General features: G+C 40.2%; 8 protein-coding genes and 61 non-coding genes across 81 annotated transcripts; 5 read left to right on the forward strand and 64 right to left on the reverse strand.

The window, feature by feature from the left end:
* Positions 1-7,904: 7,904 nt before the first annotated feature.
* LOC130907746 (transcription factor 7-like 1-A) lies at positions 7,905-16,145 on the reverse strand. The gene is made up of 6 exons (XM_057823160.1): positions 15,917-16,145; positions 10,919-10,977; positions 9,745-9,895; positions 9,545-9,652; positions 9,268-9,304; positions 7,905-8,297 (listed from the first exon to the last, which is right to left on the reverse strand). The coding sequence occupies exons 1-6, from the start codon at positions 16,037-16,039 to the stop codon at positions 7,915-7,917; spliced, it is 861 nt and encodes a 286-aa protein (XP_057679143.1). The 5' UTR covers positions 16,040-16,145; the 3' UTR covers positions 7,905-7,914.
* Positions 16,146-21,444: 5,299 nt separating this feature from the next.
* Positions 21,445-37,242, reverse strand: gja10b (gap junction protein alpha 10 b). Of its 3 annotated transcripts, XM_057823641.1 has the most exons (4): positions 37,126-37,242; positions 35,094-35,145; positions 33,692-34,996; positions 21,445-23,777 (listed from the first exon to the last, which is right to left on the reverse strand). In XM_057823641.1, the coding sequence occupies exons 3-4, from the start codon at positions 34,973-34,975 to the stop codon at positions 23,739-23,741; spliced, it is 1,323 nt and encodes a 440-aa protein (XP_057679624.1). In that variant the 5' UTR covers positions 34,976-34,996; positions 35,094-35,145; positions 37,126-37,242; the 3' UTR covers positions 21,445-23,738. The 3 variants fall into 3 exon arrangements, with proteins under 3 accessions (XP_057679624.1, XP_057679623.1, XP_057679622.1); XM_057823640.1 differs by lacking the exon at positions 37,126-37,242 and having other exon boundaries at positions 33,692-34,993; positions 35,094-35,286; XM_057823639.1 differs by lacking the exon at positions 37,126-37,242 and having other exon boundaries at positions 35,094-35,286.
* An 11,551-nt stretch (positions 37,243-48,793) lies between these two features.
* On the reverse strand, positions 48,794-92,342 carry casp8ap2 (caspase 8 associated protein 2). Of its 3 annotated transcripts, none has more exons than XM_057823404.1 (11): positions 91,980-92,342; positions 89,411-89,482; positions 85,081-85,146; positions 83,911-83,999; positions 80,300-80,374; positions 79,933-80,048; positions 71,821-74,123; positions 66,958-67,275; positions 61,483-64,165; positions 55,742-55,841; positions 48,795-49,490 (listed from the first exon to the last, which is right to left on the reverse strand). In XM_057823404.1, the coding sequence occupies exons 2-11, from the start codon at positions 89,442-89,444 to the stop codon at positions 49,428-49,430; spliced, it is 5,847 nt and encodes a 1,948-aa protein (XP_057679387.1). In that variant the 5' UTR covers positions 89,445-89,482; positions 91,980-92,342; the 3' UTR covers positions 48,795-49,427. The 3 variants fall into 3 exon arrangements, with proteins under 3 accessions (XP_057679389.1, XP_057679387.1, XP_057679388.1); XM_057823405.1 differs by lacking the exon at positions 91,980-92,342 and adding an exon at positions 91,694-91,857; XM_057823406.1 differs by lacking the exon at positions 85,081-85,146 and having other exon boundaries at positions 48,794-49,490.
* Positions 92,343-94,265: 1,923 nt separating this feature from the next.
* Positions 94,266-312,686, forward strand: mdn1 (midasin AAA ATPase 1). 2 transcript variants are annotated; one of them, XM_057822299.1, is made up of 102 exons: positions 94,266-94,509; positions 98,543-98,769; positions 98,891-99,115; positions 110,983-111,090; positions 111,257-111,443; positions 115,194-115,403; positions 116,197-116,328; positions 116,866-116,969; positions 118,224-118,338; positions 130,097-130,275; positions 133,748-133,823; positions 134,540-134,635; positions 137,909-138,021; positions 143,953-144,104; positions 150,166-150,226; positions 153,797-154,008; positions 154,093-154,196; positions 167,487-167,631; positions 170,916-171,012; positions 171,093-171,206; positions 173,228-173,375; positions 175,718-175,825; positions 175,894-176,045; positions 180,949-181,127; positions 182,289-182,497; positions 183,436-183,582; positions 186,577-186,718; positions 188,339-188,473; positions 188,600-188,738; positions 190,890-191,022; positions 193,014-193,144; positions 194,491-194,629; positions 196,157-196,271; positions 198,520-198,747; positions 199,710-199,904; positions 203,286-203,494; positions 203,566-203,688; positions 203,769-203,966; positions 204,378-204,485; positions 209,866-210,054; positions 210,124-210,213; positions 210,295-210,558; positions 210,628-210,892; positions 211,028-211,187; positions 211,767-211,883; positions 211,974-212,182; positions 212,273-212,421; positions 213,678-213,877; positions 215,946-216,166; positions 216,386-216,499; positions 217,659-217,788; positions 219,243-219,349; positions 219,452-219,585; positions 220,487-220,653; positions 220,724-220,844; positions 220,984-221,197; positions 221,969-222,209; positions 222,284-222,407; positions 222,660-222,824; positions 226,995-227,203; positions 227,278-227,665; positions 227,775-227,887; positions 230,052-230,724; positions 230,833-230,994; positions 234,510-234,786; positions 235,557-235,795; positions 238,669-238,764; positions 242,873-242,967; positions 245,029-245,147; positions 245,314-245,466; positions 247,024-247,133; positions 247,204-247,277; positions 247,355-247,538; positions 247,610-247,751; positions 253,415-253,561; positions 253,666-253,792; positions 256,735-256,840; positions 258,731-258,846; positions 263,742-264,146; positions 264,220-264,446; positions 266,198-266,332; positions 267,103-267,302; positions 267,451-267,612; positions 275,102-275,236; positions 275,329-275,461; positions 275,543-275,715; positions 279,826-279,954; positions 283,235-283,382; positions 285,433-285,701; positions 287,266-287,424; positions 291,713-291,814; positions 291,909-292,107; positions 295,616-295,789; positions 296,217-296,362; positions 298,048-298,137; positions 299,707-299,822; positions 301,655-301,829; positions 303,698-303,771; positions 303,925-304,039; positions 308,026-308,092; positions 308,248-308,390; positions 311,828-312,686. In XM_057822299.1, exons 1-102 carry the CDS (start codon positions 94,414-94,416, stop codon positions 312,011-312,013), a joined length of 16,464 nt encoding a protein of 5,487 aa, XP_057678282.1. In that variant the 5' UTR covers positions 94,266-94,413; the 3' UTR covers positions 312,014-312,686. The 2 variants fall into 2 exon arrangements, with proteins under 2 accessions (XP_057678282.1, XP_057678283.1); XM_057822300.1 differs by having other exon boundaries at positions 143,956-144,104.
* A 6,211-nt stretch (positions 312,687-318,897) lies between these two features.
* lyrm2 (LYR motif containing 2) lies at positions 318,898-327,930 on the forward strand. Its single transcript, XM_057823615.1, has 3 exons — positions 318,898-319,035; positions 324,105-324,245; positions 325,344-327,930. Exons 1-3 carry the CDS (start codon positions 318,994-318,996, stop codon positions 325,422-325,424), a joined length of 264 nt encoding a protein of 87 aa, XP_057679598.1. The 5' UTR covers positions 318,898-318,993; the 3' UTR covers positions 325,425-327,930.
* Positions 326,765-326,835, reverse strand: trnag-ucc (transfer RNA glycine (anticodon UCC)). Its single transcript has one exon. It is a non-coding gene; the product is annotated as a tRNA-Gly (tRNA).
* Positions 327,614-327,684, reverse strand: trnag-gcc (transfer RNA glycine (anticodon GCC)). The gene has a single exon. It is a non-coding gene; the product is annotated as a tRNA-Gly (tRNA).
* trnag-gcc (transfer RNA glycine (anticodon GCC)) lies at positions 327,824-327,894 on the reverse strand. Its single transcript has one exon. It is a non-coding gene; the product is annotated as a tRNA-Gly (tRNA).
* Positions 327,931-328,705: 775 nt separating the features above from the next.
* trnag-gcc (transfer RNA glycine (anticodon GCC)) lies at positions 328,706-328,776 on the reverse strand. Its single transcript has one exon. It is a non-coding gene; the product is annotated as a tRNA-Gly (tRNA).
* A 137-nt stretch (positions 328,777-328,913) lies between these two features.
* trnag-gcc (transfer RNA glycine (anticodon GCC)) lies at positions 328,914-328,984 on the reverse strand. The gene has a single exon. It is a non-coding gene; the product is annotated as a tRNA-Gly (tRNA).
* A 354-nt stretch (positions 328,985-329,338) lies between these two features.
* On the reverse strand, positions 329,339-329,409 carry trnag-gcc (transfer RNA glycine (anticodon GCC)). The gene has a single exon. It is a non-coding gene; the product is annotated as a tRNA-Gly (tRNA).
* Positions 329,410-329,761: 352 nt separating this feature from the next.
* Positions 329,762-329,832, reverse strand: trnag-gcc (transfer RNA glycine (anticodon GCC)). The gene has a single exon. It is a non-coding gene; the product is annotated as a tRNA-Gly (tRNA).
* A 352-nt stretch (positions 329,833-330,184) lies between these two features.
* Positions 330,185-330,255, reverse strand: trnag-gcc (transfer RNA glycine (anticodon GCC)). The gene has a single exon. It is a non-coding gene; the product is annotated as a tRNA-Gly (tRNA).
* A 352-nt stretch (positions 330,256-330,607) lies between these two features.
* Positions 330,608-330,678, reverse strand: trnag-gcc (transfer RNA glycine (anticodon GCC)). The gene has a single exon. It is a non-coding gene; the product is annotated as a tRNA-Gly (tRNA).
* A 353-nt stretch (positions 330,679-331,031) lies between these two features.
* trnag-gcc (transfer RNA glycine (anticodon GCC)) lies at positions 331,032-331,102 on the reverse strand. The gene has a single exon. It is a non-coding gene; the product is annotated as a tRNA-Gly (tRNA).
* Positions 331,103-331,241: 139 nt separating this feature from the next.
* Positions 331,242-331,312, reverse strand: trnag-ccc (transfer RNA glycine (anticodon CCC)). The gene has a single exon. It is a non-coding gene; the product is annotated as a tRNA-Gly (tRNA).
* Positions 331,313-331,458: 146 nt separating this feature from the next.
* trnag-gcc (transfer RNA glycine (anticodon GCC)) lies at positions 331,459-331,529 on the reverse strand. The gene has a single exon. It is a non-coding gene; the product is annotated as a tRNA-Gly (tRNA).
* Positions 331,530-331,668: 139 nt separating this feature from the next.
* Positions 331,669-331,739, reverse strand: trnag-gcc (transfer RNA glycine (anticodon GCC)). The gene has a single exon. It is a non-coding gene; the product is annotated as a tRNA-Gly (tRNA).
* Positions 331,740-331,878: 139 nt separating this feature from the next.
* Positions 331,879-331,949, reverse strand: trnag-gcc (transfer RNA glycine (anticodon GCC)). The gene has a single exon. It is a non-coding gene; the product is annotated as a tRNA-Gly (tRNA).
* Positions 331,950-332,088: 139 nt separating this feature from the next.
* trnag-ccc (transfer RNA glycine (anticodon CCC)) lies at positions 332,089-332,159 on the reverse strand. The gene has a single exon. It is a non-coding gene; the product is annotated as a tRNA-Gly (tRNA).
* Positions 332,160-332,305: 146 nt separating this feature from the next.
* On the reverse strand, positions 332,306-332,376 carry trnag-gcc (transfer RNA glycine (anticodon GCC)). Its single transcript has one exon. It is a non-coding gene; the product is annotated as a tRNA-Gly (tRNA).
* A 139-nt stretch (positions 332,377-332,515) lies between these two features.
* trnag-gcc (transfer RNA glycine (anticodon GCC)) lies at positions 332,516-332,586 on the reverse strand. Its single transcript has one exon. It is a non-coding gene; the product is annotated as a tRNA-Gly (tRNA).
* A 139-nt stretch (positions 332,587-332,725) lies between these two features.
* On the reverse strand, positions 332,726-332,796 carry trnag-gcc (transfer RNA glycine (anticodon GCC)). Its single transcript has one exon. It is a non-coding gene; the product is annotated as a tRNA-Gly (tRNA).
* A 139-nt stretch (positions 332,797-332,935) lies between these two features.
* Positions 332,936-333,006, reverse strand: trnag-gcc (transfer RNA glycine (anticodon GCC)). Its single transcript has one exon. It is a non-coding gene; the product is annotated as a tRNA-Gly (tRNA).
* A 296-nt stretch (positions 333,007-333,302) lies between these two features.
* On the reverse strand, positions 333,303-333,373 carry trnag-gcc (transfer RNA glycine (anticodon GCC)). The gene has a single exon. It is a non-coding gene; the product is annotated as a tRNA-Gly (tRNA).
* A 146-nt stretch (positions 333,374-333,519) lies between these two features.
* trnag-ccc (transfer RNA glycine (anticodon CCC)) lies at positions 333,520-333,590 on the reverse strand. The gene has a single exon. It is a non-coding gene; the product is annotated as a tRNA-Gly (tRNA).
* Positions 333,591-333,736: 146 nt separating this feature from the next.
* On the reverse strand, positions 333,737-333,806 carry trnag-gcc (transfer RNA glycine (anticodon GCC)). The gene has a single exon. It is a non-coding gene; the product is annotated as a tRNA-Gly (tRNA).
* A 146-nt stretch (positions 333,807-333,952) lies between these two features.
* On the reverse strand, positions 333,953-334,023 carry trnag-gcc (transfer RNA glycine (anticodon GCC)). Its single transcript has one exon. It is a non-coding gene; the product is annotated as a tRNA-Gly (tRNA).
* A 355-nt stretch (positions 334,024-334,378) lies between these two features.
* trnag-gcc (transfer RNA glycine (anticodon GCC)) lies at positions 334,379-334,449 on the reverse strand. The gene has a single exon. It is a non-coding gene; the product is annotated as a tRNA-Gly (tRNA).
* Positions 334,450-334,588: 139 nt separating this feature from the next.
* Positions 334,589-334,659, reverse strand: trnag-ccc (transfer RNA glycine (anticodon CCC)). Its single transcript has one exon. It is a non-coding gene; the product is annotated as a tRNA-Gly (tRNA).
* A 138-nt stretch (positions 334,660-334,797) lies between these two features.
* On the reverse strand, positions 334,798-334,868 carry trnag-ccc (transfer RNA glycine (anticodon CCC)). The gene has a single exon. It is a non-coding gene; the product is annotated as a tRNA-Gly (tRNA).
* Positions 334,869-335,007: 139 nt separating this feature from the next.
* Positions 335,008-335,078, reverse strand: trnag-gcc (transfer RNA glycine (anticodon GCC)). Its single transcript has one exon. It is a non-coding gene; the product is annotated as a tRNA-Gly (tRNA).
* A 139-nt stretch (positions 335,079-335,217) lies between these two features.
* On the reverse strand, positions 335,218-335,288 carry trnad-guc (transfer RNA aspartic acid (anticodon GUC)). Its single transcript has one exon. It is a non-coding gene; the product is annotated as a tRNA-Asp (tRNA).
* Positions 335,289-336,161: 873 nt separating this feature from the next.
* trnag-gcc (transfer RNA glycine (anticodon GCC)) lies at positions 336,162-336,232 on the reverse strand. Its single transcript has one exon. It is a non-coding gene; the product is annotated as a tRNA-Gly (tRNA).
* Positions 336,233-337,740: 1,508 nt separating this feature from the next.
* trnag-gcc (transfer RNA glycine (anticodon GCC)) lies at positions 337,741-337,811 on the reverse strand. The gene has a single exon. It is a non-coding gene; the product is annotated as a tRNA-Gly (tRNA).
* A 559-nt stretch (positions 337,812-338,370) lies between these two features.
* Positions 338,371-338,441, reverse strand: trnag-ccc (transfer RNA glycine (anticodon CCC)). The gene has a single exon. It is a non-coding gene; the product is annotated as a tRNA-Gly (tRNA).
* Positions 338,442-338,580: 139 nt separating this feature from the next.
* trnag-gcc (transfer RNA glycine (anticodon GCC)) lies at positions 338,581-338,651 on the reverse strand. Its single transcript has one exon. It is a non-coding gene; the product is annotated as a tRNA-Gly (tRNA).
* Positions 338,652-338,789: 138 nt separating this feature from the next.
* Positions 338,790-338,860, reverse strand: trnag-gcc (transfer RNA glycine (anticodon GCC)). The gene has a single exon. It is a non-coding gene; the product is annotated as a tRNA-Gly (tRNA).
* A 139-nt stretch (positions 338,861-338,999) lies between these two features.
* Positions 339,000-339,070, reverse strand: trnag-ccc (transfer RNA glycine (anticodon CCC)). Its single transcript has one exon. It is a non-coding gene; the product is annotated as a tRNA-Gly (tRNA).
* Positions 339,071-339,209: 139 nt separating this feature from the next.
* Positions 339,210-339,280, reverse strand: trnag-gcc (transfer RNA glycine (anticodon GCC)). Its single transcript has one exon. It is a non-coding gene; the product is annotated as a tRNA-Gly (tRNA).
* Positions 339,281-339,419: 139 nt separating this feature from the next.
* trnag-gcc (transfer RNA glycine (anticodon GCC)) lies at positions 339,420-339,490 on the reverse strand. Its single transcript has one exon. It is a non-coding gene; the product is annotated as a tRNA-Gly (tRNA).
* Positions 339,491-339,996: 506 nt separating this feature from the next.
* trnag-gcc (transfer RNA glycine (anticodon GCC)) lies at positions 339,997-340,067 on the reverse strand. Its single transcript has one exon. It is a non-coding gene; the product is annotated as a tRNA-Gly (tRNA).
* Positions 340,068-340,213: 146 nt separating this feature from the next.
* On the reverse strand, positions 340,214-340,284 carry trnag-ccc (transfer RNA glycine (anticodon CCC)). The gene has a single exon. It is a non-coding gene; the product is annotated as a tRNA-Gly (tRNA).
* Positions 340,285-340,430: 146 nt separating this feature from the next.
* Positions 340,431-340,500, reverse strand: trnag-gcc (transfer RNA glycine (anticodon GCC)). Its single transcript has one exon. It is a non-coding gene; the product is annotated as a tRNA-Gly (tRNA).
* A 146-nt stretch (positions 340,501-340,646) lies between these two features.
* Positions 340,647-340,717, reverse strand: trnag-gcc (transfer RNA glycine (anticodon GCC)). The gene has a single exon. It is a non-coding gene; the product is annotated as a tRNA-Gly (tRNA).
* A 354-nt stretch (positions 340,718-341,071) lies between these two features.
* Positions 341,072-341,142, reverse strand: trnag-gcc (transfer RNA glycine (anticodon GCC)). The gene has a single exon. It is a non-coding gene; the product is annotated as a tRNA-Gly (tRNA).
* A 139-nt stretch (positions 341,143-341,281) lies between these two features.
* Positions 341,282-341,352, reverse strand: trnag-ccc (transfer RNA glycine (anticodon CCC)). Its single transcript has one exon. It is a non-coding gene; the product is annotated as a tRNA-Gly (tRNA).
* Positions 341,353-341,491: 139 nt separating this feature from the next.
* trnag-gcc (transfer RNA glycine (anticodon GCC)) lies at positions 341,492-341,562 on the reverse strand. The gene has a single exon. It is a non-coding gene; the product is annotated as a tRNA-Gly (tRNA).
* A 139-nt stretch (positions 341,563-341,701) lies between these two features.
* Positions 341,702-341,772, reverse strand: trnag-gcc (transfer RNA glycine (anticodon GCC)). Its single transcript has one exon. It is a non-coding gene; the product is annotated as a tRNA-Gly (tRNA).
* Positions 341,773-341,911: 139 nt separating this feature from the next.
* trnag-gcc (transfer RNA glycine (anticodon GCC)) lies at positions 341,912-341,982 on the reverse strand. Its single transcript has one exon. It is a non-coding gene; the product is annotated as a tRNA-Gly (tRNA).
* Positions 341,983-342,128: 146 nt separating this feature from the next.
* Positions 342,129-342,199, reverse strand: trnag-gcc (transfer RNA glycine (anticodon GCC)). Its single transcript has one exon. It is a non-coding gene; the product is annotated as a tRNA-Gly (tRNA).
* A 573-nt stretch (positions 342,200-342,772) lies between these two features.
* Positions 342,773-342,843, reverse strand: trnag-gcc (transfer RNA glycine (anticodon GCC)). Its single transcript has one exon. It is a non-coding gene; the product is annotated as a tRNA-Gly (tRNA).
* A 146-nt stretch (positions 342,844-342,989) lies between these two features.
* Positions 342,990-343,060, reverse strand: trnag-gcc (transfer RNA glycine (anticodon GCC)). Its single transcript has one exon. It is a non-coding gene; the product is annotated as a tRNA-Gly (tRNA).
* A 139-nt stretch (positions 343,061-343,199) lies between these two features.
* On the reverse strand, positions 343,200-343,270 carry trnag-gcc (transfer RNA glycine (anticodon GCC)). Its single transcript has one exon. It is a non-coding gene; the product is annotated as a tRNA-Gly (tRNA).
* A 670-nt stretch (positions 343,271-343,940) lies between these two features.
* trnag-gcc (transfer RNA glycine (anticodon GCC)) lies at positions 343,941-344,011 on the reverse strand. Its single transcript has one exon. It is a non-coding gene; the product is annotated as a tRNA-Gly (tRNA).
* Positions 344,012-344,157: 146 nt separating this feature from the next.
* trnag-gcc (transfer RNA glycine (anticodon GCC)) lies at positions 344,158-344,228 on the reverse strand. Its single transcript has one exon. It is a non-coding gene; the product is annotated as a tRNA-Gly (tRNA).
* Positions 344,229-344,374: 146 nt separating this feature from the next.
* Positions 344,375-344,445, reverse strand: trnag-gcc (transfer RNA glycine (anticodon GCC)). The gene has a single exon. It is a non-coding gene; the product is annotated as a tRNA-Gly (tRNA).
* A 354-nt stretch (positions 344,446-344,799) lies between these two features.
* trnag-gcc (transfer RNA glycine (anticodon GCC)) lies at positions 344,800-344,870 on the reverse strand. Its single transcript has one exon. It is a non-coding gene; the product is annotated as a tRNA-Gly (tRNA).
* A 139-nt stretch (positions 344,871-345,009) lies between these two features.
* trnag-ccc (transfer RNA glycine (anticodon CCC)) lies at positions 345,010-345,080 on the reverse strand. Its single transcript has one exon. It is a non-coding gene; the product is annotated as a tRNA-Gly (tRNA).
* Positions 345,081-345,593: 513 nt separating this feature from the next.
* Positions 345,594-345,664, reverse strand: trnag-gcc (transfer RNA glycine (anticodon GCC)). The gene has a single exon. It is a non-coding gene; the product is annotated as a tRNA-Gly (tRNA).
* Positions 345,665-345,810: 146 nt separating this feature from the next.
* Positions 345,811-345,881, reverse strand: trnag-gcc (transfer RNA glycine (anticodon GCC)). The gene has a single exon. It is a non-coding gene; the product is annotated as a tRNA-Gly (tRNA).
* Positions 345,882-346,027: 146 nt separating this feature from the next.
* On the reverse strand, positions 346,028-346,098 carry trnag-gcc (transfer RNA glycine (anticodon GCC)). The gene has a single exon. It is a non-coding gene; the product is annotated as a tRNA-Gly (tRNA).
* A 354-nt stretch (positions 346,099-346,452) lies between these two features.
* trnag-gcc (transfer RNA glycine (anticodon GCC)) lies at positions 346,453-346,523 on the reverse strand. The gene has a single exon. It is a non-coding gene; the product is annotated as a tRNA-Gly (tRNA).
* Positions 346,524-347,088: 565 nt separating this feature from the next.
* Positions 347,089-347,159, reverse strand: trnas-gcu (transfer RNA serine (anticodon GCU)). The gene has a single exon. It is a non-coding gene; the product is annotated as a tRNA-Ser (tRNA).
* A 140-nt stretch (positions 347,160-347,299) lies between these two features.
* On the reverse strand, positions 347,300-347,370 carry trnav-gac (transfer RNA valine (anticodon GAC)). The gene has a single exon. It is a non-coding gene; the product is annotated as a tRNA-Val (tRNA).
* Positions 347,371-348,301: 931 nt separating this feature from the next.
* Positions 348,302-348,372, reverse strand: trnag-gcc (transfer RNA glycine (anticodon GCC)). The gene has a single exon. It is a non-coding gene; the product is annotated as a tRNA-Gly (tRNA).
* A 4,221-nt stretch (positions 348,373-352,593) lies between these two features.
* On the forward strand, positions 352,594-387,694 carry ncaph2 (non-SMC condensin II complex, subunit H2). Of its 2 annotated transcripts, none has more exons than XM_057822931.1 (19): positions 352,594-352,676; positions 355,949-356,093; positions 356,158-356,259; positions 356,332-356,393; positions 359,405-359,489; positions 359,557-359,613; positions 359,675-359,754; positions 359,832-359,953; positions 377,129-377,247; positions 377,311-377,367; positions 377,445-377,508; positions 377,567-377,668; positions 377,740-377,784; positions 377,861-378,025; positions 378,098-378,151; positions 378,209-378,252; positions 378,323-378,424; positions 387,266-387,415; positions 387,481-387,694. In XM_057822931.1, exons 2-19 carry the CDS (start codon positions 355,986-355,988, stop codon positions 387,622-387,624), a joined length of 1,662 nt encoding a protein of 553 aa, XP_057678914.1. In that variant the 5' UTR covers positions 352,594-352,676; positions 355,949-355,985; the 3' UTR covers positions 387,625-387,694. The 2 variants fall into 2 exon arrangements, with proteins under 2 accessions (XP_057678914.1, XP_057678915.1); XM_057822932.1 differs by lacking the exon at positions 352,594-352,676 and adding an exon at positions 355,233-355,251.
* An 8,610-nt stretch (positions 387,695-396,304) lies between these two features.
* Positions 396,305-460,534, forward strand: cfap206 (cilia and flagella associated protein 206). 3 transcript variants are annotated; one of them, XM_057822928.1, is made up of 11 exons: positions 396,305-396,588; positions 402,997-403,081; positions 407,551-407,739; positions 421,086-421,250; positions 425,922-426,130; positions 429,191-429,310; positions 446,821-447,019; positions 447,102-447,242; positions 454,723-454,898; positions 455,004-455,138; positions 460,126-460,534. In XM_057822928.1, the coding sequence occupies exons 1-11, from the start codon at positions 396,487-396,489 to the stop codon at positions 460,345-460,347; spliced, it is 1,743 nt and encodes a 580-aa protein (XP_057678911.1). In that variant the 5' UTR covers positions 396,305-396,486; the 3' UTR covers positions 460,348-460,534. The 3 variants fall into 3 exon arrangements, with proteins under 3 accessions (XP_057678911.1, XP_057678913.1, XP_057678912.1); XM_057822929.1 differs by lacking the exon at positions 396,305-396,588 and adding an exon at positions 396,639-396,966; XM_057822930.1 differs by lacking the exon at positions 402,997-403,081 and having other exon boundaries at positions 396,470-396,588; positions 460,126-460,533.
* Positions 460,535-487,893: 27,359 nt separating this feature from the next.
* On the forward strand, positions 487,894-530,790 carry ube2j1 (ubiquitin-conjugating enzyme E2, J1). 5 transcript variants are annotated; one of them, XM_057823231.1, is made up of 9 exons: positions 487,902-488,508; positions 490,110-490,239; positions 491,359-491,432; positions 497,113-497,244; positions 501,721-501,805; positions 509,073-509,178; positions 510,491-510,620; positions 515,534-515,668; positions 524,615-530,789. In XM_057823231.1, exons 3-9 carry the CDS (start codon positions 491,373-491,375, stop codon positions 524,885-524,887), a joined length of 921 nt encoding a protein of 306 aa, XP_057679214.1. In that variant the 5' UTR covers positions 487,902-488,508; positions 490,110-490,239; positions 491,359-491,372; the 3' UTR covers positions 524,888-530,789. The 5 variants fall into 5 exon arrangements, with proteins under 5 accessions (XP_057679217.1, XP_057679216.1, XP_057679214.1 ...); XM_057823230.1 differs by lacking the exon at positions 490,110-490,239 and having other exon boundaries at positions 487,905-488,207; positions 488,304-488,508; positions 524,615-530,788; XM_057823233.1 differs by lacking the exon at positions 490,110-490,239 and having other exon boundaries at positions 487,901-488,207.
* Positions 530,791-548,086: the final 17,296 nt, after the last annotated feature.

Here is a 548,086-nt window from a genome sequence, read left to right on the forward strand (position 1 = left end):
AGTAGCAAAATGAGTGGTGTGGTACCTACCCCCACAACTTTGACGTATTTTTGCATTACTTGCAGTGGCTATTGCTGATGCTGCTGATGCCAATCAAATGCACGTTTGATGCGAAAAATCAACCGGCACATTCAACAAGTGAAAGGGGTAAATGTAAGTCAGCACATAATGAAAAATAATTCACTTGGTCAATTCTATCCTTACAACATAAGGGGAGACAATCTAAATGACCTATATAACTGAACTCATAATGCAAATAAGATTGCTTGAAAGTTGGCGGGGAAAATTTGAGCAGCCTGAAAAGTTGGTAGTGTTATGTCCCTACCGTCCCTATGCAAAAATACGCCCCTGCCTTTTTTTTTTTTTTCATAAAGCACTCTATGAGGAGTGTATTTCTTGCAAACTATGATTTAATTTTCAGCAGTTTTCAAACTGATAGATAAAAGCTTCACCCCACTGTGTTAGATGTGCAATTTCAGGATTATTAGTAGTAGTAGTAGGAGCAAGCGTATTTCCTCCTCTCCTTTGGTGTCAAAATAATTTATGGATTAATTCCTTTACTAGGTTGAACGCAAATCACACGGTGTGTAAGCACAAAAGTATATATGATTTTTACTGACAATTGTACAGTCAGGGTTTGTTTTTGTTTGTGACAAATTGAAAATTCTTTGTATGATAAAAGGAATGATTGCGGATGTTTTTCGCTTCGTGGCTGTGTTCTAATTTTTTTGCACCTTTCTGTATTGGTTTGTATTTGGGGGGGTGGGGGGGCTGAATGGGAAGGTTTGCGTTAAATGGCGGCTAAACGGCAGCCAAGAGTCGGGATACTCTGACATCTGCTGGTGACAAAACGAAATGACTCTTTTAAGTCCTTGTTGCATGCGTTCAACATGTTTGTGAAAATTTATAAAATAGGGAAACTTGCCGCTTGCAGTGATTTAGAGTAAATGAAGCTAACCTGGAGGAAAGCCAAACATATTACCAAATGGTTTAAAGGGTGGCCGCCGTTTTAACAATGGAGGGTAAACACAATCTTTTTTTCCACATCAAAATAAGTTTCCTCCGCAGGCTCTCCCTTCGAGATAGGGCAGGGGTCGGCGACCCAAAATGTTTAATTAAAGAGCCATATTGGACCAAAAAAAAAAAAAAGTCTGGAGCCGCAAAAAAATAAAAGCCTTACATAAGCCATATGGTGAAGGCAACATATGCTGTATGTATCTGTATTAGCTATATTAGCCTTCTATCAAAATGACTTAAGTTGGCTAAAAATACATAATGAGCCTTCATGATTTAATGTTTATTTTCCCTGCAGTGCATCCAAAGCACCACGTGACTACTCTGTTGTATGATGCCACAATTTTAACTTCATTACAGTGTTAATGAATTGTTTATTGACTTTTATGAAGTTAAAGAAATGCAATAAAGAAATCCAATTTTTGATGTCATTTGTATTTTGAGGTTTCAAAACACAAAATGGAAAGTGCATAACATGCCTCGGTTTTGTTTTTGAAGTCTTAAAATAGGTGTTCTGATATGATGATGAATGTCTCCATCATGTACTCACTATCTGTGAATGGTTTCCCACGCTTTCTTATCTCCCGGGTTGCAACAAAACAAACTACAGTAGTGAAGTTTGGCAATGCAGTCCACTTCTAAAATCTATTTTTGCACTCCTCTAAATTCATCAGAAGTAATGCAAACACACTTTTTCTCTCACTCCCAACTAGGTACTCAGCTTCAAATGTGGCATGCCTTCCCTGGAAATGTCTTTCCACATTACTGTTTTTGTTATTTGACAACTTCTCGCCACGGAGAATCGTTCCGCATTGGCAATGAATGCAAATGATTCGGTCCAAGAAACGTTGAATCCTCTGTTCTCCTCAGTTATTTTTCACTTTTTCCCTTTCGGATCCATGGCCCATCACACAGCCGCTGGTTTGTTTACAATAGCCACCTGCCTGGAATCTTGCCCTGCTTATAGAAACGTGTGTCGCAAATCTTCATTGACAGAAATGTTAACATTTAAAATTTATTCTACACATTTTTACAGCATTGGAAAACGTTAAGAATGTTTGTGTCATATTTGTCCTCCTCAAGAAACCATCTAAATATATATATATATATATATATATATATATATATTTCCCTTCCTATGTTTTTCCATTTTCAAACATTTTTGAAAATGCTCCAGGGAGGGATGGGAATTGATTTTTACGATTCCGATTCCATTATCGATATTGCTTAACGTTTCGATTCTTTATCGTTTCTCTTATCAATTCTCTTATCGATTATAATTTAGACTAATGGACTGTATGAGGTTCTGGGTTCAATATGTTTTATGGTTCATTCGCCTCGGGGTGTCGGTTAGAACACAAGGAGCGGAGAGTGGAGTTGGTCTTTGGCACTTCTAATCCAACTTGGCAATAGGCACAACTATATACAGGCAACGGCACTTGATATGACAATCACTCAATGAGCAGATGAGAGCAAACTATTAAAATTTTTAATCGAGTTAATTACAGCTTAAAAATTAATTAATCGTAATTAATCGCAATTCACACTATAAAATATGCCATATTTTTCTGTAAATTATTGTTGGAATGGAAAGATAAGACACAAGATGGATATATACATTCAACATACGTTACTTAAGTACTGTATTTGTTTATTATAACAATATATCAACAAGATAACATTAACATTCTGTTAAAGCGATCCATGGATAGAAAGACTCGTAGTTCTTAAAAGATAAATGTTAGTACAAGTTATAGAAATTTTATATTAAAACCCCTCTTAATGTTTTCTTTTTAATAAAATTTGTAAAATTTTCAATCAAAAAATAAACTAGTAGCCCGCCATTGTTGATGTCAATAATTACACAATACTCATGGGTGCTGAAGCCCATAAAACCAGTCACACCCAAGCGCCAGCAGAGGGCGAAAAAACTCCAAAAAACACAAGTAACAAGTGGACATTGCACTGTGCTGTCATTTTAATCTGTTTGAGCGGGGCATGTGCATTCATTGTGTCAAATATTTTAACGTGATTAATTAAAAAGATTAATTACCGCTCGTTAACGCGATCATTTTGACAGCCCTAGTAAAAACACGAAACGGTCGCGCTGATAACGGCTTAAACTTATCATAAAAACTTTATGACATGAAAGGGAAATACTTACATTTGTTCATGCACGCATACAGATTAACACTTCCTCGCACACATCTTAACAGGTGGCCGCACTCTGCTCGAATGCGCACCTTACGCCTATTCTCGGTCCCAGAATGGGACGTGTGACGCGCGTGTGACGTAGGACAATAACAGAAGGTAACTGACTGGTTGCCATGGGAACGAACACATAGACAGGAAGCTTTCTAACAGGAGTATTAAAATTGCTAATAAAATTGTTTAGGATTATTTTAGATGCATATATGTTATATATAGTATTCGGCTAGGAATAGAATAGATGCATTAATAGACTTTTTTGGAAAAATCAGCATTTGTTTTAGTAGTCTCATGAATCATGACTTGGCCTGTGAAAATCAATGCAAAATCACTCGGCGACGACTTTTCAGAGTATACTTGCTGAGTGGTCACTCTTTGTGTCATCATGTAGTCTTAATTACTGATTTTACTGTGTGTAACATGCGTAAATTACGTGACGTAGTTCTTGCTGGTTGGAATCGTTAACAGAATCGTTAGATAAACTGCCAACCGATTCCATGGAATTTGAATACACGGAACCGATTCTCTATTGGAACCGGTTCTCGATTCCCATCCCTAGCCGCAGGGATTCACTAGAGCAGTGCTAAAGAGCCGAATACGGCTCTCAAACCACGGGTTGCCGACCCCCGAGATAGGGTAAGAAGCTCGGAGGGGCTCAGGGTCGAGCCACTACTGCTGCGTGTTGAGAGGGGCCAATTGAGGTGGCTCGTGCAACTGGTTCGTATGCCTCTTCGACTCCTCCCTGGAGAGGTGTTCTGGGCATGTCTCATTGACGGGAGGCCCTGGGGACGACCCAGGACACACTTGGAGAGACTGTCTCCTGGCTGGCCTGGGGAAGCTTTGGGATCCCGCTGGGAGAGTTGGTTGAAGTAACTGGGAGGAAGGAAGTCTGGGTGTCCCTGCTAAAACTGCTGCCCTCGTGACCAGACCCCGGATTAAGCGGTAGATGATGTATACGGTCACAGTTGAAGCCTGGGACCATGTGCTTTGGTCAGATGAGACTAAGATTGAGTTTATTGGCAACAAACACTCTAAGTGGGTCTGGCGTGCCACGAAAGATGTGCATGCTCAAAAGCACCTCATACCCACTGTGAAGTATGGGCGTGGGTCAGTGATGCTGTGGGGCTGTTTCACTTCCAAAGGCCCTGGGAACCTTGTTAGGTTGCATGGCATCATGAATGCTTTCAAATACCAGGACATTTTAAATCAAAACCTGTTGCGTTCTGCCCGAAAGCTGAAGATGGGTCGTCACTGGGTCTTTCAGCAAGACAATGACCCTAAACATATGGCCAAATCTACACAGAAATAGTTCACCAGACACAAAATCAAGCTCCTCCCATGGCCATCTCAGTCCTCAGACCTTGTTTTGTTGGCAAAAGGGGGTTGTACAAAGTATTAACACCAGGGGTGCTAATAATTGTGACACACGTTATTTGATGTCAAACAATTATTTATTTATGTGGGATTTTTTCCCCCACTTTATAAATGCACTTGTATTGAAGGTTGGATTTTTCTCTTTTTTTCCATTAAGGTCCCCATATTATTTGAATGTTTAAAAAAATTATTAGAAGCTAAAAAACACAACTTAACCAGGGGTGCCAATAATTATGGAGGGCACTATATATAGTATATATAATATATAATATACCATTTTATATATATGTGTGTATATATATATATATATATATATATATATATATATATATATATATATATATATATATATATATATATATATATATATATATAATATTAACAATTTTAATCGTTTGACACCCCTAATATATGGATGGATGGATGGATGGATGGATGGATGGATGGATGGATGGATGGATGGATGGATGGAATGATAGATAGATAGATAGATAGATAGATAGATAGATAGATAGATAGATAGATAGATAGATAGATAGATAGATAGATAGATAGATAGATAGATAGATAGATAGATAGATAGATAGATAGATAGATAGATTTTATATATATATTAGGGCTGTCAAACGATTAAAATTTTTAATCGAGTTAATTACAGCTTAAAAATTAATTAATCGTAATTAATCGCAATTAATCGCAATTCAAACCATCTTTAAAATATGCCATATTTTTCTGTAAATTATTGTTGGAATGGAAAGATAAGACAAGATGGATATATACATTCAACATACGGTACATAAGGACTGTATTTGTTTATTATAACAATAAATCAACAAGATGGCATTAACATTATTAACATTCTGTTAAAGTGATCCATGGATAGAAAGACTTGCAGTTCTTAAAAGATGAATGTTATAGTTACAAGTTATAGTCATTTTATATTAAAACCCCTCTTCATGTTTTCGTTTTAATAAAATTTGTAAAATTTTCAATCAAAAGTAGAGTTAATATAATAATAAGAAGAATAAAAATAACAAAAATAAAAATAGAGTGAAAAGTTTTACGTATATTTTGCATAGCTATTTTGATATGGAATGCCATTTTATTTTGCATTGTTGTTTAACTGTGTGTCAGAATAGGGCCTCATTACTATAGACTGAAGTGCTTTTCTTTTTGTGAACTTTTTTTTTTTTTTTGAGAGATAGGAATATTATTTTTGTTGTGCTTTAACTAAACGATACTTATGTTTTTTGTAAAGGAAAAGCTTATGCCAATAAACGGCGCTGTCCAAAGAACGGCTGTGTCCACTCGCCTTTACTGTATAACATATACTGTATCTGTACAAATCTTACCCAAAATACAACAAGAGACACATAATTGCCACTAAAAGAAAGAAAACTTACCGAAATATGTGTGGAGCACAAATAGCAATTTGCATTGCATTGTGAATACAGCATAAACGTCTCACAACTACTAATTCTCCCACATTTAGAAGAAATAACATGAGTATGGAACGGCGCTGCCCCCAAGCGGCCGGTGGCACTCTTCACTCTTAATGTCCATAAACGGCCTCATTGTAATCTGTTTGAGGCAATATGCCAGCGGGTCATTCATTGCATGCGTTAATTACGTCAAATATTTTAACGTGATTAATTTTAAAAATTAATTAACGCCCGTTAACGCGATAATTTTGACAGCCCTAATATATATGTATATATACTATATATATGCACTCACCGGCCACTTTAATATATAACCGGTGGGTGTATATATATGTGAACCTAATAAAGTGGCCCGTGAGTGTATATATATGTATACAGCAAAACCCTAACTGGAGGAGAGAGCGCGTGACAGCATAATTAAAAATTAAAGACGCCATGATTTTAACAAGATATTATCGCTTACTTGCCTGTTTTCAATCCAAAAACTCCATGTAGCATGTATCACAGAGTTTCAAGATACAGCTGTGAATGGCCGCAGCCGGATTTTTGGGGGATTTTATGGGTGAAACATGGTAATACAACAAGGGTCGTGATGCAAAAATCGCAGACATCAAGGAGTGGCCGAGATTTTCATTTTCATATATTAAAAACAGTTCGGGGACTTAATGCGCCATGAATCTGCTATAGCGGCATATAGACATATAGTTCTAGCAAACGCAACAGTTCTTTCGGCTTAAAATACAGCAGTTTATTTTAAAAAGGGGTGCAAGAGCAGAAACTGCTTTTTCAGCTTTGTCTGTGTTTTCCGCCATATGTTCAATCGCCATACAGTATGCTTGTTCATTATTCCCTGACTATGAGAGAGAACAGTGTTGTTGTTGCGAGTCACTTGGCCAGACATTCAGTAAAGTTGTTAACCTATAAAGGTGTCATGTGGATCACTTGGTCACGAAATCCTCAGTAACAGTAACGGGATTGCAAAGATGGGAAAAGTAATGAATTACATTACTCACTACTGGAAAAGAAATAACGCTGTGAGTAACGCTGTTTTACTCTAACTGCGTTATTATCCACAATGCTAATAACTGATGTTTGTAATTTCTTTTTAACTGATATTTTTATTAGATTTGATCTTCTTAACTTGAATTCATGATAGTGAGTTGATGAAGTGATACTTTCAGTTGATTTGATGGAATGTTGGAATTTGTTTTTGTCATGCCTACTTTGGAACGAAGAACTGCACATTTTGCTTTTCATGTCGGGTATGCGAAAGGCAAAATGTTCACACAACAAAGACACTCTTCTCAGTAGCTCTGGTTTTTTCAAACTGGAGAAAGGCTTTGGATAGCTTCCGTGAGCATGAGAAACGTGCCCTCCACCTGTTGGTAGAGCACTCGGTCATGATATGAGACAGCATTCTTGGCTTTGAATCTGTGGTAAGTAACTACAAAATATTGTACTGTATTTTTGTGTGGGAAGCACCAAAAACAGAGGGGAAAGATTAATCGGCACCCTCAGGCCAGATCCATTGACTAAAAATATTGGTGTCTACATTAGATGCTAACCAACAAAGTTTATTTCACAAAAAGGCACCGTGGATGGTACCACAATTCCGAGTCATGGGGCCATTGGAATGACAGCATCCAATGACAATGTCCTATGGCAATCAATTTAAGTTCATCCAGTAACACTTTTGGCACATAAGATAAAACATAAGATTTAAAAAAAAAAAAAAAAAAAAAAACACTCTATGATTTCAGTACACACAGTAAAAATTTATTTTACAATTAAAAAAAAAAAAATTAAAAAAAAATAAAAAAAAAAGACCAAAACAACAGAAGAAAGGAAAAAGATAACATTTTAAAATATACACTATTTACAAATCAATGAAATGGTCTGGCCATTGATCAAAAGGCAGATTTGCCAGCTCATATAAAAATTCAGTGAACTCCTGCTCGAAGCTGAGCTCTGCTGTCTTGTCAGCAGAGGAGGGTGGCGGATGGGTGACAGTGGCGGCAACTGAAGCAGGGGCCACAGCGGCATTGACCATGTAAGTACCAAACGGGTAGGCAGCATCCAGATAGGCATCAACTGGATAGTTCGCGACCGGAGCAGCAGGGACTGGATAGGCAACAACCGGAGATGCAGCGACCTGATACCCAGCAACCGGATAGAGGGCAACCAGATAGGAAGCGTCTGGAGAGGCATCAACTGGCGATGCGGCGACCGGAGAGTCAGCGGGGAGTTGGCTTGTACATCCTGGGAAAAAAATTATTCACTGATTACCACCCACAACTTCAAATAGAATTACATATAAAATTGTATTAATTTCTAAAAAATACAATAATAATGAATAACAAGAGATCATTAAAAAATTGATCACTTATTCAGTAAGCCAAGACTTTGTTTCAAATGACCAAGAATATTCATTCTGCCCTATAAGGGTTCATCGGGTTTGTATCCAATACTTTTAAGCACCAATTGTTATCTCTAATCATGATTTTTCTTGGAAAGATTAGTTTTTCACGATTGTTAACCCACGAAACCTTAACTTCATATACTATTCGTTCAATCCGAATTGTCCCCGCTTCACACTCCCTTATCTCCCGTAGACTTTACTTCTTTCCACTCTGATGCCTATTGCCCATCACATTGTTGTCTAAACACAACACAAAATATTCAGTTGTTGCACACACACCTCTCATGTAAAAGCTCAAAGCTTCAACCTACAACACACTGCAGTCTATTGTAGAATAACTTGTTGTCAAAACATGACACACAATGTTCTGCTGATACACACTTCTCATGTAACATGTCAATGGTATCAACCTACAATACACAAGTGTTCAAAACTCAACACATTGTGTCTTGTGAGCAAATAGCAATCAGGACTGCAGCATATGAGTAAATCAAAAGGGGAAATATCTTATTTTTCCAGATTCATTTTCATTCATATGGTGTGTTCCATTTGAAATGCTTGGTCGTGTGCAGCAAAAGCTTAGCTGTGTGTACTCAGTGTGTGTCATTGAAAATACGACTGTGTACAATATGCAACACAAGTGAACACAATGTACAAATTTGATCGCAAGAGTCTTCTTGCAAAAAGAGTCAGGTTTAGCATTTGTGTGTGCAGTATTGAGAAATCCGTTATTGTATTGAAAAACATGTGTTAACAACCGTGAAAAACTGTAAACTCCAAAATGGATTTGAAGGAAAAAAAGAAACTTACGTGATGCCAGGGAACCCTTTCTTCTCTTTCTTTTGCCCTGGGGGAAAAAAAAAACACCTTTGTATTAATACAATGGCTCAAGAGAGAATACGCATCCTATTCATCAGCAGTTCCTTGAGATTTAAGGTTTGGAATGTCAATCTAAATTCTACTCCTTCACACATTATCGTAGCAAAGAGTGGCAAATTGGAAACATTTTTTTGGGCATATGCAAGTCATATTTATGACCATGCGTGTGCACGTGTGTATGTGTATGTGTGTACATAATAAGACTTACATAGTTGTCGCGGGCCGACCAGTTGGGATATTTTGCTGCGTGCTCCTGTTCCAAGCGCACCTGCTCCTCCAGATATTTTTCTTTGTCACTTAAGGGGAGTGTTTTCCACTGTGGACAAAATGACAAGAATGTCAACACACAAAAACGTGCAATTGCAGTAACAACAACAGTGCATCGGCCAGGCCAATGGACAACCTCACCATCTGTCCCAGAAGTTTATTTATGGTGGCACTGTCTTTGTTGGCATGCAATTCTTTCAACAAGGGACGCTGCTCCTTTGCGTAGATCATAAATGCGTTCAGGGGTTTTTTCACATAGTCATTTCTCTCCTGGACCAATTTCCTCTTTTTCCTATTTTAAAAAACAAACACAAAAGAAAGCAACCAAATCAGTTTAGTGTTGCCGGCCAGCTGATGCGCATCTGGATGTGTGAGGAACGATAGAGAAATCTTACAAAGGTTGGCATGGACTTCAGCAGCGCCAAAGTCCAACTGTAGAGGTAGCCAGTACACTGCAAAAACACACCTCTTTAAAACTAGTTCAATTCCCTTGTTTTCAGTGTAAATCTACTAGAAATAAATTAAATGATGTGCCAGTGCTTCAAGTAAATTTTACTCAGATTTCTTGAAATAAGAAAAATAACTAGCTGTAAATAACCTTTTCAGAATGTTGCTCAAAACATTATTTGAGAGGAAGTTTTTGAAAAATGACCAACTTTTAGATGTATGGGCTTAATAAGAACAAATAGTACTATTTACTTAAAGTAACTGGAATAATCTGACGCATTCATCTGCCAATTAGTCTTAAAGTAAAATGGAGAACATTATTGGACTATATTTGAGAAAGATAATCTCATTAAGATATTATAAATTTGCAGTGTACACCTACTCCTGGTTACACAAAAACAAATACACAAATATTACACTGCAAAAAGACAACTCCTTTAAACTAGTCGAAGTCCCTTGTCCTCAGTGTAAATCTACTAGAAATAACTGAAATGATCTGCCAGTGCTTCTGGTAAATTTGAGTCAGATTTCTTGAAATAAGAAAAATAGCTTGTTGAAAATAATCTTAACAGATTGATTTTGAGCAATAAATTAGTATATTTAATCTCAAAGAAAGTGTGTTTGTCCGAAATGTTCTTAATTCAAGAATAGATATTGATCAAAACAAATAGATGGATGGGCGTCATAAAAACACATAGTAATATTAACTTGAGGTAAGTGAAATACTCTTACCTAGTCTTTAAGACTCAAAACAAAAAAACAAAACAAACTTATTTGACTAGATTTAAGAAAACGAATCTTATTAAGTCGTCATGTGTCTATTGTGTGACGTGTGTGTGACATGAGTTAGTAATAATATGTTACTTACATGCTGACTTCAACAGGATTTGGGAGCCCTTTACAGAATCCGGCATCATTGCTGAAGTGCTGAAGAAAAAAACAAACAATAATTATCATCTATATTGCTGTTTCCTAACCATTTAGATGCACATAGAGTATTTGACGGTGAAAACGGCTTCAAAAATCCTTGTCAAATGTGAATGGTTTCATCTTGTGGATGGCACAGAAACACTATCAGTGTTGTTACTCTTACTTTAAAAAATTAATTAGTTCCAGTTAGAAATGACTTCTCCCCAAAAGTAACTGAGTTAAACCTCTTAAACTACTGACATGCAAAGAAAACTGTTTTAGCACAGTTATCACAGTTATATCTATAACACATATAAAAACTGATTTTCATTCAAAATTTAATGTTTTCAATGATTTGCAAAATAAAATTTAAAACAGCAATAACCCCAACTTTTATCTCCTAATTTTTATTTTCCCTCATTTCCTCACATATTAAATGCCAAATCTCAATTTTAACTACTTAAGAACATAGGATGTATATTAAAATTAAACATTTACTTTTTTTTTTTAACAATAAAGATATAAGTACCATACATTCAGAAAAATAAGTACAAATGACTTATATTATGCAGAAAGAAATGTAATATATTTTGAAGATCACGCAAACATAGACTTTTTTTTTTTTTTAATCATAAGGAAATGGATAAGTACAGTGCCTTGCAAAAGTATTCGGCCCCCTTGAACCTTGCGCCACATTTCAGGCTTCAAACATAAAGATATAAAATTTTAATTATTTGTCAAGAATCAACAACAAGTGGGACACAATCGTGAAGTGGAACAAAATTTATTAGATAATTTAAACTATTTTAACAAATAAAAAACTGAAAAGTGGGGCGTGCAATATTATTCGGCCCCCTTGCATTAATACTTTGTAGCGCCACCTTTTGCTCCAATTACAGCTGCAAGTCGCTTGGGGTATGTCTCTATCAGTTTTGCACATCGAGAGACTGACATTCTTGCCCTTTCTTCTTTGCAAAACAGCTCGAGCTCAGTGAGGTTGGATGGAGAGTGTTTGTGAACAGCAGTCTTCAGCTCTTTCCACAGATTCTCGATTCAGGTCTGGACTTTGACTTGGCCATTCTAACACCTGGATACGTTTATTTTTGAACCATTCCATTGTAGATTTGGCTTTATGTTTTGGATCATTGTCCTGTTGGAAGAGAAATCTCCGTCCCAGTCTCAGGTCTTGTGCAGATACCAACCAGCTTTTCTTCCAGAATGTTCCTGTATTTGGCTGCATCCATCTTCCCGTCAATTTTAACCATCTTCCCTGTCCCTGCTGAAGAAAAGCAGGCCCAAACCATGATGCTGCCACCACGTTTGACAGTGGGGATGGTGTGTTCAGGGTGATGAGCTGTGTTGCTGTGTTGGAAGGACGGCCGGGTCTTGGTAGATTTGCAGTGGTCTGATGCTCCTTCCATTTCAATATGATGGCTTGCACAGTGCTCCTTGAGATGTTTAAAGCTTGGGAAATCTTTTTGTATCCAAATCCGGCTTTAAACTTCTCCACAACAGTATCTCGGACCTGCCTGGTGTGTTCCTTGGTTTTCATAATGCTCTCTGCACTTTAAACAGAACCCTGAGACTATCACAGAGCAGGTGCATTTACACGGAGACTTGATCACACACAGGTGGGTTCTATTTATCATCATCGGTCATTTAGGACAGTGCTTCTCAATTATTTTCTGCTACGCCCCCCCCCCCCCCAAACAAGACGTAAATGTTTCGCGCCCCCCCAACTCTCTGCCGCCACTGTAAATAGTATTGTCTATTACTGTAGTATTGTATCATTACTATTATGAATACGCATCTGCCTAATATTGTGTCCTTTTTTTCTAATAAAGAAAAAAAGTAACATATATCAACTTATAATAAAGTATAACTTTATTAACATTGTTTTGTTTGTAACAGAGAAGACTTGACGTGCATCAATTTGCCTGAATTTTTAAAAAAAAAGTCACATTCAAACTGTAAAAATACACTCAAGGTACATTTTTGACCATTTGATACAGAAAAATAAAATGTAATAAAATCAGTCAATAATAACAAATTCAAATTGATTAGAAACATTCACTCATGAGGACAATATGCCAAAAAATTTGACCGAAAAAACAAAAATGAATAAAGGAAAAAAAGAGTGTCCTTGGACAGAAGGACAGTTTTTATTTTTGCTGCTCACACTCAGTATTACCTCCTTCAATGGTGTGGAGTCATTTTGCAATGAGCATGCTAACAGTGCTCACTGGTTTACTGATATAACACTGACAAAGTAGGACGATTGTTGGCAATATTCGGCACGTTTTCGCTGAAAAACAATCAAGCGGCTTAAACAGTCTTTCCTCATCACCCACAGTATTAAAAGTCAAAGCTAAAAGGCAAACGGCACGAACAAAGCGCATTCTCGGCGGCCGAGGTAGAACCGTAGGTGAGGGCGGTCGTCGTGACGATCCCAAGCCGAAAATGGCACTTATCGGGCGGCGGCGTGAGAACCGGACAAGACAGTGGGTCGCTGCGTGAGTGAGTCCGGTCGGAAAACGGCTTTCGAAAACGGCGGCGGCGCACTGCTCTTCATATTTGTTTTCTGTGTATTGAGTGCTCTTCCTTAGTTCAAAAATACTGCACGCACTCTGAAAATGAGAACGCCACTGCCACCCACTGAGTGGATGCACAAGTACACTTTATTCCAGTCCGGCAGAAAAAGAAAAAAAAAGCATGTTCCCCGAGGTCACATGCGCCCCCCCTGGCATCGCTCTGCGCCCCCCCCAGGGGGGCGCGCCCCACTATTTGAGAAGTACTGATTTAGGACAACATTGGATCATTCAGAGATCCTCACCGAACTTCTGGAGTGAGTTTGCTGCACTGAAAGTAAAGGGGCCGAATAATATTGCACGCCCCACTTTTCAGTTTTTTATTTGTTAAAAAAGTTTAAATTATCCAATAAATGTTGTTCCACTTCACGATTGTGTCCCACTTGTTGTTGATTCTTGACAAAAAAATTAAATTTCATATCTTTATGTTTGAAGCCTGAAATGTGGCGAAAGGTTGCAAGATTCAAGGGGGGGCGAATACTTTTGCAAGGCACTGTAGCCTAACATAAATGAACAAAAATAAGTCCAAAGTGCACATTGACAGCTAAGATGTTCTGAACTTCCCCATCACAGCAAATAAAACTGAATATGATAAATAAGCCTCCTCAATTCTTTCGTTGCTCTAAAAGATTTAATCCATTTATGTTGCATTGCCCCTTTTTTGTCGCATCAATTCAACAACCTTTTTTTTTTTTTTTTTTTTTTTTGCTGTTCCAGAAAACATGCACATTTGAACCAATCAGACCTAACCATCTCTGCTGATCACATGTCAGTATGTCAGCTAATTGAATGGATAAATGAGCTATGCTGCGGGCATTCGCACATTGACGTGACTCATCATTGTCAAACTCAGATAACTGCAGCAACTGGGGAAACGTCCATGCCGTCCGTGGGATAAAATAAGAAATAATGGTGGAAACGGATTACGCGACACAAGCACTTTATTATGCTTGTTATTAACACTTGTGTATGTAAATATGACGTCTGATGTTGGTAGATTGTTTTTCTTCTTGTAAATGAAATGCATGTGTGGCAGCTTAGCATTTTTTTTTTTTTTTTTTACATGGCGTTTTGACAGTTGCCGTCATATTTTCGGAATCAACGCACCGTGTACCGGAACAGCATTACGGCCCTGAATCTTATACCAGAAAAGCATTCTGGCCCTGAATCTTATACCGGAACTGCGTTCCTGACCATTCTGGCCCACTTTCACCCCTGGTTACTTGGCAAAGTAACTAGCGTTACTTTTCATGTTCTGCACGTTATTACATGATCCATTCTATAACATCTTTCACATCAAATCAGCTTAAAATAACTGATTAAATTGAACTGTTTTTTTTTTTTAGGTCACACTTTTTATTATAGTTTTTAATTTCACCTATATAACAGTGTAGTGGTGCACAAACATTCAAATGCCGTGAGCAATATATAATTATTATATTGTAGAATCAAAAAGGACAAGGCCCACTTGGTGACGATAATGCATACTCAACAGGAAAACAGTCCATCATTTTCAATTAATTATACCCACCTGAACGCCAAGAACTGTATGTTTTTTTAAAAAAAAAATGCCTGAGAGTTTAAGATGACGCTCGCCACGCTAAATGCTATTGCTAACGAGACCATGAATGCTATGCTAACGCTCCGCGCCACCAAGCATCGCATTTGCAACGTCGTCACAAGACACAACCCCCTTCCCTCCTTTCCACTCACGCTCTTCTCTCTGCCAACACGCGCGGCATTCAACTAAATTGCAATAATGTACTAACGTGCCACTCAGTAACGGTAACGGCGTTTCAAATAGATTAGATTACTCACTACTGAAGAAAACAACGCAGTTGTACTCTAACCGTTTTTAACAACACTGATTCATGACAAGTTTAAATGGCAGCCTACAGGTGCTTCAGGGGGAAGCAGCTGATGAATGCTTTCTTCCACTTTCTGGACTAGGCCTAGTTACGTGAACAAATATTTAAAAAAAGTATATATAACAGATATGCTAATATCCAAGCCTTATTTTTAGGTTTACACACGACTGATTAATGCAGTTTAACATTTGTGCTCGAACACTAACGTTTCTGGTCGTTATTTGAAAAACTGCCAGCGATGTAAATTTAACGGCACATGTGCAAGAACCATTTGCGCATTTTCACTCAAAACTACATTTGAGCATTTTCACTCAAAACTACACTTTAATGCAGAGCAGAGGGGAAAGAAATTTTGGGAGAAAAAACGACATTAGCGAGTAGATGAAACATCAACTTGCACTGCTTCTCGGGGCAGCTTGGTTTACTGGCACAAGTCAAAATCGAAGGACTTTCCGTTAACTGCGATATTCAATTCTTACAATTATTATTTTTGGTTCTTACCTGTTCCTGGGCAGGAGAACTTGAGGGTGCAAAGCAAGTAAAGTCATGATCAACTAGATCAAAGAGAGAGTGCCACTCAATTCCGTACAAAGTTTGGATGGACTCCATTGCATTTGTATACATCTTGATGTGTCAGAAGCGCAAGATGAAGTGATGGATGCATTGCACTTGACCGTTAAGTCACGTGCCACTCTGACGTCACTGTCTGTCCAGCAGAAAAGGGCGTTTACCTTTAATTAGCGAATCAACTCATTGGTCAAGTTCGCATGGTAACACTTTTTTTCCCTCTTTGATAAACGTCACGGACTGTACCGCCGCTCGACCAATTGGAAGCCGCGAAAAGTGCTAACCGTTAACTCGATTTCTAAAAACCTGTCACCAAAATGTATTTATTGTTATTATCAAACGAATACACACTTGCCGTTTACAAAAGATTGAATGAAAAGCAATGTGGAAACAGATTTAAATTGTGTATCCCTTACCCGAATAAAATGGCGGCCACCCTGTCAGCCATTTCTTAGCTTGTTTGGCTTTCCGCCAAGTTAGCTTCGTTTACCCTCACGAACCACTTCAAGCGGGCAAGTTTTAGGAGTTTCCGTTTTCACAAACATGCCAAACGCAAGCAATCAGACATAAAAAGTGTCGTTTCCTTTCATTACCAGCAGATGTCAGGGTAGAACGTTAAAGCCTGACTCTAGGATGCCGGTGTTCAGCTGTTATCAAATGCTGAACTATAGATCTGACTATAGAGGTAGATTTGTGTCTTTATTATTCAATTATTCAATCCAAAAAAAGTTGCTTCAATCAAAAAAAAGTTATTCAATCAAACTATATATTTTCAATTAAAATAAAGTCACTGCAATCCCAAAAAATGTGTTTGAATGCAAAAATAAATTTGAAACTCAAAAAAATGCATTTGAATACTAGAGGCCGGTGGGGGGGCCCTGCGCATGTGTGTTTTTCAAACTTCCAGGTAAATGAATTTTTAAAAAAAACAAAAACTTTTTCTTTTTTTATTCTTTTCTTTTATTATTATAATTTTTTTTTTTTTTTTTTTTTTTTTTTTTTTTACAATTTAAGTCGCCTCAGCAATAACAATTTCACAACTGATAACTCCAAATATAATGTAGAAATACAAATGAAATTGACAGAACACAAATACAATTTCAATCAGAAAATCACAATTACAATTTAAATTACAAATAAAATTACAATTACAATTTCAATGGCAAATACAAAAACAATTACATTTCAATCACAAATAATATAACAATCACAATTACTAATACAATTTCAAATGCAATTTCCAATTCAACTGCAAATACAATTTTGATTACAATTACAAAAATTAAACCAATTACAATTTCAATTACAAGTAAAAAAAACAATTACAATTTCAATTGCATTTGCAATTGAAATTTTAATTGTATTTGAAATTTTAATTAACACCCGAGCACCAAGTGTTGTGAGAGCCCTATAGTGCAAATATTATAATTATTATCATTATTATTATTAATATGGCCCGAGCACCAAGTGGTGAGAGCCCTATTGTAGTGCAAATGTGTATTTATTTATTTGTTTATTTATTTATTTATTTATTTTGTATTGCACATGAAAATGGACAATTTGGACATGCTTGTTAGCGACAGTACCTCGACCAATGAGATGAGAGATTTCGTAATGTCATTGTTCTGTTAACTCATTGGTCATAAAGCGGGATAGGCGGGGGAAATGCATTTCTCTGCATATTCCTGTAAAGCACCATTCCAATTGCAGCAAACACGCACCTTGAAGTCAGGCAAACAATGAGTCTTGACGCAGGTGACAACGACAGGACCACTTTGTCTTTAAACTTTGTAACGCAGCTGTTGCTGATGCTGGTCAAAAAAACTGTCTCGCTTCACCCTCAGCTGGCTTCATCTACCCAATGAACTTGGAAGCATGCTCCTTTGAACTGCTTACTAGATAGCTTGTTCCTTCCTTCCTACGACTAATCACGTGACATAGCTAAATTTGCTCCTACACCAGTATTCGTTCGTTATATAAACAAAACACTATTTTCGAGTTTGATGACAATACTGGACATTGAAAGCTCAATAAGGGATGCATACTTTTGTTTCTGAATACCGGACGATTCCGTTTTTCAAGGGACAATTGGCAACCCTACCAATCTGTGCTGCAAAAAAAGGCTGGGAACCCCCTTGGTCTAGGGCAATGATCCCCAACCTTTTTTGCACCAATGGACTGGTGTGATGTTGGACTTTTTTCATGGACCGGCAACGCGTAGCAGAAAATGACAGTAAATATAAAATAAAACGACAGGGCTAAAAAAGAACATGAAGTGCAGGAAAAATGCAACTCACCATATGCTGAATCAACCTTTTTTAACAGTGGCATCTCCTTAAACTTGACGGCAAATATCCTTGATCGCAGGCATAATGAATTCTTCTTCAATCGTGAAAGGTTTCTTGGCTTTAGCAACGAGGTATGATGCTCTCAGCGTATTCGCTTTTGTTGCCTCGTTTGCTAGCTTTTAGCTACTTATTATGCAGAATGGACTTGGTTGTACAAACCGGATTGGTTGAAGTTGGGAAATTGTGTAAAATGTAAATGCAAACAAAATACAACGATTTGAAAATCCTTCTCAACCCATATTCAATTGAATACGCTACAAAGACAACATAACTAATGTTGAAACTGATAAACTTAATTGTTTTTGCCAAATAATCATTAACTTAGAATTTCATGGCTGCAACACGTCCAGTAGAAGTTGGGAAAGGTGGCAAAAAATACTGAGAAAGCTGAGAAAAGCTCATCAAACACCTATTTGGAAAATCCCACATGTGATCAGGCTAATCGGGAACAGGTGGGTACCGTAAAAGGAGCCTCCTCAAACATGCTCAGTCATTCACAAGCAAGGATGGGGTGAGGTTCACTACTTTGTCCACAACTGCCTGAGAAAATAGTTGAACAGTTTAAGAACAACATTTCTCAAAGCAAAATTGCAAGGAATTTAGGGATTTCAACATCTATGGTCCATAATATCATGAAAAGGTTCAGAGAATCTGGTGAAATCAATGCACGTAAGCACCAAGGTCGGAAACTCTGACGGCACTGCCTTAAAAACCAACATGAGTGTGTAAAGGATATCACCAAATGGGCTCAGGAAAACTTCAGAAAACCACTGTCAGTAAATACAGTTCGTCACTACATCAGTAAGTGCGGGTTAAAACTCTACCATGCAAAGCAAAAGCCGTTTATGAACAACATCCAGAAACGCCACTGGGTTCTCTGGGCCCGAGCTCATGTAAAATGGACTGATGCACAAGGGAAAAGTGTTTTGTGGTCTGAGGAGTCCACTTTTCAAATTGTTTTTGGAAACAGTGGTACGTCGTGTCCTCCTGACCAAAGAGGAAGCGGACCATCCGGACTGTTATCAACACAAAGTTTAAAAGCCAGCATCTGTGATGGTATGGGGGTGCATTAGTTCCCATGGCATGGGGGACTTAAATTTCTGTGAAGGCAACATAAATGCTGAAAAGTACATACAGATTTTGGAGCAAAATATGCTGCCATCCAAGCGACGTCTTTTTCATGGACGCCGCTGCTTATTTCAGCAAGATAATGCCAAGCCACATTCTGCACGTGTTACAACAGCGTGGCTTCGAAGTAAAAGAGTCCAGGTTCTACCCTGGTCCGCTTGCAGGCCAAACCTGTCTCCCATTGAAAATGTGTGGCGCATTAGGAAGCGTAAAATACGACAGAGAACACCCCGGACTGTTGAACAGGTGAAGCGGTTCATCAAGCAAGAATGGGAAAGAATTCCACATGAGAAGCTAAGAGAATTAGTCTCATCTCTTTCAAAACGTTTATTGAGTGTTATTAAAAGGAAAGGTGATGTTACGAAGTGGTAAACATGCCCTTTCCCAACTTCTACTGCATGAGTTGCAGCCATGAAATTCTAAGTTAATTATTATTTGAAAAATAAAGTTTATGAGTTTGAGCATTAAAAATGTTGTCTTTGTAGTGTATTCAATTGAATATAGGTTGAAAAGGATTTTCAAATCATTGTATTTTGTTTTTATTTACATTTTACACAATTTCCCAACTTCAACCGAATCCGGTTTGTATACGCTCCTTTTCTGGCTCAGCAGGTGTTGCCTGGTACACCAGACTCACCGCTGTTCCAGCTATTGAGTCTGGCCACCATTCACGCGGATACAATTTCCAGGGCGGAGCAAGCCACAGTAAACAGACAGCGGAGTGGACCAATCAGCGACGGGCAGACGTGATGTTAGTAAAATGGCGAAGGCAGGACGACGGACTTGCGCGCGGAAGTAAACATACGAAGAGAGCGGAGTTTATTCGACAAGGCTAGCGCGAGACAGACTGTTGTCAATGACTTGTGTCGATGTGTTTTTGGTCATTTAAAACTGATTTTACCGTGGATTGGAACATATTCTCGGCTCTCCCGTTCACCATCTGTGTTGTTGTTGTTAATGGGATGGTTCCCAGACTATTTCTCTCAGTGTTTGAAAAATACAGGGAGAATAGTCTGGCAGAGCCAGGCAACAGCAGGTGGCCTTTTCCCCGTAAAAGAGCTGTCCAAAGATGTCTGTTTTTCAGTCATCTTTACTAACGTGTGGGCATATTATTTCCGGTGTTCTGTCGATTTGGCTCCCTCATTAACGTAAAGCAGCTTAACGTTGAGCAAATCTACCTTACGTTTTGACACGTCTATTTAGATATATATTTAGAAACCCCCACTGTCATGCCGCTATAATGTCAATATTCTATGTTGAACAATAATCAAAACACCATTAAAATGCATATGACACCAGAGAGCATGTTTATTTATATTACGCGCGGTATTTTATGCTCCTGAAAGAAATAGACCGCTTCAGCGTGTGTGTAAGCAATCAATATATTTATTCAAATTTTTGAATCCCGCACCATGAAAATGAGTGACTTCCGGCTAGAGTCTCGGGTTGAGGAACAAGGCAGATGTGACATCAGAGAATGAGATCATCTCCACTATACAGCCATACTATGCAGAAGGACTGCGGATTCAGCTAATTTTTCAGATTTCAGATTTAATTTTTCGTGTCCCGCTAGCCCAATGTGCTGCAGGCTTATGTTGCTACACCAGGGAGAGTGGTGTGAGCCTTTAGGGGTTTCTAAAAGATCCTGTTCACCGTGAAGAATGGGCAAAACAAGTATGACAATCGAGGGACCATTGGACAGAAGAGGAAGTGAGTGAGCTACGTGTTTTATATCATGTCAAATACTAGTTGGCTTGCATTTTGTGGGTGACAATGTTCCTTGCCGACCGGTGAAGGCGGGAGCCACACACTCTCGATTGTGTCGAGACTTCCACCACCCTCAGCCCTCTTTGCGTGCCCCCCCCCCCCCACCCCCCGGGACCCCCCCCCCCCCGTTTTCGTTTCTGGTTCTCGATTGGGCTGAGACTCCCCAACCCCCCCCCACCCTCCTCGGCCCTGTTCGCGTGCCCACCTAAAGAACGCTATATTTGGCTTGGACTCAGGCAGCCACGCATTCCGACCTCAGCCTGTTTGTTCACCGAGAATGTGGCATTTTCGGCGTTCATTCCCCTGCTGCGTCTCCGGCGATGAGCACTTCCTGCCTGCCAAGGCCGTAGCAGGGGAATGACGGGCCAAAACTTGCTCGCTGCGGGAGGCTGGCCGATCGGTGAAGGCAATCACCCGGTGTGTGACATGAGTCTGAGTAGTTTTGTGGGATTTTTTGCTTTTGAAATGCAAGGAAGAGACTTGGAATAGCCGCTCGGTTTGGGTTAGCATGTAGCCTAGCTCTAACCTTCCTCTTTGTTTTATGCTCTTTCGTCCATCTCAGAGTCCCTGGAAGGGACAATGACTAACTGCGGTGGCATAAAATACCGTTCGGGAGATTTAGGAAATCAGCACTTTTGACCATTATGCAGTAATTTAGCCCTGTCGTACTGAACAAATGCATTTTTAATATTTTATATTCCATTTAGCACAAGACTGTTATTTTTCATGACAATACAATTTATATAGCAATTGCGGAGAAAATACTTAGATACAAAGAATATCCTGTAAAAATATTGGAGTAAAGAGATAAAAACAATAATGACATTTTGTGTTGCTCATGCAGTCTGCTCTAGTCATCAGTGTCGTGTTTGTTGTCTCCGTTGCCTTTTTCTCGTTCTGAATCTTACGACTCCTCCAAATACGACTCAAACATATATGGCTGTATGTCACATAATTCCTCTGGATCGATAATATCGTTCGAAAAATCCGCACTTGAACCACAATCACTGAAAAAGGCTTCCTCCCCCATTGGGCTCAATGCTAAATCTGCCTAAATCTGTCATTCTCTGATGTCATTACCAATATGAACGCGCCAGAGCGCTATGATGACAGGGGGAGCTAAACGGCAGATTTAAAAACGCATTTTTTGTCATCTGCGCTTTGCCAAATTGTTGTATATAGTTGAATCGTCTGAAAATATTATTTTAATTCCAATAATAGTGCTATTTAAGATATTTTTTGTCATGTCATATGCACTTTAAAACCCAGGCGACCCACGTGTTTACTGCTTATCATACAACGTTAACTTTCACACTGGCAACATCATCAGTATTCTATTCTAGTCTTTCGTGCATATGTAATTGCTTACAGAGGTTAGTGGTCAAAAGGCACTATAAAAAGAATATACTTGAAAACTATTGCTCACTTGCAGCAACAATAACAGCAAAGACATTACAGTCAAAATGGTAGATCAACTTGACGGTATTTTGACCTGTGATAACCCTTGGAGGGTGTGGTGGCCATGCGCGTGCTCATTAGAGTTTTGGATATCAATTCAACGGGGAGCACAAATCGACAGAATACCTGGGACAAATCTGATGTGTCATTATCGAGGACAAGCGCACATAGATATAAAAAAATAGATTCTAGATGCAAGCTCCAATGGATTTCAATGACGACTTTCTATCCAGTTTTTTATTGTTATATCTATTGACTACTCCTACCAAAACAACCGAAGTACCCCGCCATTGCTGAGGTGTGCCACCCGCAGCAGACAGCCAGCAGCAGCTAACGTTACTGCTTACATTGACTGACGCTGGACTGCTACAGGTGTGCAAACACCCCAGTAATGGCAGCCAACCACTAGAGGGCGACGTACACAAATCTGTACTCGGATACTCCCAGGCCAGATTGCGATCGTTAACAAATTATTTATTATTTCTCTGCGGCAGGTAGCAAATACGCCACGGACGGGTACCGGTCCCCAGCTGTCACATGATTGGCATGTCACTGGGTCCCGCCCACTTATTAGCCCGAAGCATCGACGATCAAATCTCTAAGATTAGGTAAGAAGTTAATTCAACGGCAATAACATTCAAGGTTAGCGTCACATCCTTTTTTTAACCTTTTGTTTTCAGCACATCCCAAAAACATGCATGGTAGGCTGATTGATCACTCTAAATTGTCCCTAGGTACTGTATGAGTGTGTGTGTGAATGGTTGTTAGTCTCCTTAAGCCTTGCGATTGGCTGGCAACCGATTCAGTGTGTACCCCCGCCTACTGCCCATAGTTAGCTGGGATTGGCTTCAGCACCCCCATGACCCTCGTGAGGATAAGCGGCTCAGAATATGAATGAATGAATGCGTCCCCTTGTCTAGGGGAGCCATTTAACAACTGCAGAACTCTTGCTTCATTCAAATGTGCAAATAAGGTGCTTCTGTTGAATGTGTTCATAACCTTGGAAAAGTTCATCAAAAATTCATAGAAGACAGCTTGTAGTCCACTTCCACAACTTATTTTTTCATGATGGAGGAAAGCTCAAGAATCATGCTCTGAAACGAAAAATAAAGTAAGATTATTACAAAACCAGAGACAAAATTCAAACAATTTTATACTACTTTCTTCTAACAGGTAAAAAAAACATCCCTGTGTCCAGTGGTGGAATGTAATGAAGTAAAAGTATTCCGTTACTGTAGTTAAGTACATTTTTATTTACACTATTTGTACTTTACTTGAGTACAAATATGAAGCAGTACTGTTTACTTTTACTTCACTACATTTTACAGCACATATCTGTACTTTTACTCCACTACTTTTCAAATTGTCCCCCGCGTTACATGTTACTTTGGGGGGGTTTTTTCTCATTGTGAATTGATAGTTTTGTTTTTATGCCTCTGGCGTGATCTATAAGCCCCGTGCAACTACACCGTAACGGAGCTCTAGGGGCAGCAACTCGAGAAAAAGCAAGATTTGGCATGTGAACAAGATATTGACCAACAGTAAGCAGCAAGTCTTCAGACACTCTTGCACACTAGGTGTGTGTATGCTCTAGACTAGAGAATGAATTATTTCGGGAAATCCCTCGGGTCACAGGACGGGAATAATAATCAACGGGAGCGGGAACACCTAAATACCGTAATTTTCACACTATAAGGCGCACCTGACTATAAGCCACCACCCACCCAATTTGGCACAAAAACAGTATTTGTTCATAGATAGGGGCACTGGACTATAAGCCGTGGCTGTCCTCAATGTATTATGGGATATTAACACCAAAAGCTATTAACCGGCAGGGGCGGACTGGTAATCTGTGGGTTCTGGAGGATCACAGAACGGCCGGTGCCCTGGACGGCCGGCGGCCGCCATTCATTATACATCACTGTTTTTGTCCCCCCTAGCCTCTGATTATCTACAGTTTGCATCCAATCCGACAGGTGGCAGCAATGCGCCTGGCTGTTCATCGCCAGTCCGATAGAAGAACGAAAGAAGCACAAAGTTGCCTTCATTGGTTCCTTGTGGAAGCAAAATGGCGACGAGCGTTAATGCCCAATATGGATGGTGGTGGCAAAAAAAGAAAAGAGAAGGGTGGCGCGGAGAAGGTTAGGGAAGAAAAAAATTAAAGAAACTGGAGAGCGAAGCATTAAAATGTCATAAGTTGACAAATATTTTAGCAAGCAGCAGTCTGGCTGCAACGGCCACGTTGGGTAACAGCAGCACAGCCCCGGCGATGGTGAGAGGGGGCAGCCGCTCTGACGTGCAGCCGGTGCAGGGAGAGAGAAAAATAGAGGGAGGAGGTAATGATAAGCTGGTGGAAGTTGAGAGGGAAGTTCCCCAGACAAGCGCAGAGCAAGTAAAAAGGGATGAAGAGGGTCACTTGCTCGGTATACTGGCAATTAATATCCACAAGGTAGGTACATTTTAAATGAAATAAATGACAATTAAAGGGTTAGTGCCAGCGAGTCGATGTACCCATTTGCAATCGTGTCAAGTTATAATATGCTAGTCCTACTATCACTCTCCTAAGAAAAATATTATAGCTGTAAAACAATGTATGCACAAGCAGCAGCAATATTAATTCAGAAGAAATATAACAAAATATTAATAAAATGAATGGTTTTACTTTAAAGTTTAGGTAGTTAAATTGATATATATTTTTAATCATTTATATATCGTTTTGTTTTCTGGTTAATACTTTCCAATGAAGGTTATGTATACAGGATTTGTCTTGAAATGTTTATTGTATTTTCATTGAAATTTATTATTTGTATGGCAAGATTAATTATGGCAGGGGTCTCCAAACTGGTCCTCAAGGGCCACTGCGGGGCCTGGTTTTTCTTTCAACCGATCGAGTACCGACAGTTTAACCAATGAAGTTTCTGCTAAAACAAGCAGCACCTGACTGCAATCAACTGATTACACTTGTAAGACACCAGATTGGTGCATAGGTGTTGTCTTGTTTTGTTGGAATGAAATCCTCTGCCCGCTGCGGCTCTATGTGGAATAGTTTGGAGACCACTGAATTATGGCATAAACAATGAAATCGTTTTATAGACAGAGATATATAGAGATATATTATAATCAATTGGATACATGAATGAATGAATGAATGAATGAATTTATTGTCATCATCATCATAATCATTGACAGTTTCAGAATGTGGAATTTGCCCGAATACATAAAACTTGCTTTGAAAAATACATTTTCATTTGTTTATTCAGGTCTATCATAGAGCTAGTACCGAAAATGAACCCAACTCCAGTTCAGCCTTGCAGTACTTTGAGCGCCCCAAGTCAGACAGTGACAGTCTAGACATATTTTCTTCATTTTCTCTTAAAGTGCAAGAAATTGATGCATTTTACAATAAAATGTAAAAAAAATAAAAAAATCTCCCCGAGGGTTGGGCGGTATGCCCCCGGACACCCCTAGGGGGTCTGTTTCCCTTCGTATAGCGTTTCTTGTGGGCTGGGCTGAGTCAAAGTCCAGGGCTGCTTTTTAGTCCCAGTCCGCCCCTGTTAACCGGTAACATATTTATATGACAGCAGCATCATACAACTGTCATAAGACCAAATAAACCACCATGAAGCTTTGAACTCTTAAGCGAAAAGTACCTATTTCCTACAATTTGCTGCAAAGCGTCATTGCTTCAAGAACCTTCATTTGGCCATCACTGCTCCTTTGGGGAAGACAGTCAACCTCTGCTGCCACCTACTGTCAACACTGTTGTTGTCCATCATGCTTCCTAGCATGCATTGCATCATTACAGATGTAAATAACAATCAAAATTCATGTTCTGTGCAAATTATTTCTTCAGTTACTATTCCAGTTGTTTCTTTAATTGCTAATTATGGTATTTGGTAACACTTTTTAATAAGACTGTCATTAGACAATCATAATTATGACATGACACTGTCATGAGCGTTAATAAATGCTTATAACAGATATCATTTAGTGTTATCTGGCAAATGATCTCACTTTTGAATGGAAGTAAAAGATCCAAGCTGGACATAAATGGAGTTAGTGACATAATTTGCCAGATGAAACTCAATGACATAAGCATTCTTTAATGCCTATGATAGTGTCATGTCATAATAATGACACTCTTATGACAGTCTTATGATGCCGCCTTCAAATAAAGTGTTACCTATTAACCCAAATAAATCACCAAATAAGCCGCACTGGATTACAAGCCGCAGGATTCAAAATAAAGGAAAAAAAGTAGCGGTTTATAGTCTGAAAATTACAGTACATGACGATTTTCACCTGTTTTAAAAAACCTAAAGGAACAAAGTGTCTATTTTTGCGGTTTTATTTTCTTGGATCTACACTGTCTCGACTTGTTATGGCATATCAAAAGAACTAGACATATCCAATATCCCAAGTTTCCAACGCTTTGACTTCCTGCTACTATATTTGTGCGGTCTCAACATGGTGAACGGTGGAGGTGAAAACTTGAAGAGAGAACTGCACATGAAACTAAAAAATAATGACCCATTGGTGAAACTGTAGGAGGAAGGTCCAAATTATTAGAAAACTTCTTGAGAGTGAAATGCCACGGTGCCACTGTAAAATAAGTGACGTGTAAAAAATGCTTAAGTCTACAGTGTATCACAAAAGAGAGTACACCCCTCGCATTTCTGCAGATAATTAAGTATATCTTTTCATGGGACAACACTGACAAAATGACACAATGAAAAGTAGTCTGTGTGCAGCTTATATAATAGAGTTAATTCATTTTCCCCTCAAAATAATTCAAAATATAGCCATTATATTTCTAAACCCCTGGAAACAAAAGTGAGTACACCCCTTTGAAAAAACGTACATCCCTAAATGTCCAAATTGAGTACTGCTTGTCATTTTCCCTCCAAAATGTCATGTGACTCGTTACAGGAGTGCTGTCAGCATTGCTGCAGAGATGAAGATGTGGCAGGGGTCAGCCTGTTAGTGCTCAGACCATACGCCACACTCTACATCAAATTGGTGTGCATGGCTGTCACCCCAGGAGGAAGCCTCTTCAGAAGACGGCACACAAGAAAGCCCACAAACAATTTGCTGAAGAAAGAAAGCACATGGATTACTGGAACCATGTCCTATGGTCTGATGAGACGGGTGGGCTTTCTAGTGTACCGTCTTCAGAAGAGACTTCCTCCTGGGGTGACAGCCATGCACACCAATTTATGTAGCGTGTGGCGTATGGTCTGAGCACTAACAGGCTGACCCCCCGCCTCTTCAATCTCTTCAGCAATGCAATGTGCAAAAGTGCCAATCATACAGTCTATGGTGCAAAAGATCTTCCCACCTGCTTTACAGCTTAGTGCCAGATAAACTGCCCATCCTTGTTGTTTGGTTTTACCTCTGTGTTGATTTTTGTTTGGCCGCCTATTCCTTTGAATTGTGAATTTAAATGGTTCAATTTACTCTTTATGTATCAGGCAGTTAACTGCAATAAACTATTCAGTTGGCAAATTTAAGTAGCAGATTAGCTGCCGTCTTTGAGCTAACTGGCTATGACAGTTAAATTGACAGTTACATTGACAATTAAATGCGATTTGAGTGAGAGGCGCTCACTCAACAGCTTTGTCTAATATTGTGTTGATATGATATGTAGTATTTGAACTGTATCAATACTGATGCTATTTAGTGCTATTTGTTAATATGATCAAAATGAATAGAATTGCTTATCTTTGGGATATAACCTCCCTCTAACAATTTTGTATGTGCGCTCATCATAATTTCCAGCTGTTTGACAAGCATTTTATTTCTCACTGCAGTCCCAGTAATCTGTAACAAGATGTCTTTATTTTATTTTTTTCTATTTGACTCAAACAGTATTACCCTTGCAAATTGATAATAGAAAGAATGAGAGAGAAAGAAATCGGTAAGCTAGGTAACCCACCTAAGCAAAATAAACCACTATTAAGTCACAACCTACCAGTTGAGAAACACGGATTGATTGCATAACAGTTATAGTCATATATCCCCATTTCTGTCCAGACAAAGTGGAGCAGCATAGTGTAGGACAGGGGTAGCCAACTCTGGTCCTTGAGGGCCCCTGTCCAGCTTGTTTTCCATGTCTCCCTGCCTTAAAACAGCTGAATCAAATGATCAGCTCATCAGTAAGCACTGCAGGAGCCTGATAATGATCCTGATTATTTGAGTCAGGTGTGTTGGAGGAGGCAGACATGGAAAACAAGCTGGATAGGGGCCCTCGAGGACCGATGTTGGCTACCCCTGGTGTAGGAAGAGGTGAAGGACAAATGGAAGTGGATGAGCATGAGCAGAGGTGAATTGACTATCAACAAGGGATTTCCCAATTTTGATTTTGAATACTGATAGCTGAAGAACAAAAAAAAGGGGTCGGGAACCTATGGCTCGCGGGCCAAATCTGGCTCTTTTGACGGCTGCCTCTGTCTTGCAGACAAATCTTTAAATTTAAAAAGAAAAAAAAATCGTTATACTCCTTTGCGCATTGCACAAAATGGCAACTAGAAAGCCGGTTCGCAGTAATTTTTGTGGGAAAGTGGCAAGAATACACATACACATCGTTTTGTCTATTTATCTATCTATCAATCGCATTGGCAACGCAGATGAGGCAGAGACGCTGTTCAAGTGGGGTCGCCGTATTTTGCTTTCGAAAATAGCGGCCAATGTGCGCATGTGCGTGAAGTAAACTTCCCTCGTTTACAGTTTTGTTTTCCGCGTTTGTCAGCTAGTTTTAGAAACCCTTTTGGGAAGATGGCAAAAACAAAAAAAGACGAGGAGTATCATACTTTTCAGGAGGAATGGACACAAGAATTTGCCTTTGTGGAGAGAGCAGGTTCTACGGTGTGTCTGATATGCAATGACAAAATTGCATCTATGAAAAGATCAAATATAAAGAGGGACTTCGACACCCGCCGTACTCCATTTGCATTAAAATATCCTGCAGCGGACAACAAGAAGAAAGCATGTCAAGAGCAACTATAAAGAGTGCAAGCTAGTCAGCAGCAACTCCGTTTTTGGACCCAACAAGGTGACTGGAATTTTGCTGGCGCTTTAGCAATTGTGAGAAACGGAAAGCCATTCGCAGGTGAGGAGTATGCCAAAGCATTCATGCTTGATGTTGCCAATGAACTTTTTGATGACTTTTCGGATAAAGACAAGATAATTAAACGGATAAAAGGCATGCCTCTGAAGGCAAGAACTGTTCACAATCGTACCGTCATGATGTCAAATCAAATTGAGGCAACGCAAGCGAAGGACATAAATGCGGCACCCTTTTTTTCTCTTGCTTTGGACAAGTCAATAGATGTGAGCAATTTATCCCAGTTCAGCGTGATTGCAAGGATTTGACTATGAAAGGGACAGCAAGAGGGGAGGATTTATTCAAGTCCTTCACTGAGTTCGCTAAAGAAAAAAAATCTACTGATAGATAAACTTGTTTTGATGTGCACTGATGGTGCTCCATGCGTGGTGGGGAAAAACAGGATTCGCGGCGTTGCGTGAACATGAAAAGAGAGCCATCCTAAGTTTCTTCATGCTCAACTCTACTAGACTACAAAGCCATCAGCAAAACCATGCAGCACCAGAAGGCTTAAGAAATATTCATTATTGATTAGCAACAGCATAACAATGTTATTAAAAATAATTCAGGGACTTATTGTGCTTTAAAAGTGTTGAAATTACATAAAATGCACACATTACTTTTACAACCCCATGCAAAAAGTATGGAATCACCAGTCTCGGATGAGCACTCACTCAGATATCTCATCATATAGAACAAACTCAGATAAAAAGCTTAAAAAAAACAATGAATTAGTTCAAAAGTGCATTCAAATACTCTTTAGCATTCAACAACACTAAAAGAAATGAATAGAAAACATTGTGGTGGTCAGTAAATGTTACTTTTATAGAGCAAGTGCAGGGAAATATTCATGGAATCATTCAATTCTGAGGAAAAAAGATATGGAATCATGAGAAACAAACAAAGAAATAACAAAACACATCTTTAGTATTTAGTAGCACCACCTCTGGCTTTTATGACAGCTTGCAGTTTCTGAGGCATGGACTTGATGTGTATTCTTCATCAAATTGGTGCCAACTCTCTTTGATTGCAGTAGCCAGATCATCCTTGCTTCATCTAGACGATTTCTTTCAATTTCCACCACAGGTTTTAAATAGGGTTGAGATCTGGGCTATTTGCAGGCCATGATATTGACTGGATGAGTCTTTCTCCAAAGAAAGCTTTAGCAGTTTTAGCTCAGTGGCATGATGCATAGTCATCTTTGAAAATGATTTCATTATCCCCAAACATATTTTTACTTGAAGGGATAAGAAAGCTGTCTAAAATTTCAATGTAAACTTGTGCATTTATGAGGGTCAAGAGTCAGGAATCTGCATTGGACAAGGTGATGATGCTGGAACTTTGGTTTGGTGCTGTTCCAGTGAGATTTACAAAGATGACTGCCTGAAGAAAACATCAAAATTCCCTCAGTCCTTGATGATATGGGACTGCATGTCAGGCAAAGGCACTGGGGAGATGGCTGTGGTTAAATCTTCCATAAAAGTTTACAATGAAATTTTAGACAGCTTTCTTATCCCTTCAATTGAAAATATGTTTGTCGTTTTCCAATCAATCAATCAATCAATCAATCAATCAATCAATCAATCAATCAATCAATCAATCAATCAATCAATCAATCAATCAATCAATCAATCAAATTTATTTATATAGCCCTTTACAAAACCCGAAAGGCCCTCCAAGTGCTTTACAACAAAATATGGCTCAAAATAAATAAAAGACAGGAAAGTATTATACAATGAGATTAAGAAAAAAAAAACAAAAAAAAAACAGTGCATCGTGATAAAAGTCAAGCAAATAAAACAATAACACCGATAAAATCCAAAAACGTTAAAAACCCTTAAGTAAATAAAACCTGCTATCCTAATCTGTGTAAAAGGCGAGTCTAAAAAGGTGTGTTTTTAACCGAGACTTAAAAAGACCTCGATCCGTAGTGCAGCGGATTTCAGGGGGAACACTATTCCACAGCCTGGGAGCAGCAACCGCAAAAGATCGGTCTACCTACTGTTTAAGTTTCGACCTCAGAACATGTAAAAAAAAGCTGTCAAGAAGAAAGAAGAGTCCTGCCAGAGTTCCGGAAAGTTAAAATTTCCGATCATTAAGATGGAGCCTGGCCATTAATAGAATTAAAAACGAACAGTAAAAGTTATCAATTCTAAAAATGGACTGGAACCCAGTGGAGTGTTGATAGCACGGGAGTAATATGCTCACGTCTAGGTGTACCTGTTAAAAATCAAGCTGCAGCATTTTGAACAAGTTGCATAAGAGAAATTGAGGACTTGGGGAGGCCAACATAAAGTGCAATGCAGTAGTCCAGCCTTGAGCTTATAAAAGCGTGAATTGATCTGTTTTTCAAAGTTAAGCCTGCTATCGAATATCACTCCGAGATTTTTAACGTGTGTCTTAAAAATGTCAGCCAGAGCACCAGGGTTGGGCTCAAGGGCATTCATCATAGAAGGTGTGCCAAAAGTAGTAAATTCAGTTTTGCTCTCGTTAAGATGTAAGAAGTTTTGTGCAAGCCACTGCTTCACATCAGATATGCACTCCATCAATTTAGCGAGAGCAGTTTGTTCGTTGGGTCTCAAGGGCAGATAAAGCTGCAGGTCATCAGCATAAAAATGAAAAGCGATATTATGTTTTTTCATAATTGATCCTAACGGTAGGAGATAAAGCGCAAAAAGAACAGGCCCTAAAATAGAGCCTTGCAGTACCCTGCAAGACAGATAAGTTTGTGAGGAGGAAAATTCCCCAATCATTACAGAGAATGTTCTATGTTGCAGGTACGATTTAAACCATTTTAGAGCGTTACCACGGATACCTATGACATGATCTAAACGAGATACAAGGACTGTATGGTCGACTGTATCGAATGCTGCTGTGAGGTCTAGTAAAACAAGGATATTTCATTCCAAGATGACAATGAATCATTCCACTGAGCTGAAACTGTTAAAGCATTCCTTGGAGAAAGACTCATTCAGTCAATGTCATGGCATGCAAACAGGCCAGATCTCAACCCTATTGAAAACCTGTGGTGGAAATGGAAAAAAATGGTCCACAGCAAGGCTCCGACCTGCAAGGATGATCTGGCAACTGTAATCAAAGAGAGTTGGCACCAAATTGATGAAGAATACTCCAAGTCCAAGCCTCAGAGACTGCAAGCTGTCACAAAAGCCAGAGGTGGTGCTAAATACTAGAAATGTGTTTTGATTGTTATTTATTTGTTTGTTTCTCATGAGTCCGTATTTTTTTCCTCAGGATGGAGTGATTCCATATATATTTCCCTGCACTTGCTCTATAAAAATAACATTTACTTACCACCACAATGTTTTTTTATTCATTTCTTTTAGTGTTTCTGAACGCTAAAGAGTTGCACTTTTGAACTAATTCATTATTTTTCCAAGCTTTTTATCTGAATTTGTTCTACATGATAAAAGTGATTTCATACTTTTTGCTAGGGGTTGTATGATTAGTTTTAAATATATTGCATGGCTCTCACGGAATTACATTTAAAAAATTATGTGGTGTTCATGGCTCTTTCAGCCAAAAAGGTACCTGACTCCTGATGTATAGTTTTTTAAGGAGCTATTTCTGACTTTTTATGATAGATATGTGCTTTAAAAAAAAAAAACTTGCTCGCTCACCAGTGAATCAGTATGGTATTAGGTTGAGTGATGCCCCTGGTGTGACACCACAATACAATTAGCAATAATATGTTCCGTCCACGACCGCATATATCGGTATCTATTTTTGGGTTGGACAACATCGTGGTATCGTTTTACTACGTGTTTTACTACTACTACTACTAGTGAACTAGTTTTAGTACTTTGTTTTACTACTTTTCATGCTTTTTGATGTCCTGCAGAAAGTCTGGTCTTTGAACTTGACTTTTAATGTAAACTGTATTCTTACCATGGACATTCTCCTCCCACTAGCTGGAGGTGGTGGAGTCATTACAGGACTCTCTTCTTTGTTGAAGTTCTGGGGCTTATTACTCATTCCATTCGTAGAAAATAGACTGGCCGATGGACTTCCCTCAGACATTCTTCGGCCCATGGAACTATTTTTACGGACTGCAGAGAGACGGTCGCATCCGGGACAATCACTTATGCCACTCAGTTCTTTGAAGACACTTTGCTTTCTCTGTGAAGCGCTCTGGGCTCCACGGTTGTCCACATGGCCGACCATTGCGAGTTGTGATCCAGAGTGATGCGGTGCATTTAAATCGTCACTGGAGAGCGATTGCGGCCCAGTGTCCACAGCGTTTTGCCTCTCCATAGCTCTCAGATGCTGCAGACCGTCAATGTTGGCTTGCGGCCGCGTTTCTTCGCGAGTGCCCGAAATAACTGAGCAGGCCATCGGAGGAAGTTGCATCGGTCTGTGAGGGGAGGAATCTGGGAATAAGCAAACATGCTGCACCAAGTTTTTGTTTGACGTGCACACACTATCGCTGTCTCCGCATATGTAACCGTGCAAACTTTGTTTGATTTTCTTCAGCCCAAGATGGAAGATCTCAAGGAGGTTGAGGAATAAGGAAACTCCAGATATAACTAGCATGAAAACCATGAAGATGTTTTTCTCAGTTGGTCGTGACACGAAACAATCCACGCTGTTGGGGCAAGGCAATCTCTCACATTTGAAAAGAGGAGACAGCCCAATGCCATATAGCGCACACTGACCGATGATAAAACACACTTCCAATGCGGATCTCATCAAGATATGCAAGACATACGTTCGCAAAAGAGAACCTTGAAGCGGGGCTTTCCTCACTTTCTTCTGTTCGTCTAGTTTTCGGAGCTCCCGCTCGATTTGCTTTTGCTCGAGAACAGGGTCCGTCACCTCCAGTTCAGCTTTCAGAAAGGCTTTTTTCCTGTGCCTCTCCTTTTCAAGAGTTCTCAAATGGTACAATGCATGACCCATGTAGACTAAAGATGGGGAGGAAACAAATATGATCTGAAGTACCCAATAACGGATTAGAGAGATGGGGAAAGCCTGGTCGTAGCACACGTTCTTGCACCCCGGTTGCTCCGTGTTGCAAACAAACTCACTCTGTTCATCGTCCCAGACATCCTCTGCTGCGACACCAAGTACAAGCATACGGAAAACAAAGAGGATGGTGAGCCAGATCTTCCCCACGATGGTGGAGTGACTATGGACTTCCTCTAAAATGCTGCCCAACAAGTTCCAATCCCCCATCTTGGGTCATATTTTTGGCTGCTAGAGAAAAAAATGATAATACATTAAATTTGAATCCAATAGTTTAGACCGTTCGGTTAATCTACAGGATAAAAAAAAAATGAAGGATTTATTTTACCTCTATCTGTAGTCCTTGTCCTCATGAATAGGAGCTGATTCATCAATGTTTTCTTGAAGAGAGAAGAGAACATAATGTCCAGTGCTGTTGACTCTGTTGGGAACTAGGTCTCGAGGTTAGGGGCACAATTGATCCATCATAAGCCCTAAAACAGCCTGAGGTTAGTTTTACTCTGCTACTTTTAACAGGTCACTGGGACTGGAATTGTCAATATTTGGAATGATTAAAGCATACTAACATACATCACAAATGAACATATACAGTATGTGTACAACTGTTCATGTTGTTGTTTTTTTTCCTCTCCAATTTCAGCTTTCAGTAAGAGACTGTCCTGTTATTTTGATGATTTTCTTCTAAATACATGAAATCAAGGGCGTGGGTTTGCATAGGGACAGTAGGGACATAACACGAGCAACTTTTCAGGATGCTGAAATTGTCCCCACTAACTTTTAAGTACGGTAAACTTATTTGCATTATATAATGGCTAAATGTGACTAAATATTGCCATCCAGTCTATTCGTTAAGCTAAAGGAGTTGCTAAAATGTTTAAATATAGTTTGACCAAAGTCTGAGTAAGTTTTATATGTATTTTGCGCATCTATTTTAAATGGGAATGCGAGTTGTCTTTGCATTGTTGTGTTAACTGTGTGAGAATAGAGCCTCAGTAATACAGGTTGAAGCACTTTTCTTCTTGGAGACATTTTTTGCGGGATATGAGTATTAGTTTTGTAGTATTTTCACTATATGATACTTATGTGTGTTGTGAAAGAGTTGCCGAAACTTATGCCAATAAACGAATCTGAATGCCTGTGTCCGGGGCCGGATTATGGGGGGTCAGGGCCAGGAGTTTGCAAGCCCCCCACTAACAAGTCGTCCACTAACTCATCAAAGTTGAGCTTTCGAACAAACTCTGCTCCTATTGCAAGAAGGAAGAGTGAATTCAACCGATTTTGGCACATTTTCACCCTGAGCTCATTTTTAATTCGAGCCAGTCTGGAGAATCACCGTTCCCCTCCCCAATTTGTTATTGGCAGGGTCAAAAATAGTCTGCGTGCTATGTAAACATTTGGGAACGTGGATTGTAAATTCAAATTTACCATGGTCTTTAGCATTGTATTTGTACACTTTTGTTTCTCTGAAATGAATGATTTGTACTGAACAAGTTCATCTGCCAAGCTCATGGTCAGATCAGTGGGATATGCTGCAGCAAGAGATTTGGCCCTTAAAGTGAACTCACTGTTGTACATAATATTAGGCATGAAAAGAACATGAAAAAGATTGGTCAAGTGTGTGTATGCAGTTAAACGATTGTTAAGACAGGACACAAGTTTGTCAATTAGAACATTGAACGTTTCAATCCGAAACTTTTCTTTTCCACTAAATTCAACACCTGGCTCTGCACTTTCATCAGCCATACATTTGCACTTTTTTGTATGCTGGAGGTCTTGGAGGGCTCATTCAGTCCATTGCAAAATCGATATTGGAATTCTACTTAGACTTCCAAATTTGTTCACTGAAAATACAGTAGCCCTAACAATAGCTTTAAGTCTTAAGGTACACTATTATATATAATAGTATATAATAATACTACAATATAATATAATGTAAATGTCAATGAGCTTTTAATAGGGTGTTGGATGTTAAATCTGATAGTCTAGGAAAGGTTTTAAAATAAGAATGACTGCCCCCTACATGATACCGCCAGTATCCAGTGTTACCAATTTAGCGACTTTGTCACTTTAGCAACTTAGAGACTTTTAAAGTGAATCTGGCGACTTAAAAAAAAACTTCTTTCTCTCAAGTGTCAAAATCATTGTTTATCATGTAACTTCAGATCTGCACTGCCACCAGAAGCTTATTTCATGGTTAAGCAGCAACGCACATTAGCCCCGATCTTGAAACCGTACCCTTTGGGATTGTCAACACATTTTCTTGAGATCAGTGAGTCATGCAACACTACCAGTATCCTGGTACAGTGTACTGTAAAGCAGTGCACTTGAGTCGCACAGTACGCAATTTGACAGGTTAGTACCGTCCCAAATGACACACTGCCATTTCCCCCCCGGGCTACTGGACCCTTGGGCCCCTGGGCGCCGGCCCCACTGGCCCGGTCCGTAATACGGCCATGCCTGTGTCCACTCTCCTTTCTGTCTCCCACTGTGGATTAAAGAAATTACACTGTCAGTCAAGGACAAAAAAAAACGCTCTCATTGGCTTGATCCCTAATTAATGTAAAACTCACCCTTGACACCTTGTGGCGTATTTAAATCACTACCTTACATAATTAAAGAGTGACACGTTTTTTTTTTTTTTTTTTCCAAGAGTGACAGTAAGAAATTCTGGCAGCGTGGCCCTGTGACGTCACCGCCCTGCGACATCAACAACAATGGTGACCTACAAGTTAAAATAATTTTACAAATAAAAATGAAAACATCAAGCGGGGTTTCAATATCAAATTATAATAACTTGTACTAACATTTATCTTTTAAGAACTACAAGTCTTTCTATCCACGGATCCTTTTAATAGATCATGAGTAACCTGTTAATAAATGATTTATTGTTGATTTGTTAAGCGTTTGTTAACAGTTTGTTAAGCATTTATAAAGATGCTTAATGGTTATGGTTAATATATCATAAATAAACTGATAGTTAATGAGTAATAAATGACTTGTAAGCTCTATGTCAGTGATTTATACCTATACCCTAAAAATTAGTAATATACCATTAACAGGCTATTAGTAGCCTACTAACTAATGACTTATTAAGTATCAGTTAATAGTTTATATATGTTATTGGGACGTTATTCTAAAGTTGCAACAACTCCTCATTTCTTAATTGTTAGTAAATGAGGAATAAGGAATAAATAAGAACTTTAGAATAACATCTGAATAACATACATTAGCTTATAACTAATAATAATGTTGAACATTTTGGTCAATGCATAGAAACACACATACTATAGTATAGTATAGTACAAACCCACGAGTTTGGGAGACTTTTTGCGCTAAACACAGGATAAACTGAATTTACGACAGGATAAAAAAATATATATAACAGGATTATTATGTGAATTACAATCATATTTTGAGACGATTCGACCATATACCAGTACAACAATTTGGCAAAGCACAGATGACGAGAAATTAGTCTTTTAATCCGCCGTCTAGCCACGCCTACCATTATACGGCTCTAGCGTCCCCAACAGGTGGATGACGTCAGCGGGAGAATGGTTGCATCTGGTTTAGTATGCAGCCCATTGAGGGGGAATTATTCATAACGAGGAAAATTTGACGAAGAGAGCCGCAAAATGTAATTGTTTCAGTCGCTCTATTCCGATATTTTTAAAGGCTATTCTTTTTATCGAAGTATTTTTCCCAATTGCTAAATAAATGGTATGGTCATGAAAAATAACAGTCTTGTGCTAAATTGAATATGAAACAATAAAAATGCATGTATTCAGTACGACATGGCAAAATTACTCCATAATGGTCAAAACTGTCGACTTCACCTTTACTGTCGCACCTCCCCAACGATATTTTATGACACCTAAATCGGGCTTATGTCATTTCCCTTCCCCAGCTTCGAGAATGTAAACAAACCAAGAGGCGTGACAGCTAGCCGACATGCAAACCCGAACCAAGTTACGTCTCAAGGTCTTATTTTCACTTTTCGAAGCGAAAAGCCACACAAAAATAGCCCGGATAGTGTCACACGGCGGTGGGGTTATTGATTGTCTTTGCCGATCGGCAACCCTCCCGGAGTTACAGCTCCTTCCCCTGCTACTACGGACAGGAGAGCTCGCCGGGGAAGCAGCTAGAGAGTACCGCCGGACAAACCGGCCGACGTCGGAGGAACACATAGCTGCCACATGGTCAACACGAATATAATGAAAAATAATGCTTTGCTACACGGCTACAACTTAAACAAAGAGCGGCGTGCAGTTGTTGTGCAGCTAACATGACAGACAGAATGTGTCTTAGGAGATCTTTTCTACATACCCGTCCATTATGAAACGTAATTAAATAGTCCTTTATTTAAAGAAAGTTTGTAGTGTTTACTTTGTAATCGCTGTATTCGCGGCCATTTTTAACACAAAGTTGCAATTTCTGATTGTGTTGAAAATTTGACAGAACACCGGGCACATGAAGAGGGCAATAAACCGAGTATAGTGATCTCCCGGCGAGGGGATGTGCGACAAGCCGCCGGTCGTTTGTCGAGTGGACAAGTAGCATGACAGCCACAAAATGTAAGCCACCTACGTATTAAAATGATCCCAGTATTTGACATAATACAAAACAAGATGTTTACTCACTTCCTCGTTAAGTCCAATGGTCCCACAGTAGTAGGGCTTGTTTTGGCCATCATCCACCAGTGAATGGGAACCTTTAGAAACCCCAAAAAGGCTCACACGCCTCTCCCTGGTGCAGCAACATTTTTCTGCAGCCATTTGGCTGGCGTGATGCAAAAAATAAACGAATTATTCCGCAAAATCAGCTGAAACGACAGTCCTTCTCATTCAACAGTACAGCTGGATAGTACCCCACTAATTGAGAAGTACTGGTATAAGTCAATGCAAATTTATTTTGCATTGATGATTTAGCCAGCAATTAATTAGGTTCCTATTCGTGAGAAATGTAGCCCTGACCCCCGTTTACCCAGGCTGTTTGGTCTTCATGTCCTGTCTCCAGCAAAAAGTGTACATGCAGGTTATGCTGTTATACCTGCCCGTACCGATGTTGAGACCAAACCTACGCCTTTGCATGAAATGCTTGAAAACATGGGCACAAACCTAGAACTATTGAGTGCTGAATCTCTAGCTCCTTTCACATACACCTGAACAGTTTAACGGGCAGGCTTTGTATGTGAAAGCAATTTCCTGGGTCGACTGACACGGAGATTACACGGACATTTAACGGGTTGCATCAGTGTATAATGTCCGGGACTTTCCCGGGATGAGGCGTATGTGAAAGCAAGCGTTAAATTCCCGGGTCACAGCACGATGCCTGATGATGTAAATATCATGGCGGGCCGATCGTGACTTCCTCTTTCTTCGCAGTGAGACAAGAAGCGGTAAACAAACATCGCAATTATCAACATAGCAAGCTGGAAATACCTAAATTAAACTCACAACATAATGAAATTAAATTGCTACTGGATCGTAGAGCCGAGGAAGAGAGTCTATTGTCCACCTTTGGAAATGTGTGGTTTATTTTGTTGCCCATGTTATGGTCTGCAACTGCGGAAATAAGGTTGTACCTCGAAGCAGAAAACAACGGAGGGATGAGTTCAAAGGTTTATTAAATATAAACAGAATACACTTCATCCCGGAAACGGTGGAATAACACAATGGGTCATTGACAGTAGGTCGACGGGGATCAATAATACTAACCTAAGGGGTAGGCAGTGAGCTGATAAGACAACGAAACAAATACAATCAAATAACAGTGCAAGGTAGGGGATTTAAGAACAAGGGTGGCAGATGAACAAGCTGGCAAATGCACGAAATTTGAGAGTACAAGGTGTCGAATGGCGCCCAGCAAGTTAATATCTACAGTGCCTTGCAAAAGTATTCGGCCCCCTTGAATCTTGCAACCTTTCGCCACATTTCAGGCCTCAAACATAAAGATATGAAATTTAATTTTTTTTGTCAAGAATCAACAACAAGTGGGACACAATCGTGAAGTGGAACAACATTTATTGGATAATTTAAACTTTTTTAACAAATAAAAAACTGAAAAGTGGGGCGTGCAATATTATTCGGTCCCTTTACTTTCAGTGCAGCAAACTCACTCCAGAAGTTCAGTGAGGATCTCTGAATGATCCAATGTTGTCCTAAATGACCGATGATGATAAATAGAATCCACCTGTGTGTAATCAAGTCTCCGTATAAATGCACCTGCTCTGTGATAGTCTCAGGGTTCTGTTTAAAGTGCAGAGAGCATTATGAAAACCAAAGAACACACCAGGCAGGTCCGAGATACTGTTGTGGAAAAGTTTAAAGCCGGATTTGGATACAAAAAGATTTCCCAAGCTTTAAACATCTCAAGGAGCACTGTGCAAGCCATCATATTGAAATGGAAGGAGCATCAGACCACTGCAAATCTACCAAGACCCGGCCGTCCTTCCAAACTTTCTTCTCAAACAAGGAGAAAACTGATCAGAGATGCAGCCAAGAGGCCCATGATCACTCTGGATGAACTGCAGAGATCTACAGCTGAGGTGGGAGAGTCTGTCCATAGGACAACAATCAGTCGTACACTGCACAAATCTGGCCTTTATGGAAGAGTGGCAAGAAGAAAGCCATTTCTCAAAGATATCCATAAAAAGTCTCGTTTAAAGTTTGCCACAAGCCACCTGGGAGACACACCAAACATGTGGAAGAAGGTGCTCTGGTCAGATGAAACCAAAATTGAACTTTTTGGCCACAATGCAAAACGATATGTTTGGCGTAAAAGCAACACAGCTCATCACCCTGAACACACCATCCCCACTGTCAAACATGGTAGTGGCAGCATCATGGTTTGGGCCTGCTTTTCTTCAGCAGGGACAGGGAAGATGGTTAAAATTGACGGGAAGATGGATGCAGCCAAATACAGGAACATTCTGGAAGAAAACCTGTTGGTATCTGCACAAGACCTGAGACTGGGACGGAGATTTATCTTCCAACAGGACAATGATCCAAAACATAAAGCCAAATCTACAATGGAATGGTTCAAAAATAAACGTATCCAGGTGTTAGAATGGCCAAGTCAAAGTCCAGACCTGAATCCAATCGAGAATCTGTGGAAAGAGCTGAAGACTGCTGTTCACAAACACTCTCCATCCAACCTCACTGAGCTCGAGCTATTTTGCAAGGAAGAATGGGCAAGAATGTCAGTCTCTCGATGTGCAAAACTGATAGAAACATACCCCAAGCGACTTGCAGCTGTAATTGGAGCAAAAGGTGGCGCTACAAAGTATTAACGCAAGGGGGCTGAATAATATTGCACGCCCCACTTTTCAGTTTTTTATGTGTTAAAAAAGTTTAAATTATCCAATAAATTTTGTTCCACTTCACGATTGTGTCCCACTTGTTGTTGATTCTTGACAAGAAATTAAAATTTTATATCTTTATGTTTGAAGCCTGAAATGTGGCGAAAGGTTGGAAGGTTCAAGGGGGCCGAATACTTTTGCAAGGCACTGTAAGTTAATAATATAATAAGTTAATACCTTTCTCTTGGATTGCTTGGGATTAATACAGCCTTGATGAGTTTGAAATGGTTGCAGTTTCGACCTCGGGAACGCCCCCACAACAAAACACGATCCGACCAACAGAATGTGACAGCCGATGCTGACCAAAAATGACGTAATGTCAAGGGTATAAAATCGCCCCGGCAACCCTCCACGCACAGAGAGCGCTGGGTGGGCAACACAAGACAAGTCTGTGAAAGGGTCCAACCCGCGATATATCTCCATGCATGAAAGCAATGACATGAGTAAATCCTGCATCACCTGAACCAGGATATATTTGTAAAAGGGGCCTCTGAGTTCTAGCGAGAAACTATTTTTGCCAGGATTCTTTTGGTGGATCTAAATTTGAATCTGGTGTTATCACATCCTTTCTTGCCTGCTCCTACACCCTCTGCATAGGCAAGCTAGACATTTGTCTAGGGCTCCATCTAGGGGAGGGGACGCCAGATCGCTTTTGGAATACAGTGGTACATACTGTATGAATTTAATTCGTTCCAGGACCTGTTTTGTAAGTCGGAATGGGCATATGTCGAGAACGATTTTTCCATTAGAATACATTATAACTCCATTAATTCGTTCCTCAGCCCAAAAACCTTCACTAAATCCCCGATCATTACTGCCGGTACAACTACAAATAGCAATTACACATACCAAAACTAACTCTTAATACAAATCCGTTGTGTTTTGCATCCTGTTTCTGAACGCAACGTGTGACTGACGACAGAGTTTTTACTTTCTCCTTTCATGTTGTTGTTGGCGTCGGCTACAGCAGACAGTTTCCGTGTTGTGTTACACAAGTTCTGAAATAAATGATTAAAAACCTGACGAAGCTGGCGACTTCCTTGCCAAGTTTATCACAATAATAATTGTCCCCTTAACTTGTAAAGATTGGTGAACCGAGGTATATATATTTATATATTTATATTTATATATATATATTTATTTATAAAACTGAATTTTTCTATCCAGACAGAGGAGGCACACTTTAAATGTATTAAAGTGATATAGGCACCTTTGAGTGAACTTCGAGTAAAATTCAAGTATCCCGGTTCCCACTCTTTTTCCCTATGGCGTGGCTCCTGGGGCGTGGCCTCCACTCTGCCTGGGCTGCCGGCCGCAGGAGTGGTGGGGGGTAGGGGCTCCGATTTTGCGTCGCCCCGTGGCGGTTCCTCGGCGTTCTCCTGCCTCCACCTTCCCCTCTCTTCTCTGACTAGATATCCGCCCTGTGCTCCGTTGCGGGTCGCTGGGTGTATCAGCTGGGTGTTGCCTGCACCGGCGGGGGACCCTGGTCTTGGTGGGCCGCTGGGAGTCCCGTGGCGGTTGGGGGGCTGCGGCTGTGGCTCGTGGTCTGGATGAGCGGGCGAAGTTGGGGGTAGGTGTTTGGGAGTGGTGGCGCGTCCCCTTTTGCCATCCCTGAAGGCCGGTTGATGGGTGCGCGGGTGGCCCGGGGGACCACCCTGGATCCCGGGGGGGATGATGGCTCCTTTGCTGGGCTGCGGGAGAAGGGATGGGCTGCGCTGAAACCCTCCAACCGCCCTCCCTCCCCGGGCTGGCTGGGTGGGGGCCACGGCCCTGGGTTGGCGCCCGCGTGGCGTCTCCGCTCCACTCGTGTAATAGGGTGTGCTCGGGTGGGGGGTCCCGGTGCCGGGATTGGCGATGGGGCGGCGTAGGGTTGGTTGCCAACGGGCTTACACTCACAAGGGATTCACACGATTACTGGGTTCTAGATCACAGAGCTGATTTGTGTACACTCTACCCCTTTCAATCATTTAGCTTATAGACCCCAATCACGTGACGTCACAACTCCGCCCGCCTGACTGGTGCCGCCATATTGTCCGTCAGCTCATCGTGTTTACATATTACCACTACGTACATTCCTATTACTGCGTGTTTTGTTGCTTGTCTAAGGAATCACCGCCTAGTAAACGAACCCAAAAACCTTCTTGACAATCGTTAATATTAATCATTCAAAATGGTGAAGGCATGTGCTTGGCGTTTGGTTACAGTAACAGAGAAGATAAACGGTCATTTTAGTAGTTACTGTGTGCCCATTTTTCGGCACACACCGGCCCATTGTCGATCAAGTTTCAATTTACAATCGTGACAACGGTGACGCTCAGCTGACCAAATGTCGTTTATATTCGGGCCGGTGCCGATTTTGGGTACCTGACTCCTCATCGTGACATAAAATGGAGTATGATTGGAAATTTTGTGGTCTCAGGACGAACTCTGACGCACGGGACGGGACCAGACGGGAGGAAACATCGGTTTGGGCATCAAATATGGATCTGGCGACTGGATCGACCGAAGCTTTTCCAAATAACGGCTTTTATGCAACTCATCCAATGAGTTTACAGCATATGAAAGCACAGGGGCTTCCATAATTTGCAAGTGAATCCACCTTTAGAAACTACGATCAATGACAATACGGACACACAATGACGGACAATATGGCGGCACAATCCAACGATCACGTGATTGTGTGACGTTGGTGATTGGGGTCTATATACTCCCCCACCACCGTCCCCCTCTTTCCCTGGTCAAACCCCACATGGTGTCAACCGGAAATACTGTACATCTAGCTGACGATAGCACCAACATAGTAGTAGTTAGTCTAGATGTTCAATGTATTTCTTGTTTCAGTTTGTGTTTTTCTTTCTTCTCTTGTGTTTCTTTTCTTCTGTTCCCCCATAACACCTTCCTGTTCGCTGCTTTGTCATAATAAACGAGGTAAGTTGAATGATCACAATGGGAGTAGGTCAGACTCTCGATGTGAAACATTAAAACTGTTCAGACCATCCGGGCACTTAGACTAAACAGCTGAACAGGACAGGTTAAAAAAAAAAAAAAATTCAAGTATCCCGAGGCCGGGCCAAGCGTCCTCTTTTTTGAAAATCAAAATATGGTCACCTTAGTCGAAACACTGACTAAATTTACTATATTGCCCAATAAATTTGTGGTTTAACGAGAGTGCCATTTTATACTAGGCTAAAATGCATCGTAGATAGCATTCCGCGGCAGACAGAGAGGAATGATGTCGATTCTTAACGTGAGTCGTTGTCTACTTCAGAATTGTATTCTGGCTCGGATGGTTCAAACATTCTCGGTTGTGTTGGCATAGGAAAAATCCATGCTGTCGGTCGTTCATGTAGAGGCTAAGCCTTTTTCCCTTCCTTTTTTAAAGCCTCATAAAATGTACGCATTCGTTTTTTGTTTTTTTTTATTCATTCAAATTTGGTAGGCTTGTTAACAAGGGCTGCGTTTCAAAAACAGTTTGAATCATCCTCACTCACATGCCCTCAGCTGTTGTTATGACTTCAAACGGAGGCCACTTGGAGGGCAGAGGAGTGAAAGAGGTAAATGGAACCCAATTGCCCTCGTTCACTTACAGACCAGACAATCATGGATCAATCACATGTTGTTAGCGCTATACTGCCTATTCCAAAAAACAGAATATTCGGAGACGCATGTCATGAAGACGGACAATTCTGCGCTTGATTTCAATATGTTGTTACCTGGTAATTATCAATATTAATAGTTTTGTATCAAATTTGGGCAATTAATTATTAATTTGTCTTTACCTTTTAATTTGTAGACAGTTTTGTTGATTAAATGCATTTAACTTACCGTATTTTCTGCACTAAAAGGTGCACCTTCAATCATTTAAAACTTATTTCATATACAATGGGGAGAACAAGTATTTGATACACTGCCAATGGGTTTTCCCATAGACAGTGTATCAAATACTTGTTCTCCCCACTGTATAGGGCGCACCGCATTAAAAAGTGCAGTACCAGTAGTAGTAGTAGTTGGGGTTGCATTATGCATCCACTGGATGGAGCTTCGCTAAAAAGAAAGTAATGTCATGATTAACCAATATTAATCCATATATAAAGGGCTTCGGATTATAAAGCGCACTGTCAGCTTTTGAGAAAATTGGAGGCTTTTACTGTAGGTGCGCTTAATAGTGTGGAAAATACAGGATTTATAAGCTTAGTTGACAGTTTTAGTTTCAGTCCCTCCCAAAGGCATTTTATTGAAAGACTATTCCTTTTGCTAAAAGCAAAGGCAAAAGTCAATTGCAAAAGAGAAATGCAGACAATGACAAGCGAAATAAAAAAGGCAAAGAAAAAAAATTGCCATTGTTTTTTTCCGTTCATTTTTATTTATTCTCATCTCTATAGATATACAGTGTATATACACACTCTGAGACCCCCAATTTGGACAAATTTCAAAATTGTCCATAATGCATGTGTGATTTGAAAACTTAAAATCTCAATTTTCTGGGGGAAGAAAAATTTTGAGCAGGAGGGCGTTTAAAAAAAAAAATTAAACAGCAAAACCCTAAACGGAGGCGAGAGCACACGAGAACAGAATTAAAGACGTGACGATTTTAACGAGATATTATTGCTTACTTACCTTGATTTGATCCAAAAACTCTATGTAGCATGTATCACTGAGTGTCAAGACACAACTGTGAATGGCCGCAGCCGGATTTTTGGGGGATTTTATGGGTGAAACATGGTGATATAATAAGGTTCGCGATGCAGAAATCGCAAACAACAAGGAACTGTCGAGATTTTCTTTTTTATATATTTACCCTTTTAAATGTTATGTTTCCATTTTTCTTTGTTTGGATTGATTATTTATCGTCTAACATATCGGGGAAAATGTGACAGTAACAAAAAAAATACAAATAAGCGAAAGTCATGAGGTAGATATCCATGACTTATTTACAGACGCCAAATTTTTCATTGTGACAAATTTTGTTTAAAAGTTTAAAATATGCGAGTGAATAATTTTTCAAAGTCTTTTTTTTTTTTAAACTTAATATTAGACATCAATTAATGATTCAAAGTTAAAAATGACAAGACATTTTGAATAATATAATTACTTACCTTCTTTTAATGGCTAGGTTGAAACAAAAGCGGTTGCGTGATGTCTGTAAACGGGGGTTTCCAGGGTAAAACGGACAAATCAAAAATAGTTCGGAGGCTTAGTGCGCCATAAATCTGCTATGGCAGCATATAGACGTATTGTTCTATCAAACACTACAGTTCTTTTGGCTTAAAATACAGCAGTTTATTTTAAAGAGGGGTGCAAGCGCAGAAACTGCTTTTTCAGTCTTGTCTGTGTTTTCCGCCATATTTATATATATATATATATATATATATATATATATATATATATATATATATATATATATATATATGGCGGAAAACTAAAACAAGGCTTCAAAATAAACTGCTGTATTTTAAGCCAAAAGAACTTGTGTTTGATGGAGCAATATGTATCTATGCTGCCATAGCAGTTTCATGGCGCATGAAGCCCCCGAACTATTTTTAATTTGTCTGTTTTACCCTGGAGACCCCCGTTTACAGACATCGCACAACTGCTTGTTTCAACCCAGCTATAAAAATGTAATTTTTAGCTTAGAATCATTGTCTAATATTTTAGTTTAAAAAAAAAAAAAAAAATTATACTCGCATATTTTAAACTTTTAAACAAATTACGTCACAATGAAAAGAAAGTGTGTAAATAAGTCATGGATATCTACTTCATTAATATCGCTTAATTATATTTTTTTGCTACTGTTGCATTTTCCCAGATATTTTATATGATGATTGATCCTAACAAAGAACTGAAAAAAAAAAAGTTTAAAAGGGTAAATATTTGAAAAACCAGATCTTGACCACTCCTTGATGTCTGTGATTTCTGCATTGCGACCCTTGTTATATTACCATGTTTCCCCCTTAAAATCCCCAAAAGTCAGGCTGTGGGGCCATTCACACTCGGTGATATATGCTACACGGAGTTTTGGGATCGAAATAAAGTAGGTGAACAATAATATCTCCTGAAAATAATGGTTTCTTTAATTTTTTTTTTTTTAAATACCCGCCTCTTCAAATTTTTTCTTCCTCCAGAAAATTGAAATTTCAAGGTTAACAATGATGTATCACATGTGCATTTAGGACAATTTTGAAATTTGGCCAAATTGGGGGGTCTCAGAGCGGAACTTCAAGTTACCTGAGTGTTTTTTTTGGGTGGGTGGGGGCGCTTCTTTGCGGTTTGTCACTTAACACGGCGGGTTCTGGTCTCTATTAAACTGTGAAAAACAAGAGATCACTGTATACAGCTCTGGAGTGACCATCTTTGTTGACTCGACCACTAAGCTCTTAAGGCTCTATCTCACCAAGTTCGCTTCAGCTTTTTAGAGAAATGGAACAGCCCTCAAGATTGTGGCGGGTATTCCCCCGAGGGCAAGTGAGCGAGGGCAACTAAAACAGTTTTTAAAACGCCGCAAAGGTCTTTACTTTCACCCAATCAACCATTAATGGCAGCAAGATGTGCATAAATGTGGTACCATAAAAAAAAAAAAAACGGTAGACTAAACTTGACACTTTAGTGTGAGAAAAAAAACAACCTAAAGGCAGTGACTGGGATCTTAATGGTGTGATGTTCTTATGAAACAATTAAAACCCAGGCAACAAGAATGAACAAAACTTTTATTTCAACTTGAGAACTATATACATTATTTACAACAGTGATTTTTGTATTAAACAAGATGACTTAAAAATGCTCTCTGTACAGCCACTCAAGCAAAATAAACTTCGGTTTACAGACACATCATATAAAATGTATTGATGCATGGTTTTCTAATTTGCATAACTTACACCATCAAAATCAAACCGTTTTGTTTTTACAAAAATTTAAATACAAAATATTTGAACAGATCTACAATTGTTTGAGGTATTGCTAGTTAAACTTGTGACAAGATGAACAAGGTTTTTGCAAAACTAGTGATAAAGAAAATATATTTGTGCACATATACGGCAAAAACAGGTTATAAAGAAGATATTTCACATTAAACTGGAAGAGGTTGATCATTTTAAACACACTTGTAATTCTTAAATATTTACTATGCATTTCTTGTGCAGGAAAAAACTTTACATACACCAACACGTCAATATATCTAACATTTAAAATTGAAAGATAAGGCAGATTGTTGTCATATTTTAATCATTCGATCATGCAACTGGCATGACACACTCTAGTGGATTAAAAGTGAAAAAAATTCAAATCAACTACAACAACTTGTGGTGATCAGGTATTCATCCTGCCCTGCTTCTTGAGGAGATTCATGAGCTGGCAAAATCTCTGAGAAATCTGGAAGCAACAAAACAAACAAAATCAACATTTAGAACTTTTCATGACCGATTTACCCCATTCATCCTACAGTGGTTTAGAAAACGTTAGACATGAAGACATACCCAAGGTTTCCAAACCTTTGCATGCAACTATGATTTAACAGGAGCCCAGAAGGAATGAACGGCAAGCGCCTTGAAAGAGTTTGGGCACCGAGGATAAGCGCAAACCTTTTTATTTGACGGCAAATACTGTGATTCTCACACTCCATTCAACCTTGAGAGCCTGCTGACCTATGCTGTGCTGATGTGGCACTCAAATGCAGACAATTCAACTTTGCACTGAAATGGCACTGCCATGGCACCAGTAATGCCACATCATTGTAAGATGCATCTCACTAATTAATATGTTACACCTCCTGCTTAAAAATGTTTGTTTTCTATAGTGGGGCAAATAAGTATTTCTTAAACCACTAATTGTGCAAGTTCTCCCACTTGAAAATACAGGCATGAAAATGGGTCAGGGGTTAAAAAGGTGAGAAGGGTGTGGAGGAAATATGTTCCAGTACACTGTACACCCCAACAAAATATTGAGCTCTGTCGACCCACACTGTGTTTCAGCAGGGCCATGCAGAGACCGGTGGAGGGGCGGGTGCTCGTAGATCAAAAGGGGCACATGAACAAGTATTTAATACACCTTAAAACAACATAACTTCAATTTTAACCAGCTTTAGATAATAATTGGCTGCGACTGTGACATACTTTAATTGGGAGGGGGCAACAGTAAATAGAAATCAAAACTGTCATCAACACTTTCTGGCTGTGACTCAGTCAGTCTGCCTCTTTTCTTCCTTCAACCTCTGCATCAAAACTTCCTTCCTCAACTTGTTCATCTGAGAACAAACCACATCAAATGGTCACTGAGCCACCAACAGCACAGTTTTCTTAAAACTATTATTTCATTATTATCCATACTTAACAACTCTAGCACCTAATGATTAATAAAGCAATGACATAAAAATCTTATAGAAAAATAACATTGTAATTATGTTTATAATTGTATTTAATACCAGACTACCCTTGCAAACTTGTTCTTACCAGGTCTGCTATTCACCCAGCTGATGAGGTATCCACTGCCTTTAGCAGCCTCATCTAACTCCTTTTTTTATCCCTCAATCTCCCTTCCCTACGACACATGTCTATGTAATGAAATATAAATATTTAAAAAAACAAAAAAACAGACTCCCCGGTGGCTTTTAGTTTTAAAGCTTTCTTAATTTCTTTCTCTCTCAATAACGATGGAGGTAGATTTGTGTTTTTATTATTCAATCAAAAAACAAAGTTACTTCTATCAAAAACAAAGTTGCTTCAATCAAAATACAGTATATACTTTTAATCCCCAAAAAGTCACTTCAATAAAAAAAAATTGTTTTTGATTGCAAAAATAAATTTGAGACAAAAAAAGCATTTGAAAACTATTTTTCTTGATTGAAACAAATTTTTCCATTGAAGTAATGTTGTTTTGCGTTTGGGCCACATTTTGGCTAGGACATTTGTGTCTTTATTATTCAATCAAATAAGTTGCTTCAAACAAAAAAATATATATAAAAAGAAAAACTTTGCACATGTGTCAATCACCGTTTACCAAAGCCTGAGAGGGTTTGAGTAGACTCACTATGAAGCATTTAATAAAGCCAAGCATTTTCTTACTACTTTATTCTTGTTTAAAAATAATTCGGTGGGGCAGTAACATGTTTAAAACTTATCATAATTCTTACATTTTGAAGTGCTTGAAAACCATTTATAAATGATACTTTGGTGAAAAAAGTGAAAAAACATGTCATGTACAGTGCCTTGCAAAAGTATTCGGCCCCCTTGAATCTTGCAACCTTTCGCCACATTTCAGGCTTCAAACATAAAGATATGAAATTTAATTTTTTTGTCAAGAATCAACAACAAGTGGGACACAATCGTGAAGTGGAACAACATTTATTGGATAATTTAAACTTTTTTAACGAATAAAAAACTGAAAAGTGGGGCGTGCGATATTATTCAGCCCCTTTACTTTCAGTGCAGCAAACTCACTCCAGAAGTTCAGTGAGGATCTCTGAATGATCCAATGTTGTCCTAAATGACCGATGATGATAAATAGAATCCACTTGTGTGTAATCAAGTCTCCGTATAAATGCACCTGCTCTGTGATAGTCTCAGGGTTCTGTTTAAAGTGCCGAGACCATTATGAAAACCAAGGAACACACCAGGCAGGTCCGAGATACTGTTGTGGAGAAGTTTAAAGCCGGATTTGGATACAAAAAGATTTCCCAAGCTTTAAATATCTCAAGGAGCACTGTGCACGCCATCATGTTGAAATGGAAGGAGCATCAGTCCACTGCAAATCTACCAAGACCCGGCCGTCCTTCCAAACTTTCTTCTCAAACAAGGAGAAAACTGATCAGAGATGCAGCCAAGAGGCCCATGATCACTCTGGATGAACTGCAGAGATCTACAGCTGAAGTGGGAGAGTCTGTCCATAGGACAACAATCAGTCGTACACTGCACAAATCTGGCCTTTATGGAAGAGTGGCAAGAAGAAAGCCATTTCTCAAAGATATCCATAAAAAGTCTTGTTTAAAGTTTGCCACAAGCCACCTGGGAGACACACCAAACATGTGGAAGAAGGTGCTCTGGTCAGATGAAACCAAAATTGAACTTTTTGGCCACAATGCAAAACGATATGTTTGGCGTAAAAGCAACACAGCTCATCACCCTGAACACACCATCCCCACTGTCAAACATGGTGGTGGCAGCATCATGGTTTGGGCCTGCTTTTCTTCAGAAGGGACAGGGAAGATGGTTAAAATTGACGGGAAGATGGATGCAGCCAAATACAGGAACATTCTGGAAGAAAACCTGTTGGTATCTGCACAAGACCTGAGACTGGGACGGAGATTTATCTTCCAACAGGACAATGATCCAAAACATAAAGCCAAATCTACAATGGAATGGTTCAAAAATAAACGTATCCAGGTGTTAGAATGGCCAAGTCAAAGTCCAGACCTGAATCCAATCGAGAATCTGTGGAAAGAGCTGAAGACTGCTGTTCACAAACACTCTCCATCCAACTTCACTGAGCTCGAGCTGTTTTGCAAGGAAGAATGGGCAAGAATGTCAGTCTCTCGATGTGCAAAACTGGTAGAAACATACCCCAAGCGACTTGCAGCTGTAATTGGAGCAAAAGGTGGCGCTACAAAGTATTAACGCTATGGGGCCGAATAATATTGCACGCCCCACTTTTCAGTTTTTTATTTGTTAAAAAAGTTTAAATTATCCAATAAATGTTGTTCCACTTCACGATTGTGTCCCACTTGTTGTTGATTCTTGACAAAAAAATTAAATTTCATATCTTTATGTTTGAAGCCTGAAATGTGGAGAAAGGTTGCAAGATTCAAGGGGGCCGAATACTTTTGCAAGGCACTGTATATGTATCTTTTTTCCAATGTAAAATCTGAATAAATGCATTGAACACGCACAAAAATATGGGGGCGGGGGGGGTTGGGGCGCTACTTCGCGGTTTTCACTTATTGCGGCGGGTTCTGGTCCCCATTAAGCGCGAAAAACGAGGGATCCCTGTATTTCTGAAAAGCTTTAAGAAGCAGGACTTATTCCCACCACTCGTCGGGCCGGTGTTGTGCCGACACCGGCCGTCAGCTCAAATCCAAGCCGAAAATAACGCGTCTCCGGCGGACGACGGGAGCGATGAGAGGCGCCCCCTCCATCCGAGAGCATGCTGCTTAATTTGACTCAACAGTGTGTTTCTTCGTTTATATTACCGCTAAATACACAAGCTTGACGCCAATTTAACGGGAGCTATTTTTTTTCATGGGAGATTTGGCTAGCTCTGGCAGTGTTCAACGAAAGCTGCAACGAATGGCAGTAACTTTTTTTATATCGCAAAATGTGAAAACGATTGAAACCATTACTCACCAAGTTCAATCTGCTGGCAAATACAGGCAAGTGTGTATGCTGCGCTCTGGTCTGCCCCGGTGTGGAAAAGGCCTGCTTTTTGTTTTCGCAGCTTTGCAATGCAACCAAAGGCTCTCCGAGCACGCTATGTACAATAAGGAGTGCGCGCGTTTGGAATAATGGAACGCAGCTTGGGCCGATGATTGGTTCTAGTCAGCGAAGCATCTAGATGGATTTGCTGACTGTGTTCTTAAGTGCTCAGTTTACGTACTAAGTTAATCACATGATGATAATGATAATAATAATTAAATAAAACCTCCCGACCCCCCCCCCCCCCAAAAAGAATTTCTCCTCGGATCTACGCAATTCACGTAGGTCGACCTTTTTGACTTCAAAACGGCGAATTTCGCCGAAAGGTGAGAGATTTTCATGCCTGAAAATATTAGAGAGGCTTGTAATTGTCAACATGGGTAATCCTCAACCATGAGAGACAGAATGTGAAAAAAAAAAACAGAAAATCACATTGTTTGATTTTTAAATAATTTATTTGCAAATCATGGTTTATTATTTGGTCTATACTAAAAGTTCATCTCAATACTTTGTTATGTACCCTTTGTTGGCAATAACGGAGGCCAAACGTTTTCTGTAACTCTTCACAAGCTTTTCACACACTGTTGCTGGTATTTTGGCCCATTCCTCCATGCAGATCTCCTCTAGAGCAGTGATGTTTTGGGGCTGTCGTTGGGCAACACGGACTTTCAACTCCCTCCGCAGATTTTCTATGGAGTTGAGACCTGGAGACTGGCTAGGCAACTCCAGGACCTTGAAATGCTTCAAAGATCAACTGCACTTACATTGCTTGACCTTACTGAAGAAATATCTAACTGTATTGATAAAAGTAATCATGTAGTTGGTGTTTTTGTGGATCTAAAGAAGGCATTCGATACAATTAACCATGATATTTTATTTTATTTTACATGGGAAATCGCAAACTGTATGTACAGATTGGTGATTACCAATCATCATTATTGGACATTACAGTTGGAGTACCACAGGGTTCTGTATTGGGTCCAAAACTCTTTACACTATTTATCAATGACCTATTTATGACATTTAAAAAATTTAAATTTTTACTCTTTGCAGATGACACCAACATCCTATGCTCAGGAAAACATTTAAAGATTCTGATGCATGAGGTAATGCCTGAATTAACATATCTGAATCACTGGTTCAGGCAAAACAAATTATCAATAAATATGGGGAAAAAAAACGAAATATATTTTATCTGGAAATAAAAAGGGAAAAACTGAAGAAAACAATTATAGACGATAGCGAAATTGAGCGAGTAACAGACTAAATTTTTAGGTGTAATACTGGATGAACAGTTGAATTGGAAGCCACAAATAAAGAATATAAAAACAAAACTGGCAAAGAGTGTTGTACTGCTGAAAAAAACGAAACCCTTATTAAATTATAAAGCACGCCATATCTTGTTCTCTTCATTAGTAATGCCATACCTCAGCTACTGTGTGGAGGTTTGGGACAATACATATCCCAGCAATTTACAGTCACTTGAGGTACTCCAAAAAAGGCAATAAGAATAGTGCACAAGGCTAAATACCTTAAACATACAAATAGACTGTTTTTGGAATCCAAGCAGTTAAAATTCCTGGATCTAGTCAATTTCAAAACGGCCATAATCATGTTTAAGGCACATAAAAACGCATTACCTGGAAATATACAAGTTTTGTTTTCAAATAGACAAGGAGGGTATAATCTGAGAGGGGAGTTAAACTTCAAAAAGCAATATCACCGTACAACAAAAAAGAGCTTTTGTCCTTCAATTTGTTTTGTGGACTTGTGGAACAAACTTACTGATGACCTAAAGAAAAGCGCTAATTTGAGCGTGTTTAAGAGAAAATACAAAGATCTTTTTCTGTAATTATAGAAATAGTATTTATGTTGAGAAAATGTTGAGTGATGCCAACCATTGTTCTTTAGGCATTATTTAACTGTTGTGAATTGTATTTGTTTTGTCTGATTCATGCTGATGATTATGTAGCGGACAAAGGGGTAGGATTCATAGAAGTTTTTTTTTTACTTCTTCCTACTCCTTTTCGAGTCTTATGTTTTGTTTGTATTCTTGTATATCCATATTGTGATGCATGTTTTCAAAATAAATTCAATCAATCAATCAATCAATCAATCAATCAATCAATCAATCAATCAATCAATCAATCAATCAAACAAGGACCAAAACCGAACTGCTCATAGTTGCCAGCAAAAATCGATGATCAAATTCAAATTTACCTGTTCTGATGGTTTGTTCAGCATATCTGACAGCGCAGCAAACGTTTTGCGGGAAGCACCTTTTGTTTGTAGTTGAACCAGAATAGCTCGATCTTCATCTCTGAAACATAACACCAGACAAATGTTCAGGCATCCTTAGTACATTTACTCCTGGAAGCAAGATGCACGTATCTGAATTGGTTTTCTAAAAGGAGGTGATTTCCTAACATTGGCAAAAAGGCAGAGGTTAGTATATTTTAGAAAGGAGGGGAAAAGCCTCACTTTTACAATCAACCCCCATCCCTGTGGGGTCGTCACACTAGTTTTTGGTCTTAGTTGGGGATCTTGGTCGTTATTACCATGGCCAAGTTCTAGAAAATCCACCCAGATGTTTGGTGGGCACTGCTTCCTGCTTCCAGCTTGCACCAAATGGATTACTTATAAATTTGTTTAATAGCCTTAGTATCTTAGTTTAGAGGAGAAGACTGACCATGCAATTATATGGCTATAGACCCTACCCACGTGACGTCACAACTCCGTCTTCCTGACTGGTACCGCCCAATTGTCCGTCACATCGTGTTTACCTGTTACGGCTACGTACATTCCTCCTATTTACGGCGTGTTTTTCTGCTCGTTAACATTAATAATCAAAATGGTGAAGGCGAGTGTGGCGGTCGGTTGCAATAACAGAGAAGATAGACGGAGAGACTTGAAGTTCTACCGGATTCCGAGAGACCCGGAGAGGAGAGAGCGAGATGTGCTGCTGCAATTCGACGAGAAAACTGGGCTCCAAACGATTACCACAGATTATGTAGTAGTCATTTTATATCTGGTAAGATGCATTTAATATATATTTAGAGGGTTTTGGGCTGACAACCACAATTAAGATCATTGCTAGGCTAATCGCCGACAACATACACGTATGTATGTAGTGAGAGTGCTATCGCTAAACCATATAAACATTAAAAGCCCTAGCTCCATTGACAAATGACATGAAATACATTAGACTTGACAGTGGATGTTAGCAAGAACAAAAGATTTTGAATTGAAAATTTCGTAACTCATCTTTCCAAGCACATGATAGATTCCTGCCGAATTTTCGTGGACGAGGACCTGTTTCACCCAACCAGCAACGAAGTATTTATAAGCCTCCAAGCTCTTAAAGTTTTTCAAACTTTCGTGAGAATAGGCTGATTTTGTGTGGACAAGATAGTTGTACATATCAGGGTAGCTAGCAGATGTCAGGCAAATACGGCGGAGACAGCGGGTCGAAAAACATCGATTTAGGCATCATATATGGATCTGCGAATGGATAAACTGAAGCTTTTCCACATAACGCCTTTTGTGCAACACATCAAGTGAGTTTACGGCATCCGAAAGCACCGGGTCTTCCATGAAATGCATTATAAGTTGCTCGATCAATTGAGACCATTGATAATACAGACACAAAATGACGGACAAGGGGGCAGAACAATACAGCGATCACGTGATTTTGTGACGTCGGTGGGTAGGGTCTATTCTCTATTCGAAAGACGTCATTTCACAGTACCAAAAGGTAAAATCCATGGACCTTGAATTTTTCAGGGAAAAAAGGCTCCCAAAGTCATAGCATTTATGGTCATAGTATTTGAATCCTTTTAAAACAGGAGTTTTACTTCAAATTCATTAATCTTCTGTACCGCTTATCAGAGGTGGGTAGTAACGCGTTACATTTACTTGAATAACGTTTTAGGAAAAATTTACTTCTTTGATTAGCTTAACCACGCAATACTTTTGACTTTGACTTGAGTAGATTTGTGACGACTACTTTTACTCCCCTACTTTGGACTATAATAATGCCATTGCATTTTTCCCCTTTAGTCTACATATTAGCTTCATTTCTGCCAGACATGCCCACATTGGTTGAGACACTTTCATCAATGAGATGTCGCAACAATAACCACATGACTCCATGATAGCAATCCGAAGTGCCAATGTTTTTCTCCATCAGAGGGTGCTATTGGTCTTTGAACGGTTGATTTATCAAGTGTTGTTCTGGTCTGAATTCGATGATTTTTGTGTCCCCAGTTTGGTTTAATAATAGGTTAGAGTACAGTATAATATTAAAAGTTCGTATAGATGTAGTGCTGAGAAAAAAATACACCATTATTAAAAAAACAAACAAAAAAATCAGACATTTAAGCAATTAGCATTTTTTTTTCCAACGAATAACTTTTTACTTGTACCCGAGTAAAAATTTGGATGGTTACTTTTACTTTTGTACTATTATTTTATTTAGAAGTAACGGTACTCTTATTTGAGTAAGATTATTAGCTCCTCTACCTATGGAGAAACATTTGTGTCTTTATTATTCAGTCAAAAAAAAAAATTGCTTCAATCAAAATAAATATTTTCAATCAAAAAAAAAGTCATACCAATAAAAAAAGTGTGTTTGAATACAAAAATAAATGTGAAACTCTGAAAAATGCATTTCAAAACTATTTTTCTTTGATTGAATTTCTTTTTGATTGTTTTGCATTTGGGCTACATTTTGGCTAGGCCATTTGTGTATTATTCAAATCAAAAAATCAGTTGCCTCAAATAAACAGAAAAATTTCAATCACTTCAATCAAAAAAAAGAAAAAAATTCAACAATAGAAAAAAAGTTTTTGAATGCGAAAAAATATTTGAGACTCAAAAATTTGCATTTGAACACTTAATTTTTCATTGAAAATCTTTTCTTTGATTGAAGCAATCCTTTTTGTGTTTGGGCCATATAGTGGGTAGGACATTTGTGTCTAGATCATTCAATCCCCAAAAAAGCTGGTTCATTAAAAAAATATATATTTTCATTCAATGAAAAAAATCATTTGAAAAATAAAATTGCCCTCCCCCAATTTTTAAAAAAATAATATTTTTATTTGATTTATTTATTTTTTTTTATTGGAGTGTCACTTTTTTTTGGAAGTGCAAAAGTTTTGAACTACCTTTTTTTTTAAATTGATGACGAAAGTTTTGAACTACCTTTTTTTCTCGATGAAGAGGAAAAAGGTTTGAAGGCACTTATTGTTTATTGAAAAGAAAGAAAAGTGCTCTCTTAAAATATTGTGGCATTAACAAATTAAATAAATTTGGTAATCCTGACAGATCTGAAACAGGAGAGGTTTCTTCTGATTTGACTCAAGTAAGACAAGAAATGAAACGAGCGTTTTTGCAGTGTATGTAAACTTCTGGCTTAAACTGTATGTGTGAGTGTACTGTGTGTACAGTGGTACCTCCATTTACGAACGTCTCGAAAACATTATTTTCAGGTTACGACACGTTTAAACGGGAAAATATTGCCTCTAGTTAAGAAAGAAATTTCAAGTTACGAGTGGCAAAAATACTATACAATATTATAAAAGATATGTACTTCCTACTTTTAAATGTCGCGCCATAATGTCGCTGCCCTGTTGGTCATAATCTTTCCCATCCCATCCCCCTTCACTATACTGCTCTCCTATTGGCTTATTGTTAATGACATTTCAAATTTGGGTGTCGCAGCATGATGTCGTGCACAGGCGTGATGGTGTTATTGTTGCTACAACGGGTCTACTTCTGAGCCAAATGATGCAGGCTCCTCGCGTTTTTGTCTCACAAAGAGATTTTTTAGGCACCATCGAGCTCGTGAAAGAGGACAATGCCTCACTTGAAAGGGAAGCTACAGTACAGGGCAAAAGTTTGGACACACCTCCTTCAATGCAACACAAATGAAGGTCCTAACCCCATTGATAAAGCAATAAATTCCACTAATCAACCTTGAAAAGGCATACCTGTGAGGTCAAAAACCACTTTAGTTGACTCCCCCTTTAAGCTCATCAGAACGGCAAGAGTGTGCAAAAACGTAATCAGAGCGAAGGGTGGCTACTTTAACGATAATGAGAATATTATGCATATTTTTAGGTATTTCACCTTTTTGTTATGTACAAAATTCCACCTGTGTTCATTCATAGCTTTATTACCATCACTGAGAATCTCCTCCTCACATTCAAGGCCATCCATAACCTCTCCCCTCCATACCTGTCTGATCTCATTCATGTTACTACTCCCTCCTGTGCCCTTAGATCATCCTCCTCCATACAACTGTCTGTCCCCCCCACTCGCCTTAGCACCATGGGGAGCCGAGCGTTCAGCCGCTCGGCTCCCCGACTTTGGAATTCACTCCCACCTGATCTCAGGAACACAGATTCCCTCCCCCTTTTTCAAACAAAACTCAAAACTCACCTGTTTAGACTAGCCTATACACAATAATCACTTAGTTCTGGTCTTCTTAACTGCCCCTAAATCTCTTTTAGTATTTTAAATTTCCTTATACGTTATATACTTTCATTTTCTCACTTTTAATATTTTTAAATGTTTGTACGGCGACCTTGAGTGCCAGAAAGGCGCCTTTAAATACATTATTATTATTATTATTATTATTAATTAACAACGTAAATAGTCATAAAAATAAAGAAAAGGCATGAATGAGAACGTCTGTCCAAACTTTTGGCCTGTACTGTATATTTATTGTCTTTGCATTTTGTTCTATCAAAGACTTCATAATGATATTGACGGGTCAGATTACACCATCACTGCGCCACGCGTTCAAGTAAGGGGCCATTCCACAATCTGCTTCACTTATTCGCAGTCGGTCGCAATGACACATGCAGCGATCCTACGCCGGATTTAGGTTGAAAAAGTACAAAAGCTGAACCGCATATAAACAGGAAGGATTCTTTCAGGAGTGATTTGCTCGAGGATTCAAGGTAATTTTGTTTTTTCACAAGAATTTTCAACATAAAAAGCTATTTGTTGTAATGCTGCCGCCACATTGTCTAACAGACTAGCATCAGTCTTCGACATATTTACGTGAAATAAATGTTAACTGCCTGTTTTTTTTTCTCTTTTAACAAAGAATCAAGACTGTTTTACGTTCATATCTATAGGGTAGAATTCGGGGATTTAAGCATTTATTCACAAGAATTTTCAATGTAAAAAGCTGTTGACATAAGGTGGCCGCCAAACTGACTAACAGGCTAGCATTGTACTTCGACATGTTTATGTAAAATACATGCTAACTGCAGATTTTGTTTTTTTGTTTTTTTGCTTTTAACCAAGAGCCGAGACTGTCTTACATCCATATCTATAAATAATTCAGGGATTTAAGCATTTATTCACAATAACTTTCATAGGAAAAGCTCTGTTTACATAAGGCAGCAGCCATATTGACTAAACTGGCATCGTACTTCGACATATTTACGTAAAATGGAGGCTAACTGCATGTTTTTTTTTTTTTTTAAACCAAGAATCGGGACTGTTTCACGTTCATATCTATAAATCAGGGATTTAAGCATTTATTCACAAGAATTTACAACGAAAAAAGCTCTTTGTCTGTGATTCCGCTCTGTCAGCTTTGACGGCCACGCCAACAATGCATATTAATCGGCCCCGCGCCCCATCAATATCATTATGAAGTCTATGGTTCTAATATCAACTTCATTACAGATATTAACGATTAGGTTATGAATATGGAATCAAGCAAATGTGTTGGGCTGTTGTTTTATTCTGGTTCTACCCCAATGCTAAAATTTAATGTCGCCACATTAAATTTTGTCAGTAGTGCTTGGAACAGATTAGGGCACTTACATGTAATACGCATCTCTATTTATGACATTTTCAGGTTACGAGACTACTTCCAGAACCAATTATTGTATTAAGTAGAGGTACCGCTGTATATTTCTGTAGTGACATTAGATACTGACCTGGTCCATGCCATCACCAAAGCTCCTTTTTTCTTGATGACATTCTTGGCAGATAAACTATTTGAGGATATAGATAAGGATTCTGGTTCAACATCATTTTTGGAGTCTTGAATACAGTTCTCTTCGTTTCTTCTTGTTCGCTTTTCCTTTGATTGCTCATGGTGCCTTTTCCGTTTTTTACTTTTCTCACAGTCCTTAGCGTCTTTTTCTGTGTGTCTAGTAGTGTCCTTTACAGTTTGATGTGGCACTGAACTCTCCACCTCTCCCTGCAGGTCAGAAGGGTTGGCAACATCTTGGCTTATCCTTTTTCCTGAGCTTTCGCTTTTGCCTTGCGCAGAATCTTTGAAAGGACTTGAACTTGTTTGGGAATCAGAAGAAATCGTTTCGGAATCACACAGGGGACTTGGACAGTCTCTCTCTGTATTGACTGTTGGTTTGGGGTGCTCATCGTCCAAACTGGGCAGTGTGCTGTTCTGCCCAGATGAAAGATGACAGCTTGTCAAAGGGGTTTCCTTGGAACGGTTTTTTGAAGAATCCACAATATTGTGTAAGTCCTCTGTCTCCCAAGCCTTTGAAGTAATTGACAAATGGCCTGAGCGTGGAGGGCTTTTTGTTACTCCCAGATGATCTTCAGTTGAACTGATATCAGTAGAGGCATTTTGACATGTTACAGTATATTCCGAAAGGTCAGACACACTGTACTCTGAAGATATTGCTTTGGACGGGGAAGAATATTTATGCAACTTGTTCACCAAATTTTTTTCTTGGCTTTCCTGAACTGCCACATATTTTCCACGATCATTATCTTCTGTTGCTGTATGATTTGACCTTTCATCTGTGGAAAATGTCATTCCCTGACGGATCTTCAAAATGAAATGATCATTGGACTTCTCCATCACGAGTGCGTGCATAGGCAAATCTGGCTTCAACACAAAAGTATTGACAACTGTCTCTACGTGCCCACTGTTGCTCGACCCAAGGCTGGAGTTGTCTGTGTCAAGGGCCAGGTGAATTTCTTGTTCTGAAGCATCTTCACCATCTAGCAGAGCATCCTCACCAATGTGAGCACTGATGACACTGTCAGGAGTGGATATAAGATGGCTACCAGATGGTTGGAGAAAGCTCAGGTGGCTGTCAGACTTAAGAGGTGATGGAATAGTAAGGGAAACTGCAAGATCTTCAGCTAGAATACAAGGATTCCCCTGTGACAAAATGCCTGATTGTAGTGTTGCTTGATTCTCTGACGGTATCTCAAGCAGGCAGCTTTCATCAAATAAAGCTGGATTTGGTTTGGCCTGAACTTTCTCCTGAAGTGACATGCTGCACCATGTTCCAACAAGTTTGGAGGGAGTATCAAATTTGGTTGGGGAAAGAAATTTAGACGGAGAGTACAATTTACTTGGCGTTGTAATGCTGAGGAGTCGTTCCCCATTCTTTTTTGGAGTTCCAAGAGCCCATCCTGATGTCTCGCCTGTTTTTTCATTGGTTTCAAGTAAGTCAGTCCCATGCAGGAGACACTTAAATATTTCTCCCATTTGAGAATCTCTTACCAGGTTAAATGTTAAACTTTTAGTTTGCTGGTCCGTAAGAAGTTCAAAGTCACTTTTTTCAAACTGCACTGTGCTGTGAGAGGCTATGAGAGGATCCATTTTGTGTTTCCCTGAGATAGACGGCTTCTGAGGAGAAAAATGGTCAACTCCTGAATCATTGTCATCATCATTTTGTGTTTGGTGGTTTTTTTCTTCCTTTTCCGGATTGCTAATTCTGATGTTTTTGCCTTGACTACCAAGACCTGTTTTATACGGAGAGCGGAATGGTTTCAGTTGATCCAAGTTGTTTAGACTACCCTTTAAATCCTTTTGCGATTGTGTCCTCTCGTAAGGATACTTCAAAAGTCTTTCACTTTCGTGACCGCGAGGAATGTTTTCTTCAGATAAAGTTTTTGCTGATCTACGAAAGTGCTTCAAGGTCATGTGAACATCCTTGAGCAAAAAGTCCACTTGGTTATCCACAAAGACCCACAACTTTTGTTTCAGGTCAACAGCTTGTTGTTCAAAGATACGTTTCACAATACCATTGTCAGTTACTTTGTCAAACAACGAATCGATTAAGTCTTTCAGCTTTGATTTCAGATCCGTGGCTTGACAGCATATTTGACCAAAATGTGCTCCGTCCACAAATTCCAAAAGAGACTTTCTAAAGTTCTCCACTACACCAAAGAAACTCTTCCTTGGAAATGTTTTGTGAAGCTTCATATATTTCTTTCGGATTTCCAAGCGAACTGATGCGAACATTTCCATGACTTCTTCTATTGTTGAAAAAGAAGCCTTGGATGATGTTGGACAAACTGTTTTGAAACGTTTATTACCAGGACTTTGTGCTGAAATATTTCCTGATGTCTTCTGTTCCTCTGAAGCGGTATACGTTGAATCAGAGTTCTTCTTCCGAAGTATTCCTGCCACCTTCACACTCTTTGTTGCGTCAGGTGATTGTGCCTCCTCACTCTCAGTTAAGATCTCCCCTTCCTCTTGTTCAGTGTCCGAAATATTTAAAGGCACTCCAGATAGTATGTCCTCCAAATCCTGCTCTTCATATTTTCCAGGACAGCTTAGATGTTTATTTTCTTTGTTTAAATCCAATTTCTTTATAGGTCCATCAGCAGCAGCGGCAGCAAAGGAGAACTCTGTACATAAAAGAGAATACAAGAAGTGGTGAGAGGAGGTCTGTTGGTTACAGGACAAAACCCTCATCATAATATGCACAACTAGAGAGAAAATAGAGAGTAAAAGAATATTAGCTCTCTGACCATTAGGCCTGTCAGGCTGTCACCATAACAAAGTTTAGTAGGCAATATACTGCCTAATAAATTATATCCGAATGCTATTTTTAGATCGTGACGTCTCCATCGTAACGCAGAAGTAGGTCATTATAGACAAGCCCTCGCATACAATCCATGATATTTCTGCTTGTTTTCTCCGATAATCTTTCAAAAAAGAACATGCCGATCAAACATTGCTGCTATGGAACTTGTAGAAACAACTCTAGACATTATGAAATATGAAGGATGTTTTCTTCATACGTTTCCTGAAACCAAAATCTCGGGAGGAAAGAATGAAGAATGGATCAACTTGCGGGGATGTCCAAAAGACCAGTTAATCACCAGCAAGGTGAAGCCATTCACATTTCATATGCAGTAAACATTTTGTTGGGGGCCATGGTCCTACAGTGGACGAAGAGGTAAGCCATTTTGACATTTTTACTTATTTTTTTTAGCGTGGCGTTGTGCTGCTTCTGTCTGACAATGAATGACCTGGAAAAAAATGGTATCTGACTGCCACTGTTACTTTTTCTGTTGCTAAAAAAAAAAAAAATGGTAACGGGGAAGTGTAAATAAAGTGTAAATAAATTATACAACTAAGATTTGACTAAGAGTGGACTAAGAAGACTAAGGAGTGGCCGTCTACCAAAGATGACGCCAAGAGATCACTGCAGAATACTCAGAGAGGTAAAAAAAGAACCCTAGAGTGTCTGCTAAATACCTACAGAAATCACTGGCAGAGTCCAATATCTCTGTGCACACATCAACTATATGTAAAACTATGGCCAAGAATGGTGTTCATGGGAGGGCTACACAGAAGTCTGAAAAAAATATTGCTTGTTTAATGTTCGCAAAAAAGGCACTTGGACACTCCAAAGAAGTTTTGGCAAAATATTTTGTGGACTGATGGAACCAAAGTTGAATGTTTTGGGAGTAACACACAACGTCATGTGTAGAGGAAAAATGGAACAGCTCATCCCCACCGTGAAGCATGGTGGAAGGAGCATCATGATTTGGAGCTGTTTTATTGCCTGAGGGCATGGACAACTTGCAATTATTAATAAAAGAATGAATTCAAATGTTTATCAGGATGTTTTGCAGGAAAGCCTGAAGCTATCTGTCAGAGAGTCGAAGCTAAAATGAGGATGGATGCTGCAACAAGACAATGATCGAAAACACAGAAGTAAATCAACTTCAGAATGGTTTCAGAAGAACAAAATACACGTTCTGGAGTGGCCAAGTCAAAGTCCAGACTCCAAGTCCATTTGTGGGTACACATTCAGAGTGGCAACCTTGACTCTACATAGTTGATGAATTCATGACCTGCGTGAGTGCTCTGAACAAAATTCTGTTAAAAATGGGCAGTTATTCTGCTTCATAAAAGGCTGACGCAATAATTTCAAATGTCAACATGAGCGTGCGACTCCCAGTGTTGTCTTTTATGAGGAAACTGGGTCGGAATGGCTTTCAATGTTCAAGGTTCCTGACCCCTGTTCTTGAGACTCCAGCAGTTTGCAGAGTCAAGCTAAAAGGATAAAATAAAATAGCTAGGCCATTCCAGGGACTTTTAAAACAAATTATTTTGCAAACCTGACATCAAAGACATCAAATTAAAAAAAAAAAAAAAAAAAAAAAAAAAAAGACTTTCTAAGGTTTCCACTACACCAAAGAAACTCCTCCATGGAAATATGTTGTGAAGTTTCATGCAGTGTTGTTTTTCTTCAATGATGACTATAACAAAAATATTTCGTCAGCGAACACTTTTTTTATGATGATAACCAGCTAAAAACGTGTTTTGGGAGACGAAAACATAACGAGACTATTACAAGTTTTCATCTGACAAGACGACAACGAGACGAAAATGCACAGTAGTTTCCGTCACATGTTCACGATGTGTAAAATTTTATGGGTAATTAGCTTGCATCGTAGCAGTGTCTAGTTGTGTCACTTATGTGACGTGCTGCTGCTCGCGAGTCTCCAGGCTTGCACACACGATAAGATTTGTTTTCTTTATTTTGGCAGAGAGAAGATGCAACATCGTTTTTAAAGGTCTGTGCTGAGTGATCATCACACACTAAATGTAACTCGTAGCATTAGCATAGCATTTGCGTTAGCACTAGGTTAATGCTAATGGCAAACATCCTCTTAAACTCTCGGAAAACATTTTTTACATATAGTTCGTGGCGTTTAGGTGGGTATAATTAATTGAAAATAATGTACCGTTTTCCTGCCAAGTATGTATTATCACCAAATTGCTGTTGTCCTTGTAGACGCTACAATATATGCTCGTCTGTCATCTGAAATAGTTGGAAAAATTGTATTTATTTATTTATTGGAGTAAAATGTTTTAATTTTACAGACGAAAACATTTTTAGTAAACGTCGATTAAAACTAGACTAAATTAGTCTTGAGTTTTCATCAACAAAAATTAGACGAAGGCGAACACGTTTTGAGATGACTAAAATATGACTTGGACTATAAAGTATTATTGTCCAAAAGACTAAGACTAAAATGAAAAATAAAAGGGCTGCCAAAAACAACTCTGGTTTCATGTATTTCCAATCAAATTTATGTCAACATTTTCATGACTACTTATATTATTGAAAAAGAAGCTTTGAGTGATGTTGGACAAACTGTTTTGAAACTGCTCTTATTACCAGGACTTTGTGTTGAAACAATTCCAGATGTCGTCTTTTCTTCTGAAGCGAGACACGTTGATTCAGAGTTCTTCTTCCCAAGTATTCTTGCCACCTTCACATTCTTGGTTGCAACAGGTGATTGTATCTCCTCACATTCCGTTAAGATCTCCCCATCCTCTTGTTCAGTGTCCAAAATGTTTGAAGGAACTCCTGATAGTTTGTCCTTTAAGTCCCGCATTTCATATTTTCCAGGACAGCCTAGATATTTTTTTTTTTTGTTTAAATCCAATTTCTTTATATTTCCAGCAGCAGCAGCAGCAGCGGCAATTGAGAACTCTGGACACAAAAGAGAATACAAGAAGTGGTGAGAAGAGGTCCGTTGGTTACAAAACAAAACCCTCATCATAATACAAGTCCTAGGAAAAAGTATGGATTCACCAGCACTCACTCAGACATTTTATCATGTAGAACAAACTCGGATACAAAGCTTGAAAAAATAATGAATTAGTTCAAAAGTGCAATTCTTTAGCATTCAGAAACACTAAAAGAAATTAATACAAAACTTTATGGTGATCAGTAAATGTTACTTTTATCGAGCAAGTGCAGGGAAATATAAATGGAGTCACTCCATTCTGAGGAAAAAAATATGGAAACATGAGAAACAAACAAAGAAATAACAATCAAAACACATCTCTAGTATTTTTTAGCACCACATCTGGCTTTTATGACAGCTTGTAGTCTCTGAGGCATGGACTTTATGAGTATTCTTCATCAATTTGGTGCCAACTCTCTTTGATTGCAGTTGCCAGATCATCCCAGCAGGTCGGAGCCTTGCTGTGGACCATTTTTTTCAATTTCCACCACAGGTTTCCAATGACATTGACTGGGTGAGACTTTCTCCAAGGAATGCTTTAACAGTTTTAGCTCTGTGGGATGATGCATTGTCATGACAAATGACAAACATATTTTCAATTGAAGGGATAAGAAAGCTGTCTAAAATTTCAATGTAAACTTGTACATTTATTGAAGATTTAACCACGGCCATCTGCCCAGTTTTAAAGCTTTCTTAATTTCTTTCTCACTCAATAACGATGGAGTTAGATTTGTGTTTTTATTATTCAATCAAAAAACAAAGTTACTTCTATCAAAAACAAAGTTGCTTCAATCAAAATACAGTATATACTTTTAATCCCAAAAAGTAGCTTCAATAAAAAAAAAAAAAAATGTTTTTGATTGCAATAATAAATTTGAGACAAAAAAAGCATTTGAAAACTATTTTTCTTGATTGAAACAAATTTTTCCATTTAAGTAATGTTTTGCGTTTGGGCCACATTTTGGCTAGGACATTTGTGTCTTTATTATTCAATCAAATAAGTTGCTTCAAACAAAAAAATATATATAAAAAGAAAAACTTTGCACATGTGCCAATCACCGTTTATCAAAGCCTGAGAGGGTTTGAGTAGACTCACTATGAAGCTTTTAATAAAGCCAAGCATTTTCTAACTACTTTATTCTTGTTTTAAAATAATTCGGTGGGGCAGTAACATGTTTAAAACTTATCATAATTCTTACATTTTGAAGTGCTTGAAAACCATTTATAAATGATACTTTGGTGAAAAAAAGTGAAAAAAACATGTCTTATATATATGTATCTTTTTTCCAATGTAAAATCTGAATAAATGCATTGAACACGCACAAAAAAATGTGGGGGGTTGGGGCGCTACTTCGCGGTTTTCACTTATTGCGGCGGGTTCTGGTCCCCATTAACCGCGAAAAACGAGGGATCCCTGTATTTCTGAAAAGCTTTAAGAAGCAGGACTCATTCCCACCACTCGTCGGGCCGCTGTTGTGCCGACACCGGCCGTCAGCTCAAATCCAAGCCGAAAATAACGCGTCTCCGGCGGACGACGGGAGCGATGTGAGGCGCCCCCTCCATCCGAGAGAATGCCGCTAAATTTGACTCAACAGTGTGTTTCTTCGTTTATATTACCGCTAAATACACAAGCTTGACGCCAATTTAACGGGAGCTATTTTTTTTCATGGGAGATTTGGCTAGCTCTGGCAGTGTTCAACGCAAGCTGCAACGAATGGCAGTAACTTTTTTATATCGCAAAACGTGAAAACGATTGAAACCATTACTCACCAAATTCAATCTGCTGGCAAATACAGGCAAGTGTGTATGCTGCGCTCTGGTCTGCCCCGATGTGGATAAGGCCTGCTTTTTGTTTTCGCTGCTTTGCAACGCAACCGAAGGCTCTCCGAACACTCCATGTACACGAGTAAGGAGTGCGCGCGTTTGGAATAATGGAACGCAACTTGGGCCGATGATTGGTTCTCGTCAGCGAAGCATCTAGAAGGATTTGCTGACTGTGTTCTTAAATGCTCAGTTTACGTACTAAGTTAATCACATGATGATAATAATATTAATTAAATAAAACCTCCCGACCCCCCCCCCCCCTCCCAAAAAGAATTTCTCCTCGGATCTACGCAATTCACGTAGGTCGCTCTTTTTGACTTCAAAACGGCGAATTTCGCCGAAAGGTGAGAGATTTTCATGCCTGTTATAGGGAAGATACGCAGCGAAAAATTAAAGCAACTTGAAGCTAGTTTAATTTCACAGAAGCAATATCCCGAGAGTCGAACGCCACAAAGGCTAGATGTGAGATTCTTGAAATTATTAATTAAAAAATAAATAAATAAAGCAAATGTGACACACAGAATGGCTTGCTAAAAGTTGCTTAAATATATTGTTCTACGTAAAGGGCGTCAGCCTAGGTCGGCCCCCCGATATTTTTACCACACCAAATCTGGCCCCCTTTGCAAAAAGTTTGGACACCCCTGGTCTAAACTTTAAGTCCTGATAGAATTTTGAGTTTTTGCAGTGTTCAAAATAAATGTATGATACCTGCTGTATTGGAGCACATTAGGGACCAGTGCTGCTTGGTGTTTTATCCAGCAATGACTACCGAGCTAAAATTGACAGTTAGCTTTATCAAGTTGTTATTTTACACCCACATCACACTTCAGCACAGTTTTAACAGAATAAATAAAGCCTGCATTGTAAGACACTTTTAGCCACGCATCGACAGTAGTCATAATAGAAGCCTAGCCCTCCGCAGGACTAACATTACGTGAGTAAGGGACACTAACGTTAATCTTATTTATTAGTAGAGCTGGGAATCTTTGGGCACCTAACGATTCGATTACGATTACGATTCAGAGGCTCCGATTCGATTATAAAACGATTATTGATGCACCCCCCTCCTTTTTTTAATAAAGTTTTGTACATTAGTTCCAAAATTGTTCAAAAATACTCTCAGGCTAAACCAAACTACTATTTCAGTATCAAGTTAACATATAGCAGTAAACAAATATACAAAAATAACATTAAATAAAAAAAACTCCAGTCCCCATTCTGTATCAGCAGCTTTAAACTACATTCAATTAATTTAATGTTGTGAATCAACCGTTAAAGTTGTTAAAATTGCTCCCGTTATTCCATAATTTCCCTTTTGTCTACTTTTGACATATGAAAGTTTTAAAACTATTTTAAAGATAGATTCAAGTCAATATTTTACCGATTTAGGAGTATTTTAGATAAAAAGTTAATTAGGTTTGCTTGGAAGGTTCGCTAAAACAGCATTGCAGGGAAGTTTACTGCTTTAAGATGGCGGCCGTTTACTAACGCCCGCATCTAGCTTTTTGCAGATGTGCTGCTACCGCTACCGAGTCTATAATCCATCTAGTCCTATATAAATGATATCTACCGTAACATTATGTAGCTTAGCTGTACTTGTAGCAGCTTTTCGGCAGCAGTCAGGTATGTTGTTGTGTTTTTTTATCTCGTGGCATGAGTTGAGCTAGAGCCGTGAGTTGAGCGTTGGCATTACCCGAGGGGCCGGTTCATGAGAAGCATAATGTTTAGCTACTCCCGCTCCGTTCCGTCCCGAAGACCGCGCGGCGCGCTGAGTGTGTTGTACTTCTGCTTTACTTGGCATATTTCAATAATCGGAATTTGGATGTTTGTGAATCGTTCTCGAATCTTCCACGGCCGAATCGCGAATAATCTAAGAATCGGAAATTTTGCACACCTCTATTTATTAGTGCTGAAAAGTCAACTGCTTTAAGATGGCGGCTGTTTACTAACGCCGCCGAATCTGTCATTTCTAATCTAGTTCTATATACATGTGATATCTATGAGACACAACAGACGCTATCTGCTACCACCGTAGCATCATGCGGGCGTAGTTTTTAGCAATGTCTGCATAGTTTGTAAGCGGCTGCAGTCAGGTATTATTGCTTCTTCCTCTACGCACGCGTCAGTGCGTTGTCCCGCATTACAAGTAGTCCGGGCAAAATGTGATGTTTAGAGCTGGCAAAATTAAATGATTCCTCGAGGCGAATAAAATTACTCAAATCATTTTTTAAACTCGTGTTACTCGAGTATTCGTTTCAGCTCTAATCTGAAGGTGTATCCACTTCAGGGTAGACATTCTGAATGGCAACCGTGACTTTACATAGTTGGTGAATTCATGACCCGCTTGCGTGCTCTGCGAACTAAAGTGTCCTGAAAGTGAGCACTAATTAATCTGCTTAATAAAAGACTGACACAAACATTTCAAATGTCAACATGTGCGCACGACTCCCAGTTTGTCTTTTCTGTGGAAATTTGGGTCGAAATGGCTCTCTGAATGTTAGTTTCTCGAGCCCTGTTCCTGAGACTTCAGCAGTTTGTAGAGGCAAGCTAAAAGGCATTTTAACATAATTTTGCAAACCTGATAAAAGGACATCAGATGTCATTAAAAAATGATAAAAAAAAAAAAAAAGAATAATGAGGAAAAAGCAATGTATTCTTAAAGGTGATTAGAAGATCAACATTACCTTTTTGTAAGCTTTTGACATGCCCATGCTTCCCATCAACAACGAGGCGGCTTGTCTTCATTAGGTGGACTGGACTCCTCAAAGGGCTGATTGCAGCTGGGATTCTCTTTATATGGCAAAGAGTGCGCATCATGGAGTCCTCATCATGAAGTAATGGAATTGAACTGCAAGCCTCAAAATTTTTTGCAGGACTCTTTTCGCAAGGGCTTTCCTTCTGTGTGTCGGTGAGCGCGGAAACATCTTGGGGTGGAACAATATCTTCTGTTGTGCTGCTGACTTTTGACACAGCAATGCAGTCTGTGGATGAGCTTGGGCCATTTACAATGCATGAGCTCCCAATGTTATCCTTACTCGTTAAATCATGAATTTCCTCAGGCAACCTATGCTCCTGTTGTGGAACCACTTCCAGACTTATAGTACTAGATACAGTATTTGTATCTTTAAGATCATCTTGAGCACTGCATGCATCCTGCTCAGTAACAGAGCTTGAAAAAGAAGGCTTCAATCCTGGTTGAGAGTCATTAGCTAAGGTGATGAGATATGGTTGCTGGATTTGTGGACTGGTCTCTGTGTCTTGATTGAGAGATGTAGTTTTTCTTGCGTCTGCAGATTTCTTCAATTTATTTGGAGAACTGGTGCCCAGATTTTGCCTTTTGGAACCGTTTTCAACTGACTTTGCTTCAGCAATACGTTGAGATTTGCAACTTCCATTGTCTTCTTTTTGGGAAGGATTGCTTGGCTGTTTAGTGTCAACCTTGCTAAATCTGTTACCGCTGTAATTATTTACATCTGGTTGTTCATTTGAACCTAATTGGCTATCTGGACTGAATTTAGTTTTGGCCTCATCTTTCCTTTCTTTCGCCATTTGAGAAGAACTGCCTTGGGCTTTTAATGTATGCTCTACATCTATGCGATTGGCTGCTGAATCTATAGATTGGCTGGATGAAATAGTTTGCCCAGAAGCTTGCTGAGTAGCTAAATGGGCTTTACAGTGACTTGTGACTTCTTCCTGGAGAGCTACCCCTTGCAACTTTTTGAAAGTTGAGGGTTCAACAGAATCTGTAGGTGCCTCTTCTAGATCATTGCCGATACCATTAATAACATTAAAATCAGCTAGCAAAGTGTCATCTGGTACATTTTCAATCTGGCAATTCACTGCAGTGAGTCCATCCTGCCCGGTGTTGGATACCGGGCTTTTAACTGGTGAAAGGGTTAAATTTAGCGTTTCCATGAAGCACAGTTTCCTCTTTTGAGGACTTTTCTCGACTGGCTCTTTGACTGATGTTTTCAAACGTTTTCCTCGTCTTTCCTTGTGAACAGTATTGTGTTTAGGACTGGAGGGTTTTTCTGGGGATGGTTTTTCATCTACTCTCTCAGATTCTCTCCTATGCTTGCTAGCCTTCTTTTCTTCATGTGGCCTGTTTCCCTTCCACCGGTAACTTTCTGCAAGTCTATCCCGTTGCTTCTCCTTGGAGAAATCAGTGTAGCTTTCCGCTCGCTGATATGAAGAAGACCTCCTCTGGTCTTTTGAATCCAAATGTTCCGAGAATGACCTACTTTGTTCATCACTAATCTTGGGTTTTTTATGACGTCGGCTGTACTCCTCTGTAGAGCTACGATGAGTTGAATGTTGGGTTATTTTATGTCTTCTTTCTTCAGAACTCTCTTTACAGGGATCTAAGGAATATTGTGAATTATTCATTGGAGGACTTCTACTCCTCTCTGATCTAGGATAACTATTTACATTTTTGCTGTTCCTGATTTGACCTGTTCGGGAATGATGTCTTCTTTGGGTGTCAGTATCTGATTTGTGAGAGCTTTGTTTGTCAATTGTATGATTGTTCTTGCTGGGAGATGAAGTACTTCCGTGCTTCTTGTCTGTGGTAGCAAAATGTGTTTGATATTTGTCCTCTCTGGTTTTATGCTTATCTGACACATGGTGTCGGTTTAATGAAGTCATGGAAGGATTGCTGACAGAATGCTCATTCCACTTTTCAGTTGGTAGACCATGTCCACTTGAAGAAACTTTGGAATGACTGCAAGAAGAGACTCGAGGCTCAATGCAAGAGCCGCTGTCCTTGTTGTTAGGGCAATCAGTTACTCTTCTTTGGGGTTGAAAGTGAACCTTTGGAAGATGTCCATCTCTTGATGATAATGTTGGTTGAGAAGGAGAATTGTAACGGGAAGGGCTGGGTGGTGGAGATTTTGGAATTCTATTCATCGAGACAGTAACGGCTTGACTGGTGAAGTTTTGATCACGAAGATTATTGACTCTATATGGAGGATAGTAACCTTTCGCAGACCTGTGGAGAAACGCTTGAGTTATCTACTGTACATTTTTGACAGAAATAGCAAATGCCTATTATTTGTGTTCATTTTTTTTGTTTAAAGTTCCACTTTTGTATGAGATGGTCCCATGGACTTCATAATAATAGTGACGGGTCAGATTCGACCTTCAATGTGCCACGCCTTCACGGTTCAGTTATTCGCAGTCCGTCGCAGCGACACATGCAGCAATCAAACACCGGATTTAGGTTGAAAAAGCACGAAAGCTATACAACATACAAACAGGAAGAATTGTCTCAGGAGTGATTTGTTCAAGGATTCAAGGTAATTATTATATTTTTTGGGGGGGTTTTTTCAACGTAAAGAGCTCTTTGTTGTAAGGCTGCCGCCACATTGTCTAACAGACTAGCATCATTCTTCGAAATTCGACATATTAACGGAAAATAAATGCTAACTGCCCGGTTTTTTCCTCTTTTAACAAAGAATAGAGAGTGTTTTACGTTCATATCTATAAAGAATTCGGGGATTTGAGCATTTATTCACAAGAATTTTCAACGTAAAAAGCGCTGTTTACATATGGCCACAGCCACATTGACTAACAGACTATTATCGTACTTCGACATATTTACATAAAATAAATGGTAACTGCACTTTTTTTTTTGCTTTTAACCAAGAATCAAGACTGTTTTACGTCCATACCTATAAAGAATTTGGAGATTTAAGCATTTATTCACAAGAATTTCCATCACAAAAGCTGTTTACATATGGCAGCCGCTACATTGACTAACAGACTAGCATCGTACTTCGACATTTACGTAAAATAAACGCTAACTGCACGTTTTTTGCATCCATATCTATAAAGAATTCAGGGATTTACTTTTTAGAGCATTTATTCATAAGATTTTTGAACGAAAAAAGCTCTTTGTCTGTGATTCCACTCAGTCAGCTTTGACGGCTACGCCAACAATGCAGGCCCCCTATTAATCGGCCCGGCCAATATCAGTATGAAGTGTATAGATGGCCCATTACTGAATATCACATTGGAATTCACTGTGCCAAAATCGCAGTTCTTTACAAAATCCACAATCCTTTGGATTGTGAAATAACTAAAATGCAGCCGAAGTTTAAATCTCTCAAAAAAACATGCAATGTTACTGCTTGCGCATGTGCAAGTAAATGAAAAAATACTCGCACTTGCTATAATTTTAGTTGCAAAATGCAACCTTTTGGTTGTAGTCTGGAGCCCTGAATAGTATAGGAAAGAACAGGAAGCGGGCTGGCACATTATACATTTAAAGTCTCATTGCTATTTAATGTTCCCTATTTGAATAAACTGACTACCTGTAATACAGTGGTATGAAAAAGTATCTAAACCTTTTGGAATTTCTCACATTTTCACATAAAATTACCATCAAATGTGATCTGATCTTTGTCAAAATCACAAAGATGAAAAAATTGTGTCTGCAATAACTAAATCCACCCAAACATTTATAGGTTTTCATATTTTAATGAGGATAGTATGCAAACAATGACAGAAAGGGGAAAATAAAGTAAGTGAACCATCACATTTAATATTTTGTGGCCCCCATTTGGCAGCAATAACTTCAACCAGACGCTTCTTGTAGCTGCAGATCAGTCTGGCACATCGATCAGGACTAATCTTGGCCCATTCTTCTCTGCAAAACTGCTGTAGTTCAGTCAAATTCCTGGGATGTCTGGCATGAATCGCCGTATTTATGTCATGCCACAGCATCTCCATGGGGTTCAAGTCTAGACTTTGACTTGGCCACTCCAGAACATATATTTTGTTCTTCTGAAACCATTGTGAAGTTGATTTACTTCTGGGTTTTGGATCACTGTCTTGGTACTAGGCCTGAACGATATTGGAAAAAACTATTGTTGCGATTTTTTTGAGGTGTGCAATATATTGCGATATTATATTGCGATAGTAAAAAAAAAAAAAATATATATATATATATATATATATATATATATATTTTTTTTTTTTTAATTTTTTTTTTTTAAAGAAATTTTCACTAGATGACTTGAATAGCTGTTTGGAAATACTTTGCATGACACACCGTGACCACAGTGTATTCATATAATACCGTTTCATTTGTGAATGATTAAGATTGCTGTATTATTATGAAAGGATCCAGGAAGCAATGTCTGCACAAAATAGATAATTTATTGAACACAATATTTGACACTTCAACAGCAGCAAATACATTAAATGACAAATAAAAGAGCAGGTGCATTCGTCCCCTAAGTTTTTGACAAAATATAACAATAAATAAATACTTCTGTAAAATAACAACAAAGTTGTAAACATAGTTGAACAAAAATATTAAATATGACAAATAAGAGTTGTTCACAAACTATAACAATAAATAAAAACCTCAGTAAAACAATAAAGTTGTCAACATATTTGAACTTAAATATTAAATCTGTCAAATAAAAGTGCAAGTGCATTAGTCCCCTGAGTTGTTTACACAAAATATAACAATATAAAACTGCAAAACTGCAACAAAGTTGTAAAAATATTTAAAAAATATTAAGTATCAAAACTTTATGTGCAGCTGTACTATAGTTATTTGAAAAATACGATTTACAATTAATTTAAATATAAAAGAAACAGAAACTCAATTGAACTTGTAAATAATTGAACTGAATAACAGCAAATAACTGATGAATAACAGAACCATTTTAACTCCCAAATTTCCTGCCTTCCTGATAGCTGTCACATGAATAAAAAGAAGAAAAGACATTCCTGTTCCTGTTATGTATTTGTCTGCATATCGTCCACCTTCCTTGCTCAGCAATTCTCAACTGGGTCTCATAGGTTTTTGGCCAAGACTACTAGTTTATCCACCATTGCAGGCTTGAGACAAGAACGTTGGCACGTAACAATGTTCCCACCTGTACTAAAAAGCCTCTGATGGGAAGCTCGTAGCAGGATTGCATTGATACCTGCGTTTTAAATGGTCCCACATGTTCGACGGATTACTTTTTGTTGAGGCAACCATGGCGAGGCACTGTCAACAGGGCTGTTTTTTGTTCCTTATATTCTTGTCGATAGCCAAAATACTTCCAAAACTCCTTTTGGAGACAGTCTTCCCTATTCAACGTGTTGCTTGCTTTCACTTTGAAAACGGCCCCTCCTCCCTCCACTCCGCTGTAGCAGGGGAGGGGGAGGCGCCGATGACTGTGAGTTGGAGGGAATGAGAGGCTGTGCGCTCTCCTTCCCGCTCCTTCCTCAAAACAAACGTTTGTGGATTTGAAAAAATGAAATGAAAAAACTATCGCACGTCCTTGCGATGGGACTATTGCGCATGCGCACATCGCGATGGCGATGTTTAAACGATATATCGTTCAGGCCTACTTGGTACAGCATCCATCCTTTTCAACAAGCTACACCTGTCTGACAGACTGCCTCAGGTTTTCCTGCAAAACATCCTGATAAACTTTTGAATTCATTCTTTCATTAATGATTGCAAGTTGTCCAGGCCCTGAGGTAGCAAAACAGCCCCCAGTCATGATGCTCCCTCCACCATGCTTCACGGAGCTAATGATGTGTTGATGTTGTCCATAAAATATTTTGCCAAAACTTCTGTGGAGTGTCCAAGTCTGAACATTAAACGAGCTACAGCTTTTTTTTTTTTTTTTTAGACGGCAGTGCCTTCTTCCGTGGAGTCCACCCATGAACACCATTCTTGGCCATAGTTTTACATATAGTTGATGTGTGCACAGAGATATTGAACTGTGCCAGTGATTTCTGTAAGTCTGCAGCAGACACTCTAGGGTTCTTTTTTACCTCTCTGAGTATTCTGCTATGAACTCTTGGTGTCATCTTTGGTGGACGGCCACTCCTTGGGAGAGAAACAACAGTGCCAAATTCTCTCCATTTGTAGACAACTTCTCTGACTGTCGATTGATGAACATTGAGACTTTTAAAGATGGTGGTGTATCCTTTCCCAGCTTTATATAAATCAACAATCCTTGATCGCAGGTCTTCAGATAGCTCTTTTGACTGAGCCATGATGCACATCAGACAATGCTTTTCATCAAGACAATTCCTACAAGATGTGTATTTTATAGTGGGCAGAGCAGCTTTAAGCCACTCATCAGTGATTGGGCACACACCTGACTTGAAATGCTTGGTAAAAATTAGTTTCAATTTCTCTTTAAGTCTCCTTAGGCAGAGGGTTTACTTACTTATTTTTCCCCCTTCTGTCATTGTTTGCATGCTACCCTCACTAAAATATGAAAACCTATAAATGTTTGGATGGTTTTAGTTAAAGCAGCCAGTTTTCACATCTGTGTGATTTTGACAAAGATCAGATCGCATTTGATGGCGATTTTATGCAGAAATGTGAGGAATTCCAAAAGGTTCAGGTACTTTTTCATACTACTGTACTTTTAGTTGTAAACGTTTAAACTATTAGTAATGGCTATTTCATATCAGATCAGTGATATTTGTCATCACAAGAAATGCAACAAAATTTCATTCCATGTTCAGTCCGACCGAGACATGTTCTACTCTTTGTTGATATTGGACAAAGTAATCACAGGACTTTGCAAAGGCTTTCTGTTAGAAAAGGAACACACATTTGCTCTTTTTTTGCCGAGAAAATTTATTTGTTTTACATCACATTCCTCTTTAAATTTAGTATTAACTAGAGGAGTTTAAAAAAAAATCGATTATTACATGCATCGCGATTCGACACGTGACGATTCAATTATGATTCATAAAGGTTCAAAAACGATGATTTTCCCTCATAACTTTATGGCAGCCTCTCGTAGCAGAACGAAATTCAAGACATGTCTGCTGCTGGGCACCGTTAACAGGCGCGCGCTCGTTATGATGGATGCTGCTGGTTACTGAAAGATTGACTCCTTTTTAAAAGACTGGAAAATAAATTTGTGTATGAGAGAGGCAGGGACAGAAGTGCAACCCGGTGCTAGCGCTTTTGTGCGCAAGTTATTTTTTTAGAGCAAGGGGGGAAGAGAGATAGTTCGTTGCTCCTTGTCATTTACAGTGGGGATAACAAGTATTTGATAGTAAGTAATAGGATTTAAGTATTTGATACACTGCCAATGGGTTTTCCCATTGGCAGGGTATCAAATACTTGTTCTCCCCACTGTCGATGTCCAGCAGTAGTTTTAAGGCATTTCAATTGAAAAATGTTCTGAGTGTGTTGCTTAGACCCGTGTGCATCTGAAAGAGGTGTGTACAAGAAACCTCTTGTACTGTTTAGCCTTTATTGTTGTTGTTTTTGAGATGTTAATCGTTAGCGGCAAGCGCTAAGCTAATTAACTATTTCGCTAACATGTATTTCATATGCAGAATGTGTAAAACCTCGATTAAGTACAGCGGTAACACTACAAACATGCGAAATAGTACAGAATTCTGTGAAAACAAAGTATATTGGTTAAAAGAAGTCTTATTTCTAAAGACACTTTGTTTCCAGAAAATGTGGAATTCATTCCACCTGTGTAAATTTTATCGTATTGTTGAGAGAAATAAGTACTCCCTTTAAAATGGTTAATGTTTTTGCACTTTCTTGTAAAAAAATCAATAAAAAATCAACTTAAGGGCAGCTTTTTGTTGTATGGACATGTTTCCATCGTTCCTGTTAAATCATTAGGATATTTTAAATACTGTAAATAATGGACATAAATTTGTTTGGCTACTGTACTAAGTAGTAATATACAATGCATCGATCATAGTTTAATAATCGGATCGTAGCACCCTGAATCGTAATCTAATCGAATCGGGGGTTGCCTAAGATGGCACACCCCTAGTATTAACATGTTAATACTTACGACTGGTTGAGCCTCTGAATCTCAGTGTCCTTTCGCAAAACCTCTTGTTTTGCTGTCTGTAAAAGTGCAGAGATATTCTTTTTGAGATGAACGTTCTCAGCATTCAGTCTTTTGTTCTGATTCAAAAGGGAAAAAAAGAAAAATTATGAACTAGTTAGGTTAGGCTAGATTGAATGGCAATGTAGAAAAATATGACATTCCCACAAAGCACCACTCAAAACACTGAATTAAACTGGTCACTCCATAACTTATACAATTGTGAATGAGAGGTGAATTGTTTACAAAAAAAAGACACAGTGAAGATTTTAAAGCAAATGTAAGCAAAGCGATGAGTGAAAGCTACAACAAGAGGTCAAAGATGACAAACCTGTATCTCCATCTGCTGAAGTCTCCTGTGCAAATCTTTAATTTGGTTTTGTGCCGCTTGGAAACGGATTTTCAACTGCAAGCATTAAAAAAAAGAATGTGCAATGATTGGTCAGCTGACTGCAATTTCCTCCATTTTAAAAGTAAATTAAATTAAGGATAAAAATGAAGAGCTGGGTGATCTGGCCAATAACAAGTTCACCATTTTTGTTTTTATATCTCGATTCTTTTCACAATTATTTTTTTAAAAATTGTTTTTCTTATGTGGTAGTTTCAAAGTATAAGGATGTCTCCGATTCGATCACGAGATCAGATATTGGGCCTGATCAGGTCATTTTTAGAAGATCGGAATCAGGTGAAAACAATCGAGTTTTAAAAATGTATTTATTTGATCTATTTTTAAGTCTTAACTCATTGGCTGCGCTACACGTCCAATCCATTTTGAATGGGCGATAATATCTAACAAAAATGTATGTTTTTTAATAAATTATCAAATAAATGTATAAATTGCCGAGGTATGAAATCGATACTAGGTATCAGCAGATCCCCGAAATCAACTCTGGTGCAAATATATGTGATTGGTAGGCCTGTCGCGATAACAAATTTTGGTAGGCTCATAAATTATTAGGGATGGCTGCCATCCTCCCAGTTCAAATGGATTGAATGTCTACTAGTGATAATCTCATTCTAATTTACAGCAGAAGGATGAAAATAGGTTGCTATTCTGTTATTAGTTGTTTGAGAATGATTTCCCTAAAATTGTCGTATCGCCATATCGTGAGATCATCTTTATTGTGAGACTTGTATCGCAAATCGTATCGTATCGCTGGATACCCAGACGTTCCCACTCCTACTCACAATCACACCTTCGGAGAATTTGGAGTGTTGAGTCACCCTAGCGCGCATGTTTTGGGGATGTGGGAGGGAACTGGATTATCAGGAGAAAATCCACGCACGATTTAAATTAAAAAAAAAAAAAAATTCAAGTTCAGCCCGTTTTCACCACAAATTTCAATTTGTTGCTCTGTACTTGTGACGTGCAATAACAACGTCGTCTAACTACAATAGTCGTCTATCTATTTGTCTAACTGTGAAAAGTGATGCCGCGGGTGGGGCATGTGACCTTGGGGAACATACTCTTTTTGCTGTACTAGAAAAAAGTGTCATCGCACATCCACTCAGTGGGTGGCAGTGGCACTCTCAATTTCAGAGTGTGCCCAGTATTTTTAAACCAAACAAAAGCACAGAGCAAAGAGATCATAAGAGCTGTGCGCCGTTTTTGGGCCGTGCTCACGCAGCGATCCACTGTCTTCTTTGGTTCCCACACGTCCGCTCGAGAAGCGCCATGTTCAGCTTGGGAGCGTCACGACGACCGCCCTCACCTCCGGTTCTCCCCCGGCAGCCGAGAAAGCGCCGTTTTCGGGCCGTTTGGCTTTTACTTTTAAAACAGTGGGAGACGAGGAAAGACCACTCTCTTTACTTTGTCTAAAAATGTTGTGGAAGCCAAATCAATTAAGACATCACCTAAAGACATTAGACCCCAATCTAGTTAATAAGCTGCTTGATTGTTTTTTCATTGAAAACGTGCCGAATATTGCCAACAATCGTCCCGCTTTGTCAGTGTTACATCAGTAAACCAGCAAGCACTGTTTAGCATGGCCAGGGCAAAATAACCCCAGAATCAAAGGAGCTGATCCTGCCTGCAGCAAAAATAAAAAACTGTCCCTCTGTCTAATGACACTGTCATTTTTGTTGCATTCATTTTTTTTTTTTTTTTTGGCCAAATTGTTTGGCAAATTGTTCTCATGAGTTAATGTTGCTAATCCATTTGAATTTATTATTATTTATTGATTTTATTGAATTTTATTTTTCAGTATCAAGTGGTCAAAAAAGGTACCGTAATTTCTGGACTGTAAGGCACACCTTACTATAAGCCGCCACCCACCAAATTTGACTCAAAAACGACATTTGTTCATAGATAAGCTGCACTGGGCTACAAGCCACAGCTATCCTTACTGTGTTATGGGATATTTACACCAAAAGATATTAACCCATATCACTTTATTTGACAGCGGCATCATAAGACTGTCATAAGACCAAATGAACCACCATGAAGCTTTGAACCAATTGGGTGAAAAGCTATTGCTTCAAGAAGCTTCATTTGGCCATCACTGGTCCCTTGAGGGAGACTGTCTACCTCTGCTGCCACCAGCTGTAAACACTGTTGTTGTCCAACATGCCTCCTAGCATGCATTGCAGTGCTACAAATGTAAATAATCAAAATCTATGTTCTGCGCTAAATATTTATTCAGTTACTGCTCCAGTTGTTTCATTAATTGCTAGTTATGGTATTTGGTAACAAGTGGCACCATAATACTTTCATAAGACCATCATAATTATGACATGACACTGCCATGAAAATTAATAAATGCTTATGACATATCATGTTGTGTCATCCGGCAAATTAACTCACTTTTGAATGGATGTAAAAGATCCGAGCTGGACATAATTTGCCGGAGGACACTTAATGACATTTGTCACATGCATTCATTAATGCCCATGATAGTGTCATGTCATAATTATGACGATCTTACGGCAGTCTTATGATGCCGCTGTCAAATAAAGTGTTACCTATTAACCCCCCCAAAAAATCAACAAATAAGATGCACTGGACTATAAGCCGCAGGATTTAAAATGAGGGGGAAAAAGTAGTGGCTTATAGTACGAAAATTACGGTAATTAATTTTTACAGTTTGAATGTGATTTTTTTTTTCAATTCAGGCATATTGATGCTCTTTAAGTCTTTTAAGTTACAAACAAAACAATGTTAATAAAGTTATACTTTATTGTAATTTGGCCTATGTTACTTTTTTCTTTAATAGAAAAAAGGACAGTAGCCACGTTTACATGCTGACTTTTATTCATACCGATTCAAATCATTCCGAATGGAATATTTCACATCAGCTGTTTACATGTCACTTCATCTATTCTGATCCAGCGTTTACATGTGACTGCCTTTATTCCGAAAGGACGTTTGACAACTGCCGTCTGACATGCGCAGATTAATCAAAACAAAGCGTCACGTTGCAAAACATGGAGATCGATTGTCAGATCAGCTGCTGTTTTAACTTTTCGAGTGGAAACAAAACTTCAGAATGATACGCCGTTCATTTAAAAAGTTGTGTGGGTGCGCTGTGCGTGTGCTTGGAAGCCATGTTGCAAGTGACGTTACTTACGTCACCAAGTGACGTCACCACGTCAGTACGGCGCATGCGCAGAAAGAACGCAACCAGACACCATTCCACTTCCCTGTTTACATGATATAATTTTACTTCTAATCGGTTTGGGAAAAGGAATATTCCACCCCTGTGAATCGGAATGAAATTCCATTCGGTTTGGGCCTGTTCATTCCGAATGAGGTGTTTATATGGAACGCATTTATTCGGTTTGAACAAATATTCCGATTGTAATTGGAATATTTGGCTCCATGTAAACGTGGCAAATGTTAGGCAGAGGTGTACTTGTAGTAAAAATAAATTCATAGACAGAAAATAATTGAGAAGCACTGCTTTCAGCCATGTTTTTACTGAATATACGGCAAAAATAACCAACCTCGGTATAAGTTGACTCTCTTTCCTGTTGTTCCTCAGTTACAATCTCTTCATATAGATCCATTGATGCTTTCAGCTGCAAAGGACTACCTGTATAATAAGAATACCTAGTCAGTCACACCAAAAGATTTGTGGCATGTAAAAATGACGGCTAACATCAATACGAGAGGCCGATGGCAATTATTAAAAAAAAATAATAATAATAATTCAGCCGATTGTCAAAATCTGAAGCAGATCTTGTAAGGATATACCTTCATTAAAGCATGTTTATTGTGAAAGGCAAGTGAAACACTCTTTATTAGGGGTGTGACAAAATATCCAAATGGTGATATATCGTTATGCTTTGTATCCCAAAAGGTTATGGATATGCTCATGCTAAGAATCGAGTAATTGTTTTAAAAGGTGTCAATGTTTAAAAATAAAATAAAAAAATATGGCTGTCATGTGCTGGACGCCCAATCCATTATGACTGAAAAGGGCAAAAGAACGTTTGTTCATTCGAAACCATAGCATTCACAGTCACTCTTTCAGATTTTCAGGGCATTTAGAGGTTGAGTTTGAGTCCCGGCTTCTTCATGTTCCTTCACTTCTTGTTCTGTAAACCAAAATTAACAGGAAGTGACCCTGAAATGCCACAAAATAACCAGGAAGTGACTGAAAATCAACAACCAACCTGAAATTAGGCCTGTCGTGATAAAATTTTTTAGTAGACGATATATTGTCTCAAATTATTGCCGATGTGTGCCATTATTGTCAATTTTTTTAACCAATACAACGACTGATGTAGTAACAATACACCTTCATAAATCACCCATTCAAATGCAAAAAATTGTTATTCTGAAATAAAACATAAACTATATTAAAAACAATATTAAAAAAACATACCATAATGCATAGAGTCATTTAAAAGCTAGCTAAGCGCAGAATATGAATTAGGTGAGAAACTCGATGCCATTTTCGTTCTCTGCCAATTAAAGCCCATTAAAAGTGTTTATTTGATCCAAAACGACTGTCATCTTGTCCTGCAAAGTGCACGTTAGCAAATTTGAAGCCAAGTTATTCATTGCTAAACAGATTTTTCATAATGGGTGTCATTTAAAAGCCATTCTTAGTGCACAATCTGAAGTATGAGAGAATAACTCCAGAAATCTTTATTTATGATGGATTTTACCTGAACTGCTCAAATGGTTGAGATTAAGGCCATCGTAGATATCCACAGAATCTTCACTGGTGGCAACTGTAAATTAAAATTGTATGACAACGTTGTAGAATGTTTCAACGGGAAAAAAACATTTTCCTTTGTGTTAAAATATTGACCTGGAATAGAACTAGATTTTAAAATCCTTCTTCTATTGCGTAATTTTACGAAATGATAAGGAGGCATTAGTTTTGATTACATTTTCGCTAGGATTGAAGAAGTTGGGCTTGAACTATGAACTAGGAAAATCTAATGTTGGGCATTAAATATGCTCACAAACATTGTAATTTGTATAGTACAAGTATATACAGTTTCGTTGTGTAAAAGCATATGTAGACTATTTAAAAATTGAGAAAACCTGCGTTTTTTTTTTTTTGCCAACTCGAATAGATTAAAATACATGTCAAATCCATTATGCGCCTGTTATTATTATTACTGGTGCACGATAATTATTGGTCCGACAATTATCGGTCCGATAATAGGAATTATGACGTCATCCCGATAAATCCAATAACATTTATAATAGGACCGATAATATGTACTGTTCTGGCTTTGCAGTTTACACAAGAGTATGGGAAATCAGTTGACCATTTGCGGGGCATTGCTCCCACCTGCTGGTCAGAATAATTCAATGCACCTATTTTTTGTTACAGAAGTTTGGTTCAATCACTTACACATTGCGGTGTCTAGCGGTAGCATTGACAGTAGTGAATGCTTTCTGTTACGTTCCCGCCTCGGAAATACTGTATATGTAAGTATTTTATGTTTACTATTACATATGGATGTGCAAAATATGTTTACTTCTGTGGTGAAGGGTCATATGTACAGAACTTCATAAGTTGTTTTATAGAAGTCAGCCAATGCTTTAGTAGCTCAAGGTGGTGTGCGATGCTATACATATAATAGTTGTGTATATAAGTGTATTGTGCAGTTTGTTGTATATTGAGTATTGAATATGTGTATTTTTCTGTTGTACTTTCACAATATTAAGACGAGTGTTTTCCCATAAAAGCAAGAAAAGACCAAGCTTTGTGGTTTATGGAAGTGCATTCATTCTTAGCTGGCTGTCGGGCAGTGCAGAAGTGAAACGCACTGTTTTGTTCATGTCATTATGAAAAATCTGATGAGATCAAAGGCAAATCTATGTTGAATCCACCACTATATATATTTTTTTTAAACCTCCAGGTGTTCAAAAACTGAGTTTATACATTTAAAAATGTATTTATTTATTATCGGTTATCAATATCGGTATCAGGTTTAAGGAGCAGGAAGTTATCGATATCGGTTTCAAAAAATGGATATTGTGCACCCCTAATTATTATGCATAGGCTTCGTCACAAATGTGATCACACAAAATGCAACCACACATCACATCCCCGCATTTCCTCCTTCTCCTGAGTCCTCACAAATAAAACATAAAATTTTGGGGTTTTTTCGGGCTCAGGGTTGCAAATCAAGTTAATTGATCGGTGGGCCGGGTCGGTCTTTAATACCCGCGGGCCGGTCAGGTCGGGCTGGATTTTTTTAGGCCCGATCTTACTTCTAGCGTCATGTAATGTTAGCATACGGTACACTTATTCAGCATGTTGTTCTCTATTGTATTTTTATTTTAAATTGCCTTTCAAGATGACATGTCTGTTCTTGGTGCTGGATTCTATCAAATAAATTTCCCCCCAAAAATGCGACTAATACTCAGGTGCGACTCATATATGTTTTTTTTTTTCCTTTTCATTGTGCATTTTTTGGCCGGTGCGACTTATAGCCCAAAAAAATACGGTAATTGATATGGCCAACTTAAAATGAAAAAGACAAAAATGTTGTTGTTCATGAGATGTGTACTTATTACTCTTATATGTGAAAGTTCTGCTTTAACCATAGGAAGAGTCCTTCTTTGACCTGCTTAAGGTCCAGTTATAGTATGGTTGAGTTAACATGATGAACAACCACACTAAGAGTCTAGTATATCAAACTCCGACTCCGTTCAGACAACAAGGACACTCAAGATTCCTATTCTCCGTGTCTGAGCAGCTACACTGCAAAAACACATCTCCTTAAAATTAGCTAAATTCCCTTGTTTTCAGTGTTAATCTAAAAGAAATAAGTGAAATTATCTGCCAGTGCTTCAAGTAAATTTCAGATTCCTTGAAATAGGAAAAATACCTGGCTGAAAATAAGTTTAAGGACTTAAAAAAAGCTCTTGCTCTTCATAAATGTAAATCGAGAATAGATATTTTTCAAGACATTATTTAAAAGCAAATTGTTCTGAATTTAGGTGAAAAATGACCAACTTTTAGATGTATGGGCTTAATAAAAAAAGTCATATTTACTTTAAGTGGAATAATCTGACGCATTCATTGGTTATCTAGTCTTTAACACTCAAAATAAGATGGAGAAAAGTATTTGACTAGATTTAAGAAAAGTTAAGACGTTATAAATTTGCAGTAGACAGGTTAAAAAAGGGGTGGGGGGAGCAGGAAAAAAAAACTCACTCCGTTTCAACGCTGGTCCTTCTATTTGAACATACTTTGACAACCATTCCATCTTAAAAGAACCACATTTCTTTTTTACTTTATATATAAAATAATCGGGATTTTATAAGGGAACGACTTTGAATTTTTTTATGCCACTGCTCATGTTGACGTGTATATGCCTAAGGGAAATGCCTATTTTGGTTTTAGGTCACTAGCGGCTTTGGTTTTGAAAATATTTGAATTTGAAGTTTTTTAAAATAGGCCCCCTATGGATCAGCCACGAGCCCAGTGTCACAGTTAATAAATCCATTGCTGACTGGGTGTAGTGCCAGGCGACAGCGACAGAAACACAAGTAGAGCTGTCCCGACTAGTCGACATAGTCGACGTCATCGATGACGTAAATCCGTCTACGAGCACAACATCCCGTCGACGGTTAATGAAGGGTTAAAAAAATATATACGCGGAAAGTTCAGAATGTCGGACGCTCTGTATGCAAGCGGGGAAAGCGGTACAAAGCCAAAAAACCGCACCAGAGTGTCCAAAACATTGACTTATTTCAAAGAAACAAAGGAGCGTACACTCTTCCGTCCTGTCTCTTCAATGCCAAGCAAGCTTGGCTGCACGTCGGCAGTGAATAACCTCATGCGCCGTAACCCAGTTTGTAAATTTTTTTTGGTTTTTTCATTTTTTGTACACCAGAGGGTGCTGTCGCCTCACTAAATAATAATGTTTCATTGACAATGGGCCTATAAGTGCTATTAGTATTCTTCTTAATGCTAACTGAAAGGTTTATGTCATGTTATGGTTTATTTTATGGTATAGAAAATTATATAAGGTTAAAAGGTCATAAATATATACAGTATATACAGTGATTGCACTTAAGGGAGAAATTGTCAATGATAAGGTAATAAATTAAGGTAAAGGCAATTCATATAGGCAATTCATTGATATATAAATAAGGTTTAAAAGGAAAAAGGTGAAAAGTTTTCGTTAATTTCTAATTGTGTTGTTTTATTTGTGTGCACCGTAGCTTTTACAGTGTGATTACATCAAGGATGGAATAAAGTTGTAAACCATCAGTTTAAGAGACCATCTTTTCAATCGGGATGCTACACTAGTTAATTCTATCAGCATTTGAACTCATTGTTTATCTGTCATTTATTATTGTTATTTACGTTTTTATTTGTACTTTTATAAATAATTTAAGTGTTCCAATATGTTTTTTGTGAATTGATTAGCGTCAACAAAAATTTCATTGCTAAATTAGGAAAAAAAAAAAAAAATTTTTTTCAATTATTAGATTAGTCGACTAATCGTAAAAATAGTCGGCTGACTAATCGGGAGAAAATTAGTTGTTTGGGACAGCCCTAAACACAAGCATTTCTTATTTTCTTATATCGCGTCGCTTGGCAAACGTGTGTTTGTGTACGAGCGTGAAATTTCACGTGCAAAACCGTCGCGTGTCACTTGCTGTGTCACACTGCTGCAAGAGTGTTGGCGATTTTCGCCTCATGGCCCTCATGTTAATGTATTGAACGCATGTGACGTCCCCTCCCGTGTGTTTTGCCACTAATAAGTATTTTCGTCCAAAAGACTAAGACCAAAAATTAAAAGGGCTGCCAAAAACCACACTGCACTTAGTATATGTGCACCCCTGGTTATAATGAATTACTCATTGCATATTTAGACAACATTTTCTGACAGACAAGACGTTTACTGCGCCATCCTGCACTGCCCCGTCTACCAAAACAAGTACATTTTCAAACTCGGGGGGAAAAACTGCTACACAAGATCACAATCCTATAACTATTGCAGTTATTTTCATACTTACAGGCAGGAGCACTGAGGTTGCCGCTGCTCTCCATTCTTTCAAGTAGCACTGCCACTGTAGAACACTTTATACCTGAAAATCATATGATGATAATATTAGGGTTTTCACTTGCTTAAACTGTAAATTACGTTTTCAAACACATCAAACATATTGTACACTACGAACTGTGAAATGGATGGCAAAACCATAGACGACCAGGAAAGCTTTATGTTCACTCAAGACATTGTAGAGTTTGACCTCCGTGATGTTTGTCCCCCATCAGATCAAAAAAATTTTCGCTGCTATCGTTTTTGAGGTATTAACATTTTTATACAGTAAAAAACCCATTGGCAGTGTATCAAATATTTGTTCTCCCCACTGTAGCTCAATCTGAGGTCAAGCAGCCCACCACTTTGATTAAAAATGGCCCAAAAATTGGTGTCAATCGTTTGTGCTACATTTGTGCTGGTTTGTGGTGTAAAAATGTTTCGTTTGTGCTATCGTTTTTGAGATATTGAGATATTAATTTCGAGTGATGATGTCATAAGCCCCCGTTTATTGCAAAAGGAGCCAAAATGGTGCCATTTGCTTGCGCTACATTTGTGCTGTAAAATTTTTCGTTTGTGCTGTTACCGTTTTTGAGACATTGAGATTTTAATTTCAAGTGATTACGTCAATCGCAGCACCTTTGTCGCGGCTGACTTAGTGTACCAACTCTCTCAATAACAGAGGGGTGTTCCAAATAGAGCTGTCCCGACTACGGTAGTTGATGTTGTCGACGTAGTCGATGAAGTGAATGCATCCACGAGCACAACATCCTGTCGACGGTTACAGGAGAGTTAAAAAATATATATATTGCAACGTCGAAAAAGAGTCGCCCGCTTAGTCAAGTTTGCAATTCTTTATTTTTGGAACTTGTGGGAACAATATGGCTCCTGTCTGCCGCATACGACGCCAACACAACAACTACTAGCAACAACAGGAAAACGTCTCGCTCTGTCGCACCTCCCTCATTCACGTCAGCCACACGGTGCATTTAGTAACACATGCAAATACACCCGCTACATTATAACACGATTCGTTACATTATATAATGGAAAGTTGAGAATAGCGGACACTCAGGATGCAAGCGGGGAAAGCGGCACAAAGCCGAAAAAGCAAACCAGAGTGGCCAAAGCATGGATTTATTTTAACGAAACAAAGGAGGGTGTCACTGTCGTGTGGAGTCTCTGCAATGCCGAGATTGCATACCGTGGCAGCACGTCGGCCATGAATGGATACCTGAAGCGCTGTCATCCAGGTATAATTTTGGAATACGAAAGGAGATAACAAGCGGGCCGATCGTAAGTCCATAAAATGTCATTTTTTATTGAAGTTGCCTTTTTGTGCGTCATACGATGGAGTATTAGTGGCTAATGTGGCTGAATGAGCAATTACGTACTTTACGAAGCGGTTTGCCGCCTCCGTTAAAATCAACAATATTAAAAGCATCTTGTGTTTAAGAATCGGTTTTACAAATAAGGAAATCTTTTTATTTTTGCTTAAGCGACATCAAATTATAATCAATAGAAGAATTTATACTAATACTTCGTCATAACTCCCGGCTAAGGTATGTAAAGTGTGCAGCGGCTCACAGCTACATTACCCCTACGTAATAATGAGACTTTTTTTTCCTTGTTGCAATTGTACAAATTTAAATTCATAGTCATTTTTCTAAATTTATTTATTTGGCCCTAATACTCCGTCATAGGGTCGTATCAACGCGCATCATTAAATTTTTTTCACACGCTTCACTCCAGTGATACGTGACATTTATTGATCTACTCTGCTGGTGCTCACTCTTAGAACAATATAGACATACGACGAAAAGGTAAAGTATGAACTGTTTTGAATCCTGTTGGAAAAGTGAAGTCTGTCCTGAATCTGTTTACATTCCATTTTTTTTGCACAAGTTAATGCCATCAGCATGTGACCTCATTGTTTATTTCTCACTCGAAATTAATAACTCATAATCTCAACGATAGCAATGCAAACGAAAATTTTTACAGCACAAACTATTAATACCTAGTGAATTAGCCATTAACTCTGTTAAAGGCAACATATATCATCGTTTTGCATTGCATTGCAGCAGCTCCACGTAAAATGTCATTGATGAGCCGGTTATATATCACATTTAAAACTGGGTACTCATTCCTTTTGCTGATGATGAATCACTCCGGAATCAGAAACAATAACATCAACTCTACTCTCGGTTGTGCTGACGTGATTGTCACCCATCTGCTTTTCAAACCACCCAAAACTGACCTGGTTTTGTTGTGCTCTACTTTTAATCGGCCGATGCTGCAACAAACATTTCCACCATACTGTCATTCCCTATTAAATGATTAAACATTTCTGAGATAGAAGAAACGATCCTCACTATAAGAGGATCCTTGACATGGGCTAACTTGTCTGTTTTGAGATGCTAGTGTCTAAAATAGGACCTTCAGTAGAATGGCGCGCCAAAGCCCTTCGCACAGGAAGTCATGACGTATCTTCCCGCGGAACCATGCGCCTTACGGAAAACAATCATGAGAACTATCCTACTTACTGTTTTGGCTGTAGGACTCACACTTCCACCAATTCGGGAGATAATGGCCAAACCACAGGACTACTCCAGACTCATATTGAATAGTGCAGTTTGCTGGCTAGAGTAAAACTTCCCAAGTCGTTAGCTGAATTCGTCATTGCCGCAGACGCAGCCGGTGTAGGGATAAACTGTTCTTGACTTGTTTTGCACCATAGATATCCCATACATAAAACTAGATGCAATATGGGCGCTGTGAAGCAACGGGGATATTCGTCGTTACTTGTCGGCCATCTTGCATCCGTGGCATTTAATGAGCATAACATTACAGTCAATGCAGGGTGTATTTTGAAATATAACTTAAATGATTCTCAAATGACTGGGTTTTTAATAACCGTCAGTGATGCAGTAATGTAAATGCATACCTAGAAGTAAACATATATTTTTAAACATCTAGCCTGAATCGTAGCCGCAGCAATACAGTTTGTTATGAACCAAACAGTTTTTAAATCCCTTAAATATTGAGCGAGTTAGCGGAGTATTTTCATGGAGAAAATAGCACGCCTGACGTTTATCGCCTACCGACGCAAGATGGCCGTCAGCGCCAACACTGTCAACTCCGCCTTGACATCTAGCTAGCGTTTACCAATGAGCTACGACCCGGAACACATTCTTCTTCTGCTGCTTCCTTTTTTGCGGCTGCAGCGGTGGTTTGCTGCCCCCCAGTGCTAATGTTAGTTAGCGTAGATCCTCCACGACTTCGAAAAATGGCTTTGGGACTTTCACCCACCTGTTATGTTAGGGTCAGCTTGACCCGTTTTAAAGTTCGAAGATCTAAAAAATATAGTATAAATAATTTTAATTCCTTAAACGTCTTCTACTTGCCTTAATTAGTGCAATCAAAACATAAATAGTCCATGAGCTCACATATTTGCAACAACCCTCTGCGTGTTTATATCCAGAGGTGGGTAGTACCGCGTTAGATTTACTTCATTACATTTACTTGAGGAACTTTTTTAGGAAAAATGTACTTCTAAGAGTAGTTTACTCCATACTTTTTACCTTTACTAGAGTAGATTTGTGGGGAAAAAAACGCTACTCTTCGTCCGCTACTTTGGACTACACTCGTCGTTACATTTATCTTCTTTATTCTACATATTAGATGTTACTTTTTTTTTTCCCAGTGACGTCAAAAGTAGCTCTACCAGTTTCACCAATAAGACGTCACTACAATAATCACATCACTTCATTATACCAATCAGACTCAAGCTTGCCATTCAATGATCACGCCGGCCTGTTCAATCACGTGGTGTCTATAAAGCATCGTTAAAAATTAAAATATTGGACATAGAGTGCTGCCCTCAACATGAAAGCAAGCATATTAACTTCTCTCCTGGGTTTCATTTGGCACCGATTGACCATGAATAACCGGAGATATGATCCTTTTAATGTCATAGTAGGAACTCTGATGGAACTATTCACTATTCAAACTATGAACTATTTTCTACACCAGAGGGCACTCATGCTCTTTGGACGAATAATGCTTCCTTTCTGTAGATTTTTTTTTTAATCGCTGGAATTTGATGATTTTTTTTGTATTTCTTTGGCTTAATGTGGTTATGTAAGAGGTTATAGTACAGTATAATAATAAAAATACATATGTAAGCATTTACTCACAATGTTACTTATTACTTTATTCTTTCACTAAATACTTTTTTTTTTTTTTTTTTTACTTGTACTTGAGTACATTTTTTGGATGGCTACTTTCACATTTACTTGAGTAATATTATTTTGAAGTACTACTCTTACCTGAGTAAAATGTTTGGCTACTCTACCCACCTCTGTTTATATCTCATAGATTACTGTTCGTGTCAATTTGACCCAATAGTCATACTGGAGTAAAAGGGGAGAAGAAACGTGTGCTAATAGGTGTATTTAAAACTTTAACTATAGAATCATTTTTGCATTTGAAAAATGGGATTAATCGCAAGTTAACTATAGACTGCATGCGATTCATTGCGATTAAAAAAAAAATCGCTTAACAGCACTAATAGCCTATATATAACAAAATGAACTTTCAACATGGATGCAATCCTCTCCAGAAATCCAAATATTATTGGAATCCATTTTTCACGTTGAAAGTTCAGTTTGTTTGGACAGAAGTAAGCTCCGCATATCCCGTCAAAACACAAACAAACAAACAAACAAACAAAACTACGAGCTATTGTTTACTATAAACATCTTTAATCTGTCGATGGACGGGAAGTAGTTAATTTGACTCGGAAGTAGTTCTTTTTCCTTTCACATGTGGACGCTATGAGTACAACAACGTGCTCATGTGATGTAGAAAAACATAACGCGAACTTTTCATTATCAAGCTTGTTCAGGAATAATTAATATCATATATTTCCACCAAATAGGCATCTTAGTGTTATTTTTTTAGACGATCGATGACACCATGGAAAATTTAGAACTCAGCCTCTCAACACTAACAACGATATGCAAGCATGTCTATGAAAGTCACAGCGAACTAAGTCGATTTCTCTCCAAACAGGTATGGTTTGTTTGTTACTGATGTTACGCTCTGCCTTACCTGTTAATGGCATTGTAACCTTGCTGGCGTATATCGCATGTTTTATGTCTAGTTTGTGGTGTGTTATGGGATTTTTGCAAGAATACCGCTCTGTCTATGATAATGGTGTATTTTTTGGCCTAGTATGGTAATATTATCGTGTATAAACATAATAGTTGATATAGATGACGTTGTGCTGTTAGAAAGTATACATAGCAAGATACCCAGGACATGTTAAACATTTTTACGTGGTTTATAGAGACAAAATAAAAATATATATTTTTAAAAAATCCTTGATGCTTAGGTCCCACCCCTACACTTTGAAAATATAATGCATTTTATACATAAGACGCACCTCCATATACTTCAAAACTATACATGCATATCAATATCACAAAATAAATAAGTAAAGACAAAAAGATAAACCACTTCAACTTACACAGTTTCACACATGTAACACTGAAAAATTACTGTTATCTATATATATACTGTTTAAACATTCTCTTAAATTGATAATGCACTTCTAAATTAAAAAAATGTTAAATATTATCCGGGAAGTTTATTATTTTTTGCCCTGAACACAATTTGTTCTGTTTGGTAATGCACTAAAGCAGAAAATTAAATTTTAAAATCTTTGAATCCAAAAAAAAGGGAATGAGTATGATCCACATATCCTTTCTCATGAATAATACGTAGTACTCTTTTTTTGAAGTCTAGTTAAAGATAGCAATGAGAATTTGTAATTATTTCCCCAGACTTCCACACAGTAAGTTAAATAAAGAACTAAAGAACAGTACAGAATATAGAATCAAAATCTAAAAACAATTTTGCTTTATTTATTAGCGAAATACTTCTTGATATTTTATCCTGCAAATATTTGATATGTGATTTCCAATTTATTTTTTCATCAATAATGACTAAGAGAAATTTAATTTCCGAAACTCTCTCAATGTGCACTTTCAATAGAAATACATGCCTGTGACTTCCTTTTAACATAAATTTTGTTTTTACTAAGTGTAAAAATAAAAGTTTAAAGATAATTAATTATAATCAAACCAAATTATCAATTTACCCATTTCATTCATAACATCTTCCTGTAATGTCCTCTCAAGAACAAAACATATATGTGTCATCGGCAAAAAGGACCAATTTCAATAACTTAGACACATTGCAAATATCATTAATATACAAAATAAACAATTTGGGCCCCAATACCAACCCTTGTGAGACCCCACACACAATATCCATGGGAGAAGAACAAAAATCCCCTGGTTTGACAAATTGTCTCCTCTCAGATAAATAGCTCCTAACCCAATCTAATACTATTCCCTTATGCCATATTTATCTAATTTTCTGATTAATAATTGATGATTAATGGTATCAAATGCTTTTTTATTTGAAGTCAATAAATATTCCTATACCATGTTGTTTCTCATCTATGGATTTTGTGATTTCTATTGTTTCTATCAGTGCCATTGTTGTTGATCTATTTGAACGAAAACCATATTGCCTTCAGCAAGAATATGGAATTTAACAAGGAATGCATCCAACTTTTTATTAAAAACTGAGAATTGTGTCAATAAAGACTAGAGCTGAAACGAATACTTGAGCAACTCGAGTAACTCGAGTTTAAAAACTGATCTGAGTAATTTTATTCACCTCGAGGAATCGTTTAATTTTGCCAGCTCTAAGCATCATGTTTTGCCCGGACTACTTTTAATGCGGGACAACGCGCTGACATGTGCGTAGAGTAAGAAGCAATAAAAAAATACCTTACTGCAGCCGACAGCCGTTACAAACTGCGCCGACGTTGCTAAAATCTACGCCCACATGTTGCTACAGTGGTAGCAACATGGTAGCAGGTAGCGTCTGATGCGTGTCATAAATATCACATGTACGTAGAACTAGATGCGAAATGACCGACTCGGCGGCGTTAATAAAACAGCCGCCATCTTAAAGCAGTACACTTCTCAGCGCTCATAAATGAGATTAACGTTACTGTCACTCGCTCACGTAACGTTATCCCTGCGGAGGGCTAAGTTTCTACTCATTATGACTACTGTCGATGCGTGGCTAACTAGCTTTATTTAATCTGTGAAAAATGCGCTGTAGAGTGATTAGGGTGTAAAATAAAAACTTAATAATGCTAACTGTCAATTTTAGTTCAGTAGTCATTGCTGGATAAAACACCAAGTAGCACTGGGGCCTAATGTGCTCCAATACAGCACAGCATTTATTTTGAACACTGCAAAAACTCAAAATCCTATCAGGACTTACAGTTTAGACTAACTTAAAACTTAACGAACTTATAGCTTGACACAAGAAGAAATTCAATTGAAACACGTGGGAAAAACTCCTAACTTTTAAGTGATGTGTGTTATCAAGCGTAATGACATTTTTAGGTAAGAAATTTTTAAAAGATATAAAAGTTTTTTGAGTGAAAGCAGTGAATTAGTCTTTTTTTTTTTTAGTCACATTTGAGACGCAGTTGTTGGCTGTTTTCAACAATGTACATCGAAAATAAAACATTGATTGACTGAAAATGGTTCAATATTAGATGAAATGTCTGTCTTGTTTTCTCATCTATATAATTGCTCTTTACCTAAAAAAAAAAAGTTTTATCCGATTACTCGATTAATCGACAGAATTTTCAGTCGATTACTCGATTACTAAAATATTCGATAGCTGCAGCCCTAATAAAGACACAGGCCTGTAATTTGTGTAGTTATGTCTGGTCCCACTCTTGAACAAAGGTATTAATTTAGCCATTTTCATTTTATCAGGAAAAACACCTGTAAGTTCATTGTTTAGAGATAGACGAAATAACATTAAAAAGTATTAAGTTGTTCAGTTGATTTTGTCAAAATGCAGGCCTTAAAAAGCATTAAACTTAATATTCGAGGCATTAAAAATTGTGTAAACTTGTCAGTCAAACTTTTTTTCACACATTTATTAGAGTTGTCTCTTCCCCTTTCCCCCATTCATTATAAAGGCGTAAGTCGATGCGAACGCTGTCGTGCAAATTCTGCAAAAATGGCAGAGCAACCCAAAAAAAGAAAAAAAAAATAGGCTACCAGGATACTCGGCCTGGCTTTCACTCGCTGGTCTGATTCCCCACAACCGAACTTGTCAGCGCTGACGAGTTTGAGTGGGGGGGTTTAGCCACATTAATCCAGATTGTTGCAAACTGTCAAATGCTATTGTTTAGCCACAACTGGATTCATTACCTTATTACTATTCATCCTTCACACAGCCGCTGGTAACAGAAATGTCATTTAATCCATCTGCAGGTGACCAGGATATCATGATTTTACGACACTCTGCGAGTGTTTGCTGGTCCTCATGGGAAATGCAGTCTTCTTTAAGGCAAAACACTACCGCTTTTGTCCACCAGTGTCACTAAAATCGACCAAAACTGAAAAGTTGCCTGGTGTTCCTTTAACCGATAATTTTATAATGAATGCCTAAAACTTACAAACTTATGAATGTATATTTTATTCTCTATCAGTTTTGACATCAGCCAGTACACTGCATAGAACCGTGGTGCCCTAGTCCGGACTTCGAGAGCCCCTATCCCTGAATCAAATAATCAGGCTCCTGCAGCGCTTGCCAATGAGCTGATCATTTGGTTCAGGTGTGTTAAAGGAAGGAGACATGACAAATTAGCTGGATAGGGGCTCTCGAGGACAGGACTTGGGCACCCCTGCCCTAATCACACAGATGTGTTAAAAAATAAAACCATCGCACGTCCTGCGATGGGACTATTTCGCATGCACACATCGCATTAGCGATGTTCAAACAATATATTATGCAAGCCTAAAATTAGTCTGTGTGTACACAAAAATATCATTGTGTCAGAGAGATGATATAGTCAACCACCATTAAGTTTAATATCAGTGAACATCACAGTGTTCTATGCAACGAAAATACACATTAACCACATGTAGATAGGTATTCACTGGCGGAAATAATTATCCTTTCTGAATGATATTTTTGCTACTTGCTTTTCCTCCAGACATGGACTCAGCAGGACAGACAAAGTATTCTAGAGTGCCTTGCCCAGGTGTTGTTGGAGAAGGATTATACGTTACTAATTGCAAGACACTTGCGACCCCTTATTCTGGATTTACTGGAGAGGAATGCACAGCGTGTGAAAGCAAATGGGAGGATCAACCATGATCTCCACGAGCGCCTGTGTGTGGCCCTCAGCAAACTTCTTAGCATTAGTCCTGATGCGCAGGCGTAAGTGTGCATTTGTTTTACATTGCTTTTGTCTGACAGTCTCTTCTAAATGGCCTTATCTGGATAAATAAAGGTTGAATGAAGCGAGAATAACTCTTTACTGAATGATTGCCACCATCAGGTTTGCCGCAAGGTACTTCAGCGATGCTCCTCCAGTGTTTCAGAGACTGTTCTTTACCAGCGAAGAGGCATCTACTGTTCAGTATGGTCCTCGACGAATGAAACTGCGTGACCTCATGGCTGCAACTCTTCGTTTCCTCAAGAGCGATTGTGCCAAGTTTGAAAAGCTCTGGAACTGGAGTCCATGTGTTTCCTTGTTGCAAGTGAACGACGTCCTGGTACGGGGGTAAGTACTTTCGTCTTCAACCAATTGTATCTAAAAGCAAGGCTAGAGTGTTGTGTTTGCCACCTCTTTTCATTTTCATCTGATACTTATCAGTCTTAGTCAGAGTTTAGTCATTTAAGACCATGTTAAGGGTGATCCATGCCTCTGTGTAGTGGTGATGGCGGACCTACGCCGTTACCACAGACACGATTTACGACCCTATACCGTAGCCTGACGTGCACCTTGAAGGAATCTGACGTTTTAGCCAGATTGCCGGAATCACGCAGCTGAACCATCAGACCCGTGCTGGTGCAGCTCCAACGACAGGGGCCGGCGAGATCCGGGCCGGCGAGAACCGGTCCAGTGAGAGACCGGCCGGCTTTGTACTGACTCCATTTTGAAAGCTGGAACAAGGCTTCGAAGCACAAGTTGACTATTTATTCAGGTCGACAGCGATCAAACGGCAAGGGGAAATACAGACTCAGGCGAGGAGGCAGACTCGTTCCGAGCTCACCATATCACAACTCAACAAAAGGTTCCCGAGAAAAAAGGACAATGCTTAGTTAAACATTGTCTTTTGAAGGCTCTCGCGGGGCGGGCTGTGGGCAGGAAGAAGGGTGTGTTTAGGATAATGTTCTATCGCAGTTTGAGCTGTTTAGTTTGTGCGTCACAGTTGCTGAGTCACAGTTACTGGGGCAACGACAGTTGGAGATTTTGCCCGCCTCAGCGTCAAAGGGGCTGTTGGAGCCTTGTCAGTCGTGTTATCAGTTGCATATCGGGCATTCTCCGGTGTTCCTTGTGTTGGAACAGGGCGTCCCACCATTTGTTATGGACTTTTCGGGAGAATTGATTGCAAGAGTTGGTCGTGCAGATGTAGGCTTGTAGATGTCAGCCTCAATCTTGCTCCGTCAGTTGGATGACGCACATGTTGGGCTTCCGTGATAAGAAGGCGTCATGTATCTGTTATGCCCTATATTCTGCCTGTTTTCCTTAAACTATGGTATCAGTGCTATTTATTTTATATTGGGTGTGTTAGAGTAATATAAACAGTCAGACAGTAAACACAAGAAACAATTCTATTCCCTGATGGATTATATTAAGTGTGTTAAAATAATGCAAACAGTTAGACTGTGCCAATGAGAAAAGGTACTATCTCCTTCAACCTCCAAAAAATCCTGACTATGTGTCACGTCAACGCACGTGACGTAATTGTCAAAAGACTGTGATTGATCCGCTTGCAACGTTGTTTATGGTTTTATCAAAACAACACCGCCATTTTCAAACATACACCTACGCTTCAACATTTGGATTGACACGTTTGTTGTTCAATATTGATCAGCTGCAGCTGGAAATACACATGTTCAATCTCCGTTGCCACTGCTGTCAATGACCGCAGAAAAACTAAAGCTATTCGACAATTGTCCCCCAAAACGGTACAAAGACAAAGCCACACCTCTCTAATGGCATGGTGGTGAATTATAGAGCAAGGCGTTCCCTTGACGCAGTACTTCGAATGTGCAATGATGCCGTACGCCGTCGCTCCGCCATCACCGGAACGCAGAAGCATAAATCAGGCCTTAGTCTTTGTCTGGTTTTCGTCTAGTTTTTCTCAACAAATACTCAAAAGTTTTCGTCTGAAAAATTTCAAAGGATTTTTGTCTAAGATAAATAAATACATAAAGGGATCACATACAGTAATTTCTAATGAACATTGACAGAATAGTACATGTTTTAACCAAATACGGGTTAAAGCATGCGCTGGTAATAAAACCTGCCCAAACGTTCTTCGTGATATATTACATGCTAAAGTTAGTAGCGCAAACAAGCTAATACATTAGCCTAAAATCCGCTCTCCATTTACACCAGAAATGTGGAAAATACATTACAAAACTGTAACGAACTAATTGCTGAAAGAAATTGGATGTCAACAATATCTTAATATCACTTGTTACAACTTACCTTTGAATAAATAATCAGCCTGGTGAACTTTCAGGTGCCGGTTCAGATGAATAGCATTGTTGCTACACAGTTTGTTGTCTGGGACAGGCATTCCGTTCTTCTTTTGGTCAGAATATATTTAAAAATTTTCTATATATCCTCGGTCTTTTACTGACCGCTAAGCTCCGTTGCAGATATCGATTAGCAGATATCTGATATCGGTTACTAGTCGGTACTTTTTAAAACCTTTCTAGTGCTTCAACCCGGGGTGCCCAAGTCCAGTCCTCAAGAGCCCCTATCCAGCTTGTTTTCCATGTCTCCACCTTTAACACCAGTGTTGGGCACGTTACTTTAAAAAAGTAATTAGTTACATTACTCACTACTTCTTCCAAAAAGTAACTGAGTAACTGAATTACTCTATAGTAAAAGTAACTAGTTACCAGGGAAAGTAACTATTTCCGTTACTTTAAAAAGAACTTGTTGTATGTCGAAGAATTTGAAATTTTCTGAGCAGTATTCGAGTCAGTGGAATAGAGAAGAACAGACAGGTAGTTAACTTGTTAGGTGCTTCAGCAGATTTGAATTGCTTACCATAGATGTCGACAAAAGCTTTGCCCCGGAACATAAATTACACATTACATGCAGGTTCTTTCCTTTAATTTCGACAAATTTGAAATAGTGTCTATATCTCCACCTCTTAAAGAACAATTTTTCTTCTGAATGCTCTGCCATCCCGACCCTGTGCATCTGTTTTGCGTGTGTGTGTTTGCCGCACGCGCTATTCCGGTTTGCTTGTGAAATCACCGGCTCTGATTGGCTTACAACAACACATGACTCTAACCCTCAGCCAATCACAATCACTTCCATCGCATCTCTCGAGGGGCCGCATTTAGTTAGGCTCGTTTCCCGAAAATTCACGTCACCTTCAAAGCGTCTGCTGTCCTCAAGATGGAAGCAGAATTATTGCTGGCTGACAGTGGGAGATGGGAACCAGGCTAGCACCAGGTGTAGCAAACACAGAAACGTTACCAAACTTTGGAAAGCATTGTCTAATTGAATGAGCAGGGACAAACAGCTTGGAGTCAGAAGTACGTGCGCTATTCTCGAACCTTAACGCACCCCAAGTCTTGGATGACAAATCAACAGAGCAGAGAGTCGACTCGACACGGCTGGTAGTTTCTTCAATCTATTCAGAGTAAGTAATGCACCGCTTTTGACCGTCAGTAATGGTAACGGCGTTGTAACGGCGGAAAAAGTAATTAGTTAGATTACCCTGTTACTGAAAAAATAACGCCGTTACGTAACGGCGTTATTTATAACGGCGTTACTCCCAACACTGTTTAACACACATGAATAAAGTGATCAGCTCATCAACAAGCTCTGCAGGAGCCTGATAACGATCCTGATGATTTGATTCAAGTGTGTTGAAGCAGTGAGACATGGAAAACAAGCTGGATAGGGGCTCTCGAGGACCGGACTTGGGCACCCCTGGCTCAAAAAAATCTTGAACCGATACTTCCAAAAAGCAAATGCACACAAACTCACCCCTAAATTCCACTATCTCCATGTGCGCTGCACTGCGCTCCGGCCTGATTTCGACCGGCTGAGTGCAGGCCGCGATGCCCACTGCATAAGTCAGTCATGCAGTACATGATATGACTTTTTGCATGCACATACGCACAAAGGAGGAGACCATGTGATCAGATTGTACTGCCCAAAACAGTGCGTTTCCTTTGTGCACTGCCCGACAGCCAGCTAACATTGAATGCACCTCCATAAACCACAAGGCTTTGTCTTTTCTTGTTTTTATGTGAGGACACCCGTCTTAATATTGTGAAACTACAACACAAAAAACACACACAAATTCAACACTCAATACACAACCATATACTGTATACACAACTATTATACGGATAGCACAACTTGCTTGAGCTATTAGCCATTGGCTAGCCTCTACAACACAATACAACTTAATAAGTTTTGTACATGTGACCCTTCACCACCTAGGTATACATACACTGCCCATCCATATGTTATTATACACATAAAATACTTACAGACATATATTTCCGAGGCAGAAACGCAACTGAAAGCACTCACGAGTGTCAATGATACCGCTAGACACCACACTGTGAAAGTGAATGAGCTTATGATCAAAACTGTGACAAAAACCATGGGTGCAGCGAATTATCCTGCCCAACAGGTGGCAGCAACGTACCGCAAATGGTCAACTGATGGCCCATATTACTGCAGAAAGTCAGCACACTCCCCGCTTGATATAACAACGTTATATCACTACAAAATTCTACATATATAAACACGAAGGATAGCTTTTAACATGCTAAACAGATTTGGAAAGAAGTACCACAACTTCCGTAACGGGCCGCAGGAACCCCTACGCAGTCCCTTCCTTCACAATACGAACATCCACTTTGATCTTTGGTTTGTCCTTCTCCCACTTTCCGCGATTGCAGCTAGCTGTGGAGGGTGAGCGTGCTGCAGTGCAGATGTTGAATCTGCTGCATGCAGTCCCGCTGGCGCGCCAGGCGGCAGCATGGGCGGCAGCAGCATCAAGCGCCTGTGCTCTGCGTAGTAACGATAGACCTCCTTGTGGAAGTAGTCGTTGCTTTTCTTCGAGTTGCCAAAGATGAAAATGTTGTCGTCGAAATGGCAGACGATGGCGCCGTCGTTGCTGGTCACGTCCAGTGGCAGGCTTTCCGGGATTTCGTCGGGGACGTTGGCGCCGGTTTTCTGACGGGCCACTTTGTCCTGATCGGCGTAGCTTTTGGAGCAGTAGGAAGTCATGCGTTCCAAGTTGGTGGTGGCTACTGCCATCTGGAATTTGCCGTAGTGGTTGATCAGAGGCAGCGAGCCCACGTCCTGCCACTGGTGGTTGTCGGTGTCATAGCGGGTGTTGACAGTCTTTAGCCTGTCATCTTTGCCCATCTCCAGGGGCGTTCACACTGTCACGCCGACGTTCTGGTCCTCCAAGCTTACCGCGTAGACGTTGCAAAAGATCTTTGGCGCCGACTCCGGGTTGTGTCACTTGTCTATTTTCATTATTTTGGTAGACCTCTGACTCCATGAGAGTTAGAAACGCGTTGTCATCTATTGATGAAGCTGGTTTATCATCATCTGGAGTTCTATCAAACACTGAACATCCAAGAGTATCGGTGCACGGTAACGCATGCTTGTTCTCCTTGCTCGCTTGTGGTGTTAGACCACGATGTTTCTGCATGCTGCTGTAGTCTTCTTTGACGTTGATAGCATTTGGACACTGATGCAGAAGAGAGGTGCGTCCGTTTGACAATATATTTGCCTTGTATACATTTACATCTGAAGGCTTGTGGACTGTTCCTAGGCACACATCTCCGATGATGACCCACCCTAGGTCCAGCCGTTGTGCATAAGGAGCGTTATCTGGTCCGTTGATCTGTTCTCTTACTTTGTGCACTCTTAAGATGTCTCTTCCTAGAAGCAGAAGAATGGGAGCGTCGTGATCGACAGGATACAGTTTGTTGGCAATTGGCTGTAAGTGAGCGTGGTGGAGTGCAATATTTGGAGATGGAATTTCAGTCCTGTCGTCTGGTACCATGTCGCACTCTATTAAAGTAGGCAAAGGAAGTTGTAATTTCCCATCTATAGCCTCCAGTATGAAATTCGATGCTCGTCGACCTGCTGTCTCTTGTATACCTGAGCATGTTTTCAGTGTGTATGGCATCATCTGAGAGTTTACACCGAAAATTTCAAAGAATTCAGTCTTAGCAAGAGACTTGTTGCTCTGTTTGTCCAACACAGCATACTGTACACTTTAACAGCTTTCTCTCTTTGACCAGCAGGATATGCCTTCACTAAGCAGATCTTAGAACATGAACGTGAGCCATTTTCGCTTCCACAAATCTTTGTACACATGGAGTTGACTGAGCATGATGAGCTTTCACTTTGCTCCCCGCTGTCGTCTTTGTTGGTTGTAGTCTGCTGTGTAGCTTCAGCTGGTGGACCAGGGTGCAGAGCTGATATGTGTCTTTCACTATTACACTCAATACACTTTACAACCACCTTACAGTCTTTTGCCATATGTTGTGTAGACCCACAACATCTGTAGCATATGCGATTATCTCTCAGATAGGTTTTGCGCTCCTCTAGTGGTTTGTTTTGGAACAGCTTGCACTTTTTTAATGGGTGTGGTTTTTTGTGTATTGGACACTGACGGTCCGGCTCAACTAATTCTGTGGCAGGGGTGGTGCTCTGGCTGTTTGGTGGCTCATCCGGGATGTCTGTCTTGTGTACGTTGATGAAAGATTTGCCACTATGCTTGACAGGCCTTTCGAATTTGGGTGATGATTGACAGCTCACGTAGTGCATGGCGAAGCTCGGATCATTTTTTATTCTTGCTTGGCACTGCACAAAGTCACAAAATACGGAGAATGGAGGAAAAGGAACCGTGTAATCCTCCTTGTACTTACTTCCAAATGTGATCCACTTCTCTTGGATGTTATAAGGAAGCTTCTCTACTATAGGTCTTATGCCCCGTGCTGTGTCCAAATATGTGAGCCCTGGTAGTGCACCATCTTCTTTAGCACACTCCAGTTCGAGTAATATGTCACTCAATTCTCTCAACTTGGCATTGTCTTTATTGCTCAACCGAGGAAATTGTTCCACTTTTTTGAGGAGAGCATCTTCGATGACTTCAGGACTGCCATAACTTTCTTCAAGACGTTGCCATACCATGCGAGCTCCTGCTTCTGGGTTAAGAATATGTACAGCACGAATTCTTTTTGCTTGCTGTGATGATTCCACGCCCAGCCATTTTGACAGCAAATCCAGCTCTTCTCTTGCTGATAGATTAAGATCTTTGGTAGCGCTGAGAAATGACGCTTTCCAGGACCAATAATTTTCCGGCTTGTCATCAAAATGAATTAGTCCAGAACTTATAATTTTTCTACGAATCAGATATTTTGCAAAGTCTTGTCCGCTTTGTAATCCAGATGGATGCTGTCCAGATGAATTTGACTGGGGATTACTGGGAGAAAAAATGTCAGTTTTCTCTTTTTTAATTTGTCGGTCACCTGCATTTTGCATATTGGATGACGCAGCTGCTCTGGGTGCAGTTGCTCCATAGTCACTAACTTGCGTTTCTTGTCTTTCTGATGCCCACTTCGAAGTTTGTTCACAGAAGATCTCGGACTGCTGATGAACATATTCACTAGTGCGTCTGGTGACCTCCATTGGCTCCTCTTGAGTACGACGTACTGGCATGGACTCCCCGCTTTCAGCTTCCTCATACACAGCTGCTTCAGCTGAAGCGGCGGAAGCAGCATTTTGGCACTTTAATAAATGCAGTTTGGCTTCCAGGTTGGCCTTTTGTTGCATTATATCAGCCTCCTTTTCTGCGTAAGCTAATGCTGCTGTAGCTGCCTTTGCCTTGGCGTATGCTTTTGTAGCAGAAGAAGCTGTTGATACTGAACGCAGAGAAGGTCTGCTGGATGCTCGTGATGACAGCGATTTGACGTCGAATGTTTGCAGAGGTTGCCTTCCCTCCGGGTGTTGTTCGCCTCCTGCAGACTCATTTCGCACGTCGTCATGCTGATATGTTTTTCTTGACCATAGACTCATTTTACTTAGTGCTGTTTTCTGGTGTTCCAGCCCGATGTGTGAATGTCTTTTCACTGTACTGCCCAAAACAGTGCGTTTCCTTTGTGCACTGCCCGACAGCCAGCTAACATTGAATGCACCTCCATAAACCACAAGGCTTTGTCTTTTCTTGTTTTTATGTGAGGACACCCGTCTTAATATTGTGAAACTACAACACAAAAACCATACACAAATTCAACACTCAATACACAACCATATGTACACAACTATTATACAGATAGCACAACTTGCTTGAGCTATTAGCCATTGGCTAGCCTCTACAACACAATACAACTTAATAAGTCTTGTACATGTGACCCTTCACCACCTAGGTATACATACACTGCCCATCCATATGTTATTATACACATAAAATACTTACAGACATATATTTCCGAGGCAGAAACGCAACCGAAAGCACTCACGAGTGTCAATGATACCGCTAGACACCACACTGTGAAAGTGAATGACCTTATGATCAAAACTGTGACAAAAACCATGGGTGCAGCGAATTATCCTGCCCAACAGGTGGCAGCAACGTACCGCAAATGGTCAACTGATGGCCCATATTACTGCAGAAAGTCAGCACACAGATCAACACAAAGTTTATTATTGTGACTGTTTTTTATTTTTTGTTTGTTTTTCTAAATGCACATATATGGGTCAAAAAATGCACAAAGGGCAAAATTACAGTTTAGCCACAGTTTAATTCCGTTCAACACACACAAAAGCATACAACAATCCACGGACACAACCCCCACACCACACCCCTATATCCATGCGCGCCCGCGAACGCACACAAATAGAAATCGGCTTGAGTAAATCAGCACAGAAGTCTAGCTAATTTTTTTTTTACTGTTTTTCCTCTGCACTCACCCAGGTCCTGTACCTCAGCACTATATACAATCGTGGTGTCAGTAACCCACCAGTGGGAGCATCGCGTAGCTGCATAAAATAAATAGGAGAGTTGTCCTAACACATCATGGCGTAGCCAACAGTATTCCTAGCGACACTAAAATTGTTTTAGGAAGAATGTCATTTCCTTTAGTCATTTTAAAATATATTTTATTGTTTGGAGATAAACAAGCACTGTACATCCCTTGCAAATGATATATGTACATTTTGTTTTGTGTAAATTCCAAATAAACACAGTAAATGTTTGATGCATAATATTTTTAACAACATTATTTAATTTGAAAGACCAAATATTGCTGCCCTTATACTTCCCGTTTGGTGCATGCTAAACAGAAGGACTTGATCCGGCCACAGGTTGACGGACCAGAAAATAGACCTTGTACCAATATTCCCTCTAAATTTTTATGTGTCTGAGCAGACACACAAGCTCCCTGAGCAAAATGCGGACCACGGTGAACAACATCAGATGTGTACGATTGAGCCACACATCAGTATCACGCACACAGTATCACAGCAAGTTACATGGCTTATTAAAAGAATCAAACTACAGCAGCAATTTTCATTAGTTTACTTTTAATATAATTTTGCCCACATAAAAAGAAAAAGACAAAAAGTTCGTTGTTGATGAGATGTGTACTATGATATATGTGAAAGTCCTGTTTTAACCGTAGGAAGACTGGGTAAGGTCCAGTTGTGGCATGGATGAGTCAATAAATAAAACATAATGAACAACCACAATGGGAGTACAGTATACCAAACTCACACATTAAAACTGTTCAAACAATAAGGACAATCAAGATTCCTATTCTCAGTGTTTGAGCAGCTACACTGCAAAAACACACCTCCTTAAAACTAGTTAAATTCTCTTATTTTTAGTGTAAATCTACTAGAAATACATGAAATATCAGCCAAATTTTACTCACTTAGATATCCTGAAATAAATTTATTTTCAGCTAGCTATTTTTCTCAACACCTATTTTGAGCAAAAAACTTATTACTTCGTAGTAGTGCTGCAACGATTAATCGATTAACTCGAGTATTCGATTAGAAAAAAATATTCAAATTAAATTTTGTTGCTTCGAGTATTCGTTTAATTAAATTGGTGTGGATACACTGCCCTCTAGTCTGCCTCTTTTCACATGGCTGAATCCAACTGCTCCCTGTTAAGACCAACGTAAGCTAAGTTTTTGTTTGAGCTAATGTTTTTTAATGCATTCATTATTCAGTTTATAGGTATATTTAGCCGTTTTTGTGGGAATATGTGTCTGAACCATTTGTTAGGAGCACATCCTCATTTATAAAAAAATATATATACCATTTGAGGCTCAGGTATTTTAATTTTTCATGTTCCTTATCCGATTATTCGGACTAACTAGTCCATCGATTAATCGACTACTAAAATATTCGATAGCTGCAGCCCTACTTAGTAGTGTGTGTTTATATATATATGTATACACTCACCGGCCACTTTATTAGGTGCACCTGTCCAACTGCTCGTTAACACTTAATTTCTAATCAGCCAATCACATGGCGGCGACTCATTGCATTTAGGCATGTAGACATGGTTTAAGACAATCTCCTGCAGTTAAAACCGCGCATCAGTATGGGGAAGAAAGGTGATTTGAGTGACTTAGAACGTGGTATGGTTGTTGGTCCTAGAAAGACTGGTCTGAGTATTTCAGAAACTGCTGATCTACCGGGATTTTCACGCACAACCATCTCTAGGTTTTACAGCGAATGGTCCGAAATAGAAAAAGTATCCAGTGAGCGGCAGTTCTGTGGGCGAAAATGCCTTGTTGATGCTAGGGGTCAGAGGAGAATGGCCAGACTGGTTCGAGCTGATAGAAAGGCAACAGTGACTCAAATAACCACCCGTTACAACCAAGGTAGGCAGAAGAGCATCTCTGTACGCACAGTACGTCAAACTTTGAGGCAGATGGGGTACAGCAGCAGAATACCACGCCGGGTGCCACTCCTTTCAGCTAAGAACAGGAAACTGAGGCTACAATTTGCACAAGCTCATCGAAATTGGACAATAGAAGATTGGAAAAACGTCGCCTGGTCTGATGAGTCTCGACTTCTGCTGCGACATTCGGATGGTAGGGTCAGAATTTGGCGTCAACAACATGAAAGCATGGATCCATCCTGCCTTGTATCAATGGTTAAGGCTGGCAGTGGTGGTGTAATGGTGTGGGGAATTTTTTCTTGGCACTCTTTGGGCCCCTCGGTACCAATTGAGCATCGTTGGAACGCCACAGCCTACCTGAGTATTGTTGCTGACCATGTCCATCCCTTTATGACCACAATATACCCAACTTCTGATGGCTACTTTCAGCAGGATAATGCGCCATATCATAAAGCTGGAATCGTCTCAGACTGGTTTCTTGAACATGACAATGAGTTCACTGTACTCAAATGGCCTCCACAGTCACCAGAGCTCAATCCAATAGAGCATCTTTGGGATGTGGTGGAACGGGAGATTCGCATCATGGATGTGCAGCCAACAAATCTTCACCAACTGTGTGATGCCATCATGTCAGTATGGACCAAACTCTCTGAGGAATGCTTCCAGCACCTTGTTGAATCTATGCCACGAAGAATTGAGGCAGTTCTGAAGGCAAAAGGGGGTCCAACCCGTTACTAGCATGGTGTACCTAATAAAGTGGCCGGTGAGTGTGTATATAAGATAATCGTAAAATAAGCTTTCTAGTCAGAAATTTAACAATAGATATTGTTCAAAACATTATTTGAAAGCAAGTTTTTCTTGATTTATGTGAAAAATGACTAACTTTTAGATGTATGGGCTTAGTAAAAAAAAAAAATGTAATATTTATTTCAAGTAAGCGCAATACAGGACAGGGTAGCGATTAAAATACAAACGTATTTTTGGTGTCGTTCAGGACACAGCTGAGCGTAGCGCTCAGGGAGATAGGGGAATTTGGGGGTCAGTCTAAAAAAACAGCTTTAATTAGCAGTGCCAAATCGAATAAAACGTTAGAAACGTTAACAGTATAAATACAAGTAACATATTAATCGACAATTAAATGAAAAATAACATATATATAATAATAATTGTTTTGGACTCCCTGATTCTGGAATTCAGGATACTGTATTTGTATGTGTATATGTAATCCTCAAACATGTAGAAACTTCTGATTAGAGATGGTAATAGCCATTGGTAAAAAAAACAATCTTCGAAATGGCTGACGAGGTGAGGCTTCCATGGCAACAAGGATGCCTTCTCTGGAATTCAATTTTGACTGCAGCGAGAATCCAAACATTACCCCTACGGTATATTTCAAAGGTTTTAAAATCTATAGTGATGAGCTACTCTACTAAATCTTAATGTGTTTGTTTTTTTTTTTCCCCGAACAAATGACATTGTTATCCTCTTTTAACAGGTACACTGCTCATTGTTTAGCGGCGGTTTCTCATATGACTGATAATCAGAAAACCATCTTTTTGAGTAAGCTTCTGACCAGTGATGAGATTTTGCAAATGAAAATCAGGTACGTTTTGTCGTTTTCGTCAAGTTTTTTTTTTTTTCTTTGTCACATTGAATAATGGATATCAATGAAAAATACAGTCAGTAGCATTCAGCATCATTTTTTTTTGGTTTTACTACCAACCAAAATGGAATACATATATGACTTTTGGTATTTTTCTTTCGCTCAGAGCTTTTGAAGAAATGCAGCAGTTGGAGGTAGAAAAAGCCTTGGTGTTAGCCAATCGTGGATCAGTCTTGTGGCACAATGAAAACAAGCACACCCATGGCCAATTCGTATCAGAGGATTTATCGCACAATGTTTTGTCAATATGTGGTATTCTGTTGTCCCGAACAGCTCCAAAACAGATTGAAGAGGTAAGATTCGAGTTAATATGATTGTTTATGCAGTCAGATTTTAGTTTAGAGATATATTTAACTGTTTTTTGGTCGGAATGTGTGTTTGAATGATTTGTTATGAGCATTGTTAAAAAAAAAAAAAAAAAAAAACCAAAAAAAAAACATTTAGCATTTTATAGCATTTGAGCTAGCGGACTTCTGCATTGCAAGTTATCCAATTGTTTTAATGTTGTGCTTCGGTCCTCATTTATTAATTTTTTTTATACCATTTCAGGCTAAGGTTTTGATTAATTTTTGCATGTATTGCATGTATTGCTATTGTGAAATGAAAGTGCAATTCTGCATCGTTTGAAAAAAAAAACACTGATCTGATACTGGAAAAAAAAGGTCCTTCCCTCTCCCAAACAAATGTCACTTTCCCACCGAATTATTTTTAAACAAGAATAACGTAGAAAAATACTTGCTTTTATTACATGCTTTATTGAGTGAGCCCACTTAAATCCACTTAAGCTGCTGACAACCCTTACACACACACAACGAGTTGCCACAGCACACTACCGCTACTGTTTAACAAGCTCATCGATGATTGTCACATGCAGCATCTTTCAAAGTAGCGCTCCCAGGCTTCTCTGGCAACATGAAAGCTTCAATGACTGTCACTCATCGTTAACTTAAACAACACAAACTGATAAATATATTTAATTAAAATCCCAAACCTTTACAGCCGATTCCGATCCTCTGAAAAACGGCGCGATCGCCCCGATTTCCGATCAGGTGTTTGGATCGGGGCATCTCTATTGTCTACATGCATGCACTTGTTTTATCTGTGGCAAATAAGAATGAGAAAAGGGAAGGGGGGTGTCATAGTATGTTGCATGTTTTCATGAAATGAATAAATAATACATTGTATCATGGCATTTCGCTAGGTAGCTGATATCAGTTGTGTGGTGTATTGACAGATGTTGTAAGTTTCTTTAATTCTTTTTTTATTCACATAAAACTAGACACCCCTCATCCCAACACACACACCCACACAAAAACAGACTTTAAAGTAATAGTAATCTTAACCTCCGTTGAGTTGGACCGCCATCAGACACAAATTTATAGAAAAATTGTCATTCGTTTGTGCTGAAAAAAATTTCGTATGCGCTGCTTTCATTTTTAGCTATCAAGATAGTGATTTTTAGTGATGAGGTCAGTCGCGGCTGAGGAAGCGTACCAACTCTTTTTTATTTAATTTAATGCCATCCAATACCAATACGTACCAACTCAATAACAAAAGGGTGTCCCAACAACTAACGCAAACGTACAACATAACAATTCTTTTATAGGTCAATCTGAGGTCAATCAGCCCCCCATTTTGAATAAAATTGGCAAAAAATTGTGTCAATCGTTTGTGCTACGTTTGTGCTCGTTTGTGTTGTAAACATTTTCGTTTGTTCTGGTCAGTGTTGTTAATAACGGCGTTTGAATATAACGGCGTTACTAACGACTTTATTTTCTTCAGTAATGGGTAATCTAATTAATTACTTTCCTCATCTTGGCAACGCCGTTACCGTTACTGAGGTGGGAAAGGTGTGCATTAATGTGTGTTACGATCTTGGTTGACTAAAGCGAGAAAAGTCTGAAAAAGACGGACTCACGGAGACGAGAGAGAGCAGAGTTGGGGAGGAGGCAAGGGAGTGTGACGCCGTTGCAAAAGCGATGCTACTCTGCTAGATGGCTCCAATAATACTTGACTTTAGCCGATAGCCTACAAACGATGCCCACATGATGCTTCGGTAGATATCACATACAGTGCCTTGCAAAAGTATTCGGCCCCCTTGAATCTTGCAACCTTTCGCCACATTTCAGGCTTCAAACATAAAGATATGAAATTTAATTTTTTTGTCAAGAATCAACAACAAGTGGGACACAATCGTGAAGTGGAACAACATTTATTGGATAATTTAAACTTTTTTAACAAATAAAAAACTGAAAAGTGGGGCGTGCAATATTATTCGGCCCCTTTACTTTCAGTGCAGCAAACTCACTCCAGAAGTTCAGTGAGGATCTCTGAATGATCCAATGTTGTCCTAAATGATCGATGATGATAAATAGAATCCACCGTTGTGTAATCAAGTCTCCGTAGAAATGCACCTGCTCTGTGATAGTCTCAGGGTTCTGTTTAAAGTGCCGAGAGCATTATGAAAACCAAGGAACACACCAGGCAGGGCCGAGATACTGTTGTGGAGAAGTTTAAAGCCGGATTTGGATACAAAAAGATTTCCCAAGCTTTAAACATCTCAAGGAGCACTGTGCAAGCCATCATATTGAAATGGAAGGAGCATCAGACCACTGCAAATCTACCAAGACCCGGCCGTCCTTTCAAACTTTTTTCTCAGACAAGGAGAAAACTGATCAGAGATGCAGCCAAGAGGCCCATGATCACTCTGGATGAACTGCAGAGCTCTACAGCTGAGGTGGGAGAGTCTGTCCATAGGACAACAATCAGTCGTACACTGCACAAATCTGGCCTTTATGGAAGAGTGGCAAGAAGAAAGCCATTTCTCAAAGATATCCATAAAAAGTCTCGTTTAAAGTTTGCCACAAGCCACCTGGGAGACACACCAAACATGTGGAAGAAGGTGCTCTGGTCAGATGAAACCAAAATTGAACTTTTTGGCCACAATGCAAAACGATATGTTTGGCGTAAAACCAACACAGCTCATCACCCTGAACACACCATCCCCACTGTCAAACATGGTGGTGGCAGCATCATGGTTTGGGCCTGCTTTTCTTCAGCAGGGACAGGGAAGATGGTTAAACTTGACGGGAAGATGGATGCAGCCAAATACAGGAACATTCTGGAAGAAAACCTGTTGGTATCTGCACAAGACCCGAGACTGGGATGGAGATTTATCTTCCAACAGGACAATGATCCAAAACATAAAGCCAAATCTACAATGGAATGGTTCAAAAATAAACGTATCCAGGTGTTAGAATGGCCAAGTCAAAGTCCAGACCTGAATCCAATCGAGAATCTGTGAAAGAGCTGAAGACTGCTGTTCACAAACACTCTCCATCCAACCTCACTGAGCTCGTGCTGTTTTGCAAGGAAGAATGGGCAAGAATGTCAGTCTCTTGATGTGCAAAACTGATAGAAACATACCCCAAGCGACTTGCAGCTGTAATTGGAGCAAAAGGTGGCGCTACAAAGTATTAACGCAAGGGGGCCCGAATAATATTGCACACCCCACTTTTCAGTTTTTTATTTGTTAAAAAAGTTTAAATTATCCAATAAATGTTGTTCCACTTCACGATTGTGTCCCACTTGTTGTTGATTCTTGACAAAAAAATTAAATTTCATATCTTTATGTTTGAAGCCTGAAATGTGGCGAAAGGTTGCAAGATTCAAGGGGGCAGAATACTTTTGCAAGGCACTGTATATACAGAACTACCACCTACCACCCTATTACTATCGCTGCCAGGTTCCCGGCTGGCAGCCAGTACCCAGCACCGTGATGGGATTGTGAGGGGAGGGTAGTGCAATGTATGCATTAAAATAGGAGAGCTTGACATGGGGCAGTGGGACCGCAGAATGGAATTTCTACCCAGCCGCCTGTCCCACTGCCCTTTGCCAGAGCTCTCCTGTGGAGTATGATGTGTGTGGTGTGTTACAAAAGGGTCAATGAATCAATGAATGAGGCAATGAATTTTATAGTAGGTGAATGTTTAATTGTTGCGCCTATTGTTTTTTGATCCAGAAATTTTGAATGTTTTTTGCAGGTACCTGAAAGGGACATTGTTCTAGTCGACTCTACCTGCCTCAATCTGAAAAGATTGGCATTGGCTGTGGCTTCACAGAAACCAGTACTCCTTGAGGGACCTATTGGATGTGGCAAAACATCTCTGGTGGAGTTTATGGCCGGTGTTACTGGTCATACAAAGACTAGAAAAATTCTAAAGGTCCAGCTTGGGGATCAAACAGACAGTAAGGTAAGACTTTTTTAAAGTACCTTTAAGAATTACTAGAAAATTTCCTGTGCAATATTTTGAAAAGGTGAGTTCGGATACATCTGTGCCTTTGATTGTAGAGCGACCGAGGGTTCTTTGTATAGATCTAAGCTAGAAACCTTTCAATCATCGTTATCTTTAAGTACCAAATGCCAGCTGCACTGGTGACCAACAGAAACAGTGTGGTTGTACTGCTTAGCAGGAGGGTGGCTCTGGCGCTGTAAGAGCATAAAGCAGGAAAACATAAATATATTATTTTAAATTAAAAACCCTATCCTTTTCACCCGATTTTGATCCTCTGAAGAATGGTGCGATCGGCCCGATTTCCGATCACGTGATCGGATCGGGACATTGTAAGTTATGACAACAGATCTTGGTACAGTCAAACACAGATGAAATAAAAATATGTATATTGTACCGCTTAATTCAAAGCGCGCCATTCTTGCAATTGTTCTGTTTAACAGCAAGCCGATATATAGGGCTATCAAAAAATAAAAATCGACCTCTTGTTTGGAATAAGCAACCATCTTAGGAAGGAGAATCATCTCGAAATCCACACATTGCATCATATCGATGCATTAGTATTCCTGATGCCGATGCCTGCATTTCAGTGCCATATCGGGGCCCCTTCCGATTCTAGTGTCCTTACACTAGCAATCATATTATTTGATGCTTAACTTTATCAATGCAGTTGTTTTGCAAGAAGGCCCAATGATAAAATAATAATTAATGATGATGATAATAATTCAGTTTCTCAATGTTGTCCATTTTTCAGATGCTGCTTGGGATGTACCGTTGCACCGATATACCAGGAAAGTTCATTTGGCAACCAGGAACGCTGACACGGGCTGTCTCTAAAGGACTGTGGATTTTATTGGAAGACATTGATCATGCACCACTCGATGTGGTCAGTTAAATATCCTGAAATTTATATAATGAATAGCCTTTTTTAATAACAATTACCTCACAGGAATGACTAGATTTTCACCCTCAATCGTAAATTGTTTTAACATGATCTTTTCATAGCCCAACACTGTTTTTCATGATGTAGTCACTGTACATTGCACTGGCTGCAAAATTGAATTCACCAAAACTGCGATATAGCCGTGGACCTGACTCAATGATATTATTTATTTAAAATGTAACTGATACTGTGTTGTTTTCCTTTCATTCAACACATGGAATATACAGACTTAACATCTGAAAGCAGTTTTACAGTACGTTTTCAAAATATTTAGAACATGCAAACTTGAAAATTATAAATTTATAGGGAAACAGATTTGAAATAAAGTAGAAGTACCATATTTTCCAGACGATGAAGTCGCTCTTGACTATTCATCGCATTTTTATGGGAAACATTCATTTAATAATATCCAGGACGCCACGCTCTTTCCAGCTAGTCTTGATGTACGCTAACTATTGCTTTTTGTTTTGTTTTTTTAAGATATCTGTGCTCATTCCGTTAATGGAGAATAAAACATTAACGATTCCAGGACGGGGGGATTGCATTGACATTTCTCCTGGATTTCAGTTCTTCGCGACAAGAAGGTATTGATGACATTATTAATCCTACTGTGTTGACAATAGGAGCATGACAAAATATTGAAATGGTGATGTATCGTGATACTTTGCATCCTAAAAGGTTATCGATTCGCTCATGCCAAGAATCGAGATATTGTTTTAAAACGGTGCCGATGTTTAAAAAAAAAATAAAAGGAACCAACAAGTTGTTACCAAAATCTTCCACCATAATATTGTCTCGGTTAACTCTATAGCTGCCATTTATGACGCTCAACACCCAATCCATTAGGACTGGAAAGGGCGAAAGAAAATTCGTTCATTCGAAACCATAGCTTTCACAGTGTCTTTCACATTTTCAGGGCATTTACAGGTCACCTTCTCTTCATTCTAGGGCATTTACAGGTCACTTTCTGTTGAGTTTTCAGTCACTGCCTCTTCATTTCTGGGTCAGTAACCAAAAAAATGCCCCCAAATCAATTGGAAGTGACTGAAAATCAACAGTTACTGAACTGAAATGGCCCAAAATTACCTCCTTGCCTGGCTGTTCCTGACGGCCATAGAAGTGGGAGGGGCCCGTTTGAAGTGGGAGGGGTTTATTTGCTGCCACCCTTCCAATTCGAATGGATTTGATGTTTGCTAGAGATCAATTTACAGCACAAGGATGAAGACTTGAAGCTTATTTTTCTGTTCACTAGTTGTTTTGTAGAATAACCTACAATGATTTCCTGGTCAATATATCGATAATCATTGTGTCGCCATATCGTGAGATCGTTATTGTGAGTTTTGTATCGCAAATCATATTGTGAGGTACCAAGAGGTTCCCACCCCTAGTTGATAATGAATTTATATCTACGTGATTTACACCAATTGTATTAATAACTTTATTTTATAATAGTGTAGTAATTTGTGCGTCTCAAATCCTATATAAGCAGCAGTCCTAACTGAAAACACCAGCGCTTCAGTTTTCCAGGGAGAGCAGTGTTATTGATCTGCTTGGGGCCACTGATGGTATCCTACTTGAGTTGTTCCATTGTCCATTGCCGCTAACAATTAGGATTAAGTGTGTAGTAGGAGTTTGTCAGCCACAAAGACATTCAATAATGTTTTTTCTTCTTTAATTTGTAAAAGTCATACTTGCACAGGTGGAAGTAGATGAAAAATGTACTTGTGTCGTGTCAAATTTTAGGGGTGAAATGCCCCCATTTAGAATCAGTCCGGAGCACTGCTTTTTAAATTTGAAATAGTCAGTTATTTTTGTTTTATTTGTTTGTTTTTTTACAGGATCAATTACAGTGGTGGCTGTCGGTTTAAACCCCAAAACTCCAATGCAGCTTTGCTCGATAAGTACTGGACCAAGGTAGAGATTGGTTACATGACAAGGAAAGAATTGAAGACGGTAGGTGTTTTAGATGAAATATGGAGCGTTAAAAACTAAAAGCCTTCAATTTTCTCAAAAGCCAATAGTGCACCTTATAATCCAATGCGCCTTACAGTGCCGGCAAAAGTATTGGCAACCCTGCAATTCTGTCAGATAATGCTCAATTTGTTCCCAGAAAATGATTGCAATTACAAATGCTTTGGTCGTAAAATCTTCATTTATTTTGTTTGCAATGAAAAAACACAAAACAGAATGAATTTTTTTTAATCATTATCATTTTACACAAAACTCCAAAAATAGGCTGGACAGAAGTATTGGCACCCTTTGAAAAATCATGTGATGCTTTTCTAATTTGTTTAATTAACAGCACCTGTTACGAACAGCCAGCCTTTGTCCTGTGTCCTTGTGTGTACCTTATGGAGCATGGAGAAAAGAAAGAAGACCAAAGAACTGTATGAGGACTTGAGAAGCAAAATTGTGAGAAAGCATGGGCAATCTCAAGGGTACAAGTCCATCTCCAAAGACCTGAATGTTCCTGTGTCTACCGTGCGTAGTGTCATCAATAAGTGTAAAGCCCATGGCACTGTGGCTAACCCTCTCTAGATGTGGACGGAAAAGAAAAATTGACGGGGGATTTAAACGAAGATTGTGCGGATGGTGGATAAAGAACCTTGACTAACATTCAAACAAGTTCAAGTGTCCGAGGGTACAACGGTGTCAACCTGTACTATCCGTTGGCGTCTGATTGAAAAGGGACTCTATGGTATGAAGACCCCACTTCTGACCCAGAAACATAAAAAAGCCAGGCTGGAGTTTGACAAAACTTACCTGAGAAAGCCAAACACGTTTTGGAAGAATGTTCTCTGGCCAGATGAGACAAAAGTAGAGCTTTTTGGGAAAAGGCATCAACATAGAGTTTACAGGAAAAAAAACGAGACCTTCAAAGAGAAGAGCACGGTCCCCATAATCAAACATGGTGGAGGTTCCCTGATGTTTTGGGGTTGCTTTGCTGCCTCTGGCACTGGACTGCTTGACTGTGTGCATGGCATTATGAAGTCTGAAGACTACCAACAAATTTTGCACCATAATGTAGGGGCCCAGTCCGAGAAAGCTGGGTCTCCTTCAGAGGACATGGGTCTTCCAGCAGGACAATGACCCAAAACACACTTCAAAAAGCACTAGAAAATGGTTTGAGAGAAAGCACTGTAGACTTCTAAAGTGCCCAGCAATGAGTCCAGACCTGAATCACATAGAATGCCTGTGTAGGGATCTGAAAATGGCAGTTTGGAGAACACACCCTTCATATCTCAGACACCTGGAGCAGTTGGCCAGAAGAATGGCCTAAAATTCCAGCAGAGTTTTGTAAGAAACTCATTGATTGATACCGTAAGCGGTTGTTCGCAGTTATTTTGTCTAAAGGTTGTGCTACCAAGTATTATGCTAAGGGTGCCAATACTTTTATCAGGCCCATTTTTGGAATTTTGTGTAAAATGGTAATGAGTTTTTTTTTTTTCATTCTTTTTTGTGTTTTTTCATTGGCAGCCAAATAAATGAAGATATTACTACCAAAGCAATTGTAATTGCAATCATTTTCTGGGAGAAATTTAGCATTATTTGACAGAATTGCAGGGGTGCCAATACTTTTGGCCAGCACTGTATACAGTACATGGATAATACTAGTTAATCATTGCATTATATTCCGTTTAACTCAGCTTCATCTAGTAGATGCATAATGCAACCCCAACTACCATTACTGTGCATTAGAATGCAGTTCGCCATATATATGAAAAGTTTTCAAATGCGTCTTATAGTGCGGAAAAAAACAGTAATTGGATTGCAAAAAATATTTAAACATTTTTATATTCATTGGTTTTGCCTATGTGAGTCCGTTGCTTGATTTATTTTTGATGGAGTGTTACAATATTGAATATTTTGGGTAAGATTCTGAGCCCCTGTGACAATGTCCAAATGATCTTGAGTGATATTGATATTCAACCCCCAGTTGCTCCTGATAGTGCACCATCAGTAACTGAATCTGTAGATTTTGTCGAAACACTTTGTGTAGCTTTGAAGTTACACAGTATTGTAGGGCGTCAACTAACGATTATTTTTTGTAATAGTTTAATCGGATGATTAATTAAAGAAGACCTGTTCATTCAAATAAAAATTTAAAAAGTGCTTCTGATTGGCATCGTTTTTCTTGTGGGCAAAACACTGATACAAATGGTGAGAATGACTCATTTATTTTCTTTAAACAAACTAAACAACAAAATCAAACTAGCCCTGCAAGCAGTACTGAACGGGCCCTCGCAGTTTGGTGCAACTCGGACTTCACGCAAATTCTGAGGGCATGCAGGTCGGGGTGTTGGCAAGTCCCCCCGCTCTAATCATCTAATGAGAACCTAACATGCATGAAATTGGGCTCAATCCAGAATACCCGAATTCCTGTTGGGTTTGAAATATGGGTGTATGAGACTTTTTGGAGAAGTTTTGTATAAGGCACCGACTCCCCGAATGTCATGGTTCTACGTTGAAAAAACCTAATAGGAGAGACCTTTTTGAAAAATCCTTTCTGTGGCCACTAGTTGGCACTGTAGGTTTGATGCAAATGACCCCTACACGACCCTTCAGGTCATGAGTATTAACAAGCACGGGATGCTGTCGCAGATGTGTGCTATATCTGCCTAGTTATGACTTGGAAATTTGTGGTAAGACAAAATGACTACTGTTTTTTCACTTTCCTGTTTGGACCCCTCTACTCCAACGAAACCTCAATATTTTTCATGCGTTTCCTGTTCCCACTAGGGGGCGCCAGGCCTAATGTGTAATATTTCAATGCAGTCCTGTTCAAGTTTGGACACCTCACATGCATGCCAGATATAAAAAAAAAAGTGTACATTGTATCAGGAAGTTATTCGTCAATTACTGAATTGGCGCGTTGCCAAAGAACACTCGACTTTGGTACCCTGCCAAGGTCAGGCCCATGAATGAAAACTCATTGTTTTTATAACCTAACATCTCGTATGTCTCCTGAACAGTCTCGCCAATTTCGAGAGGATTCAACTTACTGCCTCGGCGCAAGGGTCTCAAATGTGCTCACTGGTTTTCGACTAAAATGGCATGTTTTTCAACATTCAATCCAAAATACTCGATTTCCTGTTGGGTTTGGAATATGGGTGCAATAGACTTTTTGAAGCAGTTATGCACAATGTATCGACTCCCCAAATTTCATCGCTCTACGTTGAAAAAAACATCAAAGAAGAGGCCTTTTCTTAAACATTCAAGGGGGCGCCACTGAGCCATTATATTGCTTTTTTTTTTTTTGAAACGTTGCTAAATTATCGAAATTTACGCAAAGCTGCATGTATGTGCAAATTTTGGTGAGTTTTCGAGCATGTTCAGACCTTCAAATTGGCCATTATTATTTGCCATGAAAAAAAAACAAAAACATTTGCATTACAATAGAGCCTTCGCACGCTTAGTCCTCAGGCCCTAATAAGGAGGAGGCAGACTGTAATGAATCAGTTTGGATTTGAATTGTTTGATAAAGAAATTGCAAAGCACACTCTCGTATGAAAATTTACAGTTTGAGTTTGTGTTGAAAGGAGACTCTAAGCCAGGGATGTGCAAACTATTCAACATAGGTCTGCAGTGGGTGCTGGATTTCCTTCCAACAAACAAGACGAAACGAGAGTTACTTCTGTAACTAAGGTTCTATGAATTCCGGATGACCGCCAGAGGGCGGTGCTTAGCACCTGGATATCTACGTGTGCGCAGCACAAAGGTCGAGAATAAAATACCAACAAAGTCACGCCATTGGACGTGACCTGGTTGACGTCAGAGGTCAATAAGAGCCCCGCTCACCCAGCACTAGTTCCTTTTCGGAATGTACTCGCAGGGAGTCTGAGTGACAGGCAGCTCTGGCGGTCATCCGGAATTCATAGAACCTTAGTCACAGATGTAACTCTCGTTCTATTTCATTCCTTCTGACCGCCAGAGGGTGGTGCATAGCACCTGGATGACTTTATACCAACATTGTCACGAAGACACCACACATACCGAGGATCAGTCTCGGTGAGAGGAAGCCGAAAGCACTACTGAAGCCACCGGGTGAGGAGCTGCCACATTCACTCTGTAGAAGCGGGCAAACGTACAAGACGATGCCCACGTTGCTGCGGAACAGATGTCATCCAGTGGAACACCTCTCAGTGCCGCCCAGGAAGTTGCCATCTTCCTTGTGGAATGGCACGTGACTTTAGGAGGCTGAAGACCTTTGGATTCATAGGCCTGTAGAATAGCTTCGACAACCCAATGTGACAGTCGTTGCTTCGAGACTGTGCAGCCTTTAGTTTTGTCACCAAAACATACAAAAAGAGCATCCGTTTTACGAGTGCATGCAGTCACGCTAATATAGTGCTTCAGCATACGAACAGGACATAGCAAACTTTGCAAATGTCCATCAGGTCCACTCACATCGTTAAACACAGCCAGGGTAACTGGCTGGTTATTGTGAAAGGCTGAAAGTCTCTTCGGTAAAAAACTCTGATTGGGCCATAATGTAACCCCAGAACCGTCAGGATTCCACCTTAAACAGTTCAGAGAAATTGATAAAGCATGCAATTCACTCACTTGCTTTGCTGAAGTAATTGCGAGGAGGAACGCAGTTTTCACTGTCACCCACTTAAGGTCAGCCCCATTCAAAGGCTCAAAAGGGGTTGAACACAAACCCTCCAGGACTAATGGGAGGTCCCACGTGGGGACGCGTGGTAATCTGGGAGGCTGTTGACGAAGGGCACCCTTCAAAAACCGACACACCAGGGAATGAGAGCCCACTGATCGGCCATCCACCAAAACATGGTGGGTGGATATCGCAGCCACGTACACTTTTAAGGTTGACACAGAAAGTCCCTTATCAAGAAGTCCTTGTAAATAGCTGAGTAATATTGGCACAGAGCAGCGCACAGGATCCACATTGTGATCCTTACACCATTTATTGAACAGTCTCCACCTGTTACTGTAAAGTGCCCTCGTGGATGTTGCACGTGCATCAAGTACAGTTTGTACAACCGCCTCTGTACAGGACTCTAATAGGAAATCCGGCCCTTAAGAGGCCACAGGTACAGGTGAAGACGCTCCGGGTGGGGGTGCCAGATGCTCCCCTCCAACTGGGACAACAGGTCCATTCTCTGGGGTAGAGGCCAAGGATCTTCATTGAGATGTTTGAGAATCAACGGAAACCACATTCTTCCTGGCCAGAACGGAGCGACCAACAACACCCTGTGATTGCTCTGGCTGATCCTGTGCAGAGTCACCATTAAGAGAGGAAGAGGCGGAAACGCATACAGGAGACAGTCTGGCTATGAGTGTGCTAGGGCATCCTGACCTAGTGGACTGTTCGGTTCCGCAAGGGAAAACCACAGTTGACAATGAGTGGTTGCTTCTGAAGCGAAGAGGTCCACCTCTGCAACACCGAACCTCCCCCATATCTCCTGAACCACAGCAGGGTTCAACCTCCACTCCCCAGGCCGTGGTTTCTGTCTGTAGAGTAAGTCTGCTGCACAGTTCTGCACCCCCGGAAGATGGACTACTCTGAGACTCAGAAGGTGTGGAAAAGCCCACAGGAGAAGCTTTTGAGCCTCCGCCAGTGAGAGAGGAGATCTGGTCCCCCCTTGGTGGTTTATATAGTAGACAGTGGACGTATTGTCCGACCGAACCAGAAAATGCTTTCCACTCAGCGCAGGGAGAAAATGCTTGAGACCGAGTCGAACAGCACGAAGCTCCAATACATTTATGTGACAAAGTCTCTCCAGTTGGGACCAAACACCCCTGATCGTCCTGTGGTTCCACACTGCACCCCAGCCTGAAAGTGACGCATCCGTTACAACCACTTCTCTGCGCAAGGAAGTGAACCTAACGTGACACCTTTGCCATATGAACTGCCTGTCCATCCAGGGCCTTAGAAGTCGATGACAACATCCTGAGAGATTCACAAGTCTGCGTTGATGTCGCTTGGGATCCAATCCCAAACTGTTCATCCAAATCTGTAACCAGCGCAAAAATAAAAGCCCCAATGGCACCACAATTGATAGTGCAGTCAGTTTCCCCAACAACTGGAGGACAGTCCCGTATGACAGTCTCGCACTGTGTCTGACACGCGTGACCGTTCGGAGAACGTCGTCCACCCTTTGTGGCGACGGAGAGGCGGTCATAGTGAAGGAGTTTAAGCTCATGCCAATGAAAATCACATGTTGGCTGGGAATCAAATTACTTTTTGAAAGGTTTACCTCGAGACCTAGTTGCTTTACATGGTCCAACAGCAGTGTGGTGTGGCTGAGAGCTTGTTCCCGAGTCTGTGAACACACAAGCCAATCGTCCAAGTAAGGAAGAATTCTGAGGCCGTGGCTCTGCAGGGGGGGCCAGCGCTGCAGCCAAGCATGTTGTAAATGTCCGGGGAGCAAGAGAGAGGCCAAATGGCAGCACTCTGTATTGGTATGCTTTTCCTTCGAAGGCAAAGCGAAGGAATGGCCTGTGGTGTGGTACCACTGGCACGTGAAAATAGGCGTCCTTTAAATCCACACTCGTAAACCAGTCTCCTTGAGTGATTGATTGTAGAACGTCCGTCGTGCGAAGCATGTGAAATTTTAGACACTTGAGGTAACAATTTAGTGATCTCAGGTCGAGGATAGGGCGAAATCCGCCGTCCTTCTTCTGAACAAGAAAATAAATTGAATAAAACCCTTTCAACAGGTTTGAACTGGGAACCAACTCTATAGCTTCCTTCTGTAAGAGTTCTACGATCTCTTTTCTGAGGGCCATACGTTTCCCTGGATCTGTCAAAACTGTTGTCTTCACCCCATTGAACTTTGGGGGACGACGCTTGAACTGAATAGTGTAACCTCTGAACAGAGTTGAAATGACCCATGGGTCTGGAACAAGGGCGACACAGTGTTTGAGATGGTGTTTGGTAAAACTGCTGAGGCCCTGGCAATGGTAGTCAAACTCTACCGTTCTTGCCCCTACTAGCGGTAGAGGGCTTGGAGGGGCGAGTGTGTTGAAAAACTGTGAAATCGGTCGGCTCTTGGGGATCTTCCTGCCGGCTCCCGAAAAACAGGCCGTTGAGAGGAATGTCCATCCGCAGAAAATGGACGTGCAGTTCTCGGCGCAGGTGGAGCCCTGGTTGCAGAGTGATAAGTAGGAGCACGTCTGTGGGGGGCCTGGAAGCTCGTTGCAGGTCAACAAACTGTTGCCGGGACTTGTTGGCTTCCACAGCTCCCTCAAGGGTTTGTTGGGCTGCTGGGCCAAACACTTGACCCGGAACAACAGGTAGAGTGCGAAGCGCACCCCTACACAACTCAGTCAGAGGAGACTGTGCCAACCATACTTGGCGTCTGGTCACAGTAAGTGTCGACATGAGTCTGCCAAGTTCTCTGGACATATATGCAAACGTCTGGAGGGAAGCATCGCTCAGGTTCTGTAAACTTTCATTGACACCTGCAACCCTCAATGACTGTGAAAGGGCCAGGGCAAGGTGGGAAAATGTATTACCCAAGCGGCCAATCCGAGCCGCAACATCATAGGCCTTGGTAAGGAGATCATCAGTCACCCGGCACTGTGGGCGCGGGCATCTTGCCTCTGCGCGGGCAGCATCTGCTGGGTCCACTATCAGGCTCGCGACAATGCTCTCCACCGACGGCATTTTGTTTAACCCATATTGAGCCGCATCATGCATAGAGCTGAGTGCCCTACAGTCTTGTGACAAGTGGGTGGACGACTTAGGATCTGTCCAGCAAAGCTGAAGCTGTTTGATAAAGGGTTGCGATGCAGGCACACAGAATTGTGGTTTTTGAGCGGTCTTAAAGAAAGCACTAGAAACCGAATTCTCAGCTGGTAGTGTCTCAATACCCAGTTGTGAAAGGACTAATTGGACAGTTTGCTTTATGAAAGACAAACCAGGACTAGATTCTAAAGGTAGGGACTCGGATGTGTCAGAGTCTGCTACCGAGGGGCATGGAGAAGCCCCGATGTCAAGGTCTCCACTATAGGTTATATTTCCGGTCCTAAAAAGCAAGTCACTTGCTGCTATGGCCACAACGTCCTCTTCCAGGTGGCCAACTACACTGCAGTGCTCCTGCTCAGGCACGCTTTCAATGACACCTGTGTTTGCACACACATCGCCCCCTGGCTGGAAATTCAGAAGTAATGATCTGAGCGAACTCAGAGGCCAAAGTGTCAACCTTAGCAGATAGCATGTGGTCGGTATCACAAGCCTTCTTTGATGAGGTGGCCTCAACATGCTGCTTCTTATGGCGCTCGGTCGTCTTTTTTGGGCTCGACGCCAACGCACCGTGAGAAATTTCATTTTCCACCATAGCCAGTCTAGCGGACCTTTCTTACAACGGGATGCAGACACAGTTAAGACACGCTTCCTCGGTGAGCGCCTTTCTTAAATGCCCAACGCCTATACATAACGGGCATAAAGTGTGTCCGTCTTCTGGGCTCAGGTGGGCTAAACAGCGAGCACACGCGTTCACGAGCGGTCCCGACATGCCTACACACAGTGCGAGCCCTACTCACGAACTCTGGAGCGAGTCAGCAAAGCACGAGGTTCCCAGAGCGAACAACACTTGAGGACCAGTCCACAGTAATGAGGCTCGAAGCAAACAAGCCACTCGGTTACAGCTGGAGGAGGAGCGGAGTGAAAATACACTCACACACTCCCATTGTATAAATGCAAAGAGCAAGTAAAACACTCACGGCACAACAAACAAAAATGGCGTGGAGCGGGAAACACTCACAGCCTACTCAATAACCCGGTTCGGAAGAAACAGCCGCGGCGACACATTAGCCAGTGCGGGCCCGCAGGATTGGTGGAAATAGCCGCGGTGCTACATTAGCGTATCAGAGTGAAATATACTCACAACAATACAATCAATAGTGTCCGGAGCGGAAAACACTCACAGAAAATATGTAACTGAAGATAATCCAGAGCGTGAAGAAATCGATAGTACAGCCGCAGCTCGCAGCCTCTGGAGGATGTAATCCACGTAGCTCCAACCAAGTTGGTTTCGAGGCTTCTGGTGAGCGCGGTATAAACACGGTAATACGACCTTCGCCGATGCGAGAATGTAGAAAAGGAACTAGTGCTAGGTGAGCGGGGCTCTTATCGACCTCTGACGTCACCCAGGTCACGTCCAATGGCGTGACTTTGTTAGTATTTTATTCTCGACCTTTGTGCTGCGCACACGTAGATATCAAGGTGCTAAGCACCGCCCTTTGGCAGTCAGAAGGAATGAAATAGACCCTACTCACCAACGTCACAGAATGACGTGTCGCTGTATCCGGCCGCCATATTGTCCGTCAGTGTTTATCCGTATTCTCAATGGTTTCAATTTGTCGTGCAATTTATAGTGCAATTCATGGAAGCCCCGGTGCTTTCAGACGCTGTAATCTCATGGGATGCGTTGCATAAAAGGCGTTATGTGGAAAAGCTTCAGTCTATCCATTCGCCAGATCCATATTTGATGCCTAAATCAATATTTTTCGACCCGCTGTCTTCGCCCTCTCGGCCTGACATCTGCTACCCTGATATCTACAACTATCTTGTCCACACAAAATCAGCCTATTCTCACGAAACTTTGAAAAACTTTAAGAGCAGCACTCTAAGCAACATTACCCTGTGTGACCCTTTACTTCCAATTTTCTAAAATGGCGACAATCAATAAAAAAAAAGTTGACTGCGATGGCCGACGCTTCAAGGATAGGTGGCTATTGGGCTATTTCTTCAATAAAACACGCAACAACTGTGTCTGCCTCATTTGCAAAGAGACAGTCGCTGTTTTCAAAGAGTTCGATGTGACGCAATATTACCAAACAAGACACGCTGACATGTACACAACACTACAGGGAAGATACGCAGCGAGAAATTATAGCAACTTGAAGCTAGTTTAATTTCACAGCAGCAGTATTTCGCAAGAGCCCGAGTGTCGAAAGAGAACGCCACAAAAACAAGATTGTTGAAATTATGAATTAAAAAAATTATAAAGCAAATGTGGCACACAGAAGGGGCTTGCTAAAATTTGTTTAAATATATTGTTCTATGTAAATCAGCCAAGGTAGCACCCCGCATTTTTACCACACCAAATCTGGCCCCCTTTGCAAAAGGTTTGGACACACCTGTATAACTTCTTTCACTTGGTACCAGCTAAATATTATTCAAAAAATAATGATGGTGGAAGAAATAAGCATCTTGAATTTGAAACCGTATGTTGTCGGCGATTAGCCTCGCAATGATTTTAATTGTGGTTGTCAGCCCAAAACCCTCTAAATACATATTAAATGCATCTTACCAGATATAAAATGACTACTACATAATCTGTAGTGATCGTTTGGTGCCCAGTTTTCTCGTCGAATTGCAGCAGTCCATCTCACTCTCCTCTCCGGGTCTCTCGGAATACGGTAAAACTTCAAGTCTCTCCGTCTGTCTTCTCTGTTATTGCAACCAACCGCCACACACGCCTTCACCATTTTGATTATTAATGTTAACGAGCAGAAAAACACGCCATAATAGGAGGAATTTACGTAGCGGTAATGCTTAAATCTGACGAGCTGACGGACAATATGGCGCGGAGGCGTGGTTGTGACGTCATGTGAGTAGGGTCTATAGAACCTTTTCACCAATCTGGTGTCTTCCAAGTGTAATCAGTTGATTGCAGTCAGGTGCTGCTTGTTTTAGCGAAAAATAATTGGTTAAACTGTCTGCTTGATTGGTAGGAACAAAAACCACAGTGACTCTTGAGGGCCGGTTTGGACACCCCTGCTATAACCTGTTATATGAATATAACTATATTATTATTATAATTATGTGTGTGGTTTCTTTATTAAAAAAAAAAAAAAAAAAAGTAATGAGACAACTTTACTATCCAACAATAACTCAAGTGCTATTGAGTTGTTTGCTATTGAGTTCGTTATTGTATTGTGTTTTGCTTCTCCAAAACACAATACAAACGGACACTTAAGGCAAATATTAGTATCATCGCTAACTGTCTCAAAGCTCTGTGCTACGTAGTAAAATCTCATCAACAAAGTATACAAACAATACAACTGGCTTCATTTACTCATCTCTCACAGAGATGCACTGGATCTAACAACAGAAAAGACAATGTAACTATCCACACTCCGTAATATTGATTCAGCAACCCAACAGCAGCAGCAACTGTTGCATCAGTTAACTCACTCTCTTTCAGTCTTATCACTGGCGCTTGCTAATCAGTATTTAGTTAGACAACACAAACAAGGACCCAGACAGGACTGCCCATAGCTGCCGGCAAAAATCGATTATTAGATTAGTTGCCAACTAATTTATTAATTTGAATTGATTAGTTGTTGCAGCCTTACAGTACTGGTAAGACTCTACATGATTTGGGATGGATAATCTTTCATACTTAAGTCCCGCTACTGGCTCTGAATTGATTGAACATTCCACAAATTGCTTGTATCTTCCTGAAACCTTCAATGGCTAAATCTGTTCACTTCTATATTTTTAAACAATTATTGGTCTGCTGTCTTTTACTATCCTATGTTAATGGCATTTGGGTTTCCAAAAAAATGTTTCGGAGAGGCAAGAACATTACCTGACACCAGCAGTATTTACTAAATGCCAAGAAAAGTTTTACAAATACATTGATGTTATAAAAATATTTCTGTTTAAAGTTCTGTCAAGGCAGGTGCAGCTCTGAATGACTGTTGTGATTTGATCTTGTCCATTCTCTGCATGTAGGTGGTTATTAGCAAGTATCCAGTACTGAAAATTGTGACAGATCGTCTATTGGATATATTCTGCCACCTTACTGGGGAGCGGCATTTGGACCCATCATGCCCCCAAAGCATCAACGAAAATCTGCACTACGTGTCTGAGGAGAGCCCCAATCCGCTGGAGGGGAGAGAACTGTCCTTAAGGTATGCCTCAAACCGCAATAAAAGATAAGTCCTCCTTTCTCAATGAGTTCAATCTAAATAAATACATTGAACACCCCCCAAAAAGAAAACATTCTATATTTTTTAATGTAAATAAGCTCCGCCTCTACTTTGTGGATTTTCGATGATCAATAACCATGGAAAACAAGGGATCACTGTAAAACAAAAAAAACAATTGACTAACTTGCATAGCAAGAGTCCGCTAGTTTCAAACACAAAAAGTATGCCTATTAAATTTACGAATGAATTTAAAAAACATTGCTCAAACAAAAACTTAACATATGTTGGTTTTAACAGGGAGCAGCTGGATTCAGCCATGTTAAATGAGTTATGTCCTGTTGAGTGTTGCCACTGGAGGGCAGTGTATCCAGCCAAATCAATAAAACTAAATGCTAACACTTTCAAAACCAACCATTACATCGCCACTGTAATTAAACAAGTCCTCGAATCAGCTAAATTTGATTCGAAGCTTTCTTCTAATCAAATTACTAGAGTTAATTGATTAATCATTGCAGCACTAATAAAAACAAACCGTCTCAGGCAGTACGAATGCTGTTCAAATCAATTGGAAAGGTATTGACCACATAGGCATCGCACGGTTTTATCCATTTTAAACTAGTCCGACACCCGCCAGTCCTTCAAAGCCCCGCCCAATGGAGCAAACCACTTCATTGATTCAGTCTGAATGAACCAGTGAAGTGGCTCTTAAGTCATTAGTCATGTGATTTGAAGCAAGCTCCGAGGCAGTGCTTCAGAAAAAAAAAAATTGGTTTTGGGCCTTGGTTCAAAGCCCCGCGTCAGAGGGAACTTTGCCAGGAATTGAACATTTTATATTTAGTCATTATTGGGGCTGTGTATTGCCTCATATCTGGCATTACGATTTGATCCCGATTAATCTCGATACTACACTTTAAGACGATTATTGCGATATTTGTATATCACTTTTGAAAAAATTCAAAATGGACATTGAAGTACATTTACATTTATTTTTGAAACCTCATCCAGCACGCAACATGTTTGTGTTTTATGTTTGAAAAACATATGGCTTTTTCGATACCATTTTCTCTTTTATAGTGCAAACCTGCTTTAGTCTAAACTAGGCCTGAACGATATTGGCCTGAAAACTATTGTTGCGATTTTTTGGGGGAGTTTGCGATATGTTGCGATATTATATTGCGTTATTAAAAAATATATATATATATATATTTTTTTTTTAAAGAAATTTTCGCTAGATGACTTGAATAGTTGTTTGGAAAGACTTTGGATGATTCACCGTGACCCTTGTTTTTCGTGGTTAGTGGGGACCAGAATCCGCCGCGATAAGTGAAAAACCGTTGTGTGTGTGTGTGTGTGTGTGTGTGTGTGTATGTGTTCAATGTATTTATTCAGATTTACCATAGGAAAGAGATACATATAAGACATGTTTTTACACTTTTTCCCCCCAGAGTGTGATTTAAAAAATGTATATATTATTTATATATTTTAATAAATGTTTTTTAAGCACTTCAAATGTAATAATTATGATCAGTCTTAAACATTACTGTCCCACCGAATCATTTTTAAAAAAGAATAAACTGCTGTAGTAGAAAAAAGCTTGGCTTTATTAAATGCTTCTGTTTACCTACCTTGGCTGCGAATCCTGGAGTGACATGTAGAAATTACGAATTCCTCAAGATCACTTCTAGTGTTTATTGCCACGACATTACATGTCCGGCTGCCTCGAACGTCTCGACACACACACATTCATTCCAGCGCGCGCTTCCTTGCGCAGCAACTATTTAACAAGTTAAACGATGATTGACGTATGAGGCGCATGTGAAGTCGGCTTCTCTGGCAAGATCAAAGACAACCATCTGTCAACATCTTTAACTTTAATAAGCCAGTGCCACAGTGACTAAGGCACAAAGAGTTGGGAGAGGAAGGGAGGGAGGCTGTGCGAATACTTGAAGTTTGTGGGATTAAAAAAAAAAAAAAACTTTCGCACGTCCTTGCGATGGGACTATTGCACATGCGCACATCGCTTAGGTGACGTTTAAACGGTATATCGTTCAGGCTTAGTCCAAACTAGAGATCGACCGTTATGGGCTTTTCCAGACCGATACCGATTATTAGTAGTTAGAGGTGCCGCTATTTGATTTTTGGAGCCGATATGAATTTGCAGTAAAAATGTAGAACTTGATGTAAAAAAAAAAATATATATATATATATATATATATATATATACTGAAAACGCTGAATTTCATTGGAATGACTAAACCATATTTATTAAATCACACAAATAGAAAATAATAGCTCCAGAGGTGCCATGACTTTCCTAGACTCAGAAACCTCTTATAAAGTTGAATAAAAGGTTAAATAAATAGCTCTCTGAAAATAATCCATAGAAAATATGTAACCACGAATATAAAAACCTGTCATGACTAATGGACAAACTAATCATAGAAATAACAAATATTTAACCCAGTTTTAAATTGATTATTTATTTATTTTTTATTTTTTTTATGTAGGCCGATACCGATATACCAATATATGTCAAATTTCCAAATATCGGCACCGATAATCGGACGAGCCGATAATCCAAACCTGTTTAAATGCAGGATTCTAAATATGGGGGGGGGCATCTTAAAGGATTTATAGCATGATAATAATGAACAGTTATTTAAAAAAATGGCTGGTGAAAAATTTACCTTGAGCATCCAGGTATTCCAACTACCACAGAGCTAGAAGACCAAAAACATGCTTGATGATCGATAGAGATTAGGAATGCCCCGATCCGATCACGTGATCAGAAATCGGGCCAATCCCGCCATTTTTCAGAAGGTCGGATTCGGGTGAAAGGATTGGGTTTTTAATTAAAAAAGTATGTTTTTCTGCTTCATGCTCAAACAACGCACACCCTCCCTTCTGCTAAGCAGTGCAGCCAAACGTACTTAAAGTTAACAAGTTTGTAGCATTGATCTTGCCCAGAAAGCTTGGTAGCTCGACGATCAAAGGCACAAATGTGTTAATCATCGTTAAACTTACATAAGTGCGCTGTGGCAAATCATTGTGTAAGAAAGAGGCTGTTCTCAGCATCGTGAGTGGATTTGAGTGGACTTTCAAATTAGCATTTAATAAAGACAAGCATTTATCTACATTATTCTTATTTTAAAATAATTCACATTATGAAGGCAGCACAGTGGGATAGTAACATGTTTAGATATTTTATTTCAAATTACAAAAAAGTAATCGGGATCCTGTATCGGCAGAATCAAACTGGTGCAAAAATATGCGATCATGACATCGGTAATACAGATGGATTATGAATTGACAGGAGAATTGCGTGATGTAATATCGCAATATATCTCAAATCGATTTTTTTCAACACCCTCTGTGATTATACAAATGTGACCAATCTATGTCATCATTTTACGGATTGCATAATGGAAATTTGTGTGTCTTCATCATTCTCTAGAGATTTGCTGAAATTGTGCGAGAGGATCAGCGTGAACTTCAACAGCACTTCTACGTCACATCATGTGTTTCAAGAGGCAAGGAGTTTTTGTTATCATAGGTTATACAGGTAGTTCCCGGGTTACGAATGTGTTCTGTTCTTACGCTGGCGACGTTCCTCGTGAATCAAATTTAACCCTTTAAGTTTCCCTAAATACCAACTGAATTGCAAAATAACAACCCAAAAACATATTATACATCATTGTACTGTCCTAGCTAGACAGCAAGCTAAGCTGTAATCTTTCCCCGCTCGCTCACTCGGCTGTGCGACATCTTCGTGGGAGCAAATGCACTCTTCTACGTTTGTGCAAATATTTTTCTCTTTGTGTGTACATGCGCTCTTCCTCGCGTGCTGGAGCACTAGCTCCTCTATGCTTTGTGCGCCAAAAATATAAAAAGCATGCGACACAAAACAAAAATAAGTATTATAATCAAATACACATTTCGCCAAAAGGCAGAACAATCTTTTGTTTTACTTTAATAAAATAAAGTAAAAAAATAAGATTCTGTGAAGTACAATAATGCACTGGAGCCAAAATGGCGGACGAGACTCCGGCGTCGAAATCACGAAAGTCGTAACCCAGGAACTACCTGTACTGTGTATCATACTAGCACAATTAACAAGAAGGGAAAATGTATTTTAAGACTTAACCTGTGGGGACAATCATGGAGTCTAGAAAAACAGATAAACAATCGAATGTCCTTGTAATCACCATAAATCTGAGCAGTGTTTTTTTCCCATCTTTTCTATAAGGCTCTTGATTGCTTTACAGCAATGATGTCTCACCCTGAAAGGCAACTGCAGATGGCTGAGAAAATCGGAAGCAAGCTCAATATCTCCAAAGAAAAGGTAATATAAACCACACCTCGGAGATCTCACCTTCAGAGTTGAGACCTTGCGGCAGCATCTGACTATGGGAAAACCAAGTGGATTTATATTGGTCATTGGAATTATTATCATTTTAACCATTGTTGTTTTCGTCAACGATGCTATAACGAAAATATTTGTATCTTACAATTCAACACAAGGCAATTCAAAGTGCTTAACGTAAAGGTTCACGAGATGAGATAAAATGATTTGTAAAAATCACATTCAATCAAAAGGAGAAAAAAAACAAGACAATTGAAACAAAATTAAATTATATATAAAAATCACATTAAATCATCAATGGAATAAAAAAAAATACTTGAAATCGTAAATATAAATAAAGCAGAAATTGAATAAAAGGTAAATAGCTTAAAATTTGAAATATATAGGTAGACAGTTATGAGTATGACTACTCGATAGCGAGCTAAAAATGTGTCTTTGGAGACACTATGAGGGATAATTTTTTTTTTTTTTTTGCCTTGTATTAGGACAATATTTTACACCTGTCCGCACTACGTTCAAGGTGTGTTTATAAACGGCATGCTCCTGCAAGGTGCATTTGCGCAGACTACCCCTGACACAATATGAACATTGCCTGACCGTTGAGGTTATATACTGTATGTTAAATTTTCAGAAATGGTAATAATGATAACGATAAGACATAGACTTCATAATGATATTTATGGGACACATTCCCCAGACACTGCGCCATGCCTTCAAGTAGGGGGCCGTTGTCTCACACTCCGCTTCAGTCGGTCGAAGCCGGTCGCAGTTATTCTCACATGTAGTGATCCAACGCCGGATTTAGGTTGAAATAGTATGAAAGCTGTACCACATAATAACAGAAAGGGAGTGATTTGTTCGAGGATTCAAGGTAATTATGATATTTTTCTTACCATGCATGCATTTTGAAACGCTGTGAAAAAAATCAATGGGAAAAATTCACCGCTACGGCATTGGCGTCATAATTCGCAATATTTACGTAAAATAAATGCTAACTGCCCGTTTTTTTGCTTTTAACCAAGAATCAAGACTGTTTTGCGTTCATGTGTATGGAGAATTCAGGGATTTAAGCATTCATTCAAAAGAATTTTCAACGTAAAAAGCTCTTTGTAGCGATAAGGCGGCGCTACAGTGGCTTAAAGATTAGCAGCACATTCGACATATTTATGTAAAATAAACGCTAACTGTCCGTTTTTTGGCTTTTAACAAAGAATCGAGACTGTTTTACGTCCATATCTATAAAGAATTCAGGGATTTAAGCATTTATTCACAAGAATTTTCAACGTAAAAAGCTCATAGTCTGTGTTTCCACTTGGTCAGCTTTGATGGAGATTGGCCCCATGACCTGTGAATATATTATGAAGTCTATGAAAGATCGTTGTGTCCTGGATATTGTTTAAAAAAATCCTATAAAAATGGAAACTATTAGTGTGGAAAATATGGTACTTCTAATTTATTTTAAATCTGTTTCCCTAGGCATTTATAATTTTCAGGCTTGCATGTTCTAGATTTTTGAAAACATATTGTAAAATTGTTTTCAGATGTTTAGTGTGTATATTCCATATGTTGAGTGAAAAGAAGTTCTGGTTACATTTTAAATAAATACTTTCATTGAGTAATGGACACGGCAGTATCGCAGTTTTTTTACCTCAGCCAATGGTGAATTCAATTTTGCAGCTGCTGCAGTGTACAGTGATTACTTTACATCATGAAAAAGTGTCATTTCTACAGTGTTGAGCTATGAAAAGATCATGTTAAAACAATTAACAATTGAGGGTTAAAATCTAGTCATTCCTGTGAGGTACCTGTTATTAAAAAAGGCTGTTCATTACATACATTTCAGGATTTTTAACTTACCACCTCGAGTGGTGCATGATCAATATCTTCCAATAAAATCCACAGTCCTTTAGAGACAGTCTGTGTCAGCGTTCCTCCACTCGTCAGCTTTGACAGAGATAGGCCCCCTATCAATCGGCCATGTTTCCCGTCAATATGTGGAGTCTATGGATAAGAGTAATTTTGAAGCTCTGTAAAAAAAATTTATTGTCACTTCAACGAGTGGAAAAATATGAAATGAAATGATTTTTTTTTTCACTGTAATATAATAATTCTGCCCGAAAATAGTTGCCTAATAATGTGTACGTACTGTAGATGTTTTCTTTTTAAAAAGCCAAAGCTTCACTTATATTTTGATGTTTGAGGGTTTAACATTTTGGATTGACCAATAGCAATGTGGTCAGACAGTAACAAAATTAATCTTCAGGAATGACACCTACCTAATAATTGTGCACACAGGGTATGTACCGTATTTTCTGCACTATAAGGCGCACCTAAAAGCCTTAAATTTTCTCAAAAGCCGACAGTGCGCCTTATGATTCGGGGTGCCTTATATATAAATCAATATTGAGCCGAAATGGGCTTACAAAATTGCACCATTATAATAAGAAAACCACAAATAACACTCTCCATCATAATATACAAAATCTTTCTTGCTTGCCATGTTTGTATTCATACATGCACACACACACATCCACCGACCCCACTTTCCCCCAAAGAAGTAGGGCGCGGTTCATGCTGGGATATGTAAAACGGCGTTTCATTTCCATTTGTGTTTTTGTGTAAAGACCCAGAAATGGCTCCTACATTTGTGTGTTTACAGTTGAACAAGGTTGGTCATATTGTGAATATGAACATTTAACTTCATGTCCAAACTGTTGTTTCCTTCAATGACCAATTATAAATCAACATTTTGGAACCAAAAAGACAAAAAATTCCCCCCCAAATTTGAATAAATAGTTTTATATTTGAAAATTCAACATAAGCAGCAGGTATAGTCATAGGCATTTTTGGCCTTTATACATGCTCTGGTCAAATACAGTGCATACATTGCAAAACAGCGGGAAAATTATAACCCATCTAACACAAAAAGGGTGACTGTGGAAATGAAAAAAGTTCCCCTCCACTATGTGATACAAATGTTGCACTACATGTTTTACCTTGCTGTTGTGTTGCTGTTTTGTTGACATTCCCTTTAGCACCATCTAATGGATGCATAAAATAAGCCCAGCCTCTACTGCAGCGTTTATTATATGCACCTTATAATGCGGTGCGCCTTATATATGGAAAAAGTTTTAAAATATGTAATTCATTGAAGGTGCGCCTTATAATCCGGTGCGCCTGATAGTGCTGAAAATACGGTACATATCATGATCTATCCATGAATAAAAACACATTTTTTTTCCTCACTTGTAGGTGCAGTACTTTTGCCAGATGTATCAGCCCACTATCTCGTTGAATGAGCAAGAGGCCTTGGTGGGTAGAACAACTTTAGTCCGAAAGGCCACTCAAACAGCACAGCTGAATATGTAAGTGGAACATGAAACACATCACCAAAAGTGCTTTCCAAACACACTATTATGAATCATTTTTAGAGCTGTCCCGACTAGTTGACGTTGTCGACGTCCTCGATAGGGATGGGAATCGAAATCCGATTCCAATTCGGAACCGGTTCCGAGTGTTTCGAGGCCTCGGCATCACAATGAAAAAGCCTTAACGATCCCTTTAACGATTCCTAAAGACGCGTATTGCGTCGTGACGTGTCTTGTTGTCCAGACGCATCAAACTAGCATGGCGCCAAGAACCACTCGCTCCAAAGTTTGACTACACTTCACCAGGAAAGAGTGTGAAAATGAAAGGTTACGACGGGTAAGCACGAGCATTGCAGCCATAAACATAACAATGACAGCACGTAGGTTGAAACGCTCGAAAGTGTGTCTTCACTTCACGAGGAAAAATTACAACAAAGCGACTTGCAGTCATTGCAAGGTGGAGATAACTGCATCGGGAGGGAATACGACTGCGCTGTCCTCACAGAGAGGCTAAGGCTCAGTTCTGGCTATACAGCGAGCTAAATTCCCAAATGACGATGTAGAAGACGTTGGTATAATTTGCTGACTTTATTCAACCATCACTTGAAGAGTGAAACTAAGAATAGAAATGAAACAAATCAATTTCGTCCCCAATAACAAACAGGTTTGCATCAACGTAAATCAGCGATGATTAGCTGCTAATAACAGTATGGTTAGCATTCGTTCGCTAGCATTAGCACATCGTTCAAACCACTACACAACTGGATTTAAGTGTCCGATCGCGAGTGGAAACACAACAACAACAACACAAAAGATGATACATACAGGCGTTGCCTCTGTAGATATTAACATGAACAAAGAACGTAGGCTTGTAGAAGTGTTTCCCTCTCTCACTTCGCTCGCTCACTCGCTTGGATGCGGCATTTCTTCGGGTGCCCAAACTGCGGCCCGCGGCCCAAATACGGCCCGCCTCCACATTTGGTCCGGCCATTTTGATTTTTTTTTTTTTTCTCAATCGTGTTATTTATTTCCTACCCTTTTTCCTTGAAGAATTCAGAGAGGGTTATTTGGTTATTATCTATTTAATTAATAGTGTTTTTATTATTAATTATTATTATTATATTATTATTTTTATTTTATTTACTTTCATTCCGTGAAGAATCCAGAAAGGGTTATTTGATTGTGGCTTTCTGAAAAACAAAAATTTTTTACATTTATGCACTTCTGCAATCGTCACACTTTTTCTGTTACAAACTGACCCCGGCCCCTTATCAGAGAAGGGAAAACTTATGTGGCCCTCACAGGAAAAAGTTTGGGGACCCCTGCTTTAACACATATTGCCAAAGGCAGAACAACAACCTATCTGCCAATATATACCAATATTTTTTATTTCTATTAGATAAATGTTTCAGTAAAATGTTACACATTCTTGTGTATTTGCCACTTATTGCCACAGTTAACATTGAGGCTTTGGGCCTCTTTTGATCTCGTTGTGAGTTTGTAAGGTTGTGAGTTCTGATTAAACAAACTCGATGCCAATCAAAACGTTTGTTCTTCTTTTTCCCCAAATTAGAATCTATAAGAGAATCGATAAAGAATCGAATCGTTAAGCAATATCGATAATGGAATCGGAATCGTAAAAATCCTATCAATTCCCATCCCTAGTCCTCGATGACGTAAATGCGTCGACGGGCAAAACATACCGTCGATGGGTAATGACGGGTTTAAAAAAAAAAAAAAAAAAAATCACATGCGGATAAAGTTTAGAATTGCGGGCGCTGGTGATGCAAGCAGTTGTTACTGGCACCCCCAAGGGGGCCGCTGTTATTTCAATGTGACCGGCATTGTCAGATTGAGCAAAGAGGAAGAAAGTGGGCGTTGGGGAAGTGGGAAGTTGGGAAAGTGCGCGGGTAGCGTGGAGTTGGCATCCCCCGTGTTTTTGTTTTGGTCAATCAAAGTATCCATAAAGAGCCATCTGACGCCTCTTGGTGTTTTTATGCACGCCGCCGCCTTCCTGAGGAGGAAATCGGACGAACCGATGGCAACGAGCCAATGAATCGCAGGTTCACTCCTCACTACGGCGAGGAGTTGAAAACACTGGCAATTACCAAAAAGGGCAGAATTGGTAACACGTGAAAGCGGGATAAAGCCAAAAAAGCGGACCAGAATAGCCAGAGCCTGGAATTATTTCAAAGAAAATATGGAGGGTGCCACTGTGTGTACTCTTTGCTAAGCTGAGCTCGCATACCACGGTGGCACGTCGGCTATGAACGAACACTTGAAACGCTGTCACCAAAGTGTAATTTCCGAAGACTAGAAACAACAAGCTAGCGGATTGTAAGTCCATACAACTTTCTCATGATTTTTTTTAAAAAAATGGAAGTTGCCTTTATTTGTGTCGTATCAACGTGCATTTTTATTTAGTAAAATAATTAATATATACTGTATATAATATAATTATATAATATTTTTTAAAATTATTATTCAATTTATTAGGATCATGGAAGCTCCTACTTGGGGAAAATATATGCATATATCCTGGACATACATAATGTAATTTAAAAAAAAAAAAAAATAATAATAATATATATATATATATATATATATATATGTCTATATATATATTGTGGTAACTCTTTGTTGGACATAATTCACCCACCCTAATTGTGTGTCTGGCCGAGCGCGTTACCGGCTGCGTCACAGTCACATGACTAGACACCATAAAGAGCCGCGCGCGTTCCGGTTCATAAGAGAGAATGCACGAGAGTTCACAGAGTGCAGGAGAGTTACAGAGCTGGACACAGCAATTGAGCAATAAAGACTCTTAACATTGCAAACCGCTTCACTGGTGACCCCGACGAGCCTCGCTGAAGTCTCAGAGGCATTTTCGAACACTTTTGAGCAATGGCGGATTCTAGCTTTCTCAAGCTAGCAATGTTTACCGAGTCTTCCGCGGCCGCGTGGTTCGCTAACGCGGAGGAGCAGTTCATCCTCCGTGGTGTTTCCGACGACACCATGCGCTTCTACCACGTGGTGGCCGCGCTCGGGTACTCAACGGCGGTTAGAGCACAGCGCTTCGTGGTTTATCCGCCGAAAGTGGGCAAGTACACGGGGCTCAAGGCGCACCTCCTCAGACTTTTTGAACCGTCGTACGAATCGACTTCAGAGGCGCCCAGGGTGCCCGCCTCGAGAGCCCTGCTGCCCGAGGTTCCCGCCAAAGATGGCGGCACTTCCGCCCCGGTTCCTCGCAGCCGTACTTCTGTCCCGGTACCCATGCCACCGCCGCGCGCCTCCGCTCTGGCACTTCCCGACGCCGACGTTGCTGTCTCTCCTCCGGCCCCGCTCTCGCTCGCCTCGGCTCCGTCGCCGCTCTCCGTCGACGCCGCTGCGCCCGTCCCTGGCTTTCCTGGCTGCGGCGCCATTGCGCCGGCCTGCGGCCTACTCGACGACAGTGCGCCAGCCTGCGGCCTACTCGACGACGCCCCGTCCGCCTGCGGCCTACTCGACCACGCCCCGTCCGCCTGCGGCCTACTCGACCACGCCCCGTCCGCCTGCGGCCTACTCGACCACGCCCCGTCCGCCTGCGGCCTACTCGACCACGCCCCGTCCGGCTGCGGCCTACTCGACGACGCCCCGTCCACCTGCGGCCTACTCGACGACGCCCCGTCCGCCTCGGGCCTACTCGACGACGCCCCGTCCGCCTCGGGCCTACTCGACGACGCCCCGTCCGCCTCGGGCCTACTCGACGACGCCCCGTCCTCCTCGGGCCTACTCGACAGCGCCCCGTCCGCCCCTGGTCTACTCGAGGGCATCCCGTCCGGCCCTGGTCTTGGCCTTCCTCACGACGTCATTCCTGTGCCTGCGTCTCTCCAGCACCTGCGCCTTTGGAAGTCTCCGAGGTCGCCCCTCTACTGGTGCCGCTGGACGCCGCCGCCACTGACCTCGCTCCAGCGCCTCCGGGAGTCTCCGAGGTCAGTCCTCAGCCTACGCCGCTGGCCATCGCCGCTAGCCTTACTGCTGTGCTGGCGCCTCCGGAAGTCTCCGAGGTTGCAGCGCCTGCGAACGCCGCCCCCGACATCTCTCCTCTTCCACCGCCTTTGGACAACGATGACGTCGCTCCGGTTTCGGCGTTTCCCCCGCTCCTGCTACGACCGGTCGACCTGGTTCGTCTCGCCTGTCGCCCTTGTCCACGACCGGGCGACTCCGACCGCCGCGCCGGTCGCCCTCGTCTCCAGCCTCGACCGGTCGATTCCGACCGCCGCACCCGTCGCCCTCCTCTGCAGCCTCGACCGGGTGGTGCTGCTTGTCCCAAGTCTCGACCGCTGCTGAGCAACGCGTGCCGCCTCTCTCAGCGTCTGCTTCTCCGGCCTCGCCTGCGCGGTGCTGCACGGCGCACTTCTCGTCATGGGCGTCCTCCAGACTGCTCTGCTTGGGCGTCCCGCATCTGGCATCCTGGACGGCCGCCTGACCTTCCGTTCGGTCGTTTTGACCTCATTGTTTGTGATTTATTATTGATATTTGTTATTTATTTATACGTTAATAAAGAATTTAGGTGTTCCAAAATGTTTTTTGTGGATTAATAAGCTTCAACAAAAATTTCATCATTAAAATAGTAAAAAAAAAAATTATTAGATTAGTCAAAAAAGTCGTAAAAATAGTCGGCTGACTAATCGGGAGGAAATTAGTCGTTTGGGACAGCCCTTATCATTTTACAATTCACTACTGATTTTAGTTGCTAATTTGATCTGTCCCAAAAGTAGTTGTTTTTTCCCAGGATTAAAGTATACTCATTCAAATACAAAGGTATCTCGAAATACGAAAGCTTCGGCACACTAAAAATTCATTTTACAGAAATGTTTTCATAGCTTTTTTTCCATGTCATATTACGAACAAATATTCTTCATACCAAAGGTAAAACATATTACAATAGATCATACCCGCCTGCAACAATGCAAAAATGTAACTGTTTGACGATAAATGTAAGCAAACAAAATACATACACCACACTGTGCTTCGCAATGCTCATGTAACTAAAACAATTTAAAAGGCACCAACCGCGAGAAGAAGTAGTAAGCAATGGGTGCCGAAGTTTGCTCATCTTTTAGCACTCCCTATTTGCGCTGAGCTCGAGTAGTCATGTGATAACGTCTGTAGAATGAGCTGTATCCTAGCAAACTAGTTAAACTTAGAAACGACAAAGCATTACGAATAAAGACAGGCAATCAGTGGACATAACAAATTTGATGTTGTGTTTTAGTATAGGGTTAGGTTAGCGATTCACTATTTGGGGAAAAAGTAATGACATGAAAGCCACTCTGAAACCAATTCTTTTCATATCCTGAGGTATTATCCTGAGGCATTGTTATGTAATTGTTATTTACTATGATTTTTGTTGACTGATCAGTGTGGATTCTATACCTCGGTCTAATCCCTCCTAGTTGAAATCGCTCAAAACCATGATAAAATACAAATGTTTTTTTAATGTAAAAATCCAGAAAACAAAGTTTGAGTTTGGAGATGAAATTGTCGCATGCAAACTAAAATGAATTTTACTGCCCTATCTTTTACATCTGGTCAAAAACAACAGAAAAGATCTTTACTCAGTCAGTACTCCTAATCCTCTCAGTTCCACCGTCTACCACTTTTAATGGCTGCCAATGATTTACCCTTGTCTACAGATGTGGAAAAATCATTTTTGAAATTGCTACACCCTTCCCATTGAAAAAACAACAAAAACATAAAAACACGTCGTTGAGTCTGAATGAGTTAAATATGGATCTTGGTTTTAAAAAATAAATAAATAAAAAAAATTGTTGTTGTTTTTTTTACTTTGCATTTTTAAATGCCAAAACAAATCACTGAACAATCCAGCTTTGGGATCATTTCTAATGTGACTACATTTGATTTGAGTTTTTTTTTCTTCATTAGCAGTGATGACCCGACATTTGCTGCTACTCGGCCAGCTGCTGTTCTTCTGGAGCGACTGGCTGTGTGCATTGGTAAACTGGAGCCAGTTCTGTTAGTGGGAGAGACCGGGACTGGAAAAACCACCACTGTACAACACCTGGCCAGAATCACAGGTGAAACCGTTACGCTCTATAAGAGTAGAATTGTTTTGAAAGAATAACATACGCTACCTCTCTGCATTCTTGCAGCTCTGTTGTCCACATTTGCTTTGCATGCATCTGTTTTGCGAAAACAATAGTGGTGTATGTCAAAGGTTTGTGACGTGTTGGTTGGATATTCGCATTTTGCGTATCCATCTTGCTGTTGCATCAGTTACATATGCAATTTTAACCCACATACGAACCACTAGATATAGGAAAATATTTTTATATATTTATATTTTACATACTTGGGATGTCTCGATCACACGTTTATGCACCTGAGTCTGAGCCACCTGATTTTGACAATCTGCTGATACAGAGTCCCGATCCCATACCGGAAAAAAAAGTTCCAAACGTGTTGTTACTGTCCCACCGTGCCACCTTCATAATGTTAATTTAAAACAAGAATAACATAAAAATGCTTGTCTTTGTTAAATGCTTCATTGAATGAGTCCACTCAAGTCTGCTCACGCTGCTAAGAACAGCCTTTCACTTCCACAATGAGTTGCTACAGCACACTTGAGCAAGTTTGATTGACATATGTGTGCCTTTGATCGTAGGGTTACCACCCTTCTCTGGCAAGATCAAAGCTACAAACCTGTTTATCATCGTTAACTTTAAGTATCAAACAAGAGGCTGCATTGCTTTTCAGCCGATTTGGATCCTCTGAAAAATAGCGTGATCAGCCTGATTTCCGATCACGTGATTGGATCGGGACATCTCTACTTTTCATCATAAATTAAGGCCATGTCTACACGCAGGGTATTTTTCAAAAAGAAGGGAGTTTTTCTACAGTCTGGCAAGCACACGCACATTTAAATGAATGTTCCTAAAAACTCCGTCCAATGTGAAGATGGGCGAATTCTGCTTTTGTAGCACCATCATGTGGACACTGATAACCAAAGATTGAACTGTGAAAACGTCACAGAATGTGACAAACTTTGTCCCTACCCATTTGCCCCATTGGTCCCATGAGACCAATGTTAACATTTGGAGTAAATTAGACAGGTGGTTTTTGCTTCCATTTACAGTGGGGCAAATAAAAATTTAGTCAACCACCAATTGTGCAAGTTCTCCTACTTGAAAAGATTATAGAGGTCTGTAATTGTCAACATGGGTAAACCTCAACCATGAGAGACAGAATGTGGGGGGGAAAAAACAAAACAGAAAATCACATTGTTTGATTTTTAAAGAATTCATTTTCAAATTAGAGTAAAAAATAAGTATTTGGTCACCTACAAACAAGCAAGATTTCTGGCTGTCAAAGAGGTCTAACTTCTTCTAACGAGGTCTAACAAGGCTCCACTTGTTACCTGTATTAATGGCACCTGTTTTAACTCATTATCGGTATAAAAGACACCTGTCCACAAACTCAGTCAGTCACACTCCAAACTCCACTATGGCCAAGACCAAAGAGCTGTCGAAGGACACCAGAGACAAATTTTTAGCCCTGCACCAGGCTGGGAAGACTGAATCTGCAATAAGCAAAACACTTGGTCTAAAGAAATCAACTGTGGGAGCAATTATTAGAAAATGGAAGACGTACCAGACCACTGATAATCTCCCTCGATCTGGGGCTCCATGCAAGATCTCACCCCGTGGCATCAAAATGATAACAAGAACGGTGAGCAAAAATCCCAGAACCACACGGGGGGACCTAGTGAATGACCTACAGAGAGCTGGGACCACAGCAACAAAGGCTACTATCAGTAACACAATGCGCCGCCAGGGGTTCAATTCCTGCATTGCCAGACGTGTCCCCCTGCTGAAGAAAGTACACGTCCTGGCCCCTCTGCGGTTCGCGAGAGAGCAATTGGATTATCCAGAAGAGGACTGGGAGAATGTGTTATGGTCAGATGAAACCAAAATAGAACTTTTTGTTAGAAACACAGGTTCTGGTGTTTGGAGGAGAAAGAATACTGAATTGTATCCGAAGAACACCATACCCACTGTGAAGCATGGGGGTGGAAACATAATGCTTTGGGGCTGTTTTTCTGCAAAGGGACCAGGACGACTGATCTTTGTAAAGGAAAGAATGAATGGGGCCATGTATCGAGAGATTTTGAGTGAAAATCTCCTTCCATCAGCAAGGGCATTGAAGATGAGACGTGGCCGGGTCTTTCAGCATGACAATGATCCTGAATACACAGCCAGGGCAACAAAGGAGTGGCATCGTAAGAAGCATTTCAAGCTCCTGTAGTGGCCTAGCCAGTCTCCAGATCTCAACCCCATCGAAAATCTGTGGAGGGAATTGAAAGTCCGTGTTGCCCAACGACAGCCCCAAAACATTACTGTTCTAGAGGAGATCTGCATGGAGGAATGGGCCAAATTACCAGCAACAGTGTGTGAAAAGCTTGTGAAGAGTTCCAGAAAACGTTTGGCCTCCGTTATTGCCAAGAAAGGGTAAATAACAAAGTATTGAAATTAACTTTTTGTATTGACCAAATACTTATTTTCTACCATGATTTGCAAATAAATTCTTTAAAAATCAGTGTGATTTTCTGTGGTTTTTTTCCACATTCTGTCTCTCAGGATTGAGGTTTACCCATGTTGACAATTACAGGCCTCTCTGATCTTTTCAAGTAGGAGAACTTGCACAGTTGGTTGACTAAGTACTTATTTGCCCCACTGTATATACAAACTCTTGCAGTGCTTCATCATAAGGAACACATGCGAAGGATCGAGGTATGATGGACCATTATTTTTCACGCATTGTTATGAATGTACTTAAGAATGAATTAATGCGCTTGGCTGTGGAAGCTTTTTTTTCTTTTACAAACGTGCTGGTGTGGACTAAATTATTTTTTTCCGGACATATTAGGGCAGGATCCTTGGTTTTAAATAAAGATACACGATAATATCGGTCACCGATAATTATCGGCCGATAATGGCAATTATGACGTCACACAGATAATCCAGATAATAAAAAAATTCAACCGATAATGCAATCCGATAATTATATACTTGATTTTGCCTCCAAATGTGCTCAACCGAAGAATTCAGCACGCCGCCTCCTCAACCCCTCCCCTCTCTGAAGCCCCTGAGGGAGGAGGGGTTGAGGAGGTGGAGTTACAAGACAAGAAATAGTAGAATATTATGGCGGCTGTTACTAAAAAAACGACGCTCTCGCCATCTGCGAAACATGTACCGTACAAGTTCCACGAGGCAGAAAGAACGCGTCCTCATTCAAAACCACTAACCCAGCAGCCATTTAAAACTGCATCACAAAGAATTTTGGAACATATACGAGGCTGCTGCTAGCAGGAATGCTAAAGCTATTGTAAACACTAAGCTAAACTACAGGGCTTGTGACAATACAGAGTCGGGCTGTTTGGGAATGCAGCCCAAGGCGGGTGGTAAATTCCGACGGAGCCCGCTGCTTTGGCCAGTCCGGCAGGCCGCCGCCGCCTCGTCATAGGCGGGGCGGGCCGAGCCCGGTTCCCCGGCCTCTGGACCTCCGGCGAACACCCCGGTTTCTCGAGCGTTCCTCCACGGCGTGCGAGCAGAGCCAGGACCCGAATACGCCGCGGCGAACCGGCCGGGCGGATTATCCGGTACGAATGTAGCTGCCGCCGAGACGAGACAGTTTTTTTTTACCTTAATGACACGAGAACCAAAGCCCTAGATAAAAGAAATAATGCAGTTTATACGACCACCATTCTTCCTGAAAAAGTGATGTCCGGTAAGCAAGCTTATCATGACGGCACAGTGGTTATAAGATAATTTAAACATGGAGAAAACGAAGTCAGCCAGTCAATAATGCATTCAGAATGTGAAATGACGAGCGGTCAGATGACTTTGTAACGCTGCCTTTATTTTCGGCTTAATAAAACTCAGGCACAAAACAACACGCACACGGATGCGAGCGCAAACTCCATCCAAATAGTACTGCCGTGTAGCAGTTTAGCTGCTGTAACGCAAATGTCGTGAAAGCGGCAAATGTAAACAAAGCGCTGCAGAATGGGTACATGACATCTCGCTCTTTTGAGGTAATCATTTTCACAGTGTGCAACAAAGCATATAACATTAGCAATCACTTTTCAAATTATTTAACTTATTTCTTTGCTCAATTACAGTCACAGTAGATAATCAAATTCTTAAATCAATATTCTGTAGCCACAAATATTATTCAAAATCTTTCCTTCGTTTTTTTTTTTTTTTTTTAGGATTAAGTATAATAATGTATTGCTTAAAACAAGGCTGTTAAGATTATTTTCAGCTAGCTATTTTTCTTCCAAGAAATCTGAGAGAAATACACTTGAAGCGATGGCAGATAATTTCACTTATTGCCAATAGATTTACACTTAAAACTGACTAGTTTTAAGGAGGTGTGTTTTGCAGCGGATTAATGTTATATATGTTAGGAATGGCTTACTTTTAAACGCATTTTTGTGCAACTTAGGTATTTACTCTGTAAGTAATTGTTGCCAAAGGTTTACCATTACACAATGTCAGACAATCTGTCATTATTTAGATGTTTGAATTGACGACTTGTTCATACATTGTGTTGAAAAAAAGAGCAATAAATTATATTTTTGCACAGTAATATTTTCTTTTGTGTATACTTTAAAATTTTACATAAATCTTTTAATAGAATTATCGGCTTGACATTATCGGTTATCGGTTGGAATGAGGAGGAAATTATCGGTTATCGGTATCGGTTGAAAAATGCATTATCGTGCATCACTAGTTTTAAATAGACCTGCTTGGTGTAGACATGGCCTTAACCAAAGCAGCCATTTTCTTCCAGTTTTATGCTTTTGGCCATCGATGGTTGCGCCATTAACTGGAAGTCAAGCAATCATCTTTTTAGCATTTTACTTATTTTGTACCAAAACGAAGGTTAACAAGTGCCATGTAAGAAACTGTTCCAACGCAAACTTTCTCGAATTGTTATATTAAAAATTATTCATCTGGTTTTAATATTTTCAGATGAGGAATTATATGTATTTCACTTGGAATGTTACAATGTTGAGTCGAGTGTCAAAAATACATATTTACTGTACTGTTATTTCGTATATCCGTTAGCAATAATGAAAGTTAATACATCCATATATAGGAAAAAAAAAAGCCAGGCCATGACCTACTTTTAACTTTGCAGTCTGATTCATCATGCTATGAAATCGAGTCTCGACTGTAATTTTGAACCAAAAGCGTGATGCTCGTCATATTGCTATTAATATGTCGATTAGTTCGAATAATCGAGTAATTGAATTACAAACATTTTATATTTCTTGCAGAATGAATTTTAGGAAATGTAAAACAAAGAAACCAGTTCCTTTGCTTGTAATAACATTTAAGTTGGCTTGCTAAGATTGCTCTTTTAAAAGACCAAAATGAGGATCTAAGTACAAGAAAAGAGCAATTGGCCAACTTGCATAGCAAAGGTCTGCTAGCTTAAATGCAATAAAATGCTAACATTTTTTGACAATGCTCTTAAATCTTTAAAACTCATATTACCACAAAAAAACTGCAATATGTACCTCTTAATTACCAATCCAGAAATAAACATATTCGCTCAAACAAAAACATACCTTATGTTGTTCTTAACAGAGGGCAGCTGGATTCAACCATGTTAGAGGAGATGTCGTATTCACTGTCAATAAACTAAATATAATCAAAACAAATCATGACAACGCCAATCTAATTCAACGAATCATCGAAGCAGCAAAATTTGAGTTGTTTTTTTTTTCTAATCGAATTACTCGATTTAATCGATTTTGTTGCAGCACTAATTCCAATATAGGTTGCATTAATCAAGCACATAAGCATCTTTTATTTGGAGGAGTTCTGAAGGCTTTTCTTTACTCTTGCAAACACCATCCTAGTAATTCAAAACAACGTGCTACATAATTGTGAGTCGATAGCTATTAATCGGTTCCGTATAAAACCACAATTTTTATGCCTACATTTTTCAATAATAATAGGCTGGCTATTCCTGTTAGTTTGCGGGCTAATTGGGGACCCTGGTATTATGTTTGCCATTAGTCATCAGACAATTTTTTACACAGGTTGTGTTGTGCATTTCTTCTAGGACATCGGTTGATGGTTGTTAACATGAACCAACAGAGTGACCCTGCTGACCTCCTTGGCGGGTAAGCTTACACGATTGCAGACGCAACCATTTCCCACCAAGGAATATGATTTCAAAATTACTTTACAATGTTGCTATTTTTTGTGATCTCCCTGTGTGATTCCAAAATCAGCAATCAGTAAGTTTAGCTTTTTTTGGCTTAATATGGTCATGTAATAAGTATTGCTCATATAGACACAGTTTAACCAATGAGGTTCTACTGAAACGAGCAGGATCTGACTGCAAACGACTGTTTACACTTTTAAAGGGATCCTCGAGCTTTAAGACAAGTATTTCTTAAAATATAAATGTTAGTATGAGTTATAATAATTTGATATTAAAACCCCTCTTAATGTTTTCATTTTAATAACATTTGTAAAATTATTTCAAGTGAAAGGTCGCCATTCTTGTTGACGTCGCAGTGCGGTGACGTCACCGGGCCCGTTGCCAAACTTCCAGCGTGTCACTCGTTAGCTACCCCAACATGTCGTCAGTTCTGCCCTACCAATTTTAACCAGATCGGAAAAGTGAAGAGCAGGACAGCACTGTCGGTCGTTCACAAGACGAGCAGCAAAGGCAAAATGCAGAGCAGGAAATACCTGATAAGACAAGAGTTGGGCAAAACTGGTGATGTACTCGCGGCAAGTGCGTCTCAATGACAATGGAGCGAGAGAGTGTATGCTGTTGAGAACTCCGGTTTTTGTTAGCAAATCTTCAAGTTGAGCTATTGCGTGATCAAACTTATTCCAGTATAATTATGTAGATTGTTAGCATCCAGAGCTGTCATGTGCTTTACATACAGTACAGTACAGTACAGTGAAGGTAATAAAACAATGAATGCACACGTGTGATAGTCAGGATCGGAGTCGTGTATGTCCTCATTAAAGAGCATATGACACAAGAAAAAAAGTCTTAAATGGCATTATTATGTGAATCATATTTTGAAACGATTCGACTGTATACAACAATTTAGCAAAGCACAGATGACGAGAAATTAGTCTTTTAATCTGCCGGTTAGCCATGCCTACCATTATAGGGCTTTAGCGTCCCCAACAGGTGGATGACGTCAGCGGTAGACTGGGCTCATTGGTTTTACTATTCAGCCCATTGAGGGGGAATTATTCAGAACGAGGAAAACGCGACGAAGAGAGCTGCAAAATGTCATTGTTTCAGTCTCTCTACTCCAATATTTTTACAGGATATTCTTTTTATCCAAGTATTTTCCCCAATAGCTATATAAATGGCTTGAGAAGGACCAGTCAGCCCGTCGAGGGGGAACTATTCACAATGAGGAAAACGCGACGAAGAGAGCGGCAAAATGTCATTGTTTCTGTCTCTTTACTTCAATATTTTTACAGGATATTCTTTTTATCCAAGTATTTTCCCCAACAGCCATATAAATGGCTTGAGAAGGACCAGTCAGCCCGTCGAGGGGGAACTATTCACAACGAGGAAAACGCGGCGAAGAGAGCAGCAAAATGTCATTGTTTCTGTCTCTTTACTTCAATATTTTTACAGGATATTCTTTTTATCCAAGTATTTTCCCCAATTGCTAAATAAATGGCATGGTCATGACAAATAACAGTCTGAATGGAATATGAAATAATAAAAATGCATTTATTCAGGACGACATGGCAAAATTACTCCATGATGGTCAAAACTGTCGACTTCACCTTTACTGTCGCACCTCCCGAACGATATTTTATGACACCTAAATCGGACATATGTCATTTCCCTTCCCCGGCTTCGGAGAATGTAAACAAACCAGAAGGCGTGACAGCTAGCCGACATGCTAACCCGAACCGAGTGATGTTTCAAAGTCTTCGAAGCGGAAAAATCACACATAACTATCCTGGATTATTTGACATGACGACCCGGTTGTTGATTGCGTTCGCGGATCGGCAAACCGCCCGGCGGAGAGCAATTTACAGTTCGTTCCCCGGAGGAGGGTGGCTGGAGTTGTTGTGCAGCTAACGTGCTGCTGCTAATGAGCATTAGGAGAGCTTTTTACATGCCTATCAATGATCAAACGTAAGTAGTCCTTCATTTAAAGGAAGTTTGTAGTGTTTACTTTGTAATCGCTGTATTCGTATTTGACATAATACAAAACAAGATGTTTACTCACTTCCTCGTAAGTCCAATGGTCCCACAGTAAATATCCGCGGTGAATGGGAACCTTTTGAAACTAAAAAGGCGCATACGCCTCTCCCTCATACAGAATGATTTTTCTGTAGCTGTTTGGCTGGCGTGATGCGAAAAATAAACGTATTAATCCGCAAAATCAGCTGATTCCTTCGTCCTCATACACAACAGTACACTGTAGCGTGAAGAGGACGTCTTCTACCGTACACGTCACAGCGCCCTCCTCCTCAATGCAAGACCGAAGCCGGAAGTCACCCATTTTCATGGCGTGGGATTCAAAAAACTAAATAAAAATAGCGATCGCTTCCACACACATCCAAGCGGCCCATATCATTCAGGGGCATAAAATACCACGTGTATTATGAAATAAACATGCTTTTTCGTGTCACAGGCACTTTTAATTCGTCATCTGGATCGAGTGTCCTCCATGTCTTGAACATTCAACGCACCACATTTAGCTACATAAGGGTGGTCCATATTAAGTGCTCGGTGCACATCAACTGGCCACTGTATCGCTGCATCGGACGTGTCTGGATCAGTTTGAGTGGCAGCATCACTCAAATTAGGTGAATACTGAACAGACACACTTACTGCCTGATGAACTGACAGTAGAGGTGAATTAGTAGCTTCCTCTGTGACTAGCGGTACGCCCGAAGGTTTGCATACCACTGTAGCGACAGGAGCGGCTTGCCTGCTAAAGAGAGCAGCCAGCAGTTTGTCTTTGGCGCTTTATTGCGCGCATTTCACTCGCTATCTGAGTGTGTTGAGGCTTCATGTGAGAGAAAATAGTTGGAACAGCATTTGATTTTAGTCTCCGCTTATATGCAACCGCTCCGGTGAGCTCTTTCATAAGTTGTCGGCAACTAAAAGCCTCCAACGCGGTAGGAGAAAAATGGCAAGAACAAAGCCTTGGGTCTTTGGGAAGTTTTGTCAGTCTACAGGCATTTTCCCAAACCTTTCACCTCTTCTTGTCATTAGGAAATCTGTGGAGACTCACATTACTCCCCTTATTTCCATTTGACTGGAATTGCATCCAAAAGCAGCACATTGTGGCATTTTACTTAGCAAGTTTAGGCAGCAATACACAATTGTTGTACACAATTTGAAACGTCCCAATTACGTCATCATTCCGAGCCCGCAAAACATGGCGCCAACTCTCGGTCAAAATATGTACTAAATATTATAAAATATTGCCATTGATTTCACATTTATGTGTTTCTCACAACGTATTTTAGCACAAGAGAACAATTATGGTTTATTAGAGCCTACATGTCTTTAAGATCAAGGATCTCTTTAAGACGCATGATTGTTCAAAAAGAGTGTTCTTGCTCAGTTAGAATGAAATCCTTCAACCCTGCAGCCCTTTGTAAAATAGTTTGGGGACGCCTGCTCTATTATCACTTTTCATGACTCACAGGAGGTAACATCATTTTATGTCTGCCTGAAACAGGTACAAGCCAGTAGATCACAGGCAGATCTTACTCCCCTTGTGGGAGACCTTTGAGGACCTTTTCTCCCAGACTTACTCCAGGGAGCAAAACCAAACGTTTCTAGGTCATCTGCAAACATGCTTCAGAGAGAAGCGTTGGCGTGACCTACTCAAACTCATGGACCACGTCTGCAAATCTGACCTCACTAAAGTGTTGCAAGGGAACTCAAACGGTAAGTCGTGGTCGAGTCATTAGTTGTCATTTTTGTTGTCCTGTCTATCTGACTTATTCTTTTTGCTGTCTTGTATATATGTAGCTACCTTGTTGCAGGAGAAGTGGGAGTTTTTGGCTAGAAAACTCAGTCAGACACAACAGCAGATTCAGACATGTGAGACGGCCATGATCTTTGCTTTTATCGAGGTAAAGAACTAATAATTAATGTGTCCATTTTATGTTTCACATATCCTGTTTAGTATCATGGCTACTGTTGGTGGGAGATTAGGGCAAACAGAATAGCATCATGCTTGGAGAACCCCATTTATTTATGTGCTTTCATGCCATTATATAAATGGCGGAAAACACTCAAGTGACTTGAAGTTCCGCTCTGAGACACCCAATTTGGCCAAATTTCAAAATTGTCTGATATGCACGTGTGATATATCATTGGAAAACTTAAAATCTCAATTTTCTGGGGAAGAAAAACTTTGAACAGGAGGGCATGTTTAAAACTTTTTTTTTTTAAACAGCAAAACCCCAACTGGAGGCGAAAGCACGCGAGAGCAGAATTAAAGACGCCACGATTGTAATGAGATATTATCGCGTACTTACTAGAGGTGTGCAAAATTTCCGATTCTTGGATTATTCGCGATTCGGCTGTGGAAGATTCGAGAACAATTCACAAACATCCAAATTCCGATTATTGAAATATGCGAAGTAAAGCAGAAGTACAACACACTCAGCGCGCCGCGCGGTCTTCGGGACGCAATGAGGAACGAAGCGAGAGTAGCTAAACATCATGCTTCTCATTACCCGGCCCCTCGGGTAATGCCAATGCTCAACTCACGGCTCTAGCTCAACTCATGCCACGAGATAAAAAAAACACAACAACATACTTGACTGCTGCCGAAAAGCTGCTACAAAGTACAGCCACATAATGTTATGGTAGATATCATTTATATAGGACTAGATGCACTATAGATTCGGTAGCGTTAGCAGCACATCTACAAAAAGCGAGACGCGGGCGTTAGTAAACGGCCGCCATCTTAAAGCAGTATACTTCCCTGCAAGGCTGTTGTAGCGAACCTTCTAAGCGAACCTAATGAACTTTTTATCTAAAATACTCCTAAATCGGTAAAATATTGACTTGAATCTATCTTTAAAATAGTTTTAAAACTTTCACGTCGAAAGTAGACAAAAGGGAAATTATGGAATAACGGGAGCAATTTTAACAACTTTAACGGTTGATTCACAACATTAAATTAATTGAATGTAGTTTAAAGCTGCTGATACAGAATGGGGACTGGAGTTTTTTTATTTACTGTTATTTTTGTACATTTGTTTACTGCTATATGTTAACTTGATACTGAAATAGTAGTTTGGTTTAGCCTGAGAGTATTTTTGAACAATTTTGGAACTAATGTAGAAAACATTTAAAAAAAAAAAAATAAAAATAAAAAAAAAAAAAGGAGGGGGGTGCATCAATAATCGTTTTATAGTCGAATCGGAGCTTCTGAATAGTAATCGTAATCGAATCGTTAGGTGCCCAAAGATTCCCAGCTCTAGTACTTACCTTGTTTTGATCCAAAAACTCCATGTAGCATGTATCACCGAGTGTCAAGACACAGCTTTGAATGGCCCAAAGCCAGATTTTATGGGTGAAACATGGTAACATAGAAAGGGTCGCGATGCAGAAATCGTAGACATCAAGGAGTGTTCGAGATTTTCATTTTCATTAAAGATGCACCGATACCGATACTAGTATCGGCAGGGGGCGCCGATCCGGCCCAAAATGGTGGTATCGGTATCGGCGAGTACCAACAAAGACGGCGCCGATACCATTTACCGGTCCATTATTATAACATTTGACCGCAGCCTTTTTTTATTCTCCTGGTGCTCACTACACTTTGTCTCTGTGTTGTGTGATGACACGTAAACACCAAACAGCTATCGCTATTGGCCTGCTCCAGACCAATGAGAACGGGCCAATAGCCACTTCTGACCAATGACATGGCCGACATGGCGACATGGCCGACATGGCGGCATGGCGGCGGTCGGGAAATATTTCAAAATAGAAATCCCGTCAATTAAAATCAGTGGCTGCGTGCAAGATTTGCAGCCTGAAAGTTTCGAGATGTGGAGTTAAATCGGCCAGTTTCAATACCTCAAACCTGATAAAACATATGAAGACGAAAGGTGAACGAACACAACGAGTTTGAGCCTGCAAGAGCAGGACTGCTATCCAGAGGAAGGGCGCTGGACAGGTGCAACAATCTCTGGTCAGTTCACTACGTCTACTTTACTTTTATTGTCTTCTACTGAAAGAAATGCTGCAGTAATTTGGGAACTGTTTCCAAAGTAGGGTTGCCACCCTTCAGAAATAGAAATAAGGGACCCACCCCCTCCCGAAAAAACGAGGCTAATAGAGAGACTGGATGCTGTGGTCAATTATTATTACTTATAATTGTGAGCGTCCGCAAATGCGGAAACAAGGTTGGACCTCGAAGCGGACAACAAGCGGGGGATAAGTACAAGGGTTTAATGATTGCAAACAAAAAATAACACGCGATCGCGGGATAGTAGAAATAACAAAAGGAGTCCGTAACAGCAGGTCGACGGAGCTCAATACTACAAACTCGAAGATTAACTAAGACGATAGGCAGCGAGCCAAAAAGCCCAAATAAAAACACTCAAATACCTGCACAGGGTAGAGGTTACAAACGAGTGCAGCACACTAACAGGAAAAACCCTATGCAGGGGCATAACAAGCAAATGTAGCGAGACTATAGTGCGAGATGTGAAATGGCGATCAGCAAAGCAAATATCTCGGCAGCCTTCTCTGAGCTCACCCGTGCTTAAATGCTGCGTTGATGAGGCCGCATTGGATTCAGGTGCGACGTCAGGAACGCCCCCACTAACAGCCCAGCAACAAAACACAATCTAACCAGCAGCAGAATGTGACAATAATTTCATGAAAGTTGCAGTTTGACCTTTGAGAGGTTTAAAAAAACTTTACTCAGTTCATTCAGAGTTTATTATTATGAACTTATTTTTACTTTCTTACTGTTGGACTAGTATTATACTTTGTACTAAGCTTTTTCCTATTTTGCAAAGGTAAGCAACAGCCTGACAAAGCCTTGATAGCAATGATTTCACACCCAATTATGTAGCTCTTTTGGGGGGGAATATATATATATATATATATATATATATATATATATATATATATATATATATATATATATATATATATATATATATATAATCGGGGTGGTATGGTATCGGTATCGGCCGATACTGCACAGCCAGGTATCGGTATCGGGGCCAAAAAATGGTATCGGTGCAACACTAATTTTCATATACAGTTGTGGTCAAAAGTTTACATACACTTGTGAAGAACATAATGTCATGGCTCTCTTGAGTTTCCAGTTATTTCTACAACTCTCATTTTTCTCCGATAGAGTGATTGGAACAGATGCTTCTTTGTCACAAAAAACATTCATGAAGTTTGGTTCTTTTATGACTTTATTATGGGTTAACAGAAAAAGTGATCAAATCTGCTGGGTCAAAAATATACATACATGGATCTGAAAAAGCGAATCATTGACTTGAACAAGTCAGGAAAGTCACTTGGAGCCATTTCAAAGCAGCTGCAGGTCCCAAGAGCAACAGTGCAAACAATTGTTTGTAAGTATAAAGTGCATGGCACTGTTTTGTCACTGCCACGATCAGGAAGAAAACGCAAGCTATCACCTGCTGCTGATTGAAAATTGGTCGGGAGTAGAGGTGTGCAAAATTTCCGATTCTTAGATTATTCGCGATTCGGCCGTGGAAGATTCGAGAACGATTCACAAACATCCAAATTCCGATTATTGAAATATGCCAAGTAAAGCGGAAGTACAACACACTCAGCGCGCCGCGCGGTCAATGAGCAACGGAGCGAGAGTAGCTAAACATCATGCTTCTCATTACCCGGCCCCTCGGGTAATGCCAATGCTCAACTCACGGCTCTAGCTCAACTCATGCCACGAGATAAAAAAACACAACAACATACGTGAAGCTGCTACAAAAGTACGTCATCCACATAATGTTACGGTAGATATCATTTATATAAGACTAGATGCACTACGGTAGCGGTAGCGTTTGCAGCACATCTACAAAAAGCTAGATGCAGACGTAGTAAACGGCCGCCATCTTAAAGCAGTACACTTCTCTGCAAGGCTGTTGTAGCGAACCTTCCAAGCAAACCTAATTAACTTTTTATCTAAAATACTCCTAAATCGGTAAAATATTGACTTGAATCTATCTTTAAAATAGTTTTAAAACTTTCACATGTCGAAAGTTGACAAAAGGGAAATTATGGATTAACGGGAGCAATTTTAACAACTTTAACGGTTGATTCACAACATTAAATTAATTGAATGTAGTTTAAAGCTGCTGATACAGAATGGGGACTGGAGTTTTTTATTTAATGTTATTTTTGTATATTTGTTTACTGCTATATTTTAACTTGATACTGAAATAGTAGTTTGGTTTAGCCTCAGAGTATTTTTGAACAATTTTGGAACAAATGTACAAAATATTTAAAAAAAAAAAAAAAAAACAAAGGGGGGGGGGTGCATCAATAATCGTTTTAGAATCGAATCGGACCATCTGAATCGTAATCGTAATTGAATCGTTTGGTGCCCAAAGATTCCCAGCTCTAGTCAGGAGGGTGAAGATTCAACCGAGAATCACCAAAAAGCAGATCTGCCAAGAATTAGAAGCTGCTGGAACACAGGTGTCAGTGTCAGTCAAGCGTGTTTTGCATCTCCATGGACTGAGAGGCTGCCCCGCAAGAAGGAAGCCCTTGCTCCAAAAGCGGCACCTTAAGGCTCGACTGAAGTTTGCTGCTGATCACATGGACAAAGATAAGGCCTTCTGGAGGAAAGTTCTGTGGTCAGACGAAACAAAAATCGAGCTGTTTGGCCACAATGCCCAGCAATATGTTTGGAGGAGAAAAGGTGAGGCCTTTAACCCCAAGTACACCATGCCTACCGTCAAGCACAAGAAACCAAAGCGGTTTCGGGATGTCTGTAAACAGTGGCTTTCAGGGTAAAACGGACAAATTAGAAATAGTTCGAGGGCTCAATGCGCCATGAATCTGCTATGGCAGCATATAGACATATTGTTCTATGAAACACAACAGTTCTTTTGGCTTAAAATACAGCAGTTTATTGCAAAGAGGGGTGCAAGAGCAGAAACAGCTTTTTCAGCCTTCTCATTGTTTTCCACCATATATATATTTTAAAATCTTTTTTCAGTTTTGCCTTATTGTCTACGATCTGCTTTTTTATACTATTAGTATTACTGGACTGCATGCTTTGTCTGGTTTCTTGGTAAAAGCAAAAAAAGGAAAAAAAAAACGGGTAGTATAATTTATTTTCACGTAATTATGTCGAATGTGTTGCTCATCTTTAAGTCACTGTGACGCCGCCTTACCACAACAAAGAGCTTTTTACGTTGAAATTCTTGTGAACAAATGCTTAAATCCCTGGATTCTCTATAGATATGGACGTAAAACAGTCTTCATTCTTTGCTAAAAGAGCAAAGAACCGAAAATATTGCAAACTATGATACCAATTCCGTAGCGGCTAATTTCTCCCATTGATTTTTTTCCCACAACGTTTCAAAATGCATGCATGGTACGAAAAATATAATAATTGCCTTGAATCCTTGAACAAATCACTCCTGCGACAATCCTTCTTGTTTATATGCGGTACAGCTTTTGTACTTTTATCCTAAATCCCACGTTGAATTGCTGCATGTGTCGCTGCGAACGACTGCAAATAACTGAAGCGGATTGTGGGATGGGCCCCCTGCTTGAAGGTGTTGCGCAGTGGCTGGCTGAATTGACCCATCAATACAGTTATGAAGTGTATGGTGTGTAGTGTACTATGCTGTGCTCACATGGACAGTGCTTGTTCTCACCGTCAAATAGCTACCTCAAGTATCATCAGAAATGCAACATACCATAACCCACTTGTTGCTCCTGGCTGAATTGATGCATTTTGCTTGCAGCTAGCTGTACACCTAGCACAGGGGTCGGGAACCTATGTCTCATGATCCACATCTGGCTATTTTGATGAGCGCGTCTGGGTCTCTGCCAACCTATAATCTTTAATGTGGAACCCGCTGGCTCACTTGGCATTAATGAGCTATGATGAGCTGATGGCACATTCGCAAATTGATCTTGGACACTTCAAAAATGCTTCACAATAATATACTTCACCTTGCCGGTCCTCCCGTCGTTGGTCATAGAGAGATGGGTGACATCGCCTTGCGCGTTAAGTCACCGCTCTGCCAGCAGCGGGGCGGCCCCTCCCTGCTCAAAAAATGCATATGGGAAAAATAAACCACGAAAGGGAAACGCGTGACCCCACAAGTCACACCAGGCGCAAAATCGCTTTCACTTTTGTGACTTTTTGGACTGTCATATTGTCGCCACTTTCAGGAGAGCCCCGAGAGGCTCTGCCTTCTCGGCCACTGTTACGCACACTGTTGTGGTTTCTGCTTCCAGAATATATACACGGCGCCGCACAATGTTTCTATTTGTTATTTTCCAAGTGGTGAGTACGCAACTGCGCAATGATTGTAACATCCAAAGTAACGATGTTAGACTTTCTTTGTCATTTTGCCAAGATTACAATCGCAACTTAGCAACTGCTCGTTAAAGCAGAGCGTGACCACGCGCTCCCTCCTGTGATGCATTCATTCGTTCACGAAAGAAATGGAAACAAGTCTGACAAAACACACGACATAACGTTACTAAGTAGCAAACGTTATAGCTAGATAGATATTCGCCCTGTGGGGTTTCTTGTTTTTAAGTTGCTTGAAGTGGTAGCATTTCGCATCGATTATAATAATGGTCTCAGTTTAATACCATTGACATACTACTCCACTGCATACTGCAAACCTCTGTCTGCTTCTAGAAGAAATTCAATTAAAAAAAAAAACAGGTCTATTGCTAGGTGGTAGTGCAAATTCAGAAATTTGAACTCCCGCCATCACCATCATCCATAAATCGTTCGTTCACTCGGCCACTGTCACTGAGAGAATTTGACAGAGCCGTGGGTTGAATGAGTTTTCCAAGGGGGCGGGGCTTTGCGATTGGTCCATTGGGGCTACGGGATGAATAGACCCTACTCACCAACGTCACAGAATGACGTGTCGCTGTATCCGGCCGCCATATTGTCCGTCTCTGTTTAGCCCTATTCTCAATGGTTTCAATTAGTCGTTCAGTTTATAGAGCAATTCATGGAAGCCCCGGTGCTTTCAGACGCTGTAAACTCATTGGATGCGTTGCATAAAAGGCGTTATGTGGAAAAGCTTCATTCTATCTGTCACGAGTACCCCTTGGTGGTCAGGGGCCGCGAGCGTAACATAAGACGGCAGGTGTGAAATGAGGAGGCAGTGACAGGTCAAAATTGCAAATAAAAAGTTTATTTAACAGAAAAGAAACAATGGACACAGAGCACACAAACATTTACCCAACCCCCTGCACTATGCAGCAAACACCAAATAAACAGTTCCAAAAACCCCAACTGAACCTAGAACCAAAAACAACCCCCAAACTAAAACACTACAGTGACAGGCACCTATTGTGCCCCAAAATACATGGGTGGTGTTGCCGCTCTATCTAATGGACTAATACAGAGAGTTGGTACCTACGTGAGGTGGGAGACACGATGCATACCTGCAGGTGTCTAACTAAAGTCCCTACCTCTGTGCTCTGCGCCAACCTAAAGAAAAAGACAAAAGAGATCATTAATAAACAAGTGGCAGAAAGCAAACTTCACAAACAGAATCAAAGTCAAAACATAATAGGCTTCAACAAACCAATACAACCAAAGTGAGAGCTGCCACCGCCTCTCCTGAACAGAGCAAACAATTCAACTTATATAGTGGCAGGACGAACAGATGATTGGATGATTGACTAATGAGGAAGTGGTTCCAGCTGTGGAGGCCTTCTGAGATCACACAGGTGGAAACTACTGCAAATGAAAGATACAGGTGAAAACCAACCTAAACCAGTATAAAGTGAAAGGAAAAACATACATACCTGAACAAAAGGAAAAATTACTCCCCATCCGTAACACTCCCCCCCTAAAATATCAACTTCCAGTTGATAAACAGGCCTATCCGGAATAGCCTATACATCCAATGCAAGCGAAATTTCAGAAGGGTAGCACAGCAACAGAGAAGTAACCTAAACCGGCACGTACCAAAAACAAAGATGCCATCATAAATAAAAACCCTGCTACTGACCACACCGAGACAGGGCATCCGTGAACACCTTGTCGACACCTCTCCCACGCAAAGTGCCGATCCACTGTATCAACACAGTCATCAGACAATGATGAACCTGGAACAGGTAACAAGACCAGTACCTGGTCACCCGGCCCAAACGAACGACAGACGGCGGTCTTATACCGTTTTTTCATGTCGCTCCGCACTCCCGACAAACACTCCTTGGCCAAACTACATGCTCTATGTAGCCGCTCACGAAACCGGCTCACATAACTGAGGGTGTTTCTCTTCGTTGACAGTCCCGCACCTAGGATTTCATCTTTTAAAACCTTTAAAGGCCCTCGTACAGTGTGGCCAAATACTAGCTCTGCTGGACTAAAACCTAGGGATTCTTGTACAGTCTCTCTGACTGCAAAGAGAGCCAAAGGGACAGCATCATCCCAATCCCTACTGTTATCAAAACAGTACTTGCGCAGTATTGATTTTAATGTGCCATGCCATCTCTCCAACGCTCCCTGTGACTCCGGGTGATATGCACTAGATGTTCGATGTGTGATAGACAATGTTGTTAAAACCTGCTCAAAAATACCAGAAAGGAAATTAGTACCCTCATCAGTTTGTACCAATTTCGGCAGCCCAAAAGTAGAAAAGAACTTCATCAGAGCCTTGACTACAGACTGTGATGTTATTTTTCTGAGAGGTATTGCTTCAGGATATCTTGTCGCGACACACATCATAGTGAGTAAATATTGATTACCACTCTTCGTCTTAGGTAGCGGGCCAACGCAATCAACAAGGACGTGTTCGAATGCTTCGCCCAGCGCAGGGATTGGATGTAGGGGTGCTGGTTTAAGCCTCTGGTTTGGCTTTCCCACCACTTGACATGTGTGGCATGTACGGCAATACTGCACAACATCCTTTTTCAAACCAGGCCAAAAAAAATGTCCCAATACACGATCATAAGTTTTTGTCACACCTAAATGACCTGCCCATGCATTTTCGTGAACCAACGATAAAACTGCATGGCGGTAACTTACCGGGACAATCACTTGAACAACGCTAAAATCTGTGTCCAAACGAGACTTCCATTTTCTTAAAAGCAACCCGTCCTCAATAAAATACTTTGCATCCTTATTCTTTAAGTCATTCGGGTGCTGAATAGCCTCAAAACATTTGTTTAGACTGGTGTCAGATTTTTGCGCAGCAATAAGGTCATCGCGAGTCATTTTTAAAGAAACTGCATCAAACGCTGATCCCTTTAACACAGACTCATTAGTCGTACTCCTCCCTGGGTTAACTAATCCGTCCGCCAAAAAGGTGTTCGATAAATCGACCTCATTACCCAGCTTTTTCAATTGCGCACGAGTGACGACACAGACCGGGAACACGTCAGGGTAAGCCTGCCCCAATTCGTCTGGTTGCGACTCATCAGGTTGCTGCACGACTTCCAACACCGGTGTGACCTTACCACCGGCGATGTCGTTCACTAACAGAAAAGTGACGCCTGGCATCGGCAATGATGGGCGAACCCCAACTAAAAATGTGCCTGCCAAGAGATCACATGACAAATTAACCCAGTGTAACGGTAGCGTGATGTACTCCATTCCAATTCCTTGGACCACCACACTCGAGCCACGAGAAGACTCATCATTAAAAGGCAATACATCACCCAAGATAAAAGATTGGGCAGCTCCGGTGTCCCGAAGGATGCGTACCGAGCACTTTTCACCTGAGCCTAGAGAAACATAACCGTCGAGCATAAAAGGTTCATAAGAGGAAACCTCACCTTTATTTGCTTGAACTGGTTGAGAAGGCACCATGCATAATCCAGTCGGAGAAGATTCAGCCTTTCGGTTATTTCTTCGCTCTGGACAGTTGGCTATTAAATGATCATTCTCATGACAAAGAAAACAACGTTCCGCCGAAGTAGGTGGCGACGCCCGTCCTGACTGAGACCGGCTTTTAAAACTCAATTTACTTTTGTCTTGTTTCTCAACGTCATCTTTTTTATCAACATGCTGCCTGTGAGTAATCACATACTCATCTACCAGCACAGCTGCCTCGGACACATTAGTGACCTTCTGTTCATTTAAATAAGTGGCCAACCGATCCGATAGGCTATTTTTAAAATCCTCCATCAAAATTAAATCACAGAGTGAATTAAAATCCGTGACTTCACTTGCCTTTAACCAACGATTGAAAAGAGTCTGCTTTTCACTAGCAAACGCTACAAAGGTTTTTTCGGGTGCTTTTCTGTGAACACGAAAACGCTGTCTGTATGCTTCGAGAACAAGGCTATACGAACGCAGGACAGTCTCTTTTAATGTAGCATAAACCATGCTCTCCCTCAGAGGCATTTTGTTCATCACATCGCGAGCTTTCCCAATCAACTTGCTCTGTAGCAAGGGCGCCCACGCCTCTGGTGGCCATTTAAAAGCCGTGGCTATTCTTTCGAAGGTCTCAAAATACTCGTCCACCTCCGACTCACGGAATTCGGGGACGAGACCAATCTGCCGACTAGCGTCAAATGGCTTATGTGATGAGTTATCACCCGGAGTTGCGACCAAATGAGTTCCGGACGTTACATCAAGCCTTTTCATTTCCAGTTCCAATTCCTTTAATCGGACAGCATTTCTAGCCTCAAGTTCTAATTTATACATGGCCTGCTGATGTTTATACTCGAGCTCACGGTCCCTCTCCTCTTTCTCAAGCTTCAAACGAGCTAAGCGAACCCTTAACCGAGGGGACGAACCGGCTCCATCTAAGGAGGACCTAGGGCTAGTGGGAGGAGTCTCACTCCTCACAGCCCGAAAAACGGGAGGAATTTCCTCCGGAGAATCCGAATGACCCTCTACTCCCTCAATAGACACGCCCTCTTTAACCAGCAAATCAATGACCGATGCCTTCAGCTGAGCCCAAGTTTTAGACATTAGGAGCTCAACTCCAAAATGCGCACCGATCGCACAAAAATCCGCTTTTCTTCAAAGGTCCAATTGTCCCACCGTGGGACCCGCCAAGAAATCCTCAACACTAAAGCCTGTGGCCATTATCTACCAGGGCGCGCAGGGAATTACCAAAAAAGTTAAATAAATAAAACTCGCAATCCGACCGCCACTGCACACCAACACACCTGGCGCCTCCGCGGAACCACACAGCTCCCGGACGAGCCCCCAAATGTCACGAGTACCCCTTGGTGGTCAGGGGCCACGAGCGTAACATAAGACGGCAGGTGTGCAATGAGGAGGCGGTGACCAGTCAAAATTGCAAATAAAAAGTTTATTTAACAGAAAAGAAACAATGGACACAGAGCACACAAACATTTACCCAACCCCCTGCACTATGCAGCAAACACCAAATAAACAGTTCCAAAAACCCCAACTGAACCTAGAACCAAAAACAACCCCCAAACTAAAACACTACAGTGACAGGCACCTATTGTGCCCCAAAATACATGGGTGGTGTTGCCGCTCTATCTAATGGACTAATACAGAGAGTTGGTACCTACGTGAGGTGGGAGACACGATGTATACCTGCAGGTGTCTAACTAAAGTCCCTACCTCTGTGCTCTGCGCCAACCTAAAGAAAAAGACAAAAGAGATCATTAATAAACAAGTGGCAGAAAGCAAACTTCACAAACAGAATCAAAGTCAAAACATAATAGGCTTCAACAAACCAATACAACCAAAGTGAGAGCTGCCACCGCCTCTCCTGAACAGAGCAAACAATTCAACTTATATAGTGGCAGGACGAACAGATGATTGGATGATAACTAACTAATGAGGAAGTGGTTCCAGCTGTGGAGGCCTTCTGAGATCACACAGGTGGAAACTACTGCAAATGAAAGATACAGGTGAAAACCAACCTAAACCAGTATAAAGTGAAAGGAAAAACATACATACCTGAACAAAAGGAAAAATTACTCCCCATCCGTAACACTATCCATTCGCCAGATCCATATTTGATGCCTAAATCGATATTTTTCGACCCGCTGTCTTCGCCCTCTCTGCCTGACATCTGCTACCCTAATATCTACAACTATCTTGTCCACACAAAATTAGCCTATTCTCACGAAAGTTTGAAAAACTTTAAGAGCAGCACTCTAAGCAACATTACCCTGTGTGATTTCTAAAATGGCGACAATCAAAAAAAAAAAAAAAAAGTTGACTGCGATGGCCGACGCTTCAAGGATAGGTGGATATTGGACTATTTCTTCAAGAAAACACGCAACAACTGTTTGCCTCATTTGCAAAGAGACAGTTGCCGTTTTCAAAGAGTTCGATGTGACTCAATATAACTAAACAAGACACGCTGACATGTACGACAACATTACAGGGAAGATACGCAGGGAAAAATTATAGCAACTTGAAGCTAGTTTATTTTTTCACAGCAGCAGTATTTCGCAAGAGTCCGAGTGTCGAAAGAGAAAGCCACAAAGACGAGACTGTTGAAATTATGAATTTAAAAAAATAATAAAGCAAATGTGACACTCAGATGGGCTTGCTAAAATTTGTTTAAATATATTGTTCTATGTAAATCAGCCAAGGTAGCCCCCCCGCATTTTTACCACACCAAATCTGGCCCCCTTTGCAAAAGGTTTGGACACACCTGTTTAACTGATGATCCGTAGACGAGGCCAGCTTCTTTCACTTGGTACCAGCTAAATATTATTCAAAATGTAATGATGGTGGAAGAAATAAGCATCTTGAATTTGAAACTGTATGTTGTCGGCGAATAGCCTCGCAATGATCTTAATTGTGGTTGTCAGCCCAAAACCCTCTAAATATATATTAAATGCATCTTACCAGATATAAAATGACTACTACATAATCCGTGGTAATCGTTTGGAGCCCAGTTTTCTCGTCGAATTGCAGCAGTCCATCTCGCTCTCCTCTCCGGGTCTCTCGGAATACGGTAGAACTTCAAGTCTCTCCGTCTATCTTCTCTGTTATTGCAACCAACCGCCACACACGCCTTCACCATTTTGATTATTAATGTTAACGAGCAGAAAAACACACCATAATAGGAGGAATTTACGTAGCGGTAATGCATCAACATGACGAGTAGACGGACAATATGGCGCGGAGGCGTGGTTGTGACGTCATGTGAGTAGGGTCTATAGAGGGATAAATGGTAGAATTTGTATTTGCAATGAAACATAAAACTATTTTTTGTGGGAGCTGTTTCATACTGTATTTTTTATCTTAGGGAACTTTAGCCAAGGCAGTAAAGAAGGGCTACTGGATCTTGCTCGATGAGATAAATCTAGCAGCGGCGGAGACCCTTGAGTGTTTGAGTGGACTGCTAGAGAGCTCTGCTGGATCCCTAGTGCTCTTGGACCGTGGAGATTTTGGTGAGGATGTTTTTTGTTTTGTTTTACTTGCTCTTCTCCTCCTCCTCCTCCTCCATCTGTCTCTTCTTGTTGGGTCTCAAACAGCGACCACTGTGAGGTACCCGTTGTATATGTAGATCTATCATTACTTTGATTTTTATTATTGTTTTTATTGCTATTATTCAGACAAATTGTTGAAAAATGATATATACAATGGTACCTTGACGTACACTTCTGTAGACAAAAGGACTTTCTTTGCTGCATATTACGAAAAATACAAAAAAAATCAAAACCGCGCGATTGGTATCACTTTGGCTTTTGGACATCGCCTCACGAGAAAGGTAAGGTTCCACATTTTCTCCCCCCCCCCCCCTTTTTTTGTTGTTGCATTCAGTCAGTAAAATGACATTTCTGTATCTGTATATGAGCTCTGTTTTCTTGTATTCTTCTATTTATTGGTGCTAAAATTAGGGTGCGCGAATAAACTGGTACAATAATTTCTCCTAGATTTTACAAGTAAATTTGGGGTGCGCATTATACACGGGTGCGCCTTATATTCGGGAAATTATGGTAGGCCATTTACATGTAAAATGCAGTTCAATATACAAAAAAAATGTTGGTACAAAAGCCACTCTGGTAAGTATTAATTTCATATCTTGAGCAGTGTTGTTTTTGGTTGGTTGACTTTTGGAAGAAATCACTTATTAGTAGGGATGGGAATTGATAGGATTTTTACGATTCCGATTCCATTATCGATGTTGCTTAACGATTCGATTCCCTTATCGATTCTAATTTGGGGAAAAAGAAGAACAAACGTTTTGATCGGCATCGAGTTTGTTTAATCAGAAGTCACAACCTTACAAACTCACAACGAGATCAAAAGAGGCCCAAAGCCTCAATGTTAACTGTGGCAATAAGTGGAAAAATACACAAGAATGTGTAACATTTTACTGAAATATTTATCTAATAGAAATAAAAAATATTGGTATATATTGGCAGATAGGTTGTTGTTCTGCCTTTGGCAATATGTGTTAAAGCAGGGGTCCCCAAACTTTTTCCTGTGAGGGCCACATAACTTTTCCCTTCTCTGATGAGGGGCCGGGGTCAGTTTGTAACAGAAAAAGTGTGACGATTGCAGAAGTGCATAAATGTAAAAAATTGTTTTTCAGAAAGCCACAATCAAATAACCCTTTCTGGATTCTTCACGGAATGAAAGTAAATAAAATAATAATAATAATATAATATAATAATAGTAATAATAATTAATAATAAAAACACTATTAATTAAATAGATAATAACCAAATAACCCTCTCTGAATTCTTCAAGGAAAAGGCCAGGAAATTATTAACACGATTGAGAAAAAAAAAATTTCAAAATGGCCGGACCTAATGTGGAAGCGGCCCGTATTTGGGCCGCGGGCCGCAGTTTGGGAACCGCTGGGTTAACGTGTATTATTTACCATTACATTGAAATGCATGCCTTTCAGTTTTTGTGGCGCTTACACGCTCAAGTGGGGGCGCCCTTGCGCATCCTGACGCGAAGAACAACGCGCTCACGTGAAGAAGAGCGCTTACACCCGAAGAAGAAATGCCGCATCCGAGCGAGTGAGCAAGTTAGTGAGAGAGGGAAACACTTCTACGAGCCTACGTTCTTTGTTAATATCTGTAATATCTACAGCGGCAACGCCTGTACGTATCATCTTTTGTGTTGTTGTTGTTGTTTCCACTCGCGATCGGACACTTAAATCCAGTTGTGTAGTGGTTTCAACGATGTGCTAATGCTAGCGAATGAATGCTAACCATTTGTTATTACTGTTATTAACAGCTGATCATCGCTGATTTACGTTGATGCAAACCTGTTTGTTATTGGGGACGAAATTGATTTGTTTCATTTCTATTCTTAGTTTCACTCTTCAAGTGATGGTTGAATAAAGTCAGCAAATTATACCAACGTCTTCTGCATCGTCATTTGGGAGTTTAGCTTGCTGTATAGCCAGGACTGAGCCTTAGCCTCTCTGTGAGGACAGCGCAGTCGTATTCCCTCCCGATGCAGTTATCTCCACCTTGCAATGACTGCAAGTCGCTTTGTTGTAACTTTTCCTCGTGAAGTGAAGACACACTTTCGAGCTTTTGAACTTACATGCTGTCATTGTTATGTATATGGCTGCAATGCTCGTGCTTACCTGTCGTAACCTTTCATTTTCACACTCTTTCCTGGTGAAGTGTAGTCAAACTTTGGAGCGAGTGGTTCTTGGCGCCATGCTAGTTTGATGCGTCTGGACAACAAGACACGTCACGACGCAATACGCGTCTTTAGGAATTGTTAAAGGGATCGTTAAGGCTTTTTCATTGTGATGTCGATGCCTCGAAACACTCGGAACCGGTTCGGAATTGGAATCGGATTTCGATTCCCATCCCTACTTATTTGTCTTAGTCTGATTTTAGTAATTTCAAATGGTTTCGTCTTGGTTTAGTTTTAGTCGACGAAACCTCATACAAATCTCGTCTAGTTTTAGTCAACAGTTACTCCAAAATATTTTCGTCAGTAACATTCAAATTTGAAATTTTAGTCCAAAAAAATTAAGGTTTCCAACAATTTCAAATGAACATAGGCGAGCACATATTGTAGCGTCTACAAGGACAACAGAATCTTTGTGATGATAATACACACTTAGCAGGAAAAGCAGAGCATTATTTTCAATTAAACATACCTAGAAGCCACATACAATATGTAAAAAAGAAAAAATAAGTTGTCTGATTGTTTAACATCCTCTAGACATACTACCAGAAAAAGCCAAATGGCTCTGCTTTAGACTGGCCAATGTTTTATTAGGACGCTCACCATTCTGAAGCTAATGCTTACATGGATGTGAATGCTATGCTAATTCTAGGATTTACATTTATTGCCTGATGATCTCTCACTTGAGACACATCCTAAACTAAGAGGCGGGAGAGGCGCAGCACATCTCACATGAGTGACACGACCCAAAACACTGCCGCGATGCAAGCTGACATACAATATTGAAATGCCACTCATTGTGAACATATAACAGAAACGGTGGTGCATTTTCGTCTAGTTGTCATCTTGTCAGACGAAAACTGACATTAGTCTCGTTATGTTTTAGTCTGCCGAGCCACGTTTTTAAGCACGCCATAGTCAAGAAAAAGATTTTTTGTCGACAAAATATATTCGTTCTCGTCATTGTTGACAAAAACCATACTGAGCTTAAGGGTACCACTGCCATACACATTTACAAAAAATGGCAAAATGAGGCTTATTTTTTGTTTTATATGTATTGCTCTAGATGCCCTTGTCCGACACCCAGATTTCAGATTATTTGCCTGCATGAACCCAGCTACCGATGTGGGTAAAAGAAACTTGCCCCTCGGCCTCAGAAACAGGTAACTGAATGCTGACCTATGTTAAATAATGAGCAAAAACAAAATCGACATCTTGCGCTTTATAATTTGATGAACTGCAGGTTTACAGAACTGTATGTGGAGGAGCTCAATGAAGAGGGAGACCTGCGGATCTTGGTTTCGGACTACCTGAAAAACCTGAATCCTCAAAGGAGTGTCATCGATGGAATCATAAGGTTAACACAACACTACAAGCAAAGTGTCGTATGCACACACTACAGTAAATGTGAGGAAAACGTGGTATGAATGATGACTATCGCAAAAATTAGTTTTAGCTCACGTTCAAATTACATCAATGTTGCCACGACCTCCATCACACATCTGGCTTACTTTTTGTTTTCGGAGGGTCCTTTTTTGAGCAAGCGTTTTACGTGAGTGTTTTTGTACAATGGCAACGGAAAATATAGTCCAGGCCTACGCTCACGTTACTGTACCAGACCCAGAGAGTGACTTTTCTGCCAAGCCAGGGCAGCTACAAAGACTGTTGCAGGACGCGTCTGATTGGTATGCTAAATTTGCACGTGTAGTGTATGGACAAGATGATCTGTCCGAAAATAATGTTCCTGGTACCAAAGTGACTGATGAAGATGTGGAAGAACATACAAATGTTCAGTTAAAGAGATGGCTTGAGTGTCGAGGGCTGAAAAAGATGGGGAAAAAGAGCTGACCTGATCCAGAGGTAGCTTTTTTATTGACACCTTTTTCTTGTGTGCATTGCCTTAAGCCAATGACAATGACATTCCCCTGTTTCAACAAGCTATCCTCCATATGCCCTGTCTTTCTTATATGTTATATCCTCTGGTTGTCTTACGTCTCTGACCGTTCTTGGGGGTCATTAATATTGCTATTTTTGTGTAGCGATCGCAGATGCAGCATTCTCATCTGTAGGAACATGGCTCCCAATAAAATGTTTACTGCATATGAAGGTGAATGACTTCGCCTTGCTGGTGTTAAACTGGTCTTTTGGACATCCACGCAAGTTGATCCATTGTTCACATTTTTTCCTCTTTTTTGGCTTCGGGAAATGTATAAAGAAAACATCCTTCATATGTCGTAATGTCTAGAGTCATTTCTACAAGTTCCAGAGCAGCAGTGTTTACTTGGCATGTTCTTTTTTGAAAGATTACCAGCACAAAACATAGACATAGACCTATGTTTGTATTCGAGGGCGTGTCTATGTTGACCCACTTCCTGGTTAAGATGGCGATGTACGGTCTAAAAATAGCATTCGTGCGGTACGCTACAGAGCAGCTCCTACTGTTGAATAGCACTTTCCACCATTTGTCAAACATACGTGAATGTTTGTAGAACATTTTGGAAGGCGTTTGCATACTTGTAAGGAGGCACCGTATTTTATTTCTGCCTCAATGGTAAAAAAAAACGAAAAAACATTGGGATAAAATTTAAAAGGTTTGGATGTTTTTTGTACTATAATAAGGCACCTAAAAGCCTTCAATTTTCTCAAAAACTGACAGCCTTATAATCAGGTGTGTCTTGTATATGGATCGATATTGGTTGCTCATTGTATGACATTCGCTTCACCGCAGCTCCATCTAGTGGATGCATAACGCAATGCCAATCTACTACTAATGCGCTTTATGTACAGTAATTCAGTGCGCACCATATATGAAAAGAGTTTTAAAATCGGCCATTCATTGAAGATGTGCCTTACACTCAGATGCTCCTTGTAGTGTTCAAAATATGGTAATTAAAATGTTCTTGAATTTGGCCTTAAAAAAGCTAATTTTTAAATCCAATTAATTCTCAAAATTGTCAAAACCTATTTGTGTTTGGTGTCAAATTAAGAATGTGTTTAGAATACACAAGTACAATTGACGGAATGATCCTGCAATCCATTGAGTATCACAAACAGATCCCAGTATCACCAAACAGGTCCTAGCCTTCAGCATGTAGTAGCACATTAGTGCTTGTTACCTAAAATGTCGATTTAAATCTACTTACTTTGCAAACAATGTGCCGTTTGAGCCCTGAATTGTTATCATGGTCAAGTTTTAATTCATAACATGATAAGTCAAACAGCTCTAGATTCTATAAATGATTTTTTGGGGGCCGGCATTACTAAAATATTACTAGGTTGGTGAATTATTCTAATTTATCTAGTTAAATTACGGCATTTTGTTTTACTGAATTTAACCATATTTTGGTGGTATTAATTCTGTTTGGAATGTATGTATAGTTTTTATCTGGCAGTAAGAAAGGAGGCTTCCTCACGCCTTGTGGATGGGACAGGCCACAAACCCCACTACAGCCTGCGCACACTATGTAGGGCGCTAAAGTACGTAGCTGCAAACCCTTGCAGAATTGTGCAGCGCTCTCTTTACGAGGTAAGATTACAATATTTCTGCAATGTCATTAAAACTACTACAATACTTAATTTCTTAGTTTGTGTTGTTGGAGACTTTACAGACTAGATAGCTCTGCATTTCCTAGTTTACTGTTAAAGTCCCACTGTCATCATTTTTTCCACGCTAAACAACCTAATCTTGTTAAAAGGTACCGGAAGGCCTCAGGTACCTACGACATTTCGACTCTGCAACGCTCGTGCCTCGTCTGCCATTTAGTCCCCAGCACCATAGTTTCTGCTTCAATAGTGAATAGTGTTTGTGCGCTGGGAGAATCTTTGCCTTTTTCGCCTTCCTGTTTTCTCATTATAGCCCCAAAGAAGAAAGCTGGGTGCAAAAGAAAAACAATTACCATGGAAACAGTTTAACATCATAACAACAGAGAAATGAGAAACAGGCGAACATCGTTAAAGACCTGTGCTGCGTTCAGACCAAAGTTAATCCGTCAATGGAAGCTGATTTACGCGGAAATTAGTGTTATGTCGCCTTCGTAGGAGCAGAATTTATTTGTAACGAGAGGACTCCCTTTTGAATAAACAATTTTAAAGACTCGGATTCATAGTATGAATTTCTTAGCTATTAGAATTCATTCATCTTCTGTTTGAGGGTCGTGGGGGTGTTGGAGTCCATCCCAGCTAACTACTGTCAGGAGGCAGGGTACACCCACAGGCGGATCTACTATTCAGGCGAAGTAGGCGATCGCCTTAGGCCACCAACCAGTAGGGGGCCCCCAACCAGCTGCCCTTGCCCCAACGAGCAAGGGCTTGGGCCACCGGAGCCAGCAGCACCCCCAACTATTCGTCATGTATGATTATGGCAGCATACCAAACAAACAAATAACAAAACAAAAAAGAAAGCCATTTGAATGGTGCATTTATATTATCTCTCCCCCACACACACACACACACTACAATGGACTGTTCCATGACGACGGACTGAGTATCAGTCGCTTAGCTTCATTTAGCATCATTTAGCTTAGCTTAGCTCAGTTTAGCATCGCTTAGCTACGCTTAGCTGTTCGATAGCTTCACATAGCTCTCCCGCGTTTTTCACGCCACTAAGCTCGCTATTTTTACGGCTCACTTGCTACTTTGTCCAATCTATTTGTTTCAGTAAAAGGCCATCTAACATGACAATGCTGTCCTCACTTCGAAGCATCTACTTTTTCCCAATATAGACAGCTAGAGAACGCTTTAATAATCAGCCTTTGTCCTTTTTGTTATTTATTGAGAGAATGGCCTAAAACCATCGTCCCCTTAAGACTGTCGTAAAACTATTTTTAAAAAAAAAAGTACACAACATAGCATTAGCAACAATGTTAGCGCTTCACACAAATTCGCTAAAAATAAACAAAATTGTATGATACAAAAAATAAAACATTTCTCATAGGCAGATTATGTACCGTAATTTTCGGACTATAAGCCGCTACTTTTTTCTCTCATTTTGAATCCTGCGGTGCATCATAAGACCCTCATAATTATGACATGACACTGTCATAGACATTACTGAACGCTTATGTCATTGAGTTTCATCCGGAAAATTATGTCATTAACTCCATTTATGTCCAACTTGGATCTTTTACATCCATTCAAAATAGATATAATTTGCCGGATGACACAAAATGACATATGCCATTGGCATTCATTAATGCTCATGGCAGTGTCATGTCACAATTATCATGGTCTTATGGCAGTCTTATGGCACCACTCTCAAATACAGTGTTACCAAATACCTTGACTAACAACTAACAAAACAACCGGAACAGTAACTGAAGAAATGATGAGCGCAGAACATGAATTTTGATTGTTATTCACATCTGTAGCGCTGTAATGCATGCGAGGAGGCATGTTGGACAGCAGTGTTGAAAGCAGGTGGCAGCAGAGGTTGACTGTCTCCTCCCCCAAGAGAACAGTGATGGCCAAATGAAGCTTCTTGAAGCAATGAAACTTTGCAGCAAATTGGTTCAGAGCTTCATGGTGGTTCATTTGATCTTATGACAGTCTTTTGATGCCAATGTCAAATAAAGTGTTACCGGTTGATATCTTTTGGTGTAAATATCCCATAATACAGTGAGGACAGCTTCGGCTTATAGTCCAGTACGACTTATCTATGAACAAATGACATTTTCGTGTCAAATTTGGTGGGTGGCGGCTATAGTCAGGTGCACCTTATAGTGTGAAAATTACAGTACATTCTTTTCAACACTATACTTACAGACAAATCTTGCCAAAAGGCAGAATAATGACAGTGGGACTTTCCGTCCCATTTAGGACAGGTGTCTATCTGTACGTGGCGATGACAGTCTACTTATTTTCTGTTTGCAGGGTTTCTGCCTTAGCTTTTTAACTCAGCTAGACAGGGTTTCTTATCCTGTGGTCCATACGCTAGTTTGTAAGCACATCTTGAAAGGAAACACCAAGTGTCTGAAACAGGTGAGTGCTCCTGCTCCACACTTTTACTGTAATGACATGCACTCACTAATGATCATTTTTTTTCCCAGCCCATTGTGGCTCCCTCAGGCAAACCGTGTGTGTCTGTAGAGGGCTACTGGGTTTCTCAGGGAGACTTGGAGCCCACAGTGAATCCGAATTACATTCTCACAACGTCTGTCAAACTCAATCTACGGGATCTTGCCAGAGTGGTATCTGCAGGGTAGGTGCAATGCATCAGGAAGAGCACTTCACTTTTTCCACATTTTGTTATGGTACACGTGTGTTAAAGACCTCCGTTGAAAGGACAGTAATCCATCAATAGGGGGTGCAGCGATTATAAATTTGACGCAGATCAGCAAGGGAAGTGGGAAATAGAGGGTTGGGGTACTTCTCCATAGACAGTAGTAAAGCCCAAGGGCGTAGGTTTGGTCTCAATATTGGTAGGGACAATATAACAGCATTGCCTGCATGTACACTTTTATGCTGGTGATGGAACATTAATAAAATCAAACAGATTGGGTGAATAGGGGTCAGGGTTACATTTGTCACCAATATGAACCTAATTGATAGGCTAAATGATTACCGTAACGCAAAATAAATCTGTATTGACCTATACTATAGACCCTACCCACGTGACGTCACAACTCCTTCCTCCTGACTGGTGCCGCCCACTTGACCGTCAACACATCATGTTTCCCTGTTACGGCTACGTACATTCCTCCTATTTACGACGTGTTTTTCTGCTCGTTAACATTAATAATCAAAATGGTGAAGGCGTGTGTGGCGGTCGGTTGCAATAACAGAGAAGATAGACGGAGAAGACAGAGAGACTTGAAGTTCTACCGGATTCCGAGAGACCCGGAGAGAAGAGAGCGAGATTGGCTGCTGCAATTCGACGATAAAACTGGGCTCCAAACGATTACCACAGATTATGTAGTAGTCATTTTATATCTGGTAAGATGCATTTAATATATATTTAGAGGGTTTTGGGCTGACAACCACAATTAAGATCATTGCTAGGCTAATCGCCGACAACATACACGTATGTATGTAGTGAGAGTGCTATCGCTAAACCAAATAAACATTAAAAGCCCTAACTCCATTGACAAACGACATGAAATACATTAGACTTGACAGTGGATGTTAGCAATAACAAAAGATTTTGAATTGAAAATTTCGTAACTCACCTTTCCAAGCACAAGATAGATTCCTGCCGAATTTTCGTGGACGAGGACCTGTTTCACCCAACCAGCAACGAAGTATTTATAAGCCTCCAAGCTCTTAAAGTTTTTCAAACTTTCGTGAGAATAGGCTGATTTTGTGTGGACAAGATAGTTGTACATATCAGGCTAGCTAGCAGATGTCAGGCAAATACGGCGGAGACAGCGGGTCGAAAAACATCAATATAGGCATCAAATATGGATCTGGCAAATGGATAAACTGAAGCTTTTCCACATAACGCCTTTTATGCAACGCATCAAGTGAGTTTACGGCATCCGAAAGCACCGGGTCTTCCATGAAATGCATTATAAATTGCTCGATCAATTGAGACCATTGATAATACAGACACAAAATGACGGACAAGGGGGCGGAACCATACAGCGAGCACGTGGTTTTATGACGTCGGTGGGTAGGGTCTATACTACTATACTATACTAACTTTCACACTGCAACTTTACAGTATAACGTCTTTATCTGATCATTTTTCTTAACTCTAGTCGAATAATTATCTCCATCTTGTTTTGAGTGTTAAAGGCTAGTTAATAGATTCATGCCTCAGATTCTTCCACTTTAGGTAAATAGGACTACAGTAAATTTGTTCTTATTAAGCCCATACATCGAAAAGTCCAAGACAAAAAAAAATTGTGCAACTTTATTTACACTGAAAACAACTGAAGTTTTTTTTTTTGGGTGAGGTTTTGCAGTGCATATGTATTGGTTTTGGGTGATGCACCGTTCTATTCAAACCGTTTTCAAAAACTACTAAAGAAACATTTTGAAAACTTCCAGAATAAGTGTCTGCATTTTATAAGCAAATTGAAATTGCAATATTCGAACACAAATTACACTAACAATCATACACAAGAAATACAAACTTGTTAATCATCTCTTAACTATCCAGGAATGCGGAAAAAAAAAAAAAAAAACGGTTCTGCGCATGCGCGTAATGTTAAAAATGTTAAAAAAACTTCTGATAAATGAATATTTACTTACGTTTGATCATGGACAGACATGTAGACAGCTTCTCCTCAGACACATCCTGCCATGTGGCTGCACACAACTCAACTGCACGCCCCTCTCTCACCGTTAACTTTAACGATTAACTTCGCCGTATCTTTAAGCATTTATTTATGCCATATTCATGGTGCACGTATGTAACTTGTTTATTTAACAGCTTTGCATAACATTCAGAGCCCAACTGAAAGTACAGTAAAAGAGTGCCTATTCACCACCACAAAAGCTTTGGGAGGAAAATATTATAATGGGTGAAAAATTTGACAGAACACTGGCTGTGAATGCGCGTGTGTGTGTATCGGGGGGTAAATCGTCATCCAATCAAACTTGCGTTTGAGGGGACAAATGGACTGGCCCATTTAGCAAGTGAAACGGGTCAATGTAAGTCCGAACATATTGAAAGTACTGTAATTCACTTAATAATGGTATGGTTAATTCTATCCTTAGAACATGGGAAGACATTCTAAATTACCTATATGATTGAAGTCATTATATAATGCAAATAAGGTTGCTTAAAAGTTGGTGTGGACAATTTGAGCATTCTGAAAAGTTGGTAGTTGTACTGTATGTGTCCATACCGTCCCAATGAAAACCTACACCCTTGATATAGCCCTATTAATAATTTCACAAGCATTAGTGATTGTTACAGTTGTTAAATCTGATCCTATCTTTTGTATATTAGAGGGCCCATCAAAATCAGGAAGAAATGGCAAAAAAACACATAAAACAACCCAAAAAAAACAAAAACAACTTATTTTTTAAAAAATGGTTAAAATACATGAAAAAAACTGCGCTAAAAGGCAAAAAAACTGTGAAAACAACTAAAACCCAGAAAAAATCTAACTGCGGAAAAAATTGGTATACCTGCAAAAAATATAAAAAATTTGCTAAACTCTGAAAAATTGCAAAGAACACAAAACAGCAACCCCAGACCCCAAAAAGACAAAATTGTGAAAAACTGCAAAAAAAAAACAAAACAAAACAAAGCCTAAAAACTCTACCAAAAGCATAAAAAAATAATTTTTTTTTTTTTTAGTTTTAGTCATTACTGGACACTGGCTGCCATTGACTCAATTTTTGTTCATTCGCCCCCTCCCAGTCGACATGGATTGTACGTCTAGCGACAACCAATAAGTTATAAGAAAGTGACCCAAAAATACCGCAATTTTGTAAAAACACCGTCTATCTCCATTGACAGGCCTCGTGTATTGCATCGAAGATAACGGGTGTCTTGCTTGTGGTTAGCCAAGGTTCTGTTCCAAAGGCAGCTGCATACCTGTCAACCCGAGGCCGTTGGCAATCTTACAAATAGGGACGTATGCCCTTACAAATTGATGACTAATCTTACGTTTTTTATAGCGTGCAATATGAAACAAAACAAAAAAAACCCTCAATTTTTTAAATAATATGAATTTATTGGTACATACGTACATCCGTGCAACGTACATCAAATTGGTGTGCATTGCTGTCACCCCAGGAGGAAGCCTCTTATGAAGACTGTACACAAGAAAGCCCGCAAACAGTTTGCGAAGACATGTCAACAAAGCACATGGATTACTGGAACCATGTCCTACGGTCTGATGAGACGGGTCAGCTTCCTTGTGTACCGTTTTCAGAAGAGGCTTCCTCCTGGGTTGACAGTCATGCACACCAATTTGATGTAGAGTGTGGCATATGGTCTGAGCACTAACAGGCTGACCCCCCACCTCTTCAATCTCTGCAGCAATGCTGACATCACTCCTGTAACAAGTCACATGACATTTTGGAGGAAAAATGACAAGCAGTACTCAATTTGGACATTTAGGGATGTACGTTTTTTTCAAAGGGGTGTACTCGCTTTTGTTGCCAGGGTTTTAGATATTAATAGCTATATTTGGATTTATTTTGAGGGGAAAATAAATGAACTCTATTATATAAGCTGCAGATATAAGCTACACTTTTGACAGTGTTGTCCCATGAAAAGATATACTTAAATATCTGCAGAAATGCAAGGGGTGTACTCACTTTTGTGATACACTGTATTTGCATATAATATCTAGTGTAGCATCAGGTGGGCGGAGGTTTTTGGTTGTCAGCTACAGTCAGGAAATATTGTAGCCACCTAGCCTAGCATCACGTTTGCAACAGTGTCACAACACTCTTCCCTCCTTCCCACTCCCGCTCTTCTTTCTCCGTGTCTGACTTTTCTCACGTCATTCAACCAACGTAGTAATGCATAGTAACGCACATTGTATCGTTGCCGAAATGGTGACAAAATGCGGAGGAAAAAAAAAACGTAATGCACGAAAAACGTACAGATTTTGAACGTACTGCGTACACATAAAAAAAAATCAGTGCTCACTTGTACTAATTACGCCGAAACCGTACAACTTGACAGGAATGCAGCTGATCTAAAGTAATGTCAAATATCTTTGAAAGTGATCAGTGCTCGCCATCGTTTTGTGAGCAAATAGGCAGGATGGTATCTTTTAATGCTCACACTAGAATAATATCCCTCCCGACTTTTGCCCCCGATCTAGGGCTGAAGAGCTCAAGCGTTTTTATATGGAACCCTGCCTCAAGAACAACCATTTCTGCAGTTGGGCTGCCACAAACTATTATTTTGATAGTCGACTAATCACTTTTTAAAAAGTGCAGAAGTAGCAGACAAGCATTCCATGATTAGGCTCACTTTTCATCCTTCTGCAAATACACTGCGTTCCAGATGATGATTTTTTTAATGATTTCTATTTATCTGAATTATGAATAGTCAAAGAAAATGACAGCCTCATTTTCAAGTCATTAACCAACCAAATTAAAATGTTGAAATGTAAGAGGATGACGTTCAGCTTTTCTGAGTTCACAGTATTTTAAACAAGATTCCTTCTCCTATGCTTCATCCATCACAGAACTCACCCAGTGCTGATCCAGGGGGAAACCTCCGTGGGAAAGACTAGTTTAATCCATTGGCTTGCTGCAACGACTGGGAACCATTGTGTAAGAATCAACAACCACGAGCACACGGATATCCAGGAATACATAGGATGCTACTCGTCAGACCACAAGGGCAAATTGGTGTTTAGAGAGGGTAAGAGTTTTATGCTGATGGAATATGTAAGCCCTTGAAATGTTACTGACAGATCAGTGGCACTGCTCATTTTCATTGATTAAAGAAGAAAAACAGCTTTGAATCAATTGTTATTTTCATCAACGATGACGATAATGAAAATATTTCTGCGACGAACAATATTTTATGACGATAACGAGACGATAATGAGCTAAAAACATGTCTTGGGAGATTAAGGCTACGTCTACACTAGGACGGATAATGGCCTTAAACGTTTAATTAGTTGGACTACACGGCATGTCGGCTACACTAGTATACCTATTATCCGGATTAGTTGTTAGACGAATAATATAGGCGGGTAATGTTACCCGCCGCCTACGCGCCGCCTAATATGGATTGCTGTCACCGTACAACATTCGGATACTAAGGAAGGGACGTCATGCCGTCGCTGTTTTTAGTGCGGCATATCAGCATCGTAAGCAATTGAGGCGGACGATCACGACGTGGCATTCCTGCTCCTTTTTTCTTTTCCACACATTTTTATTGAACCTTAAAACTATGTCTCAATAATATGCTTCAATTCAGTGCCCAGTTGAGGTCCTCTCATTGCGGATGAGGTGGAGATGAGTGTTTTTTTACAGAGCTCGTCTCTCGAGTTGTCTCCGATCAGCCAGTTGAGGGGCTGGCCCCTCCCAACTCAATACCAACCGAACATGAGTACTGTATATAAAAATGCGTAGAGGAAAATTAAACCCCGAAAAGTGACCTGCGTGGTACCCCAAGTCAAAGAGGCGCGCGATCACTTTTTTTTCCCAAGACATTTCTGCCTGTCAAAACTGTTGCCACTTCAAGGATCGCCACTTTTATTGAGTTCCCTTCTTACGCTGGCGATGTAACCCGAATTTCCACACAAGTCAGATTTCATCATTGATTGATGAAAGCCCTTGACAGCCCTTGATTGAATTGACATCAAATTACGTTGAAAAATAAACTAAAATACATACAAATAAAACAATAGGATGCTGTAAAAGTGCACATTGTCATAGCTCTCAATCATGTAACAATCACAAGATACTAAAACAATGTATGTTGCCCGCATTTTTCATCATTGATTTGTTGCTGCGCTCCTTATTTAATGCGTCACAGGAATGAAATTGTTGCTCGACTTTGGCTATCATGCAGGCATTCTCATTGACGCAATGAGGAAAGGTTACTGGATCATCCTTGACGAATTGAACCTGGCCCCCACCGATGTTCTGGAGGCCCTCAACAGGCTGCTAGATGACAACAGGGAGCTTTTTGTGGTGGAGACACAGGAAGTCATCAAGGCTCACCCACGATTCATGCTGTTCGCTACACAGAACCCCCCTGGTCTCTATGGGGGTAGAAAGGTAGTTATTCTAGCATCAGAATACTAACACAGTTCATGGAAATGGCATATTCCCTGTTTTATATCTATGTCATACAGTGTATGTATGTTTTATATACACATACTATATCGGCATTTCACTGCTCTGTACTTGTGATATGTGCAATAACGATAAAGTTGAATTCTACTCTACTCAAAACATTTTGAAAAGTCATTTTCTGTGTTGAGACGGATGGATGAGACGAAATGAGAGTAAGGGGGATAAAAAACGGTGTTCTGCCAAAATGTGGTACACCGGCGAAACGTCTACAAGAGGCGAATTTGACACCCAAAGTACTACCATGCGCTTTGAGCTTGTTTAGTTTAGATGCATACAGGCACCAAAAAAATGCCTTAAGAAAATACTTAAATGTAGTTATATCAAATAAGGGTGGTTTAAATACGCTACGTGACTAATGTGGTCAGCAGATCAACAATCTGCTTTAAAGCTGCCACAAGAAAACACAATGCTTAGAGGTATGAGAGGGAAACACATGCAAAAAGTATTTTTCAGGGTTTGAAAAGGTAATACAAGACTCGATAAAAACACAAATAGTAAGTATTCGCCACTTTTAACCGATGTGCGCATGTATTGGACATCTTGCCATGTAGAAAGAATTGCAATAACCCGGTACTGTTCGTCTAGTGACAGTGACAAACCACGTCATCCCCCCGAGCGTCCATTACGGGCATAAACATGGCGCCCTCCGTTGGTCAAAACATTTACTAAATATTTTATAGTTTTTTTTTTTTTTTTAAATCAATGGCAATATTTTATGTGTTTCTAATAACATATTTTAGTAAAGGAGAACAATTGTGGCTTATTAGAGCCTACAAATCTGTGTCAGGTTCCCTTAAAAACTTACCAACATTTGTCTCAGGTTTAAAACTTACTAACATTTGTCTCATCTTTACCTGCAGATTCTTTCCAGGGCATTCAGAAACCGCTTTGTGGAGCTGCACTTTGATGAGCTACCCAGTAAAGAGCTCGAGACCATCCTCCATCAGAGGTGCTGCATGCCTCTATCATACTGCACCAAACTGGTCAAAGTCATGACTGATCTACAGGTATGTCTTTTTTTCTCCAAATTGTTTTTTGGTTGATTCGACTTTGAGTCGTGATAGATAAAAGAGAAGAAAAACATGCTCTACTGAGAACGAGGTTAGAATTCAACATTATTTTATGATTCCCAAATTTATTGGTCTTATTCATGGAGTTTCTGTAGTTTTTTGGTTGGTCTTTAGCTCCTTTTTTCTTTTTATTCTCAAAGCATCGCTACAGTATTTGTCAGTCAATCTAGGGCAGGGCTAGCAAAATGCACGGTTCCAAGAAAAAAAAGCAAGCAAACAGGATTGATGTAAAAAGCTTTAAGAAAAAAAAAAAGTGTCAAATTTGTTTTTGGGTGAATGGTACTTTTTTTCTCAAAAGCATTATTTTTCTCGGAGAATTGACAATCGTTCTATATTTATTCATTTATTTTGGTACTTATTAGTGTTCAATGTAGGGATGTCCCTTATCTTATCACCTGATTAGAAATCGGGCCATTTTTCAGATGATCGGAAGCGGGTGAGAACAACAGGGTTTCAATTTTGAAAAAAATTTTAAGGACTAAAAAGTAACTTGATAATCCAGAAATACAACGGTATTGCCAAAAGAAACAAAAATGTGCAAGTTTCCTGGAAAAGGCGGAAGAGGAAGGACTGTAAACAGCAGAGCACAGAGAACGCTGTGGAAGTTAACGCGGGAACTTAATGGGTAGCTGTCGAGTGGTAATCTCCGCTGCGTAGAAATATTTTGCAATGTGTGCAAAGTGGGCATTTCATGTGGTGAAAAGGATAGAACTATCTGTAATTTTTAGCTTAGAATCATTAATTGATGTCTTAACATCAACTTTTAAACAAATTACATCACAATGAAAAAAAAATTGGTGTCTGTAAAAAAGTCACGGATATCTACCTCATAACTATGGCTTAATTTTTTTTTGTTACTGTCGCATTTTCCCTGATATTTTAGATGATAAAACCAGATCCAAACAAAGAGAAAATGAAAATCTTGATTACTCCTTGATGTCTCCGATTTCTGCATCTTGACCCTTGTTAAATTACCATGTTTCACCCATAAAATCCCCCAAAAATCCAGCTGTGGCCATCCACAGCTGTGTCTTGACACTCGGTGATATTTGCGACATGTAGTTTTTGGATCGAAAAGAGGTAAGTACGCGTTAATATCTCGTTAAAATCATGGCTTCTTTAATTATGCTGTCGCGTGCTCTCACCTCCACTTAGGGTTTTGCTGTTTAAATTTTTTTTTTTTCTCTAAGAATGCCCTCCTGCTCAAAATTTTTCTTCCCCCAGGAAATAGAGAGTTTAAGATCACATGCATTTCAGAAAATTTTGAAGTTGGCCAAATTGGGGGTCTCAGAGCGGAACTTCAAGTCACCTTAGTGTTTTCCGCCATATACTGTATATGTGGCCGAAATTTGGCCAACTTTCAAAATTGGCCGATATGCATGTGTGATACATCAGTGGAAAGCTTAAAATCTCAATTTTCTGGGGGAACAAAATTTTTGAACAGGAGGGCATTAAAAAAAAATTAGCAAAACCCTATCTGGAGATGAGAGCACGCGAGAGCAGAATTACAGATGGCATGACTTTAATTAAAGAAGATATTATCGCGTACTTACTTTTTTTCGATCCAAAACTCCATGTAGCATGTATCACCGAGTGTCAAGACACAGCTGTGAATGGCCACAGCTGTTTTTTGGCGGGAATTTATGGGTGAAACATGGTAATATAACAAGGGTCACGATGCAGAAATCGCAGACATCAAGGAGTGGTCGAGATTTGCTTTTTCATATATTTACCCTTTTAACATTTTTTTTTTTTTTTTTTCTTTGTTTGGGTCGATTATTTATCATCTAACATATCGGAGAAAATGCGACGGTAACAAAAATAATACAATTAAGCGATAGTTATGAGGTAGATATCCATGACTTTTTTTTACAGACACCAATTTTTTTCATTGTGATGTAATTTGGTTAAAAGTTGAAAATATGTGAGTGAATAATTTTTCAGTTTTTTTTTGTTAAACTAAATATTAGACATTGAAGGAAAAGAGTCGATTTTTCCTTGTTACAGGTTGTTTTATTCTTATAACGGACAGGAGATGATGACACAGAATTCAGAAATAAAAAAGAACAAAGAATTTACACTTAAAGACAGACAAACAGAAAAGACATGACATCCGGTACCGGGAAAAAGAAAGTGTTTCCAAGCCTCCCAGTGCATAGCCTTTTCCCTCACTTCTCACTTGGGAGGTTCTCTCCCTTCCTCCATCTTGCTAGCACCAGCAAATATTTTCCAGATGTACAACTATTCAATGGCATACACTGAACAAAGAACAAAGAGATTGTCTTATGAGCGAGAATGCAATATCCACATATGATTATGTAAATAAATGGAAATATAATCCAACAACGTCAATAGTTCATTTACGCGAAAATGACAGACATTTTGAATAATAAATATAATTAATTACCTTCGTTTTATGGCTGGGTTTAAACAAAAGCGGTTGCGCGACGTCTGTAAATGGGGGTTTCCAGGGTAAAACGGACAAATTAAAAATAGTTCGGGGGCTTAATGCGCCATGACTTTGCTATGGCAGCATCTAGACATATTGTTCTATCAAACACAACAGTTGTTTTGGCTTAAAATACAGCAGTTTCTTTTAAAGAGGAGTTCAAGAGCAGAAACTGCTTTTTCAGTCTTGTCTGTGTTTTCCGCTATATGAAGCTGATTCTCAATCAGGTGACTCTGATTCGGGTGCAAAAATATGCGATCGGGACTTCCTAATTTAATGTCCAGGTGTTTTATTATATTAGGTTAAATGTTAGTATACATATTACTGAAATAACATACTTTCGTTTTCATATTAAAAATTTGTTTCGTGAATCAAATTGCGGGTTAAAAATCGTGATATGAATCGCATTGTGAATTTTTGTATCATTACAGCCCTAGTTAATAGTATGTCTTTTCTCCCTGTCTCTGTCTTTCTCTCTCTAGTCATTCCGCAAAGGCTCCTCTGTGTTTGCAGGCAAACATGGCTTTATCACCCTCAGGGATCTTTTCCGATGGGCGGATCGCTACAGACTGGAAGAACAGACTGAAGCCTCTCAGGACTGGCTTCAGCATTTAGCTGATGATGGTAAATTTGGCAAAAGATGTGCATAGTGTTGATCAGTGTTGTTTTCATTAACGATATCATCAATATTTCGTTGCCCAACATTTTTCCCATGCCGTTGACGTATGGCGATGAGCTAAAAGCGTGTCATGAATGACTAACATCATGAGACGATTGCCAGTTTTCGTCTGACGAGACCAAAAGTCTATATAGTCTCCTGTCATATTTTCACAATACGTGACATTTGCTTATTGTATTAGTAGTTGGACAGCTTGCATCCTAGCCATGTTTAGTCGTATTACTACTTCAAATGGTGTTCGGAAACAGTGCAAGGATACAATGGTACCTCATGATACGAAAAGAATTTTTTCTGGAGTGGCTTTCGTATCATAATTTTTTCGTATTCGTTCCAAGCACGACTATAACACTGCATTGAATTTTATAATATTAGGGTGAAACCAGATTGACATAAGAGCGAAATACATTGAATCATTCAATATACGAAAGCTTACCATTAATACCTGTCGTAAAGTAGATAGTAGAACATAACGTTACGCCTAAAAAATGAAAGAAAATATAATAATGTTGAACCATACTTTGTGCATGCTAAGAACACATTTATGCATGCAAAGAAGTCACATAGACGAGAAAATGAAAAAAGGCTTAGGGTCTACGAGTGCCTCTTGATGCTTGTCAAAAACATATACTGTACCGTGTTAATGCCTGTTAATCCTTTGTATAAGTTACTGCTGTATTAACAGCCTTATTATTAATCGCAGATTTACGTTGCTGTGAATATGTCTGTCATTGAGGCGGCAAAACATAGACTTCTGGCATCATCCTTTCAGAGTTTAGCATGCTGTCTACTTTGGAGTGAGCACGGATATCTTACTGAGGACAGTACAGGCACGTTTATGGCATGCTTTTAAAATTTTCTGAGAGCGGGAATCACATACAATAAAGTTTTATATTTCGCAAGGTGAACAAATTTTTGTTATATGAAGCAAAAAATGCTTTGAAAAACTTTTGATAAAATACAATTTTCACAAACCGAAGCTTTCATATCTCCAAGTACCACTGTCTATGGTTATTTTGAAGTATAATCAGACCGAAAAAAAAAAAAAAAAAGAACAATGGATTCTCTCGGTGGGGGGACCACTGGTACCTGAAATTTTTTTTTTTGTATGTTTTTATTTTAAGTCATTTTAAGATACCATAGACATACAATTTGTTTCATCAAATAGTCTTTTATAAATTTTAATACAGTATGTAGGCTACTGTATTTTCCACATTTTTGGTTTTACCAGTTCAGGCTAATATTTTAGCTTGTTTGCACTGCTTGTTTGTACTCAACTGTCAGTGTTCATTCCAAATCGTTGAAAAGTTTGTTTTTTTTTTAAACTCAAAAAGTTTACAGATGAAAGCTTTTTGAGTGTTGGTCCATTAAAACTCGATGACAACTTTTTGAGGACATTATTAACACATTAAAAACACATTTATCAACACAGTAACACATTTTGAAATTACTATTAAGTATTTTCGTCCATAGGGCTAAGACGAAAATGGAAAAGGCTGCCAAAAAAACAATGATTTTGATCTGATGCCTATGTTTCCTCAAAAGTCCACTGCTCTTCTCGTTGTCAGGGTACATGTTGCTGGCAGGACGTGTTAGAAAGCCTGAGGAGGAGGTCACCATCCTGGCCATCCTGGAGAGAAACTTCAAGAGGAAAGTAAATCCAGAAAACCTGTTCTCTCATAAACAGGTCAACAACCAGTTCAGTGAGTAGTTCCAACAAATAGTAATATAAAATACTAAAACATCCTTACTGATACTGCTGGTGAAAGGCATCAATTGTTACAAGTACAAAAATATTCCTAAACACTTGCCCTAACTATTTTGGCTAGGTTCCTGTGTCGATAGCATTGCTGAAGTTTCAATGGATTTTCACCACGTGGTATGGACACACAGTATGAGGAGGCTCGCTGTGCTAGTTGGACGAGCACTTCGATTTGGCGAGTCTGTGCTGCTCATCGGAGACACTGGGTGAGGTGTCATTTGTTGTCCTGTATCTTTTGTATTTATTAGGGCTGTCAAACGATTAAAATTTTTAATCGAGTTAATTACAGCTTAAAAATTAATTAATCGTAATTAATCGCAATTAATCGCAATTCAAACCATCTATAAAATATGCCATATTTTTCTGTAAATTATATATATTCTGTAAAATAAATTGTTGGAACGGAAAGATAAGACACAAGATGGATATATACAGTGGGGAGAACAAGTATTTGATACACTGCCAATGGGAAAATCCATTGGCAGTGTATCAAATACTTGTTCTCCCCACTGTACATTCAACATACGGTACATAAGGACTGTAGTGGGCATTTCACTCTACTGTCATTTAAATCTGACTATGCTGTCCTCACTCCGAAGCGTCTACTTTTTCCAAAGCTAGACAGCTAGTGAACGACGCCTTAGTAATCAGACTTCTTCCTTTTTCATCTGATTTATTAATAAAATAGCCTCAAACCATTGTCCTCTTTAGACAGTCATAAAACTACCAAAAAAAAGTACACAAGCATTGCATTAGCAACAACGTTAGCTTAGCACGCTATACAGGTTCACTAAACATAAACAAAAAGCGTCTCATGCAAAAAATATAACATTTCGCTTACTAACATAATATGTACATTCTTTACAACAACCATACTTACAGACAAATGTTGTCCAAGGATCATATAAGCACAACATTACAACGTAGGCTTTAGCCCCAGACGTCGTGCAGCCATATTAACTGGCAAGATAAAAACAAACCATGTCGCAAAGCGACCACAAGAGTTCGCTGTTGTGCTGCAGCACAAAAAGCCTTGCTGTAAAACTTACCAAAAGGCAGAATACTGTCTGAGATGGACATTTGCGTTAATTGCGTCAAATATTTTAACGTGATTAATTTTAAAAATTAATTACCGTGCATTAACGCGATAATTTTGACAGCCCTAGTATTTATATAAACACAGGGTATCTGCTGGGTCTTAAAACGTCTTACATACAATCACTTAAATTTAAGGCCTTAATTAAAATCTCTAAAATTCCCCTAAAATCTCATAAAAGGTCTTAAATACAACCGTGAAAGGTCTTAAAAATCTTATGACTTTTTAAAAAAAAAATTATCTACAACATGTACAAACTCCAGTCTCGGTTTTAAATGTTTCGATTTTTGGAGACACTGTAACGTAACTACAATGCGGAACTAACTGTGCTACTCGGTAGAATTTATCAAACACCACCAGCTATTGCTGCACTGCAAAAACACACTTCCTTAAAACTAGTTAAATTCTCTTGTTTTCAGTGTAAATCTACTCGAAATAAGTGAAATAATCTGCCAATGATTCAAGTAGATTTTACTCAGATTTCTTGAATTGAGAAAAATAGGTAGTACATTTTCAGCTAGCTATTTTAAACAATAGATGACTATATTTAATCTTTAAAAAAAAGCTTTGAAATGTCAGGAATGTTCTTAACTTGTGTTCTTAAACTTGTAGTAATATTTGCTTCAAGTAAATGGAACAATTTGCCGCATTAACAGGTAACTACTCTTTAACACCTAAAACAGGATGGAGAAAAATGATTTGACTAGATTAAAAAAAAAAAATCTAAGAAGTTATAAATTTGCAGTGTGTGCGCGCGCAGTTGTGTGTTGACAGCTTAATTGGCATAGCAGCGGAAAAAACGAATGACAGTGCTTGCATCCATGGGTAAGTGGCCAATGGCCATTGCTTGTAGAGTCTTGATTCACAACAGAGAAATTAGGGTAATAAAGAATAATACATTCATATACTTTGCAAATAATTCTGGGCCTCCAATTTTTCTTTGTCTTTTTTACTTTTTCCCCTGTATTGATGTGAAATGTGTCTGAAATTGTATTTATTATAGTCTTAAAAAGTCCTAAATTTGGCCTGTTGAAAACTGCAAAGACCCGTCAAACAGAGCTCGCATTGGGCCATGAATAAAGCACCTCTACGAAGACATGAAATATCTTTTTTTTTTTTTTGTGTAATTGCAATGTTGGGTATTATATGGACCGTCTTCAGTTCAAATTTCATGCCAAAGTGATTTAGTTTCCACTGTATTCATACAAGCAGTGCTAATGTCTCATTTTCCCCACACCACACATAACAACCACTTTCTCAGGTGCGGAAAGACAACGGTCTGCCAGTTGTTTGCTGCTCTAACTGGAAAGAAGCTTTTCTATGTCAACTGCCACCTACACATGGAAACCTCTGACTTTCTGGGCGGCTTGCGGCCTGTCAGACATTCCACTCAGGTGCTGGTCTTGTATATGTCTCTATATCTATACATGTATGTTTAAGAAAATAGGTAATACCTCCAGTTTGTTTGCCTTGCTGTCTGAAGTCAAATCGGGCAAAACCTTTCCTGTTTCAGATTAGTCAGAAGTATAGAAATTCATTTTGTTCGATGCCACAATAATGAGAATTTCTTTGAGAATTTTAGATTACAGTATGTTTTTTTTACCCCAACTTTGACCTCCACAAAAAGTCTTTTAAGAAAATGGGGAAGTCCATATGATGAGGTCATGGCTTTGGAAGCTCTTAATAGGTTGACTGACAACATGTGAGTTAATTGACGGCGCACCTTGGAGCGTATTTAGGCCACACCTGAAACACTGTTCTTCCTAATTTGAAATCATGGGAAAATCAAAAGAAATCGGCGATGCGAGAGAATCGTAGGGCTGCACAAGTCTGGCTTATCCTCGAGTGCAATTTTTAGTTGCAGCCCTTTTAATTTTCGTCTCAGTCTTAGTCTTTTGGAGTAAAATACTTATTAGTCTTATATTTTTATTAGTCTCATATTTTGGTCATTTCAACATACTTTAGTCAACGAAAACTCAGACAAATTACTCAGAATGTTTTCGTCTGTAAACTGAAAGTTTTAGACAATGAATAAATGTATATAAAGTTTTCAACAATTTTGAATGAACATTGACAGACGAGCACATAATTAAAGAGTGTACTAGGACATCACCATCGTCGCGGTAATACACACTCAAGCAGGAAAACTGTACATTATTTTAAATTAATTAAACTCCCCTGGAAGCCGCAAAATGTTTGTAGTTTTCCAAGAGTTTGACACTCACCACACTAAATGGTAATGCAAACGCTATGCTAACACTATAAGTTAAATTTATAGTGTGTGATGATCACTTTAAAAGCAACATTGCGTATTCTTTCTTGCCAAGATAATAAAACAAATCTTACCAAGCAGTATCTGACACATGCCTGGAGTGGACACAAGCTTACTCAAAGGCCTGTGAGTAAGCATGTGTGTCGATGCGGGGGCGGCGGCGCAGCACGTCACATGAAAGCACGACCAAACACTGCTACGATGCATGCTAACTACTCATACAATGATAAAATCTCACACATTGTAAACTTATGACGGAAGCTATTTTCATTTCGTCTATTCAGACGAAAACTGGTATCCATCTTGCTATTTGTTCGTCTCCCAAAACACATTTTTAGCTCGTCATAGTCACACCAAAAAATTGCTCATCAAGGAAATATTTTTGTTATCGTCATCGTTGCCGAAAACAACGCTGCCTTGAAGGTACCGTGTTTATCCGTTCAAACAATTATACAAAGTGGGACACTTTCTTAATGGCCCGAGCGGGCCGAGTCGCACGGAAGCAAAACGTTTCAGATCCGATCCAACCCAAATCTGATTTGGGCCATATTTCTGAGAATGTGGCTGTGATCAAAACTCTCTAGTCTCCGAAATCAGAATTCATGCAGTTACGTCAGCAAAGAGTGATCAAATATGAGGACAACAGAGACTGAGGTCTGCATGGAGGTGCAGCCACACATGGCTACGTACTGTTAGCCCTTTGTTGAACTCGCCTTTCAGGCAGAAATAAAAAAAAGAGCCTTGGATGAGCCTTAGAATGCCCGTTTTCTTTCTGTGCCCCTATGTGTCCTTGTCCTATCTTCATAAAAGAGCCATGCATTTAAGTGGGTGCATTTGCCTGTGTGCACTTGAAGTAAATGGTAGCTTAGCTAACTCGTTAGCTGAAGTGGGCAGAGTAGCCCAACAAATTACTCAAGAGTCGCGTTACCTCAAAATATTACTCAAGTAAAAGTAGTCATCCCAAAAATGGACTCATATACAATTAAAGTATTCATTTAAAAAATACTAATTTCATAGGTAACTGCTTACAATGTTTATAACATATTTGGAGTTTGATGACTATATCAATTAAACTAAAACTAGCTTTTACTAACAACCTGTGTGTGGTTACAGGCTGAAGGTGATGATTGCAGACTCTTTGAGTGGCATGATGGGCCATTGGTTCTGGCAATGAAAAGGGGTGGAGTCTTTCTAATGGATGAGATCTCCTTGGCAGATGACTCTGTTCTTGAGAGACTTAACAGGTACACATAAACACACACATGCGTTCATTTTCATATATTGACTTTGCATAGACTCGGGACATTTGTTTCTGAAGCTGTTCAGAGGTTGCATGGCTGTCAATCGATCTGGGTTACCGGTGTCCCTCGACTTACGACATTTCTATGCCCATGCCTCGTCCTCCATTTAGTCCCCAGCACCAGAGTTTCTGGTTAGCTAAACATAGTGCTTGCCAGTTTGTGCATGTTGGGCTTTGCCTTTTTCGCCCTCATCTTATTACAACGTGACATCCAAGAAGAAAGCTGGGTCTTCTCCATACCACCAAAAGAAAAGAAATGACCATTGACACAAAGCTTAACATCATAAAAAGAACGGAGAAGGTAGAGACCGACAAACAACGGTACGGACCAAAGTAAGGCCTTGTTCAGACTGGCAGCCAAAATCCATTTTTTAGCCCATCCAGATTGAAACTGGATGGATCTTTTGTAGTCCGAACAGTCACAAAGCACAGAAATCCGATTTTTGCAAGACAGATTGAAACTACTGGTACATATTGGCGGTAGTTTCATATCCGATATGGACAACATGTTTGTCAATCTGAACAGCTGAAATGGAATTTGACTGTCCATGACATCAATCTACGCGACGGAAAACTATGCAGCAGAGAGCGCCAATCAAAGAGCAGAGCTTTTAAATAGAATGGAGCACAGTTAAATGGGCAGGGCGAAATAAGTGCCCTCTTTATCAATTATTACTCACACTCACTCAGTTATGGGTATCATCGTGACTATTTTTCTTTTATTTTAAGTAGAAACTAGGGCTGAACGATATTGGAAAAACATACTGCGACATTTTTGGGGTTCGTGAAATATTGCGATAATAAAACTGGAACAGATGAGTTGAGTAGCTCTGTTTGGGAAGACTTTAGTGAACTCATTATTATTATAAATTCATATAATATCGTTTTATCCAGGCTAAAGGGGTTTCATTTGTGAATAATGAAGACTGCTGTATATAAAAGGGATCCAGGAGGCAATGGAAAAGCATAGCATTAAAAAAATGACAAAAAGAAAAGTTTGTGTGTTCAAAAACAAAAAAAAAACATTTGTACATTCTGCAATGGGGCTAACCCGTACGCGCACACCACGATGGCCATGTTCAAACGATGTATCGTGCAGGCTTATTAGAAACCCATGGGACCTCTTCAATCTACTAAATGCTGGTCCCTTGGACTGTTTACATCTAAAACTTAACATCACTGTTTCTATATTTTAATGATCTACAAGTCATAAGCCTAGCCAAACTATAAAACAAACACAAAAAAGAGTTATTTATAGACTGAAAAATATGTGTTTATTTCTATTGTCAGTGTTTTAGAGATGGAGAAGTCACTGGTGCTGGCAGAGAAAGGCAGTGGTGACAACAGTGATGTGGAGCTGATCCATGCTGCTGAAGGTTTCCGTTTAGTTGCCACAATGAACCCTGGAGGAGACTTTGGAAAGAAGGAGGTATAAACTGCAATACAGTGTGTGCCCTTGTCTCTTAAACTGTATGTCATTTTTAAATTGACTGATGCTGTCATCTCCAAAGGTATTAAAACGGCAAGTCCAATTCCAAGTCCAATTTGGGTTTCAGATAAAAAGATGAATATTAGGGCTGTCCCAAATGATTATTTTTTTCCTGACTAATTGACCCGCTATCTTTACCATTAGTCTTAACAATTATTTTGGGGGGCCCTAATCATGTGATAATTTCTCTCTCTCTCTCTCTCTCTCTCTCTCTCTCTCTCTCTCTCTCTCTCTCTCTCTCTCTCTCTCTCTCTCTCTCTCTCTCTCTCTCTCTCTCTCTCTCTCTCTCTCTCTCTCTCTCTCTCTCTCTCTCTCTCTCTCTCTCTCTCTCTCTCTCTCTCTCTCTCTCTCTCTCTCTCTCTCTCTCTCTCTCTCTCTCATCAACCCATTGACAGTATATCAAATACTTGTTCTCCCCACTGTATATATATGAAAAACACTTTTACTAGAATAATGTGTAATTGCACATCCACTCAGTGGGTGGCAGTGGGGCTCTCATTTTAAGAGTGTGCAATATTTTTTAAACAAAACAAGAACGCAAAGCAAAGAGCACTGGAGACATGAAGAGGTAAGACAAGGAAATATAACGAAGCGTAAAGCCTTTGGCTTTGACTTTTCATACAGTGGGAGACAAGAAAAGACCAGTCTGTTTCCTCTGTCTAAAACTGTTTGCAGCGGACGCTAAGAAGCCAAATCAATTAAGACGTTCAATTACATTGATAAGCTGCTTGATTTTTTTTTTTTTTTTTTTTTCCCAGCGCAAACGTTGGAATATTGCCAACAATCGTCTCACTTTGTCTGTGTTACATCAGTAAACCAGCAAGCACTGTTAGCATTATATAAGGTGGCATACCAAGTTGCTCAGTACAAAATAACCCCACAACATTGCAAAGGAGGTACTACTGCCTGCAGCAAAAATAAAAACTGACCCTCTGTCCAATGACACTATCGTTTTTATTGTAATTATTGATTTTTTCTTTCCTTCAGTCATTGTTTGGCATATTATCCTCATGAGTTAGTGTTGGTATTCAATTTGAATTTATTATTAAGCACGGCTTTCGGGCAAGCACCATGAGGTGTGAACATGATTGAGGTATTTCTGGGAATAAAATATCCGGTCATGTTTCAAAATAAAATGAAGTCATTGCGTTGACTGTAATCTGGGCAAGGGTTCAAGTCAAAATTGCAAAGGTTCACAAGTTGGTCAATATGGATGGATGGAAAAAATGATTTTGAATGTCCAAAACCATACAATTAATTATGACTACACACATCTTATCTGAATTATCAGAATAAATTAAGAAAAAAGAGCTGAGAGTAGATAGTACATTATTTCATATACCGTATTTTTCGGACTATAAGTTGCACCAGCCATAAAATGCCAAATGAAGAGGAAAAAAACATATATTTTTTTTAAATGCCTTTATAATGCTAGAATCTAACTTGTGCCTTTCTATTTTTGGACAGCTTTCGCCTGCCCTCAGAAACCGCTTCACAGAGATCTGGTGTCCACAAAGCAATGAGCGTACTGACCTTCATCAAATTATCCAACACAATCTACGTCCTGGCTTATCACTAGATGGTAAGGCAGCTTGGAAACTTGACCCTCTTTCACAATTATCATTTTGACGGATCTCGTATCTTTCCCAGTGTGTCAGCAACAGGCAGAATACAATTATCTGTAGCCAGACTGCTAAATGATAAATTGGAAATAATCAAGACTCTTACTTAAGACCACACCCTACTGAATGAAAGTTCTCTTGCCATTATTCTAAATGCTAATTTCAAGAATTCCAGTGACATGCTTCACATAAAGAAAACGTGTTTAATGGTTCCACAGTTTGACAGGGTTTCATGGATCCTTGAAAAGTCTTTAAAAGTCAATATTTTAGAAATTAGGCCGCATTTGTCATACGTCACATCGACGCCCCCAAGAGGACCGTGCATTGGAGTCCGACAGTCCGTGCCTGAGTAGGTTGGCGCCCTAGGGAAGATATCCCGCCCAATATAGCGAGAAAAGTTCTTCCTCAACGCTCACTAATTTTTAAAGCGCTGTAAAAGCTAGCAAGTTTGTCGCCACTTCCTACTGTTTTTAAATTAAGCTGAATCAAGCACACAGTAAACAAATGAAGCAGTATTTAAAAGCATACACGTGCAGTTTCTGTGGCTTATGCTGCCTTCATGTGGTGTTGTAATTATGGTAAATTCCACTTGTCGAGTTGAAAATAGCACTTCAATGCCCCTTCAAGTGGTATTTTCTACTGGAGAACTGGGATTTTATTATGATACCCGAATTTCCGAGATGAGACGACGTATACTTTTCGAAATGGCTGAAAATAAATTGTGAATGGTAAGAAACTACGTTTTTTGAGTAGATTTATCATCAATTTGCACGGTTTTCTGATGACGGTATAATAACGTTGTCGACACATTAATAAAACTTTATTTTTTTCCCCCGAATCAAGCATTTGTTAAAATGTTCCATTACAAAGGGAAACTTTGTAAAAACAACTTTGTAGAAACTTTGGAAACATTTGCATTTTTATGTATTCTCTTCTTGTTGTAGTAGATTCATTATTAGGTCTAAAACAGTTTTGCCCAAGCAGGAGACCAAAGTTTTTTTTTCACTTGGACAGCAAAGGCACATGAACAGGATATACACTTAATTACCGATTGGCAAGTAGGGGTGTGACAAAATATCGAAATGGTGATATATCATTTTACTTTGTATCCCAAAAGGTTATGGATATGCTCCAGCCAAGAATCTGTATATCGTTTTTAAAAGGTGTCAATGTTTAAAAATAAAAAGGAACCATACAAATTGCTACCAAAATCCATAATAGTGTCTCTGTTAACTCTGTCTGCCATTGACGTCGATAAACGTCCAATCGGGACCAGGAGGGGCGAATGAATTCGAAAACCATTCATTCATTCAGTTTGTTCGAAACCAGAGCGACAGAAAATCAACAGCAAATGGCCTGAAAGCCCCCCCACAATTAAACTCATTGGTTGCCATTGGTTGCCATTGACGGCCATTCCGTTTAAAGTGGGAGGGATGGTACCGAATGAATGAACCCTCCCAACTCAATCGTGTTGGACGTCTATTAGTGATAAACTCACAATTCCAATTCACAGCAGAAGGATGAAAGTAGCCTGTTTTTCGGTATATTAGTTGTTTTATAGAATATCCTCGAATGATTTCCTGACCAATGTATCGATAATCGTTGTATCGCCATATCGTGAGATCATCGTTATCATTATATCGGATCGTGAGGTACCAAGAGGTTCCCACCCCTATTGGCAAGTGGTAAGGATAGTCTTTTTCAGAGAATATGAAGGCAGCATTTATACAATACTTTTATCGCACGACCAGTTCATGTTTTTGTCTTTATTTTAAAATTTTTTTTATTATTATTATTATTATTATTAGATCTCTCTGTTGCCACCCTCTATTTGGCTAGTGCTCCTAGCATTTTCCTAGTCTGCCTCGTGAGCTGCACAAGCTTACATCAGACGAACTTGCGAGGAGTTACAGCAAAAAGTTATCCATTTTGTCTTTGTTAAAATGCGTTAATACTCGGAGTGTAACGGTATTTGTATTCGTCCCGTACCGTCAGGGCATCACTGTTTGGTAAACGCAATCAGAAGACAAATAAATACATTGCAGTAAAAAAAAAAAGATAAAATCATGTCGGAGTTGGACCTCCTCCACGCCAGGGGGCAGTAGATGTTATGCACATAAATGGGTCTTGAAAGTCTCAAAAAGTTCTTGAATTTTGGCAAGAAAATAGTGTTTTGTTTTTTTTTGTTTGTTTGATTGTCTCACACAGATGGAGATATTGCAGACCTGATTCTGGATTTCATAGAGTGGCTCACCCATCAAGATTTTGGCCGACACTGTATCATCAGCGTCAGAGACATTCTTTCATGGGTTAACTACCTCAATGCTGTGTGCGAGGGAGAAGACGATGGTGGTGCAAAGTGGGACCTGAAGCAGGACACCGTTCAAGCTCTAATCCATGCTGCATGTCTGGTTTATATTGATGGCATTGGTTCAGGTGGGCACTCCTACTCTGGATGTACTTAATCGGAAGTGTTCAAAGGTGCTATTAAATGTGTTAAAATAATAGCAGATCATATTTTGGACACAAATCCATCCAAAAAAGTGATAGGAAAGACCCTTTAATGAAATGAGATCTTAATTACTCTTTCAGCTGCTTTGGCCCCGCCCACTAAAAAAGTCTCCACGCAGATGTCACACACAGAATGACAGGGTATCCGCGGGGTCTTAAAAAGGCTTAAAAAAATTTTTTTTTAATCAATCATTTGAATTCAAGGCCTCAAAATGTCTGAAATTCTCTTAAAATCTCATAAAAGGTCTTAAATACAATTTTGCAAGGTCTTAATCTATTGACTTTACTTACTACTACTACTACTAGTAGTACCACAGCGTGAATAATGCATCAACAAAAATTACTACTACTGCACCTTTTAATGCAGTGTGCCCTATATATAAAAACTGTTTTTAAATAGGCCATTCGTCGAAGGTGCACCTCATATTTTGCTGCGCCTTAGAGTGCGGAACATTCGGTACTTTGCAAGTAATTACGGGCCTCCAATTTTACTTAAAATCTTTTGTACATTTTTTGCCGATATCGATGGGTCTTAAATTTTATTCGTTATGGTCTTTAAAAACTCTTAAATTCGGCTTGTTGAACCTTGCAGGGACCCTGAATGAGCTGCAGATTATTGCAGTCTGCTAGCATGTCTTGTTGCAATGTGACCGTTCTGTCATCATGTACTAGGTAGCGCAGCTAGACATGATCATCAATTATTTGCTGGAAAAAAAGTGGGCATTTTTTGGGGTGAAATAAAAAAAAAAAGTGCCAGATTAGCATTTCAAATTTGTTTTCTTTGTGTAAAATGACATTAGTGCAGTCATTTTCATAATTTTGACATGGTTATCATTTCATAGCACCTTTAAGTACTGTAGTTTCATATTGTTTTTTTCTTATTGAAGGAACAACGGTGTCCAGTTCCAACAACACGACCATGGCGCGTAAGATGTGCTTGGGCTTCTTGCGTAAGCGACTGAACTTGAATCAACCAGATCTGGAGACACTTGACGCTCTTAGAATGTATGACACCAGCTTTATGAGAACACCTCAGTGGGGCAAAGACTTCTTTGGCTTCAAGCCCTTCTACATTCCATTAGGTATGATTTTACACCCGTCTCATCAAATTTAGTCCCTATGAATTAACAGTCCATGAAAAATAAAAATGATTGTTCACACAGTGATTTTGTAGTGTGATAGTGATTTTAATAGCGATGTCCCCGATCCGATCATGTGATCGAATTCGGGCCCGATCACGTTATTTTTAGAGGATCAGAATCGGGTGAAAAAGATCGGGTTTTTAAGATGTATTATTTTTAGTCTTAAATATTAACTCATTGGCTGCCAACGACAACGATAGCTGTGAAACATGATCCTGCGATACCAACCTTCTCAGTTCACATAAATTGAATGTCTGTCGCTGTCAATGGCAGTGAATGAGTTAATGATTAGGGGTGTCCCCAATCTGATCACGTGATTGAAAAACCAATTAAGATAAATGCATGTACACATGTACTCATCATTATGTTCTTTTACAGTGGTACCTCTACTTACGAAAATCTCTACATACAGAATTTTCAGGTTAAGGCACGTCTCAACAGGAAAATATTGTCTCTTCTTAAGAAAGAAATTTCAGTACACGAAAGGCAAAAATAAAGCATGGCTGGTAATCGCAGCTCCCAGAGTTTACGGAACGTAACATACTTGTAGCTGCTCTGCCATTGGCTATTGCCTAGCATTCCTGCCAGCCAATTGGCTAAAAGGGACCTCTACTGCCTGTGTACTGTATGTGTGTATTCTAGCGTCCTCTTCATTCATTCATTCTTGTTCCTACAGCTTTACGTGAGTGTTCTTTACTCTATTCTTGTTTTTTTACGTTCTACACAACTCAGATTTTTATGTTTATTGTGCAATAATCTAATTGTAACATTTATTTGTTACATGGTTTGATGCATTTTTATGCATTATAGAATATTTATGGCTGAATTTTGAGAGGCTTGGAACAGATTAGGGCTTTTACATGGAAAACACGTCTCTACATACAGAATTTTCAAGTTACGAAACTACTTCCGGAACCAATTATTTTTTGTAAATAGAAGCACGACTGTATATGTGTGGAATTTTTATAATAATCATCACATTTGCAGTGCTTAAGAACCATTTATAAAGATATCCATATACATATATATTTTTTTTAATTATACTTAAGGGAAAAAAGGGGAAAAATGCCATGTATTTCTTACCAATGCTGTTAAAACTGAATAAATACTTTGAAAAGACCCCCCCCCCCCCAAAAAAAAATGTGACTAAGCTCCGCTTCCTCTTTGCAGATTTTTGATTTTCAGTCCCCATTAAACGCGAAAAACGAGACCACTGTACCGTATTTTTCGCATTATAAGGCGCACATACAAGCCTTTAATTTTCACAAAAATGCTACTTTCAATCCGATGTGCCTTACGTATGGATCAATATTGGTTATTTAAGGCATGACATTCCCTTTAGCGCAGCTCCATCTAGTGGATGCATAACGCAACCCCAACAATGACGACGACTACGACTACAGCGACTTATATAATGTGGTGCGCTCTATATATGATAACAGTTTTAAAATAAGCCATTCATTGTAGGCGCGCCTTATACTCTCATGTACCTTATAGACCCCAATCACCAACATCACACAATCACGTGATCGCTGTATTGTGCCGCCATATTGTACGTCATTGTGTGTCCATATTGTCAGTGATCGTAGTTTCTAAAGGTGGATTCACTTGTAAATTATGGAAGCCCCGGTGCTTTCAGACGCTGTAAACTCATTGGATGAGTTGCATAAAAGCCGTTATTTGGAAAAGCTTCGGTTGATCCAGTCGCCAGATCCATATTTGATGCCCAAACCGATGTTTCCTCCCATCCGGTCCCGTCCCGTGCGTCAGAGCTCATCCTGAGACCACAAAATTTCCAATCATACTCCAGTTTATGTCACGATGAGGAGTCGGGTACCCAAAATCGGCACCGGCCCGAATATAAACCGACATTTGGTCAGCTGAGCGTCACCGTTGTCACGATTGTAAAAAGAAACTTGATCGACAACGGGCCGGTGTGTGCCGAAAAATAGCCCCGCGTGAAATGTCCCCCCCTGACGGGAGCGCTTATTTATAACATTTTATTGACGTGAAAACATCAAATGTTTTCATGGACGCATTACAGTAATGGATTTCGACTGTAAGAACAGTTTTAAATGATTAAATTACACAAAATATTAGTACTGTCTACAGGTTCTCACGACCATATCCCAATGACAATCACACAGGTAGGACATTTATTAGTTCAAGCAGAGTAAAATAATACATATTCAGGGTGCAAGAAAGTCAGGGGGGACATTTCACGCAGGGCGGCTAGTTTTCGGCACAACACCTGTTGTTGCGCTCACCTTCGTGCTGTGCGACTGTGGTGACGAGCTTCGTAGTCTCCGTCTGATGATGTCTGCGATTGTGTTAGCATCATATTGATGTTTTCGCCGCTGTCTAACGGCTGTCGACACAAACGCACCATGGACCGAGATAGACAAACCGTGCTGCTTTCGAGATTTGCCCTTTTAACAATGGGCACACAGCAACTACTAAAAATGACCGTTTATCTTCTCTGTTACTGCAACCAACCGCCACACATGCCTTCACCATTTTGATTAATCAATGTTAACGATTGTCAGGAAGGGTTTTGGGTTCGTTTACTAGGCGGTGATTCCTTAGACAAGCAACAAAACACGCAGAAATAGGAATGTACGTAGCGGTAATATGTAAACACGATGAGCTGACGGACAATATGGCGGCATCAGTCAGGGGGGCGGAGTTGTGACGTCACGTGATTGGGGTCTATAGTGTGGAAAATATTTGTTGCTGTGAGTTATTTTGTCATGTCACAACAGAGGCGTGAACGAGTTTTCCCCACCTCCATTTACTGTAGTGTAGATCAGGGGTTCCCAACCTATTCCACTAAGGCACACTGTGGGTGCAGGATTTCATTCTTACCAAACAAGATGACAACACTTTTTCCCCAATCTGGTGTTTTACAAGTGCAATCAGTTGATTGCAGTCAGGTGTGGCTTGTTTTAGCAGAAGCCTCATTGGTTCAACTGTCTCTGCTGGATCGGCTGGAACAAAAACCAGGACCTACAGTGTGCCTTGAGGACTGGGTTGAAAACCCCTGGTGTAGATGATAGAACAGATACAGATTGTGGTGTACTTGCTCATCCCTACTAGGGGGGTTCAATTGAGTATCCCTGGTCCACAGGCTTTTCACTTCTGTTGGGACAGCTAATTCGTTGGAAGAATTTTGTCAGAACTGATTCCAAGACTACAGTAACTGAAACAATAGAAAGACCTTTCAAGACTTCCGAAGCCAAATAGTATTGTGTAAATTGAGGTGCTCAAATAATATTATTTTAGGAATCCTACTTTTTCTAATACAAACAATGTCATACGCAGGTCCTTTGACTGAGAGCAGTCACCTGTCAGATTACACTATTGCATCTGGCACGACTGCAATGAATGCCCAGAGGCTTTTGCGGGCACTGAAACTTCAGAGACCTGTTCTTTTGGAAGGATCGCCTGGTGTGGGGAAGACGAGTCTTGTGTCTGCACTGGCAAAAGCTTCAGGGAACCACCTTGTCAGAATCAACTTGTCAGATCAAACGGTAAGTGCTGCCTAATTTAATGTCTATTTTATCTGCATCTCATATGTTGGGGATATACATTTCCCTTGCAGGATGTCACTGACTTGTTTGGGACAGATCTACCCGTAGAGGGTGGAAAGGGAGGAGAGTTTGCATGGCGTGACGGTCCACTTTTAGCCGCTCTGAAGGCAGGCCACTGGGTTCTCCTAGATGAGGTACAAACAACCAGACATGGTGCCTTCACTTTTGTCCGGAAAGGTGTTTTACAAGTAAAATTTTCGCTTTATGCCGCTAGCTGAATTTAGCATCACAGTCAGTTTTGGAAGGACTGAATGCCTGCTTTGACCATCGAGCAGAAATCTTCATTCCTGAGCTGGGAATGACCTTCCAAGTTCAGCAAGAAAAGACAAAAATATTTGGTTGCCAGAATCCATACACCCAAGGTGGCGGTCGTAAGGGGCTTCCCAAATCCTTCCTCAACAGATTCACACAGGTAGCAAACATTTCCAAAGTTACTGTGTATTTTACCTGTTTGCTTTGGAGTTGAACATCTCGTATAATATAAGATTGGCGATTGTAATGTGATCCTCCAGGACAAAACGGACCGAATTTTTCATATTCAAAAAAATAATTGTTAATTAAAAATGATTGGAAGGATTGTTCAGTGTCTCATTAAATGGGCTAGGAATTATTTAAAGATGGATGCAAGCAATGCCATATAACGTTCTCATGGTCTTGCTGAATATATATGACTAAAACAACAAAAGGATAACAGACAAGGCTCTAATAAAATTCCTGTTAGTAATCCAATTGCTTTAAGGGACAATGATGATTTGATTGTAAATGTATGAAATATGTTAATGGTAGTTGTTAAAATTACTGATAATTGTTTTTCTTTTCATAGGTGTTTGTGGACCAGCTAACCAGCCAAGACATGGAGTTCATTGGAGAGTCAATTTTTCCAGCCATAGACAAAGAAATCATTTCTAAAATGGTGGAGTTCAATGACACAGTAGGTTTTTGTTTGTTTTTTTAATCATGCCCTAAAAATATAACCATTTTTTTCTACCGAACACGTCTAAAGTCATTTCAACACATTAGCCCGATAGCATTACTCGCAGACATTTATGGTCATTTAGACCAGGGGTCCCCAATCTATTCCACAAAGGCCCACTGTGGGTGCAGGATTTCATTCCTACCAAACAAGATGACAACATTTTTTCCCCAATCTGGTGTTTTACAAGTGCAATCAGTTGATTGCAGTCAGGTGTGGCTTGTTTTAGCAGAAGCCTCATTGGTTCAACTGTCTCTACTGGATCGGCTGGAACAAAAACCAGGACCCACAGTGGGCCTTGAGGACTGGGTTGGAGACCCCTGATTTAGACGGTACCACAGATAGAAAGACATGTAATTATTAAAAGATAAATGTTAGTATGAGTTATAATAATTTGATATTAAACCCCCTCTCTTAATGTTTTCGTTTTAATAAAAATTGGAAAATTAGTTTTACTAGTAGGTCGCTATTGTTGTTAATGACGCAATGCAGTCTGGGCAGTGAAGTCACTGGGCGGCGCTGCTGGGCTACCACAGTGTCAAAAAAAATAAAAGTGTCACTCTTTAGCGACTGTAACGAACCACTTGGAATGATGCGACACGCAGAGGGTTTCGACATGTGTTCATCTTTATTTTCCATCAATCTTTTCATTTTAGTTGACACCGTGAAAACTAGAAAGTTCACAAAACGTAACACAATGTTGTCCTATTAAAATAGAATTCACCAAAGCAACAATAAAACCTTCAATTTCCTCCTACCGCCATCTGCCTTCCAAGGGTGCCATCTTCAATCGAACCAATTATACATCTCCACATTACAGTCTTTGTACAAACAAACAAGTACAATCAAAAATAAACGTAAATCCCCACGATGATAATAAACCTCACTATTTGTTTGTGAACTACCCTACGGTGTGACTGCCCTGCTTCTCAACAAATGCAGCATGCGGAAAAGTTTACGCATAGGTGTGGGAAGTTTCCTCATTAAGATAAAACCAGACGCATGGGATTGTGCGCGATGCGCCTTTCAAAATAAACGCAAAGACGGAAGTGCCTACAAATTCACACCAACCAACACGACCTTTACAGCGACATAAACACGTCGTCGATTCTGGCCATCCAATTTGAACCCAGGCGGAAAAGTGAAGAGGAGGACAGCACTGTCGATATTTCATTAAACAAGCAGCAAACGCAATTACATGTAGGTCCCCAGCGAGATTCGAACCCATCTTCCCGTGACAGTAGGTCTTGATCACTTTAAATAAAATAAAAAATAAAAAGGGAAAAACCATGGTGAGAGGCAGACAAACGGAAAAAAAACTAAGGCAATGATGCATGTAACAATGAAGGGATATACAAACTATCAAATGGCAACAAGTCAATTCTCGGCAAGCCGCCTAGGATCGGTTTAAAGACACCGCTGATGAGCTGGAATTGGATGCAGGTACAACGTTGGGAACCCATCCCTCTTTAACAAAACAATTTGACCAGCAACAGAATGTGACAAAATCATGCCAGTCATCATACTAGCGTCGCTTGCTGGCTAGAGCAGCTATTCTCCCAGTCCAGCCCAACCGCGTCATCACCGCCAGCATGCATTGCGCACATAAAACATGGTGCCCTCCGTAGGTCAGAACATGTAATAAATATTATACATTTTTAAGTCAATGTCAATGATAAATGTTAGCAATTACATATTTTATTAAAAGAGAACAACTGTGGCTTATTAGAGCCTACAAGTCTTCAGGATACAAGGTGGTATACAGGCCCCAAATTTTGATTGGTGTCATTCTTGTTTTTTTTTTCTCAAATTAAAAAAAGTGTGTTGCTAAAATTTATTTATTTTTAATATGATGTATGATGATCGATAAAATTGTAATGAACTCTGGATGGTCAGGAGGTGCTTCCAGATGACTGGACAACTACAGCAAATGTGATCAGGGACATAGGTAGGACAGTCCTTGATCTGTCATATGAAAGGAAAGGTGATAAGGAGAGGCTTGGTGGTGGAATGAGGAGGTGCAGAAGTGCTTAGGTTAGCTAAGAAGAAGTGGGACATTGAGGAGACTGAAGAAAGTAGACAGGAATGTAGGAAAATGCAGCTTAAGGTGAAAGTAGAAGTGGCAAAACAAGGGGGTTATGATAACTTGTATGCTAGGTTAGACGGTAAGGAGGGAGAGACTGATCTATACTTGCCTGGCACGGCCAGACTGTTCTCCCTGTATTTTTCAAACACTGTGAGAATAGTCTGGGACTCAGCCCATTAACGGCCTCTCGAGCAAGCACAAAATCAACCGTCCAATCAGATTTGTTTATTTGCGTGACGTGTTCTTAACGAGCAACGTCACTCTTCCGCGTCGGAAGTCGTCTCCACAACAACACAGATGGCGAACAGGAGAGCCAAGAGTATGTTCCAATCCACGGTAAAATCAGTTTTAAATGACCAAAAACCCATCGACACAAGTCATTGACAACAGTCTGTCTCGTGCTAGCCATGTTGAATAAACTCCGCTCTACTCGTATGTAGACATGTGCCGGTTACCGGTTTCACGGTTTACCGTGGTGTGAAAACGTCGCGGTTTCAAAACCACTAAAATTTTCCGTCATACCTTAGTACGGTATTCGCTATTTTTCATGTGCCAAAATGCAGCCGAAGTGGCTTGGTGCGGCACCATTCACCCCTTCCCATTTGTTGCCGTGAGTGTCACTAAACAGCCAGCAAACCCAAAAACAAATCCTCCAAACACAAGGCGTACTTTTCTTCAATTTATTGAGCTCTCAAATCGTGGTGAAATATACAAATAAATACATTTAAAACGCTGTACAATTGTATTTTTCCACGTGTGATTAGGTTCAACAGGATAGCAGTAGCTCCATTAAAAATTTCGCCAAAAACAAAACACACATTTTCCTTTCAAATTCAATATACAAACTAACTAAAACTTACAAAGACGAATGTTAGCCTAGGCTAAACTGGGAGAGCAGCTTCTTTTATGTCTCACAGCCGCTGAGTGAGAGAAAAGCTTGAATGCAGGGGGGAAAGAAAAAGAATCGCGTCAAAGATCGCTAATTGAGAGAGGAGGTCTCACTCCTCACTTTTTTTTTTTTTTTGATGAAACCTTTCCTCAACAATATTTACATTTTAACTAATTTATAAAACTAACTTATACATTTTTAACTAACTTATTAACTTATGAATTCTTTTTTCTTTTTAACACAAAGGCATGGCATCATGTAGACTAGAGTTGACACAGTGGCTGAAAATGGCGAAACTTCACTTGAGCTTCCCCCCTCAAAAAAAAGTCATACAGTATATATTTTTAATTTTATTTAGAAGTGTTTTTACTTTTTATAGCAATTATTTTGTTCTTACTCTAATATTGAGCAACTTGAGCTGTGGCTGTGGGTATAGTCTAGGTTGTATTTATTTTAATTTTATATAATATTTGTTATTTTTTGTTAATTTATCTATTTTCACATTATATTCATGTTCCAATTTGCAAATATGTTTTGAAAAAAATCCTGTTCAATGGATTTTTTTTTTTTTTTTAAACCCATACATCTCAAAATTTTGGAGCTATAATTGCAATACCGTGATACCGTGAAACCGCGGTATTTTTGCTCACGGTTATCTTACCGTGAAAATCTCATACCGGCACATGCCTACTCGTATGTTTACTTCCGCGCGCAAGTCCCTTGTCGCTTTAATAACATCACGTTCGCCCGTCGCTGATTGGTCTACTCCACTGTTTGTTTGCTGTGGCTTGCTCCGCCCTGGAAATTTTATCTGCTGAATGGTGGCCAGACTCAATAGCTGGAACAGCGGTGAGTCTGGTGTACCAGGCTAGATCTATACTGGTTGTCAAGGCAAAGAGACAGATCGGAAGGATGTGCCGCAGGTTAAGGTGGTAAAGGAGAGGGATGGAAGTGTGTTGACAGATGCAAGTAGTGTGTTTAGTGACTGGAAAGAGTACTTTAAAGAGGAAAATGAGAGAACTAAAAGCAGTAGAGGTGACTGTTGTGGATTAGGAAGTAGCAAAGATTAGTAAGGATGAAGTGAGAAGGGCATTGAAGAGGATGAAGAGTGGAAAGGCTTTAGGTCCAGATGATATACCTGCAGAGCTATTGAAGTGTCTAGGAGACGTAGTGGTAGAATTTCTGACTGAGTTGTTCAACAGGAGCTTAGAGGGTGAGAAGATGCCTGAGGAATGGAGAGGTGTGCTGGTGCACATTTTTAAGAACAAGGGAGACCTGCAGAGTTGTGGCAGCTACAGAGGAATAAAGCTGATGAGCCACACAATGAAGCTATGGGAAAGAGTAATTGAAGCTAGACTGAGGGCAGAGGTGAACATTTGTGGGCAGCAGTATGGTTTCATGCCCCAAAAAAAAAAAAAAAAAAAAAAAGAGTACAAGAGATGGGGTATTTGCTTTGAGGATGTTGATAGAGAAGTACAGAGAAGGTCAGACGGAGCTGCATTGTGTCTTTGTTGATCTGGAGAAGGCTTATGACCGGGTGCCCAGACAGGAACTGTGGTTTTGTATGAGGAAGTCTGGAATGGCAGTAAAGTATATTCAAGTGGTTCAGGGACATGTATTAGGACTGTAAGTGGTGTGGTGTGCTGTTGGTGTGACGGAAGAGTTCAAAGTAGAGGTGGGACTACATCAGGGATCAGGTCTGAGCCCCTTCTTGTTTGCTATGGTAATGGGCAGAATGACAGACGAGGTTAGACTCCATGGACCATGATGTTTGCAGATGACATTGTGATATCTGTAGTGAGAGCAGGGAACAGGTGGAGGAGAAACTAAGTTGTGGAGGTCTAGAGGACGACCAAAGAGGAGGTTTCTGGATGTAGTTAAAGAGGAAATGAAGATGGTTGGCCGAAAGAAAAAGAAAGTTATCGCTACAGTGTTTTTATTTTTATTATTATATTTTATTATATAATTTCATTAGTATCCCCTTTGTGTTACGCGCGTGGCCGCAAAAATATTAATCTTGACTTAAGTACGACCTGGGCAATTTACTGTCTAATATCTGCGTCCCTATTTAATTTGCAGCTTCCCTGGATATATTGAAACATCTGGAGAATTATGATGATGATGATGATTTTTTTTAATTTTTTTTAAATAATGGAATTTGAGTCAGGATGGATTGTTTCTGTTCTATTCCCTGCTAAACTACTAAAACTACCTGTAGTCCGATAGTGTTTTACTCGCTAATGAATGTTCCTATTCCCTCCTTTTTAGTGTTTCTTTCTGAATCCCTCTGTCTTTTCCTTATTTGGATTTACTGTTATCTATCATTAAATAGCAAACTACACACTTTACTTTTTCCTTAATAGCTGTTCCGGGAGGTGAGCGTTGAAAGGCGCTGGGGTCAAAAAGGTAGCCCCTGGGAATTCAACCTGCGTGACATATTTCGCTGGTGTCAGCTAATGCAGGCGGACCAGTCGCCGGGATTTTTCAATCCAGGTCAGCATGTGGCTTTAGTGTACGCGGACAAGATGAGAACAGAGGCGGATAAATCGCAGGTAAAATATTTTGTCTGCCTCACCTCCGCACATATGCTTGGATGGTAAAGCTTATCGTCCCATTCACAGGTACTGACTGTGTTCAGGAAGGTCTTTGGAGATGAGTTGGAACCGTATACCGGTTCTAGACAATTTCATATTACTCCACTCAGCTTGCAGGTACAATACATTTAAATAATAATAGAAGTTTTTCATGCAACTATGAAATAATTCGTTGATTTGTCCAATATCCCTATTTAGGTGGGGTTCTCTGTCCTACGGCGTAGCGGTGGAACCCCTGATGGCTGTGATCCTCCGCTTTCAATCACACACCAAGCCTTGAGGCCACTTGAGTCTCTTATGAAATGTGTTGAAATGAACTGGATGACCATACTGGTCGGGCCGACTGGCAGTGGAAAGACGAGCCTGGTGCGACTACTTGCTTTCTTGACAGGAAACCGCCTCAGGATCATGGCCATGAACAGTGCCATGGACACTACAGAGTTGCTGGGAGGGTTTGAACAGGTAAGTTTATTTTGTAGCTTTACCCCCATTGTCTCAAAATTAACATCAGTGGCTTTTCTCTTTTGTTAGGTGGATATCATGCGTCCATGGCAACATGTTCTTGAAAGCATTGACTACTTGGTTGCTGTGGTAACAAGGCGTGGCTTGATGTCGCTAGATGTAAGCATTCAAGACACAGAGTTACTTTTACAGACATGGGCCCTGTTTTGCCACTGGCTAAAGGAAGAGAAGCTGGAGAGCTCTGAAAGAGCAATTAACTCTGAGGCTCTAAACAAACTGGAAGTCATCATCCTTCTCTTGCAAAAACTAAACACCAAGCTCAGAGTGTTGACAGGTAATGGTCAAATGCTGTCAAGCATTCACCCAAATGTGGGTCAACTATGTTTTAAAAATATATAAAGTGCTGTGAAAAGAATATTTGCCCCCTTCTATTTTTTTTTTCTTTTTTAAACTTTTGCTTATCTCCTAGACATGTCAAAGCTTGAAATGGACTTTATGCAACTGAAGGAAATGATGTCCAAGCTGCAGGACTGCTGGACTAATGGAGGCTTTGAGTGGTTAGATGGAATGCTCATCCAAGCTCTGCAGGCAGGTGACTGGTTGCTCTTGGACAATGTGAACTTCTGCAGGTAATACACATAATTTCATATATTTATTAACCTTTCCTGTATCCTATCAAAGGTAGACGTGAACCACAAAGATGGAGAAAAAACCCTAAAGATAAACAGACTTCTTTCTAACATGCGAATCCAACACAAGTGGTTGGATATGAAATGCAAATGTGGATATCAGAAGATTGTAACCCTTACATATTATAGCACATTGCCATCCCTCCCTTGATGGACAAAAAATAGTAATCCAACAGTAATTGATAGAAGAAAAATATATGTAAAATTTAATGTACATAATGTATTACTTCTCAATTTTTTAACTGTAAGATTTTGTTAAAGGTTGACCAATACAACATACTGTGAGCCCTTGTTTTTCGTGGTTGTTGGGGACACAAAGTATTATTTAAAAAATATATTTTTAAAAACTTTGTGTTCCTACGATGGCGATGCAATCCAGCAGTTGGATTTCAAATTCAAAATTTATGTCAACATACTTAATGAATGAATACAAGAAAAACTAAAATAGGTTAAAGTAAAAAATAAGTCTGGAATATTGAGCAATTTGAATTTTGAACTGATTGTGTTTGATGTACTCAGTGCCTCTGTACTGGATCGCCTTAATGCCCTGCTGGAACCTGGTGGCTCACTCACCGTTAATGAACGTGGCGTCATAGATGGGAAGACCCCAACAATTACACCTCATCCCAACTTCAGGTAATATTCAAATATTGTTGAGTTGTTTTTTTGAATGATCTTTTTTAACGTTTCATCTTATTGAAAACACGATGGTTTTGCACTGTGTAGGTTGTTCCTGATCATGGACCCTGCGCATGGAGAGCTCTCCAGGGCCATGAGGAACAGAGGGGTTGAAGTTTACATCCCTGGAGAAAATGATGGAGTCTCCTGGGATACATTTGATTTGAAAACATTGCTTCACACTGCAGGACTTACAGGAGATTGTGTGTGGAATTTACTCATTGATATACACAAAAGCATCAAATCTACCATCTGGGGTGAGGGTCAGCAATAAGGTTGCATTATGCAAATATATATTCTGGGAAACTACATGAAATGAAAACGGATAAATTTACTCCTTTCTCTAGATTCCCCCGTATCATCGATGGCCTCCATGGTCAATGCTGCCATCTTGTTATGCTGCCAGCTACAGAGAGGTGTGGATTTACCCAGTGCACTCAAGCATGCGTGTCAGGAGGTGTACTCCCTCAGTCAGTCCAGCACTGCCAACCAAAAGGTACTACATATGAATGAGATGTACATATATATGTACAGCATATATGTTTATGAAATACATATTGGCTGGATAGCTCATCTGGTAAAGTATTCCCCTTCCACCTGGTGGAACAAACAAATTTCCATTCCAAAGCCGTAGCCTGACGTGCACCTCCCAAAAATCCTTATTATGCTTCACGTCAATGCGTGTGACGTGAATGTCGAAGGACTGTGATTGGTCCGCTCAGAACGTTGTTCCAGTTCAGCACATTCACACTGCCGTTTTCAAACATTTGCAAACGTCTTCAACATTTGTATTAACAACATTTGTTGTTCAATATTGATCAGGTGCCGCTGCAAATACACACATTCCATCTCCATTGGCATTGCTGTTAATGACCGGAGGAGAACTAAAGGAATTTGACAGAGTCCCCCAAAACCATACAAAGACAAAGCCACACCCCTCTAGTGGCATGGCAGTGAATTACAGAGTAACACATTCCCTTGACGCAGGACTTCGAATGCACAATGACGGCGTAGGGTCTACGCCGGGGGTGGGCAAACTATTCCACAAAGGGCCGCTGTGGGTGCGGGTTTTTGCTGCAACCCATCAAGAGGACACCTTTTCACCAATCTGGTGTGTTTTAAGTGATTTGATTGCAGTCAGGTGCTTCTTATTTCCATTGAAACCTCATTGGTTAAAAGCGCTGTACTGGATCAGTTGGAACAAAGACCAGGACCCACTGCGGCCCTCAAGGAGTTGTTTACCCACCCTTAATCTACGCCGTCGCTCTGCCATCACCGAAACGCAAAAGCATAAATCAGCCTTAAGGCAGGTCCTAAGAAAATCAGCTAAATGGCAAGAACAAGATCCGAGCAATTAACAGCTATACCCTACCAGGGATCAGATACCCTGCTGGGATAATAAGCCGGTCAAAGGAGGAACTTCAGACCACAGATGTGAAAACACAGAAGCTGCTCATCATGCACGGAGGGTTCAAATCGTGCAAAACACAAATACTCAGTATTTCAATGACTTCAGCCTAGGGCTAGAGCAAAATAAACATTTCCTGTTTGTCCAAAATATGCTGTGCTATCATTTGAAAGGTACTTGTTATAGTATTTCATAGCATCTTTAAGGACACTTCTGCCTACAGTAAATCAGAGCTGTCACCACCAGGAAGCGGTGACAGAGGTCTTTTAAAACCAGGTGTCTCATCTTCACAGAATGTACTCTATGGAACAATGTATTGTTTTTTTTTTTTTTTCCTTCCCCAGACCGCCCAGCAAGTAATTGATCAACACCTTTCTATTCTGAACACCCGAAACTGCGACACCGGTTTACTTTGCGCCGGCATTTGGCCTGACAGAATCCCTTCCGCGCCGTTTTGCTCAGAGGATTCCTGTTTGTCGACGGTCCTTCGAGATGGGCAGGTGTTATTATTTTGCTTAAACAGCCTCAGTTTTCAAGGCAAACGGTAAGAATCACTTCCCAGTAAATTGTAGTTATATTTTTTAGCATGTGATGACATTTGTGCTGCAACACAATAGAGTGTCAGACAGAGGTGGGTACAGTAACCAAAAAAAGCAACTCAATTTAGAGTCTCATCACTTCAAAATAATATTACTAAACTAAAAGTAGTCATTCAATATTGGACTCAAGTACCAGTAAAAAAGTATTCGGTGAAAATAATACCCAAGTAATGAATAAGTGCTTACATTCATTCATTCATTCATTTTCCATGCCGCTTATTCCTCAATGACAGAATTTTTTTTTTTTTTTATCTCGGCACAACGTCATTTGTACGAACGCTCTATGTTGAATAGTTTCTTTTTTACGGCGTTATAAAGGCGTCACGTGATTGCCCATGCTGGCATAAGCATAGGACTTCCGACTGGAAGCTTGTATGAGGTCATGTGACCGTAAAGTTACATCTGATTCCTATAACGGTGTCATGTGATTATTGGTGTGACGTCTCATTGGTTAAACTAGTAAGAAAAAAAATCAAGTCGGTAACCACGCTAGTGTACCTCAAAGTAGCGACTTAAGAGAAGCATTTTCTCTTCACAAATCTACTCATGTAAAAGTAATGTTTTTTTTGTGGTAAAACTACTCTTAGAAGTTCATTTTGCTCCAAAAGTTAATCAAGCAAATGTAATGGACTAAGTGTGAAGTGTTCCTACCCACCTCTGATGTCAGGAGAGTTTATCAAGGTTGCTGTATGAAATGATCATTTTAGAAAAAAATGAATCGAAAATGATTTTCATCAAATAAGTGTCACATATATAATAAGTGGCATCTACTGTATTTATGCCATGAACAAACTCTCATTATTGTGCATTTTTGTGACTTCAGTTTATCCGTTTTTCGTTATTCTCGAAAGTTAGTAGAAGCAGACAGACAAAAAAAAAAGGACATGTCGGGCACAAGACTGAAAAGTCTTGTGCCCGCCATGTCTTTGCTGGTCTGCTTTAGAAACGAACTCATAAAGCTGGAGATAATAAAAGATCTTCAAATTGTTGAAAGGGTTGATGGTAGAAAAAATGGGGAAAATACACAAAATAACACTAAGGTTACATGTAGAAGTGGACTCAGCGATGTTTTGTTGACATGGAAGTCAGTACGGGCTTCTAGTAGTATTACCTAGCCTTGCAAGCGAGTCTGTACTTCCTGATTCACTGATTTCATGCAAACCTCAACTGTCCAACCACTTCATTTGAGTGAGCCAATCAAGAGAAAGGCTTGGGCTGCAGAAGTGACCAGGAAGCAACTATCTGCTTGAATATGTCAGAGGGCAAAGACAGGTCCATTTCTGAAGATTGGTCGCAAATACACTTCATTTCCTCATTGAAAGAAGAGCAAAGAACCTCATGCAGTGGTGGATGAAGTACTCACTTTTTTTTTTGTTTTTTTTTAAATTAAAGTACAGATAAAGGTGCAGAAAAATAAAAGTAGAAGTATCAAAGAAAAAAAATACTCTAGTACTAGTAAAATGATGTTAAATACTAGTAAAAGTACAAAAGTAATTGCTTTGAAATTTACTTTATAAGTAACAAGAAAGTATTTTCTCCCGATGCAAAACTGTAATATACTGTATGTATTTATGTGTATACCATCCATCCATCCATCCAAAAATTCACTGACTGTTATTTAAAACTGTGCAGAATGAAAAAAACAAGCAATAAAATGGACTGGACTGTAAAGATTAACAAGCTCAAAAACTTCAAAACTTAGTTGCTTGCAGTCCGCTATTATACCGCCACCTACTGTACAAGAGTGTGGTGCTTTTTATTGGTCAGTATCTTGTTCACCCGCCTAATCTTGCTTGTACTCGTGCTTGGTTACGGTATAGTTGCATGGGGCTAATCGATTGCACCGGAGGCATGAAAACATCAAAATGTTTTGTTAAATTCACCTTTTAAGTTAAATTTCAGAAAAATCATCAACCTTTTCAGGTTGTACTGTGTGTCTATCTGTATAGATAAATGTAGTTTTTAATTGTCGTTCATCCTCAATGTATGAGTAATACAAGTTATCTTTTAAAGGAAGCGCCCACTGAGTCTAAGTGACCTGCATAGGGCACTTCAGAGCAGCGGCTTACATGACGGCCTGGTGTTTGAAGGAGAGGAAAATCTGGAGCAAGGAGACGTACTGCAGCTGATACCAACGGCAGTCAGACTTGTCACAGAAACTGCCTCTCACGGAGATTGGATCCTGCGCGGTCGCTGGCTTGCACATCTGGGAAAGAGCTACATATACGCCCCTGGTTTGTTCATATTTATGAGCCGCTAACACTAATATAAAGATCGCAAAATTAAAACTGCTGTTACATATACAGTGTTTGTGATAGTCAATAAATAAATCATTTCTATTTGTACTTTACTGCTGCTTTTCTTGCAGTTGTAACTTGTATTTGCATTCTAGTTTCTCCATTGCATTGTTACAAAATCAACCTGATCATCGACATGGTTTTCTGGTTTTACAGATCTGGCTTTGGTTCGGTTGGAAGCAGGAAACGGAGCGCTCAAGGCTGTTTTCAGTAGTCCTCTTGCTGCTCAGGGCAAATCACTTGCTGAGCTGCTGCAACCAGACAACTTCGGTAAACTTCGATGCAGTGTTGTTTTTGGCAGCCCTTTTCATTTTCGTCTTAGTCTTTTGGAAAATCTGATTTTAGTCATCTCAAAATGTGTTTGTCTTTGTCTCGTTTTTGATGACAAAAACAAAACCAATTTAGTCTAGTTTTAGTCGACGTTTACTCAAAACATTTTTGTCTGCAAAATAAAAAATTACTCCAAAAATAAATAAATAAATAAATGCGGGTTTCCAACTATTTCGGATTAACATTGACAGACGAGCACATAATTGTGGAGTGTACAAGGACATCATCTTTGTGATGATAATTCAAACTCAGCAGTAAAATAATACATTATTTTCAATTAAACTCACCTGGACGTAAAAAAAAAGTTGTCAGAGAGTTTAAGAGGACGCTTGCTGTTAGCACTAGCTAAATGCCGACACAAACGCTATGCTACACTACGAGTTACATTTAGTGTGTAATGATCACTCAGCACAAACCTTTAAAGGCTACAGCAACATTGCATATTTTCTCTGGCCAAGATAAGACTACAAATCTTACCTTGTGCATCTGTGCAAGCTTGGAGACTGGAGAGCAGCAGCACGTCACATGAATGACACAACCAGACACTGCTACGATGCAGACTAACTCCACATTAAGTGTCACACATTTTGAACATGTGACAGAAACTATTGCGCATTTTGGTCTTGTCTCATCAGACGAAAACTGGCATTAGTCATGTCATGTTTTCGTCTCCTAAAACACGTTCTATTTCATTCTTCCTGACCGCCAGAGGGCGATGCTTAGCACCTGGATATCTACGTGTGCGCAGCACAAAGGTCGAGAATAAAATGCCAACAAAGTCACGCTTGTTTTTTTAGCTTATCGTCTTGTCGTCATGAAAAAAATTGTTCATTGACATATTTTGGTTATAGTTATGGGTGACGAAAAGAACACTGCTACAAAGTAGTTAAAAATGATCTGCGCATTCTATAGCGTGCTCTCGCTTTCGTTTTTACCAAAATGAATGATTTATTCATTTTTTATGTGATTTGAGGCATTGATGGAACAGATTAGGGAGGCAGGGAACAAATCTTATGATTCAAATAATATTATAAAACAAATATGTATATGTTTTTTTTTTTTTTACTAACTTTCTCACCATTTTTGTGGATCTTTCCAGATGAGTACAGGACTCTTACGGACATGCGCTGGAATAAGCAGTACATGGACATTTTAGCCAACAAGTGTAACTTTGAAGATGAGAAAAGATATCATGAGTTTCTGGAGGCGCTGAATGCTGTTGCCAACAGGTAGATGTGCACTACCTCATTATATGCATGATTACACTTTACATCTTACAGTTTATTCCAATTGCAATGTGGTGGCCTGTCATGTTTAGAGCAACACTAGGTAACTTTTCAACCTTTATAAAATATTTTCGTAACATTTGTGGTGATATGTCGAATGACAGCTAGTTGAATGACACCTCTTTTATATCTTGAGCGGGTCTGTATCGCTTTCACTGGCACTATTTAACTTTGAAGAGGGTGGCAGGAACCCTGCATCACAAAAAACAAACTATATGCCATATGTCACTTCCCCTTTTCCCCATTCATTATAAAGACTGAAGTCGATGCGAACGCTTTCACTGGAATTATGCAAAGATGGCAGAGCACAAAAAAGAAAAAAAATTTGTCTGAGGAGGGGGAAAAAAAGGGAGGCTACCAGAATAAACACTGGCCGGGCTTTACCTCGCTGGCGTGACATTACTATTCACCCTTCACACAGCTGCTGGAAACAGAAATGTTGTTTAATCCATTTGCAGGAGACGAGGAGATTGATTTTTGATTAATTGATGATTTTCTTTGTACGGGTGTACGCTGGTTCTCATGGGAAACGCAGTCTTCTTTGAGGCAAAACACTACAACTTTTGTCCACCGGCGTCACTAAAATTGACCGAAACTAAAAAGTTACCAAGTGTTGCTTTAAATCTTGAATCAAAAATTTATAGATATAGAATATTTATAGAATAGAATTCAAAAAGTCAATTTCAGTCTATATTTGTGGTGGATATATTCTACATTTTTATATATATTACTGTATATTGTGGATATTGTATTGAATTAGTGGATTTGTATTCCTAGCCCTAGTAATGTGCGAAACCAGTACTTGTCAAATAGTGGGGTGCGCTGAACTGACGCGGGTGTGAAAGGGCCTTAACCTTTAATGCAGTACCTCTAAAAAAGCGGGGGGAGCAGAGCGATGCCGGGCGTGGCGTATGTGACCTCGGAGAACATACTATTTGCACATCTGTTCAGTGGCGCTCTCATTTTCAGAGTTTGCGCAGTATTTTTTTAACCAAATGAGCACACAGCAAAGCGCACCAAAGATATAAAGTGCTAAGACGAGGAAATATGACGAAGTGTATGTGGCATTTGGGTTTGACTTTTAATACGGTGGGAGATGATGAAAGACCAGTCTGTTTACTGTGTCTAATAATGTTTGCAGCGGAAAGCAGGAAGCCAAATCAATAAAGGCGTCACTAATTGCACAGTAGGTGCAATTGTTACTCAAAAATGTGTCATGTTTTTGAGGATGGAAACATTTCATGTTTAAATTAAATTCTTATTGTGGTTTTTTTTTTTTTTTTTTTTTTTTTTTTTTTTGGTCTTAACCGTTTTCAATCTTTACAGTTTCTTCTTGTCTTTCATCATGTCCATTTTTTTTTTTTTTTTTTTTTCTTTTTTTTTTTTTTGTTCCACAGGATTGCTCTCTTGATGGACAGAGAAGAGAGGGCAGTAATCTGTACCCGCGCTGTCAACATGTCTGTTCAGAATTGTGCTCTAAGAATAGCCAAAGACTTCTACAAAGGTCTGCACAGATTCTTTATCCCTTAAATCATCCCAATTTAGTTTGGTAGGAAAATAAACTGTGTCAAAATCAGAAAGTACATGTATTTTTCTGCCTACACAGGGAAAGTGGACATTGGTCACTTGGCTCATCCAGTACTGATACACCTCCAAACCTTCTTTGACCTGTGGGATTCCTTCATGCTACAGGCTGTGCTCACTGGGCAGGCTTATATCCCAGACCATGTTATGTTTGAGGTCAACTAGTGCTTTCTCATAATACATTTACAAATACAATCTATAGGGAGTCCTCAAATTGCAAACAAGTTTCATTCCTACGCTGGCGAAGTAATGCGAATTTCATCGCAAGTCGGATTTTGCCATGAAAGTCGACATTACGACGAAAAAAAAAGTATTAAAAAACTAAAATACAATAAAGGAGCAGTAGATGTTTCGCGGACTTCGATTGTTGGCAACGTAAGTTTTGTGTCACCACAAAAGTGACAAGTGGTAACCATCGTTCCATACACAACATGTATTAACCATTTTTCCGATAAAAATGATTGAATTTCTTAAACAGCTAAAATGTTGGCCGCCATAGCAATCAAACTAAATAGATTTAAAAAAAAAAAAAAAAAAAAAAAAAAAAGCTGCCTTTGATGACATCTCTTCCGGTTACTGACGCTGGCTTCCTGGCCAACAGCAAAATGGGATTATTAAAACTGTATTTTGGTTTATTTTACAGAAAGGACAACCGATTGTGACTCAGTGAAGTCCAACCTATCAAATTCAGTAAAGTACCCCCTGACGTGATAGGGAGTGTTTTAATCTTCACCTCCATGGTAATTGCTTTTCTTTTGCCTGAACATAGAAGAGCCAGCTTTTTTCTTTGGGGCCAAAATATAAAAAAGGAGGGCAGCAAAGGCAATGGTACGGAGTCCTGACCGTCAGAGACCAGCACTATGCACTAACTAAGCAATAACATTGGTTGACTAGGGACTAAAATATCGGACGAGGGTCATAAAGTTGAAACGTCGTAGGTCAACCACATCGTAACCTGAGCACTTCGGATACAAATTTAGCTGCACAGACTTACACAAGCTTTGCTTTTATTTTAGCTTCCTCCCCATACTCACTTTACAAGTACTTTTGTGTTTAGATCCGGGAGCTTCTGCAGTGGCTTGATCGTTTCTGGAACGTTTGCAACATGATGCCAGCAGATACGCATGGAATCTCAGTCATGTCACTTCACTGGCAGTGGGTACAGAAGCACCTCATTCTCCGTCTTCCCTTACTCCTTTTGGGAAACGCAGATGCCACATTAGAGTAAGTCTGATATAGTGGTAATTGTCCAATTTTCCTTATTTTTATTGCAACGACTGTATATTTTCTCTAGCTGCTACCAGGAGCTCAAAGCAGTTGCAGGAACCATTCAAACCATTCTGTCTACTCCAGTCTCTGTTGCTGCATCTCTAAAAAGCATCCAAAGAGTATTGGGAAAATCTCTGCCTTTCAAGGTTGGAAATGATTACGTTCCACCATTTTACTATCTTCATTCACTTTTTTTTTAATGACTTTTGGAGTAGATTGCAACTCATGTTTAGGTAAAACAGATGAAAATGTAACTTGAAAATGTACATCTGTTATCTTCTCCAGATGGAGACCGTTGCAAAGTGTGCGTCCCAGCTGGGGGTTTTGAGTAAAGCCCTGGATGTGAAAGAGCTTGCATTTGATCTCACATTCAGTTCTCAGAGGCAGGAGCTACTTTGTCTTCAGGTTGCTGGACTTCGTGTGGACATTAAAGAAAGTCTTCTTGAAGCTCTGGGACTTCTCCTGCTGGCAAACAACCAGCTGGATGCACGGGAATCTAGTAAGATTTTGTTTAAGTTACGGTATTGGGGACATGCCTGTTGAGAAAGAAAAATAACAATCTTCATTTAAAATTTAAAAAAAAAAAAAAAAAGTGGAACATCGCGATCTTGCTACTGGATAGTTTGGATAGTTATTTTGGGGAACTTAAGCAGAAATTTGGGTTACGTCGCCAGCGTAGGAACAGAACTCGTTCGTTACTCGGGGACTACCTGTTCGTACATATGTATGTATTCCTGCAAACACCAATGTATTTATAATCTAATAAGTTAACTACTGTGTTATTTACTTTATTATTCTAATAAGCAGACGAGACGTGAAAATTGATCTCAAACATTTAATAAACAGTTTCGTTTTCACTCTACCAGTCGCACAGCTTAGAGTACACTTACTTGTATATAACTTCCCTTGGCCCTATAGTTAATCCCATTGCACACTGGGTAAAGGAGTTCTAACTCCTAACACCACAACTCCCTTTGACTATAAATGTAAACAAACTAACTGTACACGCCACAATGTGAATACAGTCAAAATATCAAGCAACGACTGCCTAAGATGGCTCATCTTTTACCGCTTCTTGTTTGCCAGTTGCCCGAGTAGTCATGTGATAACGTCTGTGGATTGAGCTGGAACCTAACATACTAGTTATACTTAAGCGCCACTACTGGGCCCAAAACTTTTTCCAACAATATTTTTGTCTGACAACACAGAATGTATTGGACTGGAGTGAGGCTTGACCTGAACACTAACCACATTTCTATCCACCCACAAGCTATCCTGGACAGGTTGCTGTCACTTGTGAAGCAACAGCAACATCAAATGACTTCCATTGGTCTCTTGGAGACACACAGCATGTCTGAAGAGGATGAATCACCAGAAGGATTCCCTCTATCTCGACAAGAACTTCAGCACCTAAGACACAGGGCTCAATTGTGGCCCCTGATGGAGGAAGTGGCTGTGCTCAACCAGCTGAGACTCAGCACAGATTTATTGCAACTATCTTTTTCACATTGGTAAAACATCACTTAAAACTATATAAAACCAAAACTATTACTAAGGTTTTTTTTTCTCCCCATTTTATTGACAGTGACCAAGAAGCACTGGACAGCTTGCGTCTGGAACTTACCCAACATATTCGCTATTGCCTTGAGTGCACAACAATGAATGCCAGTCAACTTCGGCCACTCTGGTTCCTGTTAAATAGTAAAAGGGTAAGTAAGGCTTGCTGCATCAAAAATGGTAAAAGAAAAAGGGGACAATGAAATGTAGTATTCTAATTTAATACTGCAAGAAAAAAGAAGTGTGAAATAGATCGTCATCAGTCAGTTGCATGAAAAATGCTTTCGGCATACAATTGGACTTAAATTGAGATGAAAGGACACATTTAATACGCTCAAATTTAGTAAGTGTAAAGAGTAAATAAATGTAAACGATCTTTGAGTATAAAATGTTTACACCCACAGCTGGCGGAGGACCTACAGTTTGTGTGGTGTGAGCTTCTGTCTGAGGCTTTGGCCGCTCTGTGGAAAAACGGCGCAACATCCGACCCGGATCGTTGGCTGAAATGGAATCCACTCGACCCCGAGAAACATCCTGATTCCGGCCCACACGATCAACCCAAAAATATGGTATTGGATATGAATATGTTTTGTAGATATAACTCATATTAAAGAAAAGGTGACCATGTCAAAAAATGACTGCACTAATTTAACTTTACAGGTAGAAAACAAAAATTTTAATAAAAAAAAAAAATTTTTTTTTTTTTTTTTAAATCAGTTCATAGTTATTCCACCCTAGACAAAGAATCTGGGTGTCAGGGAAGTTCACTTTTGAACCCCAAGACAAGTAGCAGTCAATAGCTCTAATAAGAGAAAAGAATCAGACTCCGCCAAGGATTGCCGGCTTCAAAGACTTCATAGATAAACAGGATATATATATATATATATATATATATATATATATATATATATATATATATATATATATATATATATATATATATATATATATATTAGGGCTGTCAAACGATTAAAATTTTTAATCGAGTTAATTACAGCTTAAAAATTAATTAATCGTAATTAATCGCAATTAATCGCAATTCAAACCATCTATAAAATATGCCATATTTTTCTGTAAATTATTGTTGGAATGGAAAGATAAGACAAGATGGATATATACACTCAACATACGGTACATAAGGACTGTATTTGTTTATTGTAACAATAAATCAACAAGATGGCATTAACATTATTAACATTCTGTTAAAGTGATCCATGGATAAAATGTTATATTAAAACGCCTCTTAATGTTTTCGTTTTAATAAAATTTGTAAAATTTTCAATCAAAAAATAAACTAGTAGCCCTATTCTGTCCTCAATGTGTGTGAGTACACAAATTGACTGATAGCGAACATAAGTTCCAAAAAGAAATCAGACGGTGTGGCAAAGTTGCATGGGCTTTACTGAAGTTATCTCTTTTTGACAGGAGCACGTTTCTTGTATTTTTGTAAAACTGAAAATAACAAGGCAATGTGTCAATAACTTGCATAAATCACAAAATAACATAAAATGTACACACACGTGTCCATTTGAGCAGTAGCACTAGCCAATTAGCTCACAAGCATCTAACAATGTAACTGCATTTCACCATATATGTGAACAAATTCAAATACACATCATCAATAACTATCTAATGCTCATGAATATAAACAAAGGAGGAATATAACTCACAAGCGATGCATGTATTAGACACAAACAGTGTGATGGGGCTATGAGAACTGCCACTGAATACTGGATGCGGACGTTAGCTGGTCTGAATAGCACTGTCTATTAGTGTGAGTTCGCGTCACATATAATCACGTCAGAAAAGCGCGCCGAAACCCAAATAATCCGCTGCACTGAATCGCCAGCAGAGGGCGACATTACGCCTCATAACATATGCAAGTCACACCCAAGCGCCAGCAGAGGGCGGAAAAACTCCATAAAAAACAATTAACAAGTTGGCCTTTCACTGTAATGACATTTAAATCTGTCTGAGCGGGCATAGTGCGTTAATTGCGTCAAATATTTTAATGGGATTAATTTAAAAAATTAATTAACGCCCGTTAACGCGATAATTTTGACAGCCCTAATGTATATATATATATATATATATATATCAAGGGTACAAGTACAAGGAGATAATACAAGTCGTTACCTACGCTTACTATGAAACGATACTTACTATGAAAGCAGAAATGAAACTTATCACGGCCCACCTCTGGTGATTTTCCACAGAAAAACGTCCTGAGTTACGACCTTGAGCTCTAGCTGGTACAAGAGGGAGTCAAATCAGATAAGGCAGTCAACAGATACCCATTGTAAAATGGAATATTTGGAGCACTCATATTTGGAGCGCACGAACGTGGATACAGTCTCACATGCAAGCATTTAGTTTCACAGCAGTTACAGTGGAGCAAATAAGTATTTAGTCAACCACTAAGTGTGCAAGTTATCCCACTTGAAAAAAAAAAACAGAAAATCACATTGTTTGATTTTTAAAGAATTTATTTGCAAATCATGGTGGAAAATAAATATTTGGTCAATACCATAAGTTCATGTCAATACTTTGTTATGTACCCTTTGTTGGCAATAACGGAGGCCAAACGTTTTCTGTAACTCTTCACAAGCTTCTCACACACTTTTGCTGGTATTTTGGCCCATTCCTCCATGAGAGTCCTCGAGTGAAGACAGTGACGGATTTGAACACGTGGGTGACGCCATCGACGAGCAGAGGTAAGCCAACTCACTTTTTTTTTATGATGAAAAAGTTTCTTTTTAAAGTTTCTTTTGATATTGGAAGACAAAGTTAATTTTGATGCAATATAAGTGTGTGTTTGTGTATATAATAATAAAATGTACATATCAGATCAAAGTCGTACGTGCACTGTGTGTATCCCAGGCAGGAATTTATAATTTGTGGTGTTCTTCTTTCTATATGAAAATTAGGGATGTAGCACATATTCAGCTATGGTATTCTTTCTATTGTCATACATATAGATTACCATTATTATTTATTGCTGTATATATTTTTATTTTATACTTTATTATTTTCATGAATACTAAGTTTTTTTTTCATGTACATTTATAGTGACAATGAAAGTAAAGTGAAATGAAAATGGAAGGTTGGAAAGAGGACCGACACCCCATGGAAGTGTGGGCTGTGTGATGAAGCCCTGTGTCTAATTCCAGGACGAAACTGCTTTTCGGAGTGGCATGCCTGAAAATAATTTAACTTGTTTATTGTAAATATTTTTGAAAATACTTTTTTTCCCAATGTTATATATATATATATTTTTTCCCACAATCAGTCTTCTCAATTTGTGTATATAAATGTGTGTTCAAGAAGCTTGATTGTGTGTACATAGTTTTCATCAGGTGATGGGCCGCAATACCTAAACTCATAAAGAGATGGCCTCTAAACACTTTTTGTGTTAGATGGTATATATTTTTTCACTGATCTTCACTGTTTGGTCTGCTGTATATAACCTGTTTTGACTAGAGCATGTATAAAGGCAAAAACGCCTATGGCTATACCTGTTGTTTATGTTGAATTGTCAAACATAAGACTATTTATTCTAAATTTTTTTGGTTGAATGTTCATCATAACATGTTGAATAAATATTACAAAGTTTCAAAACGGTTCGTTACGCATGTATGGTTGTCAATTGGACATCAATATTAAAAATTTTGACAAAACGATTTTGGAATTTTTGGTCTTTTTGGGCCCAAAATGATGATTTATAATTGGTCAGTGAAGGAAACAACAGTTTGGACATGAAGTTCAAGGTGTCACAAAAAAAGGGACCAAACCAGGCCATCGTAAACAATTCTGTCTTTGAAATATAAAGGCAACTTCAAAGGCATGCAAAATCAGACAAAATAGGCCCAGGCCTTAAAGGGTTAAGCACACGTCACGCAAATAAACTAATCTGATTGGACGATTGATTTTGTACCTTGCTCGAGAGACCGTTAATGGGCTGAGTCCCAGACTATTTCTCACAGTGTTTGAAAAATACAGGGAGAATAGTCTGGCTGTGCCAGGCAAGTGTTTCTACCAAAAATTTATATTTTGGTTTCATCTGACCATAACACATTCTCTCAGTCCTCTTCTGGATCATCCAAATGCTCTCTAGCGAACTGCAGACGGGCCTGGGCGTGTACTTTCTAAATCAAACAATGTGATTTTCTGGGTTTTTTTCCACATTCTGTTTCTCATGGTTGAGGTTGACCCATGTTGACAATTACAGGCCTCTCTAATATTTTCAAGTGGGAGAACTTGCACAATTAGTGGTTGACTAAATACTTATTTGCCCCACTGCATGTGTTTTGTAAGCATGAATAAAATACTCTTTCACACTGGGAAACCCCCCACTTTTTTCAGCAATTCTGGTTGTGACATCACAACCTGAATTATTGGTCATACCCAGCTGCGCAAGCTAGTACATGTTGACAGAATAACAGAACTGCCAGATGGCAGCAAGAATAGCAACCCAATGGATAGCATGCTAGCAAGTAGCATACATCTGGAGCTCATTCTGGGTGTGACATCCTTTGTTTGTTTTTTTTTTTTTTTTTTTTTATTTAAGTAGGTAACGCCAAGAGATTTAATTATTAAGCCTTTTCTGTAGTTTTTTTTCTTTTGGGATGGGCTTGTGTCCAAAATATGCTCTGCTATCATTTTTAAGTCATTCATTATAGTATTTCATAGCACATTTAAGGTCTACCAAGAGACAACACAATAACGTATTTCCTCTTTAGGGACCGGCGTTACTAAATAAAGCCGTGTGGTCACATTGCACACTGGGGGTGCTGAACGGCAGTACGACTGAAAAAAAGTGGGAACCATCAGAAATGTTGCTCTTCTCACGTGTGACACTGGGGGAGTGGAAGGAACAGATTCAGCAGCTCCAGGATTTGTCTGCAATCTTGTGGGACAACATGGCTTTTCCAGTATTGGCAGACCTAAGGTAGGTAACACGACTTTGTTATCATCCTACTAAGCTACACGTTTTGTTGCCCTGAGCCCATCATTTCCTTTCAGAGGCACAGATTTGAGGCTCCAGTGGGCCGTCCTACGTCGACAATTACAGAGCATGACGCACCTTTTACCTCCCGGTTTGCAAGTCATTTACACGAATAGCTGCAAGAAGCTGGAAGAGAAAGGCAACGCGTCGATTGCCGCTAAGGAAATCCAGAGAATTCTCAGCGATTTCATTTCCTCTCAATTGCTCCCTGATGGAGTGGTGGATGCCTGTATTACCTGCCTTCAGCAATATGTTGAAAACAAAGTTCAAGGGACCAACTCTGTGGCCAGCCCTGGTGTCTTCTGGGTCAACATGGGCTTGCTCCATATTAAATTATGGGCCCCCCAAACCATCTTTGATCCAGCTGTCAAGAGGGCATACAAACTCAACTACGCCCAGCAGGAGGTACCAGTAAATGTTTCCTTCTAATTGTGATTTTAAACAGTGTTCAAGGCACACTTAAAATAGAAGAAACTGAAAAATTGACGTTTGTATTTGCATTTTCCTCTTTTAGTTAGCTCTCCTGGAGACTGAGTGGAAAGTACGGAGCCTGTCCTCTGAACTGATGACTGGAGCAGAGTTGGATGAGAATAGTACCACTGATGGTCTCCAGCATCCTCAAATCAGGTCTGTACATCCAGTGGTAAACTATTTCCATTTTCCAAAAAGACAGGAGTGACAGCCAATTTTGAGCATTTTGACTCATCTTTCAAAGATGACAAGTCCCCAAAACCGTACAAAGACAAAGCCATACCCTTCTAGTGGCTTGGAGGTGAATTACAGAGCAACGCATTCCCCTGACGCAGAACTTTGATTGCCTGGCACGGCCAGACTGTTCTCCCTGTTTTTCAAACACTGTGAGAATAGTCTGGGACCCAGCTCTTTAATAGCGTCTCGAGCCGAACAAAATCATCCGTGCAATCAGATTCGATTATTTGCGTGACGTGTTCTTAACGAGCAACGTTACTATTGCGCGTCGGAAGTAGTCTTCACACTATCACAGATTGCGAACGGGAGTGCCGAGTACATGTTCTAATCCGCGTTAAAATCAGTTTTCAATGACCAAAAACACATCGACACAAGTCATTGACAACTGTCTCGCACTAGCCATGTTGAATGAACTTCTCCGTTCTCAACTCGCACGCGAGTTTCTTGTCACTTTACCAACATCACGTCCGCCCGTTGCTGATTGGTCCACTCCGCTTTTTGTTTGCTGTGGCTTGCTCCTCCCTGAGAATGTGATCCGCGGGATGGTCACCACAATCGCTGGAACAGCGGTGAGTCTGGAGTTCCATGCTAGAACTTTGAATGCTCAATGACGACGTAGGGTCTACGTCAGGGGTCGGGAACCTTTTTGGCTGAGAGAGCCATAAACACACATATTTTTAAATGTAATTCCATGAAAGTCATACAATATGTTTAAAACTAAAAATACAAGTGTGCATTTTATGTCATTTCAACACTTTTGAAGTACGGTAAGTCTCTGAATTCTTTTTAATAACATTGTTATGCTGTCGCTAATCAATGATGAGTATTTCTTACAATTAATGTGACTTGGTGCTGCATGGTTTTGTTGATGGCTTTGTAGTCTGATTGATACTTGGTGAGGTTAAGCTTCATGCAGATGTTGAGAAACTTAGGATACGTCTTCTCATATTCACGAAGAAACGCCATGAATCCCCTGTTTTTCCCCCACCATGCACGGAGCACCATCAGTGCACACAGAAACAAGTTTTTCCATCAGTAAATTTTTTTCTTTAGCGAACTCTGTGAAGGATGTGAATAAATCCTTCCCTCTTGTTGTCCCTTTTACAGTCAAAACCTTGCGATCACACTAAATTGGGATAAATTGCTTACGTCTGCTGACTCCTCCAAAGCTAGAGAAAAAAAACGGAGCCGCATTTATGTCCTTCACTTGCGTTACCTCAATTTGTTTTGACATCATGATGGTACGATAGTGAACCGTCCGTTCTTGCCGACAGAGGCATGTCTTTTATCTGTTTAATTATCTTGTCTTCATCCGAAAAGTCATCAATAACTCTCCACAAAGGGAAATTCCTCTGTCCATTCCTGCTGAAAAGTCCGATACTACTAGTCTTTTTTTCTTTTAGCCATCTTCTCAAAAGAGTTTCTAAAATCAGCTGAAAATGCGGAAAACGAAACTGAAAACGAGTTTACTTCCTGATCTCACACACATGTGCACATCAGCCGCTATTTTCGACAGCAAAATACGACAACCTCACTTGAACAGTGTCTCTGCCTCATCTGCATTGCCTATGCGATTGATTGATAGACGCAACGACATGTATGTTTGCCACTTTCCCACTAAAATTACTGCGAATCAGCTTTCTAGTCGCCAGTGACAGTCGCCGTTTTGCGCAATGTGCAAAGGAGTATAAGGAATTTTTTTTTTTTTTTTTTTTCAAATAAAGATTTGTCTGAAAGCCAGATGCAGCCGTCAAAAGAGCCAGGTCTGGCTCGCGAGCCATCTCGACCCTGCTATACATCGTGGCTCCGCCGTCAATATAACACAGAAGCATAAATCAGACCTTACAAGTGTACCGGTAATCAGTTGATTGTGGTCAGGTGCTGCTTGTTTTAGCAGAAGCCTCATTGGTTAAACAGTCTGTGCTCCATTGGAAGCAACAATAACCAGGACCCACAGCGGCCCTCGAGGGCGGGTCTGGACACCCATGGCCTTGACGGTCATAATTTGTTGATTAAAGAGTTGGATTTTGAAGAGGGGAGGGGGTGAAATCACTTTAAAAATTGTTATTTTATTATTTGACAGGTATCTGTGGATCCGTATGCAGAAGGTCAAGACACAAATAGCTGAGCTTTCCAGGAAGCAGGCATTTCGCCCCCAAGAGACCAACTACGGGATGTTATTCCAGGACCTCAGGCACTACCTCTCCAGCATCGGTCAGGCAGCGGCAGTGAAAGACATGCTGTCACGACTACAGAGTGCTCTGCAGCAGAGTTCCTCGTCGTTATCCAGATCGGCCATCCAGAATCTTCTGAAGGAGGAAATCCTTTGGCAGAATTCTCAGCAGTGCTTCACCCAGAGGCTGCAAGAGGACTATCCTCTTTACCCTGATGTAGTGGGGCCAGTGCGAGCGGGAATCCTCCAGCTACGATATGGCATGAAGCTGGTGGCCTCCCAAGTGACCGCCTCACTATTTAATATGCCCAAACTTGCCAAACTAGTGTCCAGCCTACTTTCCTTTCCCTCCATATCTCCCAGTCAGCAATCCTACCTAGCCCAGGCTGACTTCCTCTGCTCCAAAGACAGTCTGGACATTTTGCATAGCCTCAGACAGCTATCGTCACAACAGAATCTCGTTCAAATAGACGTGGAGCCCTCTACATTACTCCTGAATGCTCTGCTATTTGTGCAGTGCCACACATTTAGCACGGGACAGTTCAGTGATGAAACGCGACACATCTTTTGGCACATTTGTCAGGTCAGAACTATTGAATTGTTTGGGAAATCTACATCTTTTTCCTCAAATCACTAAAATAATCATTTAGTTATGCCCTTAATGTGCCATCTATGCTATGACGCCCTCTAGGCTCTGGTAAATTATTGGGACGATATGGAGAAAAAGAAGACGGAACGAGAACAGCAGGAGGCGTGTCTGTATCGCAACAGGAGTCAACTGCATGGTACTGGACTCACAGAGATAGAGCAAGAGGAGAAGGACTTTAGACGACAGTTTCCTCAGTTTGACAAGGTATGAAAGTAAAATTATTAGGGCGTGTTTCATTAATCAGTACAAAAGTGTACTGTGATGTAAAAGAGCAACCAAAACATTGAACAAACAGTCATAGGTGGAGTTTGACTTTTGTGGCAGGGGGAGCACATGTCGATGACCCCGAAAGTGTTAGCAATAAAATTAGCTTACAAAAATACCTATGATATTAAGTTGAAAATGAGCGTTTCTTTGTTTCCCATCATTCTTGAGGGGAATTCTAAATCAGGCTGCTTAGGACAGCTATACTTTTCGCCAAGATCGTCATCCATTGAATATGTTACGCTCGCCGGTGTTGTGCCAATGTAGTTATCCCCGTCAAAAATTGTATCCCCTGGGCGGAGCCACTGAGCTGCACTGATTTGCTTGATTTCCATGTTTTGGTGCTGTGGTTATCTACGAGGTTTTAAAACGTGGCGCAGCCATAAAATAAATAAATAAAATCTGTGGTATAATGTAACATACGTACTGAACGTAAAAAAAGGCAACAAAACATTACTATAATGAAGACTGGCAACCAGAAGACATGACAGCAAATTTAATGTTAAGTTTTTTGTAAAATTTGAATTGAATAGGGTTTACATTTACATAAAAAATGGGATTCACTCTACGAAAAAATTAATCATATGAAAGCCACTCTGGAACAAATTCAGTTTGTACTTTGAGGTACCATTAGCCACGTTTACATGCTGACTTTTATTCATACCGATTCAAATCATTCCGAATGGAAATTTCACATCAGCTGTTTACATGTCACTTCATCTATTCCGATCCAGCGTTTACATGTGTCTGCCTTTATTCCGAAAGGATGTTTGACAACTGCTGTCTGACATGCGCAGATTAATCAAAACAAAGCGTCAAGTTGCAAAACATGGAGATCGATCGTCAGATCAGCTGCTGTTTTAACTTTTCGAGTGGAAACAAAACTTCAGAATGATACGCCGTTCATTTAAAAAGTTGTGTGGGTGCGCTGTGCGTGTGCTTGGAAGCCATGTTGCAAGTGACGTTACTTACGTCACCAAGTGACGTCACCACGTCAGTACGGAGCATGTGCATAAAGAACGCAACCAGACACCATTCCGCTTCCCTGTTTACATGATATAATTTTACTTCTAATCGGTTTGGGAAAAGGAATATTCCACCCCTGTGAATCGGAATGAAATTCCATTCGGTTTGGGCCTGTTCATTCCGAATGAGGTGTTTATATGGAACCAGACCCGGCTGCAGAAAGAAATTACAGGGGGGGCATTAAATTTTTTGGGGGGGGGCACACATCTTCAATGTAAATTTAGCCGTAACAGTGGCGTTTTTACCCGTTATATTTTCTGATGATAGTGTCAGTCAGTGAAACTGCAGGAGGTGGCAGCGCTATCCCTTCATGTTGACTTTCGGCCGCGTCTTTGTCATGGCTTGAGTTCGCCTTTAGTTTCTTGAGAAAAAAACACGGATGTCCATTCCAATTTGAATTAGCAACGGAGGAGCCGCTCAATCGCCATTTCTGTAACCGGAGCAATCCCTATCCAATCGCAGTACACAATAGCAGGTGTTGTGCCGAAAAATAGCTGCCCCGCGTGAAATGTCCCCCCTGACGGGAACGCTTATTTATAACGCTTTATTGAGGTGAAAACATCAAATGTTTTCATGGACTCGTTACAGTAATGGATATACGACTGTAAAATCACTTTTAAATAAATAAATTAGACAAAATACTAGTACTTTATTTTACTAACAAATCGTGGACTGGGCCACATAACCATCTTTGAACAGAAATGTATTAGTCTACAGGTTTTCACGACCATATCTCAATGACAATCACACAGTTATGACATTTAGTTCAAGCAGAGTAAAATAATACATATATTCACGGTATAAGAAAATCGTTTCCATGTCCATCGATTGGTAAGAAAAAGCTGTACGAGTGACGTGTGGGCGCTCAACAATAAAATAAATAAACAAATAAATCAAATAAACGCTCAATAAAGCGTTATAAATAAGCGTTCCCGTCGGAGGGGGACATTTCACGCGGGGCGGCTATTTTTCGGCACAGCACCGGCTACTCAGCCCGCCCCCCTTATCTGTGATTGGCTAGAAATTGCCTACATTCGCTGCTGTGATTGTGACGACAGATCAAGATAGGATGACTAGAGCAGTGTTTTTCAACCTTTTCTGAGTCACGGGACGTTTTTACGTTGGAAAAAATCTCGCGGCACACCACACCAAAATGTTCCAAAATTACTTTCTGTATAGTATATTTAATTATAAAATAATTTCTCAGTATTTATACTTACTCAGTGTGAAACGTTTAGCAATTAGGCTTGAAAAACTATCAGACAGGGGACTTGAGCAATGCATTTAAGCACATCAGGGCTGGTCGTCTCGCTGACAATGTCTTTGCAGACAGGTAGTATTAACGTCTCTGCCACAGTTTGGGACTTTTGGGATTTAGCAACAAAGTAACTGGCTTTCAGGGCGTTTTTATTTACCTTTGTAGTTTTCCTCAAAAAAGTTGCCCATTTCTCTGTGTTTTCACGAAGGCGTACAAAATAATCCATCGACTTGTTCTGAAGCGTCGGGGGTTCATTTGGAGATGAGTTTAAGCTTGTATGGCGTCATGGCGCTAGATAGCCGCTCGTGTCGCGTTCAAGAACTGCTCGGATTTCTAGGTATCTCCCACCTAGCTGTCTTCGATAATGTGTTGGAATAAAACAAAGAGGGAGGATTAACGGTCGTCACATATGGATAAAATGGAAAGGACACTTTTGTATATATTGACACTTGACGAGTCAAATAATGAACAGTAGAAGTGCTGGGCTCCACATTGTTACGGAGAGCAAGGTGGCTGACGGCTAGAAATCCGAGCAGTTCTTGAACGCAACACGACTCATCTGCACACAACCGAGAACTTTTTCCACATTCCTTCCTTCCTTAAAAAAGCGACATTGGATAATTTCTCGCAGGGCGGCACAATCGATTGAAAAACACTGGAATATAGGGTTCATTCTCCCCGTGTGTGTGTGTGTTTTTGTGAAAGATTAAAAAAAAATTTTTTTTTTAAAATTACACCGTACAGTTTAATCGAGCTAGGGCGGGCACAGCCATCCCTCAGGGCGGGCACGGCCCCCTAATGCCCGCCCATGCCGCCGGGTCAGTATGGAACACATTTATTCGGTTTGAACAAATATTCCGATTGTAATTGGAATATTTGGCTCCATGTAAACGTGGCAACTGTATACGCTCTGATCCAATAGTCGCTTAGGGTCGGCCCTTGAGAGGTGGCCTTTTTTTACTCCCACCGAGGCCCATTTTATTTATTAGTCCTATTATTGTTTGATGTTTTGTCTTGTTGTGTCGTCTTCTTACAAAACATGCACCTCCCTCTGTCCTGAAGAACAAAAGACACCTACTGTAGAGGATCACAGTTCCGACTGTTGTTGTAGTAAATTATTTTATTTTTTTCCCCACAATTCTAAGACCTGACATTTTATTCCTCCACCCAGGACTTTGTAGACATGTCTCTGCCAAGCCTGGAGAACCCCACAGATGCCGAAGTAAAGGAAGACGATGCCAAAGAGGTCCTTGATGAAAGCTGTTTTCTCTCAACTACTGCAATGAACACGGTCACCCAAATACATCAAGACCTATGTCTAAATTATGCCCAGTCATTGTGGTACCAGAACAGATCATCCAACTGTCGAAGCAATAACTATATTAAGGCCCTGATTTCCTCTTTCCAAATTGCTGCTCCCATGATGGCGCAGTTCTATCATCTGATTGGTAAGTGTTCGCACTTATTCTCAAACACTTGTACAGTCATAGAATTAGGCATCCACTGGTGATTCATAAAGCTACGGTTCCCACTGCATGTCAGTGCTGTTTGCCCTGTCATATCCTAATCTGTTCTCTCTTCCCTCTTCCTAACCGATCAGCTAGTAGCATTATCCCCTCCTCACGTTATTGGAAGCCATTGTAGGCTTGTAACGTTTATCACTATTCCTTCCGGTCTTTGTGTCTTTCTTTCTGTGTCCTTTAACCCTTTCTTTAATAAACACCACACCCACCAAGTTGCAGGAGGGAGGGCATGGTGTGGGTAACTGTGACATGTGTGCGTGTATGTATTAGGGATGGGAAATTTGACTAATTTCCCTGCCGACTTGTCTCAGATTTTATTTTCAACTAGCCTATAAGCAAGAAAACTCGTAATTCAAAACGCATAAAAAAAACTTAAAAACCTTTGTGTGTGAAAAATATCATTGCACCCTTAAAATCATTTCCCGAGTCATTCTTTATCAAATTGTTTTGTTTCTAAAAAAAAAAAAAAAAAAAAAGTGTTAATATGTAAAAACAAAAAAGCAAAACAAGAAGGGGGCAAATACTACTTTATAGCATTGTATAATATTTGTGTACAGACGCTAGCATCATGTAAAAGTATATAAACCTTCGTACTGTCCGTCATAAGCTATTGGAAGCAAACTTGGCTTTGGAATACAAATATAGTTCTATTTTAGTTTGAAATAGGCTAATACTGCCCCCCTCCTCCTATACAGATGCAGAAGTAAACCAGCAACTTACAGGCAGTGAGCTGCTGCTTTCATTGATACTGCAGAATACCGTGCAAGGCTCGCCAGGATCCGATTTTTTGGTTCACTCCGTCGAAGGCCCTTATGACTTCTATCATCATCCAAATATGAGCGAGGCGCGCCTTTGTCTTCCTGTCCTGGAACAGTTGAGGATTGCTGTCAAGCAGAGACTTGAAGATTGGCTAGAACATCCGGTGCTTGTACAGGTTAGTGTCACTTGAAAATTTCAAGATCAGATCTTAAGAAATAGAAGCTGCATGCCTTAGATGAGTCAAATCTAAATTTGTTTTATATAACTTTTATATAACACTAAGTGCTTTGCAAAAAAAACAAAAACTACAGTATTTGACAAATGTGAAGACCGCCTACCAATCTGTTTCACATACACACAAATACATGTGTACTAATTGACCTTTCGCAAACTCCACTTCCTTAACTGCCATAGACCAATCATACATCCTTGAGATCTTTGTTAGGTGAGCATGCTCCAACAAACTCTCGGATGCCTATTATTTAATTGATTGATTTGGTGGTTTTGAGGTAGCCAACTGCCATAAAACTTGGATGGAATACCTAAATCGGACACAAGGTGCTCCAGGAGTAGAATAGAGTAAAATAAAAAGCCAGTATTCTCATTGTACAGAGTACAATGAGATTTAAAGCTTTGCAAAATGTGCATTCCTTAATACAGAAGCAAAATACAATAAGACTAATATAAAAAACACAGGTTACAGTGTGATTGGGAATAAATTGAAGAAGTGGCTAGCAGCAAGTAGTGATGTAGCGGTGAGAATGAGAATTTACAGTACTCATACCAGAATACAGATGGCTGACCTGATATGATTGTGCAAGGGAGATTTACTGCATAGAAATTGATGTAAAGGTGCAAAAATGCTATAAAGTGGCTGTTTGTTACTTGGTGAGATGTGTGTGACTGTGACAATGTTGTATCATTAGCAGTGCAATCACCAGTGTTGTTAATCTTACTGAAAAAAAGTAATTAATTATAGTTACAAATTACTTCTCCCAAAAAGTAATTGCGTTAGTAACTCAATTACCTGAATGTAAGAGTAATTAGTTACTTGGCAAAGTAATTGGTGATAATTACTTTTTTTTTTTTTCCCTCAAAAAAAAAAAAAAAAAAAAAAAAAACATTGGCCACACTATGTGAAGTTTTTTGTGAAGGTTTTTGGTACAATTGGCCCGAGCCCAATTCTTTACCCTAATTTACCCTTTACCCTGAATCAACTGTAAAAAGTTGTTAAAATTGCTCCCATTATTGCATTTGTTCCTTTCTCTCTAATTTCGACATATGAAAGTTTTAAAACTGTTTCATCATTTAAAGATAGATTCAAGTCAAGATTTTGCCGATTTAGAAGTATTTTGGATAAAAAGTTACTTAGGTTCGCTAGGAAGGTTCTCTACAACAGAGCCGTCCTAAAAAGTACTGCTTTAAGATGGCGGCTGTCTACTAACGCATTTAGTGCCATGCAGTGTTGTTAATTTTACTTTAAAAAAGTAATTAATTAGTTACAAATTACTTCTCCCAAAAAGTAATTGCGTTAGTAACTCAGTTACCTGAATGTAAGAGTAATTAGTTACTTGGCAAAGTAACTAGTGATTTATTTTTTTTTCTCAAAAAAAAAAAAAAAAAAAAAAAAAAACCACACACCCAGGTCACACAATGTGAAGCTTAAAGTGTTTGGGGGACAATTGGCCCTAGCCTAATTCTTTACCCTCCACTTAACTAGACACAAGGGTATTGCGATAACTAGCTAGTAACCTTTGCTATGTGTGGAAGTCATTTAAAGTTGTGAATCAATCGTTAAAGTTGTTAAAATTTCTCCCGTTATTGCATTAGTTCCCTTCTGTCTACTTTAAACATGTGTAAGTTTTAAAACTGTTTCATCATTTAAAGATAGATTTAAGTTAAGATTTTGCCGATTTAGGAGCATTTTAGATTTTAAAAAATTACTTGGGTTCGCTAGGAAGGATCTCTACATCAGGGCCTTCCTGAGAGGTCTACTGCTTTAACAAACGCATGTAGTCCTTAAAACATGTTGGCAGTGCAGCAGTGTCTGTTATTTGCATCTAGTTCTATAATATGATATCTACCGTGTCATGTGGGCGTAGTTTGTCGGCTATGGCTGCAGTCAGGTATTATTGGAGCCACCTAGCATCGCGGTTGCAGCGGCGTCTCCCCCACTCCTGCTCTGCTCTCGTCCCCGTGAGTCCGTTTCTCTCAGACTTTTTTTTTATTCAACCAACTTAGTAACGCATAGTAACGCACGCCTTTCCCGCCTCAGTAACGGTAACGGCGTTGCCAAGATGAGAAAAGTAATTGATTAGATTACTCATTACTGAAAAAAATAACGCCGTTATATTGTAACGCCGTTATTAACAACACTGGCAATCACAGCGACATTTCAGTGCAAACTTCAGTATGGTGACAGCTCTTGGATAAAAAGGTTTCTCTGTTTGCCTGAGACAGTGAAAATCATTAGTGTTTAAGTAAAAAAATATGTATTGAAAGAGTGGAGCACTAACTGCATACACACAAAAAATGTAGATGTCACTTCCTGAAAATGGGATGTTAATGGCATGTTTCTCCAAAGTCACACATTGACGGAAACAGAGATATAATTATTATTTTATATTTTTTTCTAAATTTCAAAAATAGAGGTGGACGATGCTTTCCTTTTTTTAGTTCTTTTTTAATTCTGTTAGATCACTCATTTTGGTTCGTGAGCCGCATTTATGGCAATTAGATCTTATGTGGCCCAGACTAGTTTATCTTTGGCCAAATAAGTTGACTCTCTGGCTGCCATTGACGGCGCTCGACGTTTTGATTGGGAGGAAATGAATGAACGAATCAATCAATCAGTCATGTCAAAACATAAACGTGATTTTGCATGGGCAGTATGATTGAGCTACAATGTGCCTGTCAGGCAAAAGAGCCCAGTCAGGGGGCCAGCTTGGACCCCTGCTCGACCGTACATTTGAAACCCATGAGTTAAATAAAGATAACCAGTTGGACAATACAAAATTTGAATATGTTGGGTTTATTTTGTTTTAACAGCTGATTGTGGTGATTGAGAGGATCATGAATTTCAGCTTATCCTGTCCACTGCCAAAGTTCCTCAATGGCCTTGAGATACTACTGAGTAAAGCACAAGTAAGTTCTGTTTACATCATGTTTAATGTTCCTGTCAGCAGAGTGCTGCAGCCGCAATGAGTTAGGGCAAACAAAACATAGTAGCCACCGTGTTTGCGTAGTCCACCGGGGTTTAATTGACACGTCCCTAAATAGTCAGACTAAAGTCGCGTTTCTCGTTGACAAAAAAAAAGCTGAATCCTTTCAATTCCATTATGATTCAAACTGCTTCACTTGCCCTAAAGTACTTTACATACAGTAAATACAGAGAATTATTCTTGAGATGAGCAGTGAGCTACTTTACAGTCATACTGAGGGGCCGTTAACATGGTGACGCTGTGACACCAAAATGCAATGATTGTGTTTTTTTTTTTTTTTTTTTTTTAACTGTCCTGTTCAGCTGTTTGACACGGGGGATGAAAGTCTAAGTGCCCGGTTGGTCTGAACAGTTTTAATCTTTCACATTGAGAGTATGATATACTCCCATTGTGATCATTCAACATACCTCGTTTAATATGAACAAGCAGCGAACAGGAAAGGGGTTATGGGGAACAGAAGAAAAGAAACACGAGAGGAAAGAAAAGAAACACAAACAACAACAAGAAATACATTGAACGCCTACACAAACTATTAATATGTTGGTGCTATTGTCAGCTAGATGTACAGTGGAGAGAACAAGTATTTGATACACTGCCAATGGGCAAGGCAGCCCAGCAAAAGAGCCATCGTCACCCTCCCGGGATCCGGGGCGGTTCCCCGGGCCACCTGCGCTCCCATCAACCGGGCCTCAGGGATGGTAGAGGGGACACACCACCAACCCCACGCCTGCCCCCACACCCGTCTGGCCACCCGGCCCACGAGCCACAGTCGCAGCCCCCCAATCGGCACAGCATGCCACGGGACCCCCAGCGGCCCACCAGGGCAGGGTCCATCAGGCGAGCAGGCGACATCCAACCGATACACCGGGGTCCAGCCAGCAACCCGCGGCACAGCGCAGGGCAGATACCCAGGCAGAGAAGAATGGGGAAGGCGGAGGCAGGAGAACGCCAAGGAGCTGCCGCGGGGCGACATGGGATCGGAGCCCCAACCCCCCTTCTCTCCCGCGGCCGGCAGCCCAGGCAGAGGGGAGGCCACGCCCGGGGAGCCACGCCATAGAGAAAACGTGTGGGACCCACCTACCACCCTATTCCTGTGGCTGCCAGGTTCCTGGCCGTGATGGGATTGTGTGGGGAGGGTAGTGCAATGTATGCATTAAAATAGGAGAGCTTGACTTTGGGCAGTGGGACCGCTGCATGGAATTTCAACCCAGCTGCCCGTCCCACCGCCCTTTGCCGGAGCTCTCCCGTGGAGTATGATGTGTGTGGTGCGTTAAAAAAAGGTGCAGGAATGGCAGGGCCTGCCTTGAGGAGGGAACCATGAGCACCCCCGCCCCCAGCATGTCCCATCCATCCCACAACCTTGGTGTGTGATGCATTAAAATCAGAAATCAAAGCGGAACTATACGATTATGGGGATCGCTCCACAACCATATGAAAGGAACGCTGTCACTCCGAGGATGTTAGCACTAGCACGCGTCACTTTGGGCATGTGCAGTCACTGATCCTAAACATTCAAAACAGCATACATGGTGGAACGTTGGCTTCAATGTACATATTTTTATAATATTTTTTTATTTTAATATATATAATGTTAGCGTTTGTGTGCCTTTTGATGCAAAAGAAAATAACACGTGGACGCCATTGCTTTGAGTGAGCAGGTGAGTGAGTGAGGCTGCGTTTCAATCGCGGTTTAAATGAGCCCTCACTCACTTGCCCTATCCACTGCCCCCCCGGGGGAATCCCCGCCGCCATCTTAAGGGCCGTTCCAATTCCCACAACAGCGAAGTGAACTTGGTGAGATGGACCCTCAGAGGGCTCAGTGATCGAGTGAAAAACGATGGTCACTCCGGAGCTCCCTGTATCCCACAATGCATTGCAGTGGTACACGGAAAATATGTCCATGCGGTGATGATAATGAAGCTCAAATACCGTTGGCTGCTGTCTATTTACCACCAGAGAAGAAGAAAATGAATGGAGGAGCCAGCGCGGTCTTTGAATGTGATACCAAACTGCCTTTGGAATTGTAAGATTTATCATTGTTGTTAATAAATAAAAATTTAAAAAATTAGACTGTGTGTGGCAGTTATGACAGGACGTATGGAATCACAGGAGTGCCAAAATAAAATAAATTAATCAATCAATCAAAATAAAGAGAAATTAATATGAAAGAGTAAAGTTACTTTTTATTGACTTTTGTCAGTCAATAAAAGGAAAAAACAATGACAATTTTTGTCATTGATGTTTCTATTTCGCTTGCCTTTTTCTATTTTGGTTTTAACGAAAGGAATCTTCTATCAATCAAATGGCGTTGGGAGGGACTGAAACTAAACTTCAAATAGGTTAAATGTATTTGAACATCAAATCTGTTTACAGATTGTAAGGTATAGACAAATAACTAAATAAATAATGAAATGCCCAAATAAAAATTTGATACAAAACTAATAATTCTGATAATTCCCAAGTACCAATATATTGCGATCAAGCGCGGAATACTTCTCTGGCTTATTGTCATGAGTCGCAGTATATTTTGTGCGATGTGTAATAATGGTACCACCAGGGGGTGGCGAGCCCTGGCCACGGCTCCCCCCAATGAATTTGTTGGCTACCACACTGGTCACCCCACTCGCCAGTATAATGTAGATTGTAGTAGCTGCGGAACTCAAAATTTTGACTGAGCTATTATGGACCATGTACATTAACACAATATAATAGTATACAATATACAAAGTATATCAGAAAGTGCGTCTTGAAGTCTTTCTGATCATTTTCTCCTGGCCTGTTTAATACCTCAACGTAGTAAAAACCTGAAATTATGGCTTTTATTTTTTGGTGTGCCACCCCAAGGTTTTAAGTGGCCCCATTTGGCCACCCATATGAAGAATTTTTGGAGGCGCCACTGATTTAAAATAGGCAGTATAGCGCTACTCCCACACCTTGTGGTGGTTCCATTATTTTCTTGCCTGTGAGTGAAGGTGGGCAGGTGTGTTCCATTTACGTCTTTCGCTCCCCCTCCGCCCACTTTCCCTCCACCCTCCAAGTGGCCTCAGTGTGACGTCATTGCAAGTGCTTAGGGCAAGTGAGCGAGGGCAGCTCAAACCATGATTGGAACGCAGCCCGAGTTTTTTCTTTAGAGCTCAGGAGGTTGTTGTCACGTAAGTGCATCATTGGCTGTAGCCTTGTAAAACTGCACTGCCCCCTAGACTAGTTTCAGACTAGTGTCTGGCATGAATACTAAATTGTTTTCACGCAGACTAGCAACATCGTTGAATGTCGACTGAAGCATGTAAATGCAAGCGTGAAATATGTCGTATTCTCGGAGTGTCAAGGAAGATTTAACGAGCTCATTCCCACTGAGGCCATGTCTACACGTAGCAGGGTATTTGACAAAAAGACAAACTCTTTCTATGGTTTTGCCTATCATCCACACGCACATTATTTTGGGCATTGTAAACGAGGGTTCTTAAAACTCCATTCAAAGTGAAGTTGTGCGAATTCTGCGTTTGTGGTGCCATCATGCGGACCCTGATAACCAAAGATTTAACTGTGGAAACGTAACTGACTGTGACAAACCCATGTCACGCATGAGACCATTGCTTACACAGTTTGCATTTAGATCTAATTATTAGACAATTACTTTTTGCTTCCATGTATTTACAAATTCTTGCAGTTCATCATATTGAAGAACACATGCGAAGAATGGGTGTATTATGGATAATTATTTTTCGCGCATTGTTATGAATATACTTAAAAATGAATGAATGCAGTTGGCTGTGGAAGCATTTTATTTTTCTACAAACGTGTTGATGTAGACGTAATTATTTTTTCTGGACGTATTTGGGCAGGATCCTCTGTTTAAAAAAAAAAAAAAAAAAAAACGGCTAGGTGGCCTACGGCAGCTGGTCCCATCACCATTTTTATTTTTTATTTTTGCCAACTTTTTGTTGTTAGGCAATTCTTTTCACGAGTGCAACATCGCCTGCAATCTGATGTGAATTTCTCATTTTCATCATACTCTTGCTGCTTTTTTTCAGGATTGGGAGAATAACGCCAGCCGTGCAGTCTCACTGCAGAACAACATGACACAAGTCACACAGCTTATTATCAAGTGGCACAAACTGGAGCTAAAGTAGGACTAAATACACTTTCTTTTTTATGCTCATAAGACCTTGTAGAACTCATGTGAAATCCAAGCCTTTAATTTTTATTTCTGCTGCATCATGCACCTTTTCTGCATTTGCATGTTAGCAGAAGTATTTCCTTCCTATCGGTTTTATTATGCGTTTGTAATACGTATAATATTTTGGGGTTGTTTTTTTTTTTTTTTTTTTTCCTCCTGGAGTTGTCACATTATTGTAGTGTAGTGTAGTTTGTGCACTCAAAAGACGGACCAGACCTAGCACAACTCAAAAGACTGTTTATGATGAACAAAAATATGGATATATGTTACTCTCCCTTCTGGAGGCAGGCACAAAGGGGGTTCTCATTGCCAGGCGCCTGGTGGCGAGGCCTTCTCTCGCGAAGCCTAAAGAGGCAATGTTTGTCACCCTACACATGGGTTCCCCACCTCTGGAAGGGGCCAAGGGGGTCGGGTGAAAACTAAGATGGGTGCCGGTCCAAGACTCATCTTATGGCTGGCTCTCAGGGCCTGGATTGTCAAATCTTTGGTATGAAAGCAGTCTAAGCTAAGGAGGTTCAAGTTCCAACTTGATACATTTGGCTTACCTTCACACACAGCTTGGTCTGTGCTGCTGCTCTTTTGAGAGGGGTTGAGCTTTGTTCTACTCTGGATCTTACCACGGTGGGAGACTCCAAATAGGTACAGTGGTATGAAAAAGTGAACCTTTTCGGAATTTGTCAAATATCTGCATATCAAAATCAGCCAGAAGAAAAAAGAGTTTCTGCTTTAACTAAAAACCACCCAAACATGGATAGGTTTTCATATTTTATAAATAATATAAAATAAGTAACTGAACCTATCACATTTAATATTTTGTGTCCCCCCCCCAATAACTTCAACCAGACGCTTTCTGTAGCTGCAGAACAGTCTGGCACATCGATCAGGACTAATATTGGCCAATCCTTCTCTAGAAAACTGCTGTAGTTCAGTAAGATTGCTTGGATGAATGGCATGAATCGCTGTCTTTAGGTCATGCCACAGAATCCCAATGGGGTTCATTTCTGGACTTTGACTTGGCCACTCCAGAACGTATATTTTGTTCTTCTGAAACCATTCTGAAGACCGAATGAATGAAAACTAAATTATTGGAGTCAATATTTTTTTCTATGAGTTCTATTGGTGGTCAGCTTCTGTACTGCAGCTCCTTGTCTCGATGAGGGGAGAACCAGACGCCAGTGTGATGGAGCAGATATATAATGTATTTATATACAGTAAATACTGCCATTTTAGCCTATGTAGGAAGTATAATTGGCTTTTCAGCAGGTCATGTATATGTACAGTCTAGTATTGGAACAGTAAGTTCAATTCTTTTGTTGTCGTATACTGGAGACATTTCAGAAATGTTTCTGATTTAAAGATGAATATGACACAAAAGTTTAGAAGTCCTTGCCTGGTACACCAGACTCACCGCTGTTCCAGCTATTGAGTCTGGCCACCATTCAGCGGATACAATTTCCAGGGCGGAGCAAGCCACAGCAAACAGACAGCGGAGTGGACCAATCAGCGACGGGCAGATGTGACGTTAGTAAAGCGACGAGGGCAGGACGAGGTACTTGCGCGGAAGGAAACATACGAGGAGAGCGGAGTTTATTCAACATGGCTAGCGCGAGACAGACTGTTGTCAATGACTCGTGTCGATGTGTTTTTGGTAATTTAAAACTGATTTTACCGTGGATTGGAACATATTCTCGGCTCTCCTGTTCACCATCTGTGTTGTTGTGGAGACTACTTCCGACGCGCAAGAGTGACGTTGCTCGTTAAGTATTCCTCACGCAAATAAACGAATCTGATTTGTCGATTGATTTTGTACCTGCTCGAGAGGCCGTTAATGGGCTGGGTCCCAGACTTTTATCTCAGTGTTTGAAAAATACAGTCTGGCCGTGCCAGGCAGCAGAAGTCCAGCTTTTATTCAGTGGTTTTTACATCAAGATGTGTTATACAACCCATGAATTATGTTGGTATCTGTATTGTAAACATTACTATGGACATTAATGCATTCTTCTTTGACAGCTGTTGGTCAAGCAGTCTGGACAATGCTGCGAGGCGGCATGCTGAGAAATCCACTAAGCATTGGTTCTCCATTTACCAACTCATAGCAAAATATCTGGAAGATCAGATGGTCAATCCAGGCACGTACACACACACACACACACACACACACACACACACACACACACACACACACACACACACACACACACACACACATTCTGTGTGCTTGATTAAAAATACCATGAAATTATCGATATGAGAACTGTGAATTCTGGTGTTAAGTGCCATTATTGTCCTATTTAGGCAATGAGATGGAAAGCCCCTCCTTGTCCACGTTGTCCTCCACCCTTGAAGCCTTCATGAATGGTTCCACCCTGGGCGAGTTTCATACACGCTTGGCCATGTTACTCAGCTTTCATTGTCACCTCCTCCTTCTCCCTACTCAGGCTGGGCAAGGTCAGCTTCCACTTCTCTGTCACACCGTGCAGACATATTGCCTGCAAATTTAGGGTCAGAATTTTATAAGCACTCATTTCATCTAATTGCATCCACACAGGATCCAAATTACAGACTCGAATACTGTATACACTGCACATATATCGACTAGTTTTGATTTGAGATTTTTCTGAAAGTTGTATAATGTAGCTTGAAAAAGCTGAGCCATATTTATTTTTCCATCGGGATCATGATCAGGGGCAGGCTGGGTTACAGTGGCCCGGGAGTTATTGAAAGACTGGTCCACTTCATAGACTGTGCTGGAAGCCATCCAACCGGCAACACAAGTACCTGTACCTTGATGAGAGGAAAAAATAGTCCTTTGATGTTTTTTTTAACAAAAATCATATAGTAAACAATAACCTTAGCCCTTAATTAGCCTAGAACAAAATAATTAGAGCAGTGTAGTGATTTTAAAGCATGTAGTGATTTTAATCCAATCAGGTCATTGATACACTAAACTATAATATGAGTAAACCATTAGATTTACTGTAACGTACACATGTATAACTTTTAATTCAAATTTTCTAAATATTGGTACAGTGAAAATGCAGTTTTGATTTTGTGAGTAGTCAGAGAGTTCCACGACTAATATTTACCAACCTTGGCCAGAATTTATTCAGATTTGCGGATTTACAGTGCCACAAAAATAAGAACCAGAACCTAGAACTGTTACCAGATCGAAAATTCACATGTAGGACATTCATTTCATTTTTTCAAATATTGTTACAGCAAAAAGGCCTAGCCTACAGCAAAAATGCATAGGTTGAGTATAGAAGTAGTCCAAGAGGTCTACTACTAATATTCACCAACCTTGGCTAGAATTTATTCAGATTTGTGGATTTACAGTGCCACAAAAATAAGAACCATAACCTACTATCTACTAAAAGGACCCGTTGCTAAGGGAAATCGCATAATATTGTACATGATGTGACTGCGCACATAACGCACATGTAGGTGGAGCAGTTTTAAGCGACTTTATTTCCTTTACTAAATGATGACAATTGTGGCGTTATATATTTTAGTGTTTTTATGAGTTTGGAACAACGCAAGCACACAGAAGTCAACTACCTTGCCGCTCAGTCGGAATGCATTTACCGTAATGCTTGGATGACGCGAGTGCGCTAATTTTAGGATCCAGTCATTTGACCACTGGAACACAAACGTCCGTTGGCTTGACAGCAGTCACCAATTGCTACTTATTTTTTACCCACTACTTATTTTTACTGTGTACGTGTAAAATATGTAGGGTCACAGTTCGCACATGCGTAGTGACACCAAACACCACTTACTTTAGGAATTATGACCAGACTTATTTCTCCCGCAGGGGAAATCCCCTGTATCTCCGAATGCTAGTCTGCCCTTGATCGAATGCATCTGGTCATTTATTTGGTGCTATAAAAATGATTTGTTTGACAGCCGTTATCCCCTTAACATTAATTAATTGTTATTCATAAATAAATTGTTGTTGAATAGTTAAGAGTAAACAAAAACCAATAACTTTGCCTTACTTTACAGCTACATTGTCTCATCTTCTGTGGAACCTACACAAATACTACAGTCAATTTTCAGATTGTATTCAGGACACAATCAGACTCCTAAGACAGCCAATCGAGAAGGATCTTCAGGTACTTCATAATAATGAAATAATCCGCAATAATAATACTTGAATGTGACTTAAACCTGAATTTGCCTCAGGATTTTGTCAAGATCACCAAGTGGAATGATGTTAGTTTCTGGTCCATCAAGCAGTCAGTGGAAAAGACACATCGGTAAGATATCTGTTGAAATGTCTGCATTTGTCTCTGACAATTTCACTTGAAACTTTGTTTTGTCCATATTGCTTTAGGACCCTCTTCAAATATGTCAAAAAATTTGAGGAGGTTCTCAACGGCCCCTGTCTTACTGTTCTCGTAGAACAGAAAAACAACAATTCCCACGACAATTATAGTATCAAATCAGAGGCAGGACTCATTCACCAGATTCATCGGGCACTCGAGCAAAGCCTTCCAGGAAAGAACGGAGAGCAGCAGGTTTGGATCTTTACCTATTCCTTTGAAAGATCCCTTGTGAACGGGGTTTCATGCGGATCTGGGGATTTCAGAGCAACGGTCAAGATGGAGTCGACTCGGAACGTCTGCAAGGACGTCTGCCTGTTCTGACCAGAAAAATGAAGAAAGTATGTGTCCAACTTCTTAAGAAACACCCGGCACCGGAGCTGACCGAAGATCTGGACGACTTCACTGGTAAATCTACATCGATTTCAGACCTACAGGTCTACTAATATGTCCTGTGTGCCTTAATTTCCCGAATATAAGGCGCACCCGTGTATAACGCGCACCACAAATTTACTTGTAAAAACCACGTAAAATTATTGTACCCGTGTATAACGTGCACCCTCATTTTAGCACCACTAAATAGAAGAATACAAGCGATCAGCTCGTGTACAGATACAGAAATGTTATTTTATTGACTGGTGAAACACAGCACAAGCATAGCACATTGGTAGTTCAAAACATTACCGTAAACTAACCATATGTACTATACTGTACTGTAATATGATCTGATAACTTCTTGAACTTACCAGAATCCAGGAGAAAACCAAACAGATGTGACTTTTCTTGCATCATGATGAATAAATGTTTCCTCCATGGATTGATACGGTAAAATTAAATTGAGAACGTAAGTCGGAAACCCGAGAGAGCTGATAGCTGTCGACACGACAGTAACTATAGGAACTATTGTTATTTGGGTTTGAGTTTCCCGAGGGACAGATATAGTTGACGGACACAGGAAGTCTGTGTTGTTACGTTTGTTATGGTCCGAGTTGCGTAGCTGCAATAAACGTTGACTCAAATGAGTTCAAGAAACCAAATTCTGTGCTTTATAAAGCGTGAAAAAAGCAGAATTTAACACAGACGAAATCATTCGGCCGATCAGAGTGAAGTATTACCGAAACAAAATGGTGACGTCACGTACCGTAATGGTCGGCAACGGATCGCCGCATACGTTTCTTCAACACAACATGGCCGTGTCAATAAAAAAAAAAAAGTTTATCTGTCTCCATCCATGTACCCATTTATAATGCGCACCATGATTTTACAAGTTGATTTTGGGGGGAAAAAGTGCGCGTTATATTTGGGAAATTATGGGAATTCAAAACTTTTTTTCAATGCAAATGCAAATTAATCCTGGCTGGGGTATTTTGGAAGAAAATAAAATCATGACTTAACCTTGATTTTGGTTGTTACACGATGACACCGGGAGTGAATGTGGGCGGAATGGCACAGTACGCCATTCAGGTAGAAGATTCAGGGCCGGAACGCTGCTTTGAACAGTATCACGGCAACTGTCACAACCCCATGATAAAAAAGCCTGCCAGACTGCCAAACATGCATCTCCAAGAACAAAAACAATCTACTACCGTCAGATTTACATCCACAAGTGTTAACAACAAGCCAAATAAAGTGCTTGCGTAGAGCGTCCTTTTCAAGATGATTTCAAGATCCTTTTCAACCGATAATTATTATTTATGTATTCTACGTAGTTGTGCCGTGCGGCTTCATTGTATATGACGAGTTTTCCGTTGGCTGACAGACTGACGTGTGATCAGCATGGATAGATACAGTGCTGGCCAAAAGTATTAGGACCCCTGCAATTCTGTCAGATAATGCTCAATTTTTCCCAGAAAATTATTGCAATTATAAATGCTTTGGTAGTAATATCTTCATTTAATTTACTTGGATTTAAAGAACACAAAAGAGAGTAAAAAGACATTTTATACAAAACTCAAAAAATGGGCCCGACAGAAGTATTGCACCCTCAGCCTAATACTTGGTAGCACAAACTTTTGACAAAATAACTGAGAACAATCGCTTCCGGTGTCCATCAATGAGTTTCTTACAATGCTCTGCTGGAATTTTAGACCATTCTTCTTTGGCTAACTGCTCCAGGTCTCTGAGATTTGAAGGGTGCCTTCTCCAAACTGCTATTTTCAGATCTCTCCACAGGTGTTCCATGGGTTTCAGGTCTGGACTCATTGCTGGCCACTTTAGAAGTCTCCAATGCTTTCTCTCAAACTATTTTCCAGTGCTTTTTGAAGTGTGTTTTGGGTAATTGTTTTGCTGGGAGACCCTTGACCTATGAGGGAGACCCAGCTTTCTCACACTGGCCCCTACATTATGCTACAAAATTTGTTGGTAGTCTTCAGACTTCATAATGCCATGCACACGGTCAAGCAGTCCAGTGCCAAAGGTAGCAAAGCAACCCCAAAACATCAGGGAACCTCTGCCATCTTTGACTGTGGGGACTGTGTTCTTTTCTTTGGTGGCCTCGTTTTTTTTTTTTTCCCTGTAAGGTTTATGTTTATGCCTTTTCCCAAAAAGCTCTAGTTTTGTCTCATCTGACCAGAGAACATTCTTCCAAAAGTTTTTTGGCTTTCTGAGGTAAGTTTTGATACTCCAGACTGGCTTTTTTATGTCTCTGGGTCAGAAGTAGGGTCTTCCTGGGTATCCTACCATAGAGTCCCTTTTCATTCAGACGCCGACGGATAGGACGGGTTGACCCTGTTGTACCCTCGGACTGCAGGACAGCTCGAACTTTTTTGGATGTTAGTCGAGGTTCTTTATCCACCATCGGCAGTACACAGGAAGATTCAGGTCTTTGAAGACGGACTTGTAGCCTTGAGATTGCCCATACTTCTTCACAATTTTGCATCTCAAGTCATCAGACAGTTCTTTGGTCTTCTTTCTTTTCTTCGTGCTCAATGTGGTACACCCAAGGACACAGGACAGAGGTTGAGTCAACTTGAATCCATTTTAGCTGGCTGCAAGTCTGATTTAGTTATTGCCACCACCTCTTATGTGCCACAGGTAAGTAACAGGTGCTGTTAATTACACAAATTAGAGAAGCATCACATGATTTTTAAAAGGGTAGCAATATATTTGTCTGGCCCATTTTTGGAGTTTTTTGTAAAATGATTTTTTTTCCCATTCTCTTTTGTGTGTATTTATTGCAAGCAAAATAAATGAAGATATTACTACCAAAACATTTGTAATTGCAATCATTTTCTGGGAGAAATTGAGCATTATCTGACAGAATTGCAGGGGTGCCGATACTTTTGGCCAGCACTTTAGCTCTGATTGGTTCAAATACACATGTGATTTCTGGAACAGCAACAAAGAAAAAAATGGACATACCAGAGTGGTTGGAGTGACAGGTAATGAACAACTTGTTGAATTAATGTGATAAAAAGAGGACAATGCAACAATAAATCAGATAAAGATCAAGGGTTCAAGCTTTAAATCCCACTGTACTCTGTACAGTAAAAGTAAAGGCTTTCTATTTCAAATGATGGTAAAAATGCAGGTTTTATATAAATAAGGGCTGTCAAAATTATCGCGTTAACGCGCGGTAATTAATTTTTTTAATTAATCACGTTAAAATATTTGACGCAATTAACGCACATGTCCCGCTCAGAAAGTATTCTGCCTTTTGGTAAGTTTTACAGCAACTCTTGTGGTCGCTTTGCGACATGGTTTATTGTTTTCAGTCCAGTTCAATATGGCTGCACGACGTCTCGGGCTGATAATGTTGTGCTTACATGATCCTTGGACAAGATTTGTCCGTAAGTATGGTTGTTGTAAAGAATGTACATATTATGTTAGTAAAGCGAAATGTTATGTTTTTGTATGAGACACTTTTTGTTTATGTTTAGTGAATCTGTATAGCGTGCTAAGCTAACGTTGTTGCTAATGCAATGCTTGTGTACTTTTTTTTGTTGTAGTTGTACGACGGTCTAAAGAGGACAATGGTTTGAGGCCATTTTATTAATGAATCAGATGAAAAAGGAAGAAGTCTAATTATTAAGGCGTCGTTCACTAGCTGTCTAGCTTTGGAAAAAGTAGACGCTTCGGAGTGAGGACAGCATAGACAGATTTAAATGACAGTAGAGTGAAATGCCCACTGCAGTCCTTATGTACCATATGTTGAATATTCAGTGCCTTGCAAAAGTATTCGGCCCCCTTGAACCTTGCAACCTTTCGCCACATTTCAGGCTTCAAACATAAAGATATAAAATTTTAATTTTTTGTCAAGAATCAACAACAAGTGGGACACAATTGTGAAGTGGAACAAAATTTATTGGATAATTTAAACTTTTTTAACAAATAAAAAACTGAAAAGTGGGGCGTGCAGTATTATTCGGCCCCCTCGCGTTAATACTTTGTAGCGCCACCTTTTGCTCCAATTACAGCTGCAAGTCGCTTGGGGGTATGTTTCTATCAGTTTTGCACATCGAGAGACTGACATTCTTGCCCATTCTTCCTTGCAAAACAGCTCGAGCTCAGTGAGGTTGGATGGAGAGTGTTTGTCAACAGCAGTCTTCAGCTTTTTCCACAGATTCTTGATTGGATTCAGGTCTGGACTTTGACTTGGCCATTCCAACACCTGGATACGTTTATTTTTGAACCATTCCATTGTAGATTTGGCTTTATGTTTTGGATCATTGTCCTGTTGGAAGATAAATCTCCGTCCCAGTCTCAGGTCTTGTGCAGATACCAACAGGTTTTCTTCCAGAATGTTCCTGTATTTGGCTGCATCCATCTTCCCGTCAATTTTAACCATCTTCCCTGTCCCTGCTGAAGAAAAGCAGGCCCAAACCATGATGCTGCCACCACCATGTTTGACAGTGGGGATGGTGTGTTCGGGGTGATGAGCTGTGTTGCTTTTACGCCAAACATATCGTTTTGCATTGTGGCCAAAAAGTTCAATTTTGGTTTCATCTGACCAGAGCACCTTCTTCCACATGTTTGGTGTGTCTCCCAGGTGGCTTGTGGCAAACTTTAAACGAGACTTTTTATGGATATCTTTGAGAAATGGCTTTCTTCTTGCCACTCTTCCATAAAGGCCAGATTTGTGCAGTGTACGACTGATTGTTGTCCTATGGACAGACTCTCCCACCTCAGCTGTAGATCTCTGCAGTTCATCCAGAGTGATCATGGGCCTCTTGGCTGCATCTCTGATCAGTTTTCTCCTTGTTTGAGAAGAAAGTTTGGAAGGACGGCCGGGTCTTGGTAGATTTGCAGTGGTCTGATGCTCCTTCCATTTCAATATGATGGCTTGCACAGTGCTCCTTGAGATGTTTAAAGCTTGGGAAATCTTTTTGTATCCAAATCCGGCTTTAAACTTCTCCACAACAGTATCTCGGACCTGCCTGGTGTGTTCCTTGGTTTTCATAATGCTCTCTGCACTTTAAACAGAACCCTGAGACTATCACAGAGCAGGTGCATTTATACGGAGACTTGATTACACACAGGTGGATTCTATTTATCATCATCGGTCATTTAGGACAACATTGGATCATTCAGAGATCCTCACTGAACTTCTGGAGTGAGTTTGCTGCACTGAAAGTAAAGGGGCCGAATAATATTGCACTCCCCACTTTTCAGTTTTTTATTTGTTAAAAAAGTTTAAATTATCCAATAAATGTTGTTCCACTTCACGATTGTGTCCCACTTGTTGGTGATTCTTGACAAAAAAATTAAATTTCATATCTTTATGTTTGAAGCCTGAAATGTGGCGAAAGGTTGCAAGATTCAAGGGGGCCGAATACTTTTGCAAGGCACTGTATATATCCATCTTGTGTCTTATCTTTCCATTCCAACAATTTATTTTACAGAATATATATATAATTTACAGAAAAATATGGCATATTTTATCGATGATTTGAATTGCGATTAATTGCGATTAATTACGATTAATTAATTTTTAAGCTGTAATTAACTCGATTAAAAATTTTAATCGTTTGACAGCCCTAATATAAATATGTATATAAATTTAGACTTAGCTGAATCCGTCACTCAGTTGACCCCCAAAAAATGTGTAAATCGTTTGTGTTTATTCCTGAAAGGTGAGATACTTAAAAATGTAAACGAGTTGCAGGACCTGACCATCAACATGTCCGTGGAAAAAGAGAAACAGACTGCCCAGGTGAAACACATCTTGCAGCAAAAACAGAGAGCTCTGTCTGACCTGTTCAAAATTCTCACAGAAACAGGTCAGTTCAACTTGCATTGTATGTGTGTCTGTTTCTTTGTGTGTTGTTTAGAAGTATTTAAGAGTCTGAAGTCTCAATCCTTCCGATTTCTATCCATATCCCAGGTCTGTCATATCGTAAAGGGTTAATATTGAGCAAGACAGCTGACCAAGAAGAAACCCTCTGCTTAAAGCCACTGGATTTGGGCACCGCTCTTTCTACCATCATCGACTGCGAATCGACTGAAACCACGTAAGCCAGGGGTGTCAAATTCACAGTGGTCCAAAATTTAAAATTGGGAAAAAGTTTTTATTTTTTTTACTGCAACTGACCTTTCACAAACGCCACCCCCTAAACGTCATTAACCAAATCATACATCCAAAACCAGAGGCCAAGGGGAAACGCGGTTCCAGTCCAGGGTAGTTTCATTTGACCCCACACACAGACGTAGGGGCAATAATTACTAAACTTGACTATATTCAGTAAATGTACACAGAAAAAGGCATCGGATCATTCACAAAGCTAGTTATCAGGATCGTGTGTGTTTCTGATATCACTGTGGATCGATCACCCATTGACATAGGTGGAGATTCAAGGGAATTTGGAATCCACAGAAGGATGAGGGATATGTGGATAAGAACTACAATAAGTGTGTTGTGACAATTCTGACACATATTTGTGATATGGGATGTTCTGGTTATTTGTTTTTGCGGGTTTGAATAATGGAGTGGGATATTTGTGTATTGTAAACATGTAGACTAATAGGTGGGTGTTTATAGTTGGAAAAATTAGACGGCCGTAGTCGTCCACATGCACTGGCACATGAAAAGTATCTGTAATATCCTCCAATAATTAGTATCTTTTTATGTATTTATATATTTATGTACAGTGATCCCTTGTTTTTCGCAGTTAATAGGGACCAGAACCCACCTCGATAAGTGAAAAATCACAAAAGTAGCACACCCCCAAAACATTTTATTTTTTTGTTTGTGTGCAATGTATTTATTCAGACTTAGTTTTGGAAAGAGAGACATATAAGACATGTTTTTTCCCACCTTTTCCCCTAAGTATAATTTAAGAAAAACTTTTATGTAGATATTTTGATAAATGGTTTTTAAGCACTTCAAATGTAATACTTATGATAAGTATGAAACATGTTACTGTCCCACCAAATTATTTTTAAAAAAGAATAAAGTAGAAAAATGCTTTTCTTTGTTAAATACTTCAATGAGTGAGGTACTCAAATCCGTTCAAGCTGTCCACTTACACACAATGAGTTGCCACAGCAACTGTTTAACAAGTTAAACGATGATTGACGTATGCGGTGCTTTGAAGTTTCAGCTTACAAGCGTCTCTGGCAAAATCAAACCTTACCGTCTGGCAATCAACGTTAACTTTAATAAGCAACGCCAGTGCACTGCCTGACTAAGAAAAGCATTAGCAGCAAGAATGAGAGAGTAGATGATCGGGATCAGGACAGCTCTATAAACTACGGCATTTATTTATTTATTTATTTATCTTATTTTTAAATTGCAATAATATCTGCGATGGACTGAGAGCGCGAAGTAGCGAAGGATCACTGTATATTCATTATTTATTCATTTATATTATTTATCTGTTTATATTCTGTGATATCAAGCCACAGGTCCAGGCCAAGTAAATAATTCAATAGTGGGCAATTGTACATGAGATAAATAAGAATGTATTGTAGAGCTGAAACGAGTACTCGAGCAACTCGAGTAACTCGAGTTTAAAAACTGATCCGAGTAATTTTATTCACCTCGAGTAATCGTTTATTTTGACAGCTCTAAGCATCACGTTTTGCTCGGACTACTTTTAATGCGGGACAACGCGCTGTCACGTGCGGAGAGGAAGAAGGAAAACAAAAACAAAAAAACTTACTGCAGCTGACAGCCGCCACAAACGACGCCGACGTTGCCAAATACTAGCCCGCACGATGCTACGTTGGTAACAGCTAGCGTCTGATGCATCTCATAAAGATCACATCTATGTTGAACTAGATGCGCAATGACAGACTCGGCCGCGTCTGGGCAGCGTTATTAAACAGCCGCCATCTTAAAGCAGTACAGCGCTAAGCGCTAGTAAAGAGCACTAAGCGCTAATAAATAAAATTAACGTTACTGTCGCTACTAGCTCACGAAAAGTTAGCCCTGCGGAGGGCTAGGTTTCAATTAATTATGACCACTGTTGATGCGTGGCTAACGTGTCTTACATAAAGGCTTTAACATAACATAGCATTGTGGAGTGATGAGGGTGTAAAATAAAAACTTTATCATGGTAACTATCAATTTTAGCTCAGTAGTCATTGCTGGATAAAACACCAAGTAGCACTGGTCCCTAATGTGCTCCAGTACAGCCTGTATCATACATTTATTTTGAACACTGCAAAAACTCCAAATCCTATCAGGACTTACTGTTTAGACTAACTTAAAACTTAACTAGAACTTAAAAATGGCTTGACACAAAGAGAAATTCAATTGAAACACGTGGGAAAAAATCCTAACTTTTAAGTGATGTGTGTTATCAAGCATAACGGCATTTTTAGGTAATATATATATTTTTAAAATAAGATCTAAAAGTTTTTTGAGTGAAAGCAGTGAATTAGTCTTTTTTTTTTTTTTTTAATTCCAGCTACATCTGAGATGCAATTGTTGGCTGTTTTCAACAATATACATTGAAAATAAAGACATTGATTGACTGAAAATGGTTCAAGATTAGATTAAATGTCTTGTTTTCTCATGTATATTTATAATTGCTCTTCACCTAAAAATATATTTGTTTTATCCGATTACTCGATTAATCGATAGCATTTTCAGTCGATTACTCGATTACTAAAATATTCGATAGCTGCAGCCCTAATGTATTGGGCTATGGGTATAGAATTTTGTTTTCATATAATTGATTATTGCTACTGATTATTGATACTTATGTATAATTACTTATGTGTATAAGCACACATAGCCGCTCATATGGGGCCTATTCAAAAATCTCTTTGGGTAAGAAAATATCTCTCTTTATTAACAAAAATGTTTGGAGGTCTATGGAAAAATCGGTATTGGGGGATCTGCGGTTGGCCAGTTAGGAACCCTTTATCCAAAGGTATACAGGTGTTGTGGTCAACCCCCTGACCCTTCTGCTTTGTAAAAGTCCGCACTTCATTGTTAATGTTGTAGGTGGATGTCAGGTTTGATCAACTCATGGGATGGATGTCAGCATTACTTCTACCGTTCATGGGCGAGGATAAATGCCTTGCAGACAGCATTCCAGCATCCTTCAAAAGTAAGAAACATTTTCTGTTCAAAGGTGGAGTGCTTTTTTTTTTTTTTTAACTTTATTCCCCCCACATTTAAACACTGACTTAACCTTGCATTATTAATACCATGATTTTTGTGGAAAATAGCCCCTTATTTGCTTTTTCACTTATTATATTGTGAGAAAAATATACCTTTGTTTAAATAAGAAAATTAACTTGGTAAGAAGTTACTCTTTACCTGAGTATTCTTTTATCCTGAAGTCAATTTTGGGGTGACTTCCTTTAATCTAAGTCAGGGGTCCCCAACCTTTTTTCTCACCACGGACCGGTGTGATTTGGGTCCTTTTTTTCACGGACCGGTGTTCTGTCAAATTTTTCACCCTTATAAAATTTTGCTCGCAAAGCTTTTGTGGCGGTGAAAAAAATCCCTCTTTTATATTCAGTTGCACTCTCAAATGTTATCCACCGGTGCTAAAAAAGTATTTACATCAAAAACATACATATGCAACACAAAAATGGTGTAAATTAATGCTTAAAGACACGGCGAAGTCGTTAAGTGAGAGAGCTGCGCACAGTTTTTGTTTGCAGCTAACATGGCAAACGTAAGTCAATATTCCTTTCTTTAAAGAAAGTTTGTAGTGTGTACTTTGGAATCGCTGCATTCGCGGTCATTTTTAACGTTATGTGCATGCCAAATTTGTCAGAACACCGGCAATGTGCGCAGAAAAATACAGCAAATATAAAATAACATTTGTTTTTAGCCGTGTTGTCGTGTTAAGTGCAGGGAAAATACAACTCACCTGCTGAATCAGCGGGAGGCCTGAGCTTTGATTCGTTGAGACGAGATGGGAGAGAGAGAGAAGCCCGCTTCACAAAGTTGGAAATTGTAGGAGAGTTTTCAGTGCTCTCCTAACGATGTCAGGATATTCCAAAATGACTATAATCCAGAACCGGTAGAGTTGTTGTCTCAAATATACGTTTAAGGTTGTTGTCATTTGCGATCTCTACAAGCTGATATTCCTGTTGCACAGACATGCTCGAATCACTCGGTTTATTCGCATACGGGTCACGAATCCACTCTTTCGCAGTTCGTAGGATTTTAGTGATTGGGAAGTAGCATAGATTTTGTTATCTTCGAGGTTGTAGGCTCATCTTCTGGCTCGTCAAGTGCCCCTTTCCCCGTAAAAAAATTGTCCAAAGACGTCTATTTTTCAGTCATTCTAGTTGGGCTAATTATTTCCGGGAACAAATGTGACCACCTACGTCACAGGTGTCAAACCGATTCCAGAAAGGGCCAAGTGGGTGCAGGTTTGCTTTCCAACCAATGAAGAGGACACCATTTCACCAATCAGATCTTTTACATGTGTAATCAGTTAACTTTGTCAGGTGCTGCTTGTTTCAGTAGGAAGTTAATTGGTTAAACTCTCTGCATGGTATCGGTTGGAACAAAATCCAGCACCCACTTGGCCCTTTCTGGAATCGGTTTGACACCTGTGACCTACGTCATACGTTCTTATCGAGGCCAAGCGCTCATGGATATACAAAACAAGATGTACTGCTAACAGTCCAATCAATGCATTTCTATGACGACCTCCTATCCTGTAGTTGTATATCTAGAATAGACAGGGATATTGGTGTGTTAAGCGGCACAGGCCAAAGTCAATTGGGCAGAAGGCAGCCGTTAATAAATTATTTATTATTTCTGCGCAGCCCGGTACAAAATGTGCCACGGACTGGTATCGGTCTGCGGCCCGGTCGTTGGGGACCCCTGCTTTAAAGTAACGCAACTCTTATTTGAATAAAATGTTTGTCTTCTCTATTCACCTGTGAGTGCAAGCAAATGTTCCACACACTGTAGCAACCAGTAAATTGGTTGATTTGCTTGTGTGAGTAGGTTTGCTGTCTCTCTGTTGTAGGACCTGAGTCTGGGAACTATTGAGCGATGCAGAGGTTTTTCATCTCATCTCTTCTACCTGCTCCTCAAACAGAGGCGACGACTTGCGAAGCTGACTGAGCAGTTTGTCCGTTTCAGGTCAGTTTCCTGCATAGTCCCTGCATGACATTGATGAAGAAAATATTGAGGTGAATTTCATTCCCTGTATTTGCATAGTACCAAAATAATTTAGCTTATTCATCCTTTTTGGAGACATTGGAGGGTAGAGTAGCGAACACTCCTGCTGAGGACTACCGTATTCTACTGTGGGAGCAATTCTCACATGGGCATTGACCGTGAGAAAGATGTCAATGCGAGAATGAAATCTCCCCAATCAGAACCCAAACAATCTGCTTTCTTTTCTGGTTGGCCCCCAAAAAGTAGCGCCATATGAAATTGACAACACTAACAATTAAAGCTGTACATCGTCTTTGTCAAACCTTGTCCCATTCACACAGAGTAACAGTTTTGACATTTTTACGATGTAAAAAATTCCAGAACAAACTTTGATATGCTGCTTATAACTAGGGTTGACAACTGTCCCTTGAAAAACAGAATCGTCCGGCATTCAGTAACAAAAGTACATGTCCCTTACTGAGCTTTCGAGGGATGCGCTTTGTCCCTCTAAGATATTTTTTTTCAAGGACACAACTTCCTGTGATCTTCCTTGACAGCGAGAGGGGTCGGGGTAATAGTTTACAAAGTTAATTATGTTGTGTGAGCAGGGCTGTCAACAGACTTGCAGGGGCCCGGGGACAAGAGACCATTATAGGGGCACCCCCAGCCCACCCCTGCCACCGGCTTGTCACGACAACATACGCAGTACTTTTAACACTTTGCAAGTAATGACAGTGTAAATTTTCAAATTATTTTATTTGAGATGGACTGTTAAATTTAACAGATCGTAATGTGATGTGACACAATATAAACAAACAATTTCCATCTATTCTCCCATGTAGGCTACAATACAATACAACTGAGAGTGCTATGCCTGCCTGCTAAGCAATTAAGCAGACTTTGGGCTGCCTGACAGCTCCCTGTCTCTCCCTGACAGGCTCCTCTGCTGTTTCACTGCTCGTTTGTGCTGTTTTGGTGATGGATTCGTATTAGCGTTAGCTGTAATACACCGGTGTTTGTAAAGATAAACCCAGCCGCCGTACCAGAGTCTGTTCAGCCTCGTGCACCTGCTCCCCACAAACCAACATATATCCCTGATCTCCCATCACCTTCTCTCTCCTCGGCTCAACGCGAGCAGCATGTCTTGTCATATCGCAGCTCAATACGCAGCTCAATACGCAGCTCAAACCATTCAGTGTTAGCGGCTGTTGTTCACTTACGGACATCACCGTCCACAGCCAACTCCAGCCCTAATTCTCTGTCTTCTTGTCCCCGTTTTAAAAACCATTATTTTTTCACGTTCACCTATATGATCTTCAACTTTTTCTTTTTTTCTTTTCTGCGCTCCCGATTTATGACGTCTCGCCATGTTTAGAGTTTCTAACAATGACAGATTTTAATTTCCCGCTACAGGGCACGTACTTAGTGTAGCCTCGAGTGCGCCAGAGGGGGGTCAAACCATTCTCTGCTAAGACGGGGGGGGGGGGGGGACGGGGGGGGGGGGGGGGGGGTTGTGCAAAAAAAGGAGAACATATATACTTGAAATATGTAATATGTTAGTTTTTAAGTATATATCGAGTAGAACATATTTAATTAGACAATGATTTAAATAAAAAAAGAAATACTGTATGTGAATGTGAAGTAAAATAAATTAAAGAGCATATGACACGAGAAAAAAAGTCTTAAATGGCATTATTATGTGAATTAGAATCATATTTTGAGACGATTCGACTATATACAACAATTTAGCAAAGCACAGATGACGAGAAATTAGTCTTTTAATCTGCCGTTTAGCCACGCCTACCATTATAGGGCTTTAGCGTCCCCAACAGGTGGATGACGTCAGCGGTAGACTGGGCTCATCGGTTTTACTATTCAGCCCATTGAGGGGGAATTATTCAGAACGAGCAAAACGCGACGAAGAGAGCCGCAAAATGTCATTGTTCAGTCTCTCTATTCCAATATTTTTACAGGATATTGTTTTTTTATTTTTCCCCAATAGCTATATAAATGGCTTGAGAAGGACCAGTCAGCCCGTCGGGGGGGGGGGACTATTCACAACGAGGAAAACGCGACGAAGAGAGCGGCAAAATGTCATTGTTTCTGTCTCTTTACTTCAATATTTTTACAGGATATTCTTTTAATCCAAGTATTTTCCCCAATAGCTATATAAATGGCTTGAGAAGGACCAGTCAGCCCGTCAAGGGGGAACTATTCACAATGAGGAAAATGCGACGAAGAGAGCGGCAAAATGTCATTGTTTCTGTCTCTTTACGTCACTATTTTTACAGGATATTCTTTTTGTCCAAGTATTTTCCCCAATTGCTAAATAAATGGCATGGTCATGACAAATAACAGTCTTGTGCTGAATAGAATATGAAATAATAAAAATGCATTTATTCAGGACGACATGGCAAAATTACTCCATAATGGTCAAAACTGTCGAATTCACCTTTACTGTCGCACCTCCCGAACGATATTTTATGACACCTAAATCGGACATATGTCATTTCCCTTCCCCGGCTTCGGAGAATGTAAACAAACCTGAAGGCGTGACAGCTAGCCGACATGCCAACCCAAACCGAGTGATGTTTCAAAATCTTCGAAGCGGAAAATCACACATAACTATCCTGGATTATTTGACATGACGACCCGGTTGTCGATTGTCTTCGCGGATCGGCAAACCGCCCGGCGGAGAGCAATTTACAGTTCGTTCCCCGGAGGAGGGTGGCTGGAGTTGTTGTGCAGCTAACGTGCTGCTGCTAATGAGCATTAGGAGAGCTTTTTACATGCCTATCAGTGATCAAACGTAAGTGGTCCTTCATTTAAAGGAAGTTTGTAGTGTTTACTTTGTACATAATACAAAACAAGATGTTTACTCACTTCCTCGTAAGTCCAATGGTCCCACAGTAAATATCCACGGTGAATGGGAACCTTTTTAAACTCCCAAAAGGCGCATACGCCTCTCCCTCATACAGAATGATTTTTCTGCAGCCGTTTGGCTGGCGTGATGCGAAAAATAAACGTATTAATCCGCAAAATCAGCTGAATCCTTCGTCCTCATACACAACAGTACACTGCAGCGTGAAGAGGACGTCTTCTACCGTACACGTCACAGCGCCCTCCTCCTCAATGCAAGACCGAAGCCGGAAGTCACTCATTTTCATGGCGCGGGATTAAAAAAACTGAATAAAAATAGCGAACGCTTCCACACACATCCAAGCGGCCCATATCATTCAGGGGCATAAAATACCGCGTGTATTATGAAATAAACATGCATTTTCGTGTCACAGGCACTTTTAGGGTCAGGAGCCCCTATGGTCCTGAGGCCCGGGACAACAAGGATCGGGATATTGATAGCCAAATTGATGTAGCATGTACAGGAATATATGAATCTGTTGTCGCTAGGGGTGTGACAAAATATCGAAATGGTGATATATCTGATACATTGTATCCCAAAAGGTTATCGGTATGCTCCTGCCAAGAATCGAGATATCGTTTTTAAAAATGTGTCAATGTTTTAAAAAAAACAAACAAAAAAGTTACTTCCAAAATCTTCCACCATAATAGTGTCTCAGGTAACGCTAAGTCTGCCATTGACAGTGCTCGACGCCCAATCCATTTAGACTGGGAACATCGTTCATTCGAAATAGGGCTGCAGCTATTGATTATTTTAGTAGTCGATTAATCGTTGAACAATTCAGTACGAATAATCGAGTAATCGGATAAGGAACATAGAAAATTAAAATACTTGAGCTGAGCCTCACACGGTGTATGTGTGTGTATATACAGTACATATATATATATATATATATAAAGAGAATCTATGTACATCAAAAGAACAATTGGCTAACTTACATAACAAAAGTCCGCTAGCTTAAATGCTATGAAATGCTTGAACACGAAACACTTTTTTACAATGCTCTTAACAAATGGCTCAAGACACATATTCCCACAAAAAATTGCTAAATATACCTTTAAACTAAATTAGGAATGCATTCAAAAAATCATTAGCTCAAACAAACAATAATGTTGGTCTTAACAGGGAGCAGATGGATTCAGCCATGTGAAATGAGGGCGGTGTAGCCACCTAAATCAATAAAAATAAATGCAAACACTTTCAAAAATATTGCAACGCAACTTTAATTAAACGAATACTCGAAGCAGCAAAATTTAATTTGAATCTTTTTTTCTCATCGAATACTCAAGTTAATCGATTAATCGTTGCAGCACTAATTCAAACCAGAACATTCGCTGTCATTCTGTCTGATTTCGGGGCATTTACAGGTCACTTGCTGTTCATTTACTGGTAATTTCCTGTTGAGTTTGAGTCACTGCCTATTCATTTGGGTGATTCCCAGGTCACTTCCTGTTCTGCAACTCATAATAAACAGGAAATGACCCATAAAATACCCCAAAATCAACAGCAAGTAACTGAAAATCAACAGGCAAATGACCTTAAATGGCCCAAAATGACCTAATTGCCTGGCATTAGCTGCCATTGACAGCCATAGACGTTCGTAGACGTTTGAAGTGGGAGGGATGGCAGCGAATGACCGAACGTTCATTCGCTGCCATCCTCCCAATTCAAATGGATTGGACGTCTACAAGCGATAAACTCATTCTAATTCACAGCAGAAGCTTGTTTTTCTGTTTATTAGTTGTTTGTAGTATATCCTAGAATGATTTCCTGACCAATGTATCGATAATCGTTGTATCGCCATATCGTTAGATCATCGTTATCGTGACCTTTGTATCGCATATCATATTGTATCACGAGGTAACAAGAGTTTCCCACTCCTAGTTGTTGCGAAGATATTGTGCCGAAGGGCAGAACTATCAAATAACACTTTGCTGTTTTCGTGTTTTCTCATCAGGAGGCTAACAAGCACAATCCAAGATATCAAAGAAAAACTCCAAAGTCAAAGAGAAGACGCAGACTGCACACTCCTACCTCAGGAAGCTCTGTATAATTGGGTTAACAAAGGGCAGGCTCTCATTACTCAGTGTTCCATCCTCCTGCAGCAGTTGTCCTGGCTGCTGCAGTGTTGCCCACAAGTGCCACAGTCGGAGGAGAAAAACAACTCCTGGCAGTATTCTCTTAAATGCACGTCTCCAGTGGCACTTCACCGTCAGCCTGCAGTTTGCCAAATGCGAAGAGGAGATGCCACTTGGAGGCAGCTTAACCAGCGTGTGACTGCTATGCTGAAGCAGGTGGAGAGTTTTAAGATGGAGCTTAACCAAATAGCACTGCAGCGCTCTGAGAGCCTACTTGTCACATGGTAAAATACAATTGTGGCATGATAATAAAATAAAAATTCACACCTAATGGCCGATTATTCACTTTTTCCACAGGAAACACTTTGTTACATGTTCTTCAGCTTTTGAACAGCTGAAAACTGTGACATCTCAGCTATGTGATGTTGAGCAGCTTTTCATGCCAAGCGCATCTCCAAGCAACAAATGTCTTAATCCAGCCGTCATCCAGAGCCTTTGGTATTTTAGAGAAGAGGCGATGAGAAATGTGAATGAGTTCTCCTCTTGGAAAACCCAGAATCTCTTAGTTGGACATCCTCCTCCAGGTGAATACACCAAATGGTAGTTTACACCGTTCAAACACAAGTCCCCCCACCGCACCCCAACAGTCTGCTGTATGTACAGGTCACATGATAGTCACATCCATGCATAATGACTATTTCAGTCAAAAGCAAAGTATATTTTTGGACACAGTGGTAGCCACTTCAACTGGATGAAAAGCTAACAACAAAGTTGAGACTAAAAAGTGCTTAGATGAACTAATTTAAAGTGCCTATGACAGCAAAAAGCATGTTTATTTCATATTTCAAGCGGTATTTTATGCTTCTGAATGAAATGGACCGCTTGGATGTGTGTGGAAGCGATAGTTTCATTTGTTCAATTTTTGAATCCTGTGCCATGAAAATGAATGACTTCCAGCTCCAGTCTCAGGTTGAGGACAAATGTGAATGTGACGTCACCAGAGTCAGCATCTCACAATACAGCAGATTGATTCGTTTATTTCTCGCATCACGCCAGCCAAATGTGCTGCAGGGTTTTGTTACTGCACCAGGGAGAGGTCTGTGAGCCTTTTTGGGTTTCAATTCAATTCGGACCTACAAGAAAGTGAGTAAACATTGTGTTTTGTATTATGCCCAATACTGGGATCATGGCACACGTTTTAATACGGAGGTAGCTTGCATTTTTTGGCTGACAATGCTGCTTGTTCACCGAGAATGCCACTCGGCCGACGATCGGCGGCTTGTCGCACACCCCCCTCGGTCCTCTTCACGTGCCCGCCTGGAAAGTGCTATACTCGGCTTATTGCCTTCTTTGTGTGACAGGCAATAGACCGTTATCCTCGGGTTGGGCTTGGGCAGCTACACGCTTCTCTGACGTTGGCCGATTTGTCCGACGGTCATTCTCCTGCTGATTCCCCAGCAAACGAGCTCTCTCGAGCAGGGGAACGACGAGCTGAAATTTGCTCGCCACTCCATTTAGCACAAGACTGTTTTTGTCATGACCATATCATTTATTTAGCAATTAGGGAAAAATACTTGGTTAAAAAGAATATCCTGTAAAAATATTGGAGTAGAGAGATTGAAACAAAGACATTTTGCGGATCTCTTCGTCGCATTTTCCTCGTTCTGAACAATTCCCCCTCAGTGGGCTGAATTCTAAATCAGATTAAATCTTGACCCTGCCGACGTCATCATCCAGCTAGGGACGCTAGAGCTCTATAATGACAGGTTGGGGCTAAACAGCAGATTAAGACTAATTTCTCGTCATCTGCACTTTGCCAAATTGTTGTATATAGTCGAATTGTCTCAAAATATGATTCTAATTCACATAATAATGCTATTCAAGACTTTTTTATCCTGTCGTAGGCATTTTAATCCGTAAATGCGTGAGATGTGAACAGTAGCCAAAAATTTTACTCAAGTAAGAACAGTGTTACTTCCAAATAATATTACTCCTGTAGTCATCCAAAAACTGGACTCAAGTACAAGTTAAAAAGTATTTGGTGAAAAGAATTAATGGGACACCCCCCTGCCCCACAAGCCAAGAGAGAGAGGCTCTTCTGGTTTCGCTCGCATGGTGAAACTTAGCTCACATAATGAGACTCATTTTCTCTCATGACGATGCGTATATTGTGGAAAAACACGTAAGTGGAGGTGCTCGTGTATTTAGGGTCTACTAATAATGTACAATATCTGTTAAACTGTTCTATGAATGCAATATTGTTTCAGAAAAAAAATGTACATATGCCCTATTCCAGGAAAAATAACAAATCTGATTACTTCCCTTTTGTTTTCAGATGGCCTATCTGCATTTTGTTCTGAGTTTTCTGTCGATCTGGAGACAAACATAAACAGCTTGTTGTGCGCTGTTCAGAATGTAGTCAAGAGAAGAGAGAAGAGTGAGGAAAGAGTTCAATGCAATGCATCTAAAAGTAAGATGTTTTTTATGATTATTAATTGACCTTTTTTTTTTATTTGTAACATCTGTAATACGCCATTGCAATTATCCCACTGGACATCCAATTCATTTTTTACAATCCAGTCAAAATGGATTGGACATCAAGTGCCGTCAACGGAAGCCAAGAAGTGAACTAACTAACACTATGTGTTCCATGATTTTTTCATTTATGATTTTTTTTTCTTTCTTTTTTTATGTGAGGGGTATTGTGTTGTTGTTGCTTTTGTATTTCTTTTGCGGTTTAACCATTTTTCCCACAGTTTGGCATTTCGGAGCGTATTCATTCGAGTTTTTTTCAATTTTTTTTCACCTTTTAGCACAGTTTTTGATGTTTTACTTGTTTTTTTGTTTTGTTTTTTGTTTTTTTTGTTTTTTGACAGGAAGTGAACCAGAAGTGGCCTAAAAGTCAACAGGAAATGACCTGAAATGCCCTATAATTAACTCATCGGCTGCCATTGACGGCCATAGATGTTCAATCTGTTGGAAGAGGGAGAGATGGCAGCGATGAAACATCGTTCGCTGCCCCCCTCCTACTTCATATAGATTAGAAATCTATTATAATGATAAACTCATTGCAATTCACAGCAGAGGATTTTCTGTTTATTAGTTGTAATCAGTCAATCAAATTAGTATTGTAGTTTTTTTTTTTTCATTTACTTGGGTAACTTGTTACTTGAAAACTACAGCTGAAGATACTGAGAATGTCACTGAATGTCTTTCACGTGATACAATTTTTCCATTTAGCCCTAGTTAGTGATGACCAAGAGGTCGGCAAGGAGAATGTGGAAGACTTACTAAAACCTAGACACTTAACTCATCACCTGGAAGAGGAGCTGGCAGCTGATGAGGAGGCTTTGTCTGTCGGAGATGTGAATGCCAAACTGGAGAGGCTCCTGGGGTGCTTAAAGACGCATACAAATTCCTCTCAGCCACAGAAACTGCAGGTTCGAGAGTTAGGACAAATTTTCACATTTTCTTAATGAAGAAGTGAAGTTAGAAAGTTGAATAGTGTTCCCATGACTTAAGAAGATAAATGGTGTCGGTTGCTTTTTCTTTTTCTTTTCTTTAAATCCGACTTGTTTGTCTTTTCAGGAAGTAAGCAAAGCATGCAGTATGCTGGTGCGTGTGGAGCCGATGCTTGGGATTTACTCTGATCTGGTCCGTTACTTTCTGTCTGTGTCAGTGGGCGTGCACAGATGCACCGGCAAACTGCTATCAGTGTTGGCTAACATCTTCTCAGAGCTTGCCCAGAAGGTACTTACAGAGACAACAAATTTTAATTGACTTTAACTATTTGACATTGGGGTGTCCCCGAGGCAATCACGTGATCGGAAATCGGGTCCGATTGAGTCATTTTTAGAATATCGCAATTGGGTGAAAAAGATTGGGTTTTAAAAAGGTATTTCTTTTTAATTTTTAGTACTCATTAGCTGCCATTGACGGCGATGGACATACAATTTATTTTTGCAGCCCCCAGTCAAATTGGATTGGACGTCTATCGTCTTCAGTGGCAGTGAAACATGATCATTCAATGCAAGCGGCTGTCAAGGGCAGTGAATGATTAGTCAAGAATCAATAAGAAAAGACAGAGGCTAACAAACTAAACAATAACATTAGCAATGATAGTGGTCTACAACTTATGCACTGTGTATTACATACCGAAAATTAAATGAGTACATACTAGTCTTGAAACGTAAGGGTTTAAATTGCATTGGGGTTTAGTCGGTCAAGAATGATTCGTTCTTTTTGAACACGAAAGGACACGGATGAGTGTGTGGAAGGGCTGAGAGCAGCATGTCACATGAGTGACACAACCAAACTCTTCTACGATGCAGGCTGACTAACACGTACAATAAGAAACTTGTCACAGGTTGTGAACGTATGACCGAAACAGCGCATTTTCTTCTTGTTGTTCTCTCATCAGACGAAAACTGTGATTAGTTTCTTTTTAGTCACTTGGGAGTTTTCAACTCGTTATCGTCATGAACAAAAATGTTCGTCTACAATATATTTTGGTTATCATCTACGTTGAGGAAAACAACAATGGATGCTACACAACGTTATCACAAATATACCAACTTTATCCCAATGTAGGTTTGACTATAAAAACAGGAGTAAGTGTACCCGGCCCGGAGAAGTACCGGGGCTCCGCCCTGGAGCCAAGCCTGGGGTTGGGGCCCGTGTGCGAGCGCCTGGTGGTCGGGCCTTCGCTCATGGGGCCCGGCCGGGCACAGCCCGAAACGGATACATGGGCTTGGCGTCCCGTGGACCCACCACCCACAGGTTGAATCCGCAGGGTCGGGTGCTATGTGGAATGGGTAGCAAACCAAGGTAGTGACCTTGGCGATCTGATCTCCGGTTGTGGAAACTGGCATTTGGAACATAGAACGTCACCTCTCTGGCGGGGAAGGAGCAGGAGCTCGTGGAAGAGGTTGAGCGATTCTGGCTAGATATAGTCGGCCTCATCTCAACACATAGCTCTGGCTCTGGAACCCAGGTCCTCGAGAGGGGTTTGACACCCTCCTTTTCTGGAATTGCTCCGGGTGGGAGGCGGAAGGCTGGGGTGGGTCTATTGATAGCCCCATGGCTTTCTGCCTCTTTGTTGGAGTTTACCCCAGTGGACGAAAGGGTCACTTCCCTGCGCCTTAGGGTAGGGGAACGGGTTCTCACTATTATCAGTGCATATGCACCGAATGGTAGTGCAGATTACCCGCCCTTTTTGGAGTCCCTTGGAAGGGTACTGGAAAGCGCCCCGTGAGGGTCTCCATTGTTCTACTTGGGGACTTCAACGGCCACATGGGCAATGACAGTGTAACCTGGAGAGGAGTGGTTGGGAGGAACAGCCTGCCTGATTTAAACCCGAGTGGAGTTTAGTTATTGGACTTCTGTGCTACCTACTGTTTGGCCATAACGAACACCATGTTCGAACATAAGGATGTTCAACGGTGCACATGGTACCAGGACACCATAGGCTGCCAGTCGATGATTGATTTTGTAGTCGTATTATCAGACCTGCGGCCTCATGTTCTGGACACTCGGGTAAAGAGAGGAGCAAAGCTGTCAACTGACCACCACCTGGTTGTGAGTTGGATCAGATGGCAGGGGAAGAAGGCACGCAGACCTGGTAGGCCTAAACGAATAGTGAGGGTCTGCTGGGAACGCTTGGCGGAGGAACCTGTCAGATTGATTTTCAACGCACCTCCGGCAGAGCTTCGACCGCGTTTCGGGGCAGTGGGAGACATTGAGTCTGAACGGGCTTTTTTTCGCCCTGCCATTGTCGAGGCGGCTGCAGAGAGCTGTGGCCGCATGTTGCTGGGACCAGTCGTGGTGGTAACCCTCGAACCAGATGGTGGACACCAGAGGTGAGGGGGGCCATCAAGCTGAAGGAGGAGGTCTATAGGGCATGGTTGGCCTGTGGGTCTCCTGAGGCAGCTGACTGGTACCGGCGGGCCAAGCAGAGTGCAGCTTTGGCAGTCGCCGAGCCAAAAACTCGGACGTGGGAGGAGTTCGGTGAGGCTATGGAGGAAGACTATTGATCGGCTCCAAAAAGGTTCTGGCAAACCGTCCGGTGCCTCAGGGGGGGAAGGCGGCATCTTGCCCACACTGTTTACAGTGGGGGCGGGGAGCTACTAACTTCAACTGAGGACATAGTCGGGCGGTGGAAGGAATACTTTGAGGACCTCCTTAATCCCACTAACACGCATTCCATGGTGGAAACAGAGCCGAGGGACCTGGGGATGGTCGGGTCAATCACTGGGGTAGAAGTCGCCGAGGTAGCTAAATTACTCCGCCGCGGCGGAGCTCCAGGGATTGATGAAGTCCGCCCTGGGTATCTCAAGGCGTTGGATGTTGCACGGCTGTCTTGGTTGACGTGCCTGTGCAACATTGCGTGGTCATCGGGGGCAGTGCCTTTGGAATGGCAAAGAAAGGCGACCAGAGGGTGTCTTCCTACTACCGGGGGATCACACTCCTCAGCCTTCCCCGGGGAAGTCTACGCCAGGGTACTGGAAAGGAGGTTCCAGTCGATAGTTGAAGCTCAAATTGAAGAGGAACAATGTGGTTTTCGTCCTGGACCAGCTCTTTACCCTCGCGAGGGTGCTTGAGGGGGCATGGGAGTTCGCCAATTCAGTCCACATGTGTTTTGTGGGTTTGGAGAAGGCTTATGACCGTGTCCCCAGGGGCACCCTGTGGGGGTACTCTAGGAGTATGGGGTGGATGGCCCTCTGCTAGGGGCCATCCAGTCCCTCTACCAGAGGAGTTGGAGTCTGGTCCGTGTGGCTGGCAATAAGTCGGACCTGTTCCCGGTGAGGGTTGGACTCCGCCAGAGCTACCCTTTGTCACCGGTTCTGTTCGTGACTTTCATGGACCGAATTTCTAGGTGCAGCCGGGTGGTGGAGTGGGTCGAGTTCGGTGGTGGGAGGATCTCATCTCTGCTTTTTGCGGATGATGTGGTCTTTCTGGCTCCATCACACAGCGACCTCCAGCTCTCGCTGGAACAGTTCGCAGTCGAGTGTGAAGTGGCTGGGATGAGAATCAGCACCTCCAAGTCTGAGGCCATGGTTCTCAGCCGGAAAAGGGTGGATTGCTTGCTCCAGGTCGGGGGTGAGTTCCTGCCCCAGGTGGACGAGGTTGAGTATCTCGGGATCTTGTTCACGAGTGAGGGTAGGTCGGAACGTGAGATTGACAGGCGAAATGGGCCAGCGTCCGCAGTGATGCGGGCGCTTAACCAATTGGTCGTACTGAAGAGGGAGCTGAGCCGGAAGGCGAAGCTCTCGATTTACCGGTCAATCTACGTTCCTACCCTCACCTAATGCCATGAACTTTGGGTAATGACCGAAAGAACAAGATCGCGGATACAAGCGGCTGAAATGAGTTTCCTTCGAGATAAGGTGAGGAGTTCGGTCATCTGGGAGGGACTCGGAGTACCTCCATGTCGAGAGCAGCCAGTTGAGGTGGTTTGGGCATCAAGTTAGGATGCCCCCTGCACGCCTCCCTCGGGAGGTGTTTCAGGCATGTCCAACTGGGAGGAGACCCCGGGACCAACCCAGGACACGCTGGAGGGATTACAGGGTACCCGCGGGTTATTAAAAGTATTAAAAAGGCATTGAATTTAGTTTTCCATTATTAAAGGTATTAAAAGTATTAAATTAGCTGTCGTAAGTCTGGAATTTTTTCACCGTGGTTTTAATTTTCAAGAACATCTCAGTGCAACCTAAATTATATCCGTGACGAAATTTTATCCATAACGAAGATGACGCGTCGAATTTTTACGATGCACTGCACCTCATGCGTGCGCGCCGTTAGCATCAACGTCACAACAGCAGGCAATCGCACAGTACCAGGCCCGGAGTGGCTAATCGGGAGAATCAGGTCCCGGTGGGCCGGTCGTAATACACATTTTTAACGAAGCTTTCAGCTTTCAGATAAAAAATCAGTCAGGAAGCTGCAGCTAGTACAGAATGCTGCAGCCAGAGTCCTCACAAATACAAGGAAGCTGGACCACATTACACCTGTTTTGAAATCGCTACACTGGCTTCCAGTGAGTCAAAGGATAGACTATAAAATACTACTGCTCGTCTACAAAACACTTAATGGCCTTGGACCAAAATATATGCTTGACTTGTTAGATTCCTATGAGACATCTAGACCCCTAAGGTCGTCTGGAACGGGTCTTCTGCATGTTCCAAGAACAAGAACCAAGCAGGGTGAGGCAGCATTTAGTTATTATGCTCCTCACCTCTGGAACAAGTTACCCGAACGTCTGAAGTATGCTCAAACCGTTAGCTCCTTTAAATCAGGGCTAAAAACGCTTTTGTTTAGCACTGCATATCCATAACTGTCTATATATTTCAATCTACCTGCCTTCTATTCCTCTTGTGCTTATCTCCATTGCTGATTTCAATTATTATTAGTAGTAGTAGTTTTTGTTTTATTTTTATTTATTTATTTTTATTCTGTGATTAAATGCGATCTTTTGTCTTGGTTTTTACGTTGTGTTGATTTAAATGTGATTTTTATGGTTTTCATGTGATGTAAAGCACTTTGAATTGCCTTGTGTTGAATTGTGCTATATAAATAAATTTGCCTTGCCTTGCCTTAAACTATTTCCTAACGGCATCATGCAACCCCGCTTTGCGCGATAAATTGTGACCCTTCTAGCATTCCGTAGTTTGAAATTCGATACCCCGCAACAAGCTCCCTTTCAATGCCGCCAGCTCTGCCTCTGGGAAAGATTATCATAATATCATCCTGTTGACTTGAATCTGGAAAAACTTCATTTTGGGTTTTAATGGCCGAAATGGGGCACGTTGAGGCAGCATGACGAGCGTGAACCCGTCTGGCTGTTGGCGCGACCCATTATCGCTGTTTTTGAGCATGGTTGTCTAGTTTTTGGTCAATCGGTGCTACGACGCTGATTATGAGGTTGATTAGTCGAACCTGTGTCAACCCAGTCAGAGTCGCTACGCGTTCACATAAAAGGGGGCGGAGACCAGTGTAAAACACTGCTTGTGACGATGGCACGGGCACCTTACTTCACGGAGGAGGAATGCGCGATAATCATGCGGAGTTATGAGGAATTAAAATCCACACTCACCGCGAAATCCAACACCGCTTCGGCGAGTAGTGTGCGACGGGTCTGTTGGCAGCGAATTTACAGATCGTGTGATTTGTGAATGCGTCAATATGCCAGTTTACTTATGTCCATGAAATGAAATAAGGCCTGCTGTCAGGACAATAAAATAAGATTTGGTACGTTAACTGTAAGAAATAATTTGTCGCGCATCACCACATGAAGCAGGATGATTGTATGTTTAGTCCCATTGACTGTATGAATACGTATGTTCTTTTTTTTTGTTTGTTTGGGCCTAAAAAATCCAGCCCGACCCGGCCCGAGCCCGATCAATTAACTTGATTTGCAGGCCCGAGCCCCAACAGTTAAACAAGACTGTAAGATGCATATTCAATAAACATTTATATCTTTTATATTTGTGCGTCTGTCCTATCAGTGGATTTGACATTTATTTTAATCTCTTCGAGTTGGCAGAAAAAAAATGTTTAAATAGTCTACATATTTCTATAATTATTATAAATTCATTTACACAACGAAATAGAAAAGTTTGTTAAATATATTTCTTGTATGAGAGCAAAACTCCACATTCGTTTACATTCAGCGATTTCAACAATCAATTTGAAGCGTTACCATACCCCACTCCAAATTGCACATCATACAGTGTTCTCACGCAGATATTCAGCATCACTGATGGAATGCACATATTGTCCCTGGCGAAAGAGTGCACTGACAGGCACACAATCTGCGCGGTTGTGAGGGCCAGTCTCCGGCGGGTTACATTAGTGACATCCGCCTCGATCAGCTGGCACAGGTAACAAATTCTCTCAGCTGAAAATCTGTATCTTTCATGGAGAACATCTTCCGGTTGCGCCAGCGAATTCTTGCGGTCTCCAAAAACCCGTGCCCTCCGAAGAGAGCCCCTCACAATCCACGCGCCAATGTCGTAGTCCAGGTATGCTGTCATTGTCAGGAGGACACATCCACGGAGGAGTGCTGTTTAAACAGAGCGTGGTTAATTGGAATCCTGGGGTTAAGCACGGTCTAACTCTGAGACGACCAGGTTTGGAGTATGGCGTGTGTTGCCATGGCAACACTTCTCGGTTCCAACATATCCACCTTTCGTAGTCTCGCTTAGCTGCGAACTTAGGTCGCACGTGATGACGTTACCCTGCTAAGCCAGAAAACCGGGCTTCGTAGTATAGGCCACTAATTGTGAAAAGAATACAAACAACTTGGCAGTGAGTGACATCTGCTGTAAATCTGCTTATCTTGCTTCATCTGCTGTAAACTGAGAACTCTCCTCTGAATGTTTTATATACAATGTCCAATATATGCCTGTCAGTGTCAGCCAAATAGTAATGTGAAAATAAATAATAATAATAAAAATAACACTCCTTATCATGACAGTGTGCCGTCACTGTCATGTATGATTTAGTGGCGCATGACGTCCAGCCATCAGCTGTAGGTGCAACTCTGTCAGCATTGCGCAGTGACGCAGTAATCTCCGTTTTTACTTTTTTATACAGAGGATGAAAAATGCAATGGCCTCAGTTATCTCTTTAGCACGGTAGCTAGAGATTCTTGTCATAATCGTTATCTTCTCGTCCTTTTTACCAGTCTTGTTGTTAACCCCCTGCTCTGTCATTTTCGCGACGACGAACCATGCTGTCTCTTCAAGTGATTTCCCATGGTTGTTGTGCTGCCGTTGTAAGGTTTAGAAGTGCAGCATTCTTTACAAATAATGTGAGTCTTGTCATGTCTGCCACCTTTCTTGTAAAATCCATAGTACTGCCAAATGACGGATTTGAAATTTGCGGATGCATTAAAAATCTGATCCGCATCAGCGCCACTGCTGCTACCCTCTGCCATGTTAACTTGCAGCACTAGCTGATGGTGCATTCAAGACACCTCGAAACAAAGGACAGAATGCAGTACAACGTGGAAAATATCGATGCAACGTTGAAGATTACCGATAAAACACAGAGCGAACAAATGCATCTTGATTTTACGTCGTTTTTTCACCGATGTATGCTGAATGAATCGATACTCGCGTCGCGCACCTTTTTATCTCGACCACAATCCATATCAATTACTTTCCACACCCCTACAGCCATCCAATTAAAAAACCAATAAATAAAAACGCATTATTCTTCATGTAACTATTTTCCATAGGGTTTCTGCCTGCCCAAGGAGATGAGTGCAGGAGAAGGTGAAGGTTCCACTGAGTTTAATGATTCTGAAGGTGGTGGAATAGGTCAAGGCGAAGGCAGTAAGGATGTCAGTGACACAATTGAGAATGAAGACCAGGTAAAGAAATGAATGAAAAGCATTTTAACAGGACATTTGATGACTAAGGCCCCCAATGACTTAATGAATGCATATATGTTGTACTATTCCAGGTGGAAGATACATTTGCGCCAGGTCAGGAGAAAGAACATCAAGATGACAAGAACATTAAACCAGAAGACAATGCTGTTGAGATGTCAGAGGACTTTGATGGCCAAACCTTTGACGGTGATGAGCATGATGCTGGTGTGTAGATTTATGGTATAGCCGCACAACATATGAAATTGTATTCCTTCAGCACTGATCCCCGCCTGGTGTGATTTACAGATGGAGATGAATCCGATAAAGAGATTGAGCAGGAGGAGTTGGACAAAAAGATGGGCGATCTGGGTGATGGACAGACGGATACTCTCGATGAGAGAATGTGGGGAGATGAAGAGGATGATGATAATGATGAGGGAAGTGACAAAGAGGAAGAGTCTGGCCAAGGCATGGACCAGGTACTTTAGACTTGAGTAATTTGGCAACTACTATAAAGTCATGTTAAGCAGGATCAAATTGTTTGATAGCCTATGGACTAAAGCAGGGGTGTCAAATGTACGGCCTACGGGTTAGCAGCTGCCTGCCGGGGGGTCCAATCTGGCCCTCCCGCGGGTTTATTCTGTCTGACTAGAACATTCAAACTGTGCACTGAAAATCACATGCTGTAGTGACTAGTGCTGTCAAATTTAACTCGTTAACGGAGATAATTAATTTTTTTAATTAATCATGTTAAAATATTTGACCCATTTAACGCATGCGCGGAGTGACCCGCTCATGCATTGCCTAAAATGGATTGCAATGACGCCGTTTTTTGCACATTGAGAGCTAACAGGCAGAGAAAGGCGAGTGGACACAGGCGTTCATTGAACCGCGCCATTTATTGGCATAAGCTTAGGCAACTCCTTCACAACAAACATAAGTATCATTTAGTGAAAGCACAACAAAAATAATATTCCTATCCCTCCAAAAAATAATGCTCACAAAACGAAAAGCACTTCAACCTGTATTAATGTGGCCCTGTTCTCACACAGTTAAACAACAATGCAAAGAGAACTGGCATTCCCAATCAAAATAGCTATGCAAAATACACATAAAACCTATTCAGACTTGGTCAAACTCTATTCAAACATTTCGTTTAGCTCTCGTTTAGCTCAACAAATACACTGGATGGCAATATTTAGTCACAATATACAAACTCTAAGAGGTCTTGTACGTTGTGAAGCCAGCACTCAAATGAGCGTGAAGTACAATGGAAACGGGGAACTACGGCGTCAGTTGAGGGACTAAACACGCTCATGAGCTTGATTTCTAAGTAATTTAAAACTCGCCATTGATACCTTTTGGTGTATTTCAATCACTACCTTACGTAGTTAAAGACACTGTAGAACAGACATGTCCAAAGTCCGGCCCGGGGGCCAAATGCGGCCCGTGGTCAAATTTCATCCGGCCCCCAGCCTCTGCCATAAAATCAATAACGTCTGGCCCGCACACAGACTTAATGAATTGGTCAGCAGTACTGCTACCAGCTTATGAAGTAGCTTACACACTAAATGCTGCTCCTCAATTACCCACTGAAAGGAAGCATCACCCTAAGCAACATTACCCTTTACTTCCAATTTTCTAAAGTGGCGACAATCAACCAAAAAAAAAGTTGACTGCGATGGCCGACGCCTCAAGGATAGGTGTAAATTGGACTATTTCTTCACTAAAATATGCAATAACTGTGTCTGCCTCATTTGTAAAGAGACAGTTGCTGTTTTTAAAGAGTTCAATGAGAGGCGATATTACCAAACAAGACATGCTGACATGTACGACAAGATTACAGGGAAGAAACGCAGTGAGAAATTGAAGCAACTTGAAGCTAGTTTAATTTCACAGCAGTGGTATTTCGCAAGAGCCTGAGTCGAAAGAGAACACCACAAAGGCTAGTTGCGAGATTGTTGAAATTATTCATTCATTCATTCATTTTCCATGCCGCTTTTTCCTCACGAGGGTCGCGGAGGTGCTGGAGCCTATCCCAGCCACCTATGGGCAGTAGGCAGGGGACACCCTGAACTGGTTGCCAGCCAATCGCAGGGCACAAGGAGACATACATTGTTGAAATTATTAATTTTAAAAAATAATAAAGCAAATCTGCCACACAGAATGGCTTGCGAAAAGATATTGTTCTACGCAAAGGACGTCAGCCAAGGTCGGCCCCCCACATTTTTACCACACCAAATCTGGCCCCTTTTGCAAAAAGTTTGGACACCCCTGCTGTAGAAGAACGGCACCGCTCAGCGACGTCAACAATGGCGAGCTACTAGTTTATTTTTTGATTGAAAATTTTACAAATTTTATTAAAACAAAATTATTAAGAAGGATTTTAATATAAAATTACTATAACTTGTACTAACATTTATATTTTAAGAACTACAAGTCTTTCTATCCATGGATCCCTTTACCAGAAAGAATGTTAATAGTGCCATCTTGTTGATTTATTGTTATAATAAACAAATACAGGACTTATGTACAGTATTTTGAATGTATAAATGCGTCTTGTGTCTTACCTTTCCATTCCAACAATAATTTATAGAAAAATATTGCATATTTTAGAGATGGTTTGAATTGCAATTATTTGCAATTAATTGATTTCTAAGCTGTGATTAACTCCATTAAAAATGTTAATAGTTTGACAGCCCTAATGTTAACACATCATAAAAATATCAATTATATTACTATATAACAGGAAGTGAAGCATAAAAAAAATCTCATAAAATAATTGTTTTTCAAAAAAAAAAAAAAGGCCTCATTATTTCTGTACTGGATTACACTTTTATTTTGAGATTGGCACTGTAGAACCGTAGATTTGTGATGTTTGTGATCGCGTGCGTGCACTACTGCATTTGGCTCACTTTGGTGTCTGCAGTTTCATTCGCCCCCTCCCAGTCAAAACAGATTGGATCGTCAGTGGCAGCCAATGAGTTAACAAGGAAGTGACCCAAAATTGCCTTAAAACCAACAGGAGGTGACACCAAATCAACCAGAATCAGCCCAGAAATGCCCAAAAAATCAACAGGATATGACACCAGTACGCATCTTGAAGCAGGGGTGCTGCAAGTCACTCACAGCAGGGGGTGCTGAGGATCTTATTTTGTTTTTCCCCATCCCAAAACAGCCGTTCAGGTCCAAATTTGTCATGTTAGCGGTTTTTCTCCATATAAGGCGTGCACAATGGCAGTACACACGCATGCTGGATAGTTTATGACGTAATTGGCTGCTACAAAGACAGCGTTCTATTTCACCTACAGTGTGTGTTGGAGTTTTTGTATTGTAAATAAAAGTGGCCGTGTATTATAATGCAAATCCCCGCTTTTGAAAACTAAAAGGTCCAATAAGCCTCGGTCTAACGCCCACTTTTCACATCTCTCAAATTGCACACCAATATTCAACAGAGCTCTACACGGCGGCATCTCAAGAACAATAACACACACAAAAATAATAAAATATTGATACAATGCAAGTTATTTGAAGGTCTCCATGGTCTAAATCTCCAGCTAACGTTTCCTGGCTGAGCAGAACTATGCTATTGTTTCATTATGTTTTATTTATTCATTTAAAAAAAAAAAAAAAATCTCCCGAAACCTTGTTTTGTCCCTAACAACAGGGGGTGTTGCAGCACCCTTAGCCCCTCACTTCCCGTGCCCTTGTCTTGAAGTGACGCAAAATGAACTTGTTGCCTGCTGTTGACAACGATAGGCATCCAATTCACTTATAGACAAGGTTCCTGAGGGAAACATGGGCGGCGCCATCTTTGACAATTTCTGCTCCGAACTTCCGGTTTAGACAGAACAACATGAAGTGTGGTGTTGTCCTCCCATGTTGTGACAATGGCAGATGGATGCAGCATTTCCAAATCCTCTCTTTTTTTTTTTTTAAAGGAATTTGATGAGTAATGCCACTCCAGCGCCACTGTTGTTTTGGTTGGAGAAAGTGTAAAATGGAAGTCACGAGCAGCAATGCTGAAGTACCTTGGAAAGTTGTCTATACTGAAAGGACTGGGTGTGAATGCTCATATTCCAGTGCCATTGACGGCGCTTAATGTCCAATCCATTTTGACAGGGAGGTGGCGAAGAAAACTCCCAGTCAAAATGGATGGCAGCTAGTGAGTTCACTCATTTGGCCGAAAAATTGCCAGTCCAGCCCACATGAGAGCTAATTGCCATAAAAGTGGCCCACAAGCCAAAATGAGTATGGTACCCCTGGATTAAAGTATCACCACACCTTTTATTATATAGGGAGTCAAGCTAGATACCTCAAATTATATTTCTTTGAGACATCTTGGACAATTTGAGAGGGACCTTTTGGTAGTTAAATTTGGCTTAGTGATGGTTCCAGAACAAAATTGTTACCAAAATGTACAGTGTACGCCCCACATTTTTAATTTGCACGCACTATGACAACAGATGAGCAGCAACAACAACAAAATAAATTTGAATGTAAATTTTAATTCTTCCCTGATTCTCACTTTCAATGTCACCAAAAAATAGAATTTCATTTTCTTGTACTTTTCAACTCGATTTGTTCAGGAGGAATCTGTGTTGGCTGCAAAAAGTGACAACTTGGATGCTGCAGAGCCCAACAAAAACCAAGAAAAACAGGACAGTGATGACCAGATGAATGCTGAGAAGGACAAAATCAATGAACAAGGAGATGAGGTAATCATATGAGAGCGCTCACATTGTTAATTAACTTCAGTGGTCCTGTCATACCTGCTTGCGGGATTCCTGCTGTACGTGATTTTTTTTTTTTTTTTTTAATTTGACTTGTGATTAACATGCGAGCTAAATAAATCGCTTTGAGAATGATGGCTATAAAAAGGTACCGCATCCTCAGAAATACACCACTTCCTAAGCTTTCACAGCTTTAGTGATTTATGTTTTTTTAAGTGTATTATTAACCTAGCACTTGAGCCAATCAATAGATATATTGAGCGACAAAAGTGGCTACATTTACACAAACACCAGTGTTGTGTTTGGCAGCCATTTTAACTTCTTGTTTTAGTCTGTCTTTTGGATGAAAATACGTATTAGTCATTACAAAAATGTGTTCGTCTTAGTCTAGTTTTAGTCAATAGTTACTCATGTTTTTGTCAGTAAAATTAAAAAGTTTTAGTCCAAAAATAAATAAGGGTTTCCAACAATTTGGAATGAACATTGACAGACGAGCACATATTGTAGCGTCTAGGACAACGCCAACTCGGTAATGATAATACAGTACACACTCAGCAGGAAAAGCAGTATATCATCTTCAATTAAACCCACCTAGAAACCACAAACTGCATGTAAAAAAATATTTTTGCTATTCTTAGAGTCTAGCTAGAAGTTGCAAGCAATCAGTATTTTCCAACAGTTGCTCATTTGCCAAGCAAAGCAGCTGAAGTGGGCTATTGGCTAAATGCCATTCACCAACTTGCTCTCCTCTAGACTTACTGACCAGTAAATCCAAGTGGCTCTTCCTTAGACTGGCTAGTGTTTTTGGCTATTCTGAAGCTAGTGCTAACACGAATGCTGTGCTAATGCTAGGAGTTACATTTAGCGTCTGATGATTTCTCGGCACTTTGGCTTTTAAAGGCTGAAGCAGTAATTGCATATTCTCTCTTGCCAAGATAAAACAAATCTTACTGCGTTTCCAAACAAGCTGAACTGAGCGCAGCCTAGCTCTAAACACAACCTAAACTCAAATGAGCAACTGTTGGAAAATACTGATTCTAAGAATAGCAAAAATATTTTTTTACATGCAGTTTGTGGCTTCTAGGTGGGTTTTTATACATGCATGTCTGATGAAACTGTTACAGTGACCTTTGTGTGTTCCAATTGTTGCCGCTACTCACACCAGCTGTGATAACACATAATCACTTTTGCCACACACATAGCCACAACAAAATCCACAGCAAACAGATGCAAAAATGTCAGGGACATGACTAAGCCATAACCTTGTACGCCCTGAAATTAATTGAGCTGCTGTACTGGACGCTAAGTTACTAAACTCAGATTGTTGATTGTGTTATTGTACAGTTTTGATGTATGTTCCATGCCTGAATGTGCCTCTTTAGTTGTATGGGTGACGGGAAACTGATAAGCATATGCTTCATCTCGTCCGCCTTTGTCTTCTTCTTCGGTTCCTTCGGGCAAATCATATCACATTTTGTAATTGTCAATGATACTGATGATGATGACAATAAAATTCCATTCCATTGGAAAAAAAGAAAAAGAAAAAAAGAAAAAAAAACTGGTGAGAGTAAGGGAGAGGCGCAGCACATCTCACACGAGTGACATGACCCAAATACGGCTACGATTCAAGCTGACGTATTCCACGTACAGTATGAAAATATCACACATTGTGAACATCTGACAGATAACATCTTGCATGTTTGTCTCGTTGTCGGCTCGTCAGACAAAAACTGACATTTGTTTTGTTATGTTCTGGTCTCACAAGTCACGTGTTTAGGTCTTCATCGTCATGAAAAAATATTTGGTCGACGAAATATTTTCGTTATCATTGTTGCTGAAAAAAACACTGATGGACACTTTTATTTGGATTAAAAGCCTGATCAGATGCTTCATGCACACACCCTATTCTGAATAGTCTATCCTGATACAGCCCAGCCCGAACAAGATATACTGTATATTCTGAACAAGAGGGGTGGTTAATGTCGATTGATAATCCAATCGACGCGTACGAAAAGTCTTTATTCCAAAATTTCAGAATAAAGTTTTTATCTTGCATGTCTGTGACTTCATTATATGCGTTTCTGTTACAGCGATCCCTCGCTATTTCACGCGCCAAACTTCGCGCCCTCAGTCCACCGCAGATTTTTTTTCTTCAATTAAAGGAAAAGCGGCATGGAAAATGAATGAATAAATAAATAAATGCAGTCTTTTATGGAGCTATCCCGATCCAATCAAGTAGTCTCTCACTTTCGCTCCTGTCCCTTGGTCCCTTGTCTTGGTCCTGCAGTGCACTGGAGTTGCTTATTAAAGTTAAAAATGATCGACAGACTGTTAAGGTTTGATCTTGGAAGCCGAAACTTCAACGCGCTGCATGCGTCAACATGCATTTAACTTGTTCGCCTTAACTAGTTAGGAGCTGAACTGTCTGGAGCGTGATGCCTAACAAAAACAGACAAATGGATAGAAATCAACATGGAAAGCTGATCAGGCAACAGGGGCCGTTTACATGGTGACTCTCCGAGACGACGAAAAATTTCATGTTTGCATCTAAATGGTTCCGTCTCTATTCGACCAATGTTGCAATTCCACGTCAAAACGATGTAGTATTCATGTCAGGCCCTAGGGGGCAGTTCAGATTTACAATGCGACAGTGAATGATGCACTTTGACCCCTACAACCTCCTCAGCCCGGAAGACAACATGCCCACCCACCCCAAGCAATGGCAGTTTTCTTTTGCTTCAAAACGCACAAAAGTGGAATCATTCAACATATTTAAATTAAAAATATTATTAAAACATTAAATTAAAGCCGACATTCCGCCATTTGCTGTTTTTAATGTTTAGTAGCACCGCTGCCCACGCCCAATGTGACGTGTGCGAGCGCTGACGTTATCGGCGCGGGAGAGTTCCATTGATATGGATGACGAGCAAGTCCCCGCACTTGAATCCTTTCACTTTGGAGGCAGGATTCCAAGTTTTGCATCTTTGCCTTCTGTCTTCACCCACACCATATGAACACGAGGCCACTCCGCAACACAGTCATTACGTCTTGATGTCGCAGAGCTGCCATGTAAAGTGCCCAATAGTTCGTCAAAGACTGCAAGCTGTTTGTATATTTAAATTGTTCTACATTGTTTTGGAAGATCCCAACTGGGGACTGAAGTTGAGAATTTTAGCAGCTTTAACTATGCGACTGAGCGCTTGTCCCTAGGTTTGACTGCACTCTCTCTTTCAACTAAACAAATACATAAAATACTTTCTCTTAGAGGGAGTTTGACAAGAATGAAGTGGACCCCTATCATGGCCAGCAGGATCAGAGACCTGAACCTGAGGAAATGGCACTTCCTGAGGATCTTAACTTGGACCAGATGGACAAGATGGAAGAAGATGGTGAAGGTGAAGACGAAGGCGAAGGTAATGGTAATGGTGATTGTAGTTGTTGTTGAAGTACACATCTGTTCACTTCCACGTGTCAAATGTTTGAACGATTGATGCTTCATTTCTGAATTTTCTTCTCTCTCTCGCTGGAATTCAATGGTTTTTATTTCTTTGGCTTAATGTGGTTATGGTGGGTTACGGTACAGTATAGTAATAACTCATACACTTCATATAGCATAGTAATTCATATAGTTCACATAACTTTGGGCTGTGAAAAAAAAATACCATTGTTAAAAAAATTAATAAATCAATCAAACATCGTAAGCTGTTACTCATCATGTGACTCATTACTTGAGTATTCTTTTCACCAAATACTTTTTTACGTGAGTACATTTTTGGGAAGACTGCTTGAGTAATATTATTTTGAAGTGATGCGACTCCTGAGTATAATTTTGGGCTACACTACCTACCCACCTCTAACCCATTCCATGTGATTGATGACGACAGACGTCTTAGTCATTTAAACTGGAAAGACTGGCTATGAATGCTAATTTTTCAGTTTCATCGACGGCACTAGACGTCCAATCCATTTTGACTGTTAGGGGGAGAATGAACTTTCATTCATTCGCCCCACCCAGTCAAAATGGATTGGTCAATGCCAGCCAGTGAGTTAACTTATTTGGCCAAAATAAACGACAGATCTAATTGGCATGAATGTGGCCCGCGAATGAACATGAGTTTGATGCCCTTGGTTTATGTCGCAATGTGGTGACATAAAATGGTCGGCGCAGCGGGCTGTCGCAATGAACTCTCAACTATTCAGCCTTTACAGTTCGAGTCAATGCAAAAGTAACACACCATTAGCAAAGCTTCGGCTTCAGTAGTGTGTCTCCGAAAAGTCTTGCAAGTCACGCTACCAACTACTACAGGATGTTACCTCCATGAAATTGACTCCCGCGCAGATGAAAATTTATAGAAAAATTGTCATTTGTTTGTGTTAGGTTTGTGCTTTTGTTTTTGAGATATTAACAATTCTTTTATAGGTCAAACTGAGGTCAACCAGCCCCCAGTTTTGACTAAAAATGGCTAAAATTGGTATCAATCGTTTGGGCTACGCTTGAGCTATGTTTGTGCTGCTATCGTTTTTGAGATATTAATTTCGCGTAATGACGTCAATCGCAGCACCTCCGTCACGGCTGACGAAGTGTACCAACCCTCTCAGTATTACAGAGGGGTGTCCCAACAACTAGCCCAAACAGAGCACAAACGCCTGATGTGTTGACGTGACTCGCGCCCCCCCCCCCCTTTTTTTTTACTGCAAAATGGATCTGAAGGGGTGCCATTCGTTTGTGCTACAGTTGCGCTAGTTGTTGGGACGTCCCTCTGTTATTGAGAGAGTTGGTATGCTTCCTTAGCCGCGATGTAGGTGCTGCGATTGCCATCATCACTCGAAATTACATCTAAAGATCTATAATATGATAGTAGCGCAAATGAACATTTTTACAGCACAAATGTTGCATAAACGAATGGCACCATTTTGGATCCATTTTGCAATAAATGGGGGGCTGCGTAACGTCATCGCTTGAAATTAATATCTCAACATCTAAAAAAAAAAGAAACGATAGCAGCACAAACAAAAATTTTTACAGCACAAACCAGCTCAAACAATTGACACAAATTGTAGCCATTTTTTATCAAAATGGGGTACTGGTTGATCTTTTTTTTTTTAAGCACAAACCTAGCACGAACGAATGACACAATTTTTCTATAAATTTGCATTTGATGGGGGCCAACTTCACAGAGGTCAGGATGTTTCTGCCTTTAGGGACACACAAAGACTAAAACTGCCAATTTGTGCACAGCTTTTGGTTTTTTTTACCACCGATTCGTGCACAGCGTGCACAGCTCAAAATCTATAATATTTTCGAATTCACATTCTCTGCTTAGATATAAAGGTCTCTTGTGTTTATTCAGTCGGGAGAATGCATAACTTATCCATAACCCTGTTTACACTGTCACTTGTAAATAAAATATTTGAGCCAAATGTTCATAACAGTTTTATTTACTGTCTTGGGCATGTTTTCAGAAGAAAATCCATTTGCCATTGACGAGGAAGCCATTGCCACAGATGGGGATGAAGATGGACAGAAAGAGGTACATGAGGAAGAAGGAGCTGAGCCCATGGAGGAAGATCATTCAAACCAAAAAGAAGAGGACAACAAAGAATTGGAGCCTGAAGAGAATGAAACGGAGAAGCGTGGAGATGAAGAACAACCGGCAGACCAGCAAAATGAAGACGCATCAAAAAAAGATCAGGATCTGCCTATTCCACAAGATGAAGGAAGCAATCCTAAGGTGGGAGTAATAACTACTTTGTATGATCACCATATTGCAATTATTTAATCACTTGCGCAATTCGTAAACAAATCATTTACTTTATTTACTTAACCCTATGTGCTACGGTTTGAATCCTTTCAGTATGACAACCTTATTGAAAATAAATAAATATGAAACAACTTCAGTACTTATTCAAATGTAGGGTTGTTCACTTTTGCCATGATGCAAACTGAAATGGAAAAGATATCGCAATCCATTTTTTCCGAACTCAATGCGTATAGTGACATTTCCTATCACAATATATCATCAAACGGTATTTTGTCCATAAATCTACTTATTACTTTACATGATGGAATCTTGTCAAAAGGTATTCAAAAATAAAAATAAAGCCAAAAAATAAACCTGTAACTATTGAAAATTGAAATAAATCAAGTTCTTTGTGATATTCCATTTCTTTTTTTAATTAGCACCTGTATCTACATAGATATGTAAAAATTTAACCTCTAGCGGTGATTTATTAAGAAACAAATGGAAATAAATGTAAAACATGTACTTACATTTACATTTTTGTATAATTATCAAAGAAAATAGAGTACAATATAATTGACATTGATAACCTTACACTTATTTCATTGGCAAAACGTTTTTCTTCTACAAAGTGCCCTACAAACAAAAAATGGTCTTGAATACTGAAGTAATTCGGCTTCCCAGCCAAGCCCCCGGAACAGCAACAGCCGAAACCAGTAGGCGTCCCACTGGCGCAGCCCCAGGAAGTTGACCCGAAAGCCAAACTCCACGCGTTCACTCTGGTGTTAACCCTTTGTACTGACTCCATGTTCCAAAAGTTTAAAGAAGGCTCACTGAAAACAGGTTGCCAATTTATTCGTCGACAGTGATCAAAAAGCAAAGCAAAACAGACGACGGAGAGGCAATGCTGGATCCAGGGTTCGCAAAACAACGGATACATTGGAATGTTCCCGAGAAGTGACAGTTGTTAGCTAAAATGTTCAGTCTTTTGAAAGCTGCGGTGGGGTGGGCCGGGCGGAAGGCGAGCCTGGGTGATGTCTTGGGATAATCCTTTTGTGGCAGGTTTGGGCGGTTGAGTTCGTGGGTCATCTTCCATGGCTGGGTCGTGGTTGCCACAGCAACCGAGGTGGGGGTTCGGCATGCCTTGACGTCTAAGGCGCCGAGCTATCAACTTTTTGCCTTGGTAGGGCAGGGGTGTCCTGACCCCACCGAAGAGATGCTGACATCTTTTCCTTTGCTTATCAGGCGAGGACTGATAAGCTGTTCCACTTTACTGTGTTAAATGGCATGAAGTGAAGTCTGCCTAATCTATGGTTAAATGCTTTACTATAAAGAATGTGTCAGACTATTGCAAACAGTTATACGGTGTCTTCGAGAAAAGTGGCTATCCCCTTCAATACTGTACCAAGACACAGGAGTTCATTTCATTTGACTTCACATTTTTGAGTAACAGTTGCGCATTGCCACTCTCCTGCATGTACTGCTTAATGTCAGAACACAGATTGCACATACGACTGCATTTGATCATCTCCTTGCTCCTCCCTCTATTGGACAGGATGTGGAGGCTGATAGTTTGGATGCTGTCGATGATCAGACAGAGTCAGCTGAGAGAAAGCAACACAACACCGATGGACAAACTGGGGAGCAGAACTTCCAGAGCGACACTGCTGCGGAGCTGGCTGGAGAGGCATCTGAGCGAGACCAAGCAAAAGAGGTGCAGTTTATGTTGAATGTCATTTTAATAGGTCGTCTCAATATTGACATTGGAGAACAAGTCATTTATTCATTGCAAGATGGAACAGTGGTACATATATTTACTTGTTTGACGATTGCATTGGGCTACATACCGGTACGTTTGAAAGTTCTGAAGCAATCTACTCTTTGTGTTTCACAACTACTGTACATAGTGTTTAGAACTGTATACATACGCGTATTGGTAGAGATGGGTAGTAACGCGTTACATTTACTCCATTACATTTATTTGAGTAACTTTTTGAGAGAAACTTCTTAAGTAGCTTTACCTCACCACACTTTTTACCTGAGTAGATTTGAACGCTATTCTTACCCCGCCAAAGTCGTTACATTTTTCCTTTTTAACCTACATTTATTTTTTATTTTTTACAGAGATGTCCATAGTGGCTTTACCAGTTTCACCAATGAGACATCAAAACAATAATCACATGACTCCATTATACCAATCTGATGTCACAATACAGCCACATGCAGTGGTGGAATGTAATGAAGTAAAAGTACTTTGTTACTCAAGTACATTTTTGTGTATCTGTACTTTACTTGAGTACAAATATGAAGTGGTACGTTATACTTCACTACATTTTACAGCTCTGTTAAATGTTACTTTTGTTTGTTTTTCTCTCATTGTGAATTTATTGTTTCAGTTCCATGCCTCCAGCGCAATCAATAAGCCCCGTGTCACTATACCGTCATTGAGCGTTAGAGGGAGCAACACGAGTACAGGCAAGATTAGGCAGGTGAACAAGATATTGACCAATTAAGAAAAAAACTACAGTAACAGCAGTGCGCCTTCAAATGGGTACGGCCCACTCTTTTACAGTAGGTGGGGCTATGCACCTGATAGTTGCTTGCAATCCTCGATGAAGATAAGTTTTGGAGTTTTTTGAGCTTGTTTACCTTCCGTTTACAGCGCAGTCAATTTTATTACTTTTTTCATCCACCACTTGTCACATGACAACACATGAGCTTTCTTTCGGAAGTCCTATGACCACGCCGGCATGTTTCATCACGTGACGTCTTTAAAGCACTGTAAAAATAAGCTATTTGACATAGAGCAGGGCCATCAACATTACTCAAAACTGCAGATTTCAATCTCCCAGTTTTTATTTGGCAAAGAAACAGAGATATGATCGTTTTAATTCTATGGTTGGAAATACGTTTTCTCCACTAAAGGGCACTCATGCTCTTTGATGTTTCATTTCTGTAGATTTTTTTTAATATGTATGTGTGTGTGTGTGTGTGTGTGTGTGTACTGTATATATTTGAGGATTTCATGTATTTTTTTTTGGGGGGGGGGCTAATATGCTCATGTAATATAGGTTATAGTACACTAGAATAATATAATAGTTCATATTGATGACGTGCTGGAAAAAAAAATATACCAACAGATGTTTAGTTGGTAAAATACATCATGTGCATACGACTTGGAGCAGGGTGATTGCTCATGCTACGAAATTTTGTTTGGTGCATGTTGAGATAAATCCCTGTCACTGCTCCAGTCCGAGCCAAAACCCAACCATTGTTCTGATGAACTGGATTCTGGCTCATTGAATTCATGGTCCCCATTATTTGTTCTGAGTGCAAGCTCTACACAGTGCACTGCTTCTCCGAATGTGGTCCAGGCATCCCGATTGTCACTTGGCCTGGACTGTCAAGCCAAGTGAAATGAGGATTTGTTGGTTTGGAAGCAGTGCGGCACTAGTGCAGGGGTTGGGAACCTTTCTGACAGAGAAAGCCATGAACAATACCTATTTTTAAATGTAATTACTTGACTGAGGGGACTGTTGGCAACCCTACCGACACTATACCTTGCAATCACGCTGAACTGAAATAAACTGCTTACGTCCGTTGACTAATACAAAACTGGAGGAAAAAACGGTGCCACATTTATGTCCTTCACTTGCATTGCCTCAATGCAATTTGACATGAGGGTCCGATCGTGAACGGTTTTTGCCGACAGGAGCATGACTTTTATCAGGGTACCCGCGGGTTATTAAAAGTATTAAAAAAGCATTGAATTTAGTTTCCATTATTAAAGGTATTAAAAGTATTAAATTAGCTGTTGTAAGTCTGGAATTTCTTCACCGTGGTCTTAATTTTCAAGAACATCTTAGTGCAACCTAAATTATATCCGTGACGAAGTTTTTTTTTTTTTTTTTTTTTTTTAATCCATAACGAAGATGACTCATAGAATTTTTACGATACACTGCACTACAAATCGAAATGCAACTCGTGCGTGCCAAACCACCACAACCGGCAAAACGGAGAATCCACCCACCTCTGCATCGGGAATGCGTGGAACGAAAACCCTGCAAGCAGAAGTATTGTGGATTCTGAACACCAAAACAGACCACCATTCATATACTTCAAATGAGTCCATTGGTGATCTGTTTAGGATATTACGTCATTTTTGGTCGGCATCGGTTGTCACAATGTTGGTCATATTGCGTTTTGTTCCAGAGGGAGCGTTCCCGATGTCTTAACTGTCTTTTGTAACAAATTTCAGTTTGCAGAAAAAAACGCACATTTTCTTAATGTTTAAATAGTCTACATATTTTTATGATTATAAATGCATTTACACAATGAAATAACGGGGGAAAAGTTTGTTAAACATAATGTTGGTCAAATCGTGTTTTTTTCCGGAGGGAGCATTCCCGACTTCGTAACTGCAGTCAATTTAAGCTCATCAAGACTTTAAGATCGAGGTAAAATCGGGCCTAAAAAATTCAGCCCGACCCGAACTGGTCCGCGGGAAAAGCCCGACCCGCGTTTTGTGTGATAACATTTGTAACGATGTCTGCATAAAAGCCTGTCTTTTGTAACGAATTCTCAGTTGGCAGGGAAAAAAAACGCACATTTTCTTAATGTTTAAATAGACTACATATTTTTATGATCATTATAAATTTATTTACACAACGAAATAACGCTGGAAAAGTTTGTTAAATATAAATAAACAGGTACGGTTTTGCGGACTCGCAGAGGGGAAGATTAAAAAGGGCGTATAGGCACGCTCTGGCTCTGCAATGACCATACAGCGCCTTCTTTTTTTTTAATCCAAATTATTTATTTTATAAGAAGTATTCCTTAGTTTATCATTCATACATCGTTAATATACAACGTTACAACCCGCTGGGAAAACCCATTGGCAGTGTATCAAATACGTGTTCTCCCCACTCTATAGTTATTTCAAAAAGTTAGCGAGAAAGAACCCTGGCCCGGCCCGACGTAATAATTGACATTTTAATTTTGGTCATGTTTTCAGTTTAATTTAGCTGTTTCCAGCTCGCTATGTTTATAATTGCGATGTTTGTTTACCGCTTTTCGTCTTACCGCGAAGAGGGAGGAAGTTACATCGGCTGCCGCTATGATATTTAAGTCATCAGCCATCTGCTGTGACCCGGGAATTTAACGCCTGCTTTCGCACACACTGCTTCCCATGTCAGTCGACACGGGAAATTGTTTTCACACACACAACTGCTGCACGGTTAAGTCCCGCGATATTCCCGTTGTTTTGGAGTATGTGATAGGGGCTTAAGTTACATCCAGATACTTTAGGTTGCAGTTTATGGGTCATGCGAAGGCAGTGGACCTGCTTAAACATTTAGGTTTGCCTTTCAAATGAATGTGAATTTCACCGTTTTAACTCAAGAGTTAGCCATGTTTACTGGGGCCTTAGCAGGTGCACTAGCGGCTAGCCTGTTAAAGAAGATGGCTGGTCTGAGTCCTGTCCTCCTCCTCTTTTTGTCCATAATTATTGTGTGCGTGTGTGGGTTTGAAAAAATTCTGACAGATTATATTATTTTTTATTATATTATATTGTATTTTAAATAAATTTGCATTCTTTTGTCAAACACACTTAGTAATTGAGGTTAAATTTGATGTTCAGTTCTTTATTTAATATGATTCTATATGATCTAAATAATGGGTGCAAGAAAAGTATTAATTTTCAGTTGAAATGGCATTAACAAAGGTCTTAAAAGTCTTGAATTGATCAATTCTGGGGGGACCCTGTTTATCTGTTTTATTATTTTGTCTTTATTCGAAAAGATAAAAAAGTTCATGCCATTTCCTTAGTTTTTACCGACACAAGTAGCAACAGCTTTTGAGCTTGTGATCACATTTGAGTGCCATAAAACCGTTTGGCAGCTTGAACCAATTTACGTATTATAGGCACACCACAGTTTACTATCAAGCAATTCCTGGGAACTGCAGAATTCAGCATATGCAACGCTGCATAATTATTTTGACAGGAACAAGGGAATGGAGCAGCAGATGCTAATGAATCAGCAGGTCATCAGTCACAGCTGACTGCAAGGATATCTTCACAGACACTGACACAGAACAACACTCAGGTACAATAACTAACATATTCTTGATTTCTTTTGCATGCTAAAGTGGTTTCTTTCATTGTCTTTTTACAATTGTCTCAAATTGTGTGTGTTACAGAGCTTTAAAAGAAAACCTGGACAATCAGACAATGAACGCTCGACAGGTGACTACAATGAGCTTATAAACAAGCGTCTTCGTACATTGGAGAAGTCTCACGACCACACACAAGACGGCAAACAACGTGAAACCCCACAAAAGTCCGACCTGTACGAGCACATCAGTGAAGGGGACATGGCCTACGATAGTCAAACATACGGTCAGTTGGGCTGCAACTCACAATTACTTTCATAATCGAATAATCGGATGTTTAATTAAACGATTAATCAGATAAATGTCACTTATTTGCAATTACCATCACAATTTAACTTGAAGTTGTTTCAGGCATGTTGGAAATAACAATGGAGACAAAATGGATGACTATTTCCTTCAAAAATATTTTATTAAAGCTTCCTGATCTAACTGTGGTCTACAACTGTACTGTTTCAAGAAGATAAGTTTTTCTGAGTAAAAAAACATAAAATGAATTTCTCAGTATACATTTCAGATAAAAGTCCTGTTGACATTTTATTATCTTGTGGGCAAAGCACTGATATAAATTGTGTCAATGATTGATTTATATTCTTTAAAACAACTAAACAACAAAATGGAAATAGGAGGAGGCAGACTGTAACTAAGCAGTTTTCTTCATCAAATAGTTCATAAATACTGTACAATCCAATTTCAAAGCACTTTCTCTGGTATGACAATTGAGTTTGAATGGGAGTTTGTGTTGAAAGGAAACAAAACTGTTATAGGAATGGGTTTACAACCCCTAGCAAAAAGTATGGAATCACCAATCTCTGACGAGCACACACTCAGACATTTTATCATGTAGAGCAAACTCCGATAAAAAGCTTGAAAAAATAATGAATTAGTTCAAAAGTGCAACTCTTTAGCATTCAGAAACACTAAAAGAAATGAATAAAAACCATTGTGGTGGTCAGTAAATGTGACTTTTATAGAGCAAGTACAGGGAAATATACACTCACCGGCCACTTTATTAGGTACACCTGTCCAACTGCTCCTTAACACTTAATTTCTAATCAGCCAATCAAATGGCGGCAACTCAGTGCATTTAGGCATGTAGACATGGTTTAAGACAATCTCCTGCAGTCCAAACTGAGCATCAGTATGGGGAAGAAAGGTGATTTGAGTGACTTTGAACATGGCATGGTTGTTGGTGCCAGAAGGGCTGGTCTGAGTATTTCAGAAACTGCTGATCTACTGGGATTTTCACGCACAACCATCTCTAGGGTTTACAGAGAATGGTCCAAAAAAGAAAAAATATCCAGTGAGCGGCAGTTCTATGGGCGGAAATGCCTTGTTGATGCCAGAGGTCAGAGGAGAATGGCCAGACTGGTTCGAGCTGATAGAAAGGCAACAGTGACTCAAATAACCACCCGTTACAACCAAGGTAGGCAGAAGAGCATCTCTGAACGCACAGTAAGTCGAACTTTGAGGCAGATGGGCTACAGCAGCAGAAGACCACGCCGGGTGCCACTCCTTTCAGCTAAGAACAGGAAACTGAAGCTACAATTTGCACAAGCTCATCGAAATTGGACAAGAGAAGATTGGAAAAACGTTGCCTGGTCTGATGAGTCTCCATTTCTGCTGCGACATTCGGATGGTAGGGTCAGAATTTGGCGTCAACAACATGAAAGCATGGCTCCATCCTGCCTTGTATCAACGGTTCAGGCTGGTGGTGGTTGTGTAATAGTGTGGGGAATATTTTCTAGGCACTCTTTGGGCCCCTTGGTACCAATTGAGCATCGTTGGAACGCCACAGCCTACCAGAGTATTGTTGCTGACCATGTCCATCCCTTTATGACCACAATGTATCCAACTTCTGATGGCTACGTTCAGCAGGATAATGCGACATGTCATAAAGCTGGAATCATCTCAGATTGGTTTCTTGAACATGACAATGAGTTCACTGTACTCAAATGGCCTCCACAGTCACCAGATCTCAATCCAATAGAGCATCTTTGGGATGTGGTGGAATGGGAGATTCGCATCATGGACGTGCAGCCGACAAATCTGCACCAACTGTGTGATGCCATCATGTCAATATGGACGAAACTCTCTGAGGAATGCTTCCAGCACCTTGTTGAATCTATGCCACCAAGAATTGAGGCAGTTCTGAAGGCAAAAGGGGGTCCAACCCATTACTAGCATGGTATACCTAATAAAGTGGCTGGTGAGTGTATATGGAATCACTCCATTCTGAGGAAAAAAATATGGAATCATGAGAAACAAACAAAGAAATAACAATCAAAACACATATCTAGTATTTAGTAGAACCACCTCTGGCTTTTATGACAGCTTGCAGTCTCTGAGGCATGGACTTGATGAGTATTCTTCATCAACTGCCAACTCTCTATGATTGCAGTTGCCAGATCATTCTTGCAGGTCGGAGCCTTGCTGTGGACCATTTTTTTCCATTTCCACCACAGGTTTTCGATAGGATTGAGATCTGGGCTATTTGCAGGCCATGACATTGACTGGAAAGCTGTCTAAAATTGCAATGTAAACTTCATCACCTTGTCAAGAGTCAAGAATATGCATTGGACAAGGTGATGATGCTGGAACTTTTGTTTGGTGCTGTTCCACTGAGATTTTCAAAGATGACAGCCTGAAGAAAACATCAAAATTCTGTCAGTCCTCGATGAAATGGGGCTGGATGTCAGGCAAAGGCACTGGGGAGAAGGCTGTAGTTAAATCTTCAATAAATGCACAGGTTTACATTGAAATTTTAGACAACTTTCTTATCCCTTCAATTGAAAATATGTTTGTCATTTTCCAAGATGACAATGCATCATGCCACAGAGCTAAAGCTGTTAAAGCATTCCTTGGAGAAAGACTCATCCAGTCAATGTCATGGCCTGCAATTAGCAGGTCAGCAGTAGTGATGCACGATAATGCATTTTTCAACCAACACCGATAACCACTAACTCCCTCCACCTTCCAGCAGATAACCAATAATGTGAAGCCGATAATTCAATCAAAAGATATACTGTATATACAATTTTAAATTATACACAAGAACAAATGTTACTGTGCAAAAATAGAATTTATTGCTACTTTTTCCTCATCAAATGTGACCAAATGGTACATTTTATAATCTAAACAATGTATATTAATTAATATTAATAAATGCCTTTAGGAGGGGTTGGGCGCCGGCGCAGAATTGGACAAAATTGCGTTGAATGCGCATATTTTGAGGCCTAATCAAGTATATAATTATCGGATTGCATTACCAGTTGATTTTTTTTTTTCAATCTGGATTATCAGTGTGATGTCATAATTGCCAATATCGGCCGATATAATAGTGCATCTTTAGTCAGTAGTCGAGTCAAGTTTGTTTATACAACCCTAAATCATTAAAAGACCCTAAAGGTCACAGATGACAACAAAATGTAAAAGACATAATGATGGGTCAATTAAATAAGTAAATATTGGGAGTTCCGTATTTTCTGGACGAGAGGTTGCTCTGTAGTGTAAGCTATACTAGTCAGACTCAAAAGACAAAGAAAAAAAATTGTCGTGTGTCACATTTTGGTGGGGAAATGGATGTCGTCCACCAAGTACCTAAACATAGTCACTAATATTACTTTGGCAACAAAAGAACAGTTGAATAGTGGCAAAATATAGCGTTGAAACCACCTCCATGGGCTACCACTTCCTCTACCACTGCATAAATATGTATTTTTTTTAAATGTGCCTAGATGTTGCCAGTGCCGATCAGGAGACAGCAGAGGCTCATAGGATCAAGGATGAAAATCAGGATATAGAGGACCTTTCAATGGAGACGGAGCATCAAGTTGAGGACTTAAAAGCTGCTGAGGTCCAGGAGCTAAAACATGAGCAGCTAGAAGCAATGAAGGCCTTGCAGCAGCCAGGTGTTTACTTGATGTTCATGATTTGCCTTAGACACACATTATTGAACATGTTTTTTTTTTGTTTTCTAACATTGTTCTGAAAAACTGTGCTGCTTCCAATTTTTGCATTTATCGTGCCAGTCACTTTCTCACTGCCACCCAAATAACTTTTCATCAGACATACATGTTTTGTTCTAGTTGTCCGTATGTCGGATACCTTGATTCCACTTTTGCATGAGACAGGCTATGTTTTAAGAAAGGAGAGATGAGTCAAAACCAGTTTAACAATAAATGTGGAGGGGTATTTGTTTAACCTTGTCTTGAAATATCCTCCTTCAGCACTTAAATACTCCTCAAAGCTTTTCAGAACACTATGGCTTAAATACATTAATTGTCTCCCTATTTTGGTCCCACTATGTATAACCAAAGTCTTTTTATTTGGATACAGAGAATATGGAGCTACATCTGCAGGGGAAGGAAAATGAAGAGAACAAATGGAAGGACAGTTGGCACCCTAGAGATGAAGAGGATGCCAAAAAAAACTCAGAATCCACCTTTCACACCCTTCCTGAGCTGTTAATAGACTCGATGCAGGTACATGAGAGTTGCTGTTTATTGGCACACTTAATGAAAAAAAAAAGGAACACTGTCAGAGGTGGGTAGAGTAGCCAACAATTTTACTCAAGTAAGTCTAGCTTTACTCCAAAATACTATCACTCAAATAAATACCCAAAAATTTAAAGTACAAGTATTCGGTGAAATGAATCCTTGTCATCCATATGAACTGTTATTATTGGAATGTACTATAACCTATTATATGACGATATTAGGTCCCTCTCCAAAACACACAGAAAAATCATCGAATTCCAACGAGAAAAATCTATAGAAATTTGAAATCACCCGTTCAAACAGTATGAGGGCGCTCTGGTGGAGAAAAAAATATTTCCTACCATGAAATTGAAGCTATCATAACTCCGGTTTTCCGCAGTCGATCGCTGCCACATAAAGAAGGTATTACTTAACCTAAAAATGAAACTACATGTTAACTTACATAGTCCGTCACCACAAGAGTATTACATTGCTTTAATTAGTTTTTTTTTCATCTTCTCCCTTATTTTCATCTCTAAAGTGTATCAGTGGGTTGAGCAATTGTGGAAAATATCTAAATCGGGATTATTTAAACATTTTACCTTGTTACAGTTAATACTAGTATATAATCATCTAAAAAAATGTCTGCAAAGGCTGCATTTAAAAATATTTTTAAATAAAGTAGAAAATAAATCAGTACATTAGAATGTATAAATGCACTAATAGGTATTGGGTTTCATGTTGCGTAAGGTCACAACATACTCTACCCTTCTTTCCAATACAAAAAGAAAAGCAACAGCTTTTTGACTTTCAACTGTACTTTCCTGTAAAACACAGAATGGGACCTCTCTCTCTAAGCAGCTTCTTGGTCACGTTTTGCCGGTTCTATAGTTTCCAGCAGAGTTCACGACATTTCTCACAGTTAAATTAACATTAACAGTTGAAACATACAGGAGGACACTTCTCTCTAAGCAGCTCCCTACTCGAGTTTTGCAGGTTAGCATAATATTAAACTGTGTGAACTTGCGAACTCTGATGCAGGTCGGACATTCAGTAGCAAAATTAGTGGCCTGGACCGGCACGTTCAGCAAGAGAAAGGTGGTAAATGTCAGTCTGAACATAATGAAAATAATTCACTCATTAATGGTAGGATCAAATCTATCCTTACACCATATGGGAAGACGATCTAAATTACCTATATAACTGAACTCATAATACAAATAAGGTTGCTTAAAAGTTGGTGGGTACAATTTCAGCATCCTCAAAAGTTGGCAGTGTTATGTCCCTACCGTCCCTATGCAAACCTAAGCCCTCGATGGGACTGTATTGTTACATCTGATTGCTATAATAGTTATGTGATTATCCTTGCAACGTCTGATTGGCGAAACTGGTAGAGCCAGTTTCTAATATGTAGAATAAAAAGTAAAAATGTCACGGAAATTATCGGAGTAAGAGTTGTTTCTTTTTTACTAATTTACTCAAGCACAAGTAAAAAGTATGATGTGGTAAAACTACTCTTAGATGTACATTTTTCCCCAAATTTTACTCAAGTAAATGTAATTGAGGAAATGTAACGTGTTACTACCCACCTCTGATGTGCGGCTTTATTTACCCATCTGCCCCATCCTTATGTGTTCCAAAGAGGTTTTGTTAAGACTCTGTGTGTGTGCGTGCATCTCCATTTTCCCCAGAAGCTTGAGAAGGACCCCGAGAACATCAGAAGGGAGATGGAGGCGCAGTTATCATTGTGTCACCAACTGACTCCAGGAACACCCGAGGAGGTGTGTATCAATGTCTTCATAATGGATTATTCGAGAAACAATTTTTTATATTGGCCAGTGTGTACAACAGAAGTTACTAGCGTTGTCCGTTAATAACTTTTTAATCAATATCCTGATGGTGTCCAACTCAAAATATCTGATACCGATTTCAACCGATATATGCAGTGTTATTGCTAATTGTATTGTGATGCCCCACTAGATACTTTAATCATGATAAATGTAACAACTCAAGTTATCGAAAAGAAATGTCCCATATAAATAATATAACATGAAATGGGCCAAAATGTCTATCATTAAATAAAAGGACTCTTTCACAATTAAATCACGTTTACAGTAGTTACAACAAAGGGCCACGAGGGGGCGAACAAAGCATTACAAATATAGTCAGGCAATCGTAGGTCATGCCAATGCAATGACAATTCCCAAGATGCATTTTGCTGGCTTTTTGCATAGATTTTTATTATTGTATTACTTTTTTGATTTTACTAGTGACTAGTTCTTCTAGTAACACAGTATTTATATATAATGAGTTTATAATTCATTATTTTGCAATCGTTTTTTATGTTCAATTACCTTTTGCACAATGAATGCAAATGGTCTGAATCCTACTGTTGTAATACCAATGGATCAATAAGCACAATTGCTGAGGTAAGTTGTGAAAGCAAAACATTTAGGAAGGCAATATGCATATTGGATCAAATCTGACGATGAATTCCTGATGCTGATATTATTGTGATCAATTCAAAATACTTGTATCGGCTGACATGATTGGTGGCCTGACAATATCGTATAACTCTAGAAGTAAACCAAAGATTCCACAATGTTGGGCATACATGCCACTGTGGTCACATTTATACTGATGTTTTGTAATACTAAACAACAATAGTTCTCACACACACGGGCCCATATTTTAAACATACGAGAAATCTGTATACATTTAGAAATATTTCTTCAGACAAACCTTTCTCCTGTAGCCTCAGGGCAGAGTAATGTCATGCACACTGTGATAGCTTACATCTTGAACACTGTATTTTTTGGACTAAAAGTCAAAAAAGTCTTTTTCACAGTTTGGCTGGGGGTGCGACTTATACTCTGGAGCGACTTATGTGTGAAATTATTAACACATTATTATATCATTTCACATTTTATTTTGGTGTTTTGGAGTGACTCTGATGGTTTGGTAAACTTGTTAGCATGTTCTTTATGCTTTAGTTATCTGAATAACTCTTAATAGCTATGTTAGTTAACATACGGGCCACGTTCGCATTTCGTTGTTCATGCATCATGTAATATTATCATACTGTACAGTTATTTAGCATGTTGTTCTCTATTGTATTTTCTATTTTAAATTGCCTTTCAAGATGACATAATCTGTTCTATGTGTTGGATTTTATCAAGTAAATTCCCCCCAAAAATGTGATTTATACTCCGGTGCGACTTATGTTTTTTTCCTCTTTGTTGGGCACTTTATGGCTGGTGCGACTTATACTCAGGCGCGGCTTATAGTCCGAAAAATATGATACATTTAATAATTAATGTATGATTACTTTCAACTGATTTGTGGTTCAGGAGGGTGCAGCAGCATACATGTGGCACCAGTACCAGAAAATGACCCAACAACTCTCCCAGCAACTGTCTGAGCAGCTGCGCCTTATTCTGGAACCAACACAGGCTGCAAAACTCAAGTTAGTACGGCCGTAACATGCAGACTTTAAATCTAGGCCTGCAATGATTAACTTGAGTATTCGATTAGAAAAAAAGATCCGAATTAAATTATGCTGCTTCAAGTATTCGTTTAATTAAAGTGGCGTTGCAATTGTTTATTTTGAAAGTGTTTGCATTTAGTTTTATTGATTTGGGTGGATACACTGCCCTCTATTCGGCCTCATTTCACATGGCTGAATCCAGCTGCTCCATGTTAAGATCAATATAAGCTAAGTTTTTGTGTGAGGTAATGTTTTTTATAATGCATTCGTAATTTAGTTTATAGGTATATTTAGCCATTTATTGTGGGAATATGTGTTTGAACCATTTGTTAAGAGCATTGTAAAAAAAAATAATAATAATAATAAAAGTTAGCGTTTTATAGCATTTAAGCTAGCGGATTTTTGCTATGTAAGTTAGCCAATTGTTCTTTTGCTGTAAATAGATTTTTTTCCCCCGTGGTTTCCCGTGGCTCCTTCAAAGGTCTTAAAATGTCTTAAATTTAAAATCAGCATAATCAAGGTCTTAAATTGTCTTTAATTTAATGGAAAATTGCAGTAGGGATTAAATTTCCAGACAATGCGTTTAATGGCAGGGAAATCACTGTAGTCCACCATAAAACGTCTAATGTTGTGTATTTGCTTTATCAATAGAGGTGCACTAAATACGACACTTTGGAGTTAATATTTATTATACGGTTTGTGTCCACAACCTTAGTGTACGTTACTGACTTGAGTTGTCACCATGACGCCGTCTCCTGGTTATTTGTGGCTGTAGAGGTGAGCGGGAATATGCAATGATGGAAAAGTTCAATTTTAACAAAAATGGATGGAAGGTGCGTTACTTAAGAGGTGGTTGGCACAAAGTGAAAATAACAACAGTGCCCGATGCTTATTCGGTAAGGACAATGGGGGTCAAAGCCGTCGAGTCACATATGAAAGGAGAAAAACACCAGCGGTGTTTGACAGCAACAATGTGTTTACAGTGTAGGGCTGCAGCTATCAATTATTTAAGTAATTTAAGTAATCTTTCAATTAGTTACTTCGAGAAATCAGATTAGGAACATTTAATGCGTTGCAGAATGAATTTTAGCAGATGTAAAACAAAGGCTTGCTAAGATTGCACTTTGAAAAGCGCATTTAATGCGAATACAAAAAAAAAAAAAAATCCTGAATTGCACTTTCAAAAGTGCAATAAATACATTTAAGAGTAAATTAAATTACCTGTTCGTAGCCTCGAACAGATTAAAAAAACATAGAGGATCAAAGTCCAACAAAAGTACAATTGGCTAACTTGCATAGCAAAAGTCCACTAGCTTAAATGCTATAAAATGCTCTCAACAAATCGTTCAAACACATTTTCCTACAAACTACTGCTAAATATACTTCAAAACCAAAGAACAAATGCAGAAACAATCATATTAGTTCAAACAAAAACTTACAACCTTATGTTGGTCTTAACACTGAGCAGCTGAATCCTGCCAAGTAAGAAGAGTTATATCATATTCATTGTTGCCACGAGAGGGCAGTGTCTCCACCCAAATGAATAAAACTTAGTGCAAACACTTTCAAAACAAACAATTACAACGCCACTTTAATTAGAAGCAAAATTTGATTCAAAGCTTTTTTCTGATCGAATTACTCGATTAATCGTTGCAGCACTATTACATTGTAATAAAATCAGTTTTGTCTTTTTCATAAATTGTGATATGTTTTGGTCTTAAATTATAGTTTGAAAGTCTTGAAATTAGGCAAAATTCATGTTTTTTTGTCATGACTTGCATGATTATTTTCAACTTTGTGCTATTCTACAGAGGTGATTATCGCACGGGAAAACGCCTCAATATGAGAAAAGTGATTCCGTACATTGCCAGTCAGTTTCGCAAAGACAAAATCTGGTTAAGGAGAACCAAGCCAAGCAAAAGAGATTACCAGATCTGTCTGGCTGTGGATGATTCTTCCAGTATGGTGGACAACCACTCCAAACAGGTAAGACCTGCTGTACAACATATAATTATATTTAAAATATTTCATCACCAAACAATTTTTTCATGTCAAGACTAAAACATAACGAGACGAATGCCAGTTTTCGTCTGACAACATCCCAAAGAGACGGAAATGTGTTATATGTTTACAATGTGCGACATTCTCTTATTTTATGAGTAGTTAGTAAGCCTACATTGTAGCAGTGTTTGGGTCGTGTTACTGATGTGACATGTCCTGCACTCCAACCCTTACCAGTATTTAGGAAGTCCTTCAAGCTAGGCTGCGCTCCAAGCTTGCTAGTTTTGAAACACGTTTCTTTAGCGTAGTGAGCATGTTGTGTTTTCGTTTTGTCGGCGTTCGCTATGGCTTATAGCAGGGGTCCCCAACCTATTCCACAAAGGCCCACTGTGGGTGCAGGATTTCATTCCTACCAAACAAGATGACGACACTTTTTCCCCAATCTGGTGTTTTACAAGTGCAATCAGTTGACTGCAGTTAGGTGTGTCTTGTTTTAGCAGAAGCCTCATTGGTTCAACTGTCTCTGCTGGATCGGCTGGAACAAAATCCAGGACCCACAGTGGGCCTTGAGGACTGGGTTGGAGACCCCTGGCTTATAGTAGTCGCGCTCCGTGCTTCGGCCGCCCCCCCCCCCCCCCCCCCCCCCCCCCCCAAAAAAAAAGGGGGACAAAGACAGTTTCTTATTGGACGTGTCAGCCCGCATCGTAGCAGTGTTTGGCTTGTTTCCTCGTGCACCTCCACCCTTTGCCATGTTGACCTGCGCACAGTTCTTGTGACAAGCCAACGCAAGTTGAGATAGCTTTGGCTCACGGAAATAAACTACATAAATAGACGCCTTGGTCTTCTAGGTTTTTAAACACAGGTGAAAATCATCATCTTTTTCTCTGTTCCCGCTCCCACCCACTCCAGTTGATTACTATCCCTGTCCCAATCACTGCATTTATAAAATTTTGACTCCTATCCCACAGGAATCCCGAGACCAATGGGATTGCCCGAAATAATTCATGCTCTAGTTCTCTCTTGCCAAGATAAGAAAACAAAGCTTAACAGGTGTTTCCAAACAAGCAAGATGGAGCGCAGCCTAGCATGAAAAACTTCTTAACTCAGGTGAGGAAAGCGAGGGAGAGCGGCAGCACATCTCTCATGTGTAACCAGCGCCGGCTCTACGCAGGGGCAAAAGGGGGCAGTCCTCCCTCAAATAAATGTCTTGCCACCGCAAATCAAAATTTTAGAAGTTGAGAAAGCATATTTTTAATATACTTACAAAATCAATACAAGTTAACAGATTAATCTGCAGTAGTGGAAAAAAGTCAGCCGAAAAGGAGACACGAAGAATATATAGTATCAGTTCTCATTTATTTCCCTCCGCTGTGTGTGTATTGAGCGTGCACAGTTAAACATCCATCGTTTGTATGTAAATGAGCCTATACGTCACCAGACAATGTGGTGACAGGTTTCAGAGCGGCCACGGAGCGGGAAGACTTTGAAGCACAGAAATAAGTCCATGAAAACTGAAATAAGTCCATGTCCACTTCACGTGACGGACTGAAGACAAATGACCGGTGTTTGACAGACCCCTACGTAAAGCTCCGCCCCGGACTGTAGTTCTGCACTGCTTTGTTTCGTTAACTCTCACCGGTTTTTACAAAGCCATCTTACTTATTTTCCACTCCAGCTTGCTGCAGCTCACAAAGAGAAATGTAATACTGTGCAATTCATGTTTTTCAGAGTTTAAAAAGTGCAATACTGTTTCTGCCTGTACTAACAGTAGTGGCAATGATGCCTCTGCTAGGACATCAGAGACAGAAGCTAACATATAGTCACTACTTTGTGTACTCGATGCTCTCTTCCAGCTGGCGTTTGAATCCCTATCAGTGATTGTGAATGCTCTCTCTCTGCTGGAAGCCGGACAAGTATCTGTGTACAGGTATCATTGTTTTCCTATGCAATAAATTGCCGCTATTATTTGTGTACTATTTTTGTGGCGTACCTGTACACCGCAACCATTATGATTCATCACGCACTGTTATGTATGTATTTCCTGTCATATGTCATATTCTTTTGCCTTCTATATACGTAGTTTTGGTGAGCAGGTGCAGCTTCTTCACCCTTTCCAGCAACAATTCAATGACGATTCTGGCGCTCGGATCCTCCGATTGTGTAAATTCCAGCAGAAGAAGACCAGAATAGCTCAAGTAAGATACTTTGATCTTGTTTCATTATAATAATTTATCTTCCGTACTGCCTTTCCTCACAAGGTGCGCTGGGGTGCTGTAGCTTATCACAACTGCCAGCGGGGTATACGCCAAACCGGTTGCCAACTATTTGCAGCATTATGATAATAATGACCGATTATCATTAGATTAAAAATTGTAATTTATGACCCCAATGTCAATGAAGTTTGGACATTTTGTTAAACCTGAATAAACAGAACACAATGATTGGCAAACCATCATTTACCTAGATTTAATACACTACAAAGAAACGATATTTCACTTTTAAACTGATACTTTTTTTTTTTTTTAAGTATTAATTAACATCTGAATTTTAGGGCTGCAACAGATTTCAAAAAAGCTGGGACAGTGTCATGTTTACCATTGTGCTACATCACCTTTTCTTTAGACAATATTTAATGAATGTTTGGGAAATGAGGACACTACGATTGTACCAGTGGTAGATGAATTACTCACATTTTTGTTGCTGTTGGCGCTGTTGGTAGCTAGAGTTGTCCTTGGACGAAGAGTCAACGGTTCAATTCCCGGCTATGACTGCCCACTGTCAAAGTGCCCTTGGGCAATGCACTGTACCTTAATTTTGCTCCCAATGGGTTGGCAGCGCCTTGCTTGCATGGCAGCAGCACCATTTAGTATGTGAATGTGTGCATGAAAGGGTAAATGTGTGCTAATGTAAAGCACTTTGGGCATTGTAACAATGTTGGTAAATGCGCTATATAAGTAACAATGTTGATAAATGCGCTATATAAGTACTCGCCATTTACCTTTTTTTTTTTTTTTTTTACTTCGGTAAAAGTACAGATACGGGGGAAGAAAAATGACTTACGTAAAAGTACAAGTATCAAAGAAAAAAAAAATTCAAGTAGAAGTACAAAGAACTTGCTTTAAAATTTACAGGTAAAAAGTATTAAAATATAAATAAATGTCAGTTATAAGCAGAGGTGGGTAGAGTAGCCAAAAAATGTACTCAAGTAAGAAAAACGTTACTTCAAAATAATATTATTCAAGTAAAAGTAAGTCTCCCAAAAATGTACTCAAGGACAAGTAAAAAAGTATTTGGTGAAAAGAATGCTCAAATAATGAGTAACATTGTGAGTGACTGCTAACAAATTTGATTGTTTTTTTCTCAGCACAAAGTTATCGATATGAACTGTGGTTACAATGATACTGAACAATAACCTATTAAACTACCACATTAAGCCAAAGAAATAAGAAAATACCGACGAGAAAAAAGACAGAAATGAGGCCTTATTCGCCCAAAGAGCATGACTGCCCTCTAGTGGAGAAAATAGTTCATAGTTTGAATAGTGAATACGGTAGTTCCTTTATAGTTACTATTATGAAATTAAAAGGATCATATCTCCGGTTTTCGGTGGTCAATCGGTGCCAAATAAAGACCACGCTTTCGAGTCATGTTGAGCTCAGAGCTCTATGTCAAATACTTTATTTTTTACGGTGCTTTAAAGACACCATATGATTGAACAGGCTGGCGTGATCATAGAACGGCAAGCTTGCTTCTGATTGGTATAATGGAGTCATGCTTTTATTGTTGCGACGTCTCATTGGTGAAAATGGTACAGCTACCCTTGTCATCTCTGGCTAAAAAAAATATAAATATATTACAGTGGGGAGAACAAGTAAGTGTATCAAATACTTGTTCTCCCCACTGTATGAAGAAGAAAGAGGAAAAATGTAACGACTTGTCTAGCCCAAAGTAGCGAAGTAAGAGTAGCGTTTTTTCTTCACAAATCTACTCAAGTAAAAGTAAAAAGTATGGCTTAGTAAAACTACTTTTTCACAAAAAGTAACTCAAGTAAATGTAACTGAGTACATGCAACGCGTTACCTACCTCTAGTTATAAGAGAATTTGTATACAGTAATTTGCACCTGAATACAGTATTACCATTTTCTTTTTCATTTTTTAAAACTGTGAAGAATGGTTAAAGCAAGTCATAAAATTGACTGCTTTGCAAACGGAAGCTTAGCAAGCTCCAAAAACTCCAAAACCTAAGTTAATAGGGGATTGCAGGCAACTATCAGGTGCATACGGTCAAAGGCGGGGCATAGTAGACTGCCCGTGTAGGGGAAAGAGAAAAGGAGGAAATTTTACACTATTTCCATTTTTTTCTTACTTAATCATCTCAACAATGTTTACACTGAATTCATCACTTGATGTATTGCTACGTTCATATTCATGTTTCTTGTGGGATTCGAACTAAATCCACCTGATCCAGCGCAGCACCGTGAGACTTACCAGTGCTATTCAAAAACAAAAACGAAAATTAACATTGTACAGTAAAACTAAATGTAGATTACTGCCAGTATATATCCTCTCATTGTTTGAATTTTTTTTTTATCCTATACTGTTTTTTTCTCATTTAAATGATTATTATTTATTTATTCATTATGTATTTCTGCTCAATGACAAAATTATTCTAAATAGAACAAATTACAAATTGAGAAACAAGAAATTAAATAAAAACCTGAAACCTTTGCATGCCTCAAATAAAATGATTAAAACGTTTATTTTACTTACCACACAGTAAAAAAAAACAAACCTGATTTTCTTTTTTCTTGTTGAATCTTATTATTATTTCTGCTCAATGTAAATAAATTACTTTGAATTTTTTTAACTTGCAAAATGTTTTAACGCACGGTAAAATATCTGAAGCAGATATCCTACCTGTCAGGCTTCCTTGTCCCTGTCATCTGCAAAAATTAAATGTAGAGTAAGACAGTTTGCTGTCAAGATTTGCATTGAAATGGTGAAAATCAACAGCGCGTCACTCTTTGCCCAATCCGGGGATTTCTCTTTTGCCCCATCCGGGACTGTCGTTAGGACCCACGTTTGGAGGTGTTCGGACCTACGATCGGACCTTTTGTTATGTGTTCAGACTTGTTTGCATGTGGTAGGACCTTAAAGCAGTCCAACTGCTAGAGACGGGGCCACCGACTGTACAAGTGTGTGAAACACCGAACTGAAGACGCACTGCCGTTTTTTTTTTTGTGTGTGTGTGTTTGTTTTTGTTGTGCGTCAATAGCTTGTTTACCTGCCTAATTTTGCTTGTACTCGCTGCCTCTAGTGCCCAATTGCAGTATAGTTGCATGGGGCTTATCGATTGTGCTGATGGCATGAGAACAGAACCATCAATTCACAGTGAGGGGGGAAAAAAAGCAACCAAACAAAAGTAACGTGTAACACAGGCGACAATTTGAAAAGTAGTGGAGTAAAAAGTACAGATAATAGCTATAAAATGTAGTGAAGTAAAAAGTACAGGTACACTGCCTTTTTTCACCCGTTATGTATTTTAGTGTTGAGAGTGTTTTTAAGAGTTGGGAACAACGCGAGCATACGGAAGTCAACTGCCTTGCCGCTCGATCGGAATGAATTTACCGTAATGCTTGGTTTACGTGAGTGCTCTAATTTTAGGGTCATTTGACCACAGAAACACGAATGTCCGGTGGCTTGACCGCACCCACCAATTCCTGCCTTTTTTTCACCCGATACTTACTTTTCCTATGTATGTGTAAACGTAGGGTCGCAGTTCGTGCATGTGTAGTGACACCAAACCTTACTTACATTAGGAATTATGACCCTACTTATTTCTTCCGACATCGGCCCGCTGGGGAAATCCCCGTATGCCAGTTCCGCCCTTGCACACAACAGTATGGGATTTATTTTTGGGCATTTACAGTCTTGGAGCAGTCACTACTGTTTCGATGGTAGTTTGGCCTTCTAGAGCTGCAATGTTTTGGGGCTGTCGCTTGGCAACACAGAATTTGAACTCCCTCCACATATTTTTGATCGAGTTAAGTTCTGGAGACTGGCTAGGCCACTCCAGAACCTTGATAGGCTTTTTACGGAGCCAATCAAGCAAATCCAAATCATATGTCATCAAAAAAGTGCATTTCGTTTATTCTACCTTCATTGTGTGCCTCCTTTGCAGTTCTTAGAGAGTGCAACCGAGATGCTTCTTGCAGCGAGAAAGCAGGTTTTAACTTCAACCAATTCAGGTAATTCCTTGCCAGTCTTTGCTCTTCATCATAAACAGTTTGCTTATGGTTCTGAAACTTTTCTAAAACTATCACCTTGAAATGGTTCTGTATTGTACCACGTTCGCTTTTGTCTTTCACCTGGTACTTTCCAACGCTCTAATATCCTTTCACAGAGACTGCTCAGCTGCTTATCATCGTGTCCGATGGAAGGGGACTGTTCCTGGAAGGAAAAGAGCGAGTGATAGCGGCAATTCAAGCTGCACGCAGTGCAAACGTGTTCTTAATTTTTGTGGTACTTGACAATCCTAACTCCCGGGTAAGTTACATAGGGTTTTCTTTTGACCGATGTTGCACTATTACTTAATGTCTATTGAAATATTAGGGCCATTTCATGAATAATTAAAGGGCACTTCTTACATATTGCTGACGTAGGGATCACAAGGGTTAATTTCTTCCCTTTTAATGATGGAAATCCATCAACAAGGGTTAGGGTGCTGCTACTACAACCCCTAGCAAAAAGTATGGAATCACCAGTCTCGGACGAGCACTCAGACATTTTATCATGTAGAACAAACTCTGATAAAAAGCTTGAAAAATAATAATGAATTAGGTCAAAAGTGCAACTCTTTAGCATTCAGAAACATTAAAAGAAATGAATAAAAAACATTGTGGTGGTCAGTAAATGTTATTTTAATAGAGCAAGTGCAGGGAAATATATATGGAATCAAAAACAATGTGGAATCTTGAGAAAAAAGCAAAAAAATAAAACACATGTCTAGTATTTAGTAGTAACACCTCTGGCTTTTATGACGGCTTGCAGTCTCTGAGCCATGGACTTGATGAGTGTTCTCCATCAATGTGGTGCCAACTCTCTTTGATTGCAGCTGCCAGATCATCCTTGCAGGTCGGAGGTTTACTGTGGGCCGTTTTTTCAATTTCCACCACAGGTTTTCAATAGGGATGATATCTGGGCTATTTGCATTGACCGGATGAGTCTTTCTCCAAGGAATGCTTTAACAGTTTTAGCTCTGTGGCATGATGCATTGTCATCTTGGAAAATTACATATTTTCAATTGAAGGGATAAGAAAGCTGAAATTTCAATGTAAACTTGTGCATGTATTGAAGATTTAACCACTGCCATCTCCCCAGTGCCTTTGCCTGACATGCAGTCCCATATCATCAAAGAATGAGGGAATTTTGTTGTTTTCTTCAGGCAGTCATTTTTGTAAATCTCACTGGAACAGCACCAAACAAAAGTTCCAGCATCATCACCTTGTCAAGATTTAAGAATCTGCATTGGACAAGATGATGATGCTGGAACTTTTGTTTGGTATCATCAAGGACTGAGGGAATTCTGATGTTTTCTTCAGGCAGTCATCTTTGTAAATCTCACTGGAACAGTGTCAAGATTTAAGAATCTGCATTGGACAAGGTGATGATGCTGGGACTTTTGTTCAGTGCTGTTTCAGTGAGATTATCAAAGATGACTGACTGAAGAAAACATCAAAATTCCCTCAGTCCTTGATGATATGGCGCTGCATGTCAGACAAAGGCACTGTGGTTAAATCTTCTATAAATGCACAAGTTTACATTGACATTTTAGACAGCTTTCTTATCCCTTCAATTGAAAATATGTCATTTTCCAAGATGACAATGCATCATGCCACAGAGCTAAAACTGTTAAAGCATTCCTTGGAAAAAGACTCATCCAGTCAATGTTATGGCCTGCAAATAGCCCAAATTGCAACCCTATTGAAAAGCTGGAAAGAAAGAAAGATAAATGGTCCACAGCAAGGCTCTGACCTGCAAGGATGGGCAACTGGCAACTGCAATCAAAGAGAGTTGGCACCAAATTGATGAAGAATACTCATCAAGTCCATGCCTCAGAGACTGCAAGCTGTCATAAAAGCCAGAGGTGGTGCTACTAAATTCTAGAGATGTGTTTTGATTGTTATTTCTTTGTTTGTTTCTCATGATTCCATATTTTTTTCCTCAGAAGAGTGATTCCATTTATATTTCCCTGCACTTGCTCTATAGACCCTACCCACCGACGTCACAAAATCACATGCTCGCTGTATGGTTCCGCCCACTTGTCCGTCATTTTGTGTCTGTATTATCAATGGTCTCAATTGATCGAGCAATTTATAATGCATTTCATGGAAGACCCGGTGCTTTCGGATGCCGTAAACTCACTTGATGCGTTGCATAAAAGGCGTTATGTGGAAAAGCTTCAGTTTATCCATTCGCCAGATCCATATTTGATGCCTAAATCGATGTTTTTCGACCCGCTGTCTCCGCCGTATTTGCCTGACATCTGCTAACTACCCTGAACTGTACAACTATCTTGTCCACACAAAATCAGCCTATTCTCACGAAAGTTTGAAAAACTTTAAGAGCTTGGAGGCTTATAAATACTTCGTTGCTGGTTGGGTGAAACAGGTCCTCGTCCACGAAAATTCGGCAGGAATCTATCTTGTGCTTGGAAAGGTGAGTTACGAAATTTTCAATTCAAAATCTTTTGTCATTGCTAGCATCCACTGTCAAGTGTAGTGTATTTCATGTCGTTTGTCAATGGAGTTAGGGCTTTTAATGTTTATATGGTTTAGCGATAGCACTCTCACTACATACATACGTGTATGTAGTCGGCGATTAGCCTAGCAATGATCTTAATTGTGGTTGTCAGCCCAAAACCCTCTAAATATATATTAAATGCATCTTACCAGATATAAAATGACTACTACATAATCTGTGGTAATCGTTTGGAGCCCAGTTTTCTCGTCGAATTGCAGCAGCCCATCTCGCTCTCTTCTCTCCGGGTCTCTCGGAATCCGGTAGAACTTCAAGTCTCTCCGTCTATCTTCTCTGTTATTGCAACCGACCGCCACACACGCCTTCACCATTTTGATTATTAATGTTAATGAGCAGAAAAACACGTCGTAAATAGGAGGAATGTACGTAGCCGTAACAGGGAAACATGATGTGTTGACAGATAATTGGGCGGCACCAGTCAGGAGGAAGGAGTTGTGACGTCATGTGGGTAGGGTCTATAAAAGTAACATTTACTGACCACCATAATGTTTTTTATTAATTTCTTTTAGTGTTTCTGAATGCGAAAGAGTTGCACTTTTGAACTAATTCAATGTTTTTTCAAGCTTTTTATCTGAGTTTGTTCTACATGATAAAATGTCTGAGTGAGTGCTTGTCCGAGACTGGTGATTCCATACTTTTTGCTAGGGGTCGTATTCTTTGTGGAGAGGTGCCATGATTCATTTTCCAATCATTAGGTAAAATAGTTAATGAATTCTGTCTTGTCATGTTTTTCTATATTAGAAGGTGGTGCTCAAAGCAAATAGTACATAGGGGAAAAAAACACACTAAACCTGGGGGGAAAACCCCCCACCATAAGCAGAAATATGTGGCAATTTCGACTTACAACCCAGGTTCTAGAACGCAATAAATTTCTATGTACAGGTACCATTGTACAGTATACTCAAACATTGAATCCCTTATGAGGCTACTTTAAACATTTGCAGATAAAGAGATGTCAATTCTGGCAGAGATGTCAAAATGGCAGCCCCCATGACTGTTGGTTGTGGTTTCTGGTTTGGGGATATGATCTTGATAAAACGCTCCATGATATTTGACATTTAAAAGTATTGATTTATAATGCCAATGTCACTGGCAAATAGTCAATTCATCATCCTACTCAGCACGTGAAACAAACGGTACTCAACTGTGTTGCTCTGATGCAGGACTCTATCCTGGACATCAAGGTGCCAGTATTTCAAGGACCGGGAGAACTACCGGAGATCCGCTCCTACATGGAGGAGTTCCCCTTCCCCTTCTACGTCATCCTGCGAGATGTCAATGCCTTGCCAGAGACCCTGAGCGATGCACTCAGGCAGTGGTTTGAACTTGTCACCGCTGCTTATAAGTGAGACAAAAAAATATATACCTTTTCTTAGACACTTTTGCTAAAAAGAAATAATGACATGCTGCTATAAATGTGCATTTTCATTTGTCGTTTGTCAATATGTTCTTCTTATTTGAGGAAAATGAATTCATTGTGAACATAAAGTATCTGAAACTCTGGGATTTTGCTTTGTGTAAGTGGCTCACCCAGGCTTAACCACAATTCAATTGTTTGTGGACATGGGTGAGACAGAAAATGCGCCTCGGGAAAATAAATGACTTTTTTAAGAGGTGACGGTCAGCATCTTGAAGCACATCATTTGTGAGTAGATTTTGTGCCATTGAAATGGAAATGATGACTGCCTTTGTTGCCTGTTAAATATACATTTGTATTTTAATCATGATGCAAATTATTCCTGAAAATTAAACTGTTAAAACAATCTGAGGGTTGAAGCTTCATTATGTTTTTCCACCTTGAGCTGTGGACCACAAACCTGGTAAGCCAGCTGAGTAGCCAGATCGGAAAGACTGTTTCCAGCCCAATCACACGGTAACACCTGCCCGGTTGAATAAAGGGCAACTCAAAAGACAACCTCCCATCCTCCCAAGATGAGATGTTTTCCTTTCACAACCCAATCTACATATATTTTGAAATTATAACCCAAAAAATAATAATACATCAACAGTTGGAGATGCATTGTAGAGAGGAATCATGTTGTTTTAATAATGTTTTGTACAACTGAATGTATATTTTGCTATTATTATGTAAAAATTAAATTCTTGTATGTGTCAACAGTTTCAATCAACAGTGTAGAGCCATTTTGTCGATAAGCATTTTGGGAGATTTCTTAGAAAAACTATTTTCAGTTAATATAGTCATTATATAGCTATTACTACACGTCAAAATACATGTTTGTCAATGGAAATCAATGTGGAAGTCAGTGTTGTTTTTGGCAGCCCTTTTAATTTTTTAGTCTTTTTTGAACGATAGTACTTATTAGTCTTAGTCATGTTTTAGTCATCTCAAAATGTGTTGGTCTTCGTCTAGTTTTTGTCGACAAAAACGCAAGATTAATTTCATCTAGTTTTAGTCCAGGTTTCCTAAAAAAATGTTCGTCTGTTAAATTAAAACTATTATTCCAAAAATAAAGGTTTCTATTTTAAAATAAACATTGACAAACAAGTAAATATTGTAGTCTACAAGGACAACGCCACTTCCTGATTATACACACTCGGCAAAAAAACAAACTACATTATTTTCAATAATACACAAATGGACGCCATGAAGTGTATGTAAAAAATAGTCGTCCGAGAATTTAAAAGGATGCTTGCCATTAGCATTAGCCGAATGCTAACACGAACGTAAATGCTATGCTAATGCTATGAGTTACATTTAGTGTGTGATGATCACTCAGCACAGACCTTTAAAGGCTAAAGCAGCATTGGTTTTCTTGGCCAGAAAGAATAGGCAATCTTACTGTGTGTGTGCAAGCCTGGAGACAGGAAAGCAGCAGCACGTCACATGAGTGACACAACCAGACGCTACGAAGATGCATGGTAACTACACATTAAATGTTACACATTGTGAACACGTGACTGAAACGATTGTGCATTTCGTCTTGTCGTCTCGTCAGACGAAAACCGGCATTAGTCTCGTTATGTTTTAGTCTCCCAAAATACGTTTTTAGCTGTATATCGTCATCGTCATGAAAAAATTGTTCGTTGATGAAATATTTTCATTATAGTCATCGTCATGAAAAAAATTATTCTTTAACGAAATATTTTCGTAATAGTCACCGTTGACGAAAACAACACTGGTGGAGGTACAACCTTGACATTTTCCAGAGCTGATTCGAAGTGCGTTCTGGGTAACATATTTTGACGCAGATTTATGTCAAAAGCAGAGGTGAAATCCACCTGTCATGAGGAATTGTTTCAAAACAAACCAGAATACACAATGCAAAAAAAAAAAAAAGGAAATTGCAGAAAATATGATTTTGAAGGGGTCATTGTTAGATTGATTTACAGTGATCCCTTGCTACTTCGCGCTTCAAACTTCATGCCCTCAGTCCATCACAGATTTTTTAATTGGAAAAAAAAAAAAACATATCAGCTGTCCCCAGCCGATCGCGTAATCTCACTCTCCCTGCTCTTGTGCACTGGAGTTGCTTATTTAAAGGCAACAATGATTGACAGACGTTGATGTTCTTGCTGGAGAAGCGAACTTCAAACCGCCACATGTGTCAATCATCGTTTAACTTGTTAAACAGTTGCTATGTAATTGAGCAGCTTAAGCAGATTTGCGTGGATTTTTTTCTGCTTTATTCTAGTTTAAAAATAATTCGGTGGACAGTAACATGTTTAAAACTTGTCATAGTTATTACATTTGAAGTTCTTACAAACCATTTATTTAAAAAAAAAAAAAAGCGAACTTCAAACCGCCACATGTGTCAATCATCGTTTAACTTGTTAAACAGTTGCTGTGTAATTGAGCAGCTTAAGCAGATTTGCGCGGATTTTTTTCTGCTTTATTCTAGTTTAAAAATAATTGGGTGGACAGTAACATGTTTAAAACTTGTCATAGTTATTACATTTGAAGTTCTTACAAACCATTTATTTAAAAAAAGTTTATTATTATTATACTTTGGGGGGGTGACAAATATGTCATATATACACACACATACACATATATATACAGTGCCTTGCAAAAGTATTCGGCCCCCTTGAACCTTGCAACCTTTCGCCACATTTCAGGCTTCAAACATAAAGATATAAAATTTTAATTTTTTGTCAAGAATCAACAACAAGTGGGACACAATCGTGAAGTGGAAACAAAATTTATTGGATAATTTAAACTTTTTTAACAAAAAACGGAAAAGTGGGGCGTGCAATGTTATTCGGCCCCCTTGCGTTAATACTTTGTAGCGCCACCTTTTGCTCCAATTACAGCTGCAAGTCGCTTGGGGTATGTTTCCATCAGTTTTGCACATCGAGAGACTGACATTCTTGCCCATTGTTCCTTGCAAAACAGCTCGAGCTCAGTGAGGTTGGATGGAGAGTGTTTGTGAACAGCAGTCTTCAGCTCTTTCCACAGATTCTCGATTGGATTCAGGTCTGGACTTTGACTTGGCCATTCTAACACCTGGATACGTTTATTTTTGAACCATTCCATTGTAGATTTGGCTTTATGTTTTGGATCATTGTCCTGTTGGAAGATAAATCTCCGTCCCAGTCTCAGGTCTTGTGCAGATACCAACAGGTTTTCTTTCAGAATGTTCCTGTATTTGGCTGCATCCATCTTCCCGTCATTTTTAACCATCTTCCCTGTCCCTGCTGAAGAAAAGCAGGCCCAAACCATGATGCTGCCACCACCATGTTTGACAGTGGGGATGGTGTGTTCAGGGTGATGAGCTGTGTTGCTTCTACGCCAAACATATCGTTTTGCATTGTGGCCAAAAAGTTCAATTTTGGTTTCATCTGACCAGAGCACCTTCTTCCACATGTTTGGTGTGTCTCCCAGGTGGCTTGTGGCAAAATTTAAACGAGACTTTTTATGGATATCTTTGAGAAATGGCTTTCTTCTTGCCACTCTTCCATAAAGGCCAGATTTGTGCAGTGTACGACTGATTGTTGTCCTATGGACAGACTCTCCCACCTCAGCTGTAGATCTCTGCAGTTCATCCAGAGTGATCATGGGCCTCTTGGCTGCATCTCTGATCAGTTTTCTCCTTGTTTGAGAAGAAAGTTTGGAAGGACGGCCGGGTCTTGGTAGATTTGCAGTGGTCTGATGCTCCTTCCATTTCAATATGATGGCTTGCACAGTGCTCCTTGAGATGTTTAAAGCTTGGGAAATCTTTTTGTATCCAAATCCGGCTTTAAACTTCTCCACAACAGTATCTCGGACCTGCCTGGTGTGTTCCTTGGTTTTCATAATGCTCTCTGCACTTTAAACAGAACCCTGAGACTATCACAGAGCAGGTGCATTTATACGGAGACTTGATTACACACAGGTGGATTCTATTTATCATCATCGGTCATTTAGGACAACATTGGATCATTCAGAGATCCTCACTGAACTTCTGGAGTGAGTTTGCTGCACTGAAAGTAAAAGGGCCGAATAATATTGCACGCCCCACTTTTCAGTTTTTTATTTGTTAAAAAAGTTTAAATTATCCAATAAATGTTGTTCCACTTCACGATTGTGTCCCACTTGTTGTTGATTCTTGATAAAAAAATTACATTTCATATCTTTATGTTTGAAGCCTGAAATGTGGCGAAAGGTTGCAAGATTCAAGGGGGCCGAATATTTTTGCAAGGCACTGTATATACACACACATATATATATATATATATATATATATACACAATCTTTCCAATGCTAAATCTGAATAAATACATGAATTAAAAAAAAAATTTTTTTTTGAGGGGGTGGGGGGGCGCTACTTTGCGGTTTTTCCACTTATCACGGTGGGTTCTGGACCCCATTAACTGCGAAAAATGAGGGATCACTATTATTTACAATAATTGTTTGCCTATTTTTAAATGAGTGTGCATCTAACACATTTTCATGTTATGCCATTATCAGTGGTGGGTAGAGTCGCCAAAAAAGGTACTCAAGTAAGAATAGCGTTACTTCTAATTTCTAAATAATATTACACAAGTAAAAGTAGTCATCCAAAAATGTGCTTAAGTACAAATAAAGAAGTATTTGTGTTACGTGCCAAGGATGGCTCGCGAAGGGCGTAACATAAAACAAGCCACACAAATGTACGAGTGGACACATTTATTTACACAACAATCAAACTCGCAATGAATATGTACAGAATGCCGACGAAGCGTGACTTCAGGGTAAGCCCAGGCCAAAACAACAAACAAAAGGAATTACACTTAAACCCCACCCGCTAACTAAACCCTGATCATGTAAAAGGAACAAAGAAAAGACAGCTTCTAACCTAACTTGCTACTCTATACAAAACAGGAGAAAACGGGTTGAACAGAAATGGCGACTTACCCTACTTGCTTCAGTGCTCTTATTTACAGTGGTGAACAAAAATGATCCAATAATGAATAAACACAAAAGACCTCACCGAAAAAGCGGGAGTGTAGCAAACTAGCGATCAAATGCAAACAAGTGTGAATGTCGAGCAAACAGCTGACGAGGAGGACCGCGGCAGAACGCTGTCAAATGCGACCTCATAGAGTGATGACAGCGGCAGGTTTAAGAAGGTTGGCGCCTTTTTTTCGTGGCCAATCAGCGGCGGTGACGTCGTCGGTCCGTCCTGCGTCGATCACCTGTCGTCACAGTGGGAGGGGAAGCAGCCAGCTGGTAGAGACGACGAGCAGCTGACTGGAAGAATCTCAGAAAATTAACCATTAAACGGCCAGGGCCGTCACAATTTGTAGAAAAGAATACTCAATGAGTAAAATTGTAACTCCTTACAGCGTCAGATTAATTATTATTATTTTTTTTATAATGTTTTTTTTTTTTTCTTAGCACTTCACCTATATGAACTCTTATTATACTGTACTATAACCTATTACATGACCATATTAGGACAAATAGATGACACAAAAATCAGCGAATTCAGACCAGAACAAAACAAATATCACCCATCAAAAGAGCATGAGTGCTCTCTAGAGTGGGATAAAAGCATTACCTCTGATTGCTATAATGGAGTCATGTAGTTATTGTTGCGACGTCTCATTGAAACTGAAACTGCCGGCATCTGGCAAAAATTTTCACTGTAATGACTCTAGTGTAGCCCATAGTAGCGGAGTAAGAGTATTGTGTCGTCTTGAAAAATCTATTCAAGTAAAAGTAAAAAGTATTGCGTGGTAAAACTACTGTAAGAAGTACTTTTTTCTCAAAAGTTACTCAGGTAGATGTAACGGGGTAAATGTAACGCGTTACTACTCACTTCTGGCCATTTTTAGAATTGTTTTATTGAATTGAAAGTCTACCTACAAATCAGCAACGGTATGCAGTTCAAAGCTTTTCTTTTCGGGTTGAATTAATTGTAAACACATATAAATGCTGTATGTTTGTTGGATTTGTCATGCCTGAAGGGAAAATAAAGAAAGAAGAACACAAGTTGTAGACATACAAGTGGAACTGTTAATTAATCAAAACTATTCCTACCAAAAACCACCAAATCTTGTCAAGAGTAGCCCAAATTTGATCCACACGCCTTATACATTTTTTCCCCCGCCGGGAAGCTGCCCAATCTGGTAACACTGCAGGCCAGATTGATTTTCAGGTCTCGACAAAAAAATCAAGTCCGGAAGCTGCAGCTCATCCAGAATGCTGCTGCCAGAGGTGCTTGGGCCAAAATACATATTTGTTTGAACCTTACTAAGCATTTGACCCCAAAGGTCGCCTGGAAGCGGTCTGCTGTGTGTTCCAAGAACAAGAACCAAGCAGCATTCCGTTATTATGTCCCTCAACTCTGGAACAAATAACCTGTAGGTATTTATGACTGCCCCTGTCGTTCACATTCAAAGTTATGAATTTTGCTTTCCATCCATTATTTGGTTTTATTTCAGTTGCACAGTCTTCATGATTTGATTTGGCTTTCATGGCTCATTTTATCTGCTTTTCCATTTCTAAATTGTGTTTTGACGATTTCCATGTGATGTACGGGCAGAAACAGCATTTTGCATTGTGGCAAATTGTTCCCCGATAACTTCTATTTGGTATTTTTGAATGAAATAAAAGGGCCATCGAGGGTTCTGTGAGCTCTGTAGATTGCACATAAAAAATGTGAAAAAGAATACTTGTAATTTTTTGTCTGGGTGCCTACATTATTATTGATTTTTAAAGGACACGTGGCTTGAAGAAAAGAAGGGAAAAAAGATTTTGAGGGATAAGTAACGCTGTTCTGGATCTGCAATTCGAATGTTATAAATAACTGGAACAACAGGAGGCAGTAATGCTCCAACTTGGCTGCCGACCGCCGTTTAACCCCATGAAGAGGAAGAAGAGCGTTTGTTTTGCTCCGACACTGTGATGGCATCTAAGATACCGACAACTGCACTTACTTTGAAACAGGTAAATGCTGTGCACACATGATATTAAAAGTGTTATGTACGTTGCTACCGTAGCTGAAAACATACCGTCTCTCAAGGACGTATTCCATTTCAAACGAATTAATGAATGAACCCTATTACAATATTCTGAAACGTCTTTGTGCCTGATGGCAGGTAATAACAAAGATATTGTCGTTTAAAGGTCGGAAAACTAGGGCTAGTTTGGGTCAGCGAGTAGAATACAAATTTAATACTTGTCGACACGTATTTTGCCATTACCGCGCGAGTAAAGGACACATAACCTGCTTATTTTCATCCCCAAAAATGCAACAACAATTAGTCAATGATAAATATATGACTATCGGTCTTTGTCAGTCACGTGCCCAAACTAGCGGACACGCCCCCATGCGCCATTTTGAGTGTACCACGGATGTAAACAAACCACAACAGGAGTATCTCCGACGCCACATTACCGCCTCCAACTTCATCGCTGGATATAAAAAAGTCCCTCGTTTACGGTATCAGCGCTTACATTTTAAAAACTATAAATCTCTCGAAGCTCACGGACATTTAACGAATGGCTCGGTGCAGGATCTTCGCATTTCGACCGCAGGACTGCGACAACACAGTCGTCACTCGTTGCTCCTCTCAGAAACATGATACAGCTCTTACTTGAACATCCTTGAACTTGAATTGTACCTTGAATATCATCTTAAACATCACATGACCAAAACAGGTGAAGGAACTGTCATAATTACATGCAAATTCATGTATATTGCACAATATATTGTTTCAGTGTTGACATTGCCATGCAAAGGTGCAATTCTCTCAATGCAGGACTTATCATGTGAAGAGGGACAAATTTACTTGAACACGTTATTCTACAACTAGTGTTATTTTACTTCATATGCACATGTTTTATATTTCCTTGTATTGCTATTTTCTGTTTACCATTGTGCTGCTGCTGTGTTTTGATTGAGAATTTTAGTAAAAATTATAAATCAAAAAAAAGTAAACCTGTCAAACATCTCGTTTTGTTAGCAAACATCGTATTTCCTATTCTGTGTTTATCTCCACAAAATTGTTTGAATGTAATTAGTAAAAAAAAAAAAAAAAAAAAAAAAACTTCATTATCAAAACCAACACTAGTGTTTTACGTACCTAAGAGAGGCAAGGAGTCAAGACTTCAAAATTGTCACTGACATACTTTATTAAACAGGTTTACGTCATCTACAAACGTATAAAAAAAACTGCTTGTTCAAACACTACGAAAAGAAAATTGCACTATACTACTGTTGGGCAATGGCTTATCAGGGCACAGCAGAAAGTGACAACCTTATCCAACATTGTGGCTTCTTCACCTTCACATGGAAGAATCATGTTTATGGGTATGGTTCCTGTTAAGATCTTATACCTCTGACTAGGGCTGGGCGATATGGCCTTAAACATGTATCACGATAAATTGAGCAGATTTATCTCGATAACGATAAATGACGATAAATTCGCCCAAGCGGACTGTTATATAATTTGAAAATCTGAATCAATGCATGAAATACAGATTAACTATTTCTTGTTGATTTATTTACCAGCATTCAATTTGATATACTGTATTTAACAATTGTACATGCAGTCTAAACATTAAGTTTATAAAAATGTATTGTAAGCAATAAGAATTCAAGTATGAACATTTATAACAGCGTGTATGACTTGAACAATGTACATTGTCAAAATCAATATGCCTGTGCAAACATGTCATTGTAACACAAATGACTTGCAGCTTGAACAGTACACTTCAAAAAGACAACTTATTGTTAATGGCTGCTGTGACATAATTATTAAATACAAGTGCTTACTTTATGGTTTAAGGGCCCCCCCCCCCCCCCCCCCAGTGCATTTTTTAATAAATGCACGCACAATAAAAAAAAGCTGGGGCCATTTCTCGGTCATTATAAGTTTCGCCGTTGGATTGTACTTTATGCTGAATGCTTGACCATCACAAAAGCTATCAGAGGAATCACACACAGACAGATACAAAATAACGCCACATAGTAATTGCTAGATGCAGTCCGTGCCCAATCCACTCATTAAGTTCAGCCGTTTCGACAAGGTTAGAGCCGCTATCCGACTCCATAACGTTCATTTGTAGCGTTAGCCGCTAGCTAGCGTTAGCCTGGCTACCAGTAGAAAGCACTGAAAGCACCATCTCCGGAAATCGTGAGAACAAAGGAGGACAGCGGGTGAAAGCCCGTCTGGATGCCACCAAGAGTCTACTAAATGTCGGTTGAAAGTTTGGTGAACCTCCCTTAAGCCACACTCCATCACGTTAGTGTGGTGGTGCTTGTAGCTGGAAAACATTTGGGCACGTGCTTTCAGATTTGACGGGTTTTCTGTGAAAATTTCAAAACAGTCAATAATCACAGTCTGTGTCACATCCTGATTGGTGTTGTGCGTCTCATCCTCTGTGATTAGCTGATCACCTTCTCTCCAGCTTCATGTGCCCCCTCTTCAGTCTGTAGCTGACCACTTTCTTCTTCAGCATCAGGTGTCCCCTCCTCATTCTGTTGGTGACTGTTTATTTCACCAGGTTCAGATGGTCCCTCCTTGGTCTGCAGCTCTTCAATGTTTGCATCCTGCTGGACCCCCATCTCTGGTGTTTGCAATGTCTCTTTCCATAGCTGCTCTCGCCTACTTCGTCTTGCAGAGCGTGCAGTGTTTGTCGGAGTAACAGATGTGTGTCCCAGATGTAGGGATGGTGCCAGTCTGGGTCAGTCTCCATCATTTCATAAACTGGTTCACCTGCAATCACGTTAGGTTTTGTTTAGAAAGTTAGGTAAGATTGGATGTTTCCATGGCATTTCACAATCATAACCACTTAATAAGACATGCTACCATCCCATCCAACCATTCCATCAGATGTCAAGAGGAAATCTCACGCATTGATAAATATTTCTGTGCATTTTTGCTGTTTACCTTTATCTTTCAAATCATTCACTCTGTAATGTTTTTATAAACCATGACTGAATAAATTAAAAAACTGATTTATCACGAACAGATTAACCCATTTCCTCTGCCCTCCCTCTTTGCCTGCAGTTTACAAGTGAGGCTGGCTAGCTAGCTAAGGTAAGCCAATGAGAAAATAGCGACTATAGAAAACAAAAAACAGCATATTCACTATCAATACTTAAAAAAAGCTCTGACTTGCCTTTTATGAAAATGCCGAGAGCAAACACGCATGAAGTCACCCTTCCGTCTCACTGCTGCGACCCAGGCCAGGTCATCCGACGTCTCTTCGTTAGTTCCTCAACCTGCCGTCCATCACCTCTTTTCCAAGTGGGGAAACGAAAAAATCTTACGTGGTGGTCAACTTTGCTGCCATTTTTGTCGTGTGATTTAGTAAGGCAGCCTTTCACACAACACGAGTGTCCCATTTTATCAAAGACAATGATGAAAGCAAAGACGATTCTCACTGCTCAATTGTTTACAATAAGTGAGCGGTGCACCCAAAATGGCGATTCAACCCACAATGCACTGCAGCTTTTGCAAGCGTTACGTCACCTGACAAAGACCGTTTCTGGGCAAATTGAAGCCTCTTGGTTCTTAAACCACTGTGGTTTTGGTTCACTTTTATGGTTCATTACTTGAGGCTTCGTTCACATTTGCTCTCTTCTGATACCTGCTGTACAGGTGAAAGTATAGCAAATTAAATCTTGAAATGCTTTTAGGCAGGGGTCTCCAAACTATTCCACAAAGCCGCTGTGCGTGGAGGATTTTACCCAGCCCCCTCGGGTGCCAAGGTAGAAAAAAATTTATATCTAATCTGTACCCATAGATTACAAAACTATGACCAAATTGTAGTTTATTTTTCTCTTAAAATGAAATTGGGAAACACTCAACTGTGGGACTGTAGCTGAGCAAGTGGCGTATTTTCCAAGTATTATTACATACATGTTGCGATTGAGGAAGTGTTGTTGTTCAGTCTGGTTGCTTTCAAATGAAATTGTCTGGTCGGTACAGTAAATTGACATAAAAAAAATGTAAAACGTAACCGGTCATGACATTATGCCCAAGTCACTGCACACTTCATGTGAAAGTCTGCCATGTCAGAATTTCTTCTTGTCGTGCCGCTTAGTGTGAGATGTTTTATGGGTGACAGCGGCGCAGCAGGTCATCCACTGATTGAAGGATCAGGATTCCAGCTCCCACCTGTGCCCGCTGTCATTGTATCCTTGGGGAAGACGCTTCACCGTACTTGCCTGTGAGAACAAGTCGTCAGAGGTATTTTTAAAACCGTCAGGGCCACCAGAATGCTACAAACACTGGCCCGGTAGGCCAATAAAAATAATGCGTTAATTAAAAAAAAAAAAAAAAAATCATTCCCAATAGTTCAGTGATTTGATGGCGTTATGCATCGCTGTGCCGCTCAAAAACATTTCAGTCTATGCAGCCAGCCGTTGGTTCCCGTGGGACGCAAATACACCTTGTTCGCTCGCTCCCGTGTGAACGCACTCAACCTGATTACTGCTGCTGATTGATTGTCAGTATCTCAGTACCCACCTAACGTTATCCTTCAAGACAACATGTTTCTGAAACCCCCAGCACCCGGCCAAGCACCAGGGGGAAAAAAACAAGTTAAGAAAGAGGAAGTCACCGTAGTTGAGAAAAAGCAAAATCCAAAATGAAAAAAAGGGAGATAACGTTTCAGCCCCAGTGGTGAAATTGCTGAAATTGGCTCGGCTACGATGAGACAAAAAACAAGGTTTACTGTGAGGTATGCAGATCAATGCTCAGATATGCTGTCAAGTAAGTCAGAGAAAAGTTAACGAGTATGAAACGTCTGGTATGAACATAGCGTGATAATTCATTAACTTGACTACAGAGAAAATAATACCGTCATAACGACGTTCTAGCATATTTTTGGTTTCCTTATGTACTGTTGATTAACTACATACTGCTGTCCATATATGCACATGCTCGAATAAAAATGAAATGGCATATTATTTTTAAATAACGCTCCCCTTATGGGGTAGAATTTCACTGCAGTGATCCTCATCATCATTTTCCATCTAAATCGACTCCCTTTTCCTCCTACAGTTTTTACATAGGCAGAGCATTTTGGGACTATACAGAAAGATGCTGAGAACAATACGACATGTGCCGGATCAAACGGATAGGAAATACCTCCGAGACTGGGCAAGAGATGAATTTAGAAGGAACCGGAATGCCACTGACCAGGTGAATATTTTTTCTTTTTTAAATCTTCTGTTAAATTGCATTTTATTCAGTCAATACATCATTACAATCTATGAATCACATACTACTAATAGTTTGAGGCCACATTGAATATATCCGTCAGATAGAGACGTACTACTCTCAATACAAGGTCGGCCAGAGCACCGTCACCCTTTACTATAGTTCTGTTTTGAATGTGTAAATTAAATTAATAAATAAACCTGAATTAATTCAGTTCATATTTGACTGGAAAACCAATAATTATTAGCATTGAATTATTAATGGAAACTTGAAAAAGTGACTGTTATAAAAAAAAAAATCCTGCTTAATTTACAACTGCATAATTTAGCCCTTAAAGTCCTGATCCTTTTGTGGTGTTTCTTTGGACATTCTCTTTATTTTAAATACTTTTTGTTTTGTCTACATGCCTTGTACAAATATTGACCTCTGCTCTTGGCTTGACGATGCAAATTAAGATTTCATGAAGGGGGTTGCCCGCGTCGATTGCAGGTACGCTCGTGGCTGACAAGGCCAATGCGAGATAGGCAGGTGCGGCCGCAGCGGCTGCAGTAATTATTTGTACAAAGCATGCCCTGGTTGTATTGCTTGGTATATTTTTTCTCAGCAAAACGTCATCTATGTGAACTGTCATTATGACACTATATTGGTCAAAAAATACACCAAAGTCATTAATTCTGTATATTTTTTCGACTGCAAAAATGTACTGTCAGTCCTCCCATCCCAAGAGCATGAATGCACTCGTGTCTTGTGTGCACACTTGCACAGATAAACATATTTTCTACCATCAAATTAAAACGACCCTTTCGCCGCCAGTTGTCCGTAGTCTATCAGTGCCAAATAAAAACTCTGAGAGAGTTTGAAAATCCGCACTTTTGAGTAATGATGACAGCAATGCCTACGTGAAATATTAAATGGTAATATTTAATCACAACAAAAGTTCTTTAAAATCATTGGGGAGTTTTTTTTGTGAAATGTCGCTGTGAAATCATTTTTTAGCACAGAGAAACCTGGCAAAAAAACAGAGCGGCTAGTTCATCATTTAAGAGTGTATGACTGTTTTCTTTTGAATTCTTCCATCAGGATGCCATACGTATGATGATCATACAAGCAAATAACCATCTGGAGGAGCTGCAAAGATCTCTTGCATTGGCTGGGAACTAAAAAAAAAAATTGAGGATCTGCACTTCCTGAACACATAACAGATTGAAAGCAGTGACTGGACACTACGTTAGGGATCTTGACTTGAGGCTGTTTAAAATACACAACAGGGCCACCTGATCAGTACTGGAAAATTCTAAAGAGTGTTCATAATGTTTAAGTGGCTTCAAATTTTCCATCCACAATTACAGAATAAATAAATGTATCTGTATATATAAAACATTTTGAATCAGTAGGTGCCAATTTTATTTCGCTGTATTCTTATATGAGTTCTGAGGTCACATTTATGCAGAGGTGGGTAGATTAGCCAAAAATTTGACTCAAGTAAGAGTAGCGTTACTTCAAAATAATATTACTCAATTAAAAGTAGTCATCCAAAAAAATGTACTCAAGTAAAAGTAAAAAAGTATTTGGTGAAAAGAATACTTAAGTAATAAGTAACATTGTGAGTAACTGCTTACATTTTTTTTTTAAAGTTTTTTTTTTTTTAGTCAGCACAGTTATTTATATGAGCTGTTGTTATAATACATGTGAGTTGTTGTTATAATACTGTACAATAACACATTACATAACCATATCAAGCCAAAGAAATACAAAATAAAGGGGAAAAAAAACAATGAATTCCGTGAAAAAAAAAAAGTGAAAGTGAAAAAAAATTACAGAAATGAAGTATTATTTGTCCAAAGAGCCAGAGTGCCTTCTAGTGCAGAAAATATTTCCTAGTTTGAATAGTTCCTTCATAGTTACTACTATGAAATTAAAAGGGTCATATCTCCGGTTTTCCGTGGTCAATCGGCGCCAAATAAAAATTTGGAAAGAGGTTTAAATCCGCATTTTCGAGTCATGTTGAGGGCAGCGCTCTATGTCAAATATTTTAAAAAAAAAAAAAAAAATAGATTAAAAAAAATTTGGGCCTTCGCACGCTTAGTGCTCGGGCCCTAAATATGTAGAAATGTAACGACTCTTGTGTAGCCCAAAGTAGCTGAGTAAGAGTATCGTTATTTCTTCACAAATCTACTCAAGTAAAAGTATATAGTATGGCTTGGTAAAACTACTCTTAGAAGTATTCTCAAAAAGTTACCGGTACTCAAGTAAATGTAACGGAGTAAATGTAACGCTTTTCTGCCCACCTCTGCTTTTATGGATTTTTAAAATACATCTAGGAGTTCCCAACATTTAACGTCATTTATGGAAAAAGTTTGAATAGCTCCTGACCGTTTCCATTTTCAATGATAAATCTTTGTGTGCGTTAAAAAAACAACAACTGAAATCTGCGCTTTCGAGCAATGTTGACGACATCGCCCTTTGTCACTTTTTTTTTTTTTTTTTTTTTAAACAGCTACTGCATTGGCTGGGAATCGGACCCAGGCCTCTCGCATGGAAAGCGAGAATTCTATCACTGAACCACCAATGCTCACAGGACAGAAAGCCATACGAAAAAGTGAAAATCTCCTTAAAAATGAAGGTCAAAGTGCTTCAAATAAAGAACCTGATCATAGCACTGTATAAAAGAAGATCGCTGTATTAGAAGAATAAACTTCCTAAACAGATACTGCATTGGCTGGGAATCGGACCCAGGCCTTTCGCATGGCATGCGAGAATTGTACCACTGAACCACATATGCTCATTGCTCACAGTAGAGAGGACGATATGAAAAAGTGAAGATTTCATTAAAAATGAAGGTCAAAGTGCTTCAAAAAAAGAACCTGATCATAGCACTGTGTAACAGAAGATCGCTGTATTAGAACAACAAACATCTTCAACAAATACTGCATTGGCTGGGGAATCGGACCCAGGCCTCTCACATGGCAAGTGAGAATTCTACCACTGAACTACCAATGGTCACAGTGTAGAGGGCCATATCAAAAAGTGGAAAATTTTATTAAAAATCAAGGTCAAAGTGCTTCGAAAGAACTACCTGATTATAGTGCTGTATACCAGCAGATTACTATATTAGAACATCTGACTTCTTAAACAGATACTGGATTGGCTGGGAATCAGACCCAGGCCTCTCGCAAGGGAAACGAGAATTCTACCACTGAACCACCAACGCTCACAGAACAGAGTACCATATGAAAAAGTGAAAATTTCATTAAAAATCAAGGTCAAAGTGCTTCAAAAGCAGAACCTGATTATAGTGCTGTATTAACAAAGATCACTGTATTAGAAGAACAAACTGCTTAAACAGATACTGTATTGGCTGGGAATCGGACCCAGGTCTCTCGCATGGCAAGCGAGAATTCTACCACTGAACCACCAATGCCCACAGCAGAAAGCTCCATATGAAAAAGTGAAAATTTCATTAAAAATCAAGGTCAAAGTGCTTCAAAAGAAGAACCTGATTCTGGTGCTGTATAACAGCAGATTGCAAAATTAGAACATCAAACTCCTTGAACAGATACTGCATTGGCTGGGAATCAGACCCAGGCCTCTCGCATGGCAAGCGAGAATTCTACCACTGAACAACCAATGCTCACTGCTCACAGTATAGAGGACCATATGAAAAAGTGAAAATTTCATTAAAAATCAAGGTCAAAGTGCTGAAAAAAAAAAGAACCTGATCATAGCACTGTATAATACAGGGGTGGGCAAACCGGTCCTCGAGGGCCGCAGTGGGTCCTGGTCTTTGTTCCAACTGACCCAGCACAGATAGTATAACCAATGAGGTTTCAGCAGAAATGAGAAGCACCTGACTGCAATTGACTGATTGCACTCGTAAAACAACAGATTGGTGAAAATGTGTCCTCTTAATGGGTTGCAACAAAAACCCGCACCCACTGCGGCCCTTTGTGGAATAGTTTGCCCACCCCTGGTATAATAGAAGATCACTGTATTAGAACAACAAACTTATTCAACAAATACTGCATTGGCTGGGGAATCAGACCCAGGCCTCTCACATGGCAAGTGAGAATTCTACCACTGAACTACCAATGGTCACAGTGTAGAGGGCCACATCAAGAAGTGAAAATTTTATTAAAAATTAAGGTCAAAGTGCTTCAAAAAAAGAACCTTATCATAGCATTGTATAACAGAAGATCGCTGTATTAGAACAACAAACGTCCTCAACAAATACTGCATTGGCTGGGGAATCAGACCCAGGCCTCTCACATGGTAAGTGAGAATTCTACCACTGAACTACCAATGGTCACAGTGTAGAGGGCCATATCAAAAAGGGAAAATTTTATTAAAAATCAAGGTCAAAGTGCTTCAAAAGAAGTACCTGATTATAGTGCTGTGTAACAGCAGATTACTATATTAGAACACCTGACTTCTTAAACAGATACTGCATTGGCTGGGAATCGGACCCAGGCCTCTCGCATGGCAAACGAGAATTCTACCACTGAACCACCAACACTCACAGAACAGCATACCATATGAAAAAGTGAAAATTTCATAAAAATGAAGGTCAAAGTGCTTCAAATAAGAACCTTATCATAGCGCTGTATAAAAGACGATCACTGTATTAGAAAAACAAACTGCCTAAACAGATACTGCATTGGCTGGGAATCGGACCCAGGCCTCTCGCACGGCAAGCGAGAATTCTACCACTGAACCACCAATGCTCACACCACAGAGGACCATATGGAAAAAGTGAAAAATTCATTAAAAATGAAGGTCAAAGTGCTTAAAAAAAAAAAAGAACCTGATCATAGCACTGTATAACAGAAGATCACTATTCTAGAACAACAAACTTCTTCAACAACTACTGCATTGGCTGGGAATTGGACCCAGGCCTCTCACATGGGAAGCGAGAATTCTACCACTGACCAACCAATGCTCACACCACAGAGGACCATATGGGAAAAGTGAAAATTTCATTAAAAATGAAGGTCAAATTGCTTCAAAAAAAGAACCTGATCTAGCACTGTATAACAGAAGATTGCTATATTAGAACATCAAACTTCTTAAACAGATACTGCATTGGCTGGGAATCGGACCCAGGCCTCTCGCATGGCAAGCGAGAATTCTACCACTGAACCACCAATGCTCACACCACAGAGGACCATATGGAAAAAGTGAAAAATTCATTAAAAATGAAGGTCAAAGTGCTTCAAAAAAAAAAAAGAACCTGATCATAGCACTGTATAACAGAAGATCGCTATTCTAGAACAACAAACTTCTTCAACAACTACTGCATTGGCTGGGAATCAGACCCAGGCCTCTCGCATGGCAAGCGGGAATTCTTCCACTGAACCACTAATGCTCACAGTACAGAATATCATGAAAAAGTGAAAATTTCATTAAAAATGAAGGTCAAATTGCTTCAAAAAAAGAACCTGATCTAGGACTGTATAACAGAAGATTGCTATATTAGAACATCAAACTTCTTAAACAGATACTGCATTGGCTGGGAATCAGACCCAGGCCTCTCGCATGGCAAGCGAGAATTCTACCACTGAACCACCAATGCTCACACCACAGAGGACCATATGGAAAAAGTGAAAAATTCATTAAAAATGAAGGTCAAAGTGCTTCAAAAAAAAAAAAGAACCTGATCATAGCACTGTATAACAGAAGATCGCTATTCTAGAACAACAAACTTCTTCAACAACTACTGCATTGGCTGGGAATCAGACCCAGGCCTCTCGCATGGCAAGCGGGAATTCTTCCACTGAACCACTAATGCTCACAGTACAGAATATCATGAAAAAGTGAAAATTTCATTAAAAATGAAGGTCAAATTGCTTCAAAAAAAGAACCTGATCTAGCACTGTATAACAGAAGATTGCTATATTAGAACATCAAACTTCTTAAACAGATACTGCATTGGCTGGGAATCGGACCCAGGCCTCTCGCATGGCAAGCGAGAATTCTACCACTGAACCACCAATGCTCACACCACAGAGGACCATATGGAAAAAGTGAAAAATTCATTAAAAATGAAGGTCAAAGTGCTTCAAAAAAAAAAAAGAACCTGATCATAGCACTGTATAACAGAAGATCGCTATTCTAGAACAACAAACTTCTTCAACAACTACTGCATTGGCTGGGAATCAGACCCAGGGCTCTCGCATGGCAAGCGGGAATTCTTCCACTGAACCACTAATGCTCACAGTACAGAATATCATGAAAAAGTGAAAATTTCATTAAAAATGAAGGTCAAATTGCTTCAAAAAAAGAACCTGATCTAGGACTGTATAACAGAAGATTGCTATATTAGAACATCAAACTTCTTAAACAGATACTGCATTGGCTGGGAATCAGACCCAGGCCTCTCGCATGGCAAGCGAGAATTCTACCACTGAACCACCAATGCTCACACCACAGAGGACCATATGGAAAAAGTGAAAAATTCATTAAAAATGAAGGTCAAAGTGCTTCAAAAAAAAAAAAAGAACCTGATCATAGCACTGTATAACAGAAGATCGCTATTCTAGAACAACAAACTTCTTCAACAACTACTGCATTGGCTGGGAATCAGACCCAGGCCTCTCGCATGGCAAGCGGGAATTCTTCCACTGAACCACTAATGCTCACAGTACAGAATATCATGAAAAAGTGAAAATTTCATTAAAAATGAAGGTCAAATTGCTTCAAAAAAAGAACCTGATCTAGCACTGTATAACAGAAGATTGCTATATTAGAACATCAAACTCCTTGAACAGATACTGCATTGGCTGGGAATCAGACCCAGGTCTCTCGCATGGCAAGCGAGAAATCTACCACTGAACCACCAATGCCCACAGCAGAAAGTGCCAGATGAAAAAGTGAACATTTTATTAAAAATCAAGGTCAAAGTGCTTCAAAAGCAAAACCTGATTATAGTGCTGTATAAGAGCAGATTGCTATATTAGAACATCAAACTCCTTGAACAGATCCTGCATTGGCTGGGAATCGGACCCAGGTCTCTCGCATGGGAAGCGAGAATTCTACCACTGAACCACCAATGCTCACTGCTGACAGAACAGACTACCATATGAAAGACTGAAAATTTCATTGAAAATCAAGGTCAAAGTGCTTCAAATAAAGAACCTGATCATAACACTGTTTTAACAAAGATCACTGTATTAGAAGAACAAACTGCTTAAACAGATACTGCATTGGCTGGGAATCGGACCCAGGTCTCTCGCATGGCAAGCGAGAATTCTACCACTGAACCACCAATGCCCACAGCAGAAAGCACCATATGAAAAAGTGAAAATTTCATTAAAAATCAAGGTCAAAGTGCTTCAAAAGCAAAACCTGATTATAGTGCTGTATAACAGCAGATTGCTATAATAGAACATCAAACTCCTTGAACAGATACTGCAATGGCTGGGAATCGGACCCAGGCCTCTCGCATGGCAAGCAAGAATTCTACCACTGAACCACCAATGCTCACACCACAGAGGACCATATGGGAAAAGTGAAAATTTCATTAAAAATGAAGGTCAAAGTGCTTCAAATAAGAACCTTATCATAGCGCTGTATAAAAGACGATCACTGTATTAGAAGAACAAACTGCTTAAACAGATACTGCATTGGCTGGGAATCGGACCCAGGTCTCTTGCATGGCAAGCGAGAGTTCTACCACTGAACCACCAATGCCCACAGCAGAAAGTGCCAGATGAAAAAGTGAACATTTTATTAAAAATCAAGGTCAAAGTGCTTCAAAAGCAAAACCTGATTATAGTGCTGTATAAGAGCAGATTGCTATATTAGAACATCAAACTCCTTGAACAGATCCTGCATTGGCTGGGAATCGGACCCAGGTCTCTCGCATGGGAAGCGAGAATTCTACCACTGAACCACCAATGCTCACTGCTGACAGAACAGACTACCATATGAAAGACTGAAAATTTCATTGAAAATCAAGGTCAAAGTGCTTCAAATAAAGAACCTGATCATAACACTGTTTTAACAAAGATCACTGTATTAGAAGAACAAACTGCTTAAACAGATACTGCATTGGCTGGGAATCGGACCCAGGTCTCTCGCATGGCAAGCGAGAATTCTACCACTGAACCACCAATGCCCACAGCAGAAAACACCATATGAAAAAGTGAAAATTTCATTAAAAATCAAGGTCAAAGTGCTTCAAAAGCAAAACCTGATTATAGTGCTGTATAACAGCAGATTGCTATAATAGAACATCAAACTCCTTGAACAGATACTGCAATGGCTGGGAATCGGACCCAGGCCTCTCGCATGGCAAGCAAGAATTCTACCACTGAACCACCAATGCTCACACCACAGAGGACCATATGGGAAAAGTGAAAATTTCATTAAAAATGAAGGTCAAAGTGCTTCAAATAAGAACCTTATCATAGCGCTGTATAAAAGACGATCACTGTATTAGAAAAACAAACTGCCTAAACAGATACTGCATTGGCTGGGAATCGGACCCAGGTCTCTCGCATGGCAAGCGAAGATTCTACCACTGAACCACCAATGGTCACAGTGTAGAGGGCCATATCAAAAAGTTAAAATTTTATTAAAAATGAAGGTCAAAGTGCTTCAAATAAAGAACCTGATCATAGCACTGTATCACAGAAGATCGCTGTTTTAGAACAACAAACTTCTTCAACAAATACTGCATTGGCTGGGAATCAGACCCAGGCCTCTCGCATGGCAAACGAGAATTCTACCACTGAACCACCAACGCTCACAGAGCAGAATACCATATGAAAAAGTGAAAATTTCATTAAAAATCAAGGTCAAAGTGCTTCAAAAGCAGAACCTGATTATATTACTGTAAGAACAAAGATCACTGTATTAGAAGAACAAACTGCTTAAACAGATACTGCATTGGCTGGGAATCGGACCCAGGTCTCTCGCATGGCAAGCGAGAATTCTACCAAATAAAAATGAAGGTCAAAGTGCGTCAAATAAAGAACCTGATCATAGCACTGTATCACAGAAGATCGCTGTTTTAGAACAACAAACTTCTTCAACAAATACTGCATTGGTTGGGAATCAGACCCAGGCCTCTCGCATGGCAAGCGAGAATTCTACCACTGAACCACCAATGCTCACTGCTGACCGAACAGAGTACCATATAAAAAAGTGAAAATTTCATTAAAAATGAAGGTCAAAGTGCTTCAAAAGCAAAACCTGATTATAGTGCTGTATAACAGCAGATTGCTATAATAGAACATCAAACTCCTTGAACAGATACTGCATTGGCTGGGAATCAGACCCAGGCCTCTCGCATGGGAAGCGAGAATTCTACCACTGAACCACCAATGCTCACTGCTGACAGAACAGAGTACCATATGAAAGAGGGAAAATTTCATTAAAAATGAAGGTCAAAGTGCTTCAAATAAAGAACCTGATCATAACACTCTATAAACAAAGATCACTGTATTAGATGAACAAACTGCTTAAACAGATACTGCATTGGCTGGGATTGGACCCAGGTCTCTCGCATGGCAAGCGAGAACTCTACCACTGAACCACCAATGCTCACTGCTCACAGAACAGAGTACCATATGAAAAAGTGAAAATTTAATTAAAAATGAAGGTCAAAGTGCTTCAAATAAAGAATCTGACCATAACACCGTATAAACAAAGATCACTGTATTAGAAGAACAAACTGCTTAAACAGATACTGCATTGGCTGGGAATCGGACCCAGGTCTCTTGCATGGCAAGCGAGAGTTCTACCACTGAACCACCAATGCCCACAGGAGAAAGCTCCATATGAAAAAGTGAAAATTTCATTAAAAATCAAGGTCAAAGTGCTTCAAAAGCTAAACCTGATTATAGTGCTGTATAACAGCAGATTGCTATATTAGAACATCAAACTCCTTGAACAGATACTGCATTGGCTGCGAATCGGACCCAGGCCTCTCGCATGGCAAGCGAGAATTCTACCACTGAACCACCAATTCACTGCTCACAGAACAGAGTACCATATGAAAGAGTGAAAATTTCATTAAAAGTGAAGGTCAAAGTGCTTCAAATAAAGAACCTGATCATAACACTGTATAAACAAAGATCACTGTATTAGAAGAACAAACTGCTGAAAACACATACTGCATTGGCTGGGAATCAGACCCAGGCCTCTCGCATGGCAAGCGAGAATTCTACCACTGAACCACCAATGCCCACAGCAGAAAGTACCATATGAAAAAGTGAAAATTTCATTAAAAATCAAGGTTAAAGTGCTTCAAAAGCAAAACCTGATTATAGTGCTGTATAACAGCAGATTGCTATATTAGAACACCAAACTCCTTGAACAGATACTGCATTGGCTGGGAATCGGACCCAGGTCTCTCGCATGGGAAGCGAGAATTCTGTCACTGAACCACCAATGCCCACAGCAGAAAGCACCATATGAAAAAGTGAAATTTCATTAAAAATCAAGGTCAAAGTGCATCAAAAGCAAAACCTGATTATAGTGCTGTATAACAGCAGATTGCTATATTAGAACATCAAACTCCTTGAACAGATACTGCATTGGCTGGGAATCGGAACCAGGCCTCTCGCATGGGAAGCGAGAATTCTACCACTGAACCACCAATGCCCACAGCAGAAAGCACCATATGAAAAAGTGAAAATTTCATTAAAAATCAAGGTCAAAGTGCTTCAAAAGCAAAACCTGATTATAGTGGTGTATAACAGCAGATTGCTATATTAGAACATCAAACTCCTTGAACCGATACTGAATTGGCTGGGAATCAGACCCAGGCCTCTCGCATGGCAAGCGAGAATTCTACCACTGAACCACCAATGCCCACAGAAGAAAGCACCATATGAAAAAGTGAAAATTTCATTAAAAATCAAGGTCAAAGTGCTTCAAAAGCAAAACCTGATTATAGTGGTGTATAACAGCAGATTGCTATATTAGAACAACAAACTTCTTCAACAAATACTGCATTGGCTGGGAATCAGACCCAGGCCTCTCGCATGACAAACGAGAATTCTACCACTGAACCACCAACGCTCACAGAGCAGAATACCATATGAAAAAGTGAAAATTTCATTAAAAATCAAGGTCAAAGTGCTTCAAAAGCAGAACCTGATTATATTACTGTAAGAACAAAGATCACTGTATTAGAAGAACAAACTGCTTAAACAGATACTGCATTGGCTGGGAATCGGACCCAGGTCTCTCGCATGGCAAGCGAGAATTCTACCAAATAAAAATGAAGGTCAAAGTGCGTCAAATAAAGAACCTGATCATAGCACTGTATCACAGAAGATCGCTGTTTTAGAACAACAAACTTCTTCAACAAATACTGCATTGGCTGGGAATCAGACCCAGGCTTCTCACATGGCAAGTGAGAATTCTACCACTGAACCACCAATGGTCACAGTGTAGAGGGCCATATCAAAAAGTTAAAATTTTATTAAAAATGAAGGTCAAAGTGCTTCAAATAAAGAACCTGATCATAGCACTGTATCACAGAAGATCGCTGTTTTAGAACAACAAACTTCTTCAACAAATACTGCATTGGCTGGGAATCAGACCGAGGCCTCTCGCATGGCAAACGAGAATTCTACCACTGAACCACCAACGCTCACAGAGCAGAATACCATATGAAAAAGTGAAAATTTCATTAAAAATCAAGGTCAAAGTGCTTCAAAAGCAGAACCTGATTATAGTACTGTAAGAACAAAGATCACTGTATTAGAAGAACAAACTGCTTAAACAGATACTGCATTGGCTGGGAATCGGACCCAGGTCTCTCTCATGGCAAGCGAGAATTCTACCAAATAAAAATGAAGGTCAAAGTGCTTCAAATAAAGAACCTGATCATAGCACTGTATCACAGAAGATCGCTGTTTTAGAACAACAAACTTCTTCAACAAATACTGCATTGGCTGGGAATCAGACCCAGGCCTCTTGCATGGCAAGCGAGAGTTCTACCACTGAACCACCAATGCCCACAGCAGAAAGCTCCATATGAAAAAGTGAAAATTTCATTAAAAATCAAGGTCAAAGTGCTTCAAAAGCTAAACCTGATTATAGTGCTGTATAACAGCAGATTGCTATATTAGAACATCAAACTCCTTGAACAGATACTGCATTGGCTGCGAATCGGACCCAGGCCTCTCGCATGGCAAGCGAGAATTCTACCAATGAACCACCAATTCACTGCTCACAGAACAGAGTACCATATGAAAGAGTGAAAATTTCAATAAAAGTGAAGGTCAAAGTGCTTCAAATAAAGAACCTGATCATAACACTGTATTAACAAAGATCACTGTATTAGAAGAACAAACTGCTTAAACAGATACTGCATTGGCTGGGAATCGGACGCAGGTCTCTCGCATGGCAAGCGAGAAATCTACCACTGAACCACCAATGCCCACAGCAGAAAGCACCATATGAAAAAGTGAAAATTTCATTAAAAATCAAGGTCAAAGTGCTTCAAAAGCAAAACCTGATTATAGTGGTGTATAACAGCAGATTGCTATATTAGAACATCAAACTCCTTGAACCGATACTGAATTGGCTGGGAATCAGACCCAGGCCTCTCGCATGACAAACGAGAATTCTACCACTGAACCACCAACGCTCACAGAGCAGAATACCATATGAAAAAGTGAAAATTTCATTAAAAATCAAGGTCAAAGTGCTTCAAAAGCAGAACCTGATTATATTACTGTAAGAACAAAGATCACTGTATTAGAAGAACAAACTGCTTAAACAGATACTGCATTGGCTGGGAATCGGACCCAGGTCTCTCGCATGGCAAGCGAGAATTCTACCAAATAAAAATGAAGGTCAAAGTGCGTCAAATAAAGAACCTGATCATAGCACTGTATCACAGAAGATCGCTGTTTTAGAACAACAAACTTCTTCAACAAATACTGCATTGGCTGGGAATCAGACCCAGGCTTCTCACATGGCAAGTGAGAATTCTACCACTGAACCACCAATGGTCACAGTGTAGAGGGCCATATCAAAAAGTTAAAATTTTATTAAAAATGAAGGTCAAAGTGCTTCAAATAAAGAACCTGATCATAGCACTGTATCACAGAAGATCGCTGTTTTAGAACAACAAACTTCTTCAACAAATACTGCATTGGCTGGGAATCAGACCGAGGCCTCTCGCATGGCAAACGAGAATTCTACCACTGAACCACCAACGCTCACAGAGCAGAATACCATATGAAAAAGTGAAAATTTCATTAAAAATCAAGGTCAAAGTGCTTCAAAAGCAGAACCTGATTATAGTACTGTAAGAACAAAGATCACTGTATTAGAAGAACAAACTGCTTAAACAGATACTGCATTGGCTGGGAATCGGACCCAGGTCTCTCTCATGGCAAGCGAGAATTCTACCAAATAAAAATGAAGGTCAAAGTGCTTCAAATAAAGAACCTGATCATAGCACTGTATCACAGAAGATCGCTGTTTTAGAACAACAAACTTCTTCAACAAATACTGCATTGGCTGGGAATCAGACCCAGGCCTCTTGCATGGCAAGCGAGAGTTCTACCACTGAACCACCAATGCCCACAGCAGAAAGCTCCATATGAAAAAGTGAAAATTTCATTAAAAATCAAGGTCAAAGTGCTTCAAAAGCTAAACCTGATTATAGTGCTGTATAACAGCAGATTGCTATATTAGAACATCAAACTCCTTGAACAGATACTGCATTGGCTGCGAATCGGACCCAGGCCTCTCGCATGGCAAGCGAGAATTCTACCACTGAACCACCAATGGTCACAGTGTAGAGGGCCATATCAAAAAGTTAAAATTTTATTAAAAATGAAGGTCAAAGTGCTTCAAATAAAGAACCTGATCATAGCACTGTATCACAGAAGATCGCTGTTTTAGAACAACAAACTTCTTCAACAAATACTGCATTGGCTGGGAATCAGACCGAGGCCTCTCGCATGGCAAACGAGAATTCTACCACTGAACCACCAACGCTCACAGAGCAGAATACCATATGAAAAAGTGAAAATTTCATTAAAAATCAAGGTCAAAGTGCTTCAAAAGCAAAACCTGATTATAGTGCTGTATAACAGCAGATTGCTATATTAGAACATCAAACTCCTTGAACAGATACTGCATTGGCTGGGAATCGGACCCAGGCCTCTCGCATGGGAAGCGAGAATTCTACCACTGAACCACCAATGCCCACAGCAGAAAGCACCATATGAAAAAGTGAAAATTTCATTAAAAATCAAGGTCAAAGTGCTTCAAAAGCAAAACCTGATTATAGTGGTGTATAACAGCAGATTGCTATATTAGAACATCAAACTCCTTGAACCGATACTGAATTGGCTGGGAATCAGACCCAGGCCTCTCGCATGGCAAGCGAGAATTCTACCACTGAACCACCAATGCCCACAGAAGAAAGCACCATATGAAAAAGTGAAAATTTCATTAAAAATGAAGGTCAAATTGCTTCAAAAAAAGAACCTGATCTAGCACTGTATAACAGAAGATTGCTATATTAGAACATCAAACTTCTTAAACAGATACTGCATTGGCTGGGAATCGGACCCAGGCCTCTCGCATGGCAAGCGAGAATTCTACCACTGAACCACCAATGCTCACACCACAGAGGACCATATGGAAAAAGTGAAAAATTCATTAAAAATGAAGGTCAAATTGCTTCAAAAAAAGAACCTGATCTAGCACTGTATAACAGAAGATTGCTATATTAGAACATCAAACTCCTTGAACAGATACTGCATTGGCTGGGAATCAGACCCAGGTCTCTCGCATGGGAAGCGAGAATTCTGTCACTGAACCACCAATGCCCACAGCAGAAAGCACCACATGAAAAAGTGAAAATTTCATTAAAAATCAAGGTCAAAGTGCTTCAAAAGCAAAACCTGATTATAGTGCTGTATAACAGCAGATTGCTATAATAGAACATCAAACTCCTTGAACAGATACTGCAATGGCTGGGAATCGGACCCAGGCCTCTCGCATGGCAAGCAAGAATTCTACCACTGAACCACCAATGCTCACACCACAGAGGACCATATGGGAAAAGTGAAAATTTCATTAAAAATGAAGGTCAAAGTGCTTCAAATAAGAACCTTATCATAGCGCTGTATAAAAGACGATCACTGTATTAGAAAAACAAACTGCCTAAACAGATACTGCATTGGCTGGGAATCGGACCCAGGTCTCTCGCATGGCAAGCGAAGATTCTACCACTGAACCACCAATGGTCACAGTGTAGAGGGCCATATCAAAAAGTTAAAATTTTATTAAAAATGAAGGTCAAAGTGCTTCAAATAAAGAACCTGATCATAGCACTGTATCACAGAAGATCGCTGTTTTAGAACAACAAACTTCTTCAACAAATACTGCATTGGCTGGGAATCAGACCCAGGCCTCTCGCATGGCAAACGAGAATTCTACCACTGAAACACCAACGCTCACAGAGCAGAATACCATATGAAAAAGTGAAAATTTCATTAAAAATCAAGGTCAAAGTGCTTCAAAAGCAGAACCTGATTATATTACTGTAAGAACAAAGATCACTGTATTAGAAGAACAAACTGCTTAAACAGATACTGCATTGGCTGGGAATCGGACCCAGGTCTCTCGCATGGCAAGCGAGAATTCTACCAAATAAAAATGAAGGTCAAAGTGCGTCAAATAAAGAACCTGATCATAGCACTGTATCACAGAAGATCGCTGTTTTAGAACAACAAACTTCTTCAACAAATACTGCATTGGTTGGGAATCAGACCCAGGCCTCTCGCATGGCAAGCGAGAATTCTACCACTGAACCACCAATGCTCACTGCTGACCGAACAGAGTACCATATAAAAAAGTGAAAATTTCATTAAAAATGAAGGTCAAAGTGCTTCAAAAGCAAAACCTGATTATAGTGCTGTATAACAGCAGATTGCTATAATAGAACATCAAACTCCTTGAACAGATACTGCATTGGCTGGGAATCAGACCCAGGCCTCTCGCATGGGAAGCGAGAATTCTACCACTGAACCACCAATGCTCACTGCTGACAGAACAGAGTACCATATGAAAGAGGGAAAATTTCATTAAAAATGAAGGTCAAAGTGCTTCAAATAAAGAACCTGATCATAACACTCTATAAACAAAGATCACTGTATTAGATGAACAAACTGCTTAAACAGATACTGCATTGGCTGGGATCGGACCCAGGTCTCTCGCATGGCAAGCGAGAACTCTACCACTGAACCACCAATGCTCACTGCTCACAGAACAGAGTACCATATGAAAAAGTGAAAATTTAATTAAAAATGAAGGTCAAAGTGCTTCAAATAAAGAATCTGACCATAACACCGTATAAACAAAGATCACTGTATTAGAAGAACAAACTGCTTAAACAGATACTGCATTGGCTGGGAATCGGACCCAGGTCTCTTGCATGGCAAGCGAGAGTTCTACCACTGAACCACCAATGCCCACAGGAGAAAGCTCCATATGAAAAAGTGAAAATTTCATTAAAATCAAGGTCAAAGTGCTTCAAAAGCTAAACCTGATTATAGTGCTGTATAACAGCAGATTGCTATATTAGAACATCAAACTCCTTGAACAGATACTGCATTGGCTGCGAATCGGACCCAGGCCTCTCGCATGGCAAGCGAGAATTCTACCACTGAACCACCAATTCACTGCTCACAGAACAGAGTACCATATGAAAGAGTGAAAATTTCATTAAAAGTGAAGGTCAAAGTGCTTCAAATAAAGAACCTGATCATAACACTGTATAAACAAAGATCACTGTATTAGAAGAACAAACTGCTGAAAACACATACTGCATTGGCTGGGAATCAGACCCAGGCCTCTCGAATGGCAAGCGAGAATTCTACCACTGAACCACCAATGCCCACAGCAGAAAGTACCATATGAAAAAGTGAAAATTTCATTAAAAATCAAGGTTAAAGTGCTTCAAAAGCAAAACCTGATTATAGTGCTGTATAACAGCAGATTGCTATATTAGAACACCAAACTCCTTGAACAGATACTGCATTGGCTGGGAATCGGAACCAGGCCTCTCGCATGGGAAGCGAGAATTCTACCACTGAACCACCAATGCCCACAGCAGAAAGCACCATATGAAAAAGTGAAAATTTCATTAAAAATCAAGGTCAAAGTGCTTCAAAAGCAAAACCTGATTATAGTGGTGTATAACAGCAGATTGCTATATTAGAACATCAAACTCCTTGAACCGATACTGAATTGGCTGGGAATCAGACCCAGGCCTCTCGCATGGCAAGCGAGAATTCTACCACTGAACCACCAATGCCCACAGAATTAAGCACCATATGAAAAAGTGAAAATTTCATTAAAAATCAAGGTCAAAGTGCTTCAAAGGCAAAACCTGATTATAGTGCTGTATAACAGCAGATTGCTATATTAGAACATCAAACTATTTGAACAGATACTGCATTGGCTGGGAATCGGACCCAGGCCTCTCGCATGGCAAGCGAGAATTCTACCACTGAACCACCAATGCCCACAGCAGAAAGTGCCAGATGAAAAAGTGAACATTTTATTAAAAATCAAGGTCAAAGTGCTTCAAAAGCAAAACCTGATTATAGTGCTGTATAACAGCAGATTGCTATAATAGAACATCAAACTCCTTGAACAGATACTGCATTGGCTGGGAATCAGACCCAGGCCTCTCATATGGCAAGCGAGAATTCTACCACTGAACCACCAATGCTCACTGCTGACAGAACAGAGTACCATATGAAAGAGTGAAAATTTCATTAAAAATGAAGGTCAAAGTGCTTCAAATAAAGAACCTGATCATAACACTGTATAAACAAAGATCACTGTATTAGAAGAACAAACTGCTTAAACAGATACTGCATTGGCTGGGAATCGGACCCAGGCCTCTCGCATGGCAAGCGAGAATTCTACCACTGAACCACCAATGCTCACTGCCGACAGAACAGAGTACCATATGAAAGAGTGAAAATTTCATTAAAAATGAAGGTGAAAGTGCTTCAAATAAAGAACCTGATCATAACACTGTATAAACAAAGATCACTGTATTAGAAGAACAAACTGCTTAAACAGATACTGCATTGGCTGGGAATCGGACGCAGGTCTCTCGCATGGCAAGCGAGAAATCTACCACTGAACCACCAATGCCCACAGCAGAAAGCACCATATGAAAAAGTGAAAATTTCATTAAAAATCAAGGTCAAAGTGCTTCAAAAGAAAAACCTGATTATAGTGGTGTATAACAGCAGATTGCTATATTAGAACATCAAACTCCTTGAACCGATACTGAATTGGTTGGGAATCAGACCCAAGCCTCTCGCATGGCAAGCGAGAATTCTACCACTGAACCACCAATGCTCACTGCTGACAGAACAGAGTACCATATGAAAGAGTGAAAATTTCATTAAAAATGAAGGTCAAAGGGCTTCAAATAAAGAACCTGATCATAACACTCTATAAACAAAGATCACTGTATTAGATGAACAAACTGCTTAAACAGATACTGCATCGGCTGGGAATCGGACCCAGGTCTCTCGCATGGCAAGCGAGAATTCTACCACTGAACCACCAATGCTCACTGCTGACAGAACAGAGTACCATATGAAAGAGTGAAAATTTCATTAAAAATGAAGGTCAAAGTGCTTCAAATAAAGAACCTGATCATAACACTCTATAAACAAAGATCACTGTATTAGATGAACAAACTGCTTAAACAAATACTGCATTGGCTGGGAATCGGACCCAGGTCTCTCGCATGGCAAGCGAAGATTCTACCACTGAACCACCAATGGTCACAGTGTAGAGGGCCATATCAAAAAGTTAAAATTTTATTAAAAATGAAGGTCAAAGTGCTTCAAATAAAGAACCTGATCATAGCACTGTATCACAGAAGATCGCTGTTTTAGAACAACAAACTTCTTCAACAAATACTGCATTGGCTGGGAATCAGACCCAGGCCTCTCGCATGGCAAACGAGAATTCTACCACTGAACCACCAACGCTCACAGAGCAGAAAACCATATGAAAAAGTGAAAATTTCATTCAAAATCAAGGTCAAAGTGCTTCAAAAGCAGAACCTGATTATAGTACTGTAAGAACAAAGATCACTGTATTAGAAGAACAAACTGCTTAAACAGATACTGCATTGGCTGGGAATCGGACCCAGGTCTCTCTCATGGCAAGCGAGAATTCTACCAAATAAAAATGAAGGTCAAAGTGCTTCAAATAAAGAACCTGATCATAGCACTGTATCACAGAAGATCGCTGTTTTAGAACAACAAACTTCTTCAACAAATACTGCATTGGTTGGGAATCAGACCTAGGCCTCTCGCATGGCAAGCGAGAATTCTACCACTGAACCACCAATGCTTACTGCTGACCGAACAGAGTACCATATAAAAAAGTGAAAATTTCATTAAAAATGAAGGTCAAAGTGCTTCAAAAGCAAAACCTGATTATAGTGCTGTATAACAGCAGATTGCTATATTAGAACATCAAACTCCTTGAACAGATACTGCATTGGCTGGGAATCGGACCCAGGTCTCTCTCATGGCAAGCGAGAATTCTACCAAATAAAAATGAAGGTCAAAGTGCTTCAAATAAAGAACCTGATCATAGCACTGTATCACAGAAGATCGCTGTTTTAGAACAACAAACTTCTTCAACAAATACTGCATTGGCTGGGGATCGGACCCAGGCCTCTCACATGGCAAGCGAGAATTCTACCACTGAACCACCAATGCTCACTGCTGACAGAACAGAGTACCATATGAAAGAGTGAAAATTTCATTAAAAATGAAGGTCAAAGTGCTTCAAATAAAGAACCTGATCATAACACTGTATAAACAAAGATCACTGTATTAGAAGAACAAACTGCTTAAACAGATACTGCATTGGCTGGGAATCGGACCCAGGCCTCTCGCATGGCAAGCGAGAATTCTACCACTGAACCACCAATGCTCACTGCTCACAGAACAGAGTACCATATGAAAAAGTGAAAATTTAATTAAAAATGAAGGTCAAAGTGCTTCAAATAAAGAATCTGACCATAACACTGTATAAACAAAGATCACTGTATTAGAAGAACAAACTGCTTAAACAGATACTGCATTGGCTGGGAATCGGACCCAGGTCTCTTGCATGGCAAGCGAGAGTTCTACCACTAAACCACCAATGCCCACAGTAGAAAGCTCCATATGAAAAAGTGAAAATTTCATTAAAAATCAAGGTCAAAGTGCTTCAAAAGCTAAACCTGATTACAGTGCTGTATAACAGCAGATTGCTATATTAGAACATCAAACTCCTTGAACAGATACTGCATTGGCTGCGAATCGGACCCAGGCCTCTCGCATGGCAAGCGAGAATTCTACCACTGAACCACCAATTTACTGCTCACAGAACAGAGTACCATATGAAAGAGTGAAAATTTCATTAAAAGTGAAGGTCAAAGTGCTTCAAATAAAGAACCTGATCATAACACTTTATAAACAAAGATCACTGTATTAGAAGAACAAACTGCTTAAACACATACTGCATTGGCTGGGAATCAGACCCAGGCCTCTCGCATGGCAAGCGAGAATTCTACCACTGAACCACCAATGCCCACAGCAGAAAGTACCATATGAAAAAGTGAAAATTTCATTAAAAATCAAGGTTAAAGTGCTTCAAAAGCAAAACCTGATTATAGTGCTGTATAACAGCAGATTGCTATGTTAGAACATCAAACTCCTTGAACAGATACTGCATTGGCTGGGAATCGGACCCAGGTCTCTCGCATGGGAAGCGAGAATTCTGTCACTGAACCACCAATGCCCACAGTAGAAAGCACCATATGAAAAAGTGAAAATTTCATTAAAAATCAAGGTCAAAGTGCTTCAAAAGCAAAACCTGATTATAGTGCTGTATAACAGCAGATTGCTATATTAGAACATCAAACTCCTTGAACAGATACTGCATTGGCTGGGAATCGGACCCAGGTCTCTCTCATGGCAAGCGAGAATTCTACCAAATAAAAATGAAGGTCAAAGTGCTTCAAATAAAGAACCTGATCATAGCACTGTATCACAGAAGATCGCTGTTTTAGAACAACAAACTTCTTCAACAAATACTGCATTGGTTGGGAATCAGAGCCAGGCCTCTCGCATGGCAAGCGAGAATTCTACCACTGAACCACCAATGCTCACTGCTGACCGAACAGAGGACCATATAAAAAAGTGAAAATTTCATTAAAAATGAAGGTCAAAGTGCTTCAAAAGCAAAACCTGATTATAGTGCTGTATAACAGCAGATTGCTATAATAGAACATCCAACTCCTTGAACAGATACTGCATTGGCTGGGGATCGGACCCAGGCCTCTCACATGGCAAGCGAGAATTCTACCACTGAACCACCAATGCTCACTGCTGACAGAACAGAGTACCATATGAAAGAGTGAAAATTTCATTAAAAATGAAGGTCAAAGTGCTTCAAATAAAGAACCTGATCATAACACTGTATAAACAAAGATCACTGTATTAGAAGAACAAACTGCTTAAACAGATACTGCATTGGCTGGGAATCGGACCCAGGCCTCTCGCATGGCAAGCGAGAATTCTACCACTGAACCACCAATGCTCACTGCTCGCAGAACAGAGTACCATATGAAAAAGTGAAAATTTAATTAAAAATGAAGGTCAAAGTGCTTCAAATAAAGAACCTGACCATAACACTGTATAAACAAAGATCACTGTATTAGAAGAACAAACTGCTTAAACAGATACTGCATTGGCTGGGAATCGGACCCAGGTCTCTTGCATGGCAAGCGAGAATTCTACCACTGAACCACCAATGCCCACAGCAGAAAGCTCCATATGAAAAAGTGAAAATTTCATTAAAAATCAAGGTCAAAGTGCTTCAAAAGCTAAACCTGATTATAGTGCTGTATAACAGCAGATTGCTATATTAGAACATCAAACTCCTTGAACAGATACTGCATTGGCTGCGAATCGGACCCAGGCCTCTCGCATGGCAAGCGAGAATTCTACCACTGAACCACCAATTCACTGCTCACAGAACAGAGTACCATATGAAAGAGTGAAAATTTCATTAAAAGTGAAGGTCAAAATGCTTCAAATAAAGAACCTGATCATAACACTGTATAAACAAAGATCACTGTATTAGAAGAACAAACTGCTTAAACACATACTGCATTGGCTGGGAATCAGACCCAGGCCTCTCGCATGGCAAGCGAGAATTCTACCACTGAACCACCAATGCTCACACCACAGAGGACCATATGGAAAAAGTGAAAATTTCCTTAAAAATGAAGGTCAAAGTGCTTCAAAAAAAAAAAAAAAAGAACCTGATCATAGCACTGCATAACAGAAGATCGCTCTATTAGAACAACAAACTTCTTCAACAAATACTGCATTGGCTGGGAATCAGACTCAGGCCTCTCGCATGGCAAACGGGAATTCTTCCACTGAACCACCAATGCTCACAGGACACAATATCATGAAAAAGTGAAAATTTCATTAAAAATGAAGGTCAAATTGCTTCAAAAAAAGAACTTGATCTCGCACTGTATAACAGAAAATTGCTGTATTAGAACATCTAACTTCTTAAAGAGATACTGCATTGACTGGGAATCGAACCCTGGCCTCTCACATGACTGGCGAAGATTCTACCACTGAACCACCATTGGTGACAGTCTTGGGGGCCATATCAAAAAATTAAAATTAAATTAAAATGAAGGTCAAAGTGCTTCAAATAAAGAACCTGATCATAGCACTGTATAAAAGAAGATCACTGTATTAGAAGAACAAACTGCTTAAATACATACTGCATTGGCTGGGAATCGAATCCAGGCCTCTTGCATAGCAAGTGAGAATTCTACCACTGAACCACCAATGCTCACACCACAGAGGGCCATATGAAAAAGTGAAAATTTCATTAAAAATGAAGGTCAAAGTGCTTCAAAAAACAGAACCTGATCATAGCACTGTATCACAGAAGATCACTGTTTTAGAACAACAAACTTCTTCAACAAATACTGCATTGGCTGGGAATCAGACCCAGGCCTCTCACATGTCAAGTGAGAATTCTACCACTGAACCACCAATGTTCACAGTGTAGAGGGCCTTATCAAAAACTGAAAATTTTATTAAAAATCAAGGTCAAAGTGCTTCAAAAGAAGAACCTGATTATAGTGCTGTATAACAGAAGATTACTATATTAGAACATCAAACTTCTTAAACAGATACTGCATTGGCTGCAAATCGGACCCAGGGCTCTCACATGGCAAGCGAGAATTCTACTACTGAACCACATGGAAAAAGCGAAAATTGCATTAAAAATGAAGATCAAAGTGCTTCAAAAAAAGAACTGATCATAGCACTGTATAACACAAGATCGCTCTATTAGAACATCTGACTTCTTAAACAGATACTGCTTTGGCTAAGCGAGAATTCTACCACTGAACCACCAATGTTCACACCTCAGATCACCATATGAAAAAGTGAAAAATTCATTAAAAATGAAGGTCAAAGTGCTTCAAAAAAAAAAAAAGAACCTGATCATAGCACTGTATAACAGAAGATCGCTGTATTAGAACAACAAACGTCCTCAACAAATACTGCATTGGCTGGGGAATCAGACCCAGGCCTCTCACATGGCAAGTGAGAATTCTACCACTGAACTACCAATGGTCACAGTGTAGAGGGCCATATCAAAAAGTGAAAATTTTATTAAAAATGAAGGTCAAATTTCTTCAAAAATAGAACCTGATCTAGCACTGTATAACAGGAGATTGCTATATTAGAACATCAAACTTCTTAAACAGATACTGCATTGGCTGGGAATCGGACCCAGGCCTCTCACATGGCAAGCGAAGATTCTACCACTGAATCACCAAGGGTCACAGTATAGAGGGCCATATCAAAAAGTTAAAATCTCATTTAAAATGAAGGTCAAAGTGCTTCAAATAAAGAACCTGATCATCGCACTGTATAAAAGAAGATCACTGTATTAGAAGAACAAACTGCTTAAACACATACTGCATTGGCTGGGAATCCGACCCAGGCCTCTCGCATGGCAAGCGAGAATTCTACCACTGAACCACCAATGCTCACACCACAGAGGACCATATGAAGAAGTGAAAAATTCATTAAAAATGAAGGCCAAATTGCTTCAAAAAAAGAACCTGATCATAGCACTGTATCACAGAAGATCACTGTTTTAGAACAACAAACTTCTTCAACAAATACTGCATTGGCTGGGAATCAGACCCAGGCTTCTCACATGGCAAGTGAGAATTCTACCACTGAACCACCAATGGTCACAGTGTAGAGGGCCATATCAAAAAGTGAAAATTTATTAAAAATGAAGGTCAAAGTGCTTCAGAAAAAGAACCTGATCATAGCACTGTATAACAGAAGATCGCTGTATTAGAACAACAAACTTCTGAAACAAATACTGCATTCTTTCCTTTCTTTCCTATTGAACTGCAAGATTCCATTGTCTTTGTCTGCTTGGCGATCTTAATACAGGTAATATCTCAAACCCTCAAGCCCGTCCACTACTAGCAAGTTTAACGATAGCCAAAAAAACAATATTGCTGAATTGGAAAAACTCACAAAACGTTACCATGAACCAATAGCTAAATCTAATCAATGAGTATGTAGCATTAGAAAAAATATCTGGCAAACAGTCAAATAAAATGGACAAATATGGACAACAGTGGGACACAGTCGTAAGAACGATGAACATAGAATAAGGACTCTCTCTCGTCTGCGAAGGAATGCCATAAAAGTAATAAAAATGTATACATAAATTGATGTACGCGGGGTGTCCAGGGAAGTTGTATGCATCCTTCTGCAGCTGAAAACTTGCTGTTCCTTGCTGGTGAGGTGGACATCCCCTGGTCTCCGGCGTTTGGCGTAGCGTCTGCTCGGAATGCGGGGTGGGTGCTCGGGCGGCGGGGGGAGGGGTGGGTGGTTGCGGGTGCGCCGTGGGTTGTCTGGGGTGGGGGTTGATCGGGGCCCTGGCGCTTTTCCCGCCCTGCGGCCGGTGGCTCCGGTGGACGGGGCCACGCCCACGGGAGCCTGCCTCTTAACTCACGCGCTCCTCATTTCAGCACTGTAAATATCTTTCACCCTGGCACTTACATACTCATTCATTTGAGTCCCAACGGGGAGAGTTGGGACGGGGCCATACAATCCTGGCCTCCAGTATAACAGAAGATCACTGTTTTAGAACAACAAACTACTTAAACAAATAATGCATTGGCTGGGAACCGGACCGAGGCCTCTCGCATGGCAAGCGAGAATTCTACAACAGAACCACCAATGCTCACAGTAAACAGCACCATAAGAAAAAGTGAAAATTTCATTAAAAATTAAGGTCAAACTGCTTCATAAAAGAACCTGATCATAGCACTGTATAACAGAAGATTGCTGTATTAGAACAACAAACTTCTCAAACATTGATTGCATTGGCTGAGAATCAGACCCAGACCTCTTGCAAGGCAAGCAAGAATTCTACCACTGAACTGCCAATGCTCACAGTTAGGGTTGCCACCTTCAGAAATAAGAAAAACGGGACGCCCCCCTCGCGCCCAAAGCTGTACAGGCAGAGAAAAAAAGGGACATCCACAAAACTCCTAAAATGCATAGAAATGTCTCCGTTCATTAATATTCCGTATTAGTTCAATACGGAACACAACATTTAATTCCCAATTTCGGATCGTTCCTTATTTTAAGGGACAGGTGGCAACCCTACTCACAGTACAAAGTGCCATATGAAAAAGTGAAAATTTCATTAAACACGAAGGTCAAAGTCAAAGTGCTTCAAAAAATGTGAACCCGATCATGGTACAGTCTAACAGAATATCACTGGATAATAACAACAAACCTCTTGAACAGATAGTGAATTGGTTGGGCATCAGACTCAAACCTCCCACATAGCAGGCGAGAATTCTACCACTGAACTACTTATGCTCAAAGAAAGAAAATGCCAAGTAAAAGACTGAAAATTTAATTTAACCTGAAGGTCAAAGTGTTTCAAAAAAATCAACCTGATCATGGTACTGTATAGCAGAAGATCACTGTAGTAGAACAACAAACACTGCATTGGCTGGGAATCAGACCCAGGCCTCTCGCATGGCAAGCGAGAATTCTACCACTGAAACACTAGTGCTCACAGTGTAGAGGACCATATCAAAAAGTGAAAATTTCATTAAAAATCAAGGTCAAAGTACTTCAAAAGAAGAACCTGATCATAGTGCTGTATAAGAGAAGATTGCTATACTAGAACATCAAACTTCTTAGATAGATACTGCCTTGGCTAGGAATCAGACCCAGGCCTCCCGCATGGCAAGCGAGAATTCTACCACTGAACCACCAATGCTCACAGTACAGAGTACCATATGAAAAAGTGAAAATTTCATTAAATGGTGCTTTAAAGACACCCCATGATTGCTCATTTGTCACAGTTTGGTCTGTCTTTAAATTCCACACGTGGGCCACATCTTTACTGTTTATCCTTTCCTAACCTTTTAACGACGGTATCTTAAACTTCTCATAGAATAGCGATTTTGGTATAATTGGAAATGTGGTTTCATGCATATTGTAATTTTACCCATTTCATTTGCAATCTATTTTTGTTGTCGTCACATACGTGGAGAATGAAAATGGTCTTCGTATTTTTTAATCGTAAGACGTTCTTGACGTGAAACCTATTGTGTAAAAGCCCATAAAAAGAATAGTGAAGAGAGTACAGTTTGTGACTTTACAGTAAAAAGAATGTATGTTTTTTCTTGGCACACGTGTGCTCATTCCAATACTAGTACTGTATTGCAAAACATCTCTCTCTGGTGGTCAAGTTCTGGCAAGTGAGACAAAGATTGAACCCTGTTATGCTAAACCGCTAACAAGGCAAGGGAAATTTAACATAAGGTTGTAGTGCCAGGAAGGAGGTGGAGTATTGTGGTCCAAACTGGAGATTTCTTTCTCTTCAGAACAGAACTTGCACAGCAAACATGAGGCACATGTTAGAGCAAGAGAGGTGTGTACGCCCTAAAAGGGTCCGGGTGGAACTAGCACAACACATTCCTATAGGTCAGGGGTCGGGAACCTTTTTGGCTGAGAAAGCTATGAATAATACATCTTTTTAAATGTAATTCCCTTACAGCCATACTCAGAAATTAAAATTAAAAATACCTTTGCCTTTCATAGGCAAAACAGCAACACTTCTTCGTGTATCATGTCAACAACAACTTACTTTGCAGTTTGCAGTAACGCTGAACTGGGATAAATTGTTTACATCCGTTGACTCATCCTAAACGAGAGAGAAAAACAGTCCCACATTTACAGTATGTCCTTCACTTGCGTTGCCTCAATGTGATTTGACATGATGGTCCAATCATGAACAGACAGGAACATGTCTTTTATCTGATGTATTATTTTGTCTTTATCCAAAAAACGTCAAATAGTTAATGGGCAAAATACAACATCAATGTTTTGGCACAGTCCCCATCTGTGAATGGTTTTCTGTGTCAAACAATTGCTAAAGCACCAGGAAAGCTAGCCAAAGTCCAGTAACCTTGTTGAGTTCAAACACGGAGTTGCTGCTGACTGCCTTGCACAGTAGCTCTTGACATGCTTTCTTCTGCAGTCCCCCACAGGAAATTTCGATCCAACTGTAGCATGGCATGTGTCGAAATGCTGCTAATTGACCGTTTCATAGATGCAATTTTATCATTGCATATGAGAAACATTGCCGAACCCGCGCCCTCCACGTAGGCAATTTCCTCTGTCCATTACTGATTATGTGGGTTGTTTATATAAACCCTTGATTTGCCACATCTGCTGCTATTTGCGACAGCAAACAGTGTCTGCCACACCTGCGTTGCCTATGCAATTGATAGATACATAAATAAATCAGTATGTACTGTATGCTTGCCACTTTCCCACTTAAATTACTACAAACCGACTTTCTAGTAGCCGGTGAGTCGCCAGTTCGCATATGCGCAATGGAGTCTAATGAAACTTTTCTCTATCATTAAAGATTTGTCTGTGAGCCAGATGCAGCCATCAAAAGAGCCATATCTGGCTCGCGAGCCATAGGTTCCTGACCCCTGCTCTAGGTAAATTATGTATAAAGCAAAACCACAAGGTAATTCCAAGTGCTATACATTACGTGAAACTCATAAACACCAATAAAATGATACATAAAAATCATCAAGACGATTAAAAACAATTGAAACAGGAATAAAACCAGGAAAATGAATAGCACAAAAACAGCACTAAGTTATGCTTGCGGTGTGAAGAGTGACCACTAAGCGGCAGTACTTCAGGTTTTCAGTCGTTCTCGATGATCTTGACGCGGAAGTAGAAGACGAGTAGAAGAAGATTCGCCCGGGAAGTTTGACAAGTACGTATTATTTTCCGCCCAACACTTGTTTTTATTTTTGCTACGTTAAATAAGTTGTATTTCCCTAACTTTTGTTGAGTTTTGGGGATGTGCGTCTGATTTGTTTACAATGTATTTTCTCGATCGATGCAATCCAGTCGTTTGCGTCGTCGACTGGCGTTGTACTGCCAAAATGTTCTGTACTAACCGTGGAGTCTAACCGTTCCTAACTGTAAACATACCATATTACACTCAGAACTATCAACCACGGCCCAAGGTTTCCCGTAAAAAACCTCACTAATTACTTCATCACTTAAACAAAAGCCTTGAAAAACTTGAAGTGTGTGTGTGTGTGTGTGTGTGTCTGTGTGTGTAATACACGTTTGCTTGACTTAGTTTTACCGTTAATCATTTTAAAAATTGAAGTAATATTACAATGTCAACTGTGATTGCAACGCACAGTGTTATAAGTATTGGAAAATAAAGTTTAATTAGATTTAATATGTAGCAACAAAAAAATAATATGATTTATGTAGGATTTACTACTAGACACATTGTCTTTATGTACTGCTGTTTTAAAGTAGCTTTTTAGATCGTACAATCCACTCGCTGGATCCTTTACGCATAAAGTTCTCTGTCGCAGTGACGAAAATCCGTCACTAGGGGGTGCTGCTGGTAGGTAATGCTGGGGAAAGGGGCACTATGATTGATTGTACAAACATTCTGAGTGTTATTTATTTATTTATTTTTAATTCGGTGTTGTCATTCTTTTTGTGCTGTTAGAGCCCGGTTTTAGCTTCTAATTCTCCATTAATTTGTCTCTTTTATTATAAACCAACAACTGAAAAGGTTAAATAGGGATGTCTTGATTGCATATTGAGAATCTGTTGATACCACCGCCACATCTGAACCCGATTTATTACATTTTTATTATTATTATTCCGATTTGTATTCCTAATTTATGTGTTTTGCGATGTGTAATTGTTATTTGTAATTGCAACAGCAGTTTTTATGAAGGATTTAGCATAGGTTTTCGGGCTGAGGAACGATTTAATCGAATTATAATTTATTTTTATTGGAAAATCCCGCTCGGCATTCGACCATTTAGATTTACAAACCAAAATCCTGGAACGAATTCAATTCGTATGTAGAGGTACCAATGTATGTTTTTTTATTTCTTTTGGCAATGTCATTTTATTTCTGAATAAATTTAGTCACTTTTTAGCCCTTAAAAAAACAACAACAAAAGACTTTCACCGAAAAGTCCGATCCAAACTATTGTAATGCCCCGGATATGGGGAAGAAAGAGAGAAGTCTGTATTGGCTTACCCACTTTATTGTGGTAACAATAATAAAGAAAAACAATAACCAAATAACAGTGGGCCGCCACGACATGCGACTGCTATCTCTTGCTATCTCGCTCGTTCTCCCATTCTTCCTACTCATTCCCCCTGCATCACAGCTCCCCAGTCCGATCGTCTCTTAAGGGGGCCTCGCAAAGTTACGAACATTACAATACACAATGAATAGGTTTTCGCTGAACTCCTCACACTCGGCTACCGCTAGTTTGAAACGGCCTTAAAAAAAAATAAAATGTTAAAATAAATAAATAAAATACATCTCATTTGCCAGGCATGTTGACTTTTATTTAGGTGTGACGGTGCGCCACAATCTATTGAATGTTGGGGAATCCCTGTGATCTCCTGCGAGGTGAAGCTATTCGATTGAAAGAATCTAGGCTGTACATGCAGTTTGCCCACGACTACTTCATTGTTTTTTTAAATAGACTGGAGCTAGCTTATGGCTTATTGTATACTGTATATTCTTATTGGGCTACCCATTTTCATTGATGCACAAAAAATGGCGGTGTTTCGAAAATTCCAAAGCAGAGGTGGGTAGAGAAGCCAAAAATTTTACTCAAGTAAAAGTAGCATTACTTCAAAATAATATTAATCAAGTAAAAGTAGTCATACAAAAAATGTTCTCAAGTACAAGTAAAAAAGTATTAGTTGAAAAGACTACTCAAGTAATGAGTAACATTGTGAGTAACTGAGTAACTGCATAAGATGTTTATTTTTTTTTTTTTTATAACAATGATTTATTTTTGTTCTCATCACACTTATCTATATGAACTGTTATCATTTTACTGTTCTATAACATATTACAGAATCACATTAAGCCAAAGAAATACATAGAAAAAAAACATTGAATTCCGGCGAGAGAAAAAAATCTACAGCAATTAAGCATTATTCGTTCAAAGGGCCATGAGTGCTCTTTAGTGGAGAAGACATATTTCTTATTATGAAACTAAAAGGATCATATCTCTGGTTTTCTGTGGTCAATCAGTGCCAAATAAAAATTGGGAGATTAAAATATGTGCTTTCGCATCATGCTGCGCTTGATGTCAAATACTTAATATTTGGTATAGGGGAGTCATGTGATTATTTTTGCGACTGGTTGAGTCACTTGGCGTTTCTGGGGAAAAAAAGAAGTAAAATCATTATATAGAATAAAGAGGAAAAATGTAACGACCAGTGAAGCCCAAATTAGCGGACTAAGAGAAGCGTTTCTTCTTCACAAATCTACTCAAGTAAAAGTATGGCTTATTAAAACGACTCTTGGAAGTAAATTTTTCTCAATGAGTTATTCAAGTAAACATAACTGAGTAAATGTAACGCGTTACCCACCTTTGGTCGGGAGTCATGAAGGAAGATTCTGATTTACCTCAATATTTCGGGAAACAGAGCGAACATGATGTAACTTCTAAGTTTGAGGCCGAGGGCGAGCATTCGAGTGATGCAATTGGTCTGCAACAGCACTTTTATATATTTGTCGTATCACTGTATATATTATTGAAGTATTTTTACAGAAACACGTACACATTCACACTAAAAACGTCATTATAAACGTCCAATGAATTAAAACGGGTTGATTTACCTGAACAAAATGAAGCATCTTGAATACCACCTCCACAATAGTGTCTCCCCACCAATGTTTAGTCTTGGCAGTTAAAACTTTAATGTTTACATTCTTCAGCAAGGGACACAAAAATGAATACACTCGCACGTAAAGCATAATGTCATGGACCAAGATTCTAGTTTTTTATTTAAATTCCGTATTTTCCTGAGTGATTTTTTTTTTTTTTTTTTAAAGCCGCATGCCGTATTCGTTCAAAAGATTGAAACTCCTGAACAATACACAGGCAAACCGAACAAGCTGATATGTAAGAAGTAATGTACTGAATAATGGATTTACTATACGATCCTGATGGCATCCTTTTTTGTGGTGGTTAGCGTCAGCCGGCGGGTGGTGCAGTTGCGTCCGGCCGTCATGGAGTCCACAGAGAGCAGATTCGCTCACCTGCTGAAGCCCATCAGGGAGCTGACCAAGAACTGGGATATGGACGTGGCGGCCGAGCTCAACGATTACCTGGAAGAGGTGCGACAAGCAAAAGCGCTAATGATGTGGCCGTGCCCTAATCGCTGTTTGTCGTGTGCCATAGCTGGACGAGATGTGCATCACGTTCGACGAAGGAAAAACCCGACTGAACTTTGCGGAGGCGGCGCTGCTCATTCAGGGCTCCACCAGCATCTACAGCAAGAAGGTGGGCGTGTGACTTTTCCGTTCTCAGTTGTCCCTCTGATGTTCCAGGCCTCACCAGTGTTGATGGTTGCAGGTGGAGCTTCTGCACAATCTGGTCTACCAAACGCTGGACTACATCAGAGACAGGAATAACAAGTGAGGAACCCATTCAATCCAACTTGAGACAAACCAGTGTTGTTTTTGGCGACCCTTTTTCATTTTCATCTTAGTCTTTTGGACCAGATGCTTTTTAGTCTTTGTCATTTTATAGTCAATTCAAAATGTGTTAGTCTTTGTGTAATTTTAATCGACAAATACTCATTGTTTTCGTCTGTAAAAATTTAAAGATTTTAGTCCAGAAATACTTTTTTTTTTTTTTTTAAATATAGGATTCCAACAATTTTGGCACATATTGTAACGTCTACTAGGCATTGTTGTTTTTGTCAAAGATGACATTAACAAAAATGATTTAATGACAACACTAAGCCTGTCGCAGCATGCAAGAAGTCAGTTTATTGCACGTCAAGTAAAAATTAGATCGGTAATTTTCCCGGCTGCCATTTATCGTCGTGTGCAAACTGTGCATACATTTGTGCATGTGTGTGTGCTGCGTGTACTCGGCACATGTGCGTGTTGGCTGCATACAGTGAGGAAAATACTGTAACTATTTGAACACCCTATGATTTTGAAGTTCTTCCACTCGGAAATGATGGGTGGGATTTTCATGGTAGGTGCTTGTCCACTGTGAGAGACAATCTTAAAAAAAACATCCAGCAATCACAGTATTGATTGTTTAACAATTTGTTTGTATTATACTGCTGCAAATAAGTATTTAAACTTCAGAGAAAATCGATGTCAATATTTGGTACAGTAGTCTCTGTTTGCAATTGCAAAGGTCAAACGTTTTCTGCACTTTTCACCAGGTTTGCACAGACTGCAGCAGGCTTTTTGTACCATCGCTCCACACAGATCTTCTCTAGATCAATCAGGTTTCTGGACTGTTACTGAGAAACATGGAGTTTGAGCTCATAGCCGTTAGGTTTTTGCAGGGTTTTCAGCGGGGTCTTTAAAAGTCTTAAATTCAACAATATGAATTTAAGGCAGTAAAATGTATAACATTGTCCTAAAATGTCATTAGAAAAATAAATACAATTTTGAAAGGTCTTAAAAATCTAGTATTGACAGTACTTTACTACTTCACTATTACTATTACAACTACTAATACAGTGCTATTAAAAAGTATCCGAACCTTTTGGAATTTCTCACATTTTGACATAAAATCACCATCAAATGTAATCTGATCTTTGTCAAAATCACACAGATGAACAAAACAGTGTCTGCTTGAACTAAAACCACCCAAACATTTATAGGTTTCCATATTTTAATGAGGATAGCATGCGAACATTGACAGAAGAGGGAAAATTAAGTAACTGACCCCTCTGCCTAACGAGACTTATAGAGCAATTGAAACCAATTTTTTCCTAACATTTTAAGTCAGGTGTGTGCCCAATCACTGATGAGTGGTTTAAAGCTGCCCTGCCCGCTATAAAACACACACCTGGTAAGAAATGTCTTGATGAGAAGCATTGTCTGATGTGCATCATGGCTTGTTCAAAAGAACTGTCTGAAGACGTGCGTTCAAGGATTTTTGATTTGTATCAAGCTGGGGGGGGGGGACATCTCTAAAAGTCTGAATGTTCATTAATCGACAGTCAGAGAAGTTGTCTACAAATGGAGAGAGTTTAGCACTGTTACTTCTCTCCCAAGGAATGGCCGTCCACTAAAGATGAGGCCAAGAGTTCAGGGCAGAATACTCAGAGAGGTAAAAAAAGAACTCTAGAGTGTCTAAAGACATACAAAAAATCACTGGCACAGTCCAGTATGTATGTGCACACATCAAGTATATGTAAAACTATGGCCATGAATGGCTTTCATGGCTGGAATCCACGGAGGAACCCACTGCTGTCTAAAAAAACATTTTTGCTCATTTAACGTTTGCAAAAAGGCACTTAAACACTCCACAGAAGTTTTGGCAAAATATTTTGTGGACTGATGAAACCAAAGTTGAATTGTTTGGGAGTAATACACAATGTCATGTGTGTGTGTGTGGGGGGGGGGGGGGGGGGGGGGGGATGGAACAGCTCACCAACATCAACACTTCACCCCACCGTGAAGCATGGTTGTGGGAGCATTATGATTCGCGGCTGTTTTGCTCCCCCAGGGCCTGGACAACTTGCAATCATTAATAGAAAAATAAATTCAAAAGTTTTGCAGGAAAACATGAGGCTGTCTGTCAAACAGTTAAATCTAAAAAGAGGATGGATGCTGCAACAAGACAATGATCCAAAACACAGAAGTAAATCAACTTCAGAATGGTTTCCGAAGAACAAAATACCCGTTTTGGAGTGGCCAAGTCAAGGTCTAGACTTGAACCCTATTGAGATGCTGTGGCATGACCTAGAGACAGCGATTCATGCCAGGAATCTGACTGAAGTACAGCAGTTTTGTAGAGAAGAATAGGCCAAGATGAGTCCAAACGATGTGTAGACTGATCTGCAGCTACAGAAGCTTCTGGTTGAAGTTATTGCTGCCAAAGGGGAGGCCCCACAAAATAATAAATGTATTGGTTCACTTACTCCCCCCCCCCTTCTGTCATTGTTTGCATACTATCCTCATTAAAATATGAAGACCTATAAACGGGTGGTTTTAGTTAAACCAGACATTGTATTTTCATCTGTGTGATTTTTACAAAGTTCAGATCACATTTGATGGTGATTTTATGGAGAAATATGGGAAATTCCAAAAGGTTCAGATACTTTTTCATACCACTGTAGTACTTCGTGCTCATTTGTGCCACAGTGTGAAAGAGCTGGGAATAAATTCATATTCTTTGCAAGTAATTCTGGGCCTCCAATTTTCCCTCAAAACCTTTTTACGTTTTTTTGCCAGTATTGATGTAAAATGGGTCTTAAATTTTGTACTGTATATTATAGTCTAAAAAAAAATCTTTAAAATTCTTAAATTTGGATTGTTGAACACTGCAGAGACCCTGTTTTGTCTTCCAAGAAACATTTTTAGTTCGTGATCGTCTCGTCATGAAAAAATATTATGGTCATCGTTGACGAAAGCCACGCTTAAGATTTCCTCTGACCTTTTCCTCCGGACAGACGAAACAAAGAAGCAGCGGCCGGCGACGGCAGCCAAGTACGAGAGACGGCGCACCGGGATGACGACGATAACGACGACAACTCTGTAAGTGACGGGAAGCGCGCCGGGTTACCATCGACCGCTGGACTTTGCATCTTACTCGTTGTTGCAGTTCTACGATGTGGACGTCAAAACGGCGGATTGCGTGGACAGAAATGAAGACGATGTGGTCAGATCTTCCGCAAATGTGTGTTCCGCCTGATTTGTGTCAGTTAAAATTTGTGTTATAGTTTGTGAAGGTGGTTCCTCTTCCTCCGACATCTCTGATCCCTCCAGAAAGTCACGAAAAGCTCAAGTTTCCGCTCATCAGGTGGCCGTCTCGTGAGCGACAAATGGCGCAACGTAGCAACCTCTGAGTGTCAACATGTCTTTGTGTGTGTATGTCAGTTCCAAAGGTGAGGTGCCATGCAGCCAAAAGGACTTCCGGATCAACATTTTTCTTCCGGGACTTGACAACATGATCATCCTGGCGCCGGTGTCCCAAAGCGATATGCTTCTGCAGACCCCTGGTGAACAAACACGCGTGATTACACATACACATCTTTCGGCGCCCTCACAGGTTCTCCGGTTACGAGCCATCATGTCGTGCGCATCAGACTGCGTTAACGCTAGGGATGGATCGATACACCTAAACTTATGATACGATGCACCTCAGTATGTCAGGGTCACGTTACACGACATGATATCAAAAAAATCTTAAATGAAGAAAAAAACTTAATTTCGTTTCAGTTGCACATGCAAGTGCAGTTCAGAAAAAAAGCAACCGCAAAACATAATTGCAATCGTCTGTCATCTCACGTTTTGTGGATTTCGGTCTGTAAAAGAATCTTATCGAGAGCGAGCGCAATACCCCCATAAAAAAAAAAAGAAAACCATTTAAAGCCAAACACTGTGGGAAAGCTATTATTTCTAAGTATTGCTGCAACTAACTATTATTCTTATATAGTAAATTATTAATCAGATAAAATTCACTTTTATCAGTTATGTTCATGATTTGTTTTAGGCATGTTGTGACAAGACAAAACGGTTGACTATTTCCTTCAAAAATAATATTTTATTACAGCTTCCTGACTTAACCGTACTGTAGTCTCCCAGTGTACTGTTTAAAACAGTTCTGAATAAAGGTTCTGAGTATAAAACAAAAAAAAATTCTCACCACACAAATCACACAATACAATCCAAATCCAACCACAAAGCACACTTTCTTGTATGACAATTTGCAGTTTGAGTTTGTGTTGAAAGGAGACTCTAAGGTGTTATATGAAATGGTTTATGTTTGTTGTTTCTTTATCAAAAGAAATGAGACAACTTTACGATCCAACAATAACTCAAGTGCTAATATGCTTCTCTAAAATACAGTGCCCTCCATAATTATTGGCACCCCTGGAAAAAGATGTGTTTTTTAGCTTCTAATATATATTTTTTTAATTCAAATAATATGGGACCTTAATGGAAAAGAAGAGAAAAATCCAACCTTCAATACAAGTGCATTCATTCAGTTGGGAAAAAATCCCACATAAAGAAAAAATTATTTGACATCAAATAATATGTGTCACAATTATTAGCACCCCTGGTGTTAATACTTTGTACAACCCCCTTTTGCCAACAAAACAAGGTCTGGGGACTGAGATGGCCATGGGAGGAGCTTGATTTTGTGTCTGGTGAACCATTTCTGTGTAGATTTGGCCATATGTTTAGGGTCATTGTCTTGCTGAAAGACCCAGTGACAACCCATCTTCAGCTTTCGGGCAGAGGGCAACAGATTTTGATTTAAAATGTCCTGGTATTTGAAAGCATTCATGATGCCATGCACCCTAACAAGGTTCCCAGGGCCTTTGGAAGCGAAACAGCCCCACAGCATCACTGACCCACCCCCATACTTCACGGTGGGTATGAGGTGCTTTTCAGCATGCGCATCTTTCGTGGCACGCCAGACCCACTTAGAGTGTTTGTTGCTAAAAAGCTCAATCTTGGTCATCTGACCAAAGCACGCGGTCCCAGTTGAAGCCTGGGACCGTGTGTATTTTTGTGAGAGAAAATATTAGAAAATATTAGAGAAAAAAATATTAGAAGCTAAAAAACACATCTTTTTCCGTGGTGCCATAATTATGGAGGGCACTGTATAATATAAACGGACACTTAAAGCAACACTAGGTAACTTTTCAGTTTTGGTTGATTTTAGCGACGCTGGTGGACAAAAGCGGTAGTGTTTTGCCTTAAGGCTGATTGCGTTTTCACTGATGACCAGCACACACCCACACAGTGTCGTAAAATCTTGATCCGCAGATGGATTAAACAACATTTCTGTTTCCAGCGACTGTGTGAAGGATGAATAGTAATAACATGGTCTCTGTGGATCCTTAAAAAGTCGTCGTGCCTACGTCCAGTTCTTCCTTCGGGGAGGTGGTGTAGTGTATAAAAACACAGAGACGCCTCGGATAGCTGTTGCATGGAGACTTTTATTGACTAAACAAAAACCAGTGGGAGACATTCAGAAAGTCAACAACGTGCCCTCACGCAACTCTCCTTTTCGCTCCCTCTCTCTCCCCCTTACGCTCGCCTACTTCTTTTACGCCAAATTGGCAATTCTGGTCACACTGAAACGGGACAGCAGCCCCTTGAGGATGCTGGTAACAATGTTGTTTATAAACATTTAATGTCGTTTGAAAGAGTCGTAGATTTGTTGATGTTGATGCATTGAGAAGCTGGACCAACAAATCACGCCCTTGACATAAAAACAAAAAAAGCTTTGGAATTTTTTCGGCATCTAGGGAGCAAGCAGCCAGGATCAAACGGTATTTCAACTAGGGGTGCACGATATCCATTTTTTTGAAACCGATACCGATAACTTCCTGCTCCTCAAAGCCGATACCGATATCGATAACCGATAATAAATATATAATTTTTTTAGTGTATATTCACCCGAGTTTTTGAATACCTGGAGGTTAAAAAAAAACAAATAAAAAAACTAGTGGTGGATTCATCACAGATTTTTGCCTTTGACCTCACCAGATTTTTCAGAATGACATGAACATTATTATGAACAAAACAAAGACAAGAACAGTCTTGACCTCAAATAAAGTGCCAATATTTATTTTTTCAAATAAATATAATTTGAGTCAATCACAATCAATTAGTCAATATAATTGGAGGCACGATATCCATTTTTTGAAACCGATATCGATAACTTTCTGCTCCTCAAGGCCGATACCGATCTGATAAACGATAATATATATATATAATTTTTCAATGTATATTCACCTGAGTTTTTGAACACCTGCAGGTCAAAAATACTAGTGGTTGATTCAGCTTAGATTTGCCTTTGACCGAACCAGAATTTTCATGACGACATGAACATTATTATAATGAAAAAAACAAAGACGGTAACAAAACTTTGCATACTGGAAAAACAGGAGTGGAAACTAACGCACAAATCCCAATCCGACACCGTGCCAAAAATATTATTAATAGGGCCGATAATATATTATGTTATCGGATTTATTGGGATGACGTCATAATTCCTATTATCGGACCGATAATTATTGTGCACCTCTATTATCTACTATCTAATACTCAATATACAACAGACTGCACAATACACTTATATACACAACTATTATATGTAAAGCATAGCACACTAGCTTGAGCTACTAGCCTTAAGGCTTGGCTGGCTTCTATAACACAACCACTTATAAAGTTCTGTTTATATGATCCTTCAGCACAGAAGTACATATATTGCACATCCATATGTTATAGTAAACATAAAATACTTACAGACATATAGTATATTTCCGCGGCGGAAAGAATTCACGATTGTCAATGCTACCGCAAGACACCGCACTGTGTAAGTGAGTGAGTTTGTGAGCAAAACAAAAAATAGATGCAGCGAATTATTCTGACCGGCAGGTTGCAGCAATGCCCCGCAAATGGTCAACTGATTTCCCATACTGGTGTGTAGCGCAGCACAGTACTCACAGTATTATCGGTCCTATTAATAATGTTATTGGATTTATTGGGATGACGTCATAATTACTATTATTGGACCGATAATTACCGGACCAATAATTATCGTGCACCAGTAATTTCAACATGCCAAAAAGACAGTTGCATTTACTGTCCTTTTTCCAAAAAGAAGTAGGATGGTTGAAAAACGAATCAGAAAAGCTACACCGGAGCAAAAGGCGCGACATCAGCTCACTTACAGGATATTCAGAAGGAGAGGAGAGTGCACTGAGCGGAGAAGAATATGGGAGATCCACTGACAGGTCAGGGATGGAAGGCACAACTGTTTAGACAGCAGCTCAGATCAAGGTGACTGCAATAAAGTAGGCAACGCCATTTTGAATTACTTTCAATTTATTTGCTTACATGGGTGGCTGGGCCGATACAATAATTACAACTGTGTTACTGGAATAAATTATTATTGAAGTATAATGAATTAACGGATAAATTCAATTCAATTCAGTTTTATTTGTATAGCCCTCAATCACAACAGAGGTCTCAAAGGGCTTTACAGAGGCAATATGATACACAATTAGAAATGAAGCAACAAAGATGAATAGATACAGTTCAAGTCCTGGGTATCCCCTATCCTTAAGACCCTCCATGCCGGCAAGGAAAAACTCCAAAAACTCCAGAGTCAATTGGGAGAAAAATGAGAAACCTTGGGGAGTACCACAGTCAGGAGAGATCCACTCCCAGGACGGATAGACAGGAACCCCAGAACTGCTAATGGGAATTAGCAAGCGAAGTTATAGTCCGTAAAAATACAGTGGAGTAAAGGAGCAAGAAGAGGTCCCTCTAGTCAGATGAGACGGGGGTAGCAGCGAGGACGTCTATCCAGCCAGGGGTCCTAACAGTCAGGAGGCGGGGAGGGGCGAAAGGGGACACCGGGTGACTAGTGATGAAGAGACTAGACAACTAGATATTAACATTGGAAAATAGAAATAAAGTAAGACAAGTGGTAGGTAGAGTAAGAAAAGGAGATAGAACTCAGCGGCTGTACTGCCCCCAGCATTATAGCTTCTAGTGCAGCTTAGACTAAACTGTGAGTCTACTCCGACTTCAACTAGCCTAACCATAAGCTTTGTCGAAAAGGAACGTTTTTAATCTAATCTTAAATGTGCAGACTGTCTCGGCTTCTTTAATACTAGCTGGAAGCTGATTCCATAAAAAAGGGGCTTGGTGGCTAAAGGCTCTAGCTCCGACAGTACTTTTATAAACCCTGGGAACTACCAGTAGACCTGCATTCTGAATTCGGAGTGTTCTGTTGGGGCGGTATGGAACCAGAGCATCGGTGAGATAAGATGGCCCCAACCCATTAATGGTCTTAAATGTAAGAAGGAGTATTTTAAATTTAATTCTAAACTCGACTGGAAGCCAGTGAAGTGCCTGGAGCACAGGGGTGATGTGCTCTCTTCTATTGGTTCCTGTTAAAAGTCTTGCTGCTGCGTTTTGGACTAGCTGAAGACCTTTTAGAGAGGTTTTAGGACAAGCTGCAAGTAGGGAGTTACAGTAATCCAATCTCGATGTAACGAACGCGTGAATTAATTTTTCTGCATCGCTTTTAGATAAAATATTTCTAATTTTGGCGATGTTGCGCAGGTGAAAGAAAGCCGTTCTACAGGTTTGTTTAATGTGTGCTTTAAACGATAAGTCAGGGTCAAATAAAACTCCTAGGTTTTTAACTGTGGCGCTGGAGGCTACACTTACATTGTCCAGAGTGACTATCTGGGCAGCTAAAGAGTCTCTCACACTTTTCGGGCCTATTATAAGGACTTCTGTCTTTTCAGGGTTAAGTAGAAGATAGTTAGTGCTCATCCAGGTATTTATATCTCGGACGCAGGCGCTTAGTTTTTCTACTTGCCTGACGTGCTCAGGTTTAATTGATAAATACAGTTGTGTGTCGTCAGCGTAACAATGAAAGTTAATGCTATGTTTTCTGATGATATTACCTAGAGGAAGCATATACAGCGTAAACAAGATGGGCCCGAGGACCGATCCTTGCGGCACACCATAACTAACTCTAGAGTATGGTGATGATTGCTGGTTTACATTGACAAACTGGTACCTATTAGATAAATATGATTTAAACCAGCAGAGGGCTGCTCCTCTAATGCCTATGTCACATTCTAATCTCTGCAATAAGATATTATGGTCGATTGTGTCAAAGGCTGCGCTCAGGTCCAACAGAACCAGGATCGAGACTAATCCAACGTCAGCGGCAAGTAACAAGTCATTAGTTACTTTAACTAATGCGGTTTCAGTGCTATGATGAGCTCGAAAGCCAGACTGGAAATGTTCAAATAAACTATTGTCCTGTAAGTGCTGACAGAGCTGTTTAATTACCACTCTTTCAAGGACTTTGGAGAGAAATGGTAAGTTAGAAATAGGTCTATAATTGGCCAAAATATCAGGATCAAGAGTAGGTTTTTTCAAGAGCGGTTTAATAACTGCATATTTAAAGGACTGCGGCACGTAGCCAGTAACTAATGAGGTATTTATTATATTTAAGATAGTGTCAATAGTTAGAGGCAGGGTCTCTTTAAAAAGTTTGGTTGGGATTGGGTCGAGGAGGCACGTTGATGGTTTGGAGGACATTATAATTAAAATTACATCGATTTGGTCTACAGTGGTAAAGTTATTTAATATTTTAGAGGGGTTTATAGGAGATTCCGAATTCTTTGTCTGCACTTTATCAGACCTAATAACTGGAAGTGATTCATTTATTTTATTTCTAAAAATAAATATGTTTGTAAAACCACAGACTCGAGGCACGAATATAACGGCGTAGTGATACATTTGGTGATGAGGCCCTAGCCATGTACTGGACTGTCTCAGAAAATTAGAATACACAATATTCTAATTTTTTGAGACAGTCCTGTGTATATATACAGGACTGTCTCAGGAAATTAGAATACACAATATTTATTCTAATTTCCTGAGACAGTCAGGAAATTAGAATATTGTGTATTCTAATTTTCTGAGACAGTCCTGTATAAATCATCTAGCCATGTTATATCGTGATTAATACACGGCAACTGACCAATCAGAGAGCTTCCTCAAACCCACCCGTTATTATAAGAAATAATAATGGGAGATTTGTGTTATTTCTGTTTTTTTTGTTTGTTTGTTTTACAAGGTAGACCTGTTGAGAAACTATTTGCTGACTGTGTACTGTAAGTCCCACCTGTAGTGATGTGGGCAATTGCCCGTGCTGTGCAGAAAACAGCCTAAATAATTGTAAATTGTTGTCATAACATTTATACCATGGATATTATCTGAAATTGAGGCTTGTAAGTCCCACAGCATGGCAAGTGGCCATTTGCGTGTTGTTTTCAGCACCATTTTCTGCGTGCGTTCCGGGACCTGTGCCCATCTCGTCATCCTTGTGCTGTCATATATACTTTGCGTTTAAGCACTGGATAAAGTACACTAAGCAAAAATATGATGTAAAGTGATAAAAAGCTGGCAATTTTTGGCAGGTGTCCAGCCCTCCAGCCCAGTATTTTCAGCAATCTCCTTCCATAAATTGGTTGCCATTTGGCAATCGTTATAATGCCTTGACGAAACATTGTACAGGTGGTCGTACTTGCGGACCTCTTCGATGATGATCTTGTCGGCTTGGCCCATTTTTGAGCGTACCGCAAGAGTGTTTGTAAATGGCGGTGATTTCGAGCTGAACCGGAGACAACAGACTGAGCGGACCAATCACAGTCCATTTGCGTCACGTCACCATGTGTTGACGTGACTTGTAGTCTGGATTTTGTGGAGATGCACGTCAGGCAACGGCGGAGGGTCATAAATCGGGTCTGCCTTGACCGTGTAGGTCTGCCGCAGAAGCATAAACCAGCATTAATAGCGCAGGAATCACGTCGCAAGCGGTGCCGAGGATATGAATTAGGCCTGAACGATATTGGAAAAAACTATTGCGATTTTTTTTAGGTTTGCAATATATTGCGATATTATATTGCGATATTAAAAAAAAAAAGATCTATCTTTTTTAAAGAAATTTTCACTAAATGACTTGAATAGCTGTTTGGAAATACTTTACATAACACACCGTAACCACAGTGTATTCATATAATACCGTTTAATTTGTGAATGATGAAGATTTCTGTATGAAGGTATCCAGGAAGTCATGTCTGCACAAAATAGATCATTTATTGAATACAATATTTTACACTTCAACAGCAGCAAATAAATTAAATGATAAATAAAAGAGCAGGTGCATTAGTCCCCTAAGTTTTTGACAAAATATAACAATAAATAAAAACTTCTGTAAAATAACAACAAAGTTGTCAACATATTTGAACAAAAATATTAAATATGACAAATAAAAAAGTTGTTCACAAACTATAACAATAAATAAAAACCTCAGTAAAACAACAAAGTTGTCAACATATTTGAACAAAAATATTAAATATGACAAAAGAGTTTACAAACTATAACAATACATAAAAACCTCAGTTAAACAACAAAGTTGTCAACATATTTGAACTTAAATATTAAATCTGACTAATAAAAGTGCAAGTGCATTAGTCCCCTGAGTTGTTTACACAAAATATAACAATATAAAACTGCAAAACGGCAACAAAGTTGTAAAAATATTTCAACAAAAATATTAAGTATCAAAACTTTATGTGCAGCTGTACTATATATAGTTATTTGAAAAATACGGTTTACAATAAATTTAAATATAAAAGAAACAAACTCAATTGAACTTGTAAATAATTGAACTGAATAACTGCAAATAACTGTGATGAATAACAGAACCTGAATAAAAAGAAGAAAAGACATTCCTTCAGCTGTGTTATGTATTTGTCTGCATATCGTCCACCTTCCTTGCTCAGCAATTCTCAACTGGGTCTCATAGGTTTTTGGCCAAGACTATTAGTTTATCCACTATAGCAGGCTTGAGACAAGAACGTTGGCACTTAACAATGTTCCCACCTGTGCTAAAAAGCCTCTGATGGGGAGCTCGTAGCAGGAATGCATAGATACCTGCGTTTTAAATGGTCCCACATGTTTGACAGATTACTTCTTGTTGAGGCAACCATGGCGAGGCACTGTCGACAGGGCTGTTTTTTGTCCCTTATAGTCTTGTTCTTGCCAAAATACTTCCAAAACTCCTTTTGGATACAGTCTTCCTTGCTCCTCCAACGTGTTGATTGCTTGCTTTCACTTTGAGAACGGGCCCTCCTCCCTCCGCTCTGCTGTTCGGCCCCTCCTCCCTCCACTCCGCTGTTGCAGGGGGAGGGGGAGGAGCCGATGACTTGCTGGAGAGAAAGAGAAGCTGTGCGCTTTTTTTCCCCTCTCCTTCCTCAAAACAAACGTTTGTGGATAAAAAAAAATGAAATTAAAAAACTATCGCACGTCCTTGCGATGGGACTATTGCACATGCGCACATCGCGATGGCGATGTTTAAACGATATATCGTTCAGGCCTAATATGAATCATCTTCAAAGTTCATCTTCTGTGATAATTATTTCTTTACTTGCTGTTCCAGTTGTTTCAATTTGTTTCTTTAATTTCTTTTAGTTGTCAATTCTTGTGAGGTGGGTGGTCGCCTGTTCTTCTGATCCAATCGTGATCAATAGTGCTTTAAATGGCTGCTGAATACTCATGTAGAGGTCTCTGGGTCACTAATAGGGCTGAACGATATTGGAAAAAACTGACATTGCGACTTTTTAGGGGTTTGCAAAATTAAAACTAGAAGAATTTTCACCAGACATCGGCTGACTCACCATGACAACATTGTATTCACGTAAAGGTAGTCCCCGGGTTACGACGTATCCAGCTAACGTGATTTCGACTGTACAACCCCGGAGTCTCGTCTGCCATTTTGTCTCTGGTCGTTTTTTTTTTTTTTTTTTAAGTAATGTTGACTTTTGTTTTGTGATGCATGCTTTTATCTTGGCACAGGAAGCGTAGAGCAGGTAGTACCTCCACACACGAGTAAGAGCGCATGTACACATGAAGGAGAGTGTACGCGCACACACACAAGGAAGAGTGCATTTGTCGCACAGCCGCGTGAAAGAGAGAGAGATTACAGCTCCACGCCTGCGCGCACATTTGTTGCTTGTGAAGCATTCACAGAGGCAACACCTGCATATAACACCTTTTGTGCGTTTCCAATTGTGGTAAAATACTTGGGGCAAGTTTGTGATTGTTTTTTAAAAGGTACTCACGCTAACTGACACATGCTAATCGTTTGTGTGGATTGTTATTCCTGTATCAGCAGCTAGTTATAATTGCAAATTTGAATTGCTGTTATTAAAGATGAAACTGATTTATGTCATGAGCAGCTGAATAAAATCAGCAAACCAGCGCAACGCGACATCTGACATCATCATTTCGGAGCTTAGCTTGCTGTCTAGATAGGACTTAGCTCCAATGTCTTGGCAAGGACAGCACAATGACGTATTACACGTGTTTTTGGTTATTTTGAGATTTGGACGGTATTTAGGTAAGCCTGGGCGAGATGACAAAAATTGTTCTCACGATAAAAAAATTATTTTCAGTCAATATCTATAATTATCACGATAATTTTTTTTTCTTTCAAATTTGAAGACTAATTTTTTTCAATCGTTGATTTCAGAACAAAGACCAACTACTACACAGCATTTCACAAATATGAGGAACATTGCACAAAATTAAAAGTTAACAAAATGCAGAACATTGCACATGAGGTAATCAAAATACACAACATTGCACAAAATCTGAGGTAGACATGGAATCCCAAAATTTTTACAACCATAAATAGACAAACTAATTTTGATTTACACTCAGCAATATGTTAAAGCCTTTTGTGCTTGAAGTTTTAAGGTGTAAATAAATAAATAGACAATAGAAAATGTTCAGCTTCCAAAATGTGACACATAAACAAGACCGCCATTGCTTTAAAGGTTACAGATCAGAAACATAAATCTGTCCACAGTATCAGGCTTTAATGCTGCTTTGTGACAGGTCACTTTCACTCCGGTACCGAATACCTCTCGAGCTAGCATTCATGTCGCACCAGCGCTTCCCTTCTCCGGTGTTCGGGTGGTGTAATTACATTTTAAATCTATCGACTTTTATTTTATTGAATTTTTTTATTATTTGGGTTGACAAAAATTATATGACAATAATTATTGATATTGTTTTCTCACTATCAAGTTCAAATATATATCCTTAGGAGGACATTTATAAACATTAACAAAAATAAGGAGAGAAGGCACTCGATTCAGTTGAAAAGTTTGCAAGGAGAAGGAGTGGAAACTAAGGTTGAGAACGATAAACCGATACGACCGGATATCCGGTTTTCCAGGTGAGGGATACAGCTGTATCGATAGTAAAGTTACCATTCGACAGTAATTAGCCATTAAATATTCAGTGAACCGATAGTAGAGATAGAATTCGGCTATCGTGAGCACAAGAATCGGCTTCTAATGCCTAGATCAACGCATTGCTTAATATGATAATTTAGCTTTTACTTCACTTGCTGCGCTTGTGAAAGACACAAGTGCGCGTCATTCACCACACAGTGCACACTTAGATCGAGACCGCACGCATGATATAATATGGACAAGCACTACTCACAGTCGTGGTTGCCACAAGTTACTTCCCATGCATTTCGGCAGAACCGCTACTAGTCGCCGTCATTACCCGATTGTCACAGGCGTGTCATAACAACGCGAGAGCTAACGAAACCACTTTAACGCACGCAGCGTAGCGTTTTCTTCACAGCCCAAAACGAAAACGAAACTAGTAGTGGCAACGAAGCAACATGCTAAAACAATGGACAGTGTGATCACCGACGGCAGCGACGTGCTGTGATTGATTTTCAACGCACCCAGGAAAACAAAAGTCGGACTTTGAAGTGATGAAGGCAGCCAGATCTGTTCGCATGGGACAGAGCTTGTGTGAAGTGTGGAGCGGTACAGAAATCGTGAGTTTTAACCCTGAAAAATAACCCACTACAATGCTGGAAAGGGCGGCATATTGTTTCCACGAAACGCAGTCTGCTTATGAACATGAACATGTGGATTAGTTGATCTTCCTCAAGAAAAATCTGCCCTTCAATAAAGATATGGACAGTGATGAGCAATAAAAAATGAGGAAGCACGGGCATAAGTGAATGACTTTGCTGTGTATTAGGTTAAAGTAATGATTATTGACCTGTCTAAAATGCTATGTTTTTATTCCCCCAATTATACCAGTCGTAAAGCATAATTTATTATTTATTTATGAAAACACTAGCAGGTTTAATTTTTTTTCAAGAGCTGCTGCATATAATTAATATTTTTTGTTTGTAGGATGTTTACATTGAAAGTTTGCACTTAAATTACTTACCTCTTGTGTTAAAAACACCAGGAAATACAGTAATTGAATTACTGCACTTTATTGTTGTCTGTGACTGGAGTTTTATTCTATTATCAATCCCATCCAACAAAATGACGGTCATATAGTAAGCCTTATATTTTTCTCATAAAAAATAAAACATAACATTGGTATAAAATTTTGTTAATTTTGCTATTAAAAAATGTGGTCTTTTTTATATTTTTAAAATACTGTACGAACACACACAACAAATGTTTACTATCGTATCGTTTTCACTCTGTATCGAACCGTATCGTTCTTAAACTGTATCGAATCGTATCGAATCGCTCGGCCTTAAAAATGTATCGTTTTTTAATCGAATTATAACCTGTGTATCTAGATACGGCTTCATGCCAGAGATTCCCAACCCTAGTGGAAACTATACAATGCAGTAATACTGGACTACAAAATACAGCTTCCACAGTTGTTCTAAAAACAAACCCTCCTTCACCTCTCTTTTTATTTGGGATAGCCAAAGAGGGACAAGAGAGGGATGGGGGATGGGGAGCCAAGCGGGCGATACTTCTATGAATTTGTTTGGCTATGTGTATGCATGTAGGTGGGATTGATTTGTGTGTGTCAGCACATTCCAGAAAAGCAAAGCTGTCTCTGTTATTGTCTCTGCCCTCAAGCAGGCAAGAGTCTTCGAGGCTTCTTCAAGAAAAACATTTCTTCATTGCGAGCAGCAATAAGCAAACGCATTTCTTCATTGTGAGCAGCAATAAGCAAATGCATTTCTTCATTGCGAGCAGCAATAAGCAAAAGCATTTCTTCATTGCGAGCAGCAATTGATTAGGGCAAATATATAATGAACATCTTAATAATTATCTCATCAAATACATTTCATGAAGCAATAGCATTTGGCAAGTAATAAAATGAAACAATATGATTTCTTAAATGTCCCAGAGAGTTTAGTTTCTTAATGTCTATGGCTTGTCCTTGAAGTTGACCTGTGGAACCTAGGCCGGTTTAAACTGGTCAGAATGACAAGGCAGTTTTACCAAGAGCCCAATATGTCTATAGTTATCAATCACTAAAATGTCTCTTTACTGTAATCAATTATGGAACATCCTATTATAGCAATTAATACTTTATTGTGAGCCTTCATTGGTAAAAGCAAATATTTAATAACCATTTAATAATTAGGGTTAATTTAGGGGTACTTACAGGGTTAATTCTGATTTACATGGAAATGCAGGTTACGTCGCCAGAGTATGAATGCAACTCGTTCGTAACCCGAGACTACCTATAATTAGGCTCGAGCGTAGGACGTGGCACTCGCGAGGTTTCCGCCGCTATCGCCATTATGGAAGCGAGAAACATAAACAGTGAGGCATTTCAACACAGGTCGCTATTTAAAAATGGTTGGAAATTATTGTGCGGTAAAGAATTGCAACAACCGATCGAATAGAAAGGAGAATGTACAGCTCGACGGAACACCACTGAGTTTCTTCCGGATCCCTACATGGAGAAAAGGCGAGGGAAAGGTCATATCTGAACTTACCAAACGTCGAAGAATGGCATGGCTGGCCTCGATCAGAAGGAAGGGCATAACGTTTGATTCTCCAGTTACACACAGAGTTTGCTCTATGCACTTCCACTCCGGTAAGTTAATTTCGTTTGTTTACGCAAATTTCAGTAACTTTATGCCCTAAGTCGGCCTGCTGTTAGCTATAGCTACAGCTAAACAACTAGCATGCATACATGTGCATTGTCTTCATAAGACATAATTCCTGTCGTTGCTAAATGAAAAAGCTGTAATATTTTGACGTGAGAGAGTGGCAAAGAATTTGTACACAGGCTACATTTTCTGCAACAAAAAATTTGTACATCCGTGGTCACAGACTAATGTAAACACACATTGCCTACCTTTGCTAGAAAGATGGTGTTGCCGTTTGCTATGGTCATAATGTGCAGATCCTGCACCCATCCGCAACAAAACTGTTCGTAGCTTTGTAGCGATTTGTAGTTTCGGAATTGCTGATGAGTGTAGTAACATACACCAAACACTAAATACAGCATGATGTCCATTTCGCGTAGTGGTGGAAGCTTGTCGACATCTTTATTCCATTTGTGTTCGGCTTGCTCGTGAGGGTCAACATTGTTCACATCCTTAAAATTGCTCACATATCTGTCCTTCGCCGTGGTAACAAGTTTGTCTCTGTATCGAACTGGCAAGTTTTCCCTACATTTTTCCATCTTTGGCACTCGTAGTTGAATTGCATTTGCCGTTAAGTTTAAATGTCCCGTGATGCAGACGTGCTTCCGAAATGGCTGCGTTGTCGCAAATCTCGCACGATCCCGTGCTGCTGTGACGTAAACGCTCGAGCCTAATACCGTTTAATTCAGGCTGAGGGTGTTCATGTGAATGATGAATATTGCTGTATAGAAAAGGGATCCAGGAGGCCATGTCTCTGCACACTTACTGCTTGTCTGAAACAAAACTAAAGTTTATGTGAAAAAAGTTTTGTAAAAAACAAAACAAAAATATTGCACATCCGGACTATTGCGCAAGCGCACATCGCATTGGCGATGTTCAAACGATATGATGTGCAGGCCTAATTCCGCTCAAATCATTTAGCCGTGCATCTAGTCACCATATTGCTGTCCATTTTTTTTTCAAACTCGATGCATATCGTGACTGAAGGAATTCGTCCTCCCAGCCAAACCGCTGGAACAGCGACAGCCGAACCGGTAGGCGTTCCGTTGGCGCAGCCCAAGCAAGTCGGACGGGAAGGCCAATCTCCCCGCGTTCACTCCAGCGTTAACCCTGTGTACTGACTCCATTTTGAACGGTTTAAAGAAAGCCCACTGAGAACAGGTTGACCATTTATTCTTCGACAGTGATCAAAAAGCAAGGCAAAAACAGACGACGGAGAGGCAATGCTGGATCCAGGGTTAGCAAAACAACGGATACATCGAAATGTCCCCGAGAAGCGACAGTTGTTCGCCAAATCTTCAGTCTTCTGAGAACTGTGGTGGAGTGGGCCAGGCGGAAGGCGTGCCTGGGTGTTGTCTTGGGCTAATCCTTCTGTTGCAGGTTTGGGCGGTCAAGTTTGTGTGTCATCTTTCGTGGCTGGGACATGGTTGCCACGGCAACTGAGGCATGTCTTGATGTCTAAGGCGCAGAGCTATCAACTTGTTGTCTTGGTAGGGCGGGGGTGTTCTGAACCCACCGTATAGATGCTGACGTACTTCGCTTATCAGGCGAGGACTGATAAGCTGGTCAACTTTACTTTGTCAAATGGTATGGAGTTAGTACGTCTCCTTAAACTATGGTTAAGTGCTTTACTATAATGAACTTGTTAGACTAATGCAAACAGTTATACGGTGTCTGCAAGAAAGGTAACTATTAAAGATACACGATAATATCGGTTACCGATAATTATCGGCCGATAATGGCAATTATGACGTTACACAGATAATAGATTAAAAAAAAAAAATCAACCGATAATGCAATCCGATAATTATATACTTGATTTAGCCTCCAAATGTGCGCAACCGAAGCAGTTTTCTCCACTTCTCCACTGCCGCCTGCTCAACCCCACCCCTATCTGAAGCCCCTGTGGGAGGAAGGGTTGAGGAGTACGGCGTCAAAGAGGAGGCGGTGTTACACATCAGTGTTGAGGCACTCTTACTAGCGTGCGTTGATTTTCCCCTGTGTGAAATGAAATAAACGACGCTCTCGCCATCTACGAAACATGCACTGCAGAAGTTCCATGAGGCGTACAGAAAGCATCCTCATTGAACACCACTAACCCAGCAGCCATTTAAAACTGCATCACAAAGATTTTTGAAAATAATACGAGGCTGCTGCTAGCGCAAATACTAAAGCTATTGTAAACACAAATAAACTATAAAGGAAGCTACGGGGCTTGTAACGATACAGAGACGCTGCGGTCCTCCCGGAGTTGGGTTGTTAGGGAATGCAGCCCAAAGCGGGTGGTAAACTCCCATCTATGGCTAAACACCTCACGAGACCGATAGTTGAAAAGTAGCTGTCTTCCAACGGAGCCCGCCGGTCTGGCAGGCCGCCTCGCCCTTGGCGGGCATAGCGGAGCCATGCAACGAATACGCCACGGCGAGCCGGTGCATGGTGCACGGTGGCCGAATATCCGGTACAAACTTGGCTGCCGCCGCCACTCCGGTTCAAGACAGAGGCCTGGCGCGGGTGCTAATTTGGCGGCCGGACGGACTGAAGGGCACAGGCGGGAAGAAATTCCCAAAATGACCCGATAGCCAAACCCCTGGATGAAAAAATAACTCAGTTTATACCACCATTCTTCGTGAAAGACATGCCGATCACGTCAGTTTTACCATGGACATTTGGACAAGTGATGTCAAGTAAGCATGTTTATCATGACGGCACAGTGGTTAGTTGATAATTGTAACATGCACCAAACCACACAAAGAAGTCATCCAGTCAGTAATGCATTCAGTACGCTTTAAATTTATGACGTCTTAATCAGATCATTCTTCTTAAATCTAGTCAAATAATTTTCCCCATCTTGTTTTTAGTGTTAAAGACTAGTTAACAGATGAATGCGCCAGATTATTATTCCACTTACTTGAACTAAATATTGCCATTTGTTCTTATTAAGCCCAAACATCTAAAAAAATGTCATTTTTCACCTAAATCAAGAAAAAACTGCTTTCAAATAATGTTTTGAACCATACATATTCTTGAATAAAGAACATTTCTGAAAGTTTTTTTTTTTTTTTTTTTTGAAGAATTATGTATAATTTATTGCTTAAAATAAGGGAGTTGAGCTTATTTTCAGCTGGCTATTTTCCTTCAAGAAATCTGAGTGAAATATACTTGAAGTGCTGGCAGTTAATTTCACTTATTTTCAATACATTTACACTGAAAACAAGGGAATTTAACTAGTTTTAAGGAGTTGTGTTTTTGCTGTGTAGTAATGTTATACGTTAGGAATGGCTTACTTTTAAAGCCATTTTTGTGCAACTTAGGTATTTACTTTGTACGTAATTGTTGCCAAAAGTTTACCATTACACAATGACAGACAATCCGTCTTTAATTAGATGTTGGAATTTACTACTTGTTCACATTTGATGTTGAAAAAAGAGCAATAATATTTTTGCACAGTAATATTTTCTCTTGTGTATAATTTAAAATTTTACCTAAATCTTTTAATAGAATTATCGGCTTGACATTATCGGTTATCGGTTGGAACGAGGAGGAAATTATTGGTTATCGGTATCGGCTGAAAAATGCTTTATCGTGCATTACTAGTAACTATCCCATTCATGAAGTTTTGTATTGCAATGTATCGTCACACGATATTTTGTCCCAAATGTAGTTAACGCCCCGGCGGGCGGTCGTGATGTCACGGCGGAATCCCCCGAGCACAGCTTCCTTCCGTTGGACGACGTCGTGGAAGCGGACCCGGGAGTGGACGAGCACATCCAGAGGCAGCAGGTAGTACTGGATGCTCGCCGTTGGGCTGAGGCAGTCTAAGCCGTGTCGTGGTGTTTCATTCAGGCTTCCGGTCGAGAACGGCCAGAACGGGTGGTCCTCGAGGAGGTGGCGCACTTCGCTGTATGGTTACTAAACTTTCGTCCCCGCCCGGTTCCTTTCTCCACTCGACTGACTACAATGGCCGCTTTCCATTACAGGACAACACGTGGACGCTTCACGACCCGTACGTCACGCTGAAGGAGGGCAAACCTTTCACGTCAGGTACGCAGCCACGTGGCGAGGGAGGGAATGGACCTGATTTGCCCTTTGCTGGCTTCAGGAAAGTGCTACAAGGTTCCGGCCGGTCTGGACGACGGAGGCAAAAGGAAACGTCTGGTGACGCCGACCCTGAAGAACTTCAGGACCTGGTTCAAAGAAACATGTCAGACTCGCGCACCTTCCGGAAGCTTCCGCCGGCCTTTTCTGCCTCCTCAACACTTGTTCTACTTGCAGACGATCCTCCCGAACGCAATCTCCGAAAAGGACCGGCCAGCATCGGTACTTTTCTTGCGCCGTCGCGACCGTGGCTTCCAGTCACGTGACGTCTCAACGAGTAGTCTTTGCCTGGCCGCAGACCTCAACTACATATACCGGGAGGTGCTCAAAAGAAAGCTGAGGAACCTCAGGAGGATCAAGCGGAAGCAGTTCGGAGGCGTTTCGGACGGGGACCTGATTAAAGAGCTTCTGGAGCCTCAAGAAAACCAAGGGAACTTTGAATTCCAGGAGCAGGAACATCAGGGTAATGCGCGGATGACAATGTCCACGTGAACGCAGGCGAGCATGAGTAAAGCGCCTATTTGTGTTCACGCAGACTCCGATGACGAGCACGAAATGCCCGAGGAAGGAGACGACGTCGCGTCGCCAGGTGAGTGCTGCGGAGCGCAGGTCGGACAACTCGAGATGAGAAACTGTTTGCTCGCAGAAGCCGAGCAGCTGACTTACGAAGACCTGGTCAAGCTGAGAGTGGTACGTGACGACGTCGCCTGCGGCGCCATGGCCGATGGCGTCCCGTAATCCCTTTTGCTCGCCTGAGCAGGAGCTGATGACCAAGAACTGTCGAGACTACACGCAGGAGACGGCGTTGTCTCGCCGCGTCCAAGAGTGGGAGGAGAAGATCCACCTCAGGCTTCTTGAGCAGGTAAACGCAAGGGTTAAAGTCCTCCGCCGTAACCACGCAAATCTGTCAACAGAGGCCGCTAGAGGTCAATCGCGAGATTGCTGCAGATCAACGACGGGAAGCGGGGAAAAAGGGGCCTGGGGTACTACTAATAGAGAATAGTAGCACCATGATTCATTTCACAAGAATTGGTCATTGTTACAGTTGTTGAATCCTGTCTTGTCATATTTTTTGTATACTGTGGTACCTCAAGATACGAAATGAATTCCTTCCGGAGTGGCTTTCGTATCATGATTTTTTTGTGTAATGAATGGCGTTTTAAATGCCTTCTTCATTCCAAGCTCTATTAAAACACCACATTGAATTTTCTGTCATGTCCTCCGATAATTTATTTGGTAGTTTTAGTTGTTATAGGGCGCTCTTTGGCTGCAATTGACGGTGCTAGACGTCCAATCGATGTCAATTTGGAGAGCGAATAAACAAACAACATGGTCCAGTGTACGTACACAATCCGCTCGGGTTGCACAAACCAATAATACCTGACTGCAGCCGACAGCCGTTACAAACTATGCCCACATTGCTACAAACTATGCCCACAAGATGCTACGGTAGATATCACATCTGTATAGAACTCAATGCAAAATAATACGACTCGGCGGCGTTAGCACATGTACGAGATGCAAAATGACAGATTTGCCGGCGTTAGTAAATAGCAGCCATCTTAAAGCAGTAGACATCTCAGGAAGGCTCTGTTGTATCGAACCTTCCTAGTGAACCTAAGTAACTTTGCTGAATTCATCACAATCAACTATATTTACAGGATCAATAGCAATATTTAATATATCATATAAGTTTTTGCCCAAAATTGCAACTTTATTTTTTTTTTATTTACTGCAAGTTTTCAACAGCTAATAAATCATACAATTTAACATCAGAAACTTAATACTTGAGGAAAACATGTAGAATCAATTATAAATAATATGTAAATAGATTATTAATCAATTCTATATACAATCAACACTTATTACAGACTAGAATACAAACACGAAAATTCTTGTAAATAAACGCTTAAATCCACAAATTCTTCATACATGTAGACGTAAAACAGTCTCGATTCTTGGTTAAAAGCAAAGAAACCGTGCAGCTGGCGTTTATTTGACGTATATTGACAAAGTACAATGCTACTATGTTGTTGAATGAGGCTAGCGGCCGCCATATGTAAACAGAGCTTTTCTGACGAAAATTTTTGTGAATAAATGCTTAAATACCCGAATTCTTCATATATATGGACGTAAAATAGTCACAATTCTTCGTTAAAAGCAAAGAATCCGTGAAGTTAGTGTTTATTTTACGTATATTGACGATGTACAATGCTAATATGTTAACGAATGAGGCTAGGGGCCGCCTGGCTTAAACAGAGCTTTTGTGGCGAAAATGAATAAATGCTTAAATACCTGAATTCTTTATTGGTATGGACGTAAAACAGTCTCGATTCTTGGTTAAAAGTAAACTATGAGGCTAGTCAGTTACGAAAATTAGTACAAGAAAATTCCTGCGAATAAATGTTTCAATGCGCATGCATGGTACGAAAAATATAATATTTACCTCGAATCATCGAACAAATCTCTCCTGAGACAATCCTTCCTGTACAACTTTCGTAGCTAAATCCAATCGTAAGTAAATCCAAGCTTAAATCCAACATGAGCGTGTGCCGTCTTCGGCTATTACTAAATGAAGCTCGAACCCCTCTGATAAGCCATCGCGCAAAGAATGATGAAGTGACATGTCAATAGTGATGATATCTACAGTATATGACTTCCAAACAGCAAAGGTTCCAATCTAGTTGTCACAATATCCGCAATACCCCTGTGTCTAGTTAAGTTTAGGGAATTATATTAATTATATCAGGGGTCGCGTTAACCGAATATTTTCCGTCGTTGACCGTTTTTTTAAAACAGTGACGGAAAAAATTGAAGTCCATCCGTCATTTTGACAGGTTGCAATTCACACCCCAGACCACAGGATGGCGAGTGAGCATATTAATAAGCTATTGTCTCTCTTGATGCATGACGTCGCTGGCCTTACTCAGAAAAATGTCCAAACTAGCATTCAGCTGTAGCAAAGACGGAAACGTTAGGAAGCTTTAGAGAGCATTGTCTAAGGCTACATTCATTCTACAGGTCTTAATGCACGAATCCAATTTTTTCGTGTTTTTCCGACTCGAGTCAGGCATTAACTTGACGGTCTGAACGGGACAAGTCGCATAGAAGTGGACCATTTCAAATCCGATCTGGGTCAATTTTTTATGTGGTTCAAATCCGATCTGGGCCACATTTTTCCAGACTGTCACGGCGGTCTGTACCGTCCAGTGTCCCAAATCCGATTTCAGTTGTGCGTTATTAGCGCCTAGCTTACAGTGAACACGGCTTTTGGGGACAACATGACAACAGTCATAAAAAAATAAAAATGGGTTGAGGATAAGCATGAGAATGATCGGTTTTCTCTCTGCTCTATGTGAGCTATATTTCAACATTTCCTACACGGCCGAGAGTCGGGAGAGGGGTCTGGCTGCAGCCCGTCTTGGAGAGTCAGGGCAAACTGCCCGTACGTGTGTGTGACATGCACGGACAGTGCGTGCATGCTATCGATCCATATAAACTGTGAATATAAGCCTAAACGGGGATTATTTATGTCTGTTATTTGTGTCCTCCTTTTGAAAAGCAAAATATGATAGCCCTGGAATGACGGATGACTTGTCGTTTGTTTTGATGCTTCTGCGCACCGGCGCGTGTCGGACTGCGAATTAGAGCGCATGCGTAATACTTGAATGGTCTCAATGGACAAAGGCAGTCTGAACGGGCACGCCAAAAAAACGGATATGACAAAAAAATCGGATTTGTGCATTAAGACCTGTAGTATGAACGTAGCCTAATTGAATGAGCAGGGACAAACAGCTTGGAGTCAGAAGTACGTGCGCTATTCTCAAACTTGAACGCTCCCAGAGTCTTGGTTGACAAATCAACAGAGCAGAGAGTAGACACAACATGGCTGGTAGTTTCTTCAATTTATTCAGAGTTGAGTAAGTAACGCACCACTTTTGACCAACACTGCTATTGAATATGTCGTTATTATCATTTTAAAAATTTAAGTGACGGGTAAAAATAGATTATGACCGGATTTTTATGACCCTGTCAGTCAAAATGACAGACAACGAAAAAGTCTAGCACAACCTCTGATATATATATATATATATATATATATATATATATATATATATATATATATATATATATATAATAGAATTGGGTTAAGGCCTGTTGCCCCAAAAAGCCTTTGAACTTCACATAGTACAGTGAAGGAATTCTTCGTGCCACCGTACCAACAGCAGGCGTGGTTTAGAGGGGCGTAGTTTGTATGAGGCATGGTTTGTAGTGTGTCTGCGGCTGCAATCAGACCCTTCTCACACAAACTGCTCGGCAGCCTGCGCTTGACAGTGACGTTCCGTTTTTCTCGCTATATGATTGGCTGAAGAGTGGAAATGCTCTCACAGAGCGGTGCTCTCCAGTAAAATACGTGTTTAAAAGTGTGCCAGAGGTTCTTTAGTCATCGTAATGCGTTCGCTTAAAAGTGCCTGTTTAAAAATGTGTATGTAAGGCGATTGATGATATCACACACAGAGATGACTGTTAACAATTACAATACAAAAGTTAAATAAATGAGCAAACGTGTGCACATTTCTCTCTCTCATGTTAGAGTACATTAAATATCAGGGCCCATCACTGTCCATCTCTCAAACTAGTTAAAAAAAAAAAAAACACTTTTATTCTCTGGCTTTTAACCCTGTATCTATGGGACCCCAAAAAGGGTCAGGGTTTGGCCTTTTATTTAATTAAAGGAATAAATTAAACATTTTAAAATGATACCAATTTGATAAATAACAGGACTATTTCTATACTATGGGGTGATTCAAAATGAATGTGCCAAAATCATAACACATGTCCAAAATGAAACGCATTACAAAACTCTAGCTTGGAAGCATGTGTTAAACATCATTTCAAGTTTTACACACTGTTTAATTCATAAAAGCGCTATACGAGTATAACACCATTTACCATTATTTTTGACTCTATGGCTCTCTCAAAAATGTGTATTTACTGCCATCCTGTGTCAAACACAGGTCATGCGTCATGTCACCCATATACTGTATTATTATGTACATGGCCACACTGATTACTTGTAAGTCGTAGTAGTAGTAGTTTGAGCACCTATAAAACATGAAATAAAACTTAAAATGATGTTCAACACAGGTGTCCAATCAAGAGTTTTGTAATGTTTTTCATTTTTGACATGTTGTCTAATGATTATAGCACATTCATTTTGAATCACCCTGTATGGTCCTTATTAAATAGTAAAATAAGGTAATATTATTATGAAAAAGAGAACAAGATAAAAAGCAGTTAAAATGTTTTTTTTAAATGACTTTTTCCACAATTGGGTTTTTATTTCATCATTTCGTTTTTCAGCACATTGAGATTTTACAAGATAAAAAGTGTTTTTCACAGTCATTTTTTATAATGTCTTTTTCCACAATGGCGTTATTTCGTAATGTCGTTTTTCAGCACAATGGCGCATGTGCTGTCAATGTGCATTCAAATACATAGGGCAGAGTCTGAAAGTGACGCTACCATTAAATGCTACGTTAAAACGGAAATTTATTTTTCAATCCTTTAACATACATACAGTGCCTTGCAAAAGTATTCGGCCCCCTTGAAACTTGCAACCTTTCGCCACATTTCAGGCTTCAAACATAAAGATATAAAATTTTGATTTTTTGTCAAGAATCAACAACAAGTGGGACACAATTGTGAAGTGGAACAAAATTTATTGGATGATTTAAACTTTTTTAACAAATAAAAAACTGAAAAGTGGGGCGTGCAATATTATTCGGCCCCCTTGCGTTAATACTTTGTAGCGCCACCTTTTGCTCCAATTACAGCTGCAAGTCGCTTGGGATATGTTTCTATCAGTTTTGCACATCGAGAGACTGACATTCTTGCCCATTCTTCCTTGCAAAACAGCTCGAGCTCAGTGAGGTTGGATGGAGAGTATTTGTGAACAGCAGTCTTCAGCTCTTTCCACAGATTCTGGATTGGATTCAGGTCTGGACTTTGACTTGGCCATTCTAACACCTGGATACGTTTATTTTTGAACCATTCCATTGTAGATTTGGCTTTATGTTTTGGATCATTGTCCTGTTGGAAGATAAATCTCCGTCCCAGTCTCAGGTCTTGTGCAGATACCAACAGGTTTTCTTCCAGAATGTTCCTGTATTTGGCTGCATCCATCTTCCCGTCAATTTTAACCATCTTCCCTGTCCCTGCTGAAGAAAAGCAGGCCCAAACCATGATGCTGCCACCACCATGTTTGACAGTTGGGATGGTGTGTTCAGGGTGATGAGCTGTGTTGCTTTTACGCCAAACATATCGTTTTGCATTGTGGCCAAAAAGTTCAATTTTGGTTTCATCCGACCAGAGCACCTTCTTCCACATGTTTGGTGTGTCTCCCAGGTGGCTTGTGGCAAACTTTAAACGAGACTTTTTATGGATATCTTTGAGAAATGGCTTTCTTCTTGCCACTCTTCCATAAAGGCCAGATTTGTGCAGTGTACGACTGATTGTTGTCCTATGGACAGACTCTCCCACCTCAGCTGTAGATCTTTGCAGTTCATCCAGAGTGATCATGGGCCTCTTGGCTGCATCTCTGATCAGTTTTCTCCTTGTTTGAGAAGAAAGTTTGGAAGGACGGCCGGGTCTTGTTAGATTTGCAGTGGTCTGATGCTCCTTCCATTTCAATATGATGGCTTGCACAGTGCTCCTTGAGATGTTTAAAACTTGGGAAATCTTTTTGTATCCAAATAAACTTCTCCACAACAGTATCTCAGACCTGCCTGGTGTGTTCCTTGGTTTTCATAATGCTCTCTGCACTTTAAACAGAACCCTGAGACTATCACAGAGCAGGTGCATTTATACGGAGACTTGATTACACACAGGTGGATTCTATTTATCATCATCGGTCATTTAGGACAACATTGGATCATTCAGAGATCCTCACTGAACTTCTGGAGTGAGTTTGCTGCACTGAAAGTAAAGGGACCGAATAATATTGCACGCCCCACTTTTCAGTTTTTTATTTGTTAAAAAAGTTTAAATTATCCAATAAATGTTGTTCCACTTCACGATTGTGTCCCACTTGTTGTTGATTCTTGACAAAAAAATTAAATTTCATATCTTTATGTTTGAAGCCTGAAATGTGGCGAAAGGTTGCAAGATTCAAGGGGGCCGAATACTTTTGCAAGGCACTGTATCTATATTTGCCGTCATCACTCAAGAGAAAATGGCGCCGGTTCGCATGCAATCCGTACCGATCCGGTAGCCCGTCACGATCAGGTAATGACAATCCCCAACCCGAACAGTTTGGGCAGCACGAACCTTGTAGTGACATCATCAGTAGACGCAAGCCCCCAAGCAGTTTGAGCAACCCGAGCGTATTGTACCTACACTGGCCGTCCGAGATCCATCCATCCATCCATCCATCCATCCATCCATCCATCCATCCATCCATCCATCCATCCATCCATCCATCCATCCATCCATCCATCCATCCATCCATCCATCCATCTATTATCTTCCGCTTATTCCGGGGTCGGGTCACGGGGGCAGCAGCTTTAGCAGGGAAGCCCAGACTTCCCTGTCCCCAGCCACTTCAGCCAGCTCCTCCGGCGGGATTCCAAGGCGTTCCCAGGCCAGCCGAGCGACATAGTCTCTCCAGCGTGTCCTGGGTCCGAGATCTAGTCCATATACAGTGGGAAGAACAAGTATTTGATACACTGCCCATTTTGCTGGTTTTCCCACTTGCAAAGCATGTAGAGGTCTGTAATTTGTATCATAACTTCTCTTCAACTGTGAGGGACGGAATCTAATACAAAAAAACAAAGTCACGTTGTATGATTTTTAAATAATAAATTTGCATTTAATTGCATGAAATAAGTATTTGATACATCACAAAAATCAAACTTAATATTTGGTACAGAAACCTTTCTTTACTATTACAGATACCAAACATTTCCTGTAGTCCTTGATAAGGTTTGCACACACTGCAGCAAGGATTTTGGCCCACTCCTACATGCAGATCTTCTCCAGAGCCTTCAGGTTTCGGGACTTTCAGCTCCCTCCATAGATTTTCTATCGGGTTCAGATCTGGTGACTGGCTAGGCCACTCCAGGACCTCAAGATGCTTCTTTCGGAGCCACTCTTTAGTTGCCTTGGCTGTGTGCTTTAGGTCGTTGTCATGCTGGAAGACCCAGCCACGACCCATCTTCAGGGCTCTCACTGAAGGAAGGAGGTTGTCAGCCAAGATCTGGCGATACATAGCCCCATCCACCCGCCCCTCAATACGGTGCAGTCGTCCTGTACCCTTGGCAGAGAAGCAGCCCCAAAAAAATGATGTTTCCTCCTCCATGTTTCCCGGTTGGGATGGTGTTCTTTGGGTTGTACTCATCCTTCTTTTTCCGCCAAACACGACGAGCCGAGTTGAGACCAAAAAGTTCAATTGTGGTCTCATCCGACCACAAGACCTTCTCCCCTTGCTCCTCTGGATCATCTAGATGGTCAGTGGCAAACTTCAGACGTGTCAGGACATGCACTGGCTTCAGCAGCGGGACCTTGCGTGCGCTGTAGGATTTTAATCCATGACGGCGTAATGTGTTTCCGATGGTTTTTTTTTTTCGAGACTGTGGTTCTTTCTCTCTTCAGGTCATTGACCAGGTCCTGCCGTGTAGTTCTGGGCTGATCCCTCACCTTCCTCATGATCAGTGATGCCCCACGAGGTGAGATCTTGCATGGAGCCCCAGAACGAGGCAGATTGACCGTCAACTTGAACTTCTTCCATTTTCTAATAATCGCTCCAACAGTTGTGACCTTCTCACCAAGCTGCTTGCTTATTTTCCTGTAGCCCATCCCAGCCTTGTGCAGGTCTATTATTTTATCCCTGATGTCCTTACACAGCTCTTTGGTCTTGGCCATTGTGGAGAGGTTGGAGTTTGTTTGTTTGAGCATGTGAACAGGTGTCTTTTATAAAGGTAACAAGTTCAAACAGGTGCAGTTACTTCCGGTAATGAGTGGAGAACAGGAGGGGTTCTTAAAAAAGAACTAAGAGCCGAAATATTTACTAGTTGGTAATGTATCAAATACTTATTGCATGCAGTTAAATACAAATTTATTATTTAAAAATTATACAATGTGATTTTCTGGATTTTTGTATTAGATTCCGTCCCTCACAGTTGAAGATAATTTATGATACAAATTACAGACCTCTACATGGCTTGCAAGTGGGAAAACCAGCAAAATCAGCAGTGTATCAAATACTTGTTCTCCCCACAGTATGTGCTAACGCCGCCGAGTCTTTCATTTCTCCTCTAGTTCTATATACATGTTACCTACTGTAGCATCATGTGGGCGTAGTTTGTAACAACTGGGCGTTGTTTTTAGCGGCTGTCGGTCGCAGTCAGGTATTATTGGGCCATCCAGCGCCGTCAATGGCAGCCAGTGAGTTACAAGAAGGTCAAAATTTTGAGGAACCATGGGAGGGAGACCAAAACATCCCCACGAAATTTCTCCAGAAATTGCATATTCTAGTTATTAAAATACATTTCTTACATACATCCTCGGCAATTTTATCTGCTCCATTGTACTGTATTGTCTCAGCAGTATTTTTGAAAGTTTTAGTCAAATTATTATTTTTCACTTTTAATCCATATTAACTGCCGCGTCCCTTCCCCCACCTGACACCGTTTTCCCGCCGCAGGACGGGCGCGCGACGTTCGACATCCACGATTACGGCGACCGAATCGTATCAGCGTTGGGCGAGGTGGGCCGGCGCCGCAGCTTCGCGTCCATCGTGAACGGCGTGGAAAGCTTCCAAGCCTGCAGGTTGCTGCTGGCGTCCTTGCAGCTGGTACGCCGCCACGCCCACCGCCGTCGCCTTCCCAACGTTACCGCCCGCACGTCCGTGTCTTTCAGGCCAACGACAACACTGTGGCCGTTGACAGCGCGGCAGGTACGGAGGCTGCCGTCGTAGACACGGCGGGCTTGACCCTGCTCAGCAAAGTTCGAGCCGCCGACAGGTTCAAGAATCTCCCCGCGCTTCCTCAAGATTGCGAATAAAGTTCTCATTGTTACTGACAGAGACTTAAGTTCAAAAGTGTATTCCTGTTTATTTGTTAAATAAAAGATCTCTCCAAAAAATATCTTTTGCACTCTTCTCCTTTTTAATGGTATAGATTTACACAGATGTCTCCTGGGGTTTTACTTTTACAAGGGTCAAAGTCCTCCATCGTAATGACCAAAAACCGTCAGCGAGGTACGCTAGTAGATGGGCCTAAGATTCTTTTCGCAAGCGTAAGTGATTGTTGAATCCTGTCTTGGCATGTTTTTTGTATTTTAGGTTTGTTGTGCTCAAAACAAATACTGTACATACCACTACTTTGGCCATCAATACTCGATCCAGATGAACTTTTAATGCATAGCACATGATTTTCATGACATGTCACGGCCCTCTGCGGCATTTTAGCTTCTAATTTCCCTATCAGTCAGGCTTTATTATTATAAACCATTAATGTTAAGCTATTCAATTGGAAAGAATCACGTGTACATGCAGTTTGCCCATGATCACTTTTCACTTCTTGTTTTTGTCATTGACCTTTGAAATTGAGAAAAGACTGGCCTAGATTGTGGCTTCATTTATATTATTGGGCTAACCATTTTCACCGATTCACTAAAACGGAATATGTTAATTGAAGTATTGTTATTGTTTTTGAGAGGGGATTGTAAATGAGATTTACACTAAATACTTAACTGTTTTGTGGCAAAACGTGGATTTTTCAGATGAATCTTCCATTGGATGACACCACAGTCGCCGCAAATATTGCTGGAAACCTACTAGAGCCCGCATGGATCCGAGATTCACTCAGAAAAAAGTGAAGTTTGGTGGTGGCAAAATCATTGTCCGGGGTTACATCCAGTATGGGGTGTGCGAGAGATCTGCAGGGTGAAAGGCAACATAAATAGTCTGAAATATCAACAAATCTTAGCTGCCTCTTACATTCCTAACCACAAAAATAGACAAATTCTGCAGTAGGATGGTGCTCCATCGCATACTTCAATCTCTACCTCAAAGTTCCTCAAGGCAAAGAAGAATATGATCCTCCAGGACTGGCCAGCCCAGTCACCAGACATAAACATCATTGAGCATGTCTGGGGTAGGATGAAAGGGGAAGCATGGAAGACGAAACCCAAGAATGTTGATGATCTCCGGGAGGCATGCAAGACTGCTTTCTTTGATGTTCCTAATGACTTCGTCAATAAATTGTATGAATCCTTGCCGAAGCCCATGGAAGTCAGACAAAATATTAAATTTGCATCTCACAGCACCACTTCTTAATTCGCTTATGTTATGTGACATATTTTTGTATTTGAAGGACATTTTTTGTTCAATTTTCACACTACTTTCTGTAGGCGACAAAACTTTTGTCCTGCCAAAATTTGACCTTTATGTCTTCATTAAATGATAAATCTTTTTTCAGTTAAACAAATATATTTTTGTATGTTCAACATCATTTGGGGGGGGGTCTTGGCTTTCATATGAGCCATTTCTGAAACCAATTGAATAATTAAAAGTCAGGATATAAGCTATTGTTGCTACTAATTGGATAAGCGACAAGACTTTTGTCAGGGACTGTATGATAGTCTTCAGTGTCCATTTGTTTTGTTGTGCTTTTTATGTTTTCAAGACATTTGGCATTAGTTTTTTGTGTCTTGACATTTTGATGTCTTCCTTGTGTACCAGTCTGCTTTCCTTTAACAATGTTGTTTGCACTTGGTCCAAATTTTAGAGACGAACAACCAACATTATTTGTAACACTGCGTGATGATTCACCTTCTTGAAGAAGTTCGATCATTAAAAAAAAAAATCACTAAAAAATGAGTAATTTCATCATTTTTTTCCGTCTGGCTTGGTCTAAAAAAGTAACTTTTACTGATGACCACATTTTTTTTTTCTTGATTTCTTTGGATGTTTCACGAAGCCAGAAACTTTTTATTTAAAATGAGTTTAGTTTTTTTTTTATTATTATTATTTTTAAATCATTTCTCTGATCTGATTTTTTAAAAACAAATTAAACAACTGCATGAACATCCTCCGAGATTGCTGATTTTGCTAGGGGTTGTTGTGTAAGAAGAAACGGCACTCTTACTCCGCTACTTTGGACTACACTAGTCGTTACATATTTCCTCTTCTACATATTTGATTTGACTAGGGATCCCAACAGCGGTTCTACGGATTCTATGATCACACCGGCCAGTTCAACCACGTGGCGTCTTTAAAGCACCGTAAAAAATGAAGTATTTGACATAGAGCGCTACCATCAGCAAGACTCGTATGCTCGGATTTTGCCCACTCTCCCAATTTTTATTTGGCACAGATTGACCACGGAAAACAGGAGATATGATTCTTTTAATTTCATAGAAGGAAATATGAAGGGACTATTCACTATTAAAACTAGGAACTATTTTTTTCCAGTAGAGGGCACTCATGCACTTTGGATGAATGATTCTTCATTTCTGTATTTTTTTTTTTTTTTTATCTGACTGGAATGCAATGATTTTTTTCCTTTGGCTTAATGTGGTTATGTAATGGGTTATTGTACCGTATGATAATAATAGTTAATTTAGAAAAAAATACCACTGTTTAAAAAAAAAAAAAAAAAAAAAAAATTCAAACAGCATAAGAAATTACATGAGTATTCTTTTAACCAAATACTTTTTTACTTGCACTTGAGTACATTTTTTGGATGACTACTTTTACTTGAGTAATACACTAGTCTTACTTGTGTAAAAATTAGGGGTGTAACGGTATACAAATTTCTCGATTCGGTACGTACCTCGGTTTTGAGGTCACGGTTCGGTTCATTTTCAGTACAGTAAGAAAACAAAATGCAAATATAAATGTGCTAGTTGTTTATTACACACTTTTGTGCTTTCAACAATAGGAACATTCGCATATACAAAGCTAGAATTCTGCTCAAAAATAGAAAATACAATATTATGAAATGTAGATATTTTGAAAAATAAAATAAAAATAAACATTGGCTCAGACTTTTTCTTTAAGAAAATATCTGATGTGCAAAATTGAACAGTTGCAACACTGAACAGTTTCAAGTTTCTCATATTAACTTTATGACCACAGTCTCGAAAAGTAAGGGTTACATTTAGGGCTGTCAAACGATTAAATTTTTTAATCGAGTTAATCACAGCTTGAAAATTAATTAATTCCAATAACACCATCTCTAAAATATGCCATATTTTTCTGTAAAATATTTTTGGAACGGAAAGATAAGACACAAGACGGATATATACATTCAATGTACTGTACATAAGTACTGTATTTGTTGATTATAACAATAAATCCACAAGATGGCATTAACATTAACATTTCTGTTGAAGACATTTTCTTTTTCTCCTCAAAAACAAACACACAACAGAGCCTTAGAACAGTAATAAAAACTATTATTTAGAATGTTTGCAAAGTGTGTGTAGTGTACACATAAATGTGACCTTCTTCTCTACTCATCCTCTAGCCAGTCGCTGGGGCAAACCAACTTATTTACATTTTCTGAGAGTTGTTCCATCTATATTCTTTTTTTAATTTGAATTCCCCACCCAGAGGGCCAACCTGCTTTTCTTCCATGTTTACATTTAACCGTTACCCACGCTGCTCACTGCATTTCTGAGTGGTGCGACGGCCCTTGCCTTTTAATTGTTATCTTTTTTGAGACTGTCAGTCAGCTGATCGTCGCGTCCGCCAGCTGGCTGCCTCCCCTCCCAACATGACGCACTCTGATTGACGCCGGATGGGAAGACGACGTCGCCGCAGCTGATGGGCCACCCGAGGAAGGGTGCCAACTTCAGAAACTAGCCGCTGTCAACACTCTGAAAGTTCGCATTTGACAGCATACGTGCTGCGTACCTCCTCTCCTCGCCAGCGTTTTGCTCGCTCGCCATTCATTCACCTGTGCATTTGATTGCTACTTTGTTACACTCCCGCTTTTTCGAACAGGTCTTTTTTGTTCATTCGTTATTGGATCGTTTTTGTTCACCACTGTAAATAAGCACACCGCAGCAGTAGGCGTAAACTGCCGTTTTCGTTCAACTTGTTTTCTCCTGTTTTGTTTAGTGTAGAAGCCAGGGTAGTGGCTGTCATTACTTTTTATGATGAGGCTTTACTCAGCGGGTGGGGTTTAAGTGTAGTTTCATTTTGTTTGTTGTTTTGGCCTGGGCTTACGCTGAAGCCAGCCTCTTCCGCATTTTGTATATTTTGCTTCATTGCGAGTTCGACTTGTTTGAATAAATTTGTGTCCACTTGCAACTTGTGTGTGTGGCTCATTTTATGTTACGCCCTTAGCGAGTCGTCCGTGGGACGTAACAGTGGGATTATGGGATGCATGAGCGGGTCATCACGCGCTTGCGTTAAATGCGTCAAATATTTTAATGAGATTAATTAAAAATTACCGCCCGTTAACGCGCTAAATTTGACAGCACTAGTTACATTTCGTCAGAAACTCGTTCGGTACGCCTCCGTTCCGAACCGAGCACCCCGTACCGAAACGGTTCAATACAAATATATGTACCGTTACACCCTTAGTAAAAATGTTGGCTACTTTACCCATTTCTGACTATAACCTTACACATGACTATATTAGGCTAAAAAATCAAATAGACATCACTGAATTCCGATGAGAAAAATCTACAGGAATGAAACATCACCCGTCTAAAGAGCACAGGTGCCCTCTAGTGGAGAATACATATTTCCTGCCACGAAATTAAAATGATTGGATATATATCCAATTTTCCATGGTCTTTCGTTGCCAAATAAAAACTGGGAGAGACATTGAAATCTGTGCCACGTGATTGGACAGGCCAGCGTTGTCAAAGGACTTCCGACCGCAAGTTTGTGTGCGGTCATGCGATTGTTACGTTTGATTTTTATAATGACGTTGTGATTCTCGTTGCGACATCTCCCCGGTGAAACTGTTGTGGGCAGAAATAAATCTAATGTGTAGAATATAGAGTAAAAAGTAATGACTAATCTGCTCAAAAGTAGCTGAGTAAGAGTCGTGTTTCTTCTTCACAAATCTACTCAAGTTAAAGTAAAAAGTATGCAGTGTAAAAATTATTAGAAGTAAACTTTTTCTCCAAAAGTTACGCAAGTAAATATAACAGAATAAATGTTTCACTACCTGGGTGAAAGTGGGCCGGAATGTCCGACAAGAGATCCGGCGCTGGAACGGGGCAGAACAGTGCTTTGATCCTGAAAATATGACGTCAACTGTCAAAACCCCATGCTGAAAACAACCTGCCTGGCTGCCACACGTGCATCTCCAATAGGAAAACAATCTACAAATGTCAGATTACCATTTACATACACAAGTGTTAACAACAAGAATAATAAAGTGCTTGTGTAGTGTCATCCGTTTCCACCGATATTTATTATTTATTTATTACATGGACGTGCTGTCTGTAGCTGCAGCAGTTATCGAGTCTGACGAGATCAGGTACTGGAAGTTGCGCCGATGTGCACATGGACTCAGTTGTCCATTCAATTGGCTGACATACTGGCATGTGATCACCAAAGATAGTTCTGATAGGTTCAAATGCATATGTTTTCTGGAACAGCAAAAAATGAAAAAATGAACAAGCTTGTTGAATTAATGCGATAAAAAGGGGCAACATACATAAAATTAATCAGATCTTTAAGAGAAAGGAAAGAGGTGAAGAGGCTTATTAAATGATTTTAATTTTATTTGTTTGATGGGGAGGTTCAGAAAATCTTCCGTGTCAATGTGCACTTTGGACTTTTTTGTTTATTTATGTTTGGCTGCTAATTTATTTCTTTATAATTTAAAACAGTCAATGTTTGCTCGATCTTCAAAATATATTCCATTTCATTGTGCATAATGTATTTCATTTGTTTATTTTTGTGAATGTATGTTACATATATCATTATTTAAAAAATTAAAAGTAAATGTTTGCATTATCTTCAATTTTAATGTACATCCTATGTTTTAAGTAGTTAAAATTGAGATTTTGCGTTAAGATGTGAGAAAATGAGGGGGGGGGGGGGGGGGAATTTGGAGATAGACGTTGGGTTACTGCTGTTTATGTTCACTGTTATTTTGCAAATCCAAAAATACAATTTTGAATTAAAATCAATTTCTCATGTTTGCCTGAATCCAGTAGCCTAATGCATGTGTAAAACCAATGTTTTTATGTGTATGTTTTATATGTCCAACTGTGCCAAAAGCAGATTTTTAGAGAGCCCCTTCAGTGAGTCACTATCCAATCCAATCCACTTGTTCAGAGAACACCCACATCTCTGAAAATCCAGTCCGCGTTTTCCCTGTGACCTAGCTAGCAGTCGGTACTACCTATTTATTTTTCCCGCAGTCGGTCTCTGCGCACGTTGTTTACTTTTGTTGTTTTGCGGTCAAAAGGTAAATCCCAGCTCTAAAATAACGCTGCTACTTAGCTGCTGCTCGCAAGTTAGTCTGAAATGCAGTATGGAGCTCCTAGTAGAAATAATTGTGTACTGTTGTAACCGCTATCTTTGGGGTGACTTCCTTCTGGAGCATCAGCTGTCTTTCTCACTTTACGCAGATGAGTACAGGACCTGAGCTCATTCATGTATGATTGTCATCAGTGGATAGTCATAATAATACATTAATAATAGTCAATCAACCACCTTTATTGACCTGCAGCAGTCAGAGCAGAAGAGCAAAGAGGGTCACAGAGGAGAGACCTCTCCTTAAAAGGAGAGTTGGAGAGTAATGATTAGAAAGTGGAGAAAGCCAAGATGATGATTATATATAACACACACACACCCTACATTCATGACTATTTACATTGTAAATTCTCACTGAGGTAACAAAACTATGAATGAACCAGGGCTGTCAAACGATTAAAATTTGTATTCGAGTTAATTACAGCTAAAAAATTAATTAATCGTAATTAATCGCAATTCAAACCATCTATAAAATATGACATATTTTTCTGTAAATTATTGTTGGAATGGAAAGATAAGACACAAGACGGATATATACATTCAACCTACGGTACATAAGTACCGTATTTGTTTATTATAACAATAAATCAACAAGATGACATTAACATTCTGTTAAAGCGATCCATGGATAGAAAGACTTGTAGTTCTTAAAAGATAAATGTTAGTACAAGTTATAGAATGTTTATATTACAACCCACTTAATGTTTTTGTTTTATTAAAATTTGTAAAATTTTCAATCAAAAAATAAACTAGTAGCTCGCCATTGTTGATATCAATAATTACACCATGCTCACTCATGGTACTAACCCATAAAATCAGTTGGACCCAGCGCCAGCAGAGGGCGCCAAACACAAAAAAAACAAATAACAAGTGGATATTACACTGTACTGTCATTTTAATTTGTTTGAGCGGGGCATGTGCGTTAATTGCTTCAAATATTTTAACGTGATTAATTAAAAAATATTAATTACCGCCCGTTGAAGCGATAATTTTGACAGCCCTAGAATGAACATGTGTGGGATTATGTACTTAGCAAAAAAGGTGAAATAACTAGAAACGTATGATATTCTAATCTCTTCAAAGTAGCCAACCTTTGCTCAGATTACTTTTTTGCACACTCTTGCCATTCCCTTGATGACCTTCAAGAAGGCGTCACCTAAAATGGTTTACTTCAGAGGTATGCCTTTTCAGGGTTAATTAGTGCAATTTATTGCTTTATCAGTGGGGTTGGGACCTTCATTTGTGTTGCATTGAATGAGTGTGTCCAAACTTTTGGCCTGTACTGTATGTACCGTATCGGCCCAAACATAAGACGGCCCTGATTATGAGACGACCCCCTCTTTTTCAAAACTGAAGTTTAAAAAAATACTTTTTGAACACCAAATTAATTTTTATACAGAAAATAGTTACAGTACATCTGAAACAAATGATTTTAACAATATATTTGAGAGAAAAAGCATGTTATTTTGCCTCATTCAAATCTTAATATCTGAACATTTAAATATGTAAACTAAAGCGCAATCACATTCGTAAATGAATGGCTTCTGGTTTTTGAAATGTAAATAAACCAATCTATTGTAATAAAACAACAAAATTGCAATACCCTCATTAACCATCAAAGTGAGGTCTAACTGTAACTGTAGTCTAGAAACAAATCTGAATAAGGAAAAACATTGCAATAAAATAATGCAAACTGGTTAAACTTGGGAGTAGCTGAGATCTGTCATGACAGAACATTACTCCTCAAGTTCAGCATTCGCTTCAATGATATCTGACGCCATCTAGCGTCGTGAATGGGTATAATGTCTAGACCCCGAATATAAGACAACTCCCACTTTTTCATTGTTATTTCAATGCAAAAAACACCGTCTTATATTCGGGCCAATACGGTATGTTATGAATAATTTGTTGATATACTGTATGTTTGTGTGCATGTGCGAGTGTGTAAGGCAAATTAGCCTGACCCAGATATTACTTCAATTCAAGTAATTAGTAGTATTTATCAGGATTTGAAATTACAGCCATTTTTGTTATATATGTGCCCTAAATGTAATATGTGTGATTTACAAATATTTGTATTTGTGTAGTGAGTGAAGCCTCTGTTCCTAAAACCTAGTGACGCCCCCTGCCTTTAGTTGTCCATGTTCCTCTCCCAAATCTAAATGTGGTTCAGTTTATGTTAGTTCCCAAAATGACTTATGTTTATAAATTTTATTATTTTCATGCAGGTTTTTCCATATTTTTAAAGATTGTTTTGCACTTAACAGCCAGCGTGCTAAATGATAGAACAGGAATTATTTCTGGTATAGACACAAGTCTGTATCGAGGTCCACGTTACTATGGCGACGACTTGAGGACAACAAATGTGTACTGTGCGTTGCAGCGAGCGACTATTATCAGGGTTGTAAAAGATGTCTCCGGCTGAAAGCTTTGTCCAAAGTATCCTTCGCGAAGTAGTACACGAGTGTACTGTGAGAGGAGACGCTTTGTTCACACACTGGATCGATTTAAAGGTAAGAAAACTATTGAAATAATTGAAACGTCCTACACGGACAAAGTTAGACAATTCGTGTTTCGCAATAGATATTGCCTTCATCGTCGATCCATTCTCCTGTACCTAAATTGCCAATTATATACGTGATTGAAATATGTTAACAACGTAGCTTTTGAGTCATCTGCAATGACGCGGTTCCCTCGCCATAAATGTTCGCTGATGCGTGTGGAAGTCGCCTTGACGACTAATAAATCGTGTCATTGGCTGACGAGGAGTAAATCTCCCATGAACGTCCTGATGTTGGGGGCGCGGGAGGGGGAATAAATAAAGAAATCACAAGTCCTAGAAGTCACCGAGGGTGGAAACCAGATTGCACCAAAACTAAAAGCGGCAGAAGGTAACGTGGGTGATGCACGCAAGCACGCACAAACGCCTATACGCCAGAGGTGGGTAGAGTAGCCAAAAGCCAGGCTACTCAAGCAAGGGCGTAGGTTTGGTCTCAACGTAGGTAGGGACAATATAACAGCATAACCTGCATGTACACTTTTTCCTCGGGACACTAATAAGACCAAACAGACTGGTGAACGAGGGTGGGGGGGGGGGTGTATATGGCGGAAAGAGATTTCAAAATTGTCCTATATGCATGTGTGATACATCATTGGAAAGCTTAAAATCTTAATTTTCTGGGGGGGAAAATTTGAACAGGAGGGCATTTATATATATAAAAAAAAAAAAAAAAAAAAAGTTTTCTTTAAACAACAAAACCCTAACTGGTGGCGAGAGCACGCGAGAGCAGAACTAAAGATGCCACGTTTTTTATGAGATATTATCGCGTAGTTACCTTGTTTCTATCCAAAAACTCCATGTAGCATGTATCACCAAGTGTCAAGACACATCTATGAATGCCCAAAGCCGGATTTTTGGGGGATTTTATGGGTGAAAATGGTGCTATAACAAGGGTCACGATGCAGAAATCGCAGACATCAAGGAGTGGTTGAGATTTTCTTTTTCATATAGTTACCCTTTTAAACGTTATTTTTCAATTTTTATATAGTAAATATAGTAAATATCAGACATCAATTAATGATTCTAAGCTAAAAATGACAGACATTTTGAGTAATAAATATAATTACATACCTTCTTTTTATGGCTAAGTTGAAACAAAAGCGGTTGCGCGACGTCTGTAAACGGGGGTTTTCAGGGTAAAACGGACAAAAATAGTTTAGAGGCTTAGTGCGCCATGAATCTGCTATGGCAGCATCTTGACATATCGTTCTATCAAACACAACAGTTCTTTTGGCTTAAAATACAGCAGTTTATTTTAAAGAGGGGTGCAAGAGCAGAAACTGCTTATTCAGTCTTGTCTGTGTTTTCTGCAGGGTTGAAAGTGGGCCAGAACGGTCAGGATCGCAGATCCGGTATAAGATTCTGGACAGGAATGCAGTTCCAGTATAAGATTCAGGGCCGGAATGCTGTTCTGGTACATGGTGCTTTGATTCCAAAAATATGACGGCATCTTTCAAAACGTTATGTAAAAAAATTTTTTTAAATGCTGAGCTGCCACACATGCATTTCATCTCCAAGAAGAAAACAATCTACCAACATCAGATTTACATGCACAAATGTTAAAAACAAGCATAATAAAGTGCTTGTGTAGCGTAATCCGTTTCCACCGATATTTATTATTTATTTTATTCCATGGACGGCATTGAGGTTTTCTAGCTGCTGCAGTTATCCGAGTCCGACGATGATGAGTCACGTCAATGTGCGAATGCACACAGCAAAGCAAAACGCCTGGACTCATTTATCCATTCAATTGGCTGACATACTGACATGTGATCAGCAGAGATAGTTAGCTAGTTAGTGCATGTTTCCTGGAACAGAAACAACAACAAAAAAAGTGTTTTTAATTGATGCGACAAAAAAAGGGCGAAGCAACAGACAATGGATCAAATCTTTAAGAGCATTATTTATCATATTTATTTTTATTTGCTCTGATGAGGAGGTTCAGAACATCTTAGCTGTCAATGTGCACTTTGGACTTATATTTGTTCATTTATGTTAGGCTACTTATTCATTTCCTTATGATTTAAAAAAAGTCAATGTTTGCACGATCTTCAAAATATATGGCGGAAAACACAGACACCACTGAAAAAGCAGTTTCTGCTCTTGCACTCCTCTTGAAAAGAAACTGCTGTATTTTAAGCCAAAAGAACTGTTGTGTTTGATAGAACAATACAGTATGTCTATATGCTGCCATCACAGATTCATGGCGCATGAAGCCCCCGAGCTATTTTTAATTTGTCCGTTTTACCCTGGAAACCCCGTTTACAGACGTCGCGCAACCGCTTTTGTTTCAACCCGGGCCATAAAATGAAGGTAAGTAATTATATTTATTATTCAAACTGTCTGTCATTTTTAGCTTTAGAATCATTAATGGATGTCTAATAATTTCTATAAAAAAAAAAAAGACGTTAAAAAATTATTCACTCGCATATTTTAAACTTTTAAACAAATGATGTCACCATGAAAAAAATGGCGTCTCTAAAAAAGTCACGGATGTCTACCTCATAACTATCGCTTAATTGTATTTTTTGTGTTACTGTCGTATTTTCTTCTTCGATATGTTAGATGATAAATAATCGATCCAAACAAAGAAAAATTGAAAAAAAAAAACGTTTAAAGTGGTAAATATATGAAAGAGAAAATCTTGACCACTCCTTGATGTCTGCGATTTCTGCATCGCGACCCTTGTTATGTTGCCATGTTTCACCCATAAAATCCCCCAAAATTCCAGCTGTGGGCATTCACAACTGTGTCTTGACACTCAGTGATACATGTTACATGGAGTTTTTGGATGGAAACAAGGTAAGTACGCAATAATATCTCGTTAAAGTCATGGCGTCTGTAATTATGGTCTCGCATGCTCTCCCCTCCAGATAGGGTTTTGCTGTTTAAAAAACTTTTTCAAAATGCCTTCCTGTTCAGAATTTTTTCCCCCAGAAAATGGAGATTTTGAGCTTTCCAATGATGTTTCACACATGCATATCGGACAATTTTGAAATTTGGCCAAATTGGGGGTCTCAGAGCGGAACTTCAAGTCACCTGAGTGTTTACCGCCAAATTCCATTTCACTCTGCATAATATGAGTCAATTGTATTTTTCTGAATGTATGTTACTTATATCTTTATTATTAAAAAAAAAAGAAAGCAAAAGTAAACGTTGACATTAACTTCAATTTTAATATACATCATTTGTTCTTAAGTACCTGCAAGAAATTTTGGCCACTTTCACCCCTGGTTTTCGGCCATATGTAGTGGTCGCTTCGACACACGATTTCTTCGACATCCGACGTAAATTTTGACTCGCCATTTGTTTCTACATCCGACGACATGCTCGAAATACAACGAAATGACAGCACCGCAGACAGACGGATGGCTGACGTTCTTGTGAGAGAAATCAACACAGGTTTCAAAAAGGGTGGTACAGGTGGTGAAACAAGGAAAAAGGTGATGCTTACCTTTTAAATGAAGATGCAAATTATTGGAAAAATATGAGCGTGGGGTGCGCATCCATGAACTGGCTTAACAATACGTCTCCACGATCCTCCTCCAACCACCGTTCGCCAGTCTTTATAAGTTAAGCTGACAATTATTATTGTGGTAACATCGCCAAAGAAATCGCCTGCTTCGCCACGTTTTTATCATTTTTTTCACAACTTATTCAACACAAAAAGCCTACTGTCTGCTGCCATTGACGGTGTTCTCAAGAAAAAATTGAAAGTGAAAAAACTCTCAAGCTCACCGCTCTCTGTCTCTGGCACGTCAGCCCAGCGGTGCAGCAAAGTACAGCAAAAAACAGTCTGCCACATTAGAACCCGATTTGTTACATTATTACAGGAAAATTATTATTATTATTATAATCATTTTTTTTTATTTATAATTCATTTGTTTTGCTATGTGTAATTGCCATTTGTAATAGTACCAGCAGTATTTATCAAGGATTTAGTGTAGCTTTTTGGGCTGTGGTTCGAATGAATGGATTTATAATATATTCCTATGGGAACATCCTGCTCGACATACAACCCTTTTAACTTACAAACAAGATCCTGGAACGAATTACCTTCGTATATAGAGGTACCACTGTACATAGTTAATTATGATTATGTAGAGTGTATGTTGTGTTGTGTGAGCAACATATGAGGTTATGCAGCACTCGTCTCTCTGTAAGCAGCTTCTTGCTTACCTTTTTCTGGTTCTATATCTTCCAGCAGAGTTCACTACATTTCTGACAGTTTAATTAACGTTAGCAGTAGAAAACAAACAGTAAGACATTTCTCTCGCAGAAGCTTCCTACACAAGTTTTGCATGTTAGCAAGTTCACACAGTTTAATGTTATGCTAACTCGGATACAGGTCGGACTTTCAGTAGCAAAATTAGTGGTGTGTTTCCCACCTCCACAACATTGGTGTATTTTTAAATTACGGTGGCAACAGCTGGCCGGAAAAAAAATCTAATATCCCTCATCTTCGAAGGGGCGAATGAGGTGGCATGTGGCTGTGTGAGTGTGAGGTGCATGTGTGTGTCTGAAGTGGGTCAAGTTATCAGCCAATCAAATGTGCGATTGAGGGGGGAAAACAGGCCGGGCGCATTCAGCAAGTGAAAAGGCGTAAATGTAAGTTTGAACATAATGAAAATACTTCACTTAATAATGGTAGGGTCTATTCTATCCTTACAACATAGGGGAAGACAACATATGGGAAGACAATCTAAATTACCTGTATAATTGAACTCATTATATTATGCATATTAGGTTGCTTAAAGGTTGGTGGGGACAATTTGAGCATCCTGAAAAGTTGGTAGTTTTATGTCCCTACCGTACCTATGCAAACCTATGCCCTTGTACTCAAGTAAGAGTCGTGTTACTTCAAAATAATATTATTAGTAAAAGTAAAAGCAGTCATCCAAAAAATATACTCAAGTACAATTAAAAAATGTGTTTTGTCAGAAATATACTGTACTCTAGTAATGAGTAACATTGTGAGTAACTGCTTATGCTGTTTGATTATTTTTTTAAACAATGGTATTTTTTTTCTCTTAGCACAAAGTTATCTATATGAACTGTTATTAGTAGACTGTACTATAACCTATTACATAACCGCTTTAAGCAAAAAAAAAAAAAAAAATCATTGGATTCTGGCGAAAGAAAAAAAAATCTACAGAAATTAACCATTATTCGCCCAAATAGCTTGAATGCCTTCTAGCGGAGAAAACATATTTCCTAATATAAAGCAAAATGGATCATGTCTCCGGTTTTCCTGGTCAGTCGGTGCCAAATAAAAACTGGAAGAGAGATTGAAATTGTGATTTTGAATCATGTTGACGGCGGCGCGCTGTGTCAAATACCGTGCTTTAAAGACGCCATGTGATCTAATAGGATTGCGTGATCATAGCAAGCTTGAGTCTGATTGGTATAACGGAGTCATGTGATTGTTGTGACATGTCATTGGTGAAACTGGTAGAGCCGGTGTTGCCGTTTCTGGCGAGAAAAAAAAGTATACATCTAATACGTAGAATAAAGAGGGAAAATGTAATGACTAGTGTAGTCCAAAAGTAGTGGAGTAAGTGAAATAAGAGTAGTGTTTCTTCTTCACAAATCTACTCAAAAGTAAAAAGTATGGCTTTGTAAAACTACTCTCAGAAGTACATTTTTCTCAAAAAGTTACATAAGTAAATGGATCGGACTAAATGTAACGCATCACTAACCACCTCTGATGTACGCACACACAAGGGGTTGCACAAACGCTTGTAGTTCAATTTCAAACAGACCCATCACCTGATTTTAGACCCGATTAAGGCATAAGTGGGTCAAAAATGACCCGGTGACGTTGTTTTCATGAAATATCTTCGTCATAATAAAATGTTATCATTCCATATTCCAGGTATTCCTAAAATAATGTTTAGATGCCATTCACATTTTTAACTTAGCTTTAATACATTTGAAGAAAATGTAGTTTTTGTATTACCGTATTAACACAGATAGCATACTGACGTTGAAAAGATGTTGAATCAACATGGTGCAATTCTGCATAGTTTGAAGAAAACCTCGGGAATTTTACTTTGTATTCGCATTTAGTGCTCTTTTAAAAGTGCAATCTTAGCAACCCTTTGTTTAACATCTCCTACAATTCATTCTGCCACGCATTAAATGTTCCAAATCCGATTACTCGATTATTTGAACTAACTAATCGATAGATTAATTGATTACTTAAATAATTGATAGCCGCAGCCCTAATCTATTCACAATTATTAGATCCGTAGTCTTTGTTCCTAACGAATCCCATGAGTTGTTCGACTTTCAATATTAATATAATATTATTTAATAGAACATAATTTTTTATATATATGCACTGTCACATTCTTTACAGCTGTGTATGGAGACTGCCTCATACAGCCCTTCCCTTGACACCATCAAAATGCAAGTGTATTTTGATGTGAGTTACACTTCTAAACGTAAGCGAATTCCTTTTCTATGTTGTATGATTGTGCTTATCTTAAATATTGTAGTAAGAAGTTAATAGACCCTGCAGGGCAGAGGTGGGCAAACCGGTCCCTGAGGACATGTTTGCCCATCTCTCAAATAATGGTTAACCTCAAATACCAGTGGATCCTGGTATTTGTTCCAACTAATCTGGCACAGACATCTTATGAGGTTTCTGCTGAAACAAAAAGCACCTGACTGCGATCAACTGATGGCACTCGCAAGACACCAGATTGGTGAATAGATTTGGTCTTGATGGGTTGGAACAGAAACCCGCACTCACTGCGGCCCTTTGTGGAATATTTTTGACCACCCATGCAGTTAGGTGACAGAATTTCTTTCAAACATGTTTAAACATGGATTCGTATGAGGGGCCGTACAAGACAGTTTTCATTCTGGCCCTCTCACACACATACATTCTCCTTTCACATACATATATATTCATTCTCACACACATACATTCTCCTCTCACATGCATACATTCTCCTTTCACATCCATACATATTTACTTTCACATTCATACATTTTCACTCCCACATTCATACATTTTCACTCTCACATTCATACATTTTCACTCTCACATTCATACATTTTTACTTTCACATTCATACATTTTTACTTTCACATTTATACATTTTTACTTTCACATTTATACATTTTCATTCTCACATTTATACATTTTTACTTTCACATTCATACATTTTTACTTTTACATTCATACATTTTTACTTTCACATTTATACATTTTTACTTTCACGTTCATACATTTTCTCTGTCACGTTCATACATTTTCTCTGTCACGTTCATACATTTTCACTCTTATATTCATACATTTTTACTTTCACATTTATACATTTTCACTCTCACATTCATACATTTTTACTTTCACATTTATACATTTTTACTTTCACGTTTATATATTTTCTCTCTCACGTTCATACATTTTTACTCTTATATTCATACATGTTTACTCTCACATTCACACATTTTTAGTCTGTGAAATGTATGTTTGTATAAATAAAATATATGTGTATAAGAGTGAATATATACAGTATGTATGTAAGGAAAGATATCAGCCAGATTTTTTTTAATCAACTTTTGAAATCAGGCGAAATGACAGCTAAAATAGGCAATTTTCAAAGTACTTTTATTTTGAAATGATACATCAGAATTTTATCAGAGTACTTTAGTTCGAGTCTTGGGGTCGTCCAGTATACCCCAGAAGTGGAACCGTCCCGGGATATCAGCCAGATTTTTTTAAATCAATTTTTTAAATCAGGCGAAATGACAGCAAAAATGGGCAATTTTCAAAGTACTTTTATTTTGAAATGATACATCAGAATTTTATCAGAGTACTTTAGTTCGAGTCTTGGGGTCGTCTAGTACAGGGGTTTTCAACCCAGTCCTCAAGGCACACTGTGGGTCCTGGTTTTTGTTCCAGCCGATCCAGCAGAGACAGTTGAACCAATGAGGCTTCTGCTAAAACAAGCCACACCTGACTGCAATCAACTGATTGCACTTGTAAAACACCAGATTGGGGAAAAAGTGTTGTCATCTTGTTTGGTAAGAATGAAATCCTGCACCCACAGTGTGCCTTAGTGGAATAGGTTGGGAACCCCTGGTCTAGTATACCTCAGAAGTGGATCCGTCCCGGGATATCAGCCAGATATTTTTAAATTAATATTTGAAATAAGGGTAAATGACAGAAATAACTAGCAATTTTCTAAGTAGTATTACTCGGAATTCCTAAATTATTTTTTATATCACAATACTTTAGTTTGGGTCTCGGGGTGCTCGAGTGCCTCTCTCAAGTGGACCCGTTCTTGGGTGGCTTCCCGTTTTTTATTTATTCATATTTATTTTTTTCAATAAAGGGACTAGCGCTGTGAAGCCTCCGGGGGACTTGCGCTGTGAAGCCACCGCGTTCCATTATGAAGCCAGCGCGTTGCATTACTGTAATGCACACAATGCAAACAATGATCCAAATGAGGGGCGGCCAGCTTGACTTCGTTTTTACGAGTGGAGGGTGGCTTGACCGCAGTAGTTTACGAGCGGGTCATATTAGCTCTCGCTTGGACAGTTGAAGAGGTTCGAGAGTTGCTCGGTCTAAAAATGTCTCTCATTTCACTTTCAACTGCGTCATAATTAGCACTGTTGGGTGCAGTTGATTGTGTCCTTTGCCGCCGCTCGAGACAGGAAGCCAAAGAAGTTACAGTTTCTGGGGTCGACAAAATGTTTTGCAAAAGTCCAACTGCTTGCCGAAGTGATTGTGCGTCCTCTTCCATGCTGACCCTTAAGCCTGAGTTATACTCCCGCGTTGCGGTGACGGCGTAGCGACTACGGCGTCATTCGACATTCGATAGTTCTGCGGTGAGGGAACGCGTTGCTCTGTAATTCACCGCCAAGCCACTAGAGGGATGTGGCGTTATGTTTGTACGGTTTTGGGGCATGCTTGTTTACTTCCGCTAGTTGGAGAAAAATAAACAATGCAATATGGAACTCTTGAAAGTAAATATTCTGCTCATCAATACTGAATAAATATTGAACATACAAATGTTGAGGGGCAGGCGACGCAGAAGACGGTTTCGAGGCGGTCTGGCCGACTTTTGATGCCGCACAGAGTTTTAGACTCAGGTGGAGAGAGCTAGCTGTGGCGGCTAGCTTCAAACTGGCGTTGAGCACTGCGTTCAAGGTCTGCAAAGCCCTCCAGCCCGATTTGTTTGCCGTGTCCTACAACCAGCCAGTGGGAAGCCATAGCAGATTTCTGGCGTCTAGGGAACTTCCCAAACTGCGTTGGGAGGCTTGATTTTAAGGTTATCATAAAAAGCACCGAGGCACTCTCAATCAGTGATGATGTATCGTGTGTGTGAACTGTCTGTTATTGAAAATTAAAGATCAAAACAACTCTTGACACCAAATCTGTGCTTTATTCTTTATATACTTGAAGTGTGACACGTAAATAAGTCACAGACTCACAGCAAACATATGTACACAGTAAATGATGAAGTGCACCAACCAAAAATATGACATAAAGTGATAAAAAGTTGGCAGTTTTTGGCCGACTGGGTCACCGCTTCGTGTGGCCACTCGATTCCGACCACCCACGTCTCGGTGGTTCTTCCATTTATTTATTTTTTCGATCGCCGACCTTGCCATTTGGCAATCACAATAATAATTTCTTGACGAGACTTGCTCTTCGATCATACTCCCGTCGGCTTGGTCCATTTTTGCGTGTAGAAAACAATGTTTGATTCTATTGTACAATGGCGGTGTTTTCGCGGTAAACCGGAAACAACAGTCTGAGCGAACCAATCACAGTCCGTTTTCGCTACGTCATACGCGTCTACGCGACGCGAAGGTTACAAAAATCGAGAGGTGCGCGTCAGGCTACGGCGTAGGGTCGTAACTTGATTCTTCCTTGACGGCGTAGGTCTGACGCGGAAGTATAACTCAGGCTTTAGTTGTTATTTTATGAACAGTAACCCGCGTCAGGTTCTCAGCCAATCAGAGCTAGCGAATCAGAGCTGGCTTCCATTTCAACTAGACTCCTTCCGTTTTCACTATACTTTCACTCATACATACATACATTCTCCTCTCACGTTCATACATACTTTCCTCACATACATATATATATTCACTCTGATACACATATATTTTATTTATACAAACATACATTTCACAGACTAAAAATGTGTGAATGTGAGAGTAAACATGTATGAATATAAGAGTGAAAATGTATGAACGTGAGAGAGAAAATATATAAACGTGAAAGTAAAAATGTATAAATGTGAAAGTAAAAATGTATGAATGTGAGAGTGAAAATGTATAAATGTGAAAGTAAAAATGTATGAATATAAGAGTGAAAATGTATAAATGTGAAAGTAAAAATGTATGAATGTGAGAGTGAAAATGTATGAATGTGAGAGTGAAAATGTATGAATGTGAGAGTGAAAATGTATGAATGTGAAAGTAAAAATGTATGAATGTGAAAGTAAATATGTATGGATGTGAAAGGAGAATGTATGCATGTGAGAGGAGAATTTATGTGTGTGAGAGTGAATATATATGTATGTGAAAGGAGAATGTATGTGTGTGAGAGGGCCAGAATGAAAAATGTCTTGTACGGCCCCTCATAGTATTGCACTCTTAATAGCTTAGGGGTATCAAACTCCGGTCCTCGAGAGCCCCTATCCGTCTTGTTTTCCATGTCTCCCTCCTTTACCACAACTGAATCAAATGACCATCAACTTGCTCATTAGCAAGCTCTGCAGGAGCCTGATAATGATCCTGAATATTTGATTCAGGTGTGTTGGAGGAGGGAGACATGGAAAACAAGCCGGACCGGAGTTTGATACCGCTGTAATAGTATAGTTATAATTCATATTCATACTGTGAATATAATTAGCAAGTTTTTTTTTTTTTTTTTTTTTAACCCGTACAGGGGAGTTCCTTAAGGAAATTAACTGGATGCTGGAGTCCAGACTAAACCAAGTGAGCAGAGACATCACTGAAAGTAAGATGAAGACAAAAGAGCAATTTGATGCCCTTTATCGCAAAATCATTAATTACATCCTGCTCGGCTCTGGCATGGGCTCACCTTCTGATGTCAGCTCTGTGCAAGAGGCTACAGGTAACATCATGACTAAAGTTATAAATCAGCAAATTTAACCAACGCAAAAGTCTTATGCCTTAGTTACACTACACGGATTCAGCCCAATTTTAGCCCGACAGACACGTCGTAAAGAATCGATGACTGTCATGACCCACATTTTAAATGGGGGGGGGGGGGGGGGGGGGGGGGTCACAGCGGCTCGTGCAGTGTGCTAGGTGGGTAGAGTAGTCAAAAAGTTTACTCACATAAGAGTAGAGTTACTTCAAAATAATATTACTCAAGTAAAAAGAAAAATGAGTCATGCAAAAAATGTACTCGAGCAAAATAGTGTTCGGTGAAAAGAATACTTAAACAATGGTATGTTTTTTTTGTCAGCACAATGTAATTGATATAAACTGTTGTTATTATTATACTGTACTAAAACCTATTAAGTGACCATATTGGCCCCAAAAAATAGACAAAAATCACCAAATTCTGACTAGAAAAAAATACGGAAATGAAACATCACCTATCCAAAGAGGATGAGTGCCCTTTTGTGGAGAAAACATTTTCTACCATGAAATACAAACGATCATATCTCCAGTTTTCCGTGGTCTATCGATGCCAAATGAGAAGTAAAGCTGAAAAGCTGAAAGTCATGTTGACAGCAGCGTTCTATGTTCAAATACTTTATTGTCTACAGTGCTTTAAAGACTTGAGTGATTGAATAGGCCAGCTGATCACATGACTTCCCGCAGCAAGCTTGTGTGCAGGATAATGTGTAAACATTATTGTGATGAATGCTCGGTAAGAGAGTAATAAAATACACCTTGTGTCAAGTAGGGTTCATGCCCCTGATGATTTATGACTTTGACCTCTGTGACCCCGCCCCCTTTGATTGTAGTCCTTTGATCTCTATTGTGATGACAGATGATTGATGACCCCTCCCCCCTTTCTCCTTTGATCGTAGTCCTTTGATCTATATTGTGATGACAGATGATTTATTACCCCGCCCCCCTTTCCCCCTTTGATCGTAGTCCTTTGATCTCTATTGGTGATGACAGATGATTTATGACCCCGCCCCCCCGGACCCCTTTGATTGCAGTCCTTTGATCTATGTTGGTATGATGTCATTGATGTGGTTTTGGTCATGACAGATGTTTTACAACTTTGAAGTTTAGCGCATGCGCGTTCCAGGGTATGGGTTATGTCCGTACATGTCCCCCCTAGAAAAAACGTAGTGTATGTGTGGGGGGCGTGTTTAGCGCATGCGTGCTATGTGTGGTATGGGTTATGTCCGTACATGTCCCCCCTAGAAAAAAACGTAATAGGTGTGGGGCCGTGTTTAGCGCATGCGTGCTCCGGGGTATGGGTTATGGATCTAATTTGGATTGAGTTAGTTAAAGGGGTATTTTTGATGGATCTAATTGGGTTTAAAGTTTTTTTTTTTTTTTTTTTTTTTTTTTTTTTGATGGATCAAATTTGGATTGAGTTAATTAAAGGGTCTTGTAAGGTTTTGATGGATCTAGTTGAGGGGTAATTAAAGGGTTTAGGGTTAGGGTATGACTTAATGGTTTGTAATTAGAGGGTTATTGTGGTGTTGATTGATCTAATTGGGGAGTTATTTAAAGGGTTTTTGGATGGGTCTAATTTGTGGCGTTAAATTAAAGGGCTTATGTGTGGTTTTGATGGATCTAATTGTGTAGTTAATTAAAGGGTTTTGTGTGGTTTTGATGGATCTAATTAGATCTAGTTAATTAAAGGTTTATTGTTGTTGTTTTTTTTCGGTTTGGATGGATCTAATTTTTTTTTTTTTTGGGGGGGGGGGTTAATTAAAAGTGTTTGTGATCATGGGTGTGTCTTAATTGGGTGTATGTCCATATATGTCCAAACGAGACGTTGTCACGGATGTTAGGATATGTGCGGTCATGCCCCTCTACAAAAAAAAAAAGGGGGGGGGGGCGTGTTTAGCGCATGCGTGCTCCGGGGTTTTGGGAAATGTACGGACATGCCCCCCCCCCCCCCCAAGAAAAAAATTAATGGGGGCTGGGGGCGTGTTAAGCGCATGCGTTCTCACGGATGTTGAGACATGTCCGTACATGTCCTAACGAAGAATCGGAAGTAGTAGGGCGTGGCTAGCGCCTGGGCTAGTCGTAGCCAAAGCGATGTCCCCTTTGACCCGTACCTATTTGGAAACAAGGGGGGTTATGGGAAAGTGTGGGTGAGAAGGGGTAACTTGTCTAGGCATGTTCATGCATGTCCGGACAAAGCCTCCATGGGAGGGTGTGGTCTGTGTGTAGGCTAATTTTGTAGCAATGAGTGAGTGAGTATTTTTCCGGCGAATCTTTTACCTTCTGGATGAAGTCTCTTCTGTCAGGTTTGTGGTTCTATAATAAGTTTTAAGAAGTCTTGCACGACTTCAATTTCAAGCATTTGTGAAACTACAGTTTTTATATCAAAGTAACTTCATTCCATTTACTCAAAGTACAGCGTCTTTCAAGTATGAAGTTTGCTTGATCATTTCACCACAGATACTACAGGCAGAGCATTGACTTCAACTCCAGACAGCTTTTTGCTGCAACTATAGTTTGGTACTAATGTATACATATATACACTTAGGCAAATAACTATGTATTTCAACCGGATTTAATTCATTCTATTTCGCAAAGTTAGCATGCTCTCTATATCTTTAAAAGTAACCAAATAAGAGTTGGTGACATACCAGTTTTGTTGCCGAAGAGTCTTTTCTCCCCAACTTCTTCCTTGCGATTCCGCGGGCCGACTGATTCGAACCATGTCTCAAAACTCGACGCGAATCTCCGCCCCTCTTCCATAGCATGGAAGCATAGTGTTCTAGTTATTATGCAGTCGACCTAACATACAGTTTCAGAGGTTTGCACTGGTGAACGGTCAGAAGTTTACATTCGAGTTTTCTCAACAGACTGTAATATATTTGATCCAAATAAATACCAAATGCTCTAAAATACTGTATATAGTGTTCTTATTCTTCAATCAGTTAATATACACATCTTTGATGTGAAAGATGTTATAGAATGTATAAGGTGATAACTTGTAGAACATGAAAAGCACAACATAAAATGTTGAATATGAACTACTACTGCGTCCGAAGTGTTATGTAGATATTATGTGAATGTTCATACTTGTAATTATTGAGGTTTGAGGATTTACTTCCTACTACAAAACACATTGTCTCTAAACTCGGTATATTTGGATATTTATGGAAATGTAACTATTTCGTTGTTAGTACGTTTATAAAGAGTTTAGTAAGCGAGATGACTAAAGTTATACACTACATGAGACAGTAATTCATTTACTTTTAGGGAGAAGTAATTTTTAGCTGTAACTCATTACTTTTTAAAAGTAAGATGACCAACAGTGGTTACAAGTTAACTTTTTGTGTTTAAGAATGACAACTGCCATCTTGATATTACAGTGAGCAAACAATAGGACGATGTACAACTCAGTTTCATTGCAAACGTATTAGTTCAAGAGTGTTCCATTTAAAAGACCCCCTAACATAAGAAAAACAAATGGGAACTAATATTCACTTTGAAACTAAAATTACATGACATAAAATGTTGAATATAAAAGAATGCTACTTGTAGTTCAGCGGGTTGGACTATTTATACATTTATGTTAATGTAATTATTTCCTTGTTAGTATGTTTTTAAAGAGTTTAGTAAGCGAGATGAATAAGTTATACAGTACATGAGTTACTAACTCATATAGTCTTTTTGGCAAAAGTATTTTTTAACTGTAACTCATTACGTTTTTTTTTTTAAAGATTAACAACACTGGTTACAAGTTAACTTTATGTGTTTAAGAACGACAACTGCCTTCTTACTATTAAAATGAGCAAAACAATAGGACGATGAACAACTCAGTTTCATTACAAGCGTATTAGTCCAAGAGTGTTCCATTTAAAAGACCCCCTATCTTAACAAAAACAAATAGGAACTAATGTTCACAAAATTACACAGCATAGAATATTGAACATAAAAGAATGCTACATCTAAAGAGTTATATGTTAGAATATTTTTAAAGAATTCAGTAAGCGCAATGAATAAGTTTAAACAGTATCCAGACCAAATTGACAGCCAGCTGAGTTATACTAGCCATCTCCACCCCCACATATTTTTAAAGAATTCAGTAAGCGCAATGAATAAGTTTAAACAGTATCCAGACCAAATTGACAGCCAGCTGAGTTCTACTAGCCATCTCCACCCCCACCTGCAAACACATACAACGTGATAAAAGATACATCTGAAAGTGTCCATTTCAACAAGGGGCAAAAAAGCAGGTTTCAAAGACCTAGAAAATTATGTATTTAAAAATATCTGCAATGATACTATTATCTTGTTATTTCAAAAGATTTTATGAACATTACTTTAGTACAGTACGCATTTGTTTTGTGCATATATTAATTTCACATGCTAAAGAAATGTTTGTACGCCTGATACAGTTGGTATACCTTCTCTTACAAAATCATCTAGTAATTGCATAATAAGTGCTCTTATGCAAACGTGTTCATTTGAAAAGTGCAACAAGCAACAAATACAGTACCTCCAAAAGCATACTGCACATATCTGAACAATGATGAAGGAGGGGAATATGTTGGACCATTTTTAACCTTCTGTCTGTTTGTATTCCAAAAGCTACTACTTACACACACTTATCTCATACCTGAGTCAATCCAAGTTAATTAAAGAAATATTCAGAACAGTATATGTTGCGTTAGCAAGTTTGATAAAAAATAAAAAACATTCAAATAAGAGTTAGGTAGTTACATACCGGCTTTGTCAATGACCATACGTGTGCGCAGTTTGAAGAGGAGTCACGTTTCTCATTGGTTCTCTCATTGGTTATTCAAAATCATTCTAAAGTACTTCAGCCATAAAACTATTCATTTAACTTTCTGCCAATAATGCAATTCAGTGCAATTGAGGTGGCACTGTCATGACTGAATGTCAGACTGTCATGCCTCATTGTGTGAAGTTTGCTCGTTCTTCCCCACTCCATGTGTGGGGTTTACGACGGGTGCTCAAGTTTCCTCCCACATTCCAAAAAACATGCATGTTAGGAGTATTTAACGCATCAAATTGGCCACATAATTTTTTGGGTTGTCTGGAAATTAGTCTGGTAACCCTTCCATTTTGGAAGGATCTTAGTGTTCGCGGCATGCTCGTAAGGCCTCCTATTTTTACCCATTACATACTTTCCTGAAGACTTAAAGATTGGCATTATTTTTTTCTTCTTCCTCAAAACCCTGTTTGTTTGTTGTTTTATTTTTTTTAATAAGAGCAACTTTATGTATCTTTAATACATCATAATAAAATATGTCCACACCATTTAGCAGTCTAAATTTGTCTTTTGAAAACTTCAGCTGTACACTCACTGACGTCATGCTATTGGCTCCGGCCATCCTGTGTGGACTTTGCATGTTCTCCCCCTGTCGATGTCGATGTGAAACTCTAAATAAGCTTCATAAGTCACATCGACTTACCTCTTTTTTCACTAGCAGGCCAAAGTGTTCCACGGTGTGTCTGTGGTTTAAAAGAAAAAAACTACAGTAAACATCAGTGAATCAAGAACTCTTGCGTCACCACGTGTGAACAATCCGTCATCCTCAGTGTACCTTTTTATACCATCCGCCAACAACGATGGCAGGTACAGTATTCTATTTTTTTCCTTAATTTTATTAATACATCGTATAATACATGTTTTTGGGTAGTAGTTTTTAGGTTTAGGGGGTATTTAGGGGGACCTAAAGGGTTAATTCCGATTTATGCGGTAATTTGGGTTATGTCGTCAGCGTAAGAACGGATCTCGTTCGTAACCCGGGGGACTACCTGTAATTTGTATTGTATTGTGTGAGAAAATTGTATTCATGCTTAAATCACAACCATTATACATCATATTTTGCATGCTTATGTTATGCTTGCATGAGAACATTGTAGCATAGAGCATCATTGTTATATTAACCGGCTTGAGTGTGCCTTCCCATAGCCTTGACTATCGTAGACTGTATCACAATATGCCCAAATATGGACTGTTATGTTCCTGTGCTTTCCAATATGCCCTGAATGAATACAAAGGGCGACTGTGGCTTATCATCGTTCTAGCCAGAGCCGGTGTTCAAGGTCGTATCTTGAGGTGTTTTTCCCCCTACTGGAGATGTTTTTCTGTGGAAAACCACCAGAGTTGATACTTAAGTTTCAGTCTCGTTTTCATAGGTATCGTTTCACAGTAAGCATCCTTGGGTAACGCCCTTTCAACAGTATAAATGTCCAACCTCTATTGTACTTATGGGTGATCACAGCTCCTGGCAGAATCACATCATTTTGTACCCCTGATATATCATGTTTATAAAGTCTTCGAAGCAGGCAATCTTTGGTTGGTCGTATTCATTTCTCTCATCGAGCTATCGAGGTAACACTTGTCTTGGAGTTCAAACCTGAATTTCCCTGACATATTGTACTGATTTTTTTTTTTGGTTGTTGTTGTTGTTGTTAGAGACTAAATACAAAATGGAAAAAGATTCACTTAAAATTAGAGAAAAGTAAAACAAACAGAAATTTCCACATAAATGCAAAATTTCAAAAAATGAACATGCAAAATGAAATGAAAAATAACTAAATATTACATTGATAAAATGCAAAGTAACAAAAAAAACTTTGACTATGTTCAAAAAAGAATACGTGGGCAGACCGCATTCATACGAATGGCTGGCTGTCAAGTATATACGGAGGCAAGTTGATGATAAAAACGGTCCCTTTTGAATTTTCAACAGTGTATATTCTATAAGAGGCACTTAATAATGTCTATGTTGAGCTTTATTGGTATGTGCGTGGCGTATTATATATTTTATCTAGGTGACGAGCTATTTTCTACTTTTTAAGCTGACTCTGCTAACTGGGAATGTATCGCCAGGGATAAATTCATTAAGTCGCTACCTCTTTAAATTGTCAACTCTTTCAGAGGCCCTTTGTGACGTTCACACTCATCTATATTTGTGACTATTGGTACATGACTGGCTTTCACGTGCTAATTAGCTCGATTTTGTAAGCTTTGAGCTAAGGTATCACCTTCATGGAAGAGTAGCAGGTCGATGCATGACAACCTGTATTGTTTACACCAAAATGCTTGACATTAATATATTATAGAGATCTGTATAGATTGAAAAGTGATGTCAACAAACAATAAACACAAATTTATAATACAAAACTAATTTCATGTTATTGTATTAGGTCAAATTTTCATGAACTGCTTCTGCTGGGGACTGCTGCTGGCTGTAGGCCAAATGTAGCCCATTTTTCAAAGAGCAAAAAACATATTAAATAAGCCTTTTATTTCATGTTTTGACGGCTGACCGTTGCCATCCATTTTTTCTGCTGCTCTAATTCTTTGCGGAAGCCATGCTGCACAACCAACAATCAAAGGCCGCTGATCCATAAAATGTTAGGTGTAAACAATGAACCACGACACCAATTTCATCAATTGTTTAATAAAAAATGTTTTTCTCTTAAACAGTATCCAGACCAAATTGACAGCCAGCTGAGTTATACTAGCCATCTCCACCCCCACATATTTTTAAAGAATTCAGTAAGCGCAATGAATAAGTTTAAACAGTATCCAGACCAAATTGACAGCCAGCTGAGTTCTACTAGCCATCTCCACCCCCACCTGCAAACACATACAACGTGATAAAAGATACATCTGAAAGTGTCAATTTCAACAAGGGGCAAAAAAGCAGGTTTCAAAGACCTAGAAAATTATGTATTTAAAAATATCTGCAATGATACTATTATCTTGTTATTTCAAAAGATTTTATGAACATTACTTTAGTACAGTACGCATTTGTTTTGTGCATATATTAATTTCACATGCTAAAGAAATGTTTGTACGCCTGATACAGTTGGTATACCTTCTCTTACAAAATCATCTAGTAATTGCATAATAAGTGCTCTTATGCAAACGTGTTCATTTGAAAAGTGCAACAAGCAACAAATACAGTACCTCCAAAAGCATACTGCACATATCTGAACAATGATGAAGGAGGGGAATATGTTGGACCATTTTTAACCTTCTGTCTGTTTGTATTCCAAAAGCTACTACTTACACACACTTATCTCATACCTGAGTCAATCCAAGTTAATTAAAGAAATATTCAGAACAGTATATGTTGCGTTAGCAAGTTTGATAATATGTCATTGGCTCTCTATTGAGGTACCATCCAGGCATACTCCATTTTATCAGCTGTGAGATTTTGGTGGCATGCCTTGAGAGTCCTAACTAAGTCTTTAGCGCAGTCTTCGGATCCACGACTCTTGCGCCATTCCTTGAGCAGCTCTCTGGCAGTCTCGTCCAAATCGTTCGGATGTCTCGTTGAGATGGAATCCAGCTTACTTTCACTCATACCCATTTAGCAGTCACGCATGCTAGGCGTGTTATGGGTTATGTCCGTACATGTCCCCCCTAGAAAAAAACGTAGTGTGTGGAGGGGGCGTGTTTAGCGCATGCGTGCTAATGCGTGTTCCGGGGACATGTCCGTACATGTGAATCGGAAGTAGTAGGGCGTGTTTAGACAAATTTAGACTGCTAAATGGGTATGAGTGAAAGTAAGCTGGATTCCATCTCAACGAGACATCCGAACGATTTGGACGAGACTGCCAGAGAGCTGCTCAAGGAATGGCGCAAGAGTGGGGAAGAACGAGCAAACTTCACACAATGAGGCATGACAGTCTGACATTCAGTCATGACAGTGCCACCTCAATTGCACTGAATTGCATTATTGGCAGAAAGTTAAATGAATAGTTTTATGGCTGAAGTACTTTAGAATGATTTTGAATAACCAATGAGAGAACCAATGAGAAACGTGACTCCTCTTCAAACTGCGCACACGTATGGTCATTGACAAAGCCGGTATGTAACTACCTAACTCTTATTTGAATGTTTTTTATTTTTTATCAAACTTGCTAACGCAACATATACTGTTCTGAATATTTCTTTAATTAACTTGGATTGACTCAGGTATGAGATAAGTGTGTGTAAGTAGTAGCTTTTGGAATACAAACAGACAGAAGGTTAAAAATGGTCCAACATATTCCCCTCCTTCATCATTGTTCAGATATGTGCAGTATGCTTTTGGAGGTACTGTATTTGTTGCTTGTTGCACTTTTCAAATGAACACGTTTGCATAAGAGCACTTATTATGCAATTACTAGATGATTTTGTAAGAGAAGGTATACCAACTGTATCAGGCGTACAAACATTTCTTTAGCATGTGAAATTAATATATGCACAAAACAAATGCGTACTGTACTAAAGTAATGTTCATAAAATCTTTTGAAATAACAAGATAATAGTATCATTGCAGATATTTTTAAATACATAATTTTCTAGGTCTTTGAAACCTGCTTTTTTGCCCCTTGTTGAAATGGACACTTTCAGATGTATCTTTTATCACGTTGTATGTGTTTGCAGGTGGGGGTGGAGATGGCTAGTAGAACTCAGCTGGCTGTCAATTTGGTCTGGATACTGTTTAAACTTATTCATTGCGCTTACTGAATTCTTTAAAAATATGTGGGGGTGGAGATGGCTAGTATAACTCAGCTGGCTGTCAATTTGGTCTGGATACTGTTTAAACTTATTCATTGCGCTTACTGAATTCTTTAAAAATATTCTAACATATAACTCTTTAGATGTAGCATTCTTTTATGTTCAATATTCTATGCTGTGTAATTTTGTGAACATTAGTTCCTATTTGTTTTTGTTAAGATAGGGGGTCTTTTAAATGGAACACTCTTGGACTAATACGCTTGTAATGAAACTGAGTTGTTCATCGTCCTATTGTTTTGCTCATTTTAATAGTAAGAAGGCAGTTGTCGTTCTTAAACACATAAAGTTAACTTGTAACCAGTGTTGTTAATCTTTAAAAAAAAAAAACGTAATGAGTTACAGTTAAAAAATACTTTTGCCAAAAAGACTATATGAGTTAGTAACTCATGTACTGTATAACTTATTCATCTCGCTTACTAAACTCTTTAAAAACATACTAACAAGGAAATAATTACATTAACATAAATGTATAAATAGTCCAACCCGCTGAACTACAAGTAGCATTCTTTTATATTCAACATTTTATGTCATGTAATTTTAGTTTCAAAGTGAATATTAGTTCCCATTTGTTTTTCTTATGTTAGGGGGTCTTTTAAATGGAACACTCTTGAACTAATACGTTTGCAATGAAACTGAGTTGTACATCGTCCTATTGTTTGCTCACTGTAATATCAAGATGGCAGTTGTCATTCTTAAACACAAAAAGTTAACTTGTAACCACTGTTGGTCATCTTACTTTTAAAAAGTAATGAGTTACAGCTAAAAATTACTTCTCCCTAAAAGTAAATGAATTACTGTCTCATGTAGTGTATAACTTTAGTCATCTCGCTTACTAAACTCTTTATAAACGTACTAACAACGAAATAGTTACATTTCCATAAATATCCAAATATACCGAGTTTAGAGACAATGTGTTTTGTAGTAGGAAGTAAATCCTCAAACCTCAATAATTACAAGTATGAACATTCACATAATATCTACATAACACTTCGGACGCAGTAGTAGTTCATATTCAACATTTTATGTTGTGCTTTTCATGTTCTACAAGTTATCACCTTATACATTCTATAACATCTTTCACATCAAAGATGTGTATATTAACTGATTGAAGAATAAGAACACTATATACAGTATTTTAGAGCATTTGGTATTTATTTGGATCAAATATATTACAGTCTGTTGAGAAAACTCGAATGTAAACTTCTGACCGTTCACCAGTGCAAACCTCTGAAACTGTATGTTAGGTCGACTGCATAATAACTAGAACACTATGCTTCCATGCTATGGAAGAGGGGCGGAGATTCGCGTCGAGTTTTGAGACATGGTTCGAATCAGTCGGCCCGCGGAATCGCAAGGAAGAAGTTGGGGAGAAAAGACTCTTCGGCAACAAAACTGGTATGTCACCAACTCTTATTTGGTTACTTTTAAAGATATAGAGAGCATGCTAACTTTGCGAAATAGAATGAATTAAATCCGGTTGAAATACATAGTTATTTGCCTAAGTGTATATATGTATACATTAGTACCAAACTATAGTTGCAGCAAAAAGCTGTCTGGAGTTGAAGTCAATGCTCTGCCTGTAGTATCTGTGGTGAAATGATCAAGCAAACTTCATACTTGAAAGACGCTGTACTTTGAGTAAATGGAATGAAGTTACTTTGATATAAAAACTGTAGTTTCACAAATGCTTGAAATTGAAGTCGTGCAAGACTTCTTAAAACTTATTATAGAACCACAAACCTGACAGAAGAGACTTCATCCAGAAGGTAAAAGATTCGCCGGAAAAATACTCACTCACTCATTGCTACAAAATTAGCCTACACACAGACCACACCCTCCCATGGAGGCTTTGTCCGGACATGCATGAACATGCCTAGACAAGTTACCCCTTCTCACCCACACTTTCCCATAACCCCCCTTGTTTCCAAATAGGTACGGGTCAAAGGGGACATCGCTTTGGCTACGACTAGCCCAGGCGCTAGCCACGCCCTACTACTTCCGATTCTTCGTTAGGACATGTACGGACATGTCTCAACATCCGTGAGAACGCATGCGCTTAACACGCCCCCAGCCCCCATTAATTTTTTTCTTGGGGGGGGGGGGGGGGGCATGTCCGTACATTTCCCAAAACCCCGGAGCACGCATGCGCTAAACACGCCCCCCCCCCTTTTTTTTTTTGTAGAGGGGCATGACCGCACATATCCTAACATCCGTGACAACGTCTCGTTTGGACATATATGGACATACACCCAATTAAGACACACCCATGATCACAAACACTTTTAATTAACCCCCCCCCCCAAAAAAAAAAAAAATTAGATCCATCCAAACCGAAAAAAAACAACAACAATAAACCTTTAATTAACTAGATCTAATTAGATCCATCAAAACCACACAAAACCCTTTAATTAACTACACAATTAGATCCATCAAAACCACACATAAGCCCTTTAATTTAACGCCACAAATTAGACCCATCCAAAAACCCTTTAAATAACTCCCCAATTAGATCAATCAACACCACAATAACCCTCTAATTACAAACCATTAAGTCATACCCTAACCCTAAACCCTTTAATTACCCCTCAACTAGATCCATCAAAACCTTACAAGACCCTTTAATTAACTCAATCCAAATTTGATCCATCAAAAAAAAAAAAAAAAAAAAAAAAAAAAAACTTTAAACCCAATTAGATCCATCAAAAATACCCCTTTAACTAACTCAATCCAAATTAGATCCATAACCCATACCCCGGAGCACGCATGCGCTAAACACGGCCCCACACCTATTACGTTTTTTTCTAGGGGGGACATGTACGGACATAACCCATACCACACATAGCACGCATGCGCTAAACACGCCCCCCACACATACACTACGTTTTTTCTAGGGGGGACATGTACGGACATAACCCATACCCTGGAACGCGCATGCGCTAAACTTCAAAGTTGTAAAACATCTGTCATGACCAAAACCACATCAATGACATCATACCAACATAGATCAAAGGACTGCAATCAAAGGGGTCCGGGGGGGCGGGGTCATAAATCATCTGTCATCACCAATAGAGATCAAAGGACTACGATCAAAGGGGGAAAGGGGGCGGGGTAATAAATCATCTGTCATCACAATATAGATCAAAGGACTACGATCAAAGGAGAAAGGGGGGAGGGGTCATCAATCATCTGTCATCACAATAGAGATCAAAGGACTACAATCAAAGGGGGCGGGGTCACAGAGGTCAAAGTCATAAATCATCAGGGGCATGAACCCTACTTGACACAAGGTGTATTTTATTACTCTCTTCGGTATAATAGAGTCGTGTGATTATTGTTCGACCTCTCATTGGTAAAACAGGCATGCTGCACAATGTACAGATATTTTACTTCAATAATCTGCAGAGGTGAAGAGTGAAGGTGGCGAAGAGGCCCATTCAATATGGAAGCTTTGGGCCACACCTTGGAACAATCCACTACACAGTCATTAGCTGATGAGCAGCTACTAACCCATATCCTGATTGGGTGTTAAACGCTAGTGTTTTGCTATGGCACTATGTATAAGCTACACCTAAAAAAAACATTTTGTGTTTGTGAATTGAGTTTGAGCTTCACAAATTCCTTTTTGCCAGCACAAATTTTCTTTGAAAGCACAAACATTTTTTGCAAACAGAAACTTTAACTTGTAGGACCTTGATCCTGTAACAGTGTATGTTTATGGACGTCCTTTCATTGTATGCTTGTACCAGCTGCCTTGCAGAGCATCTTTCCATTGAATGAACTGGGAACTTTTATGGTGCTCTCAAAGAAAGAGAAGGAGCAACAGCTTTCTGAGCTCACCATGACTGTCACAGGAATTCGACTCTTCAACAAAGCCACCAAGAAAGAACAAGAGATGGACCTTACCGAACTAAGTAAGCTACTGTACTCATGCTGGTAAATTGGGTCTTATCTTACAAGACAGTATATTTGATTAGCAAAAAGCTTCAAATCAAATTTTGTTGCTTCGAGGATTTATTTAATTAGAGTGGCTTTGTGATGGTTTGTTTTGAAAGTGTTTGCATTTAGTTTTATTGATTTGTGTAGATTATGTCTATGAACAATTTGTTAAGATCATTGTAAAAAAAAAAAACATTAGCAATCACAATGCGTCTTTGTGTGTTTTGAAAAGCGCTCTAGAAATAAAATGTATTATTATTATTTATAGCATTTAAGATAGCAGATTTTCTCTATGCTTTGTTGTACTTAGATACTCATTTATCATTTGTTTTTTCTTTTTACTGTTTGAGGCTAAGCGCATTTACTGCTTTTTTCAAATGAAAGTACAACGCTGCATAGCTTAAAGCAGTGCTTCTCAATTATTTTCTGTTACGCCCCCCAAAGGAAGACGTAAATGTTTCGCGCCCCCCCAAACTCTGCCGCCACTGTAAATAGTATCATTTGTCTATAATATTACTTTTATAAGTAAGCCTCTGCCTCACATTGTGTCCTTTTTTTCTATTACAGAAAATAACAGCGATCAACTTATAAAGTATAACTTTATCAACATTGTTTTGTTTGTAACAGAAAAGACTTAACGCGCATCAATTTGCCAGAATTAAAAAAGAAAAAGTCACATCCAAACTGCAAAAATACATTCAAGGTACATTTTTAACATTTGATACTGAAAAATACAATCAGTAAATAATAACACATTCAAATTGATTATAAACATTAACTCATGAGGACAATATGCCAAAAAATTTGACCGCAAAAACAAAACTGAATAGAAGGAAAAAAAAGTGTCTTTGGACAGAAGGACAGTTTTTATTTTCGCTGCTTGCAGCTCACAGTTTGCAATGGTGTGGGGTAATTTTGCACTGAGAATGCTAACAGTGCTCACTGGTTTACTTGTATAACACTGGCAAAGCGGGACGATTGTTGGCAATATTCGACACGTTTTCGCTGAAAAACAACCAAGCGGCTTATCAATGAGATTGGGGTCTAATGTCTTTAAGTGGCGTCTTGATTGATTTGGCTTCCGGCTGTCCGCTATAATTATTTTTAGACACAGTAAACAGTGCTCTTTCCTCACCTACCACTGTATTAAATGTCAAAGCCAAAAGGCAAACGGCCCGAAAAAAGCGCATTCTCGGCGGCCGAGGGAGAACCGTAGGTGAGGGAGGTCGTCGTGACGATCCCGAGCCGAAAATGGCACGTCTCGGGCGGACACGTGAGAAGACAGCGGGTCGCTGCGTGAGTCCAGCCGGAAAACGGCTTTCGAAAACGGCACACAGATCTTCTCATCTCTCTTCTCTGTGCTCTTGCTTACTTCAAAAATACTGCGCGCACTTTGAAAATGAGAGCGCTACTGCCACCCACTGAGTGGATTCGCAAGTACACTTTATTCTAGTACGGCAAAAAAAGGAAAAAAAGGCATGTTCCCCGAGGTCAGAGGCGTAGCAAGGGTCCCCAGGGGCCCCAGGCAACAAGCAACATGGGGCCCTGTGAGTGTGTGCAAGTAAGGGGGACAGTTTGACTTGTTGCAACAGCATATTTAATAAAAGTATAATAACGCCTTCGTCTCATAGAGTGCTTTTTAGGACACTCAAAGTGCCCGGCTTCTACTACATAGGACATAAAACTACAGTAACATAGTACACTCACAGCTGTCTTGCTTCCTTTTCTCCTCTTCTGCTTTTTTTTTCTTTCTTTTGTCGCTTCCAGAAGGATAACTTCTCTTCATTTTGGATATACGCCAATTAAAAAAAAGCCAAATCGCCCCTCACTCTCGGTCTGAGTCACGTGAAGGGGGTGTGGGGGGTGTAGAGCGAGTGAATAGGCCTCTTCAGGGAACTCAGACACAAGGCTTTTACTGCAGTAAAGCTGCGTGTGCTAAATCTGTTGGCCCTCTTGGGGGCCCTTGCTGGCTGGGGGACCTAGGAAATTGCCTGGTTTGCCTAATGGGATGCGACGCCTCTGCCCGAGGTCATATGCGCCACCCCTGGCATTGCTGTGCGCCCCCACTATTTGAGAAGTACTGGCTTAAAGAAACACTCAGGAATTTTATTTTGTATTTGCTTTGAATGCTCTTTGAAAGTGCAATCTCAACAACCCTCTGTTTTACATCTCCTAAAATGTATTCTGCAATGCAATAAATGTGTGTAATCTGATAACTTGATTACATATTCAAACTAAATAGTTGAAAGATTAATTGATTACTTATCTTGCTTAATCGATACCTGCAGCTCTACAAGACAGTATTTTTCATCTAAAAAGGCACATTAGCAAAAGGTTGAATGTCATCTCCGCTGATTCACAAATTCCAATATACCTTTTGGGGGTAGGGGCGAAATTTACCTTGTAATTTGCAGATCAACTACCTTTTCTGTTTTTGTGCTCAGACGATAACAATCAATGATGCCAAAAATATTGTGGTTTGGAAAGCTTTCACTGCATATGAATCTATGGGCTGATCCCATTTCTGTTTGCAACATCTAGAGTCCCCATTCTTCTGGTAACATTTGAGTTCATCCCACCAGGGATCTTGTGGTGGAGACGAGGAGACTGACAGTGGTGCAATTCAGGAGGACCAGTGGTCAATTAGGTTGAAGAATTGAAATTTAAACGTTAAGTATTCAAATTCGATCGGGTCAGCCATATGAAAAACCAGCTATTTGCAGAGGCAAGCAAAAATGACCTAAAATTGACACGAGGTGCTTATGTTTACAGACCCACTTGCAAACACTGATCATATGATGGGGAATGTCTTTCATGTTTCCGGTATTCATAGTAACAGTTAATTCTGAATCAAGGCAAAGTCTTGTCAAATTCTACATTCCACTGGTACAAAACAAGAGTTGGCAAAGTTTCTAGCATAATCCACAATTCACAGAAGATAGGATACAGTATAATCCAAAAACGTGAGTGCGCTCATTGTTTATTGTCATCATCATCGGTATCATTGAAAGTTACAAGATAGCACTGTGATAAGATTAACCCTAAGAAAACCGAAGAAAAGACAAGGGCTGACGGGAGAAGCCTGGGCTTATTAAATCCAGTTCCCATTTAGACCAAGGAAGCACATAATTAGATGATGGAGTAGGCATTTCACATTGTGGTACATGTTCAGTATATATATTTTTTTCACATGAATTTTCTTCCCAAAAGTCATTGATTCGACGTAAATCCAGACGTGAAAGTGTTGGCCGGACATGGGCGTTGGCTCGATGTAGGTGGCATTGTTGAGAAAATCCTGTCCAGTGTACTTAGTGACCAGTTTAGCAGCTCCATTGTACACAACTGTTGCAGATTTAATCAGCGCGACAGCATTCGCGTATGTCAGCAGTTGGAATGTTCTGTCGTTGTGACAGAGCTGATTATTAGGTCATGTTATGACTACCTTATCTTTAGCCTCTGAAATTCCTCCACTTTTTGTTATGGGAACACTATGTGGTCTCTGTATGTCTGTCAGAACGCCTTTATTTGACTCTCGTGCGGTTCGTTTTTTCAATACTGGAGGTCAGTCACGGTAACGACTAAGAATACTGTCCTTATATTTTCTTTTAAACGCTGCTAGGGTCCCCATGTTGGTCAGTGCAGGGTCAAGAGCATTCCAGAGGCTCATCAAGCAAGAGTTACGATCTGGCAAAATAACTTCAAAGACAAAGCATTTTATGCAGTATTGGGAGTCTGACTGAAGCTGGCAGAAAGTGATTGGCTGACAAAATGGAAGGCTGTGATTTGCCACCAAGATATCGGTCAAGATGGACTGTGACAAAAATGGCTCAAGAAATGACAGTATAACACATTTTCAACAAAAGTGGTCTTGTAAACCTAATAAAATGACATAATGCAAGGAAAATCAAGTAAAAATAGTTATAATAATAACAAGCACTAGTGTGCTACTACAGACCGAAGGCTGCCTTCCACTGGCTAACTCCTAACCTTCAGGCAAAATAAGTTTGCATTTAATTAATCAGGCCTAATACAAAAAAAGTGTTCCGACAATCAATAGATACCGACACGTGCTAGGCATAGCTGCCAAATTTTAAGAGGATCGGTTAACAAATAACGGAGGAGTAGGACTTCAGAGTTATACTCATTAGAACACAATGAAGAAAAACAACAACTTGAGTGGCTTGACTTGACCGGCCTTAAGGCTGGAATATAAATAGCAATAATAATGCATGGTATGCTATACAAATTGAATTCAGTGATTGTTTTCAGCACCACTGAAATGTTTAATGCTATTTGCACAACATCATTTGCCAATTTTACCTATTCATGATTAGTTGTGACCTCAGCTAAACTTTGCTACATATTGCTACAAATACAAATGCTACATTCATAGGTCCCTGCATCCCAACAAGTCCGGTGCAATTTCAACATCAAATTCAGGGTAACGTCACATGAATTTGAAATTTTGAAGTGTTTTGGGATCATACATTGGGGTACAAATAGGATGATGTAAGTATTTACTGTTTTTTGGCAAGAATTGATGGGGGTCCCCTGTCTGATTGTTGTAGAAATTAACATACTGTAGATATAAATCAGCTGTAATCAATTTCAATTTCAGTTTTTTTTTTTTTGATCATTCTCTGCAGTACCTGCTGTTCTCTGCGAAGCACTTTCGATCACCAATGAAGCCATTGAGAATGAGATGGGTGTCTCCCAGCGATTGGCGTGGAACTACACGGCACTGTTAGAAAAATATAATGGCAGTCAACTCAGCGAATACGATGTGTCCTTGATTCGACTAACACAGGCACTCTATAATGTCAGGCAGCATGAGATTTTTCTTCAAATATTACTGGTGAGCAAAAAAAAAGATGCTGCTGTTTCTTTAATCAACAGTGTGTAATGATGAAGGGTGTTGCTACAAATTATAAGATTTCACCAATGTTACCTTCGGTGATATGCATGGTTATATTGTTAAATCATACAATTATATTGTTTAGAACTATTGAATGCATGTTTACTATCATTAGTCATGTACCAGTATTTAGGACTACCAAATACTTATACTCAATCACACGCAGCATAAAAGGCTGTTTCAAACTAGCGGCAGCTTTGTGTGAAGGGTTCAGCGGACACCCTACCAATTATCGACCGGACCCTCCTTTCCAGTACTCTGGCGTAGACTTTCCCGGGGAGGCTGAGTAGTTTGATCCCCCGATAGTTGGAACACACCCTCTGGTCGCCTTTCTTTAAGATGGGGACCACCACCCCGATTTGCCATTCCAAAGGCACTGCCCCGATGACCACGCAATGTTGCACAGGTGTGTCAACCAAGACAGCCCTGCGACATTCAAAGCCTTGAGATACCCAAGGCGGATTTGATCAGTTCCCGGAGCTCCGCCACCGCGGAGTAATTTCACTACCTCAGCGACATCTGCTCCAGTGATTGACCCGTCCAACCTCGGGCCCCTTGGCTCTGTTTCCTCCACGGAATGCGTGTTGGTGGGATTAAGGAGGTCCTCAAAGTATTCCTTCCACCGCCAGACAATTTCCTCAGTTGAAGTCAGTAGCTCCCTGCCTCACGGTAAACAGTGTAAGCGAGATGCCCCCCTCTGAGGCGCCGGACGGTTTGCCAGAACCTTTTTGGAGTTTTTGCCTCGGGGACTGCCACAGCTGCACTCCGAGAGGCCCGCCTGTACCAGTCAGTTGTCTCAGGAGACCTACAGGCCAACCATGCCCTATAGGCCTCCTTCTTCAGCCTGATGGCCCCCCTCACCTCCGGTGTCCACCATCTGGTTCGGGGGTTTCCACCACGACTGGTCCTAGCTAACTTGCGGCCACAGCTCTCAGCAGTTGCCTCCTACAATGGCAGAGCGAAACACAGCCCATTCAGACTCAATGTCCCCCACTGCCCCCGAAACGCGGTCGAAGCTCTTCGGAGGTGCGTGTTAAAAATCAGTCAGACAGGTTCCTCTGGCAAGCATTCCCAGCAGACCCTCACTTTTTGTTTAGGCCTACCAGGTCTGCACGGCTTTTTCCCCTGCCATCTGATCCCACTCACAACCAGGTGGTGGTTGGTTGACAGCTCTGCGCCTCTCTTTACTCGCTAGTCCACAACATACGGCTGCAGGTCTGAAGATACGACTACAAAATTGATCATCAACCGGCGGCCTAAGTTGTCCTGGTGCCATGTGCACCAATGGACATCCTTATGTTCGAGCATTGTGTTCATAATGGCCAAACTGTAGGTATAACAGAAGTCCAATAACTGAGCACCACTCGGGTTCAGATCAGGCAGCCCATTCCTCCCAACCACTCCTCTACAGGTCACACTGTCATCTGCGTGGGCGTTGAAGTCCCCCAGTAGGACAATGGAGTCCCCTTTTGATGCATTTTCCAGTACCCTTCCAAGGGACTCAAACAAGGGTGGGTAATTCTGCACTACCATTCGGTGCATATGCACTATAATAGTGAGAACCCATCCCCGACCCTAAGCGACACTTTCGTCTATTGGGGTAAACTCCAACACAGATTCAGAAAGCCACAGGGCTATCAAAAGATCCACCCCAGCCCTCCGTCTCTCTCTCGGAGCAACTCCAGAAAATGAGAGTGTCCAACCCCTCTCGAGGACTTGGGTTCCAGAGCCAGAGCTATGTGTCGAGGTGAGACCAACTATATCAAGCCGGAATCGCTCAACCTCTTCCACAAGCTCCCACTCCTTCCCCGCCAGAGAGGAAGGAGCGCCAGAGAGGAAGGAGACTTCCATGCTCCAAAAGCCAGTATCCACAACTGGGGATCAGACCGCCAAGGTCCAGATCCAGCCTTGGTCTGCTACCCAGTCCACACTGCACTGGATCCTGCAGTGTCATCCTGTGAGTGGTGGGTCCAGGGGACGACGAGCCCATGTATCCGGTTCGGGCAGTGCCGGGCCGGGCCCCATGGGCAAAGGCCCGACCACCAGCAGCTCGCACACGGGCCCCAACCCCAGGATCGGCTACATGGCGGAGCTCCGGTACTTCTCCGAGCTGGGTACACTTGCTCCTGTTTTTACTACCCATCAGGGTCTTCCAAACCGTTGTTCGTCTGACGCTTCGCCTAGAACCAATCTGTCATGTGACACTACCAGGGGCAGCAGCCCTCAACAGCATAGCTCCTAGGTTGATTAGGGCACTCAAACTCCTCCACTACAGTAAGGTGACAGCTCACGGAAGTAGCTTTACTTCAAAATAAAAGGACTCAAAGGCAAACAAAAAAGTGAAAAGAATAATGGAGAAATGAGTACCTGCTTACGATGTCATTTTTTTAAAACAATGGTATATTTTTTCCTCAGCACAACATTATCCATATGAACTGTTATTATCACCCGTTCAGAGCACAAGTGCCCCCTAGTGGAGGAAAACATATTTCCTTCCATGAAATTAAAACAATCATATCTGTTTTTCCGTCGTCTATCGGTTCCAAATAAAAACTCAGAGAGAGCTTGAAATCTGTGCTTTCCGGTACTGTTGATGGCAGAACTCTGACAAATAGTTTATCTTAAATGGTACTTTAAAGATGCCACATGATTGAACAGGTCGGCGTGATCATAGGACTTCCGACTGCAAGTTCTCATCGTTGAGACTGGGAGAGCCATTGTGCTGGCAAAAATAAAGTAATATGCAGAAACAAGCCGACATTAACAACCAAAAGTAGTGGAGTCAGACTAGTAGTGTTTCTTCTCCACAAATCTACCCAAAAGTAAAAAGTACGGCAGAGTAAAACTACTCTTAGAAGTATACATTTGTCTCCAAAAGTTATTCAAGTGAATGTAACTCATTACTAACTATCCACCTCTGCTCATACTATCTGTCGCGTTTTCAATTGTGCCCTTGGAAAAATAAAATGATGAAACAACAACCTTCACTTTCATCACCAGGCTGATTCACGCGTATGTGCAAAAAGAATTGAAATCTTGAAGAAGGACATCTGCTCACAGATAAATCTGCTGAAAACTTCAGTGCAGCCCAAGACAGCTGTACTCTCATCGAAGGTTTTTGTAAGTAATCTCCTGATTGCTATGAACATACTGCCACACTTTTAATTGATTCAATGCTTTTCAGAGAAGCCAAACTAATAAACTTTATTTGGAGCATTTTTCAAGACCCGATGAATATGGCAGTTAATATAATATGGGGCAAAAATATATTTTTCGTCACAGATCGTTCTCTTAGTAAATTGATGTAAAAGGTCTGTCATTTTGATAATGGGAGGGGAAAAAATACTGGAACTCAAGTTGTAAGATTTTGTGTAATTTATTTGGAAATGATAGTGGAAAATAAGTATTTGCTCACCTTCAATAAAGTAAGATTACTGGACCTCTAACTATCCAGGCCACTCGCCTTTCGTCCTCGACACGTCATGCGCGCAGGTACGAGTCCTGATCTGAACATGTCGAAAAGGATACTCTGTCCTGCAGTCGTTATATGAATTAATGGCAGTGTCTTGAATTCTGTCTGTATAAAACACACATATCAAATGCTTTAAACTGCAAGACTCCAATCTCCAGCTTGGCCAAGACCAAAGAGCTGTCGAAGGACACCAGATTTGGGACAAAACATGGTTTGGCGATATATCGCGATACATAATGTGACGATACACCTCGTTCTTGAAAAAATTGGATTGCCATACAGTACATAGATCAGGGGTCCCCAAACTTTTTCCTGTAAGGGCCACATAACTTTTCTCTGCTCTGATGAGGGGCCGGGCTCAGTTTGTAACAGAAAAAGTATGACGATTGCAGGAGTGCCTAAATGTAAAAAATATAATATAATATAATATAATATAATATAATATAATATAATATAATATAATATAATATAATATAATATAATATAAATTAAATAGATAATAACCAAATAACCCTCTCTGGGTTCTTCACAGAAAAAAGCCACGAAATAACACTATTGGGGGGGGGGTTGTTCAGGGGGCCGGACCAAACGTGGAGGTGGGCTGTATCCGGCCCGCGGACCATAGTTTGGGGACTACTGATATAGACCAAATGCACTGCCACATGATTTGAGTAACAAAGCCCAGAAATATTTAAGTCAAATTGCTACACGTCCCAAAAACATTACTGTAAGTGGCCACCAGCAATTTTGCGAGGCCAATGAGGTTGTCATTGCTTGCACAATGTGACTCATTTTCCCTCGTGATTATGCTCGTATCGTGAAAAACTTATAAGGTATCATGTATCATGTATCATGGGGTTCCACTGTAATATAAACAGACTGGTATGAAAATGTTTGGGTACCCCTGACAATTTCCTTTTTTTTTATTCATAAATTATTCTGTTTTGGATCAGCAACTTTATTTTTATATACAAGTATAGAAAAACGGATGGGCAGAGCAATATTTTAGAAGTAAATCCACATTTATTGGAGTAATGTAAGATGTGCTATGTGCATCAAAACAAAAATGTCTAGGTCCCAAAATGATGGCAAAGGCTAACAGGACAAAAAGAAATCAGTATTAGATAAGGGTGTAACGGTACATGTATGTACGTGGTGGTCGGTTCGGAACGGAGGCGTACCAAATGAGTTTCTGACGTAATGTAAAATGCTGTCAAATTTAGCGAGTTAACAGGCGGTAAGTAATTTTTTGAATTAATCACATTAAAATATCTGACGCATTTAACGCAAACGCGGAATGCCCGCTCATGCATACCATAATCTCACTGTTACGTCCCACAGACGGCTCTCTAAGGGCGCAACATAAAACGAGCCACACACACAAGTTGCAAGTGGACACAAATTTATTCACACAAGTCGAACTCGCAATAAACAAAATGCGGAAGAAGCTGGCTTCAGCGTAAGCCCATGCCAAAACAACAAACAAAATGAAACTACACTTAAACCCCACCCGGTAAGTAAACGCTGATCGTAAAAAGGAAATAACAAAAAGACTGCAACTACCCTGGCTTCTACACTAAACAAATTGGGTTGAACGAAAACGGCATTTTACCTCTACTGCTGCGGTGCTCTTATTTACAGTGGTGAACAAAAACGATCCAATAACGAATGAACACAAAATACCGAAAAAGCGGGACTGTAACAAAGTAGCGATCAAATGCACAGGTGAATGAATGGCGAGCAAACAGCTGGCGAGGATGTACACTGCACGTATACTCTCAGAGTGTTGACTGTAAAATGAGGAGTGGTCAGATGACTTTTGTTAGCGCTGCCTTTATTTGGTTAACAAGACTCAGGCACAATACAACACACACGCGGGGATGCGAGCTCAAACTACGGCCTAATAGTACTACCGTGTATCGGCTTAGCTGACGTAAAGCAAGTGTCGTTATTGCCGCAAATGTAAACACAGCGCTGCATAATGGATACATGACAGACAGCGGCTAGTTTTTGAAGTTGGCACCCTTCCTCGGATGGCCCATCAGCGGCGGCGACGTCGTCTGCCCGTCCGGCGTCAATCAGAGTACGTGACGTTGGGAGGGAAGGCAGCCAGCTGGAGGATGCGACGATCAGCTGACTGACAATACATTAACAGACTGCCCTCGATCATTCCACGGATTTTCAACAATATTCAGACCTTGGTACGGCACTTTTGTATGAATACCAGAGCAGATTTGTTGTTGGTGGTTGAATAGTTGAAACATTGAGCCCCATCATAACTGTAAGCATTGTGACTGTTGATAAATATTTTCAAGAGTCTGTTATATCTAGTGAAATTTATGCAACCCTAATTTTTGACAAATTTTCAAATACCATGACTGACCACACACCGCTACAGTCTAGAGCCTGGGTCCTCATTTAGCGGACAGCGGTCCACGACCGGACCTCGGCACACCTCTCTGCGGACCCAGAGCAAATGGCATTTTTCAACAACAACAACAACAAAGAATATGAACCACCCCTCCCCCCAACTTTTTAATATTATTTGTATGAATCGCCGATCTATCGCTATGGGCTATTATTCTATCGCTAACTTCTGTTTCACTTTTAGTCAGATATCTTCCATGTGCCCACATCTGTTGTCATCTCTATGACAACGATGCGCTGATTGGCTGTGAGAGCCTGCATGCTGCTAGCTAGTGTGGACAGACCGCAGCAGTGTGAAACACGAGTCGCACCCGGCACTTTGCAGTCTGTTTACATGCCACCAGTGCATTTTATTTTTGTTTGGTCAAAAGAAAACCACCTTTACCACCTTCGACCTGCCTTGTACTTGACAGACATTGATAAATAGACCCATGCTTGTATTGTTGAAATTCGCCCCCCCCGGCCAAGGCGCACGGAAACAGCGACAGCCGAACAAAGTGCCGCTCTGCCGATGCTGCCTCCGCGCGCGCCAACCGGGAAGGCAGAACTTTGCGCGTCCACCTCTGATATTAACCCTTTGTACTGACTCCATGTTCCAAAAGTTTGAAAAAGACTCGCCGAAAGCAGGTTGACAATTTATTCGTCGACAATGGTCAAAAACAAGGCAAAAACAGACGACGGAGGTGTTGTGTCTGTAAGATATATATATATATATATATGCTGTATATATATAGACAGTTTAATACCATGGGATTGTGGGATATGTGGGTGGAGTTAGTGTGTTGTTAGCGTGTGTGGATACGGAAGTAAAGGAGTGTTCAGAAAGCCAAGCTTGTGTCCATCTGTGCTTTTACCGTAACACAACAATTTGGCGACGAAGATGGCTGGCTTTAACCTTCCTCCACCGGACCCATTCCTGCCGGTACCGGGAGAGCCCGTCGTGCCGTGGGGCCGATGGCTAACAGGTTTCAATGCCTACGTTGTTGCAATGGGGTTCACCGACGAGCAGATGCCGGATAGGCGCAAATTGGCTCTTCTCATCCACTGCCTCGGCATCGAAGGACAGCGCATTTTGGAAGCGCTTGGGTCCGCTACGACGTTCGACGCGGCTGTGTTGTTACTGACGGCTCACTTCACGGGGAAACAGAGAGTTCTGATGCGCAGATACAAACTACGGAAGCGCCATCAGCGACCAGGCGAGTCAATTCAGTCCTTCGTTGCAGACCTCCGCGGCCTTGCTAGTCACTGTGACTACGGCGCGCTGTAGGATCAAATGATACGAGATCAGATGATTGAAGGCACATCATGTGAAAAAACGAGAGAAAAACTTAATGGAATCTGACGATCTGTCACTCGCTGACGCCATTAAAATAGCACTTCAAGTGGAGTCGGCACTTGAATGTTCTTCTTTGCTGAATTCCACCGAAAACATGTACGTCCAACAAATGCCGATGCAGCACGTGGTACGACAACCACCATCTCAACATACATCAGCTCCAGACACTGAGGGCAGGGAGGCTGACATTGCAATGTTACAAATGGTCAGACAGCGCCCTCGTGGGGGAGATAGGAGACACTGCAGCAACTGTGGCTCATTTGCACATATAACAAGAGCACCAGACTGCCCTGCACGCGGTCAAACGTGCAGAAACTGTGGAAAGCTCAATCATTTTGCTAAGTTATGTCGTTCAGCTACATACCACGTCACCTCACCTAACAATCCGGTTTGCAGTTCTCGATCTGCCACAGGCTCTGCTGACATTAGTAATGTCCTATCTACCAGTGCGTCATTCAAGACATGCCCTGTCCAACTGGGAGAGGTGGGCATTCCATTGCTGGTGGATACTGGAGCTGCAGCGTCACTGCTCAATTATGCAACCTATAGGATGTTCTTTCACCATCTTCAGCTTGGCCCTCGTCCCAGACTCCCTCTGCAGGGGTATGGAAATTCAAAAATCGATGTGATGGGCACCCTTAATCTGCCGGTCAGCTACGGGTCAAAGCATCTACCGTCCTTCCCATTCACAGTGGCACCCCAGGGGGCCAACCTGCTTGGCTTGGACCTGTCTATAGAACTGGGCTTTTCAATGATGGACAACAGCGGCCAGGCTATAATGCAGGTCCTACCTGCATTGCTTCAAAACAAATGTCCAGCATTGTTCGATGGTTTGGGATGTATTACGGCTTTCAATCACCGCCCTCGTGTAGATCCAGGGGTTGTGCCAGTAATCCAGCCTCTCAGGTGCGTGCCACTTGCGCTCAGGGATGGGGTCTCAGCCGAACTGTCCTCTATGTTACTGGATGGCATCATTGAGCCCATTGATGCTTCGCCATGGGTCTCCAATTTGGTGGTCGCCAAAAAGAAGTCAGGGGGACTCAGGATATGCGTTGACCTACGGCAGGTCAACAAGGCCATCATTCCGGACAAGTACCCGTTGCCCACAGTGGAGGAGCTCACAGCCCTTTTTCATGGCTCAACAGTTTTTTCAAAGCTTGATCTACGACAAGGCTACCTCCAAGTGCCTCTGCATCCCACCAGCCGGGACCTGACTGCATTTGTGACTCACTCGGGGGTTTTCAGATACACACGCATGCCGTTTGGTTTGAGCTCAGCACCCAGCTGCTTTCAGAAAATTATGTCAACTATTTTGGCGGGGCTTCCAGGAACTGCTGTCTACTTAGATGACATAGTGGTCCACGCAGCGGACCAGGCCACCCATGATGCCGGCCTACACAGTGTGTTTGACGCCCTGGAGAAACATCATGTCACTCTGAACGCTGACAAATGCTTATTCGCAGCTGAATGCCGTGGACTTCCTCGGGTTCCGTCTTTCAGCGAAAGGAATTGTGCCCCTGTCGTCCAGCGTTGAGGCGGTGCGGCGCATTCCTGAGCCGACCTCTGCGGCCGAGGTTGCTTCATTTCTCGGGATGACTGCTTATTACATGCGTTTTCTGCCCCACTATTCTGACACCACAGCACCCTTGCGTCGCTTATTGAAGGTGAATGAGCCATGGGTGTGGTCTTCACAATGCTGCTGCCTTCGCTGCCCTGAAAGACCGGCTGATATCCCCTCCGATCCTGGCTCATTTTGATATTAACAGCCCAACCATCCTGACCTGCGATGCGTCTACGGCTGCAGTTGGTGCTGTCCTTTCCCAGCTGCAGGATGGAGTAGAGAGGCCAATTGCCTTCGCATCTCGCGCTCTTTCTGAGACGGAGCAGCGCTACTCGGTTGGCGAACGTGAGGCGCTCGCCTGCGTATGGGCATGCGAACGGTGGCACATGTTCCTCTATGGTCGGCACTTCACCATCAGAACAGACCACCAAGCCCTGACTACGGTGCTTGCCACATCCGGCACCGGATACAAGCCGCTGCGACTCCACCGCTGGGCCGATCGCCTCCGGCATTACGACTATGATCTTGTATTCACTCCAGGCAGGGAAAATGTTGTAGCTGACCTCCTCTCTCGTTCTATTGCAGCCTCAAAGCCTTCTGTCCCACCCATGCTGTCTAGGCAAGCAGAGGACGAGGAACCGATCCTCATACAGACATTGTACGCGCCTTTGCAGTCTACAGTCAGGCTCAAGGAACTGCAAGCTGAATCGGATAAGGATCCGATTTTGTGCAAGCTCCGCACATATATTAGACTGGGCTGGCCTGCCAAATTTCCTGAGGAGCTAAAGCCATTTGCTAAGGTGAAGGATGAGTTGTCCTGCTGGGCTGACACATGTGTGTCAAGGGGACTCCGTACCATCATTCCGACCACCCTACGTGCTCGTGTGCTGGCGATGGCACATGAGGGCCACCTTGGAGTGGTTAAGCTCAAGCAAAGGTGCCGTGAGTTCGTGTGGTGGCCAGCAATTGACCAGGACATTGAACATCTGGTCCGTGACTGCTCTGCTTGCCTCCTCAGTGGCAAGGCAGGGCCTCCACCCGCTGCTCCCTTACAACCACTTGCATGGCCTTCTCAACCATGGGCCCACGTGCAGTTGGATATATGTGGTGAAATCCATGGCCGGAATGTTCCTCGCCACCAGCGCTTCCTTGTGGTTGTGTATGATCTGTGTATGGTTCCAGTGGGTACGGTGACGTCCTGTGCTGTAATCCAAATTCTTGATGATCTGTTTGCTCGCTGGGGGCTGCCAAAGACTGTGACGACTGACAATGGCCCTCAGTTGACATCAGCGAAATTTGTGGATTTCCTCGCCAGCAGAAGCATCAAGCACATTCGAACCGCCTTTTACCACCCTCAGGCCAATGGAGGTGTGGAGCGTTTCAATGCTACGCTGAAAAATGGTATCCGTGCTCACATGGCACAAGGCTGTAGTTTTCCAGTTGCTCTCAACCAAACATTGTTACACTACAGGGCGAGCCCCCATTCCACGACTCAAGTGTCCCCAGCGCAGCTTATGTTAGGACGGGACATTGAACTTCCGCTGCACAGGCTTCGGGCCCCCACTTTGTTGCCAATCAGGCCCTCACTCGCGCAGACAAAGGAGGTTGTGGCAGTACGGCAGCGGAAGACGAAGGAGCAAGTGGACAGGAGGCGCAGGGCACGTCCAACAACGATCCAGGTGTCGGACTGGGTTAGGACTCGGCGGCCACAACGCCTCAACAAGATGTCATCTTTCTGGTCGCAACCAAGGCAAGTCATACGGATTCTGGGCCGTGCGACTTTCCTTTTGGACGATGGCTCCCGTTGGCATGCCTGCAGACTGAGAAAGGTTCCACCGCCTTCACCTCCAGATGGAGCTGCACTTACAGTTCCACTGAAAGTGGATCCTGGACCACCTGCACCTCCAGTGTGGGCCGTACCAGAGGAACCGGTTGCTCCCCAGCTCCAGGCACCACAGCAGCTGGATGCCAGGCCAGTGAGGGTCCGAGCTCGGCCGGTTACTCTTCGGGACTATGTTACATCATATCATACCTAGGTTGGGTGTGGGACTACCGACAATAGTTTATGTTGCATGTTATTCTTCTTGTTAGTTGTTTGTTCTCAGTTGCACTTTCCGGTGGGAGGGGGAAATGTTGTGTCTGTAAGATATATATATATATGCTGTATATATATAGACAGTTTAATACCATGGGATTGTGGGATATGTGGGTGGAGTTAGTGTGTTGTTAGCGTGTGTGGATACGGAAGTAAAGGAGTGTTCAGAAAGCCAAGCTTGTGTCCATCTGTGCTCTTACCGTAACACAACAGGAGGGACAATTCTGGATCCAAAACAAGGCTACATGTTTCCGAGCAGCAAAATCCATGTTATCTCAGTGTCCAGTCTTTTTAAAGTCCTTGGTGAAGCGGCCCGTGTCGAAGGTGTGTCCGAAGGTGTGTCTGGGCGTTGCTTTTGGGTCTTCCCCTCTGTGGCCGGTTTTGGGCGGCTTAGGTTCGTGCACGGATGGGACGCCCGCTATCAACTTTGTTTTCCGGGCTGTCCCTAATTGTTTTAGGACAAAGCGCTTTGTCCTTGGCGTTTGCTGGGAGAGCTGATTGCAAGAGTTGGTGCGTCAATCTTGTTCGTGACGCACGCGTTGGGCTTCTGTGATAAGACGGCATTGTGTTGCTCTTCTATTTCTTCTCATTAAACTATGGTGTGCTATTTATTTTATATTAGTAGTGCAGTCCTACCGTAAATATGAAAATAATACTATTTCCTGATTAACTATATTACGTGTGTTAGCGTAATGCAAACAGTTAGACGGTGCCTACGAGAAACTGTACCATTTTTCTCATCTCCCCCTCATTAGCCCGGATAAGGTGATTCACTTTACTGTGTCAAAGGGCATGTAGTGGAGTCTGTTTAAACAATAGTTAGATGAATGTGTTAGACTAATGCAAACAATTATATGGTGTGTCCCTTCAGTATGAAAATAACAATTGTGGACCTTCAAGATTTGTATTTGAGGACCCCTGGCCTAAAGGATCACCACCAAATTTTCCGGGAGTGCTTATTTTATTTGGGGGGGGGGGGGGGGGGTGCAGTGTTCTTTCTTTTCACCCCCATACATAACACCCCTTGTTACTAGGGTTGGGCATCGTTTGAAACTGAACGATTCTGGTTCCGATTCCAGTTCTATGTTTCGATTCCGGACTGACTGATTCTCAATTCTGATCCTTTTAAGAGGCAGGGTCAAAAAAAAAAAAAATATATATATATATATATGTATATATATATATGTATATATATATATATATATATATATTTTTTTTTTTTAAAAACAATTGAAAATTTATTAGTTTACATTAATGTCTTAACTTCTGGATGATATTTTAAAATCATACAAATTTAGAATTCATTATTATGTATCATTATCATTTTATTATTTATTATTTTTATTATTATTTATTATTAATACAATTAATATGAAATTTGTGAATTATTACCCCCCATGAATCATCACCTTATCGTGGTGGAGGGGTTTGCGTGTCTCAATGATCCTAGGAGCTATGTTGTCTGGGGCTTTAAGCCCCTGGTAGGGTCACCCATGGCAAACAGGTCCTAGGTGAGAGGCCAGACAAAGTATGGCTCAAAAAGACCCTTTATGATGAGCAACATTAATGAACCCCAGTTTCCCTTGCCCGGACGCGGGTTACCGGGGCCCCCCTCTGGAGCCAGGCCTGGAGGTGGGGCTCGAAGGCAAGCGTCTGGTGGCCGGGCCTGTCCCCATGGGGCCCGGCCGGGCTCAGCCCGAAAAGGCAACGTGGGTTCCCCTTCCCATGGGCTCACCACCTGTGGGAGGGGCCAAAGGGGTTGGGTGCGTAGGGAGTTGGGCGGCAGCCAAAGGCGGGGGCCTTGGCGGTCCGACCCCCAGCTGCTGAAGCTAACTCTTGGGACATGGAATGTCACCTCTCTGGCAGGGAAGGAGCCTGAGCTGGTGTGTGAGGCAGAGAAGTTCCGACTAGATATAGTCGGACTCTCCTCCACACACAGCTTGGGTTCTGTTACCAATCCTCTCGAGAGGGGTTGGACTCTCTTCCACTCTGGAGTTGCCCATGGTGAGAGGCGCCGGGCAGGTGTGGGCATACTTATTGCCCCCTGGCTTGGCGCCTGTACGTTGGGGTTTACTCCGGTAGACGAGAGGGTAGCCTCCCTCCGCCTTCGGGTGGGGGGACGGGTTCTAACTGTTGTTTGCGCTTATGCACCGAACAGCAGTTCAGAATACCCACCCTTTTTGGAGTCCTTGGAGGGTGTGCTAGAGAGCGCCCCCTCTGGGGACTCCCTCGTTCTACTGGGGGACTTCAACGCTCACGTGGGCAATGACAGTGAGACCTGGAGGGGCGTGATTGGGAGGAACGGCCCCCCCGATCAGAACCCGAGTGGTGTTCTCTTATTGGACTTCTGTGCTCGTCACGGTTTGTCTATAACGAACACCATGTTCAAACATAGGGGTGTCCATATGTGCACTTGGCACCAGGACACCCTAGGCCGCAGTTCGATGATCGACTGCGTAATCGTGTCATCGGACTTGCGGCCGCATGTTTTGGACACTCGGGTGAAGAGAGGGGCGGAGCTGTCAACTGATCACCACCTGGTGGTGTGTTGGCTCCGATGGCGGGGGAAGATGCTGGCCAGACCTGGCAGGCCCAAACGTATTGTGAGGGTCTGCTGGGAACGTCTGGCAGAATCCCCTGTCAGAAAGAGTTTCAACACCCACCTCCGGCAGAATTTCTCCCTTGTCCCGGGGGAGGTGGGGAACATTGAGTCCGAGTGGGCCATGTTCCGCACCTCCATTGTTGAGGCGGCCGATCAGAGCTGTGGCCGTAAGGTGGTTGGTGCCTGTCGTGGCGGCAATCCCCGAACCCGCTGGTGGACACCAGCGGTAAGGGATGCCGTCAAGCTGAAGAAGGAGGCCTATCGGGCCTTTTTGGCCTGTGGGACTCCGGAGGCAGCTGACAGGTACCGGCTGGCCAAGCGGACTGCGGCCTCGGTGGTCGCCGAGGCAAAAACTCGGACATGGGAGGAGTTCGGTGAGGCCATGGAAAACGACTTCCGGACGGCTTCGAGGAAATTCTGGTCCACCATCCGGCGTCTGAGGAGAGGAAAGCAGTGCACTATTAACACTGTGTATAGTGAAGATGATGTACTGCTGACCTCGACTCGAGACGTCGTGAGTCGGTGGAGAGAATACTTCGAAGCCCTCCTCAATTCCACCGACACGCCTTCCTTTGAGGAAGCAGAGTCTGGGGACTCTGAGGTGGGCTCTTCGATCTCTGGGGTTGAAGTCACTGAGGCGGTTGGTAAGCTCCTCGGTGGCAAGGCCCCGGGGGTGGATGGGATCCGCCCGGAGTTCCTAAAGGCTCTGGATGTTGTAGGGCTGTCATGGCTGACACGCCTCTACAACATCGCGTGGACATCGGGGACAGTGCCTCTGGATTGGCAGACCGGGGTGGTGGTCCCCCTTTTTAAAAAGGGGGACCGGAGGGTGTGTTCCAATTATAGAGGAATCACACTCCTCAGCCTCCCCGGTAAAGTCTATTCAGGGGTACTGGAGAGGAGGGTCCGTCGGGAAGTCGAATCTCGGATTCAGGAGGAGCAGTGTGGTTTTCGTCCCGGCCGTGGAACAGTGGACCAGCTCTACACCCTCAGCAGGGTCCTCGAGGGTGCATGGGAGTTCGCCCAACCAGTCTACATGTGTTTTGTGGATTTGGAGAAGGCGTTCGACCGTGTGCCTAGGGGAATCCTGTGGAGGGTGCTCCGGGAGTACGGGGTACCAAGCCCCTTGGTAAGGGCTGTTCGGTCCCTGTACGACCGGTGTCAGAGTCTGGTTCGCATTGCCGGCAGTAAGTCGAATTCGTTCCCAGTGAGGGTTGGACTCCGCCAAGGCTGCCCTTTGTCACCGATTTTGTTCATAATTTTTATGGACAGAATTTCTAGGCGCAGCCGAAGCGTTGAGGGGGTCCGGTTTGGTGACCTCAGCATTGAATCTCTGCTTTTTGCAGATGATTTAATGCTGTTGGCTTCATCAAGCCGTGACCTCCAACTCTCACTGGAGCGGTTCGCAGCTGAGTGTGAAGCGGTTGGGATGAAGATCAGCACCTCCAAATCCGAGACCATGGTCCTCAGTCGGAAAAGGGTGGAGTGCCCTCTCCGGGTCGGGGATGAGATCCTACCCCAAGTGGAGGAGTTCAAGTATCTTGGGGTCTTGTTCACGAGTGACGGTAGGAGGGAGTGGGAGATCGACAGGCGAATCGGTGCGGCGTCTGCAGTAATGCGGACTCTGCACCGGTCCGTAGTGGTGAAGAAGGAGCTGAGCCGAAAGGCAAAGCTCTCGATTTACCAGTCGATCTACGTTCCTACCCTCACCTATGGTCACGAGCTTTGGGTCGTGACCGAAAGAACAAGATCCCGGATACAAGCGGCCGAAATGAGTTTCCTCCGCAGGGTGTCCGGGCTCTCCCTTAGAGATAGGGTGAGAAGCTCGGTCATCCGGGAGGGACTCGGCGTCGAGCCGCTACTCCTCCACGTAGAGAGGAGCCAGCTGAGGTGGCTCGGGCATCTGGTTCGGATGCCTCCCGGACGCCTCCCTGGAGAGGTGTTCCGGGCATGTCCCACCGGCGGGAGGCCCCGGGGACGACCCAGGACACGCTGGAGAGACTATGTCTCTCGGCTAGCCTGGGAACGCCTTGGGATCCCGCCGGAGGAGCTGGTTGAAGTGGCTGGGGAGAGGGTAGTCTGGGCTTCCCTGTTAAAGCTGCTGCCCCCGCGACCCGACCCCGGAACAAGCGGAAGATAATGGATGGATGGATGGATGGATGGATGAATTATATAAACTTCTCACAGGGTTATTTTTAACTTGTATATAAATATCAGAAAGACCGCAAACAGTTTGCTGAATACATGTCAACAAAGCACATGGATTACTAGAACCATGTCATATGGTCTGATGAGACGGGCGGGCTTTCTTGTGTACCGTCTTCAGAAGAGGCTTCCTCCTGGGGTGACAGCCATGCACACCAATTTGATGTAGTGTGCGGCGTCTGGTCTGAGCACTCACAGTCTGACCCCCCCACCTCTTCAACTTCTGCAGCAGTGCTGACCGCACTCGTGTAACAAGTCACATACATTCTGGAGGAAAAATGACAAGCAGTAGTTCTCAATTTGGACATTTAGGGATGTACGAAGTTCCCATGCGGTGTACTCACTTTTGTTGCCAGGGGCTTCGATATTAATGGTTATAAATGAACTCACACAAACAGACTACTTTTCATTGTGTCAAAGTGTCATTTTGTCAGTGTTGTCCCATGAAAAGATATACTCAAATATCTGCAGATACTGTATGTGAGAGGTGTACTCACTTTTGTGATACACTGTACATGATATCGACCATAGCCCGACGTAATAATATGATTTATTCTCGTACTATTTTCCATCCATCCATCCATCCATCCATCCATCCATCCATCCATCCATCCATCCATCCATCCATCCATCCATCCATCCATCCATCCATCCATCCATCCATCCATCCATCCATCCATCCATCCATCCATCCATCCATCTTCTGCTAAATCCGGGGTCTGATCGCGGGAACAGCAGAAGACAGAAGTAATTTATTGTTTTACTAACCTTTCTGACTGGTTAGAGGACCGGCGCAGCACTCAGCTATGCTACTCGGCACTTGTATTCCATGAAGCCGGAGGTGTTTAATCATACTAGTCGTGCAGCCACCTTTGCGTGATATAGTTGTGTTGCAAATGTTGCACGGAGCTGACTGGTCTTTTTTTTTTTTTTTTGTAAAGTTGAGCCAAACTTTTGAGCGCCCCCGCACCGTTTCCATGGTTGTAATCAAGTTGCAGTGCACAAACACGCGCTTCTTATGGCTTCTTCTTCGTGGTTTTCGTCAGCGATTTTTTTTTTCCACTCGGCGGTCAGGGCATCGAAACATGGAATCGAAATTTAAAAATTTGAACGGTTTCAGGACCATTGGAGTGTTAGAACCGGTTCCCGTTGATGCTTGATGCCCAACCCCACTTGTTACCACATAATATCTCAATCGTTGTGTCATCAGTCCACAGTAAAATCCAAAATAAGGCTGGCTTATCCAAACATGCTGCAAACATGCAATTCTATTGACCTTTCGTAATCTCCGCCTCTTAAACGGCCATCGAGCAATCATACGACCTTGAGACCGTTGTGACCATAGCATGATCCACCAAACATTTCTGGTGCATATTTGATGGGCCAAACGCACATTACTTTATGTTCGTGCCCGTATTAGCATGCATGTCACAGGCTCCATAGGCACCAGTTACGCTTTAGCCCGGAGGTGGCAGGCGCGAGTAAACCCCCCCCCCCCCCCCCCCAAAAAAAAAAAAACTCCATAAAGCACATTTAAGTTAACATAGTGTCCTAATAAGCACCTTGAACTTTTTTTTTTTCATGGAACATTTTGTGACCTTAGTATCCCAACCCTTTGTTGTAAGTGTATGCTGTGTGCCTCGATAGCTTGCTACAATTTTTTATATTTTCAATTTAACCCTCTGATGTATAATGTAAACCCTTTTGCCTCAATCTGGAGGATGTTGCACTGGTCTGGTATTTCTCTAAAATAAATCACCTCAAACACTCCGGTTAGGGTTAGGGTCCATCCATCCATCCATTTTTGCCATTGGTGTCACGAAGCTTGTCGGCTTAGCCACCGTAACTGAGAGGCGGAGCTTTTGCAAAAGGTCAATTGTAGAGGTGTTCGAAATTTCCGATTCTTAGATTATTCGAGATTCGGCTGTGGAAGATTTGAGAACGATTCACAAACATCCAAATTCCGATTATTGAAATATGCCAAGTAAAGTGGAACTAAAACACAGTCAGCGTGGTCTTCGGGACGCAATGAGGAACGGAACAAGAGTAAACATCATGCTTGTCATTTCCCCTCTCCATTACCCGGGTAATGACTATGCTCAACTCACGGCTCTGGCTCAAGTCATGCCGCTAGATAAAAAACAATAATACCTGACTGCTGCCGACAACCGCTACAAATTACGCCTACATTTTGCTACGGTCGATATCACATGTATAAAGAACTACATACCTGCCAACCCGAGGCCATTGGCAATCTTATAAATAGTGACATATGTCTTACAAATTGGTGACTAATCTTACAACGTTTTATATAGTGTGCAATATGAAACAAAAATAAAACTCAATTTTTTAAATAATATGATTTTTTGGTAATATTGTTGCATGAACCCTGGTGCAATCAAAGAACAAACTATACCTTCAGCTGCACCATGATTACTAAAATTTAACAGTGACTTTTGTTATAATCTTATTTAGCACTTTTGGCAATTTCTATCACGTCTTTTGATAGCTGCACTTCATGGCACTTCAGCTCGCAATTCAGTTTGACTTGTTAGTGTATCCAATTATAAATTAAAAAGCTCAATTGATGAAATCAACTTACCAATGCAATCTTTGAGTAAGGAAACATTTATTTAGCTAATTCTGAGAAGTGATCAGCAATAGTTGCGGGCAAATTGTGTTCGGCAAGAAATTGTCAGAATAAAATAGCCGCTTTTTGTCGCTTTTCATTCTGCATCTTTATGACCCGTGTTGTTAATCTTACTTTAAAAAGGTACAGTTACAAAATACTTCTCCCAAAAAGTAATTGAGTTAGTAACTCATTTACCTGAAGGTAAGCGTAATTAGTTACTTGGCAAAGTAACTGGTGTTACCTTTCATGTTTTTTTTTTCATTAAAAAACAAAAAACAAAAAAGCAAATAAAAACATAGTAACCTTTGCTATGTTTGGAAGTCATTTAATGTTGTGAATCAACTGTTAAAGTTGTTAAAATTGCTCCCGTTTTTGCATTAGTTCCCTTCTGTCTACTTTCGACATATGAAAGGTTTAAAGCGGTTTCATCATTTAAAGATAGGTTCAAGTCAAGAGTTTGCCGATTTAGGAGTATTTTAGATAAAAAGTTACTTAGGTTCGCTAGGAAGGTTCACTACAACAGAGCCTTTCTGAGAAGTCTACTGCTCTATAATGGCAGCTGTTTACTAACGCCGCCGAGTCTGTCATTTTGTATGTAGTTCTATATGTATGTTATATCTAGTGTGCTGTCGGCTACAGTCAGGAAATATTGGAGCCACCTAGCCTAGCATCGCGTTTGAAACCGCGTCCCAACACTCTTCCCTCCTTCCTACTCCCACTGTTCTTTTTCGGTGTCTCTGACTTTTCTCGGGGTCATTAAGCCAACGTAGTAACGCATGGTAACGCACAATTTCTTGTTTCCGAAACGGTGACAAAATCAGAACGGAGAAAAAAAACGTAATGCACAAAAAACGTACTATTTTGAATGTACAGCGTACACATTTAAAAATCAGTAGTCAGTTGTACAAATTTCGCTGAAACCGTACAACTTGACAGGTATGGAACTATGCGAAATGACAGACCTGGCGGCGTTAGCAGCACATGTATAGAAAACTAGATGCGAAATGAAAGACTTGCCGGCATTAGTAAACAGCCTTCATCTTAAAGCAATAGACTTCCCTGGAAGGCTGTAGTAGTGAACCTTCCAAACGAACCAACCGGTAATTAACTTTTTATTTAAAATACTAAATCGGCAAAATCTTGACTTGAATCTATCCTTAAATAATGAAACTGTTTTAAACGGTTTTCACATGTCGAAAGCGGACAGAAGGGCAATTATGGAATAACGGGAGCCATTTTAAAAACTTTAACGGTTGATTCACAACATTAAATTAATTGAATGTAGTTTAAAACTGCTGATACAGAATGGGGACTTGAGTATTTTATTTACTGTTTTGAACTGTTAACTTGATATTGAAATAGTTGTTTATTTAAGCCTGAGAGGATTTTTGTACAGTTTTTGTAACTAATGTATGAAATATTAAAAGTAGGTAATAGCTGGGGGAGTGCATCAATAATCGATTTATAATCGAATCGTAGTCTCAGAATCGTAATCGTCATCAAATCGTTAGGCGCCCAAAGATTCCCACGTCTCGTCAGTTGAGTCTGTGTGCAGAAAAGGCTTCTTCTGCATCACACTCCCAGCTTTTGCTTGGGCAAGTGCACTTAATTGTTATTGAAGTGAGCAAGATCCAGGTGTAGTTTTTTTGGTTGTGTTCTGTTGGTTGCGCTTTGACCATTCTCACCATAACCTTTGCCACCCCAATATTTTCCTTGGTCGGCCACTTCTGTCCTTAACAAGAGTTGTGTTTGTGGTCTTCATTTTTACATTGTGTTCCTCGCAGTGGAAACTAACAGTTGAAATTTCAGCGATAGCTTTCACCTAAACCATGATGTTAATATTATTTTTTGAGACATATCCAATAAGCTAGCATGCCAATTTTGGATTCAAATGAATAAGTGCTTATAAGTTGCGCATTTAAGTATTTAAATCAACAAAATGACATAGGTGCCCATGTTTTTTAACCCTACGTAATTTTGTTTGGAGGCATATTGCAGTCGGATAAGCTGAGTTTAAAATCTGAAATGTTACTGAAATGTATAGTCATAAAACTAAAGTTGCTGTTCCAAACACCCAATGAGGTGTAAATAAAAAGAATTCAACCTGTAGCCAAGCTTTTCGATACCACTATTAATTGGAGCATCATCAGACTCCCCAACATGTCTCCACTGAAAAAATGTATTTGTCATTAGCATTGAAAGAATGATGAAAAAGATTTTCTTATGCTATTTTCGATGACTTCATTATTCATATTATTGAGTGAAATATTCCATGGTCTCATGATCATTTTTTTTTTCAGCCATTGTTCCAGGCCCTGGCAAAACTGTGGTCGGAGCTTCAGGATGAGGCAGAATTACTAAATATCTTCAACAACATTGCTTTCAAATTGCAGTTCTTCCGTACCTCTGAGGACACCATTTTTTCCAAAGATCTTTTGGACAACCTATTGGAGGGAATAGAAGTCAAAACAGACAAAGAAAGACTGAACGAGCACTCAAGTATAGCTGACATCAGACAAATTACATAACGAGTCATTTCAGAAGATGATCGGGTTCGAGCTCAGCTGCTATTTTTTTGCAGGTGACCGTATTGATCCAGGACATATGAAACAACATGAATGGCTCCAGCCAGAACCTACCACCAATCTCACTGAGCTCCCATTACAGTATAATGGATTTTGTGGCTACACGCTTGTTCACAAAGATGGACTTATTCTTCCAGGTAATATATCTTGTGGGCAATGGTGGATGAAGTACTCACTTTTTTACCTAAGTAAAAGTACAGATACAGGTGCAAAAAACACATAAGTAAAAGTACAAATATCAAAGAAAACTAGGCCTGCAAGCAGGACTGAACGGGCCCTAGCAATCTAGCGCAACTCGGACGTCACGCAACTCGGACAGTGTGCAGGTCAGGGTGGTGGCAGATCATCCTCGCTAATCATCTCAATAGAACCTAACATGCTCGAAAGTTGCCTCTTTACATTCACACACCTAAGAGATAAAAGCCCCTATTGGAGAGAGTACTACAAAAAAGGAGTGAATAAAGGGTCGTCATGGCAACAGACAGCGACATGTGGACATGGGCCGTAAAATAAGTATTTCAAAAGGTCTTGAAACTACAATGATCAACCTGAAAAGACCTGGACATATATTAGAAAAATGAGTGACTTTCTATTGCCACTAGTTGGTGCTGTAGGGTTGATGCAAATGACCCCTACAGGACACTTCAGAGTATGACTCAACAAGCACGAGATGTTTGGCGCAGATATGTTGTAGAAGTTATGACTGTTCAAAACTTGTGGTGAGACGAAATGGCTTCAGTCATTTTCACTTCTCCTGTTGGACTCTTCTGCTTCAACCAAACCTCAGTATTTTTCATCAGGCACCTGAACACATGTCTTATGGCTCCCCTGATGCAGGTTTCAGGTGAATATATTCTTTTCCTTGGAGGAGGAGCCTGTTTAGTAAAAAAAGGCATTTCCTGTTCCCACTAGGGGGCGCTAGGCCTAATGGGTAATGTTTCAATGCACTCATGTTAAGTGTGGGATCCAGCACATACATGCCAGATATGAAAAAGATTGAACGTTGTGTCAAGGAGCTATTAGTCTTTTACTGAATTTGTCATTTTGCCGAAAAAATGGCCGATTTTGGCACCACGCCCAGGTCAGACCTATGAATGAAAACGCACCATTTTGAAAATGTAGATCTCCTATGTCTCATGAATAGTCTCACCAATTTTGAAGATGATCCAACTAACTCCCTCTGTGACAAGGTCTCAAATGTGCACCCTGTTAATTGATAAAAATTTCACATTTGATCCAAAATACCCGATTTCCTGTTGGGTTTCGAATATGGGATAAGAGACTTTTGGAGCAGTTTTGCACAAGGTATCGACTCCCCAAATTTTATTGCTCTATGTTAAAAAAACCTAATAGGAAACGCCTTTTTGAAAAATTCAAGGGGGCGCCACTAAGCCATTTTGTTACATTTTTTTGTAACGTTGCAAGATTATCGAAATCCATGCGAAGCCGCATGTATGTGCAAAATTTGGTGAGTTTTCGTGCATGTTCAGGCCTCCAAATGTAAACTATACTACAAATGGATAAACATTTCACATTCGATCTAAAATACCTGATTTTCTGTTGGATTTGGAAAATGGGTGCAAGAGACTTTTTGGAACAGTTTTGCATAAGGTATGGACTCCCCAAATTTCATTGCTCTACATTGAAAAAACCCAATAGGAAAGGCCTGTTTTAAAACTCCTTCTGTTGCCACTAGTTGGCACTGTAGAGTTGATGCAAGTGACCCTTACAAGGCCCTTCAGGGTATGACTCTCAACAAGCACGGGAAGTTTGGCGCAGATATGTTGTATATCTGCTCTGAGTTATGACTGTTCAAAGTTTTTTGCGAGACAAATTGTTGACGGTCATTTTCACTTTCCTGTTTGGTCCCCTCCGCTTCAACGAAACCTCAAAATTTTTCATCAGGCACCTGAACACAGGTCTTAAGGCTCCCCTGATGCAGGTTTGAGGTCAACAGATTTTTTTCCCTTGGAGGAGGAAACTGTCTCGTAAAAAAAGGCATTTCCTGTTCTCATTAGGGGGCGCTAGGCCTAATGGGTAATATTTCAATGCACTCGTGTTAAGGGTGGGATGCTGCACATACATGCCACATATGAAAAAGATTGAACGTTGTGTCAAGGAACTATTAGTCATTTACTGAATTTGTCATTTTGCCGAAAAAATGGCCGACTTTGGCACCACGCCCAGGTCAGACCCGTGAATGAAAACGCACCATTTTAAAAACTTAAGATCTCATATGTCTCCTGAAACAGTCTCACCAATTTTGAAGATGATTCAACTAACTCCCTCGGCGAAAAGGTCTCAAATGTGCACCCTGTAAATCGATAAAAATTTCATATTCGATCCAAAATAACCGATTTCCTGTTGGGTTTGGAATATGGGTGTAAATGCTTTTTTGGAGCAGTTTTGGACAAGGTATAGACGCCCCAAATTTCGTCGCTCTACGCTGACAGACCGTAATGTTATAGGCCAATTTTAAAATTTCAAGGGGGCGCCACTGAGCCATTTTGTTACATTTTTTTGCAACGTTGCAAAATTATCGAAATTTACAATTTTCCGCACGTATGTGTAAATTTTGGTGACTTTTCGTGCATGTTCAGGCCTCCAAATTGGCCGTTTTCATTTGCCCTGGAAAAAAAAAATCCTTTGCAAAACAATAGGGCCTTCGCACGCTTAGTGCTCGGGCCCTAAATATTACTCAAGTAAAAGTACAAAATTACTGGCTTCAAAATTTATAAGTAAAAAATAAAAGTATTTTCTCCCGATGCAAAAATGTAATTTTATATACCGGTATATAGATAGAGAGGTACAGTGGGGCAAATAAGTACTTAGTCAACCACTAATTGTGCAAGTTATCCCACTTCAAAATATTAGAGAGGCCTGTAACTGTCAACATGGGTAAACCTCAACCATGAGAGACAGAATGTGGAAAAAAAACAGAAAATCACTGTTTGATTTTTAAAGAATATACAGTGGTACCTCTACATACGATCACTTCGACACACGATCTTTTCGACATCCGACGTAAAATTTGAGCCGGCATTTGTTTCTACATCCGACGAGTTGCTCGAAATACGACGACATGACAGCACTGCAAACGAACGCACGGTGGATTTTCTTGTGTGAGAAATCAACACAGTTTTCAAAAAAAGTTGATACAGTTGGAGAAACAAGGAAAAAAGTGATGCTTACCTTTGAAATGAAGATGCAAGTTATAGAAAAATATGAGCTTGGGGTGCGCGTCCCTGAACTGGCTCAACAATACAGCTCCATGGTCCTCTTCCGACCACCGTTCGCCACTATTTATAAGTTAAGGTGACAATTATTATTGTGGTAACATTGCCAAGGAAATCGCCAGCTTCGTCACGTTTTTATCATTTATTTAAGAACTTATCCAACACAAAACGCCCATTGTCTTAAGCAGTTGACCGCTCTCAAGAAAACGAAAGTATTATCTCTACCGCACCGACCTATCTCACTGAGACGTCACCTTCGCGGTGCGTTCAGGGACAGTAAAAAGTGTCCGCCATATTAGAATCCGATTCGTTACATTATTTACAGGAATAATTATTAATTATTCTTCTTATAAATAAATAATTCAGAATAATATAATAATAACTTATTTGTTTTTCTATGTTTAATTGCCATTTGTAACAGTGCCAGCAGTATTTATTAAGAATTTAGTGTATGTTTTTAGGCTTTGGAACGAATTAATGGAATTATAATGTATTCCTATGGGAAAATCCTGCTCGACATACGACCATTTCGACTTACAAACAAGGTCCTGGAACGAATTAAATTCGTATGTAGAGGTACCACTGTATTTGCAAATCATGGTGGAAAATAAGTATTTGGTCAATACCAAAAGTTCATCTCAATACTTTGTTATTAACCCTTTGTTGGCAATAACGGAGGCCAAACGTTTTCTGTAACTCTTTACAAGTTTTTCACACACTGTTGCAAGTAGTGGTCCAAAAAATGTCGTAGTAAAAAGTATTTGGTGAAAAGAACATACAAGTGAGGAGTAGCTGCTTACAATGTCATTTTTTTTTCTCTGCTCGTCATCACCTACAGCAGGGGTCATGAATTAAAAATCCTCTGAGTCCAAAATTTAAAAATTACAACAATTTCGGGTTTGGAAATATTTTCAAATGCTTCTTCCCCCCACCCCCCCCCACCCCCCCAAAAATACAAACGTATTTTTAAGTGGCCATGCTGATAATTACAACATTCAAAAATGTAAATAATAAATAAAAGGTGCATAAAACTAAAAAAAAGTGCTTTAATTGAATCATTAAGAGCATGTTCAAGACTTTTTTTTTGTGGATGCTGACAGAGGGACTTGCTTTATTTTTTGACAGACCTCTTCTTTTTGCTTTCCATGAAGCAAAGTTTCAGCAACTGCACTCAAACAATCGTTGACAATCGGTGCGTCACTGGAAAACTTTTTGTTTTGACCGGATATCCACGCTTTTCTATTTTTTTTTATTTTTTATTTTTTATTTTTTTAAACCTGTCCTGTTCAGCTGTTTGACACAGAGAATGGAAGTCTAAGTGCCCGGATTCTGAACAGTTTTAATGTTTCACATTGAGAGTCTGACATACTCCCATTGTGATCATTCAAAATACCTTTTTATTATGACAAAGCAGCGAACAGGAAGGGATTATGGGGGGACAGAAGAAAAGAAATACAAGAGAAGAAGGAAAAGAAACACATACACAAACAACAACTAGAAATACATTGAACATCTAAACTAGTTACTAATATGCTGGTGCTATCGTCAGCGAGATGTATTTCCGGTTTACACCATGTGGGGGCCTATTGGCCAGTGAAAGAGGAGAATGGGGGCGGGGGTGTCTATAAGCTAAGTGATTGAAAGGGGTAGAGTGTACACAAATCAGTTCTGTGATCTAGAACCCAGTAATCGTGTGAATCTCTTATGAGTGTAAGCCCGTTGGCGACCAACCCTACGCCGCCGCATCGCCAATCCCGGCACCGGGACCCCCAACCAGAGCATGCCCTACCACATCCAGCAGCACGCAGGCCCCACCGGGCGCGCGACAGCCACGCAGACGGGCGGAGAAGCCGCGCGGGCGCCAACCCAGGGCCACGGCCCCCACCCAGCCAGCCCGGGGAGGGAGGGCGGGCGGGGGGCCATGCGCAGCCCATCCCTCCTCCCGCAGCCCAGCAAAGGAGCCATCGTCCCCCCCCCCGGGACCCAGGGTGGTCCCCCGGGCCACCCGCGCACCCATCAACCGGCCTTCAGGGATGGCAGGTGGGGACGCATCACCAACCCCACGCCTACACCCGGATATCCACGCTTTTCTGAGGGAGCATTCATTTGCGCGTTGCTGTGCAGTGAATGAATGAACCATGAGCCTTGAGGTGCGATCATATTGAGCCCTTAATTCCGCTATTTTTTGAGAACGGATGGCAGAGTTCATAGGGAAACTTTGCGAAAAAGCTGCGTGCTTCGTCTCATAGTTGTGACATATTTATGTCACACTGCTGTTGCCATAGAGTGCACTTCCTGTGGGTGTGGTATTACCGTATAAAAAGGAATCTCTGTTATGTCTCTGTGACATATATGCTGAGAAGCACACTGAATAAAGAAGTGTTGTTCCATTCAAGTCTTGGCCTTACATGTAATTAGATCAAGGAAGTACATAACAATAGTGCCTTTTCAAATTGCTGCTCTTTACAAGCGCTACCGACTCTGAACAGATGAGCCATAGCGGTCTTGTACTGCTGCCAGGTAAAATGAACAAAAACGTGTTGGTCCACTCCTCCTGAACACAGTTTTCTGCATCAATCTTGCGTAGTTTTGAGCAAAATATAGATTGAGTTGTATAAGGGAAACCTCTTGCCGTACCTTTTTCGCATCTTCCTCCAACTTCATTCGGCTCAGTATTTGGCTGTCACTCCGCGGAGTCTGGAAAGCGAGTGTGAGACCTGCTGTTCTATAAATAACTTTCAAATGCTTCACTCCCATTGGCTGGCTCACGCGCGTTACCGCTAATGTTTTTGTTTGTTGCCCACCTCCGCTCTGCAATCCCGCAGACAAAAAAGATTTTTGTTGTTGCAACGTGTATTAGTCGCGACAGCTTGAGATCCGGTCCAGACGGCTTGGGAGTCCGGAACAGGACTGAGGTCCGCGGTTCCGTGGCCTCTGACCTACAGTATATCAGGGATGTCAAAGGCCCGCCAGGGTGTATAATCCGGTTTATATACAAAATCTCATGCTTTTATTTTGACACAGGCGCCGAAAAACCGTAGATATGGGATCTGTGTGATCGAGCACGGTTTCATTTTGGTCACTTCGGTGCCTGTAGTTACATTTGTTCATTCGCCCCCTCCCAATGAAAAGGGATTGGACTGGACTGGTCTGGCACCGCCAATGGCAGCCAATCAGTTAATAAGGAACTGACCCGAAAATGCCCCCAAACCAACAGGAAGCAGCCTGGAAATGCTCAAAAAATCAAAGTGAAATGATCCTGAACTAAATGGAGTTCGACACCTCTGATCAATATCAACTGTTATTATGCTGTACCAGAGGTGGGTAGTAACACGTTATATTTACTCTGTTCCATTTACTTTCTGAGAAAATGAGTAGTTTTAACACGCCATTTATACTTGAGTAGATTTGTGAAGAAAAAGAAACTACTCTTACTCTGTATAGATGACCTTATGATGAGAAAAATATACTAGAATTTAAAAAATTAATAGGATATTATAAGGTATTACTCAATACTTTAATAATTTTTTCATAGAACACTTTTTTTTTTTACTGTACTTAAGTAATTTTTTTGGATGACTACTTTTTCTTCGATAATATTATTTTGGAGTAACGCTACTCTTACTTGATTACAATTTTTGGCTACTCTACCCACATCTGTACTGAACTAAAACCTATTACATGACCACATTAGGACAAAAAATACACAAAAATAATTGTATATAGACTAGAACAAACTACAGAAATGAAACATCACCTGTTTAAAGAGCATGAGTGCCCTCTTAGTAGAGAAAACATATTTCCTACAATAAATGAAAACAATCATATTTCCAGTTTTTCGGGGATTAGAGGATTTCAAAACAAGGGCGGCAGACAAACAGGCTAGTAAATGCATGAGACTCGAGAGTACAGGGTGTCAAATGGCGGCCGGCAAGTCAATATCTCCACACCCTTCTCTTGGATCGCCTGCGTTTAAACATTAATGTTGGGTAAGCTGGAATTGAATGCAGGTGCAATATCAGAAACACCCCCTACAACAACAAAAGACAAATTGACCAGCAGCAGAATGTGACAAAATAATATCAACGTTGTACTGCAACTGTAATGCTTATAAGCAGAACTGCATGAGCCCTCTCTACAATGTGTCTCTCACTAATGATTTATGATTTTTTTTTTTGCTGGTTATAATATCAAAATATAGATTGAGTTGTATAAGGGAAACCTCTTATATTGAATGGGAGGTTGTCATTTGGGCTGCTTTTTATCGAACTTGGTGGGTTTTACAGTATGATTGGGCCGGAAACTGTCTTTCCACTCTGGCAACCCTGAGCCCCATTAAACTCATCATAAAACATCTTGACATGTAATGTTACCTGCATAGGAAATCCATGCATCGGCGTGCTCAAGCACAAGGCGAAACTATATGTCTTCAATTCCAAAGAAGCTGCATTTCAATTTGCCCACAACCCTGATTACTTCATTGCACTGGTCGAAGAAAAAGCCAAGAGTTTACCTGAATTGATGAAACTCCTCAAGCTCCATCAAACTCCATCTTGTGTAAGATGATTATAGTAGGTCAGCAGTTGCACTGTGTGATGAGTTTTTTTTCTTTTTGATGAACATAACCTCCCCCCTCACTTTGGCAATATGACTGTTTTATAGGTGCAACCAGGAAAGCCTTCACTTGGGAGTCAGTCTGAGAGCTGCACTCAAACAGATCTTCATCCATTGGTGACAAACATGGTCAAGTCATATGAATGGAACGAGTGGGAACTGCGAAGGTCAGCTATCAAACTGGTCAGTCACACTCTATAATACATCATTTGTACTCATTATCTAGTTCTTTGTCATTCGTAAACTGCCTTTTGATGTAAAATACTTGTCAGAAATCTGTAATAAATTATAGAATGTCCACGCAGGTGGATCACATGGAACAGCAACAACACTAAACACTTTAATTTTGGACATGAGCAATTGTTCACTCTTGTCTCGCGCCGTGTGCACACATCATTCGGCAAACCATCTTGCTCAACGGCACTGTGGCTCTTATAGGTTTAGTCTTCACGTAAAGCTTACATTTATTTCTAACATACTGTATATGTAAAAACTACAGTTTCTCTTAACCAAAATGGAATATATCGTAAGCCGATGATAAGAGAATTCAATAAGGAATGCGAGATACAATTGACGTAGGAAACAGACACGTTGATTGGACGACGAGGTGGCGGTGTCCACTGCTTTTAAACAGGGCTGACTGTCTTTGCCATCGCCTGTGGCCACTCCACCCATCTAACGTCTAACCTGTAATCAGAATAAAAACACGCACACCTGCCCAAAGTGGGCCAGGGCTCAGGAGTGAAGGGGAGAGGTCTTAACAAAGCGTCTTTTGGATGACTAACGGCTGCACGGTGCCTAACGATTATTTTCATAATCGATTAATTGGACGATACAATCGATTAATCAGATGAGTCCCTCATCAAAACCCGTCTTCCCTCAATTGTCCCCCTCATCACTACTATCATTCACTCATTCATATCCGGTACGGTTCCTCCATCTCTCAAAACTGCTTCCATCACACCCATTTTGAAGAAACCCAACCTGGATCCCACCGATATCAATAACCTCCGCCCCATCTCCAACCTACCTTTTCATTTCCAAAATTCTTGAAAAAAACATTGCATCCCAACTCCATAGCTACCTAATTACCTATGACATTTACGAGCAGTTTCGATCCGGTTTCTGTTTCTGCCCCCTCCATAGCACTGAAATAGCCTTACTTAAAATTACAAACGACCTCCTCATAGCATCCGACTCTGGTCTATTATCAATCCTTGTCCTCCTCGATCTCACTGCCCCCTTCGACACGTTTTCCCACACAATCCTTGTTGACTGACTCTCCTCCCTTGGTATCACCACCTTTCCTGGTTCACTTCCTAACTGTCCGACCGCACACAATTTGTCAAATTCGGCCCCCATAAATCCAATTCCCTGGGGCTGCTCCTCTTTATCATTTGCATTCTCCCCCTTGGTTCCATCTTCCGTAAACACAACATTCACTTCCACTGTTACACGGATGAGACCCAGCTCTACATTTCCTAAAAACCAACCGCCTCCCCCCCACCTTCCTCCCTCGCCCTCTGCTTAGACTCTTAGTTAACTTTTGCATTAAAACATTAACTCATGGTTCTCCTCTAACTTCCTCCTACTCAACAGTTCAAAATCAGAAGTCCTCCTAGTTGGAACCATCGCAACGTTCTCTTATGTCCAGTTCTCTATTACCATCAAAAATGTACCAATCTCTCCTTCTTCTCAGGTTAAGAGTCTGGTTGTCATCCTCGACAGCATGCTCTCCTTCCGGTCACATATCAACAGTGTTGTTAATAACGGCGTTACAATATAACGGCGTTACAAACGGCGTTATTTTTTAAAGTAATGAGTAATCTAATTAATTACTTTTCTCATCTTGGCAACGCCGTTACCGTTACTGAGGCGGGAAAGGCGTGCGTTACTATGCGTTACTAAGTTGGTTGAATGAAAAAAGTCTGAGAGAGACGGACACACGGAGACGAGAGAGCAGAGCAGGAGTGGGGAAGACGCCATTGCAAACGCGATGCTAGGTGGCTCCAATAATACCTGACAGTAGCCATAGCCTACAAACTATGCCCACATGATACCGTAAATATCACATATTATAGAACTAGATGCAAATGACAGACACGGCTGCATTGGCAACATGTTTTAAAGACTACATGCGTTAGTAAACAGCCGCCATCTTAAAGCAGTACACCTCTCAGAAAGGCTATGATGTGGAGATCCTTCCTAGCGAACCTAAGTTTTTTTTTTTTTTTTTTTTTTTTTTTTAAATCTAAAATGCTCCTAAATCGGCAAAATCTTGACTTAAATCTATCTTTAAATGATGAAACAGTTTTAAAACTTACACATGTTGAAAGTAGACAGAAGGGAACTAATGCAATAACGGGAGCAATTTTAACAACTTTAACGGTTGATTCACAACTTTAAATGACTTCTACACATAGCAAAGGTTACTATCTAGTTATCGCAACACCCTTGTGTCTAGTTAAGTGGAGGGTAAAGAATTTGGCAAGGGCCAATTTTCCCCAAAACCCTTTAAACTTCACATTGTGTTACCTGTTTTTTGTTGTTTTTTTTTTAGAAAAAAAAACCCATGAAAATTATCACGTTACTTTGCCAATTAACTAATTACTTTTACATTCAGGTAACTGAGTTACTAACGCAATTACTTTTTGGGAGAAGTATTTTGTAACTGTACCTTTTTAAAGTAAGATTAACAACACGGGTCATAAAGATGCAGAATGAAAAGCGACAAAAAGCGGCTATTTTATTCTGACAATTTCTTGCCGAACACAATTTGCCCGCAACTATTGCTGATCACTTCTCAGAATTAGCTAAATAAATGTTTCCTGACTCAAAGATTGCATTGGTAAGTTGATTTCATCAATTGAGCTTTTTAATTTATAATTGGATACACTGAAACCGAATTGCGAGCTGAAGTGCCATGAAGTGCAGCTATCAAAAGACGTGATAGAAATTGCCAAAAGTGCTAAATAAGATTAAGTAATTTGTAACTGTAAGTAATTACTTTTTTAAAGTAAAATTAACAACACTGCATATCAACAGCATCTCCAGATGGAAATAGGTGGTGGAAATAGGCCACCTCGCAATATATCTCGTCTCCTCCCTTCTCTCACCTGTCATACCGCTTCCGCCCTGGTCTGTAGTCTAATAACCTCCCGGCTCGATTACTGTAAGTCACTGCTCTTTGGTCTCCCAAACAAGTCCTTCCAAAAACTGCAGCTCCTCCAGAACTCAGCAGCACGCCTCATCACTCGGACCCCCGCCACACACCGCATCACCCCCATCCTCCGTCAACTTCACTGGCTTCCCGTCAAACAAAGAATCAATTACAAGATCCTCATCATTACCTTCAAAGCACTCCATGGCTTGGCCCCTCCCTACCTTTGTAATCTATTCTGTTTAAACGTCCACTTCGCTCTACCACTATCCTCCCCCTTGCCGTCCCCCGTGTCCGTCTCTCCACCTTTGGTTCCAGAGCTTTTAGTCAGTGTGCCCCCCAGCTCTGGAACTCCCTACCCCTTGATCTTCGCAGTATATCTACCCTTTCACTTTTCAAATCCAGACTCAAAACACAACTGTTCACTCTTTCTTACCCAGCATGATCCCTAGCTCTGTTATATCTTTGCTTCTCTTTATTCTGCTTTTAATATTTTTGAATTTTTTTTTTTTTTTTTTAATCTGTTCGTACTATGATTCCTTCTCTCTTGTGAAGCGTCTGTGCGGCTTGAAAAGCGCTCTCGAAATAAAATGTATTATTATTATTATAAATCACTTTTTTCAATTAGCTTCACAATTTAACTTGTTTTTACGCTTGTTTTAAATAACAATAAAGACAAATGCATGACTATTTCCTTCAAAAACATTTTATTACAACTTCCTGACTTAAAACAGTATAGTTGTTGACTACAATTAACTCATTCACTCCCAGCCATTTTCACCGGTGCAACCCACTTTGGTCACGGCAGTTTTACTGGATTTTGACTGATTTTGCAAGGCCCACAGAAAATTCTGTTCGATTGCTATATAAACATGGAACCCTCCTAAAGAAAGATTAGACTCTGTTCTTTCAGCAGAAAAAAAATAGTTCATATCTTTTTTTGAGTCTCTATGGGCTCTACTCGGCAAGCAGCACAGACTCAACGGCATCGCCCGCTGCACTGGTGGTCCGGGTCGTTCTGCTCGGTTGTCCAGCGCCTGGCATCCCCGGCGTCCTCTCGGTGGTTCTGCTTGGTCATCCACCGCCTGGCATCCTGGACGTCCATTCGGTCGTCTTCCGCCGACGCCCCCAAATGCGCTACTGCCCTCCAGTGGCCAGTTTTATTGCTTTAAAATGGATGTTCAGCTTTGTGCTTTGGAGCTAAGTCTAATCAGAACCCAGAGATGTCTTGTGGAAAAAAAACGTAAAAGATTTATAAATACGTCTTTGGGACACTGAAACAATTAAAAATAGAACGTATTTATATGTTTTTGGGAGCAAATGAGTTAAGTACATAAAACTAACAAAGGCTGAGTATAAAACATAAAAGGCCTTTCTCGGTACACAAATCAAAGGCTCTGTTCGTTCAAAAAAAAAAAAAAAAAGTGCTGTTGATTGACTTTTTTTTCTTGTTGGCAAAGCGCTGATGTTGTGTCAATGACTCATTTATTTTCGTTAAACTAAACAAACTCGAATAAGGAGAAGGCAGACTGTAATAATTTTTTTTTCATCAAACAGTTGTTCATAAGAACAATTCAAATCCAATTTCAAAGCACACTCTCTTGTATGACAATTTACAGTTTGAATGGGAATTTGTGTCGAAAGACCAAATCAGGGGTGCCCAAGTCCGGTCCTCGAGAGCCCCTATTCAGCTTGTTTTCCACATCCCCCTCCTCCAACGCACCTGTAACAAATAATCAAAATTGTTATCAGGCTCCTGCAGAGCTTGCTGATGAGCCAATTTTCATCTGACGTGACAAAAATGTGACATGCTTTTCATTTTATGTTCACAATGGGTGACATTTGCTTATTGTCCAAGTAGTTAGTCAGCCCGCATCCTAGCCCTGTTTGGTCGTGTCATTCATGTGACATACTGTGGATATGTTTTATCCATTTTATTTTTGCCTTATCAAAAATGTGCATAATTTGATGGTTTCATTTTTGTTAACCCTGTACTTGTAATTATTTTAGGCTGATCTTCAGACAACAGTCACCCACTCATCTCAGACCCACCTGAGCCATATGAGACGGGAAAATGAAACTCAAACTTGGCTCCCCAAGGAAGTTGGTTGTCAATGCAAAAGAGATGGTGAAACAGGTGTGCCCAGACCTCAGATATTCCTGGCAGGGCTGAGAGGATGTAGAGATGGACGTATGGAGAAAGTAAACCTGACTAGATCTATTCATGAATAAATGGTATTTCAAAGAATGAAGAAAAACAAATTCTGAGAGCTATTTATTTAACCATTTATTCAGTTTTATAAGAGCTGTCTTGCAATTCAGGCATTTCTGGAGCCATTTTTAATTGCGTGATTCAATAACTATACTTTACTTGCATGGGTGTCCAAACCTGTCCTCAAGGGTTGCTGTGTGTGCTGGTTTTTGTTCCTACCAATCGAGCACATACAGTTTAACCAATGAAGTTTGTGCTAAAACAAGCAGCACCTGACTGCAATCAACTGATTACACTTGTGAGACACCAGATTGGTGAAAAGATGTCTTGTTGTCTAGGAACGAAATCACCCACTGCAGCCCTATGTGGAATAGTTTGGACACCACTGCGTTTAGGCATTTCAATGAAGTTCAGTGGTTGTGTTTTTTAACGCCAATATTTTTACACTTTTATTGCAAATGAATATCAGCTCCAAGAGTCTGTTATCGGCCCTTTAAATTACTTATAATCGGTTCTGAAAAACCCATGTCGGTCGACAAACTCAATTTTAAACTACCCCACCAAAATGTCCTAGACGCACCTTCCGATGATGATCCAGTCGTTGTTTGTTGCGATCCAGGCATTTCCAAGCGGGTTCACAATCCAAATAAGGGTGAAGGATTTCTTATTGCAAGTGACTGGAGTTGTTGTCAGTGGTCGGAAGTCTTGTAAGTGTATTAAAGTGTTCAAATGGTTTAGGTGGTCAAAAAAACTGTTTGGCTACCCCGTCTGTGTCCAAAAAAATAAATCTAGCCTCTCACTTCCATTTAAACACACCTGATATGTGTCAGTTGATTAGTGGATCATTACCATCAACTACACAGAGGGGGCGCCAATCTTTCTGAAATACAACAAACCAATACAGTGGTCAGTGGTCCCCAACCACCGGTCCGCGGCGCATTTGCTACCGGGCCGTAGAGAAAATAATTTATTAACAACTGCAATCTGGCCTGTGGCTCTTGACACATCAATATATGTACCTGTCTACTCCATATACCAGCGGTGTCAAACCAATGCCACAAACGGCCAAGAGGTTCCTGGATTTCGAGCTAACCAAAGCTAACCAATGAAGAGGTCATCTTTTCACCAATCTGATCTCCTACAAGTGTAATCAGTTGATTGCAGTCAGGTGCTGCTTGTTTCAGCAGAAAATTAATTGGTAATCTGTTTGCGCAGTCTTGGTTGAAATGAAATCCAGGACCCACTTGGCCCTTTGTGGAATTGGTTTGACACCCCTGTTATAGACTAATCTGAGTAAAGATTTATATAGGTTGCCATCTAGGCTTTGGCCCCAATTACCAGGGTGTTTGCCCACCTATAGCAGCCCAGCGCCAGTTAATGTAAACAGTAACTTTAGATGCTGTTGGCTGTGTGCTGCGGGCGGCCACGTATTTGGATGGCTTTTTTTACAGGGAAAAGGCCACCTGCTGAGCCAGAAGAGGAATCTACAACCAAGTCCATTCTGCATATTTTGTAGCTAAAAGCTAGCAAACAAGGCAACAAACGCGAATGCACTGAGAGCATACCTCGTGGCGAACCGTAAAGCTAAGAAACCTTTCACGATTAGAGAAGAACTCATGCTTGCGGCCACGGGTATTTGCTGACAAGTTTTAGGAGAGGCAGCTGTTAAAAAAGGTTGATTCAAAGTATGGTGAGTGACATTTTCCCTGCACTTAATATTCGTTTTTAGACTCGACATGTTATTTTGTAGTTACTGTCATTTTCTGCCAAACCTTGCCGGTCCGTGATAAAGAGGCCCACATTTCACCAGTCCCTGGTGCAAAAAAGGTTGGGGACCACTGCAATAGGTGATCAGCTGAAATTTAAAATTAGACTCTTAAAACAACTTTGCTAATGAATAATATGGCTCCAACAGTCCGATGGAAAAGAATAGAATAGAATTTGACACAATGAAAAGTAGTCTGTGTGCAGCTTATATTACAGAGTTAATTTATTTTCCCCTCAAAATAACTCAAAATATTGCCATTAATATCTAAAACCCCTGGCAACAAAAGTGAGTACACCGTATGGGAACTACGTACAGTACATCCCTAAATGTCCAAATTGAGTACTGCTTGTCATCTTTCCTCCAAAATGTCATGTGACTCGTTACAGGAGTGCTATCAGCAGTCCTGTAGAGATTGAAGAGGTGGTGGGTCAACCTGTTAGTGCTCAGACCATACATCAAATTGGTGTGCATGGCTGTCACCCCAGGAGGAAGCCTCTTCTGAAGAAAGCCTGCCCGTCATCAGACCATAGGACATGGTTCCAGTAATCCATATGCTTTGTTGACATGTCATCAGCAAACTGTTTGCGGGCTTTCTTGTTTACCATCTTCAGAAGAGGCTTCCTCCTGCGGTGACACCCATGCACACCAATTTGATGTAGAGTGCGGCGTATGGTCTGAGCACTAACAGGCTGACCCCCCACCTCTTCAATCTCTGCAGCAACGCCGACAGCACTCCTGCGACGATCTTTCAAAGAAAGCATTTGGATGTGACGCTCAGCACGTGCGCTCAGCTTCTTTGGACGACCAACCCTAGGCCTGTTCTGAGTGGACCCTGCTCTTTTAAAACGCCAGATGATCTTAGCCACTGTGCTGCAGCTCAGTTTCAGGGTGTTGGCAATCTTCTTGTAGCCTTGGCCATCTTCATGTAGCGCAACAATACATCTTTTAAGGTCCCCAGAGAGTTCTTTGCCATGTGGTGCCATGTTGGAACTTTCTGTGACCAGTATGAGAGAGTGTGAGAACAGCACTAGAAATTTGAACACACCTGCTCCCTATGCACACCTGGACTTAGTAACACTGACAAGTCACATAATATTTTGGAGGGAAAATGACAAGCAGTACTCAATTTGGACATTTAGCGATGTAGTTTCCAAGGGGTATACTCACTTTTGTTGCTAGGGGTTTCGATATTGATGGCTATTTTTTGAGTTATTTTGAGGGGAAAATAAATTCCCAACTTCCGAGAGTCCAACTTCCGCCCCCGTGGGGCGCGTCCTTACAAAAAAGCTGACATTTCCGGGCCTCGGGTGAAGTCTGCAGGTGATCAGACGCGCGGGTCGCCCAGCTTTGTCCCTTTCGTCGCTTTTACTGGAGTGTTGACCTGGGTTCCAACTCTTTTGTCACGGTAAGTGATTTTCATTTCTAAGGGACACTCTGATGTGCTGTAACAGTAACGCGGGGGTGTGAGGTTGGCAAACTCAGACTTAGCATGAGGTTACTACTTGCTGTGCTTGTTTTTGATACCTGTTTGCTTGCTCTTGTGGGATTGTAATCAATAAATCACATATATTCTGCAATTGTCATGTAACCCCTGTAGAGTCTACAGGAATTTTTCCAATTGGGCACGTGCGCTTAGGTTCGTCTCTTGAAGGAAAATTTTGGTGTAACAAGAAGAATTTCGAACACAATAAATAACTGGAGCCACGAAAGGGTTAAAATTCAAAATTATAATTAAAAGAGAAAACTATGTACAAATATTTACAATATATTCACAATGACTGCCTATTAGAGCCGGCTCTCTAATATACAACAGTTTAGATTGGTGCCAGAAAAATAATAAATTAAAGTGTCCCTTCAAAATAAGTGAAGAGTGTCTCAATTTGTATGAAAATAAAAGTGCACTGTTCAGTTTTTTATCCTATCCACTGCAGAAGCAGTTCGCAATCCTACCACACTGGAGAGGTAGGAAGTGAAGATTGTGCTCCTTGGGAAAAGGAAGCAGCCAGGTCCGTCAATCAAGGGTTAGCTCGCCATCCCCCTCTTCAGGGAGAATCCAGAATCCAAATCCAATTTAATTCAAGGTCCTGAAAAGATACACACATATATATTTACCTATTATTATATTCTTGTATGCATATTTACTCATATAGTTAATAACTAGAATATATTCTTTCTCTTATATCCTAAAACACAGTGTTCTTTGTTCTACCACATACCATCTGGACTTAATTATCTCTGTGTGTTGGTCACAGAATTCAACAGCCCCCAACAGCCAGCTTCACATTACCTATTTCCAGATAAGGTTAAGTTTGTATTCTGACTTGGCCATAAGGCAGGACTAGGCTGCCTATTGGCTCTGACCACATCTGTTAACACAAATATATACGGGACAAGAAGGGGGGTGAGACACTTTCACGGAGCCCGTATCCGTGAAATGTCCTGGCCGGTCAGTATTTCCTCAATAAATGTATTTGAACATTTTCTGTAACTCTAGAATTGTGTGCCGTTCACTTCCTGTTTTTTCCACGAGAATAAAAGAACCTGAGAAAAGAGAAATCGTCTTTGACAGTTTTTACACGACTATTTTTCTTCAATTGGCGTTGTCGGCAGGATTCTCGCGGGAGTTGGCGGCACAGAATTCTGGAATTCGGCTCACTCGGGGACAGACGGTGTGGTACCAAAATAAGGTAGGAGTGTTACAAGATTGCACTGTTGCCTTATTACGCTGCTGCCCCGGAGGGGGTTGAATTTTTATTGAGGAAATTAATAATGTGTATGTTATTTATTTATATATCGCGATTACAAAATGCATATAAGAACACCCTATGTGAGGTAGTTCCGGGCGTCTTTGACGACCCGTTTCGTGTTGTAATTAAGAACTCCCTATGTGAGGAGTTCCGGCTGGACCGATTTGCGTAAACCACGAGTAAAGTGCATTTCCAGCGTATATATGAAAACGCTGAGATCCTGGGATGGGCGGCATGAGCAACTCAAATTTGTTCCGCGGATGTTTGTTATTTGTCGTTGGTTTGTGTGAGTATGTGTGGGGTGCCCCAACGTTTCTCTTCTTTGTCCTCTTTCTTTTCTTTCCTCTAATTGTGAGTGAAGTGAGCGCTCCTTATTCTGCTCTCGTGAGTGGAGAGGGAGCGCGGACGAACAAAGTAATTGTTTTTGAAATACTTAAATATCGAGTATAGGATAATAAATGAAGCGCCTTTGTTCATATTCTGGCAGGCACCCGTGTGTGCCACGTGGCGCCTTTGATTAAGATAAGGGGAATGGTGTTCAAAATTTAGGAGAGCAGGCCGCTGTGAGCCCCCCTTATTGTGTTCTGGCCAAGCACAATACGGGAGGCTGTAAATATATTTAAGCCCTCTCTTTTTACTAGAACTAATATCAAATTGATAGTAATGGGGAACAACTGATTATTGAAATAGAATTTATGAATGAAATGAAAAGCGAGTGAGGTGAAATAAATAATAAACTAGTGAGCTTAATTGAGATCGATAGTATGATCTTTAGAGCTCAAAATGTTTTGTTAAACAACCTTAAAAGTAATGAGATTTGTTTAATTTGGCGGAAAATGACATGTTGAGACAATGATTATATTGTTTGATAAAATATGTTTACCTTAAGTTTTAAGACCAGCTAATGAGCTGCTAGACGACATTTTTTCCCTAATGTGTTTATTTAGTTCTAAACTAATGATTTATTCATTCACGAGCTCATAGATTAAAATAGGTTTAAATATCTGATTAAAATATGGAGCAAGGATTGTTGTGATTTGTGAAAATATTGTGCTAAGAAGGTAGTATTCTGATTTAAAAATAATACATCGGTGGGAGATAATTTCACATTTGATTGATCAACAAATGTCGAAATTAAACTCCATCCGAGAACTCTAAACCAATAGCTTAATAATAATAAACTTCTCTGGAAGGCTGTTGAAGCGAGACTAAATCGGCAAAATCTTAACTGTAATCTATCAATTATGAAGAAACAGTTGGCACAGCTGTTATATTTATGCTAGAAAAAAAATAATATATATATATATATATATTGTAACAGGAGAACTGCAGAAGCAGTGAAAAAGGGAGGGGGGGCAGCGGAGCCCCAGCCCAGACGATGACCACGATAGCTGACACAGACTTGTTTTCACCCCCTCCCCTAATTGAAAGCAGATGGCAAAGGCCAGTCGGCTGCTGTCCTGTGACCAAATCCAAAAAAGATCCCAGACAAAGACTAGAAGTTGGAACTTAAATAGATACACCCTAACACCTGGAAATTAACTCATGATTCCAAATCAATAAGGTGAGTTAATTGACTTAAAATTGTTATTAAATGATTTTGACTTTTTGCAGAAACACTGCCAGAATTGGCTATCGACGGAGAGGTTTGGATCCAGGCACGAAGATAATTTATGGCCTGCGGTGCTGTAGTGAGACTGATATGTACTTGTTTATTTTTCACCAATTGGTTGACATTCTGTCTTATCCTAGGTTTAAATTTGTTGTTCTTGAACATTTGGTCTCCTGTCACTCCATTGTTTGCTGTTTTCCGAGACAGGTTCCCATCTTCCACACCAACCACTAAAGCTCCCCGACTTCTAACCTATGATGCCTACCAGATCTCACCTCGACTAATGCATAAGTATTTAGATTGATGACTAAGACACGAAGCTCAAGAATTGGGACCCATGGTGGGACAATGCCGTTTGGCAACTGATTGGACATGAGTTCAAATACCCCTTGACATGTATTCTTTAGGTACTGAATGTTTTTGTATACAGGTCACTGTGATCCGAGGGACCTGCTGACATTGGACTGCATCACGGTGAATCCAATCACATTTGAGGTAGCTTTGAATGGTTTTATTAATGTGCCCCTGCACTCCTGTAACCAGGACGCAACCAAGGGGCACCACATAGACGCTCAAGAAACTCCAGTGTTGATGATTTAATTCAAAGGTGGAAGTGACAAAGTACTAATTAATTTTAATGTAGATTGGACACTGAGAATTGGAAGCAGCTGAAGTAAATCTTAAAATTGACAAAGAGCAACTATTGATTCACGAAAGAATGAGAGGGGACCTGTCTTGAGTCATGTTCGAAATATTAGACGATATGCAATCTAATTTTGATTTTTAAGGACTTGAAAATGCCAAACTTTGCTAAAATGTAATCTTTTGGGTCACATGCTGATATAATCTGGCTATTTTTGACTTCAGCTGTGACCAAAATAATGGGATGAACGTTTTTATTAATTTCGTAATCTGGGATGTGAAGAGAAGTCCAATTTATGTAAATTTTGTTGTAATGAAATTATAGTGGGAAATAAGTGGCCATTTTCGTCGAGAGATGCCACAGCCAAATTTAATTGACAAATTACTAAAGAGGGAGCAGACAATTTTGAGAGAGGAAATAGACTTTATTTGGCATTACGCTAAACGACGTTATTCTGGGAAAATTGTTAATTTTGTAATCATGTAAGAATTTTGTTTGTACAGTTGGGAAAATTGCGTTTTCGTATGGCTTATGATGATTTCATATTTCCGTTGGAGGGAACAAATTTCCCAGAATAATACCAATTTTTATTTTTCATTTTCTTTTTGATTTTTTGATTTTTCATTTTATTTTTGATTCTTTGATTTTTATTTTTCATTTTTAAGTTCGAATGGTTTTGATAAATTGAGGCTCAAGTACTTTTGTTTGGCTAATAGCACGTACTATTGATTTTTCGGTTTCCGATTTTTATTCTTTGGAATTTTTAGCTTTTCATTTTTCTTAACTTTGAAGATAAGTTTCAAATGATCTTTTTCACTTTTGAAATTTTGTGTGATGAATTTTTGATTCAGATTTCCTTTTAATGTTTTCTTTTTCTTTCGCGACTTCGGTAATCTTACATTTTTATTTTGTTGTGGTTATTTTTTATTTTTTTAAATTTATAGAAGCCATTTTTGATTTGATATACCTTGCTTTGCGCGTTTAAATTTAACATCAGGCAAGGACTTAGTTAGGTCTACTCAACCACTTTCTCCATATGTGGGGTAGAGTGCCAAAGTTAGCTTGAGCCATGGTGACCTTAGCAGGCCTCCCTTGAAAGACTCCTGGTGGACTCCAACCGGACCGGAGCGGGCTGACTGAACCGTATTCCTTCTATCAGACTGGCAAAAACCCCATTACGCCAGGCTATTTATCCATCCAGCGACATACTGAAGTCCTACTAAGAGTTGGTTGAATCTTTCTGATGATATCGCGGAACAGAGGTTGTTTCACAGCCGGCAGAATATACTGGACCTTTGCTTCGTCTGACCATGGGGGAAGGGCATTCAGCTGTTGGCTCTGGAATTTGTTGCCGTTTTCCCTTAGGAAAACTGACTCTCGTCGCCATTTCAATACTGACTTCAAACTAGCCTTGTCGGATTTGCTATCTTTTCTCTGTCCTTGAATTTGTCACCAGTTTTTCTTATCTGTTTTCTTCTTTTGATCGTACATTTGGTAGGATGTTTTCATTTGATTACATGATGATCCGGAGTGCCAGAAAGGCGTCTTCAAATGGATTAGATTTATTAATGTTGGTAATGTTTGCCTCTATGGGGTTTGCTCATTTTGTTTTTGTAGGGTATAATAATGATGATGTATTTACAAGGAAATTATTTCTTTTGAAATAATATTTTGTTTTTTAGTTTCCAAAGAGGGATCTTTCAATTTTGTTTGGATTTTTGATTTAACTCGCATGTTGTTATAAATTCATGATGATCGTTTGGATTTTTTCATTACAATGCTTTTTTGTTTTTACGTAACCTAGTAGTGTTATAGTTTTATGTTATATATAGCCATGCTTTGGTTTGTAAGCATGGCTAAAAGAGGGACATCATCATCATCATCATTATTATATACTGTACCTATGGGGGGTTGTGTTGATTTTTAAACTCTAAAGAAACATGATTATATTTTTATGTTTTGTTAATTATCTACTGACATATGGATAGTTTTTTTTTTTGAAGGTTTGATGGATCTGTGCTATCTGTTCAACTGAAAACATACAGATAATATGACACTACATATTCAGATGAGTTAAAACTTTTGCAAGCATATTGTTCAAGCACATTATTCTCCCATATTTTAAATGGAAGGGATTTAGTTTCTGTGTTAGTAATATGGTAGGAAGAAACAGATGAGTTATTGCTCTCCCAGGTGATAATGATTTGTCATATGTTCCAGGAGTTTGGAGATAGATGCTTTTGGGATTCTCCAGGTGGTAAGATTACATATATGATGACTTGAGAGGATAAGTGATGACAATTTGGATATTTTCATGTCGTTTTTGAGTCCTGTCAACACCGTTGACAGGACGCACGGCCTTCGCCGGATGCACGGCCTCCATTACCATCGTGAGCTTGGTGACTCACTGATCTGGTGGGGCTGCAGGGTGACCCGGGTGTCAGCCCATGCTCTCCGAAGGTTAGATGATCGGAGGGCTGATTCAGTTCCCACTTGGACCCTGAGTGGGTGCACCCGTTGGCTTTAACTGGTGCGAGTTTCATCCCAGCCGAGGGTATTGTCCTTTCTGTGCGTGAAGGTTTTCAGGTTCCTTTGACATGAATGAATTTTAATTGTGACAGTTATCTTCCTGCCTGTAGAATTCCAACGAGCATTTTATTTAAATGAGGTCATTGAGTGATAGTTCTGATTAATGTTTAACTTGTATCACATTTAAACGGCCATTTTTATAGTATTAATACATATTTTTTCTTTCTTATGAGCAACTATGACGTTATAACCTACAAGAGCGACCAGCATTTTTTTTTTTTAGATAGGCTGACTCATTTTATGTTTAATTGTTTATGATTTGATGTTTTACTATTGCATTCTGTGTTTTTAGTTGAACAGATTACAGCACAAAAGAGGGCGGTGTCAGTGTTTACAATAGTATAAGATATTGATGATTGCGTTTTGTTTTCTGAACTGCTTTCTTGACCACTGGACATTGCGTTAAGGATTGCGATTATTGTTTTCTTCAACACACATTGACAAAAAGGATTAGTTTCAACCTGAGCCATGGAATATCAACATGGAACTGACCCTTTTCCCGTGGAGTAAGTTATGAGCTCAATCCCTTATAACACCAAGGCCATGAGATTGCAGCGATGCTGACTTTAACTTTGCACACCTGTTTGGGACGGACTCTGGGAATTCGTGTGTGCTCGCCCTTGGGAAATGGGAATGTGTTTTGCTTTCTGGACTCAGATATTATGGTTTATTTTTTAATTGTTTATATTATACGTTTTTCGTTTCTTTGTTTTACCGTTTTTGTCTCGTCACCTCTCGCGTGGTTTGTGATGTATTTTTTGAGTTTACTTGGGTTTTGTTGTTGTTTTTTTGCTGATTTGTTGTTTTGTTTTTTAGTTGGGTGGATTCAATTTTTAATTTGAATCCAGAGAGGGATTGAAAAGATACACACATATATATTTACCTATTATTATATTCTTGTATGCATATTTACTCATATAGTTAATAACTAGAATATATTCTTTCTCTTATATCCTAAAACACAGTGTTCTTTGTTCTACCACATACCATCTGGACTTAATTATCTCTGTGTGTTGGTCACAGAATTCAACAGCCCCCAACAGCCAGCTTCACATTACCTATTTCCAGATAAGGTTAAGTTTGTATTCTGACTTGGCCATAAGGCAGGACTAGGCTGCCTATTGGCTCTGACCACATCTGTTAACACAAATATATACGGGACAAGAAGGGGGGTGAGACACTTTCACGGAGCCCGTATCCGTGAAATGTCCTGGCCGGTCAGTATTTCCTCAATAAATGTATTTGAACATTTTCTGTAACTCTAGAATTGTGTGCCGTTCACTTCCTGTTTTTTCCACGAGAATAAAAGAACCTGAGAAAAGAGAAATCGTCTTTGACAGTTTTTACACGACTATTTTTCTTCAGTCCTCAAAAAACCTAGCCTGTATAAAACAAGGCTATTAAAATCTAATTCTTTTTCTAATTCCCAGCCAATGTTATTTTTAACATTAACTGCAGTTCAACTCAATTTGATAATTGGGTTGAGTCTGTTCTCATTTAAACAAATACAGAAATCACATTAAACATTGAAAAGAAAAATAAATGTTGCCATTGTCAGCAATTTAGTATCACAGACAATAGGAGTGCATATGGTTCAACTGCTGTGACTACATTATAGCACTTGACTGTAGTTCGCACATTTGAAGTAACTCACCAGGATGCTTTCAAAGAGCTCCACAAACTCCAGGCTCAAGGAACTCCGGTTCCACTCCCTTCTCTATTCGTCAACATATAGGATGACAATCATTTTACTGACTTTAGTCCACAATTAGTTGACAAATTCTTATTAACGGCCGAACTGGTCAGCTAATGCTAACGTTAGCGCCGATTAGCTCGATAGGCTAAACTTACCAAGGACGAGTAAACTGCACTTTTGCCTCACGCACACCGTCTCCAACTCAGCCCACGCTGATAAGGATGTGCTACAAAAGGGTAACTCGCTTTTTGGAGGGATTTTAACCATAAAATATCGAATAAATTCGTTCAGTGGCTCTCCTATGCAGCACCTCTGCTGGAGCAGCTCACACGCGGTCAATTGAAAAAAAAAAGGGGTTGGTCTCATTGTGTTGCTGGTAATTTTCCACTGGCCCTATGCTACAGCAGAGGGGTGGAGACCCGTTTAATCTATAATTCACATTTTGTGAATTAGATCATTTTAAAACTAAAATAATTGAGATGCAAATATAAAATTTAAAATATTAAGTTCCATCAAGTTATTCAATTGAAAATATTTACTCAATTATCCATTGGGTTACAGTCATAAATAAACATTGTCTATTGAGCAAAAGTGTGCCCGTTACTGATTCACCGCGATCCTGAAATTTCATACAATATCCACTTTTTAAACCTGTTATGCGTTTTGTTTGATGTGAAGTCTGTGTCAAAGGCACACCATCTTAACCTTTTCAATGAGTTCTCAATTCTACATTTCTTGCAGACCACCTGCATGATCTGCAACAGATGATGGGTTATGTTGCCATCTGCAATGTTCAAACCATGCCACTGTACAATGTCCACCATCAAAGCAGACATTGGAGTTCCGTGTTGAGGAACATGAACAAATTAGAGCTCTTAGTTGGGCTGCGTAATAATAATCTTGTAGGTTTAGAAGTCCCATTCCACCTTTGTCTCTGCTTAATTGCCGTGTTTTGAATTTCATTCTAGCCTTTTTTCCTTGCCACATACGGTATATCTCGAAATTAACCTCTCCCATTCCAAAAAATTGTTTTGATGGTATCTTAACGGGTTGACATTGGAAGAGGTAAAGCAGTCGTGCAAGTTTTTGATTCTATTTTAAAACTTAAACTAAGGAAGGGTATGACATTCCATCTTTGCAGATCTGCTTTTAATTTTAAATTTAAGGGGTTATAGTTAAGTTCAAATAACTTTGTCATTTTTTTAAGTATCTGAACCTCAAGGTGCTTAATTGAACCCACCTCCAAGTTCCAGTCATACAGAATCTTAATCTGTGGTGCAAGATCATAGTTGAATGTCAGGGCTTTTGTTTTATCTATGTTAGTTCTATATCCCGATAGCCTGCCATATTCCTCTAACATAATCATTAATTTGGGTCAGAGGTTGCGCTAGACTTTTTTGTTGTCTGTCATTTTGACTGACAGTGTCATAAAAATCCGGTCATAATCTATTTTTACCCGTCACTTACATTTTTAAAATGATAATAATGACATATTCAATAGAATTTAGTTTTCATTCATTTTTAATTAATATTCTGTCCGAACAAGCTTAACAAGAGGCAAACAGACAGCGGAGTGCACCAATCAGCGACGGGCAGACGTGCCGTTACCAAAGCGACAAGGGCAGGATGAGGGACTTGCGCGCGGAAGTAAACATACGAGGAGAACGGAGTTTATTCAACATGGCTAGCGCGAGACAGACTGTTGTCAATGTCTCGTGTCGATGTGTTTTAGCTCATTTAAAACTGAATTTACCGCGGATTGGAACATATTGTCGGCTCTCCCGCCATCCGTGTTGTTGTAGAGACGACTTTCCGCGCGCACGAGTGACGTTGCTCGTGAAGAACACGTCACGCAAATAAACAAATCTGATTTGTCGATCTATTTTGTACCTACTCGAGAGGCTGTGTCCCAGACTTTTCTCTCAGTGTTTGAAAAATACAGGGAGAACAGTCTGGCCGTGCCAGGCAAACACTCAGTTGCCTTGACATTTTTGCAAGTAAGGCCAACGACGTCATGCATCAAGATTAACAATAGTTAATTAATATGCTCACTCGCCACCCTGTGGTCTGGGATGTGAATTGCAACCTGTCAAAATGCCGGATGGACTTCAGTTTTTTCCGTCACCGTTTTAAAAAAACGGTCATCGACGGAAAATATTCGGTTAACGCGACCCCTGATTTGGGTAATGTCTGCGATGGTTGTGTTATGGTCAGCAGTAGGTCATCTGCACATAATGCCACTCCAAATTTGAAGTATAACGCCTTAATCTGCTCATTTTTCTTAAATCTAGTCGAATAATTTTCTTCATCTTGTTTTGAGTGTTAAAGCTTAGTTATAACAGATTAATGTATCAGATTCTTCTCCTCACGTTCAGTAAATATTACTACAGTAGTTGTTATTACTAAGCCCATACATCTAAAAGTTGGCCATTTTTCACCTAAATCAAGAAAAAAATGCTTTTAGATGTTTTTTTTTTAACAATATCTATTCTTGAATTAAAAACATTTCTGACAAACAATGTTTTTTTTACATTAAATATACAAACTTTTTGTCAGGCCTAGGGCTGGGCAGGTGTTTGGCTGTGTTTGTCATCCAATTACAGGCCCAGCACCTGACGGGTGGAGCGACGGCAGCTGTCAGCAATCACCATCACCAGCCTACATAAGCCAGCCAGAGCTCCACCACATCGCTGGATCTTCTCTCTCAGTACACTGTTAGTGCGTTCTCGTGTTTTGAATGTTTCTGACTGACCTTATCTGATCATAGACCTTTCTTGCTTTGCCCTAGGATCTCGCCAGTGCCTCACGTCTCTTGTTACCTTCGCCCAGGCTCTCTACACCAACGAACTCCACTTTTGAATAAACTTTTTGACTTCCTAACCACGCCATCTCACGTGCCTGCTTTAGGGTTGTCTGCTCACGATCACAACACTTTTTGCTTAAAATAAGCTTGTTAAGCTTATTTTCAGCTGGCTATTTTATTTCAAATCTGAGAGAGTACATTTTCTTGAAGCACCCGCAGATAATTCCACTTATTTGTAGTAAAACAAGGGAGTTGTTTATTTTGGGTGGGGTTTTGGAGTGCCTATCTAATGGTTTAGGTGGTACATCGTTCGATTCAAACCTTTGTTTTCAAAAACTACTCAAGAAACATTTTGAAAACTTCCAGAATAAGTGTCTGCATTTTATGGAGTGTACTTATATAGCACTTTACATTATCACAGTGCCCAAAACCCTTTACATTAGCACACATTTACCCTTTCACGCACACATTCACACACCAATGGTGCTGCTGCCATGCAAGGCACTGCCAACCCATTGGAGCCAAGTTAGGGCTCAGTGCCTTGCCCAAGGGCACTTCAACAGTGGGCAGTCATAGCCGGAATCGAACCGCTGACCCTTCAGTCCCAGGACAACTCAAGCTACCAACTGCACCACGGTCGCGCACATTTATAAACAAATTTAAATTGCAATATCTGAACACAAATTAAATTAATGTAACGGGTACACACACACAGTGTATCCGTTGTAGCATGTGGAAACCTCCCCGCCGATTCCCTCATGTAAGGACCCTAACGGCTGCGCCGTTGGCTCGAGCTTTATTGGCGCAGTGGTTAACGTCCTTGCCTACCGACTAAATTCGTCGTGGCGCGCGGGTTCGCGTCCCAGCCTGGTCAGAGGTGGGAGCGGAACGCGGGGCGGCATTGACACTCAGGTTACATTAACAATCATACACAAGAAAAACTTGTTAATCATCTCTGTCCAAAACTATCCAGAGAGTCCAACTGAATGTAAAGGTGCTTATTTGCCACCACAAAGGCTTCGGGAAAAATATAATAATGGTTGAAAAATGTGACAGAACACCGGCTGTGAATGTGTGTGTGTTTGTTGAGGGGGGTGGGGAGAGGTGAGTCGTCAGCTAGTCAAATTTGCGTTTGAGGGGAAAAAATGGACTGGTCCATTTACATACCTGTTAACCTGAGGCCGTTGGCAATCTTAGAAATAGTGACATATGCCCTTACAAATCGATGACTAATTTTACGTTTTATAAAGCGTGCAATAAGAAACAAAAATTAAACTATTTTTTTTTAAATAAAATGAATTTATTGGTAATATTGTCACATAAATCCTGTTTTCATGTTTTGTTTTTTCCAAAAAAAAAACCCCCAAAAAACCCATAGTAACCTTTGCTATGTTGTTAAGTCATTTAATGATGTGAATCAACCGTTAAAGTTGTTAAAATTGCTCCCGTTTTTGCATTAGTTCCCTTCTGTCTACTTTCGACATGTGAAAGTTTTAAAACTGTTTCATCATTTAAAAGATTTAAAAGATGACTGGGTTGTCGATTGGCTTCGCAGATTGGCAACCTGCCCGGCGGCGAACAAGTTAAGAGTTCGTCGTTCTCCTGCTGAGGGCAGAGGGCTCGTTTGCGGGGATGCAGCTGGACAATGACCACCGGACAAACCGGCCGACGTCGGAGGAGCGTGTAGCTGCCAAACGGTTAACACGAATATGGCAAAATAATGCTTTACTACACAGCGAAGTCGTAAACAGCGAGAGACTCATAGGAGTGCTTGTTATGCAGCTAACATGACAATATGTGTATGAGGAGAGCTTTTTACATGCGCATCTATGATCAAACATAAGTAGTCCGTTATTTAAAGAAAGTTTGTAGTGTTTACTTTGTAATCGCTGTATTCGCGGCTATTTTTAACACAAAGTTGCAATTTCTGATCGGTTGGAAAATTTGACAGAACACCGGGCACTTGAAGAGGGCAATAAGCCGAGTATAGTCCTCCCCCGGCGGGGGGATGTGCGACATGCCAATTAAACACATTGGTCTGCCATGAATGAAATTATTCCACACACCTTGAACAGTAAAATAATAATACATTCAGTAAATACAGTAAGTGAACCCAACAATACACCATTAAATGCCCATTCCAACTGGCCTAAATTTAAAAAAAAAAAAAAAAAAAGAAAGAAAGATCCCATAGCAAAGCAAAATTAAAGATGAGATCTTGTTCATGTCTCATTTACATACAGTGCTGCTCGAAAGTTTGTGAACCCCACAGCGATGGTCAGATTTTTTGTAAAAAAAACTAAAATAACCTTATTAAATGTTAAGTTATACCCAAATCCACAATACTGACATTCCAAATAATGGACTGAAACAAAAGAAATAGTTATATTGTCATTCTTTATTTAACAAAAGTGGTTGATTTAAGAAAAACTCAGATATCATGTGTGCAAAAGTATGTGAACCCCTTCAGTTAATAGGATATTGCGCCTCCTTTTGCAGAGATTACCTCAACCAAACGGTTTCTGTAGTGACTAATCAGCCTCTCACATCTACTTTGGGGGATTTTTGCCCATTCTTCCTTGCAGAACGCAGTCAGTTGAGAGAGGTTTGATGGGCGTCTGGCATGAACTGCTCGCTTTAGGTCCCGCCACAGCATTTCAATGGGATTTAGGTCAGGACTTTGACTGGGCCAGTCCAGAACACGAATCTTCTTCTTTTTCAGCCATTCCTTGGTTGTATTGCTGGAATGCTTTGGATCATTATCATGTTGCATGATCCACCTTCTGCCAAGCTTTAACTTCAAAACAGATGGCGTCAGGTTATGTTCTAGGATTTGACAATATTCCTCAGAATTCATGATTCCCTGGACTATGTGGAGTTGTCCAGGTCCCGAGGATGAAAAGCAAGCCCAGATCTTGACATTCCCACCTCCATGCTTCACTGTTGGGAGAAGGTTCTTTTGGTGGTATGCAGTGTTGAATTTTCGCCAGACATGGCGGTTTTGGTTGTGACCAAACAGTTCAATTTTGCACCTACATCAGTTGATGAAAACTCTTTTTAATTTAGTCTCGACAACACAACTGTTAAAAAAACAAAAAAAAACTACTGAATTGATTGATTAGGAAATCAGGTTGAAATAATAGAAAATTCCAAAATGTTGAGGGGGTTCACAAACTTTTGAGCAGCACTGTATGTGGGAAATTTATCAGCAATAATAAAGGCCAGAGTGGTTTTCTCAGTTTTCTCAAATTTGTCTCATGAGAAGTAAGTCCCATAGTGAGCATTACATGAGAAAGTTGAGAATAGTTTTACTGGCACGATTTTTCAATAAAGTCTCACAGTTGTCTCCTTTTAAGATCTCAAATGCGTCTCTATTTTATATCCTTACTTGGAGTCACGATCTCAGTAATGTCTCATTAAAAGATATGGATGAGCAAAGTATTATATTTCTTCAACTTGCCTCAAAGCTGCCTCTTTTACTGATCTCGCAGAGCAACCTTATATTGTGCCCGTGACAAATATTTCTCAATTTAATCTCCTTCCAGTCTGCAATTGCTCATTTTGAGTTTTCAAGATTCTTTCATTGTAAGAAAGAATAGTGTCTGCTCTGACATGTCCAATCACATCTTCATTCATCTCCTGCCAAAATCCGAGAAAATATTATAATGGGTCAAATAATTAAATAACATCTGGTTCATTTGGTTCATCTTGTTCAATGTATATTAGAGATGTGACCGAAAATTTGGCGCTGAAAACTATCGGCCGCTACAACTGCATTATCGGTTTTTGGTTTTGAAGACTGAAAGTTTATCACAAAATAGTGTGAAGAACCTTAGTCCTCTTGTTTGATGACGTAATCAAACCAGGCAACACACTGGCTGACGATGTCTCGCTAAAACTACTGGTTCACAGGCAGCAAGTCTGTGATTTGGAAGTTTTTGAAATATCAAAAAAATATATAAATGATTAAACGAAGCAAAATAAAATAAATTTTCTTCATCGCTGCTACATGCTCTTTCTGAAGTTGGTTTCCATTGATGTGCCGCGTCACATCTGAGCTCGTGGCTCAATGTGTGTGGCTCAGTGGTAGAGAAGTTGTTCCCCAACCCAGAGGTTGTGAGTTCAATGTTCTGTCCTGGTAAATTCATCTAAGTATCCATGAGCAAGAAACTGAACTCTACGTTGTTGCGTCACCAGCAGGTAGATGAGGGTATAGTGTCAGTTCTTTGAGTGCCTGAAAGGTGCTGTAGAAGTATAACTCCACTTTTTAATGAAGAAAATTTCTCTTCTCAAATATTGCTCAAATCTGGTTTTCTCAAATCAATCTCATTTGTCTCAATGATGTCTTTGCTCATTTTGACTCATCACTTGCTCCTAAGGGTACCCTTGGGAGCACAGAAACAAATAAGCAGAGAATCATAAATTTGAGATGATCAAATTTGTCTCACGAGACGAGATTAAGCAACAGATGGGTAGCAAATTTTTTCTTTGGGATGAAAAATTTCTGTCAAGATATTTTTTCCCCAATTCAAAAGCTTTCTACAACCCCTAGCAAAAAGTATGAAATCACCAGTCTCGGATGAGCACTCACTCAGACATTTTATCATGTAGAACTAACTCAGATAAAAAGCTTGAAAAAATGATCAATTAGTTCAAAAGTGCAACTCATTAGCATTCAGAAACACTAAAAGAAATGAATAAAAAACATTGTGGTGCTCAGTAAATGTTACTTTAATAGAGCAAGTGCAGGGAAATATATATGGAATCAAAAAAAAATGGAATCTTGAGAAATAAACAAAGAAGTAACAATCAAAACACGTATCTAGTATTTAGTACCACCACCTCTGGCTTTTATGACAGCTTGCGGTCTCTGACGCATGGACTTGATGAGTATTCTTCATCAATTTGGTGGCAACTCTCTTTGATTGCATTTGCCAGATCATCCTTGTAGGGTGAAGCCTTGCTGTGGACAATTATTTTCCATTTCCACCACAGGTTTTCAATAGGGTTGAGATCTGGGCTATTTAGAGGCCATGACATTGACTGGATGAGTCTTTCTCCAAGGAATGCTTTAACAGTTTTAGCTCTGTGGCATGATGCATTGTCATCTAAGAAAATGACAAACATATTTTCAACTGAAGGGATAAGAAAGCTGTCTAAAATTTCAATGTAAATTTGTGCATTTATTGAAGATTTAACCACAGCCATCTCCCCAGTGCCTTTGCCTGACAATCCAGCCCCATATCATCAAGGACTGAGGGAATTTTGATGTTTTCTTCAGGCAGTCATCTTTGTAAATCTCATTGGAACAGCACCAAACCAAAGTTCCAGCATCATCAACTTGTCTCGCGTCAAGAATCTGCATTTCGCTGAGGGCGAAAAGTGTAAAGCACGAAGTAGTGAGGGATCACTGTATATCTTTTTTAATCCGTGCAGTCCACACTGTCTGTAGGTCTGTTATATTTCCTTATACTAAGTGCGAGTCAACCTTCCACTGGGCAAACCAGTTTCAGCTCCCATTAAATAGAGGGTTAGCAGTTGAAAGAAATTGAATAAAGCCTGTAAAGTAGGGACAAACCAGTCAAAAACTAAGTGTAAAACGACACTTTGACTATAGTCAGCGTACGAAAATAGGGTTCTGTATGTTTTAATCTTTGACAAACCCCTTAGACCAGGGGCGTCCAAACTATTCCACATAGGATTGCAGTGAGCGATTTCATTCCAACAAAACAAGACGACACCTTTACACCAATCTGGTGTCTTACAAGTGTAATCAGATGACTGCAGTCAGGTGTTGATTGTTTTAGCAGAAACGTTATTGGTTAAACTGTCTGTGCTCGACTGGTAGAACAAAACACAGGACCAACAGTCATTGAGGACTGGTTTGGACACCTCTGCTTTAGACTTACTCACCGAACCACTTAGGTTCGATCGAACCCATGTGAAGAACAAAGAAGAATTTGGTATTAAAACCGCATACCACATACACAAAAGCATTCACTTCACATCTGCAGTGTTTCACTACTTATTATTGCACAGCTACCATCATCTACATAACAGTTAGGGATTAGCTGGATAGCCAAGTCAGAAAAGTATCTGTGACAGACATTGTTTCTGAGTTCGAGTATAAAACGAGTAGAAACACCCACTATCTATCTTTGTGTTGAGAATCCTCAATCAGTGCTAGCTCGTTACACTCTTCCTTAGTTTTTCTTCAGCTCACCTGTATTTCAGGTTTCGACTGGTAAGTTACTTGTACGGTGGACACGTTTCGTTATGTAGGTGCATTTCACAAGACAGAGAACCTGTTATGTCAGTTCCTGCCTCGCAGTAATGTTGAGAACAAGACTGTGATCAATCCTGAATCATTTCCCTGCTTGTCATGAGTGGATGTTTGCATAAATCACCAAATAAAAAAATCACCACTAAAATATAGTTTGGCACAGCAATCACACACATTTTCCAGCTGACTATATTCATATTTTCATTGTTCGTGAAGCATTCACAGAGGCAACACCTGCATATAACACAGTTTCGTGTTTTCAATTGTGGTCAAATACTTAGGGTGAGTTTTTGTGATTATTTTTGATGATGGGCGGACGTTGATACATGCTAATCATTTCGGTAAATTGTTATTGCTCTATCAGCAGCTAGTTTTAGCACATTTCAATGGCTGTTATTGACGATGAAACTGGTTTCATTTCATTTCTATTTTAGTTTTATTCTGCAAATGTTGATGTAATGAGCCGCAGAATAAAGTCAGCAAACCACATGGACGACTGACATCGTCATTTCGGAGCGTAGCTTATTGTCTAACTAGGACTTAGCTCCAAGGTCTTGGCGATGACAGTACAATGATGTATAAACTTGATTTTGGATGGTTATTTTGAGATGTGGGGGGTATTTATGTGTACGTAAAGGGTTAATTCCGATTTACGTGGAAGTTTGGATTAAGTCTCCAGCGTAGAAACGGAACTTGTTCGTAACCTGGGGGCTACCTGTATTTAGTTTCACCCGTTTCAAGATTTCGATATATTGTGACATGGTTGCAGTGAAAACATTTTAACCAGTAGAACGCTTGGGTTCAAGAATATGTATTTTTTTTGTTTTCTGAACTTATCACATAAATATAATAGCAGGCCATCGCAGGTGGAAAAGGAGTGACAGTCAAACAGCCGTCACAAAATTCTACTAACAACAAGTAGAACAGAATTAGCCTCTCCAGCCTGCAGAGAAACAAACTAGAGGCGGGGCTCAGATGTTCTTTATATAGCAAATCAAATACAATACCTCATTAAAAGGTTACACCGTTCAATCGATTCAAACCTTTGTTTTCAACATCTGCTAAAGAAACATTTTAAAAATGTCCGGAATAAATGTCTCGTTTTTATTAGCAAATTTAAATTGCATTATTTGAACACAAATTATGTCAACATACACAAGAAATACAAACTTGTTAATCATCTCTTAAGTCTCAAAGCAAAAAATGAACATTTCTCTTAAGACCATTCATAAATAAATTAAATATAACTGAAACACTTCTTTTGTCAGGGAATAACAACAATAAATAAAAATGGAGCCTTCCTTCCAGTAAAATACTGCTTTTGTTCACAAGCACAACCAAACTCAACAAAAAATGAAAGCTCATTTGGGTTGCTGTAAGAAGAACAATAAATAAAAATATCAGTGAAAATTGGAGAGAGAGGGCGTAAACCTTGATTCACTACCTTTCTCACGGTTTAATTAACACAAACAGGAGAACCCTTCTCCCTAAGCAGGCTCCTTCTCGAGTTGTGCAGGTTAGCAAATTTACAGTTTATTATTCTGCTAACTCGGACTGATTGAAGTCGTATTTTCAGTAGCAAAATTATTGGTGCGTTTCCCACCTCCACAACATTGATGTCTTTTTACATTACTTACAGTGGCTGGTGCTGCTGCTGGCCGAAAAAACTTCTAATATCCCTACTTCAAAGGGGGCGGAAAAAGCGGCAAGTTGTCGACATGTTGTATTTCTGTTGGGGCTGTGAGTGCGTGTGTTGTGTGTGTGTGTTGGGGGGGCAAGTCATCAGCCAATCAAATGTGCGTTTGAGGGGGAAAAAATGGTCTGTGTACCTTTCAGCCATTTCAGCCTGTTTCCTTCTAGTTTTGGAAAAACAGAAAATGAGCCCAAATCCATTTTTTGTATATATATGTTTTAACAAAAATAAGAACTGAATCGTCTTCCGTTTTCTGAATAAGAAGTGATAATTCAAAAACTGAAAACGAGCCTTGATCCGTTTTTTTTCATATTAGTTCATTGAACAGAAATCGAAAAACAAAATACTCCCAATATTTGTATTCCACAAAGTTTGCTTTTAAATTATGCGATGGCCCGTCAGACATTCTTCTTCTTATAAGTAGACAAGACCCTGCTGCAGGCGCATAATATTTATGAAGAAGAACTTTAAGTTAATTAAGAAGTTTGTTGACATTAATTTTAGATTAGTTTTTTTTCTGATTGTTAGGTCTTTTACCACTACCATCCTCCTCCTCCCTTTGGTGTCTTTTTACCTGGTGGTAAATAAAGCAGCCAACACACACACAACGGTGTTTGGGGTTCATTATCGCCACCAGATGGACATATTTTTCGTGCAGCACTGCAATGCATTGTGGGCGATATACAGCTCCGGATTGACCATCTCTGTTGACAGACTTGATCACTCAGCCCTCAAGGGTCGATCTCACCAAGGCTGCGTTCCAATCACGGTTTGAGTTGCCCTCGCTCACTTGCCCTAAGCACTTGCTATGACGTAACACGGAGGCCACTTGGAGGGCGGAGGGAAAATGGGCAGAGGGGGAGCAAAAGACGTAAATGGAACACACCTGCCCTCGTTCACTCAGAGGCAAGAAAATCGTGGAACAACCGCAAGGTGTTGGAGTAGCGCTATACTGCCTATTCCAAATCAGTGGCGCCTCCAAAAATTCTTCATAGGGTTGGTTGGCCAAATGGGGCCACTTAAAACCTTGGGGTGGCAAACCAAAAAATAAAAGCCATTATTTCAGGTTTTTACTATGTTGTAGTAAAAAACAGGCCAGTAGAAAACTGTCAGGAAGACTTCAGGACACGCCTTCTGATTTACAGTGCCCTCCATAATTATTGGATTTATAATAATTATGTGTTTTTTAGCTTCTAATATATATATTTTTTCTAAATAATATGGGACTTTAATGGAAAAAAAGACAAAAATCCAACCTTCAATACAAGTGCATTTATTCAGTGGGGGGGAAAATCCCACATAAAGAAATAATTATTTGACATCAAATAATGTGTGTCACAATTATTAGCACCCCTGGTGTTAATACTTTGTACAACCCCCTTTTGCTAACAAAACAGCACCTAATCTTCTCCTATAATGTTTCACAAGATGGGAAAAGACAGAAAGAGGGATCTTTGCAGAATCTCTCTAAATCATCCAGAGACCTGGGTCCTCTCCTCTGTACTCTCCTCTTCAGCTCACCCCACAGGTTTTCAATGGGGCTGCGGTCTGGGGACTGAGTTGGCCATGGGAGGTGAGGTGCTTTTCAGCATGCGCATCTTTCGTGGCACGCCAGACCAACTTAGTGTTTGTTGCCAAAAAGCTCAATCTTGGTCTCATCTGCCCAAAGCACACGGTCCCAGTTGCAGCCCCAATAACGCTCGGCAAACGCCAGACATTTGCGTTTATGATTGTGAGTGAGGAAAGGTTTTCTCCGTGCATGCCTCCCAAACAGCTTGTTGGCGTGTAGACAGCACCTCATACCCAATGTGAAGTATGGGGGTGGGTCAGTGATGCTGTGGGGCTATTTCGCCTCCAAATGCCCTGGGAACCTTGTTAGAGTGCATGGCATCATGAATGCTTTGAAATACCAGGACATTTTAAATCAAAATCTTTTGCCTTCTGCCCGAAAGCTGAAGATGGGTCATCACTGGGTCTTTCAGCAAGACAATGACCCTAAACATATGGCCAAATCTACACAGAAATGGTTCACCAGACACAAAATCAAGCTCCTCCCATGGCCATCTCAGTCCCCAGACCTCAACCCAATTGAAAACCTGTGGGGTGATCTGAGGAGGAGAGTACAGAGGAGAGGACACAGGTCTCTGGATGATTTAGAGAGATTCTGCAAAGAGGAATGGCTGAAGATCCCTCTTTCTGTCTTTTCCCATCTTGTGAAACATTATAGGAGAAGATTAGGTGCTGTTTTGTTGGCAAAAGTGGGGTGTACAAAGTATTAACACTAGGGATGTTAATAATTGTGACACACATTATTTGATGTCAAATAATTATTTCTTTATGTGGGAATTTTTCCCCACTGAATAATTGCACTTGTATTGAAGGTTGGATTTTTCTCTTTTTTTCCATTAAGGTCCCATATTATTTAGAAAAAAAATATATTACAAGCTAAAAAACACATAATTATTATAAATCCAATAATTATAGAGGGCACTGTACTTTGGTTGATTGTGTAATATTGTATATTGCATTTTGTATACTATTATATTGTGTTAATGTGGAGAGTCCATAATAGTCCAGTCAACACTTTGAGTTCCGCAACTACTGCAATCTGACATTATACTGGCGAGTGGGGTAGCCAACAAATTCATTGGGGGGAGCCGTGGCCAGGCCTGGCCACACCCTGGTGGCACCATTATTCCACATCGCACAAAATACACGGCGACTCATGTGAATAAGCCGGAGATGTATTCCGCGCTTGATGGCAATACGTCGGTACCTAGGAATTATCAGAATGATCAGTTTTGTATCAAATTTTATTTGGGCAATTCATTATTTATTTAATTATGTACTTATTTGTCTATACCTTATAATCTGTACACAGATTTGCTATTTAAACACATTTAACCTATTTGAAGTTTAGTTTCAGTCCCTCCCAACGCCATTTAATTGACACACCATTCCTTTTGTTAAAAGCAAAATAGAAAAGGCAAGCGAAATAGAGAAATCAATGACAAAAATTGTCATTATTTTTTTCCTTTTTTTCAATGACAAAAGTGAACGTCAATAAAAAAGTTACTTTTTATTTATTCATTTATTTTTCTTTATTCGTGTCTTTTTTTTATGTGGCACTCCTTTGATTCCACATGTTCTGTCATAACTGCCACATACAGCCTAATTTTTCAAATTTTATATTTTAACATCAATGATGAATTTTACATTTCGAAAGGCAGTTTCGTATAAAACTCAAACACTGTGCTGGCAGCCTAATTCATTTTCTTATTCTTTGGTGGTAAATATACAGCAGCCAACGGTATTTGAGCTTTATTATCACCACTGCATGGACATATTTTCCGTGCACCACTGCACTGCATTGTGGGATACAGGAAGCTCCGGAGTGACCATCGTTTTTCACTCGATCACTGAGCCCTCTGAAGATCCATCTCACCAAGTTCACTTCGCTGTTTTGGGAATTGGAACGGCCCTTAAGACGGCTGGGGGGGGGTCGGCTAGGGCAAGTGAGCGAGGGCTCATTTAAACCGCGATTGAAACGCAGCCCAAGTTCTCTTCAGCTGTTTAGAGAAATGGATCAGCCCTTATCATGGCGGGAGGTATTCTCCCTAGAAAAAAGTGAGCGAGGGCACGAAAACTGTCTTCAGCTGTTTAGAGAAATGGATCAGCCCTTATCATGGCGGGAGGGATTCTCCCTAGAAAAAAGTGAGCGAGGGCACGAAAACTGTCTTCAGCTGTTTAGAGAAATGGATCAGCCCTTATCATGGCGGGAGGGATTCTCCCTAGAAAAAAGTGAGCGAGGGCACGAAAACTGTTTATGAAACAAAGGCTGCATTTCAATCGCGGTTTAAATGAGCCCTTGCTCACTTGCCCTAGCCACCGCCCCCCGGGGGAAATCCCTGCCGCCATCTTAAGGGCCGTCCCAATTCCCAAAATAGCGAAGTGAAGTTTGTGAGATGGACCCTCAGAGAGCTCAGTGATCCAGTGAAAAACGATGGTCACTCCGGACCTCCCTGTGTCCCTCAGTGCATTGCAGTGGTACTCGGAAAATATGTCCATGCGGCGGTGATAATGAAGCTCAAATACCGTTGGCTGCTGTCTATTTACCACCAAAGAAGAAGAAAACGAATGGAGGAACCAGCACGGTGTTTGAATGTGATACCAAACTGCCTTTGGAATTGTAAAATTTATCATTGTTGTTAATAAATAAAAATAAAAAAATTAGACTGTATGTGGCAGTTATGGCAGGGTGTATGGAATCACAGGAGTGCCAAAATTAAAATAAATAAATAAATAAACATAAGGAGAAATAAATGAATAAATAAAGACTAAAGTTACTTTCTTATTGACTTTCACTTTTGTCAGTAAAGATAAGGAAAAAACAATAACCATTTTTGTCATTGATGTTTCTATTTCGCTTGCCTTTTCTATTTTGCTTTTAACGAAAGGAATGGTCTGTCAATCAAATGGCGTTGGGAGGGACTCAACTTAAACTTCAAATAGGTTAAACGTATTTGAACAACAAATCTGTTTACAGATTGTAAGGTATAGACAAGTAAATAAATTAATTAATTAATAAATAATGAAATGCCCATATAAAATTTGATACAAAACTATATAATTAATAATTATAATTCTGATAATTCCAGGTACCAACGTATTGCCATCAAGCGCAGAATATTTCTGCGGCTTATTGACATGAGTCGCACTATATTTTGTGCGATGTGGAATAATGTTGCCACCAGGGGGTGGCGAGGCCTGGCCACGGCTCCCCCCAATAAATTTGTTGGCTACCCCACTTGTCACCTTGCCTGGTACAACAGACTCACCGCTGTTCCGCCTATTGAGTCTGGCCACCATTCAGCGGATACAATTTCCAGGGCGGAGCAAGCCACAGCAAACAGACAGCGGAGTGGACCAATCAGCGACGGGCAGACGTGACGTTAGTAAAACGACGAGGGCAGGACGAGGGACTTGCGCGCGGAAGTAAACATACGAGGGGAGCGGAGTTTATTCAACATGGCTAGCGTGAGACAGACTGTTGTCAATGACTCGTGTCGATGTGTTTTTGGTAATTTAAAACTGATTTTACCATGGATTGGAACATATTCTCGGCTCTCCTGTTCACCATCTGTGTTGTTATGGAGACGACTTTCGACGCGCAAGAGTGACGTTGCTCGTTAAGAACACGTCACGCAAATAAACGAATCTGATTTGTCGATTGATTTTGTACCTGCTCGAGAGGCTGTTAATGGGCTGGTTCCCAGACTTTTCTGTCAATGTTTGAAAAATAGAGGGAGAACAGTCTGGCCGTGCCAGGCAACTTGTCACCCCACTCGCCAGTATAATGTCAGAATGTAGTAGCTGCGGAACTCAAAATTTTGACTGGACTATTATGGACTATGGAATATAATAGTATACAACAAACAAAATAACACCATCAAAAAAAGTATATCAGAAGGTGTGTCTTGAAGTCTTTCTGACAATTTTCTACTGGCCCGTTTAATAATACAACATAGTAAAACCCTGAAATTATGGCTTTTAATTTTGGGTGTGCCACCCCAAGATTTTAAGTGGCCCCATATGGCCACCCCTATGAAGAATTTCTGGAGGCGCTACTGATTTGAAATAGGCAGTATAGCGCTACTCCAACACCTTGTGGTTGTTTCATGATTTTCTTGCCTGTGAGTGAACGAGGGCAGGTGTGTTCCATTTACGGTACGTCTTTCGCTCCCCCTCCGCCCACTTTCCCTTCACCCTCCAAATGGCCTCCGTGTGACGTCATAGCAAGTGCTCAGGGCAAGCGAGCAAGGGCAACTCAAACCGTGATTGGAACGCAGCCAAAGCCAAGAAAAGAAAAGAAGTGACGCATTTCGCATATACGCAGGGCTAAGCAAGGGCCTCCGACGCAAGATGGCCGCAAATTACATATGCCGTCGCTTCTACCTTGGATATCTAGTCTCGTATATGTGATACATATGACCAACCCGCTCGCTCCAACTATTTGACGTTCTCAAGTTTGACGTCACGACAACAAGTAAGGACTCTCGCCTTTAGATATAGATAAAGCCGATTAAAATAATATCAAAGGTAAAACTCCTCTTCGTGACATCTGGAATTAACGTGATTACAGGAGAAACGGATCGACCTGCATTTCAAGAGCTCTCTGTGGATGAACATTGACCAGTGCTGCTAGCACACAAGCTAAATTGAGATAACACATACGCAGATGAATGATTGTAAATGAGGAACTAAAAAGCACAACTACGACTATAAATCTTCTTTCAAGTGCTTGACGAATTTCACAATGGAGAGTAAATACAACCTCAAGAGTCCTGGTAAGTTTGGTTGTAATTCACGTTTACCCAGTGCACAACTTCACTGGAACCGCTTCTTTAATAGACACCTTTGTATTTGTGTTTATTCTACCCAAAATGTTCGACATCCAATTCCAAGGGTGAAGAGATCTCTCAAAACGTCTTCTCTTGTACTCGTTAGCTAGCTTATATTACATTGTCTGTTATGGTTTTGATTTTGCATCCACGTCGGATAAAATTCCAGTGGATTTATGTTAGGTTTTGTTGTTTCAATCAGATGAGGGTATACATATACATGGCTTAAGTGTGCGAGTATAACATGCCGTAGGACACGTCAGCAAGTGGTGCTTACCCCCAAGCAACCACCTTTTGCATAAGGTAAAGCCGGACAAAGCACTTTCGATTCAGTTTATTGACAGATGAGACAAATATATTGTAGGTAAAAAAAATGTAGAATTATAAACTCATCAAAAAACTACTAGAGATACTGGAGATCTATAACTTAAAACATTTCATCTTGTCATCAAAGCTTTGAAATTGTGACTGTCAAAAGAATGAGTCATTTTCCATCTGGGTGATTTTATTATTTTTTAACCTGTCCTGTTCAGCTGCTTTTACACTATTGAGTGTCTTTTGGTCTGAAATAGGCCTGAGCGATATTGGAAAAAATGTATCACTGCGATATAGTGTGATATTAAAACTAGAGAATTTTCACCGGATGACTTACTATAATTAATAGCTCTGGAGCTGTTGAGGAGCTGTTGTGCTAATGTCAATTAAAGATTTACATGTGGCGCAACTTTTTTTTTTTAGCGTGCGTTGTTTTTGTTTTCATGGTTAAATGCACATGTACATGTTTTTGGGCAGTTACTTTGAGATTTTGGGGTACTCAAAGGGTTAATTCCAATCAACTCAGAAATTTGGGTTACGTCGCCAGCATAGGAACGGAAATCGTTCGTAACCCGGGCATGAACCTGTAATTAGCTGACGATAGCACCACTATGGTAATTGTTTGCATCGATGTGTAATAATGTATTTCTTGCTGTTCGTTCTTGTTTGTTCTTCACCTCTTTGGTCTACTTCCTTCTTTTCTGTCCCCCCCCATAACCCATTTCTGTTAGCTACTTTCTCCTAACAAATAAAACATAATGAACAACCACAATGCGAGTACAGGTAGTCCCCGGGGTAACGACGGACTCGACTTACGTGATTTCAAATTTACGACACCTGCGTCTCGTTTTTTTTTTTTTTTTTTTTTTTTTAATGCCTTAAGTATTTTTCTTGAATCACACAAATAGAAAATAAAAACTCCAGTAGTGCCTTAATGTCATAGACTATAAAAAAATTGAATAAATGGTAAATAAATAGCCCTCTGAAATTTTTCCACAGAAAACACAATATACAACAAAATACAGTGAGGCTCAGCAGCACATCTTGTATGGTTAAAATAAAAATTATATAATTGCTTCCTGAATTTTTAAATTATTTCAGTTATACTGAAATTATATTTAAACTTTGTTTTACTTCAAACAACAAAAAAGAGTGCAGGAGTACTCAGGTTCAGCAGTATCTCTAGTAAATGCAAATAAAAGATGGCGCTCCTCCACACTTTGCTATTGTAGTTCGTGAATGGTTGAACGCCCACTTCTCTGGAAGATCGTCATGCTGGCCGGAAGTCCTGACTTAACACCAGTCCTGACTTTGGGGTTGTTGAAAGATCAAGTCTACTCAAGCAAAGCAAGGAATTTGGAGGTACTTGAAGGGCGAATACATGAGGTTATGGCTTCTGTCCCACAAGAGTTTCTTGTGAAACCAGTCGATGCGGTTAGGGTTAGGGTTCTGAAAAGAAAAACGAGAACATAGATCTAATTGCCATACATCAGGGAACATACACAAAATAGTTGACAAAAATATTATGACATTTGAATGAATCATAAGTAATTTGAAATAGGGAGTTACTTTTTAATCACCCTGTAAAAGTAATGTACAATGATCCCTTGCTACTTCGTGCTTTTTTGTTGTTGGTTTTGTTTTTTTCTTTAATTCAGTGGTTCTTAACCTTGCTAAGGGTACTGAACCCCACAAGTTTCACATGTGCATTCAACGAACCCTTCGGAATTAAATTGAAAAAAACATTTATTTATTTTTTTTATTCAAAACTGATTTAAAATTGATTTAGCTAAGCTATAGCAGGCTAATATCTGAATTACCATTCAAATTACTTGAAATTTCAAATATATAATAAGTAATGGTGCCTTTTGTTTTTTCACATTGGAAACCGATTTGTTTGTTGTCATTTCTACATTCGCATTTTAGTGTTGGATTCTTACATCACATATTATTTTTATCGTGTAAAATATGGCGCAAATGTTTTTTACTTCCTCGTACCAAGTACGGGTTAACCTTCCACTGAGCAAACCAATTAAAGAAATTGAGTTACAGTAAGCTTGTCAATTGGGGGCAAACCAGTCCAAAACTTAGTCAGTGAATGAAAATAGGGCCCTGTGTGTCATAACCCTCGCCGAACCCCTGGGGTTCGATCGAACCTAGGTTAAGAACCACTGCTTTAATTATACTTTGGGGGAAAAAGGGGGGAAAACATGTCTTACATGTTTCTCTTTCCAATGCTGGTAAATCCAAATAAATACAGATTTTGATTTTCCTAGGAGGATTTCACCATTAACAGTGAAAAACAAGGGATCACTGTATATGTGTTTGAGTGTTGGTATCAATGCACACTAAACAAACATTTTTCTTAGTAGTAAAGCACTTTATGCATGTTTTATCTGTTGTATATCTACGTCCCAACGCACAGGTACATCTAACTTAAACTGACATTCTCGTTTGTCTGTCCTTGTTTTGTCGGATCAGCGGTGAAGAGGTTGATGAAAGAGGCTGCAGAATTGAGAGATCCCACAGAACACTACCATGCCCAGCCACTGGAAGTAAGTTTTGGTATTTCATGTAGTTTGAGGCTGGGTATACTGTACTGTTATAATCTGAAGTTTAGCACTCTGATTTTCTTTCTTAGTATTACTCAATAAAATAGAAATAAACATCAACTTTCACAAACTCGGACAAATCATCACCAATGACTTCAATACGACTCATTGCTGTGTCATGTGTCAGTGGGATGTGGTTTGTTTTTTTTACTGCTACTGTCTCTCTTTTCTGTCTTTCAAGGTGTCGGTCACTGCACTTAACAGTTGGTTTAATTTCTGCATCATAAATTGGTTTCTTGTGCTTTGGTGACGTGGTCTAAAATTGTTTAGCAGCTAAACCAGTACTTCTCCAATAGTGGGGTGCTCCCCCAGGGGGGTGCAAAGCGGGGCTCGTGTGATGTTGTGGAACATACCTTTTGTTGCTGCACGAGAATAACGTGTAATTACACATCCACTAGGTGGGTGGCAGTAGCACTCTCATTTTCAGAGTGTGCGCAGTATTTTTGCATTAAACGAGCACACAGCGAAGAGCATTATACCTCCCTACTAAGACGAGGAAATACGACAAAGCGAATGTAACGTTTGGCTTCACTTTTAATACAATGGGACACGAGGGAAGACTGGTATGTTAATTGAGAAGCACTGAGCTAAACATAGGTTAGATCCATGGTATGGCTGGCATTATCCTGGAAGGAGGAGCCCTCCTTCCTTTCTGTGGTACCTTCTCAGGGTTTCTTCATTTTTCCCCAGTTTGTCCTTTTGCCCATTGGAAGAGTTAAGATCAAGGGATATCATTATTGTTTTATGATTTTCTTGTCACTATCTTTTTTTATTTGTAATATTTACATATCTGATTTACAGTTATTTATTACCTTAGTATTTTAAAGTTTGTTTGATAAAAGGTATTTGTTTATGAAGCACTTTAGAATCTTGTGTGTTGATGTAGGACAGTGGCTCTTAACCTTGTGAAAGGTACCGAACCCCCCAAGTTTCTCATTTGCATTAACCGAACCCTTCGGAATTAAGATTTTAACCCCCCAAAAAATTCAAAACCCATGTATCTAAGATTGCAAGCCAATGGTTAATTTTCATGAAACTAACCTAAATCTTAATGTAATCAATTCATTTTAGTTGAAAGATGGATATGTCTATTAGTCCATTTGTTACCAAAATCGTATTTTGTACGTTTAAATAATTCTAGACTCTGTAAATTCATTACCCTAATGCGTCCATGAAAAACTGATGTTTTCACCTCAATAGAGAATAATAAATATTCAATCAATATGATAAAACATCTATATGAATTTGTTAAAACTATTATTTAACAGATTATGATAAACTATAATCGTTTGCACAAAATCATATTTACGGAAAATTTTGTCCAAGCATCTTTCATTACTTTTGCACTGTGCTCATGGCACTTAAGTTATTCTGACCCATAATGCACCACAAAGAAGGCAAGACAAAAAAATGGCAACAATGTAAGAATGTTTGGCCTTTTTACATTTTTTTTTTAAAAATATTGTGACTTGTTGTTTTTATGTATTCCTACTTCCCATCATAGGTGATTGTTACATTTATGTGTAATATTACATGTTTTCTGAAATTAATCAATTCGGTATTGTAAATAAAATATTATAGAGCTTAAATTGTTGATGAAAACAAATTACTGAGTCATGATAGCATTCTTCTATTTTAAGACAGCTTTGGGAAATAGGGTTGCATATCTTTCATGAGAGTCACCCTTATATCTAAGTGTATTCCTGGTCAAAAATATTCTTTTAGACAGCATCTTTTCAAACAGGTCAAAATGTGATGTTTAATGTTTTATCTTTATGCTGAAAGTCTCAACAGAAGAGGCAAAGACTGGCCGAATGCGCATTATCTTTGAATTTTTCATTTAAATTTGGGCGTATAAATCATATATTGTTCAGCTTGTTTAGTTGCAATAACTATGAACATAGTTTCTGTCACATTTTTACATCTCATATGATATCAAATTTCTTGAACCACCCTGTATTTTATTAGTGCACAAGGTGATCTGACAAATTTTGTACACAAAATCAATAATTGAAAAACAAAACAAAACATGAATCTTGAAAATAAAGCCTGTAAATTGAGGGCAAACCAGTCCCATTAGAATTGGTCTAAAACGCCACATTGCTGAGATTTAGTCAGCATACGAAAATAGCTCCCTGTGTGTCTTAACCTTCACCAAACCCTGAGGCTTGGGGTGTCAAACAGGTTCTCAAAGGGCCACAGTGGGTGCTGAATTTCATTCCAACCAAACGAGATGAATACCTTTTCACCAATATGGTGTCTTACAAGTGTAATAAATTGATTGCGGTCAGGTGCTGCTTGTTTTATTAGAAATGTCATTGGTCGAACTGTCTGTGCTGGAGCAAAGACTAGGACCCATTGTGGCCCTTTGTGGAATCGGTTTTGATACCCCTGCCTTAGGCTAGGTTCAGACCGCAGGTCTTAATGCATAAATCTGATTTTTTCATGTTTTACCTTCTCGAGTGACGCATTAACTTGATGGTTTGAATGGGGCAATTTTAATCTCCAATCCAAGTCACTTAAGTATGTGGTTAAAATCTGATCTAGGCCACATTTTTCCAGAGTGTGGTTGCAGTCTAAACCAGGGGTCCCCAACCTTTTTTACACCACGAGCCGGTGCGATTTGAGTCTTTTTTTTTTTTCTTTTTTTTTTCTTTCTTTCTTTTTCTTTTTTTTCCCACAGACCGTTGTTCTGTCAAATTTTGCTCCCAAAGTTTTTTGTGGCGGTGAAAAAGCCCTCTTTTATATTCAGGTGGACTCTCAATGTTATCCAATGGTGCTAAAAAACTATTTACATCACAAACATACATGTGCAACACGAAAATGGTGTAAATTAATGCCTAACGACACGGCAAAGTCGTTAAGTGAGAGAGCTGCGTGCAGTTGTTGTGTGCAGCTAACATGGCAAATGTAAGTTAATATTCCTTTCTTTAAAGAAAATTTACACTGTTTACTTTGGAATCAGCCATTTTTAACGTTACACGCATGCAAAATTTTTCAGAACACCGGCAATATGCAGCAGAAAAATAAAACAAATATAAAATAACATTAGTTTTTAGCCACGTCGTGATAAGTGCAGGGAAAATATAACTCACTCGCTGAATCAGTGGGAGGCCTGAGCTTGTTTCATTGAGACGAAATGGTCCCATCAAGTTGTGATGGGAGAGTGAGAGAAGCCTACTTCACAAAGATACGATGTTGGAAATTGTAGCACGGTTTTCAATGCTCTCCTAACGATGTCAGGATATTCTGGAATGACTTTAATCCTAAATGGCTGTAGAGTTGTTGTCTCAAATGTATGTTTAAGTTTGCCGTCATTTGCTATCTCTATAAACTGATGCTCCTGTTGCACTGACATGCTCGAATCACTCGTTTTATTCACAAACAGGTCACAAATCCACTCATTCGCAGTTCCTGGGTCTTTAGTGATTGGAAAGTAGTGTAGATGTTGTTTTCATCGACGTTGTAGGCTCAACTTCTGGCTCATCGGGTGCCCTTTTCCCCATAAAAAATCTGTACAAAGACGTCCGTTTTTCAGTCATTCTAGTGTGGGGGCTAATTATTTCACGGAACAAATGTGATGCACCCGCCCTACGTCATATATTACTATCGAGGACAAGCGCACATAGATATACAAAACAAGATGTATTGCTAGCAGTCCAGTCAATGGATTTCTGTGATGACATTCTATCCTGTAGCATCATATCTAGAGTAGACGGGGATATTGGTGTGTTAAGGGGCACAGGCCAAAGTTAATTGGGCCAGAATGCAGTCGTTAATAAATTATTATTTCTTTTGGGGCCCGGTAGCAAATGCGCCACAGACCAGTACTGGTCCGCAGCCCGGCGGTTAGGGACCCCTGGTCTAAACTGTCAAGTCTCCCAAATCGGAATTTGTTCAACATTTACGTCAGCAAAGAGCGAGAGAAGCTGGAAGGACGCGAGCAATGGAGTTGCGCAATAGCCTTAGCGCCTAGCTTGAAGTCGGCTTTCAGAGAGGAGGCAGGCTTGTCCACAGTCCTTAAAAATAACAGGGGGAGGGGATAAGGCTGAGAATGCTTTGTTTTAGGGCTGCAGCTATAGAATGTTTTAGTAGTCCATTAATCGATGTACTAGTTAGTTCGAATAATCGCGTAATCGGATAAGGAACATAAAATATTAAAATACCTGAGCTGAGCCTTAAAGGGTATAGATTTTTTTTTTAAATGAGGAAAGTCCACCAGCTTAAATGCTATAAAATGCTAAAGTTTTTTTTACAATGCTCTTAACAAATGGTTCAGACACATATTTCCACAAAAAGTGGCTAAATATACCTATAAACTAAATTATGAATGCATTAAAAAACATTAGCTCAAACAAAAACTTAGCGTATGTTGGTCTTAACAGGGAGCAGTTGGATTCAGCCATGTGAAAAGAGGCAGAGCAGAGGGCAGTGTATCCACCCTAATCAATAAAACTAAATGCAAACACTTTCAAAATAAACCATTACAACGCCACTTTAAACGAATACTCGAAGCAACAAATACTCGAGTTAATCAATGAATCGTTGCAGCACTACTCTGTTTTCTTTCTGTGTGCCAAAAGAGCAATATTTCCAATATTGCTTACATGGCCGAAAGCCTGTATGTGTGTGCATGCGTTCTATCAATACATATAAACTTTGAATAAAAGACTAAACGGGGATTATTTATGTCTGTTGTTTGTGTCCTCTTTTTGGAAATCAAAATATAATCACCCTAACTGCGAGTTAGTGCGCATGCGTAATACTTGATTGGGCTCAATGGTCAAAAGCAGGGCACACCAAAAAAAAAAAAGAGATGAAGAAAGGAATTGTAGAAGGAATTGTGCACCAAGACCTGCGGTCTGAACCTAGCCTTATGCCCCTTTCCCACTGAAACGAGTGTGTCAACGCGTGTTTTTTCCAAGCCGATGCAACCCACTAGCAATTGGCAGTTGGCACCTTTCCATGTCGTTTTTTTTTTTTTTTCACCCGTCTAACCCCCCACCCCTCCTCAGCCGTGCGTAAGGTTACGTGACGTCACCACGCTAAAATGTGCGTCGACAAGTGCGACCGAATTCATTCAGTTCAAGGAAGTAAACAATGCAAAACAACATGGAAGCCTCCTTTCTCCACGGATGGAAAGGAGTTGGCAGGTCTCATCATCTTTCCAATGCTGGGACATGTTGTTCAATGTGGTACGCTACTGGCTCCTTCTTCTACTAGCTTTGTTGTGAGCATCGACGTCACTACGGTTGTGGGGTGTGTTAAATGGGAGGCGACTGGCACGTTGTTATGACTCATCACGTAAGAGCCTACGTCACCACGTAGATAAGGGTGTTGACTGTTGACCCGGAGTTTTGCTTTTACACTACATGACGATCAGAGCCGAGGTGATTTTAACGCGGGTCGCTTGGAGGGTTGATTTACACGGGTTGCTGCACCTTTCCCACTGCCACCAAAAGCCGATTGTTAGTGGGTTGACATGGGTTTTTTGGCCAGTGGGAAAGGGGTATTAGACTCGGTCACCGAATCCAGGTTAAGAACAACTTATTTAAGGATATGAATACATTTGACACTACTAAACATGTGTGGTTACTTGAGCCAATTGTATCCTACCTTTCAGGATAACCTGTTTGAATGGCACTTCTCGGTCCGAGGACCACCAGATTCCGATTTTGATGGTGGGATTTACCATGGCAGGATTCTTCTACCCCCAGAGTATCCGATGAAGCCTCCCAGCATTATTCTCCTCACAGTAAGACCAACTTGCAAAGAATTGTAGCATTTGCATTCATCTTGATTAATGCAAATTAATTCATGCAAATTTAATTTTGGAATGAATGAGACGATTTACTGTCCATTTAAAACATGATTCATGATACGAAAGCCACTATACTAGTCCTTCTCAAAAAATCAGGATATTGTGATAAAGTTCAATTTTTTTCTGTAATGTACTGATAAACATTAGCCTTTCATATATTTTAGATTCATTAAACACAATTGAAGTAGTTCAAGCCTTTTATTGTTTTAATATGGATGATTTTGGCAAAAAAGTCAAGAAAAACCAAAAATCCCGATCTCAAAAAATTAGTATAGCCTGAAAAGGTACTCTAAAGGAGCTACTAACCTAATCATCTGAATCAACGAATTAACTCAAAACCACTGCGAAAGATTCCTGAGGCTTTTAAAAACTCCAAGCCTTGTTCATTACTCAAAACCGCAATCATGGGCAAGACTGCCGACCTGACTGCTGTCCAGAAGGCCATCATTGACATCCTCAAGCAAGAGGCTACGACACAGAAAGAAATTTCTGAGCGAATAGGCCTAGAGTGCTGTATCAAGGCACCTCAGTGGGAAGTCTGTGGGAAGGAAAAAGCGTGGCAGGAAACGCTGCACAACCAGAAGAGGTGACCACACCCTGAAAAACATTCGATTCCAGACCTTTGGGGACCTGCATAAACAGTGGACTGAGTCTGGAGTAGAAACATCCTGAGCCACAGTGCACAGGCGTGTGCTGGAAATGGACTACAGTGCCGCATTCCCCTTGCCTGGTACCCCAGACTCACCACTGTTCCAGCTATTGAGTCTGGCCACCATTCACGCGGATACAATTTCCAGGGCGGAGCAAGCCACAGCAAACAGACAGCGGAGTGGACCAATCAGCGACGGGCAGACGTGACGTTAGTAAAATGACGAGGGCAGGACGAGGGACTTGCGCGCGGAAGTAAACTTACGAAGAGAGCGGAGTTTATTCAACATGGCTAGCGCGAGACAGACTTGTCAATGACTCGTGTCGATGTGTTTTTGGTAATTTAAAACTATTTTACCGTGGATTGGAACATATTCTCGGCTCTCCCGTTCACCATCTGTGTTGTTGTGGAGACGACTTTCGACGCGCAAGAGTGACGTTGCTCGTTAAGAACACGTCACGCAAATAAACGAATCTGATTTGTCGATTGATTTTGTACCTGCTCGAGAGGCCGTTAATGGGCTGGTTTCCAGACCTTTCTCTCAGTGTTTGAAAAATACAGGGAGAACAGTCTTGCAGAGCCAGGCAAGCATTCCCCAGGTCAAAGCCACTTTTGAACCTGAAACAGCGGCAGAAGCGCCTGACCTGGGGTACAGAGAAGCAGCACTGGACTGTTGCTCAGTGGTCCAAAGTACTTTTTTCAGATGAAAGCAAATTTTGCGTGTCATGCAGAAATCAAGGTGCCAGAGTTTGGAGGAAGACTGGGGAAAAGGAAATGCCAAAATGCCTGAAGTCTAGTGTCAAGTACCCACAGTCAGTGATGGTCTGGGGGGGCCACGTCAGCTGCTGGTGTTGGTCTAATGTGTTTTATCAAGGGCAGGGTCAATGCAGCTAGCTGTCAGGAGATTTTGGAGCACTTCATGCTTCCATCTGCTGAAAAACTTTTTGGAGATGAAGATTTCATTTTTCAGCACGACCTGGCACCTGCTCATAGTGCTTAAACCACTGGTAATTGGTTTACTGACCATGGCATTACTGTGCTCAATTGACCTGCCAACTCTCCTGACCTGAACCCCATAGAGAATCTATGGGATATTGTGAAGAGAAAGTTGAGAGTCACCAGACCCAACACTGTGGATGAGCTGCCACTGGCTGATTGCCTCCATGCCACGCCGCATTGAAGCAGTCATTTCTGCAAAAGGATTCCCGGCCAAGTATTGAGTGCATAGCTGATATAAATAATTGAAGGTTGACTTTTTTTGTATTAAAAAAACACTTTTTTGTATTGATCGGATGAAATATGCAATTTTTTTGAGATAGGGATTTTTTAAATTTTTTTTTTACTTTTTTGCCCAAATCATCAATATTAAAACAATAAAAGGCTTGAACTACTTCAGTTGTGGGTAATGAATGTAAAATAGATGAAAGTCTAATGTTTATCAGTACATCACAGAAAATAATGAATTTTATCACAATATGCAAATTTTTGAGAAGGACTACTATATACTGGTATACAGTGCTGCTCAAAAGTTTGTGAACCCCCTCAACATTTTGGAATTTTCTATTATTTCAACCTGATTTCCTAATCAATCAATTCAGTAGTTTTTTTTTGTTTTTTTAACAGTTGTGTTGTCGAGACTAAATTAAAAAGAGTTTTCATCGACTGATGTAGGTGCAAAATTGAACTGTTTGGTCACAACCAAAACCGCCATGTCTGGCGAAAAGTCAACACTGCATACCACCAAAAGAACCTTCTCCCAACAGTGAAGCATGGAGGTGGGAATGTCAAGATCTGGGCTTGCTTTTCATCCTCAGGACCTGGACAACTCCACATAGTCCAGGGAATCATGAATTCTGAGGAATATTGTCAAATCCTAGAACATAACCTGACGCCATCTGTTTTGAAGTTAAAGCTTGGCAGAAGGTGGATCATGCAACATGATAATGATCCAAAGCATTCCAGCAATACAACCAAGGAATGGCTGAAAAAGAAGAAGATTCGTGTTCTGGACTGGCCCAGTCAAAGTCCTGACCTAAATCCCATTGAAATGCTGTGGCGGGACCTGAAGCGAGCAGTTCATGCCAGACGCCCATCAAACCTCTCTCAACTGACTGCGTTCTGCAAGGAAGAATGGGCAAAAATCCCCCAAAGTAGATGTGAGAGGCTGATTAGTCACTACAGAAACCGTTTGGTTGAGGTAATCTCTGCAAAAGGAGGCGCAATATCCTATTAACTGAAGGGGTTCACATACTTTTGCACACATGATATCTGAGTTTTTCTTAAATCAACCACTTTTGTTAAATAAAGAATGACAATATAACTATTTCTTTTGTTTCAGTCCATTATTTGGAATGTCAGTATTGTGGATTTGGGTATAACTTAACATTTAATAAGGTTATTTTAGTTTTTTTTACAAAAAATCTGACCATCGCTGTGGGGTTCACAAACTTTCGAGCAGCACTGTATGTGTACAGTGGTATGCAAACGTTTGGGTGCCCCTGATCATTAAGATTTTCCTTTGTAAATCGCTGATTGTTTGGAGCAAAAAAATCAGTTAAATATATCATATAGCAAATGAACACAGTAATATTTGAGAAGTGAAGTTATATTGTCACTTCCTGCTGATACCTGGTCATTTCCTCTTGATATTTTAACATACATGGCTGTCAATGGCATCGACATACATGGCCGTCAATGACATGGACCTACATTGGTGTCAATGGCAGAGACATGGTTACATGGCAGTGGCGTCCCATTAGATACGAATGGGAAAGTTTTTGACAAAATTTGTGGGAACCTGTAGGTTTTTGGCTAATTCTGTCTCCAACTTTTACGCCCCTTCCTGAAATTCTTGACGTATGATTTATGTGAAATGGATAAAATTTGTTGGACTGGATACATTTTGAAAAAAACAAATTAACACCCCCCCCCGCATTTCGGCTCAAACGGTTATTATTCGAAAGATTCCCTTCATCGTATTTGAATGGTGTCGATGGGCCTAACGGTGTGGGCTGTGCGGCGCACAGAAGAAACACCATAGAAAAAAAAGGATTAATATAGATGGTAGCTTTTGCATTACATGCAAAGCTTCCTCCACTGCTTTCGAAGGTGACGCCACCTCTTCACAGCTGTATAACACAGCTGTATAATATAAATTATATAGAATTTTTTACTCACTGTTTGTAGGCAAATCTGACTGAACCAAATTATTTTTGTTCAATGACATGATAATTAGAAATTCCTTGAGTATTTTCTAGTTAGCAAATGCATATTAAATCAAGGTTATGTTTCACCCACTGTTTCCTTAAACCCTATTGTGAAGCTGCATTTTCTGAATAAACAGTTGAAAGTCGGGTCTCCAATTGACGAGTATGCTAAATTAGTTAACTCTGCAGTAAATGATCAGGTTTCGCTCACTAAGCTAGTGGTTTAAATACGTGTCTGCACCTGCAAAACATGTATGTGCCTCCATTTCCATGCTCAACTTGTTGTAGTGTCACATTTATCTGAGCATGCAATGGGCCTATTTGATATGGAACAGCCTTGCGCCAGATGGTTTCGTGTTATATGGACCCTGCAGCACTAATATTCCGAGTACAGTACTCCCAATTTTTTGGGATGTTTTTTTCCCAAGAAACCACAAACCTCAGTTTATGTCTAGTAACTCCAATTTCATAATTGTCTCCTCTTAATTGACTAACCCCAACCAACCCCACCACCTACCGCCTCACCTATTTCTATTTCTCACCCCACTTGCCCAGCCAAATGGAAGATTCGAAGTTGGGAAGAAGATCTGTCTGAGTATATCGGGTCACCATCCAGAGACATGGCAGCCTTCATGGAGCAGTAAGTTTCTTTAGTGTCATGTGTTTGGACATCAATATTCTTCCTTGTCTTGGGTCAGATTTCCTTTTGGTATTTTCATCCAAGACAAAGAACACAATTGACCTTTCTCAAGAGCTCCGCCCCCCCTTTGATCATGATTGAAAAGATGGCAAGCTTCGTGACTTCAGCTGTATAGCTTTGTGTTTAGGGTAATTTAATATGGAGCAGTACCATTGCAACATCCTCCAGATTGAGGCAAATGCTTAACAAAATGCAGTTTAGGGTTATGTTGAAAATTGTACCAAGCTATCAGGACAAAAGCATACAGGTTCAACACTTACAGCAAGGCAAAGGGCTGGAATTCTAAGGTGTCCGTTCACAAAATAAGTTCGACTCATATTAGGATGCTATGTTTACTTTAAAAGTGAAAGCATCGCTTAACGTTAGCCCAATCGTAGAACACACTGCGAACGAAGACATGAAACTTACAAAGTTATACGTAGACGTTATAGCGATGACATCCTTGTAAGATATAATATTGGATAACAGTAACTACAACTTTGGTATCCAGTTTTGTGAATGTTTTTGCCTCCACGTGCAAGTTAGGCAAGAGCAGCTCACTAATTCGCCTCTGGCATTGGTTTATTCTTGCTTTAAGAGAACAAGTGTGTGTGCTTGTTTATCTTGGAGCTGGTAGGGACGGCGATTGTTTAACCTATTGCAACCCAGTTGTTGTTTTCAACTTTGGGAACGGAAAGAAACACATTCATACTATATATTAAGCCTGAACGATATATCGTTTAAACATCGCCTCCGCGATGTGTGCGTGCGCAATAGTCCCATCGCAAGGACGCGCGATAGTTTTTTTTTTTTTTTTTAAATCCACATACGCCCTGCTTTCTGCTCTGCGCAGAGCCTCACACGCTCTTTGAACCTCACAGTCACTGCAGCACTTGCTTATTAAAGTTAACGATGCTGGTATATTTGATCTTGCCAAAGAAGCTTACATCACAGCGCAGCAGCTGTCAATCATCGTTTAACTTCTTAAACAGTTTCTGCAAGGAAGCCGGTTTGGAATGAATGTGTGTGTGGAAACGTTTGAGACATATAAATTAAATGCCAGAAGTGATCATGAGGAGTTTGTAATTTCTACATGTCCACCAAGAGTCACAGCTAAAGTAGATAAACAGAAGTATTTAATAAAGCCAAGTATTTTTCTACTACAGTATTTTATTCTTGTTCATAAATGATTTGGTTGGACAGTTATGTTTAAAACTGATCATAATTATTACACTTGAAGTGCTTAAAACCATTTATTATATATATATATATATATATATATATACACGCACACACATTTTTTAAAAATCATACTTTGGGGAAAAAGTGAGAAAAAAACATGCCTTATATGTATCTCTTTCCAATGCTAAGTCTGAATAAAAACATTGAGCACACACACACAAAAAATAAAAAATTTGGGGGGCGGGGTGCGCAACTTCGCAGTTTTTCACTTATCGCGGCGGGTTCTGGTCCCCATTAACCGCGAAAAACGAGGGATCACTGTACACTGGTCATTGTGAGTCATCCAAAGTCTTTCCAAACAGCTATTCAAGTCATCTAGTGAAAATTTCTTTAAAAAAAATAATAAAAAATTTAAATATCGCAATATAATATAGCAAACCCCCCAAAAATCGCAGCAATATTTTTTTCCAATATCGTTCAGGCCTACTATATATATAAATATATATATACATATATATATATATATATAATATACTCTTGAAGTACCTCCTGTTCGGTTTAGACATTACATAGGCACATCGCTTCATTATTTTGGGCATTCGCAGAATGTTGATCCTTTTTTTAAAGTTGGTCTAAAACCACCAAATCTATCAATTAGACCAGTGGTCCCCAACCTTTTTTGCACCACGGACCGGTGTGATTTGGGCCTTTTTTTTCATGGACCAGCAGGGTGACCACTGACCACCTGTCCGATTTTAGGACAGACACTCAGACTTTTCGGTGACGTGTCCGTCACAACCCATTAGCCAGACGCTATTCGTCCAGCTTTTAAAGAAAATGGGCCGCGGTTCAGTTTATGTGACGCAACTCAGCCCAATGGTTGTCATAACTGGTCTGTGATTGGCCAGTTAAAATCGTCCTCTATCATTGGTTCAATAAAATGTAAACAAAGCTTCACGTGTGGCTGTCTGACATAATTTCTTCACCCAGATTTTACAACAGTGCAAGCACACAAACCAAATTGGCGGAAATCTTTTAGCATTGAATGGACGAAAGAGCACGATTTCCTCGCCAAAAGCAGTTGAGACTCGTTCCACGATTTCTGCACGCTATGCCGGTGTGATGTGGACGTGAGCGGCATCGGCAAAGCGGCCCTAGAACGTCACGTGAAGAGCGCAAAACATAAATGAACAAGGCAATCTTCCTCTTAAAAAAGGGTTCATTCTTTGAGCAGTTCAATGTTCACATTGTTTTTACACAAAAACTATTGTTCTTAAGAATTTTGATTGTTACTAATGTTACTTGTTAATACCGTTGTTCTGCCAAAATATCTACACAGGCGAAACATCTACCAGGGGCAAATTTGACACCTTGAGTACTACCGGTCACTTTCAGCTTGTTTTATTTGGCTGCATACAGGAAGAATGTACTAAAAATGCCTTAGGAAAATACTTAAACGTAATAATATCAAATAAGGGTGGTTTAAATACACTAATGTGGTCAACAGATAAACACTCTGCTTTAGGGCTGCAGCTATCGAATTTTTTAGTAATTGAGTAATCGACTGAAAATTCTATCATTTAATCAAGTAATCGGATAAAACTTTTTTTTTTGGTAAAGAGCAATTATAAATATACATGAGAAAAATTAATCCCACAATTAAGACATTTAATCCAATATTGAACCATTTTCAGTCAATCAATGTCTTTATTTTTGATGTACATTGTTGAAAACAGCCGACAATTGCATCTAAGATGTGACTAGAAAAAAAATTAACTGCTTTCACTCAAAAAAACTTATAGATCTTATAAAAAAAAAACCACATTTCTTACCTTAAAATGTAATTACACTTCATAACACACATCACTTGAAAGCTACGTGTTTTTCCCACGTGTTTCAATTTAATTTCCATTTGTGTCAAGCTATTTTTAACTTCTAGTTCAGTTTTAAGTTATTCTAAACTAGGGGTGTGACAAAATATCGAAAGGTGATATATCGTGATACTTTGTATCCCAAAAAGTTATCGATATGCTCCTGCCAAGAATCGAGAGATCGTTTTAAAAAGGTGTCAATGTCTAAAAAACAAAAAATAAAAACTACCCAACAAGTTGCTACCAGAATCTTCCACCATAATGCTGTCTCACTTAACTCTAAGGCTGCATTGACGGTGCTCGACGCTGAATCCATTTAGACTGGGAACTTTCATTCATTCAAAACCAGAGCAGTCACAGTCATTTTGTCTGATTTCCAGGTCATTTCCTGTTGAGTTTGAGTCACTGGAATCATTTGGGTGATTCCCAGGTCACTTCCTGTTCTGTAACGCAAAATAAACAGGAAGAGACCCATAAAATGCTCCCAAATCAACAGGAAGTAACTAAAAATCAACAGGTAAATGACCTTAAATGGCCCAAAATTACCTTCCTACTATTGCCTGGCATTGGCTGCCACTACCAGTCATAGACGTTCAATCCGTTTGAAGTGGGAGGGAGTTCAAATGGATTGGACGTCTGCTAGTGATAAACTCATTCCTATTCACAGCAGAAGCTTGTTTTTCTGTTTATTAGTTGTTTGTAGAATATCCTAGAATGATTTCCTGACCAATGTATCGATAATTGTTGTATCGCCATATCGTCAGATCATCGTTATCGTGAGCTTTGTATCGCAAATCGTATCGTATCGTGAGGTACCAAGAGGTTCCCACTCCTAGTCTAAACTGTAAGTGCTGATAGGATTTTGAGTTTTACCAGTGTTCAAAATAAATGTATGATACCTGCTGTATTGTAGCACATTAGGGACCAGTGCTATTTGTTTTATTCAGCAATGACTACTTAGCTAAAACTGATAGTTAGCTTTATTATGTTTTAATTTTACACCCTCATCACTCTATAGCTCTGTGTTTTTACAGATTAAATCAAGCCTGTATGTAAGACACGTTAGCCACGCATCGACAGTGGTCATAATCAATAGAAACCTAGTTCTCCGAAGGGCTAACGTTATGTGAGCGAGTCACAGTAACGTTATATTTATTAGTGATGAGAAGTCTACTGCTTAAAGATGGCGGCTGTTTACTAATGCTGCCCAGACGCGGCCGAGTCTGTCATTTCTCATCTAGTCCTAAATACATGCAATATCTATGAGACGCATCGGACACTACCTGCTACCACACTAGCATCATGTGGGCGTAGTTTTTAGCAACGTCGTCGTAGTTTGTAGCGGCTGTCGGCTGCGGTAAGTTTTTTTCTTTTTTTTATTGCTTCGTCCTCTACGCACGTGACGTCAGCGCGTTGTCCCCCATTAAAAGTAGTCCGGGAAAAACGCGATGCTTAGAGCTGGCAAAATTAAACGATTCCTCGAGGTGAATAAAATTACTCGGATCAGTTTTTAAACTCGAGTTGCTCGGGTATTCGTTTCAGCTCTACTCGGCTTTAAAGCTACCACAAGAAAACACAATGCATAAAAGCTATCAGAGGAAAACACACCAAAATTATTTTGATGCAAAGTAGAGGTAAAAAAAGACTCAGTAAAAAAGAAAATAATAAGTACTCGCTGCTTTTAACTGATGTGCGCAGGCATAGGTAGACGTTTCGCTGTGTAGCATATTTTGGCAGAACAGTTTCGAAATAAGATTTGTTCATGGGTAAGTTGCAATTTGAAAACACTGTAATGTACTGTAAACTAAATAAATTGTCCAAAAAAGTTTGACCTTCAATTGATATGTTTTACAAACCGTGCAAAGCTTTATTGTTGATGAAAATACACTGCAAGTCTGACTTTTTTTTTTTTTTTTTTTTAAATGTCCTCCATTTTGACCTTATGGAAATGGTCACCCTGTGGACTGGCAATGTGTGGCAGAAAATTTCAATGAATATGAAATGACGCGACGGGGCTAATAAACAAACATTAAGTGCAGGGAAAATATAACTCGCTGTACGCCGAATCAACCTTTTTTTGACAGCGTCCTCTCTGAAAACTTGACGGCAAATATCCTTGGTCGCATGCATAAAGAGTTCTTCTCCAGTTGTGAATAGTTTCTTGGCTTTAGGGCAGCACACAGGCAACAGCAGCTAACCTTACTGTTTACATTGACTGACGCTGGGCTGCTATTGGTGTGCAAACACCCTAGTAATGGTGGCCAACCACGAGAGAGCGACGTATACAAATCTATTCGGATTAGTCAATACAGGCATATTGTTGTGTTGATAGACACAGGCCAGATTGCAGTCATTAAAAAATTATTATTTCTCTGCTGCCCGTTAGCAAATGCGCCACAGACCGGTACCGGTTCCCGGCTCGGTGGTTGGGATCCCTGTATTAGACGATTAGTTGATTGAAATATGATGTAAAGAAAGTTATATTTTTGTATCTTCACCACCAGCCATAAACTGCAAAAAAAGTCTTAACAAGAATGTGTCTAGTTTTTAGTAAAATAATAAATGAATAACATCACACTTGCTACAATCGCTTAAAATGTATCGTTTCTGTAACATTTAAAGCACTGGTGTCAAAGCCATTCCACAAAACAGGGGCAGGTTTTGCTTTCAACCAATGAAGAGAACACCTTTTCACAAATCTGTTCTCTTACAAGTGTATTCGAATGATTGCAGGTGCTGCTTGTTTCAGCAGTAAACTGTTTCGGTTGAAATGATATCTTGCACCGACTTGGCCTTTTGTGGAATTGCTTTGACATCTGTGTTTTCAAGGCTTATTTTAAAACCATTTTTCCTTGTTGCATTGCCAGATTTTGATTTTTACTTGTGGTGGAAAACACTCGGGTGACTTGAAGTTCTGCTCTGAGACCCCCAATTTGGCCAACTTTCAAAATTGTCCGATATCCATGTGTGATACATCATTGGAAAGCTTAAAACGTCAATTTTCTGGGGGAAGAAAAATTTTGAAAAGGAGGGTGTTCAATTTTTTTTTTTTTAAACAGAAAAACCCTATCTGGAGGTGAGAGCATGAAAGAGCAGAATTAACAATGCCATGACTTTAACAAGATATTATCGCGTACTTACCTTTGTTCGTTCCAAAAACTCCATGTAGCATGTATCACTGAATGTCAAGACACAGCTGTGAATGGCCACAGCTGGATTTTTGGGGGATTTTGTGGGTGAAACATGGTAATATAACAAGGGTCGCGATGCAGAAATCGCAGACATCAAGTAGTGTTTGGGATTTTCTTTTTCATATATTTACCCTTTTAAACTTTTTATTTTTATTTATTTTTTGTTTAGATTTCGATTATTTATCATCTAACATATCGGAGAAAATGCAACAGTAACAAAAAAATACAACTAAGTGATAGTTATGAGGAAGATCCGTGACTTTTTTACAGATGCCATTTTTTTCATTGTGACATCATTTATTTAAAAGTTTAAAGTATGCGAGTGAATAATTTTTTTAAAATCTTTTTTTTAAGGAAATATTAGACATCAATTAATGATTCAAAGCTAAAAATGACACATTTTGAATAATAAATATATTTCATTATCTTCGTTTTATGGCTGGGTTGAAGCAAAAGTGGTTGCGTGATGTCTAAACAGAGGTTTCAAGGGTAAAACGGACAAAATAAAAATAGTTCGGGGGCTCAATGCACCATGAATCTGCTTTTGCAGCATAAAGACATATTGTTCTATCAAACACAACAGTTGATTTGACTTAAAATGCAGTAGTTTCTTTTAAAAAGGAGTGCCAGAGCAGAAACTGCTTTTTCAGTCTTGTCTGTGTTTTCCGTCTTGTCCTGCTACTATAAATGACCTGTATGTGCTCAAAGTGTTTACAGTTAAAACCAAAAGGTAAATGAAATAAGACAACACTTTTCCCTCACCATCCGAAGTTATGTCAGACTGATGTCTCTGTGTGCCCTGGACTGGCTGTTAGCAGTTCATGGTGTAACCATTGGTCAGCTAGGATAGCACCCATGTCACCCTTACCAGAATAAGTGCAACGGATGATGAATTATTAGTTTTGATTTTATAATTTTTGCTTTTAACTATCTTCATACCTATCACATTTTTGTCATATAATGTTTGCTTTGTTTGTCTTTCAGTACGAACTGCTCTAATTGCCATAATTGGATTTATGCCAACAAAAGGAGAGGGTGCGATAGGATCTCTTGATTATACTCCAGAAGAGCGAAGGGTACTTGCCAAAAAGTAAGTTTTGGACATAAATGCTTTCCAATACTGATTTATTTGCAGGACCTAAAGTGCTATACTTTTGTGTTTATATTCTCACTTTTCCTGGTTAACATAATGTGCAAAAATGGAATAAAGGAAAAAAACATCTTGTTGGTTGTTTAATATGCAGTGATATCAGTCCTATTTTCCAGTTTTTGCAACAAGTAATCTCAATGCACAAAAAAATTAAAAAATACATAATGAATTAAAAAGTAACTAAAAATTACATTCAATCTTATTTGGTTCTAAAATCAATAGTATAGTAACAGACTTCTAAAAAAAAACTAAATGTACTTTTTCAAAGTAACTCTATCAACACTGAACATGTGGTAAAACCTTTAGCCACACTTAGGCCTTTTTCAGACTGGCAGCCAAAATCCGATTCTTAGCCCATCCAGATTGAAACTGGATCGTATTTTGAACAGTCACAAAGAACAGAAATCCGATTTTTGCTAGACTGATTGAAACCACATATGGGAGCTAGTTTCATATCTGATGTGGAAAAAATGCTTCTCAACAAAAAAAATTGTTTTGATTGTCCATGGCGCCTTTGTTACCACAGCAACCTGTCAGATGGGTCAATAATGTGTCTCATTCTGAACAGGCCCTGATCCGATTTGGACACTAACTTAAAAATCGTGTGAACGGTGAGACCTAAAAATCGGATAAGAGGGGTAATCCGATTGGAATCAGATTTGCCTGGAGTCTGAACGCAGACTTAGCTAGTCCTCATCATTTGAATTATTAGCTTTTAAGACAGTTGCGTTCATATGCAAACATTCTGGTCGATTTATGAGCATCACGTGATTGTTGTAGCCTTAGGTGAGGACATGGATCTGCTCCATGGATTCATATCACAACCTGTAACAAAGAAGTTGGTCTCCTGTTGTCATAATTAGTCTCTGATATCTCCCTGCATGTATAACGGCATGGTAGTTATAGGTCTCGCTGTGCACAATCCTGCAATTTTAATTTGATTTGATTATTAGTATACTACTGCATGCTGGGATACAAGAAACAAAAACAACTTGGATGGAAGAACTTGTCAAAACAGCTCCTTCGAGAAATAGTTATTGGTCAAAGAGCAAGACCAGTTTTGTATATCTGAGATGAAAAAATTAAATATAATCCACATCACAAATGGATGATAATGCCGGATTTTGGACTCTCTTAACTATTGATTGACAACTTGTGCCAAAGTGACAAATGTTGGGAATGATGGTCACTTTTGATCTGTTTGATATGATTCACCTAATGTGAACCTTGGTTCTATTGGACTCTGCTGCAGGTCTCAGGATTTTTGCTGTGAGACGTGTAACTGTTCATTGAGCTCAACACTCCTGCCTCTCAACCCCAACAGTGACATCAGCCTAGAGGACCAAATGGCAAATGAGCTAGCTCACCAAATTAACTTCAAGGTAGTGTTGTCACGATACCAAGATTTTTGCTAGAACTACTGGACTGTCTCAGGAAATTAGAATACACAATATTCTAATTTTTTGAGACAGTCCTGTGTATATATACAGGACTGTCTCAGGAAATTAGAATACACAATATTCTAATTTCCTGAGACAGTCAGGATATGTATATATGTATATATGTTACAGGACTGTCTCAGGAAATTAGAATACACAATATTCTAATTTCCTGAGACAGTCAGGATATGTATATATACACAGGACTGTCTCAAAAAATTAGAATATTGTGTATTCTAATTTCCTGAGACAGTCCAGTATACCATGGTAAAAAATGAAAAAGTAATGAAATGATAGCTTCCAGCTAAACAGTCTTCCTTTGTGTTTATTGAACATAGACCGCATAAGAAAACAAATTGAAATAGTTTAACAAAGCGAAAAATGTTATGAGCATTTTTAATAGCAGGTGACCGATACAGGATTTTCAAAGGCCGATAGCGCTTGGAAAAAAAAAACAATCAGTTGATGTCTGTAGCTGATTTTCTAAGCCGATATACTTATCCAGAGTACTTTGATCATGAAAGGCAATTGAAACACTCATTTATATAATTGTTAGAAGTTAAAGTGCGTACAACAGGATAAAAAAAGTCTTAAATAGCATTATTATGTGAATTAGAATAATATTTTGAGACGTTTTGACTATTACAAGCATACAAGCCGCCGATCGCTGGCCAGAAAATGCAAGCCACTTCCTTATTAAAACGTTTGCCATGATCCCAGTATTTGATAAAATACAAAACACAATGTCAACCTTCAATTAATTATATTAGCTATGCACTCAATACTTTGTCGGGAATCCTTTTGCAGAAATGACTGTTTCAATGCGGCATGGCATGGAGACAATCAGCCTCTGGCACTGGATTTTTCGATAGCGGCCTTAAGCTCATCCACAGTGTTGGGTCTGATGTCTCTCAACTTCCTCTTCACAATATCCCACAGATTCTCCAAGGGGTTCAGGTCAGGAGAGTTGGCAGGCCAATTGAGCACAGTAATGCCATGGTCAGTAAACCATTTACCATAAAGCTTTTCAGCAGATGGAAGCATGAAGTTCTCCAAAATCTCCTGATAGCCAGCTGCATTGACCCTGCCCTTGATAAAACACAGTAGACCAACACCAGCAGCTGACATGGCACCCCAGACCAACACTGACTGTGGGTACTTGACACTGGACTTCAGTCATTTTGGCATTTACTTCTCCCCAGTCTTCCTCCAAACTCTGGCACCTTGATTTCCGAATGACATGCAAAATTTGCTTTCATCGTCCAGTGCTGCTTCTCTGTAGCCCAGGTCAGGCGCTTCTGCCGCTGTTTCAGGTTCAAAAGTGGCTCGACCTGGGGAATGCGGCACCTGTAGCCCATTTCCAGCACACGCCTGTGATGTGATGTGATGATGCCTGGCTCTGGATGTGATGTTTCTACTGCAGAGTCAGTCCACTGTTTCTGCAGGTCCCCCAAGGTCTGGAATCGGCCCTTCTCCACAATCTTTCTCAGGGTGCGGTCACCTCTTCTGGTTGTGTAGCGTTTCCTGCCACACTTTTTTCTTCCCACAGACTGCACTGAGGTGCCTTGATACAGGACTCTGGGAACAGTCTATTCGCTCAGAAATTTCTTTCTGTGTCTCTTGCTTGAGGGTGTCAATGATGGCCTTCTGGACAGCAGTCAGGTCGGCAGTCTTGCCCATGATTGCGGTTTTGAGTAATGAACCAGGCTGGGAGTTTTTAAAAGCCTCAGGAATCTTTCGCAGGGGTTTTGCGTTAATTCGTTGATTCAGATGATTAGGTTAGTAGCTTCTTTAGAGTACCTTTTCATGATATGCTAATTTTTTGAGATAGGAATTTTTAGTTTTTCTTGACTTTTTTGCCAAAATCATCGATATTAAAACAATAAAAGGCTTTAAGTTCTTCAGTTGTGTGTAATGAATCTAAAATATATGAAATTCTGTTTATCAGTACATTACAGAAAATAATGAACTTTATCACAATATGCTAACTTTTTGAGAAGGACTAGTTTATCCCTGATCTCCCATCAACTTCTCTCTCCTCGGCTCAACGCGAGCAGCATGTCTTGTCGTACCGCAGCTCAATAGGCTACAAGCGGCCGGTGACACTCGAATCGGGCTTTGGTCACAGTGATCGCGAATGTAAACGTTCAGTGTTTGCGGCTGTTGTTCACTTACCGACATCAACATCTACAGCCAACTCTAGCCCTAATTCTCTCGCTTCTTGTCCCCCTTTTAAAAACTTCCATCATTTTTTCTCGTTCACCTCTATGACCTTCATCTCTTTTTCTTTTCTTTTCTGCGCACCCGATTTATGACGACTCGTCATGTTTACAGTTTATTCAATGACAGATTTTATTTCCCGCTTCAGGGCACGTACTTTGTTCTGTCTTCACTAAATGCGCGATTGTTTAGTTTGACAGACAGCGAAACGAGCCAAAAGTGGATTTAAAAAACTTTTTCTTCACTCTTGACAAATCTGTAAAGCACACATACTCATGCTCAAAATGACACACATATCAACAATAAACATTTCACACAGAACAATTGGTCATTTAACGTCCCTTTAGTACAACCCATATGTAAATTAAGTAAACCAAATCTGCCCAACAAATGTATGCACACAAATGTCCGCTGGCTTGGATGCTAGAAATGCTAACATTTTCACACTTCTCTCATAGTAATTCCCTAAACATAACTCTACAAACAGTATCTCCAAACTTATCTACAAATACCTACACCAACATACATCAAATGAAACAACTCACAGCCTCATGTGGGCCGAACCAGAACACAGCTGTCCTTTAGCAATGTCAGACACGTCTGCTTCATAGTCAAAAAAGGCGGGAGTTCAGCCACACCTAACGCTGCCACCAGAGGGCATTATTTTATGGAGGTAGATTTGTGTCTTTATTATTCAATCAAAAAAAAGTTGCTTCAATCAAATAAAAAGTTGCTTCCATCAAAATATATATTTTCAATCGGAGAAAAAGTCACTTCAATCAAAAAAAAAAAATGTCTTTGAATGCAAAAATAAATTTGAAACTCAAAAAATGTATTCGAAAACTATTTTTCTTTGATTGAATTTTTTTGGGGGGGATTTAAGTCAAGTTTTTTTTTTTTTTTGATTGAAACAACTTTTTTGATTGAAGTAATTTTGCGTTTGGACCACATTTTGGCTAGGACATTTGTGTCCTAGCGGGCACTCACCGATGTCACACCCCCGTAGCGGTGCCCTATTTTCGGCTTGGACTCCATCAGAGACCGATGGCTGGATGGAGCCCTGGTGGCCATTATTCTTACTTCCTGCTTTTATGCCATTGGCGTAGTCACCTGCCACTCAAACATGTCGGAAGTAGCGTTGAAGTTGGCTCTTTGTGTCAAAATGATTCAATCGAAAAAAAGTGCCTTCAAACCTTTTTCCACTTCAAAAAAAAAAGTGCGTTCAAAACTTTTTCCACTTAAAAAAAAAAAAAAAGTTTAATACTTTTTGCTTTTCAAAAAAAGTGACACGTCAATAAAATATATATATATTTCAAATAAAAAAATATTTAAAAAAAAAAAAAATTTTTTTTTGCAAAAGGTTTTTTTCTTTGATTAAAAATAGTTTTTTGATTGAAGCAACTTTTATTGGGATTGAATGATTTAGACACAAATGTCCTACCCATAATATGGCTCAAACACAAAAAGGATTGCTTCGATCAAAGAAAACAGTTTCAATGAAAAATGAAGTGTTCAAATGCGAATTTCTGAGTCTCAAATATTTTTTTTCACATTCAAACCTTTTTTTCGCCGATTGAATGTTTTTAATTTTTGATTGAAGTGATTTTTCTTTTGAAAATATATATTTTTTTGTTTGAAGCAACTTATTTTTTGATTCAATAATAAAGACCCAAATGTCCGAACGCAAAATTACATTACTTCAATCAAAAAAAAAACAGTTTTCGAATACATATTTTTTCATTCATTCATACATTTTCCATGCCGCTTTTCCTCACGAGGGTCGCGGAGGTGCTGGAGCCTATCCCAGGTAACTACGGGCAGTAGGCAGGGGACACCCTGAACTGGTTACCAGCCAGGTAACTACGGGCAGTAGGCAGGGGACACCCTGAACTGGTTACCAGCCAATCGCAGCGCACAAGGAGACATACAACCATTCATGCACACACTCATACCTACGTACAATTTAGAGTGTTCAATCAGCCTACCATGCATGTTTTTGGGATGTGGGAGGAAATCCACTCAGGCACAGGGAGAACATACAGGAAGGCGGAAGCCCGGGATTGAACCCTTGATCTCAGAACTGTGAGGCAGACATGCTAACCACTCACCCACGGTGCCGCCAATACATTTTTTTGAGTTTCAAATTTATTTTTGCATTCAAACACATTTTTTTTGATTGAAGCAACTTTTTTTTGGATTGAATAATAAAGACACAAATCTACCTCCATATTATTTGACAAATACAAGACAGTACTTTGTAAACAAACCATCACATACGTAGAGTGCGCCAGAGCGGGGTCAAACCATTCTCTGCTAAGACAAAGGGGGAGGGGGCATTGTGCAAAAAAAGGAAAAAAAATATATATAAGAAATATTGAATATGTTAAAGTTTTTAAGAATATATCGAGTAGAACATAATATTTAATCAGACAATGATTTAGATAATAAAGAAATATGTGAATGCAAAGTCAAATAAATTAAGGGTCATTCAGGGGCCCCTATGGTCCTGAGGCCCAGGACAACATACCCGGTTGAACCCGGCAAAAATAGATTAAATTAGTTTTTAAATAATTTATTAATCAATTAGTTGTTGCAGCCCTAATTGATTGTAAAATGATGTACGTGTGTTCATGCAGACAGAGTCAAATTTATCAAGTAAAATGGCAAGTGAGGGTGAAGATGCCGGCGCTGAGGTTTCCGATCTTACCCCGGAACAAAGTGTCTCTAATTCTTCAAGCCGCGAAGCTGTTGAGAGCTCTCTGACGGAGCAGGTAGGTGTTCTCTCTGTCAATACACTTAGGCTTTTGCTAAATTCCATGATGGAAATCATTTTACATCTGCAATGTAAAAGTGACAGTTACGGTCATTAGTTTTTGCCTGAAATTGATAAACTTTTATACATTACACGTCACTTTGAGGTAAGGAGAACAATTAGGGTGCTTTCACACTAGCACTGCTTGGTCCTTAATAAACTGACCAGAGTTCTTTTACCCAGATAGTCATTCACCTTTGTTCTTGTAAATGTGAATGCGCATCCAAACTGTAGTACGGGTCAAACAAACGAACTCTGGTCCGCTCAAAGGTCGTGGGTCTCGGTGCGCTTTAAGCGCACGCTGCTTCGCTTATGAATGCAAGAGGAGCAGGGTGCGCTTAGCAACGTCACAGTTCCATGGTCGCTAGAGGGAGGTATTTCATCTTCAATTTGTCCAATCAATGAGTGCGCCTTTCGTCCATGTGATGCTACTCTGAAAGTTCTGTTGGCACATTGTAAATGTCGAACCTTTTCAACAAGTCATTTGCAAGTGCGGTTGCAAAAAAGCTCTCCAACTGGACCCTGGTCCTCTTAGTCTAATGTGAAAGCGCTCTTAGTAATGTTAAATGTAACAGCTTCAATGTTTTCAAAATAAACATTCTGTGAAAAATTGAAAAAAAATAAAATAAAATAAAAAAATAAACAACTTCAACTGAAGTTTTGGAAAATGTGCCTGTTGCACCACTATATTTGTTGAAATCAAAATACAGGTAATCCCTGGGTTACGATGACTCTGCTTCTGCAATTTCGACTTTATGACGCCGGAGTCTCCACCATTTTGTCTCCAGTCCCTTTTTTATTGTACCTCAAAGTATCCTATTTTTTACTCCACTTTATTATAACGTGTTCTGTCCTCACTAAACGTGAATTTGTTCAGCTTGACAGACTTCAAACAAGGCAATTGTGCTTTTTACTTCCTTCTCTTTTGACAATTTGTAAAGCTGTAACACACATATGTAGGGCTGTCCCAAACGACTAATTTTGTTCCGATTAGTCAGCCGACTATTTTTACGATTAGTCGACTAATCTAATAATTTAAAAAAATATTTTTTTTAAACTAATTTAGCAATTAATTTTTTGTTGATGCTTATCAATTCACAAAGAATTTGTAGAACCCTAAAATAATTTTAGCGTTCTACAAATTTTTTTGTGCACTAGTGCAAAAGAATGGAATGTAAACAGATTCAGAACTTTACGTCGCCTTTCCAACATGATTCAGAACAATTCTTAAAAAAACACCTAGAATTAATATTATAGTACTACATATTATAATAATTATAATAATTATTCATTGCCAATCAGATTTTTCATAAAGGCTGTCATTTTAAAGGTATTCGTAGTGTAGAATCTGAGTTCTGAAGTATGTGGGATTAACTCCAGAAATCGTTATTTATATGACGATCATGACATGCTTTTATTTTGAAATATTCACCTGAAGTACGTTCGCTAAACAGCTAACTCCAGCTTTATACTCCGCAAAAAAAGCACTTTTTGTCATTGCATGTAGTGTCAGTGATATTTTTTTTTTCGTTTGCAAATGCTGTTACTCAGTGATTTTTCATGTTTGAAGTGTCACCTTTTAACCGCAAGTTTGCTTTCACGAGATGACTGCCAATGTTTTATAGCAGGCTAAAGTAGGTTGCCTTTTTCCCCCAGTCACCTCAGTGTAGCAGTGCTAACGTTACAGTGTTTAATATAGATCCATCCATCCATCCATTATCTTCCGCTTGTTCCGGGGTCGGGTCGCGGGGGCAGCAGCTTTAACAGGGAAGCGCAGACTTCCCTCTCCCCAGCCACTTCATCCAGCTCCTCCGGCGGGATCCCAAGGCGTTCCCAGGCCAGCCGAGAGACATAGTCTCTCCAGCGTGTCCTGGGTCGTCCCCGGGGCCTCCCGCCGGTGGGTTTAATATAGATGTGTTTTCTTATTTTGTATGTCTGAACTTTAATTCTACAGTGTGTTGATAAGAGAAAGGAACTGGAGTCTTATCAGCACGCACGCACCAATGTATGCACGCACGCACGCGCGCAGCATAAAACGCAGCCATGAAAATTACCGCCATCATTTTTATTTGCCGTGCGATAAATGGACGGCTAAATGCATATCGCGACAGGCTTAGCAACTTCAATAAAACATGTCGTCAGTTAGTTAGATGGACTTACAAACTGGGTGACGGCGCTTTAGGTGTTTATTCACGGCCGATGTGCAGCCAAGCTTGGCATTGAAGAGACAGGACACAAGAGTGTACCCTCCTTTGCTTCTTTGAAATAAGTCAATGTTTTGGACACTTTGGTGCGCTTTTCTGGCTTTGTGCCGCTTTCCCCGCTTGCATACAGAGTGTCCGACATTCTGAACTTTCCACGCATATATTTTTTTAACCCTTCATTAACCGTCGAGGAGATGTTGTGCTCGTCGACGGATTTACGTCATCAATGACGACGTAAGTCTATGTGAGTCTATGTCGACTAGTCGGGACAGCTCTACACATATGTACACCTATGTTCAAAACTACATGCAATTTAACAATAAAACACTTAACACAATACAACTGGTGTTCAAACGTCCATCTACTCTGATCAATATGTATATTTAGTAGATTAAATTAGCCTAACAAAAGTCCGTTATCTTAAATGCTACAAGTTCTAAGGTCTTTACAATTCTCATAGCAAATCGCTCACATGTAACCACAAACTGTAGCTGTAAACTTAATTACAAAAGCATACACAAACATATGTTAGCTTAAACAAGTTAAAGCCTTATGTGGGCCAAACCGGAGCACAGTTATCCTGTCGGACGTCATGCAAGACGACAGTCCGGCCAGACCCAACGCTGCCACCAGAGGGCAGTGCATCCTCCATCTTGCAACAAAATACAATACTTTTGCATTGTTATTTTGGAGTACTAAAAGGGTTCATTCCGACTTACGATGAAATTTGGTTTACGGCGCTAGCATAGGAATGGAACTCGTTTGTAACCCACAGACTACCTGTAGTGCAAACATCAGGTTTTTTGTACGGGCACAAATGGACAGATAGCGAACAAATCAGGCTCTAAAAAGAAGTTGGGCGTTGGAGTAAAGTGGAATTGGTCGCACTGATACTTTTTTGTAAAAGAAAACAACAAAAAATTGTGTCAGTAAAATGAAATAAGTCACAAAAAGCAAAGTATACACTAGGCGTCAATTTGAATAGCAACTGGTAGTACAAGCTTGCAAGCAATGAATTAATGCAGACATGTCCAAAGTGCGGTCCGGGGGCCGAATCCGGCCCCCAGCCTCTGTCATAAGATCAATAACATCTGGCCCACACACAGACTTAATAAATTGGTCAGCAGGACTGCTACCAGCATATGAAGTAGCTTAGACACTAAATGCTGCTCCTCATTTACCCACTAAAAGGCAGCAGCACACTAAGCAACATTACCACGTGTGATCCTTGACTTCCAATTTTCTAAAATGGCAACAATCAACAACAAAAAAAGTTGACTGCGACGGCTGACACTTCAAGGATAGGTGGAAATTTGACTATTTCTTCAATAAAATACGCAACAACTGTGTTTGCCTCATTTGCAAAGAGACAGTCGCTGTTTTTAAAGAATTCAATGTGAGGCGATATTACCAAACAAGACACGCTGACATGTACGACAAGATACGCAGCGAGAAATTGAAGCAACTTTTGAAGCTACTTTAATTTCATAGTAGCAGTATTTCGCAAGAGTCAGAGAGTAAAAAAGAGAACCCCAGTTGCGAGATTGTTGAAATTATTAATTTTAAATATTGTTGAAATTATTAATTAAAAAAATAAATAAAGCAAATGTGACACACAGAATGGCTTGCTAAAATTTGCTTAAATATATTGTTCTGCGTAAAGGTCGTCAGCCAAGGTCGGCCCCCCACATTTTTACCACACCAAATCTGGCCCCCTTTGCAAAAAGTTTGGACACCCCTGAATTAATGTAACCACATTTTACTACAAAAGCTAATAAAACGAAATATACACATCTCCAATATACGACACGACGCTGATATATAGCGGAAAACACTCAGATGACTTGAAGTTCCGCTCTGAGACCCCCAGTATGGCCAACTTTCAAAATCGTCCGATATGCATGTGTGATACATCATTGGAAAGCTTAAAATCTCAATCTTCTGGGGAAAGAAAATTTTGGAACACGAGGGCATTTTTAAAAAATAAAGGTTTTTTTAAACAGCAAAACCCTATTTGGAGGTGAGAGCACGCAAGAGCAGAATTACAGACGCCATGACTTTAATGAGAAATTATCGCGTACTTACTTTCTTTGTTTGGATCGATTATTATCTAACATATCGGAGAAAATGCCACAGTAACAAAAAAAAAATACAATCAAGCGATAGTTATGAGATAGATATCCGTGACTTTTTTACAGACGCCATTTTTTTCATTGTGACGTCATTTGTTTGAAAGTTTAAAATATGCGAATGAATAATTTTTTAAAGTCTTTTTTTTTTTTTTTTACGAAATATTAGACATCAATTAATGATTCTAAGCTAAAAATGACACACATTTTGAATAATAAATATAATTACATACCTTCTTTTTATGGCTAGGTTGAAACAAAAGCGGTTGCGCGACATCTGTAAACGGGGGTTTTCAGGCTAAAACGGACAAAAATAGTTTAGAGGCTTAGTGCGCCATGAATCTGCTACGGCAGCATATAGACATATTGTTCAATCCAACACAACAGTTGTTTTGCCTTAAAATACAGCAGTTTCTTGTAAAGAGGAGTGCAAGAGCAGAAACTGCTTTTTCAGTCTTGTGTGTGTTTTCCGCCATATATGAAATATGTAATGCATATGATGAAAAATATAAAACAAAGGAAGAATATAACTTACAGTGGGGCAAATAAGTATTTAGTCAACCACTAATTGTGCAAGTTCTCCCACTTGAAAATATTAGAGAGGCGTGTAATTGTAAACATAGGTAAACCTCAACCATGAGAGACAGAATCTGGAAAAAAAACAGAAAATCACATTGTTTGATTTTTAAAGAATTTATTTGCAAATCATGGTGGAAAATAAGTATTTGGTCAATACCAAAAGTTCATCTCAATACTTTGTTATGTACACTTTGTTGGCAATAACAGAAGCCAAACGTTTTCTGTAACTCTTCACAAGCTTTTCACACACTGTTGCTGGTATATTGGCCCATTCCTCCATGCAGATCTCCTCTAGAGCAGTGATGTTTTGGGGCTGTCGTTGGGCAACACGGACTTTCAACTCCCTCCTCACCCCATGGCGTCAAAATGATAACAAGAACGAAGAGCAAAAATCCCAGAACCACACGGGGGGACCCAGTGAATGACCTACAGAGAGCTGAGACCACAGTAACAAAAGCTACTATCAGTAACACAATGCGCCGCCAGGGACTCAAATCTTGCACTGCCAGACGTGTCCCCCTGCTGAAGGAAGTACATGTCCAGACCTGTCTGCGGTTGGCTAGAGAGCATTGGGATGATCCAGAAGAGGACTGGGAGAATGTGTTATGGTCAGATGAAACCAAAATAGAACTTTTTGGTAGAAACACAGGTTCTCTCGTTTGGAGGAAAAAGAATACTGATTTGCACTATACCCACTGTGAAGCATGGGGGTGGAAACATCATGCTTTGCGGCTGTTTTTCTGCAAAGGGACCAGGACGACTGATCTGTGCAAAGGCAAGAATGAATGGGCCCATGTATCGAGAGATTTTGAGTGAAAATCTCCTTCCATCAGCAAGGGCATTGAAGATGAGACGTGGCTGGGTCTTTCAGCATGACAATGATCCAAAACACACAGCCAGGGCATCAAAGCAGTGGCTTCGTAAGAAGCATTTCAAGGTCCTGAAGTGGCCTAGCCAGTCTCCAGGTCTCAACTCCATAGAAAATCTGCGGAGGGATTCGAAAGTCCGTGTTGCCCAACGACAGCCCCAAAACATCACTGCTCTAGAGGAGATCTGCATGGAGGAATAGGCCAAAATACCAGCAACTGTGTGAAAGGCTTGTGAAGAGTTACAGAAAACGTTTGGCCTCCGTTATTGCCAACAAAGGGTACATAACAAAGTATTGAGATGAACTTTTGTTATTGACCAAACACTTATTTTCCACCGTGATTTGCAAATAAATGATTTAAAAATCAAACAATGTGAGTTTGTTTTTTTCCCCCACATTTTGTCTCTCATGGTTGAGGTTTAACCATGTTGACAATTACAGGCCTCTCTAGTATTTTCAAGTGGGAGAACTTGCACAATTAGTGGTTGACTAAATACTTGTTTGCCCCACTGTACTTGTACAAGGCACAAACAACATGGTGAGAACTGGCCGCAGACATTAGCTCGTCCATTTACAGTGCCTTGCAAAAGTATTCGGCCCCCTTGAACCTTGCAACCTTTCGCCACATTTCAGGCTTCAAACATAAAGATATAAAATTTTAATTTTTTGTCAAGACTCAACAACAAGTGGGACAAAATTTATTGGATAATTTAAACTTTTTTAACAAATAAAAAACTGAAAAGTGGGGCGTGCAATATTATTCGGCCCCCTTGCGTTAATACTTTGTAGCGCCACCTTTTGCTCCAATTACAGCTGCAAGTCGCTTGGGGTATGTTTCTATCAGTTTTGCACATCAAGAGACTGACATTCTTGCCCATTCTTCCTTGCAAAACAGCTCGAGCTCAGTGAGGTTGGATGGAGAGTGTTTGTGAACAGCAGTCTTCAGCTCTTTCCACAGATTCTCGATTGGATTCAGGTCTGGACTTTGACTTGGCCATTCTAACACCTGGATACGTTTATTTTTTAACCATTCCATTGTAGATTTGGCTTTATGTTTTGGATCATTGTCCTGTTGGAAGATAAATCTCCGTCCCAGTCTCAGGTCTTGTGCAGATACCAACAGGTTTTCTTCCAGTATGTTCCTGTATTTGGCTGCATCCATCTTCCCGTCAATTTTAACCATCTTCCCTGTCCCTGCTGAAGAAAAGCAGGCCCAAACCATGATGCTGCCACCACCATGTTTGACAGTGGGGATGGTGTGTTCAGGGTGATGAGCTGTGTTGCTTTTACGCCAAACATATCGTTTTGCATTGTGGCCAAAAAGTTCAATTTTGGTTTCATCTGACCAGAGCACATTCTTCCACATGTTTGGTGTGTCTCCCAGGTGGCTTGTGGCAAACTTTAAACGAGACTTTTTATGGATATCTTTGAGAAATGGCTTTCTTCTTGCCACTCTTCCATAAAGGCCAGATTTGTGCAGTGTACGACTGATGGTTGTCCTATGGACAAACTCTCCCACCTCAGCTGTAGATCTCTGCAGTTCATCCAGAGTGATCATGGGCCTCTTGGCTGCATCTCTGATCAGTTTTCTCCTTGTTTGAGAAGAAAGTTTGGAAGGACGGCCGGGTCTTGGTAGATTTGCAGTGGTCTGATGCTCCTTCCATTTCAATATGATGGCTTGCACAGTGCTCCTTGAGATGTTTAAAGCTTGGGAAATCTTTTTGTATCCAAATCCGGCTTTAAACTTCTCCACAACAGTATCTCGGACCTGCCTGGTGTGTTCCTTGGTTTTCATAATGCTCTCTGCACTTTAAACAGAACCCTGAGACTATCACAGAGCAGGTGCATTTATACAGAGACTTGATTACACACAGGTGGATTCTATTTATCATCATTGGTCATTTAGGACAACATTGGATCATTCAGAGATCCTCACTGAACTTCTGGAGTGAGTTTGCTGCACTGAAAGTAAAGGGGCCAAATAATATTGCACGCCCCACTTTTCAGTTTTTTATTTGTTAAAAAAGTTTAAATTATCCAATAAATGTTGTTCCACTTCACGATTGTGTCCCACTTGTTGTTGATTCTTGACAAAAAAATTAAATTTCATATCTTTATGTTTGAAGCCTGAAATGTGGCGAAAGGTTGCAAGATTCAAGGGGGCCGAATACTTTTGCAAGGCACTGTAGCTCTCTATTCGCAATGAGAACTTGTCGACACGATTACACCCTAAGCATCAGCTGGGGGCAAATAAAAACACCAGAAACACAGGCTGGTAATAAAGGGGGACATGATAACACTTCCATATGCATATTGGCCAGAAACCAATTATGAAAAACCGATGTGGATATTATCCGATATTTTAAAATGCTTTTATCGACTACCTGACAATATTGGACAACTCTAATTTTAATTCAGCACCTCCAAGTCTAAGGGCCATGGTTCAAAGGGTGGATTGCTCGCTCCAGGTCAGGGGTGAGTGCCTGCCCCAGGTGGAGGAGTTCAAGTATCTCGGGATCTTGTTCACGAGTGAGGGTAGGTCGGAGCGTGAGATCGACAGACGGATTGGGGCAGCGGGCGCTTAACAGGTCTGTCGTGTTGAAGAGGGAGCTCAGCCAGAAGGCAAAGCTCTCGATTTACCGGTCAATCTACGTTCCTACCCTCACCCATGGCCATGAACTTTGGGTAATGACCGAAAAAACAAGATCGCGGATACAGGTGGCTGAAATGAGTTTCCTTCGGAGAGTGGCCCGGCTCAGCCTTAGATATAGGGTGAGGAGCTCGGTCATCTGGGAGGGACTCGCAGTAGAGCTGCTGCTCCTCCATGTCGAGATGAGCCAGTTGAGGTGGTTAGGACATCTCATTAGGATGCCCGCTGGACTCCTTTCTCAGGAGGTGTTTCGGGCATGTCCAACTGGGAGGAGACCCCTGGGGCCGACCCAGGACACGCTGGAGAGATTATATGTCTCGGCTGTGAACGCCTTGGGATTCTCCCAGACGAGCTGGTGGAAGTGGCTGGGGAGAGGGCCTCTTTGCTGGGGCTGCTGCCCCCGCGACCTGGATTCGGATAAGCGGGAGGCGACGAACGAACTCTAAATCTAATCACGTGTACCATTTCATTACAGACAGAAACTTCGACAGCCACCGGAGCGGATAGGGAGCGGTCTTCAAACGACGATCGTCCTCACAGCCCCACGCGGCGTCGTGCCATACTTCACCAAAGAGACAATAACCAAGCTCCGAACAGGCCACGCTTGATCGCAGAGGTTCACCAGCCCCAAAACGACGGCCACACGGGCTCGGCCGTGCTCATAGTGGTGCTCACTTTGGCGCTGGCTGCGCTTATTTTCCGTCGGATCTTTCTGGCTCATGACTACAAGTTTGAGTATGAACTGTAACCTTTCCTAGCTACGACATCATCCTACCTTTCAGTTTTAGCCATCACTGGAACATTTGGCATGGGTCCCATCACTTTAATGTTTTTTTTTTCCTGCAGGTGGTCCAATTGTGCATCTGATAGTTCTTCTTTAATCAATGTGACTGTTTGTTCTGCCTGTCTTTTTTAATTCATTTTATTCATCAATGCACCATTTTGATATGTCTCTCAGTTTTCATGGAGAGGCTAGTTATCCTGTACGTTGGTTAATGATCTGTCATGTAAGGGGCAGAAAACACTTTGTATAAATTACCCTCATGTTAAAGACTATGGCATGGGTGTCCAAACCTGCCCTCAAGGACCGCTGTGGGTCATGGTTTTTGTTCCAACCAATCGAGCACAGACAGTTTAACCAATGAAGTTTGTGCTAAAACAAGCAGCACCTGACTGCAATCAACTGATTACCCTTGTGAGACACCAGATTGGTGAAAGGTTGTCCTCATGATGGGTTTGAACAAAAACCCGCACCCACGGCGGCCCTATGTGGAATAGTTTGGACAACACTAGACTATGGGTTAACTATAAAAATGACAAGTTTTTGGACTGGGGTACTTGCATTTGATTGGCTAAAGTAGGACATTTATAAAATGTTTCGCCTGCACTTCATAGAAATACTAGCTTTCATGTTTTTCTGCGCTGTTACACATCAGAACATTGGAATTCTTTCTTTTCAATTCATGAAATAAGATTCTTTCCACTAGGATGCACATGATAAAGATACTGCATTTATCTCCCTCATCCCTCAATTAATGAAGTCATGCCCTGCTGTGGACATTTATGTTCATTAAAAAAAATTGTCGTTCTCTACATTGGGCGGACGTGCAAAGGTTCTGGTGTTTTATGCATCTTTTATATCATTACATATACATTTTCAGTGATACTGTCTTCATTTTTACCAAAATGGAGGCCTGCAATTTATGTTAAGATTGTTAGAGACATTTATGGCTTAAAGCAGTGTTTTTCAACCGGTGTGCCATGAGAGATCGTCAGGTGTGCCGCCAGAAACGATCCAATATTACTTTTTATTAATATATAATTTGTAAAATTATTGGAGTGGTCCCTGACGGTATTTTGAAGGACACTCAGCCTTGTCAACAGCACGCGGACGTCATTGGGCGCAGTTGCAGTAGGGAGGAAGGAGTAGGGGGAGGCAAGCGAGTTATTGCTCGTGCCGTGTTCAAGAACTGCTCTGATTTCTAGCCATCAGCCACCTTACTGTAAACCACAATATGTCGGAATAAAACGCAGGTGGGGGATTGCCGGCCATCATATATGGATAAAATGGAAAGGATACTTTAGTGTATATCGACACTTGCCGAGTTTGATCAAATGATGTACAGTAGACGTGCTGCGGTCCACATTGTCGCTGACAGCAAGGTGGCTGATGGCTGTAATTCTGCGCAGTTCTTGAACCCAAAACGAGCAATTGCCTCCCTCGCTCGCTCGCCCGCGACCGAGAACGAATGCACGGCACACAGAAGTCATGGTGGCAGTCACGGATAAGTTCTTAAAAAGGACTTTGAAATTCAAACTGAGCCCTGGACAAGATTCTGACCCAGACGAAGGCCCTAGTATCGAGTCGTGGCACATAAAAAAACAAAACAAAAACGAAGACAGAGTTAAAAGGGAAGGCAATACAGTGAAAGCTATGTTTCATTTGGATTTACTTTCACCGGGGATGAGACGAAACCTACTCTATTATGTTTCACGTTCCATCATATATCACACTGAAATAAGTATAAATATTGAGAAATTATGATTAAAAATACTGTACAGAAAGTCATTTTGGAACATTTTTAGTTTGTGGTGTGCTTTCCAATGTAAAAATGTGCCGTTACCCCAAAAAGGTTGAAAAGCACTGGCTTAAACCGCACTGGCGTACTGCTGATGATTTTTTATGTTTGACAAAGCCCACCTGTCCACCTCAGGTGTCTATAAAAAAATGGCGCTGAGGCTAGTTTTTATGGTGGACCAAATGGCACATCATGAAATGTATGAATACATCTTTAAATAAATACTTAAATGGGTCATTAATTAAAATGGGAATAAAGCCATTAAATATGTAATTAAAATATCAGTCCATTTTAATGGTTAAAAAACAATTATTTAATAATTACATGGGCTCATGTAGCGGCACACATACATTAAATTCAGTGGGCGGGACTAACACCTGATTGGTTCCCCAGCACATCAAGTCAAGACGGGTCCATTTTAGATAAACGATCGATGCAGTTCCAATAAACATTCTGACACACTAGATGATGGTGCTTCCTTTAATCAGGTCAAACAAGTCATCAAAATATTTCTTACTAACTCTAGAGAAAGTATATCCTCCGTAGCCGCCATGTTATTAAAGACTTCAGACAACAGCGATCAATTAGATTTAGTCCCGCTCGCTGACCGATGGACGAGTGTGTCCATGAAAAGACTCATTAAACAGTAAAATAATTAGATGTTTTTACTTTAAATGAGCTAATGACACTTTTATTTAATCCCTATTTTAATTACCGTATTTTTCGCACTATATGGCGCACCTTAAAAGCCTTCCATTTTCTCAAAATGTGTCATTGCGCTTTATAATCAGGTGCACCTTCTAAATGAATCTATAATTGGTTACTCATGACATAACATTCCCTTTAGCGTAGCTCTATCTAGTGGATGAATAAAGCTAATGCAACAACAGGGGGACCAAAAAAACTTTTTACCAATTCAATAAAACCAAGCGATGGAAGAAAACATTTTATTCATAGTAACTGGAACCTTAAAACATGCCATTTAAGAAATATTTATGGAATTTTAATTTAAAAATGATGTCCATTAAATAGTGTCTTCCTGCATGACTGCATTCTTGAAATGCTGTTGACCATATTAAAAAAAAAAAAAAAAAAAAAAAAAGTCAAATTTTTGTGTATTGGCAGGCATGGGCTAGTGGCAGCACTGCGAGACGGTGACCTTGAGCAAGTAAACAAAGTGCTATTTTTGTAACCATGGTGAACTCAGGATGGAATTTTCAGTATTCCAGCTCAGATGTGGAATCAATCGACAATCTCAATGGCCGATTTCAAGAATGTATTCGTACACAGGGTGAAAGTGGGCCGGAACGTTCTGGCACCAAGTTCGGCGCCGGAACGGTGCTTTGATCCCGGAAATATGACAGCAACTGTCAAAACCCCATGCTAAAAACAACCTGCCTGGCTGCCACGCAGGCATCTCCAAGAGGAAAACAATCTACTAACGTCAGATTTACACACACAAGTGTTGACAACAAGCATAATAAAGTGCTTGTGTAGGGTCATACGTTTCCAACGATATTTATTATTTATTTATTCCACGGACAGCACGGAATTCTCCCAGCGTGTCTGATGTGTTGTGTAGATGTGTGCATACGCTCAGCTAACCAACCCTCCCTGGCCGGGACTCCAGTTGCCAGTTCAATTGGCTGACAGTCACATGTGATCAGCATGGATAGTTAGCTCTGATAGGTTCAAATGCACATCTTTTCTGGGAGAAAAAAAAAGAACAAGCTTGTTGAATAATGCGATAAAAGGGCAATGCAACATAAAATACATCAGATCTTTAAGCGCAAGGAACGAGTTGAAGAGACTTATTTTCTCTAATGGGGAGGTTATGTTAACCCTATAATGCCTGACCCCAGAAATAATGAACAGAAAAATTCAGATTTTTTTCAATTTTAAAGCTTTATGTGGTCCTGAGTAGTCTCTGAAATTCCTCAACTTTTTGTTATGGGAACACTATGAGGTGTCTGTGTGTCTGGCAGAAAGCCCTAATTTGACTCGTGCAGTTGTGTTTTCAATACTGGAGGTCAGTCACCATAGCGACTAAGTATACTGTCCTTATATTTTCTTTTAAACGCTGCAAGGGACCCCATGTTGGTCAGTGCAGGGTCAACAGCTATGTTAGTAATCAAAAATGATTTTATGGTAGTTCTCACATGGCTATAGTTAAACACATTGTTCCCTCTCAAATCATAATTCGATTCGAAATTTACTTAATAAAATCCAACACATGGAACAGATACTAGTATGTCATCTTAAAAGGCAATTTAAAATAAAAATACAATAGAGAACAGTGTACTGTACAGTATGATAATGTTACATGATGCATGAACAACGAAATGCGAACGTGGCCGGTATGCAGGGGTGAAAGTGGCTAGAATTTCTTGCCAGAACTCCCCGACGTGAAGGTCGCCACGGAGCCAGAAATTTTGTTTATTTATTTTCATTTTTTGGGTGCGTCAAACCTCCTAAAACTACTGAAATGCAAAGAAAACTGTTTTGGCACAGTTATTTCTATAACACATCTAAAAACTGATTTTCATTCAAAATTGTATTTTTTCAATGATTTGCAAAATAAAAGTTAACAAAAACAGCAATAACCCCAACCTCCATCTCCTAATTTTTATATTCCCTCATTTCCTCACACACTAAATGCCAAATTTCAATTTTAATTACTTAAAAACATAGGATGTATATTAAAATTGAAGTTAATGTAAAGATTTACTTTTGCTTTCTTTTTTTAAATAATAAAGATATAAGTAACATTCATTCAGAAAAATAAGTACAAATGACTTATATCATGCAGAGTGAAATGGAATATATTTTGAAGATCGCGCAAACATAGACTTTTTTAAATCATAAGGAAATTAATGCGTAGCCTAACATAAATGAACAAATATAAATCCAAATTGCACATTGACAGCTAAGATGTACTGAACATCCCAATCAGAGCAAATAAAACTAAATATGATAAATAAGCCTCCTCAACTATTTCCTTGCTCTTAAGGATCTGATCCATTCTCTGTTGCATTGCCCTTTTTTGTCGCATCAATTCAACAAACTTTTTTTTTTTTTTTTTTCTATTCGAGAAAACATGCACATTTGAACCAATCAGAGCTAACTATCTCTGCTGATCACATGTCAGTATGTCAGCCAATTGAACGGATAAATGAGTCCAGGCGTTTCGCTTTGCTGCGTGCATTCGCACATTGATGTGACTCATCATCATCAGACTCAGATAACTGCAGCAGCTGGGTAAGCTTCCATGCCGTCCGTGGAATAAAATCAATAATAAATATGGGTGGAAACAGATTACATTACACAAGCACTTTATTATGCATGTTGTTAACACTTGTGTATGTAAATCTGATGTTGATGGATTGTTTTCTTCTTTTAAAATTTTTTTTATTTTTTTTTACATAGCGTTTTGACAGTTGCCGTCATATTTTTGGAATCAAAGCACCGGAGCCAGCATTCAGGCTCTGAAACTTATACCGGAACTGCGTTCAGGCCCTGAATCTTATACCGGGACTGCATTCCTGACCGTTCTGGCCCACTTTCACCCCTGCCGGTATGTTAACGTAACATAGCTATTGAGAGTTATTCAGTTAACTATAGCATGGAGAACATGCTAACAAGTTTCCCAAACCATCAGTGTCAAAACACCAAAATAACATGCGAAATGATATAATAATGTGTTAATAATTTCACACACAAGTCGCTCCAGAGGATAAATCGCACCCCCAGCCAAACTATGAAAAAAACAGCAACTTATAGTCCGAAAAATACGGTATATATACTGTATGTTCTCTAATTTGTATCATAAATGATAGATTAAGCATTACATACAGTTGTCGTGGCAAAACAAACATAACCAAAGTGAGAATTAACACAATAAGGTTTTAAACATTTTGTACTGCAATGTGGTCCAGAAATACTTGTCTCAAATGTGATACATTTGGCAGTATAGTTTATGTGCACTTTGGACTTATTTTTGTTAATTTACCTATGTTAGGCTACTTATTTCCATTTAATATAAAAAGGCAAATGTTTGGGTTATCTTCAAAATATATTCCATTTCACTGTGCATAATGTAAGTCATTTGTACTTATTTTGTTCATGCATGTTACATTAAAATACAATTTTGAATGAAAATCAGTTTCTCATGTATGCCTTGTAAGTGCAATGCCTAATGCATGCGTAAAACCTGTTTTTTCTTGTGTGTGGTGTGTGTGTGGGTTTTTTTTTTGTATTTCTGTGGTTTTAGGAGGTTTGACCCCCCTCCCCCCTAAAAAAAAAAACACATAAAAAATCTGGCTCCGTGGCAACCTTTTTGTCAGGGTGTTCCGGCAAGAAATTCTAGCCACTTTCACCACTGTTCATATAGGAGGATGTCATTTATAGAACGAGACTTTTAAAAGTGAAAATTCCATCAGTGTTTCGTAATTGGCATGTTTTAAGGTTTCATTTGCTATAAATAAAATATTTTTTCTTCCATCACTCTAGGTTTTAATGAATTGTTAAAAAGTGCCCCCTTTTTATTAAGGGAGTGGGGGCTCACCCTGTATATGGAACAATATTGGTTACTCATGACATGACATTCCCTTTACCGCAGCTTCATCAAATGGATACGTAACGCAACCCAAACCACTACTAAAGTCAAATTCGCTTTTGACACCAACTTCAAAAGAACAACTTTTGCAATCTTGCACTTCGACAGTGATCTCTATTGACAAAGATATATCTTTCTCATTTAATAATGAATAAATACATGATTAATGATGAATTAGTTTGTTTACTGAAAGAAAAATGCTTAACGGTGAAACCGCAAAGATTCCACTACAATGTGTCCACCTCTGTTGACTTTTTTCTGGTTAAAGTATCGAAATATAGATGAAGTTGTATAATAAGGGAAGGATCTCTTCTTGAAAGGGAGGATGCCTTGTCTTGGACTGGGCGGATTTCACTGTGCGATTGTCTTTCCCATCTGACGGTGTTTTAATGGTGTGTAGGTTAGCAGTATGCTGATAAAACAATCCCTCGATGTGGTAATGTTGATGTGTATATATTTTAGCAAGCCATTCTGTGTGTCACATTTGTTTTTTTTTTTAATTAATAATTTCAGCAATCTCACGATTCCCCTCTATGGCGTTCTCTTTCGACTCTCGGGCTCTTGCGATATACCGCTACTGTGAAATTAACCTAGTTTCAAGTTGCTTCAATATCTCACTGCGTATCTTCCCCGTAATTTTGTCGTACATGTCAGCGTGTCTTGTTTGGTAATATCGCCTCACATTGAACTCTTTAAAAACAGCGACTGTTTCTTTGCAAATGATGCAGACACAGTTGTTTCGTATTTTAGTGAAGAAATAGTCCAATTTCGACCTATCCTTGAAGCGTTGGCCGTCACAGTCAATTTTCTTTTTTTTTTGTTGATTATCGCCATTTTAGAAAACTGGAAGTAAAGGGTCACATGGGGTAATGTTGCTTAGAGTGCTGCTGCCTTTTAGTGGGTAAATGAGGAGCAGCATTTAGTGTGTAAGCTACTTCATATGCTGGTAGCAGTACTGCTGACCAATTTATTAAGGCCAGACGTTATTGATTTTATGACTGAGGCTGGAGGCCGGATGAAATTTGACCACGGGCCGCATTTGGCCCCCGGGCCGGACTTTGGACATTTCTGGCCTAGGCCATCAGAAAAAAATGGAAGTGGACAATAAATAAATTATAGCTTATTTACCGATTTCTAATAAATGACCAACAAAGCTACTGTGGGAAAGTAAAGGAATGGCTATATACCTGTGTTTATCCTTGGTGTATCAAGCATTCTCATGCTTGGCCCAATAATGCCTCAGCATTGAGGAAGTGGCTACTGTTTGTGTATGATAGGTTATGCGGGTTATGCAGGTTGTGACAAATGCGACATTTCACCAGCCCCCCCAAAAATGTGAATAATAAACTAAAAGTTACCTAAAAATTATATTTTAAATGGAAAATGACAAGTTGAAAATCTGAGACAAACAGGGTGAAGATTGAAATAAATACCTTATTCTCCGATGAGATCATAACTGTCCCACATGGCTGACAACTTGTATTTTCCCTGTGTTTGGTCCATTTTCCACAGCATGAAGACAATGAGGAAGTACCCGTGAGATGTGGATTGTTTCAGCAGCTCCATCGCGTTGACAGACGCGCTTCCTTTTAAACACAGTTTGCCGCGTCTTGGCTGTGTCAACACAGTTCAATGAGTTCATGCATCGGTCGTGTGATTTTCTCAAAGCAGTACGCGCACCGACGCAGCGATTGCTCCATGAGCTCGGTGCGCGCACCAGCGCATTGATGTGGCTGGACCCATCACTACCTAGCTTCATCGGATAAAGACGGAAGGTGCTAAAAGGCCATTGCAAAGAAGCAAAGAGGTATTTTAAGCTTCTAGGTTAGGGCCTCTGCCCCTCCCTCCTGAGACCTGGCCCAACTCGGGCATAGGCAGAGGACACCAGAGGACATTGCTGGCAACGACAGTCAGCCGTCTTTAAGAGCCAGTGGACGCTGCCTCCTCGTGGACCGATCAACTTGTCTGTTTCCTACGTCAGTTGTATCTGGTGTTCGTTATTGATTTCTCTGATCACTGGCTCACGACTTATTTGCTCTCGCCCCAGGTCCTGTTTTTGCGTGCCTCTTGTCAGATTTTATGGCTGCCACCTTCCCAAGCTTTATGGCCTCACGCTGGCTTGACTACCACGACCAGAAAGCTCCATTCTCTTGTTTTTGGATGCAAATAATTTTGTTTATCACTACATAGTGCTTGAGTCTGCTCAGGGATCCTCACCATTCTGCAAATCCTAACAACTAGTGCCTCTGGAGTCCCAAAAACCTAAAGGTGTAGTATCCTCAAGAAGTTTTCAAGTGTGCTTAAAGCTAATATTTGTCCACCCCTTCACAAAACTCGCAAGCAGAAACAGTTCCAGTGGGCTCAGGAATACATGAAGACTAACTTTGAAAGAGTTTTGTTTGCCGATGAGTACCATGCAAGACTCGATTTCTGACTGACCACTTTTTTCCATGGTACAAAAAGAAACGTCCCTTCTGACAAAAAAATCATCTTCATGCATGACAAAGCCCTATCTCATGCTGCAAGGAACACCACTGAGTCATTGGTTCCTATAGGCATATGAAAAGAGAAACTGATGGTGTGGCCACCATCTTCTGACCTCAACCCTATTGGGAACTTCTGGAGCATCATCCAGCAAAGGAGCTTAAGAGTGGGAGACAATTCACATCCAAGCAGCAGCTCTGGAATGCTATTCTAACATCCTGCAAAGAAATTGAAGCTGAAACTATCCAAGACCTCACAAGTTCAATGGATACAAGGCTTATTAAAGTAATATCAAGCAAGGGGTCCTATATTAATATGTAACTACAGTACAGTTTGATGGTCACACCCAGGTTTTTGGGAAATATGCAATGCTTTCATACCCTAAGCAAGGTCTATCTTACGCTTTTCAGCAGCAGAGAGATTTTTTCTTCCCCACATTGCTTGAAACGTGTGTCCTGCTTAATATTGTGGAACATCTGTTACGGCTCATTCACCCCCACCTTCAAATCCTCCTCACTGACTCTGCTCTGCACACCGTCACATCTCCACACCTGCCTCCACTTCACAAATAACAGCCTGCCACTGCAAAACACCGGTCTGCACGTCATTCAACGCCAGAGCTTCACCTAACCTCACATGGTAAGGTACAGGCCACTCAATCGACCAAACTTTGACATGTTCATATCCCTTTTCTTCGCAGCATCTCCAAGCCCTCTCAGCCTTCCGACTCTGTCGAGGGATCTGCAGTGTTCCATCTCTCGTCATTCCTTTTTTATTTTCTTTATTTAATAAACAGGCGCTCGGGCTCCTTGTCACCCCTTACTCCTCGTTGCTGCGCTTTTGGGTTAAACATTACATCCACCATAAGAATATCACCTTTAAGCAGTTTCCCTTAAATCGGGCTCACCTGGGAGGCAGTCTGAGAATGCTGTCCATGAGCTACTGAGCCTTGAGACACAATGCCACTCATGAGTTTAATGGAAAAGCAAAAACATTTTCTCTTTCTATGCTATAAATCAAATTTGCATAATAATTTTCCAGGTGTTTTTCAACTTTTAGAAGCAACATGAAAAAGCTTAAAAGAATTTGACTAACAGACTAGCATCGTACTTCGACATATTTACAAAACATAAATGCACTTTTTTTTTTTTTGCTTTTAACCAAGAATCGAGACTGTTTTATATCTGACTGTTTATATCTATAAAGAATTCACAGATTTAGGCATTTATTCACAAGAATTTTCAACGAAAAAAGCTCTTCGTCTGTGATTCCACTTGGTCAGCTTTGACGGGTACGCCAACAATGGAGGCCCCCTATTAATCGGCCCCTTGTGCCATCAATATCATTATGAAGTCTATGGATAAATGTCAGTATGAGTTATAATATTTGATATTAAAACCCCTCATTATGTTTTCATTTTAATCAATTCTGTTAAATTAGTTAAACTAGTAGGTCGCCATTGTTGTTGACGACGCAATGCACACTGGGCCGCGCTGCCGGTCTTCCACAGTGTCACTCTTTAACTACATACACATGTCGTCAGTTCTGCCCTTCCAATTTTAAGCCGAGCGGAATATTAATGAGTAGGACGGTCCTATCGATATTGCACAAAACGAGCAGCAGAAGCAAAATCAACAGGAAATAGGGGATGAGACGAGAGGGGCACAAAACGGGTAGTTTTCACGTGTCAAGTTCGCTAGTGACAACACCCTCCTGTTTGATTTTAAAAAATGTTTGCAGATCTTCACGGTAAACTACTGTGTGATCCAACTTATTCCAATATGATTATGGAGATAGTTCGCATCCAGAGCTGTCGTGTGCTTTACATATGATTAGGGTATACAGTGAAACACAGCAATTTATTTTTGCAGATAGCGCGTGCATCACAGCACACGAAAACGTTGATGCAGTTTGCCTCTACCGAAATGTCTAATGTGATCGAGAGAATTCTGCCTTACCTTATTTTTGTCACGTAAAAGCGCTGTCCAGATTTATGCTCATCCTGCCGATGTTCACAGATTTTTCAGACTTTTCAGATGTTGCTCCCGACGGTTTCGAGGCAGTGAATGAGCGACAGGGAAAACGAATAAATAAATATATTAAACTTATAGTTTGATTGCTGGCTATTCGTATCATTTTCTGCCCAACATGTTATAATGACGCCTTAATTTGCACATTCATTGAGATATAAGAGGACTGTTGTGTACTTTATTTGTACTTAAAGCACGTCAGACACATTGTGAGCAAACGTGATTCTCTTTTCATTCAACTCCACACTGCTGCTGCATTAAGTGAGTGTTCAAGACCACACTGTTTAGCAACATTAACGAACACCACAAGGACAGTGTTATTTTTTTCTACATCTATAGTATGTGTATTGTTTACCGATCTAAACATCTGCAATCAGTAACTCAAATCTTCAGATGAAAAGCAACAAACGATCTGCGAATGCGGAAGTGAGGCTTGACCACAAACAGACAACAATAGCAGAGGGATTGAGTACAAGGGTTTCTTGAACGCCTACAAAAAACACGCAATCGCGAAAAGGGAGACAAAATAGGGTCTGTGACAGCAGGTCGGGATCCCCCCCTCAAAACAGAGAAAACTGTGGTGAGAGGCCGCAAAAGCAAGGCGAAAACAAATAATTAGAGATGTCCCGATCGATCGGCATCCCGATCACGTCATTTTCAAAGTATCGGAATCGGCAAAAAAATATCGGCCATGCCTTTTTTTAATATATATATTTTTTAATTAAATCGTTCTCTTATTGTATTAAACGTTTCAGACATAATATATTACACTCATCCAGAGTCTTTAGTTTAGGCTTAACATAGGGTTATCAAAAATATCTCTATAATGGCGGCAATTAATTATTAAAAAATGTGTCACGTTAAAATATTTAACATTATTAATATATACGCTGTACAATCCTCTCACTCATTGCCGCGCTCAATCTGTAATGACACCGATTTACCTTTATAGAGAGATAAAAGGCAGCGCAGCATGAGTAGAGTGAACTTTGGCAGCCTTTGAAGCCTTTCTTCAATTGACTAATACCTTGCAATCTCTCTCCCAATGAATAGAAATATCATGGGAAGCAATGTGGGGAAACAAGGTAGCAATTGATCTTTGTCTTAACACCTTATGTTATTTCCCAACGAAGAGAAGATATATCAATTGGTAGCACTACGCACAGTCAAGGTTCCACTTCCCATCATGCATTTGGGTTGAATGGCTGCAGTATCATTTACTGAAAGCTCAACAAATACACTATATGGCAATATTTAGTCATAATATACAAAGTCACAAGTCTTTTTATCTGTGGATCCCTCTCACAGAGAGAATGTTAATAATGTAAATGCCATCTTGAGGATTTATTGTCATAATAAACAAATACAGTACTTATGTACTGTATGTTGAATGTATATATTCGTCCGAGTTTTATTCATTTTTTTCTTAATGCATTGCCAAAATGTATATGATCGGGAAAAATTATCGGGAATGATTGGAATTGAAACGGGAGCAAAAAAAACAATCGGATCGGGAAATATCGGGATCGGCAGATACTCAAACTAAAACGATCGGGATCGGATCGGGAGCAAAAAAACATGATCGGAACAACCCAACAAATAATGTACTCAAACACCTCCACATGGTAGACGATTCCAAAAACAAGGCCAACAGAAAAAAACAAGGCCAGGATTCATTTAGCATCGAAGGGATCGAGAATACAAATTGTCAAATGTCAGCAAGTCAATATCTCAGCAAGCGGCTTAGGATCGGTTTAAAGACACTGCTGATGAGCTGGAATTGGATGCAGGTACGACGCTGGGAACTCATCCCACAGCTCGGTAACAAAACGATCTGACCAGCAGCAGAATGTGAAAAAAAATCACGCCAGTCGTTATACTAGCTTCACTTGCTAGCTAGCTTAGCTATTCTCCCAGTCCAGCCCAAGCGCATCATCCCAGCCCAACCATTTTAATTCAATGCGAATAATACCGTATATGTGTTTCTAATAACATATTTTAGTAAAAGAGAACAATTGTGGCTTATTAGAGCATACAAGTCTTTAAGTCCGAGGTTCCCTTTAAAGCGAACTGTAACCTGTATTAAATATGTAGATATTTTATCCAATCAAACAAAGAACCGTGAATCATTTTGTGGCAGACAGGGCACATATCATATTGTCGCCCCAAGAATACACAGCGCATCATCAGAAAATGGATAAGCCCTGGAAATATATTGACTTAGTGCACTCACTTCCAAGTCACGAGGCCTGCAGTGACGCCCGACACTCCTTGCAGGTCAGGAAAGAAGTTTGCCTATCCAAACTGACCCCTGCATAAATACCACTCCCCATTATTTGAACTAATTTTATGTCTAATAAGTCATATTTTAAAATTCAACTATCATGTCAGGAGGGTACTTAACTGAATTGGATCATTAGACTTCACAACCAGAGGCGGATAGTAACGTGTTACATTTACTTGAGTAACTTTTTGAGAAAAATGTACTTCTAGTAGTAGTTTTACCGCACCATACTTTGACTTTTACTAGAATACATTTGTGAAGAACAAACGCTACTCTTACGCCGCTATTTGGAGCTACATTGGAGTCGTTACATTTTTCTCTTGTTCATTAGATTTGACTTTATTTTTGCCAGCACCGTGTCACCAAAGAGACGTCGTAACAATAATCACGTGACTCAGACTTAGACATGACTCAGAAAGATCAGATGTAAAATTGCAGCCATGTGAAACCACATTAGCGTGCAGTTGGAAGCCAGCCTTGTTCAATTATATGGTGTCTTTAAAATGTTGTAAAAACTGATTTATTTGGCATATAGTCAATATTACTGGAAAACGCTGTTTTCCAGCTCTCTCCCAGTTTTTATTTGGGAGCGATCAACCATGGAAAACCAGAGAGGATTTTTAGGATTTTTTTTTTTTTCCCTATTCACCAGTGGGCATTCATGCTCTTCGGACTTGACAGCTAATGTTTCCTTTCTATTTTTTTGTCAGAATTCAGTGATTTTTGTGGTCTAATATGGTCATTTAATAGGACATAGTACAGTATAATAACAGTTCTTATACAGTGGGGACAAGTATTTGATACACTGCCAATGGGTTTTCCCATTGACTGTGTATCAAATACTTTTTCTCTACTGTACATAGTATAAGAACTTATCTTATACATACTTATATATAGTTCTTATTCTTGTACCGTCTTCAGAAGAGGCTTCTTCCTGGGGTGACAGCAATGCACACCAATTTGATGTAGAGTGCGGTGTATGGTCTGAGCACTAACAGGCTGACCCCCCTACCTCTTCAATCTCTGCAGCAATGCTGACAGCACTCCTGTAACGACTCATATGATATTTGGGAGGGAAAATGACAAGCAGTACTCAATTCGGACATTTAGGGATTTACGGTTTTTTCAAAGGGGTGTACTCACCTTTGTTGCTAGGGTTTAGATATTAATGGCTATATTTTTAGTTATTTTGAGGGGAAAATAAATGAACTCTATTATATAAGCTGCACACCTTTCATTGTGTCAAAGTGTCATTTTGTCAGTGTTGTCCCATGAAAAGATATACTTAAATATCAGCAGAAATGCGAGGGGTGTACTCACTTTTGTGATACACTGTATGTTGTTGCATATGGATGTGTCTCTTTGAGACACTGCTGCATAACAGACACCTGACCCGACATTACCGAGGAACCGTCATAACTCTGTGGAACAATTTGGATGTTTTTTAATCCGCACAGCTCCAGTCCTTTGTTTATGTATTCCACACTTTCAGCTGCATTTCAAGACTCCGAACAATCAATAAAACACAAAAAGTGCTCTCTTATTTCCAGCTTCTTTTCATATCTGATACGTACTAAAAGCTGCTCAGTTTTGGAGGACTTGGCCTCATCTGCAATTCTGGAAAAGAAGCCTGTCTTATGGACTTCTGCTATTTCCGCATGCACCAAGTTTGCACACATCTCAATTATTTCATTCTGGAAGTCATACAATGTAGCATTAAAATAATTTGACTGCATGCTTTTGAAGTCTGAATGATATTTTGAAAAAACTTTAGAGATAATTCCCCTTTGATTGTGACCCACCCACCCTCTCTTCCCTGTGTCCACGGAAAGGCAGTCCCAATTTAGCCAGTAGCTTATCCACGACTTTGCACAGAGATGATCTGTTGCTCTCAACAGTATCTTTTTGACTGTCAGACAGTTTCACTGCTATTGATCCCGTGGTTGCACTTTGTTTATAGCTCTCCTACTTCGCCATGTAATTGAGGTGCACCTGCGAGTTTGCATGTTTATTCAATTTACTGCCAAGTTTTTTCCTGTCACTCAAACCGTTGCGAAACGAATCCTCACCGCGGTCAGTTTGAAAACGGCGGCAGGCAAAACAGGAGACGGCATCCTTTTTGACTGAATATTCCAGCCAGGAATATTTATAATAATAAGATAAAAATGACCGTTTTTTTCTCATCATTTTTGAGAGGAATTCTAAACGAGGCTGCTTCGGACAGCTATTCTTTTCGCCAAGATAGTCTTCCATTGAATATGGTACGCCCGCCTGTGGTGGCTCTGTTGTATAATTAGCGTCATTAGTGTTTGAAACTCCACTCACCATTTTGGCGGTGCTCTCTGGCACGTCATGATCCACATTTTCAATCTTTGGTTCTTGCTCAGTCGTGTTGTCGCCTTTGAAAGCTTAGGCTTGAAAACAAATTGCGTATATCCATCTCTCCTCTTCGGTCGTTGGGTGGTTTGGGATTACCAAAGCAAATGACCGTCTAAGGTGGTAACATGGGCGCTGCCAGGGATTTTGGGAAGATATCACTTTGGGTCCCACCACCAGTGCCGGGACACACACACACACACACACACACACACACACACACACACACACGCACGCACGCACACACACACATTTAGAGTATCAACTAACTACTTAATTCCCTGCATTTTGGTGAATCTTTACACAATAATTTGTGCATTTTCTGCATTAATTTAAGATGAAAATATATTTATGTAAACATACAGCGTAGAGAGCAATAATAAATAGACTGATATCATCTATAAGAAATGTACTGAAGGCCATCTTTTACAATCAAAACATTTTTTAAAGAAATATTCTCAAAGCAAATACCATAATGAATGACTTAAAATAAATGTTTTACATTAACAATTACATGTTTTATACATTAACCACAATTAAAATAACATCATTTTTTTAGAATGAAATTAAAGTCTAGCTTCCTAGCCAACTGTTTTGAAACAATTCTGATACTGCTTATGATCAATCACAGTATCAATGAAAATGAATAGTAGCGAGGCTGATACCCAATCACCAGGCTACAATGGGTTAATTTGTCTGTTATATCCAATCAGACAAGCATTCCTTGAGCAGACACTGCTTATAATCAATTACAGTATCAAATAATATAATAGTCACAACTCATAATCAATTGCTATGACTTATTATTAACCTCAGGATCGCGGATCGTCGGCGACTTACATGGACAGCAAACAATAACACTTCACTGCGTTAAACAAGCGGCACATTTTATTTAACCCACAGTATAAAGTGTACAAGCAAGCAAACAATAACACTTCACTGCGTTAAACAAGCGGCACATTTTATTTAACCCACAGTATAAAGTGTACAAGCAAGCAAGCAACGATTGTATTTCAGCTCATAGACTTACATGCAATAACATAAATCTCATTACCGTGTGCTGGAAGGACGGAGAGCCAAAAGCGTCCTCGGTAAAGCGAGCAAGGAAACACCAAAAAAAACTGGACGTCCGGGCGCGTGAACTCTCAGCAGACTCTGATTGTACTTGTCTCCATCGCTTCTTTATAGCAAGTACCGCGCCTCGTAACTTCCCCTCCCGTTCGAGTTTCACACGGCTTCGGAGAATGTTTGGATCTCCCTTAGACGTTTCGCACGGTTTACGGCCTTCGAGAATCCTTACTCCCCTTTTGATTTTGCGGTCAGGCTGTACCTTGCAGCTTGATAAGGTTGAGAATAACACATTCCCTTCGCACGGTTTGATGAGAAAACATGTTATGTTCACTATTTTGCGGAAAACATGTTATGTTCACTATTTTGCGGTATCGGCGGTACCTTGCTCCCCTTTTCGCATGAGTCAGCTTGATAAGGTTGAAAACAATTACCTTGCAGCTTGATGTCAGTTGATGAGGTTAAAAACAACATTCCTTTATATAAGGCTTTGGGGCCTTGTCTTACACCAACTGACTTTCAATGGACAGCATGGCAAGACTAGAAAGCCTGTCCTGACACATTGTGGACCTCAAATAGTTCTTTATGAGCTTTAGCTTACTGAAAGCTCTCTCGCCACCTGCAACCATTACAGGGAGTGTGCAAAATATACGTAAAGCCATGCACACTTCTCCAAAAATGGTTCGCATCTGTATCTTACAAATTCCATTCAGGAGACCATACACATATTCTCTCACAGCTGTGTAGATAAGGGGTTTACCCTTAACCACTGATATTTTATGTGTGGTGTGGCAGTGTTCGAATGAATTCCTAAATCTCCTTCAGTTGGGAGTAAAGATGAGGCGTGCTCATAAGGGGGTCAGGAAACAGGGCTGCTGAGCCAGATGCAGCAAGAAGAGTTGTGCCTGTTACATCAGGCAAGGGGTGTTATGATACGGCAAGCCGTTAAGCATGGGTCCAACACAGAGGTGGAAGTTTGTCGTATTTATTACAAAATGAGAACTAAGGGAGCACGCCAGAAAACGCGAGACAAAATACAAAATAAAAATGGCACGAACCTAGTCGGCGAGTAAACTATGGAGGAGGCGCAAGGGCCGGAAAAAGGCTAAACTAAATGACAGCAAAGTCCAACAAAAATACTAGCACAACAATATGATAACAAAGAATACAACCGTAAATGGCAAGTAGAACTCGAGATGCACACAGCGGTAAGCAAGCAGGTTGGCATGTAATAGTCCGACACTTGCAGATGGTGACAGGCTTCCTTAAATATCAAGCTTTCCTAATGCAGCACAGGTGTGTCGCATTACCACACCCATCTGGCTCAATCAGGTGCTGAATATAGGAAAAAAGAACAGAACTCAAACAAATATGACAGAACCCCCCCCTCAACGGACGCCCCCTGGCGGACCACCTGGTTTCGTGGGATGGAGGGAGTGGAAATCCCGCAGAAGCGACGGATCGAGGATCCAGGAGCGGGGGACCCATTGGCGTTCCTCAGGGCCATAACCTTCCCAGTCGACCAGGTACTGCACACCCCTACCCCGCCTCCTAGAATCAAGTATGGTACGTACTGTATACACTGGCCCACCATCGACCACACGAGGAGCAGGAGGAGGCACTGGCGGAGGGTTCAGGGGACAGGTGGAGACTGGCTTGAGCAGAGACACGTGGAAGACTGGATGAATCTTCATTGAATTAGGAAGCTTCAGCCTGACCGCGACGGGGTTCACCACCGAGTCCACAGCAAAAGGGCCCACGAACCTAGGGCCCAACTTCTTGGACGTCCCCGCAAGGTGCAAATCCCGCGTCGATAACCAGACCATTTGGCCCGGTTGATAGACTGGAGCAGGCCTTCTGTGGCGATCAGCAATCTGTCGGTTGCGGGCTGCTGTGCGGACCAGTGCAGCCCTTGCGTCCCTCCAGACTTTATGGGCCCTCCGCAGGTGGACCTGGACAGAAGGCACAACCACCTCTGCTTCCTGGGACGGGAACAACGGAGGCTGGAACCCGTATGCGGTCATAAATGGTGACCTCCCTGTGGCCGAGCAAACGAGGGTGTTGTGGGCATACTCCACCCAAGGGAGGTGTGATGACCAGGAGGATGGATGCAGTTGGCAAACACAGCGAAGGGCAGCCTCCAGCTCCTGGTTGACCCGTTCCGTCTGCCCATTCGACTGCGGGTGGTAACCAGAGGACCGGCTTGACGTGGCCCCCAAGGCCTTGCAGAATGATCCCCAAACCCGCGAGATGAATTGTGGTCCTCTATCCGACACAAGGTCACATGGAATGCCGTGAGTGCGAAATACATGAGTCACTAAAAGGTCAGCAGTCTCTAGAGCTGAAGGCAATTTGGGGAGCGCGATGAAGTGTGCCATCTTTGAGAACCTGTCCACCACGGTCAAGATGACAGAATGGCCCCTGGATCGTGGGAGACCAGTGATGAAGTCCAGTGCAACATGAGACCAGGGGCGAGATGGAACAGGGAGTGGATTCAGCAATCCCGCAGGTGGCCGATGAACTGCCTTGCCTAGAGCGCAGATGGTACACGCGGAGACATAGTCCATGATGTCCTTGCGCATGCCTGGCCACCAGAACCTCTGTGACACAAGAAAGTATGTGCGGGAAACGCCCGGGTGACAGGCAAACTTCGAAATGTGGCCCCACTTAAGCACTCCTGCGCGCTGTGCGTCTGGTACGAATAACTTGCCAACGGGACAGCCTCCAGGCACCCTTACACCCCGCAAGGCCTTCTCCACCAGACGCTCGACCTCCCACCGCAGTGCTCCAACGATCAGGTTCTCTGGCACCACCGGCTCATCCGAAGGACCCTCCTCCAATGGTTCATACAACCTTGACAGGGCGTCGGGCTTCCCGTTCCTCGACCCTGGACGGTAAGTGATCACAAAGTTAAAGCGGGTCAGGAACAACGCCCAACGGGCCTGGCGGGAGTTGAGGCGCCTGGCAGCCCGAAGATACTCCAAGTTTTTGTGGTCCGTGAGTATTTGGAACGGCTCTTCCGTCCCCTCCAACCAGTGCCTCCATTCCTGCAAAGCCTGTATGATAGCGAGCAGCTCCCGGTTGCCGACATCATAATTTGCTTCTGCAGGGCTGAGGCGGCGGGAGTAGTATGCGCAGGGGTGCAGTCTCTGGTCAACCGTAGACCTCTGGGATAGAATGGCCCCCACTCCGGAACTCGATGCATCAACCTCGACCACAAAAGGAAGATCAGAATCAGCGTGGACTAGGACAGGTGAGCTCGTAAATGCACGTTTTAGACCTACAAATGCGGCCTCAGCCGCAGAAGACCATGCAAAGGGCCGTTTGTTCGAAGTCAGTCTAGTAAGCGGCTCGGCCCTCATACTGTAATTTCGAATAAAACGTCTGTAAAAGTTGGCGAACCCAAGAAACCTTTGTAAGTGTTTACGTGACGTGGGAGTCGGCCAATCTGCCACTGCCTGGATCTTAGCTGGATCAGGCCTGAGCTTTCCTTTTTCCACTACAAAACCCAGAAACTGTATTGACCCACAGTGAAACTCGCACTTCTCGGCCTTGACAAATAATTTGTTCTCGAGAAGTCTTTGTAGAACCATGCGGACATGTTGGCAATGTTCCTGCTCATTTCTTGAGAAAATTAAAATGTCATCCAAGTATACAAAACAGAAAACGTTTAACATATCACGCAATACATCATTTATGAGAGACTGGAATACAGCAGGTGCGTTTGTGAGGCCGAAAGGCATGACAAGGTACTCAAAATGCCCGAGCGGGGTTTTAAAGGCGGTTTTCCACTCATCTCCCTCACGAATCCTGACCAAGTGGTAAGCACTGCGCAAATCCAATTTTGTGAATATGGTGGCAGATTTTAATGGGGCGAAAGCCGAATCTAACAACGGCAGTGGATATTTGTTTTTAACTGTAATCTCATTGAGACCCTGGTAGTCGATGCACGGCCTAAGGCCCCCATCTTTTTTGCCGACAAAGAAAAACCCCGCCCCCAAAGGAGAAGATGAAGGGCGTATAAGGCCAGCAGCCAAGGAAGAGGAGATGTATTCCCTCATCGCCTCTTGCTCTGGTTTAGAGACCTGGTACAATCTAGAGCTAGGTAGCGGGGCGTTAGGCAACAATTCAATCGCACAATCGTACGGACGGTGAGGTGGCAGTGTCTTAGCACACTCCGTGCTAAAAACTTGTTTGAGGTCATGGTATTCGGCCGGAACATTCCCCAAATCAACTGGCTCGGTAGGTGCCTGCGCTCGGCTAGGAAGTAAACTTGCAGAGCGCAAGCAGTGCGAATAACAAAATGTACTCCATGTTAATATTTGTGTTTTGGTCCAGTCAATATTAGGGTTGTGCACTTTTAACCAGGAGAGCCCCAACACAACTGGAGCCGATTTACATGGCATAACCAGAAAGCTACGGATTTCAAAATGATTCCCCGAAAGTCTAATTTTGAGTGGCGCCGTAATAAACCTCACGTCCGCCAGGGAGCGCCCATCGAGGTCCAAAACCATTTTGGGTCTAGCTAGCTTTATTAAAGGACATTTGAGAGCTTCTACAACACTCCGGTCTACAAAACAATCATCTGCCCCTGAATCAATCAGAGCAGTAATCCCAATATTAACCCCACCATGCGACATCTCCCCCTGTAATTGCAGTCGCGTAATATCCTGGGGTTTTATTTGTTCTTTTAACTCTCCGTGATGAGACTCACTTGATGGGATGTTGTCGTGCACGAACCTTGTCCCCCCTCGGGGAAGGCGAACCCCAGGGGGAGCAGATCCAGGTCGACGCGAGGGGATCACGTCACAGGTGGCGAGACGGTGCCCCGGCAAACCACAGTACAGACACACACCTGCTCTCATCCGTCCCCGTCGCTCCGCTGCAGAGAGACGCCCACCGCCGATTCGCATGGACTCCTCCCTCATCGAGCCCGGACTCTGCGACGGCGCCCGGACGACCGGTGACTCAACGAAGCCGTCCTCACCGATGGCAGTCGGGCAGCCCCTCGGCGACGACCACGGATATCCCCGGTGCTCCATGGCCCGTTCCCTCTCGCGTTCCTTCAGCCGACCATCCAGAGAGACGGATAAGGAAATCAGCTCCTCCAGACTTGAAGATTCGTCCCGGGAAGCCAGCTCATCTTTGATTTTAGAAGACAGCCCTCGCCGAAAAATTCCACACAGTGCTGCGTCACCAAACCCGCACTCCGCCGCCAAAATGCGGAACTGAACGGAGTAGTCAGCTGCGGACAGACTGCCCTGAAAAAAATCCAGCAGGCGGCTGGCTGCCTCCTTGCCTCTAACCGGATGATCAAAAACTGTCACGAACTCCGCCTCAAAAGTTTCAAATGAATTACGGATCGCGGGCCTTGTGTTGCTTACCGCCATGGCCCATGTAGCTGCTCTACCGGTAAGTAGACTCATAGCGTACGCTACCCGGGATCTGTCACTAGCAAACGTGTATGGCTGTTGATCGAAGACGAGGGAGCACTGGTGTAAAAATTGTCGGCATGCGCCAGGCTCGCCTTCGTAACGACAGGGGTGTGGCAGTACCGGCTCTCGAAATGACGCCGGTGGGGTGGATTGTTCAGACGCCGCGGCCATATTACTAGTAGCACTAGTTTGTTTAGGGGATGCCATGTTTTCAATTCTTGTGGTTAAAGAACCGATCAAACGCACTAATTCGCGCAACGATTGCTCATGTTTACCGATCATGCGGTCGTGACCAGCCAGAGCATTGTAAACACCCTCCAAGTCTGTGGGATCCATGTGGTCGGACTATTCTGTTATGATACGGCAAGCCGTTAAGCATGGGTCCAACACAGAGGTGGAAGTTTGTCGTATTTATTACAAAATGAGAACTAAGGGAGCACGCCAGAAAACGCGAGACAAAATACAAAATAAAAATGGCACGAACCTAGTCGGCGAGTAAACTATGGAGGAGGCGCAAGGGCCGGAAAAAGGCTAAACTAAATGACAGCAAAGTCCAACAAAAATACTAGCACAACAATATGATAACAAAGAATACAACCGTAAATGGCAAGTAGAACTCGAGATGCACACAGCGGTAAGCAAGCAGGTTGGCATGTAATAGTCCGACACTTGCAGATGGTGACAGGCTTCCTTAAATATCAAGCTTTCCTAATGCAGCACAGGTGTGTCGCATTACCACACCCATCTGGCTCAATCAGGTGCTGAATATAGGAAAAAAGAACAGAACTCAAACAAATATGACAAGGGGAGAGACAACTGTTTTAATATGAAGAGATTGCTAAGGGTTTGCCTGCTGTACTGATTAAACGTAAGCTAAATGTGAAGCAAACAATTACGGTATTTCATTATGGAGTAGGCTTATCTGGAAACTCGCGATCTCCACTATAAGCTACAGCTCCGAAGCGAGGTCCCCTGTAAACAAACTAAATTCAATTGATGACAAACTAAATTCACTAACTTCTTGACAAACTGGATTCAAGCGATTTTAAAAAAAGAAAATTTCCACACCAACTTTC

This window comes from Corythoichthys intestinalis, chromosome 19 (genome assembly GCF_030265065.1).
Source record: "Corythoichthys intestinalis isolate RoL2023-P3 chromosome 19, ASM3026506v1, whole genome shotgun sequence".
In the NCBI taxonomy this organism is placed as follows: domain Eukaryota; kingdom Metazoa; phylum Chordata; class Actinopteri; order Syngnathiformes; family Syngnathidae; genus Corythoichthys; species Corythoichthys intestinalis.

Bases quoted from the DNA above. Each gene is read 5' to 3' on its own strand.
- cfap206 (XM_057822928.1), top strand. From the start codon at position 396,487: ATGTCTCCGGCTGAAAGCTTTGTCCAAAGTATCCTTCGCGAAGTAGTA. The intron at 429,311-446,820 runs GTAAGTAATCTC...TTTTTTTTTCAG, and splicing joins TACTCTCATCGAAGGTTTTT to CCATTGTTCCAGGCCCTGGC. The intron at 447,243-454,722 runs GTAATATATCTT...TTACCTGCATAG, and splicing joins AGATGGACTTATTCTTCCAG to GAAATCCATGCATCGGCGTG.
- ube2j1 (XM_057823229.1), top strand. From the start codon at position 488,478: ATGGAGAGTAAATACAACCTCAAGAGTCCTG. The intron at 491,433-497,112 runs GTAAGTTTTGGT...CCTACCTTTCAG, and splicing joins ACCATGCCCAGCCACTGGAA to GATAACCTGTTTGAATGGCA. The intron at 509,179-510,490 runs GTAAGTTTTGGA...ACTCTGCTGCAG, and splicing joins CGAAGGGTACTTGCCAAAAA to GTCTCAGGATTTTTGCTGTG.
- casp8ap2 (XM_057823404.1), bottom strand. From the start codon at position 89,444: ATGGAGAGCAGCGGCAACCTCAGTGCTCCTGCCT. The intron at 67,276-71,820 runs GTAATGTTGATC...TTTTGTGTCCAG, and splicing joins TGTCAAAAGCTTACAAAAAG to AGTTCTCAATTGCCGCTGCT. The intron at 55,842-61,482 runs GTCAGTATCTAA...GTTATGTTTCAG, and splicing joins TTGGTGATGGCATGGACCAG to AGATGAAGATCGAGCTATTC.
- ncaph2 (XM_057822931.1), top strand. From the start codon at position 355,986: ATGGAGTCCACAGAGAGCAGATTCGCTCACCTGCTGAAGCCCATCAGG. The intron at 377,509-377,566 runs GTACGCAGCCAC...TGCTGGCTTCAG, and splicing joins GGGCAAACCTTTCACGTCAG to GAAAGTGCTACAAGGTTCCG. The intron at 377,785-377,860 runs GTACTTTTCTTG...GCCTGGCCGCAG, and splicing joins AAAAGGACCGGCCAGCATCG to ACCTCAACTACATATACCGG.
- gja10b (XM_057823641.1), bottom strand. From the start codon at position 34,975: ATGGGGGATTGGAACTTGTTGGGCAGCATTTTAGAGGAAGTCCATAGT. The intron at 23,778-33,691 runs GTAAGAATACAG...TTTTCGTTTCAG, and splicing joins GTGGGAGGAGAATGTCCATG to AGCATGATTCTTGAGCTTTC.
- LOC130907746 (XM_057823160.1), bottom strand. From the start codon at position 16,039: ATGTATACAAATGCAATGGAGTCCATCCAAACTTTGTACGGAATTGAG. The intron at 10,978-15,916 runs GTAAGAACCAAA...TTTTTTCTTCAG, and splicing joins GTTCTCCTGCCCAGGAACAG to CACTTCAGCAATGATGCCGG. The intron at 9,896-10,918 runs GTAAGTAACATA...TTTTTAAAATAG, and splicing joins AATCCTGTTGAAGTCAGCAT to GAAAAAGAGGAAATTGGTCC.
- lyrm2 (XM_057823615.1), top strand. From the start codon at position 318,994: ATGGCATCTAAGATACCGACAACTGCACTTACTTTGAAACAG. The intron at 319,036-324,104 runs GTAAATGCTGTG...TTCCTCCTACAG, and splicing joins CTGCACTTACTTTGAAACAG to TTTTTACATAGGCAGAGCAT. The intron at 324,246-325,343 runs GTGAATATTTTT...TTCTTCCATCAG, and splicing joins ACCGGAATGCCACTGACCAG to GATGCCATACGTATGATGAT.
- mdn1 (XM_057822299.1), top strand. From the start codon at position 94,414: ATGGAAAATTTAGAACTCAGCCTCTCAACACTAACAACGATATGCAAG. The intron at 182,498-183,435 runs GTAGTTATTCTA...CTTTACCTGCAG, and splicing joins GTCTCTATGGGGGTAGAAAG to ATTCTTTCCAGGGCATTCAG. The intron at 247,278-247,354 runs GTAAGATATCTG...ATATTGCTTTAG, and splicing joins TCAGTGGAAAAGACACATCG to GACCCTCTTCAAATATGTCA.